Genomic DNA, 532,059 nt, shown 5'->3' on the forward strand with positions numbered 1-532,059 from the left:
GTGGTCAACAGCTTAAAGTCCAAGGGGAGAAAAATGACAAGTGGCATTCCCCAGGGATTGTTGCCTGGTGCTGTTTAACAGCTTTATCAGTGATGTGGCATAGAGTGCACCCTCAGCAAATTTGCCAGTGACATCAAGTAGTGTAGTGCAATTGATATGCTGGAGGGAAGGGATATTACCCGGAGAAACCTTGACAGGCTTGAGAGGTGGGCCCACATGAACCGCATGAAGTTCAAAAAGGCCAAGTGTACCTGCACTTGCCCTGCACCTGTGTCAGGGCAATCCCAAGCCTAAATACAGGCTGGATGCAGGATGGATTAAGAGCAGCACTGAGCAGGATGTAGGGGTGCTGGTTGACAAGAAGCACCCCTAGGTGTGTTTTGGCAGTGTGCTTTCATATCCCAGAAAGCCAACTGCATCCTGGGCTGCATCCAAAGCAGTGTGGGCAGCAGTGGGAGGGACAGGATTCTGCCCCTTTGTTCTGCTGTTGTGAGACCCCACCTGCAGTGCTGCATCCAGCACTAGGGTCCCCAGTGTAACAATGGAGTGGGTCCATTGGAGGACCATGAAGAAGATGATCAGAGTGCTGTAGCACCTCTCCTATGAAGACAGCTTGTGAAAGTTGGAATTGTTCAGCCTGGAGAAGAGAAGGCTCTGGAGAGACCTTAGAGCAGGCTTCCAGTACCTGAAGGGGGTCACATGAGAGCTGAAGACACTTTTTATGAAAGCATGTAGTGACAGGATAATGGGGAGTAGTTTTCAACTGACAGAGGGCAAGTTTAAATTAGATATAAGAAAGGAATTCTTCCCTGTGAGAGTGGTGAGGCACTGCCACAGGTTGCTCAGAGAAGCTGTGGATGCTCTATCCCTAGAAGTGTTAAAGGTTGGATGAGGCTTGGAGCAACATGGTCTAGTGGAAGGTGTTCCTGTCTCAATGGCAGGAACTAGATGATCTTCAAGGTCCCTTGCAACCCAAACCATTCTATGATTCTATGATTTGTAATCACGGGGAGAGAAAAGCATGGGCTGCTCAAGTTGTTCTGCATGCTGTCATGAGATGCTGCTTTAAAATAATTGGTTGTGACTTCTGTGACTCTATTCACTTTGATTTACAGTATAACAATATTCCTATTCATGTGTTTATCACATTCCAAGACTTAAATACAACTTTACTCATTTAAATTACAGATTCATTATAATCAAAACCTGTATTTTAATTATTTGCAAATCACATATTATCGAACCTACAGTTTACTGACTGGTGATGAATAAAAGCTACTCCCTAACATTCAGAGCCTTTTTTCTTTAATCCTGGAGTTTTTATGAGCTCTAGCAGAGTATGTAAATGTAACAAAGAGAAGAGACTGAAAGAAAGTAACTAGAAAGTTGAAAGCATGTTTAAGATTGCTGTGATGGTTTTTAGATGCGGAACTTTGTATTCCTGAAGTGAGCTAAAAGCAGCGACTGGTGTGGGAAGTTAATTCAAAATAGATGTGGGTTGAAAGACTGTGTGGAAGACTAGGAGACGTGGTGATAATGATAGTCATCAAACAGGAACACGTGGTGAAGCATTTTTGGAGGGGAAACTCTTTCCATTTCTGTGCTGTTTTCATGTTTATTATTCTGTGATGATACTCTAGTAAAGCATTATGGAGAGTTGAGGATTTTTCTGGAGTGTCCTGCTACGGTGGATTGATCCTGACTGGATACCTGGTGCCCACCAAAGCCACTGTTATTGCTGCCCTTCTCGGCTGGACAGGGGAAAGAAAATAAAACAAAAAGTTCACAGGCTGAGTTAGTGACAGGGAGACAAAGGACTCACCAATTACAGTCATGGGCAAAACAGACTCACCTTGGGGAAAATTGATTATCAGTCAAATCAGAGTAGTATAGTAAGAAATAAAAATTAATTCTTAAAATACCTTTCTCCCACCCCTCCCTTCCTGAATTCACTCCTGAATTCTCTACCTCCTGTGCCACAGTCATGCAGGAGGACAGGGAATGGGGGCTGCAGTCAGTTGATCACATGTGCTCCTGATGCTTCTTCCTCCTCAGGAGGAGGCTTGTCACACTGCTCCCCTGCTCCAGTGTGGGGTCCCTCCCACAGGAGACAATTCGCCATGAACTTCTTCAACATCAGTCCTTCCCACAGGCTGCAGTTCTTAGCATGGAGCTCTCCAACATGGGTCCCCACAGTGTCACAAGTCTTGTCAGCAAACCTACTCCAGCATGAGCTCCTCTCTCCACAGATTCACCAGTCCTGGCAGGAGCCTGCTCCAGCATGGGCTTCCCATGGGGTCACAGCCTCCTTCATGCATTCCCTCTGTTCTAGTCTGGGCTCTTCCATGGCTGCAGGTGGATCTCTGCTCCTCTCTGAATCTCCAGGGGCGCAGCTGCCTCCCCAAGGTCTGCACCAGAGGCTGCAGGGGAATGTCAGCTCCAGTGCCTGGAGCACCTCCTGCACCTCCTTCACTGAACTGCGTGCCTGCAGTGTTACTGCTCTCATGTTTTCTCACTCTTTCTGGCTGCTGCTGTGCAGCTTTTTTCCACCCTGTTTTAAGTCTGTTATCCCAGAGGCATTACTGATAACGCTGATGGGCTCAGCCTTAGCCAGCAGTGGGCGGGTCCATCTGACATTGGCTTTGTCAACATGGGGGCAGCTTCTAGAAGCTTCTCAGAGAAGCCACCCCTGTAGTCCCCTACTACCAAAGCCTTGCCGTGCAAACCCAATAGACCTACACAAAGGTCCACTCAGTATTTTCCCCAACAACTTTTTAGAGACTGTAATCCTGAACCAAATTTCAATAAAACTTTCCCTTTTATATGGATGACAAGTCCCAATGTACAATTTTATGTTTCCATTGCCAAGGCCATGTGATATTTAATCCCCATATTTCCACCGGGTCAGGCCAAGTTATTTTATTTGTGCAAGTCTCTCACCTCACAGACAATAGCAAATAATTCAGTTTTCTGGTATCCTTCTTTGCTAATAAAGCTGTGTAAACAAGTGCAAAGCACACAGGATTTTGACTCCCAGAGTACACAGAGGTGTGACTGTAGTTTTTCCTCTACTCAGTATCATTCTTTCTCCCCCAAGAAAATATGCGAGGTTTGTTGACTGGAGCTTCTTGTGTTGCTTTGAGACGCCTTGCCAAATTGTATGCTATCCCACTTCCTTCCTGCAGGCAATCCAAACAGTGGAGGCTTCCACAGGAACCCTGTCCCTCACAACTGCACCACACAACTGCTCAGCTCCCAGGCCCTCTCTTACAGCACAAGAAACGTGGTGGCTCAGTGCTGCGCTCAGCAGGAGCTCTGAGAGCCTGCCACTGCTGAGGGCAGACCCTGAAAGGCAGAGTTCTGCAACCCCGCTGTGCCCAGGCTGGGAGATGCCTTGAGCCAGCAGCAAGCCCTGGGCAGCTCCACGCTGTCATGCAGATGTGGCAGGTATGCCGATGTAAGGCCAGCTCCACTGGCACAGTCACTGTGAAAAGCCAGTTTATTTAGGAAAATGAGATGAAGCAACAGGCTCACAGCACCACTGGAAAATTACTGCGTCCAAGAGAGGCTAAGCAGTGAGGATCTGAATTTCTGCAGAGTGACTGGGGCAAGACCTAAGTCTTACAGGTTTGCCTTAGAGCTTTGTATCTGGGCAATACAAAGGAACTGAGAAATTGGACATCCCCTCTGACTCTTTGTATTTTGCATCCTTTTGTAATTTTGTTTCTTTTTAGTGACAGTATGATGTAGTTGTTGATCATTGTTTGGTAAATAAGGATTCTGGTCCTGGCTTGCTACTGAATTGCTATGTTCCTTGAGAACGTTCATGCAGCCTAGCCTTGCTTCTTTCTTCAACTCCTCTGTCCATCTTATCGGCAGAGATGTAATTTCTGCTCTGAAGAGGTGGTCCCTTATTATGGGTTTGGGGTTTTTGGTAGCAATTGTAGTCTTCTGGTGCACCATCATATATAGCAAGACTAACTGATATTTTCCCTATGCCTTTCTGGAATGTTCTTTTTATGTAGCTATTTCACACATGTGATTGCCTTGCATCAGCATAGTCTTCCTTATATTTATTTTTAAATTTATAGCTACTTCTCTCCGACTTTGATGCAAAAGCAGACTTTTTAAAAATAAAGGTAGAAATAAGTGTTTTCTACTTTTGTAGCTGACATCTACCTCTACCTCTGTTTCCACTGAAGTTTTATTCAGTGTTTCTGGAGTATTTGAATGCATATAATTCAATCTCTTACAATTTGACTTCCATGTTTTATATAAACTCACTCCTTTTTCCTTGTGCATTACGGATATGTCTGCAATCTCTCTAGTTCTCTTCTTCTGCAGTGTGTCTTTCTTATCCATGTACTTCCTTACCCATCTGTACTATTATTTTAATTGTCTTTGAATGCACATTAATAGTGCTTCTTAACATATGCCACTGCTGCTTTTTCTGTTCCATTCCTTCCTTTACCCTGTTCCATGTCCAGTTTCTCTCAGCACTTAATCAGTTGAAATTCATTGCTGCTATTTTTTTCCCTTTAGAGCTGGCTTAGTCATAATAACAAGGCTTACAGGGAAAGATCCAAGTCTTGTTCAAACATCTGATCCAAGGCTCATTACCATGGTCACTATTTTTTTTATAATCTTCCAGTTATACTTCCCTCCTTTTCCTCTGACTCTGTCAGATCCAGCAACATCTCAGAAGAGGAATGGTTTCCTCTGAGACCCACATGTAGTCCAAACCACACATTGTGCTGGGAACCCAAAACGTGTTTGATTGATATCTAATCTGGCATTTCCTTGTCCTTTTCTGAAGTATGACTTTTCCTTGTAAAGCTTGTGATAAGGCAGCCTATTAAATGTGCTAACCTGGGACTCCATTCAAGCCTTTAGCTGGGAGAACCATTTCTATGTTTCCAAGGTGAGATGGTTGTAATCCATCTAGTATTATTTTCCAAGGGCATGGACTGCCAGCCCTCACTGCAGAACCTCTTTGTTAATGTATTTATTCTCTCTAGACATTTATCCTTCCTTAGGACAAGAAGGATCTTGATAAGTTTCTAAGAATTGTACACCTTAAGGCTTCCTGAGATGGTTTTGTTTTTTTGCTCTGGGAAGGGTTAGGAACAATTGTAGTAAAATGCCTGTGACTCAGTCTGGTTTGCAAGCAAATGGACTTTGGGTTCCTAACTAACCCTGAGAATGTGAGCTGTGTGCATTCCCTGCTGTGACTACTACATTTTGTCTCCCACTTGACAATTATCCATCAGATTTCTCTGGTGAGGTGTTGAGAAGGTGCCTTCTTAGGATATGCTTTTGGGAAATGTGACATTTAGCTTTAGTGATCAGGCATTAGTTGCAAGCAAGTAATCAACTGAAAATACCCATTTCAGTAAAGTTTTATTAAATGCTATTTTTGGCTTCATATGAGTAAATTTCAGTCTGTCACATGAGTAATTTCTATCTAATTCCAGGATCTTATCTAATGGGATCAGATCTTTAAACAAGACTTGGATCTTTCCCTGTGTATGAGTTACTCATGGATAGAGCTGCACAGGACTTTAGTATCAGACATTCTAAACAGATACAGTAAATGATCAGAGACATGAACACAGCTTTCCTTTACATTAATGCTGAATTCTGATGCTGGGCTTTGAGACATGAATTTAACATGATAGGTCACAGAAAGAGCTATTTATCCAGAGATTTCTTAGCTTTTCTAAAACATGGGAATTACTGCTCTCTCCTTACAGGCAGGGAAGTTCAGGTGTGGAAGTGAAACAGCTTGCTCTCAGTCCCAAAAGGGACAAGAAGTGGAAAAAAGTTGATTGTGGGAATCTTTAAAATTAGAATCTTTAAAATAGATCCCCAGCCAGCAATACTGATCTATGTTATCTTTGGCTCTACAGACCTGGCTACCAGCCCCTCACCCAGATCACCATGAAACATTTTGGTGGTGTGTCAGCCTTCTGAAGCTTTGGATGGTCCCTTATGGTTGCAAAATGCCCTTTCATTGGGGTGTGTGTGAGTGTTGTGTGTGTGTGTGTGTGTGTGTGTGTGTGTGTGTGTGTGTGCATGCATGGGGCACTCCACAGGCTACACATGTGGCTCATTCCTCCCCATGTGCTCTGGTGCTCCCTTTGCATGCTGTGCTCCTTTAGGAGTATCCTACTCCAAAATCCTTACCTCCATACCAGTTGCCCTGGGAATTCAAAAGTTCCTAATTTGTTCCCTCATGATAGGGGTTCCTCACAACGCCTTCATTTTTTTTCCTCCACACAGACATTTTGGGAAACTACCCTTGTCCTCACCAGTCCCTTATTTTCTGCAGCAAGCCAAGGGCTTTGAATACGCATGTGTTCCTCCCACACCTTTTCCTTCTGTCTGGAGTGTGAATCATTCAGAGCATGTGGCAGGAAGGACAAAGCTGTGGTGGGGGTATTGTTATGCTGGGAGATGTTGCTGTGCCAGGCCTTCAATGAAAAGATAATTGCAGGCTAGATTGATGGTTGCTGGATGCCCAGACCTGTCACCAGGACTTCACATGTCCTGTATTACCCTTCTCTTTTTCTCTGGGATCAGAAGGGCACAGCCTAAAAACTTCTAAAATTTCCAGATTGGGTGGCAGTGATGCTCAAAAGCCATCTGCATTGCATCTGAACAAAGTGATGCCATCAAGCTGATTGCAGGGACTTGAACACTTCAGCAATTCATTTCCAAATGGAGGGTGCAACTGGCTCAGCAATTCACTTCCAAATGGAGAGCACAACTGGCTCACACTGGTGAAATTCCACACAAAGTCCCGACATTCCTACAGTCCTCTTGGGCTCTGCTGGGCTCCAGCTGCAGTCAATAATTGATACAAAGGCTGGGGCTGGGAGCAGAGTACATAGGAATGTGGGTCCTTGTGAAATTCAGTTTTGAACCTTTTGAAACTATGAATGCTGTAAAGGCAGTCTTAGTATCCAGAATACCTTACCCAGTTAACCAGTCTGTGTGCAAGCTGAGACAGTTTCTCAGTTAGATTTGTCCTATTTCACCACTTTGTGCAGAAATAAAATGAGTTTCTGAATGCCAGGTCTCACGTTCACTGCATCTTTGCCACTCCAAAAGAGTTCTGTGATAGATCCCATAGGCATACTCTTAAGGGGTGAAAAAAAACCATACCTAAACCATACTTAGAATTTTGTTATAGTTTATTTTTTTCACCTACTCAATTATTGAAGTACTGAGCCTAACTTTGACCATCAGAAATGCAATTTTGCATCAGGGTTAAGCATGCATATTATATTCACATATAGGTTGCATTGTCTGTACTGCGCTGGAGAACTCAGAACTGCTGTCTCAATCTGGTTTTGCATTGGTGATTAGGGAAGAATGATTCCCCAGTATCACTCTGCAAAGAGAATCAATGTGTTAAAACAAGAACATTTCAGTGACATTGTAAAGTCTTTTTTTTTGCACATCATTCATGTTACATCACACTGGTTTATTCTAAATATGTCACTGTTATTCTAAACAGGATGTCACTGTCAGCAAATTCCTTGTGTATGTATGCTTACATGTGTTCAGATGTTCACTATTATTTCACATGTGTGTGTTCCTCTTTTTGAAAAAAAAACTAGCAGAGGACTAAGCATTGCTGATAATATTCCTGCTTTACTTTTTCAAGTTTTCTGAAGGGATTCAAGCTTTTAGTGGCGATTAGTACTGTGTAAAGAAAAGGTTCATCCACCCACATCATAATTACTTGGTTGTTAGGAGTATTTTTAGCAGCACAATTTGGTAAATGGTTCCAAATACAATAGTTTAGAAAGAGACACTGTGGCCCAGCAAACAGTGAAACAAGAGTACAAGGAGGGGATGAGGCAACACACAGCATCAGATGTCAGGATGGAGCTGCGCAGAGCTCCCACCACCCTTGTTGTTGCAGGTGGGTGGAAGGAGAAAGAATGTGAAATAGTGGATCTGTGGTCCTTCCCACTTGCTCACACGGCAAGACAGTTGCTCAGGCAAGTCAGCAGATGAGTGCTGTTATCACCACAGACCCAGTAGCATCACTCCCTGAAGCAAAACCATGAATGAACACAATGACCCTTACTCATGGTGATTATTATCTCGTAGTCTACTCTGGGAACAGACTTGCTGCTGGCACAGCCCAAATTGCATTATTCTTTTTATGGAACATCTTTCCTTCTGGAGGTGCCTTTCCGGGGAGAAGATAGCTGGGAAGAAAGACTTGATGGTAATTTCCAAAGAGATTACTTTCACAGTAACCTCCAAAAACCTTAGAAAGATCAAATCATGTTTTAACCAAGTTGTTGTATCAACCTAGCTGACTTCAATTTCCCTTGTATTTCTGAGGAATGCAATTTCCACTAGTTTGCGTTTCTAAAAGGGTAAAAACAGAAACCATCTACAGAGTGTTTACATCTGTGGTGCACCTGCTGAATACGGGCACCTTCTAGAGGATGGATGCAACCCATCTCCCCTGTACTTTCTGCTCTGCTGGTGGGAATTCTATTCCCAATTCTGTGCAAATGCATTAAATTCAGAAAGTGCAGCTGGCTGGAACCAGGAAGCAAAATCGTGCAACTGAGTCTCATTCCCAGATGGATCAAAATGCAATAGGAAAACAAAAAATTCCAAAGGAGAAAAGTAAGTTAAAATATCTTTTACTTAGATTTAAGAAAGCAGTTAACAAGTAAATCTTACAAAAGGGTATTATAGCACAGAGTAAGCAATTTTTATCTTGATGCTGTTCCTTTAAACCAGCCTGAACTTTGTTGGGAAAAGGTCTCAAGCCATTGAGCAATGTCTGGTTTGGGCAATCATGTTGCTATGCTTCATCGGATAAGCACAGCAGTAATTCAGAAAATGAAGCCATGCTGCATCTGTCATATCATTTAAAACTTACTTCAGTTTTGCAGGTATTTGAAGATTGCAAAATGACCCACATTTTCCTGCAATATTCTGCCAACACTGGAATCTGGTCTGAACCTAATGGATTTCCTTATCTTTAGCTTTCCAGAGTGAGAGAAAAGTTTCCTCTTTCCCCGCCCTGACCCTGCCCTACAATATATTCCAGTCAATGACACTATTGAAATTCTGACAGCAATTTATATACAGTAACTGACTGCCTTCAGATGAGATGCTAAACAATTTCTATGCAGGCTGCATTTTTCTCCTGAAATGCAGCACTCTATTCTTCTCCCAAACCAGGACTTTTATAAGCACTATGTTTTTAATAAGCATTATTCATTCATATAGGCACTATTGACAATTTTGCATGGAAGACATTAAAAAAAAAACTACAATAAGCAAGCTCAGAGAAATATCCTGAGATAGGACTGTCCATAAATATATTACTTACAAAAATAGTCTCCCTGGCTTGGAAAAGGCTGTAAATATAGCTCCCATCCTGGAAAGACAGTTATGCACAGACTGTGCTTGCAGTCCTGTGGAAGACACTGGGGCTCATCACATGATTAAATGTGTCTTAACAGTTTGCAAGACTGACATTTTCCCTGCCAAACAGAGCAACCCCACAATGAGCACCTCTCAGCTGTGCAACAGGATTTTAAGAATTTTGAAGAATTTCAGGACTGCAGGCTTCTTCCATGTTAATGATCTAAAGATATATGCCTATATATAAGAAAGTTTATTTTCTTGTGTTTTTTTACTCTGTATGAATACCCCCTGGTTATGACTAGCATGCGTATCTGTCATGCTGGTGGGTCAAAGCCAGCGTCCCACATCCAAACATTAATGTATTTGGGAGTGTGGGGATTATTTCTCATTGTGAATTGTATTTATTTAAGACCAGAGAGATAGCTAAAATTATATTATTCCTGCTTTCTTATAAAACAGGTTCACAGGGGGACATCATCGCTCTCTAAAACTATCTGAAAGGAGGTTTAGTGAGGTGGGAGTCTGTCTCTTCTTCCTGGTAACAAGCAGCAGGACAAGAGAAAATGGCCTTAAGTAGTGCCAGGGGAGGTTTGGATTGCATCCTAGGAAAAAAAATTTTCTTTGAAAGTGTGGTTGGGGCATTGGAATGGGCTGTCCAGGGAAGTTGGGAGGTCAGGACTTCTGGAAGTGTTCAAAAGGTACATGGATGTGGCATTTGGGGATGTGATTTAGTGGTGAACACATTGGTGCTGGGTTAATGGTTGGACTCAATGATCTCAGAGATCTTTTCCAGTCTTAGTGAATCTATGAATCTGGTTCCAGGTACTTCCATCCATAGCAAGGTCAAATATGAACTTTGTATCCAAATATCCTTTGCAGCTTCATTCTGCATTTTTGTTCCAGATGTGAATTCCCTGTCTGTCCTCTGATCTCTGATCCCTCACAGCTCCCTTGTCTCCTCACCATTATGAAACAACATGAAAAACAAGTAACTGGTCCTCGAAAGAAAACAAACAAACAAAAAACAAACAAACCCCAAAGCAAACCAGAAACCAAAAGGAAACCCTAAGAAGGCACTGATCAGTGCTGCAACTTTATGTGTCTGGTTAGTCCAGCATGCGATGGATACTGGCAGAAATAATGGTTATCAGCACACACCTTTCAATCTAAATTAGTTTGGAGCATGCGGTGAGTGGAAGAGCATTTCCAAGCCACCTGTTTCCCAGAGAAGCCGTGGATGCCTCATCCCTGGAAGTGTCAGAGGCCAGATTGGATAGGGCTCTAAGCAACCTGTTTTAGTGGAAGGTGCCCTCCATGGGCAGGGGTTTGAAACTAGATGGCCTTTTAAGGTCCCTTCCAACCCAAGCTATTCCATGATTCTACTCCGGCCCATTCTGCCGCAACAAGTGGAGGCAGTGCCACCCCTCTCCCGCCAGAGCCCAGCGAGGAGCTGCTGTGACGCGGAGTGGGTTTTGTGAGGGGGAAAAGCGTCCCTTGCTCCTGCCCGTGCCCCTGCGGCCGGGCGCTCCGAGGGGCCGGCGGGCGGAGCGCGGGCGGCCCGCGCCGCTTCGGTCCCGAGGGCGCCGGCCCTTCCCGGCCCTTCCCGGCCCTTCCCGCCCTGGAAGCCCCTCCCCCCGCTGGAATGCGCCGGGAGGGGAGTGGAATGACGCGGGCGCCGCGGGTCACGTGGCGCGAATGGAATGCCAACAATGTAGCGAATGTCCCGACTGCGCCCCGCACTCGGCGCCCGGGACGGCCAAGGGGGAGGATGGAGAGCGGCCCGCGCCGCCGCCGCTGCTGAGCCGCGCCGAGCCGACCGCGGAGGGCGAGCGGCGGCGCCGGGCGCCCCGGGAGGTGAGCGGAGAGGCTGCGGGGGGCGCGGGCTCCCCCTCAGCTCCGGGCGGAGCGCTCCCCATCCCCCAAAACTGCTCCGCGCGGAAGGGAGATTCCTGTGGGGAAGCGGGGGGTGCGGGCGAGCGGAGCTGGGTCGGTCCTGGAAGCGGGAGCGAGCGTCCCGCGTGTGAGTCCCCTGGCGGGGGCAGCCCGGGCGCCCTGCCCGCGCCCTCCGACATTTTCCGGACACTTGTGTGACAGCGCGGCGCAGCTCCGGCGGAGCGGGCTGGGGGTCCGCCTGTCCGAGGCCTCTGCCCCAGCTGGCCGGAGCTCTAGTAAATGGCCGGAGTTTATTTTGGGAGCTTTCTGCCCACGAGAGGAGTGGGGGGAGAAGGGGCTGCCGGCGGCAGGAGGTGCGAGGCGACCTGGCGGGGCAGACCCTTGCGGGGCCGGTGTGGCAGGGAGCGAGGGCCGCGGGGAGCTGGCCGGGGCACGCAGAGCCCGCGGGGGGACCCGCTGTTCCCGGCCGGCTGAAGGTCACTGCCGAAAGCCAGCAGCTCGCCACCCTCTCCGCCGCTCCGTGAGCGGTGTGCGTGTTGAAATACCCCTTTCCCCGGGAGAGGCACTCGCGCAAATGACGCAAAAAGGGCTCGTTTGGAGTGTCCGGACTTTGCGGTCAGTCACTGCCGGGCTGCTGTGGAGGGGGAAGGTGAGCTGCTTCCCACAGCCCTGAGCTGGGCCGGTGCTTGTGGCTGGCAGTGGGACACGGGCAGAGTCAGTTTTGGACAGTTCTGTTGGCAGGAAAGGCAGAATCGTTTTAGGGAAAATCCCCTTCTCACTTTTCTCCGTTTCCACAATGTGCCCACTTATAAAGAGGACCACGGTTTGTATAATAATGAAATTCCTGAAACGCTTTCCCCCCCCATTGTAGACCTTCAACACAAAGTGAACAGTCCCTGCTTTCTTGAATTGGTGTTCTAAAAAAGCCCCCAAAGCAATCGCTGTAAATTGAGAGATAGAAGGAAGTTGTAGCAGTTTCTTAAAACTTTACTCCTTCCTATACTGCAGTGATTTCAAGTTCAGCCCACTCCATGCCTGCACAGTTACAGGGAAACAGCTCACCAGCTTGGGTAAGCTTTAGTTTCTTGCCTGTGTCCCAGCTCCAGTGAGCCGCTAGCACATGCAGCCTGTTGGTGAATGAAGAAACAGGAGAGTGAATAGATAGTGCTGCTGGGAAAACAGACATAAACGTATAATTTCAGTGTGTCATTGATCGGTTGTTTAGTTGCTGACAGAGCAGCTATTGGTGTTTCTCAAATGAAACAATTAGTTACTCCGTAATTGTTTAACTTGATGTAATTAAAGTAATGCTGCACCTGCTTGAAGTGTCCATTATCCTTCAGGATAATGGACAAGTTTCTAACTAGTACAGAACATGTAACATTTTGGAAAAGACCTTAGGATTGTTTAGTCAGAATGGCTAACAGCTCAAAAATAATTTCTTCTGCTGGCAGGAAGGCTGTTGTTATATCTATGCTGCAGGCAGGGTGCAGATTAGAAGGATTTGAAATTATCCAAATCCAGATGTACAGTTAAAAATGCTTAGACAGAATGAGACACACTACATATCTTTTAAAGCATACAACCATTTAATGATTTTTTCTGAAAAATGCAGATCACAGGAAGATATAAAAAAGCCAGCAGCTTGTCTTTCCTTGTAAATCATCTGTAATATTTAGTTCTTTTTTTTGTTTTACTTATCTTACATTTTTAGTTAAGAAAAAAAAAAAAAACTCTGCAAAATATGAAACAGGTTTGCAGTTAGCTCCAATGCTGCTGTTGCTGCTCTCATCCATACTGTCTAAGCGAGCAACATTTCTTTCTGGTTTAAGCAGTATTGTAAATGTAAAGCTAAGGAAGTTGCCAGCTGGCTTGACCCAGCATTATTAGACTCGAGCTGAGGCTAAAGGTCACAGAAGTTCTTTATGTGAAGCATGTGTGTAAGTGGGAAAGCAGTCTTTTGCTGCAAAAAGGTGGGGGCCTTGCAAGCTTTCCCAGTGCGTCCCAGGCCTGAGGATTGGCACAGGGACTGAAAAGGAAGAACAACCTAGATGCCTAAACCAAGCCATATGGTGCCTTCTGCTGTCAGGAAAAGAAAGAAAATTATCGACCAGTTAATTGCTTTGTATCTACTAAGCACTAGCTAGTTATGATGTAATCCACAGAAGGCTGCAATACTATTGTATTTTATTTTTTAGCAAGCCTGTGTATTATCTTTTGCTATATTCTGTCCAAGTAGAAATAAAAAACTTTTTTTGAGATCCTGCAGTTGCTTTTGTTTTGCTTGGGACAATGAAAGCTTGATCTGTTACTGACCAATAGCTGGTTTGTGGAAGCATTAAAATTTGGATGAACAGCTTTAGCACTTCCCTTAAAACAATTGGCAAATGTTGCTGTCACTTCTCTGTGAGTTGGCGTTGCAGTATATTAATGCAGAGCACTGAATGGAGGAGCTCAAGTCCTCAAACACATTATAGGTGGTTTTTAGTTAATGGAGCATTTAAATCCTAACAAAAAATGTTGACTTGGGTTAATATCAAGCGATTAATCTGTGCTCCTGCATTTCAGACTGGTGAACTGTCATAGAAGAGTCTGGGGTCTGACTGCACTGTTGCATTTCAGACCTTGGTAGAGGAAAGCCTGATGTAGACTCTGTCCTGATGGGGTGGTTGTGGGCTTCAGAAGTGAATGTGTCCCGATTCTGTTGGGCTTCACAGCAGTAAGCTGTTTGCTTGGTGGTGAGAAATGATGATAAATGCATGGAAATGGTTGTTTTTTTGGGAAGTGCTACAGCTATCACAACAAAAAGAGTTTGTAGTATGAGCATGGGAAAATAACGAGCAGTACTTCCCAGAGAAACCCTTTCCAGTGATAAACGTCCTGTGATCAAAAGTGAAGCACCTTTAAAAAAAAAATCGAATTGACTTCTGAGTGCTGGTGAGAAACATACAGTGTGTTACCATCCTCTGTATTTGCAATTTGGAAACAACTGAATGGAATTCTTCCCTTACCAGCAAGGTGGCTGGAGCACCATTCAGAAGTCACTTTGCAAGTGCAAATGGCAGCAGAAGAAGCCAACTCGCATAACCAGCATCAATAGCGAGGTTGCATTTCTGATCAGGCTGTCTTTTGATCCTGTTCCAAACACACCATTATTTCATAGTTGTGTTATGGCAATGCATAAAGTTTTAGTTAAGGTAGGATTCTTGTAACCTCTGCTGCATGGAGATCACAAGTTGTATAGTAGCTCAGCTGTGCTGCATAGGTGTTCAGAAGAGCTGACATGCAGCAGAGAACATAAAGCTGTCTCAAAGTCTTCTTTTTCTGTGTTGGGATGCTGTATGATCTGGTTCTTCATCTTCTGCTCTTACTGTGTAGCTCCGTTTACCTGTCTTTTCCCTTCCTTCCCTATAAGGCACAGCTAATGAAATATCATTTACCCTTTCCTCTCTTCTTTTTTTGCCTCCTCTCTTCCTTCCAGTTCTGGTGAGAACTGTTACCTTTGGACTTTGCTAAGTTAATCATGTGGAAAGGCAAAATATCTTGTCTTTCTGTTATTCACTTTGTTATTGAAATATTAGAAGTTGCTATGGTTAGAGTCATCAATATTTCCATTATAAATCTCTTTCATAAACTTCTGAAACTGTGCTCAGCTAGTGTAAAACAAACAAAATCTTAAGTAGGGGAAAAACATTTCATGAGTGTACTCTTCCCTATTTATGAAATAGGATAGGCTTGTCCAAAATTCAGTTATGCAATTAGTATTGTAAAAGTTTTAAACTAGTTTTTTTTAAACCTTGATTTTTAGGATTTTTTTTTTTTTTTTAAGATGAAACTCACAAGAAAAATGAGTTATTTATTGGTTATATTGAGAGAACATTCTAGAATCCTGCTGATAAAGTGAAAATCATTAAAGGATATCCAACTGTGACAGCTTAAGAGGTTAAACTGATTCATTTTCACTTGATTAATTGTCATGCTGTCCCTTCAGAGGCATTTACAATATCTACTTAATTGAACATACTTTCTATTTTCTTTTGTTTCAGTCACTGTCAGTCTGCAAAACGATGATTCCGCAGATTTTCATTTTCCGTAGGAAATGTGAAGATTGTGAGCTGAAGTGAAACGTTGGCAGAAATCTCTTGAGAATTTTGTCTTTTCTTCTTCGCTTTCAAGGATTATGTTTACAAGAAATTGATACCATCAAGTGACCATCAATATTTTTTTGAAATAATTTAAAAGAAACAAAGAGTAAAGTTGTATTTATGCTCAGAGAAAACTGGATTAACAATGAGGCCAAAGACTTTTCCTGCTACGACGTATTCTGGAAACAGCAGACAAAGGTTGCAAGAGATTCGAGAAGGTTTAAAGCAGCCATCCAAATCTTCAGGTCAGGGACTGCCGATTGGAGCAGGCAGTGAAACTTCTCTGGACCCTAAGATTTTAATAGGGAAGGATGCTGCAAGGCAGCAGCAGATGAGACAAACTCCCAAGTTTGGACCATATCAGAAAGCTCTGCGGGAAATCAGATATTCTCTGCTACCCTTTGCTAATGAGTCAAGCACCACAGCAGCTGTGGAAGTCAACAGGCAGATGCTCCAGGAACTGGTGAATGCGGGTTGTGATCAGGTACGTATGAGTTGGGAGTGGGAATTGGGACTGTTGTCAAAACAAGTTTATACTCTGGGCTGAAGAAAGGATTTTGATGGTGGCTGTCAAAATCATGGAAATGCACTGATTCTTCTGGCAGTCATATTGCTGTATGAGCAGCAGAATAGATGAACTTACTGGGGACAGATGTGACTAGTGTTGGGTTCATTTATGTTAAAGACAGTCATGGTCACCTCTAGGATTCTTCTATGATACTTCTATGTTTTCCCCAGTTGATATATGAGACTGAACAGGGTAGCTTGTCTCTTTTTTTTTTTAGCTTTCTTTTCTTCTTTTTTCTTTTTTGTTTCTTCATTTTCCCTGCAATACTTAGTAACAAGTCTTAGTTGTGAGTAGTAGGGTGGAATTTTGTCTAGCATATCTAAGCCCAGCTCACTGTCAGAAAAAACTGTAAGAAATGATAGACACAATATCTGGTATTTGAAGAATCTCACTTGCTGTTGGCCAGAAGGAGGGCTTGGATGGATGTTCAGCTGACTGCAGTGATTCTGTCCACACCTTTTCTTCTTCGCTTTCTCTGCTTCTGTTAAGAGGTGGTAGCACTGCTCAGATGAGAGACTTGATGTAGAGATGCTTTTTATTTATGTCATCCTAGGATTGGTGCTGGAATATATTCTTAATTCAAAGACTTTTCACGTGGTGCAGTCTTTTTGTGTTGAGCTGCATTCATCTTGCTTGTGCTTCCAGTGTTGGTGTCAACTTTGACCTCTGTCCAGTAGTAGTTCACAATTTTGCTTTTTAGAGAAAAAATGCTGATTTATGTTCAAAGTGTTGTAGGAGCACTTTTTTTCCCATGTGATTGAATAGCAGTTGTTGACAAGCTGAAACATTTCCATTTATAGTCCTTGATACAATTTGGAGAGATTTAAAACCAAAGTGCTTTCAGTGGTATCTCCTTGATTTGAAAACTTAGCCATTCATTCGTTGCAGAATGTGAGTCTTTTTACTCTCCTAGACTATATTCTGATTCTGTATAACAAAACTAACATCAAGCATTATTATAAACAGTATAACAGTATGCATTTCCCTGGAGCTATATAAATATTAATTAGTGCTGTTTCTATGCCAAAGAGTTTATGCTACACAAAGATAATCAGAGCTAGAGTAGATTGCATATCTAATAAGAAGTGCTGCAGAACAACTAAACACTTCCTAGTCCAGTGAACCAAGATGCTGTACTGAATTATTTAACTGGAGGAAATAAGGATTTTCTCTGATCTCTTGTACACCATGAAAACAGTATTTTTTAGAACTCTAGCCTCTAAATTTCCCTAGTTGTTTAGGATGGGAACACTCCCTGTGCATAAGAGCCAAGGTTAAATGAGCACAGCTGGATTCTGGATTGGAAATGCAAATTTTGTAGGTTACAGGGACAAATCATTCACACATAGAACTTGGCTTGTTGGACTGAAATCTTGGAAACTACTTTGAGCACACTACAGCACTGTAATGTTAAGCCAATGTATAAAACAGAAATACCTGAACACCTGTTAAAATGTCTTGGTATTCAAAGCAATGTAATGAAATATATGTGTAAATTTTTTTATATATTCAGCTATTTTGACTTCAATGTTCATACAGTGGTATTGCTGCTTTTAGAGCATTGAATCTAGTTCTGACTCTGATGTGGAGATTTTTGCTTCTTAAATTTTGCTCACATTTTTGGTTGGGCTTTCTCTGCCCCTCCTCATTGGCCATGATGCTTCCATCCTCCCATTTGTTGTTTCTCCCTAGCTGTGACTTGTTGCCTGGCAATTGCATTATTAGGCCTATTTTTTAAGCGTGTTTGGCACTGAGGTCTAGGCTTAACCAGGGTCACATTTGACTAGAGTCCAAATAGAGGTTTCAAGACTGGAATGCTGTGAATAAAAGTGCTGAGCTTCCTAGGGTGAGTCCAAACCACATAAAGATTCACTGTCCTGGGGGGTTGTGAATGAGTGGAGCTTCTTGAGACGATGTGGATGGTACCTGACCTTGGAGATGGCATAGTGTAGGGTGACAGACCTGATTGCTACCTCTGGGTTCTTCTTTTCCCTCTGGTGCCTGAGCTGATTTGAATCAGATGTTGAACTGTTTCATATCATGATGTGTTTTAAATCGGTGATCCCAAGCTATCCTTTCCCTGCTTGTGAATCAAAGCCTTTAAATTCCTACCATGTGGACATCTTCTGTAGTCCTGTGGGCAGTAAAAGATCTCCGATTTAACAGAGAAGTGAAGGCAGCTTCAGCTTCTTTGGGAATGTTTTTATTTACCTCTGAACCCACTGCTTGTGTGAGGTTGCTAAATGGGCATTGAAGCCTACACCCAACCTTCCCCTTTCAAAGCTATGAGAAGCTGTTTTGAGGTTAAGGACTTCAGTCCATGAACAGCTAATGTTCTGCTTCAGCCTTCCACTAGAGCAAGCCTGCAGAATACAAAATCTTACCTCTCCTGATCCTGCTTCATGGTACACAAATCAGCTCTTCAGGTGCTGCAAGTATCCTGAAGCTTCTGGCAGTTTGTCATATGAAGCTTTATTCATGAGCATTCTAGGAAACTGTGAAGCAGTAGTAGAGGGCTATAACACTGAAAGTTTTATTTTATGGGAACTCCATTTTCCAGCTGGATTTGAGCTGATGCTTTTTGGTGTCCTGGATGGAACACTGAAAAGCATCATCTTGTGGAAAATGTTGCAGTGGACACCATGCAAGTATTAGGATTCTTCTTCAGTCCGTCTATTAAGCCACAATAAGGGCTTTTTTGCAAGGGTGAAGGAAAGTAGTGACAACTGAAAAGGAAAATAATTTTAGAGGTTAGGAAAGGGATACTTTAATTACTCTAACTAGCTCCACATATCTGTAGCATAGATAGATTTTAGCAACCATTTTGATCCTAAAAGAGATGTTGCTTATTGGGGTTTATAGCTTCCTGTTCTACCTAAAGTGACTCTTAAGTTTCAAGATGAAGTTGAATTTGGCTTTATTAAATAAAAAGGAAACATAACATTTTATTACTTTACTCTTGCTCTATGAAATCCCACACAGCCAGGAGGTTTGTTATAAACCAATTGGTAGACTTAATAAGTATATTAGATGCATTGTAATTCATTAAGTAAATATCAAATTCTCATGTCTTTCAGTCATGATAGGTGTTACATATGAAAACAGATTTTTTTTTTTTTAATTGGTTAGGAAGTTGCCAGTATTCTTTTAAATTACCTATTTTCTTCCAGAAAGATTTATTTTTCAGCCATTGTGTAGTTTTTGGTTTTATAGTGAAATCTGATCCCCTAAACTTAATGGAGACTTCACTGTTCACCTGAAAGAATCCACGATTATATATTTTCTTGTTTTTAAGAGATAAAAACAAAACAACACACATAACTAGTCATTATTTTTCTGAAATGGATGGTGCAACTTGTCTGTTGTTTGCTTAAGTCATCTTTTCAACAGTAATTATTTAGTGAGTTTCAATCAAAAATAATTAGTGCAGCCTGAATAGTTTTGAAACTCATAGAGCATGACTGCAAAAGACCAAAGCTTTTTCTTTGTAAAAGCTTGAAGCCAAGAGCACACCTAATATGCCATTCTTTAGTAAATAAAAGTCCTTGGGCTTGGAAGTATAACTTGCAGTCACTGTAGGGGGACAAGAGTGTGGGGCATCTGTCCCTGTGGGCTGGTAAACCACTGGAATCACCTGGGGCAACTGGGTGGCGTTTGGGGTGTGGTGGTAAAAGGAGCTGCTGTTGTGGACTGAGTGTTTCTAATGAATAGATGCAATTGAGTGTATGATCAGTGGCATTCCAACAACCTGAATGGGCTGTACTGTACTTACTGTACTTCCTTAGAGCATAAACAGCCACTGACATTGTAATCTAGAGTGGGCTGCAGCAGTTCTAGATGAACTGTGGAATGTTACACACTTGTCACTTTTGTTGTTTTTTTTTTTTTTTTTCTTTCCCTCAAGCAAACTTTCCTTTGAGTAAAGGGTGCCTTTTCTGGGTAAGATTTCTAGACATGGTTTGTCTGGGCAGTTATTTTTAAGAAAAAATCACGTTTTAGGATTTTTTACAGGCTACATACTGCCAGTAACATACTATCGGCTGTACAACTATGAATATGTGAAGTGGGGAAGTTCTTATGCTTCATTTTCTCCAGAGGCTTTTATGAATATCTGGAGTAAAACATGTACCCCCTGTGCCAATATCAGGATATTTTGAAGGGGAAGATCTGTCCATTGGTTACTAATTGTAGTGCCTTTCAAGGAAATTGAATGGTGCCTGTGGAATGGTGTAATAATGTGTATAAGAGTATCAAGGTGACTACCTTGTCATCGATGCTATTGAATTAATGACATTCAATTTGTAGAAGTGGGGTGGGGGTTTTGGTTGGTTTTTTTGTTTTTTGTTTTTTTTTTAATTCCTCATTGCATTCCAGGATTCTTTCAGTCTCTTCATCATGGCTTACATTCTTTTTATTGAACCCATTTGGCAAAGTTTCTACCCTGGTTCAGCAATGCTGATTGGTTTCAGGTTTTGAGAATGGGGAATAAAGTATTTCTCTCAATTTGAACAAATATTTGCAGTTCTTTAAGTGAGGGAAATTCTGTTCTGCAAAATAGAGCTTGAGCAAAAAGTCCTTTTTTTGCATTTAGCATGTAGAACTAGTGTTCTGTTCTTCCTGTTCTGTATAGGTCATGCTTGTACACCTATGATCCATGTGCCATCAAGGAGTGTGTTACTGAGCAGTAGGACTTTTCATCATAATGTTGGAGTGGTGACAGGAAGCAGATACAGTGTAGAGTTTTGTTTTGATAACAGACTTGCTGAAGCTTTGCTGCAGTAAAATGTCTGTAGTGATGTATTTGTTAAGAGGACAAGTTTAAAGAGACCGCTTACCTTCCAAGGTGAAGGACACAAAAATTGCAATAGCAAATAAGAGAATTAATCTCATAACATTGGCCTGTCCTGTAACAAAATTTTGTGTTTGCTTGAGTAAACTTTACCTGTGTTAGGAGTTATGCCTGCCCAGCTATTTACCAAAACCTCCAGGATGAACATCTTAGTCATGTTCCGGATGTTTTAAGTCCAGATATTTTGGTTAATGAAAAATGACTGAAGAACGAGCTGTTATAAGATTGCCTGGGTTATTCCATGGGACATACTTTAAAGGTGAGGATCACAGAATATTTTGAATTGAAAGGAATCGGCAAGGGTTATCAAGTCCAGCCCCTAGGTGAATAGCCCATATAGGGATCTAACCTGTGCCTTTGGTGTTGTTAGCACCATGCTCTGACCAGTTGAGCTAATGTGGTGCAAGTCATAACAAGCTGTGCTGCTTGTAGAATTATTTTGGGTTACAGGGAGGAGAAAAGGGATGTTCAAATGAGGGCACTCACTGCTGAATGCAGGGGAAAGGTTTTATTTTAGCAACTGAAATAGATCTGATAATTCAGGCCAACAGTCTCTTGGGTGTTTCATTTGCATCCATCATTTGAAGGTAAATTGTTCACTCTGCCTTCTCTTTAATAGATGTATTGAGGACTTGTTTCATACCCTTTTCCAACACTTTTTTCTTTCTAACCTCCCTTTTTGGTTTCAGTCTTTCTGAGAGATTTCCAGTATAATACAGTGTTCTTCCATCAAAGCATGTAACGGAATGTGTTTTCCCACTAATATGCCTGAGGTTAGCAACTTAAGTAATTTCAGTTCTTCAGAAAAAAAATGAGTCATAGCTTTCCAGGGGCTGAAAGCAAGAGGTGGAGATTGCTTTTCAGCTGATAGCTTCTGACACCTTTCTCTCCTAAGCCCTTTGTCTTGTCTCCAGTCTTCCTCTGTTTCTGCCACTTCTTGATGGTACTGGCTTAATGAGCATACTTAGATCGTCTGTGTCATGACACAACTCCCACAATGTATTTGAGAAGGTGCTCTTGGTATTGTTCTGTGTAAGCATGGCTTGGAATACGCTTCTCTTGGAGAAGGAAGAAAAGTATTTTCCCTTGAGTTTTGTGGTGGTGGAAATATTTATTACCAGTTGTAAATGATCATGTATTCTCCTTCACATGACAAGATTTGGCAGCTGGGCAGTAATATTGCACTGAACAAGAATATTTTCAACTCTGCCCTTAATTCCTGTTAGTTTTTTTTTCTTCTGTATTGAACTATAGAATAAATTACATCTTGTCTTTGAAATGATAGCACAGGAATCAGATGCTAGACTTCAACTGTAGATAAGTGTGAATCTTGAGTTATCTTAAACGTTCCTATTCCTCATATCAGATAAACATTGTAGAAGCTTGGGAGTTAATATAAAAATATAAAATTGTATATTGCTATAACAGGGTACAGGATTAACTTGCACTGCATACTTAAATTGTACTTATTAAAATCTAATTGCCAGCAGAATTTTGACCTTTGGATTTTTTTTTTTTTTTTTGTGAGAAAGGAAATTACTTCTTCACAGTCACTGAAAAATCTGCATAAGCGTTTACTTCAGTCTCTGAATAAAAAGCCCTCGTGACCAAAAGTGAAGATTGCCATTATTATTCTAACAGGAAGCTGATATCACAATGGTAGTAGGGTGTAGCAGTTCCTTTTGCATTTTTTAGGTTGTTCTCAGCCTAAATCTCTGCTGTTCTTTTAGCTTCAGTATCTGGGAGGGATCAGTGTGGTTTTATATTTTATTCTGAGACTGAAAAATAGCATCTCTGCATTGGAAGGGGGATGTGGGGTGTTTTTTGCTTGTCTGTGGGGGTTCTCTTCTTTCTTAAAATAATTGAATGACACTTGTAAACTTAGAGAGATTTCAGTGGAAGGACTTGATACAAGACTTTTGTATGCTACAGTTTTTAGGGTAGGTCAAGGTGTGCATTTAGAACTCAATTCAACCTAGGAATGTTTTTTAGTAGTTACTAAATTAATTAAAAGCTTATGTTAAAGCTGCTAATTAAATATCAGTACAATGAAAATAAAAATTCCTTGCTACTCATGTGATACGCAGGTATGTGTCATACTTCTGTGGAGTGATTTTTTTTTAAAAATTGATTTTCTTTTTCTAAAGCATAGGCAAATATACATAAAATAACATACAATTACATTTGTTTTAACTCAGTTTTTTCTTGCTGTACCCCCATCTCGAGCAGACCACAGCTTGTTGGTGCTCCCATGGGCTCAGCATTCAAATTCTGCTCAGCAGCTGCTTGTGGTATCACCTCCTATAGAATGTCCATGTACCATGTGTGTTGTCCATATGTCCCCCTAATCTTCCATAAATCAGGCTCCAGTACTTGCAATCTTTTCTTGGGTGCTGCCTGTCTCTGACTTGCAAATGCTTGTATGCAGTGCTGTCTGAAGTAGGTGAGAGGAGATGTGAAAGAGACATTCAAATCTTGTGGTGGTATCAGCTGCTATTTTTCTCATGTAGTGAGTATGTCCATTAATTTCCCACCATTGCCTTGAATCACTCTTAAGAAACAGATGGTTAGACCAAGGTTTTCCTTGCATTCTGAGTGGATTATAAGCTGCCTGTGGCTATAGCTACTCTAGCTATAGAGTAGATGTTCCACAATCAAGTACTGCTGGAACAAATGCAATTTGCACCAGTAAAATCAAGCAGGGACAGACATATGATCATAGTTTGCTTAAAGCTACAAATATTTGTGTTAACTTGGGCTTTAAACTTCTGCAGGTTAGGTGTATAGCATGTGAAATACATCTAACTTCTTTCACTCCTGCTTATGTTCATAACCTAATTGTAAGTGTAGATCAGATCTGACGTTTTTATGTTGCTTGGAGCTAAGGCTTAGAGTGAGAAATGTTGGCCCTTACTTCTAAGTTTTTATAATTCCCTAGATTTTTGGAAAAAAAAATTAACAAGGCCTCTGATTACCAAATTAGAGGCTGAAGTTGCTGTGGCATTGTGGTCTTATCCTAGCAGTAGCAGTCTCATATTGTCCAGGCTTGAGAGGGATCCCAGTTTCCCATCTCCACAAGATGCTTTAATAAAAGCCTGGTGAAAGTCAGCTGGTCAAACTCTTGCTCATCATCATGCTGATTTGCTGCACATCACCCAAAATACTGTTGCTGATAGAAATAATATTGGCTTTATGTTATTGGGCAGCTTCTGTTGAAGTGGTTCTGTGAGCTCTGATCTTGATGGTGTCTCCCATTATAATTGCAGCACAGCAAAACTGATTTGTTTCTAATGGAGTTCTCCTGCCATCTGGGCAGTCACTGGCAGTTCACAAGAAACTTCTGGATTACAAATTGACACATAGAAATTTGGTTTCATACAAGCAATGCATGTGTGCATATATGTATTGGGATGACTGCAGTGTCTGCACTGTGCCAGCTGTTTGTGAAGAACTTAATCCACAGTAATGTACTGAGGATTTCTTTTTCAGTCTAAGGAAACAACATTCTAATGTTTGACGCTATATTCTGCTTCCCTGCAGTGTAAGAGATGGATTTTTCCTGATGAGAAATTTGTGCTCTTCATTTTGAGTGAATCCAGGTAATTAGAAATATTTCCTTAGGGAGGTGAAGGATGAAAAGAACAAGAGAGGATATGAAAATACTTTTAAAAAATTATTTCTAGGTCAGTTAATTTTCAGAAGGCTGAAGTCAGAGAACACTGGGTACCTGTAACTTTGTGAATCAGGTAATGGCTATGGCAAGGGCATTTTGTGAAAAGAACTCTGTCCTGTGCTGCTGCTTTGTCTTTAATTGTTATCAGTGTATGTGTCCATGTGTGAAACTTACTGTGACACACACAGTCATGTATGCACTTAGAGAAATACAAATACAATGGGAATTGGGAAAATGGTGGGATTTAAATGTATACTGCTTGAATGGCCAAGCATTTTGCAACTGTTCTCTATACCCTTCGTTATCCTTCTTCTCTATATCCTTGATTATTCTAACGCAAGTTTTGTAAATTACTCATTTAATCCAAAGCATGCAAAGATGCAGGGTCTTGCACCTCACACGCATAAAATGCTAGAAAGAAGGCTGCTGCTACTGGGTGATAATATGGTTAAGTTTCTGCCCTTTTAAGAGACTGACTTTAGAAGAAGATCTAGGAGTGTAAAATTACTCCTGTAAAAGTCTTTATATGGCTACGTTTGGATTTTATCCACTATTTGAATCTCTTGGATGGGGATTGTTCAAAACAAAAGGAAATGTCAGCTGTGGCTTAGCGATCACTGTTGCTGATCTGCAGCTTCATTCCCTCCCTGTTTGTTTTATTTTGTTTTCCCACTGTATCTTATCTTCCAGATTCTTCAGGTCTATACCTTCCTTTATTTCCCTGTTGTCCTATTGCATTGCTTTTTCTGCTCCATTGGTTTGAATGACTAATATTCAACACCTCCTACAGGCCTTTCTCAATGTGCCTCTGAATACCCTAAATTAGTTGATTTTTTTTTTATAGTTGCAAACTACTAAGGAATAACTCCCTTATAGACTTCAGCCTTTCATATAAAAAAATTTGGTGTGACATGTTAAAGAACTATAGATGCAACTGTAATGTAACTTTGCCAGCACACCCTGTATGCGTTCATTTCTGTATCTTTTCTTCTATTCAGAATCAGGGCTTCATAGACTGTGCTTAAACCAGCCACCTGTCCCATTCATGCTTTTCTTCCAGCATTGCCACAGTTGCTGTATTCATTCCACCATCCTGCCAGATGTCAGCCTGATAAAGGTGCATAAAATCCAATTCAATCAATGTAATTGAAATACTTATTTGTGTAGGGTATCCTTGTTTACAAAAAAAATCTGATTGTACCAATTAAAAATATAAAAAGTTGTGGTCAAAAGACAGAGACCTTTGAATCAAGATAAATTCACTCCATACTGGGCTGTGTTTGTCCTGTCTCCAAGTGAGTGCTCCAAATGATATGCATTACACCTTGGTGGAGCCTGTTTTTTCTGGTTGTCCAGCACAGTTTGATTCTATTTCAGATGATCCCTGTATTTCAGATGATCCCCTGATTGCCCATGTGGTCTGTGTTGCCCAGACATGGTAACAACCTACTGGCTGTGTGCTGGAGCAGGGTGGAATTTTTATTTTTCTTCCAGGTGCTTCAGCAGTTGCTATGCTGGCAAATCACTTCCATCTTCTTCCTGTGATAATTTCTTGCATGTTGGCCATCCTATTTTTTATTATGTTCTTTAATGCAAGCACTATGTCCATTGAGTGCTTTCTGAAAGGTGTTTAATGACGAGCCTGTGAAATGTGTGGTGTTGTGGTCATGGAAGTAGTGGAGAGAAGTTACTGGTGCAGTGTTCAGCAGTGCAAATTGAAGACCTAGAGGCTAGGAATCTACAAGTGGGCAAAAGTCATCAGTGTCAGCTAGGACATGTGATGAGCCAGCTCCCCATACTACAAGAGGACCTCACTGGGAAGTGCCAGCAAATTCGAAAGCAAACCACAAGAATTTTCATTTGCGTTGGTGTGCCTCCCCCTGCCCCTCATCTCTGTTTGCTGAGAAGAGAACCTTCAGGGCTCTTAACCACATGAAAGTAACTTGAAAAAGTATTTTTTCAGTATTACTTTCGTGCTGTAAAATCAGTAGCAACAGATTTTTCCAGGAACTTCTCTGTGATTTTTAAGTGTTAGAAACTGGTGGAGGTTGAGAACTTGCTGTTGCTCCTCACTCAGGCAGAAATGGGCATTCAGATTTCCTGCCAGGGAGAATCTGTTGCCCCCCAAAACCTGGAACACCACTGCTCAGGATGGGGAGAGTGTGGGACACAGCTCTGCTTTGGAGGCAGAGCTGCCTTCTCCCAGATTCCTGGGAAGGTCAGAATGTCCTGCTATGTGTTCACCACCTCCAGGAGCACTATTTTGAGCAAATACCAGTGCTACATGCTTAGCAGGATTTTTTTGGTTTTTGTGAAGAATCATTTCTTGCTTTGAGAAGGAGGGTTTGTGCTCCCAAGTTTGCCACTGTGTAGTGGAGTATAAACTCAGTCTTCACCCTGCCCTACACAGGCCAAACAGCAACAGCCACAGCATCAGCACAGCATCTACATCAAGCTGGGGCAGGCCAGTTGTCTTAGTTTCTGCCATGCATGTAACTTCCTTCTCTTCCTCTCTCCTATTGACTTAGGGAAGCAGGACCATTCCCTAGCTTTAGAAAAAGCTCTGAGTCAAACTAGTGGAGCCCTCCTTGAAAACAAACTATTGAGCCCATGAATTTGGGGAAATTTCAGCCACTAAACAGAGAGCTAGTTTGTTTTGCCTCATTCACATAGTAGCTTTGTAGCCCAAGTCTGAGAAGAGGCTTTTTTTTTCTTTTCTTTTTGATTCACAAATTAGGGCAGCTAATAGATAGAGGAAGTATCACTGTTGGGGTTTAAACTCTGACAGGAGAGTGATCTCTGACAATGATGATGGCCAATGGGAAGTGTAACAAGGATGAAGCTCCTGCTAAAAAGCAGGAACTGAGTGTGTGAGCAGAGAGGCTGATATTTGGCATTTACCTGAGTGGGAAGGGCAGTTGGGTCTCAAAGGTGGTAGTGCTGAACTCAACCATTAATAGGAAACTGGTTGTTTTACCTGGTGTATCTAGCTTGAAGAGATCATGCTCAGGGTGTTGGGAAAGCATTGTTCTTCCACTCTGCAGGGTGGAAGAAGCAGCAGCCTGAACTGCTCCCTGCATGCTAGGGAGAGCAGTGTGGGGTTCCCACCACAGTTCCCCCAGTGTGTGCCTGCTCCTGCCTCTAGCTGGTGTCACTGCAGAGGTGCTTCCCCACCTTCTCAGTTTACTGAATTTAAGAGCTCCAGGCTGCCTTGCATTCCTCCCTCCCACCCTCTTTTCAGTTTTTTGTTTGCTTGCTGTCTAAAGTCATGCTTAACCCCTCATTCTGCCCACATGCTCTGTTCACGAGATTTAATTGATTTTTGTACTCTCAGGTAACACCCTCCTCTATTTGAAACACCTGGCTTCTGTGCTTGTTGCAATGGTTGTTATTATTTTTAAGAAAATAAAGGATTTTCTTTTAATGTAAAAATAGCTTTATTATTTCCATATGCAAGGAGAAATCAGAGCCAGCATGTTTCCAGGTCAGCCTGGAGATGGGGTTGGATAGTGAAACCCGCTGTTCCAAAAATGGGCTGGAGCCAGCAACAGTTCTTGATCTGCTGAGCAAAGCTAACTGGCTTGGACAGAGACCGGATCCCTTTTTTGGGTGCACGTGCATCATGCTGGTATTCTTCTGCTACGGAGAGGAATCAAGCATTGCCATAATAAGCATTTTACTCTGTTAAGTGCTTGTGCTTGTTTTACAGTTTTCTCATAATCAGGTTCTTCTGGTAATTGTAGGCATGAGTTTTGCATAAAAGATTACAAAGGAAAATCTCTTAGGGCATAGTTCTATACTGCAAGAGTATCTGAATTTGTTGGAGCAGTCTTGTATTCTTCCAAGATTGTGCTCAGTTGGCAATTGTACTTTGGATTTTGTTGTCTATAGTAGCCTTCTTGTGAATCTTGTTGCCATGATTTAGATTTATATGAATGTGATGTGTATCTTTTTCATCTTTGTATTTTGCTAGGTCATATTTTTCTTCCTTCAGGCATGTTTTAGAAATCTCTTTAAGGCTTTTAAAATTAGTCAGCTTGATTTTTTCCTTTAGCTTCACAAGAGTCACTACAGAAGTAAAAAAAGCACAGAAGGGGAATTACAGGCAGCGTTAAAAATGTTCCTTCAGAACAGAAAAGCAGATTTAACATGAATTTAAAACTCAGCTCTGTTTCAGAGTTGCAAAAGCTCTTTTATTCACCAGAGAACTGTTAAAGCTAGTAATTTTTGGCATAGTATCGGTCAGGGAAGCGTGACAAAGTGCAGTGGAATGCACTGAGTTGTGATCCAGCTTGTAGTGTTATATGACTTTTAGTGTATGGAGCATTGCAGGAAATGCTGCAGGGGGATGGGAAAGCTATTTAATTTTATCTACTACTGGGTAACATTGTCCTCCTTCCTCAGACCCCACCTGCAGCAACAGGGGGTCCACCTTGGTTGCTTGAGTCAGAAGACAAAAAGTGAACTTTTTTCCTGCACAATCTGCTCAGAACCCATCTGTTGTCTGAGCATTGCTGTGCAGAATGCAGTGGGATGAGAGTGTTTTGTGAAAGTAGTGTGAAGGAAGAGCAGTGTGTTCAGGATTTCAGATCCACTATGCATGTAGACTGGGATTGTATCCCCAGCCCCCCCGTGTTAGAATACAAAAATTCTTGAGCTGAATTTCTGCCCTCACTGGGATCAGCTGTAAAATTCCTAGTGATTTCATCAGGCCAGAGTTTTGCTGCCTATTTGGAGCAATAAAAGAGTCCTCCTATTTCACCTAAGTCCTAGACTTAGGATTTTGCACAGATTTTGGCCTTAAATGATGCTCAAATCTCTTTAATATTGGTAGCTTTCACATTACAGATTAAGTAGGATTTCAGATTACATGGACTGAATAATCAGTTATAATAAACAGCCAAGATATTCCTGTAACTTGTATCACACCTGGTATTTTCCCTCTTTCTTCTCTAAATTATGCTGTCAGTGTTCACAGAATTTTCTAAGCATTTGTAATGACATTATAAAAAAAATTATTGTACCCTTCCTGGCCAACAGAATCTTTGGTTTATGAGCTGCATGTTAGAAACTGATAAAACCTCAGTATGATTTGGATGGTATTACCAGTGTAAATGGCTAACAAGAGTTTTACTACTCACTTTGGATTTCACATTTACATTGCAGTGATAATCAAATAAAAAGCCACCATTTCATCCTGACATTGGCGTAAAGCTGTTTCGTGCAATATTGTTGTAAAAAATGAGGTCTCTACCCAGAAGATGTGACAAGCTGGACTGATTTTTCTAGGGTAGAGATGTAAGAAGACTGCAATGCAGGAAAGATGAAAGGATAATGATGTTCAGAGGTTTTATTGTTTGCATAGAGATCGCTGTTGTTCTTACTGTCTGCTTATTTAACGTTCTACAAGAGGACACCTTGAAGTTGTACTGAAAAAATGGCTTAATGTTCAGACAGGAGTAAATGAGTAGTCAGCTGGTGGGATGGCCCAGTCCATGCACTTCAGGTTGCAAAGCCACTCGGTGTAGAGATTGCTTAGATGGGAGCATTGTAATACTCACTGAAAGCTCATTTGGCTTTTAGCACATAGATCCTATTTAAAATTTTGACTGTCAGATTATTACTGTTTAGGGTACATCTACTCTAGTTTCCTAGCTCTAAACTTTTGCAGAGAAAAGCTGCAAGTTGAAAACCAACTATTAAAATTTATATACAAGAATCATTATAGCCACTCAAGCAATGGGCTACATATGGAACTACTATGGCTGTATTACTGTTTTCTTTTGCAAGGCAGTACTTTGGATAGTTCCAACAACCTCAGCTATTGCATGTTCTGAAACATAAATCCTACACATTTCATTTGTGGAAAAATATTCCTGAATTCGGGTTTTCATACATAGTTTTGTATGTGTGTATATATATATACATATATTATATATATATATGCACATACTTCTAAGCCTGCCTGCCACTGGCCTCTGGTTAGTCTCTGAAGGTGGTGGCAGACACTGGAGAGCTTGATTAAAAGTAATTAACCATAATGCAAACAATTTAAAATGCTGATGAATGCCTTGGAGAAGAGGAATAGACAGCTACAATGCCTGTTAAAGGAATCAGATGTTGGCCTTGGAAGCACTGCTTGAACACTGCTGTTCAGGAATCACTGCATCTGTGATTCTGCATCTCACAGCACTGTGCAAGGCAGTGTGCACACAGTTGGAAGCCAAGTAAGTGGAAGTGAGGAAAGACCATTTCTCTGGAGCTGTGGAAACTACCCCAAGATGACCTCTTGGTGTAGAGTGACCCTGATCATCAAAATACAGGGGACCATCTCCATGTATCATTGCCATGGAGGCTTAGCTTTGTTTTGTGCTTGGCATGCTTGAAGAATACAAACACAGATCTTCCCATGAACCTGCAGTGTGATCTGATGCGAGGACATATTTAACAGTACTTGGCAACATGCTTGCAGATTAGCAATCACTAGGAGGACTGTCTCCACCCAGTTCTCTTAGGGCAAGTTTAGGAAGTTGAAACTTGATTGCCTAACCAGGCATATTGTCCTTACCTTTGGCAGCTTTGTCAAACAGGTGTGGAGAAACTGAATTCTTTTCACTTCATGCAGAAATCAAGACATTCACCTGTGCATTACTGCACATTGTTGGGTCTTAGTTTCTGGAACGTCTTATGAATCCTCCCTCCCATGCCATGTAGTGTTGTACTTGTTACTGCTGGTGTTACCCCATTAAAGCATGGTCCGGTTTTCATTCTGCTGCTGAAATACTCAAGAAGAATATTGCTCAGTGTGGTTTTGCTGTAGACCTCAATTTTAAGAATATGTTTCCTGAATGAAGGAAAGTGATCACTTGTCTCTTTTTGTTTCTTAATGTTTTGCACCCTTAAAGATTTTAGAAGAAATACTTTTGTCTTTAAATAGTATTCATGCAACTGAGCATGGGTTGCAATAATAATAATGATGATATGAATTACAGAACCACAGAATGGGTCAGGTTGGATGGGACCAAGTGGGTCATCTGGTTCAACTTCCCTGCTCAAACAGGGCCATCCTAGAGCACATGGCACAGAATTGTGTCCAGATGGTCCTTGAATATCTCCAGTGAGGGAGGCTCCATCCACAACTTCTCTGGGCAGTCTGTCCCAGTGCTTGGTCACTGCACAGTAAAGTAGTTCCTCCTTATGTTCAAGTGGAACTTCTGTGCATCAGTTTCTGCCTGTTGTCTCTTGTCCTATTGCTTGGCACCACTGAGGAGAGCCTGGGTCCATCCTCTTGATACCCTCCCTTTATACATTTGTATACACTGTTGAAGGCCCCTCTGTTTTCTCTTCTCAAGGCCGAACAGCCCAGCTCCCTCAGTCTCTACTCAGGAGGGATGCTCTGGCACTATAATCATCTCTGTAACCCCCTGCTGGACCCCCTCCAGGAGCTCTGTGTCTTTCTTGTACCAAGGAGCCCAGAACTGGACCCAGCACTCCAGAAGTGCCCCACCAGGGCAGAGTAGAGGAGCAGGATCTCCTCCCTTGACCTGCACTGCTCTTCCTAATGCATTCCAGGATCCCACTGGCCTTCTTGGCCACGAGGACACTGCTGGTTCATGGATACCTTGTTGTCCACCAGGACCCCAGGTCCTTCTCCACAGAGCCGCTTTCCAGCAGGTCACCCCAGCCTGTGCTGGTGCCTGGGGTTATTCCTCCCCAGGTGCAGAATTCTGCATTTGCCTTTGTTGAATTCCAGACAGTTCCTCTCTGCCCATCTCTCCACCCTGTCAAAGACCTTCTAAAGGGCTGCACAGACCTCTGGGGTATTGGCCACTCCTCCCAGCTTTGTGTCATCAGTGAACATTTATCAAAATTATACTGGGCCAAGTATTGAACTTAATAGTAATAATGAAGCATGAAAAACAATTGGCAGTTCTCCTATCAAATTATATAGGTTAAAAGCATTGGAAAATAAGAGTCTCCTAGAAGTTTGAGTAAAGGCTTGAAGGAGAGAGGTGAGGAATACTGAGCCCCTGCCAGCATTACTGGGAGCTACTAAGCAAATGTGTCAACACTAAGTAACTTATTCAAGAGAGTGTATCTGTTTGAACTTTCTCAGACTCCCTCCTCAGACTTCAGTTGTGAACGAAGGATGAGTAGAATCCTCTGCTCTGCTTTCCTCCCTCTCCTTTGTTTTAGTTTAATCAGGTTCAGACTTCTCTAGAGTTCAAATACTGTATTTTCATAAGAAATATAGTTGTTGTGGAATAGGTCCAATATATTCTAGAGTGTTAGAGGGTTTTTATTGGCTTGTTACAGTGAGATTTTTTTTCCTTCTTCTGTGGTCTAAAATTTCTCATCTAACATGTTGACTTATAGCCTGTCATGTAAGACTGTTTCCCCTTGGCTATATCTTTTTAAATGATCAAATGTATTTTTAAAAGATGTCCTAGTTTTGCCTTGAAATATTAGGTGATAACTACACAAGTCAGGGAGGGATTAGCTTGTTAAACTTAGTATGATACCAACATACAAAATATGGCACTTAAAGTATTTCTTAGTGCAGCACAAAGGCCAGGGGAAAAAAAAAAAAATAAAGACCTTATGATCTGAGATAGCACAAGCATATTCCTTTCACCTGGGAAATTTGTAGGCTGGTGTGAAGGAAGTAGAGGAGACTCGTGGGCTGGAGCTCCAGGAGAGTAGCTCTTGTTTCTGCCAGAGCTGCCTGTTTTCCCTCGTCTTTCTCCTCAGTTCATTCTTGTAAGCTGTGCCAGGACAGTGTTTGTGGAGCTGAGAAACGACTGATTGGAGAAGTGATCCAGGTTAAAAATAACTTTCTGGGGATGATGGGAGGGACATGAGCATTGAGGGGGTATGACATGGGGAAGGCACAGAAAGTAGGAGAGAAGTTGAGAGTGGTGGCAGCTACCTTGACTGTCAACCACCATCAGAGGAAATGCTGAGAGAAAGCTCAGCCTTGCACTCACATGCTCTCCTCCTTCCAGCTGTGCTCCAGGGAGGGCCATCTGCTGTGTTATCTTACTCCTCCTCTCCCCAAGGTCTTACTGCCCCAGCTGAGCTGCTGCTGAAGTTAACCCTGGCTGTCTTGGGGCAAAATGCTTCAACAGCTGAATCACAGGTCTGTGCTAACCCAGCTGGCTCTGGTGGCAAGTGTGGTCAGGCAAGAGGGAAGCAGACAATACCTCCGGCACAGGGAAAAATGACAGGCAGCCAGGGACAAGACAGAAATAGTTTTCTGCCAACACACTTGCAGCTGGAACAGGTATGTGAATAGCAAGCTATGAATGCTAAAAGTAGTGATGTGGTAGTTTTCTACATTGCTGTGCTGATTTCATTGATGGCTCATGGCAGGTTTCTGTGAAAGGGGGTGGCATGGAGGAGAATCTTTCCAGAGGATTTATTTTCTTACAACAACCTAAAATACATCTCACAGTTTTTGCATGTAAATGGAGTGGAGACAGAAAGATGCTTCTTCGGGACTGTGTGTCTTGACTATTAAAGTGTGCCACTTGGCTGGCAGCCATCAGAAGTAACATTGAGGTGAACTGAGTAAAGATACTGTTAAGGAAAAAGTAACAATTTTAGAAAGGACAATTTCAGAGATAATGTGAAAACCTAGAAAGAAATAGTTTTATACTTTATACTTTTGATAATAATTGCACAATAAAAGCAAAGCTGGATGACTTAGTTGTTTCAGTTCCTTTCAGTTCTGTTCAACACTATGTAATATTTATCCACTACTCTTTTGTGTTGAACTGGACTTGGATTCCTGCATACAGTGTTCCTCTAGGACACTAATTAAAGTGTGTGTTACTAACTGGCTTCAATTTCTTTTTCATTTATTTATTTGTTTTTTCTACACTTTTTTCTACACTTCTGTATTCTCATGGAGCACAGTAAAGGAATTTTTTCTTTTTAATTAATTTATTTATTTGTTTACTTTTTTCTACACTTCTGTATTCTCATGGAGCACAGTAAAGGAATTTTTTCTTTTTAATTTATTTATTTATTTGTTTACTTCTTTCTACACTTCTGTATTCTCATGGAGCACTGTAAAGGAACAGTGGAGTGAAGCATCACAGAGCAGAAGTAGTCTGTTCTTCATGCTTCTCATCAGTTTTGGGGACCTCAATGGTCATTTCTCCCTTTTCTGCACCCCTCAGTCCCTGTAGCTCCTAGTCTGAAGAAGATGCAGCTGCTCTCTTGGGGGAATTGTTTACCTCTCTGTGGAATCTTGTCCTGGTCAGCTATGTGCTAAGAATGTGAATAATTTTGCTGCGGCTGCTTTACATGTAAAAAGCCAGACCTTAAGATATTTTATCTGGCTGAGGGTTTTTTTTTTTTTCTTTCTCTTTTTCTTTTTTTGCCTCTAGCATTGGTAGATTTGAGAGTTTTGTCTCGCAACTGCAGAGAGTTGTGGTAATTTTGAGTTGTATAAAGTATTTGGTGCGAAGATATTTTTGTAGCCTTGAAAATAATTAAATGACAGTCAGTGCTGTTTAGCAGTTCTTACTTTTGGAGCTGTAGTTATATGTATTTATTTTATGTAGTTAATGCAACTAAGAGCTGCATGGAGACTTCAGGAAAATGTCTAATGAGATCCCTAGTGCTGCAGTGTATATTGCATTACAAGATTGAGCATATTGATTTTAAAATCTTAAAGGCTGAATGAATACCTTTTTACATTTTTGAATGAGAATTTGGGGGGAAAAAAGAAAGATAGCATTACAATTAACACATAAAATTCAAAATGCCAAGAAAATTATTTAAAATAGTATTTTATATAAAAGTTTTGCCTCTTTGTACTCTGAACAATAAATATGGCAAGTTGCCTTGCACAGCACTTGCATTCTGTGTTTAAGTGTCTCTACAGAAAAATATTAGGAATCCTATCTCAAGATAAAACCCAGATGTTTCTTCAGTCACGTGAGGCGTGCTGTGTTGCACTGGGAGGCTGAGAGAGAAAGTAACTGTCATTTGTCTCACAGCAGAGCTGTATTTCTCAGATATATTCTTTGTTTTAGACTCTGCATTACTGCTTGATGTCTGTTGGGGTCCCATTGTGGTACAAATCCTCAAAGGAGAGAACAGTTCACTGGTAATGCATTCCAATCAGATAGCCTGGAGATTTTATAAGTTCTTTTAAAGTACTCCCCAAAGCAAAATTAGGGGAGCCAAACTCTCATAAACTTCTAAAGGCCATATCAGGAATTCTCTGGAACCTTGTTTGAAAAATTGTTAGTACTTGACCTTGAATATCAATGGGCAACTTAATTTTGCTAATTTTGCTGTCTTCACTTGAATTTTCCTTGCCTTTGAGGCTTTAAAACAACACTTCAAAGTTCTAATGGTTTAAAACCGAAAAAACCACTATATAATATTACAAGAAAAAGCAGGTAGGGGAATATCATTCTTTAAATGTTAAAATCTTTTGAAGTAAAAGAAAATTTGTAATGCCTCAAGTAGGTAGCGCTCACTAAAAATGATAGAGGCACTGTTAACAAGAATAGGTGTAAAATTCAGTGTGTGGATTTGAATATGGAGAAATGCAATAATCAGTACTAATGCACTGCAAATTTGCAGTACCATGTAACTTTGTGGGTAATAGTTGTCTCTGGCAGCACAAAAAAACTCTTCCAGTCTTTGACACAATTAGTTTCTATGCTTTGGGGTTTTATTCCTGGACAGCACACTCCATAACTCATCTTGCTAAGTCTAAATATCCTGTTTAAAAGTTCCTAATATCCAATTTATGTAAGAAATAATTTGTAAAATCTGTGAATATCTGTGAAAGTCCTGTTTTCTACATAATATATATGTATCTTTTTAGTAGAAGGAAGAGCAATAGGAAGCCCTCATCTTGGTGTCTGTGGCCACTGAAAAGAAATGCTTTGATACATGAATAGCATTAATGTAAATGTAATGCCAGCCAAATGCATTTTTGCTAATGTGTGAGCAACAAAATTAGCAAACACATCACTTGCTGCTAATGAAGAGGAATAAGCTCATCATGAAACCTTCATTGAACTGCTATTCTATCCAGCTTGATTTACTTACCCTGATAGAGTAAGAAACAAAAAGAAAAGAGAAGAAAAAAGAAAAGAGGGGAGATATGTGTGGTAGCAGGAAGGGGTCATGCTATCATTCTCACAGCTCAGGATGTGAAAAGAAGGTTAGAGAAGGGCATGGACGGCCTGCTGGTCTTGCAGCAAATATACCCTTGTTGCTAGTAAGTATAAATTTCAGTACCACAAAATATCCCACCTGAAAGACCATGAGAGAGCCCAATTCCAAGAGTAGACTTGAATGACAGCTGGCTTTTGCACAGCAAGGTGCTGCTCTTGCAGGAATTTGTTATCTTAATGTATTTAATGACTTAAGATACATTGCATCAGGAATTAGTGGGTTTTTGGTTTTAAGATTGCACACCTTGAGTGTAGGGATCCTCATTTGGGCTCCCAGAGTGCAGAGCTGGAGGTTCATTTCTTATTCATGGCTAGATTTCATACACCATTCATGGCACACACCTGGCAGTGTCCTGGAGCACCTTTCTGGAAACAACAGTGTTGTTCTGTTGTGTGTTGCACCTTTCCTTGGAGGCTGGGCTCAAATCTACCTCAACACTGAAGATGCCTTCTGAGCAGGCTCTTTGCTATGTTGTATGTGTGTTGAGATTTTGTGTGATTTTAGTGGAATCAATAAACTCCTGAAGGCAGCTTGCTGTGATTTTTTCCCCAGGAACTTGTATAAGTTCTTTGCTGCAGTGTTATTAATATCCTTAAAATTAATACTTACATTGGTATTCATATCAGCACTGTTGGCTGAATTTGCGTGTTTCATTAGTCTGAATCAGACGGGCAAAAGTGGAGGAATTAGTCTGGCTGAAGTCTACCCATTCTCTTGGGTGGGAAAACTTTCTCATTGCATTGGTGACATGCACAGCACCTTTCCTGCTCTGCTAATTACATCAATGTGCTTTATGAAGAAGTGATAATAAAATACTTCTGTGTGTGTTAATGGTCTTGTCTTTTCAAGCTGAATTCTGTCTTCAAATTGAGTTTCTGGATTCATTGTTGCTTTCTAGATGTAAATCATGCCAATCCAGAGGAAAGTGTCAAACCAAATGGTGACTGGGTTTTTGAACCAAGAATTTGAAAATTCTTGCCTTGTGCATACCTTCCTCCCAGTTATAAAGGCTGTTACATCTGATATTGTCTGCTATTTTGGCAAATTCTGCTGCTCAGTGCTGCTGCTGAAAGGATTGTTTAGTTCTCTTTATGTCAACTGCTTTACTGTTGGATAAAGAAAGTAGAAAACAGGGAGATGGGAGGTGTGGCATTCAACACTTAGTAATGCAAATTAAAATCCAGAGGCTTAGTGAAGTACTCTCCACTGTCTTGGACTTCTGTGCTGTGTAGAAAGGATTTGCTTTGGAATACCAGGTAAATAACTCTTGTGTTTTGAGTTAGAGTTGCAAGCCTCAGAGTTTGCCAGTGTTTGGAAAAGGGGAATGAATGAAAAGGGGATGATGAGTGCAATCACACCTGTAGTTATTAAAAAATGTGAAGAGGATCCTGGAAGGGGTTTTCAGTGAACATTACAGGAGATGATGGTGGTGCTTGGTTTGAGACAACTCATGAGCTTATATTTGAAATTGTTTACTTATTGTCCTCTGTTTCCTTTCCCTCAGTGTTCAAAAGCTGTTGTAGGATGTTACCTTACCTTTTCAATACTAGAGGTGTGGAGGAATAGTGCTGTGCCTTGCCTTGTGGGATCAGAAGCTCTTAAGCCACACTAGTTAATGCTAGGCATGTGGCTGAAGCGCTGCGTGATAGGTTGCAGGTCTCTACAGTGGCTGCCAGACAGAAGTCAACTGGAGCCCAGGCTGAAACACAGACTGTATCCCGAGGGTGGGAAGTTCCCAGTTTCTATAACCAAAGTGAGAGGATTTCAGGGAAGTAAAATAGGATCTTTGGAAAGGGATTATGTATACAGTTGCACATGTGTGCATGTGCGTTCACTCATGCATGAAGTAAGCAAAGCTCCTCCATGCTGCTCTGTAATGTAAACCTGCCAGCGCAGTAATTTGTAAATGCTGCTTATAACATGATTTGACTCACTATAAGGTTTCTGAATTAGAACATTATAGTGCTCCTGCTGCAGTGCTAAGGAAGGTTAGGAGAGATTTGTCCAACTTTCTGTTTGTTGATGGACCTGACATGGGTCATTTGGTTAGACTTGAACTCTAGATAGTTTAAATAGCTCTCCAATGAGCATACTCAAAGAGTAATGAGGAACAGTTATGGCTGTTATACAACAGTATATACAATTGTTTGTTCTGTTTTAAATTAGAAATCCATTTCAAAATAGGATTCTTCTCTTGTGTCTGTAGAGCTCAGCACAGTGCAAAAGGCTTCAGGGTGCCATCACAATAGAAAAGATTTTGTGCATTTAGGGGATAATTCAAGCACTGCAGATGTACAAATACACATTTCTCCCCCCCTCCTTTATTCTATCGTTAATGTAAACCTGACCTCTGTGAATTTTGGAGTATAAATAGTTCCCAAGTACTGCATATGTTCAAAATGGTATTCTGTGTGCTCACTCCTTACAGCTCTCTACTAATGTGGGATCTGAAGCAGTTTGTTTTCCAGAAGGGGAATTTTCTGTACTCAGGGAACTACTACTATTGCCTATTCCTGTTGGCCAAGTATGATTGTTAAATCAGGAGTGTGTGCTCTTTGAAAGACTGCGGGAGCAAGCAGGTGCCTTGAGAAAGGGGCATTAGAGCCTTTGAGGTAGGCAGCAGATCACAGGTCTTGGATGTTTACAGTATCACTCCCTTCACCAAATATCTAGGGAAGCAAGGCTTGTGCCATCAGCTTTTCAGACACAAATGTGCTTTTTCCAAGGCTGGTGGGACAGGGAGAACAGGTTATTTGTCACTGTTCCTCAGGTCTGTCTATTAAGTTGCCTCTGTGATAAAGCTCTCTATATCCTGCTCCCCTTCCTCTCATGCCTGTGTCCTGCTTGGAAGAGACTCAGGTCAGTTTTTTCTTCCCAGACTACTTGAAAGAAAGAAAGAAGAGTGGTATTCATGGGGGCTCTTAGTTATTTTCACTCACTCTATTATTCTTAATGTTGTGGTCTGTCTTTCCTTGCTTGTTTGTTGTTTCATGGCACTTGAGCTTTGTGCAGAGTGCAACTTTGTTGCCTGGAGCAGGACCTCTTCCAGCTTCCTTCAGCCTCCCGCTTTCCAAATCTTTTCCAGAGTGCCTGATGTGCTTCCAGAAAAGGTACAATAAGTGTATATTTTTACATATTGCTTTTAGGGGTCTCACTTGAAATTAGATTATTTAAAAGGAAATAATCTACACAGATGTGCAGACATTATGTAATACCTGTATGTGTGTCAGTACATAGACACTTTCTGGGACGTCAACAGGGGGTGCTTGATGAAGTTTTCTGATTGGATTTGAAAACGGACATAGCAGTGCACGTGTGTTTTCTCTTTAAACAGATTGCATCTCTTGAATAGTTCATCAGAGCTTCTTGAAGTGTTTACATATGCACTTTTTGTCTGGAGATGTCTTGTTATAAATATTTCCTTCATTTTAGAGGCATTTGTTTGGAAATATGTTGAGCAGTCGTGCTTGGTTTATTTCCAAATGTCTTAACTTTGGGACCGTGGATTGGCTTATAGCCTGAAGTTCATATCTCTCCTTTTCAGGGGAAGAGCCATATTTGAACATCTTGTGGAAAGCAAGGACTATAGTGTAAAACAGGAGGTGTCTCCTGTGAAATGCCCATGGCCTAACACAGTGTGTCTTGCAATGAGCTGTGGTGGGGGAGTGGAGTATACAGGCTTAGTTAAAAGAACAAACAAATACCAGGAAAGAAAAATAAAAGTAGTTCTATGCTTCTAGGTAGTATAAGTTGCATAGTGTTAAAAAGTATTTTGATGTAACTGGTACCTTTTAAGACATCTGATGAGAAATTACATCATATTTCCACTTGCTGTTCTCAACTCTGGTTTTTTTCACTCTTATCCTTTATAAGATGATGAAGGTGTTATGGTAGCTGTTCTTTATAAGTACCTGCTGCTAAATCTATATAGCACTTTTTTCTTGTCTTGGAAGAACTTAAATAGCTTTGATTAGTCACCAACTTAAGGAGAAGTAAAAAAGTCTTTTCTGTGATATTTGTGAGAGAATTTTGTATTCACTCTAAGGCTAATACCACTTGTCTGATTCATTTGTTTGATTTTTAACCATCCAGAGCTGTTTTAAATCCTAAAAGATATTAGAAACACTTTGATCGCCAAAAGAATGGTTTTGTAAGTGAAAAAAAGTAACCAGATAATCTAGTTCCTTTTGTTTTATTTTGTCTGATTCTTTCCACAGCAATAACAAGTAGAGCTATGGAAGGAATATAGTTGGACATCACAAAGAATTTATTCACAGAAAGGGTGATTAAACATTGGAGTGGACTGCCCAGGGAGGTGGTGGAGCCATAATTCCTGTGTCTAGTTGACACGGTGATGTTTGGTCAAAAGTTGGACTCGATGATCTTGGAGGTTTTTTGCAGCTGTAGTGATTCTGTGGAATGTGTCATATTCTGTGGCTTTGAGGATTAAGGTAATTTATTTCAAAGTTGGTTTGTGATAGTCATGATACAAGGGTTTCTGTGACCCAGTAGAATTGACACTTCAACCCTCCAACATCTTTTTGCCTAGTACTGAAAGTTGCATGTTTTGTCCTGGATTTAATTACCTTACTTTAATAGTAAGTTATCCTGCTACCATAAACACAACAATAACAGGACCTCATTGTACTGGATACTGTACAAACAGAGTAGTAAATACACCAATCTTCTGTAGGTGACTGGCTAAATTAAGACTAAAAGTGTTGGAAGGCAAACAGAATGAGCAGTGGCATAGCAATGACTGTCACATTAGATTTATTTTTATTTGTTTTTCTTCTGATAGGGCATTTACCAGAGCACTGTATAATTTACAAAATCCTCCCTCTGTCTTTTGCACATACTCTCTTTGTTAGTTCTGCAAATATCCCTTGCAAATGTATATAAAAACTGTCCAGTAAGTTGTTCCTTACCTCCAATTCCCCATTCCTAATTGACAGTCATGCATTTTTTTCATATGTTAATGTGATTTAATTTACTGAGTGTTACATTTTGTCATGTGTCTGTATTCTTTTTCTGTCTGTCCAGTTTTGTGTCCTACAGTGTGTCTCTTCTGCATACTTTAACCCCTGGTAAGCCTGGTATGAGGGGAAAAAAAGAAGGAAGGAAGCACTCTGACAATGTGAGGTGGGAATGCATAGTCAGTGCAAAGCAGAGCTAAAGCATCCAGCCAAAAGAATGGGTGACCTTCAGAGCTGGAGTGCTAGCAGAATTAAAAATAATTGAGGAGCACAAAAGGTAGAAATGCTGTAAGCAAGGGCTAAAAGCCAGGATTAAAGCCCCAAGTGACTTTACCACAGGGATGACTTTTCCACCACTGTTGGCATGTCATCAAGAATGGTGTGTGCACCTCTTATCAAAATCATGTCCCTGTCTGATCTTTCTTGATACAGAGACAGGCTACTACACCAGTAAAGGGATTGAAATTCCCATTTAACAGAAGAAAACCTATTCAATCCTGGAGGCCAAGCTGTGAGAATCCATTAGGACGAAGGGGGCTCACTGTATATGTAACAGCAGAACTGCTGTCAAAAGACAATCAAAACTAAAATCAAGGCAGTATAATGACACTGCATAATTTAGGCTGGGAGTGAGGTTTATTGCTGCCTAAGCAGGATGGCTTTGGAGGAGTTTGTAACAGGAGTAGCGGCGGCTTAACTAATCGGGGGTAGATGTCCATTTGTTTCTGAATGGGTCACATGGTTTCGGAATGGACTAAGTGATGCTTCAGCACTCGGTAGGTTTCTGCTTCTGCTGATTTCCTCCTTCTTTTCTGCTGCACTAAAACTGAAAAGCACTAATGATACTCAGGATAATATCTTAATTATGCAGCTAGAATACTTTAATCAAGGTTATGGTAGGCATGGGAATTTATGTGCAAAATTTAGCCCCTAATGTTAGCAACCTGAAAACAGGCAAAACAAAAGTAGAGTACAAAATTGGATTAAATGTCCAGCTAGAGAATAATTACAGAGAAAATATTGCAAAATTGGTTTTTCTGTTCTGTGGAGCATTTCTGGTAGAATACGTTTTACACATTGTTTCCTGAACTGCTTGGGTTTTGCATGTTTAAAATCATGAATGAAAAATCCTACAATAGGGGGCTATTGCAGAAAGGTTTGTAATCAATGCTGGATCATCTCTTTTGGCATGAGCTTTATTTTTTTTCCTTTCTGCAGGGAACCTGTATCTGTTTCCTGCATCTGTCACCTATCCTTCTTGGTGAATGGAAAGCAAGTAATTAATTTTGTTGTTGTTAGCAATTAATTACCCTTGCCAAATTTTGGAGGACCTATTGTCTCCTTCAGACACAATGTTCTTGGGAAAAAAATCTTACTTATTGTAACCTCTTGTGCAATCTTCACTTGGATGATAAATACATCTTGGCAACGAGGAGCTTTCTGAATGAAAAATGTTGCTGGACAACCCTGTAGTACAGCAAGAACGCAAACCTCTGCCAATGCTGGCGGAGTGCAGCCAGGCAGGAGGGTAAAACAGGGAAAGCCTTTCACACTGCCTGCAGAGCACAGAGTGCGATGAAGTCTTTATGTGCACACATCCAAATATCTGTTTACCATCAAACAAGGATTTCTCCTGTTGAGCATCTGAGCTCATAGGTGGCCTTCCTTGTAGCAAAATCTTGAGATCTGTTGGAAGGCTGCCATCTACCAGTGCAAGACTAGGGAAATAACAGAGAGCATGTGGACCATGCAGCAGTCAGGTTTAGGTAGCCCACTGTAGGAATTAGCTGGGAAGCTCCACCCTCCTGGTTTTGTATTTGAGTCCACAAATTTGGGATACTGCAGTTTCCTCAGTCTGTTTTTTGGTTCATGGCCTGACTTTGGTTTTCCATTAGATCTGTCCAGAACCATAGCTGAGCATTGAAATCACATTTTAGTATTGCAGCTGTTAAATTAATTACCGCTTTGTTAGAGTTAATTGTAAATTAGCATTCCCCCTTGTAGCTTTTCACCTTTTACTTTTTCTGGTTGATTTTTTTCATTAATAGTTAGTGATGTCTGGAAGCAAAAAGGTGCATAAAAGCCCTGCACAGAGATGTTGGAATCCTCCAAAGGGAATACAGAGAATGAGTTGGGGCTGGGAGCGCTCTGTTCTCTTGTGGTTTCTGTGCACACTGCCAGTGGCTGGTGTTTCTCCGTGGGCCTGGCAGCTGCTGTGGGGCAGCAGAGCACAGCCAGCAGCCAAGGTTCTCAGCCCGTACTGCGGCTGACAGCACTTGGCCTCATGAGAAGGAAACAATCTAAAGCAGAGGGCCTGATGCAGTGTACCTTGCAGTTAATGGAAATCTTTGTTGACCTCAGTGGAAGCTGGATTTGATCCTGTGCCTACTTGAGTGTTTTGGCATTGGCTGCACTTCCAAGTGGCTTTTTTTTTCCTCTGGCTCATTTCTAGTTCCCTTTTTTCCCTTCTTTTTCTAAAGGATACTTAAAAAGGTTAAGTGTGTGTAAAATCTTACTTATGAAGGTAAGAGTGGTGTAAAATCAAGACGTCTCCATCCATATCACTGTAGCTGGGTACTTTTATCCTTGCCCAGTGTCTGTCCTCATTTCCTCAGCCCTTCTGTCTATGTATTGATTTGTAAGATTTTGGCATCAATTTTTTCCCTCTTTTTTGAGCCATTCTGCTGCTTCTCACAAACACCCTCCATCTCACTTAAGCCTCTGCTCTCCAACCAGTATAATTGTTTAATCCATCTTCTGCCCTTCTTCCTCGACTTCAAAAAAGTCCTTATATTGATTTCTGGCAAATGCCGCCCAGGCCCCAGCGCCAGCTGCCTGCAGGGAGCCAACTTCCCCTTCAGCAGGCTCCTGGAGGCCAGCCCCTTGGTGCCTCATGCCAGCCATGCTCCCTTGCTCAGCAGAGCTCATACCTGTGTTGCACATAGAAAGAACACTGTGCCTCAGGAGCCAGGAGCCACCTTGGGCAGAGCACACTCTCTGTGATCCTCAGCCACACATCAGCATGTCTTCTGTCCCTAAGGAAAAGGTGCTGGAGGTAATGGAGCTCTTTTCTGGTGACTGCCAGAGAGAAGAGAGTCGTGGGCATGGACAGTGGCAATAGGAAGAGCGGTGCAGAGGAGGACAAGTACCAGCTGCAACGCTGCTGGGGCTTCTTGTTGCCCTCCACTCTCCCTGAGTATCACATGCCCCCAGAGGGATTTGTCTCCTAGGTGGAGAATTGTGATTATCTGTGATCTGCCTCTGAGGAAAATCTTTTTCCATTTGTATGTGGATTTTTGGTGGGTTTGGTGGTTTGTTTTTTTTTTTTTTGGTCCCTCTCCATTTGCTTGGAGCTTTGGAGCTGATGTGAGGTTTTTATGCATTATTTACAGAAACTCAGGATATTGGCATCTCTTACAGGGTAAAGGGCCTGAGCTGTGGCATGCTGTACAGGAGGATCATGGGTGTTCTTTTGAACCACAAAAAAAACTTACTTCATTTTTTCCAACAGTAATGTAAATGCAGAGCAAGCAGAGTGAGCAAATGAGGAAACCCTTTGGAGGGTGGGAGCTGACCTAGTGAAAGATGAGAAGTGGGGAGCTGGAGCACAGGGCTGCTGTTGCACTGGAGGCTTGCAAGGGTGAGATTGCCACTGACACACTTGCTGGTCCCTAGCTCTTGCTGGCCTCTTAGGTTATCCAGCTGTGCTCAGTGGAATGTATTGTACCTGTAGCCTCACATTTTTCCCACTGAAATTTAAATATGAGTTCCCTAAACTGTTCTGAATGTAGAACATGCTGTTTCAGAAAGACCAGTATTGATTTTACTCTTACTTTCCAGACACAGGCAATGGCAAAAGAGGAGAAAGTTACAGTATGCTTTCAGAGATGGTATCAATATGCTGGTGATAACATTTCTCCTATTTTACCCCCTTTGAATTGTATACAGCCAGCACAGATCAGAGGGAGAGAAATGGACCATGTGGGCTGTTTTATTAATCATTAATACAATTGTTACCCAACATCCATACCAGCCCAAATGTGCTTATAGAGGACATTTAATTTAAGAAACTAAGACTTGTGACCTAAGGCTAGATCCAGCTGCTGTAAATGGGACAGAGTATGTTAACAGCCGTGTGGAACAGAGCTGTAAACCCCAGAGTCCCTGGATGATGAGAATGGTGAGCACTAGGATGTGAATTTGCTAATACTTTAGAAATGTATCCACAAGAAGAAAAAAAGAAAGAGGAAAAAACATTGTGGGAAATTCTTTCCTTCATACATAATATTTTTCTGTTTATTTAAAATTGTCCTTGGTAATGTGTTGATGCCAGTGAAGTATTTCAGCTATAGGAAATGTGAAACCAACTATTGCTTTTCTATGAATTATGAGTCATAAATTGTATGAAAAATATTCAGCTTGCTATAGCTATTCCACAAGCAGAATCTCTGAGTAATGAAGAAACTGCTGCCATTTTGGGGGGAGTAGGAGGGGTCTGAGTTAAGCAAAACAAGATGCCAAGTGCCAGCATGTGGCTCTGTGCTAAGTGTGAATTGGTGTCATCTGAGATGGGTCTCCCTTGCTAAGTAAACAGTTAGTGGGTATTGGACGTGTACAGTGCAGCAGAGCCACCCTTTGCTCCAACTGGAGCTCCCGACTGCCAGCCAGGGCTCAGAACTGACCCGCGGGAGAGCCATGCACCAGTGCCAACCCAGCTGCCACATCTGCAACCGGGCAGCCAAGCCAGGGAGGCACGACCTCCCTCTGATTCAGTGCTCGGTGGGCAGGTTGTGATGACAGAATTCCCCTAAAAATAGCAGTTAAGTGGCAAGGGAATAGGATACTGACATTTGCAGGCAAATCCTTGGTGATGGCATTCATTTCATTCAGCTTCAGCCATCTAAGAGCTGGGAGTTTAGTTCAAGCTAGTTGTCTAATCATGTGTCACTAAGGTTTATCTCCTCTTATATCTATTTTATGAATTGCCTTTTGGAGGTGATTGTGGAAAAGTAGTGCTCAGCAACTACTTTTGAGTAGGTATCCAACTTTTTGATGGGTGAAGTTCTGTGAGTGAAACTCAACATTAAAGCTCTGGATTTCAGTTTCTCCATCATTTCAGAAAAGACCATTCAGCCTCTTGAGGATTTATGAATTTTGCTTTGCATGCGGTGCTCAAGTCATTGAAGGGTGTTTAATATACCTGAGCTATAAGTAAAAGAATAAACAAACTGCTAGGAGCTGTAGAGTAGAGCAGGGGTTGCTAACTGTGGTTGTTAATAAATTATAGCTAAAAAGACTGACAGTGTAGCTTTCAGTTTGGGATGCCCAGTCATATTCCAAACAAATAGTGGATGATGTCCCAGCTGTATTGAAAAGAGCAGTTTTTCTTCCCTGTGGACTCTAGGGAGCAGAAATCAACCTCTGCCTAATTAGCTTCTTTGTGGTATTTGTGAAAGGATAAAGTTTTTACTGTGTTCAGGTGTGATTAAGGGACATGCTTTCAAATATTAACAGCTAAATTTTTATTTCGTCCAGTGTGAAACTATGCTGGCTTTTCCATTCCTTATTCAAAGATTGTTTTAAGGGCTCTTGAAGTACACATTTTAATTTGAGACTTCTTTAATTGCTAGAATCTGGGTAGGTTGTATGTTTTCTTATTTTCTTTTTATGATTTTTTTGTGTAAGGCATGCAAATGCTTTCAAAATATGAGTCTATTTGGCTTCAGGCAGCTGTGATCTGGTATTTAAAATGCTCCTATTAATGTAAGAACACTTACTGCTTTTCAGCTTGCAGTCCAGTGCTTGGGTTTTGTCACAACATGATTCAATTCTGGTTTGCTTTGTACAGGAGATGGCTGTCCGAGCACTGAAGCAGACAGGGAGCAGAAGTATTGAGGCAGCCCTGGAGTACATCAGTAAGATGAGCTACTTGGATCCTAGAAATGAACAGATAGTACGTGTAATTAAGCAAACCTCACCAGGTAAGCATGATTTGTTGTTTTGTTGGTGTTTTGTTTGTTTGTTTATTTGTTTGTTTTTTTAAATTGTGTTCTTCATTCTTGCAATAAGCTAGTTTTTAAAGTAGGGTCACTGCTGGGGAGAAGTGTTGGACAGCAGTGTTCCACAGCAGTCTCTCCAGTGAAGAGAACCTGGCTTTGCAAGGCCACCTGCTTCCAAAGAGTTGTCTGTGTACACATTCACAGTTCACCTTCTTAAACAGAAATCTCTTGTTCAAATCCAGATATTCCCCCATTGGATCAGAACAGATTTACTGGTGTATAAATCTAGGAGGTGGACATCATATCTCTCTTGACATCAAGATTATTTGCACACCTGAATTATGTGTCCCGAAGAAGCGCAGTTATTGCTGCTACTTTCTTTTGGCCTCTGATAAGGGAAAGCAAAGTCAGCTTGCACCCAAGGCTCAGCATGAATCCTGCTGACAGAGATGACAAATGGGTCTTATGGCTGCCTCCCACTTCCAGGCCAGAGTACCCACTTCTTAGAATGCTTTGGATTGCTACAGCATCATCAGTGCATCTCGCGGTGTCCCAGCAGATGAGCTGTCAGGGGTGTTGTAAGAACAGCCTCAGTAATTCTGGCCTTGTGTTATCACAGGAAAAAGAGCTGCCAATTACAGATTTCACTTTAAAGATCTCTGATTATTTGTCCAACCTGATTCCATTTCAAAACATTGCATTCTTTATGAGGGTGTCATTTAGTGTAGTGCACACCCTCAGTGTGCAGAGACCTGTCTTAATACCGTGCATGTCCCTGTGTGTCCGAAGGCAGCAGGGCTTGTGTGTCAAGGTGAGGAGTCAGCAGCTGTGCTCAGGTGTGCTGCATCCAGCCCAGCTGGGGCATGCTGTACTGCAGAAAGCTTGTAGTGCACTGTTCAAGCCTGTTAGTTCAGAATGGCTATTCTTACAGGCTTTATGAAGTTGGGCTTTTAAAAGGAAGTGGTTTAGGCATAAATGAGCCAAGTCCTGTGATTTGTGAGAGCTAAAGAACCAGAAGGGGAACAAAAATGTAACAACAGCACAGAGTCTCCCCTTGTCTTTTTAGCACAGCCAATGCTTTATACACCTGCAATTTGTCCTCAGATCAAAGAACCGATGAAAAGTGCCATTAACACTTCCACTGTAGGAATGCTGCTATCTTGTCTCTGCACATTCTTCAAAATAAGATGAATATGTTGACACCCTGAAAGATTTTCCTCCCCAACAGATGAAAAATGAGTAATATCAGGGGGTACTCTGGAAGGAATACAGGACAACCTGTATGATGCCTTTGTTTAAATGAAGGAGAAGAAAAGAAAGATGTAAACAGAAAACAAGTGTGAGCAGGTGGCTCACTGTGCAGAAGATGGACTCTGTGATGGCCCAGTAGCTTATAGCACTGTTGACTTTAAGTTGTGTGGAAAGCTCTTCCAGGAGCTTTTTTCCTTCCATTGTACTTAACACTGCTCTGTAGCTTCCTCCTGTCTGAGAGCAAAGTCCAGCTTTAGGAAACAGGCTGTAGAGTAGTCTGATGAGTTCATAGTTAGGGAATTTGTGCTTCTATTTTCATGATTTTGTAGGATTTCCTGATGATTCCTGGCATGACCATTATTGTGAGCCAGGAGCTCATTATCAGTAAGAATCCTTGGCACCTATAACTTCATATGTTTATTGTTTAATTTAGATGTTGAAAGGTGTTTTTAAAACACATACTCCCTCAGCAGTGTTCATGTGTGTGTGTGTATGTATGTATAGATGCATGAGTAATACAAAGTAATTGTTTCATCTGAATTGTTTCCTAACGTTCTTCTGTATTCTTTTTGTAAAGGAAAGGGTATTGTGCCAAATAATGTAACCCGCAGGCCAAGCTTTGAAGGATCAAATGAATCTTTTCCGTCCTACCATCAGATTGGTAATGCAGCCTATGAAGGGACAGGCTTTGGAGCAGAAGGTGCAAATATGCTTACTGAGGTTCCAAGGCCATACATGGACTATTTAATCTCTACTTCTCAGTCTTCAGCTATGACTGCTCCTGTACAGCGACCTGCTGGTGTAGGCACTCACAGCACACCAACAAGCCTTCAGCAGAAAGCATACCCTGCAAATATGGAGTCTTCTGTGATTAATTATCCCGTGGCTAATCACAGCAGTCAGGCCTTGCAGCTGCAGGTGTCCCATGGCTGCAACAGCCAGCATTACAGCAGGCAGCACATGATGGTGCAGGGGGAGCCTATGGGATATGGTGTTCAGCGGAGTCCATCCTTCCAAAACAAGATGCAGCAGGAGGGGGGATATGCCAATCTCCAAAATAAAGGGGCAGTTGTTCAGAACAATACTGGTCATGCATTTCAGCAGGCACCAGCAAGCCTGTATATCTCACATTCTCATCACAAACAGACAAGTCCTTCTTCTCATCAAATGCATGTGATATCCAGAGGTCCAGCCTTTGCTAATGATTTTTCAGACAGTCCACCACAAAATCTATTGACTCCATCTAGAAATAGCCTAAACATGGACCTCTATGACATGAACAATCCTCAAGTTCAGCAGTGGCAGGCAGCAGCACCATCACGCAGAGATTCTGTACAAAACCCAGGAATAGAAACATCTCCACGGCAACATGTATCCTTCAGACCTGATGCCACGGTGCCAAGCAGAACAAACTCCTTCAACAACCACCAGCAACAGCCACAAGTGACAGTGTCTATGAGACAGGTTCCTCCAGGAAAACCCGATCCTTCCATTACATCTCCAAACACAATCACGGCAGTCACGTCTGCTCACATCCTCCAGCCAGTGAAGAGCATGCGGGTGATGAGACCAGAGCCTCAGACTGCAGTGGGACCGTCCCACCCTGCGTGGCTGCCTGCACAGGCACCGGCTGTGGATGGCTTGGAGATCATGGAGCAGCATGTGCCACCGCCTGGAGCAGCTAATGCCTACCAGCTCGATGTGGATTATGGTAACCAGGAGCTGCGGTGTCCACCCCCACCCTATCCCAAGCATTTGTTACTTCCCGGCACCTCTGAGCAGTTTGATATCAACTCCTTGTGTAAGGGCATGGAGCAGACCCTGCGTGTGGTCCCCAGTTCAACAAGCAACAAGGCTGAAGAGAGTAGTGAGCGAAATGATAAAAGCAGCAAGAGCACTAAAGCTGAAAAACCAAGCAAAGATAAAAAGCAGATTCAGACGTCTCCGGTGCCTGTGCGAAAAAATGGCAAAGATGAGGAAAAGCGAGAATCCCGAATAAAGAGTTACTCACCTTTTGCCTTCAAGTTCTACATGGAGCAGCATGTAGAGAACGTCATAAAGACCTACCAGCAGAAAATGAACAGAAGGTTACAATTGGAGCAAGAAATGGCAAAAGTAATTCTTGTTTTGTTATAATAAAATCTAATAGGGTCAAACTGATAATTGCTATTTTTAATTTGTTTTAAAAAAATGGTAAAGGCAGAATCCACTGAAGTAGTAAGTATAAGACACCTCCCTGTAGCAGACTGTATCCCTTTAGAAGTGTGGATGCAAGTCTGGGAGGCTGTTTGAAAAACCTGAGATGTGAAATGATACTTCTTTGTACCAGAAAAGTAAAATTATGCAAGCCCCTTCCCCCCCCACCCCCCCATTATAGGTAAGAACTTAGAATGCAGGCTTGAGGCTGAGAGTTCTGGCAATACTTTGTCAGCTCTTGTAAAACTCTTTGCTCTAGTTCCTCCTCACTGTCCCATGATTGCTGCCCATTCACCAAAGCATGGCTCAGCTTGGCAGTCACTGTGCCATATTTTCAGATGACTGTGTAATACTTGACTGAAAGTTGTCTGTTGAGGACATGTAAGTAATGATGTCATGCAAGTAACCATATTGGACCAGCTTGAACTGATTTTGGGACCATTGCCAGAACTTGTTCTAGCTAGAAGCAGGTCTCAGGGAGATGCATTTTAGCATAGTGATAGAACTTCTTTCATGCCTAACTGTAGCTGCTTAAAACAAAGCTGCCAAGTTCTGATGGTTGGTCTGGCAGCTCTGTTTTTAATTTTTGCTTCTGGAAGAGGAGTTTTTTTCTTCCCAGGCATGACTGGAATATGACTTGTCTGCTTTTGCATTAAAGGATAAGCTCTAAGGAAAGCTGTTATTAATGCATAATGGGTAATAATTAACTACCCAATCTTCCCTAGCACAGTCAGTTTCCAGAGTCAATTGATTCGATGCTTACATTGTACCAGAAAACTCAGGAGTTTGTTTACTGAGGTTAGAATTAAGAGAATATTCTTGGAAAAGCTCTTGAAATGTTGGCATTTTACTGACAGTTAATAGTTTGTCCTCTCTACAAGTACTGGTTGTATTGTGTTGCTTGAGTTTTGTGAGTATTTTCCTGAGACTGAGATAGAGAATGATTTGTAGAGAGGTATAACAGTATCTAATTGTGCTAGTTCTTCTCTTCTGACTCTTCAGCTTTCCCTCATTCAGAGATAATTCAGGTATAAACAGAAACAACTCCTTCCCATAGAAACCTTATCACTGACATGCAGGAAATTTTGACTATCTTAATATTGCATTATTCTAGAATTAGCAAGAACAGAGTACACTCATTATTTTATCCTATAAAGTATTTCCTCTATTATGGGTGGATTTAATTATCTTCCATTTCAAAAACAGTATACCTTGTTTTGATTTGGCTGTTTCCTTCATTCTGAAACTTCATCCTACCTGTTCTGAAGTTTCTGTAGACTTACCCTATCCTTTATTCATACAGATTTAATTTTTATACCGTGGAGATCTCATTGCAGAGTCTGGCTGCCCACATTCATCTTTAGCTACCTAGACTACAGATGTGAAATTAAATCAGCCTAAGCAGCAGCTCTGTGGGTGTATGCTTGGGCTTCTAGCCTGCTAATCAGTCAGCTTCAGCCTCCTCCACCTTCCCAATGGCCCCTTCTCACCAGGTGCTGATTTTTCTCTCAAAAGTAGTTCAGTTGATGCCAACTAACTCAGGATTTTGGAACTGGGGGTGTGCAGAAAGAAAAGAGCATGCTGCAGAAAGTGAGTTATCGGAGGAGCTTGGGGGTCAGCCTAAGGGTTTCTGCTGATGGAGGCCACCAGTGGCCCTCAGCAGAGGGCCAGACACTGAAGTTAGTAGAGTTGGTACTCTGCAGGCTCTGTCTTGAAAGATGGGGAAAGTCTGGTTGCATCCTGCTGCTTCTTTCTTTTCCAGGAGGTTTCTCCCCCCCAGCCCTGTGAAATGTTACTTGCAGTTACTGGGAGACTCTCTGGAGGCAGGAGGTGGACAAGCCAGCTGTTCTACAGCTCGGGTGGAGAGGGAAAAGAATACATTTAGGAGGGAAATAGCACCAGGGTCTGGGCTGCAGTGGCTGAGGGGAGACCGGTCATGAGGATTTTATGTATGTATTTTGGGAGGAGAAAAAGAGAAGTTTTTATATAACAGATGCTCAGGAGATCTAAAAACCTTGAGAGTGAAGGATGCTTATGGCAGAAGAAGAAACACAATTTCTAAAGAAGGTTCCAAGGCACTTGGGAATGTGTAGGTCAAAACCAGCTTTTTAATTGCAACACAAAACCAAACAAATAGTGCCCAAGGTAGGAATAGTTAATGTGAGTTGCCCTGGGGAACTGTTATGAACAAAGTGAAGTGCTACACATAGCTTTAAGTTTCATTTTAAATTAAGATGGGCTTAAGTGCACATACAAGTAGTGGAGTGCAGTGGCTGAGTGCACATTTGAAAGGTGTAAACCAAATCCCATGGTCAGGTTTGTTACGTTGTATTCCCCTCTCTGACAATATTGTCCTATGTCTTCTTGTTCAGCCAAAAGAGACAGGCATAGCAATCTCAGATATTTCAAATTCAGACAAGAAGTTTGGGCACAGTGAACTTGCCCTTTTTTCAGAAATACCTCAACAGACAGACAAGAGAGTATATCCCTCATGAATATATCTTTTCTGGTTCTTGGTTAATTTTTCTGAGAAATGTGTTTTAGGAATGCTAATTTATTTTTCTCTTGCCATGAATATTATGGTACTAGCTCTTATGGTTTGCTTTCCTTTGTAAAGGCTGGCCTCTGTGAAGCAGAACAGGAACAAATGAGGAAAATTCTCTACCAGAAGGAGTCCAACTACAACAGACTTAAAAGGGCCAAAATGGACAAATCTATGTTTGTGAAAATCAAGACTCTGGGTATTGGTGCATTTGGAGAAGTATGCCTGGCCTGCAAAGTGGACACCCATGCCCTGTATGCCATGAAGACTCTGCGAAAGAAGGATGTGCTGAACCGGAATCAGGTGGCTCACGTCAAAGCAGAGAGGGACATACTTGCTGAGGCAGACAATGAGTGGGTGGTTAAACTCTATTACTCCTTCCAAGATAAAGACAATTTGTACTTTGTGATGGACTACATCCCTGGTGGGGATATGATGAGCCTGCTGATTCGGATGGAGGTCTTCCCAGAGCGTCTGGCTAGATTTTATATTGCAGAGCTCACTTTGGCCATAGAGAGTGTGCACAAAATGGGGTTTATCCATCGAGACATCAAGCCTGACAACATTCTGATAGACCTCGATGGGCATATCAAACTGACTGACTTTGGACTGTGTACTGGATTCAGGTGGACTCACAATTCAAAATACTATCAGAAAGGTAATATTTTCGCCCTTTTTCTAGGATGGTATTGTGGTATTTGTTTTGAAACAAGCACCTACCTTTTGGCAGAAACACGAGATCAGGAGACTGGACAAACAGTCAGTGGCAATGTAATGTGTCTGTCTCTCTCTGACTCAATTAGCTTGTTTCTAGTCCTTTTGTTTCCAATGCTGTTCAAAACCCTGTCAATAATGTGGCTGTTCACTGCAGCAGCAGTTATTTTTCAGTTTATACTTGTTTGGAGGGTCTCTTTTAGTGGTGAAATGATTTAATTGCAGATTTGGAGTAGTCATCATGTCTCCTGTATGTGCTGTTGAGTTCTGGTGTCTGTTGGCAAAGAGGTCATAAACACTTGGTGTAGCTAACTTAAGTATGCTCCATAGTTCTGTGTCCCCTATATGAAACTATACTTCCTAGTGCTGAGACAGAGACATTTTGTTGGACATTTTGTATGGAAAACCTATTGTGAATAGGAGAACATAAAAAAATACCTTGAGTTTAAAATTAAAATGCTGTTCTTCAGTGAGAGTAGGAGATGGCTCTGGGTCTGAGTAAATACTTTGCTCTTTGTGTGTTGAGTTTTATGACCATAAATGTGAACTTTCTCTCCTATTTGAAAGGGAGCCATATGAGACAAGACAGCATGGAGCCCAGTGATCTTTGGGATGATGTGTCCAACTGTCGATGTGGAGATAGGCTGAAGACATTGGAACAAAGAGCTAAGAAGCAGCACCAGAGATGTCTGGCCCACTCATTAGTTGGAACCCCTAATTACATTGCTCCTGAAGTCCTGCTTCGTAAAGGTAGGTAAACCTGTATTTTTCTCCTGTTTTGCTATTTCTTTTTCCTTGAATAAGCTTGCTGCTTTGGAAGACTGTCATTCTGAAGGCCACAAACACTTAGCTCAGATTAAGGAGAACTCCTCCTGCTCCAGTGTTTAGTATCACTTCACTGACACTGGTGGTGGCCATACTTTGTGTGTGAGTTGCACACTATGAGGCCTTTGAGGCTGCTAATACATGTGTTGAATGATTTTAAGAGTGATATTTTTCAAGTGTAAAGCAGATTATATGTACTCACAGAGTACAACTCTGACCTCTATCAAGTTTACACAGACCAGTGAGTAGCCAGCTGACAGTTCTGGATCACTAATTCAGATGGACCACTTCAGCATGGGTGATGTAAGCTTGCAGAAATAAGTCCTCCATATTCCCAGCCAGAACCTGGGGAGCCCAACAGAAAGCTTTTCACAGTTTCCTCTGGACACCCTACATTCAAAAGGTTAGCTTGAAGAATTTGGACAGTACTTGGTGACTGTCCATGCAGAACTGACATGGTCACTGTAGCAAGGAGATTAGATGTTGAGAGTTGTCTGCAAGATAGATCCTAAGCATGGTCTTCTGTAACAGAGATTTCACATTGGCTCCTACATAATTTGATTACACAAATTCAATTGAAATCAGTTTTTTTCTTTTTTTTTCAGATCTTAAATATACACTTTATTCGTCTTGTCACAGCAGTGAAGTGATTAAAGTTGTTCCTTTGCTTCTAACTTGCTCACAGTGTCGTCTGTGGCTTTCTTCTGCCTGTAGAGCTAGGCTCTGACTTTCAGCAGCTTTTCAAAGTTGTGGACACCTCCACTAAACCTAAGGTGCACATCGATTGCTAAACATTTTTGTATTTGAGGTTCAGTTTGTGCTGCATATCTGTGGGACTGGGCACAAAAAAAACCCTCCTTCATTCTTTTTAATGATAGTTTCATGACTCACTTTCGTTGAGTATTTATTCAGAAAGGTTCAAGGACAATAGGATTAGATCTTTACTAGAAGTAAACAGCAGTTGAAGTAGGTCAGCAAGCAGAAGTCACAGACCTTTTGTCTGAGAAAAGGCAGAAGTTTGTGCTGTATGTTTTAATACTTAATTGCAAGTAGCTCTGTACACATTCTCCTTGGCTAGTGGAGGTCAGCCTTTTGACTTGCCTTTCAGGATACACTCAGCTCTGTGACTGGTGGAGTGTTGGTGTGATCCTCTTTGAGATGTTAGTGGGACAGCCTCCTTTCCTGGCTCCTACACCCACAGAAACCCAGCTGAAGGTAAGTTGAAGCAAAGTTCCAGTCTGTGGTAGCAAAATTTTAACCCTTCCCTTCCCACATTTACTCCTGTTTTTTTTTGCTAGAGAAAGGAGTAATGGTTAAAAAAGCCTGATTTTAAATAGTTCTGTGCAAGCACACATCCTTTGCCAGTAAATGAAGACACTGAATATCAGTCTAGAGCTGACTTGTCCAACTGCAGAGATAGATATTAGTTTTACGAGTCTTCTCAGCAGAATTGTGATTTCTCAAGCACAAGTTCATCCATTTAATTGCTTATGGTGCCTATTAGTACCTAATATGCCAGTGACAATTGTGGTTGGCAATATAAGTGTTTCAAAGTTGAGCAGTTCATTTTAGAGGGAATCTGTCTTGTTTACAGAGAGACAGTTATTACTTGTTTCCTAGTTTACATTTTGGAGACAAAGAGAAGTAATTCCTTTGTGTAAACTGAGTATATTCTCAAATCTGATTATGGGAACATTCAGGAAGGAATTTGCCCTTTTAAAAAATGGAATTGTCCCTTTTGTCTGCTAGCCAACAATGTTTTTCTGGTTCATTAGAGTACTTACTAACAGGAAACGCAATCTAGTAATTGGGTTCTTGAAGCTGTGAACTATGCAGACTGTGAGATGACTTGTTATATGTGCGCTCCTGTACAGTCCATGTTGGCCATTGGAAGAGTTCTGTTTCCAGATCAGAAGTTCCTTAATACCTTTGTTACCTGCAGGTGATAAATTGGGAAAGCACACTGCACATTCCCTCACAGATCAAGCTGAGCCCTGAGGCAACTGATCTGATCACAAAGCTCTGCTGTGCTGCCGAGGACAGGCTTGGAAGGAATGGAGCAGATGATATTAAAGCCCATTCTTTCTTTCACTCTATGGACTTCTCTACCGATATCCGTAGGCAGCGAGCTCCCTATGTTCCAAAGATCAGCCATCCAATGGACACTTCAAATTTTGATCCAGTTGAAGAAGAAAGTTCTTGGAGTGATGCTAGTGGTGACAGCACCAGGACCTGGGATCCACTAGCCTCTTCCAACAGCAAACACACAGAACATGCTTTTTATGAGTTTACTTTCCGAAGATTCTTTGATGACAACGGGTATCCATTCAGGTATCCCAAGCCTTCAGGAATGGAAGTTTGCCAGTCTGAGAAGTCTGATGTAGAAGACAAAGGTGTGGTAGATCAGACTGGAGCTTGTCAGCCTGTATATGTGTAAATTATTGTATAGAGTACTCAGATAAGACTAATCTCAAATCCAATAGGACCTTTAACTGATCCTTTAGGAGCTGATCCTGCAGCACTTGTGTACCTTCAGCTGAGGCTGGAGACATCCTGGGGAGTAAAAGAAGCTTGCAGGGCCAGGTCCTAAAGATGGCACTCTTGAAAGTTCAGGTCAGTTCTACTGTAAATAACTTTGCTGATAATTACACTTGAAAACCTGGTCTTCACCAAAATCTGCAAGACCAGCAGTCTGTCATTTCTGGCCTATTTTTATTTGAGGTCAGCATCCCCCTTACTCAGATTAACACTTACAGACTTCTGCAACTGTCAGCGTTGTTTTTTAAATGAATAAAGAGCACTTATATTTTGTTTATAGCAGGGTTTTTTTCCTACTAAATTATAGGGATTAACTTTGACAAATCATGCTGCTGTTCTTCTTTTCTACATTTTATTTTATCCATAGCACTTACTTCACATTTAGGAAGATGCATAAAGCTGAAGAACATGTGATGAAAGGTCTCTGTGCAATAATGTAAGAAAGAAAAAAAAGAAGAAAAATGAAAAAAAGGAAACTGCTCTCTAATTTTCTAAATTTACTGATGCCATTGCATTCACACCGTGATTTTTGTTTATTATATGTATTTTCCACATTTCAAAATTGTGACATAACCTTAAAGCTGCTTTATTTCCTTCTGCTTATTGGAGTGTAATAGAAAGTGTGAGTAAGTGGCAACTTGGGTGTGATTTCATTGTCTAGTGTGTGAATAATGTTGCATGAGCAGTGGTTTTCTATTTGAAATGGCCTTTTCTTGCCATTCACAGGCAGGTCCTGTGGATTCATTTTTCTAAGGGTCTAAAATTAGACCATTTTAAACCGTGTGTTGATAATGTATTGTGTGGATGGTTTCCTCTTATGATTGTATCCAATATAAATTTTGTAAAACAGATTGCAAAGGTTAAACCTGAGTAGTCATGTTGTGGTCTGATGTAATAGATGGTTTTAGCAAGCACATGTCACGGGTACACACAATTCCCCACTGAGGATCAGCAGCCAGAGCATTACAATGGAGTAGATTTGTGGGGAGAGCCTGAATGGGGCTGGCTCAGGCCAGGAGCAGCACAGAGGCTGTGGCTCAGGCCAGGAGCAGCACAGAGGCTGTGGCTCCAGCTGGCAGAGGCAGCACAGCATCCAGACTGGAGCATCTCCCAGCGCGGGGCTCCCGTACCACGCCAAGGCCCCGGGTACAGCAAGGCTGAGGCTGGGTGCCTGTAGCTCCACACAGACACCTATGGGACCTGGAGGTACGTGGCTTTCCAGACATCAGACCCCACATGTGTATCCATTTAGGATCCTAGTGTTTTAGGCACTGACATTGAAAAATGTTGGCATTGTTGGTAGGTCATTCTGTCCCGTTGTCCAGAGGTTAAAATGTTGCTGTGATGGAGCACAATAGGCCTTCATTTCTGTCAAATTATAGGCATACTTTGAAATATCAGTTTTTAACTATGTTTAAATATGCATTTTTCTTGTATGTATAAGTGAGAATTATTCAAGATGATATCAGAATACTAAAGATAATTAAGCCATACATATTTGCATATATATTATATATAACTAAATAAGTAAACACACGCAAAAATCCGTAATTCAGATTAGTGTAACAGTCCTATTTAAAGTGATTGACCTAATAACATTTGATGAAAACACTCCTTTAATATGTTTTTACTTTATTTTATTTTTAAATTTGGAGCTTCATTATTTTTTCCGTATATTATTCCACATATTATTCCTTAATGTTTTAGCATATCCTATCCTATCCATTGTTTAGATATCTAAGCAACAACATATGAATTCATCAGCCTAAACTAAACAAAAATGATTGTGTATTTGTTTACATTTGTATGAAAGGAATGTTCTGAGGTATGACGTGCTTGTGCTGTGACAGTTCATGTAAGATTCAGTATTACTGCTTTTTTATATAGTAATGCCATTTTTTTTGTTATTTACATCTATCTGACATTCTTTCATGTGGTAGGTTCTTTCTCAGGAACTCAATTTAACTGTTATTTATTGATATATCATTGCCTTTGAAAGCTTCTACTGGCAGAATTTATTAAAAATCTGAATCAAAATCTACAATGTGTTATGTGTTATTGAATCCTCCGTTAAGGCAGAAGTTTTAGTGGGTTTCTTTTTGTATTGTTATTGATGGGGTTGAGCTACAAATATAAGATCCAAATTTCATCTCTCCTGCAGCATTTGATGCAGAATCTCGGAGTACCTTTAGACTGTTTCTTCTGTCCTCACGGCCCTTAAGAATAAGGAGCAGGATTCCGGGTAAAACTTGGAGTGAGCAGGTCAGTGGATGGAATAGATAAGGAATGGAATAGATAAAACTGAACACAGTCACTTTCTGTGCAGTGGTGGTGCTGCCAGGGCAGCCACAACGCTGGCTTGCCCTCTCTGGCATTTGCCTCTGATTCATTCCTAAAATGTAAATAATTCACCTGCACATACAGAATCTCTGCAACTAAGCAAAACAAGAGAAACCAGCCCAGAAGGAAACAGGTGTTTCCACCATTACTGATGTACAATCTGTGCTGCAGGGAGCAGAAGCCAACTCTCCTTTCACCTAAAGAATCAATTTAAAAAACCAATCTTTCAAGTTTATCAGGCACTGTCTTTAGAAGCCTCTTGTCCTTTGCAGACATTTCAGAGGTAAACAGAAACTTGGGAGTAAATTTTATAAAATTTGGACAAGTAAACCTTGTGCCACATCCTGAGGCTGGCTCTAATTCTTGTTTCTGCAGAACTTCCTGCAAAATCAAGGATATTCTTTTCAAAGGTTATAAAAATTCAGGGTTAGTATTAAAATTCCCCTTCCTCAAAAACAACAAAGCAAACAAAAAAAGATCCCAGATAACTTCATAAAAAGCCATAATACAGCAGGGCTACCAGGAACAGAAAGGAGTCTCTACAAACCTTTTATACCTGTCTGTACTCTTCAGCAGGGCCAGATTTGTTGAGCAGCAGCAGCAATTCTTGAGAAGCAAATTATTCCTAGTTGGATGCAAAAGAACTGGCAGTGGAAGTTATAACCAGGTGCCTAGTTTGAGCAACATGAAAGCTAAATGAGGGAGAGAAGCATTTGACTTTTAAATGGAAATGGAAGAATGAGGCTATGCAGGAAGCAGACTATAGCCTGAAACTGGATGGAAAATTGGTCTCACGAGCACAAGAAAATTCTTTTCCCTGTAATTTTTGAGGTATGAAATAACTGCCTTAAAAGCTTTCCTAGAGAAACTGCAACGAGAAGAGGAATTTAGAACATATAATTTGGTACTATCCCAAAATGCAGAAACATTGGCAGAAAACTGCAACTGTTACTAAATTTACAATTGGAATTAAAAATAATAAATCTTTCCTACAGGAAATAATCTTAAGAATAGATAATGTAGAAATAGCAGCCATTAAAACACACATGCACACCCCAAAAAAGAAGTGTAAAAATGTTTTTCCTGGCAGAGAAATCTGCTGCAGCTAAGAACATGGAAACTGTGCCTACTTCATGTTTCTGTTCTGAGCAGTGAATGAACAGTGGGCAGCTTTTTTGTAAAAACAGAGTCCTGGGTTCCATCTTACCAAAACAAACTGAGGCTCTTGTCCATAAAGCTGGGGTCACCTTCTGCAAATGCAACAGTAGCTCCAGGCCTTGCAGAAGAAGCTGGAGCCTGGTGACATGGACAACAGAATTTTGAACTGAGTGACGGATGCACTGACTTGCAGCCCTCATGTTTTTGAAAGTCCCTTTATTTCAGTGCTGTGAGATGAAAAATACCTGTGACAGCATCTATTATGTGTGAAGAAAATGGGGCTTCATGAAGCAGGCCTTGAGTGATCTCAAATGTTTCTCAAACTTCATTGGAGCTCAAAAGATAAAAGCACACCCCATCTCATCCCCATGACCCAGGAAAGCCCCAGGTACATAGCTGTTGTAAGAAATGGGGAATTGAATGCAAGAGGTACACATGGGCTGGGGGAGATAGCTGATCTGCTTAGGCTGTGAGTGGCAGCCAGGGAAAAGACTTTAAAGATGGTCCAGCCTTGCTGCAGCGTGCAGGGGTTATCCTGTGGGGATGCACGTGTTGGGGACCTCCTGTTGGTCTTGCCCTTGCTGGGAGCACACAGCAGCCTTCCCAGGGAGTCCTGCTGGAGAGAAGGGAGCCTGCACGTGTCCTCACAGCGAGCCAGGCCTGCAGCTTTGGGTGCTGCTGTACAGGGAAGGGAGGCTGCATTGCTGCCCTCCTCCCACACACATCGCCTGGGTCCCTGGGCTGCTTTAGAGCAAAGCACAGCAGCTCACCCCAAGGCTGCTGGTTTGCCCAGCCAAGGGCCACAAAGTGTAGCCACAGATGGAAAGCTTTTCCCCTAAACTCCTGGCTGTTCCTATGAAGGCCACATCAACTGTCCCATAAATATGCTTGTCATAAGTTACAGTGTTTTTCTTTTTCTTCCTGCTTTTATGCTGTTGGGCAGCAATAGGTGAGGTTTTTCCCTTTCTTTTTTCAGGGCAAAGCTGGCTGCATAATTCTGCTCCTTTCCAAAGGGAGCTCTGATAGCTTTCTGTGGCCAGAGGGGAAACTGAACTAGAAAGGAGAAGGATCTGCAGGACACTCAGTAACATGGCAAAATATCTTTAGTAATGCAAAGTCTGAAAATGAAGTCACTGCTCCTGAGGGCAGCCTCTCCTCAGCTTCTCATGGTGGCCTCATGCTCTGATAAGTTACTGTGTCTTCTTGACAACTGCTTTCCATAGCATTGGTCATTCTTGGCCTCAATAGCAGCAGTAAGCTCAGCTCAGCAACTGCCTGTGGCTTTTGCTGGTCTGATGCCAATTTCAAAGCAGTTAATTTCACTAAAAGAGACCTGATCATGCTCAATCATGCAGCCAGTAAAAAGGAAAGGAGGGAACACACATTTACCTTTATGTGTCTAACTTTGCTACTGAGACCTTGGCACAAGGAGAAAAGTGTGCATTGGCACATTCTTATGAAAGGCTCAGTTGTCCAATACTTCACAGGTATATTTTCCAGCTATTTATATGTTTGGGTTTGCCTCAACATTGAAGTATGGGTAAGAGGTTTTTTGGTTTGGTTTTCTAGGCATGAAATCGAACAGGTAAAGAAGTCAAAATTCAGCTTCAAAAGCACCTGTGTAGAGTGTGGTTTACCCTGTTGTTATGACAGAACTCAATAAAAGGAAGGGTATTTTAATAGGAGGCACTCACCTGAGTGGAAACCAGGAAGACTGCAGATACCCAAGCTGACCAGGGACTGGCAGGAAGAGCAGTGAGTATCAAGGCTGGCTTTACAGCTGGATCTGCTTTGGCTGGGACCAGGGATGAACAGACAAGAGAAGCGCAGAAATGCCACAGTTGGCAGAGACTTCTGGAGAGCTGCTGTCCAACCTCTGACTTGCTGTGGGCTGCAACCCACACTGGGACTGGCCAGCCAGGCTTTTGTCCAGGAAAAGCTTCCAAAGGTGGCACATCCTCCCCCAGAACGAGGGTCTGAGTGGAACAGAAGATGGCTGTCACCAACAGTATGTGCTGGTCTCCAAGCCCCTGACAGCCTGACTGTGGGGATTCTGTGGTTATTCTTGGCATCGTGGCCCTTGCACAGAAGCCTCATATCACCATTGAGTGCACCACAGTGCAGGAATGCATGGTCAGACAGTGCCCAGCCAAAAGATTCTGAAAGAAAGTACGACTAAAGGGCAGCATGAAGGATTCTGCAGCTGTTGAGGTGTTGGGGCACAGACCTGATATTCCCCAGCCTTTGCCCACCACTGAGCAGAGCTATGCACAGCCAGAACACAACTCTCACCTAAAAAGAGCCCATTTCAGAAAATGTGCACCCACACAGCCATAAGTGAATGAGGTGACTGCCACAGATCAGGCGCCTTTTCACAGGCAGAAATGCTAGATAAATGGCAGAGCACTGATAGGAATGATGATGATCTGCTGCAAATCTGGTGGGACACCCATGGCATGTCACTAAGAGGAGTATTAATGCCTTTTCTGTATCCATCTTCTCAATGTGTGCACAATGTGCAGCCTTGTCCCTGCTGCACAGAGGGACTGTAACATGTCAACTGCCAACATGTCAATGCTCTGCCCCCCAAATGATTAATTCTGGAACAATTATCTAAATAAAAGCATCTCCCAGAAGGAAATTGTCTTTCCATTCCCAGGGATTGGCTGGGGACAGGCTGTTTCCCTCGGGGAACTGTATTTGTAATGCTTGAGACCAAATTCCTGGGCAGAAGGAGGTGAATTCAAATCCATAGTGGGTTTTCTTCCCCCGAAGAAAATACTTCACATAGGAAAATATTGGTTTGACAAAATGGAAATATTTTGGGAGAGCTTACTAGTGCATTTACAATCATATATCTAGAACATGGTAAAAATACTTTTTTTCCAAAGAAATACCAAAAAAATGTAGTAAAAAGGCAAAGGGCTTATATTTTATATTTAACACACTATATTCAGAATTGCAAACATTAAAACGAACTGCTGTGACTATGTCATTTTTACGTTTCCAGAACAGATTTTGGAAATACAATTTCTTGGAAATTTCCAACTGTTCATTCCAATTTATGCCTGAAGGATTGTTTTAACATTCAATTTCTCACATAGCAGGACCTGCCAACTTAAACTAGCTCTAAAAATAACAAAGGAGGTCAAACAAATCCAACTTACATCTGAAATTAAAATGAACTTAATTGACAGTCTCATCTCACATGTAGCTCTGATGTTATCAATTTTCTTGTCCTCTTCTGAACAGTGCCATTGGTGGAGGGTGTCACATGCTGGGGACAGACCAGGAGCATAGAGAGCAGCACCCTCAGCCTGAGTGGGGGGCTGGCCCAGCTGCTGGGCCATTCCTGTGGCCGAGCTGACAACTGCATTGTGAAATGCCAGGGCAGGACAAGCAAAGGTTATTTACCCTGGCCTGTTGCTGAGGCACTGACACTGCTGCACACACCGTTTCCTTTAGTTTGTTGAAATGTCATGGTTTGCCAATTTGGAAGTATTCTTTTCTACTGTGGTTAAGTCAGGGTAATAGTGGTGGCTGGAATTGGTGTCCCAAGCAGCTGCATGTTTGCAGCAATGCAGGAATGTCCTGTTCATGCTGTTTTCAAAATGAACCATAGCCCAGATGTATTTGGCAGCTTTCCCAGTGGAAGGTAAAGAGTAGGGTAGATGACAAGGTGTATTGATGTGAAAGCATTTCAGGGCTGGCAGGTTTAAAGCCTTTAACCCATGGCCCAGAGCAAACGAACAGGAGTGAGTGTGGTGCAAGGGCAGGAATTTTTACACCTGCTGTGGCAGAAGCAGAGCAGTGAGTAGTCACCACTCCTAAAGCCAAGTGGTACCCTGGTGTTTGTGCCCATCCTAGTGGCACTAGTGGACTAATGTCTCATCCCCTAGGGATGTTCTGTCCCCACTAATTGGGACAGCCTGACACAGGGCCAGTGAGTAGCAAAGCAGCGTGGATTGTCATGGCCTAGGGAGATTTGTCATCTTGCTGCTGCAGGACACATCTGAGGGACATGGAGTCACCCAGGGTGATAGCCAAGCCTATGTCTTTACTGTCACAGCTAAGCATGGAACATCAGGTGTCTCACAGGTACCAGGCTAAGAGTGGCATGTGATGCCCCCAGGAGACAAATATTCTGGGGTGCCTCCATATTTCATGTCCCCATAACTGGTGCTGTTTGATGGAGGGGCCTCCTGGTGTTCTTTGACTGAACTCAAATTCCACATAGCAATCAAGACCAACCTCTGCCTTATGTAGCTTCCTAGCCAAAGCCAATTCCATATTCCTAGAAGCCTTGCACTTGGCCTTGGTAGTTAATACAGTCACAACCTTGAAGCCTGTAACTCAAAGTCACAGCAAAATGAAGAACCTTGAGCAGGTTGGAGGCAACTGGAGGCAGCCTGCTGAGCACCTCTCTCTGCAGTGATTTACACTTGTGTTTGGTTTCTGTTAAATCCAGCCCGCTTCAAGATCTCCTTCACAGGGTGGAGAGAAACCTGGTGGCAAGCTGCAAAAATTCTAATTGCTTGGTGTGGCAAGCAGTTAGCTTGGAGGGTTTTATAACAGCTGGCTCAAGAATCAGCTGATTTAATACATGGTTTTGCCAAAGCAGAGTAAATTGCTTCCAGCACATTCCTGCTTTGGTTCCTGTAAGGCACCTTGAGATGACCTTATGCTGCCTGCTCTGAGTTCATCATGGGAGGCTGAACCTGCAGAGCCACTCCCTCGGGACTTGGATGCCACTTCCTCTGGGCCAAGGATGGCAAGGGGCTTCTGGAGGTTCCCCAGCCAGAAGGTGGGAGCCTCAGCCGCAGGAAAAAAAAACCAAAAAAACTATAAATAAGGTAGAAAGCAGTTTATCTGGAAGAAAAACTCTTTTCTAAGGGCTGAGTAGCAGTAGGGAAAATCTTGAACCATGAAGCATTGCTGTAAGTAGCAAGAAGAAGAAAACTGTGATCAGTGGATTTAGGAGTCACTTTGTGGTAAGGACAAGTCGTGGTGTGACGCAGACAGCAACTGGACAACACCAGCGACAGCAACTGGAGCTCAAGGTGGAGAGAGGAAACTTTCTGAAACAGATTGCAGGGTGTTTCTGGTTCTGTCTGCTCTTTTCTAATACATTGAAATTCACTTTGCAGCTCAATTATTGTTTTATATTAAATTATTAACATCCTCACTCTTACAGAAAACATTCTCATCCCTTTATTATGAATTTAAATGTTACTTTGCATTTTCTGAGTGTCAACATGGATAATCAGGCTTGACTTCCTTTTGAGAAATATCAATAAAATAACCGTTTCTGCTGTCAGGCTCTGGCACAATTCCCAGTCATTAAGCTACTTGAAACAACATTTGTCATTGCTAAAAATCATTTCTGAAAATAATATGAACTGTGCCATAGAAGTTTAACTGCTGCCCTCTTTTGGGTAGCCTAATTATTGCTCATCTCTGTCGGGATGCTCTACCACTAACAGCCATGGAATTAACTCGGTGTTGGGAGCACAGTGGTGAAATGGCTCTCTACACAGCATAATATCCTTGATTACCCAAATTCCACATGCTGTTTGTACTTTACAATCAACAGTGGCTTGCCTGTGAAGGATTTATGCAATCAGTGGTGGTTTCTTTGTCTGTCTGTTCTTCTACAGTTCCTGCGGGCACTGAACAACTCTGTGCTGCAGGACACTGTGGATCACAAAATCAGATTGCAGGCTGAGTTTTAAATGAGTTGTAATTGCTTGCGGTATACCAGGGAGAATAGTGTAGATTTATCCAGTCTCCGTAGCCTGATTTTCAGATGGTTTCTCTTGTGCTGGGAAGCCCAGAGTTAATAGGTACTTATATTAACATGAACATATTGTGCTTCTATTAAGATTATTTCCCCTTGTGTCTGTATTTATTTTTAAAGTGACTAACAGAAGTTAAGTGGTCACAAGGGGGATAACCAGAATCTGTTAGAGAAGATACTGGTAAATGTCCCAAGACTAAAGCAGGAGAAATGTAGAGGCAGGAAAGGATGTTTGAAGCTCACAGAAAAGACATTAAAGAACACTTGTGCCTTTGCAAATCAGCTTCTAGTTTATTTTTATGTCCTGGGATATGAGTCAAAGGTGAAACATTTCCCTTTAAGTCCCTGCACAGGCAGCTACAGCTGATCACTGAGAAGAAGCAAAAGATGACCAGCATGGAATCAGTGGAGATTTTGGGGGGAAATACCTGTGCCTGGGTGGCACGCTTTCCTTCCTCTGACACTCTTCCTTTCAGTGGACAGAAAGTGAAACTAGGGAGACTCAGGTTCAGAAAATGTGTTGTTCTGTGATCCCTCCAGCCTGCTCTTGCCTTTGGCTTCACTTGTAGTGACAAAGCTAAGCAGAGGGGATGCACAGGCTTGTCACTAGGATTATCTTCCCTTCTCTCTTCCTAGCTGACTCTTGAGCAGTGGCTTGAAAGATGGATGTATCACATCCATCTATGGAAGAAGCTGAAAGAGAATTCCTAAAAGCATTTGATTACAAGCAATTTGATTTCTTAGTTGCTTCTCCTTCATGTAGTCATCTCTGGCAACTCTCTGGTTGCTGCACAGCTTTCACAAACTGCCCCCCCACCCCCATCCCAAGCATATCCCATGGAGTCTCTGAATTCAAGGTGCAAAGACATTCAAACACTGAACTTTTCTCCACTCCTTACAGGTTGCTGAGGATCCTTCTTCAAGCTGATTCCAGGTTGGTACAAGTTTCTCACTGTAGACAAGGGAGTGCTTACCTGACCAGGACAGACTATTTTGTTAAACATGTTCTGGTATCTCTAAGGAAAAGGGTGGCTAATTGTGGCTCACTGGGGTACTGGAATATGGTATAGGGTGAAGTTCCTGCTTCAGAATGGGATTTTTCAATTTCTTTATTCCATATCTGAAGGTAGATGCTACTGTATAACTTGTATAATTTTATATGAGTTTTCTGCAAGAGATTTTTTTGTAAGTGCATATATTCATCTTTTAAAGGACTACCTTGCTAACTGAAGACAGTTGGTCCCTCTCTAGCTTGATATTGCTATTTATACAAAATAAAACATCTTTAACATGTGAAATCAAGAGAGCCAGCTCTCTGATGAATTGGACTGTCACAGGAGAGGTAAAAGAAACTTTCGGCTCCAGGAGATCTGAGGTCCAAGATCCTGAGCCCCTCTCCTACCTCCAGCCACGAGGTCACTGACTACGCTCAAGCGAAAGCAGCCTCCTATGTGTGCGCAGGTGAGAAAGCTGGGATTTGGGTGTCTCTTGCCCACAAACAGATGCAGAGCTCTGGTCAGAGGTGCCAAATGAGGTGACATAGGTGTTGGGTTTTTTCTCTAGGCCAAAACTAATTGTTTCTGGTGGTTCTTTCAACAAAGGGTTGCATTTATTATAAGCTTCTAATAAGATATCCAGCTCACCCTAAGAATTATTTATGGGACCTGGCTGTGCACTTTGAGGTGACACCACAAGTTCAGTCACTGATGTCCCTATTGTTAATCTACTCTTGGTGATTTTTAAGGCTGAGGTCTGGATGTCCTCAGCATCTGCTGATGCTAATGAGAGCTGAGAGCACCCCATGAACTCACTAGATTAAGTGCTAACCTTAATAACTGCTGATCTAAATGTTCCCACTCTAGCAGCCAAGGACAGGAAAAATGTTCTGGAAATTTAATTTTATCTCTCAGCATGAGTGTCCTGCATGGAGCTTATCCCTGCTGCTGGACTGTCTTCTCACAGAATGTCTCAGACACCACCTTTGAGGGACCTGCTGATTCTGTGTTGAAATCTCATTCTAAATGTGATCTCTTTAGGAGTTATTTCACATATAGTTATTCACATAACTACAACCAAGTTAACTGCACAAATATTTATGTTCATGGTGTCTATGCCCTCATGAACTGAACAGAGAGGAGGACTCATTGTTTAGTAACTGTGGAACACAAGGGTAATCACAACCCACAGGCTTGCCACATTGGAAAACCATTTTGTGGAGTAAAATGCAGTGATAATAGTAATCCCCAGATGCTGTAGGAGATGGAAGCCAAGGCTGTGGTTTGTCAAAGGCCATCTTGTGGTAAGGCACTCATTTTGTCATTTTAAAACAGTCCATCAGGAGATGCCCTTAGATTAAAAGACATAAATTGAGCCACCCCCAATCTTTCTGCAATACTGATAGTATTTTGGAGACCCAAAAGTGAAGATGACATTTTCCTGTAGGCACATACTGGGCAAGGGCTTGACAACAAGGATGAGCACCAGTCTGACCCCAGCCACAGGATGAGCTGGGCTGCAAAGTAAAACAGATTTTTTTACTTTGAACTAGATTTTAGAAACTTCTCTCATTTTAAATTTAATTGCCTGGCAGTTTTAAAAATGGTGTCCAAGAATGATTTTTAAAATAAATGCCATAGTTATGCCAACTCCACAGATATGCTAAAACAAGACTAAGAAATCTGCTAAACACAGGCTGCCACAGTCAGGTCATCATCTTCACGACAGAGCAGAGCACAGCAGGCTGCTGTACAGCAAGTCAAGGAAGTGAACAGGATGCTGCCAGACCTCAATAACTTTGGAAAATGTAATGGAGATGCTCCGTTGCTGCATATTTTGGCCCAAGTGCAGGAATGTGTACACATTCAGTATTCTTTGAAGCAAAGCCAAAATAGCTGTCACCTCACAAGGAGCTTACAACGAAGTTACACCATGTTGTAGCCAGCAACAAACTTATGGTCTTCTGAAATTTTCCAAATATGAAACCCAATCAGAAGAGTTCTTATTTCACTTAAATATCTTGTTTTATACTAACAAAGCCTTAAAGTTGAACTACATTATGTATTATTTGTATATTCTCACTGCAGACTTAATTAATATCAGTATCTAACAAGGGGCACTTACCTATATAATTTTTAATACTCAGTTTTCAAAAAAGCATCTATTCATAGAGTTGGATATAAGGTCAATTCTGCTTCAAATAACAATTGACAGTAAAATATTTGAAGAGTACTTCCAGTATATTAAAAAAAAAAAAGCCCACAGAAAGGTCCTCTCTTGATGCCAGAGAAACTGGATTAATCACTGTGTTACTCTGGGGACTACTATTGCTTGATGGGTCAGACCTACCCTGCTCTTTTCCAAACTGGATCTCAGTTTAGAGGTCATTGTCCCCATCCAACAGCTTCTCCATCTGTGCTTATGTAAAAGAACATACTGATGTTGGGGAGAACCTCAACTGCATCAGGTGAGGAGGAGTGTGCAGAGGACCACTGCTCAAGTTGGACAGAGGAGACAATCTTTCTTTTGTCTTTAGCGGTGCTAGACCAGCTGTTCTGCCTCCATTGCAAATATACAGCACCCCTGCAATAAGTGCAATAATGTCATACTTGAAAAGAAGATATAAGGAAGGAGGGATGGGATCCAAACATAGGCAGCTGGTATTCTCTTAGGCAGCCTCAGGTAGTCCATGGAGAAGTTTACTAGCAGTATCTGGATATAGTCCTGACTTAAACAGATCATGGAGGCTCAATGGTGCTGTGGTTTCCAGAAGAGGTTCCTCCAGCTGAGGATGAGGTTGATCAGCTGGGTGCTCCCTGGCTGCTCCCAGCACAGAAGGAAGCATTTTGCCAAAATTGCTTCATGAAATAGAGAAAGTTGGTGCCTCTGGGATCCCACTTCCCCCCAAACAGTGTTGTGGCATTTCTTAAGAAGCTGCCTCCGGCAGTGACAGATGTTGAAGGAGTCTCTTGGGCGTTCCTCATGTCTCTCCTGCATGCTCTTGCCATTTCACAATATGACACAGTGCAGCTGCATCTCTCTAAACACCCTCTGTGACAGTGGTGGCCACTCCTGTTTCATGAGCACCATCTTCACTAAAATATTTACAACAGAGAAACCAAGTTCACCCCTTCTAAATAAAGGTGCATGCAGTTGCAAGAGTGGGTGAAAAGAAATTAAATTGCTTATTCTCAAACAAAAGTTAATACAGATGCCATGATTATTCCGTGATTTCAACACTAAGAAAATATGACTGATACATACATCTATGTTGGAGTTGGTACATCAGCCTCCAGCACATTTCCTGACAATTTAGTAATGACCATTTCCTGGCTAATAAACATGGTCCCATAGTGTATTTGCCTTAATCACCTTGGCCTTCCGCTTCAGAGTTCACGCAGTCCAAAACAATGTTCTTGCTTTTATTCTTTCATTCTTTTATTTTTCAGACATATCCTGGTGTCATACCTACAGCTAGGAAAGGAACAGGACAGGGGACATTACATTGTTTGAACTGTTATAATGTCCCTTTGCTGGATCCCACAGACCTGCTATTGCCTGTTGTATTGTGTTTTTTCCCATTTTCCAACATATGAACACTAATGCATATTTTAGATTATTCTGGAGGGGTTATTTCTAAATGCAGTTGCTGATAGTAAGTTATACTGATGGTAGCAAATAAAACAAATTCTGTACTAACAGCTTTAAAGAATGGAGAGATTCAAAACAGCAGCGCCACAGAAAGAGTAAACACAGTTTTAACCTGACTCCTGTCACATTTACTGTCCCAACATCCCAACAGAAGCTTACTTCAGCATTTTGTTCAATGCACAGGTCTTTTGAATGCCCAACATGAACTGACCCAATCTAACTCAGCATGAAATCTTCTTGCTACATGTGGCATTTCTCCCTCCTTTATCTGTATGAAAAGTTCATTTGGATTACGCTATTTTCTCCAAGACAACGTAAAGGGCAATTTTTAGTCAGTATTTCTGTGCAGATGATGTCACTTCCAAGCCTTAGAATTGTTTTGTTTCACTGTATTTTACTGTGACACTCTGAAAACACAGCCCCTCTGGCCTGTTGAAAAATTTGAGTCTGAGGAAAACCATCCTCTAAGTAAATCATCAATACTACTCTCCTTGAGGCTAACAGAACTGTTTATCTCAGTTGCTCTAGTCCTTTAGGTAAGACTGTTTACTCTGAGTCTCACTTTCAAGGGACACATTATGTAAAATTACAGAAAGATCTGCTGGCAGACACTTCAGCTAAGAATAATGTGAAGCAGGTGATTTGCACAGGGAGAACTTCTGCTTATAAAGGTGTATAAAGCAACAAATGATCTTGTCTTCTGCAGTTACACTCCTAATTGGGAATATTTTCCTTATGGCAAATTATCAATACATTATCAAATTGCTTTTGAAATTTTAAGTTTTAAGGTAAACTGTCACAGCATGTAGAAATCATGTGTAGATACTGATTATAAATTAGGATTGGTACCTTCCGTTCACCAAAGCAGGACCCTTGCCTACTGTTTTTGATTGTAGAGGAGAATTACTCTCAATATTTAAACTTGACACTGGTTGTTCTTTCACTAAGTTTTGTTGTTTTTTTTTAGTTTAAGCTGGCTTTAAACTTGATTTTTTTCATACAGTAAATTCATAATGAAGCATGCTACCAATTCCCCTCAAATCCCCAAACCAACCCAATTCAACTCATGAGAAGTAAGAGTGATTCTGTCAAACCTATGGTATTTAGGAAGCAAATTTTAAAAATACATAAGATACAAAATGTATTTCTATTATAAGATCGTTATTGGTCTTTCCTCAATGGGTATTATTTGGGGGGCAGACTAGACCACTAATAACACTGCTGGGCTCCCAAAGCTGTGATGTGACATTTAGGAACTGCACTATCTATGTGTTCACTCTTTCCATTGACTTTTAAGCCCCATGCCATTCTCTTCCTGGGACAGGGGTTTTTGTGACCATGGGACCTTCAAGATTAGGGAATTAATCTTGTCGAAAAAGAAACCTGGAGGGATTACTTTGGTTTCTTTGGGTTTATTTTTTTGTTAGGAGAGCTGCCTGGCAAGTGTGCAGCCTCACAAATACTTGTCCCATAGCAGTGCTGGAGGCAATTGAGATAAAGCAATGTCAGGATGCAAATATTGCCTGTTGGATTTCCTGCTGCCCACTGTCCCTGCCATGTCCCCTTGGTTGTGCTGGCATAAGTGAGCCACTGGTCAGGACACTGAGAGCAGAGAGCTTAGGCCAAAAAACAACCCAGTCAAACATCAGCTGCTAATTTTAGCTGGATTGATTTTCTGAACCACTTCAGCTCATGGTGACATGGACAGTCATGCCAGCACAGGGGAGGAGCACAAGGAAGTGCAGGGAATGGAGTAATAGTGGCAGGATGGACAGGGTGGGGACTGCCAGAAGTGTTACTCTTGCTGAAAAACGTCAGTGTAGTCACATTGAAAGTGGCTCAGTCACTGCAGGAAAATCCATTAGTACAGTCTGGCCTGTCACAAATCATCAGTTTTCACGTTACTGTTTTTCTTTTGGAATAGATCACACATTGATTTCAGGGCAGCAGCTTTCACCTCTAATCCTGCCCTGTGCACAGGCTTCATGGGAATTATACCTAGAATCGGTTTCAAGGTTTTGCAACTATGAGACCAGGAGTGCATAAAGATAAAAAGATTATTTAATCAATTCAACATTATGTTTTCCTATATTCAAAAATATTTGCAAGCAACAGCAATTTTAACAGTCCTAGTCTGGGAAGCTGTGTTCCCAGGAAATTTCATCTGTTTACTACATTTGACAAGTCAAGGCTGCCTATCTATGAGATGTAATACTTTATATCATAATCTAGTATTACAATTTCTTTGTGACTAACCAAATTATTATGTATTTGCTTTTCTGGTCGATGCAAATGTAATTACAAAATAAAACTGTTGTGTGGTTAAATAAATCAAAACCTTTATCTGAAGAAACAAATGCAAATTCACCTAAATTTATCCACATAGTCATGTGAATGTAACTTCACTGACAACATTACACATGGACAACTGATAATGCAATCAGTGTTGAAATCCTTTTTACTACACATTCTTTTAATACTCTGCTAAATGGGAAAAGACAGAGAAGTCATGACAGGAGAAAGCTGGGATGGTTTCAAGGAGTTGAAGCACATTCTGACAGTGCATTGGCTCATAAAATCTTTGTATCCATACTGCTTAAAGTACTAATTTTCAACCCCAGCCTTTATGTGAACCCGTCTCCTAACTCATGGGTTCATTATATGAACCCATCTCCTAAATCCATGCAGTGCTGAAGGGTTAAGGGGCTGGCCATGATTGTTCTTGTTTTGTAGAATAACTCTATGCTGAAATGCATAGGTCACTAAACCTTTCATGTGTATCTGACAAATTTGTCTAATTAATACTTAAAAAGAGGACACAAAAATGCACAGAAAATTGTGCAATGCTTTGCTAATGTTTAGCTAATATGCTAAGATTGTAATTTGATCTATGTAAAGGCTGATTCAGAATGGGAAAGCCTACATTTGTTGTACAGAAACAAAAAACTGCAGAGTCAAACCATTATTTTGTTCTAGATTAAATTTTCTGGAGTTCAAAAGCAGTTGCTCCATTGTCGCACAGAAATTAGTAGTTAAACTAAAGATGCTTAAGTTTATTAGAAAAAAATTATCAAAGAGATAACTAGAATGGATTGTATTCAAAGGAAAACATGAGAGGATTGTCTAGAAGAGTGTCTAGAGCCATGAAGATCAATCTATTGACAACTTTCCTCACATGTCTTGTGAGTGGCAGCTTACAGCTGCCATGCAGTAGATCCAGTGTCTCAGCAGTACAGTCAGGGAACCCCAGCTGGACAGATCAAAACTGGGTGCACAGCACATAATTGGCAAGCAAGCAGCAGCAGTCACCTGGGCTTCTCTGGCCACTTCCAGGCAAAAAATCTTAACTAAGATGAGATATATATGGGAAGAACTGTGATCTTGCTAAACTCTTCCTTGAAAACAAGGGACAAGCTGTCCATCAGCCTCCTAGAACAGAATGTCTGGAGACCAAAGGGAAATCTAAATCAGGAAAACTAGCTTCAGATAATTATCCCCTAGTTCCCCTATGCTCATACTAGAAATTGAGTGGCAGTAAAAGATTTGCTGACCACCTTCTTCAGCTAAGGTTATGGGGTTGGCCACCAAGGTACCCCTTTGCTACCATGTCAAACCTCAAAACGGAGAAGACAAAGTAGGGTCGGAATTCAGCTGCTGAAAGAGGGACTGGTTGGGTGTCTCTAGAACTCCTGCTAGGAAGGGCTGGATAAATAAGTAGGAGGTGGGCACATACATGGGATAAGGGCATAATATAAAATTTGTATACAGATGCCTGAGACCTTCAGGTCCACCTGCAAGATGGAGAATTCCTGTTCTTTATTTATTACAAGGATTAGGAATTTCTTTATGGTTGCTTAAATTAATTGCCCTATGCAGAGCTGATTCTAGTCCTAAAAAAATCCATGGTGAAGTCCCTGAGGGGTTGCTGCTGAAGAACAGAGATGGTATTTCTGCTATACAGACTGCATTTTGAGGACTGGAGACCCTATAAATAGATCCTGTTTTAATACTTTTATAAATAGCTTGAGAACAAAAAAGTAAAGCACACTAATGAAACCTGCAAATAGTATTCAGGCACATTCAGTAAAAGATTATTAACAGCACTGTAAAAGAGAAAACTTAATGGTGATACATGGAATAATAAAAATGCCATGAAGTTTTTAACTGTATGATTTCTGAAATCAGCCTTCTAAAATTCCTGCCATATATGTATTTCTATGTGTGTATGTGCCTCAGCCGATTGGGGTATGCCTAAGCCACTAAAATTATACAAATATCAAACTAGTGGAGACAATTTTGCCACCTTGTTCTATGCATTTCCAACAGCTACAGGAAAAGCAACCCCCTTGTAAAATATAATCTGGAGTATCACCATTCTGGTGGTCACTTTTTGAGAAAGATCAATAGTTATCAGAATAGAGGAAGCATTATTTATGGAAAGGAACTTATTTATGAGGAAAATCTCTTCTAATTCTATATGAACTCACAAAATGAAGAATAAGGGCAACATAATATTCTAAATAGACCTAGGATAAACATAAGGAAGCAAGAAAAAAAATAATTGGGATATAGAATAATATCTATCCATGTGCCAGCAAATATAGTGAAAGTAAATAAGCTGGAAGTCAGAAGGATTTACAACTCTCCAAGTCAAACTCTGGAACAGCTGTTCAACAAGAGATGTGAGGAGAAGAAAATTAATTCACCTCAGACACTGTCATCTTGTAATGGCTACACATGACTCTGCAAAGTAAGTGGCTTAAATTTAGAACCCCTAGCTCTTCTGATTTATCAGAATTACATTATTATTTTAGGCAGTAAGCTTCCCCTCATAGGTAATAGACAACATTTTTTTTTCCTGTTTGACTTCTTTAGGCTTTTATAGTTCTGGTCATACCAACTATCCATATGGATACTAATCTAATAGTAATCTCTGATAAAGCTACCAAATATTTGGACTATCTGGTATAATTTGACCTGCTAAAGGATCTTTCTAATGTCTCAACACACCATGAAAATTAATACATTTTTTTAAAATAAAACAGTCAAATCCATGTGGGGCTAACAAGTAGAATTCATTTCTAACAGTGCAGTGCTGTGATGTGCTGCAGGAAGCAGTGGGGACGTGCAAAATCCAGGCAAGACTTTCATTGATTCAAAACCAGGATGCCAGTAGTAATCCCCAGAACAAACTTGGCAGGTAAGAGTAATGGCCACAACTCATACAAACTTGTCACCCAGGAATCTCCTTCTAAGGTACACTGCCATGTTCCATCCATATAACTCAAGGGAAGAAAGAAATACTTTGAAAATCCAAGTTTATTCTGCAACTGCCAAAGCTGAAAAATCTCCTAATTTATAGGATAAGCTTTCCAGGGAGCTGGTGCAAACTACAGACCCAAACTGAAGCAGTAAAATGGTTCTATGCAATGATCATTCATAGACCTCAGCTACTGGAGAATCTGTCAGCAGGTGTTTCTACTACATGCCTCTTCTGTATATGGAACAAAAACCAAGAGAGTCCTGCTGCATTTTTCTGCTGCAACTTCAGAAGTTAGCCACCTTCAGATAGCCTGTGTACAGCTAACTACTGGACCTTGCTTTCTCTATTGCAATTGATTCATTACATGGCACATACTTATGGTAAATGTACAGAGGATTGGTCAGCTGAGCAGTTAGCTTGCCTTCCATGGACTGCCTTTGAAAGAGAAAATGGCTAGATGATGAACCAACTTGTGAGTACTTCATGGTATTTCTGCATCCAGGAGGAACATTTTTGAACAAAAGTTTGTGTCAGAGCTCCTTAAGGGAAACCTCCAAAGTCGTACAGCAGCATTTCCAAACACAAGTAAAACAAGGCTGTGAGTGTGCACCTGTGTGTGTTTATGTTAAACTATAAAGGCATCACTGGCACCTTTTGTGAACTACCACAGATATTTCACCTGTGAGCTTCTCCAGACCCCACTGTTTTGTACCTATACAACACACAAGGGAGAGTCACACATCCAAACTGGGCCCATGAATCCCCTAGTCTTGAGGTGGTAAGTATTACCTAAGGGTCTTGCTGAGGATTTCCACTTAGGTCCTTGCTTTTTATGCAGGATCAGTGACAATTTGGCTGTGACATTTAAATTACTGAAAGGAAGGAAAAGTCACCTCCTAAGCAGATGACCTTAGGAATAAACTAACAGGAGTAGGAAGCCCTTTGCAGGTATCTTTAGAGCAGGGTCAAAACAGAATAATTTCAGAAGAGAGACTAAAGCGTCAGTACTCTAGCCTATGCTAATCAAAAATGACTCAATCTTAAGTGAATGACACTTATGTGAAACAAGTGTCTAGAGACAGTAGCCTAAAATATACTGGTGCTACATTGATCCCTTTGGGGTTGGTAAGTTTGCCTTGACAACAGTCTTTAGATGAAAGAGGCAGTGAGCTGACATTTGTGTCATTTGTCTGAGCTGACATTTGTGTCCTTCAACATAGATACCTGCTGCATGAAGATTTTAAGTGTTTGTTACAGCCAAGTTGAAACAGACTAACTTAAGCTATTATCCTACCATCTAGTATACTAGGAAAGTGTTCCCAAATACTCCAGAAGTCCAAGCAGAGGCAGCACAGAGGCTGTGTGGAGGAAAGCATACATCTTTTCCAAATACTTAGTGTAAGCTATCACTGATAAACTTCCAAGTGTGAATCATAAGCAACATATTCTGATCAACCAGTCATAAATCCCAAAGATAACTCAGAAGGTCAAAATAGCTAAACTTAGTGACTGTTCTGTTGAGTTCCCCTCTTCTTGGCACACTGCAGTGCTAACCCCGACACAGTGGTTGCTAGACAAGTGGAATCAGGAAGAAACACAATGTAAGGAGATACAAACCCAAATATAGCAGGTTTCCTGTAAAACAATTAATGCACTCACTTGCTTTAAACAATGCTTAAGCTCTTACTGTTACAGCTTCAAATACAGGAATGTGTACCACAAGATGCCAGAAGTCTGTATGTAGTAGAACTGCCTACTTAGCTTACATTTTTTAACTCTACTGACCTTTTGCCATCCAGTGTCAATCTATTCCAATGTAAGGTCTTGTTTGTGAAAAGCCAGTTCAAGTGCAAGGTGTGTACCTCAATTCTTGGGCAGAATATTAGTTTAACATATTGAGTGTGACTCAGTCATTTGTGTGTCTGACATTCTCCTGAATTCTCCTTCTGCAGGTTGCTGCCATGGCAGATCAACTGATGCTTGGTGTGTGCAGTGGCTGCTCCTGGCCACTGTGACTGTTCACTGCTCTGACAGTGTCACACGCTCTGCACACACACAACTTCACTACACACCAATTCTCTAGAAACTCATTCTTAGCCCCTGTATCTTCTTCTGTGTAATACAATTAATAAATGGTTTGAATTTTGCTTCCAGTAAGACCCAGTCTTGCAATGTGGAGGTTGCTCACATAAAGACCTAATATTTTGCCTCTTCCCTGTTAAACTCATCTATGACATTCCTTGTCAAATGCCATTCTTAACAAAATTGAGAATTTGAAATTAATTACTTGAATGACTAATCCAGTTTTGCAGCACTGCTTTCTGTTGTTTTGTAAGAAATAAACTCAGAACAAGTGACCAACAGCACTGGGCAGTGCTATCAAACTTGCTTACAGTAATTTTGGTAGAAGCTTTTCCTCCAGAGAGGAATAGTGACTTTCCTCCAGAGAGGAATAGTGACTTACTGTGCCCAGGTAACTTGACTGAGGCCATTTGTATGGAAGTCTAGCCGGGCTGTCTGAAGGACTAAATCTGAATTGTTTTGGAGTGTCTGATGAGAGATCTTCTGTGTCACTAGTGATGAGCATCACAGACTGCCACAAGTGGAATAGTGAGTACTGGAACCATTACTCTGAACAGACTTCTGCTAGGTGCTGATGAGAAGACAGTGATAAATCAGGAAGTATTGCAGGAATTTATTGTAGAACCTATTTGCAATTTATTTACAGAATTTATTGCAGGAATTGTTGCAGAAACACATGCAGTCAAGGTAGGTGTTAGGAAAAATGTGCCTGGATGTTCCGGCCAGAGAAATTAGGTCTACTGAGAAAAAGAAGTACAGGCTATGTAGGCAAAGATCTTTTGAACACTGCTGGAAATCAACCTTAGGAACTTCTCAGGAAATCAGGCACAGAAAATAAACCGAGATGTATGTCCTGATAGGAGAGGATGGTTTCTAAAACTTCTGCCTAACCAGTGATGAAAGATAATTCCACACCAAGCTTGCCACTTGCATACTTGCAATTGTCATTGCACTTTTGTACTGGTCATCCACTTCCATGCTAACTGTGATTTCCTTACCTCATATAATTCACTTCTCAGTCACTTCTATTTCCTAGACTTTGTCAGATGCTCCTGACTACAGCAGATCTTTGCTAGTTTTATTGTATGGGTGTATAGGACTGATTAACACATTCAAAACAAATCCAAAATCCTTAACTGGTTTGAACAACCAATTGTTGTTTCATTTTCCTTAACATTTTAATCTTTAGGCCAAACTGGCAGTAGCTGACTGCTTTCAGCTGTGGAAGAAAAAAAGGTAGAAAAGGACTGCTAGAGCAGAAAGCTCAGGCTCCACTACCAACACTCTTTCTGGCAATGACTCCAAAACTTTGAACTATTTTAAGAGGACTAGCACCACAAAAGAGGAAAGTGTGAAGGAACAATGTGATGCATCTTTTTTAGCCAACAGCACAAACAGCTTCAGCATTCACTCTGACAAAATAAATGAACAATCAGCTTTTCCAAGACTAGCCAAGAGAATATTAATATTGTAATATAGCTGAGAGAAAATGTGACTACTTGAACATGTAATTTTTACTGAAGATTACTCTACTCAGTCCTCCTACTCAAAATGAGGACAAGATATACCTGATGATGATATAGTAAAAGGCATGATTTTGTCTGCAGAAATCATACAACCTGTGAAAGAGGAGTGGATTTAATGAATATGCACAAATGCACAAATAGACAACTTCAGGTCAGAAGGGATAGGTAAAGATTGATCAAATAATTTTGCCTGTTCAGGGAACTGGCAGATAGATCCTGTGGCGTCATACCTTACCTAAAATGGAATAACCACCACAGTAGTATAGACTGAAGTCTGATCAAAGTAGGAATCTGGAGGTCATGGTGGACTGTGGCAAGGACAGCATGAGCAGGGCCACTCCATGAGGATGAATAAGCTGAGGTTGACCACAGGACAGGCAGGGCAGTGCTCTCACCAAAAATGGTGCAGTTCTAAAGGATTTGGGTAGGGCTGGAGTGGTGGCAGGTCTTCTTGAGAGTCCAGGACAAGGCAAGATAATGAGTCACGTCCAGAATTCAGATAGAAAGTGAAGCCAGAAAGAGTAGAAGACAGAGTAAGAGTAAAGATCTATGCAGGAGAAAGGGTTGGAGACAAGGCTATATATTGCATATTGAGGAAGGACAACCGATGAACCACGATGAGAGGATACCAGGCTTGGCACAGGCAAACCTACAGCACTGCATGTGCTAAAGTCCCAGGTGAGGGTGTCAGGGCAGTTAAGGCACGTACTTCACTTGGCCTGACAGGAGCTGAGCTAAATGTAAGTGAGCAGAACACCACAGCAGTGAGCAAGGCTACCTTCACAGAGACATATTAGGTTGTTTTTACAGGCATGCAGCCAACAGATCAAAAGAACTACTAGTCCTTTTTACTCAGCACTTGTTACATCACGTCTGGAAAACCACATTGCACTCTGGGGCCTGCACTATGAGAAAGAAGTTGACAAATTGCAGTGAGTACAGCTGAGGGCAGTCAAGTTGGTGTGGGGGTGGGAGCACTTGTGAGGAAAGGCTGAGGGAATTGCATTCAGTCAGAAACCATGAAAGGGAACCCAAGAGTTTTCTTCTAGTACCTGAGATTCTCAAGAAAATGAATCAACAGTCTTACTGCGGTGCACAGCAGCAGGGTGAGAAGCAACAGACGCATGAGGACATTGTGATTTAAGGGGGAAAAGAGGTCACTGTGACACCAGTCAAGCATTGACACTGTTGCCTAGAGAGTTGTGCCCTCTCCATTCTTGGAGGTTTTCAAGACCCTGCTGAATAAAGCCCTAAGCAACTTGATCAGAAGGCTGAAGAAACAGAAGGTGTGTGTAGAGACCTCTTGAGTCTTCCCATCCTGAAGAATACTATTTTATTGCTATTGCTTTCATGGCTATTCAAATGTGTTGCTAAACACAAGGCCATAGGAGAATGAAGGACCTTTGAGCAGGCTGAAAAAATTGAAGAATCTCATTTTGATTACAAGTTACGAGTACAGAAGTACTCAAGTGAAGTAGTCCTTTACCAAACAGAGAATTCTTTAAAATAGGTTTTTCTTCATACTTTTCAGGGATTTTTTTTTTTTTTTTTACATTTTACCTCTTTGTAAACAAATTTCTATGTCTTTTGCTCTGGTTTCTGCTCTTTAGAGTGACACTCACTGGACATTGTGCTGTTTGCCCAATAAACACACTCCAGGACTTCAGTATGTTGTCACACTCTCACTACTTTTGAACTGCTCCATCTCTGACTGTTGTTCAGTTTTCTGTATATTGAGCCCTCCTTTCAGTGCAGCACTTCTGATTTCCCCACATTCTTCAGCTTTGAAGATGAATATTACCCTGAAATGCATGTTCTAGTTCTACTTCCCAGGTCAACCCCAAAATCAATAATTTACATGGTTCTATTGCTACTTTTAAACTGGTCTAGTAATAAGCACTGCCATGCCCTCTTCTGCAGTGAAAGCTGTCATTTCTTAGGAGAAACATACTTGCATTTTTCTTTGGAACAGGAAAGATGAATTTCTTGTCATTAGTTTCCTTGATTCCTTCTTCTACTTTGGCTATTACACTGTATCATCTGCATGGAAACATTGTCCATTGCCATATTATGTGAACAGTCTACAAGCACTCAACACTGCTATCAGCCGGCTCAGTTAGCTGATAAATTCCAAACCTTGCATAAATTCAGCTCTTGAGGTCAGCTAATGCCTCCCCGAAGGTGAGAGAATTGTGACTGCAAACACCTGACTCTGTTAAGAGCAGAGTGGTCCAGTGGGTTCAGGGGACCCAACAGCTGATGGTGCTCTGTGCTGTGAGGGACGTGCTCTGAAGAGGATCTGGCCTGGACCTGTGCACTGAAAATCCTTGGCAACGGCAGATCTTCCATTTTGGCTTCATATGAAGGTATCAAAGCTTCAAGTCTGCTTTAGTGTGCAAACTGAAGTGGAAAGCATCACCTTTGTTTAAAAGGCCAAATCTTTAACCAGAGTGAAATGTTAGTGAAGGCATAATCTAATGAGTCCTTTTGCTCCTGTGGATGCAACAAGCGCTCTCTTCAGAGCATATCTTTTAGAGTTGACACTGTCTTGTGACTCACAACCAATAACATGAAAGGAGCTTCAGGTGGATTTATGTGGGAAAAACTGCATTTTAGAACAGTTTTAAACATTGTTGGCGTGGTTTGGTTTTGTTTTGTTGTTTTCATTTGGGTTTTTTTGTTTTCTTTTGGTTTTTTGTCTGCTGTAAACCAGTTAATTTGTAAAGACGCTGACCACCCTCTCCCCTCCCCACCACTTCGTAAGCTATATTTTATAAACTCAGCTCCTCATCCCACCACAGATCTGCAAGCACTGCAATGCACTGCCAGCAATCCAGCGCCTGAGGCCGCGCTGGCCCCGGAGCTGCTTGGGACGCACAAGGAAGTGCACGTGAGTCTCCAGGGAGAGTGCCAAGAGGATGGTGCCAGGCTCTTTCCGTGGTGCCCAGCGACAGGACGAGGAGCAACGGCCGCGCTTGAACACGAGTTCCACCTCAAAAGGAGGATGAACTTCTTTCCATGGCGGGTGGCAGAGCACTGGAACCGGCTGCCCAGAGTGGTTGCGGAGCCTCCCTCTCTGGCAGACATTCCAAACCCACCTGGACGCGTTCCCGTGCAACCTGCTCTCGCTGACCCTGGCTAGGCAGGGGGGTTGAACCGCGTGATCTCCAGCGACCCCTTCCACCCCTAACAAGACGCGGGCCGGCCAAGCGCGGCGACCCGGGCCCGGCTCGGGAGGCGCCGGTGCGCGCTGCGGGCCGGGCGGGGCCTGAGGGGCGGGCCGGGCGGAGGGAGGCGCGCGGGGCGGGCGCTGTCCCGGCCCGGCGCTCGCGGTGCTGCGGCGGCGCCGCCGCTTCTCTTCCGCGGCGGGGCCGGGCCGGGCCGCGATTGGGCGCGCGGCCGCCTCGCCCCAGAATGCAGCGCATGGCGCGTCATTGAAGAGAGACCATGATGGCGGCGGCGGCCGCGGCGGCGGGGGGCGCCCCCGAGGTGATCGCCCAGCTGGAGAACGCGGCCAAAGTGCTCATGGTGAGGCGGGCGGCGGCACCGCCGCGCCCGGAGCGCCGCCTCGCCCCCGGAGGGGCGCCCGCGCCGGACCCCTCTCCCCTCCCCGCCTCCGTTCCCGCTGCCCTCGCCCCTCGGGCGCGGGGCTCGGGGCGCAGCCCGCCGGAGCGCGCCTCCTCCGCCGCTCCGTCCCGCTCCCCTTCGAGCGGGCTCCCTCCCTCCCTCCCTGCCCCTCCGCTGCCGCGCCGGCTCGCCCCTGTGGCCCCGCAGCCGGGGCCGGCCCCGCCGCGCACGCCGCGCCGCTCCTCCATGTGCCGCCCGCTCTCCGTCGCCCCAGGCAGGCTCTGCCGGCTGCCCGCCCCGCCTGCGGGGTGTCCGTCCCCGAGCCCCGCACCGCCACCGCCTGCCGCCCAGACCCTCGCTGAAGTTGCCAGTGAGCAACTCTGCTTCCCTCTCGCCGGGGGCCCGGGGCACCTCCCGCGGCGGGAGGTCGCGCCTGTCCCCAGCCCGGCGGGGACACAGAGGCACCCTGGGCAGCCTGGAAGCGGCCTCGGGAGCGGCGCGATTCGGTTCCAGAGTTTTCCTTTAAGCAGAGGGGCACCGAGGAGCCAGAGGCTCACGGTACTGCCGCGTTGAAGCAAAGCCGTTAGTGGGGCTTCGCACTTGATCTGTTTAATTATCAGTTAACTCTCCCTGATATCTGTGTGTTATCTCGTTTTCATAACTACGTGGAAAAGAAGGCCCATATGGTAAAATCAGAACTGTGATGGAGCTGGATACCAGTAGTGACCAGTACTGTTAAAGTATCTTAGGTTTGCATCCTTGTAGAAGACTTGTTTGAATGAAAAGCTCTGTGTTGTCTGGTATATTTTACAGGTCTTTATTGCAGATCTTCTGTACATGCTGAGTTGAAAGCCTTCCCCACAGAATTTATCTTACCAAAAAGTCATTCTGACAGAAATAAAGTTTGTAAGGTGTTGCTATTGATGGAATTTCAAAACAACCCAAAGAAATACTAGAAAAGCTTTTATGGTATCAGTAATTAATCAATGGTCAGAACCTGAACAGTTCTGTTTTAATGGCTCACTGAAGTAGCTTGACTGTAAAATGAGAGGTGATCAGCTTTACTCGTGGGTGTCCCATCAGGATATGCATGTTACTTCTTGTCAAGTAATAGCCTGAAAAACACTATGTTTCCAAGAAGGACAGTAAAGTTAAGTAGCTTGGCAGCAAGCTCTAGTCCTTTTAGAAAAATACTTCAAAAAGTATTCCACCAGTGATGGGCTTCAAGCTTTGAGCCGCTTTTGATTCGTGCATGCTTTACAAAACATGTCTGTGTAGATTGTTAGGTGTTCTGGTAAGGTCTGCGTATGTCTGTTTTAAAAATAACACAAATGCAGTAATTGCTAGGAGAGTTTGACTTAGTAAGGAAAAATCAGTAGTAAGTATTACTGTGTAACAGAACAGGAGTGTGGAATGAAGCTCGTGGTTAAATAGTTTTCAGTATCAAACCAATAGCACATGCAGTGGCATCCCCAAAGTCTTGCATCTGTGCTTGGAGACTAAATGTGACTTGTTGTGGGCATTGTTTCTCTAGCATAGCCTGCTAGCACAGAGAAGGAAAAGCAATTTACTGTGGAGTTGAATTAAGCAAAAGCCTTAATACAATTAAAAGGTGCAGGCCTCTTACGATAATGTTTGTGCTTCTGTTGAAGAATAGCTGCTGAACTTGCTGATAAGAATACATCTTGGGTCTGCAAGCACATGAATGGTAGGATCCTTTTTGAATTTCTACCTTCCTCTCTACAGCCTCTGACAGTGTGAAACCTGACTTGTGGTATTTAGCTTTTTCTTCTTTTATTTCTTTTCTACAGCTGATCTTGGAAGTTTTATAGAGAGCACTAACCTGAGAAGAGCTAGTTAGATGGCTCTCACCGAGGAAGCTGCATGAAGTAGAGATTTCATTAAGGCTATCTGTGAGGGTGAGGACTCAGAATCAGGCTTTAAGCACGGTTGGCTGTGGAAGAGCTGTGAGAACTGTTTAGGGTTATTGCCCTGTGTTCCTTCTCAGAAATCATCGAATCTTTGGAGGGATGCAGGAGAGGAGAGCAGGTGCTTCAGTTGGACATGAGACTCCAGAGACTGAAAGAGTTATGAGCTCTGCTCCTGTTCTGTCTTGCTAGCAACTGCGCAGAAAGAGGGGCCTAATTGTGTGTCAGGACTGCACCTGTACAGTGATGATCTGAATATCACTTAGCCAGAGGGCTGCGCTGTTTGGCTAAAGGTCCTCTTAGGGATGAAAGCGGGAAGTTATCTTTGTGTGGCAGATGGGAGGGTTGAACTGGTCAAGCAACCTGCTGGGATCACTTAGAAAGGTATTTATGTAAAAATCTGAGGACTTGTGGGGTGAAGAGTGATGAGCCTGTTGCTAGCATTGGAGGTCATGAGTCAACCACCTTACAGAGGAGCCATACCTGAGAATGGTCTGACAATAGATTGCAGAAGGTGTTAACTTGGCAGGGAGCTGTGGAGGGATTCAGCAAGTTTTTCTTGTGACAGTCTGTCGCAGCTGAGACAGTGGCAATCTTTGCAAAATACAGATGGCTAGGGATGCATCACATGTTTTTCAGCATTTCAAAATACAGAGCAGGGAGTGGTGGTGGTTTACTTGGTATTTGCTGTGATTTCAAATTGAAATACTAAGACTTGAGAAAATAATAGCATGCTAATAAAAAGACCTGAATGTGTTTAATTAACTTTCCTTGAGGATAAGCATGGATTACTGTGAGCTCTCGAAGTCTTTGAGAAGTATTTTCCTAATTTTTTTTCATTGCTCTGGGTTAGTTGACTTTTCCTTTGAAAACTTACTTTTTAGATGTCAGATAAAGAATGCCCAAATCCTGATCTCCTAAATTGCTGATCTTTATAGACTTTACAAACCATGACGTGCCATGTTTAAAAACTGGAAATGCTCAATCTTTTCTCTCACCAAGCTCTTTACAGCTGCATGGAAATGCTTTTCCCATGTTACCAGTAATGCCTTTCAACAGGTTCTAGGTAGATCACATTCAAAAGGCCTAATTTGGGAAAGGATTCTAATTTGGTATAAATTGACAAAGTGTTATAAAAGATGAAACTTATTTTGTCATTAGCTGCCAAATATGATTTTGAAGGCTGGTGCTGTGACTATTTTCTTTAATATGCATAAAATTATTTGAGATATGAAAATTGAGTATGTAATTCTTTTCTAGTTAAGGTGCACGGTGTTCACCTGAAGATACCCATTAATGCTTTGCTGTGAAGTTTCTCAGTGCCACAGGCTGGTATTCCTGTTTAGCCTGTGTGACTTTGGCTTGGTAAAGATCATACACTGACATCTGTATGAACTGATTTAATTTACTCCTCCTCTATTTCCTACTGGCATGGTGTCTCCGACCATGTATCTCCTATCTATGATGTTCTGTTTAGCTTAGGTAGTAATTAATGCCAAATATAATTAGTACCAGTTAAGCACTGTTTTAATAGCTGTCTTCATGGATTAGAGAAGACATTGGTTGTATTATCAAGGAAAGAAATGTAAATTTCATCCCAGAAGTGAGAGGAGGAAGTAAGAAACATGCCTAACACTGCCTAGTTATTGCTGAGAGTTTATTTAAGCAGGTTGAAATTTTCTAGCATATGATGTTCTCTGACTCTTAAATGTAAATTCACAGGTTATTGCTTGTTCACCCCACTTCCCTCCAAAAAGAGGTGCTCTGTTCTTACCTTCAGCTCTTTCTCCCTTGTGACCCTGTGCAGAAGATATTAATATTGCTGAGATGACATAGGAATTAAACAAGAGAATGGATTTCTGTCAGGTTAACAAGATGTATTGGCTATCTGTGCAGCCATTTAGGTTGCAGAGCTAGCACAGGGGCACTGAAATTAGATTGTTGGACACATACAGAGCTGGTCTGCCCCTGCTAGTCATGAGTTGTCAGGTTGGCTCAAGTGTATAATGTACCTTCACTGTACAATTTACTTGCTAACACCAACTCCTGATATTAGAAATGCCAGACTTCATTTAGAGCTGCACACTGAAAAGAGAAGAGGTTACAAGTTTCAGAAAGGAACAATCCAGCTGGAGAGAAGACCAAAAAATCACAGTGTGATTGGTGAAGGCAGTGGAGCAGGCTGTGTAGGGAGGCTGTAGGATCTCCATTCTTTGGAGATATTTAATACTTGACTGAACAAGTCCCTGAACAACCTGAACTAACTTTGACTTCTTTTTTGGCAGGGGGTTGAGTGAAGTAGGTCCAGAGGTCTGTGTTAGGCTATTCTATATGTGGTGTGGCTCTTGGAAAGCTCAAAGAACATTTGAGCAAAGGCAGCAGCTGACAGAATGAGAGGACACAGTCTCAAGCTGTACCAAGGGAAATATAGGTTGGATAGTAGGAAAAAGATTTTTACAGAAAGAGTGATAAAGTACTGGAATTGTCTGCCTGGGAAGGTGGTGGAGTCACAGTCCCTGGATGTGTTTTAAAAAAAGACTGAAGGTGGCGCTTGCTGCCATGGTTTAGGTGAGGTGTTAGAGCATGGATTGGACTTGTTGATCTTGAAGGTCTCTTCCAACCTTGTGATTCTCTGATTTTGCAAAAGAATTCCATTCTTTAAAAGTTTATTTTTTTCAGTTTTCACTGTGGTCTGTTTGAAAGGGTGAGTGTTGGGTGTGTGTTGGATTCTCACATCACCACCTTCTCAGGGTACCATTTAGTTTGTGATTTACCCTGCTATTCTGAGGGAGATTTCAGACTAAAGTTGGGTGGTCTGACAGTGGTCCCAGAAACTTCACTTTCAGATGTTCAAATAAGGTTACAGAATAAGAGCATAAGGGAGCATGTTAGTAGGATCAGATTGTTTATACCATCAACCATGATAGTGGTTATATTTATATATGGTTGGCTCTTTTTGACCTGCCTTTTTTGGAGATCCGGCCTGTTGTGGTAAATGTATGAAATTGTCAGGAAATAAATCCCCTTGACTTCTAGCTAGTCCTCAGAAATTGGGCGGGGGCTGGGTACAGATAGGCTTAATTTCTCATTTATAACCACTTGGGCACTAAAGTCTGGTCACGTTGAATAAGAACTTTCAGGGTGGTGGAGTCATGAATAGTCTGATTATAGGTTCTTGTTAGATTGCTAATAACTGCACTAGACCTACAAAATATAAGTGCATAGCTGTGTGTACAAGTGTTCCCAGGTAAGCTCCAATGCAGTCAGAGAAGCAAATCTTATCACAGAGTTGTGCCTGCTTTGGGGAGAGGAGAAGAGCAAGCCCATTGACTTATCTGTAGACTGGGGTTGTGTTCTTGTCCTTCCGTAGTGAAGGATTTTAAATATCAATTTGTACTTCTTGGACAAATGGATGAATGACTGCAGTTAAAAATCATTGGCTGCTTGTTGCTGCCATCATAGGTGAAGGGTGGAGGAACATCTGTTTTCTTATTTTCATATTGGTACGTGTGGCTTTTAACATTTAAACAAGGGGTGAATGAGGGTCTTTGGTTACCTTCAAACTGAGCTACCTATCTTGTGGCTGACAAAGCACAGAAGTGTGGTACTTCAGTGTGCTCCTCTACACAGCTGAGACAGCAGCAGTGGCCATCTGACCTTCACCAGGTCTTTACTCTCCCCAGAGGAACAGAGGAACAGATCTAAACCAAGGCTTGTTGTGCAGAGTGAAGGGACAGTGAGGCTGAGGGCTGGCACAGAGTCATGGGTGCTTCTGCACTTCACTGAGACAACATCAGGTTCTGGGGCCTCTGCTTCAGCCCAGGCAACATTCACTTGTTAAGCCTTGCTCAAGCCCAGGTGCAAGATGAGCAAGTGGCCTAGCTTGTGGTTTTGCTGAATCAGCCTCTCCACTGTCTCACATCTTGGCATAACAAGCCAGCCTTTTCTTCACAAAGGCCATGACAATCCTTATTCCACAAGGAAGTTCAGTTTCTTGTTGCAATATGTCTTCATTGTGAGGCAATTTTTCAGACTGTGAAGCATGGTTCATAGTAAGGGTGAAAGGGAGAGATGGAGTAGCTCTGCTTTTGTTATGGCAGGTTGCCTGTTAGAAGAAATCAGACAAATTAATCATTCCAATGCTGAGAAGATTGGTGAAAGCCCTCCAAGTTGTCACCCATGAAAAAAGCAGGATGTGTGCTATATTATGGCTAGAATAGAGAATACTTTAGAACAGATGGGTTTTTTCTGGTGGTTGCCTGTAGCTGCTGATTTAGAGAGGTCTGAAAAGTAAGGATGATTCTTCTACTAGTGGACACTTTACATTATTTGAATTAGCAATTTCAAAAGCTTGAGGTGTTGTCATTGTTTTTGGCCCACAAATGGGTCCACTTGCTTTGGGAATGCTTTTTATTTTCTTCTAGTTTTTATATATATTATTTAGTCTTTATACATAGACACGTGTGTGTGTGTATATATATATATATATATATATTCCATGCTTTCCTGAGTGTAATGGGGTTTACAAGTGTTTTTGGAAAAAAACAATATAGTTCTTTGAGGGAAACCTGCTGGTTCATAATTTAATTAATTCTTAAATTATGAGAAATAGCTATAAAATGATATGATTTTTCTTCTACAGTATCCATTGTGATTTTGTATAATTCTCTATGTGATTGCATTCTCCAGTCATCTCTTAGCTAAACTGAAGGGTCTTGTAATTTTTTTTCTTATGGGATGTTCCCCCATACATCAAATCATCCCAATGTAATTTTTTAGATTTATAATACTGTTTTTGAATGAACTAACCAGAATTGTGTGATGTGGGTACTTGAGGATTTTAGATGGTTGTAAATTCTTCTGTATTCCTTCCCTAATAGAACTTGACATTGTACTTTCTTTTTTTGCTTCATAGCAGCAAGGTGATGTTTTCAGAGAACCATACCCAAGATGTTCAGATAATTTTTTGGAATGGTGCTAAGTAACTTAAGAGTCCATTGTATATATGTATAGTTTTTTCTTCTTTTGCTTAAGAACTGGTATGGTTGGTGCATTTTACAGGTACACAGTTCAGATTACTGCCTAGGAGATAAATGTGCATGCAGTGTGCACCATGCTGGTGAAACTCATACCTGGGAGCCAAGAACAAATGTGCATGGAGTTTATCTGTACTAAAGTGAAGAGTTGAGATTAGAGGAGTGAGAATTGATAGAGATTCTGATATCTTTGAAAAGTAAACATTGTGTTTGATGAAATTAAAATCTAGTGAAATGGGATTATGCATGCTTAGAGTTTATTTCCCCTGACTGTTTCACAGAGGGAGTGTTTGTCTTTTTGAATCAATATCTTTCACACCCATTTGACATGTCACTGTTGCATTGGCATATCTCTATATTTTATTCTGAGTAATCGATGTAAATACTGTGTACTTGCTTCTACATTCATCTGCTGGGGAGCTTCATTAGTCCATAACTCCATCTGGATTATTATTCTTCAGGCACTACCTACTGCTGTTTTCCCTGCTTCCTAAGAGTCTTATCGTTGTTATGCTAATCTGTGTTCATTAGTTAATTAACAGCTTTCCCTATGGAGAGGTGAAAGAAATCCTCTTGATTATTAAGTTGAGCTGATCCTGTCACAAGCAGATAAGTAAAATACTCCTTTTCATCAGTTTCTGACAATGTTTTGATTCTAAAAAGTCTGTCTGAATTAGGTGTACATAATATCTCTGCACTTTTGGTGTGTAGTGGGGTGTATGAGTGGCATAAACCCACATATATGCTGGGAGATGTGGAATAAAAGGGAAGATGTCAGGTCTGAGCTGTAGGAGACGTTGGTCCTTTGAACTTTGAAGTCCAAAACATCTTGTTGAACAGGGACTAGTTGTTAAGATAGGGATTTTAGGGGATGAAGGAAAATTGACAAGAGGATATACTTTAAATAGTCCCTCTTCTTCTTATTTCCCATCTTCCAAAAAGGAAAACCTCAAACTTTTCTACTTCAGAGACATAACAATGAGTGGCTGCTGTACAGTGCTGTCTTTGGCTCTGCCAAAATGTAGGATAATAGTACACCCGCCTGAGTGATTGCATAGTGAGCTTGATTGGGTAGTGAATTCAGGGAGAAAAGTGTCTTTAATTAAAGTTATTTTGTGTTACATTAGAGACAATTCTTGTATCTTGACTGAGATGAGAGAGCTTGCCTATGCTCCTGGAAGAAATTTGGTCAAATTATGTTGTTAAACCACTTAGGAAGTAGCATATACAATTCTTTCTCCTCAAATCAAGACTGATTTTTTTAGTAGAAAATACATTAAAAAGTTATTTAAGTTAATGTAGGAGCAAGTGAATAATGGTTTTTACTTCTGTTACTTTGTAAGTCAGATCAGTTGGTTTAGTGGTGCCTACCAAATTCAAAATTTACAGAACTACAAAACTGAATATGAAGAAGGGCTAAAGGTATATAATGATTTGTGCAGAAATTATGAGTTTCACTCTTTGTTGTCATTCAGGCCAGCTGTGTTATGTGCAGCTGTGCAAAATGCTAGAGGCACAGCTGTAGTAGTGTTGGAAATATGCCTTATGCCAGGGTCTCTTGAAGGCTTTGTATAATTAATCTGTGACTGTGAAATCAGTGAAGTGCAGAAAGGTGTTTTGCCATGGAATTTTAGAGTTTATGATGGCAGTCTCTGGGATTTCAAAAGCCTTGGCTAAGGTGAAGAACATCTGCAGTCCCAGGCTTGTAAGTGTGACATAGGCTATATTTTCACAGGAGCCTAAACCAGCCTAACACTGAATGGCAGAGAAAAAAGGTCACTTGTCTTTTTGCTGGATTGATTATCTGCTAGTTTAGTGAGCTGGGCTGGCTGTCAGAAGGACTTGCCTGTTGCCAAAGCTAGCACAGGATAATAAAGAGTGTCTAGGAGCAGAGAGGAATTAACATGGCTGGAAGGAATGGAAGATCTCCAAGCATCACAGCCTTGGAGTTCTGGAGAGGCAGCCCCTCTGCATTACTGTCAACTTAGACTAGGATCCTGTTGTAGTGATGAAAAATAATAATACCAGCATCCTTCACAAATGTGTTTTCAAATCTGTTCATTTGAAAAGCTGCAGAAAAGCTACATGGTATTGCATTGGAGTGAGTGCTATGTTCCTCAACTTTGTATTTCAAGTTTTTTGGAAATGCGTAATCTGATAGTTTTTAAGACACAAGGAAGTGATTAAGCCATGTTCTATCTCTTCTTCAGGCTGCTTTGGAAGAACCTTTAATTTTACTTTCACATCACATGTAAATATCCTGGCTGCATAGGTTTTTGCTCCAACAGTGTGTGAAGGAGGGCAGGGAGTATTTGCTGAATTCAAAAAATGTGCTGCACAATGAGTGTGAAAATCCAAAAGCTGTGTGTACTCCAGAGGCTGGTGCATTGACTTGTACCACAGAACATCTGTGGCTCTGGGACTTAAGCATTGGTCTGCATGAAGGTCAGTGGTGCAGTTGGATGACAACCAAAACTCAGTTATACCTTCCTTTATTACTGTGAAACGTATTCCAGCTATCATTAACTGTGGCATTAGTGATGGCGTGCAAGCAATATCGGAGCTAATAAGCAGCAGAAACAATTGTACAAGCACAAACCATACTGGCTCATTGATGAGTTACAGCAGAACTGCCACCCGTGTCTTGTGGCAGCACAAGAGAAGTCATATCTCTGTGTACTGCCTGTCTGGGGACAGGTGGAAGGTATCCAAGCTGGTGATATGAGGTTAAATGTCATCCTCTTGCCCACCATCTACATGTGTCACTTCTCTGCCTTGGGCAAGCAGCAAAGGTTCTTCTCCTTTTGATTATTTCATTTGGTTCTGGAAATAGGTGGTCTTCCAGGTTTTGTTGTGAACTTCCCCAAAACTGATCTGCCACAGCTTGGTTGTGTATTGGTGGTCCTGGCATTCACATGATCCCTTAAGTCAGTTGCTCGCTCATCTTGCCATGACTTCACACAGTTGCTGCTGGTGCTGGCAGACCCTGCCTGCCTGCTCTGGGTTTCACCCTACAGCTCAGTTGGTTTCCTCTTGTGTTACACCCTTCATCTAAAAACCACATTTTACACATTTGTCACTGGTAGATTTCATGAGGATGTCTCCACAGCATCTCTATGTATATGTGTATACAGGAGCTGGAGATCCCCAAGTGGCAACCTGTATCTCTGGGCACAGAACTGTAGCCCTGTGGGGTGGAAGGAGTATGTTCCCCTTGTGCAGCTAGCTGCTGGTTTGATTCTAGGTGCCTTAAAGATGGATTGTGTGTTATTGAAGCTGTGGTTGAAAAGTATTACATTAACCTTCACTCATCTTAGGTGCAAAGAGAGCTTTGTGTTTTTTCTGCATCATCATTTTGGTTTGGTTTTTGTTTTTCAGCAAGGTCTTAACTGTTCACATTTAGTTAAGCTTTTTCATCTCTTGGGCCACTGGTATCTACTGTTTATTTTGCTAAAAATGTTTCTGCTATTTGACTTCTATTTCAACCATAGTCTTGGTAGTTTCCCAGATGATTACATCTTGCATTATTATTGAAGAAATGTACAAATAAGTTTACAAAACAGGCGCACTCCTCTCTGGTGATGAGGGTCTGAATAGTACTTTCCTCACCTGTCAGCAACAAGCACCAAAGCCCAAGCACAAAAACATATGTGCTTCTTCCTGAGAGAATTAGGGAAGGTAAGCTGCAAATCCTTTTTGTGATGTTGTTTTAAGTGGGATTAGGAACAGATGTTGAGTAGCTTTGCAATAATGAACTGTTTAGTGCGGAATATATAAATATTAAATTTTAATATCAAGACAAATGACAATATTGTTTCTGGAGTTAGTCTCCTGTTCATTTTACAGTAATATTCCTTCTAAGAGGGCTGAGAATAAAATATATTATTATGACCATATTTCTTCAAAATAATTTTTTCAGTGGAGTCTGAATATCTGGAGCCCTTTGACTGTTTAGAACTTGAGACTTGGCTAATTGGTGCAGGTTTCTTATTGTGAACTTGGGCACTCACTTTAAGGGAGTCCTAAAAATTACATCTTCTAAATGAAATCCCCAAACATTTCTGTAGGGATTAAAAAAAACCCCAACTTTGTCATAGAAAACCTGTGTTTAGAAGAGGTTTTCTCAAAATATGTGTCATGCGTCTGCTTTCCTGTGTATCAGAGGATGAATACATAGATGTGTAACTTCTTCGGTATCATGGTTCAGGCTGTATTTGCAAGAGTGGAACAAAGTGGTGAAACCAGATAAAAGTAGAAGACATCTTACTGTCTCGAGTATGTACAATTCTAGATGGATTTTCGCTGTTTCCCAGGATGGGCAAACTGGGTAAGAACCTTTTTTGAGGTGTGTTCAATGAAAGTTCACAATTTTTCCTGGGTTTGAGTGAAAGATGTTATTCTCTTCACAAAATTAATTTCAATTTCACAAATTCTCTTGGCTTTCTTCCACTTAATGCAGGTTATGAACTTCTTATGGCCTCTATTCTGCTGTTTTTTGCTAAACCTTGATTTCTTGCCTGTAGCTTGTCTGTATCTTATTCTCTTTTCTTACATTATTCAAATATTGTACTTTGTGTGTGTTTCACTTGTGTCTGTAGGTTTTCACTAGCACCTTAACAGTTAAAAGCCATTAATAAAGTCAGGCATTTTAGGCCATGCCATTTTGAAAGTACAATAAACAAAGGAATTTTTCACATCAAATTTAGATAAAAATTTAAAACTTCTTTATCTTGCTTTTAATCAACTCTTACTAAATAACTATGATTGGACAAAATGGTTTTGATATTTTAACAAGATTGATGGTGGAGGAAGTGCTGAACTCTGAATTTTGGCAGGGAAACTGGCTGCCCTGTGTACCTGCCTTTCTTCATTAGCTTGGTCGGAGGAAATGTCTTTTTGATAGGAGTCAAAGCCTAAACCACTCAGAAATCAAAATTTATCATTATCTCAATTTAAATATTTCATGTAGTGATGCCTTTTCTCTTGTGTTTTGGGGTCTGAGGTGCATGGGGGTCACCCTGTGATGTCTCACTCCACTGCACGTGCTCACTGTAGAAGGCTACATGGAAGTAAAAGTAATGCCATCCTTACAGCAATGGGTAGTTATAGCTGTTCTTTCAGAAAGTATAATTTGAAATTGGACAGTAGGAAAAAATAGATAGTATAAGACACTTCTTCACACACTATGTGAAATTTTCTTTTGCAGAAGGAGAGCAGATGCTGACTGTATTTGATGTATTGTGAGCCTGATAAATGGGTCATATGTTGTGTACATCTCAAATTATGAACTTTGGAAAACGAGTATTGCCATTACCAGCATTATGATCTCCTATCTAGTAGAATATTGATCACAATGGTTCTTTTTTTCTTCAAACTTTGTATTGAAAGTCACTGTTTTCTTAAAAAGATGTGTCTGTGCTGTCTTACAGGCACAGAAATGAGCAATACAGAGGTGAGCCACTTGAATTTTATGACTGAGTTGCAATCAGGGTTTCAGAGGCTGTGGCTAGGCTAGGATCCTATCTCTTGCTGGAGAACCAGGACCTGCCGTGGGGATAGTCCACCCTGCAGTGAGGTTTGTGGTGTGTGTTGGTGCTGAGATTCCTTTCTACCTATTACCCATGTATCTTCCATGCCTCTTTGTGGGGAAAGAAGCATCTGGAGTTGGTGGGAGCTGAGGGAGAAGTTCAGTTCATTTCCACTAACTCTTCTCTTTCTTGCTTCAGGATAAGGAGGCCAAGCTCACTCCAGCTCCAGGAGATGGTCAGATTGCCAAACTTGGGTGTCACTCAGAATTTAAGGCCAGCCACCACTAGCCCTGTGATACCTGAGGAGTAGCTAGAATGCATGGGGGGTTATTTTCTGCTGAATCTCCCATCTCTTAATAGGGAGATTTTGCTTTTACACAATGAAAGGAAACAGGAGAGGAGGACATGAGGCTTGAATGCAGTTGTTGTAAAGGCACTTTGACTTTTTGTATCCTTTAGTAACATATTTTTAGGGTTCCTGTGCTACTACAATTGTGATGTGCCATTTTTACTGAAGTCAGAGTGGGTTGATTTTATTTGTTAACATTAAAAGCTTTGAAAATATTTGGAACTGTGAATTTTTCTGTAACTGTTCTGTGTAGTTATGGTGTTATTCTTATTTTGGTCCTCTTACATAGTGAGTCACACTTTCTGTCTTGATTGAGCTTTCTCTGGCATACATGGATTGACATCTTGTTGCTTTGTTGGATCTTACTGACTTCAAGGGACTGTGTGAATTTTCCCATTGCCATCAGTCAGTCAGATGTTTTAGAAAAGTTTTATTTTGCCAAACAGAACTGTAGGTCAGACCTCATTTGTGCTTTGAAATGTTAGAACAGTGAATGTAGAGATTAGAAAATAAATAACAGTTAATTGAAGGGTCTTAATTGTAACGTCATGTCAGCATTCATCTTCTCACTGTCAACAGCCAGACTACTGTAGGCTAAATATCCATTATGGGATCTTTCTTAGATTTAGCTGTATTGTGCACATAAATGAAGGGTAATTTCAGTGGAGAGCCTTTAATAGTCTATATTTGTGGATCAAATTGTTAGCAGGGAAGTAAAATCTCAGTAGTGTCTGCTGCTTGCCTTGGAGAGAAGTCTTGTCTAAGAAAATATTTTGTTATTGATGGTAATGATTTACTTTGGCTCTTTAGTCAGTTAATGTGTATATATATAGTATCTTATACAATAACATTACTAAACTGAGAATAGTTCTTGTTACAAACCACAATTTGGCTCCTGATTTACTTGCAAAAGACTTATATTTTGAATCTGAAATATGTTATTAAAGCAAAAGCTCATGAGGAGAAATTTTTTTTCCCTATTGTTAAGTTTCTGCATGAAAGCAAGATGTGAGTGAGTAGGTGTGTAGGAGGCAATTCTTCCAGCAGTCACACATTTGTTCCAAATATATACTGAAAAATACTGGGCACTCTGGGGTTTAAATAATTCAAGTCATAATTACTTTTGGAGAAGACTTTTTTAAAATCAAAGCAAGTTTTTGTTCAGAAAGTTAAATCTCCACCATGTTGTCTCTAGTGCAGTTCTGGTTGGAAGTTATATATTGCATCTTTCTTGCCAATCTTCAAAATAATTTTGAGTATCCTTTGAATTGGAGGCTGAGTCACTGCTGTAATTTAAATGATTATTCAAAATAGTAAGTGGAAAGGAAGTTGTTGGAACGTAGTTGGAGATGTTTTTTGTGCCAGCTAAATTTTCTGTAGTAACTCTTACTCAAAGCTAGGCAGTCATGTCGTGACAGATCTGTCTGGGACAGCAGAAGCTGTTGTTGTTATCAGTTGTTTTCAGTTCCTTCTGGCCTTGTGCCCAAAGCTGGAACATCTGATCTATTTGTAAAGTAGTTGCAGAGCTGAGCATCTTCATCTCGTCTGAATTGTTATTTTGTGGCATCTACTTCATGAGAGGACAAGACATCTTTGCATCATTAGGTATTAGTGTCTGCTAAAGAAGTAGGGTGAATAGCTAAAAACAGAAGTGTGGCTAATTGTTCAGTTCTCTGTGTCTGATTACTACATTTAATCTCTTCAATTAGCTACTTTAATAAGCTAAATTTATAAATACATAAATTTATAAATATATAAATTTAATAAGTTTTTGAATGTGTTGTGATATATTGTAGGAAAAACTTATTTGAAAACACTTGAAAAGTGTTACTGTTAAAAGTGGAATGGGGACTTGTTATGGCTTGACTTCACAAAAGTCAGGGTAATTCAGTCTGGGGCATGTTGCTTGATATGACTTTGGCAGAGTTAAACTTGGAAATCTTATTCTGGGTCTGATTCTTTTGTATAAATTGCTTATACAGCAGAACTATTTTGGGGAGTAATTCTTTCAAGGTATTTTTGTTATTTAAGATACAGAAGTCTGTTTTTAGTGGGTTTTGGTCATCTTGGTAGAGGAGGAGCATATTAATTTAAAATTGAATGACTTTTGATTATTTAGTTATGTTGCAGCTGTAACAATTGCTTACATGGATGGAGTAATATATTTAGCTGTACTAAATGCAGTATGTGTACTAGTTAAAAATTATTGCTTGCTCCTGGGTTATTTTCTCCCGTTTTTTCTCTTTCTCATTCTATTTTTTGCCTTTACTCCTCAGCTATGTTATCACCATCACATGGTGTTCCCCTGCACATGGTTCTCAAGTTCACTCATGATCTTTCTCTTTTGCATATGCCTCACTATTACTTGGCTTCCCTGCCTGCTGGGACAGGTTGGCAAACCATCTGGGCTTCCTTTATTCCCTGCTTTTCTGAGCATGTTTTGCCTGATGGTGGCTGTCAGCAAAGTCCAGACCCAGCAGTGCCATTGCCATCTGTGGTGGCTTTTGCTTATCCTTGTATATTGACAGAGATCTGTTTCCTAAGATCTTCCCCCTTGGGTTTCCTAGGCTTTCTGCAGCACAGACTCTAGACACCATTCTGAAAAACAAAAATGTCTTGAACTGCGTTTTCACAAGCCAAGAGTGGCCCACAGACCAGAGTTTGGGAACAGTTTTGTTGTACCTTTTGACTGCAAGAAAGGCATAATTCCCATACATATTTGGGAAGTGTGGTTTGGAGAGTGTGTATGAATTTTATGAAATCACACTTCAATAGAAGTATCAGATTTTTGTTTCTGCTCTTGTCAAGTTTGTAATGTACTTCACTTGCAGACATAAACATTGCCTTTGGCAAGAAGGGCTCCTACTCGGCTTGGCAATTTGATCCTTTTTTTTCTTCCTTTTACCAAGAAAATTCTCTTAGTAGGCATGTTTGCCTTTCCATAATCCTCCTAGTGTTTAGGCTGTGCTGTTCATAGGTACCTTTTTGGTAGGTGGGAATACTATGGGCGTCAGCTTAAAACACTCCAGTGTACTCTCTATGTTTTCCCAAGCAGTGAAGTCTGGAGGAGTGTGTGACTGTTCTTTGTGACATGCTAATTTGCAGATTTCCCCCAGTGTAATTGTAGGAAGATGCTGACTTTGGTTGTATTCAGTGCTGTCTTGCCATAGCAAAAGTAAAAAATCAAATTTTGTCTTGACAAGTTTGGTTTTTTTTCCCTGAAAGGAATGAATGCTGCTCACCCCATCCTTAGTTATGTTTATATTTGATTGTGGCCGGGATTTTTCTTAGCAAAATTTTGATGCAGAAGTACTAATGCAAGCTGGTTAACTAATATTTAAATTAAAAACAAGTCTGTTATTGATTTTCATAATAACGTTGTCACTTGAATGGTAGAAGTTCTTACTTTTAAGAATACTATCAGAGTCTTAAGTAAGCCTTAAGTAAAATATTCTCTGGAACCCACATTGGTAGTAGAAGAAACTACTAAACAATCAACTTCAACAAGGTGTTGAACGTATTGAAGAGGCCTCAGTGCTTCACCACATGTGGCCCGAGAAGTTGTGGATGCCTCATCCCTGGAAATGTTGAAGGCCAAATTTGATGGGGTTTTAAGTACCCTGGTTCGGTGGCAGGTGAAAGTGTCTCTGCCCATGGTGGGGGGTTTGACTAGATGGCCTTTAAAGGTCCCTTCCAACTATTACGTGATTCTGCAATTCTATTCTGTGATCTAAAACCACTAAGAAAATAATATAACTTCTAATATATGATCAAAAAAAGCTGTATTTTGAATATGACATGAAACTGCCTGAAAAGAATCACTTGGGAGGGTAGAATTTGATGCATTTATTTTTTTAAAGCGAAAGGTATTTTCAGATAAGAGGAAGGAGCTAAAAAATCAAACTTCTAATGTGGATGTGATGCTACTTCTTCAGCCAGTTAGTGGCAAATACAGGGTGACTGCAGCTTTAGTGGTAATGAATGTCTTGTATTTGCAACCTGTTTGCTTTCTTTGTATCTATTCTTTGTATTTATTACCTTAACTTCTTGGCACTTTCCATCCTGGCACATAAGTCACAATTACACTATATTTTGAAAGGTATGTTACTGAGGTAGGAAATGCTTGTATAAAACAGGTGTTTCTGAATACATGTGTGATGTATCCTCTGTATACATCTATCTAACTACTCCTATTGAAAATAAAAGAAAATCCCAAAGCCCTTATTCTTCCCACATGTACATCAACAGATGTTTCCTCGTGCTGTGTGTACTTTCCATGACAGTTGGTTTCCCATCTTCTGCAGTTATATTACTTTCTTAGGAGTTGTCCAGGCTTTCAGGTAAGTTTAACAGTCTTGCAAGCGTTAGTGCTAGTCTCCTTCAGTGTTTCTAGTCTTGTCTTTTTTCCCGTTTCCCTTTCCTTTGAGTGGATAGCTGCCATTTGAAACAGTAGTCCTGCTGGATCCTGTTCATGGGCACTGCTGCTTCTGGTCCTTTTCTGTATCCAGACAGCTTTGGTAGTTGAAAGATTGTGATTTTATTTATAATGCTGTGTCGCATAGGAACTCTCTTCTTATGGGGCAGTAGCTTGTTATGCTAAAATCAGAAAGATGATAATTGTCCAGGATAATTTTTTATAGGTAACTTGCAGGACAAAAGAGAGAAGAGATGGTTAGAAGTAATGTCAGACAGTACAGAAAGTGCTTTAGCTGCAAATGGTTTCAGTATGCCAAAAGAACCTGCTCATTACCTTACGGTGCTTTAATTCCTTGTAAGTTGGGTAGTAGCAAAGAGTTTGAAGGAGACATTTACAAAGAATGCAGTGAATGGGCATGTGTGCTCTAGGGGACGTTCCAAACATGATGAATACTTTGGGTATGTTTCTAAGCCTATTGTGCCAAGGAGGTGCTGGGCACCAGAGTACAGGGCTCGTGGGCTCACTGAGCCAGTGTTCTTATAATGTGACATTTGCACAGGATATGTATATGCTGGCCTTTTCTTTAAAGCAAAAACTAGCTGGGCTTTACTTTCATTGTACAGATAAATACTGTCTGAATGCAGTGAAGGCAGTAAAGTGAGCTTTAAGCTCCCTCTGGTGGCTTTACAGTACAGTTCAAACCTTGACTGTTGCACTTGTCTGCTCTGGACAGTTTTGAGACTCGAAGTTTGTAATGTATTGTTAAGTTATTGTCATTTTAAAAATTAATACAGGAATATGATGTACAATATGCCTTTCCAAGGTGTCAAATGTCTTCTGTAATTGGACTTCAGAGAAGTAGAAGAGCTAAAATAATATAAAGCAAGAGGCCTTTCTAGTTATTATAGACATAAAGGAGGTATTTCCCAAAAAACTTCACTGGTTGTTTTTCTAGTGGTGCCATAGTTTGCAGCTGAAGGTGTCCTTAAGTATTACAGAACAGTGAAAATAGATAGGATCTCTGTATGGCAAACTTAAATATAATGTGTTAATACAAAATTAGTTTGGATCAGGTAGTCCTGATCTGGTCTTCTTGCTCTAAGGATGTGGATATAAATGACCCTGGGCTTGCAAAAACTTACACTTTGTCACGCCCAAAGGATTCTTTCTAACATGGCCATAATTAGTGAGGCTTCATGAGACTGCAGAGCTCTGAGCTGCAAGGTCAGTAGTGTTGAAAGGGAAATGTCACTACACGCCTTTTCTCCATACATTGCACTGGCTCTGGCACTTGTCTGGCTTTTTGATGCTTATTAGACTAACAAATATTCTTTCCCCTTGCCTTTGGATTTCCCCTCTATGCTCTTTTTCTTTTGTGGACTAATTGATAGAAAGTATCATGTAAAGAGGTAAGAAGACTTTGCAGGTGGGACCAAGAAAGGAGTAGGAGGACCTCTCCTTTTGGTAGCAGAAAGTTATTAAAATAAGTCACTTGTCTCAAGAAATTTGATTCTTAATTCTCGTGAACTATCATTGGGCAGAGCTGGGTGTTTCTTCAGACTTAAAACTATTCCCAGGCATTGCACAGCAACAGGCTGTAGATTAAATGCACCTAAAATGGTAACTGGTGCTGGAAAAAAGCAGGCTATCACCACCCAATAGATGCCATACTGTGCTGGTTTAGGCCTTTGTGTTGGGTTATGGTGAACCAGACTTGGGAACTGATCCAGATGAAAAAATCTGGGATGATTTTTGGTAATCACTTCCCCAGTCTGGTTCTCTGTGCATTTGCACAAATGCTTGCCCATAAAGTTGGGGGGAAAAGTGGGAACTGCCTTTTTTTCAGTTGGTTTGATTTATTTGCCACAGTTCTGACTGAAGTGTGTATCAAGCTGTTGCTGTGTAGGTCATTCCTGCATGCTTGATAACCTGCTACAAATATTCTTCTGGCATTCTGTACAGCTGGTTCTATTGCAGTGAATGTAGTTAGAGTCCATGCAGAGGAGGATGGTCCTTCACACTGCAGAAAACACCAACAGCTGTTCCCATTAGGAACAGCTCCTGTTGCATGCAGGAGAGTTGAGGTTACATCACAGAAATACCTATTAAATCAGATTTATTGTGGTTTATTTGCTGGAAAATATTTCACTTATGTTAAAAGCATTGGTCTTGATGTTTTTATTCTCAAAGCAGTGGATATAAACCATGACTGAAAGATAGGGGGCACACATGTTCTTTTCCAGCTGCTAGGGATGGGGCTGGAATGTGGAGTTCTGAAGTTCAGCTGAAGTTCAATAACCTATGCTGTCACCTTGATCCTGCTCTGCAGTTTGGATGTGATCTTCCTACATATGTGCATGTTCATTTCTCAAAGGTTAGCATTAGTTTTGTGGTGTCAATCCCCTGCAAGAGTATCTCATGCTGTATGCAGTACAGATAAATCCCAAAAAGCAGAAGTCAGAGACTATTAGTGGCAGAAGTGGAGAGCAGTGTGGTGCTGTGAGCTGCTGATACTTTCTGCATGGCTGTTTTGACCTTGTAGGTCAGTGTGGGGTCTTGGGCTTGTGCAGTGAGGTGAGGCTGCAGTGCAGGCAGCTCCTCTGTGCTCCGTAGGCACCTCACAGGGGTCCAGGTTATTGCACAGTTTCATGCTTTACCTCAAGCTGATTTTTGGGTAGAAACCTCCCTGGAGCTGGCTTTCAACAGGAGAGCAGCAGGTGTTACCTGAGCAGCCAAGGTGCCCAAGATGTAATGGGGTGGGTGTATATAGGGATGGGTGTAAGTTGATGAACCACCATAGCCATTCCAAATACTTGTCTCTTCAATCACATCAGTCCTCAGGATGTCAATTTTAATATTAAACACTAGAGGGTAGTATGTTCCTGGTATATACTTTATTTCAGAACATATCTGTAGTAATTTCTAAATCTCCTGAATTTATTATACAACTGAATATTTTAAAACAAATGTTGAACTAAAGAAAAAAATAGTACTTTGCTTCCAGGACTGTGAGCATGCTTAGCATTATTTAGTGATGTGCAGTGGTATTTTTGGTCTGAGTAGAAAAAGAATTGGTTTGAATTTAGATCTGATGTCTAACTTTCTTCAGAAATATTGTTCAAAAACTATACTTAAATTACTCACTCTCTGCCTGATACCTTGATATTCACACCTATGTGCATGCAATGTAAATGCAGAGTGGTAGATAAGAAAAGGTAATGCCTGAGAGCAAGCAGTTTTGCCAAGAGATATTGGGTTTTGGTGTTTAACAAGGCAAACATTTATGTGTTTGACATTCATGACATTGACATGACATTGTTTTTAGTATATTTTTGATCAATGCTTGAAAAACTTTTTTTTCAGGCACCACCTTCCATGGTCAACAATGAACAACGCCAACATGCTGAGCACATATTCTTATCATTTAGAAAATCAAAATCACCATTTGCTGTTTGCAAACATATTTTGGGTAAGTTTCAATAAATGAATTTAGGTGTGTACATTCTTTTACAACTGGAACTGTGCTGTTCTTTTGCAGCTGGTACTGTGAACATGAGTTTTGATTTTAATGAGGGTTACTTTTTGATGGAGCATGAAACCGATTACTGTCCTTTTTTGTTTTGTCAGTTTCAAAGCTGTAAGGTGTAACTTCATGTGGCTAAGTTCCTAAACTGATTTAATAGATTTCCTTTGCAACATGATTACTGTAATACTGTCTAATCTGTGCAGTTTGTGCAGCTGTCAGTAAAGTGGTTGCTTGGCTTTGTGCTTGCTTCCCATTAAATCAGCCAACGATGCAGTTTTATGCACTTCTACCAGATTTTGCATTGGTGCTGAAATGAGTGTTTATTTCTAGTTGAACAACTTAGTTGCTGTTGACAGCCCAGCTGGAGGAAAAAGAGGAAAAAGCTAGAAAATATCTGCCCACTTGGTAGAAGCAAGACAGTATTGATTTGAAATTTTGTGTGATTATACCTGTGGCAAAAGGCACCACCCTTCATCAGAAATTTCTTTGATTTTAATGGAAGTGCTCTAAATGTGGTTGGGTAGCAAGTTATAAAGGATAAATGTTTTTACAGGTGCTATAGAGACTTATTAGAGTTTGGCAGCTAAATCTGAAAATTACAGGGGCAGTAAATATTTAAGATTGCTGCTCAGCACTGTAGTATTGACCAGATGTGAGTGCTGGGGACAGGTGAGGGGAAATTTCTATGTAAACTGACTCTGCGACCTGATGGGGGAGATTCTTTTAAAGAATGAACAGAGAAATATTATAATTATGTTGAAAATATTATTTTCATACTTAATTCTCCAATATTTTTTAACAGTTATTTATAAATTTACTGGATTAGAGACTTAGAATTCATTAATATTATGATGTCAGTATTGCAGTCCTGCTGCTATGTTACACTGTGATATCTAGACCAAGATGTGCTTCCTTTCTTACACCCACTCCACACCAAATTTTATCTCTACAAATGGGTTTCTTCTGGGTTTAGTATATTATAGTAGTATTCCACCTGGTTTGGAAGACTGCAATCACACTTTTTGCTTGATGGGTCAGCAATATTGATGCTTCTTGTTTTCACTTTGATTTTTAGAGAAAATAGGGTGGGCAAAAACATACTTAAGTAAGTTTGTTTACAGACCATTTGGATCTAAGGATGCATTCATCATCAATCAGAAATAAATAATGAAATCTCATGAAATCTTAAATGTGGTTGGTTGAATGGAATATGATGCTGATTTTAATACTTTTTGGATGTCTAGATATATTACATCCTTAAACTGTTCATATGCTGCCACCATTGAAAATGCATCATGTTTCCACATGGGGCAGGTATTTCATGGAAATGTAAGCAGTTATAATGCTGAGACCTGGAACTTAGAGACTTTTTCAAAACTCTGTGCTTCCTCAGTAAGTATCTGTACAGTATGGACAGAGAACACATAGTTAAGATTTGGGAGTTGAGGAAGAAGAAGCAGGAATTGTGAAATCAGGAACCAGGAAGGGAAAGAAGCTGTTCATGATGAAAAATAAAAGACTTCAAGTCTACAGAAGGGATATGTACAGGAAGGATGGGCTGTAACCAGAAGACCAAGTAAATGGCTTTTAAAAGAAACAGGAAAAAAATGGTCAAGACAGGAGTTGGAATGGAGGTAGAGTGAGACGACAAGGATGATGTCATTTGTGGAAAGAAAAGTGTGGGAATGACACAGGGAGAATAATGGAGAAGGTGAGCATATGGAAAAGGGGAACAGCCACTACTATGTTCTTTAGAAACCTGAGGTTGAAGCCAGGAAGCACAAGGCTCTGCATTCTGCTGTAAGCTTATAGCTGTTCAGGGCACTGGCAAAGCCTGTCCTTCCTTTCTGTAGTAAGTTCCGTGGAGGATCGTGGTGCTCTGGCTGATCACAGGCTTGTGCTGGGGGCTGCAGCTCTGTGTGTCAGCGATCGCAGTTGTGCAGCTGCGGCACTTGGCGTAAAGGGGAAATGCTGTCCTTTTTAAATTACATTCTCTTTCTTTGTGTGTGTGTGAGCTTTGTGCAGTTAGAAAAGCTGAAGGCCCAAGGTAAAAGTGCCAGAATTAAAATTCCCATGCAGGAATAACTCTGTTTTTATATGTGTTAGACATACACATTAACCTTTACTTGAGTGGTTACTTAGTTTTCCAAATTAAGCTAAGTAGATTTAAACATGGTTTATTTTTATTTAAGCATGTTTACCTCTGTGGGTTTAGATTTGGAGCCTGATTAAATTACTTTAAAATATTTTAGCATGCTATCTGCTGTCTTTGATATAGAACTTCCATATAAAGGAAATTTATAATATAAACTTGTGTGTATGTAACTGGGGCAAGAAAGTTTGTTTTGTAATAATTTAAAGCCCTTCATCTCATGATTGAGGTTTTTTCAAACACCATTTTTCTAGTCCTGGCAGGTCAACCACTATAGCTGAAACTCTGCTTCTTATTTGGGAATTTTATTTCATATTTTAGGCTTTTGCCACCCTGTGGCTGCACCCTTTCTGAAAATTCTTTCTGCAGAACTCAGAATGTTTTGAAACTGGCTTCTGAGATATTGCCTGTTATTTCCAAGTTAAAATTTTTAAAAGTAAAGGAAGAACAACAAATGTCTCTGTAGCTTTCTAGCATCATAGAAATTATATTCATATTCTGGCATTTCTCTTTAAATTGTATTTTGTAATCGCCCAAACTGTTAACCTTTCTCCAGAATATACTTTTATACTTTCCTTAGTGCATCTGTAAATATAGTAATCCCATATTTAGATGATAATGGCAAATGATTCCTACACTGTGGTCATTTTGGTTAACTCAAAATAAATCTGGAAACTTGAACATCATGTAGAACACTTTAAATACACCATGGTGTAAAATTTTTGCTTGGATAGTTAAGCACAAATATTACTTTTAAGTGTAAGTGGATTTGCTTCTTTTTATTACCCATGAAATACATGTACTTTTATGCACTATTTGTTTCAAAGGCAAACACAGAAATTTTCAGCTTTGATATGCCTGCAAGATTAATCTTGTTTATTTTATTCCCCTATTGTGTTAGCATTCTTGTTCCTGTTTTTTCAACTGGCCTCCTAGTGCAGACAACTTTTCTCCTAGGTCATTGACTTGAATAATACTGGACAATTCAATAATTGGGTTATTGATTATTTTTCCCCCTTTTGAGTTGTAAATTCCTTCTCTGTTTTCATAGCAACAATATTCTATTTAATAACAAATGATAGTAAGTTCCATTAATTTTTTTGTTGGAAACACCTTCAAGCTGAATACATGTTTCCTAATACTCAAGTTACCTTTGTTATTTCCCACAGAAACTAGTAAAGTGGACTATGTCCTTTTTCAAGCTGCTACAGCGATAATGGAAGCAGTTGTAAGAGAATGGATTCTCTTGGAAAAAGCTAGCATTGAGTCACTGCGAACATTCCTTCTAACCTATGTCTTACAGAGGCCTAAGTAAGTACAGAAAACACACTTCTGAACATCTAGGTTTCTGCACAAAGTCTGGGCTATCATTTTTGTTTCCCTGGGTAGCAGTGCAAGATCATTTTAAAAATAATTTGTCTTCTAGTCTTAGCAGTTAACTTCTGTCAGCTTTCCCTTATGAATTCACACAAGATATTTGAAAAATAAATGTGTCTAAAATTTTATTGAGCATTGATGTCTAGAATTACTTGCAAATATATTTGTGCAATGTTGTTCACAGCCTTCAAAAGTATGTTCGGGAGCAGATTTTATTAGCAGTAGCGGTGATAGTGAAACGGGGATCATTAGACAAATCAATCGACTGCAAGAGCATTTTTCATGAAGTCAGCCAGCTGATCAGCAGTGGTAACCCCACTGTGGTGAGTACTTACTTTTTTTTTCTTGTTAAGCAGTCTGTATCAGCAACTTATGTTATATACTTAGTGGCTATAAAATATTTTATACTTTGCTTATACAATTAGTCATTAAGTTGCTAACTGTCCAATCATTTACCAAATTGGAGATTTTTAATGTTTTGGGACTAGGAGTAGTATGTGTATACATACTTCGGTACACAAGGAGACCATATTTTTAGGTAATGTTTTTCTGAATAGCTGCTTTAAATGCCATAGTTGTGGGTTGGTGGTTTGTTTTCCATGGTTTTTTTGGTGTGTTTTTAAAAAAATATTATTTGTTTGTTTTCTTTTTTCCTCTGGTTTTTATTAATCTAATAGCAAGATCTTCCTTTAGCTGGGAGGTTCTTTGCATACTCTGTTCCCCTTCCATCTGTGAAGGGCTGCACTCTGCTGCAGCTCAGCTGTTGAAATGGACTGCAAGCGGGAGGCATAGGCCTCTGCTGTTCTTTGGGAGACAGTAGGTGGAGAGAAAGGGGTGTGAGGAAGTAAAACATGGAATGGAAATACAAAACTTACTCTTGATTTAATGTCATACTACTAGGGGTAAGTGTTACCTTCGATACTGAGCTCAAAGTGGAAACAAGGTGTCCAATATCTATCTATGCATTTAGTGAAATTCCGTTTGCTATGCCAGAGGATAAGTTTAGACTAGGTCATAATAGAGGCATGTAACTAGAGCTTGAAGAGAGGTGATTTTTTCTCCTACCAGATGAAAATCAAAGCGTATATAGATTCCATGCTGAAACTTTAACTGAAACTTTTCTCAAAAAAAACCAAAAAAAAAACAAACCTTGAGAGAACTGGCTCATTACACTGCTGAGCATTTAGAGCAGCAGTTGTACCACATAGATAGGAATGGCAAATGTTTAACTCTGAAAATTCAGTCAAAGTGTACTAGAAGTAATCCAGCTCATGTCATAGTCCTAAAAATAGTGTGTCACCTCTGAGCAACAAGTAGTATTGCTTCAGGGTATGGAAATTTCATTTAGTCTTGTAAAACTTAATTTCACAGTCATTTACCTTAAGTAAATCATTTTAGCCTTTTGATTCTGCATAATTTGGATAAAAGTGGGTATTTGTTAAGAAGAACTGAGTTAATGCTTTTTTCCAGGAAACATAGCCTGGTTTTTACAACGGAGTTACAGCTGAGGTTTTCAAGTTTTATGCACGACTGTGTGTAATCATGTAGTTTGTAGGATCTTTGCATAAAGCTACAAAAGTGGCCTAAATAGAAACATGGACTTTGAACTAAGGAATGCACAGTCCAACTTGTGCAGTTGTATTCTGTGCATGCACTGTCCATAGACACACTTCCCTGACCACAGCATACAGCAAGCTAAGGCTGACTGCTCCAAACATATCATCCTGGGCATGCTGCAGAGCAGAGCATGTTGCAGAGGAGCTCTGGCAGGGGGAAAGGGTACTCTTCTCCAAGCTCAGCTCACTGCCAAATTGAGCTCAGTTTTTCATTTCCCTTTATTTCCCCCTCTTCACAAGTATGAATTTCTCCATAGTTTTTCCAAAATATTTGTGCTCAAGCTTTAAGAATGGTATTGAAAATGTCTAGGATATATAATGTTTTCTATTCTGGTGTGCTAATAAGACTTACTAGAAAAAAAAAAACAACCAAAAATACATGTGGTGCTGCTGAAACATCTTTTCTGTATGGCATGGTGTATGGTTTGTAGTCTTTGGCAAACTGGTTATAAACATGTGCTCCCATGTATATGTGATGGTTTATATTATAAACCAGTTCTCATTCACGAAAATGTTCTTGTAATCTTCTGAGACTTAACTGCAAGAGAGACTATGGTACTGGCATCCAGGACTGGCGTGTGCAATAATAAGCAGTAATAAAATGGTGTTTCAGCATGTTGCCTGCCAAAACTGCTTTCTGAAGGGAGTCAGGGCATGCCTCTTGTATAAATATGTAACAACTTTGAAAGGTTGTATGAAATAACTTATACAATGATTTTTTTATTATTTTAGTTATCTTTTCAAATATGGCTGGGTGGTTTTGTTTCTTTACTAGTGTCCCTGTAGCATTCAGCCACGCCTGTGGGGCCTTGTGGGACCCCAGTGGTGTAGTTGCCATTCTGTTGTGGGGAGTCTCAGCTAAGGGTGCCTCAGGGTATGGTGTGAAGCCTACATCCTGAAGGGAGATGTGCTTTCAAGATCTGAGATGTGCAGTTCTGTACAGTGCCATGCACTGTAACAGGTGTTTATGGAGATTCATTTATATTAGTTATTGTAAATTCAAGTCATGGAAGAGACTAGGATGTATTGAAAGAGATCAGCAGATGTTTTCTGGTCTTCTGTGCTTCTCTGTGGGAGGAATAATTCCATTTTTTGACATCTTTCCCATGGTGTGAACTCTTGCCTCCTTGTATGCTCAAGTTGCAGTTTATCATACCTTTGTGACTCCTAGTTCTTTTCCCAGTCTCTTTGTCCTTTCTGTATCCTTCTCAGCCTTCTGCTCTGACCTTCTGCTCATCCATTTGTGTCGTCCTGCCTGAGGTTCACTGTACATGCAGTCAGCAGCAGGTCACTTTGTATTTAGAAATGTTTAAAGCTCTCAAACAAGAGCTATCAACAGCACTTAGCTGCTGATAATTGGTTAGACCATGGTACTAATTACCCCCAAGGTTGTGGGTTGGATCCCCATATGGGCCATTCACTTAAGAGTTGGACTTGATCCTTGTGGGTCTCTTCCAATTCAGAGGTAATGGCTTTCTACAGCAGTTAGTAACTGAGAGAGCGTCCATTTTAAAAAAGCAAAGCATTCTGTTGTCTGCTTCTTGTTTACCTTTTCCTCCCTGTTGGCTGTGAAACTTCTTGATCCATCTTTACCTTACAAGAAAAATGTAGGTACTTAATCTTTTCTGTTCCCTGCAGGCCTCCCCTGGTTTCTGTCAGACGTCTGTGCTAACTTTCTGATCATCAGCCAATCCTGCTTCATGAGCTCTTTGGGACTTTGAGTAATATCTTGTCAGGATCAAGTCTTGATAGTTGGGTTAATAAGGAGGGCAGTGAATGTAGATGGTTGTGTCTGTTGTTTGTGTCCTTTTGCAGGATTTGATGTGCTTAGTACCTCAACTTCTCAAGTATAAGTTAAAAAGAGATGGATGTATTATGAGGCTAGGACACGAAGGTACATAGTGGCAAACTGGCGTATGAACAAGACTGATGGATGAACTGTTGAGAATGAAAAAATAAGAACGAGGTTGGAAGGAAGATAAGGAGAGGAATTGTCATGAGAGCAATAAAATTGCTTTAGTATTGAGTAATCTTTTAATAATGGGACACAATGTACATGTCAAGGAAATAACAGGACACTAAGGAGAGTTAATACATCAGAGATGGGAAGGATGCGTGGTTAGAGCCAGGTTTAGAACTGGAATGTTGGCTTCTGCTGCTGCGTCTCTGCCATTTGGTGCTTTATGAATCTCACAGAAGAAACCTTTGTCTGAGAAGGGAAAGCAAACTTTTAGTCTGGCTGCCTATTTATTTGTAATTGAGTTTAGGTAGTAATTCTCTAGGAGGACAAAGATTAGCTTTGGAGTTCTTGGTTTTGTTTTTTCTGGCTCTTCCTGTATTATCAATATAAGCCATCCCTGTGCTCATGAAGGAAGATCTGTAATCTCCCTGTGACAGCAATTTCAGGATCTGTTTTCAAAAACTTCATTTCTCTGGGGAGACAGAGTTTCTGGCAGCAGACACAGTATCATAAGCCAATCTTACAATTCTATATACATGTTTTCTATCACTGATTTCAAGATTTTGGAGAATTGAGTGCGACAAGTTCTTCTCAACTATAAATGCCTTCAATTTCTTGGCCTTTTCTTCTTGTGTTAAAATATTCTGCTTTTGCATAGCTGAAGGATTTAATTTGTCCTTCATCCCTGCCAGAAGGACAGGAATCCTGGCAGCTAAGTGACTGCCTCCCAGGAGGAGGATCTCATCTGCATGTGAACACAATCAGATTTTGTTTAAAACCAGACAGAGATATGGAATACACCTTGATTTCTTCCAGTATATGTGTTGGTGGATGCAGAGGTGTCCAGCTGCTATAGACTTGACATGGATCTGGGAAGCAACAGAAGCTGTGTTTTTTGAATGTATTTTAATATAAAGCTTAATATCTGAAGCCTACATAGTTTTTTTTATATGGAAGAAGACTTGTCAAGACTCACTGGAAAAGCTCTGGAATCCTAACAGTTCCTTTTCTTGCAACATTTGTAAATCTGTTGTTCTGTTTCTCAATGTTCTTAGTTGGGCTAGAGAGAAGATCCAGCTGCTTCAGATTACCTAAAGCTTCTGAGGGATGTTCTGTGAATGGATTTCATGTGAACAGTGGGAAATATTAATAAGCAAGACTCTAGGCATTCATCTTCATTGAGGTTAATCTATCCATTATAATGGCTGCCTAGATAGTTTTATTTATTTAACATTTACAGCTTTTGTTTCTATTCTTTAAAGGGAATTTTACTTCTGAAAACCTGTCTAGCTGTTACTGTTTCATGTGGTAGTGTAGGAGTTGGAGAGGCTCTCCTGACTTTCACATTTTGACAAAAACGTGTATTGTCTACCCCAAGTTGTGTCTTCTGGTCGAATAAAGTTGTTACCTTGTTCTATGTATCTTTTTGCCCTTGAGTCATATTGAGTCTAAAAAGCAGAGGGTGAACCAGGATATTTAAGCTGGTAAGTTCTCTATAAAAGCCTAAGTTAGTGTGTTAAAGATTGGTTTGGGAATTTTAGGAATCCAGAAACTGCTCCACATGTGAGGTTAAAACTCAGTGGTAGAAATATAAGAGAACTTTTAAAATGTGTTTTTTTAGTAGCTGAATTAATCAGGGTGCATTTGCAGCTTTCAGATTTTTCTTGTTGAAAGGGAGCTGGCTTTACCAGAGATGCAAGTCTCCAGGTTAGTTGCTTAATAACTACTAGAAATTGATAATGCTGCAGTTACATTCATACTAGAGCCACAGTTTCAATGACAGGGCTGTGAAGTGAGGTGATATGTTCCAGGTGGTGAGATGTGGGTCCCCTGTTCTATGTATGGCATCCCAAACCCTTTCTTTCCTGAGTTTTGCCATCTCATGAGATTTGTACCTCTAGAGTCCCTCACCTATGACCTTACAGACTCACTGGGAAAGAAGAAATTAAGCCTTTCCATGTGTTACACCATGTATTTTTTTTATTACATAAAAATCGGTGTCACACAAATTAACAGGACTGAGGGGAAAAGCCTCTTTAAGACATTTGTTGACCATAGCTGCTTGGTGTTTAGTCATTCTTCCTTTCAAAGGTACCACTCTTCAGAATAAATGTGCTCAGTAACATACTGGATCTCTGTGTTAGCCTGCTTAGAAACTGCCCCTTGTCCCTCACAGTCTCTCATTTTTTACTTTGGTCAGATCTGCTGTGGAACACAGCCGTGTAATGCAGCTCATTTGATACAGCTGGCAGTATGGCAGGCAGAGGCAGGCAAGAAAGACCAGGAGTGAGTACTGGGAAAAGTAGGGGGAGGGAGGACACCTACCCACCAAGGAGCACTTGTTGCGATGGTGTATATTTAGGGCTGGGTGCTGCTGATGGTGAGCTGCATGGCTAGTCTTAACTATTCATGTTTTTTGAGTTTAATTGAAAGTCCTGTATTTGTTCATGCAGCTGTGGTAGGAGTGAGGATCCAACTGGTGGCATTCAGACAAGAACCTGGAGAAGGATATGTTACCTTTATAAATGATTTTCTGGCCTTCAAAATCTTTTATGCGATTACCTTTTTTTTCTCCTCCTGATTTCTGCTTCAAAACTCTGCCTGTCTCCAGAGAAACAAAGAAAAGCATGTTTTGCACCCTGTGCTCCAGCAAACTCTGCCTGGACCTCTTCCATTATTAGTAGAGGCTGCTACTTCCCTTCTCTCTTTGTCCAAAGCCTGCATGCTTCACATGCCACAAGATCATCTTCCTCTGGCCCATGGTGATTCATAGGGGAATTGACTTTTTCTTTCTCAGCTCACCCCTGGGGGGTTTCCCTTAGTTTGGCTGGTTCCCCCCAGGAAGGGAAGCAAGGTCTTGCCTATTGTTCCATTATAACGCTGATGTGTTAACCTGGTGCTGCTCATCTGTCTTTGCGCAGTGGCAGAAAGGGAATGAGAGCAAAGGAGTGCACTGCTCAGCCAGTCCCTTCTGTGCTGACAGCACAGAACTGCAGCTGTGGGTCCTATTCCTATCATCATATCCCTGCTCTATAGCTTTTTTCCACCAGTTGGCTCATTTGGGAGGGAACAGATGAAAATCAGTGGGTTCTTCCTGGTGCTTGCTTACATTTCTTCAAAATATGTTCTGGTTTTCTTTGGTTGGGAACCAGCACTTCAGCCGCTGGGTCCCCCACCCATCTTGCAGTACTCCCAAGTTGAAAAGTTGGAGTGGGCCCAGTTATTCTGTGTACATAAAGATGTTTCTTTTGGCCCTCTGGCCATCCTTTTAACCTTCCAATTTGGAGCTGCAGCTTATGTTCTGGAGATTTAGATACTCTGAAAATGTTAGCAAAACCAGCTGTGCTTATTCAAGGAAACTAGTGAAGAAGACTATTATTGCTTTTATGAAAAAAGCCTTGCTTTAAACAACTTAGTAAAATTGCTTTTGATACATTCTCATTATAGATTTCTGTCACCTAGGAGCAACACAGCAAATTCTGCTTCCGATACATTTATTCTTCAATTCTTCCTGCTCTTGTGCAAGTTAATTTAGGTAGTTTTGGAATACTATTGACTCTTCACACGGCTTCCCTTTGGTTTCAGTATCAGAATTTACATTATACATGTGGAGACAAAGTCCTCTAAATGCATATTCAGGCTGGCAGTGATCTAATGTAACAGGTTAGATGTTACGATTTGCTCTGTTCAGGCAAAATCTTTCTTCTTTTAAATATGCTTACTGCTTTTTCTGTAGATATAAATGATACTTGCAGAAGGCACTGCATGATAGTTTAGGTTTTGTAGTAAAATTAATTCTTTAATCAAATCTTTGTCAGCCTAACTGTATCTCTGCTGTGAATTTGAAATGAGGAAACAATTTTGGTATTGGAGTTCATTCTGCTTTGTCTGTTTGCTTTATTGCTGCAGAGCTGGTATACCACATGTCCATTTTTTCCTAGGCTGTATTTGAACTCTCCTTCCTTTCAGATGCTTTGTAACCTAACTACCCTCAAATTAAGCACTTCATTTATTCCATGGGCAGCCCAGGCACAAGTGTGAAATCCCTTCAAACATTATGGCTCTAGCTTCTTTTATAGGGGACATTCCGTTTGGAGGAATAAGTTGTATTTACCTTTTGCATCTGCGTTTTATGAATTTTATATAAATGTTGTTTACAGTTAAAATGACACACAGTCTTTCTGTAGTGTCTTTGTTTTATTAAAGAAATTTAAAAAGAAAACCACTAAAACGATGTTACTACTGGGTATCTGATTGCCAAGTTAATCTCTTATCACAAGTCCCATTGATCTTCTGTTTGAGCAGCTGAGAGTCTATTTTATGTATAGCGATCTTTCATAAAGTTTATTCCTGGTAATAAAGCTAACTGGGGTGAGTGCCAAGCTATTCTCAGAGGCAGTGCTCTCTCTCAACAAGAGGAGGATTTTATTTTGTTAGATGGGCTTATTGTTTGGGTATGTACTTGTGGCAGAACTAGTGAAATTGCTAGGGAGTGAGTCAAACTAGGTTCAGAGGTGTACTCTTACTGGTATGAAGTTAATGGCATTGCTGCACAATAGACATTCAGATCTGGCTTTTAATATGATGCCCAGAGTCACGTGCATTTTCTACTTATTACAGTGTGGTATTACTAACTTGCATTGTTAATCTCTTCTGTGGTGTGGCAAAAACCTTAAAAAAAACCCTTTAAAAAAGACCCAAAAAATTCCCACCAGAAAACAAACAAACAAATCAACCAAAACCAACAATAACAAGAAAAACCAACTAAAAAAAAACCCATCCCAAAAACAAAACACAAAACCCCCAGAACCCTCCACCCTAGCATTTTGTATGTGTTAGTTGTATTCAATTTCTTATGTGTAAGAGGAAGAAATTTTAGTTCACATAGCACACCAGTACTGGTTTCTCTGAAATTGTTTGGTTTCAGATTTTTGAAATCTTTCTTGTGATAATATTTATGTTGATGTACTTAGTGTCTTCATACCAGATGTATCTGTATATTAAAAAATGTAATTCAAAATATTAGTAGTTAACCTTCAGAATAATTACTTTATGAAAATCAAATTTTATTTTTAGCAAAATTCACTTGAGCTTTATTCCAGTGTTTCTGAAATATTACTGTGTATTCAGGAAAGTTTAATAGATGGCAGCTAATAATTTGTTAATACTCGTGAAAATAGCCATCTCACTGCTACGGACAGTAGTCTGTATAAATTCCTATTGCCTTATGGCAGTTTTGGGAATTGGTGGTTTTGGAAATATCTGTGCAAATACTTGACATTGCAAGGACAGGTTATGATCTTGATCTGTTACTCTGCTCTTGTCTGGAAGCTAAACTCATGGAGCTGGCACCTGCCTTCTAGAAAACCAGTCTCAAGCCATCTCACCTCAACCGGTTGTTGCAGTAAATTTGAAATTACTGGCCAATCTTCTCTTTGGTCTTCTCCTGCCCTTGTGACCTGGATATACAGGAGCGCTAACAATTCCTTATGGATGCAAGGAGTAAGCACAGACACAGGTGGCAACAGAAGTGTATGGATGTGCAAATATTGCACGAGGCCCTTGGGATGGTGAGGGAATGGGGCAGGATTTGCACTCCAGATATTGAAATACCAAGTTAAGGAAGTTGATGGGATGCTGGGAATTCAGTAGGAGAGAGTAGAGCACTGGGGTGCACTGTTTATTTGCTGTGAGCTAGCCTGCTGGATGGAATAAGTGTGCAAATCTAGTAACATTTTTCTCCTGTCATGCTCAAAGCGGGTACTGATGTCCCAGAACTATCTGAACTAGCTCTCATTGAAGTCAGGAGGATAGGTCAGTGCTCAAGCTGCTTTGCAGATTCAGTCAGCCTACCTGTACCCATTGCTTTTTACCCTTTCAAAGAGATGTCTTTACCATCAGTCATAAAATTTAAACCTTCCTTTTAAATTTTTCCTTGATATCAAGAGAAAAGTACACCAAAAAAAAAAATCTATAACACACTTTTACCATGGAGTAACACATAACTCTGCGAAGAGAAAGGATAAATTATTATATATATATAAACACACTGGAGAGAAAGGGAGGCACTGTTTCAGCTAATATGAAGTATTTGTAATCACAGTGGGAACTAACTACTTTTCCTATTTTCCTGCCCATTTGAACTTGGTGATTGATTTTCCAGTAATTGGCAACCAACTGCAAATGATGGGTAGTCTGCATCGTTGCCGTGCGTGTCCTGTGGTGATCTGGATGGTGGCTCAGTGTCTAGATCTTAGCATGCTAAAGCAGCAGTTTAGTTTTTGCCTGGTTGTTGTACTATTGGAACCACTGATACCACTTGGTAATCAGGATATGTTGCTGAGCATTAAAGTGTACAAATTTGTAATTGCAGCTAGTGATGGCCTTGCGTTGTGGCTGCTTTGAGCTGAAAAATGTGAATCTGTAATTTAACCATCAAATAAAAACCTGTATTTTAATCTATTTAGAGAGTCATGTGAGAAAACTTTGCATTATTTCTTTAAAAACCTATTCTGATCGGAAGCATTGTTCTAAAGTCAGACTTGAGGGGTTTATCTTAGTAGTTTTTTTTTTTGTAACCAGGTTAATTATTTTAATATGGAACTTTTAATGTTGGATTTAATACTCAATACTAGTCTATATGGTTTTGGTTTTTTTAATATTAAATCTGTATTTCCTCTAACTAAAAAAAATATTTATTGTGTGAATACCTTGCACAGAAATTTGAAATTTGTTAAATGCTTGAGCTAAGTAGAAATACTTCTATTATATAAGTGACAAAGTTGCACTTTCACTGGAGTAGTTTAAATTGTGGTGCTGGTTTTCACTGGCTAAATGCTTTTTTGGTGTTATGTGCTGTTTGACAGAGCTGACTGTAAATGAGAAATAGTCCACTTGAAATAAATAATTTCTTTAAAATAGGAAAGCTTTTTCTTAGCAACTGATGAGCAATATGCTGATCTGCTGTGCTTATGCAGCTTTATAGCGTAGTGAAAGAGAACCTGTGTATTATCACAAAGCCACTATGTTTGATCTGTCTGGAACTTACTTAGCAAGTAAGAATGTTAATTTAGTGTTTACTGACTAAGATAACTAGTTGTCTGGGGGGTGGTCAAGGTACTGACTTCAGAGGCATTTCTGAACAAAGATGTTGCAGTTGGTGGGTGGATGGCACTGGTCTCAGCTGTTGTATGAGCTTGCATAAATAGTATCATCTCCACTTTAATCTTTCGGGTGTTCAGAGGTAGTGTGCATATTTCTGTTTAACCCCTGGACACTTGCTGGCATGCATGACCCTTTAACAATTCCTATCCCTCTGTCCATCCCTGGCACCTTGGCTCCGAACAGTCTGGGAGGATAGCCAGTAATTTTGGAAGTTTTGTAAAGATCATCTCTTTAACAAAAAGTCTTTTCATTTCAGCAGTATACACTTTCTATTGTGCTTGTTACAGCAGTGTATGGCACAAGTCTAAAGTACTACTTGCATCTCTACTGTGCAGTACTTGCTCCTCTTTGTGTGCAAAGATCAGTTAAAAGATATTAAAACTGGTGATGATGGTTTCTGGACTTTGGCATCAAGAAAAAGAGCTTTTTTTATATATTTCAGAAAACAGCAACAAAGGCTGGAGCGATGTATTTCATACAGAAAGTTGGCTTTTAAGTAGTGTTTTAGATAAGCATTTCATTTACCGTATCTTAAATTTTGATAATGAAAAAGATACTTGAAACCTTTAGTCTTCATGAATCTGTCTCTCTAAATTTAACATGCCTTTTTCTCACCAATTTTTATATCACTTCAGAGCCATAACTGTAACAGAGTAGTTTTAAGGGTTATTTCTGAGGCTTGTGAGTGTGGTGCTTTGGAGGGCGGTATCCAAGGCGTTTCAAGTGTTGGAGCTTTCTGTGAATTCCTCTCCTGTTTTTTTTATGGGGAGAGAGGGAGAAGATGTAGTAGACAGTGTTGTTGTTTTTGACAAACTTGTATCATTTTTGGTGCTATAAAGTTAATCATGATCAAATACCAACATGGTAAGTGTAGCAAATTCAAGGAAGGGCTAATACAAACTTCAGGGTGACCTGAACCATTACATCAATAAAAATTAGTGGACAGTGAATCTTTCCTGAAACTAATATCTGTAAAGGCCTGTGGACAGGGAGACAAAGTAAATGGCAAGGCTGGGAAATGGTTTGCAATAAGTTGGTTTCATTTGTAATGATGATCACACAGATGCCAGCTTTTATATTGCTCAAATTTCTTTTTTAAGGATGGAGCCCTGATGATTCCAGAAATGGCTCATCCAAGGATCTATTTTCCCGAAAGTTTGACTTATTCTAGTTTGTGTTAGAAGAAACTGAAGTAGTAGCTATATTAAAATGCTAATAGAAAAATGAAGGACACTGTAGGTTCTATTGCCATATTGGAAATCTTTTAGTTATATTATTCCCCCTTATGTTTTTTATAGCAAACTTTGGCCTGTTCCATTCTAACGGCGTTGTTGAGCGAGTTCTCAAGTTCAAGTAAAACCAGCAACATTGGACTAAGCATGGAGTTCCATGGTAACTGTAAACGTATATTTCAGGTAAACTAGTTCTGTATTGATATATGTTACCTCTCTACCTCTTTCTAAAACTGAAACGTGGAAGCAAAAGTACTTTGTTGTGCCAGGTGCAGTCAGGTACACTGTATGCCTAAAAGCATTTGATAGGGCAAATACTGCAAATGCAGATACTGGGTACTTCAGGAAAATTGATAATGCATTTTTTAAAAACTTGTATCAAAAAGGTGCAACCCTTTTGTGCCCATTTTATGAATGTAGAGCTACTGATCTTTATGCTGTTGGACTCTAATTCCTTGGCTACCAATTGCAAACAAAATGAATACTCTGTGGAACAATGATAGTCTTAAATATAGCTTTGGTTTAAAGCCAAGGAGAGCTATGTATGTATTTAAAAATATTATTGCAGATGGTGTAGTCTGGTTGTCTCAGATGTATTGTTTGGCCAGTCAGAAATGTTTAAGTGAAGGCATTGCTTTAAACTGTTGTGGAACAACTTACCAACTTTTTTTCATGCCAAAGACCAGCTCTCTTCTCCACCACTTAATAAAAACATATTGGTTTTTTATCTTTTAACAACTGTATTTATGTGAGGATTTTTTTATAGTTTTTGCAAACAGAATTAATTTTGACAAAAGGGGGGATGCTCACTGGTAATTTTGGAGTAGTTCCTGTATTTTAATGAAAATAGGGTGAAACTGGAAGTTTTTATTCTCTGGAAAAGTATTTCTTGTTGATCAGCATTTCACTAATGAGCGAGATACTGAATGTGTTGTGTTCATCCTGACTGCAGGAGGATGACCTGCGGCAGATCTTCATGCTCACAGTAGAGGTACTTCAGGAATTCAGCAGACGTGAAAACCTCAATGCTCAGATGTCTTCAGTGTTTCAGCGTTATCTTGCACTAGCCAATCAGGTCTTAAGCTGGAACTTCCTTCCTCCAAATTATATCCTTTTCATGACAGGCCCTTTGTTTCCCTTGACTTGGGTCACTTCTTAGGTGAGGAGTAAAGTTTTTGCAAGGAGAGTAAAACATAGAACCATTGTGTTTATTTCTTGATTTATGTTTTCTTCCATTAGTGCTTTTTGTCTCCACCATGCTTACTAAGAGATGTTTACATACAGAAGCTTCTGTTGGTTTTCATTAAAGCTTAAAAGTATTTTACATAAAAGAGAAAGTATACAGAGTACCCACCTTTTACAGGTTTATGGTCTGTCTGGTTTGTGCAGGGAACAGGAAATGTACAATATGCTACTTCAGTGTAGAACTATATGGTGAAGAGTCTAAGCCCTGTTCAATTTTTATGCAGAGATCTGATCTGTCCCACTTTTCTTCCTTAGAGAAGAGGTAGGGACAGGCAGATGCCCCATCATGCAGGAATATGCATGTTCATGCAGGTGAACCAACTCCCCATAAAAGAACATGGTATATCTTCAGCCTGAAAGAAAGTATTTGGTACTCGGGAAAAGAAATGTCAACCTTTTACACAGGTGCCACTTCTTCCATTTTGATATTTTTGTGATGTCTACTGTTCATTAGTCCAGAGAAAGGAGGAGTTGGAAAATAGAGGAGAAAATGGGAATAAGAAAGAGAAAGGCTCTTAGCAAAGGAGAGAAGAAAAAAAAAGATATAAAAATGCTCAATCCAAAAAATGAGCTAGACAAATATTGTAGAAATACTCAATCACACTCTGTATTTAATAGAGGTTTTAGATAGTACATGTAGTAAATCAATATCACACCTGTATTAATAGCCAGACTACCTTTGAGAAGCTCAGTAAACTTTTAAGCTGGGTTATAAACTTTTTTCTTAAAACTTCTGAAATTCCTACCAAGTTATACATACTGCAGGAATCTTGATGTTGCTCTTAAATCTACTGTGAAGGATTTTATTTGCTTTTCTGGTGTGGCAGTCAGAAGGTGATACCTGTGTGTTTTTGTTTTCTTTTAGTCTGTTCATTGTGCAGCAGGCAGCAAATTTATTGGAAACTGGATATTCCTTGGTTCACATCTGTAAAACAGAATGCCAGTTATATTGGCTTTGAGAAAGGTTCCATGGATTAAAAGTAAATAACCTGCTTCTATTCATCCCTGAAGTGATTTGGTAGGGGTTCAGAGAGGAATTTAGTGCATGTGCCTATAAAATGGAGACTGTAGTCAAATTATTCCACCTTATAAAAGTCTTTGGAAGTGGACTTGAGATTTCAAATAGAAATGAAATGCTCTTGTATTGTGCAGTGGTGGTTCCCTCTGAATTTTAGAATGGCTCTGCACAAACTATGTAGTCCTATGTACAGAATCATAGAATTATAGGAAGTTGGAAGGGACCTTAAAAATCACCCATTTCCAACCCCCCTGCTATGGGCAGGGACACCTTCCACTAGACCAGGCTGCTCAGAGCCCCATTGAACCTGGCCTTGAACACTTCCAGGGTTGGGGCATCCACAGCTTCTCTGAATTTCCTCTCAGTTTGTGCCCATTATTTATTCCTTGTCCATCACTGCAGATCCTGACAAAGAATCCCTCTACAGCTTCCCTGTAGGCCCCTTTCAGACACTGGAAGGTTGCTACGAGATCTTCACACAACCTTCTCTTCTGCAGGCTCCAGCAGAATAGCCCCAGCTTTCTCAGACTGTCTTCATAGGGCAGGTGCTCCAGTCTCCTATCAACTACATGGCCTCCTCTGGACTTTCCATCAATTCCATGTCCTTCTTATGTTGGGGACACCAGAACTGTAGTCAGTATTCCAGGTGGGGTGTCAGAGGAGCAGAGTAGAGCAAGAAGTTTCCTCCTTCAACCTTTTGATGCAGCCCAGGATGCAGTTGTCTTTCTGGACTGTAAGTGCACATTGTTGGCTCATGTTTAGTTTTTCATCAACTGTCACTCCTAGCTCCTTCTCTGCAGTGCTGCTTTAAATCACTTCTAACCTGTTGGTGTGTCTGGGATTTTGGTATAATTCAAAAGTGAAGGCTGTAGTTCTTCATGAGCTCTTTGTCCTTGGCTAAAGTTTGCACTGGTGGAGCCAGATAGAGAGGTAGATGTCCGCAACATGTGGAGCCTTGGAATTCCAGCTTTCCTTTATACATCTGTATAATATTAAGTGATTTAAGTGCTAGTAAATAAATGTTACTAGAAATACCAAAGCAAGCCATACTACTGCTAAGATTAATCATATTTTCTGCTATTTAACCTACTTTAGATACTACATCTCTTAAACAAGTTCTGGCCATTTCTGGAGATCGGATGGACCAAAGTGCTCTTAATGGATCAATTTCAAATATTTTTGTAATTTCTCATCCACCTGATACCATATTTTTATTTTCTACCATTGGATGCTTCACTTTGCTGAAAGAATTACAGCACCAGCTTGGGTTGTCTTTATTTATGTATCAACCTGTGTTCACAGAAGTTGGAATATCATCAGTCATCCTTGAGAAAAATTAGTCTTAGCTGCTAAATATTCAATAACTCTTGGGGTTTACAGTGCCATGCTGATTGTATTGTGGCATAAATCTGTTTTCCTTAAGATAACCTCTTTAACTGTTGGTTGTTAGCTCATGGGCAGTGAAACTTAGCTTGGCTGTAGTTTCTAAATGGATAGCACATTTTATAAGAATGTGAGAATTACTGTGTTGATTGATTGGTTAGAGTCCTTTTGGTGTCCTCTTTCCAAATCTCATTGATAGTACATATACTGCAGCAATGGGCATGAATTTAATACCTGAAGCATGGAGTAAAATGATCCATTGTATTCTTAGGTATATATTTTTTTCTTTAGTTGGTATTTCCCCTGGCAAGATAGTATTGATTCTCAGTATTCCCTGCAGCATCACAGTAATCTGCAGTAATTTTAATATTAATTACATCATAATTTATGTCATTTATGTAATATTTAGCAAGATTCTTGTCTCTTCAAAAAGGGGAAATAGCATAAATGTGCATCACCTGTATGGTGGTTCTTGCAAAGTAGCATATTATTCAAATCTCCAGGCTGTAAGAATTGAATCAAAACTTACCACTTCTCAAGAGTTCTGTGCTATTACAGGACAACTTTATAAATGTTGCATTGTTAAATGTAGTTTTGGACAGTGTTGCCACCAATTGTAAGAAAAGTTGTGGTAAGTCTGCATTGTCTGTTGCTACCATGAAAAATGCATTCTGGAATACCCACCTCATTGAGCAACAAAGGAAGAAATTCTAACTAATTTCAAGTTGGAACTCAGTATTTTTTAATTATCTTGGGATGTAGTGCCTGCAGTAGGAAGGACAAGGCACAGTGACCTAGGAGGCCTCCCTTCAGTCATGTCCAGTTTCTCCTATTTCATTTTCCAGCAATCATCTATTGTTATTTTTATCTGCCACCTTGAGATATTAGTTTACCCGGTGTTTGTGGAGGCTTCAGAGATAGTATCTTGTGGCATGTTGGCTTCTGCACAGTTTCTTTTTTCAGTACTGTTACAGTATTGTTAAATATTATTTACTTGGATGGAACTAGTTTTAACTGCATCTTTTCTAAAATGAATGCTTCAACTAATTAAGGAAGTACTTAAGGATGATCAGTACTAAAAAGTACCACTGTCTCCTTTGCAAAAATTCCTTCAAGAATCTGACTTTCAGTACATTGTGAGTACCCAAAGTCTCCAGTTAAGAAGCTGAGTGTTGTTGGGCTGTAATACACCTTGGCATGGACATAACACATCTTGTGAAGTCAGGATGTAATTATAATTTTTATAATTTTATTTCCAGAGATATTTCGCTTGTCAACTTTGGGATTTTTCTTTTCCTGGCAACCATATTCTAATGGACTTTGGCTGAATGTCCTCAAATGTAAAGGTTCTTGAACAGAACATAAGAACTGTGCGCAGCTGTCTCCCATCTACAGAAAGGTGTCTATTATCTGTCATTAGGAGCTGTCATGGAAGTACTTATCCCTTATTCAATGTATGGATTACAGTACATGAATAAAGAGATACTTGAGCTTTACTTCTTGTTTTAGATTTAGTGCCTGTACTTGCTTGGAGGCAAGCTGGCAAATTTTGAAGTGAATGTAAAATAGGGGATTTAAAATGCAGGTTATGTAGACCTAGTGGTTTGCACTCTACTGATACACATCATTGCTGTTCCATTGGAATTGTTGGTGCCATGGCAGTTGTATGAACTGAATGAAGCTTTTGTCTGATCTGAACATTTTTGTGTTCGTTGGCCACACACTTAATATCTCTGTTTTGAAAATGTCTTTTAAACCTCAAGCCAGAATGAGACACCTGTCTGGGAGGTTCTGTGAACCATATAGTTCTGCAGACTTCTAAGATTTGAACTCAGTCCAGCCCAGATTTGTAGCATCTGTTGTGCATAATGGAAGTGCATGAAAATGATACAGAAAACTCAAGGCTGATTTTGAGGAATGGTTCAAGTTGGCATTGCTGCTGAAAAAGCATCTTGCCATATCACATCCCATGAACATGATGCTCAGCAGGGAACCACCCGGCTAAAAATGTGGTGGGGCTTTTTTAGCAGATTTTGGCCCCTGGTTTGATTTGTTGCACAGCTACAGAAATTATTCTACCTGTACCAAGGAGTGACAACACTGATTTCTTCAGCAGCATGGCTGCTTTCCATAGGCCTTGTGTTTGTTAGCAGCCTGGAATTATCCTGAATTTACTGCAGCAGTCTGTTCTTATCTGAAAAATGAAGCATTGGGGCACTATCCTGTCTATTTTTTGTGATATAGAGCAAAATTCAACGTAACTAAAACAGCTGTATTTAAGAGAGCTGCATTTTACTTTTATCAGACCTTTATCACCTACCACTTCTAGGTGAAAACTAACCTGGCTTTGAAATCCCTGATGGTTAGAAATGATTTCTAGGACACTGTGTTTTCTTGTCAGTTCTTTCTAACAACTTTTTAAGACAACATTGGGAAAACCCAAGAAAATTGGAAGATCCCCTGAATTCTGTCATAATTGCACTAAACATATTTGTATTGATGTTGAACTTTTAAACAATCTTTCATCATTTCCGTTTTCCTAAATGAATTCTGTAATCAGTTCAATATAGGAACATCTTAACAGCATTAATATCAGAAGAGGAAAAGAGACCAGGAATGATCCTTTTTGGGGAGGGGACCAATATTTTTCTTTCTTGCCCCAGTGGTTTTTAGGTTTCCAGTCTTGCAGCAATGGTTACAGCACCCTGGATGGCAGCTGATATGTGGTGGAAAGGTATGACTCCTGAGCCACATCTGTGTGGCAGCCACGTGTGCGTGGGTGCTTTACGTGCTGTTAGGCTGGAAGTGATCAGCTTGTGTATCATAAGCTGCATAACTGTAGCAGCAGAATGTACCAAGAACTGCAGAATCCACATGGGTGGTCATGAGCCTTGGAACTGGCATGGCTCTGGAATTGGCCAGGTTTAAAATTAGCTTGGGTGTTCCTGCACTTCCTACTCCTGTTCCTGCAATCTGAGTCCAGTATCTCCAACACAAAGTATTGTTTCATTCTCGTGACTGTTAAGAATACTTGTGTTTAATAGTATTTAAGCATATGCTCATTGTCCTGGTTGCTGGATGTACTTGCCAAGAGTGTATGGTATGGAAAGGTCTGTGTAGGATTTCTCCATAGGGGGCAGCAAGCCTCTGCAGCAATTTTAGGCAGTTGCTCCTTAGACTTATTCCATGTGCTTGGCTCATTAGCTAGAAAGCTAGAGGAGGTCTTAAAAATCCAGATAAAAACAGTATTTGACATAACACTGGAGGGCAGGTACCTTTCTAATGCAGTTTATTTTTAAAATGTAAGTCTATGACAGGCAGAAAGTCGAGAAATATTTCAAACAACAAAAGTAAAGATTAAAATTACTTTTAAGAAAGATATTCAGACCTTAACACTCCAGGAGTTTTCCCTCCTTTTCTGAAATGTTTCACTTCTGTGCACAAACTTATGAATGGGGTTCTAGTAGAAGAAATCCCAGCTTTGTTTTTTGAATTCCAAACTTACTGTTTTGTGGAAGAACAAGCCTTCCCTCTCTTGGCAAAAAGATTGTGGCATTCATTCTCAGATACTGGAATTGGTTGAAGTACTGAAATAAAATATTATAATCCCTCATGACTACCTTAGGATATTAAATATTTTAATATTCATCTTCACCTATCAGTCCCTTCCTGGGACAGAGGCTAGTGAGTGAGAGGAAAACATTTGTTGGGTTTTTTTTTATTGTTTTCTTGTTCCTCCAAGAAGCACATAAAACCTCAAACTATTTTGCTTCTAAATTAGTTTTGAAATAAAAGAATTATAACCTTGAAAAAACTACTGTTATTTTTCCATCTCATGAAAAAGAACCAAGCATAGAGCTAATGTCTACATGCATAAATTTAGTCAAAGATAAAAGAAAATATCTTTTAACATTATGGTTTTCTAGTCTTCCTCTCTAGTAATAATCACCATAAGGACCTTATCTTACACTAAGCCATCTGATTATGTTTATATGATCTTTAATAGAGTTCAGTTCACATCACTGAATAATCTGATTCATGCAGAAGATTCCAGTCTCTGAAGGAATCAGTGTCCTAAGCCTTGAAAAATGTGTGAAACATTGACATGCTTCTGGTAGCTGTTTGTTAGCCTGGATTTCCATCTAATTCAAGGTGAATTTTATTAAAAGTTTATCATTCCTCAATAGACCCGGGAATGTTAGAAATATTTGTATTATTACCAGAAGTGATTTACAGTTGTTTTTCATTCTGGAAACAAAAAAATCTCTCCAGGATGTCATAGTGGACTAATCTATCATTTATCTATGTTGTAAGTTTAAATCATAAGCTTGAGTGCTTAGAAAAAGTGTTTTGCTCATTCTGTACTTTTTGGTTTTTTGTAAGTCTTGACAAGTAAGTTAATTTTGGGTGATGAAGAGTTCATTTGTCCTGTGTGCACCCATGTATGAGGTAATTTGGTGTCATTTTTTTCAGGTTTGGCATAACTAGACTGCTGCTACTAAGACCAAACTGTAGCACAATGTAAGCTGCAGTACTTGTGGCAGTAAGCATCTCCACAGCCAGTTTCTGCTAATGCTTGCATACATGTGTACATGCTGGAAAATGGCTGCAAGATCTCCATGATAGGTGGAGTCATAATTTGTAATGTTCAGTGAACAGATATTTTACCCACAAATCTCCTATTGTCAGATGTGTCACCAGTCCATTAGTGTGAGAAACAAGACTAAAAATAACAGGATAAGGCTTCTAAATATTGAGTCTTGTTAAAATAGTGACAGCAAACTAGTGCTTTTTTCATGCCATGTGAAAAGCATTTTGTAGCTGGTCCCCTCTGTAGACTCAACCTTAGCAAAGAGTAAATTTATCACAGATTGGTGTTTATAATTGTCTTCTGATAAAACATTCTTGCCAATAGCTTATTGGAGAGTCACAGCAAAGGACATAAGGACATTCTTGTCAGTAAGCAATTATTTTAAAATACCATTTTGACGAAGACATTCTAAATGGGAAGGAAAAAAGGCATTGCTTAATTTGTCAGATAAAATTAGTTTTTAATTTAGAATATTACTCCTGATAAAGGATCCTTGCATGTGATAATTTCATGCATGTATAATTTTTTTTTTTTCTGGGTAGAACCATCTTTGATTAATTAAACTACATCATTTTTTCAGATAGAATCAAAGTAGAAAATTCTGTGACTTTTAGTTTTTTGCCATCTGAAATAATGCAGATCTGGTTAGTTCAGCATACATTGAAAATGTTGAAACTGCTTTTTAATATAATCTTGAAAATTGTGAAACTGCTTTTATTTTGCACTAACGTGAAAACCCCTGATTGTTCTTACATGCTGACAGCAGTCCTGGGCACATACAACAAGTGTAGGTCCACTTGGTACTGGACTGTGAAAAAAGTCCCTTTTTTTAGAGTGTGGTTTTGCAGTGTCATTAGGAATTTTGTTTTGTGGCAGAACTCAGAAGACAAGTATAAATAAACTGAAATTGTGTATCCTGCTTTGTGACACAATTTTTCATATTAGACTACTTGCTTGCTTTAAATACTGCTCACTTAAACAAAACCCATCAAAAGTTAAGGAGTCTACTGTTTTGAAGATGCCATTGCCAAATTTATTTCATTCTAGACATAGAAATAGTTTCTTATAGGCATTTTATAGTACCAGATTACTTACACTACAAAAGGTAACGTTCATCAAGTAAATTATGTGCAGCTGAATATGCTGCTACCTACTCTGACGGTTGGGTTAGAAAGGGATCAAAGAGGATAATGTAGGGTTTAAGAAAGACAAATAAAACATTAGTAAAACTGCTTTAACTTAGCAAGTACTACTTGAAACGGATGGTGTCAAAGAGAATTACTTCAAAAATTTTTTTGATTAAAACTGTTGTCTGATCAGACTGACAGAGAATTGAACCTGTTTGTTTAATTGTGTTTGCTCATGTCTCTGTTTTTCTGTACTAGAATATTTGCAGAATTTTGTAAATTAAGTTACGCCAAAATATATGGTGAGAGCTGAAATAGGTGCAGCAAAGTTGTGTCTTTACAGCATGCACATTTTTCATGAGCGTCTCTTACAAACATGTTGAATGTGACAATGCCTTGTGCTGACTTGTGCTTTTGTTCTTCTCAGAGTGATTAGAAAATGTAGATTAATAGAGGGCTAACATATCTGCATTCTGTGACACATATCTGGCTAGTTAGAAAAATAGGATATAGATTTCAATGAGCTATCTTTAGCTATGGTAAGGCCTTTTTAAAAGCTGCCAGGAAAATTTTTTAGAAAATTATTTCCTATTTTGCATAAATTTTAACACCTGTTAATTGCGGTTGCTTTTTTCCCTTCTCGCTGTGTCACATTAGACACCCTGGTTATCAAAGTGATCGTATCGCTATGGTATGTCTCATAATTATGATCAAACTGTTATCTAACATTCCTGGAGCATTCTTTTTTTCAATACTTAATACCTTTTATTCCTTGGCCTCATGCATGAATTATGCTGTGTATGTGAAGAGGCTTAAAGTTTGTTTCCATTACATTCTTTCTGAATGGATCCTGTTGTATCTAGGATTTTTTTAAAGCCAAGTAGGAATGTTATTGTTGACCTTGACACCAGATAACTGGGCAGACATTATATAGCTATGTTTGAATCCTCACAAAATGTGATGCTAAAGCCAACAGAATCCTGGCGCGAGACCCTCCTGGACAGCAGAGTTATGGAGCTTTTCTTTACAGTAAGTTTCTTTCTTCAACTTTCATAGTCCAGACCACAGGGAAAGCAGCTCCTTCCTGTTCTAAAACTGTGTTGTCGGACTCTTCCTTTTGCATCAGGTAGGAATGATTCTGTTCACTTCAGCTTGCTTATCTAAACAAAGACAAGTATTGTCTTTTTCCAAAGGTACTGAATTTGTATTTTGCTTATTAATTGCTTTAAATTGGTGACGACTAGTGACAGAAAAAAGTTTATAGTTATCTCAATACGTTTTATACATTTAATACTTCTGGACATGTACTCATCAGACAAAAGCAAGCACGATGAACAGTGGTAGAGTAGTGAATCTTTCAGATAAGGTGTAACAGCTCTCAGAAAATATCAAATGTGTAGTGTGTGTTTGCTGATATTAAAGCATATGCTCAACAGAACAGCTGAAAATAAGTGATGTAGTTTTCTAGCTACTTGCAGCATACAGAATTATACATCTCTTTCCTCAGCACAAAGGAAATCAACAAAAGTTAAAGTAGAAGAAGTTAGAATAAGGAAGAGGTAGTGTTGGGAGAGGGGAATGTAGTACTCAGTTCTATAACTTAAAAGCCCCACAATGTTAAAAATTGATAGAATTGCATTGCTCTGTTTTTACAACTGTTGGGAGAAGTTTGTAATCATCGCTCAGCTAGGACTTACTGCAGCAGCAACATATATTGGCTTATAAATTCATTTGCTATGCAGTTTGACTTAGGTTACATCTCTTGGGATCTGAGAATTCAACATTCTCAGGCTTTTTTTCATTTTTGCAAAACAGAGAAATGTGCTCAAAGCTTGGACAAAGTTGTTATAAGACAATGTAAATGTAACTCTGCAGTGCTGCTTGACAGTATGTGTTTGGATGTATGTCCTTACTTGATAGGATTTTTGAAAAATTATTTTTTTTTTTACTGCAAGTTTATCCAGCAGTTTTGAAAAGGTGAAAAAAAACACTGGCAGAACTCTCACCAGCTACACACAATCTGAACAGCTGTCTAGACTATCCAGACAGTTGCTACTGTCAGCTGTGAACCTCTACATGCAAATAACTTTTTGGCTTACATGTTAACCCTTCTTCTATGTTTAATAGTATGAAGTTGTCAGAGTTTGAGTTGCATATCTGTTTCCTTGATTGCTTTACAATTACTTATTTGTGATTAAAAGAAAATTTAATAATATGCAGATTTGCTTTAATACATTTACATTTTACTTAATAGTAACCAAGGCTTGCCTGTATTTTAGTATTTTTGAATAAATGCTAGCCAGGGCAGTATGCTGTCAGTTCTGGTTTTAGATTCCTGATTTGCAGTGGTTGAGACTTGCAGTAGTAGTTTGCTCTTTGAGGTAATGTAAGTAAATTGTAGTAATTTTTATTCATTTTTCTGATCTGAGAAATTTTAATAACCTTGCAAAAGTTGGCAGGATTGCTGTATTAGAGTGAGAGCCTTCATTTCTAATCTCAGCCTTGTGTGGGACATATATTAGGAAGGGGTATTTCTGTTGCAGGGTTTATTTCTCCTACTAGTTTGATCTTTCAGGGATTAACTGTGCAGCTAAATCAACTAGTTATGAGTTGGGTTAACTTGTAACTATAACACCACAGAGAAGTGGTTAGTGTTTTAAGAGTACTTTTTGGTATAATATTAGTGAAATAATTTAGCTAAATTTCATTTCTGTGTGAAAAAGCTACTCTATATTTGCTATTTATTCAGTAAATATTCTGTGAATAAATAGGCATGAGCCTAAAAAAATTCTTTAAATCCATACTTGACTGATTAAAATAAGTATGTAAGAATATGTTTACTGAAGTAGTAAGATTCAAATCTAGAAAGTCTCAACAACAGAAATAATGACATAACAGTTTGCACAAATGCAGGAAGATTACTGTTGGCCTTGTATAATATAAGGGTGTTTCCAAGGAAGTGATGCGTTCATTTTTGTATATGTCTTCAGTGTTTACCTCTGCTAAAGAAGCATCTATATAATCTTGATTGAACTTGTTGACTAACTTTAGCAAGACTCTATAGCCTAGGCATAGTTAGCATAATAGAGATGACTGTCATTATTGCTGTTTTTAGAAGGAGCAGCATGTCTGACTGGCTGGCATCTGTTTCTCTCTTTAAGACATAACATTCAATAGACAGTTCAATTTTCAACATGTAGGTGAGCCTTAACTAAATGTTAGTTTGAATGAGTTAATTCAAGGCTTGAGATTGTGTGAGCTGAGTCACGATCTTGATGTTTGCCATGGTTTAGAGAGTTGCAGAAACCCTTGTATTTCAGACCGAGTGGAAGTTATAGTAAGCTTTTTTTGGTGTGTGCTCTTTTGGATTGAGAGCCATGTGACTGTTGTAAGAACACCCTGTTTTCATGTATTATTAACTACCTCACTTCCTGAAAGGTACATCGAAAAATCAGAGAAGATACAGATATGGCCCAAGATTCATTACAGTGCCTGGCACAGCTGGCATCTTTGCACGGGCCGGTCTTTCCTGATGAAGGTTCACAAGTTGATTACCTGGCACACTTCATTGAGGGATTACTAAATACTATCAATGGGTATGTATGTCTGCTGTCTAAATTTAGTTGGCATCTTTTAATCTCTAGTTTGGACTGTAGCATATCTGTGTGGAGAAGTGGTATGGCTTGCTTATTTCTGGATGTAATTTGTGCTTACTGTTGGATTGCTTAAATTGAGAAAGGGCAGATTAAAGTAGGTGGTGCTTGTTATGAAATAGATTTATTGAAAATGTATCACCAAAACCAATTCCCTTTTAGCAATTTTCTTAATGGCAAAAAACTGCTATTTCTATCTATAGAATCGAAATAGAAGACTCTGAAGCAGTGGGAATTTCCAGTATTATCAGCAATCTGATAACTGTATTTCCTCGCAATATTTTAACGGCCATTCCAAATGAACTTTTCTCTTCATTTGTTAACTGCCTCGCACACCTCACCTGTTCTTTTGGAAGAAGTGCTGCCTTGGAAGAAGTGGTAAGTAGCTGCTCTAAAAAAAGTGGGTAGCCTTTTTCACTTCTGGTTCTGGTAAACATAAGTGACATGAGAATTGGCTATTTTGTTAACCACTGAATTTACAACCGTTATTTTGTCCTGAATATTTCTATATTTCTGAAATCAGATACGAGAGGATTTTCTTTTTATTTCATGCAATGTAATGAACATAAGTACACAGTGTGCATCTTTCAGACTTCCTTTGATTTAAAGTCCATCTTAATTTTTTAAGTGAACTGATTAATTTAAAATATTAAAGTCTAAAAGTATTGCTGACTTGCTGTTGTAGATAATGAACAAGCTGCTGTCTTGAACGTATGGACAGACTGAAACTTAACTGCTGCCTAGAGTTCTGAGTCAGGAGTTTGAGTGTAGCCGTTGAGATGTTGTTAACATCATGTATCTAAGCTGTTCAGATCATTCCTTCATTGCTGACACAGTTCAAATGGTAATTGTGCATACAAATCTAGCACAGGAATTAAGAGGATTATTTTCTTTCAAACTTTGGTTGTAACATTAAAGGGCACTTGGCATCACCCAAGTGTTCTACACCAAAAAGTTGCATTAAAAATAAAAACTACCAAGGACACATAGTTTAAGGAAAATAATGTAAGAATTAAGGTGAGTAATCTTGCACTTCAGCTATTTATGTGCAGTGGCTATAGGTTTAAAATGAAACTATCAAGATACTGACTAAGACTTCCCCACTATCATGAGAAAGGATGATTTTCTTTGTTTTGACAGTTTGGTGCAGTGACAGAGTGAGTTTGAAAATAATTATAAAATAAAAGTTCATGAATGTGTTTCTTCACCAGAGAGCACAGCTGTATTAATTAGCCTTCATTGCAGAACATTAGATCATGTCTTTGCTGCAAAGTTAAAATGTATTATATTTGGCCCAGTGCTCACTTACTTTTTTCTTTTTTTTTCATGTCTTAATCAAAAAATTGATGGTTAAATTTAGAATCTAAAATAGAGCTCCTTTGCAAACTTCACTGGTCAAAATTTGTGTACTTTTAAGATTTTCTAGTAGAATATTGAATACTTATTCTGTTGTTCACCAGTACATTTAGAAATGCTCCTGAAGCCTTTATAAGATTCATCCATAGATAGCTATCATTTTAATTCAAAGGAACTGAAGGGATGTTGTTTCCTCAGTTAGCACCTTGTTACTTGAGAACTAGAATACGCAATCATGTTTAATGAAAATAGTGCTCAACATGATGCCATTTAAAACAATCTCAGCAGGAGCTTGCACTAGCTTGTACTACTGTCTGGTGCAATGATACCTTTTTTTTTGCATCCCTGAAAACAATCTTTTGGCTTAGGCATGTCCTGGCCATGGCTAATGTGTTCCCTAAGTTTCTTTTAGAATGCATGTGGTGATACTTTCTGTCAGCTCATGTGCTGTCTGTAGTTAAGAGCTTTCTGACAGATAAAGTACTTGTTGGGCTCAGTAGAATCTTCAGATAATATTCCTGGAACTTTTCAGAAATAAGAAATACGAGAGAATGTAAGCAAGTGTACTTCTTAGGCTTTGCTGATTGGTAAAACTGTTTTCCTCATATTTCTAATATGTCATATGCCAGCAGAACATACCATGTGAACATGGCAGAAACCCCATAAAGTACAAGCAATATACTTAGAGGAAGACCTGCTGTGAAAACTGTCAAAATATGGAGATCCTGAATCAAAATCTGCAAGCTACTTCAAAGCATCTAATACTGATTTTCAACCACAGAGAAAACGCCACAATCCAAGCATCATGTTTGAATGCTTGTTTCACATGTTTGTATAATTGTTTCACATTAACCTGCTAGTTTGAACTGGGGAGATTGGCTGAAGGAAGGTGAAACATTTACCTGAACCAGCTACACTGGTGGAGAGAAGGCAGTAAGCTGCAGCAGTACTGAGGGTTAGTTTATGGGGCAAGGAGGACCAGTAATCTCTTCCTTCAATGGCACTGGGTGTGAGAGAGGATGCTCATCCACAGCTATGCTCTGCCTTGCTCAACACTTAATGCTTATGCAGAAGTAGAGTCAAATAGTCCACCTGAATTAGTGAAGAGTATGAACAGGATGTTGGATGAAAACTCCAATAAAAATTACATTAAAGGCTTATTTTTCTCCAAACAAATATTAATGTATTGTTCCTGTTTAATTTTATTTTTTCAAATATCATGTGATAGCAGAGATCATTCTGAATTTGGTCCCCTCTGCTGTACTTTAACTCTTTGCAGCTTGTTGCTGCTTGACAAACTTCTGAAGTGTTCCCTTCTTCAAAGGGTCAGCAAACTAGGAAAGAGGAAGGACTGAATTTCTTTTTGTTTCACGGAGAGGAAATTAAGAAGAATTGAGCATCTTTGCTTTACATTTACTGGGTTTGTCTTGCTTCTCCTGAAGATCTGAATTTTGATCCATCAGAATGATTCTGCTCCCAGTCTGCAACATGGCATCTTTGGTAGCCATAGTAGTAGATAATCTGAAACAAGAATTGGGATATTTTAGTAAGGTTTCTTTGGGACCAGATTGGTTCAAGATGGATAAAATCTTTCTACTGTTTGGGCATTTATTTTATGGAGGTACTTATTAGTCCTAGATTTGTTATGAGAATATCTCTAAGTATTGAAATAATTTTTCTTCATGGCATTAACTTTTTTATTACCTTTTCAAATAAATGAATTGGCCATACTTGAAGGTATTTGGTTCTTCATAAAAACATGTCTGTTTATTTGTTTATACTCTATTAAAAATTTAAAATCATATATATAAGTTATAGATGTAAATATATTATATACATGTCAAAATACTTCAGGACTGAATGACTGCCAATAAATTCATGTGTCTTTAGCTAAGTTTTAAAAAGACACATTTTGGTGTCCTTCCTAAATTTATGACTTTTGTTAGTGTTGAATACAATTTTGCCTCTCTCCTTGTTACCTTCAGGTTTTGTTTTCACAATTGCGTCAGTATGTCACATATTTTAACTTCTGGAAATATGACAACTTTGCAGTTACAAAAGGATGCTGTGAAGCTATCTTGGAATGCTTCCAATGTGATATCAGTTTTTCCTCTTAATCAGTCATCCAGATAGTGTTTTCTTTCCCTTGCCTGTTTATCCAGCCATGTTTGTATCTTCACTGGAAGTCAGGAATTCTTGTGTCTGGAGCATGATTAAGACCTTAATATCTCTTTATTTCATAATTGAACCATTTTACTAGCCTTTGCTATCTCAGGGTAACTTCTGTGAGCCATCCTGTTGGCTAAAACTTGAGAAGACAACATCTTTAGTAGGATATTTATCTGTACAGTCACACTGAAGTTTTTGGAAGTAGGATGTATTTACAAAAATTCAATTTTTGCATCAAAACAAAAAGTCAAGAGTTACATTAAAAATACTTCTAAAAAGAAATGGCCACATTGCTTTTTGGATTTTTTAGTTTGCCTGCAACTCTAGACTTTGTTTTTCAGAGGAGTTATATCCTTTGGCAACTTATGTACTATGTAAAAGCACATGAAAAATTAAAAAGAAGAAGCATCAGTTGAAATGCACTAAGTAATTAAAACTGCAGGTTTATTCTGTTCTAATTCATTGGGTTTGGGTTTGTTAATACAATGAGAAGTTGGGCTTCATCATCAAAACTGGCTACTGTAATAAGGTTTCTTGAACACTTGTGATCTTGTAGTGATTTCATCTGGAATCATTGTTTTTTCTTTCTCTATATTTCAGAGATAGTGGAATACCTATAAATCTATATGCAACATGAGATGAAGAGAAATAGCTAAACACATTGACAAGTTTTTAAAGCCTAGCAGGCATGAAAGCTGCAGTGACCTTTTTGATGCATTGCTTCAGATCGTTCTGATATTTTCTTAGCTATCCTTAGGTCCTATTTTTTTTTGTTTCAACAGTAGAAGAACATTTGTAAAATAATAATAAATATAAGTATGTTCCTCTGGTTTAGCTTAGTAATAAGATTTTTTTATTTGTTTTTTTTTTTCATCTCTTACAGCTTGACAAAGATGACATGGTATATATGGAGGCATATGATAAATTACTGGAATCTTGGCTTACTTTGGTCCAAGATGACAAACATTTCCATAAAGGTTTCTTTACCCAACATGCTGTTCAAGTCTTTAATTCCTACATTCAGTGCCATCTAGCTGCTCCTGATGGCACAAGGAATTTGGTAAGCCTTCATTGTAGTAGTTTCGGATGGTAACATACAGTAACTGGTCCACAAATTTTGGTGTCTCTATATTACATAGCTCAAGGCAGCTAGTGTAGAATTGCCATTTATGACTTTGGAAATCCTCTCATTTCATTTTATTTGGAAATGCAAAAAAAAATTGCTGAACTTAGTACTCAGTTCTGATTTCCCAGTCCATTTCTCATTCTGGAGGGAAACTAAAGGAATGTAAAGTTGGAAATCACTTCAAAAAAAAGAAAAGTAAACCTGTAACTCACATCAATGCATATCTTGTTCTTTCCACGGATACAGTGACTAAACTTTTGACCTTCCTTCTGGATTAGAATTTGAGTTAAAATTCTCAGTGAAATTGGGGACCTTTTTTATGATTGTTGCCTCCCATGCAGTATCTTCAAAATATAACTGACATGCATAAATATCTGAAAAAATGTAGACTGACTGTACTCAAAGTGGACGAAACTTGGAATATCATGTGGTCTTTTTGGATAAAATAAATTCCCAGTTGAGTTTTTGAACAGTTGACTGTCTAGAGAAAATGTACAGGTACATCAAGTATCTCTTGAACTATTGAAAAAGAAAGATGATTTGTCTATTTGCCAGAAATCTGGATCTTACTAAAATAGATTCTTATACAGACAGTTGGATGTAGATGTTGGAATTGGATGTTGAGTTAGTTATTGCAGAGATTAAATTCAATAACTGTATAAAATCTCTCTTTAATTTGATGCTGTGCAAAGATCTCAGAGATACCTCATTCTGAAAAGCACTATGTAAAACATAATTCTACTATCTCAATATGTAACAGATGGTAATAACAGTGCCAAAACTGAAAGAAATATTTCACAAGAGAGCTTTGAATTCATATCAGGCGGTCTTGACATAACTTGTATACACAGGTTGATTCATGTCATTCTGTGAGATAAGTCATTTATCCCAAGGGTAACCTTTAAAAGCCACAGCTGGCATTTTAGAATGCTTCTTGTTCTATATCAAAGCAGTAACAGGAACTTTCAGTCTCTGCTTTGAGAACAGAGGCTTACCCTTCAATAAACAGCTGCAACTTTGAAGTTGCCAAAAGAGAAGGATTTGCTGGGTTACATAAAGAAAAGATGAGTTAAAAGCACTTTGCATAAGGAATTGTGTGTGGATTCAGTTTTCCAGGGCCTCTATAGAAACAAAGCAGACTGATGGCTTTCTCCACCTCCTGTATTTTACTTTGTTACTTGCATAAATTTTGTTATTAATAGATAAGAAAGAAACACTTAATATTTATACTTGGTTTCTGCATATCATGGTTCATCTCTCCAAGGAATAAGATCTGATTATAATTTAAATAGTTTTAGAATGCAAGCAAGAGAAGCTTTGAGAAATTGAACAGTGCAATTTCTGCATCAGCAAGAAATAAAACCGAGATCATCAAGATTATTAGTTTGCTGTTTTCTGAGTTTATAGCATTTACTTTTAATGTACTTTTTTAAATGTAGTAGTACTTTTTAGTACTACTATTTCCCCTCAAACAATAGGTTAAGGGAAACATTTAATGCAGGATCTAACATTCATATCATCATGAAAAATACTGCCTATTACATGATTTATGTAAGATCTCAGACAACTGAGAACTACTGAAATGTTAGCAAATGAACTGAATGTGGTGGCATTTTGGTAATGAGTTTGTGAAATGCTGATTTTAAAACAATATGAACCCATATTGTTGGCTCTGTTTAACTCCTCTTTGTCTAATTTAGTACAAGTCTGTTTTTCTTAAATGCAAATTATCATGCAAGAAAAAGCCAAAATAATTGGCTTTTATCACAAAATTGTGATAATGAATTTAACAAGTATGACTCTAACTGGTTGCTTCTAATTTTGTTGAAATAACCAAAGACTGCCAATGGTGTGGCCTCTCGGGAAGAAGAAGAAATAAGTGAGCTGCAGGAAGATGACAGAGACCAGTTCTGTGACCAGTTGGCCAGCGTAGGCATGCTGGGGAGGATTGCTGCAGAGCACTGCATACCTCTTCTCACAAGGTAAGTACAAAAAAAATAGTCATGAATGCAAATCAATAAAGCAGTTACATAGGAAAAGCCTAGTTTTGCCAAAACATTTTAAAACCAGAGAAGCTACTTTGTTATTTGTTCACAGTTTGTTAGAAGACCGAGTGACAAGGCTCCATGGGCAGTTGCAAAGACATCAGCAGCAGTTACTTGCCTCACCAGCATCAGGTTCAATTGACAATAAAGTGCTTGACGACCTGTATGAGGATATTCATTGGCTTATTTTAGTCACAGGTTAGTAAACAGCTTTAAATAGTACTTATTCTGGTAGTTTTGTTGCAGCTGGAGCACCTCAGGAAAAAAGAAAATCCCTGTGTATCAACTACTCTTGACTGACTATACATTTTATCCCTTACAATGATTTAGTCTTATATATATAGTCTTATAAGAACTTACAAAGTCCTTGTCTTACTGTCATCTGCCTTGAATAACAGGAATATTATCTCTAATGATTACCTCATGTAAAGATTCCATCAATATCCATTGGAAATTCCTGCAACTAGTTTTGTTATAGATTTTTTGAGTTGTGTTATCAGTCAACCTAGTCCAGAGAATTAGTCTGTTCATGTATCAGTGGCTGGGTGCATATGACTTTATAAAGGAACCAACATGAGATCAGAGTAATGCTGATAGAGAATCATGTTAAGTTCTAGACTTTCTCAGTGCTGATGATCCATGACCTGCTATTTTGTTACATTTTGGGGAATTTAGAGCCTTTTGGGTTTGATTTTTAGATGGTGAATATTTTACTTAAGTTTGCAAACATAGCAACAACTAAGTCTGTACTTTGCTTGGAGAAGTGTATAACGTATGAAATATCTGGGGGACCTTTTTGAAGATCTGTTTTTTTAGTTGCTCTCAGAAGTTGACATGGTTGTGTTTATTATATTTTTGTAACATTGAGATGGAGTTTGTAGCTCACAGATGGTTATGAGGTCAGATATCAAAAACTACAACTAAAGCTGGAATTAATATTATCTAGATACCAGAGTATTGTATGAAAACCCATGCTTCAACTGATCTGCTGTTGCTAGGCAAGGAAAACTGTGTTACAACACATGTACTTGAGGTCTGAAAGACTGACAGATTTGAGATTTTAGCAAAACAGAAGTCGCAAATGATATGGACTCAGCACAGAAGGCTTTTTTACCACATAGCAGAGGAAGAAAAAAATGACAACAAAATGTTGTTTTGTCCTTCCCCCAAGTAGATGAATTGAGTGTAGCACTTCTACATGAAGCAAAACTTGTCTTTTTTTTTTTTAATTGGTTTTTACATTGGTGGTTTCTTTTTCCAGTCTTGATTTCTTGTCACTGTAGGTTTTTTCCTACTGAATGGCTTTAAGGATTCTAATTAACTTTTATGCATTTAAGCAGTGTTAGGGTCTGTACAAACATTTGATTCTGGTGGGATATCTGCAGTTAAGCCTATGGATTCTTTAATCAGAAAGCCACAAGTTAACCTAGGGTAGAAAGTTGTGATCACTCTTTCTTTTTTAATGTAAGGCTACCTCTTGGCTAATGATACTCAGGGAGAGACTCCGCTAATACCTCCAGAAGTAATGGAATATTCCATTAAACATTCAGCTGAGGTTGACATCAATACAACACTTCAGATTCTGGGATCTCCGGGAGAAAAGGCCTCTTCCATCCCAGGGTACAACAGAACTGATTCTGTAATTAGGTAAGGGTGCATCTTGTACTGTTAAGTGTATTAAATGTTTTTTCAGAGAAGAAAAAAACTTTAGAATGTGAGTAGACTTCTGTGAATGTGAAAAGTAAGCAGTATGTAAATACTGGATATTGATAAATGAAAGATTGACCTGATAGTCTTTATAGACGTCATAAGCCAAAGTCTGGGGAATATACAGAAATGTTTTTTGTATTTCTACTGAAGACCCATCTTTGATCTATTTTTTACAGAAAATCCTTAAAACTACTGAAGTAAAAAAAGTTGGCAGATCAAAATCTTTAGATAATGTATACTCTAAAATTCATTCAGCACATATACATCTTAAGGAAATGCTTTCCAGAACATCAGTGAGCTTCTCTACTTGGAATATGGGTTACTGCCCAAGCTTGGCAGTAGCAGAAATATTGATCCTCACAGCTTGAGGAATTGTTGTCAATTATTTACAGACATCACTGTCAGCCTATAAAAGAAACAGGAGAGAGTTCCCTTCTCTTTTTGCAAGAAGGCTGATGCTCACAAAGGAGTCAAGTTTGAATCCTCACACTTCAGAAGATTGCATTCCACTCTTAGCTGACATGGAAGAGTCTTCACCTAAGATTAGTTGTTGCATTCTTTAAATATTTTCTTCTGGGAAGAAGGTAGAAAAAGTGTACCTTAATTAGCAATGATGTATGTTCCTAGTGTTTAGAATGTTAAATACTGCTCACTTATACTATTGGCCACTTCAAGAACTTGCCATCAAACAGGATTACTTTATGCATTGTCTCAGTGGTGGGAATAAAACCAGATGAAAATAAGGAGAGAGTTGAGGCCCTTGAAATGTCTTCAAGAAATAAGCCACTGTCAGCTCCTAAATTTCTTATGCACAATCACATTCTTATGAAATTCAATTGATGTACTTCAAGAGTAGCATTTAATGCAGTTTTATGGAGGGATTGTATTCATGTGATCACCTTGTGATTTACTGTTTCAGCCTATTGCCCAGCAGTAATTAACAAGACAAAAATAACTGGTCATTTCTGTATTTGTTTTTTGGTATGTTTCACAGTGCAAACACTGCACAATTAGAACACTTTATTAAACTTAGTGGTGCAAGAAACTTTTTGGAGGATATTTGCTCTATTTTCTCTCTCTCTTACTGTGCATTTCAAAAACAAAAAATTCAGGTGCTTTTTACTTGATTGGAGCTGAAATGTTTTGTATTATCCTGATCCTTCTGTAATTTTTTGTGAAAAATGAAAGTGGTTTTGGTAGTTGCATTGCCTCTCCCAAAACTGCTCTAGCATCCTCATTGTATTTTAAATCTGCAGGTTGTTATCTGCTATTTTAAGAGTGTCAGAAGTAGAATCTAGAGCAATAAGGGCAAATCTTACACACCTCCTGAGCCCCCAAATGGGCAAAGATATTGTATGGTTCCTCAAGCGCTGGGCAAAGACTTACCTCCTAGTAGACGAAAAGTTGTATGATCAGGTAAGGATATAACTTTTATGAAATTATTTGTGAATATTAGGCATAATATTATCCTGTGAATGTAGATGTCAGTGTAGCTATTTAAAAATGCAATGCTTAAGTATTTTTAACATTATATGGGTTGTGATTTATTTTGGAATTTGTTTGAAATTTTATATTTTCTCCTATTTGCTAATTAGAAATTTAAGTTTTTAGGGGACTCTTGTACATTTTGCTGTAAATGTATTTTGTTTTTGGGTAGCCATTTCCATATCAGAATAACATATCGCTCCTGGGCTGCAGGGTGAGTGAAACTCACTGACTGCAGTGATGTTATATATGATGTTATAAATTGTGACTGTCCATCAGATTTTACATTTCATCTCCCAATACAGTGATTGTTCTTGATCGTGATTGAGTTAGATACCTAACACCATTACAAGGTAGTATACATTAGCTAATGTCATGCTACTTTCTCTCCTCATTCTCATTGCATATATCATGATTTCAACACTGTGTTCTTTGTAAAGAGCAACTTCTTACCATGCTTGGACAGCACTAATCACAATTAGAACTTGATTGATCCTGATTTTGCTTATCAAACTAACTGTAGTCCAGCTAGCTCACAGAGGCCATCCATTCTGAGGAGGTCCTGTTGGCTCTAATTTTTGAGAAGTCTCCTCCTCCTCCCCTTTATTTGCACTACTGAAGCAACTAAGAATACTAACGCTTCAAGGGGCCTCTCCTTAACAATAATAGATATCACACAGACTTGTAAATATTTGGAGTCATATTATTCGTCTTATACATATAGCACAGCTAAGAATTCATAAAGGTACCAGTTCGGCAAGGATTTGAGATCATGTTAAAAGGAGATCCATGTGAAAAACAAAGTGTCTAGGAAATGCACGCATTTAGTTTGTGTTGACATGTGAAAGTGATTGAAACCTCTGTTTAAACCTTATGCTCAGTCACATATATTTCATGAGTTCTTAAAGGTAGAAGTGTTAGTGATGTGCTGACCTGAAGCCCCTGCACAATTACTACAAAGTCTTTGGATTTCACCCTTGAGAAACTTTCTTTAACAGTAGGAGAGCAGGCAATTTCAAGGAAGCATATTTTAATGTGCCAGGACCAGAGTGTGACATGTTTTCTAAAAGATGTGTAGATTGAAGGAACCATCTGCAGAAAGCAGATGCAGAAAAATTGATGTGGAAATTAATTTTTACAAGTTTCTATATAGATCAAGAACTAGTAATAATATTTACCACTGAATTTTGAGGAATTATGTCTTAAATTCATGGAAACACTTTTCGGAGGTGATTTTGGGATCTTTCTTTTAATTATTAAAGCTTTTGAACTTTCATTGGCCTTAAAAGCTAGACAAACTCAAATCTTTTTTGTAACAAGGTTGAAACTTTGTTTTAGATGTTGTGCTTAAAATTGCAAGATAAATTTGGCAAAGATTTTTCTATTACAGGTATTCTTTGCCTTTGTCTATGTAACATTTATGTAATTTAAGTAGGAAAGAAGTGACAGCCTGAAAAGTATTTGCTGACAATGATTGCCATACACTTTTGGATTCTGGCTTCTGTAAAACTCACTCATTTTAATGCTTTTCTTATAGATAAGTCTGCCATTTAGTACAGCATTTGGTGCTGATACAGAGGGTTCCCAGTGGATTGTGGGTTACCTTTTAGAAAAAGTGATCAGTAACCTGGCAGTGTGGAGTTCAGAGCAGGACCTTGCAAATGATACTGTACAACTGCTAGTAACATTAGTGGAAAGGAGAGAGCGGTAAGTTGCTATACCTCTGGAAGTCAAAAAGTTTCTTTTGCTTCCTTTATAGTTTTTTGGCCACAGTAATCCAGATATAGGGCACTTCATATTCATGTCTCTGTAAGTCAAATTACTTTAATAACATACTATAACTGCAAAAAACACCACAAACTTGTCTGAGAAGCAGAGGAGTGAGACCTGTATTTGACAAAACATCACCTAATTTTTATTGCTGTTTAGAAGTGCACTCTCCTTCCCTACTTTTGTGTCTCACTCTTAAACAGTGAGAAAGGAAAACTCTACTGGTCTCCACTCTTATTGCAAGGATTTTTGTGTTGCTGTTAATTCTTGTTAATTAGGAGTTCAAAGACTGGCTAAGCCAGTATAAAATATGTTTTGTTAATCTAAATTTTTTTTTTTAAATATAGAATTTTGTGGATATAGTCAAATTTCAGTAAGTTTTCTTTGATATTGTAAACTGTGAAGCAAGAAATTGTTGAATGCTTTATTTATGTCAATTGACATGCAATTATGCATGGAATCATACATTCACAGTCTACTGAAAGACTGTTCTGAAGTATGAGGATTTTAAATGTTTGAGGATTTTTCTTTTAAAAAAATTAAACCCCACAGGAACTAGTTTTGGAATAAATTGCTTATTTTATTATGACATAATGAGACTAAGCTTTTAATCCATGCAATATGTACATTAACTCTTATGTGTATATGTGTGTAAAACTAAAGCACTTCCCTGCTTTTCTCCTGTATGAATTGATTTATTTTCAGAGTATATACTTTAGAACTCTGAGAGCTGAGGCATTAGTAAGATGAAAATCAAAAGGCAATTTAGCCTCAGAATAAAGGAATTTAAAAAAATATAGCAACAACAAACTTCTGGCAACTGCTAGAAACCTGATGTGCTCTTTTCATACAATTTTGTGAAGTCTTTAATGAATTTTTTTTTTTCCCTCTTTTAGGGCAAACTTAGTTATCCAGTGTGAAAACTGGTGGAATTTAGCTAAACAGTTTGCAAGGCGAAGCCCTCCTCTTCACTATTTGTCTAGTTCTGTTCAGAGAACACTAATGAAAGCTTTAGTTCTAGGAGGTTTTGCTCATATGGATACAGAAACAAAGCAACAATACTGGACAGAGGTAAGCTATTTTGATACTTCTCTTACCTCCATATAAGCAAGCAGTGCAACAAGTTAGTTTAGGGAATTTTATAGTGATACAAAATCAATTTGTTTAACATATTTTGATATTCAATACTGATGATTTTTTTAAATTATTCTCTCTTTGATAGTCAGTACTTGTATCTGTTGTATCTAAATTGTGTCTAAAACATCTTAACCCAAAGAGAAACCGCTAATAATTAATTGAAGGATTTGTGAAGCAGATAGTAGAGCAATATGTTTGAAAGAGACTATTATGGAAGATGAAAAATTTCCTTTGCACTGGGACATTTCTTCCTTTCTTTTTAATTTTATGGTGTTGTGACTTATTCTGTTATCACTTAATGATAATGATAGTAAGTAAAAAGCTGATGTGGATTATAATGAAGAGTCTTGACCAGCTCTTTGTGCCCTGGCACCATTAAAGCTCAGATATTTGATACCAGAAAGGCTGATGCTAGAAAGCAGCTGAAATGGCATAAGGAAGCACCATGTGACTTTGTAAAGCATTGACCTTCTGATAAAAACATGTTTTTATTGGCAGAGCTACAAAATTAGTGATTTAAGGTAAAACTGTAATGCAGTAGAAGTAATTGGGGGAAAAATCAACTATTTTTGTGGAAGCTTTTAAATTCAAAATACAGACAGTGACAAAAGTGATTTTGCTATTGAGAATCATAATGTGGCAAAGATAACTCTGAGCATTAATCTTAATGGTTTCATTAAGAAGCTGTAATGATTTTTTGCCCTAATGCTGAATTTGAAGGGAATCAAATGCTTTGAGCCAGAGGAAGTAATTTTTATTTGTTTAAATACTACAAAATTACCTAAAATATCTATAGAGGTGCTCATTTTGACACCTGCCTGCAGGCCATGATGGACAATGGGAAGCACTACTCGCTACCACTTCTACTTGCATTAATGTGACAGATAATGACATAACTGAGCCATTAGAAATTGGAAGTGATTGATGTACTGCCATGCCAAAAGCAATGAGTTTACTAAGTGATTTAAACCTCACATCTTATATAATAGTATGCTTATCTTAATGTGACTTTTCTGAAAACATTCAAGGTTCTTCAGCCACTTCAGCAGCGATTTTTGAATGTGATAAACCAAGAAAACTTTCAGCAGATCTGCCAGGAGGAGGAAGTGAAGCAGGAAATCACCGCTACATTAGAAGCACTCTGTGGCATTGCTGAGGCTACCCAGATTGATAACGTATCAATTCTCTTCAATTTCCTAATGGACTTCCTTAATAATTGCATTGGATTAATGGAAGTATACAAAAACACACCAGAGACTGTTAATCTCATAATAGAAGTCTTTGTTGAAGTTGCACATAAACAAATTTGCTATCTTGGAGAGGTAAATACAACCAGAAGGGGAAGGAGGGGGCAGAGTGTGTGTGCACATGCTTGTAAATGTATATACATATTTGTAAATATATCTACAGTGCTATTCTTTAAACAAAATTTAAGGTAATGATTTTTATAGAGAGAAAGAAAGACTATATGGACACGTGTTAAGGACTTCCTTTGTTTTAAAACATACACTTAAGAAGACTAAAACAGGACATTTAGACTGTTCTTTTTTTACCCATAAATTTAACCACAGTTCATCACTAGTCTAACTCTATGGATGGGTAGCAAAAGAGGACAGACTATGTTGTGTACTTTTTTTATAACAATATCAAACTTCTCTGAAGTCTAGTCTAGGAGAATTGCAGCAGTGTTCTATGTGGCAAATACTACCATAGAAACCATGCCTTAGTCCTAGGCAAGGCATTAATAGATCCCAAGAAGTTCACAGTTAAGATTTTGAGCTTGTGTAGTGCACTTGCATCTTTGCACCGTTGGCTGATTTTGTTTTTGCATCTGGAAGAGTTCCTGCCTATTCCATACTGAATATGCACAGTGTATTGTGGATCCAAACTTCTGTAAGTGTGTCCCAGGAGATTTTTTGTTGGTAATCTAGTTTGTGAGATTAGTGAGATATGTCAGTCTGTCCCAAACTGCTCTTGTCTGGATTTTTGTTAAGACTGAGGAATCCAGAAAATTAATGTTTTGCTCTTTCAATCAGTATCACATCAATATATGGCTATAAGTGTTTTTATTGTCTAAGGTGGCTGTTTCCGTGATGATTTTGTATACAGTTTGGTACAAAAGCAATCATACACTGAAATGAAAATCCTGAAGTATTGTCTACCAAGTAATGCCATCTTAAAACCAAGGTTTTGCTTTTAGCATATGGAAGTCGTCTTATTATGTAACATTGTTTTATAGGCCAAAGCCATGAACCTGTATGAGGCCTGCCTAACCCTGCTTCAGGTATATTCCAAGAATAATCTAGGTCGACAACGGATAGATGTTACAGCAGAAGAAGACCAGTACCAGGATCTCCTTCTTATTATGGAGCTTCTTACTAATCTTCTATCAAAAGAATTTATAGATTTCAGTGATACAGGTATTAAGGAATTGGTAATTGATGAACCACATGTTGTTTTCTAAACTGTAAGAACTATTTTGGGGCTTGTGTTCAGTCCATGTAAAGTAAAAACTGAAGTTCAGGCTAGACTAGGTCAGGATATGGAAATTACTATTTTAAGCAGCAAATAAGAACTTTCCACAATATTCTAACATCTGAAATTATTATTGCTGTCATAAAATAAATTATGGATGTATGAAACAGCTTGGAATCTGAATGTTGCAAGTCTGAATATGTTTTACCAAAAATTTTATAACAAAAAGCACATAGAGAAGTTGGAGTAGTGCAAGAGAGCAGATGGGTGGTCTTAGTACAGGATTCAACTTTTGTGAAATGTTGAGTCATTAAAATTCCATCATGTGAGGGTCTTCTGTATTCCTCTTTCACAGAATATGCCTTATGGTTTGTAGGTGTAGTTAAGGGTTCCTTCTTGTATCCCAGCGTGTTACTTTCTCTACATGTATTTGCCATTTAAAATTGCAGTTGTTGCAAATTTGCATGGTTCATATCTCGCCATGTTCTATACACTTTGCACAGATAACAACCCAGGCAGATTCAGTTTGAAACGAGCATGTTTTGATATCCATTGCCTTTCTGAGGTACATATTGAAAGAGAGAATCTTGTACTCTGAAATGCAGGACAGCATTTGTTTTTTCATCACACATGCACAACACAAGTACAGAAGCAGATTTAGACTTTGTCCATTGAATGGACAACCCAGTGCTTTGTAAAGCTTTTGCTTTGAGATCTGGATGTTAGTTGTGTGGAAAACACTTACCATGAAACAAAGTAATGTGAATAAAACCTAGATACAATGCCCAGAGATCAAATCTATTGTGAATTTTCTACATACTGCTGTTGATTCAACGCAGGAATTATAAAAGTAAGGTCATTGCCAGTTGATGGGAAATGTAGGCCTTGACCTATAATGGAGAAAACTTGACAACATCCAATCTACAGAACTTTTTCTGTTAGCTCTCCCATTTTTTTCCTCCTTCTGTTCATAAAAGATATTGAAGCATATGTAAATATATAATATATATTAAAAGTATAAAAATGCAGTAGTATTTTACTCACTATGTGTTTATGTGTGCAGTCATGAAGCAGCTATTACTGGAAACATTCAGTATTCTGTAATGAAGGGAGCCCTCAGTATCTGAAGTGTTCTGGTTTAGCATGCCATCTGGTACAAGAGATTATGAAATGCTTAGTCCTAATGAATATAAATATAGAGTGATGTGACAGCCTCCACTCACTAAGTTTCTATTTTAGTACAGTGCCTCACAGTTTTGTTTGGAAAGAGGGGGATAGTCCTGTTTTTAAAAATGTCTATATTATAAAGAAATGGGACTGTTCTTTCAATATGTTTAATCTTCCTTTTATACAAAATATTTTTTTTATTTCCTGCAGATGAAGTATTTAGAGGACATGAGCCTGGGCAAGTTACAAATAGATCTGTATCAGCAGCAGATGTTGTCTTATATGGGGTTAATCTAGTTCTGCCTCTAATGTCACAAGATCTGCTGAAGGTAAGTATATTTTTTACACAGAGCTGCTAGAATATGAAAGCTTTATAGTAATGAATTCCCAGAATTCATTCCTCTATGCATTCCACCTCCATAAAGTGAATTTTCTAGACTTCATAAATGTAAATAATTGTTCCATAGTTCTAAATACTCTTTGAAAAGAAATACTGTAAACTGAGAAAATGTTTTATCTGAAGATCCTAAACAAAACTCTTCTTGTAAAAGCATGTCTGTGCCAATCAACAGCCAAACCTGAAATGTGGCTCATGGAGTCCTTTCTCTGATAGTGTCAGAAATGTGACAAGAAACATAGTGATATGAGTTAAAAGTAATTATTTATTTCCACAATACAGATGGTTGTTGATCATAGGCATCAGCAGCTTGTCAGTAGAACAGTAACATATGAAACAATGGGGTGGCAGCATTTCCTTGCTGCAGTGTTCATGTTTTACATCGAAGCAGGGGAGCGCTTCAGGAGGGTGTCTCGGCTGTCCCCTCTCCACATGCCTTCTCATCCAGTAGCGCCCACTGAGCGCGAGGGCCACGTCCACTTTAGATCAAACCAAGGCCAGGGATCTACCCTGGGAGCCCCTCGCTTGTGCTACAAATGCTCGCGAGGCTTTTACCCCACAGGACTAGATTTGTCTGTGTCTGAAATAAAACTCCTGTAATTTGTGTAGAGCAGATACCAGACTGCCACCATCTACTGTTTATCTTTAGGAATCTTCTTTTACTGTACTACAGTGTTTGTATTTATATAAAGTTGTAGCCATTCTAATGACTCAAGTTTCCTATTAAAATTCTTTTCTTCAGTGCAAATCATCAGTCTTCTCTCTTTGTGTAGTTGAAAATTATGCCAAAATAGTTACGTGATTGAATCTAAAAATACCATTTTTTTCTTTTGACAGTTTCCATCCCTGTGTAATCAATATTACAAATTAATAACTTTCATATGTGAGATATTCCCTGAGAAAATTCCACAACTTCCAGAGGACCTCTTTAAAAGCCTAATGTACTCACTGGAGTTAGGGATGTCATCGTATCCTTTAAAGCGTTTGGGAATGCTTTTTAAAAATTTAAGTTACTTTTATAAGGACCTGTTAAAAATATTTTGTTTCTTATTTTTCTATCAGTATCTGCATGTATAATTATATATTGGTAATTGACTCTTACTCTGCTCTCTGGGGATTGAGAGTTTCACTGTAGTGTCCATTGAGATTCCAGCATCAGCTGAATTGCCTCTGACTTGTGCGGCTTGGGTGCAGCCTTTAAGTAGCTTAGCATGTAAGTTTTTTCTGGCAGCCATTCCTGCCTCCTCCGTTACTTCATTTCAGAGTGTGTAACTTCATAAGCCTTCAGCTGGTATCCCAAAGCCATTCCTGAATTAGTCTCTCAGCTGGTAATACAAAACATTGCTGCTGTTCTACTGGGCTGGCTCCAGAGCATTTCCTGTCAGGGTGCCAATGGGCTCTCCCTCTCATAATGGGAGTACCATTTTCACTAATCTGTGGCACGTGTCAGAAACAGATGAGCTTGACCATAAGGGACTCTTTCTGAAAATGTTATGTCAGAGAGGGTTATGTTACCGCAGGGCATGTAGCTAATAAAAGAAGGTAATGAAGTTGGAATCATTTTTCCCTCCTTTTTTCTATATTTTTTTTTTATTATTATTATTTTTTTAGATTAGAAACTTTGTAGTGAAAAGAAACCTTGAAACATACAAGCATTTCAGATATTTTCTAGTGTCACAGCTGGGTAGTTTGACCACAATTTAATCGAAATTTGACTTCAATTCTTTAATACCCATTATCAGAATGAGTTCAGAGGTTTGCCAGCTCTGTCTGGAGGCTGTAACACCGTTAGCAGAGCAGTGTGCAAAAGCACAAGAAACAGATTCAACGCTTTTTCTAGCAACAAGGCACTTTCTTAAGGTAAGGCATCTATGTTTCTTGTTACTTTGGTTTTTTTTTGCATAAAGGTAGCATCCTGAGGCCAAACAGTGATCATATCCAGATTAATCAGGACAATGTATACAGTAAGAAACAGCCTGTTGCCTACAAAAAAAAAAAGTGGCAGCTTAAGAAGAAAGAGGGCGTGAACAACTGAAGATACCAGACTAGACTACAAAAGAGGATGGAGGTGTAGAGGGAACCCATCTATTATTGCCAGAAAACAAAAGACCTGAGCCTCTCAGAATGCAATTTTTATATCCATGCTTTGCACTCAAGATTGACAGCTTTAGTAGTTACTGGTGGAGCTGTGAACAGAAGGCTTCCAGAATTCTGTGAACTGGAAGCTGGGTAGAGTATTAAAATAAAAGGCATGAAAAAGAGCATAGCTGGGAACTAGAAAGGAAATGCTGTCATTTATTCAGTGTATCTAATGAATTACATGTTTTCTTAATTCAGTATCACATTCAGTACTTTACTTTTAGGACCATCCACTTTAATGAATTTTGGAGTAACCTGCTAGCAAGCAGGTTTTCCTGCTAACTGGCAACAAAGTAACTGTGAAATCTGTGTGCTTGTCTTCTGATTTTGTATAGGTTTCAGTTTTACTTCAGACATCTTATCAAACTGACTGGGATTTCTGAGGATTGCTCATTAAATGCTTTTATCAGACAAGCTGAGAGAATTAAAACTTGCATAATGTTGTCTTTATGTATCTTCCAAGTTAGCATAGTTTCATTCCTTATTTCTGAGTTTCCAGTTAAAATTATAATAATCCTCTTTATTAATCTGTTCCCTGTTTAACTTTCTGTGAGCTATAGGAGTCTCCAAAACTTGAGGAAAAGTTCTGTATTTTATTCTGGAAGAACAAAGGCTTTTTTCATTATTTCTCTGGTATATGTGCAGCTTTTGGAGAAAAATACAAGTGATGTCATGTTTCTCTGAAGAACAGTTGATATAAATCAACAACAGGTTCCAGCGCTTTGAAATGTGAATTTATGCTGTTAAGCCAAGACTTGGCTTCTAAAGTGCTGGTGCCTAAATCCAAAAATAAAAAATGGGGGCAATAAAGCAAACAGCAACCTGGATGTTTGTACTAAATGTTCATTGTTATTATCAGAAGTGAAGATGAGCTTCAGCAGCAAATGTTGATAAAGTGGAAAGCTAAGTTTACATTTACACAAATACTTCTGTTTTGCGATTTCAGATGGTTTTTGATATGCTGGTACTTCAGAAGCACAATACAGAAATGACAACTGCAGCAGGTGAAGCATTCTACACGTTAGTGTGTTTGCATCAGGTATGGCATTCAGACACACCCTGAAAAGAAGTCATTTGTTAAAGGAGAGTGGTTATTTCTTGTGCACCTGATAAATCGTGGAATCATTTGAGTTGAAAGGGGACATCCTCAGGAGGTCTGCCTGTTTCAGCTGCAGGTCTTTGTATTTGTTGTTGCTGAGTTTCATGACTCTCCTGTCAGTTCACTGCTCCAGCCTGAGTGCCTCTAAATGTCAGTCCTGCCTTCGAATGCACCTTCTGCACTCCCTAGTTTGGTTTCATCCCCAGACTTGAGAAGAGTGTATTTTCCCTCCTCCTCCAGGTCACTGATTAAAATGTTTAACAGGACATGGTCCAGATGAGAGCTCTCAGTGCCACTTGCAACCAGCTTCCAGGTGGAACATGAACCATTAGCCTCAATCCTTTATAGGCTGATGGTACAGATGTGTTTTTACACATGTAGTGGTTCACCCATTTAGACAATAAAATCCTAGCTTGGTTGCAAGGGTGCAATACACAGCTGCTAAAGACCTGTTTACCTTAGACATCCACTGCACTTGTCTTAGCCATAGATGTAAGTAATTTTATCTAAGATGGCAGGTTGGTAAAGCATGATTTACCCTGGGTAAATCCACACTGCCTGTTCTAAGAATCACAGAATATGCTGAGTTGGAAGGGGCCCATGAGGATCGAGTCCAACTCCTTCCCCTGCACAGGACCATCTCTAAGAATCACATCATATGCCTGTGTGCATTGTCCAAACACTTCTTGAACTCAGGCTTGATGCTGTGACCACTCCCTGGAGAGCCTGTTCCAGTGCAACCACCCTCTGGGTGAAAAACCTTTTCTAATACCCAATGTAAACTTCCTCTGACACAACTTCAGGCCATTCCCTTGGGTCCTTTGACTTTCACATCCCCAGAAATAACTTCCAGGAGTACTTGCTTCATGATTTTCTTAGTCATTTGAAGATGATAGAGAACAGCCAGTAATGAATGACATGAGCCAGCTTAGTGAACCCTTGGATAGATTCTCTTGGGTCTTATGAGCTTACATGCATCAAGATTTCTCAAGAGATCCCTTGGTTGATCCTCTTTACTATGCACAGGAGGACCTTGGACACTCCCTCTCTAGTCACAAAGGTCTGGAAAAACCGGTCAGTGAAGACCAAGACAAAAGAAAGCATTGATTATTTCAGCCTTACCTCTTTTCTACTATCATTAAATCATCTATTCCATTCAGCAATAGAACCCATATTTTCCCTGTTCCTTCTTTTACTCTTAAAGTACTGGTAGAAGCTGCCTTTGTTATCTTTGATATCTTTTGCTAAATTCAGCTTTAGCTGAACTTCATTTTTCTGTCATTGTTCTTGTCCACATGATTTTTGTGCATTCCTTCTTTCTAGGTCATCCTGCTTCTATTTCCTGCATGTGTTGCCCTTGTGCTGGAGTTCAGTCATTAAGTCCCTGCTTAGTTGAATTAGTGTCCTTACTGTTTTCCTTTGTAGGTGGACAGACCATTGTGCTTGGAAGAGATTGTCCTTAGGACCTGTCAGCTCTCTTGAGCTGTTTTTGTCTTCAGAGTTCACTCCCACAGAATCCCACCCACCAGTCTTGAAGACGGTGACATCTGCTCTCATCATGTCCAGGTTCTGTACTTGGCTGCCCTATTTCCTCGCTTTCCTGGGCATCCTTAACTCCACTATTTAATGATAACTGAAAGGCTGGCATTAATTACAACATCTATGACCAGCTCTTACTAGCTGTGAATAGCAGATGCAAGGTCACACCCCTGGGTAGCCCATCTGGTATGTGAGCAAATGTCAGGGAGATAATCTCTTATAAGTCTGATCTGGAAACTTCCTCAAGTTGCTTTAAGATGACTAAAAGCCCTGTTCTGGGGATTTGTAACAAGATCTCACCCCAAAAGATGTCATCTTTACTACTTCTCCTCTGATCATGATTCCTAACCACTCAACTAGATTGCTGCCCAGTCTGTAGAAAACCATATTTCATTTGAGCTGCCTTTTCACAGAAGTGTCAATCTTCTGTCATCTTCTGCCCTGAAGAGCTCTAACAAGCTTCCGCCTGTCACTTGGAACACTCCAGCCATGCCACCTGTCCCACCACATACCAGTGCCTGCAGTAAAGTTGCAGCTCTGAACCTGCACTTGAAGCTCTAGCTCCTGTTTCCAAAGCTGAACACACTTTTACGCAGGCATTTCAGGTTGGCCTCCTTTCAGCCTATTTCATCCTTTCTGAGGATCACTTTTAAACTCATGACATGTCTTTGTGTTCTTAATGCTCTCAGGCTCTGTCTCTTATCTACAAGTTGTTACCATCATCCCTCAACAAACCCTTTAAAGCCCTTCCTGCTGGGTTGGCCTTTGGCAAAGACATCACTAAGCCACTTTGTGCATGCATCCTCTCTCTTCCTAGCAGCACTTTTTCCCTCAAAGAGGGACTCGTGAACATGTAAGAGAAAAGCACCCTGTGATACCACCCACAGGTGGCAAATTCTTGTTGTGTCTGCCCTCACCCAACCCCTTATGGGTAGAATGGGGGGAATTGCCATTCTGACTCCTGTGTCCTTCACCTGTGCTCCCAGAGCTCAGTCCCTTTAGACTTGCTTCAGGTGTCTGCCCCTTGGCAGTGTCCTTCTAGTCATGTTTGATATGTTTCTTTGTCTTTTGTTTCTGTCTAAATAAGCATGAGAATATGTAGGATACTCTTAGAAAGGAATCTAAGCTCTCTGTCCCAGGGAAGGAACCCTAGAAAATGGAGAACCTGTGGGAAGAGATAGTTGGTATGGAACATGGGACAGGCATCAAGAAAAAACAGTCCAGTTTGCAGGAGTAAGCCTATGCTAAGGAAGAGCCAGAAGGCCCTTTGCCTTAAAATTGTAATCTTATTCTGCACTGCAAAGCATTGTATCTTGCTTTGAAGACTTCTTTACCTTAAAAAATACCCAGCCTGGATGAAGGATTTTATCTGATTCAGAGGTAGGTGAAAGGCTGTGAGGAAAGGTGAAGAGGTACTGATGGTTTTCTGTCACAGCCTTTATTCTGGATCTCATCCTGATGAGAGAAGTTGTATATATTGTATCTCTCTTTTTTTTTTTTTTTTTTTTTAATGTTTAACAGGCTGAATATTCAGAGTTAGTTGAAACATTGCTATCAACTCAACAAGATCCAGTAATTTACCAGCGGTTAGCAGATGCCTTCAACAAGCTTACTGCAAGCAGCACTCCTCCTACACTGGACCGTAAGCAGAAGATGGCCTTCTTAAAGAGTTTAGAAGAATTTATGGCAAATGTTGGTGGACTTCTCTGTGTAAAATAAACAACAAAACTCTATGCCTAATTTAGACCCTTTCTGCAAAAATGCACTGAGAAATGCTGAATGCTGACTAAATCTTGTACCTGTCTCTGGGTTCTTTGCAGCCGTCTCAGATTCTAGACAGCCTGGAAGTTTGAACATAACACCACGGAATAGGAGAGGTCACCTTTGAATCAGCTTCTGCTATTATGTGTTAGCTGCAATCTGGCATACTTGGGTGTGGAAGAGAATGAACAAAAAATCTGAATTGAATTTTTTTTCCATTCATGTGCAAAGAGATATGGGCACAATGAAATAAATGCAGTGCCTTTCCCCTGTACTGGTTTAAAATATGAGTGGTCATGTAAACAGATTTCTTTTCTACCCAAAATCATGTTAGAGTGTGATGCAGATACATATAAAGCTCTAAACAGTTTAGCTGATTTTAAGCTTTATTTTTCCTCTCTTAAAGTTTGAGTTTGTGTTCCAATGGGGAAGAAAAACCAAATGGTATTTTAACTTGTGTTTAGTTACGTTTTTCTACATCAACCTGATATTGCAGGTTTAATGCAATGCAGGTTTTTACGTTATGTTCTGCTGCCTAAAGTTCAGAGAAAATAAAAGGTGTATATTTTTGTTCCCCAAAAATGAACTTTAGGAACTGTAGCCATTTCATTGCCTTAATTTAAAAGAAAAAAAAAAGTTCATATACTTTAGGTAAGAAATTTAAGGCAAGATTTGACTCTTGAGAGTTGGTTTAGGATGTTGGCACTGAGCTGCTGTGTACATGTTGCAGCCCTTCATGTTGATGTGTTGTTTTGGAACAAGTGTCTAATGCAAGGTTCATGTGTAGTTTTACTTTCAGTATCTGTTTTGATTCTCACCTGGGTTGCACACAACTGCAATGTATTTCTACGCTGAACTGTTTGCTTAAGCAATAACAACCCAAAAGGTGTGAATTACTGGCAAACTTAGTAAAGTTGGGCATTAGCTAAAACAATTATGCTAGCACAGGGGCAACAAAACCTTTTACTCAAGCGTGTCTGTTTGACTCCAGTGGGGAAGGGTAGTTGAGAAGTCTCTGCTGTAGGAGATTTTTGTTTTGTGCTGAATCTAGTCCCACTTCTGCAGAGCTCTCCCAGCTGCTCTACTCTTGCTTGGTGTTTTATATCAGCACTTTAGCTTTTATTATAGCAGAATATAGTGCCCTGAGTATATAGAACCAACAAGGGAGAGCAGCACATGAATATGAAAGCAAGGCCTGCTTTGTCTCCTGTCATGAGCCAGAGGAAACTGAAGCAAACACAAATGCTGCATGTCTAGTAAAATCATTTTTGTGGAAATACACAAAGGCAGAAGTGGGCCCTTCTGTTTAAGATCTGTTAGATTATGCTGTTAAATATTTCCCATGTGTTTTTACAATTTATATAAAAAGTCTGGTATACACCTTTATATGGCTATGTATAGTTTAGTATTTGCAATTCTGTGCCATTCTTCAGCTATTCATCTCAAAATTAGTTACAATAGCCAGAATCTCACAACAGACACAAATCTCTAATACTCTGCTATAAGTGATCTAAGGTTTGTTCGGTTTTTTTGTTTGTTTGATTGGGGTTTTTTGTCTTGTTTGGGTTTTTTTTTCATTTTTTGTTGGTTTGGTTTTTTTTTGTTTGTTTGTTTGTTTGTTTGGTAAGTTAAATCCATAAGTGTCTCAAGCATGGATCCACAAGGCCAAAAATGCCATCCCTTTATTATAATTTTCTCCTTTAGTTTATGTGAAAACTGGGCAAGGGCAGATTTACACATTACAAAGTGACCATAAAACTCCTTAGATAATAGTGTACCTTCCCAGATAGTATTTTATTTCTAAGATAACTTGCATAGTATTTTAGAATAGGGGTATTGCTCTCAATTTTTTCTTTACACTCTAGTGGTTTTCTTTAAAAGGATTTCTTGACCGTGCACTTGCACAAAATATAATCATCCTGGCAGATCATTCTGTTTCAAACTGTTATGATGGCTGAGTTTTTCTTTTTAATTTGGGGTTTGTTTTTTGAAGTTTTTCTGAGTTTATACATTGGATGCGGCAGAAGTTCTGAAACCTCATTTTTTTTCAGATAAAGGGCATTGAAGCCTGGGAACATCAACACCAGTAGGAGCTGCTGGTTTGTTATGATGTGCCTGATGTCAGGTATCTAGACTGAAGTCTTCAAAGAGATCATAGCAAATATTCCGTGTTTTGGGTCTGACTGAGTAACTGATACACTCAGTCATCCTTTCTTTTATAACTAGCTCTGTCACTATTGTTTTATTAATACTAAAACTGGCTCACTATTTAAAAATATTTATTAACTTTAAAGGGTTAAAATCTCTTGCATATTGTGATAAACAGGAGCACAAATTGAGTTTGTATTCTGGGCAAAAAATGTGCATGCCCATTATTTTTCTTTTCAGGCGCATTGTGTTGTAACAAGCAGAAACACACAGCATTTTTGAGTACCAAGACTTTAACTAAAGTATGAACACCCACTTTCAAAGACTACTTTTAAAGGTGGTTTAAAAATTTCCTTTGCTGTTAGTTTAAAAATAATATTATATGTTAAAGGAAAACTGTCCTAGTAAGGGTTTGGTTTTTTTTGTTATTTCCTGCTTGATGTTACACTTTTCCTGTTTTTTAATTTTTCTTTCATTCTCATATTTTCAACGGGGATCTTTCCATGCCATTTTATATTTGTTTTAGAGCAATGCTAAGATGTCTTTGTTTAGTGGCATTCATGAAATAGTTGCAAAGGCTTCTGGAAATAAGTTCTGTTCATTCATACTCCTCCTGGTGACTGCTTCTACCTGAGCTATTTGACTTCTGCATCCCTACCAAAAAAATAGAAAAGAAGAATCTTCTGTGATCTTCTACACATCCAATTGCTGTAAATCAGGGTGTGAAAGCACACTGAGGTCCACAGGAAAGACTCAGACTGTAGGGAACACTGAGAGCTGAGTTAACATAAGTGTTCTGAAAGTTTTATAGTATCATTGCATTAATTTTCCATTCACTATGGAAAGTGAATAATGGTTCTAAAATTGCACCTGTTCTTTGAAGGAAGAAAAAAGGCAATTCAAACCAAGTTATAAATGCTGCATGATACAACTGTAACAAATATATTTGTCTAGACTTTTCTTGCTGAAACAAATTATTGGACCAGTGTTTTAATTCTGAGACTAGCTTCTTTTCCTTTTTGCCAGCTCCTTCCCCATTGTAATAGTTCTAATGCTGGCATAATAATTTTGTTCAACCTATAGTTTTCAACGCTGACAAGCATGACCATCGAGTACAATCATAAGATTCAAGACCTTGTTGAAAGCACAGATACACAGGGACAGGGAGGAGTGGACTGGATGCATGAAACTTCCACTTTCATGTGCATTTATGCCTTAAATTAGCTTCACTAATTACTGCCAGAATCTGCTACTTTTTGCCCAGAGGTTTGTGTTTCACTATTTAATGGTAAAGGGCTCACCTTTTTTCTCAGGAATGATAAACTTGTTTTCTCAGCATGTCCAAATCCTACTAGTTGAAAGAGAGGGGTTTGAATTGGAGTCATTGTGGAGTCATAGTGAGAAGAACTCACTAAAGCCCCAGTGTTTACCTGGGCAAATCCCTTTATATCTAAGCCATGTAGTTCTAGAAAATAAGCTTGTTCTGAGCAGTTGTCCATTTAAAATCTAGTTATTGAAAAGGGAAAGCAGATTCTAATTTGTGATCTGTAAAACTATTAAAAAAATACAAATTTGCAGCATTTTGCTTGTAAAACACTTCAAGTAACTTCAGGTTTGGTTAAGTAATTACATAAGAAGGGTGGGTTTTTTTATGGAAGTAGCTTGATGAATATAAGCGCAGGAGTAGGAGCCAGGCTCCTCTAATTTTGTAATGTTTTTCCACGGGATCCTCTGTGGCCATTGGCAAGTCACTAAAACTGTGTTGTTGTTAAAATAGCATTAACACCTACCTACCTCACAGGGATGTTGTGAGGATTAGCTTATGCCTATAAAATGCATTGAGGATCTGAGATGCTATGTAAATATTATATACTTTAATTTTAGTTTTGTGAGGTGTAAGATTTACTATAATGAAAACAGAAGATTTTCATAATGGTAAAGCCCAGTAGAGGCAGCAATGGTGCAGTATTCCCAGGACTGATCTACTGCAGTACATTAATGCTTGCTGTAAATTGTCATTATTTCAATTACAGCTGATTGAAATGGTGGCTTTGTCTTATATAAGGTGAGATTCCCCACCAGTGTGCCTCAGTTGTGATCTTCTAAGAGAGAGGACAGTTATTGGTTATTCAGGCTTTGGTACCTCTGCTTGTGACAAGTGCTGCTTGTGGTGGTAGGGTTTTTCGTTCAATTTACTTTTGGGTTTTTTTACATTTTTCAACAAGGAACAAATACCGCATGTTTCTCTTGTGTCTGTTCCAGTCACTAAGTATAACCAAAGCCTAATGATAGCAATTAAAATTTAAAGAGCCAGCCCTGCTCCCCTGTCCCCCCCCACCCATAAATTAGCATTTTAGTAGCTTGTGCTCTGTTTTCAGTAACTTAGATCAATGTTTTCTAGCACTGATCATGAAGCAAATAATGAAGTGTGTTTTGCTTTAGAGCCTCAAACTCCCAGCTATCTTATAAAGCCCTTTTTTCAGTATGAGATTTCTTGGGGCCCTAGAAACTGAGAAGCAAGATACCTCTGGCTTTCCCTTCTGTTCAGTGAATTAAAATTTATCCTGCTTTTTCATTTCTTCCCATTCTCCCACCCTGCTTTTCCTGTTGTTTTAAGATGCTCTTAAGCAGATTTGGAAGGCCCTTCCAACCTCAAGAGGAAGATACTACTACCCATGTAATTTTCCAATCTGTTACAGCTTGATACTTGAAATTGATAAAAACCTCTCTAATAGTATTTGCCACACATTTCAATCTCCCATTAAACCATTCTGGAGTTTTTTAATTAGGAAAGAAATACCTATATTATTTGTTCTCTATTGTGCAAAATAAGAAACCTCTCTATTGTGCAAAATAAGAAACCTTCATGCAGTGAACATGCAGTTTTAAGGCAATAAATGCTAGTACTGCTGTTGGTCAAGTGTGTAAATATATTAAATGTGTCGTTCAATACTGTGTTGAGTTTATATATTAAAAACACAGATTGAAGTGCTAGTTGATTTCAAGTATTGTTTTATCTGTACAGTTGAAGATATGAAGTTGCATAGAAGTATTTCACATTTTATTGCAATAAGACTTGGGAAATGGCTGTGTAATCAAGCCTTATCATGACTGAATTTTCAATTTTGAAATGATCACTTTGTGTATTTTTAAGATACATAAACAGGAAGAGGATAAAATTGTTTTCCACTAAAGACTTTTTTTATTTTGTTTTGGCCATGTGTGATTTGTGTGTATTCTTGTTTAATATTTTTCTAAAATCTCACCTGTGTTGAATATCTGAAAATGCATTTGTTATACTTCCTTACAGTGGAAACCTTAGGCTATACCTTTTGCTCTTTGGCTACAGTGAATGCACAATAATTAGGTTAAAAGTTGGTGGAGTAACTTTAGTTTACATAAGCACTTACGGCATGAGTTTGTCCATCAACAGAAAAAGTGTGATTAGGAGTGCAACAGCAGTATCTCACACTGGACTGCAATTACCAGAAATGACTGTGAATATATAATCAGATTAATCTCTTCCCTCATCTTCCAAAAGAAGTTTTAAAGTGACTTTTCAGGTCACTAATATTGGTGGCATTTGTCTGCTCAAAAGGAATACTGATTTCTGGGTCTTTGTACGTGTGTGTATATTCAATCTAAACCGTTTTTATGATGGTATGTGGCACAGAAAGGTTCTCCAAGCTCATAATCTGTTCCTATGTAAGGAACATCTAACAGCATGTTACTTCATGGATATCAGATAAGTTCAGTTACAGGCAGCAGTTCCTAATGTGCTATAATACAATTGCATTTAAATAAACTACACCTATTTTCTAGTGTCCCTCTCTTACTTCCATGCACTCACATCATTTATAAAAGGGAAAAAAATAGCTTCACAAATTCTGAAAGTAAAACTACGCAACTACTATGGTAGTGACAGCTTGCTATATATCTTGGCTGTATGTATCACTAGAATTTTATTGTTTCAAAAATAAGATTATGCAGTTATATATTTATATTAGCATGGTTTCGTTCAGTGAATATTTTGGGGTGGGACAGAAACATTTAAGGTAATTTTGAGGAAATTCCTGAAAGCAATTGGTAAGACTAACAGCAGCGTATCCAGGAGCCTTTCATGTAGAAAATGGAACTATTCTGCTTACCTTAAATATGAGTCCTGGAATAAACTTGAATGATTTGGGTACAAAGCCTTTATTCACACTTGTTTGTCTAAGTACACACAAACCCCATCAATTCTGCCTTTTTGAAACTTATATTGGCTTCAGTTGTGAGTGGTGGAGTTGGTGGTGGATTTTTTCGTTCAGTGATTTGCCATGTCTTAAAAGCAGAAAAGTATAAAAGTGCAACCCTCCAAGTGGAATTTGTCTGGACAGCCAACCAAGCAGCAGGTTGTACATAAACTGGAAGAGGGAAGGAGGAGGAGAAGAAAGTGATAAGTTTACAGTCTTATTCAGAAAAAGAAAAACAGATCAATGTACAAGTGGAATTCTGTAATGTTTAACATGACATTTTAAAAAGGATTAGCAAAAGCCTGCCATTTTATCAACAAGTTTGTCAGGGGAAAGAGTACTGTTTTGGAATTCTGAAATGAAATGCAATACTATCAGTGTAAGTTTTGTTAATTAAATAATAAATTCCTGTTTATTTTGGAAAACATTCCAGACAAATCTATATATCCAAAGAGAACAAAAAAGCTACCCACTGTGATGGATACATAATTCATTACTAGTTTTTCTGCTGTCTATATTTTAATCTTGTGAAACAGCTGTTTTCACTTTAACATCTATTAGATGGTATTGGATTTTATTTTCCTGACACACTGTTGCCTTTATAAGTTAAAGCAAAGCTGTGGGTGTGATGTACTTCCCTTTTTAGTCCTCTCTCTGTCTGGTCTACTGTTAATGGTTGTAAAGACAAATATGTTTGATTTGCTTTAACTTACTGTTTTGGATGCTGCAGTTTAGGTTTGTGGCATATTGAGACTGCTTCCCATCTCTCTGTTCGGTGTTCCCTGAATGAAAGTCATCAATAGACTCCAACACGAGTATTGATTTGAAAGCCTCACTGGTAACTTGGTTTAATAAGCTGTCAGGACATTTGCTTTAGTTTTGGAACTGCACCAATTCTCCTAATGGTCTTTTGTTCATTGAAATGATTGCTGTAACTCACAAAAAAAACCACCCCAAAGCCAAAAGCCCACTACCACACTGTGGAATCTCTAGGAAGATCACTGGTGTCCTCACTCAAGATCAACACTACCTTGGGGAAGGCTTATATTCTTCTGCCACTTTAAGGAAAGACTGTTCTTCTGAAGTACTTTTTGCCTGCTTTTAGGCTGTTATGCACTTTCATGATTTCTTAACAAACTACTGTTAAAATGTACTGTAACATGGATTTTGATAAGCGCACATGTAATTAAACAATTCACTCAGCCTCAGGAAAGCTGGAAAAATTGGATACCTGTTTTGTATCTTGGTTAAAATGTTTGTTACCTGCATCTCTTAAGATGGCCAGATAATGACTAGATCCTGCAAGTGTACCTATTTAAGATACCAGTATAATCTCTAAAAGAAGGACAATGTAATTTTGCTTTAGGGACAGAGAAAAGGGTGTCCTTCTCTTATTTTTCTTAGAGGTATATATATATAATCTGAATTGGAGTTTCCAAAGCAGAAAGCAGTAATAAACCCCATTTACTGTTCAGGAAAAGAAATGTTTTCTTTCATAACACTATCTGATTTCTATTTTCTTCCTTCTCCTTAAAGAGCGTGTGTGAAATAAGTGCAGAGGTATGTGTAGGAAAAACTGTAAAATCTGCTGCTGTACATGTTTGCTACTTGACTGCATTTTCTGTTCCACTTTAATTTTACTGGTTTTGCTAAATATATTTTATATATTTTTCCTTCCTGCTTCTTGTGATGGCAGAGTGATTACATCTTTTGGGGGTAAAAGCAAAAACAACCGTGACAAAGGCTTTGGGGCCAGATAATGCTATGAAGGTTGGATGTTACTGTATTTCTCAGGACATTTTTTGAGAGAACTGTGTAAATCAGAAGCCATGGTAAAATCTATGGGGATGTGAAAATGTGCAGAAGTATAGATACTGATAATTCTGTTGAAGGGTTGAGTGGGTTTTCTTTTTTCAGATACTCGTAAAGTCTGCTTAAAATGTCAATACCATTAGGTGGTATTAAGTGACTAGTGGTCACCTATGTAGAGCATTTTTCTGGCTGAAAGCTATAGCCCACTGTGGAACCTGAATCACTTCCAAGGAATGCACAAAGCCTGGCAAAATATAAAGAAGTCGCAGGGATCTTATATCACTGTCATGTTTCTAAGATTTCTATCTTAGAAACATAGAGAAAGAGTTGGGGCTCCATAAACTACTTAAAGATGAAAACTTACTTCTGTACTTGAATTCATGGAATGACTGCAAGCTTTGAAGAGGCTGACTGACAGTCTGTCCTTCCATTGTGCCATAAGGTGTTGGGAATATGTGGTGCACCTGGCCCACACAGGTACCCCACGGGGCTCCAACACACATTTGATCCATCTGTAGGGGGAACAGCTTGGGAGTGAAAGTAAACGTGCAGCGAGCTGTGCTTACAGAGAGGAGGGGTTGCAGGTTGTTTTCTAAGTAAAATATTTTCACTTTGCTGTTTTCCATCATCACAAGTAGGATTATGTTATTAATTATAAATAATCCATGTATGGTTGTAAAGCATTGCATGCTTCACTGTCTTCTTCCAAATCAATGTGCAGTTGGTTTGCCAGCTCTAAACATGTTGAGGGCGTTTTTTAGTGTGTTCTTTTTTTTTTAAGTTAATAGAAGTTTTTTAGACTTAATGGCAACAGGAAGGATTCTACAATTAGAATTTAATAATCTATTTCATATTAATTAAACCTAATTATACTTTTCCACATGGCTATGGCTTGTGCTACAGTGAGAACAAAACTAGAATTTCATTAGCAGAGAAAAAATACAGCAGAGTAAAAATAAAAACTCAAATCCTAAAACACAAATGCCTTCTGAGTAACCAGTTGCTATTGCATTCCAGGATAGAACTGTGGTTTTAAACACTGTTTTGGATCTAGCAAATGCATTAGGGAAGAGGCAGTGATGTATATCATCAGGTTTGTCTCAAGGACACTGGTATCACTGCTGTGCGACATGGGTCTGTCAGTGAAAGGACAGAGGAGATTAATTGGAAATATCTGTCTGCAAAAAATACTAGGGAACAATAAAACCCAATTACTAATAAGAATTTCTTTCAGGGTACACTTTACAGGTATTCCTGCATTTGTGATTCATTTGTCCTTGCATCCTAAGGAAATTGCAGCCAGAGATAACCTGTTTTTTCCCTTCCTACAGGGTCACTTGAGCTCCTTTGGAGCTTTGCTTCTAGAACTGTCTTGTAACAGGATTCAAGTAAGGGCTGTGTTTGCTGCCAAGTAGTATCTGATATCATAACCTAAATAATGTCACCCTGTCAGCCCACCCCCAAGCCCCCACACAGCCATGTGCCCTTATGTGATCTGTCTAACCTTTCTGGTGAGGAGGCATTGCTTGCCAAGGGGCAGTCTGCTGCTCTGGGAAGCCTGGACTGAAAGCATGTGTCATCCCAGTCTCATTTCTACTTTCATTATCAGCCCTATGCCGAATGTTTTTTATGTAAAATGCCTTACAGACATGCATGAAATAGGGAAATTACTGAAGTGTCACTTCACTGTAGCACCTAAACCACATTTCTTGCTGCACTCAGTTATGCTATATAGGTATCAATATCAAGACAATTGTCACTGGCCACAATGCAGGGAAAAGGGGTTTGTTTGTTTTAAATTACAACAGTGGTGGTAGCATGGATAGATGTGACTGTCTTCTGTGCTGGGATGAAGACTTTTTTTGGCAAGAACTTTCAAAGACAAAGTGGGTAATGCACTGAATGCCAGATCCAGACTGCAAAGAAGTCTTTTAAACCAAAGGAAAGTGTCCACAGTTCTCTACTGTCATGAAAAGCTTTGTTTCCACATGAGAGAGGTTAAGTAAAGGAAAAATCGGTTTATCCCCATATCCTGTGGTGACAAAAAAATTTGATTCTCTGCTGCTTATGTATGCTGTGATGCAAAAATATTTTATCATTAATTTAGTAATTCTGTCTTCCAAAGCAATAGTTCTGCTCTGTTCATTAATGCCCAGTGCTGAGCCCATGACTTTCTGTTCAGCCACAATGAAATGTGGCAGATGAAGACTGAGCAGGTTGTAGGTAAAACAGTAGTTTCTTACTCAGCTCAATGCTGATACAACTTCTTGCTCTGGTGAACATGAGGAGAGTCTGCTGTTGGGTTAAATAATCTGATGGGCAACCTCCTATGAGTTGGATTCTTGGAGAGTTATGGAGTGACAGACAATACTATGCACGCGACTTGTACAAACATCAGACTTTATAAAGAAAGAATGGAGAAAAATGGGTGAGCTTTTTGGGGCAGTAAGATCATGAGAGGTGCCAGAAGAGCGTGTTGTGTCTACACGAGAAACAGGGAAATTAGAAGTTTTTATGACCAAAGGGAAAGATATAGTGAATAAAATTTTTCCCCTCTGGTTTAGTGAGACCATACCTGGAATACTGCTTCCAGCTCTGGGGTCCCCAGCACAAGGACATTGCCCTGTTGGAGCAAGTCCCAGGGAAGGATACCAGGATTATAAGAGATGGGGAATACTTCTCACATGAGGGAAGGTTAAGAGAATTTGGATTGTTCGGCCTGGAAAAGAGACGATTTGTGGTGACCTGTGGTCTTCCAGTACCTGAAGGGAGCCTACAAAAACGATTGAAACTTTTTACATGGGTATATAGTGACAGGACAAGGGGGAATTACTTCAAACTGAAAGCAAGTATGTTTAGATGAGATATTAGAAAGAAATTCTTTCCCCTGACAGTGGTGAGGCACTGGAATAGGTTGCTCAGACAAGGTGTGTATCAACCCTGAAAGTGTTCAAAGCCAGGTCTGATGGGGCTTGAAGCAACCTGGGATAGTGGAAGGTGTTCCTGCCCATGGCAGTGGGGTTGAAACTAGATGGTCTTTAAGGTCCCTTGCAACCTAAACCATTATATGATTTTATTGAGTTAAAGAAGGAAGGTATTTTAAAACTTGCTATCTTTTGAAAGAATCTAAGAATCAGCTCGACTTTTATTTGTATGCAAGAGAGCGAACTTATGCAAGAGAGCGAACTTGTTCCAGCCTGCTGAATAGAAATGGAAAGCCTGGACAGGAGAGCCAGATGTAGAAACCAGTTTGGGGAGCTGGGCTGCGGTGCAAGGCAGAAGCTGGCGGCTCCTGAGCACTTGCCATCTGACCCGAGGGATGCCGGGTGCCTGGGGCTGCCTGGCCCCCAGCCCGGGCTGCCGTCCCGGTCACACATCCCGGCACGGCCGCCATTCCCGGCGCGCTCGGCGCGGGCCCAGCCGCCTCCAGCAGGGGGCGCGCGGCCCCGGCCGGGGCGGCGCGCGGGGGGCGGGGCCGGGGCGAGCTGCGCGCGCGCGGCGGCCGGCGGGCGGTGAGTGGCGCGAGCGGCGCGCGCGGGGCGCGGGCGCGGCCCGGGACCGCCGTGAGGGCGGCGGGGAGCCCCCTCACCGCCCCGGCATCGCCCCTCACCGCCACGGCATCGCCCCTCACCGCCCCTTCACCGCCCCGGCATCGCCCCTCACCGCCACGGCATCGCCCCTCACCGCCCCGGCCCCGGCCGGCCCCGCTGCGCCCCGCGGGCGCTGGCGGCCGAGGCGCGGCCGGGCTGTCCGGGATGACGCCGGGCCCGCCGGCGGTTCTCTGTGGCTGCGGGGTGCCCTGGAAGCGGTACACGGGGGAGGGGACAGCGGGAAAGGGCCTCTCCGGGGCCGGCAGTGTCCCTCTCCACGTGTAGGAGGGACCGGCGATCCCGAGCCCTGCCTGTGTCTCCGTGGGATACATCCTAGTTTCCTTTTGCTTGAAGTAGCCACCAGGCCTTCTGACTTTACTTTTTTAATCCAGTGCAGTTTCTGTGTGTTTGGTAATCCTCTGCAGCTTCTCTTCAATGAACTTTCTGTGTGACTTCGACGCATTGTGAAATTCCGGCTTTTGAGGTGTTAGGGCACAAGTCCAGACATTTAGTAGCTTTCCAGTCTATCAGATCAGGACTTCTCTACCTTCAGGCAGGTGGTTGCAGCCTCTTCCAGGTGATTTTCATTACAGTTGCACACAGCTGGCCAGCTTTTCTCGGTGTGTGCCGTAAACATTGTGGATGATGAGCTGCTTTCTCAAAGACTGACTTGGGCAGCTTGGAAAAAATGCAGACAACTAGATTTCATGCTCTCTGTCTTTTGATCAAGGTTACTCTTAGAATAAGATCTTTTCTGAAGTTGCACGTGTGCTTTTTATATTCTTGGTAAAAGATCTAAAGGGCTAACACTGTCCTTCCTCCTTCCCAGTGGTGAGCAGCATGGCTTTCCAGATGTACTTCTATTCCATAGCCTTTTAGCAGTCTTCCCTGATGTTTTCTTATCACCTGTCCTCCATGTGATCATAACTACAGGTGAAATAAAGGTACTGGGGACCAAAGGCTGTTGATTTTCCCATAGTGTTTCTTTTGAGTATGTTTTCCTCTGTCTTAGAATTTGACTATATAAAAAAAGATTTTTCATACATGACTGCCAGAACCTATTGTTAAATACATACTACATTCTTGTGTGAACAAGGCCTTGGAGACTCCTGTGGTGCTCTTATCTCTCTTAATTTATTTTTTGTTTTCTTTGGAGAGCTTTCACTCTGTAGTGATGACATTTGCCTGACCAATGCCTCAGGTGATAAGAGACAGATTGAGCTGTGGACAGGGGAATGGACTAAAGTCTGCAGGGCCATCCACCCCTTCATCCTACCTGCTGCACTGCAGCTCACATGGTGGAATTTGTCGCTTCATTTTTCCTGTTTTATGGGTAGACCTGGTGGTTTAGGGACCAGTATTGATCAAATTTACTGTTTTTCCTTATTAACACAGCCCTGCCTGTTCCTGTTCCTCTCTATCCTAGGGAGCTTACCTCCTTTTCTGGTGTTTTCCTTTAGGAGGACTTTGACTTCACAGTGAATGTTACATTTCTATGCCATACACAGTGTTCTTGAGCTGTTCTTGGATATCTGATTTCCCCCTGTGTGGTTTTCAGAGAGCGGCTGTGTGAGGAGAGAGCATGGTCTGCCCGTGGAGGGACCCCAGGCCTGGGGCAAGCAGGGATTGGTCAGCTGGAGCCTCAGGGACCTTGGGAATTAAGATTGTAAAGATTCCCTAAGTGTCAGAGGCACTGTAAGCTTCTGTGCTTCTTCCCATCATCCTGCAGAATTTTCAGGATTCCTTCTGGACTTGAGAGCAGTGAATTTTCTGAAGGGATAATGAAGGGATTTCAAACAGTAGGACTGTCTCCCTTGAAGGAATTTACAAGTCTTGTACACATAAACTCACTTTAAGGGTTTTCTGATATAGTTCTTAAGCATGAGAATGTCTTCATGTTAATAACCTGAGTCAGTATATTCATTCAGAAAAATATATTGAATTTTGGAGGCATTTGTAATAGCTGTACGTAATATTTTTACCATATGTTCTGAGTTACCTCTCCTTGCAAAACCTCACAGTTAATTACTTCTTCGTTCCTAAGGCTTTAATTAACAAACCAAAAGGAAGAGTATAAAAAAGTCAACTAAAAATTATTAATAAATAAAAGATCTCTATGGCTTTTTTATCTTCTGAAACAATGGCAAATTCTTCAGCAGCAACTTTATCTATGAGGGTTTTGATTCATAGGCATGGATTTAGACTTTGCAAATGCCAGTATGGCCTCACTGAACAGAAAATTTTAAAAATCTCAACTTTTGACTTAAAAACTGAAGCTTTCCACCTCTTTCAGTTTCTTAGAGTCAAAGCATGGTTGTGTTATTGCTTAGGGGGTAATAGCAGACCAGATTACTATATGTATCATTCAGTTAATTAAAAAAAATGCTATGACTTAAGGAGTGATTGTAAATTTCTACCTGTCCTAACAATAAATTGTTGTATAGGACCTAAAATAGGTCATAATATTGTGTATTGTTAGAGCACTGTGGCTAGAAATTGTGTTATCTGTCTGGACGTACAGTCATTTCTATAATAAATACTTTAAATAATACGTGATTTAATAATGTAAATATTGTCAAAGCATTTGTGTTTTGTTCAAGGAAAAAATAGGGGGAAAATTGATTTTGGTTTTACTAGGTAGCTTGACTCCGCAATTCTCTTGCGTGAGGCTGATCTTTGGGCTGTGAACAATTCTCTGTTTGGCCAACCTGGCCTGAGAAGCCAGCAAGCCAGTAAATTATACTCTGGAAAAGCCAGGTTTTGCAGATAAGAGCTTTCCTTAGGTGTGTACTATGTCAGAGGAATGGCAGAGTTATCTCCCCGTGCCAGGGTAAGGTACCATTTTTCCAGCAAGCAGGAGGAAGTTGTTTTAGGAAACTTCATCTTGAAAGGGTGGAAGGGGAGGAGACTGCCAGTTCTAGCGCTCTCCTTGTAATTCAGGGAATGAGGAGAAGAAAAACCATGAGCAGCTCCACTTGAAATGACTCAAAATGTTCACTCACCGTTCAGGTGGCCAGTGGCTCTTGGTGACTTCTGCATAATGCAGACATATCCCTGTCCCCAGGCTCTGTTAAAGGCACTGCTCGTGTGCTGGTTCTTAGGCTGGATGCAGGGAAAATGGGTTTCTTGAGAGAAGAATCTTTCTCAGTTTTCTCCAGTTCTTTTCACTGGCTAAGTCCTTTCCAGCACCTCCGTTCCATGAGGTGACACTGTTCTCTGGGAGAGGCTGCTGTGCTGCCTGGGTCAGAGGGCTCAGAGATGCTGCCTGGCAGAACCCACTTGAGGAGCTTTCTGAAAATGGCTGTACTTTTCCAATGGTACATACCGTGTCTTTTTGGAGCTTCTTGACTGCCTTTTTTTTTTTTTTTTTTCTTGTAGATTTGTGGCATTTAGAGGAATCTTTTTATATCATGGAAGTTAAAACCAGGTGATGCTGAGCTAGAATGCTAGTTTAGAGTCAAAATTGTGTGGCTTTTGAACATGGGAGGGAATGATCAATAGCTATCATTTTTTCCAGGAAGGAAGGGAATAATTTCTATAGGATTTTCCAGATCCACAGGAAACCAAGAGCTGTAATGTCAACTTCCCTGTGAGAACACAAGCCAAATCCATGTTGTATAGAAAGGGAACAGTGTTGCTGCTCTTCCTGAATTCTCTATGGAGACTTGTTATTTCCAATTGGCCTCTCACTGATTTAAGAGTGCTTAAGTAGAAGGTGTAAGTTTTCTTTTGTTAGGAGGTTTTCCTAGTTAGCTTCATTCTTGGTGGAAGTTGATTTACATCACAAGATTATGTTGTTTTAAAAAAAACATTCACCATTGAAAAGGGTTAATTGATTTCTTTTTTCTTGTTGTCATCTAAGAAAATGGATGATGATGATGACATTCCCCAGCTTTCATCCCATACGTTGGCTGCCCTCCAGGAGTTCTATTTGGAACAGCAGCAGAGAGAGGGCATGAAGACCTCCCAAGGGTTTAATCAATATTCCATTGGCTCAATAGAAGAAAACTGGGTAAGAAACTATAAATTTCAGTGAATGAAGCACAGATAGAGGACTAGTCCTGACCAAGTTTCTTTGGTGGCTGGATAATGAAATGAAATTAAAGAGGGGAGCACTCAAGATGTTCTTATTAATGGATGGCAACACTCTAGGGAGATTTGCTTTAGTATTAAAGCTATATATAGTTGTTTGCTCCACATGTGCATGGGGGTTGCAAACTGAAAGTACATGGAGAGGGAATAAAGTTCCTAACAGAAAGCTGCTTCTGGAAATTTTAACTCCAGCCTGGCATGTAATAGTAGTAAAGACTCTTCCCTGAGTCTGAGACAAACAGTGTAACAAGAGCAAGTGATCTTTCCTTTTACATCTATTTTGTGTGTGTGTGTGTGTGTGTGTGTGTGTGTTCTATTTCTTTATTTTTGTGGATGACTGTTTTGCTGCTTGTTTTTATTTGTGACAGATTGATTTTTGATTTGTCTCTGGGTTGGGTTTTTTTGGTCTTCCTTTTTCCGATCCATTCTGATTTAGCTTTCTTATCCTTTTCTTTCTTCCCATACTGTCACTTTTCAAGGTCCTTTTTCCTCGTCTACTGAAGGAACTCAATTTAAGAGCACATAAATAATATGCATCTGCATATTAGTTCTGAAATACTTTGTCAGTGGTTTGGAGTTCTTGGTTTTCCTGATACTGCAGTTCATGCTTTGGAAACAGAGTGTAAGTTACCTGCTGCATATCACTAGATTACAGAAGTAGGAAGACTGTCAGGAAAACATTCACCTTTCCAGCTTTACAGGTTGTGAACTGAGAAGTTGCTATGGATTGTAGTTTTCTTCAGTTACGACTCACCACACGTAACTCTGCATAGCATAGCCAGGAGATTTGATGTTCTTTGTAATTGTGCATTTTCTTTCTCAGCAACTGAGCCAGTTTTGGTACAGTGATGAAACTGCATCATGCCTGGCTAAAGAAGCAGTTCTGGCAGCTGGAAAAGGTGGCAGGTAGGTTTTAATAATTGTGTTGTAGATTTAACATGTCTCCTCTTCAAATATTTTGTTTTTGCTATGTAGACAAGAATATGCAGTTTAATTCATTACTCGTTGTACTTCAGTTTTGTTCAACTGAGATACTGCAGAAGTGCTTTGATGTTATTTAGTTAATATTTTATACTGATCTTCCTGTTTATCATTTCACTGAATGTTGTAGGCTGTGCCTTGTAAAAGTTTACTGGTAATCTTTTTAATTTTTTGATAAATACAAAGTGCTTCAGAGCACATTATTGACTTGTAATTATTTTCTTAGTTTTTATATTATGTTTCTGTAGAACAGATGGAAAAAACTTGGTTTTCTTCCTACTTCTATAAACAGTAATTTTTAATTTTTTGAGTGTACTTTCTTTTCTGAAACAAGACTTTCTGTGTAGTCAAGCTTAAGATCTTTATGTAGTATGGGGTTCAACAGGTAATGACTTTCATACTTAAGACTTTGTTACTAAAGTAATTAATTGTTAGAATGGAGGAAGAATACCTTACATTTTTGGGACTAATGTTTAAAATGTTTTCCCAAAGCCTCTCTGAGGACTGCTGTAGAGTTTTGTTGCTGTTGTTTGCCTTTTAAAATTACAATTTTAAGTTATTGTGTGTTTTTTCAGGATAGCATGCATTAGTGCACCAAGTGTGTACCAGAAACTGAAAGAACAGGATGGTGAGGATTTTTCCGTGTGTATACTGGAGTATGACAGAAGGTTTTCTGTGTACGGAGAAGAGTTTATCTTCTATGATTACAACCACCCTTTGGACTTACCTGGAAATCTCCTGCCACACAGTTTTGACATTGTAATAGCAGATCCACCCTATCTGTCTGAGGAATGCCTTCAAAAGACTGCAGAGACCATCAAATACCTAACAAAAGGAAAGATTCTGCTTTGCACAGGTATAACTAACAAAAATATTAGGTCTCCTTAAGTAGCTTTTTTGTCTCTTTCTAATGACAAACTTACATGAGACAAATACTAACTCAATAATGCTGAATCATCATCAATTTACGGAGGATCCTAAGCTTTTTACTTGAGTACTTGAGTTCAACCTTTCTTTTAAACAGAATTGGGTGTTAATAGTTCAAGTCAGTCTCTTTTTCCTGTGGCATTATGAATTTTACTAAATTTTGAGAAATTATAATATCATCCAGCAAAATTCCAGAAATATAATTTTTCTTGTAGAAGGGCCACTCTCTGTAATTGCAATGATTGAAATCTGGGAATGGCAAACATAGGTGCAAGTTATTGTTTATGTTTTAGGCACTGAAATACAGCAGGAGGAATTAAAAAGCAGTGATAAAAGTAGAAACTAGATAATTAGATATCTGTACTTGTGGGTCCTTCTTTAGGAAAGTGCACTTGTGGTTTTGAGAAGTGATGTGTGTCTACCCAAGTCATGGCTTTTCTTAACCTGTTTTATTATTGCTGTATTGTTATCTGAAGACATCCGGGAAACCTTTCCAAAAAGCAAAGGTCAAAACCCCTCTGTATGTACAATTAGGGAGAAGGCAACCAAGCAGGCAAAATTAAGAAAAATTAAAATAATGTGGCCACAGAAAGTCTGCTCCTTGGTGTAAGTGCACATGGCAGTCAGACACGAGGGTGGTTCTCAGCAGTTTTTCCCTAGAATCAATAGGTGGTCCTCCAGTTTACTGCTCAAAGCAGTGATTTCTCAGTGTGTAGCTGCAAATATCACCCCATGGTTTATGTAAGTGAAAGAGTAGATGTAATCTGTTTGCATTTCCCACGGCTCCCTACTATTTAACTTCCTTGGAATGTAGCAAGAAGATTGAGTTCAAATTTGGTTTCTGTAAAAAGGGCACTGATATCCTATACTTATTTTTATGAAATTGCTTGGACATTAATTTCCTTGGAATGTCTTTCATTCTTCTAGATTTACTTGAAGTTTCCCAATAGATTCTGTTGTTAAGGAAGGCTGAGAGTGTATTTACTTTAAGCCTGCCTTCCTTAAAAAAAAAACAGGCTATGTATGCATTTGGGAGGAGCTATTTAAAAAGTTCAAACATTCTGTTACTGTTTCTTTAATTTATACAAATTATTTTTGCTGCAGGTGCAGTCATGGAGGAAGAGGCAGCAAAACAACTTGGTGTGAAGATGTGCAAGTTTATTCCAAAACACTCACGAAATTTAGCCAATGAATTTCGATGCTATGTGAACTATGCTTCTGGACTGGACTGATTCTCTTAAGATCATCTACCAATCTACAGCTTTTTCAGTCAGGCTTTTTTCTGTTAACTGTCAGTTATGCCACATTTCTCAGGGCTGAAATAGTCGGCTCTGAGTACTGTTTTCTGGGATAGCTGGAATCAACATCGTGTGATAGCCTCTCTCTTAAATGAGTAAGCATTTACAATTACTGTGTTTCATGTTAGGTAAAGGCAGACCAAGCAATGCAGGCGCTGGATAATGGGAACTTCTTTGTTAGAGTTTCATTTTAACTGGTAGCTTTTACCATTTGAGGACACATCAGTGACCTCTTTGAAGTGATTTTAGCTTATAACAACACATAGGTGTTTGCCTTGCAGACATCAGAATCATCATTGCCAAAGTACTTGACACTTCTACTTCTATAGTAATGTGTCCCAAACGTGTCCCTTAAATCTTGAATCATAATGGCTCTGATTAAATATAATGCCTGCTTTTTAATAATTTCAATATCAAACTAAGGAGGATCTACAGCTATGTCAAGTTGCAAGAATGGTTATGGGCTTTTTTCCAGTTGCCTTGTTTTATCTTTTTGTCCTGTTCCACAGACAGCAGCAGAGCAGTAGAATAGAAGCATCTTAAAAATCATTGAATGTTATAAGGCCACTGAGGCATAACATATTGATAAACACCCACTGTTTCAAACAGAAACATGTTAGATTTTATATTCAAGATTTGGACTATATTTCAGTCAAAATTGATGATACAGTGGAAAAGCTTTGTTTTGCATAAGTAGAGATTTTTGATAACTGGGAATTTTAAAGCCAGTTTTGACAAACTTCTTGACTACACTGCTGAAGTATTTTTGGGTGGAAATTAGTTCATAAATTTCAAGGCACTCAACACTTTTATAATATCTAAAAACACTCTACAAAACACAAGCACTTGTCTTTGTATGTCATGCTGTGTAAAGGCTAACAGAAATGCTGCATCTACAAAACAAATTATGTAAAATCAAGTACTAAATTTATTTTGTGGTGGGAATAAGCCTAATTAAGCTTGTGATATGAGACTTTTTATAAGGCAGTGATAATACTCATGTTTCTGATGTTTAGATGCAGATTTTCCATCTGGTGGAGTAAACATCAGAGCAGGAATAATACAGATGGATTATTATTCTCTCTCAGTGCTCAGAGAATGGTGTTGTCCGAGCTGAACACAGCAGTGGTTCATAAATACCCACTCAAGCCACTGTAGCTCTCCTTCCCATTTTCCAAGAGATCTGATTGCTTCCTAAGGCTTTTCTCACCTCACATTTTATACCTGTTGCTTTCTCCCTGCCTCTAGTGTTCCTGGGTTCTTTGGGAACAGTTTTCTTCCTCTTTCACACGCCTTGGTTTCTGTCAGGCTGGTCACCGGTGTTGTTAAAACAAGGGACATGCAGCAGAGGAAGCACTCACAGGAAGAACAGGCACTGGCCTCTCCTTTCTGCTGTGTGAGCCCAGGCCCATACAGTCTTGCCTATCCAACCAGATGCCATCCTTGCTGCTGAGCCAAAATTCCCCTGAAAATGACTGTCCACAGGTGAAATACACCTGGGCTTAGTTGTTTTCTGGGAGGCTACACCATCACTTTCATGTGGCCCGTTTGAAAATAAAGCAAAACGGAATGGTAACTGCATAGCTCTTGGCACTAATCTGTACTTTAAACTGGTTTATTACTTCAGTGTCTTGCACACCAAGCAGATGGAGTCAATGAAGTAACTCATGAAACTTTGTTTTTAACTATATAGAGGCTTCAAGTGGGACAGGTAGGATTGCCAGAAGGGATGATACTATTCCCCTGCCACCCACCTAAATTAGAATGTGCTGTTCAAATCGAAGCCTCACCTGTTTTGCTGCTTTGTTTGCTTTATTTTGGTTAATGTGTATTATTGGGCTCTCCATAGCAGAGATACAAGTCAATTTTGCTAACTTCATCAGAGATACTAAAAAGATAAAAGTGCACCATTCAGTTGTACCAAGAAGTTCACTTCCAAGAAAATCACTGCTGCTTCTCACAGGTAGGTCAGACTTCTTTGAAAAGAGGCACTGTGAAGATGCATAGTTACTGAATTGAGGGTACATGAAAATCTGTGCAGTTGCACTTTGAACAGAGCAGCCCATTGTCCACCAGCTTCCCTCTTAAAAGCCTGGGGAGTGCAGGCAGCTGCCCAAGCAGCTAGACTAGTGGCATTTACAGCCTTCATCAGTTGATGGGAGGTAAACTATTTTTGTCATACTTGATTGCAAGGAAGTAGCTGTTTCTGAGAAGGGTACAAGTCACAAAAATCCATAGTGAATTTGTGTTTTGTGCCAGTGTGCGAACTTTAAGAAATAGTATGTGGTGGCAAAACCTTCTTTTCTTCTGTAACAGGACTGTGAGTAAAAATGTCAGTGTCAAGTAGTGACTGACTGTACCAGGGGTGTCTCATGGATGGACTTTGTGTTGGAACAGACTGTGGTGAAGTGTCAGCACCATGGTCCTTTTCCAGTGGCATTTGTGACTGCAGAGTCAGGTGTGCTACAGCCTCTTTAACTACCCCAGTCCAGGCAGTTATGGCTGTTCCTCGTCCCAGCGGGATTAATGGGTGTTTATACTTTCTGAGCACATCACAGCCTTTTTGCCTTTTCCTCCTGCTGCTTTCATGTTCCCCCATGCAGTTCCAGGTTCATGTGTAACTGTAGATCTTCACCTACTCAGACAGACACCTTCATGTGATGACTGGTAAGTAAACCCAAACTAGCATCTCAGGCTTCCCTCAGCCTTCCTGCATGACAGGAATTTTCCACACTACCTTAAGCGATACTACAGACAAGAAAATAATCTCATTACCAAGGATATTGTTCTGTGTTTTGTGGCTCCTAATGTATTCCAGGGACAACCTTGTTGAAGGAAAATATTTTCCTGGCTCAACAAAAAAATTTCTCAAATCAGCTGCAGCTGCCAGATAGTTCTAGCTTTGAATTGTTTGCATTTATTGGGCCTGGAGTTGGTTCAGTGAGGCATTTCATGTCTTCCTTCTGTCAACAGTTTGTGAAGCCTTGAAGCAACTCCAATGAACACTCCCTCCCCCATGCAAATTAAAGGCAAGGCTGTGGCAGCTGTAAGCAGAGGGCTGGAAGCTGGAAAATGTCACACCACATTTGAAGTGAAACTGATATAAATCCATGATGCATTGACCTCATTAAAAAAAAACAATTCCAAACAAATGCAAACTACATTTAACACTCAACCTTTCCCACATGAGTAATGTGGAGAAAGGATATATGGAAGGATACATTGAAGGCCAGCAAGTGTTTGTGTAGCTAATAGCTCTTGATGTTAAGTATTAACAAACAGTTGCTCACTAACAAAATATCAAACAGTTGCTCGTGCTAAAACATAAACAGCTTTTAAGAGACACCTAATTGAAAAACTGGATCAGGAAGCAAATTGGCTCAGCTAAAATGTCTGTCACAGGGGAAAAGGAGGATTAAGAAGAGAAAATGAGCTTCTGAATAAAATAACATAAAGATGCCTGAACCATGGGAAGCTTTCTGCACTTGTTGCAGTGTGACGAGAAGGAGGTCACCAACACAAGCGATCTATTGATCCATGGAGATTTTGCAGTTCTCAAGTACTTTCAGTCATCCAATTTCTGAAACTTTCTATAAACTAAAGCATCTCTTTTTCTGGAGTGGAGAAAATTATTATGTTCCATTTACCTGCTTTTAGGCTTGCACCTCACAGGAATTCCCTGAACATGCTCTAGTTACTTGCAAACCTAAAAATTACTCCATAATTTGTGTCTGGAGGACAAGAGAGTTGTAGTAAAAAAAAAAATTAGATTTTTTTTTCTCTCCACATGATGCAAATATATATCCATGTGCTCTAATAACAAATTTGTTGCAGACATGGTTGGACATTTTGCTGTTGTTGTTTGGGGTCATTTTATTGCCTGATAGGGTGAAGACTTTGCTTTCTATGCTGTGGAGTCTGAAGGTTCAGCTTCACACTGCCATAAGTGTACATGTGGAGGAAAACCTCGCAATCTAATGATGAAACTGGAAGGGATCAGGCTACTGAAACATCCCCTAGTGCAGTGTTTCTCCAGTTCTGTGAGTCAGCCTCTCTTTTGAGCCCCTCTGATTACCATTTCCCTCTGCTCAGAGGGTGAGAAGTTCCTCTGCATTAGGAGGAAGGAAAAGAGGTTGTAACTGCTGCAAGTATTTACATTCTCTGGGGAAAAGGTAACTACCTAAAATTGCTGGCAGCAGCCAGGCAATTAGCTGTGCTCTGAGTAGCATAAACATTTTATGACCATCTCTGGACACCTTTGAGAATCCCCTTGAGATAGAAGCATCACAATTGGAGGAAACACAGATTGAAAGACAAGGAGAATTGAGGAAAAGCATCTGCACAAAAAACAGAGCTACAAACTTCAATCTGACATTGTGATGGGAATATTGATTCATTTCTGGAGTTCTTAAAGTTATTTTAGGCTTTGTAAGAGGTTTCACAGATTGCACTGTAAAAATACTGTTATGCTAGACTGAGTCAGAGAGAGCACAATCAATAATTATGCACCAAGACATGGAGCTGTCATATGACTTACATTATGTCTTCAACTAGCTAATTGTGATTAGCTTAGTCTTTCCATTCTTCATGCAACAACACTCCAAAGAAGAGTTGTTTATGTAGAGAGGGGCTTTCTCTGCTATGAATTAAGGCAAATTTAGAGATTCATGATTTAGCAAATACATTGCTGCATATTATGTTTATTCTGTAAAGATCTTGCTGTCATGATCTTTCATCTGTAAAAGAGATTCTCTGCTGTGCATTCAGAGGTTTATCTGTTTTGGTAAGTGTGACCCTCTGAGGAATTACGTTTGTGCAAGGCATGCCTGGTCTTTCGTGATTCTCATTCACTAGGCTGAGTCAACTTCAGTCTCTTGTTCTGGAAATGCAAGTTTTTGTGTATGCAGGGTTTCTGGTGAGGGCCTGCCATCAAGTTCCATGAGCATTAGGCTGCACAAATGGAAGGCTGCCCAGTCAGCTTTTGCAGGTGATCATCTGTTACGTGTAGCATAAGGAGAAATGAGTAACAGTAATTGTAAAAAACAGTTGGATTTAACAAGTTTGGATTGGCTGGGACTCAACTCAAAGACCTCTTGTAGGATTTGGAAGTTAAGACCCAAGACCTGCTTACTCACCTGCAGCGCACCTGAGGTTAAGCTGACCCTTGGTAATTTCTTTTTAATGGGGAATCTCTTCTAAAATAAAAGGTTTTGGCCTTTCAACTGCATGGAACAGTTTTATCACAAGGAAGTTAAGCAGTCAGTGATAGATGAAATTGAATACAGAATTCTTGGGACCCAAACTGTATTTTTCCTAATTGATATTTTCTGTGTAATTAGACATAGTCCACATCAAGAAAGTCTGCTGCATTTTTACAATATTCTAGTATGTTTTTTCTCAACACCTTTGTAACCTTAGCAATTTGGCAAGCTTAAAAATAGCAAGCACACAGGCTATTGCTTCATGAATGACTCCAACTCAGCAAAGGTTTCCTTTCTGTAGTGTATAAATTAGCCAAAGAGGTAACAGCTCAGAGGCAAAGCTTGGAGTTTATGCAGTATAAAGGGACACTCTCCCAGCCTGAGAAATTGTCCTTTTAACTGCTGATTTGTCACATGTACAGCAGCTGAGTGATTTTTATATAAGGGTACTTAAAAGTAGAATATAAGATTCCTTAAAAATATCTACAACCAGTAGCCTGCTATAGTAATAGCTACCATGTCTTACAGTTGCATCATCTTCTAAAATGTACTGTGAATAAGCAAAGATAAAATGTTCTGCTCTAAGGAGAAAAAAGAGGCTACTTTGGAGTTTGCAATAATGAACTAAACAAGTTTACATGAGTGAAAGAAATAGAATTAATTGCCATCTCTAATGAACTGAGTGACTGGACTTTCCATCTTAGATCTGAAATAACTGCAAGCAGAAAAAGAGGATGACTGAGTGTGTTTGCTGCGGTGTTGCAGTTTCCTGAGGTGGTGAGATGATTATGTGAGGCCAGTACTGAAACATGACTTCCAATACATTCTTCATTCTGATGAGGGCTTGTTCTGGCCCACCAGCAGCTTCACTTCTTGCTTATCTATGCTGGAATTGACGCTCTCTGCCTCCTTTTCCTGCTCGGGGACGCAGGTGCAGCCCACGGGGATGGTGATGTAGTCCTCGGTGTAGACGTAGCGGCCCCCGGCGCAGGCGGGCGTGCGGCGCAGGATGACGGTGGGCATGAACACCGGGGTGCTGCGGAAGTGCAAGCTCTCCTCGCCAAAGATCCCCATCAGGCAGCCTTTGCACAGGCAGTAGGCTTCGGGAATGTACTTGGGGTACCTCGTGGGATCATAGGAAATTCTAGAGAGAAGCAAATAAAGATTCTTTAGTACCTCTCAAACCAGGTATATTCATCTGGAATTATATAAACGTATATATTATTATAATTATTATATCATTATAATAATTATATAATGGTTTTGTTGTCTTCACCAGGAAAAACAGCTGTAGCTGATGCTGTCTGGCTTCTAATTTGTAAAGTGTAAAGAGAAAAACGTAACAGGTTACAGAATTGATTAGGTCCTACAGTGCACATGGAAATACGAAGTGTCTGGCTTTCTGAATTGTGAGGTTCAAGGGTTTAAACAGAATGAGTCTTGCATTTTGGACTGAATAGGTAAACAGAGCATTAAAAAGGACACTTGGGCATTTCTAAACTTTTTATCTGCCTTGAGTTCTTCAAAAACAGGTACAAATCCTCGTTAACATTATTATTGTTAAAGCCATAACATGATGTTTTAAAATTTAGTAATTTTAATAGAATTGAATTGTACTATTATTTCTACAATAGGTTTTTCTCCCTAGTATATTGGGGTCATAAATGGGACTTGCCCTTGAAAGCAGAACTCTGTATTGCTTTTCTAATTAATGTCTACTGTATCTTCCTCTAAGAGCAACACTTTCGTGCTCACACTGAGATAAACTGCAACTTCCTGGGATGAGGAATCTACAGCTTCTCTGGGCAACCTGTGCCAGTGTCTTGCCACCCTCACTTCTTCATTCTTCCCAGTATCTGATCTAAACCTGCTGTCTTCCAGCTTGAAGCCATTATTCCTTGTCCTATCACTCCATACCCTTATGAAGAGTCTTCCAGCTCTCTTTTAGGCCCCATTGAAACACTGGAAGGTTCAGCCTGTCTTTATAGGAGAGGTTCTCCAACCCTTTGAGTGTTTTCATGGCCTTCTCTGGACTCACTCTAACAGGTCAATGTCCCTCTTGTGTTGTGATGCCAGAGCTGGATGCAGTCCTCCAGGTGGGATCTCTTAATAGATGTCAATGTCATCTTACATCTTAATAGATTTAAAGCAATTTCTAAATTGTGTTTCCCAGGTTGGCAGCACTTCCTTGGGTATCAAAGTGTTCACCTTTTATCTCTTCAGTATGTCTGTGAGACAAGAAGAGGTTTCAGGTTTGGAAGAGGCAGAACCCTATGTCTGCCTCAAGCTGTGACTGCAGTCACTGCTAGTCAACAAAATCTCTCCTTTTGAGAACAAGCAGCCTGGCTCTCGCTCTCACACCTATCCCTGGGTTGACACTGATGTTCTTCTGGTCACAGGATTGATGAAGGAACTCATTCAGCTAAGGGATAACTCCATCAGAAGCTGAGGTTTGGTCTGTCAGCTGTCTTGCCACACATGTACACAGAGCTCTGCACCAACCAGCCAGAGTGAACAAGTAGCTTAGGCATGGACAGAAGGGAGCTGCCCTTTTCAGAAGTATCACCAGTTTATCTAGTTAAAGGAAATCTGGAATCACAGCTTTTGCTAAACTCAAACTCAAATCAAGGAAAAGAGACTTTTAAATATACATATATATAATTTAATTATTATATATATATATATAATTTAAAGAATTTGTTTTCCTCACAAAAAATCTGACCAGACATCTGTGATGTTGCAGATATTTTTTTGCAGTGCTCTTCTATCCCATTTATACTTGCTTACTTTCCCCAGGAAATACCTTTATGTTACAGGATCTCACACCAGTGTGCAATAAAATGTCTGGTAGCCAGCAGAAAGGAAGAAAGGGGAACACAGGCCTTTCTACTGTTATACATTCCTATTTCAAACTCAAGTGTGCGTAATTTCAGTGATGGATTGTTAAACACACCATGTGTCAAGTTATTGGTATTTCCTCTTACTGTATTATCTCTAGCACCTGGTATATGATGTTACTGGAAAGCATGAACATGCTCTGCATGCAAACATGAGAGGTTTCACTGATAACAGGAGAACACTGTCACTGGAATAATGGTTTACAACTACCTTTCTCCTCCAAATTCCCATGTGGAAAAAGTCAAGTATTAATGGGGTGGGTTTTTTGAAAGATGGTGTGGTTGTAGCATGGTTTTCTACTTTCCAAGGGGAAAATCTCTTATATTACTGAGTTAGATGTTAATACATCATGTGAGAACTGGAAGGAATCAGAGAGAATCCAAACTTAATGATGGATTCAAATATAAAACTGGTTTTGTATCCAGACCAGAACTTCAAGGCTGAAGCCTCTAAGTAATGCCTCCTGAAATTAATACCTGAACTCAAATATCACTAAAACTTGGAGTCATATATAAGGTTCTGCATCTTAAGCTCAAACCTGTTCAGAAAAGCCATATAAATAAAACCTTATTTGTGTCTTTCTAGGCAACCCAGACCTGCTTGTGTCAGAGCCACTAAGAAACACCAACCACCACAAGTCATGTTTTAACATCTTCTCCTAGAGAAGATGTTAAATTTTTTTATCAGATTAACTAACCAGGAAAAAAATGCACGCTCCAAGTTCCTGCTACGTCTTTCCTTACACCCAAGAGATGGACAGAGCTGGGAAGAGTGGTGGAGAACCACAGAAGTGCAACTTTCCCCTGGTACTCAAGTGTCCCCTGCAGCCTTGTGTCACTTGCTGTGGCCACTGCTGCAAACCAGGCAGCCCAGACACTTTGGTGAGGATTTCCTGTGTCCTGTGAACTCAGGTCACCGCTGTGGACAGCCAAGTCTGCCTCGCCAGCCCTGCTGTTTCACAGTGACAGGAGCAGTGAGCTGTGCTGGGCTGCTCTGTTCCCATCTGCTGGAACAAGAAGCAGGTTTGTGCTGAACTGGAACTGCTAATGAAGTGTGACTCGGCTGCTTTCCTTATGACCCTATGAGTGCTTTGAGAGCTCCCAGTGAAAAACAAACTTCCTGCCATTTACATACTGAGCCTGGAAACTCAAGAGAAAACTTTCTGTCAGAAGTAAAACACTTGCAGAGTCTTAATCTGCCTTCTCCTGTACTAGTAATTTTATAAGTAGTATTTTTAATAATATTGTCACTTCGTAATTTCCAAGCTTCTGATTCCACAGGGTCAGATTCTGTGCTGGGGCAGGGAGCTGACTCTTCAGAAAATCAGTGTTAGCATTGGGCTTACAGCTGGATGTTATCAAAAGTCTAATAAGCAGATCATCACCCCCTTCCTTCTGACTCTGAAATACTTACAGGATTAAGAGCTAACAGCTTTTTCCCCCCTTGCCAAGACATTTGTTTCCCTATAGCAGGTGTTCTTTTGTTCATGTTATGCTTTATTTTATATACAGGCAGCAGCATAGGTATTACTACTATAGGTAGCACAGTGCTTGCACAGAAATAGCCCAGCACTAACTGATTTTCTGAAGAGTTGTACAAATGTGCTCAACTTAAAAGGATGGCAGCTCTGCATCCCCTTGTATTCTTTCCCTTGGCTGCATCTTTGGACATGCACACCATGCTACATGGTAATGTTAAAACCTGGAAAATGCCTTGGAAAAGCTTCTAGAAAATAACTGGAATATTATTTGAAGGAAAGCCCTCCTGTATGATGTTGTTCAAACACACTGCAGACAAGCTTGGCTTTTACCAGTGAAAAATGACTTGCCTGTATTACTTGTATTAAGAATTTATGTAAATGAGCCCTAAACCAAGGATGCTTATAAACTGAAACTTATTTTTGAAAAACAGAAAAAAACAAGCTGGGCAATGTTTGAGAGAGGGACTGGCTAACTTGGCTAACATCATCAGAACAACACTGACAATAAAAGTTAAATCTTCTAAATTAACCATTAGTAGATGCAGGATTAGGCCCCAGAGGCAGAAACAAAAGCCACAGGATTTGGAAATTCAGAAACCTGAATGACTTCTTGACTATACATAAAGAAATTTTGCTAAACTCAAGTAGAAGTGTGTTTGCAAACTAGTTATGATTATTATTGTAGCCTTAAGACATCAAAAAATAAAACATTGAACTGGTTAAAACATATAAAACATACACCGCTGGTTAATGAATGGTGCTCTGCAGCACACTGAATGGAATCACAAATCAGCACTACCTGTAAAAGTGTTGCTGACTTCAGCGGGATCAGATTTTTCAACGCTTGCTCTGAGCTTTATGATCAGACCCCCACAAATGTTTAGGCAGACATTTAAAATTAATCCTTTTTACAATGGTTCTTGTCCATGAGCAATTTTTCTGTGCATCTCTGGAGCTGTGCTTGCCCTGCTAATGATTCACTATGATTGGTGAATGGCTTCTGTAAATGTTAACAAGAGCACCCATCCTGTGCCATCAGTAGAATCTGCAGGTCCACCCATATCATTAATTCTTGGTAAGCAACTCTGAACCATAGCAGTAGCCAAGTGCTACTTGCACTTGCCAGAATGTCCTTGTACAAGCAGGGTTTCTGGATTTCACTGACTATCCATGTAATAGTGCTAAAAAAAACAAGCAACCCCGGATAGATGTTGCAAGCTGGCACACAGTCAGCCTGATGAATTCATGGAAGGATGATTTCATGGCAGAATTCCTTCTGCTGGCTCTATTTTTTAAAAAAAGCTGAGTAATTTGTAGCCCAACTTCCTGAACTGCTGAGCAAATCCAGCATGCTCAACTGACTTCAGGGAACTCTGCTGTCTCTTTATAGCTCTGCAGAGCAAAGAGTGATTCGCATGATTAAACTCTGTGCCCTGAGTTATATACTGATCTCCTGTGGCCACCAGGATGGAATTTCAGTATCAGACACATGAACAACTAATTTCCCCCTAACTTTTGCCTTAAATACCACTGGTTGGTTGCTGCTAGCAGCAGGGCTTGGAACCAGATGTATCTGAGGTGCAATCCATGTACAACTCCTGTATCTCTGGTTTGCAGGAAACCAAAAGTGATGTAAGTCTTGATTTTTGTATAACAAAATTAAAAGACTGAGTAATGGAAAATAAACAGTAAGCACAGAACAAAGACAAGCAAAGAAGCCACACAAGGATTATCTGAGATTTGAGCCAGTCAAACCTAATTCTTCCACACTTAAACAGAATGATAGGCTTGGCATACACATGATGTAGTAGAGTCAACATTATACACAGTTCTCTAAGTAATATATTTGATGCTTTCTTATAAATGCTGATATGAAAAAAATCCAGTTGACTTGGACTGAACAGTCATGTGAACAGAAGAATTACAAGCAGCAGCATTAAACAGCTGGGAGCAGGTGCCTGGGGAGATATTCAGGGGAAGGTAAGTAGATCCAGACTTAATATCTTTATTATTAATGACCTGGAATAGGGAGTATAAACAGTATGTTAATGAAATCTGCAGATGGTAACAATGGGAAATGTGCAACGCCAATGAAGACAGAGAAACAGCATGAGGTATCTCAGGCATTAAAATGCATGTCAAAAAGAAAAAAGAGCCTTTATGCACAGAGCACAAATGAATGGCACTGTAAGTATTTAGGTGCAGAAAGAAGCCAGAGAGCAGGATGTCTGTGAGACGCTGGAACGGGACAGGCACCTTGATGCAAATGTCAAGTAGTCAAATTCAGCCTTTGAGCAGTTTCCTATCAGGGCATACAAGAGGGGTTTGCCAACAGTGAATTTATTTATGAGCATTCACCAACTTCTGTGATTCAGAAGGCAGCTCAGGAGATAGCAATGAATCTGTGAAGGGGAGCAATTTACAAGGGAAAATAATTAAATGCAGGTAGGCTTGTCAGGAAAGTACTGTACAGAAGAGAGCCGTGTGCAGCTTTTCAGATTAACACTCCAGCCATGGAGAAGAAATTGTTGGGATAAGTGAAATCGGTTAACCATTGACAAAACATAATGGGACATTACTTGTGGTCTTTAATGGAGAGCTGTGTGTACCTCTCAAAAATATGGAGTAACTCTAATGGGATTAAGGAGCTTCCAGGGTACTCTGTTGAAGACCACAGAACAAAACAAATTTTCACATCTAGCTTCAAAATCTATGAGATAGCAGGTGGCAATAGCTAATTAGCAATCTTATATTTTACACTTTAATTACACATCTTGAGATGTCTATTGCTGTCTCATTGCACAGTAATGATATAGTAAAAATGCAGCCACAAAAAAAGCTGTAATTGAGGTCTGTTAACTAGACAGATTCTCAGGCCTCTTTATCATAAAGAAACAATTTTTCCTCTGAATATTTTAGATTTTGCTTTTAATGGTGTAATACTTCTTTCCCACTATCTTTTACAATTCCTAGCTTGGAGATGTCATCAAGTTACTTGTATGTGAATGGTTAGTGGTCTGTCTGAAAACACTTTGATGAAAAGTACAGTGGATTTACTTTTGTAAGCCAAGCCCCAAGAAGCAGCTGGTTCTCCGTTAAAAAGTCAGTCTATACAGAGCTCCAACTGAAAATAAATATCTGTCCAACGAGATGCAAGGATGAAGGTACTGTTTTCAAACCAAAGGAACATTTTTCTGATAGCACTAGTATTTTGCAAAACCACTGTAAGAAATACCTGAGCCAAATGGTAGGTGTTTCGCTCATGGTATTTGCTTTGTGCACTCTTAGGTAGCTTAAAAATCCTCAGTCTTCTTAGAGAAAATGTATTCCTAAAAATACTTTGCTTATGAAAGGCTTACTGAGCAAATAAACCATCTTTCTCTCAGTAGGATTACTTCTTACACTAAAAGCGAGCAAAACCCAGGCCATAAAATAAATATTTATTGGAGAGCCTAACAAGGAGATAACTGTTTGCTGAATACACAGGAACTGCATCAAAGTATATACCAGGGATAATGTATAAAAAGTAGCAAGAAAGTCAGTTCCTTTTAAGTTTGCACGTTTTAGCTTCCTGTTGCTTGCAGTCCTTTATAGAAAGCTGTAAACAGAACTTGGTCTTATTCAAACCATCAGAAGACTTCATAATCTTCTGAGAATGTGATCACACACTGGGTTTAGTGTGCTAGATCAGTGGTTTCCAAGCTTTTCCAGAGCTTCCTATGGAAGTGCAGGCCCTTTTTTCATGTATTAACCAGCCTCACAACAAATCTACTTTACTTCGTTGTTTTTATGCGCCCTAAAAATAGTCTGTCAGACCTAGTTTCCACCTCAGGGGAAGGAGGTTTGCAAAGCACAGGTTGAAAATACAGGTGTAGAATATTGCTGTATTCATTCTTTGCCTACTTCCCTACAGCAAAGGGGACGTCCAGCCCTTGGGAGTGTTTGGTAGGTGAAGATATGCCTCTGTTGGTGGGTGACCGGAACACAGACTGTACCCTGATGTATTTTAGAAACAGCGTCGTGTCTGGAGTCACATTTTGGGGAAAGCATCTGAGCCCCTCTGTGGCTGCTGCAGAGTCAAGAGTTCTTTGGTGGTGGTCCTTTTCTGAGGATCCTCTTACTGGCACATATGACAATTTGCCCCGGTGACTTTTTGAAGGTGGTCTGTGCTCCCGCGTGGGTGTGGATGTGGGTGTGAGCTCCATCTCACGGGTTGCTCCACCTCAATCATTTCACTTTTTGCCCACTAGACATATTCCTCACACAAGCTGTTTTTACATAATTACCTCATATCGCCTACTTAGACTGCGTTTTAGCACTTTTCCTGGCTGCTGCCCGGTGCCGCGGCCGCCCCTCGCCTCCCTCGCTGCCCCGGGCACGGCGCGGCGGAGCTCGGCGCTGCCGGTCCCGCACGGAGACGCCGCCTCGGCTCCCTTCAGCCCGCCGAGCCCCCAGCGGCGGCCGCACCTCCCTTCCCCCGGCGCCCGGAGTCACCTGTATGCCCAGGGCGATGCGCTGCGCAGGTTGACGGGGAGCCGGACCCTCTTGTCCGCGGGCGGCCGTGCCCCGGCGGGGCAGCTGGCGTTGTGCTGGCGGCCCGGCGGCTCGGGCTGCAGGGTGTGGTGGAAGGCGCTGAGCATGCCCGCCGCCAGCCGCCCGTACAGCTGCTCCAGCAGCTCCTCGGGCCGCTCGCCGCAGCTCCGGGTCCGCGCCGGCCGCTGCTTGGGCGCCCTGGCGGCCTCCGGGCGGAGCGGGAGCAGCGCCGCGCAGAGCAGCGCCGCCAGCGCCGCCCGCACCTGCAACGACGCCGCCGTCAGCGGGGATGGGGACACCGGGGACACCGCGCCCGCCACCGCCCGCGCCCCGCAGCCCCTTACCCTGCCTCGCTGCATGGCGCCCGGGCTGCTTCTCCTCCAGGGAGCCGGGGAGAGCGGCGGGCTGCGGCGCCGCGCCGTGCCACTGGCTCTCCCGGCGGAGGAGCTGTTGGAAAAGTGCCCCGCGCCTCGCTGCATCTCCCCTGGCCTCGCCTGCCAGGAACATGTTCGGCGGCGCTCACGGCGGCGGCGAGCGCTCGGCGCCGGGCGCGGGCCGGCCCCGCATCCCAGCGCTGCCCGCGGCCCCGGGGACGGCCCGTGGGCACAGGCGGGCACGGACGGATCCGGGCCCCGGCCCCGGCCCCGCCGCCGGCCCGGCGCTCCCCGCGAGCCCGGGGTGCCGTCGGGAGTCCCGCTCTCCCTTCCACCGCACCGGCGGCGCGGGCAGGAGCCGGGCTGTCCCCAGCCCCGCCGGGACACTCGGCATCCAGCGGCACCCTCTGGCCCAGAGCTCGGGACTGAGGCAGAGCCAGGGCGATGTGGCCCAGTCGGAGCCAAAGCGTCAAGGCTGCTGTGGAAAATGTGGGGATTGACACCTGGGGAAGGGACTGCTCTAGCCCGGACTCTCCCAGTCACTTTAGGGCAATCGGCACTGTCCCTCAGAGGATTCTGGGATTTCTGACTTGCCCGATTCCGGGAAGCGCCTCTGGCACGTTTCTCCATCCCAGCTGTGTCCTTTCTCCAGCAGGCACCGAGGTGGTTGATGTCCTGCATGAAGACTGGGGCTGCCACCGTGAGGCCTGATCCTCCCGTTCCTCCTGCCGAGCAGCCTGGAGCAGACACCAGGGCAGGGTCACTTTGCTGGCTGCAAGAGAAGCCGCCTCAGAAGAAGAGAAATCTACACTGTACGTACTTTAAGGAGGTTGAGGTGAGTCTCGCCTTCAATGGCTTCTCCATCTATTCCATAAATGGAGACACACATGACACAATATAATCATGGTCTCTGGGTCTCTGACACAATTCATCGCTTGAATCAAGTATTTCATGTGCTCTGATTAAGTTCTGCACATCTATTGAGGCATTTAGGGTAAGGATATTTAAATATAAAAATACTGGTTAGGAATAAGGGAAAATGGGATCCTAAGGCATACAAAGACTGAGAAACCCCAATTTGGTACCATGGAAATATAAGACATCAACTTCACCAAACAGGCTGGAGTAGAAAGAGAATGGTCTGGCATTCATAAATGCAATGAAGTGACTTGATTTTGTGGTTTCTGAAAAGTCATACAGTTAAATCTAACTATGATTTTTAGTTATTTTGGTGCCCTCTGCATCACATATCACTATCACTTATTAGCAGTATCTTGACCTTTAACTGTGTAGGATTTGGATCAGATTTCAGCTCTGAGGAAGGACAGTTTTAACTAGAATTCCAAACTCTCCTTTGCAGTTATATCCTCAGGCGAAAGACTGGGACAAGGTGTGTGTCCATTTAGCCCAGTCCAGTCCAACCCCTGACAATGCATCTGGCCTTATGTTACTTCACCACTTCAGGGTGGCATGTGTGGCAACATGGCAAATATTTATCACCATAGGTCTTTTTATATTACTCTTCCTAAGACCAATCAGCATCTTCAGAAATTTCAGATTTCTGAGTAGCATAAGGATGTCACACTTGGCTTTGCAAAATGTGAGTTTTATGTATTTCCTTTGTATGCATCAACATTTCTGGGAGAGGCCTGCCTCAAAAAATCAGAGCAGATGAAAACAAAAAAAATGGCACAGGCATTAAACTGCCATTGAATTTAAGGCTTTGTGTCTTATCTAGGCAACATTCTAATTCTGTATGATAGTTGCATTGTATTGGCTCATGAAAAATCACATTGATTCAAATAATAAAAAGCATAGTAGGTCAGCAAATGAGATTCCACTACAGAGGAACTAAGAGTGCTATACCACTTCTTGTGGCATGGTCTACCCTAGAGATATCTGAATCATAAAATATTCCCTAATACACTTTGGCAACTTGGGTTCTTCCATGACTTTAAGAAATTACTAACTAGTGTCTTTTTCATTGGTGTTAGTTTATAATTTTCTTAGAATTAGAGGGGGATTTAAAATATCTATGCCAATTAAATATTGAAAAAAATATTTAGTAATATTAAATCTGTCCTAAATGTGTGTGATGTAATACAGGATATTTCAATCAATGGATTCAGAACAACATCTTTCACTTTTCTGTAATATTCTAAATGTTCTTTCTGGAGATTGTCATTCAATATTATATTTAGGAGTGGTATCTACCTCCTGAGATTATCACCATAGTGATCAGTGTCAGATATTAAGTTCAGTTCCATAAATTCCTTCTACAAGAAAGTCAGAATGTTCCAAAGAAAACTAAGCTCAGCAAGAATAAGACAGACATTTTTAGTGAGTTCCTTTAAATAAGAAGAAACATTTTCTGCACCTGATTTCACCAGAGAGCCATGTTAAACACTGAAACATGTTTAATAAAGGACACACTAGGTTTGTGTCTTCAGCCTTACATTGTTACCAATAGCGGGAAAAAAATGTGTCATAGCAGGAGAAAAAAACCCTTTTCAAATAGGTTATCATCAGACCATTATCATAATTTGGACAATTGTTTCAGAATCATTGGAATGGTGGTGAAAGCCTGATAGTAAATGTCAGAATGTAGCCCTTGCCATAGACGTTAATCCCCAAGGAGCAGCATTTTCAGGACTTTTTCTGGTTGGGGTTATTGTCTTCCATAGCTGCTCTGCCACATGACAGCTGGTTTCAGATACTATGCTTCACACATGAAGAAATCACATTATTGTGACAAACATTATTAATGATACCACAGTAATATGCTTATTACAAAAATGGAAGAATTGCCCTATACTGGCATATTCCAACTGCTTATTCCCATCCTGTTACAGCATTAATGAGATCCTGTCTCTATCTGAAATGACGATGTGAAAAAAGTTTTAAAAATCATCATACAGACCTTCAAGTTGAACAACTCAAGTTGTTGGGTGGAACAAAACATTCAGCTGGCATCTGCAGCAGGTATAACTCTTCAGAGAGAGAATTAAATTACTCCCAGAAGATGTCCTTCTGCCTCACATCCTGTTTGCAGATAACCTGTCACTGAAACTCTTCTGTTCCCATTCATCTTCCCCACAGTTGTAATACCACTTTGCAGTGTCCATGGCATGGTATCTTCTGCAGCAGCATCTCAGCATATTTTACAGTTTCTAGGCAATTTAACTTTGCAAAAGTGAATTCTTGAGAAGTGCAGACTCTTCCAAAGACTTCATTTTGACAAGGGGGAAACTGAGGAGCAAACAGGTTAAAAATAGCCTTTTTACAATAAAGTTGATCATCTATGTCCTTGACATCAATAATAAACAAAACATAGCAAATTAGACTAATTTCTTATGATTTCACACTGCTCTTGTAAAGGAACCAAGAGAAATAGTCCGTTATAATAAAATTTTATCATAAAACTATTTACTGGCAATTTTGGATGCCCCATCCCTGGACGTGTTCAAGGCCAGTTTGGATGGGGCTTGAAGCAACCTGGTCTAGTGGAAGGTGTCCCTGCCCACAACAGGGGGGTTGGAACTGGATGATCATTTAGGTCTCTTCCAACCCAAACTATTCCATGATTCTATGAACTATATCTTTGTACAAATTTCAATTCCTATTTAACTCTGGAATAGCTTTGTTTTGAAGTAAGCAGTCATGTAATCTGACAAAGGATGTTCAGAGAAAAACATGAAATATGTGATTAAGACTGTTTTGATGTAGAGCTAGGCATGTTCAGAAATAATGCTACTCAAATAGTCATTTATATTTGGCTACTGTACAAAGAGATGTTTTTCATACATGTAAAGAGAAAGGTAACTTGGTATGTAAAGTTCCTATCCTGAGGAAGATCTCAAATCTAAGAGGTCAACTGAGGATTATTTAATATTGTATAATAGATCTTTTCATGACAATAGAAACTAAAATACCTCATGAGTCAGTTTCTCAAGGGGGTGAGCATTTACCTAGGTTTAATGTTGCTTCTCTTCTAACATAAAATAATAAATTAATATAATAGCAGGAATCTTAAATGATTAATCGACTCATTCCAGAATGATAATCACAAGATGGGGGTTTAAATGCTGCTGGAAGCATGTACCTGCAGAGATGTAGTCTGTTTTGTACAACCAAGCCTGAAAAAAAATTTCTGCTTGAATTTCGTGGATGAAAATAGTTATTTAGCTCATTCAGGGTTCCACTCCTGTGGTTACTAAGACCTACTGCAGGACCAAGGACATCCTACACGGCAGCAGGAAACACAACTCACTGCACCCGAACTAAATGCCAACCAAGGACAGGGTCAAGGACATTGTATCAACATAGCACAGTAATCCCATATAACCCAGGTAATTATTTGAAACAAGCACTCCACTGGCCACATTTCCTTGGAGAGCTAAGCTGCCTGAATCACACAGGTGTGCTCACCCGTGTGACAGCCTGAGGCATTCCAACATGGTGACTCAGCACTTTGGAGATGTGCATGTAGCTTCTTTCTCAACAGATTCCAGTTGTAATAATCTCCATCAGGGATCACTCTTTGGCCTTGAGTCCAGTCCTTGAGTCTTGTGTTCCCTCATACAGAACATCTTACACCAAAGAAGAAGGATGATGCGCTGAAGCTGCTTCCAAAGAATGGCTTCTGGCCCAGGCTTACCTTAGGATCATGGAAGGCAATTGTCTGGGAGATGAATTGTCATGGCCCAAAACTGTGCTCCTGTGCACTGCTGTGCTACTGGTCTTACAGAACAGCTGGGTACACATCCCCTCCTCTGCTCTGGGCTGGCCCTGGCAACGTTGCAGTCCTAGTAGATATGCAGCTGTAATGAACATGGCTTTGAAGTGGATAAACCTGGGCCTACATCATTTTGATTATCAGCAGGACTCATTATTCCAGTGTTGGAGCTGGATCATATGGCTTTCTGTCAGTTCATAACAAGCTCCACTGTGCTTGCAAAAGAACATGCAAATTCATCATAACCCAAAGCATTATATAATCAGATCCTCATGCTATAGGAAACAGCATGTTCCAGAAGTCCCTGGGAGTCTGTACATAGGGAACATGTTCCAGAATTGCCTGTGAGTTTGTGCAGGGCTGGAACAAAAGTGCAATTGTTTGTAATCTACAGAATTTTACCCAATGTACAGTTATGCATCTGGGCAAACTGAATCAAAAAACTGCTGCTGATCAAAATCTCTCTGATGTCAGCAGGAGTGTTTCTACAGACTAAGTTGTGAATTGATTCCCAAGTTATTGGTACTTCATGCCACTTTATCATGGACATGCCTATGTGATTGCAATGTTTGATTAGATGCTGTATTGTGTTTGCATGGCCAAACTTTGGTAGTGGGGTGGCTTTTGTGAGAAGCTGCCAAAAGCATCCCTGATGTCAAGTGGAGCCAATACCAGCTGGCTCCAAAATGAATGTGCTGCTGATTAAGGCTGAAATAGTGGTAATGCCTCTGAGATAACATATTTAAGAATTTTGTAAAAAGTTACTGCACAGATGTAATTGTGGCCAGAGAAGAGCTGGGTGAGAACACGTGAGAGGAACAGCCCTGCAGACACCAAAGTTAGGGCAGAAGGAGGGGCAGGAGGTGCTCCAGGCATTGAGCTGAGATTCCCCTGCAGCCCTTGGTGCAGACTGTGGTGAGCAATTGTGCCCCTGGAGCCCATGGCGATTCACAGGAATGCAGAGATCCACCTGGAGCCCATGGAGGAGCCCATGTTGGAGCAGGTGATGTTTGAGAGGAGGCAGTGATCCCATGGGAGGCCCCTGGGGAGAGGAGCCCATGCTGGAGCAGCCTGTCCTTGAAGGGCTGCACCCCAGGGAAGAGAGACCCACGCTGCAGCAGGTGGAGAGTTGCTCATGAGATGGATCATGCTGGACAAGTTCATTGAGAACTGTCTCCCATGGGAGGGACCCCATGGTGCAGCAGGGGAACAGCTCCTCTCCCTGAGCAGCAGGAGAAGCCAGGGAACATGACCCCCATTCCCTGCCTCCCTGAACCTCACTGTGGGAGGAAGGAGAGCTGGGAAGGAGGGAGGGGTGGGGGGAAGGTGTTTTGAAGGTTTATTTTACTACTCATTACGCTGCTCTGATTTTTGTTAACAATAATTTCAATTAGTTTCTCTAATTTAAATCTGTTTTGCCTGTGATGGTCTTTGGTGAGTGATCTTTCAGTCCTTATCTCAACCCATGAACCCTCTGTGATATTTTCTCTCCCCTGCCCAGCTGCAGAGGGGAGTGATAGGCTTCAGTGGGTGCCAGGCATCCAGCCAGGGTCAGCCCAGTGGAGTCTACTCAAATGTCTTTGTGTTAGAGACCACGGCAGTATCTTTCCTGCCTTCTCTTCTGCACTGTTTCACAGGTTTATCTACACTCCCTCCCATGGTCCCATTTATTTTCTCTATATGTGATTAACTCTGATACCTCATGCCAGTGCAGTCTGTAGCTGAAAATGATCCCTCCTGCATGGCACATTGGATCCTGGTGGTCTAGGTCTTCTAAGACTAAGCTTGACAGAAAGAACTACCATGACATCCAGGAATCTGTCATTCTACAACCAGAGCAGTAGACACAGCAGGACTGAGGAACAGGCAAGACAGACTTGAAGAAATAAGACAGCTGCCATCCTCTTTCTTCTCCTGCTCTTTTTCCCTCACTTAGAAGGATCAGGCCCCAGAGCCTACCTTGTTTTTCTTCTTTGGTGAGCCCCTTGGGGTGTTCCATAAACAGCACTGAACATGCTCTGCTCCTACCATCAGGCGGAAGCGGTGCAATCCCAGATGAAACGCTGCTCCAGTCCAATGGGAAACATGCTACATGCAGAGCAGCTCATACACCCCACCGGACACTTCTGACCACCTGCAGACATCCTATGAAACCGGGCAGCGTTTTTAAAACATGAAAAAACATTTCATGAAGATACGAAGAGATTTCTTCACTGTCACTGGGATACAGTCTGAGCACCAACACTGAGAAGGAACACTGAAAATTTTAGAGGATTGAATTGCATTTCCAAGTGCAATAACCAAAGTCTAACTATTAAACCAAACTCATGCCAGGGTTCCAAAAACAAATTAGGAAATTCTGAACACCTTACTAATATTTTTAATCTCCCTGAAGTGATTCCTACTACAGGAATTTAATGTCTCAGTAACTTCAGATCAAACTTGTTCAGTTCATAAGCAAAATGGTAATTTCTGTAACTAACTTCTTTGCCCATATTCAGCTTAGGCTGTAGGAAACTACCACTGTGTGGTCAGCGCCAGCCTCCAACATAAGACTCAAAAGCTACAATCTGATTATCAGTTCTGAACAAAATAGGCTGAAATCCTGACAACTCTGACCACTCAAAATAAAAAAACAAAAATAATGACATTTTACTGAGAGACTGCAACATGGTCCTAGTTCATCTAAGCGTAGGCTAAGATCAAGATGCTTTCTTTGGTATCAGTGCAAAGTGATTTGCTGAATTGGGACCTTAATGAAGACAAAAAGACAAAAGATCATACCCAGCATTTTCAGGTTAGTTCACAGGACTTAAATTCTGGCTTTGAATGAAGGATACAGGATTTTCAACCTTACAAGCACTGCTTTAAGGTATTTTGCATTGAAAGATGAAATTTTAGAGGCTTCTCTGTTTCATATTATCATCATATTTATCTCTGAAAGCAAAAGCTTTACACATTTGATACAGCTTGCAATGTGTGTGAGTACTTGTGTAAATTTTATGCATGAGTAAAATAACCTCACTATTTTTTTTTAATCAATCACAGAAGACACTGCAATTACAAATCCATGTTTTTAACATAAGGTACCATATGTTCAAGTGGCATACACTATTTCACCAATAGTTTATAAAAAATCCACTACAAAATCATTATGAATGAAGAGTTTTTCAGCTATAACTTTTACAAGCATTAAAAAAAAGATGAGTGGCCCATATGCTATTCTGGAAGCAGATCCTCTCCTAGTTCTTCATCAGCAAAATCATCTTCCTCTGTTCTTTTTCTTGCTGCTGTTTTTGGTCTTTCTGGTTGTGGGCCAAGTGGATCTGCGTAGGAGGCATCTAAGGTTTAAATAAATACATGTGAAACAGTTACAAACTATTTTAGCTTTAACTTTAGCTGGTTTTAAACATATAAAATCAAATACAAGATTAGGATTTAGCACTACACATCTGTGTCTTTGAAATGCAGACCAGAAAGAGCATATGAACGCTGAAGGACAACAAAACACTGCATTCAGGAACTGAGGCAGGGCATAAGAGCAAAGTTCCAGAATTCTACTGATGGAACCCTCTTGGTGTTTCTTCTAATAAATTTCTCTTATTATACTACAGTGAGAAAAAGACTTTGGAAATGTGCAAGGAACAGCAAGACTGATGTCTTGTTTGAGGAATAGCTTTTTAGGAAGTACCACATTCCACATGAATTTGGGTTTTTAAACCCCTTTGAAAAGTCAGCCTTATTGAAGAACCTATGACTGCAGAATGGCAAGAAATTATTTAAAGGACACAGCAGACAGATATTGAAAGTAATATTAACATGGGCCACATTTCTTAATATATACAATTACTTTATAGTGAGCTCTGAACAATGAGGTGAAAGCCTAATTTTCATGGAAAAATGATGCCCCAATTATCTAATTTTATACACTCTTCAAACAACTTATATTTTTTACTTTCTCCTTATTTCTCCTGTCCCTGAGTACCTTTAAATTAAACAAGGTGTAAGATTTACACTTGCCTATTTCTTTACTGCTGCTACTTTCATAGGGTTCACTTGTTCCAGGTAGAGCTTTTAGTTTGGCACTCAGTCTTTCCCCTTTGGTACCACCACTATCTGGGGAACAGAAAAAAAAAGAAATGACAACATACTGTTATGTTCTGTGAAACCATGATACAAGAATAACATCAATTCAGCTACTACTATCTGTCAAACTAGACTTGGATGAAACCATCTTTTCATGACAGACACAGTACTCATTTGTAATAGTGGCCTTTAAAACACAGTGGACACTGTGTCCACATATGTGTGTGTGTGTTAACATTTTTAAAAAAATATATACAGACTTATGACTTTGGAGTAAGCACATTAAAATATTTTTGCTTCGAATGCTGACATTTCAGTTGCTTATAAATTACAGTCACATTTTGGAGTTAAAATAAGCATGATAAATATAAACACTGTCACAATGTACACTGGACATTTCCTATGTTTGTATGCTTGCTAATACATCAGTGTGATCCACCTGCTCAGTACTGTCAAGGTTAAATGCAACACTTAAGTTTGCTTTTAATTAGAAGAGTATATTTGCTATGTGCTGTCTGCGTGGCAGACAGGCTCAGTTCATGTGTACAGACCATGCTGGCCCTGCAGCTCGCTGTAAACACTGTGCTGGCAGCTCAGTTTGCAGCAGGGCCCCAAGGAATGTGTCGGCTCCAAGGGCTGCCTCCTGCCCGGACTACATCAGATTAACATTCTCCTGCCACAGCAGTATTCCAGACACTTTAAATATTCTGTTCACCTCTGAATCGCTTTTTCACATTCATGACAAACTTTCAAACTCATCTGCTACAACAAATTTTTATGCAATATTTTTTGTCCTGGGAGAAAACATTTTGAGTTTGACTTGGTATATTTACAAGGCAGGATGTGCAGCCAAATAGAGACATGTTCATTTACAACACCAAACAACATGGGTATTAAAAGTATCCATCTGTAAGGAGGGAAAATGGGTTTCATTCAGCAAACATTAATTACAAAGTATGGACTAGGCAACAGATTCCCATTGTCTTATTTACTACAAATGTTATTTTAATATATACTGTTATAATTAAAAGAAAAAAAAAACCCAACCTGCCCCAACATCTACAAAGATGACAAACATTTATCTTTCTATAAATACTACCATAGACTTCTGTTTGCTCAGCCCTAAATTGGAAGATATCTCTGCTCCAAGAAAGATCTAATACATACAGTCACATGTATGTATTAAGTTCAAAAGACACAGGTTACAGTTGAAATTTCAAAGCAAGGAATACGTATTTTAATGCACATCCACTTCCCTTGGACCAATTCTCACTGACAGGTTTTAGTGAAAGAAGTAATAGCTAAAGAATTTGAAAAAATGGGGAGAAAACAATGGGTTTGCCTGGAGAGAAACTCAGCTAAAGGGCTGTGAAATTACAAAAGGGCCTGGACAGGTCTGTGCAACAAGGAGGCAAGAGCTGACCTTCAGAGATGGTGTGGATGAAAATGTTTTGAGGAAAATACAAATAATGAGAAAAAGAGTAGGACAGAAGTAGGCACAGTCTTGCATAATGGAAAACAAGTAATTTTTAAGATGATAAATAAATTGTAAGGAGCAGTAAAGAGATGCAAAGACAGGAACAATACAGCAGACTACACTAGGGGAAGACTGAACTAGTTGAAGAAACTCCATAGGTTTAATTGGTTGGTCCCAGAAAGGAAGAACTGCATGTAATGAATATAAAAGAGGAGGAAAATAGCAATAACAAATGTTTTCAGCTGTGAAGGAAGAAAACACATGGGTGCTAGTGATACTACCAGAGGAAGGTGAAAGATTTTATATTAAGTGAAAGGAGGAAGAAAAATATGATAGGCAAACCAAACTGGGTGTGATTAACCCGATATCCATTAGTTACCTGCACATCTTACTGCCCTAAAAAATTACAATTGAAAACAGATGCTTCTTTAGATGTTCTAGGATCCTTAAGTTTTACTGGGTACATTTAAAAGTAATCTAATGAAAATCTTTTCTTAGGTATATCAGCAAAGTAACACTGGTCACTTTTCTTCTGTACGAGCATTATATCCAGCAAGAGTGAAGGGAAGGTTAGCAATCCTTCTGGTTAGTTTTTCACACTTAGTTTAAATAAGACTGATATACAAAACCGTATCAAGTCTCTGTGGACTGCAGTATGCTCTGAGCATACCTGAAGATGAGGAAGAGGAGCACCTTTCATTTTCAAGTGCACCCAGAAGAAAGTAAGAGGTGCTTGACACCACCTGTATTACATGGAGATGTCAAACAGCAGCTCAGGAAGCGAGACGTCTGGCTCGATTCTTTCTTTCACCTTAGGGAGTTCAAACCCACAGCTCCAGCTTTCAGAAGGAATGTCCTAGCTATCGAGCCATTTGGGGTAAGCTTCCTTGACACTCTTCCCATGGGGTACAGGATTTGGCTGCCACTATGGCAGCTGTTAAAAATTCTGTTGACCATATAACATGATCTGCCAGAAGTCTAAATATCATGTCAAAATTACTTTTTTGTAGTTCTGTTTAGAGAATCATCTACATGTTTTTATTTTGTATACATTCACACATAATTTGGCAATATTAAGGAATATAAGCTTCCAATATAGACTTCAGGATTTTGGTATCCACAGTGAAGAAAACTTTGGGGAAAGAGTTGTTTTTAAAGCATTTTTTTTCAGACACACATACTTTTGGGAGGCAAGTTTTAAAATTTCTACTCATCATTCCCTGCTGCTCTCACCCCATCTAGGAAAAGGATTTTATATATATTTATATACATTTTGAATTATGGTAATGAAATTAACTTTCACTAAAGTAATACACAGAAAAAAACAAAGATAACAGTGTGACTCTGCATGAAAAGCTTTTTTGTAGGTTTTCTCTACTAAGAGCACAGCTTTGAGTGTTAACATCTGTCTGATTGGACTTACAATCAGAGAACTACTGGTAGATACTTCTGAAACTGCAAATTATTTTTCTCTCTATTACTGTATTAACTGTACAGACACCTGCTCCTAATTCAAAGTAGATTTTGAATGATGGAAGACCAGTGCTGAACTAAATCACTCTCTGTATCTAAGGAAAGCTTCACTACAATGAATACCCAGTCCTTATTTATTAACTTATTGGGCTTTTATTAAGTAAGTTATTACTGTAGTTTATGTGGAGGCCATCCCCTCTGTACTCATTTTGGGGTGACATTGTGGACTCCTACACATGAACTGACTGCAGGAACACAGTTCCAGATTTCAACTAAAAAGGCAACAGGAACCGATTAAGCAGAGCTGCTCAGTGTATTTTTAAAATTTGATTTATAAATACATTTACTCTTTGAAATCATAATACTTGAGATTTGGATTACCATGCTGACATTACCTTCCCCTCACAGTCTGTGTTAATCAGCCTTAGCTGACAACTATGTATACAAAGACATAAATAATACACTCTTCATGCTGATATCTTTTACAGTGCATTCCTTCCTCTCGTCTTTTTAGAAGTCATGCCATATTACTATATTTAGGATGTTTAAATTATTATAATAAAATTGTTTCATTCATTTAGATTTGTTCAGTGTTTCACAAAAACTGATTTGAACAAATTCCTTCACATAGAATTTGGATGGGAATAAAAAAGAATCACAATATAAAACCTAATTTTAAAAAATGACGAGTGTTATATGGCAGAATAACGAATAATGCAACATACTGCAAAAGTAATCCTATTTTGTAATAGTCCAATTTTAAGTCCTATTTTAAGTAGCGATACCTAGCAAAAAAGATTCTCAATCTTATGTTTCTGTACTTCCTGTGTCACATGATACCTGTGTGTACTTCAAACCAAAAAATCCATTGTATTTGTATTTATTTTTTAGAGGAATCTAACTAGTTGTAATTAGTGATGACACTATTGCATTGGAAATTCCTCCATACCACAAAGGACGTAAATTAGAATTTTTAGTACTATTTTACTCAAGAAAAGACATCAAAGGGTAAGATTGTTTAGTAATCTACCTCCTCTGTAAGATGTTTACGTAACAAAGAGCACAGTGGCCTAACCCTCCACTAAATTCAAAATGTGTTTTAAGTGCAGCTCTGTGTATCTTTCATATTTAGGATGAAAACACCACCTTTGAAGAAGAATGAACATTGGTTTGACCAATGAGAAGAGTTAAGTTCAGTGCAGAAGGCAGAATAATATATTAAAACTGTGAAACATCATGGGAAGGTAGATGCAATTTATAACTTCACTGCTGTTCATTTTGATTTGAAATTCTGTTGAATGAAAATTGTTTGTGGTGTGTCAGTTCAGTTAACTCCTTAGGTGAGTTCAGAGCAGAAAACAGATTAAGATATTCTCTTCATTCCAACAGATTTTCCCTTCTCCTTTAATTAAGAAAACTTTTTTTCTGTTTTGCACACACAGTCAAAATGGACTGTGGAACCCTCCCAAAATCACTTGTAATTAATGAGGCATCAACAGGCATACAAAGCCTAGCGAACATAAATGTTTTGTTTGTCATGTCCTGGCTGCAGGGTAACAAGAAAATATCTTGTCTTTATCACAGTTAGGATTATCTGGGATGCCTACAGCTCTAACACCTAAAACATACTTCCATAATATATAAGAAGATCCCTCTGGGATTGTAAAGGGTGTTTGAATATGGAAATCTTTGGGAATGGACAAACTGACATAGTCACTAGTGAAATGAAAAAGGGAAAAGACACCTAAATTATTCCCATGTGGTTTATTTTCCTATTTGCCTATCATCCTGCTAGGCCTAGGTAACAAGGAGAATGCAAACTACTCAGCCTGTCATCTTCTGAATTCAACACTGCTTCTTTGGGCTCCTGTCCGAGACTGCACGGCTCCTCTCATCCAGCACAAAACTCCCCATTCAGAGAGCTGGGCAAATGCAGAGACCAAGTAAACACTGCCACAGGAGTGGACTCCTTAATGTCACACTTAGCATTATCTACACATATAAGGGCATTATGCCATCAAACAGGAAAAATTCCTTATGACAGTAAAAACCACAGTGCACCAACTGCTAAATTCTGGGTGTTACAATCATGTACCTGCTAAATACAAAAAGGTGAGTATGAAAACAAAAAAAGATTAAAGGAAAAAAAATCTTTGAGAACTGCCTAAACTCAGCTGTACTGTTAGCTCCCTTCAAGGTTTCATAGTTTTGTGGTTTTGGGTTTTTTTCCCCCTTTTTAAAATTAAAAATAATTTTAATAATTTTAAATTTTAATAATTTTGACGTGTATCAATGTCAAATTTATGTCATTTGCTTCCAACATAAATCAAGTAAGATTGAAAACCACAGATCTGATAATTGTGGGGAGAAGAAAATTTCCCTTTTTATAGTGAGTGACAAATGTGTTCAATTTTGGTAGTGTGAGTTCTATTTTGGGTGAGTGACAAATTTTGTTCAACTTTTAGATTTAAAGTTTATCTATCTCTCAAGACAAGAGCAAAGTTTAACTGACATTGATATAGATGTCACTTTTCTGGTCTCTCTGTTTCCGTTCGTCTACCATTCATACACACACCAATTACATTGCTGAAACTGTGCTGTGGTGCATCTCTCACACCTTTCCGTTTTAATTTATATTGGCAAAGTACTGGATGCCCTATGAGGTACAAACTCTGCTGGCTTAGTTCTCTTTCTTCTTAGCTTCCTTTTTAAAAGCAATTTTAGATAATATTTCCTAAAACAAGGAACTGAATTATTAATACTCTTAATATAAACAACTATATGGGGACAAAATACTTGGGGGAAAAAATCTCATAGGAATGCTCACAAGCACGGGGACAGTGAGCTGGTAAGAGGAAAGAAAGACAACAGGCATCATACCTAAAATATTTGGAATGCATAAGACTTCAGTTAGCTAGTAAGTACTAAACTAAGGAGGATTCCATGCTTCACTGGGTTCAGTAATGATGGCAAATCCCTCATACAGTGTAGGAAAATGACCCCTCTTAGTCTTGGCAACACCACTGGAAAAGACTAACCTTAAAATGTATACAAATATTTCTTTTTCCTCTCTCCTTTTGAAGTCATTAATTTATCAAAAGCATACTAATATTATGAAATAAAATAACCCATGTTTATATTTCATACATGTCTTCACACAGGCCATACACAGAAATTTATGAAACTGCAAATCACAGCTCATAACCCAGGTGAACAGAGCCAAGCTTTGGACAAAATAAAATGTTTGGGTGCTCAGGCTTCTATTACTCATCCTCAGTACAATGTGGACAAAATACTTAATACAAAATACAAAGTGCTTAAATCTGATGCTGTGAATGTCCAGGTTCTTCACTGATAAGGCTTCCCAGAGCCAACATTACCAGTTAAAATGTGCCCAGTGCCTCTGACTCATTCTAAATATACATATAAGAAGTACAGCTTACCACAACTTTTAATTAAGAATCCCAGCAGGAAGTTAACTCTCGGCTCAGTATAGGACCTTCTTTGTACCTTTGCTTGTTTGCCAAGTCATTTCCAGAAAGGCTGAATCTCTGGCACTGAACTTGTATAATGAAGACTTCTCAAGCATGCTCTTACACAGACTTGTTCCCAAACTATGTTTTTTTCCACTCTTTCATATATTTGACATAATGTCTTAAATTTGACAATCTAAGAATTATTGATAGGCCAAATTCTAGGTCAACACTTATCCTTCTTAACCTCTCATCCTCTTTCTTATTGTTTTAAAATTAAAAAAAAAAAAAAAAAAAAAAAAGAAAGAAGACAACTGTCCATAGATACTTTTGTCTTTAAAAGAAATACTGACAAACTTGTTGTTTGTGTGATTTATGTTGTCTTAGCATCCTTTCAGCATGAGCCCTAGATGTATCTTCATTTGCTGAATTACTCTCTCTCTCCTGAAACATACCCCTTTTTCATTAATGAGGGTGGGGATAATTACAAAATAGAGCTGGAAGAAAAGAGACCCTTTGCTATTTCCCTACACACCTGATGCAAAGTTTCACACAGCTATAAATACCCTTGCCTGCTGCCAATGCTGCTCTTCATTTCTACTTGCTGTATGCTGAAGTGATTGCACTTTATGACAGAGAACAGGGACCAATCCTGTCTCACAGTGCTGTTTTGTTGGCAACCTCCAGCTGGCTGCATGATCATAGGGTTTATGTAACAAAGGAGAGACCAGAAACTCGCCATCCTCTTCCACTCCACTCTGTTACTTAAATAAAGAATTACTTTGGCCTGAGGCCCAGAACAGGTAAAATTCAATCCTAGGTGAATGGTTGTTTCTTTCACACATCAAGAAATTATGTAAAGCTTCTCTAGTGATACTACTGAGCTGAAAAAGGAGTGAGATCTCTCTCAAGCACCTAACACTCACTCTTAACCCTCAGAAAATCCAGGGAAGCAGTCTTCATAAATGTAACAGCATTCTAAGGTCATCTTCAGATTACATTAGTAATTGCCATGACTTTTCCTGACCCTATAGAATTTGATAAGTTGGTGGAGAAATGCTATGTAGGTGGAGAACTAAAATTACCAAATAAGAAAAAAACATCACAAATTATTTCTCTGTAAAAGGAAGGGAAGAGGGGCAAGAATTTATAGGGGATATCTTCTAAAGAAACCCATTGATATCAAGATAAACCAAATGCAGGATACAAAGAAGCCACTGCCTTTTTGGGTCAAAAATATGGATTTTTTTTTATTTTTTTTTTTTTAGATGGCTAAAGTAGCCTGAAGTCTACTGGTTTCCTTAAAGCAGAAGTGAGGGAGTGGGGGACTGTTATGTTTACATTACTAATTTCACGGATTTAATAACTGGAGGGAAAAATTATTAGCCCTGCAATATGCAGGGTTAATAGGCTACCTAGTGCAGAAAAAACAGGGTAGTTTCCTGACTTACATTGCAAGAGTTTTATATTAATGGAAATCAGGACTGCAAATTTATAGGAGGGAGGAGACTGAGTGGACAGAGAGGAAGCTTTCTTCTAGGGAAGACTCCAGAACTTCAGTCCTACTAAACAGAGATAAGGGGAAGGATGAGCTCAAAGACAGTAAAGTGTGTGTTATCCTTATTACAGAGTTGGCTGCACAGAACAATCTGCTGAACTTGTAACAAACACCTATCATAGCAGATTACATGGTGGCCACAAAATTCCCTTTCCTTCATGTTAAATAAAGAAACAATGAATTCCTATTTTCCGTGGTTTATGAATTATTCCTTTCAGTAAATATGCCAAAGCTAAAAATGTTCAAATACCAAGTTAATAGGATAAAAACATTCAAGTCTACAGAACTGAAAACAATCAGAAACTTACCTTTAGGAATACACTAATATCTGTATATAAACCACAAATTTTGGACCACAAATGCTACTGTACCAGTTGCAGTTTCATACAGCAATGAGAAAATCAAAAAGCATGAAGCAAAATTCCTGAAGTACTTACATATTACTCAGTGCATATTTGTGTGCATTTCAGGATGAAAGGAGGCTTTACAAACAGTTTTAGAAAATCTTTTTGCTTCAGGATCCTGTCAAAACTGATATTTAAGCAGAGGCCTTGACTACTTACCAGCACTTCCCTCTTTGCGGCTACGTGCACTGCCCTCTCTGCCAGATTTAATGCGCTGCACAACAGAGGAAAAGGTTTGAAAAGAACAGAACAAAAAAACCCATTTAGTAATATGTATTAGAGAAAATTACTGAAAATTAAACTCAGCTTGTTAATAAAACAGTAGAAGAATGTTAAACTAGACTTACTACACTGTAACTACTAAAACTTGTTTTTTAACACACAAAATTGTCCTTAAAATCAAGGTTAAATCCAGTGTTTATATAGGACAAGAGTTCTGTGATATTCAAACAGAATGTCTCAATAAATTACTTTTCTTCAGATAAAATTTATACAAGGAATGTACATAAAAATAGTTCAGATGTTCCTTTGTAAAGTACAGCTGAAAAAACAGGCAACACAGCCCTCCTTGCACAAGTTCAAAGTAGCCTCTGCCTATTAACATCTTGTAAATCCCACAAGCATTTTATTATTGTAAAGACTCAAAAGGGAGAAGTGGGGGAACCTATAAAAAGAACTATTCACCCTACGGATCTTGGATTTTGAATTTTTGGCACATAACTGTATTTCACAGCAATTTTCGTTTGCTGTTGAGTGTTAAATGCAAGATAAAGGTGAAGGTAAATACTTTAAAAGCTGTGTTTAAAAAGTCAGCTCTCTTGCATAGGGAAGGTACCATAAACATCTCCCAGCTGTGTTTTTTTGAGTGTTATTTGAAAATTTTAACAGTTTATCAAAGCAATACCTTTCTATGACATGGCAGACTTAGATCTTCTTGCAAAACACCAAATTTCTTATGCATACATCTTGTCAATTATAAGATGGGCCACCTTAGTGAGGGACTTTTTCATAGGTAGGTACAAAAACTTGATGCTTGATGTTTAAAGCACTCAGCTATTAATAAAGTATCTCTGCATCTTACTTCAAAATATGAATTCAGGATCTTATTAAAACACACATCATGTCTTCAGGTCAATTATTATAAATTCTTCACTCATTTTTCACCAGAAAAATATCATGAAGTCTGGCAAGGTTGGAATGATACCAAAGAAGTGAAAGAACTTTCAAGATTTATGCCAACAGAAAAAGGAAGAACTCTTAAATCAAAACCCACAGGAGTCAGACAGGAAAGCATTGAGTTTAGTGTGAAACCAGGACTGGTCTTGGAGCAATTCAGTCTGGGACCAGAATTTCTCACACTTTTTTGTTTGCTTTGGGAAATCCTCAAGCCTAAAATATGTTCTCTGAATTTTGGATTAAATATCCTTTTCACAGCCCAGTGAAGTAGCATATATCAATCCTTCAGGAAGCCTGTCCAGACTCTCCCGACTGTTGAATGATTGACAGCAAGTCTGACAGCAGCTCAGCTTCTGTCTACCCAAGGGAAGCAGTCCCTATGTGATAGTGCCCTCTTGGCATTTGCATCCTAGGACCTTCCTCCCAAAATATAATGTAAGAACTACATCTTAAACATATTAACTTCTGTAAAATTCCAAGTGAGTAGTTTGTAAGTAATCCCACACTAAAAGCAGACATTCAAAATAGGTTTCCACCCTAAAAATGCCTATTTCTCCCATGACTGCAAAAGACATTTAGGATGGTTAGCCCAGATGTGGATGCCTGAAGGCAAAGGCAGTAAGGCCCCTCCAGCATTTGCACCTCTCATCACTGCTTCTCACCACACCCCATCAGCCCGTTCTCAGTCATTAAGCCCACTTAATGGAAATAAATAGTAATGTGTGTACACAGCAGTGCCAAGCAGGCTCTGTGAACTTTTACACTATTACCTATCTCTTGAGAGTGAAACATGAAAAAGGAAGACTAATGCAGTAAAAAAATCCAAACAAACAAACAACAAAAAAAAACCAGCTCCCCTGCCACCCCCACCAACCCCCAAATGTTCCAACATATGAAGGTTGCAGTAAAATCAAATGCTGTGAGAAGCAGGGAGAAAAATTTATACAGGGAATGAACTCCACAGATGTTCCCAGATTCTTGTCTGGAAGTATTTAACAACTTGTCCATATTTGAGAACTGAGGGAAATAAGTACTCCAGAATATTAATTTTGGTATAAACTCCATGTGGATATACTTATTCTGGAAAAACAATGCCAAAATAGAAATTTTGATAAATTTCTACAGGAAGACAAAGTCTGTGTGCAGACTGTGAAACGCAGGCATACTATAGCCTTTTACCTATTTTCTCTTTACTGGTGCAATTGAGAAGTCAAGGGTTAGTCTAAAATTTGGAGCAGGAACTGAACTGTATCTGGTACTGCTGACTGAAACCAGTATTCCTATTGGAAACTTAGGTGGTGAAATATTAAAATTTGGTAATTTTAGAACTAGAAAGTATATTTTAAGACTGTATGGTCATGGATGACAGAACGAACTTAGGAGAAAACCCCTAGTAATTTCCAAAGCCAGATGGCAGAGAGAAGACTAAAAATCACACCCACACCCACCCCCAACCAAGAAACAAACAAACAAAACCTTCCCAAACCCAAAATCAGAGAATGGGAACCCAGATGTAACATCAATAACAAAAGAAGGAACTGCAGGGCTATTGTTTGCAAGACAGCACTGATGTAGAGATTGTCACATAAAGATACTCCACTACTAATGCAGGACAGCTGCATTAATTCTGAAACATCTTTCCTTAGAGTTTTTGTTCCTTTACCAATTACAATGATGTTTCATTTCTAAGAAAATTGTGTCAGTGTCAGGGTTCCCTGGGAGCAGAAGTAGTTGTTCCTTTCCTTTTGGAAGAACTTGAAAAGTTTTCAGAGTGTGGCAGGGGAGAAAGCCAGAAGGAGATGAGAGTGTGTCCCACCAAGACAAGGAGCAGAAAGAAAGAGCAGAAAGCAACTCATCAGACTTCAGAGGTTCTGAAGAGAGTGTACTCGGAACCACAGGAACAGTATTTCGCTCCCATTCAGAGCTTACTCAGGCTGGAAACACTGGCCTGTCTGCAGGACTGAAACTGACAGAACTGACAAGAAACCTGTTTTATTTTTATTATTGGCTGTAGTTTTTAGGGGGCACAAAGGCAAGAGCTGTGTTTCTCTGGGGTTTGTCTGGGTTTTTAAAACTTACTGCATGACATTTTATCTGCTTAAATGAAACTTGGTTTAATTTAAATTACAATACAATCAGGCTTATTCAAAAGGCTGAATTAATTTTTTTTTTTCTTTTCTGGGTAACACACTAGAAGAAATATTTAAGTAGATCTACCTGAAATCTTTGACTAATTAAAAATGCCATCATAGACACCTTATCTGTTCTAGACAGATCTGCTCTACTCTGTCCCCCTGAGACCCCAGAGTTGTGTGTCCAGTTCTGGGGCATCCAGTGTAAGGACATGGACCTGTTGGAGAAGGCCCAGAGGAGGGCCATGAAGATGAAAAGAGCTGAAGCACTTCTTCAGTGAAGACTGGAGAGGGCTGAAGTTGTTCAGCCTGGAGAAGAGAAGATTCTGGGGAAACGTTGTTGTGGCTTTTCAATACTTAAAGGGGTCTTAAAATAAAGATGTGGACAGACTTTTTTACCAAGGCCTGTGGTGACAGGAGAAGGAGTAATGGCTTTAAACTGAGAAAGGGTAGAGAAGGAGAAAAAAATATGTTGAGGATGGTGGGACACTGGAACAAGTTGCCCAGAGAAGCCATGGATGACCACCCCTGGAAATGTTCAAAGTCAGATTTGATGGGGTTCTGAGCAACGCAGTAGTGGAAGGTGTCCCTGCCCACAGCAGGGGGTTAAAACGAGATAATCTTTAAATGTTCTGTTCAACCTAAACCATTCTGTGATCCTGCTTTGCAAGGTTAATGTTGTGACAGGATAGAGTCGACACACTCTTAAACGGAATACCGAGACACACAGGGATCTTCCCACATCACGCCTTAATTATTATCACTGTTAAAGCCTGAACAGTCTAAACCAAGTTGCAATAACTTGTGCAACCACGAGTCTGTGTTGGATCCCACTGATACTTATGTCATTCAAGTATGACTTATTTAATTCCCTTAACACAATGAAGTAAGAATTAAAAAAACCCCATAATTTAAACATAATATTTCTGTTACTAAGATCTTAAGTTATTAGATGATTAAAACTTTTAAATATTCTACGAGTTGCTTTTTCCTCACCAGAAAGTAAAGAAGTGTGTTTGGGAAAGCTCTTGCTTCCCATATGAAATAAACAGAAAGAGATATGACAATTTTTTTTTTTTTAATTGTACTCAAATATCAACTTTCTTAAAGAAAAAAAAAGTGTTTTCTTTAAAGTCCTTGACATTTGTCCATCTATAGTTAATGCTTTCAGTTAAAAAAAAGGCCAGAACTACGTGCAAGGAAATAGCCTTTCTTTCTCCAGTGACCTCTCTAATCAACTATAAAACAATCCAGTTTTAACTGGTTTTGTTGGTGAAGCACTGAGGTATTGAAAGTTACTGCAATGAACTAACTATGTATACCACTGACACTGAAGTGATTAGAAACCAAGCAAAGGCTGTTGTTGCAGAGGATAGATAGATATGATTGTTATCTTAATTGTGAGTTCTGCAGAATAGGAACATTATATCTGGTCATCTATTTTGCTTACTGATACAATTATGGGGAGGAATATCAATCCCACTACAGCTATGGACTGCTTTTTTTTGTCCATTTTCCCAAGTGCATTGAATTTTACAGTTACTTAAAAACCTAGACAGTACACTTCAGCTAGCCCCTCAAAGCATGGTTGTAGCATGAAGCTGCAATCCTTCAGTAAGTGTTTCCACTTGTGAGTTATATTTTTAAAGTGTTCTCCTGTTCATTTGCAGAGTCAGGCTCCCTGGAACTTAAGCAGAAAAAGCTAAGAATACATGTGCACCTGATCTGGCATCAAAAGGGACCAATATACACTACTAAGAGCAAATTAGTTAAGACTTAATGTATTCTAATGTGACTGTGTAGCTTTGAGACAATTCTCTGGATAGGCAAAGCAAGCTTAAATACTTTGCAGCTCAACAGCATGGATAATGCTTTTCAAACAAGCAGCTGTTTTTAATTTTAAAAACTCATTTTATCACCAGAATAACAAGAAAACAATGCACGAGTGCACACACACAAACGTGAGCTCACTCTTCTGAACAGAACACAAGTTATGATCTCATACCTTTCACAGATTGTTACTTTTCCATGGAATTCTATTTTTTTTTTTTTTTGTTTAAAAATTGGCACTCACGTGAATAGTTTACTTCTACCTATATAATATGTCAATGCTACAGTTTTGTATATAACAAAAAAAGAGCTCTTCTATATGAACAATTCTTAGGCTTCCCATCTCTCCCTATAGCTGCATTATTACTTGGCTCATAAATACACTGAAGTATGAAATAAAATCTGGCAAGTAAGTAGGAAAGACGACATTCCACAGACATTGAATTATGTGAGTGGCTCTGGCATTCCCTCATGTCCACATAGTCCATATTTCACTACTATTTAAAAATCACAGAAAATCTGGTGCTGAGAAACTATGCAGACAGATGTAAGACTGATCAGTAACTTAAAACTAAGCCTCCCAAACCCCCAAAATATAAGCTTCTGTAAACCAGGAAGTTAACAATGCATTTTGTCTTGAAGTATCATAAACAGTACTTTAGCTTCATCTCCATCTGCAGCAATAATGTATGATATACAGAGAAACAAACTTACCTGCTCTCTGATTTCTTTTAATTTTTCTGCTTTCTTGAGCTTTGTTATATATTCCTGGACTTCTTTCAGTCCCATGTCTGTGCAGAGACGAACTAAAAATCGGAGGCCTAATTGGAAAGCAAAGCATTGTTAAAAAAACACTTACAAGCAGGTCAAACTACAAGTGCACCCTGACAGAACTGGACATGCAGAACGGCAAACAGTGCAAATAACTGCAAACAAGGCAACTCCTGTCCAGTATCACTATACAAGTTGTGATATTTTGCAAGTAAATCTGTATTTTCCCTGTGTCTATATCCATGAACAGTACAAATACCATGGGTATATGTGGAAGGCAAAAGGCATACTAACTATTTTGGCTCAGAACTCATGACATTTGCAAAATATTTTGGAAGCTGGAAAGTATAGAAATGATACTACAATATTACTAAGGAGCTGCTATCGAGAGAATTTTGTTGAAAACAATTTTGCAAATGTCAAGTGAATCAAAATGGTTTTTTCCTCTGTCTGTGGTTGATTTTTAAAGAGTAATATATATAGAATTAAGAAACCTCAAAAAAGCTGACATGAAAATCAAATGTAACTGTATGACTGAACTAAAATAGTCCCTAAAAAACATTCTCCTGAGATATTCTACCCAACTCTGAAAACACTGTTGGTATTCCTATGTGTTTGTCAACATTCCTTTCAAAGAACTGAAGCAGAACATGATCCGTTCTCTTCAGACTTTCACAAACAAGTTATTTCATTTTGTGCTAAATTAGTTTTCCGCAGGTTTAGGAAGCCCATAATCATGGAGAGATGGGGGAGAACCATTGTTTCAGCAATCAGTTAAATTGTCTTGCCTAACTCCTCCCTCCTTTTGTGAAATTTGTAGAAACTATGTTCAGAAACATATTTGCATTCTAAAAGGTTTACTAAATGCCCCTCTGAAATAGCTGTGACCAACACGAACATGGTATTTTGCTTATGATATTTTGTTATGATGAACATGGTATTTTGAGGAGTTACAGTACTGAATTTCAACTGTACAAGAGAGCTGTGATTCCTCTTTAAAAAAGCAATAATTTTTTTAAAGCAGAACAATATGATTTTAAAATAAAATACAATGCATGTTCTTCCCACATTGCATCTGAAAGCACAGACATGTCGGCGACAGCCTTGTATTTTGGAATTTGTGAGGCACAGTGTGGGATGGAAGAGAATGTTTACACAACCACTGACAACCCTTATTTTCTACAGGGCTTTTTTTTTTTAGAGTACAGGTGTGACTGATTTTGCAAAGTGTCTTACTCTTCAAAGTTGTGTTTCCTGAAGTTTAGTTTGAAATCCTCTATGGATTTTCCAGAGACTGGGTGACCAGCTATAGTTAAAAACCCAGCAACAAAATCTCACCCAAAATGTTTTTTTTTTGAAACCCTCACTATGATAAAACTTAGCAATAATATTTTCTTGTATCTAGAAAGTTACAGCAGGAATTTCAACTAGCAGGACCTAGAAGTACAAATATATCTATTTTTCATAAGAAAGATTAAATAAGTAACATAGTTATAAAATCTAGGACATATGGATGAGAATGCAACTTAGTTAAAGTTTATTTTCATTGCTCTTCTTGAGCATTACCCTAATTTCTTAAATCACCCGTCAGTGTTGTCACAAAAACCACACAGCATTAGCATAAATATTAGTTAATTGAAGTATTTTAATATGAAAACCACATCCCATGATTACTAACACATCTATTCAATGTAACAACGTTTCCTTTGATAGTTACACCACAGAACGAAACAACTTACATTCAACATTCTCTGGGAATTTTCTGTGAATGACTTTGTATTTCTCCAGAGCTTTCTGGTAGTTGCCTGCAAACAAAACAAACATCTCCTATCCACACATTCAAACATAAAAAAGAATATTTGATGAGAAATTGGAACACCTTAACATCAATTCATCTTTATAGTTAGATTTAATATTGATTTAATATTGTAGGTCCAAATTTGGTAAGACCAAACTTAACATTCTTTATTAATGGATAGTAAAAATTTAGAACATCTAAAAACAGTCCAAATTACTCTGTAAATAACACAATGAATGAGGAAGAGGATTCTGATTTTTGGGGTTTTTTTTGGACCTTCCTCTATTACACCATTGTTCCAGTGTCTCACCATGTTCACAATAAATAATTTCTCCCTTATACCCAGTGTAAGTCTACTCTTACTCAGTTTAAAACTGCTGCTCCACAACCTGGAGCTGCAGACCCCAGTCTGTCTCCATCCTTCCTATGAAATCCTCTCATTATTCTCCCAGCTGAACAACCTCAATGAATTACAAAAAAACGTTATAAACCTGAAAGCACTAACAAAAAAGTTACAGAACTTACCGCTTCTCCTGTAGCAACTGGCAACCATCAGCTGCCACTTCACTTGTGTTGGCCTGCAAATAAATAAAACAAAATCATGTACACTGCCAAACAATGAATGAGCAAAATAATCTGCATAGCACTGGTAAAGACCTACTATTTACCTACTAATCAATTTTTCACCTAGCTTGTTGCCTTCCTAGAAAGAATGTATCCTGCTCAGCTCACACACTGCTGCATCACACACACGTTTCCAGGACTCCATGTCACTCATTTTCAGGCCCATGTTAGAGTTCTTCTCAGGCTCACAATTCTGTGCCCAGACACAATTAGTAGACCTGACATGTGAACCACTAATCTTTGTGAGAGATACAGAACCATGCAATGGGGAAGGAACAAAATGCTAAATTGTATTCTGAAGAGGTCCCAGCACTAGGGTCTCACACCTGCCCAAGAGATTTCTGCCAGGAAACACAGCCCCTGCTTAGAGCTTTGAACTCTGCGATGTCACTTTGATGTCCTAGCTGCTGCCTGTCCTTCTCTTTTTAGCACATAATCGTGATAGAATGGTTAGAGAAAATATTTGAGATGCCTGAGCATGTACAATAAAACTGTTTGACTCTTTAATCACTTTTACCAAGACAATGTGAAAATTAGGAAATGTTCATGTTAACAGTGTAAGCATCCTCTATAAGCCAAAGCACTTTGCACATGTGGCTTACAATCGACTAGTAGCATATCCAAAGGTACTGTAAGTTAACATTTTCAGAATAATTTTGTAATTATCCTCTTCAGTTTTTCTCTCTAATCATAGCACAGGCCATTTTTAATTCTAAGCAATGTGTTCCCTTGGTAGCTGCCAAGCAAGTTCATGAAATACAGATGTTGCACCTTTTTATTTTCAGCTGAATGTGTGTCCTGCAAACAAAGACAGCCAAACACACACCATAACAGAATTTATTAATCAGTTCAGTATGAAAATTCCAGAGAGAATAAACTGTCAGCAGCAAGCGCTAACTGCACTAAGTCCTTTTATTAAGGATAGATTTCAGCATGCTAGAAAAAATAAAATAGTGGAAACCGTTTCCCAATTCACTGCCTAACATGTTATCTTAGAATGCAATTTTAAAAGTAGTTATTGTGATTAAAACACTGAATGAACTAAACAATTAAATTTAAAAATGCTGTTGACAGTTAAGATAAAGATGTAATTTAAAAATGCAACTTTATTTAAAGTAAGTAGCAATTTATATTTATATTCATATTTACCAATTAACATATCTACTCTCTATTTTTAATACCAAATAAACAGCAAAAAATTTATGCTCTGTTATCTACTATTAAAAATTACAGATAGATTACAAGTAATACTGAAGAATTTAATATACCAGTTCTTCATAAGTACTTTACAATCCACATACTTCATACATGGAGTGACTGCGACAGAAAGCAAAAAGTATTTAAATCTTTGCCAAAACAAGATTATTAAATAATTCCTCTTATTCTCAGCTGTTTCTTTCCAAATTTTCTAAGACAGCCATGAATGCCAGCATATGAAATCTCATAGCTTGACTAAAATGATTTTTTAAGGTGGCCAGTATTTGTAGGGAAAAGAATGCTGGCAAATGTGTGAACTGTGACTTCTGTCAGCTCTCCTGTGTATTTTTGTCTAATCTACTTCTCTATTTCTTTATAAATATACCACAATTTGAGTGAAGTCTATTTTTCTCTATTTTTTTTAAATTTTTTTAATCCTTAGTTAAACTTTAGGTTTTCTCATCTGTAATTAAGGTCTACTCTAACCCAAGCATGTCAAAGCCAGAACTAGGATTTTTTTACTGAACTTCTTACAACCTATGCAGAATTATTTTTCCTTGAATTATACTGTATGAATGTTTTGTTCACATGCTGTTTCATACATACATGTCATTCAGATTCAAGAACAAATAGAATGTCAAATTTTAGATTATCACAAGAGAAGCAATAACAGAGTTTTGCATAATTTTTCATAGTTTTCCTAAAACACAAAATAAAGAAATTCACACTTATTGGGAGTGAATTTTAGTTCATCTATTAATAGAAAATTCTTCATGACCCTATAGACATGTATTTGTTTCCACATAAAAAGAATGTGTGCATGTATTTTTAGAAATCTCTTTGAAATTTGGGTTACAAATTTAAATTTGACCAATTTTTTTTATAAACCACTCCCTAGTAAGGTCCCTTTCTGAACTAAAATAAAGTATATGGCCTATATAGTTACTTAAGTGCATCATATTCTGCTAAAGACCAATTTCAGCAATTAAGTTGTTGAACTAAACTCAGTATAATTCAAATATCTTTATCAGGATCAGTTTAGCCTGTCAATTTATTTTCACTGATTATTGGTAGTACAGCACTGCGCATTTTTGCTTACTTATATGCCTTATTTCATGGAAGTAGAAGTCATGTGAAAAGAGGAAATGCAGTAAGATCAGCTAAAACATGCACATATCTAAACCAGCAAATCCTCACTGTGTAATTAAACAACAGAAAGGAAATATTTCACATGAAGCCACAAAGAAACAGGTTTTGATGGCTTTGGAGAACTGTTCTCCACTTCATGGTTGTGTTTAATAGCAGATAATAGAGAAAAATAGGTTCTAATACCTAACACAGTCATAGGCTCAATGGAGATCTTATTTAACACTGAAAATGCACAGTAAGAGCAAAAACATGCTGTAAATGAACAGAAAGTTAAGAAAATTAAAAATATCACAAATATTCTTAACTCTGTTGTTTATTTATAGTATTAAAGTTATCCAGCTGATTTATCTCTAGGTATTCTGATGGATGTCTAACCAGAAATCTGAGTAGGCATAAAATAATAACTACTTACAGGATAAGTGCTGCCCTTTCAAAGTACTCAATGGCTTTTTCACAGAACTGGGTGTCAATGTAATATGCTCCAAGCCATTCAATGACTTCAATGTTGGAAGGGAAATACCTGTATGACTGACAAAATAGGAAAGGTAAAAAAACACACAACTTTAGTGATAAACAACATCTTTATGCTGCTTCTGGAATATCTTACTCAAGTGTTTAATTCTCCAGATGCCCAAAACATGTAATATAAATGAATGGAAGTAGTGTGCTACACTAAGTGATCCTGGTGGGGGAAAAAAAAAAAACATGCTAGGTTTTCTATTGCAGAATACTTTTTAGAAGTTACCCAAGATGAGCCTGTCATATTTTCCATCTAGCCTTATTTGAAATACTATTTTAAATAGCTTGCAAGAGCAAAAACATTTACTTAAATCACATCTATGTATGAATAACTTACCTACAATGTTTAACAATGCCAACTAATAAGTGTACAATTCCATGTTCACATCAGTCTGCTGGAAAACTCACCCTAAAGCATTCCTTTCTGTATATAACTACATGAACAGCATTTTCAGTTTTTTAGAAATTCCCTCTGAAACAGGCAGCAAAATTATCATCAAACACTCTCAACTGTTAATTCAGACTGCAACACAGCCTTTGGTGATCTTTACACAGATAAAGAAAGAGAACTCTCAGATTGCACCAGATGCTTCCTGTTTTATTCTCATTTCTAATACAGAAGAACCTCTACAAACTATGGACAGTAGTACAGCTGGTTTGAAATGAAAGAAGCTGCCTATCTTTAGCCAACTATGTATACATAATGTATAGCTATACTGTTAAAATATATATAAAAACTTCCAAACATAAATAAAACGGAATTTATAAGTATCTCCATATTATACAGACTCAGTCACATTACACACCTCTAAAATTACTTATACTATCTCCCGATTTTATTTTATCCCAGGATGTATTTTAAATTAACATTATTACAGGTCAGTGTAAACAATGACTACATAAAAGAAAATGGAAAGTCTGAGGCCAATATCTAGGTGGAAACATAGCCTATGTATTTCCTTAGGATCTGACCACAAAAATCAGATTTTGTTAACTCTTTCCCACTATCTCTTTTTCATCCTCTTTTTAGATGATATTTTATAAGGTTTAAATTAATCAATTATTAATTTGATATAGGAACCTATGGCAAAATTTTCTTTACTTAGGACAAAGTACTTTGAAAAAGCAAAATTACCTCACAGTAATAATGAAAAGCCTGGGATTTATCGCCTTCAGTATCATATAAATTCCCTAGCTTTGAAAGTACATGTGGATCAGTTGGTACTACACTGATCAATTGCAGCAGCCACTCTATGGCTTGATTGGGATCTTCCATGATCTGGTATCTGAGTTTTCCTCAGTCAAGGACTGATGCCAATGGTAGTTTGATTTATTCAGAATCCCTACTACTTCACTTAATGCAAGCCATATGCTGAACATGACACCAGTCACTGTAGTGTGGCGATACAATGACTTTTTTTCCATACTGTTTTCATAATTTCATTTGTATTGGAAAGTATTTTTGTTATGCTAGAAGAAGAAAAGTATTCAGAGACTTTGATTGCTCTTTCACCTTAGAACCACACTGGACTGAACAGAACTTTGGGCTCAGTTGTCCTCTCTCTCTCTTTGACACTAATCTTATTTTGACTCCTTCATTTATAAGAATGAAGTGTGAGAGCCAGACCATTTAATTGCAGCCTTTACAACCTGGCTAGTTTCTGTACTAGCAGCATTTTGTTCTAAAGTGATTAGGTAAAACTGCTATTTCCAAGAACAGCCTTTTGCCAGCAGGGAGGTTTTCTGCTGTATGTCTAAGGAGCACAGCCCAGACTATTCTGGTCTACAGAACAGCAGTTTTAGCTGTAACTCAGCCTGCAATGTGCTCTTCCCTCAGGAATGGCACGATGCCTCAGAGCTCTACAGCAGTGTCAGCTGGAGCTACTGCCCAACCTGTTTTTTCTGCTCCATCCTACCTGACATTGAAGAAGCTTCTGAGAATTGGTGGAATGCAGTTTTACATAGCAGTGGAGCAGAGAAGCTCTTCCCTAGATGGACACTTGGAGCTGTTGGGCCATTTGTGCTGCTGTAAAGGGGCTATACATGGAACAAAGATCAGAGCCCTTTTGTACGTTTGGAGGTTACTTACTTTACTGACTAGAATATATTTTTATTATCTATATTATTCTTAAAAGTGTAGTACATCAGCTGGAATCTGTTCTGCCTTTGGGAGGATTTATTAGAGTTTGGACATCCTCAGAAGCATTGTTAAAGAAGTTCACAGTTTAGGGTATCACTGGTGATGTGCAAAGCCAGTCCCTTCCCTCAGCTTTTCAATCTGTTGAGCTTTTGCAGTGCTGGGAGACAATTATTTTCTTACACATACTAACTAATCTGAAAATGGCTTTCCGAACAGAGCTTCACATTTATTAGCTATATATTTTTATTCTTATTTTACTTAATTGTGCTTACATCTGCCACATTATTTTCATAGAAAACCAGCAACATTTAAAATATTCCATGACACAATTTAATACTATGTGTAAATCTAATCCCTGCAATTTGAGCAATCTTAATGTTCTTCATTTGCTTCACTGGAAATATATTCAATGAGGGTTAAATTCATTTTTCTCACAAACATCAGATAAGAAATCATTCTTACTATAATGGACACCAGAGTAAATTTCTAAATCACCTTGACATGATTTAAACACGTATTTTGGATTAAATGAGTTTACTACAACCATTGTTCCTTATAATAACCCAGAAAAAGATACATGCTTGCTAGCTGGTAAAGGACTTGGGCACTATTTGGAAGGATTGCATGGAGTTTCAGAAAACAATCCAAAGCTTCATCTATCCTGTTTAACTTCTTGTAAGCTAAACCTAAAAAGAAAGGTTACAGTATTAATATCATGAGAAACAGATTACTTCAGTATATTATCTGAAAGGATAACCAGGAAAAGCAAAATAGGAACAAAGTTCTTGGACGCAGCATACCTGCCTTGACTTTAAAGGACTCTCTGTTTGTGAGAGCGTCCTCACAGAACTGTTATCAGCCAGCATGACCTACCAAACTGATAAACACAAGGAACATGAACCCAAAGACCAAGAATTTATGTAATCTCATCTTCTGAACAAGATGAATGAGGGAAAGGTAAGGCTTTTAAAGGAGAATTACTGATAGTTTAATAATGCTGAAACTGGTATCCTTTCAGTAGGTAGTATGAATTTCTTAGTCTTCAAAGTAACTTATTAATCTGCAATTACTAATTGATGTTTTTAACACTGGGAAATTTTTTTGCAGAACAGACAGGTAGTATAAGTTAATACGTTGCCATAACATAAATTACTCAGTAAAGCAATAATAATTCACACACATTTCTATAAGAAAACTTTCAAAGACAGATTCTCAGAAACACTAGTGTTACCTTCAGTCAAAACTAAATCACAATAGCACCTGTGACTTACCAAGATTATAAAGTGCTTCAGTGCATAAGGAATCATTCCTGAGAGCTTCCTTATAAAATTCAGCTGCTTTTTCACAGTCTCCATTTGCAAAAATAGTATTTCCTTTGTTAGTTAGAGCTGCTGGATTGTACCTATCAGAATTTACTGCTAAATCTGCATAGTTAGTTGCTTGTTCCAATTCATTCCCCTACATGAACAAAACAAACATTGTATTAGTCAGCTAATTATCTTGCAGCTGTGGCTTCTTCCAGGAATTTCAGGGGATTGAGGATGAAAAACAACTCCATTACTCAGTCCTAAAATACTTCTTATGTCTTTGCATAAGGTAGATCATCTCTTTCAAGTTGCCACTCTGTCCCATTCAGTCTGCAAGCTTTCTGTGTTGCAATAAAGTAGCATTTATTAAAAAAAAAAAAAAAAATTAAATCCATACCCTACAAACTTCATACACAAACACATGTGCCTAAGCTACCTGTTTCAGGCGTACCTGAAGTTCAGCCAGGCTTCCCAGGGCCAGTGTTTTAACTCCAGCCACTGAGCTCCTGCACCAATCCAACTGCAAGCATATTTCTGGGGCCTGGGGCTCAATCTCACTCTTCTTCCATCAATAGTATATAAAAGGACCAGATCCAAATTCCAAACTGGTGTTCCAGAATAACTACTCTAAGGTGCAGTTTCTTCTTGTTTACAGAGATTATTTAGGCAGACACAAAAATTGGTACAAAAATACAGAGGTTGCTACATAAACTGCAGTTCTTACCTGCTTTTGTTGAAGCAAACACTTACCAAATAATAAAGGAATGAGAGGTTTGTTGCAGCTGCACTCTTTACTCTGCTATCCTTTTTTTCAAACATTTTCAAAGTCTCCAGTGCCTAGAAATAATTTGAAAACAACTTACTTCACACTGAAGCGATCTTATTCCAAAATCCTTTCAGAAAGCATTGATAAGCATCACATTAACAAACAGCTGAAATTATCAACTCATATACTCACATACATGATAATTACTAGAGCTTGTAATACACACTTCTGAGCATGTACAAAACTGTACCTGTATTTATACAATATTAATTTTCATCACAAAATTTCAATAATACTGGCCATTTATTATCTAGCCATAATTTAGATTAGATAAGGCTACTGTGAACTACAGATATCTGACAACTCTGTACGTACAAAATGCAGTGTTAGATGATTTGCTTTTAATCTAGTCAACTAATGAAAATTCTCATGCCTATTTTTCTAGTTCTTTAAGTGAACACAAATGAATTAACATAAAACCTTTATTAAAAAGCTGAAAAAGAACACACTATATAAAAAAATACACACCATAGTGTAGGACTGGATTTCAATGTGCCTTTGTTTTGTGTCGTAAGACAATGACAATTGTCTAAGTTTAGAAAGTACTTCTGGCTTGAGGCCAGAAGATTTTTTAAAAAACTTTAACATGAAAACTAAACTTCATAAACTTCAAAATAAAGATGTCTGAAGACAAAAAGAAAGAGCATATTTATAACAAATAAACAACAAAAATCCCTCTGATATAAAAGGCAGCTTTTTCTTTTCATTGACTATGGAATACATTTGTAACTGCAGACTAAATTATTAAATAAACCTGTCTCCCTTATGCTAAATATTTATATTAACAACACAAACTGTTAGAATATCATGGTGAACCCAGTTCCATCATCAATTACAACACAGATGTGGCAACCACAATTTAACCATCAACATTAGCAATTCAAAAGTTTCCTTCCTCCTTTGCATGAAATCTTTAAGTGTTTACATATCAAAGCAAAGGCATGATAGTATATGTCAAATGCCAAAACAAACATAAAGAGAAGTTTTAATTGTCTGTCACACATAGTTTTCACACTTACTCTACACAAAAGCACAACTGTATTAATGATGTGCAAAATGACAAAAAATATACAACTAAATGTAGTTCATAGATTTAGTCAACTCCATTCTACCCAAGAACTATGAACTATTAATGATCCTAATATTCTTCTAATAGAAAATTCTTTTAAAATACACTAATTTCAATCAACAAAAGCATTTTAAAATGCACTCTTGCCAGTGTTTTTATAAAGTTATTTTACTGATCAGTATCAAAATAATTATTATTTGCATAAATCACACTTTCCCTAGCCAAAAAATATGCTATGGCTAACAAAGGTATATTTGCAAATACAGCATTGAAAAGTACTAATGTGAAAAGTTACTATACCTGATTAAAATTCTGTTGCCTCAAGTAAGTAGTGGCTTTATTTATTTCTAGATCATTGGCTAATTCCACATAGTGGGAAGCTTTGACCGCATCAACACACCTGCAACAGAAAGGAAGCCATGAAGATAAACAAAATGCATCTATGCAAATGCCTCCAAATTACATATTTTTTTTTTCTGCTAATTTGCTTTCCAAACTCAATTTTCTTAGCTCATCTTTCTTCACAGTGGCAAAGAGCACTCTGATTAAAAATATTTGTAAATATTAAAAATATTTCAGTCCTATAACCTACCCTAATTACAGTATCTCTGCTGACTCTTGTTTAAGTCAGCCGCCTAAATATCACTTTATTTTCTATCACTGAGCAATATTTGATGTCAAAAACTGACTAAAATAATTTTTAAAGCCATTTTCTTTGGCTACATTCCATAATGAGGTTTTTCAAATTTCACCTCCAGATGCATATATTACTTAACCTATAAAAAATATTAGTGAACAAAGCCAGAGACTACAGACTGTGTCCCTGAGCTACATCATATTACTAAACAAGTCAAAATAATAAGTCTTTCTGGTCACTCCCCAGTAATTTGTGGCTTAGGGTCTTCCACAAAAAGAATGCAGAACAGAAGGGCAGCAGATAGTTCGGATATTCACTCACAGCCACCATCTTCCACAGTTTGGTGTGATCTACTTTCAGCTGCCTGATCATTTAAGTAAGACCTTTATTTATTGTATGCATATCCTGTTATCTCAAACATTTGGAAAACAGGCACAGTAAATTAACAACTTGTGGGATGCTTCCTTAACACCTTCCACTATTTTTTTAACTGGTGGAAAGCCACCCTCTTTCCTTTTAATAATTGGCTATTTTGCCAACAGAAGTTTACTTCAACAAACTGCCTGCTGTTATAATTGGTTTGGCACATGGACAGTCTTTAGACAAATGCTTTTTATGTTAGAGAAAAAGTTGTAATAAAAATTAGTAATTTCTTCTTTTATTACAGGTATCTTTGCAATATCAAAAAAGCATTTTCAACTGTCAGTTTAAACATCTTTTAACCATAAAATGCAATGAGATCTAACTATCCAATTGTTCTTTATTAAATATGACAAAATGGTCCCAATATTGTGTCACATTTTAAGCAAGGACTTATGAACTCTGAAGAATATTTCTACCCGCTCTATTTCTCTAAATAAAATGAATTTGATTGAAAGTACATTTAATACTCAGAGGACCCATAAAAAAGTTAATCATCAGAAAAGCTAAGCTCAAGCTGCTGGTTACACTTCTTCACTGGGCTTGAATACCTCAGCTTAAAATAATGAAGAGTAAATCTGTCCTGATACACAAACAACAATCCCACAGATCTCAGCAAAAGCTGTTCAATTAGCCAGAACACATTTGAGAGTGTGTTGCTGTGTGACAAGTATTCTGTGGATAGCACTAAGAAAACAGAGTATCTGACAACCTTTTCCAGTTTTTCTGAACAAAAGACAGAACACAGAGCAAAAAAATCTGACTATGCTGAGAAATTAGAAAACAACAACCTTTTTTTTCACAAGATGTATTATTTAAATCCTGGTAATTCAGAAGGCAGATGTAGGGAAATCTTAAGATTATAATTATTATTAAAACATCAAACACCACCTTGTGGAGTCTAGCAGACAATACATATCTGTGTGAGAGATTGTTTCCTGCTAGTATAAACAGCTTTCCTATGATTATAGGATCTGCAAAATTTGAGAATCCAAACAGGCCATAAACTCCAGGTCAAGAGCAGTCCTCTTTTCCCAACATTATTCATTGCCCAAACACTAACATATATATTAATAATATTGTGCCTGCAGTACACAACATCCATTTGTATGAATGCTATTCTCCGATGCTATTAAAATAGAAAACATATCAAAGTAAGCCCTTATAATAAAAAACTAAAAATAAATTTTAAGAAACACTACTAACTTTTATACTGTCATGATAGAAGTGTGTCTAATTGATTTGTTTTAAAAAGAAGAGTATTCTGCTGTGAAAGATACCACAGAAAGCAAAAGCTAAGCTATACACTGAAAAATAAAGTCCAAATGATGAACTGTGTCAGCAATCTATCACTGTGTACACCTGCGTAAGTTAGGAAATTGCAGATTAAGTTTATAAATATAAACTTTAAGTTCATAAATTAAATTCAAAGAAACCTTTCTTAAAATTTAGATTCCAGTATTTTATGTAATCATTCTATGGAGTGATTAAAACTTCTTAAGCACCCCAAGTCTTCATTATGCCATCTTCAACCTTAAAGACTAGCAATCGCTGCCTTCCATATAGCATTTGTCTGCTGAGACTTATAAAAGCTTTTCAATTTTGAAATGGGATTTTCAAATTCACTTGAACTTTTAGTGTGAATTCAGAGCACTGCAAAATGTATAATTAAGAGATGACTTTCGATGATAAATTACTTTTTAAGACAGAACACACTCCAATGCTTTGTTATGTTAGGAGGCAAACTGAAAATAGCCTGGCTGCACAGAGAACTGTTTCCCAGGCTGCTTCCATCTCTGGACTGGTTTCATTACCAACACAAGAGTTGACATGGTTTAGATAAAAAGAAGCCCCACTTGACTCTTACCAGTCATAGCCTACTGCAAAAGATGTCTCGATTGCTGGTGCAATGAGTTTAGCAGCTGTCATGATGTATTCCTCTGCCAAGGACTTCCTAAAGGAAAAAAAACCCACAAAAATACAACACAAAAATATGAACTAAATTCTTCACTGTAAGGGCAGTGAGGCACTGGAACAGGCTGCCCAGAGAAGCTGTGGATGCCCCATTCCTGGAAGTGTTCAAGGCCAGGTTGGATGGGGCTCTGAGCAATCTGGTCTAGTGGGAGGTGTCCCTACCCATGGCAGGGGGGCAGAACCAGATCATCTCAGAAGTCCCTTCCAAACCAAACCATTCTATACTTCTATACAATTCTATGTCACCACTTCAAAAACATGTATAGAGAAAAGAAACTAACCAGAACATGTTCTGGCTTCTTCCTGCACTCATTACAAATCTCAGAAGTCAATGTAACCAGTTCCCTGTTACCACTACCCCCCTTATCTTGATTAAGCTCTTATTTTTTTCTGTTTTCCTTTCACTGCACACTAGTTGTATTTTTTAAAAATCTCAAGCACTGCAAGTTTTAAGCAGTGTACCCTGTAACATTTGGGGTAGATACTCTAGGGCGTACACGGAACTAAGTGATCCAAGTGATTCTTCTGAGCAAGCTCTTTCCTAAGAATTGGGAGAACACTTCACTAACAAGAGCTGTGGACAGGTGCCAAGACTGATAATCCTTCCTGGAGCTAAAATTCAAGGCACCACAGTCAAGAAAGAACAGAGTCCACCATTACCTGTCACGTTCTATTTGACTTAAACTGTCATTTTTAATGGCTTCAATCAGTAGATTCGTATGCAGATCATCCTGGAGGGAGACAAAACAACTGCAAATTATACCAGCATACAAACATTTTGTTTATTTTATAGACAATGTGACTGCAAACACAAATTGATGTAAAATAAATAGTCTATAATGTCACTTTCTTTCCACATTTGAAAAAGTTAGCTCCAGTTCAAAGTAGTTTTCTAACCATGTACTCTGATATTTGGCATTACAACTACTTCAATACTGTTTTTCTGCTCATGTGTGTTGTCACAGCTCACATTAAGGTTGTTAAGAGATGTAGTTCCTGTCATGTGTATCAGACCAGGATGGCTGCAGATCACAGTGAGAATAATCTCATGCTTAAAAATAAGCATTTGCTCAACTGCTGTGGTATTCAGCAGATGAGGACTTGTGCTACCTCCTCATTACATTAACTTGCATAATCATCTTATGGTTTCCATCACATTTCTGTTAGCTCTAAAAGAATTTATGCACAGTATGTTAGGTAGCCAGCCCTTCCTTGTTTATTTGGGACAGGTCATAGATTTATGAAAAATAAAGACCAGAAGGAAACTGTGATCTTTTCTCTGACCTCCTAATAAAAAAGTAGAGAACTTGGAATGTCTATTTAAAGCATAGCTTGCTTACCCTTAGAAATAACTTCTGCAGTCTCAAGGCTTTTTTTCCAATGAATGATCTTACATAGTCCTCAGTTAATCAAAGGCTTAATGATCCTTACTCTTATATAATTTCTAATATAAGAAATTATATAAAATGTATTAAAATATATATATATATCAATAAATATATCTGTATTCTTCATATGTTAAATTTTATTTCCTTATGCTATGACAATAGGAAACAATGGCTACTTTTAAGCTGCAAACAGTTTGAAGATCAGTTATATATTTGATATTTAGGACTGAAAGATTCGCATCACTAAAAAAAAGACTGCTAGAAGATACAAGCCTTGATTTTTCTATAGAGGATTTTTCTAAGAGTGACCCTAAACCTATTAACTATTTTTTCCTCTCTTTAGCATCATGGAAAGTCAAAGGAAGTCCAGTTTCCAACACAGTCTAATAAACTAAACTAAGCATCTGTAAATGTCACTATAGTTTTCTTCTGCAAAATAAAACTACAATATTACAAGTTTTATTAGCACTCAAGGAAACTTGTATTAACCCACTCATTGTTTAGTTGCCTTTACTCTACCTTATATTTCATTAAAATTTTATAAAAATGAAGATGGTAAAACAGTGAGCTGTGTAAGCAAGTCCAAATGAATTTCAACAAATTCATTACAAAGACAATCTTGTGGTGTGGGTTTTATGTACATCATCTCTTTTGAGGATAAAGGGATTTAAATGTTCTCTCATTATTTTACATACCTGAGCAGTACTGCCACACTAAATGCATGCTGGTAAGAAAGTTATTTCAGATACTCAAATACACATAAATTTCCATATTCAGTACAGTCCAAGCAGTCAGTATCTCTCCCTCTTTCTCCTGATTTACTATATAAAGACACAGTTCATTTTTTTCAAACTTACATTTAATGAAATGTATTTGTCCTCATAATCCACTTCCAAGGGAACTTCAATGAGGTTTTTGAAGGCTTTCTTCATTTGTTCACCATTTCCAATAGCAAAGTAACATAGGATCAGGTTGAAGCCTGCCTTCAGGTTTGGGGATATGCTCATTATTTCTTCAAATGAAGAAATGGCATCTATGTATTGGCCGGTTTTAATAAATGCAACTCCAATATTTTCCATTATTTTTATCCTAAGCAAGGAAGCAGGTTTAGGTTATATTTTTAGCTATGAAATCATACTGTATCCAGAACTTGTATTTCATAACCATGCCTCCTAGAAGAAACTCACCTCATCTGTTTGTGGGAACTAGTAATCTGGTCTAGAGCCATACGGTAGAATTTGATAGCTTTGGAATAGTTCCGTTGTTTCAGATATATATTTCCCATATTTACCTTCAGTATACCTATCAAAAGGAGTCAATGAGTTACAAGTGTTTCAAAGTGACAGAGTAGAACAACTTCCTAAAAAATTTCTCTTCATTACAGAATAGCAATGCCCCTTTAAAGCAGCACTGCACAGAACTGCCTTCTGTGAGTTTAACTTGAGATGAGAGAGAAGATGAAGTAGTGATGAAACCTAGAATAGAACTGATTTTCTGATTTTGATTTTGAATTGAGGGATGACATTATTTATAGTGCTCTCCAGGAAGACAGATGCAAATAGGCATCTCTGAATAAAAAAACAGTGTAGGAGTCTCAGAGACATGCAAAACACTAAAAGAAACTTTCAGGAGAGAAAGGCCAAGTCAAAAGAGAAAAAATTAGTACTAGAGAAGACCATATAGCATGTGTGGCATAAGAAAATTATGTATTTGTCTTTATGTTCAGTTATTCTGTGGAAAGATTTCATGAGTCAGTATAATTTAATGTGGTTTGTCTCTCCAAGTCAGAGATTACGAATATGTGTCACCCACTCTGAGAGCCAGACATGAGGGCTGTGTTCTCTAAGTATCAGCACCATGCAGATGCACTTCTCACTTTGAATTCTTGACTAACAGTTTTAATCCACTTTGGGATACAACCTACCTCCATTGCTGAACATCTTATTCTTCACTATAACTTGGTAAGTAGTCAGTGCTTCAGCATACATTTCATTAGCAACATACTGACTGGCCAGATTGAGGAGAACCTATAAAGAATTGAAATTACAGGTACAAGAAATATATTGGCCTCTCAATAGTAATAATTAAATTAATAGTAGATAATTTCAAGTTAATTTTACCTTGGAACTATTGTCTTTACCACTTGTAAGCTTCCCATCTTTAATGTTCTTTGTTCTTGCAAAGTGATATAGAGGAAACAAGTTTAAAAGCTATTTATTCTAGGTAGTTCTTTTATTTTTGTACATAAATTACTAGCATTCAAAGTTATGCTACATGGGCCTTAGACCTAAGCAACCATAGTGCTATAATGCAAAGTTACTAAAAAAATATTCATACAAGATAATTCTCAGAGATTGTGTGTAATTTGTGATTCCAAACATGTGGAAAATCATCCTAATGCCTGTGGTCACTCAGTTTAGAAGGGGAGAATTTTTCCAAACTGCTGTTTCACAGAAGAAGTTCTGTTGGTGTCAGGTAAAATTGTTCTGCATTTTTCCACAGCTTTATTCTGACCTTCATGGTAAAATAAATTTCCAGGTCTTCCTAATTCAATGTATTAATTGTTAATAATTGTCTCTACAGCACTACTTGGAGTATGAATTTAAGTATCTTGAAGCATTTTTCTGCATGCTGTATGCTTTAACAAAAAAAAAAAAGTTTACTATTTGAAAACTAGAGTGTAAATCTAGATACCTGCTTTAAGATCCAGAAATATTATCATACCCTATTTAATGTAACACATTCTCAGTCACTTTATGGTTCAATTTAAAGGCAGCATTCTTATCTTTCCTGTTCTGTTTTCTCCTTTTGGCATATTACACTCTCTAGGCTATTTCTTTCTGAAATACAGGGTCTGCATCTGCTGTATGTTGATATGCAGGTTTTACATGTGAATAAATATCTGGAATATATATTCATGGAAATTCTTCTCCACTTAACATATACTACATGGTTTCTTTGGCATTTGAGATTGCATAGAAATGGACTCGATGACATGAATGGATCCCCTCTTACACTGCCAGGAGCATTACAACACAGACACATATGCTCTTCAGGAACCACTGACATTTCTGCTCAGGAGGTTTTTTAGCAACATTTAAGTCACTGAAGATTTCTAAGGACTTACTGTGTAAGTGAGGTCTAAGTTGATACTTTCTGGAGGAGCAATTTGTTCACGTTGCCTCAACAATTCTCTTTCCTGTCTTCCAGCTTCTTTTGCTTTCTCCAGAGCCTTAAACAAAATACTAGACTTTAATTAAAGTGCCTTGAATCTACTGACACAAGATGATGAAAATACATTCAAAACAAGTATGAAGAGAATACACTCATGACAATTTTCTTTGGTTTACAGACTGTACCAAATGCCTGAAAAAAGCACTATAACTCACCAAGAGGTTTCAATTAGAACTAAGCAAACAGTTATTTAAGTCTGCTTAGCTGTGTAATAATGTACCTTATTATAATTCTCTGCAGATTGGCGTCAGTATCCTTTGCACAAGTAACACTTTGGGTGTAGCAAGTGCCAATAGCAGTCCTGTGTGCCTCCACAAGGATACAATGATTAAGAAAGTAATGGTTACTACTCAAGGTGGCTATTTGGAAGCCAGTGGTGGAAGAAGTACTTCAAGACAGTTTGATTCCTAGTCCTTATGATAGGAGGCAAATCCAACTTGGCTATTTCACAGATAATGAGTTAACAACTTTGACTTTTGCAGGAAAATAGATATTCTGCTGGACTTGTCAAAAACAAATATCCTATAGGACCCTTGGAGTTGTCTGATTTCACAAAGAAACAACCCTTTGACATGACGAGCAGTCTTGACCTTACATGCAAGTGGCTCAGGAAAAACTAAAAAAATAGATTGGTTAATTAACCACTACTCAGCAGCACAACAATGCTCTAGTATTCTCTATAACAGAACAAATACATTCAAACTGTCCATTGGAAACAGCTCCTTATCCATGGTAACATTTGATCATACATAGGAACCATCAAATGCTAGCTAGCCTAGGCCAGAACTGTGCCAGTACAACGAATCCATCAGGCCCATCTGATGAGATCCATGGACACACACAGAAGGGAATTTTTGTAACACTGAAATCTTAACAAATATATATATGCCAGAAATACAGCTCCTACCCTTTTTTTCCAGCAAAGCAAGGTATCACTAGACTAGAGGAGTCATAATAAATTTAGAACTAGAATTATTTTAATAATTTTAAACATTTGACTGCAAGTCATTTTGAAACATCTAGCTATACAAATTACAGCAGAAATTAAATGAAATTCAGAAAAACTACCAATTTCAAGTCTCCACAGCTATTGGCAACGCAGCTTTCTTCAACCAGTTCATTAACTTTTTTTTCCAACTGCCTCATCTTCTCTTCTAAACTAAAATAAACAAAAGGATTAACACTAAAGTTAACGTAATGCAACTGCAAACACTAAGCTTTTACACATTATATTCCAAATAAAACAACACAATGACATATCACATGTCACAGGTAGCTGGTTTTCTCATCAAAGAAAGTATTGTGTGAAACTATGCCTAGAGAAGATAGTCCAAAGATATCACATTCACACCTTAATTTGAGAACAGAGACCTAAGAAAACAAATTCTCTCACAAGAACAGTATAGACAGGCAGATTTCACAAATCAAATTTGTTCAGGAGAAGTAGCTAGAAAACAACAGATGAGCTTTCACATCAAACACTAATGAAATGAAATATCATATTAAAAGCAATTGACTGAAACTTTATTTGCATACGTAATTCTAAAGCTCTACTTGCAAATGCAGATTATAACAAAAAGGTTAGTTCTTCTAGACTTTTTCCACTGCTAAATAACCAAACATTTCAGAGGATTCCCTATTCCTGTATAGCTATATTTGGGGTACAGAACTTTGACAAGGTCAATGATTTTCTGAGCAAATTCCCGAACATTGGCACCAGCCTGCAAATTTCAGCTCAAGTGCCAATCTCAGAGTGAACAGGAAGAAAGAGCAGGCAACTGCCCCCAAGTTCTTCCCAAAGAGCTGCAAGAATCATGGTGTTCCTTGCATGTCACACACACTTTCGTGGTCCTACGCAATTATGTGTAGGTATCACAGCATTTGTGCAGCAACACCTACACCCAGGCTGCTGAGTGACTCATAACCAGAAATCACTGAAATCAGATGTTCCTGAAAGTCAACCAACCAAATGAAAAAATGTTTGTGGCATTATTGGCATTATTCCACCAAGTTCAGAGTTTGGCCCCTCAAGATTTTTTTTAACTGTCTGGATGTTTTTCAGCTCTACACACAGATGGTTTTCTGTTGCTGTTAATGCTTTGAAAGAATGTAATGCAGAACTGAACAAACCTGTCTGAAGTTTTCTTTTCCAGAGGTGAAGCAGGACCTCTTGCTTGGCCAAGAGGATCAAATGAAGAACCTGAAAAATTAACAGATTACTGAAAACTGTAAAATAACATCTCCCTGTGGCAGCTGGTGGTTTCTACAAACCATACCTCTCACAGCTGCTTTAGTGTAACCTGCAGCTTGCACTGCTGTCATTGGTCGAGAAACCCCATCCTCAAATAAAGAAGAAGATATATTAGAATAATCTCACTAAAAATTATGTTGTAGACAATACAGACATAATTATATATTTTATATATAATTTTTATATATTCTATATATATTATATTAATGACAAATTGTTCATTTGATGTTAGTGTTAGAAAGTACTACATTGTTATTGCTTCCACATCTGTGTTCAAATAAAACACACATCAATACACTCATCCTTTCTGACAGTACTATGTTCAAAAAAGGAAAAATTAAAAGTGCAGTAATTTGTATTAATTCAATGAACTTCTAAATACTTGTATCTAAACACTTATCAGAAAAATTCATTGTTCCAAATGAATATAAAATGTAAATATTGGAACTTTTACCTGTATAGTTCCAGTCATAGGTCTTCCCATAGATGAAGTTAAAGGTGCCTTTGACTACAAAAATAAATAATTGTTTGAAATTGTCATTCACAAAGCATAAGAAGCCTACACACAGTCTTCTCAACAATAAATTTTAAAAGTTGAGCTAACTCTCACATAACTTCATAGCACAGTTCCCATTTATATTACTCATATGCAATATACTGCCAATTCCTGGCAGACTTAAAGATGTTGAATACTTCCGTTAACACAAATTCACAACAAAATTTTTAATGTATTTGGATAATTCCACCAGCTCTTTTAAAAAGAAGTACATAGAAAATTACCTGAGGCAGCATACTTTCCATTGTTAAATTATTGAAATTGCTACCTTGAAATTGAACAAGTAATTTACACAAAATACTTAAGTAAAATTCTGCATAGAGCTGATAAAATCTGTCACTGTATTAATATCTTAAGTTACATTTTCATGCAGATTTATTTTATCAATACATCTAAGTATACCAAAGAACACAACTAGCTTTTTCTGATTCAGCTGGAGATGTTTCAGAACCTGCATTATTCAAGACTTGATTTCATCTTAACTTCCAGAAAACTTTTCCAAGCCCAAATAACAACCTATTCAGCTCCCCCTTCAAGTGAACCTAATTAGTACCTTGGACTCTAATGCCTTATGCAGTACAGAAGATTTGCAGCATGGTTCAGAGAAAAGAAAAACAACCAGTAACCATGCCTTGACCAAGTGCAAAGTTGTGAATTAAAACCAATGAAAAGATGCAGTTCACTGGAATGAAATTCTTAATTTAGAATGGCTCATTTTGTGCATGGAATTAAATGGTACATTTATATTTTGTAAATGACATTTTCATTAAGGATACAACAGAACAAAAACCTGCCCCAAATCCAGTAGCTAGAGGTCTTGGACTTGATGTACCAGGAATTTTGGCAGTCACCTAGGTGAAAAAAACAAAACAAAACAAAACAAAAAAGAGCCAAACAAAAAAACCCCGCCAATTAAAACCTGTATGTGACAATTATTAGTATTTCTACATAGTAAGATCTACATTAATGTTAAGTGTTTTAAAAGGTACTTACAGAGGATTTTCTTCCATGACTTGTTCTCGCTGCCTGTTGAAAAGCTACATCATTTTCTAAATCCTAGAAAAGATAAAAACATTAATACTTTTAAAACCACAACACCCAAACTCACAATTCCACAACCTCCAGACTACTGAAAGCAGATTGGTAAAAAATCAAAAATTCTTCACAAAATACTTGAAGATAACATAATTGTAATTTATTGTCAGTAAACCCTTTTGTTCAGTTATTTGTCTATCTTTTTTTCTATTTTAGATTAGGAAATGTAAAAACTCATTATTTTCCAAAAACACAGCGATAAAAGAGCTGAAGTCATAAAATATAACATTAATTTCTTTTTCCATCCAAATGCTCTTATCAAATACTTACACTCTTTTTGAATTTTGACATTAACAATGCCAGGCTTTGAAACATGTCATGTCTCTCAGGTCTTGCAGTAACTCCCATGAATTGGGTACTGGGTTCTCACACAAGATGCCAAGCCTTGCTAGTGGGTTTGGACCAAATGTCATCACTGTTGTCCCAACTCCACCATACCAGAAGTTATCCACAAATGGTCTGCAGGGCTACTTTAAGACATCCCAGATGTTTTACCCAATTGCACAAAGGCCTGCAGGATTCCATTCTACTGTGAGATCCTCCAGCAGCAGCACAGTAGGAAATCAATGAACTACTGACCACTCAGGAGTCTCTTTTGTCAGAAAACTTGCACACAGCCTGGGACACGCCACATTGAATGTGCCTACAAATAATTATGATTTTATACTTAAAAAATGCTAACCATTACAGCATTTTAGATCTGTTAAAATGTGCACAAGTGTTTAGTTGAAACAAAAAGTTACCAAAGAATTAACTATTCAAGAAGATCCCTGAGAAACTTCAGATGTTTCTTGCTAAATAAAGTAAATTTCACTTCAAAGCAGTTGTAAACTTATTCATTATTTTACCCATAAATTTTTATCTTATACTTTTAAGTTAAAATTCTATGTATGGGAAAGCTGGGAAACAGCAAATACTTTACCTCAGTGTCAAACATGGGATTATAATCATTGTATCCAGAATAGAGATCATCTTCATTATTCTCAGGAGCCAGATGCACATTTTGCATCATTTTTCTGTGAAATATTTAACATGCCAAATGTTAGCTTGGTGGTTTTATACAAATATTTAAAAATGCATAATATGGACAGTAGTAGTTTGATTAGTCATAAAAACAAGGATTCACCTATAAACAATATTAAATGACACCATGTCACGGATTTATACTTTTTTATACTTATACTTGTTATGGAAATTGTTTTAAGGCATTTATCATTAAAACTAAATTATAGTAACAAGTAATTGCATTACTACTTCTAGAACGGTATCTTTCCACTGTCAGATAGTTCATGTTTGCAATAACTCATATTCAAAAGTTAGTCTTTACAGGCCAAACCATACTAGTAAGTCTAATGAAAGGTATTTCATCTTGCTTCAAACCTTCCCTTTCCTTCCCTTCCCTCCTTCCTGCATTCTAAGATCAACATAGATACAGTTATGAAGCCATTTCAATTAAAACGGGTTTTAAAAGCTAGCATTAAAGAAGCCCGGGTTCCAAAGTCTTTCTCCACCAGTATTTCCCTGTCTAATACGGTGTGTTCACCTGTTGGTCTTTCCCTCACAGAGGGCAGACACTAAGGTGTCTCACTTTGCCTGGCTACCTGTTTTCATAAAAACCTCAAGAAGGCAACGTTTGCTTTCATCGATAACATCAAGTACATGCCCTGCAGCAAGCGAGCCTCAGCCAGGACGAAGCGCACGGTTCCTCGGCAGCGGCAGGATGAGGAGGAGGTGAGGAGGAGGAGGTGAGGAGGAGGAGGTGAGGAGGAGGTGAGGAGGAGGTGAGGAGGAGGTGAGGAGGAGGAGGTGAGGAGGCGGTGAGGAGGCGGTGAGGAGGCGGTGAGGAGGAGGAGGTGAGGAGGAGGAGGTGAGGAGGAGGAGGTGAGGAGGAGGTGAGGAGGTGAGGAGGATGCTCCCCGTCGCTTCCCCGCCGTGCGCGGTGCCCCGCGGCGGAGCCGCTCCCGCCGAGGGTTCCTCCAGCGGGGACGCGGCGATGAGCCCCTCAGCGGGGGCGGCTCAGGGCACGGCGGGACTCGCCCCCCGCTCGCCCGCGGCCCGCTCGGCGCCCAGGGCCGGCCGGCGTTGCCCGGGACACGGCGGCGCTCCCCGCATGCACCGCGGCCGGGCGGGGCGGGGCGAGCCGCGGCGGGGCCGGGCGCTGCCCGAGCCGCTGCCCCGGGCGGGCGGCGGCGCCGCGGGGGCAGAGCGGGAGCCGCTCCCCGGTGCCCGGGCGGACCGCGAGCCGCCCCTCGGTGCTCGGGCGGAGCGGGAGCCGCCCCTCGGTGCCCGGGCGGACCGCGAGCCGCCCCTCGGTGCTCGGGCGGACCGGGAGCCGCCCCTCGGTGCTCGGGCGGACCGGGAGCCGCCCCTCGGTGCTCGGGCGGAGCGGGAGCCGCCCCTCGGTGCTCGGGCGGAGCGGGAGCCGCCCCTCGGTGCCCGGGCGGACCGCGAGCCGCCCCTCGGTGCCCGGGCGGACCGCGAGCCGCCCCTCGGTGCTCGGGCAGACCGGGAGCCGCCCCTCGTCTCGCTCCGCCTTAGTGAGCAGCAGGAAGACTCCCACAAACGTCTGAACACGCTCTTCATTTCCAATCCAGTCTCCATCTAAAGCGTCACAGTTTCTTCCAATGAGCTGAGAAGTGTGCTCTTAAAACTGAAATTTGCTGCTGAAAATTGCTGCTGCTCAATTAAAGAACTAAAAAATAATATATAAAAAAGGAATATAATATAAAAAAAGGAAGTTGCTAAAGTTGTTAAAGCTTCCTGTAAAGCATAGACTCTGAAACGAAATTTTAAAAATCCCTAGTGTCTTTTAAAAAGATTATTCTCCCTGACGCCTTTACTACATTCTCTTGGTATTTTGGAAACCTTGACAAGTGTCATTTGATTTGCCCACGGCAAATCATTATACTCTGGAAAAAGTTTCCTATGCCTAAATTAAAAACAGAATAGAGAAGGGATCTCTGAACGTGCCTGCGGTATTTTTGAGAGAGAAAACATTTTATGAGGCCAATTGTAGCCCCTGCTGCCTTATGCCAATAGCATAAAGAAAGCTGCAAAGACAATTTACAATACAGTCAGAACACCCTGTTAATCGTCAGGGATTGTGCGCATTATGCAATGTCAGGGTCTTCTGCTGCTCACCTTTCATCCTCAAAGTTCTTTCTGAAGAGATAAGTGCACAGGACATGAGTGAAAGGTCTTTCTACTCTGGCTCCCAACAAGAGAAACAAAGATAACATAAAGAATTATTAAGACATTATCACTTCCTGCATTAGGCTGTTCACATTCCATGCATGAACCACTTTCACAGAGAAACTTGAGACTTGAGACCTTTGGACATGAGAATATTTATACCTGAATTTTCTGGAGTACAAGTAGCTTGCAGAATAACAGACGTAAGGTGGGAAAAGTTTTCAGCTGCATTACTTGCCACGAACCATAAACTTCAGCATAAGAAAAAGATATACATTTATATTCTCTCCTTTTCTGCCTGTGACTCCTCATATATAATTGAACCTATGGTTTTTAGATTTTTCTCATTGTCCCCAGATGCATTAATATGTACCTGAGCAATAGGTAGATTGTGTGGTAATAGACCTAGCTCTGCTATCCAGCTTGTCCGTACTGGGGACCTGGGCATACTGGTGCTCCACACTATTCTGATGTTTCAGCCCAAATTTTTAGGGCAGTGAAGAGAAGGCACCATGCCAAGGAGCCGCTGCATCTCATTTGTTAATTAAGTGGTGCCAAGGCAGTCCAGGAATCTGACCATGTTCCTTGCTTCAAGCTTGTCAAGCTTCCTTGCCCTCCAAAATTGGGTGTATACACTCAGACTTAAGTGGCCTCTGGCCTGTATGGACTCTGACCATACTGGGAACATGCCCTGGCCCAGGTTCTGAGACTTTGCATTCCAGCTGCTACTTTTGACATACTCACAAAGAAAATGAGAGTCTCAATTACTTTGTTCATGTTTTGAAAAGTTGTGTCAATCTACAGGGTTGTTTGTTTGTTTGTTTGTTTTTCTGGTGCTATGAAGTATAAATACATCTTAATACATGAAGATTTCACACAAACCCACAAAATCTCAGGATCCTTTGTGGCAACGAGGGGCTTTACTCATGGGTTGTGATCATAAGATCATCTAGCAAGACGATGCCACAGTAAGAAAGCCTGTAATGATGTAAAATGACATAAATGACTGGCTAAATCCAGAGGGCAACCTAGAAAGTGAAACTGCCAAAAAACCCCCAAACAAACAAACAAACAAGAAACCCCAAAAGAGTCAATTTAGTATCTACTCTAGTGCAAGTAGCATTGTATGCTTTGAAGTCCTGATCATTTTAAGTTGGATTAAACCACAACTGTGACTAAATGCCCTACATCAGTCCTCTGACTGGCATCGAGTTACATACTTGTGCAGCTGAAGCAAACTGCTAATCTGATCAGGTTTTCCTTCAGTCACTATTCAAGACATCAAGTACCTGATCCAGTGAATTCAGTGAAAATTTAGGACAGATTAAAGAAACCATGAAGCTATATTCTTAAATAGGAATTTCTTTGCCTTTCAATACATGGTGTATCTGTCTTTTTCCAGTGGTAACTTTGCAAATAAGGACTCAGACAAACTATTCCAGGACCTACTAATTTGGGTTCAGGGGTTACTGGCCACAGTCTGCCTGTGATAATTGCTGTTAGTGTGTACCTTTTATAATCGCTGTTACTATGTACCTTACCCTTGCTCTGCCAGTTGAACTGTTCATCTGATCAAGCACTAATTGGTGTTTTTCTGAATTGAAAATGTAATTCTCCCACTGTAATCTTTAAAAAAATAATTTTCTAGTACTGAATTCTGGACTGACCAGGTCTTTGGAATTTTCTGCTGTCATGCAGAAACCATTCAAGTAGCTTGACTGCCACAAACAGTGAAGCTGCATTTAACTGCTCCTCAGGGAACTAATGCATCTAGTCAGCATACAATTTGAAAACAAAATGAACGGAAAAACCTCATTATGAATGATACATATGTTACAAATAATGTATATAAAACTATAAAATATGTGAATTGGAAGGGACTCACAAGGATCATTGAAGTCCAACTCCTGGCCCTGCACAGGACACCCCAAGAATCACTCCATGTGTCTTTCTTTGTTGTACCATATGTTGTAGTTTGGGTTTAAAATGCATTTGCAACAGGAAGATAATCTTCTTAACAGGTATTTTTACTATTGAACTATATAATTCTATCTAGTTTTGATGAATTGTGCTTTAGTACCATCTACTTTACTACTATTTACTTTTTTATGCCTTTAGATTGCTTCTTTAAGAATCAGCATTTTAACGATATTAGTAGTATTTGCTTCAGGCCATCTGCACTTTGAAAGACCCAAATTAACAGCATGAACTACGAATAGTAATTAAAATTATAGTTTTAATTTTAACATCATTTCAATACAACCACTAGTTATAACACAGTATGCAAACCATTAGTTAAAACTCTACAGAACAGCAATAAAATTATTAACTAAAGCTATCTTTTTAAGTCATTATACTTCACGAACCATTAGGAATGTAGTAGCAACAGATCATAGTCCATTACCAAATAAATGTACTTGCTGGTTGTTCTGGTGAACAAGTGATGTATTAAACAGATCTAATACTTAACAAATGTGAACTATGCCTCTGTTTTTATTCCACACTAAAAGCTCTGGCTAGCACTCTCTGTATTTTAAAAGCATACCATTCCTTTATTTTCTCCAAGGGGGAATTTGCATCTCCTTCATATTCCATGTCCCTATGGCTCAGAGTTAGTGAGAGTTATTTCTCCTTACTTCTTACATGACCTTTTTATGCCATCCTGCTTCTCCCCTGCAATAAATCCACCCCTCTGTGGCCAGTAGCAGATTTCAACTCTGCCCGTGGGGCAGCAGAGGAGCACGCTCCATAGAAAGAAACTAAAAACATAGAGGGATCAACTGTGCAGCTCCCAACACAAGTCAAATCTGCCTCTACCCCTATTTGGCTTTGAAGAAAGAATACATAAGCTGCTGAGTGCATATTTGCTCCACTTGGGCCTCTTCTGCTGCCAGTACAAACCCTACTTTTCATTTCCTTATGAAGCACAAGTCGTCTCACCATGTTATTCGTTGGTTATGGTTTTTGATGTTTCTGGGCTTACAGCACATTCTGTCCTTTCCATGTGAACTGCAGAGGACAGAGGAGAATCACCGTCCCTAACTTGTGGAGGCTGCAAGACCTGGGCCTAAAACTCTTATGCTATTACATAAAAATTAAACTTGTACTTTGTTTTTAAGTCACATTTTCTTCCCTTGACTTACACTTCTGAGAATTTAATTATCTATATTTTCTTTTCTTCTTGCAAACTTTTCTTTCCTCTTTTGATCTAGTTTGGACTTCTCAGTGTGTCTGATCACTGCAGAAGCTGGGGAATATGGCCACAGTCATACCCTACTTTTGATTAAGTAATGCAGAGCTATGGGGGTTTGTCACTAATTTATGGATAACAACAACAACAATAATAATATAGTTCAGATGTCATTGCCATAGACTTGTTTTGTTCACCCCCAGAACTAAAAGGCCCTGTAATTTTATCACAGCTGTGATTAGCTCTCAACACACCAAACTGAGCTTTTAATTCTCTGAATCCGCTTGTAGATCTCCATTGGCTTTTGTCTCTTAGTCTATTGCTGATGACAAGTAAGGTAAAAATACACATCTCAGGAGGTCAAAGAGTATTAAAATAACTGGTAAGTACTTCTAAATTGAATGTTCTGAAGACCATTTTTCTCAAGCCCAGGTGACATTACTTTTATGTTCTAGCAACTTACAATTTTTTTATTTGAAGTAAAAACCCGAGTTCACAAAGTAAGTATACATTGTTTGCTTCAGTTATGCTCCATCTATACAAAGGTCTTTGTGTTCAGAACATGTGCCTAGTCATGCCATTTTGCATTAGTCTTCAAAGGAGCAAAATTGGTATTTGCTAAAACCTTAAAATGCTGCTTTCTATGCCAGCCTACATAAGCCCTGAGCAGCATAACTGGCACAGTGTGCTACACTCTTCTGTCCCACGGCTTTAAATCTTCCCATGCCCAAGTTTACTGCCACTTTGCTCCACTAACACTTCCCAGCTACTGGCATATCTCAGGTTACATGGGTGGTGTTAAGGTCAGGAAGCCAAGGAGATAATACTTTGGTTTTCCACCTGCTATCTGTTGAGCAGTCTTCATGAAGCTGTTAGGAAATATAATTTTGACATCTCCATCTCGTTGTTAAATGTGATTGGAATTAGCAAAGTGCCAGTGAGCGGGCAGATGCACCAAATGTTAGCATTATTTATTTTTCTTGGAAAGTAGAAGAAATGATAAACTGAACAAACTTTTAAATTATAGCCAAATAAAAGTTCACTGAACTTCATCAGTAACTATCAAACCTTTATTCTGGGTTCGAATGTCTTATTTTTCGACTGCTAGATTTTTTCAGAAAGACAAGAAAACTTAAAAAGATTCATTGAATATATAAAGAGTACATTAATATTATTTTTTATATTAATTAAGCATTTAAAATGTTTTCTCTCCGCGCCTGGGGAGCAGGAGGGGCGGGACTCGGGGGCTGCGGCCGTGGGAGTCGCCCCCGGTCCCGGCCCCGCCCCGGCCCCGCCCCGGCCCGGGCAGGCTCGGTCCCGGTCCCGCCCCGGTCCCGCCCCGGCCCCGGGCAGGCTCGGCCCCGGTCCCGCCCCGGTCCCGCCCCGGCCCCGGGCAGGCTCGGCCCCGGTCCCGCCCCGGTCCCGCCCCGGCCCGGGCAGGCTCGGTCCCGTTCCCGCCCCGGCCCGGGCAGGCTCGGCCCCGGCCCCGCCCCGGTCCCGCCCCGGTCCCGCCCCGGCCCGGGCAGGCTCGGCCCCCGGGGTGGGGGCGGCCGCGGAGCCAATGGGCGGCTGTGACATGGAGGGAGCCGCGGGCGGGGCGGACCCGCACAGGGCCGAGGTGGCTCATCCCGCTGCCCATCCCGCATCTGTCGGTCGCGGCGGCCGCAGGCATGGAGCCCTTGCAGGTTGCCATCATCGGCAGGTAAAGCCTCTGGCCGCCCGCGGGCGGCGGCGGCGCCCCAGGGAGGAGGTTCCGGCGCGGCGCCTGTAGGACGGATGCCCGCGGAGTGCGAAGGGGTTTGGGCGCCGTGTCCCCGCTCGGCCCGGCCTGCGAGGAGGGGTTTGGGTGCTCAGTGTCGGTACGGCCCTGCCCCAGCTGTCCCCGCTGCTGCAGCCGTCGGATGTGTCAGCGAGCTGCTGGCTCGGGGCCGGCGGTGGTTTTGCCCAGCCGCGGGGGCGCGCTGCTGCTGGATCTAGGGAAGTGGGGGGATGCACCTGCCTTCTTCTGCTTAGGGTGCCTTTGTTTAAGCCTCTGACAGCTCTGTGCTACTGTAAAACAAACAGCAAACAAACATCTTTACCGAAGTGAGTCACCCTTTAGGTCTGAAAGACTAGTGTCCCTTTTCATAGCAATTCCTTGTGTGTGTGTAAATGCAAGAGGAGTGGAGAAATCCAAGCACAGCTTAACGTCCTATTTGTCAACTATATCGGGAAACTCCTAAGTTTGCCTTAGACACTCCTGAAATAATACTGACTTGACACAAGAGTCAGCAGTATTTCTGGCTTGTGTGGCTACACATTGTTTCATTCTCTCATTGAGCTGAACCTAAAATTCTTTACTTGAACAAGAATCTGGAGGGGAGAGAAAATAGGTGTGGGATAGTGACAGTCCCCTGTGCACCACTGTACCTTGGTGCTACAAGTGTGGGCTGGAGCCAACTTTATTAGCAAGACCACTTGAAGCCTTAGGATGGGAGTCTGAGTGGTGCTGTGTGACACTGACCCAACTGGCTCCTACTGCTGGTACTCAGGGAAATTGTATTCACTGTAGGTGTGTCTGAAGGGTCAGCAGAGTTGGGCTCTTGCCTGTTGCGGCTCCTGTGGCACTACAGCAGGTTTTGGTAGCACCTGCAGAAGCTGTGTGAGCAGATCTGGTTGTTAATACTTTATCTATCACTGGGCCCAAAATGACAGTGCTTAAAGTGTCAAAGAGCACTGTCTTGGGGTGAAATATGCTAACATTGAGTTGTGGCGATGCTGTCATGTACAGTGCAGTAATGGTGCATGCCTGATGCCTACCATTGACTTACTTTGTGTTTTCTGTGGTTCAAAAGAAAAACCCCACAATCCTAAAAGCCTGTATTAAAGATTTTTTTTGTGTGTTTTAAGGAAATTTAATTTAAACATGCAACTTAGAGAGGTTATGCTACTTTATAAAGATACTGGTAGATTAGATATGCTTATATCAAGTTGAAATGATTCAAATGCTTTTATTTTATTATACTTATTAACTATGAGGCTGCAACAGACATTGACCATGCCTGTTCTGTAAGTTTGTTCTGTTGCTTGCCTTAGAATTGATGAACTCTGGGCCTACTACAGAGAAGTAGTTTATTTTTAAATGGTAGGTTTTGAGTGAGATCTTACTCTCTGCTTAATAGCACTAAATGCAAAACTTTACTTTTTTTTCACAGTTATTTCCACTGATTTCTGCTATTTCCTGAAACTTCCTGTTTTGATCCTTTTAAAAAGGATATAGTTAAACCAAAGGCTGAGCATGTTCCTGTTTTTCCTTCCTTCTTTTCTCATCTGCCCTGTTATTTTATCTCTGACTTTTGCTCCCCTTTTAATCTTTTATTGATGCCCTAATGGCACTGAATTTTTCAATTGCCAGATATCACTAAAGTTTAATGCTGCAAATACAATGATCTTGGAAGTGAGAGGAAATGCATGTAATTATCAAACCCCCCAATGTAAGAGTCATGGATATTAAGTTCTGATCTTGTCTCTGTTATGGATTTTTTTTCCTAATTTTTTATGATTTTAGTTTACTTAAGCTTGTGACACTGTGCCTTTGTGCTTCCATTTGAAAAGACTGCTGCTTGCTACACATCTAATGAAGTTGGAACTTGCATCGCTTTAAGAGAGATGATACAATTGTCAGTTACTACAGTTTTCCTCCATGTATTGCTCAGTAATATGATTCACCAAAAGATGTAGACAGACTGTTCCTCTGTGTATCCAGCATGATAAAGTACTTAATCTAAAAATAAAGGTAGTGCTAGAGGTGGCTAGATGGAAAAATAGTACCAAACCCATGCTCAGTTGAGATTTTTTTTTTCCCTTTTCATGTGCTTGTGGTGCTTTCTGAATTGCTGAGAATCTGTGACTTCAGTAGCTGGGCCCTGAGTTTTCTGATCACCCCTGAAGCAGGATCCTGCACTCTGGGATCAGTGGACTGCTGCCTGTCTTCAGTCTATGAGCCAAACAAATTTATTTATTTATTAATTTATTTATTTTTAAGCTCTTTAATGTAAATGCATTAACCAAGTCCAGGTTAAGATTGTGGCTGACAAAACTGTTGGTGATTGAGTCCAGTATCACAAAGTCGTGGTTCCTTCTGTTTGACTTCTGCTCTCCTTTTTCTGTTTTGTTGTGGGTTTTTTCTTCCCCATTATTTTCATTCCAGCTTTTGGAGAAGCTGCTATACACAGCCAGCAAAGGGTATTTCTCTGTTAGAGAGATTTGTTTCTCATCAGTATGCAACTCATTTTATTATCAAATATCAAAGAGTCCAAGCTCTGGTTTGGTTTTTGCAATTATTTCAAAGATCTTCTTACCCCTATTAAATGCTGGTTTATTAATTGGCTGATTTTTTTTTCAGTGGACTCATTGGTCGTAGCTGGGCCATGGTGTTTGCTGCTGGAGGCTTCAAAGTGAAACTTTATGATATTGCACAAGAGCAACTAACAACTGCACTGGAAAATATTCGGTAGGTAACTTGACTTGAAATAACTGGGGTTAGGATGAAACTGTGGGATTTTTGTAGTTATGAATGAATAGCCATATCTTGTTATTTCAGGGAGCATAGATTTTAGGCTTTGAAGAAGGCTTTAACTTAGAAGTACAGGTTAAGACCAGAAGATCTGTGCTTCCAAGTGTCTCTGACACTTCTGAAGAGAAATTTAATTTTTACGTTATTAAAGATATTACGTTTAAATTCAAATTTTTAAAATAATTCTTTCCACCATTAGGTTATTTATAGGCTAGGTTTAAAATATATATGAACATAAGAGTTTTTCCACAGAAAGGCAACAAAGACCCTTTCAAAGTGGAGGTAGGTTAAGATGGATTGCTGAGAAGCCCAGCTACAATGATTAGCATTTTATAACTAGTTTTTAAATTCTTAAACTGGTGTTTTTGAGTCCTAGAGGAAAAAATTGCTAGTGTCATTGCTCAGTTGAAGTAGGAAGCATCTTTAGAAGGAGTGCCAGTTTGAGGGTGTGAATGTGACATCGCTTGCACCAGTTGAGTCCAGGCCTCCAGCCCTCTTCTGTTGCGCATGGCACTGTGGCTAAAGCCTTGTGCTTTTGGTACTACAAGAGCTACAAGTTCAAGTCTTGCCTGTCTGCTCCCCTCCCCCAGCTGTCAATGCCAACAAGTTAATTTTCTATTCAGTCACTCTTAACTGGAATTCTTCCAAGTATTTCTCTAACCTTCCGTTGAACTGATATAAATCCTTCTGTGGCCTCCTTACCAAAGGACTTTGTGTTCTGTTGATTTACTGCGTGCTGCATGAAGAGCTGTTCATTGTGTTTGTTTTGAACCTGACTCCTAAGTTACTTTGATTGGCCTCTAGTTCTTTGTTAGAAGGAATATATCTGCTTGGTCCTATGCAACCCTCTTCTTGCCAGGCCTTAAAATACAGTTTTTATCTGCCTGTGTGAGAGGGTGAAAGTACATTTATAAGGTGCCTCTGTGTACAACCTTATGTTGCTGTATCGGCATTTAATGCTGGACTTCAGATGACTTCACAATTAGCATCAACCTAAATGCATCAGCTCTGTCTTCATGATGCCTTGGAGGGACATGATGTCAGCTTGTGTGTCAGCTGTATGGGGTGTAAGGTGCACCTGAAAAAAGGTTGTGGTGTGTTGCATCCTAACTGGTTTCTGTAACAAGCCTTAAAGCAAACAAGAGTGACTTGAGGAACCCCTTGTAGATCAGTTCAGTTGTTAGAGTTCAGAAGTTAAACAGTGTGTGATGTCTAGTGAAATCTGCTAAAAAAGACTTGATAACAGAAGAGTGGGAAAATCTATCTCCTCATTTTTTTCTTTCCAGGTAGATGTTAGATCAAACATCTCTGTTGCATCACCTAGATGACACAAACTTTTGGGTTTTTTCAGAGTTGCTGTCATAGTGGTAGCCACAATGAGATTCTGGTCTATTAGGTGGCAGCTTTGTGGTGTTCATCACTAAAGCCAGTACTTGCCCCGTATTTTTTATTTTTCTAATAGCAGCATGAGGATGTTAGCCTTCCAAGGTTTCAAGCTTGGAAACATGAAGCATAGAATGTCATGTGTAATAGGATAGAGTGCTATTTAAGTGGGTCTGTACTGTCATGTGCCTGTTGTGTGTTCTCCTGTAGGAGTTTGCAGAACCACCAAACGGGTGTTGGAAGGGAGTACTGAAGGTCATCTAGTCCAACCTCCCTTTTCAAGCAGGGTTTTCTAAAGCTCCTTGTATCCAGACAGCTTTTGAAAAGCTCCAGAGACCTCTCCAAAGAGACCCTACGATATCTTTGGGCAAGCTGTTCCAGTTTAGTTACCCTCACAGTAAAGAAACTCTTCCTCTTGTTCAGGTGGAACTTCCTGCTTTTCAGTTTCTGCCTGTTGTCTCTTGTCCTATTGCTTGGCACCACTGAGGAGAGCCTGGGTCCATCCTCTTGACACCCTCCCTTTATACATTTGTATACACTGTTGAGGTCCCCTCTGTTTTCTCTTCTCAAGGCCGAACAGCCCAGCTCCCTCAGTCTCTACTCAGGAGGGATGCTCTGGCACTATAATCATCTCTGTAACCCCCTGCTGGACCCCCTCCAGGAGCTCTGTGTCTTTCTTGTACCAAGGAGCCCAGAACTGGACCCAGCACTCCAGAAGTGCCCCACCAGGGCAGAGTAGAGGAGCAGGATCTCCTCCCTTGACCTGCACTGCTCTTCCTAATGCATTCCAGGATCCCACTGGCCTTCTTGGCCCTGAGGACACTGCTGGCTCATGGATACCTTTTTGTCCACCAGGACCCCAGGTCCTTCTCCACAGAGATGCTTTCCAGCAGGTCACCCCAGCCTGTGCTGGTGCCTGGGGTTATTCCTCCCCAGGTGCAGAATTCTGCATTTGCCTTTGTTGAATTCCAGACAGTTCCTCTCAGCCCATCTCTCCACCCTGTCAAAGACCTTCTAAAGGGCTGCACAGACCTCTGGGGTATTGGCCACTCCTCCCAGCTTTGTGTCATCAGTGAACTTGCTAAAGAGGCACCTGCCCCTTCATCCAAGTTATTGGTAAGTTCAAGGCAAGTTCAGTTGAGTTCAGGGCAAGTTTTGCCTTTCACATAAGATTATCTTAACTTATAATTAACTTGTGTATTTTGGCTATTGTGACACTCCAGTTAAAAGGAAAACCTAGTCTTCGTGACAAGAATACACAAACTACACAGTTTCTTCAACCACTATTTTAATGATTGTATCTATCAAGATATGGTCAAACTTCTTTGCACTCATTTCATAGCACACAACCTGCAGTAAATCACAATGATTTACTGATGTGATACTTCTATAAGAGTTGGAGCTTGGGCAGGTAATATGTGCTAACAGGCAGGAGAGCAGCAAGGGAGTGTCTTTCTGATAGAGCCAGTTGGTCACTGGTTCTCTGAACTTGATGTAATTTGATTTCCTTTTTCTCTCCAAACAGCAAATACTTTTAGGGAAGTTTTTAGGCTTAGGGGCTTTGTGGTTTATTTTGTTTTAGTTTTGGAACATACTCATTCCTCTCTAGTCTGCAGTCCACAAACTTCTAGTGTATGGAGGTATGACTTATTGGAGAGAAACTGAAGTGTACAGATGATTATTTGTAGTTTCCCTTTTCCAAATAAAACAGGGTTTGAGTAGTAAGCAACACTCACTTTACTTCTAAAAGGACATGATACTTCTTTGATGGCAGAAGTGATATTTAATTATTCTATGTTGTTGTCTTTTAGTCTGTTGACCCAGAAGTCATTGCCTTTTATATAAATTCAGAACATCTCAAGGTCTGCTCTAATGAAACAACCTTTTATTATGTTGAAGAAACAAACTAATGAACACCCTTATACCACACTGGACCTACTGAATGCATGGTGTAGTAGCCTGGCTTGGGAAATGTAATTTTTCATATCTAGCAAGCTTTTTTCCCTGTATCGGTGTGATTCTAGTTTGAATGAAACGTTGCTAAAGTTTGAAATAATGAGAATTAGAAAAACAAGTGGAATCCTATTCCTGAAAGTACTCCTAAAACACAGGATGCAAAAATGCTTTAGTGCATGCCCCTCTGCCAAAAACAAATCTATGATATGTAAATATTATAATATGTAATATGTAAACTTTTCCAAGTAGTTACTTGCTATTGTTCTAAACATAATTATTCTATTGATAAATATTGATTGATTACCAGGCTTACTGGCTTCATCTTCCAGTCTGTCTTATGTATTGTTTTGTTGTATCAGTACTGTAAATATCAAGAGCAAAATGCCTTGGCTTGGCTTAAGTCTTCTTTGATAGTTTTATTTATCTCTTTTGAGGGGAGAACTTCTAACTAGATGATTCTTTTCAGAGCACAGTTTGATATTGAGCGCCTGATGCTGGCACATCAAGCTTGTGCTAAATCGTAGGCTTTATTCTACCTTTTGATTTTTATCTCTGCCCACCCACCACACCCAAAAGTGCAATTAACTAGCTAGGCAAAACTGCATCATTGCAGAACTAACTAGAGAACATATTGATAGGCTTTGGAAGGGGATAGATTCTACCTTTACAAAAGTTCTGTCTGAGTGGAAAATACCTCATTAAGGGTGATTTGTGTAATTACTAAAGTTGTGTTTTGAGAACAGTTATGATGCTCGCATTTGCCGGGTATGCAGAGTAACAGGTTGTCCAAGGAGTTGCGAAATCTCCTTTCCTGAAAGCTTTCAAGCTTGGCTACACAAAACCTACTTGGTCTGTTCTGTCTCAGGCTAAATATGAGTGATGTTTTGGTTTGTTCTCACCATGCCAACTACTATTTATCAGACAGCACTAGATGGTTGTGTTTTGACTGTTGAATAGTTCTAGTCTTTGGGCAACAGCAGCTGGCTGAACTTGTGAAGAACAGGGCTGGTGTTTTCTCTTCATTCCCTTATTAGTGTGGGCAGAATGGTTGTGATTAAGCAGTCATAATTCTAGTAAGTATTTGCTGGTTGCAGCTGTGTGTGCTGAATATACCTGCCCAGTAGTGGCTGTGGATAAAGGTGAGGCAAGTGGGGTGTGAACAGGATGAGTAAAGTGTTAGCATTTCTTTCAGGGTCCTTCCGTAAAGACTTTCAGAGTAGGATTTGTAACCAGAAGCATCCCAGGCATTTTATGTGATTGGGAGTGTTCCCATAGATTGGATGCCTTGTCCTGAAGCAAATACTAGCCCAGTTCCCAGAATAGTGCTGACATGGGCAGACAGGTACAACAGTAAAACTCTGGAGATAGGTGAAGCGTAAGCTCAGAAAGGAAGTAGTATTTTCTTATCGATGTGAATTCTTCATTCTTGAAAGACCTTACAGGTATTGAGTGAAGCTCTCTGAGCTGCACATACAATACAGCTGCAGAGTGGAGCTTTGTATATGGCTGCAATGATTGCAGTCGAAGGTCAACGTAGGGATGATCCCCTAAAAATTTAGGCTGTCGTCATTAAAAGGTCATCCAGTAGAGGTCAGTGGTGCACTGCTCTAGGTACAAACCTTTGTGTCTTAATGTATGGCAAGTATCACGGAACACTGGTTTCCCACAGTTCTGCAGCAATCTAATACCCCATGGGAATATAAAGATGGTTTGGTGTTTAAAAGACTAAAATTTGTTTGTAGAACAAAAGAGTCAGAATGGCTATAAGTAGATTGGCAAAGGGTGCAAGAAAATTAAAATTTCCCAGGAGGGAAAGCCAAAATTGAAGTAATGCACATATTTCCCTCCTATGCGTTTTAACTGACTTAATTGTATGACTATCATGAAGATTGGTTATGTTAAAAAGAATGCTTTTTGGTTTGGAATAAAAAAAAAAAATCAGTCCAGCCTCAAATTCCAAAGATGACGATGGCAGGTTTGAAGGTTAACTAAGAAATGGTATTCTGAGTGCACAGGTATTGTTAGTGGATTATGACGGAAAAGCAGAAATGCAGAATGGTAATCACTGGCACAGAAGGAAAGATATGAAACAGGAGATGGGTGCTGCAAGCTTGGTGAAGAGAAATAAAAGCTGAATCACTTAGTCTATGACTAGCTTTTTCAAATCCCTCAATCACCAGTCATGTACTGTAATTTTGGAGAACCTGGGAAGATGAGCCAAATGTAGTATTGCAATGAGAGTGAACAAGAACTTCACCCTCTTCTTCAAAGAAGGAAGTAATTCTGATATGATCTCTTCAAATGTAATTTTTGTGTGTGTGTTTTTGTTTGATTTGAAGTTTTTTTAAGCATGTGAGCAAGAGTATGCTGGATTTAGGCAAAACACCTGGGAAATGAACTAATTAATGGATAATAAAGACCTTTTGAATTATTCATCTTGCCTCACAAGGTGTGAGGGAGCCAGAAGTTTGGATTCTGTAGCTTAGGGCACCTGTTTCTTTCCAGATGAAGCACTGGCACCTTTAGTGTGCCAGCACTAGAAGCCTTAAGTGTTGGATGAAACTTCTGTCCAGCATGCTGTATATTCCCTGTGACCTTGGGAAAGGGAGCTGAAGATCCCTGTTTCCTATTCTTTGCCATAAATTACTCAAGAAGTAGAAGTCTGTGCTTTTAAGCCATCCATTTGCTGTGTCCTTAATTAAGTGGGTAGGAAGAAAAAAGGATTTTTTTTTTCCTGCTGCTATTCATTAGGTCAACTTTCTCATGTCTTCATGAGGATGAGCAGTTTTTGCTGAATAATAACCAAAGGCTCAGAGGACTTCTGTCTCGATGTAACTGATGAAAACTGAACCCATTTAACCATGATAAAGACTACATCAAAGAGCTTTAGGTTGATTGTGATCAGACAGTTTAATCCCACCTAATTTCTGTGGCCATTGTTCCTCTAAGCAGCTTATAATGTTTTTGAAAAATGGCTTGCTTGTTCTGGATGTTTGAGGGCTTCAAACTGTAGAGACCTTTTCTGAAGAAGTGGCATGTCCAGTCCCAGCCAGGGTGTGTACTTGAGCATTTATTTCAAGTTTAGTAACTATTTACATTTTTTGACACTTGTTCTGTAGTCATTTTAAAAACCTCAAAATGTAGTGGCATGGTTTTTATGAGGGGCTCTTACCTGTATTGAATGTATTTATTTATTTCTCTACTAGTAAAGAGGTGTTCCTACAGTGAGGCTTTGTAGCAAAAGAGCTGTTTGTGAAACTTGATGAAGTTTAATTAAAGGGACCTTGCCTCCCATTAAATATGAGCAAAAAAAAAAACCCTCTTGCTGATTGTGCACCAGTTAAAACAAATTTGAAATGGTGACCATCTTACATCTAGATGTAGACCTTGGAGCTGTCTACTTGAAGAAAAACCTTTGATAAGATGGGGGACGTAGGAGAAATGACTGAAATGAATATTTTATGTTTTTGAGTAGAGATGTGCGCAGTGGCACGACAAATAGTTATGGTTTGTTAAGAAGGTTTTTTTAAGAACTGATGGTGGCTGAACAATGATAAAGTGTTTAAATGTGTCTATGTTGTTTCTGTCAGCAAACAAATGAAAGAGATGGAGAAGTTGGGAGTCCTGAAAGGAGCTTTGAGTGCGGAGCAGCAGTTGGCTCTCATTAGCGTTTGTACAGACCTGAAGGCAGCAGTAGAGGGTGCAACTTTCATTCAGGTAAGCAAAGATTTGCCAACTCCTAGCAAACGGTGATTAAAAGCTGTGCTATGCAGTAGGTGGGCACTGGAGAGTTCAACATCATGACCCCATAAGGATATAGTCATGCTTGTTAAAGTTCTTTGTAGCCTGGTATCCTGCCGTGGGAGATCATGCCTCTTTGCAGAATTTCTTACACTAGAATCCTTGCAAGTTTATTCTGAGTTAGTGGGGGAGAGGCTGGCAGCTAAGCTGAGAGGGAATTGCTGACCTCCATGTATAATAATGACTGTACCTCTTAAAAAGATGAATGTAAGGTGAAGGTTGGCAGGAGATTTTTGAGGGACAGATTATCACTCAGGGAATTCCACATGTTCTAGAGCCTGTCAAAAAATGTGTTTTTCCCTCTCCAGATACTTAGTGAAGGCAGGTAGCATGACATATGGGGTGACTATTCTGACTGTGAGGGAGTGCTGTAGCCAAGCACAGCTATCCCAGAGTGCTAAAGTATTAAAAACAGGGTTTATACATAGGTTTGAAATCTGTGCTGCTAAGTAAAATTTGAATGGGGAACAAGCTGAACTGCTAGGACTGATAGTTTGTGGCTGCTTAATTATTAATATGCTCACTGGATTGGACATAGTGCAGAGAATAGGCTAATCTGGGATTACTTCTGGGATAAAGTATGAATGTGTTTTCATTAGGATTGGCATCTTCTACCCTGTATGGCTCCCGAGTATTATTCCAGTGTCGTACCATTAGCTGTCTCAACATGTATTTGTGCTGTACTCTAGTTTACAACTTACACTGTTTAAGGCTGTAAATTCCCAGTCTGATCAGCTGCAACACAACCCTAGTAACAAATTGAACTGAAAAGAGCACAGACTTCCAGACATTTTACTCCTCCCAATTTGGTGAAGTGAGGAGGAGAGAATGGGAGGCAGGGTGAAGGCTCACACAGAAGTCAGTGTGTGAATATACTCTAGCTTTTTACAGTAGTACATGAAATTAAATATTCAACTCCAGTATCTTGCTCTTTCATCACTGATGAGCTTGGAACATGTTAGTTCATAGTATTGTGTTCATGCATGTTTTGCCTACTTGTACTGAGTTTAATTTCCAAATTTATTGTCTAAACACTTAGTCTTGTGAAGTCCTTCTGCAAATGTTTGTGGTTGTAATAACAATGGCCAACTTAAATTTCATAAGCTAACTTTTAGGTCATTTATGAATGGATGTAACAAAGGGCACAGCTATCTGTGAAACAGCACTGGCCAGCCTATTCCAGTGAGTAAGAACTGACTGTTCTTCCTACCTACTGCTTGTGAAGGCTGTCTTCTTGTTTCCAGTATTCTCATAGATCTTCTTGTTTTCTTTTGCTGTTTCAAGCATTTCTTACTACATGGTATATCCATATGGTGTCCTTACTTTCTCTGTATGCTACCTGTAAGGATCTGATTTTTCTTAGTGCCAACTTTGTATCTCTTTAACATTCTGACTTCTATTTTACCATCTTCTTTTGAAGCTGAACATAGCTGTCATGGAGTTCTTGGGTTTTGTTGCTCTGGCAGGGGTGTTGGGTTTTGATATGCTATTGATCCCATTAAAGAGGGCCTTTGGCAAAATCTTAAGATTTTTAAACAAGGTCTTGCATGCAACATCAGATTAAATCAAGGTCCCACCACTGTCAATTCATTTACAAAATGGGCATTGAGCAAATGTTGCAAAATCAAAGTAATTTTCTGTTAGAAGGAACCTGTGGAACTCATCTGGCCCAACCCATTGCAGGACCAACTTGCTTCAACTTGTGCAGAATTTGTGCAGTTGAATTTTGGGTAAACACTTCTGGTCTCTCTGGGTGATGTGTTAAAATGTTTGACTACTGTCATTGCATTTTTCCCCTAATATCTAATTGGAAGTCTCTTTGTGCAACTTCAGTCTCTTGCCTGCTGTCCTACCAGCCTGCACCTCAGAGAACCTGTGTGTTCCTTTCAGGTAGCTGAAGATAGCAGTGTTGTGTTGGTAGTGTCCAAACAGCAACAGTGTACCTGGGGTATCTGCAGCTTTCTGGCACTATTTTATGTTCCCTTAGCCCTCTTGATGTCTCTAAACATGCAGTTGCTTAGTATATTAGTAAAAATAAACTGAATAGCTGCAGTATGCCCACGGATAACAGGTCATTTGTGTGAAACATGGTTGTACTATTTGTATCAGCTCTCCAAACTATAGGATTAAAGTTTGATTCAAAGTGTTAACAAATGCACAATGGAAGTGGGCAGGCAATTTATTAGAAATAGACTTTCATTTTCTCTTGAAGGAGGGTGGTGGAATAGAATGAAACAATCGAGGCTCATACCCTTATTTCAGCAGTGAGCAGACTATGACTGAACCATATGAAATTTAAGAAATGCTGCTTAGTGCAGCTTTGAATGTGGAAGGATAAAATGTACTAATTGTAACTTATGAGTGCAAGTGTTCTGACTTTGTTACTTAAAAAATAAAATATTGGTTGCATTGATCTTAGTCAATTATAGAGGACTCAATTTTCATGCTTAATGATACAACCTACGGATTAGCTTATTTCAAAATTTTCATGAGAACTCCATTTCTTTACCCTGGATTTTAGTTGGTTAAATCTTAACTTCTTTTCAAATCTGGCCTTTGTCGAGTAAGTCCACTTAAAGCTTTAAAAAACTTCTTGATGTTTGCCTTCTATGAGTAAATTCTTCATACAATTGCCTTCTATGTAGTTTTCATAGGACATAACTTAGAAGGAATAAAATAGTAAAAAATGGAAGTTCCTAAGTTATATCAGTGAAGATACAATTGGGAAAAAGATGCAAGAGATAATTAGAAGGATTGAGAAGAAAATTTATAACAGTGATGTCTTGAACATTTTAAAAGGTTATATATTCTCTCTTCTCAGCATTTTCATGAAGTAACTTGTCTTGCTTAGTGTGCTTTACATCATCTTCAGAAGGAAATCAGTCCATGTTTTGCTCTCAGTCTGAGTACTCACACAAGTTTACTTCTCAGAACTTTCCTATGCTACTTGGAATAAGTGCATAACTTATAGCATGTAGGTGAATGTACACAGCAAGTTTTTGTATCACTTAAAAGCTTTAATGCTGAAATAACTTTTCCATTAGCTGAAAACTCCATGGAGACAAATTAATGAATATGTTTGTACTAGAAATGTTCCTGGCGTGGGACTATCATGGATGAGTTAAATGTTTCTTAATTTTGTGCTCTTAGCTTTCTTGCATAAATATATGATTACTTTTGTTATCTGTCTTCATGTGACTATTGGGTACTGAACATCTTTGTTCTCCTTTGAGTATTAAAACCAGATTTTAGTGGATATATGCTAGTTCATAAATAAGATAAATTGAAAGAAGTGTAGCACTTGTATGATCTCTTACCACAACACTAGTAAAACAAAACCAAAGGTTTTTAATTGAACAATTTACTAACTGAACAATAGAGTTTGCTAGTTTTCAGAGGAAGATTAGATGGATGACTATTGCTAAGATCTTACTCTTGACACCGGGGCTGCTGTGTCTTTGGTGACTTGTGAGGGGTGGCTGGGCTGGTTGAAGATGGACACAAAAGGTCACTGAGAGGTGATCTCTGAATCCATCTGTTGTGCTGTGGCATTGAACAGAACAGACTGGGCAAGGGGATGAAGTTAAACTTTTAACTTACACCTTGTGTTCTTGAAGTATCATTTATCCTTTTTACTTTTAAAAGAACTCTGCCTAAAAGCCTTAGAACAGTGTCTTCATTTCCTGCCCATCCCTTTAAAAAGAGAGGGTGTTCTGCCCCCTTTCCTCCCTCTTGCCATTACATCTGCACAGACTGTTAAGCTGTTGATAACGACACTAATTGATTTTCAACCTGGTATCTTTCAGATCTTGCTGGCTCTTTTATCTTTTCCAGTTGGACATATTTTTAAAAAACAGTGTTAACAGCTTTCAGAAAGTCTGGTGGTGTCTTCAGGGTGCAAAATCAGCATTGACTTTGGATCTTTGACAACAGGTGTTTTGTGTCTCTGGTGATAAAAAATTAGTTTTTGACTGTCTGTTACCAGTTTCTACTTGTAGCTTTTGTTTGGCTTTCCTGACTTCTTTCAAGAACTGTTTTACTTCTGGGGATGAGGGAATGTCTGCAGACAGTAGATGAAGATATCTTCAGCTGCCCTGAGCTCATAGGCTGGAAGACCATACTGTTTTGGAGGCTCTGTTAGTCACAGACTTCTGTAGAAACAAAACTGCTGGCAGGCAGAGTGTGCAAGCATTGCAGTAATGTGGCTTCTTCTGAACTGAGCCCTGGATGGATAAACATGGGTCTGTTTGCTCTCAGCTGGGCAAATATAACCTTAGCCCTGGTTTTATTCCACAGAGCTTAAACACTGGTGTGAGGCACCAGAAGTTGTGTTTTGGCTTTTGAGGGAACAGGTTTTAGGCTTGGGACTTGACTTGCTGTCTTTGTAGAAGTTTTGAGAAAATTATTTCTAATTTTAAAGGTTTAGATGATCAGATCTTTAAGACTTGCTGTAAAACATTTTATGAAATCAGCATCTGAATTGAACTGAAAGATGATGTTTAGGTAAACAGATGCTCCTGCTGAATGGACTTATGTCCTTCCAAGTTTTCTAACATTTATTTCCCACCTATTCTGTGCATATAACAGCTGATGTCGTCCACCATTATGGTCTTGAATATGGTTTTGGTCCTTGTTTCAGGAGGTTGGCATTGCCAAAATTGTCATCCTGCCTGACAACTAATCTTGCTCTTCAGGTTCTCTTCCGTTACTCCCTGGTCCCTTTTCTAGGGTGGTGGTGTGTTTCCATTGCCTTTCCTAGATCACTTCCCCTAGTTTTCAGGGTAGATGAAATCAGGGTAGGGAAAACCAGAGAAAATCTAGTACTTTGAGAGAAGATGTAGGGAGGAGGATGTCAGTCAACTAGTCTGAGATCTTATTGCCCTTTCCTGAGGGAAAAAAAAAGATCTTCATCTGTTGCAGCCTGATCGGCTTGTCTGTCTTTTGAAAGTTTCGTTGGCCATGTGAACATCATGGAAAATGATGGATCTTTTCATGCCCTGATACTAAGAGGAGAAGAAGCAAACTTGTCTTAATTTGCTGTATTTGCTTTAAACAAAAGAAACAGCCAAAAAGCCTCTCACAGAAGCCCTTCAAACCGTCCCAAATTTGTCTGATTTTAGAAGAGGTAGTTCTGAAGACTAGTACCTTCACAAATTCCGTTTTTTTCTGCTAAAGGTTGAGAGGACACTTGTAATTCAGTCATTTAGTCTGAACAGTATAAAATGGCAGTAACTTCAGATTCTTTGACAGGGTATGTTTATGAAAAGTAGGAGAGTACGGAATGTTTCCATCCAAGTGCTGGATTTCACCTTAGTGTTGTTTACTTGCACAGTATCTTGCAGTCAACAATCTTTCATGTCACTCAAGAGGTAGTGATTCATGAAGCATCAGATTTCACACTTGTATGAGCTCATATGTTCAAAACCAATAAGATATTACCACTCTATATCTAATGTGATTTATAGCCCTAAATTATTATTTTAAATTAGGTTAGCCTGAAAGTGCTGGTGCCTTTACCTGATCTTTTATGACTGCTTTTACAATAAGTTTCTTTATCTAGTGATGAGACCAAAGGCAGGCAGGATCAGTCATACCTAGACAACTGTCTGTCAAAAATATGTTAACCTGTTCTTAAAATTATCTTGTGGTGTGATTCCTTCTTCTCCCATGTTGAGCATTTTGCTCCAGTGCATACATAACCCATAGAAAGTCCGTAACTGAAGCTCTGGGATGTGAAACTCACATGCCTGTACTTTATTCATATTTTTGATAATTGTTTCACATGGTGATTATGTGGCCCTCCCATGCCTAACAAACAGCCAGTCTGCTTTTCAGTTAAAGGAGCTGCTGCCCTTATGATGCCTTCTTACCTGTGGCTTACAGGATAGCAGTAGTTAGTTCAGGTTCAAAGTAAAAGTGTTGATTGTCAAGGTTGTGTGGCTTGGTTTGGACTAACTAGAGTTGGTTTACACCTAGGGAGGCTTTTGTTGCAAATGACATTTTTGTTAATGATTTGGTTTTTGTTCATGAGCTTGAAACCATCTTGGAGGAAGTTGCATACCCACTTAGTGGAATGAGTATCTGCTGTGGGAAAGGGGCAGACAGGCTGATGAGCTCTTGTTCCTCTGTATGTATCCCACTGGGCTGGGTTTCTGCCTCACATCCAAGTGTTTCAGGGTTTTTGTGGTGGTTTGTTTTTTGTTGTTTTTTTTTTTTTTTCCTTCTACTTCCTTTTAACTGATCAAAGTCCTGACACTGCACCGAAAGGTGTGCAATAACCTGGGGCCTCCTTTGACAACAGCTGTGTGTGTGTCTCATCCCAAAGCCATGCAAAAGTGTGTGTGCCTCCTACCCAGCTGCTGGCCCTGCCTTTATCCTTAAGGAGGATAGCAGCACTTTACAAAAAGAGACTGAAGTAAATATGCTTACCATCTTTGAATTAATGAATTTTTGTTAGTCACATTGTCTTAATAATGCCTTGGTATACTGCTAGATGCACATACTATCCATCTCTAAAGTGCCTCAAAATATGCATCTAAAACTATTTTTGAGGGGAGTGTGATGGAAAAGTCCAAAATACTTGGAAGTCAAGTACTTGCATTTGAAATATGTAATGATTTTGAATTTTGTGAAATTACCAAACCTATTCAATATATTAAAAATAGATATATTTGAGCTAAGTTCTATTAGCTAATAGTCATATCAGAAGCAAAATTGATACTTCTATTTAATAATTTGCTCTGATATTAAAAATACAGTTTTATGTCTCTGCTTGTTTCAGTACCTGAACTCCCAGCCTCTGCAGTCAAAATGTGAAGTTTTTAAATTGCATGGAATACATGGAATACTGACATGGAATACAATAAAAAAAGCACTCAAGTTTCCTTTATAAAAGGTGCATCTTCACTTTCCAGAATAGACATACACACCTAAACCCTGCAGGAACACAACAAACCAGAATATCAACACAAAAGCCAAATAGAAATTACAATAATTAGGACTGAAATACTAATGATAGTAGTGAATGTTTTAAACACTCTTTTGCTTAAAATATAATTTGATGTGAATTCAATAAAATGGTGACTGAAACACAGCAGTCTATATGCAAGATGGAATAAATAGATGGAATTTTGCTTTGGTAACTTCAGTAACCTCAACTTTGCCAGTGATGTTGGAGGAAACAGCTGGTTGTCGTGGCAGGGTTTAATTTGCAGAGAGCTTATTTTAGCATATGTACTTTTCTCAAAGAGGCTTTTACAAGAATCTTTTATTATATTATTTAGATTTGGTAAAATTACATGAAATAATTGTATTTGACTATACAGTTGCTATAGATAGTAATTTGAGATCTATTTAATTTCATTAAATTTGCAGGCCTCCTGTTCAGGTATTTTTAATGTTTGTCTTAAACAGTATTCAGATTATGTGTAGGAAAAAAAAAAAACCACAGGCCAAAGCTTTGTAGGTTTATATTAATCAAGCTTTCTTTGAGGAATAAAACATTCTCAAGTGACTTTTTAGATTGAAAGTAAAACAATTATGCCTGTCTTTTCTGTGAAGTTCTTTTCCTAGTGGATTATAACTATAGAAGATAATGGAAGTATTTGTAGAAATGTATTAGGCACCAAGCTTTCAGAAAAGCTCCTTTTCTGACATGCAGCACTCTTTGTCTATTAATCCTGTGATGTTCTTTATATTCCCACAAAAAGCTGGATATAATGTGGTTCCTGTTGCAGGAGTGCTGACAGTCTGGGTCCAGTTTGTGGGATAGTACTGTGCTTTGAAAGCTGCTACTATGGCCTCATTCTGTGAGAGGAGAGGATTGCTGTCACTTGACTCTGGGAACTGTTCTACAGGAGTGCCTTAAAAATGTCAGCTAAATCAAAGCACTGACAAACTGAGGCTTCTTAAAATGCTGTAAGTTTTATATGTATATAAACAGAGCAGGGGCTTGTGGCATGTTTGGAGATCCTCACTTAACTGCAGGAGATGAGGAGGATTCTTGGTGCAGTCAAAGTGGTTGTGGCTTCTAAACAAATTACCTGCTGCTTAAAACCTTACTGAATTTCCTGGGAAAGGGGAAATTGCAGAACTCTAGAAGATAATTTTCTACCTCAGTTGGCAAGGGCACAGGCTGCTCTTGCTGTAGCAGCTGTGGCATGGCACTGAAATGCAACTCCTGGGGGTTAGGTGGTACAAGACAAAGGTGAATAGCTGTAGGAGGGAGATAACTATGGGAGGGGAATAGGGTGTTTCTTGCTCTCCCTTGGTTTAATTGAGGAGCCAGTTCAGAACTTTTGGGTCAATATTAGCGGGACCACCAGTATGGGAGACTTTGTGGTAGACATCTGTTATGGACCACTTGATCAGGAAGAAAAGGCCTTCTTCAGAAGCCTCACATTCACAGGCCCATGTGTTCATGGAGGGGCTTCAACCACATCAATATCTGCTGGAGGGACAGCACAGGAGAGCACAAAGAATTCAGAAGGATTGTGGAATTAATTCATGGTAACTTTAACACAGGTGGTTGGGGACTAGAATAGAGGACAGGTTGTGCTGGACCTCACAAACAATGAAGAACTGGTTGGAGATGTGAAGGTCATGGGGAAGTCTTGACTGTAGTGACCATGAGATGGTGAAGTTGAGGATCCTTGAGAGGAGAAGGAAGACAAAAACTGGGATTACAGCCCTAAACTTCAGGAGGGACAACTTTGGCCTGTTGGGCCAAAATCTACTTTGAAGAGTCTCATTGTATGGGATACACTCCTGCAATGAAGGTGGGTCTAGGAGAGCTCAAGATAGATCTATCTTCATTTGCAGGGATGTATATATTATCATAAACCTTCATATTAAGATTGCCAGGGAAGAAAGACTTTCTTGTTTATGTTTTCAATTTGCACCAGACAGGATCTAGTCAGGAGGTAGGAATTCAGTGTGCAGTGTAGTTTTCAGACTTCTTTATTCAGCAATTCCTAATGCTGGTGGACTACCATCAGACTCCATACTTGTTACTGGGAAGGCTTGATGCTGCTCCCTGTGACAGCATCTCCAGATATCTTACAGAAAGTGCCTTGCTGGTTGCTGAGTGGCTGCTAATCTTTGACCTTCTGCATGCTAGTTTAAATATCTGGCTTTCATGTTAGACTGCTTGTATAGGATGTCTGTGTATTTTAGGACCATTCCACTGTGTTGCAGGGCTTTGCTTCAGGCCATGTTTTGTTTTTTTTGCCTCCCAGTACTAATAAATTGCTCAGCAGGAATTCTCCTTGATCGTATAAGGAAAAGGTATTTTGCAAGATCGTGTTTTGGGGAGTGTTTTTCTAGACGTTACAGAGGAGTTGCTACCTTGGCTTATTTAAGAATGGATGGGAAGAACCTGGACAGAGGCCAGCATTTAAATATAGGAAAATGAAGTTGTGCATTTAGATGAGCATGGATGAATGTGGGAGTACAGATGGTGGGTGGCATGGTGAGAAAGGCCTATAGAAAAACACAGAGACAGTGGATTTAAACAGATGAAACTCACTGGCTTTCCATGTGCTGGCATTTCAGGGGTTGTGCCACGTGAGTGCAGCTTCTTAATTAGAGGCAACTAGACCTCAATCACCATGTGGTGTATCAGTTAGCTAGGGAGGGAGTCTAGCATGTGTTTATCTTTGTGTAGTTCTTTACTGGTTTAACTAGCTGCTGTGTGTTCTCTGACTGTATATTTGGATAGTGTAATTCCTATTACATATAAGCCTTTAATTCAATACAACACTTCCAGGAGATGGGCTTTAAAAATTAACAGCTGTCATGTTCTGATCAGACTCTTAAGAGATGTCTAATAAAGTTTAAATTAGAAGCCAGATTTGTAGCAACCTTGTCTAGGTGACCAGGCCTTGGAATAAAGGTTTACTGTTCTCTGCAAGTGAGAAGTATGATCTTCCCTAAGAAAAGGGCACAGAAATATACAGTGTCACTTAAAATGCATAGTGGTGCATGCTGACCTTTCTGCACTGATTCTTTGAGAGAAACTGATAGCATTAAACCCATATCTTACCTGCTCTCTGTTTGATCTTTCGTTTCTCATGGTAAACAGAATAGCTTCAGACCTTTCCAGGCTCCATAACTGACAGCAAGTGAAGTTCCTGTTTAATGGATTGTTTAGAGCTTAATTTTCCCCCTGGTCTTCAGGGAATTGGTGTATTTGAGAAAATAATTGCGTGCTTGAGAACAGAAGCTTTATTACAGTGGTCCAACAACCTGAATACAATTGTGACACTATACAAGAAACTCCAAGCAAATGGCCCATTCAGAAACCTTACGTAACCATGGCAGGTTTGAGTTTCCAGCAGATTTGAGTTTGCCTTTTTGATTATCATCTGATGTGAGAGCAGGCTTAGAGTTTCAAGTTCACAAACCTATTCAAAGCAGCTCTTTTATTAGCTTGAACAGTATCTGCAGAGTTCTCATCATCTTTGGCTTCACTAAAAGAAACTATTTAAACTTAACCAGCAAGCAGGGATTCTGGAAGTATGAGGAGAGTATCATTTTGTTTTGATAAGGCTGTCTAATACTCTGGGCTCTATCTGGAGTTCTTAAATGACCCTATTTATCTCCTCTGCATCATGGAACCTTTAGTACTGTTCCATGCAACTTATTTTTTATGACTTCAAATTACTTTTAACCCATTTTTTGGTTTAAAAACTCTGGTCCTGGGTATTCTTGCCACAGAGTCTGTCTGAAGCAGCAGATGTTAAATGTATATTTTGGATTACATCAAATGTATAGTCTTTTCCCCTAACCTTGCCTTAGTTCAACATAACAGAAAGGACATAATGAAGTACTGGCAGGTGGGAGAAGGTTAGAGTTGGAACAGAGCAGGTATTTTCTGTGTGTTTTAAGGGGAAGGCTGAGGTTATGCAACTTTGGGATCTTGTTTGGATTTTTTTTAACTCTTCCAAAATCCCTCGAAACAGGCTGGCTTTCTTCCTCCATTTGCTTCTCATAGGCTGAAGACTTTTGTTGCTTGTGGGATCCACTGTAGTTATTATCCCTTGTTCTCCTCCCAGACTAGTGGATCTTTGCATGCTCTCCTTCATGCATCTTCTGGAGATAACTTTGGAAATCTGGTGATTATAAGTTGTGGCTCTTGTCTCACATGTGTGAAATTTCACACAGTGATGAAGAGCTGAATGTGCTCAGTAGCTTTGGTAGAAGTTTGGATAGCATTCATTCTATTTCAAATGTCTTCAGAAGTCCTTCTCAGTGACCCTCATATTTAAAATGCTAATAAGTATCTTCATTAATTTCAACTCTGGGAATTGTTCAAGCACAGGCTGCAGAGATGTACCTTGGAATCTCCTGCCATAGTTCTGGAGATTTTAAGTTTGTCTTCTTTTGAGATACATCTGTTCATTTCTATCTTGTCTTAGAGAGAATACTGACTTCTATCATGTGAGATACTCTTAAAAAAAAAAAAAAGTGGAGACTGGGTCTTATTCCTCTGTATTGTGTGAGTTAAAGTCTGTATTTTAGACAAAGAAGAATATTTTCTTTTGCATTAAATCTCCTGTAGGGTGTGGTGGTCCATCTTCTGCTGTACATAAACTCTTGGGCTTTCCATTTCTTTAACTGTGGGAAGATATTTTTGTGTTACTGGCTCACTGGTATATCTAGGCTTATTAAAACTGATGATTTGTGCTGAATTCCCAGGTGTCAATCTAGGATGGGATCAGTGAAGTCTGAGATGCATACATAGATACTATTGAACTACATGCCTTCTAATACTGTTTTTTGGTTTTATTCCAGGAGTGTACTCCAGAGAATCTGGAACTGAAAAAGAAGATTTTTGGTCAGCTGGATCTTACTGTGGGTGACAGTGTTATTTTGAGCAGCTCAACCTCTTGTCTCTTACCCAGCAAATTGTTCACTGGCCTTAAACATGTTAAGCAGTGCATTGTGTCACATCCTGTAAGTACGATGGTGTGTTTCCTTTCTGTATAAACCGTATCTCAAACTTCTTACTGCAGTCTGAAAGATTCAGAAGGGTATTTGGGGCTCTTGTGTGCAGGGCCAAATATTCAAAAAAGCTTTAGTTTGGTTATTCTGTGAGCAGCAGCACTAATCTACAAAATTGAGAGGATATAGCATGTTGCATACTGTTGGACCAAGATATGGTCTGTGTGAGCTGCTGTGCTCATAGTGGTTGTGTGTTTCTCAAACTACTGGCTTTCAAAATTTAGGATTTCTATGTTTTGGGTACAAACTCGTAACATTGCTACTTTCTTCCCATGTCATTGTTAGTCTTTTCTAGTATCCTTTCTTGGCTTCTGTTGGTTAACAGTAAGAATCCAAACACTGAGCTGCATTGTGCTTGTCATGCTATATTGATAAAAGATGGGAAATTTAGACTCCAATTTCTTTAGACTTGTGGTGCAGAAGCAGTATTACTTAATTCCTGAAAGAGGAATTAAGGAATGATCAAATAGAACAAATTGGACTTGAAGCTGAATTTGCATGCTTCATGACCAACTGGGACATGGCAGTGAAAAATGGAATGACTAGAGGTTGTGGCAGAACCTCAAAATGGTCAAAGGCACTTGAGAGCTTCTTTAGAGGTCTGTTTGGAACTGCCAGACAGCAGTTTATTACATCTCTCCTCAGCATGGAAGAGCATTTTATCTTGATCATCACTGGGATTCTTACTGCTTGTTTTCCACTATTCAAGAAGCTAATGAATTTGTTAAACCAATGTTAGTTGGGTGGTCAGCTGATCAGTTAAGAGGACTGTTGTCACGACAAAAGGTGCTGCCCTGGTCTCTGCAGTTTGGTAACTACATGATGTTTCTGCTGGGTATCCCTCAAAGTGTAAAGTAAATGTCAATTCCCTGGGCATGGTCAAGAGGAGAGATAATGTCTCTTTAACATTTCTATATTTCTATATTAACTAACTATACAAGTTTTTTAAACCAGTTCCTGGCTGTTTGTCAGTCTTTGATTTTACTGTACTCTTTCTTACTGTTTTCCCAAGTTGGCCTGTACTAGATGACTTCGTTTAGTCTGAACTGCAGTCTTCATAGGAGCCACTCCTTAAACCAGGTTTTATCAGATCTGGAAAGATGGTCTCTGCATAAGCATTTTCTACGTTTCTGTGGCAAGGATATGTATTTTGTCAAAGTGAACTCTCTGGATATCTTAAAATGTCTAATTGTTCCCAAATGGCTTTGCAGTCCAAATGAGACTGTTTTTTTCGTAGTCACAGCTTCACTCAGCTGTAATGAGCATACCAAAGAAGCTGTAAACCAGTGTACTCTTCCAGGGGGCTTTCTGCATCAGGAAACATGCCTGCTTTATAGTAGTCGTTAGCTTTGGGTGGGTTTTTTTGTTTTGTTTTATTTTTTACTAAGATCTTGAATGCAATAGTAGGATTTGGTGGCTGCAGGAAGCAAGTGCTCTGCAAGACACTGAAAACAAGTGTGGAATTTGATATACCAGAAAAATTAAAGGCTGGAGTTGTAGAGCCTCTGGCATGGGTGAGGGTGTTGAGATTAAATGAAATGAAGTGCCCAAAAAGCAGAAGAAGCTCATCCCTTTGCTTACCATGGTTCAGTAATTAGAGAAGAAAAAATCTCCCAGCACAGCTGTATGGTAGAAATGCACACAATACTTATGTTACAGTACAAAACAGGTACAGCTGTTCTCTGAAAGCAGTTTCAGGCAGTGGATCAATAGAGGTCTGCTGCAGGGTGGTTCTCTTCTCATATACTGTATATGCCTGCTAGATCACAAAAATAGAAATGTGGGGCGAGAGGAGACTGTGCACTGACTGAACTCCCCTGTTGTACAGGAAACCCTGCAATCAAATAACTTTAAAACTGCATTAAACTCTCTTAGATTATTTTTTTAACTCCATTACTCCTGTTTGAAATTGGTTTTGTCTTCTAATTTTTGCTCCAATCTTATTACTGGTCTATTAAAATTAATAATTGTTTGTTGACAGCTTTTGTGTAACGTAATTCTTCTCAGTGTTTTCTTCATCATCTCGTTTCTTAGTTGTGACTTTGTTATGCGAAGGTGACCTTGTGTTTCTTGAAATACTTCTCATTTTTAGAAACTTTCCACCATTCCCTATTTCATCTATGGTCTACCACTTTCAGTTTTTACCAATATCTATTATCTCACTCCTAAAAAATTGTCTTCCTGTGTCTCCTCAGTGAACACACCCATATGCTCCCTGTGCCAAGTTCATGAAATGGAATACTTCAGTAAGATCACTGTCAACAGTAATCTTCGAATAAATTTTTAATAGCCTTAGTCTCTCTCAACAATCAACTTGTCCTTTTTTTGACTGGAACCTGTGATATACTTAAAGGTTAGAAAAGCCTCAGAGAATGTCTTGGTGCTTGCTTGGGTCTTGCTCAGTTGCCTGGCACCACTGGATGGTGTCCATCCACCACACCGTTCTCAGCATTGCTGGTGGCACTGCAAAGATACTGATGTGAGAGAGGCTGTGTTGGGACACAAGGCCCTCTAAAAGGAATGAAGTGTGTTACATCAGTAGTTAGAGCACATGTCAGGCCCTGCAGGAACGGGAACCTTGTAAATACTGAAAAGAAAGAACATGCAGGGAGGAAAGGCTACTTGCACATTCCTGTGGCTAAATCCTCTACTTGCATTTCCAGGAGCACAGTTAAGAGTAGTTGACTGTGCGGGCGCATGATGAAGGAATCAGTAGTTAATTACCATCCTTCAAATATCAGTGTTACTCCTGGTAGTAATTTATTGTATGTTAGCCCCTTCTATTGCCTGGAACTAGATGGAGAGTTGAGTTTAACACCTTTAAAAGTACAGCTGAAGAACTGCTACTTTGGAAAGAGAATGCGTGCAGCCTAACTGTCGATTACACTATGACCTGAAGAACTTCTAGCTGTTTCAGGATGTTCTTTAGGATTTTTTTTTTTTACTTCAAAAATACATAATACAAAGGTCTTGACTTGATAAGAAAGTACATTTGGGAAGAGTCAGGAGAGGTAATTAATTTTTTTCTAAGTACAACGTTTGGAGGTAACCTGTTCTGCAACATTTTCAAAGTAGGTTTTGTGTGATATCTGTTACTATATTAAGCATATATTTACAGGCTTGGGCCAGTAGCTGCTTATCTGTTAAGTGTTGCATCTTACAGGTGGTGTTTAGCAATACTTTTATTATAAAGTTCCTGACTGTCTTAAAGGAAATGCCTTGCTTAATTTGGAAAGACAGGTGGTGACCATATGTCTTACAACAATAAACAGCCTGAATATTGAGCAAACTGTTCCTCAAGTCAGAATAAAGTCTTCTAGTATTGTTTGAGTGCTGTCATCTCTAGTGTAGCTCCATGAATTTTGCTGGGGTTAAACAGTTTGATTTAGTGCAAGTTTAATTATTTCTTTTAATTTGAATTAATGCACCAGCTTTTATTGGGTTGGTGAAGTCTTTGAAGGTCTGAATGTCAGGCTTGCTGTGTTCACTGGAAATTATCCAAGTTAGTGCCAGCTATAAAGATGCTTTATATTAACTTGTTCTGTTGGTGGCTGATGTTCTTCTTTTGTCTTTCTTCTTGAGGTAAATCCACCTTACTTTGTGCCTTTGGTTGAAATTGTTCCTCATCCAGAAACAGACCCTTCTACGACAGAGAGAACATATGCCCTGATGAAGAAGATTGGTCAGTCTCCTGTAAAACTAAACAGAGAAATCGAGGGGTTTGTTCTGAATCGACTACAGTATGCAGTGATAAGTGAAGCTTGGAGACTTGTGGGTGTATGTATATCTTTTTTTTTTCAGTTCTTGTAGATATGATTTTTCAGTTCTTCTGTAGATGTGATAAGTGAGATTGTTTATTTAAACATCCTTTAAATTAGTGTCATCTTTGTTCAGTTGTTCCATATGAATATAAAATGTATATTTAAATGTAAATTAAGCCTAGTAAGAAGTTATGTCAGTTATAAAAAGCAAAGACTGACAAAAATGAGGTGATATGTGATACTAAAAATTATTGTTTATCCTGCTTTCTTTTTTCAGAATACTCTTCAGGGCAATCAAAAGAATCATGTTAAAAGCAGGACTCAAAATACAAAGTTTTCTTTTTGTAGGTGTCCCATCATTTCGTGTTTGTTTTTTTCTAGTGTTGTTGGCCTACTGTACAGTGGTCATGAAAATATTTTAAATGGTTTTCTCTTTGGCCTTTCAGGAGCTGCACTCATAGGTTTAACTGTTACTTGATACTTTTAGGTAAAGACAGATTTCTCCTCTTGCCCATTCAGACTTCTAGCTGAGAATGATTTGTTTGTGTGCCTTCAGCTTTTCCCACAGTTAGTTGTTCTGTGCTGAAAAGTCTGATCTTTCATCATCAGGAGCTGGGTTATGAGTCTGTTGCTATTCTCTTGAGAAAAGTTTCAACTGGGCTTTAATAAGACTTACTTTTTTATTGTGGAATGTTTTGATTTTTCAAGCTGTTTAAAACAACCATGCACACAAATACAGGTAAAGATTTTAAAATTAAGGTAATATTACTGTAAACAAAGCAACTCTTTTTCCAAAGAAGTGTTTAAAAATAATCTTAAACATAAACACTTCCAAATACGTGTTTAAACAAAATCAGTTGCTGAACTGATTTTGCTTACTTGTAGCTGACTTTCACTAGCAACATAATACAACAATATAAATGAGGTGGTGAATAACAGTAAGTAAAACAGTAAGTGTTGTGAGGAAGGAACTGATCTACTACTGGAAATGTTTGTTTAAATTTTTTTAATGTATTCTGTTGTTAAACTTTGAATACAAAGTCTCAAATTTATGATAAGAAAAACACTTTCAGAAGGCTGTAGTCATGTTGGAAAACATAGAATAGAAAAGACAGTAATGTACAATCACAGAATAGTTTGGGTTGGAAGGGACCTCTGGAGATCTATTCCCACCCCCCTACTACAGCAGGTTGCACAGGATCATGCCTAGGTGGATTTTGCATAACTTCAGAGGAGAATATTCATTCTCATTGGGCATCCTGCTCCAGTGCTCTGTCACCTTCAAAGTAAACAATTTTTTTCTTCCCATTCAGATGTAACATTTTGAGTTTATAGTTTGTGCCTGTTGTGCCTTGTGGACCAGTCACCCATGGTCAGCACAGGCATTCAGGCAATGCCTCAAAAATCTAACAGGCTTCTTTCACATGTCTGAGAGCATAAACTCAATGGTGGAAGCCACTGTGTTAGTAACCTAGGATGCTAAAAATTTCAGTGGATCCAGGGATCATTTAGACACATTCATGTTGGACTGTGCAGAAGCAACCTCCACCTTCAAAGTCTCAAAGACTGGACTGCCAGGAGCTGAGGCAGTACAGTACATATCCCTGAAAGTATCATTCTCTGTTTGGTCTTGCTGTGAAAGGAATTTAAGAACGCTTTATGGGCTGCAGTTGGAAAGGAAGTACTGAGTTGAGGCAAACCTTTAGTATGAACCTGTTGTATGGATACTTTTGTGGCAGTGGTGGTTATGTGAATAGTAATAAAATAGTGCTTGAAGGACTGATAGATATAGAAGGTTTGTTTTTGTTGTAAATCAAAGTTTCCAAGTTGTTCTGTTCTTGTATAATTTATAGTTTCAGCCAAATACACATTTAAACGGTAACAACTTTGGTGGCCATATTTCCATTCCAGAAGCCTGAACAATAGCAGCTGTCAAAGGTGTATAGTTTCAGCTGTGTGACATCAGGCTGCACAGTGCCTTTGATGGGAGGAGAATCACTGCAGATAGGTGAGAAGCAGGCCTGGGCCAGTTTGTGTTTCTACTGTTGTGCTGCCAGCTTCGTAATTTTTATTGAAAGCCACGTTCATTTGGTGTATTCCACTTTCCAAATGGGGAAACATAATTCTTCTGACTGTGGAGTCACTTTCCAGTTCTTACTGTTGAAAACATCAATCTCCCCAACTCTGTCTTTGAGAGACTCCTAAAAATCAAGTTTTACTCACATTGGTTACATCTTGAACAAATGTTTTCATTACTCTGAGAAGCACTGGGGGATCGTTGTGTTATTTTGTTGGGGTTTTTGTTGGTTGGTTGGTGTCGCTGCAGGCCCCCAACCAGGTAATAATCAGCATTGGCTCCATGTTTGCAGAAGGCTGAATAATTGCTTCATTGTATCTTCCTACACTATATTATGTTATACTTATTAAGAAACTTGCAGTCCATCTGACACAGCTTTGACCTAATTGGTCAATCCATCCAAACACCATCCAGTGTCCAATTAAGAAATCACCCTTTGGTAAACAAATCTCCATAACACATTCCACATGCGCACAACAGCAGGTGCAACAAGTGGAGATAAGAATTGTTTCTCATTCATTTCTCTGATCTTCTTGCAGCCTTCCCTGGGAAAATGCCTGGGAAAGTCTGTGCCTGCTCTCTGTGGCTAGAGAGCTGCTGCCACAGGTTGGGGTATTTTTTGGGTTTTTTTCAGTCAGTTGAACTTAATTCATTAAAGAAACTAGTGGAAGTTTCTCTAGCAGAACCTCTAATGTCCTGTTAAACTCATTGGTGGTAGGACAGACATGCAGTACAGCTGTACCTAAAACATTTATTTTGGAAATGTTATAATAAATAGGCTGATTAGCTTGCAGAATATGTTTTAGTTCCCAAATCTGTCTGGAAAACTGACAACCTGTCAGTCTTTCTCTTTTCTTTAGCAGTGCTGTGTTGGGATGGATTAGAAATGGGCAAAGAATCATGTTGTGGCAGAAAGGCTCTGATACAGAGCATGGAAGTAAAGATGTGGCTATGCCAAAAGAAATGTGGTAAAGATATCTGCTTGCTGTATGTTATGTGGGGCTCACTGACTTCTGCCATGTGGGTCCAAGAGCAGGACACACTTTTAACACAGCCAGAAATCTGATGTAAGGCTCTGCCAGCATAGAAATCTGGGTGCAGGCTCAAGACTCCACATGGTGCTCAAATTGCATGTGGCAATTACTTGGACGCTGGAGCACAGAAAGGAGCATAATTCAGGGCAAAGAGATTAAAGTAGCAATGAGAAACCTGAGTATTGGGATACAGTTTGTCTTTTCTGAAGGTGCTGGGGTTCCCAGCTGCACACATAGGGAGTCTGAGATCTTACAGCTGGGCACAAAATGAGTGCTTTGACTATAGGACTGGACTGAATGTGGGAGTGGGAATTGTGGTGGTAAGGTGGTAAAAAATTAATAGGCTTGGAAGTTGAGATCTGATTTGTTGGAAAGTAGGAGAAAGAAAACTCATTTGGAGATGTACTGTTGAATGCTGAGAACTGTGTTTATGTGGATAATAAGGAATGTAGATTACAGAATGCACAAGTTTGACTTTACAAGAACTTAGACGCAAAGACCATGAATTCATCTATGGGTCTAAAAGATATAATTCAAACAAGTGCTTCTCTTTGAAGCAAGAGTGCTACAAGGAGATGTTTCATTTTGGGTCTGAGTTAGTCTTTTAGTGACAAGATATCTTTTCAAAGATTGCTTTGACTTGCAAGTCACAAGCATTTGGGCAGTGTAGGTGTTTGTGGCAGGAATTTCTTGTATTAGTTATCTCTGTCTCCTCATGCTCCACATTTATTCCATGATAAAGTAGATAGTGAGAGCACTGCCTTCTGTCTCTTTAAGGTCATGTATCTGAGAACTTTTTGTAGGACCTCATAGCCTGAGACTGGCATTCATATAGGTTTCTTATTCATGTATTCTCTGGTAGAAATGTTGCAAAGCTGATAAAGATGAGAGTAAAATAAGTTCTGTAAGATGTTGAGGTTGAAGATCCTTATTCCTCTCTTGTCAAGCCTAAATTTTTATATTACCAGTTTGGAACCATTAGAATAACCCTTAGCCAGTAACAGGAAAAATACCTCAAACTGCTTTCTTGGTTATTCTCTGTTACCATTTATTTGCTTTCGCACATCTGCATTGACAGTGGTCACTGGTGTGTCTGATTTTTTCATAATTCTTGGAGCAGAAACTTAATGCCTTTTTTTGCCTGGGAAGCACACTGTGCACTACAGACATCATTACTTTTGTACTTTTACCAGTACATTTTAGAGTAGTTTAAGATTATGTTGCAAGGGCTATTAATTAAATAGCTTGACTTTATCTTGTTCGGAAGGTAAAATTTTGGTTAACATAATCCAGAAAGTAACAACCAAACAGTTTCACCAACACTTCAGTTCAGGAGTCTCAAGCTTTACTGTGAGTAGCTATGATTGTCATTTAACTGTCATTTAACATTTAAATGTGATCCACATTTAACTATGGATCACTGAGTGAAATATTTTTGAAATATTTTCCTAAGTATCATCTGCAATTTGCAAAGAGGTCATAAAATACAGCAGCAGAGATAGCAGGTGGAGTGTGACAGTTTTTTAACCTTGACATAATTTAGGAGTTCACTGCTTTTAAGAGCTGTTAAAACTGTTACAGGATGGATTGTGTAAGTACTCTACTTATCTCTGCATAAGATTTTAATACTGTCTCAATGTGGTTTTTTTTCCTTTAAAGTGGATTTTCTTTTATGTTAGAGTCATTGTAAAACATGAGAAGAATGGGCAGCTGTTCAGTTTTTGTTAATCTTCTGGAAAATAAAGTCATGGTTTGGCTATATGTCCATTTTAGTTTGTTTTTGTGGCAATCGGGTGCGTTGGCTTCAATCATTATTTTATGTACCTCTCTTTTCTCAAGTGAGAAAAGCTTAGCAGACTTTTAATGCTGGCAAGACTTTCAAAGTTCAAATTCCTTACTATTGATTATACTACAGTGTTATTCAGACACTTTTTCCAAAAGATTGAAGATAAGGTATAAGATTAAACATTTAGCTACAGTGCCTCATAAAAGGGGAAACATCATAAAAATGAAGTTTAAAGGGACAGGATGAGAAATAGTGTTGATGCTGTTTCTTACAGGGTGAGGTGAGCGAAGGTGCCGTGGGAGAAGGATGATAGAGGCCAGCAAAGCAAGGAGGTGTGAAGTGTGTAGGACAACAAGTTTCTTAAACATTATGAAATGAAAATATGTAGAGGGATATAGGAGAAAAGTCATCTGCTGAAAATGACAGGACTGGAAAAAGATCTCATCAGGGTGTAGATGGAAGGGACTTGATTGAAGTGATAGTGAAGAGGAGGGTGTAACAAGTACTGCTCAGACAGAATGCATGTATTAGTGGGAATTAGAGAGAAAAAAAATGAATACTGAATTTGGGAAATAGAGAGGATGAAGTGGCAGATTTGGAAACAGAAAATATGTGGTCCAGGAGGCAGTGAAGTCCTGGAGTGAGTAGGAGAACATGATGGTAGAATCAGAAAAAGTAAGACTGTGATGGTTTTTGGCCATTACATTTGGTGTGATTACAAACCAAGTCCATGACAGAAGTTGCCATGTGGGTGTGACTCAGAGATGAAAAGAAAGACTGCTGATTAAAACCAAGCAGGTTGGGTCAGAGCCTAATGCAGAACCACCACAGGCTTCTGGAAAGGTGAAAAGTGTCCCTGCATGGGAAGAAGCACTAATAAAGTACCAAAGGTTCATTAGGATAATCCTGTGGTATCACTGGAGGTTAGAATCTCTAGTAAAATGAGACTGTGGTATATAAATGTTGTTGTAAGAAGTATGGAGAATTCAGAGTTAGTCTAGATTTTGAAATTTGACTGGCCATTGGGATCACTGAGGATTTTGGTGGAATTTATTTTAATTTCAATTCTGTAGCTGTAAGAGCTTCTAGTGAACTCCTACCATACTTCCTCTTCCTTCTGACAAGTGCTGGAGGCAGAAGCTTACCAGAAGGGTAATCCAGGATGAAAAATCCCCTTGGAAAGATTAATTCACACCTACACTTAGTGAAACTGGATAGGAACTCTTTCTTGTTTAGTTCTTAGCATAAACATCAATCCTTGTGGAAGACACCTTGCTGACCTTGCAGCCTGGTGAATCATTCCACTAACTGATCATCTTGCCATAAATGGGAGCAGGGTTATTGCCTAGGGTAGGAAGGTCTAACTTGTTTATCATTTATGTGTTCTTAATTTATGAAGAGAAGTAAAAAACTTTTCTTAAGAAGAGTCTTTTGGACAGCAAGAGGCTGAGCTTATTTGTGTGGAACACTGTATCCCTCAGCTGAAGGGATCTGTCATGGTTTCCTTTTGGTAGCAACAACTTTTGCCTTTTAGCAGCTGCAAACATCAAATTGCAGCTATAGTCAAAAGGCTAAGAGCAAAGCATTCATGATTCTGAGGGTACCTGGTCTTCAAATATATAAGGACTATGGTATCCAAAGAAAGTATGTTATTAATTTGGAAATTAATTTGCAATGATTCTGAAGTACTTCAAGAGCCTGTTAACACTTTTAACATTATGTTTACAGTTTTTAACTGCCGCTGTCGTTCAAATGCTTGTCTGGAATTTGTGGTTAGTCTTTTGTCCACAAATCCATGTCAGCTGGTGGGGGCAGGGGGGAACCACTCATCAAGCACAGCTTTACCAGCACAACTCATTGTTTGGATGAAGCACTTCTAACAGAAGAACACTTTTGTTGACTTTGCTGATGTTGTTTAGAGAAGTTGCATTGCCATGTCAGGGGAAAAAGCTTTCACAGAACGTATGGTGTCTGTGTTAGTTACCCTGATGCTGGTCTGTAATCTGAATTCTCTCTGAGGTTTTTGTTTAGTCTTTATGTGGACCTTTCTATCTGCCTCTAGATGAGTTACCTTACCATGCCTATGAAACATGGTCTTACCTTACCTTTAATTTGAAGAAAATAATGCTTTCTTATCCCTGCCATTTTTTGGCTAATTGTTAGGAGAACTGTGTGTTCCATATGTGGTACATAGATCTTAATAATTACATCATACTTCCTTTTCAAAATAGAGTTCTGCAACAGGGATTCAGACCAGCTTGGTTGATAGGAACAATACCTACTAACAGGTTGAGTCTTGAGATTCTCTTACAGAAGTCTCAATTTAAGCTGAGATGATTAAACTTAATGTCTGTGGCCAGCTGTAGAAGTTATGTTGATTTGTGGCTTTTAAGTTTCTTTTAAAGTAGCAGTAGATTATGTAAATCATGGACACAGGAAGACACTGTGGGTGAGATTCAGCTCATTTAAGATGGGATCTTGAAAATGTAGACAGTGATATCTAAGCTTCTTACTCATCTTTCAGCTGGTGAAGAGAATTAGGGCCTTTTAGGACACAACTCATCTTACCTACTCTAGATGCCTGCTTTAGGATGCTGATTTCCTTTTTCCCCCTGGTGATTATAAAGAGAGTCTAGATGTCTAGCTCAGATGTCAATGTCTACTGCAGATCAGAAGAGCTGTCCTGCGTGCCCATAACTCTAGCCCATGACTGTGTGATACAAAGGGGCATTCAGACAGGGCCTTGCAAGAGAGAAATTTAACCAAAAATTACACGGTTTTGTCCAAGCAGATGAGTAAATGAGTATGAGTATTCTGAAGCTTAAAGGGGCTGACGTTCTCTCCCTCGCACAGCCCCCTGAATATCTGGCTAGCTCAGAGATCTAAGGCTGTGAGGGGAGGAATATCAGGAGATGGCAAAGATTTTTAAAAGAGGCTCTTACCCCAATATATGTTGGTTCAGCTCTCTTTATTCTGTGATGTCCATGTGGAGAGCAGGGTAAAAGAGGACAAACAGGAAATGTCAGGGGTCTATATAGACTTTGGACAGGGTGGGCTTCCCTGGGTCTCTGCCAACCCCATTGGGGCAGGAAGGAGGGGTTCAGGGTTATCTTGATCAGAGTCACAGGGTCTTGGGGACAGGGGAAAGAGAGTGCCCATGAGCACAATGTAACAAGGGGCTTGTTAAGGAAGAGGCACTGAATAGGCTGAGCACCTCAGAGCAGGGTAAAAAGATAAACTAGAAGCAGTTCAGCATCTCTTCCACCTTCCTACCCAAGGAAGGTGGAATTTTATGTTTTTATGAAAACATAAAAATGTTTTCACGTCTCTGGGAATAAAGGGGACAAGTTCTCGAAACCTGATGGAAGTGTTAGAACAAGTCTTCATTAAGTCATATCTTTCTAGTAGGTGGAAAACAACCTCATATAATAAATAGTATTCTTCTCAAGTAAATCTGTCCAGGTAAAGAACTATAAATCACTCTTTACAAGCCTTTCTGGGCTTGCCCCAACCTGATGGAAGCATTGGCTTTCTTGTAAGTGCTGCACGTGGGTGGAATGGCAATTCTCAATTTTTAACAAGAGAAGTGCTTCATTTTGCTTGCTCCATATCCTCCCAGCTCTTGAGATGTGAGGCTGTCAATGAACTTGAGAACCCTGGGCAGGTTAAGGCTGAGTAGATTGAATATTGGGTGAATTTTGTGGAAGGGAGTGGCAACTGCATTGCCTGCATGTTTGGACCCAGCCTTTTTTGCAGGTGGCCTCAGGAGCAGTACCTACTGGTGCACCACCATTCTGCTAATTGAGACTCTGCCCAAAAATCCAGAACTAAGAGAATATGAAGGGAGGTGTAACATTTAGCCAAAATTCCTGTATTTGAAATGGCTGGTATAGTACTTGCATTTTATATAAACTCTTTTGGTCATGTGCTATTAAGAGTGTCGTGCTTGCTTTCTTCTCCAATTCTTGATTTCTGGGACTATGAAGTACAGTCCTAGAGATATGAATGAATGCTTATGCTGAACTGTAGCAAACCTTTCATAGTAGATGGACATTTCTAGCAAACAGTTGTGTTTTTCTCTTTGAAATCTTAACTGCTATTTCTAGCAGTTTTTATTACTTCCCTAATTTTGTAATTATATACAAAAAATGGGGAATTTTGTGTTAAAAGCAAACATTCATCAATCTTCCTTCCTGTTGTACTTTTGCTGCTTAGGAAGGAGTAATATCTCCTACTGATCTAGACCTTGTGATGTCTGATGGATTGGGAATGCGATATGCATTTATTGGACCTCTGGAAACCATGCATCTTAACGCAGAAGGTAGGTAGTGTAAAATGTTATGAATATGAAGGGAAAGCTTGCTTTGCACAAGACTGGAAATGTTATGTAACAAACCTGGTTAGGATTTCTGCAACTATGACTTGTCTCTTTTTTTAATGTAATGGTAAGGAAAACTTATTTAAAGTGTGAGGTCAGTGGAAAGAAATGGATATTGATTATCCTGTTACAAATGATCAGATGAAAGATGACAACCTAGCTGTGTAATAAATTTTTTCCAAGATTCATCCCATCATACTTTGATAACACTGATGTAGCCATAGTTCAGAAGTGTCTGTCAGGTTAAAAAAAAAAAAAAAAAACACAATTGAAAAAGTTTAGCTGATAATCCAGTGTCAACAGAAAATTACTTTCCATAGATGAATACCCTGAATTTATAGCAAAGCTGAATTTGTAAATATCCCTGGAGCTGCTGTTCTTTAAGCTTATATCCTGAGTGAAATAAATTTACTTTTGTTAGCAAAATCCTGTGTATACAAAGCTGACTTGACAAAATAGTCAAGTAACAGTTTATGTCTTGCATAATTAATATTTTTAGATGTTTTTTAAATAGTATATGTGAATCCCAGGTAAATAAAAAGTGAATTGTGTAAAATTGAATAAAAATTACGGATCAGCGTCACAAAGGTTTGAGCAAAGACTTTAACAAAACACAAAAACTTCAAAAAGTTAAGATCAACTAAATACTAGCTCTTTATATTATGGGCTGTGTCTTTATTTTGCTTTTATATATCCCTGACATGGTAGGCTCCTGCTCTGCTTCTGGATCTTCTAGGCAATGCTGCACTACACTTGTGCATGGAACTATTTCCATAACAGCACCTTGTTGGCTGGCTCAGTAACTTGGGTTATGGGAAGTATTGCTTCACTCCTGCACTTGCACATACACTGTCTCTGAGTCTAGAGCTGCTCCTGTTTGCGTGCTCACAGAGTGACTCAGGCTCTTGCTCTCATCAGTTTAAATCAAAATTGCTGATGTCAGGATGTGTGATGGTTTATGTTCATAATTCTGTGCCAGTGTGAACTTCTCTTTGGTTGCCCAGTATTGCTTCACATAATGTGGAATAATATGAACCTTCTCTTCATTGCCAAGGGTTTGCTTTATTAACCTGATCTCCTTCTAAAGCAAGATTACCTGCTTAGTGAATGAGGAAAAATATATTGTCTACCTGGATTTTAGTAAAGCCTTTGACACCATTTTCCACAGCATTCTCCTGGAGAAACTGGCTGCTCACTGGGCAAAAGACTGTCTGGATGGCTGTGCCTAGAGAGTGATGGGGAATGAAATTACATTGAACTGGGGGCTGGTCACAAAGTGGTGTTCCCAGGGTTCAGTGCTGGGCCCAGTCCTGTTTCATATCTTCACTGATGATCTAGATGAAGAGATCAAGTGTGCCCTTAGTATGTTGTTAGTAAATTTGCAGATGACACCAAGTTGGGTGAGAGTGTTGATTTGCTGGATGGGAGGAAGGCCCTGCAGAGGGATCTGGACATGCTGGATGTCAAGACCAATTGCAGATGTTCAGCAAGGCCAAGTGCCAGGTCCTGCCCTGGGGTCACAACAACCACAGGCAGCACTGCAGGCTGGGGGCAGTGGCTGGGAAGCTGCCTGGTGGAAAAGGACCTGGGGGTGCTGGACAACAGCAGCTGAACATGAGCCAGGGTGTGCCCAGGTGGCCAAGAAGGCCGATGGCATCCTGGCCTGGGTCAGCTCTGGTGTGGCCAGCAGGAGCAGAGCAGTGACCGTCCCCCTGTGCTCAGCACTGCTGAGGCCACACCTCCAACCCTGTGTTCAGTTCTGGGCCCCTCACTGCAAGAAAGACATTGAGGGGCTGGAGCGTGTCCAGAGAGGGGCAGCGGAGCTGGGGAAGGGTCTGGAGCACAATTCCTGTGAGGAGCAGCTGAGGGAGCTGCGGGTGTTTAGTCTGGAGAAAAGGAGGCTCAGGGGAGACCTCATCACTCTCTGCAACAGCCTGAAAGGAGGGTGCAGCCATGTGGGGATTAGTGTGTCTTCCAGGTAGCAAGGACAAGAGGAAATGGCCTTAAGTTGCACCAGGGAAGGTTTACATTGGATATTAGGGAAAAATTCTTCATGGTAGGGGTTGTTAAGCATTGGAACAGGCTGCCCAGGGAAGTGGTTGTGTCACCATCCCTGGAGGTATTGAAGAGACATGTAGATGTGACAGTCAGGGACATGGTTTGCTGGTGAACTTGGCAGTGCTGGGTTAACAGTTGGACTTGATCTTAGAAGCCTTTTCCAACCTAAATGACTTTAGGATTTTATGACAGCCTTCCCTGATGCATTGTACTAACATTGTCTTTTTTTTATTAGTGGAAGGAAGTGGAGGTAGATGCAAGAAACTGCCTCTTATCCTTTTCATTAGCCTACCAGCTTCGCAGAAGCTGCCTTTTTTTACAGGTATAAGATATTAGTTGTCCACAGTCTTAAACTCTTTCTTAATCAATGAGAAAGGATGAAGGAAGCATGTGAGAGAAAATAGTGTTATTTGTAGAGGGAGAGTCCATCTTGTTTTGTTTTGTTTTGGTGATGTGAAATGGTTGTTTGGATTTGAATAAATTTATTCCAATTATATTTTTTCTGAGATCAGTGTTTCTTCTTTCCCTGTGGGATGCATACATTAAGATCCTCCCCTGAACTTCCTATGGGCTAATGTCACTTTTTTGCCTCTGATAGTTCTTTCATCCTTTCCTCCATATTCATAAATGATCCTATCAAACTTATTATCTAGGCCACTTTAGGTTATCATTTAATCAATTCATGAATATTAGGAATGCTTGACTGTATGGCAGTGAGCCAACAGCCTTGAACATGGAATAAAATGACAGCATCAAGTCATTAAAAGGAGCAGAGACAGCAACAACAGTTTGAGGACTAAATTGCAACAGACAGGAAGGAAACTGCTGCTTTGGGGAGGAAAAAAGCATACCAAAACTGCACAATAATATAAAGTTGATTGTGGATTTCATCAAATAAAATTAATGTTGATATCTGTTTCAGATTTTGAGTTTGTCCTCTTATGATTTCACATGCCAGCATCACAACAAATGCTGTTAAGTCTTTTACAAGGAAGATCAGTAGATCTCATTACACTCAGTTTGCCTGTTTACTGGTGTGGGTTTATGTTAGCAGACACAACATCCCACCTGTACATGTACTGGGTAATCTGTGAATATAGTGAAGATGGTCCAGCCTCAGTGAGATTGTACCTCCTAATCTCTTGTTTCTTGAGAAATCTGGTTTCCTCTTTTTTTTTTTTTTTTTTACCCTTTCAAGCAATCACCTGTAGAAGCAGAGGCTAGACTATAATATCCTGTGTTTTAGAGGTTTGCAGCAAAAGTTCTTCATATCTATTTCAAAATTGGCTTAGATCACTTACTTTATTAGTAGGTTATTCAGTGAGCTATAATTGGAACTTGATCTAAACTGCCAATATTAGCAGAAGAGCTGGATTGGGGAAGGTTGAAGGATCTTTGTTGCTGTTTTCTCTCCTGCATTTATATAAATGCCATTCCAGGATTATATTCTATCTGTCACTCACTGAGGTATTCATACAGGTGTCTATAGGAGTTATGTGGAAATTTGGTCTGATGTATGGTCCCCATAAAGAAAGTACAAATATTGAGTAAGCTAGACATGAGTTTTCATGATCAAAATTGAGTTTCTCTTACAGAATGTGGGAATACTTGCTCATCTTAGAAGCACCTTCCAGGTGAATTGGTGTTGGGTCATATGAGTGGAAAGATTGTGCTGTGTGAAAAGCACAAAATATGAAAAGGAAAGGGTTGAGAATCATAAATCATAGTGCAAAGGGAGGAAATTTTACTTGTTTTGTTGGGCAAGACATAGCCAAGTGTGGTTTCTAAGAATTGTTCTAAACAGATACGCTGTCTGGTTCAGGAGCAGAGATTATTTCCATTGCTATGGCCACTACTTCAAATGCTGCTATACAGGGAGCAAACCAAGCTTTAAGCCAGCTCGGGAGCTTTTGTACTGCAAGCTGGTCAGCAGGTGTGAGAATGTCTAAGGTAGAAACATATAAGAAAAAGAAGACTGCCTTCATTTCTATTTAGTATATATGTTATGTGTTAGTATAATAAAATATCTCAACCCAATTCAGGATTTGTAAGAGGGTATTACTGAGATGGAGTATCACAGTGGTATATAATCATACAAACCCTTTTAATTTTCATAAACCCATTATATATTTAATACATATTTACATGCATTCAATTCCCTTCCCAGTAGGCTCAAGAAAGAAGTTTATAGCCCTTCTAGAACTGCTTTTTGCCTCTGTGGAGCTGCAGGGCTTTTCTGTATGAACGAGTTTATATGCAGTAAGTCAAGATGTGAATTTTTTCAGGATACTGGCTGCTGTGCACCAGTTTCCTTCTATGGGGTCTTAGGTGTAAAGTAGTTCCCTCTGCTTTCTGAAAGGAACACATGGCCTTGCATAGGAATTCTTTGGGCTTTATTCCTCAAGTCATTATAGGTGCTCCCAAAGAAAGCACCTTGATGCATTAATTAAAGAGTGTGTGTGATTACCAAGTGGCTCAGACTGAGGAATTTATCCCAAGTTTGAAATTGATGTAAGAAAATAAGCAGTTCATAATGACTCAGTTTAATTCCTTGATCCAGCTCACAGCAGGCCTGCAGAAATACTTGTGCATTGTTGTTAAGATGGTAACATTGGCACAACGAGAATAAAACTTTTTTGGTCCTACCAATTTTCAGTGTAGTTCCAAGTATTTTGAGACTAGAGCTGCAAGTGAACTCATATGGCAATTAGTGTAGTGTACAAAATGTCCTGTGAATTCACACCCTAGCTCAGAGCATACATCTGTGTTCAGACACACCCTTGATGAAGAGAGGATTACATTTAGAAAGTTGCCCTTGGAGCTGTAATGTCTATAATTAAAAAAGTTTGGGTTTTTTGTTTCTCTGAACATAATTTACCCATGTCAGATTCCTCCACGATGTTTCCTTTTTTCTGTTAAAATATGCCTTTTTTTCTGTTACCATTCATACTAATCTTTCACTGCAGCCTCTTCTTAGATTTTATGTGCTAAAGTCAACCCCACCTCAGTCTTTTCAAATTGTTGATGCTATTGCATCAGTGGCTTGACCATCATGCCTCCTTCCTTTGAGTCATTACAGTATCTTAATATGCTGTTCATCAGGATGACAATCATCAAGTTAATACTCAGTATGGTGGAGCACCCTCTCTTTGGCATGTTCCCTGTCCATGCCACTGAGATTTGCTCCTGACTCTCATTCTCTCTCACAAGTGTCTCAGTGCTTGCTAGGCTGGTTTACCAAGTTTGCTTGCTTGTATCCTTCAGCTCTCATGCCTGTTGCCTTTCTTGTGAAGAGAAAGGGATGAGAAAACATACAAGAAGCTGATACTTACTTTAAGGTTCTTACAAACTATAATGCATGAATATACTACATTTTATACTGTTATGTTTTCACTTCTCTTTTCCTACTGCTACAGTCATTGTCCTCTTTATGAACTTCACTTGTGTTTTCTCTCAGGGCAGTGAAGCACTTAATGCATGTTTCTGAGCCAAATATCTGTCCTGAGTTCCTTTTCCTCATCAATACTGTGTTCATTTTGGTGGTGCAACTAGAGGTACTGCCTGAGTAACCATATTTGCACCACACCATGCAAGTTCTCAGGTAAGGATCTGCAAACCTTAAGTGTGGTTATTAGAACAAATTCTTGTGGGACAGTTCATTAGCATTTTGGAAACTGTCTGCACTCTCATCGAAACTGAATAAGCAGCAGCTTATTCCATTATTGGAGCCTTGTATGTCCTAGATACATACGGGCAGCTGAAGAGCCTTGAATCAATGCCTTTGTCTACCTTGTGGTAACACAGTCTTGTAACTAGATTGTAGGAGTCAGAAATGCCAAGAGAGTTTGGGATTTTCAAGGAAGATAGAGTATTCCCCTTTCCGTCTCTATTATCATGCATATACTGCCCCCTTAGAACTTTTTTTAACTCATTTGTCTTTTTTCACCCCCTGCCATAGCTGTGACTAAGTGGTGGAAGGAAGATTCAGGAAACTCCTACCTTCCCTGGGGGTGTTTCTGTTTTGTGTTCATAGTTCTCAGTTGCCTGCTGCAACATCTGCCTCCTCCCATGGCCTCTTTCCTCCAACATTGATGAGGTGAGCGTATGCAAGAAAGGGGAAGGTTTAGACACACAGACAAGACACACAGATAAGAGGAAGCTATCATCCTTTTCCTCTGTCCCAGATGCATCTTGTGTCATTCTTGTTCTCCAGCTGGAGATAGCAAGGCACAGCATGTGCACAGCAGCGGCCCACGAAGAGAGATGGTTGTTTTTATCAACCCCATTTACCATATTGCTGTTTTTCCATCTTTCAAGTGCTCCTGTCTGTTTCTCACTGTTTGCCAATGCTAATTCTTCCAGTTTAAGCTGCTCCCTGGGTAGTATCAACAAGGATTAAAGAGATTCTGTCATATTTGTTTTCCTTCTTGTCCCTATGCTCCAGCCAAAGGCTCTTCTTATCCACCTTTGCAATAGCCCTGACCCTTGAACCAAAGGACTTCTAAGTGTAAAGGCCTGGAGTCAAATATTTGCTATGAATTTGCAGTTGAAAAGCAAAGTGATTTTTTCATAAATATTCCTCAGGTGCCAGCTTCAAGGCATTCAATCAGTTAATACCAATTACTGGAATCAAAGTTGCATTTCAGGCTGGGAAAACTATCTTGAGTTATTAATTTGAACTACTGATTCTTTTTAATCCTTGAGTGAGACTGTGTGTGTATTCTAACTTTTGGCTTACTGACTTCACTTGAGACTTGAAAGATTTTGCAGTGCCCACCTCCTGCTTGGCATGCAGCATATGTGCCTGCATGTTACCATGCCAGCCACAATGCTGATAGCAGCTGTACTGATGCTGCTGCTCTTCTCTAGACCCCTAACTTTTTTCTCACTTTTTCCTCTTTTGCTGACGCTGTGTAAGGCTTCTTTTCATTTGTACATTACACGCAGTGGGTGAATTGAAAACACTACCCAGGCTGCGTTTGGCATGTCTCTGCTGCACTGATGACCTACACCCACCCAGAAATTTTTCTGATTCATTCAAGCAGGAGCTTGATTTCCAGGTCTAGCTGGCTGAGTGAGCTTTAAAAGCCATGTCCAACTCAGGAGTTCATAGTCAGCAAATGGTAAATGGTTCAGCCATATCCAAGAATTCAGCTTTCCCAAGATACTAATGTGCTTGAGGCTTGTGGAAAAGATTTCTGGTGCACATTTTTCTAGTCTACCTTCTCATTACTACAACAATCAAAACTATGGTATTATTGCACAAGCTTACCAGATGTGTGAAAGGTTCCCGTTGCCTTTTGGAAAAGTACCAAATCTAAACTATTTGGTCCAAGTGTCATAGACCTGTGTCACTTGGGTAAACACCAGAATGACTGCTGACTGACGCTATAAGAGCTAATAACAATAATAACTGATACTACTGAGTTTACTATTCATTCTGTTGCCAGTTGCTCAAGGAGATTTGCTTGAATTGCTATATTCGACTGAGTTGCCTTTATTTTGTCATTGTCCAGCTAGCAACAGCTGCTGGCAGAATAAATCTGCACTCTTCTGCCTCAGTCATTTCTACTTCTGCATCTGGGAACATTCTGTGATGTTGCATGATGTGGCAACACTTTTGCTCAGATTCCTCACTGTTAGAAGACAAAGCTCACATGAGCAAGTTGCATGTAACTATCTTTGTCCTGTGGCTGGTGCATGAGTCTTGTACAGCATTGTCTTGGGATCCCAGGATTGCTCATGTGGATAGCATACCCCTGGTAGGTCAGTTGGGTTGGCTTCAGGTGCTGAAGACTGTGAGCCCAGCTGTTAAAATGTAATAAGCAAACACTAAGCTAATGGCAGGGTATGGTCAGAAAACCCTGATAACCAGTGGTCCTTTCCAGAGAGCTTGTGGAAGTAGATTATGGTCTCTGCTTCTTCCCCCAGTGAAGAGATAGGATGATATCATAGCCTGTTCCACATCCCACAGTAACGCATCTCTTCCTGAACCTCACTTCCTTCCAGGGATGTTTTAAAGCCCAGTAGGCAATCTGGAGGTTTCTGGCTGTGTGTCAATCAAGAAAATTGAGCAAAATACAAATTTTCTGTATAAGCAGAAAACCAATATACCTTTATGACTAGCTGGCATTCCTTCTTGTGTTGGGGAAAGCTGGAACGTGCCAGATTGTATTTTAGGAATGCATATGCTCTATGAGTAGATAACACAAGGAATCAGACTAACTGAATGCTGATTGTCAACACTCTTGGCACCAAATATAGGTTCAAGCTATTTAACAAGGCTGCAGTTTTTCTCAGAGCCTCCTCCTTCCTTCAGATACTGGAGAATGTTTCTAGTCCATTTTTAAAAGAGTGGAATACTCTCAAATCTCTCTACGTTGCTCTTATGCAATGGACATATTCTTCTGTTTTGTGCTTTCCATTGTTTAACTGATGCTCATAATGACTTCAGAGTGCTGAAGGAAATTTAGTATTTCCTTGAGGCTTTGTCCTTCAAAAGTTCTTTGGCCCAGCAAAAAGAGTGTTCTCCATCCTCCTACTGACCGCAGAGGTCTTTCAGAAACCCTGTACTTCAGTGATTTTGGGCGTGTTGAGCAGTCTAAGTGGTGTAGTTTATGATACATAGTTGGCGGGAGTCAGAGGTTTCCAATCATTCATTCCAACCTCAGCCATTTTAGGATTAGACAAGCGTGACTTCTAAAGTATTGATTTCATACAGTAGTGTATTCCAGGGAACTGTTGAGGAAAGAGATCACTTAATGACTCATGGCCTGATTTGCATTCTTTAGTGTGATAGTCAGGCCTGGCCACTTATATTTCCTGTATTTTGTGGTTTGGTAAGACCATGAGCAGTTTTTGTTCATGGTTCTCAGTCTGCACAATGTCCTGAGTCTTCATGGAAGAGTTGGTAGCTATAACTGCTTGCCTTTGTCTTTTGCATGTTTATAACTAGCTAATAAAAATAGAACTAAGTATGCAAATTCTTCAGTCTCTATGGTTCTCAGAAGCCTTTAGTAGATCTGGGGTACATACATAGGTGTAATAGGTGGGACTCAGTGATCTCAAACCTAGTTGATTCTGTGATTTCATCAGTATCAGCTAGCTTACTGCCAGACAAGCAATGCTCATTTCCTGTTGTGATGCAGTTCCTGACATCCTGATTGGGAAAGGCTTATCCTTTCTTGATCATGTGGTAGTTAATAACACTAAAAAGTCTACTAAATATATATGTCTGGCTAAGTGACTGATTTCTCTTTTTGGTGCATGTATGATTTCATACTCTCTAGTGCCTCAACAATAATTTTTTAGAGATTCCTGCTGGAGCTGATGGAAGCTGGGTCTTTCTGTAAATCAGCCAAGGTCTGCTTGGCTGCCATTTTACCCATTATTACCACTTAGCTGGTTCTCAGATTCTAAGAGCTGTTTTAAGAGCTTCATAGATCTATGTGAAGGTCCTGAGGTCAGACCAAGCACTCAGGGTTTCATACAGTCTTGAAAAATCTCAGAGGTGGAGACTGCACAACCTCTCTGTGCAGCCTGTCAATGCTTGAGTGTTCAGTCTGAACTCCTCATATCAAATTGTGCCTGTCGTCCCTTGTCTTTCTGCTATTGAGCCTGGCTCTGTGTGCTCTCTGACCTCCCCACAGGCCCTGCTGCAGCACTGCAGGATGCTGGTAGGTTCCCCTAAAGCCATCTCTCCTGCAGGCTGAACAAACCCAGATCCCTCAGCCTCTCCTCACATGACAAGTGCTCCAGGCCCCACTTTTTGGTGGCTTCTGCTGAAGTTGCTCTGTTTTGTCAGTGTTTTTTTCTACTGGGGAGTCCTGAACTGAATGCGGTATTCTGGATGCAGTCTAACGAGTGCTGAGTAAAGAGTGTTAATCGCTTCCTCTACTGTTAATTAATGTCAATCTGTTAACACAGCCCAGGCTGCTGGCCTCTTTTCTGCCAGGGCACACTGTTGGTTCCTGTGCAGCTTGCTGCCTGCTACTACCAGGAGTTCTTGGAGTTCACAAGCCTGTGTTGTTGCAAAGAGCTCTTCCTTCGGAGGTTCAGGATCTTGCATATGTCCTGTTAAAGTTTTATATTGGTTCATTCCTCCAACCTTTCTAAGGGCAGTCCTGCTCTTCAATATATCAGCTGGACCGTACCCCTCTAGCTTCACTCCTACTCAGTTTGATGCTATTTACAAGCCTAATGTTTTATTAAGCAGTATGGGTCTCAGGACAGGTTTCTGCAATACTCCATTTTTGCTGGCCTGAAGGTGGAGTGCAATCCATTGACCACTACCTCTGAGCCTCCCATTTTTTGTCCATCTAGTTGTCCAAACAGACAGACCCTAATGTTCTAACTTTGATATAAGAATATCATGAAAGACCATGTCAAACACCTTTCTAAAGTTGAGGTAAATTATATCCACTACATTCCTATTTTTCGCAAACAATTATTTAATCACAGAAGGCAACAAGGTCAGTTAGATATTACTTAAAACCATTGGAGACTACATGTCACAATCACACTCTCATTCTTGTGTCCAGGAATTTCTTTCAAGAGGCCTTGCTCCTTGATTTTCTTAGGGACAGAAGAGAGATTGATTGGCCTGTGATTATTTTGGACCTTTTTTGAAGATGAGTGCAGTATTTGCCTTCAGTCTTCTGAAGATCTCGTGATGACATTGGTGCATTGACTGACTTAATGTTTAACGTACAGTAGAAAGCAGACTTGCAAGGGCATGCTAGTAACAATAAGGGCTATTGCTAACAGTAGAAATATATCTTGTTGCCCTTGATATCCTTGCAAGTTTAAACTGGAGATGATTTTTGGCTTTCCTGACACCATTCCTATATGCCTAGATGGTGTTTTTTAATTTCTTCTTTACAGCCTGTCCCTGCTTCCACCTGCTGTATGGCACCTTTTTGCACTGGAGCTCATCCAAGCAAGTGTCTTGATACATGTAGTTGTCATACTGAATATCAGGATGGACTGTTCCTGCCCTTGGAGGATGCTGTGTTTTACTGGCCTGTCCACAGGCTTTCACTCAGCCAGTCACCCTTCCCATGGAATAGCTCCACAGATCTGAGCTGCCCCATTACAGAGATAGTACACCCCCTCCTTGTCTTTCCTGCAGCGTGTATCTCTCCAGTTGTGTGAGCCATCCCCACACACCTTAGTTGCCCCTGATATAAGGTTTTTCTCACCAGATGGGCCAGGGTTTTGGCAAAGATGCCTTTTCTCCACTTTGTCAGGTGAATCCTATCTCCCCCTAGAAGTCCTCAACCATCAGAGAGGGTTAAAAAAGCCAAATCCCTGTCTCTAACCCCAGTTAGGGGTTGCAAGATACTGATCTGCAGGGTCCATCTGTTCCTCCTGTAGCATTTTTCCTTCACTGGAGGCCACCTGTGTCTCCATGCCTTTGACGCTTTCCCCCTGAGCCATGTTGTCCTTGATAACACTCCAGGTTAAAAAATAGAAGTAATGACAGGAATGCTTCAAGATATGACATGCACTGACTGGGAGGAGAGGTGAGAGCATTCTCCTTATGGTCCCTGGTCAGGGAAGTTTTCTGTAAAGTAATAAGTAACAAAGCACAGGTATATTCATGGTCGTGCACTACACCCTCACACAGCAGTTTCTGCTGGTATGTGACATTCATTGGTTTTGCAATGCAGCCGTGTCTTAAATAATTTTTCCATGAACCATAATGGAAATGGGGTGGATAAAATCTATTTTTCCTGATGACAGTTAGGTGTCTTAACCAAAAGAGCAGTCCATTTTTTGGGTCTCTGATTTAAGACAATGCTTAAGCACAGGCAGCCTTACTGACTTTAACTAGGAATTTCTGTTGAAATGTAATTTTTCACTCTTATTTTCAGGTGTTTCAAGTTATTGTGAAAGATATGCTGAAGGAATGAAATGTGTTCTGAACACCTTCGGGCCAGTTCCAGAATTTTCAGGTGAAACTGTGCAGAAAGTCAATCAGGTAAATATGGAGTTGATAAAAACACCAACGTTCAGAACAAAAAACATTAGTTTTTATTTTAACATTTGTGCTATTTCAGTTTACTGCTAGAGGTATCTGTAGTGTGTATTTATTGTGTGAATATGAACTTTAGGGGAAAAGATCAGTACAGCATGTGAGTCCCTTTTGAAAGCACTTGGACAATAGATTATGGGAAAGCAACTAGCAATCACATTATTACCAGCGGCATTATTACTAGACAGGGGAGTCAGCTGCTAACAGCTATGGGTTATTAGCATTTAATCCTCCATGTTATTCCTTACCACTTCCCTCCTCTTATCACATCAGTCTCAGCCTCCTTTCCTACATGTATATTTATCCCGTGTCTTCCTCCTACTCCATCTTCCTGCGTAAACCTGTAGCTTTTTTCCTTCTGGGTGTTCTTTTTATACTTCACAAACCAGAGTTCCCGTTTGTCATGTGTGCAAATACATGTTTAGGAGAAGCATGTGAGCAGTCTGGTAAGGTTACTTGCATGTTTAAAGATAAAATGTGTTTAAGTGCTGTTCTGGATTGGAATCTAGTTTATGTATTAACATTTCTAAGCCCACAATGTGTTTATAGTCACTACCTAGTCATTTTGAACAACCATAGGAATCAGCTCAAGTATTGTCATTTCCCAACTCTGCCTTTTCAAAAGGTGCTTTTTTTAATGGTTCACTAAAGAATATGTGTAGGGGTTGAATAATTTATGATCAGCTGTCATAGATTAATTCCAAATATGGAGGCAGACTGTCTGGAAGATACTATTTTGTGTTCCTATTTATGTTAATGCATTTTGAGGAAAGATATTCTTTTATGCTTAAATAACATCAACTGCTTATAGTAACAATCAATAATAATTTTGGAGTCATTCACAATCAGAAGCTTTTAACTGGTGTGAAACAGTTTGGCTTTCTTTATAGAAGGCTGGATTCCACTTCAACATCTGCTTCTGTGTCTTAAGACAAGCTTGCAGGGATCGTCTGTTAGAGTAAATCATTAAGCATTTCTTACCTTACTCCTCTGTCCGTCCCTCTGATTATTTTCTAGAGTGACTGCAGCTTGCCAGTCATTGGTAGCAGGTCCATGTTTTACCCAGTTTCTCAACACTCACCTTTTAAGCACAAGACCTCAGGTCCTATTTTGGCAAAGATGACCTTGTGATCTCTATCTGCACTCTCAAAATAACTTTTTTTTCCTTGTCACTTCTAAGACAACTTTGAGTGTGCACTCAGAAATACCTTCTTTTCCCTGTCTTCCCCTGTCATTTTTATAATAACTGCTATTCTTAAGACAAAATGTTTTTATAAAAATGATATCTCTCACTGCATTTATGGGGAACCACTCACAGGAATCTGGTTCAGAACATTTATGATTTCAGCAACATGTGGCCAGGTTGTCTCCTTTCTACTTAATAAAAGATTATCATCAAAGAGACTTGACAGTGACTAGTCTCTTTGTGTGGAGCAAATTGTTGTTTCTCTAGTCATCTACATTGCCACATTCAGGATAACCTTATCCAAGTGAGAGCATTTTTATTCCCGTACAGGTTGGTTCCTTTCCAGTCACTCATGGAAAGAATTAGTGACCTATCTCTTGTGATAACCTAAATGATAATTTGTGTAGATGATGACTTGGTCTGACACAGGAAAGCAGGAAAGAAATTCTGAGAAACTTTTCACTCAGAATGTGGAATTTAGTTATCTTAAATTTTCTCTTCCAGGCACTGTCTGAAAAAATTCCAGCTGTTCCAAAAGTCCTGGATGCCAGGAGAAAATGGAGAGATGAATGTCTCACCGGTCTTGCCAAACTGAAAACACAAATGAAATCTGACTGAGATGCACCTTGTCTAACAGGAGAGACCAAATAAAGAGCAGATCTTCATAAAATGCAGAAATTTTTAGTCATGCAGAAGAGGAGGCTGAATGGGCAACCAATGATATATGCACATGGAGACCAATGAAACATTTGGTCCAAATTTGCCAAATTCATGAATGACTAGAAACAGTTATTAAAAAGTTCAGTTAAAATTTATCAAATTGCTATGTAAATGCATTAGATGTGTAAGCATTAAATAGCTTTAGCAACATTAATATTGTGCAATGCAGGAACACAATCACATTTTAAATAACACATTTTTCAACTTGCTTAGGAACTCAGCACTTGAATAATATATGCTAACGCAGGGATCTGAAACAGGCAAACATCAGCTGTTTGTCACTGGAGAAAATAAGCCCTCCCCTGCCAGTCACTGTGACAGTGAGGTTGATTTGTAAAGCAGTGACTGCAGATAGGAGAAGGTTGTATTGAGCAAACTGGATTCACTGGACGGTGAGCTGAGACCTCAGCAGCAGTTAGGGGTCACTTCAGTTCGTATCTGTTACTGTTTTACAATGTAGGGAAAAGAACTGCTCCTCCTTTCCCTCCCCTTGGCACTTCTGTACCTGTATGGTGATCTAAATGTGAGTAAATACAGCAGAATTCCCCCTTCCTCCCCTTCCCCTGGTTCTGTAAGACTTACCAGAGACCTACTTTGTCTTCAAGACTGTGCACTTGGGAACCCATGGCTTTGCTCGCTGATGTTTGATGCTGGCTGTTGGCATTGCTGCATAAGTATGCGCCTGATTTTGTGAGTTGTCTGTAAGAAATAAGAGATCTGGATTTAGTAGCTGGTTTGAGAGACAGTGTGGTGTGTAGTGCATGTGTATGAGCTTTCTCCATGACCTTTCAGATGATTTTGGGAAACCAGTTCACCTCTCTGCTGCCACATCTGTTTTATACATTGGTTGAAGCAAGATCTGCTTATTTAGGACTCAGCTGTAGTGAATGTAACAGCTGTAGCTGAAGGAATCCAGATATCTGAGTTGGAACTAGATGATCTTTAAGGTCCCTTCCAACCCAAGCCATTTGATGATTCTATGATCTGCTCTTCTGGTCCCTTACAGAGGGAAAGATCAGTGGTTTGTATGTAGCATTTATGCTTTACCGCTGCCCTTCCCTCAGGAGATACAACATCTCCACATAGAAAAACACAGGATACACCTGGAAGTAGGATCAACCTCAGGTGTTGCAGTGGCATGTTTTGGTCCACTGCAAGGTATTATTATGAACATCTATACTCTGTAATATAGTTGGACTTTGATCTTAGCTGGAACCTTGGGGCATTACTGTTAATGCAGATGGTAGGAATGACTTGAAACAGTGCATTGCACCCGCTTGAGTTATGCAGTTCTGAATTTGTGCTAGCTCGTCATGTAACTTTACAGTACACATGCAGAAGTTTTAAGCTGTCATTCTTCTAATTCTCCTGTGTTTTTTATAGAGGATGCAGTACACAAGCTGTTTTTATTAAAGCTGTAACTTTACTAGGCACCATTTTGAGCTTAGCAGAAATGACTGCATGAACATACCAAACCCACTTATTTGTGTTTAGGACACAGTAAAAGAGACGTAAGATAATTTATATTGCTGGACACAAGTGGTGGGCCAAGAACACATCTCTGGATGTAAAACATAGGATGGGAGGCATACTACAGAGGTTGCTTCTTTATAATCAGAGAAGTGAACAGGAAATTTGTAAGCTCAAATTATTACTTTATCCTAATACAGACTTAAAATGTTCACGTTTCTTCTCTTGTTTTTTATTGCCATAGTGACTGGCTTAACCAGAATTTAGATATTTGAGAAGTCAGTCCTCACTCCTGAGACCTTACTAAGCAATAGTAAATGAATTATGAGGTTGATTTCCTCATTTTGTGTATGGTTTTCCATTTCAGACAAGGCTGAAGATAGTTCTGATTACTTTCAAGATTTGACCTGCTTTTCTTGTGGGCATATGACATTGTCATAACTAATTAGCTTGCAGTGCTTCTGTTTACTCTGAAATTTTTTAAAACTTGATCATGTAATGAAATATTTGCTGCTGTCTTTATTATTTTCTTATTAATAAAATATTTTAATGAGTAAGGTATTAACTTGTGTGCTCCAGTGTGATTGATGCTTGAAAGACAGAATACTTCCATAGAGTAAGTAGCTGCTCCACAGGGTTACAGCAGATCTCACCTTGGAGCATCAGCTCCCACACAGTTTACAGCTATAAGTTGAGGAGGGGGATAGTGCTTGACAAAATGTGTATTTTAACTGACATTTGCACAGGAGTTCCAGCTCCAGGATATACTTTTTTCTCCATGAGGATTAGTCAGGCAGAGGCACAGGGTGTCCAGAGAGATGGTATAGTCTTCCAACATGCAGGTTTTCAAGTCCTGAGTGGATGAAGCCCTGAGCAGCCTGGTCTGAGTGCAAAGCTGACTTGCTGTGAGCAGGAAGTTACAGCAGAAACTTCCTAAGCTTGCTCCTGGCTTGCATTTCCTGATTTCAAGTTTTATTTTATTCTAGATAATTTTACATCAGAAATGTTGCTCCAGTCAAATATTTATGTTGTTTGATTGTCAACAGAATGAGCAGTAGTTAAATGGTCATGTAACTATTTTACAGTAAACGATGAGATATTTTGGAATAATTTATCTTGTGTTTTCTTTTTTACACAATTGCATATTTTAAAATTCTGTACTTTTTTAATTCAGGTCACACCTCTAGAATTTTCTAAGGCCATCTTTGTTGCAATGTGTTTTTCACTAATTTGATATTTATTGTTTTCCTTATTGCATGTATTTTACCGTAAATTACTGCTGCATACTGGAAACAGTGTCCAATATGTTCATACCAAAGCCTTTGATTTAATGCCAATAAAAAGAAACCATCTATGATGTGTGAGATAGGAAGAAAGGACAGATGCAGGGAAATACTCAATTGTTTCACTGAGGGAAGTCTCAGAATAGTTTTCCTATTCTGTAGTTGTATCCCTGTTTTTCTGTTAAGTCATGGTAAGTTTGAAAGTTAAAATGTGACCATTTTTCTGATTGCACTATTATCTAATTGGAATAGTATTAAACTGTGTTATCCTATCTATACCATATTTTAGGCAAAGAGTGAACTGTGCTTCATTAGGGAAGCAGGAGAAGTGTTTGTGGTACTTGTATAAAAACAGAAAAAAAAAATTTGAGACAAAGTGATATCATTGTCAGTCTCAATTTCTTGAAAGATGAGATCTGCTGCCAGTGCCTGTATAGTTCCATGTCAGGGTTGCATTGCCATAGTATGGAGTTAAAAAAGGGGTTTGAGAATCTGTAACTGTGGTACTGTTGCAGGGATGGAGATATGGAGGACAGGAGCTCTCAGTGAGAAGAAGAGCCCAGCAGATGTTAACCGTACAATTACTTGAAGTATCAGGAGGAAAACCAAATGGTCTTCTGCTTTCAGCAGCCTACCAGGCCCAAAGGGAGTGTTTCACAAATTAATTTGGATCTAGTTAGAGCAAACAAGTGTAAATGAATATGTTTGCTCTAGCTGCCTGCTCATCTGCTCTGTTCCCTCAAGCTTCAGTGTGAGCCTGTGTGTGTGTTCATGGATGTGTGAGTGCTATTGCAGAATGGAAAGACAAAAACTGACCCCAGGGGAAAACTCACATTCAATTTGGTAAGAACTTGTACCAAGCTAACAGCCAAGGATTTCTTTCTGGTTTTTTTCTGTGATTTCAAAAAGAGAAAGGAGTTCCTTCCTTCAGCATCCAATCAGAGCTAAAGAGGGGTGCAGCTTAGAGCACATCACTTAGAGGAAGTTATCTATGGACTGATATCTGTTATAGTTCATTTCTTGGGTAGGACCTTCTTCTCTAGAAAGGCTACACAAACCTCTTGGTTCTATTATAAATGAGAGATCATAAGAAAGTGGTAGTGTTCTAGTTTTCTATGGAGCAGTACAACTTATTTTCTTAACATATTCAGAGAAATGCTCCATAGGGTTGCAAGGATGGATTGCTCTTCACCAGACATTTAAATGGAGAGATGCTTGGAATAAAAGACCACTCAGTGTGCATGAGATTTCTTCTTGAATGTGGCTGTGAAATTGAGATTTTAACATGTAGCTTGGTACACTCCTTCCAGCTACTTGCATTTCACACCTGGTTTCACAAGAAGCAGAGATGTGTAAGATGCAGAATCATTCAGAAACTTGTTTCCTTTTATCTATGGGTAGAATGTAGTCTAACGTGGAAAAGTTAACTTAAGAGTCCATAGTTTCATGTGGATACAGGAAAGCTTTATGCTGAACTTACTTCTTTTATAAGAGTCTATAGAATAAGAGCTGTAAATTTGCCCTAAATTGAATGTTTGATTTGTTTAGCTTAAGCCTAGATGATGACACTGTTGTAGTTTTAACAGACTGCTCAAGGCCTCCACAAGGGTCCAACACCTCGGAGTCATCACAATGGATAGGTTTTCCAATAGAAAACATTAAAAAGGCTCTGTAATTTAAAGCACTATGAAAACCCTTCTTTCCATTCGCAATGTGTTTAACATCAGGTCTTGCAGTAATTTTTCCAATACCATAGTGGTACCTACTTTCCACATCAAGCCACAGTTGCTTGTTCTTAGTCTGCTTAAACAGGTAATGCTCCTAAGGAATACAATTGAAGCATTTTTTGGCAGCCTAACGAGAAAGTGATGAGGCTGAAAAATCCTCTGTGACTCTGATATTACTGGAAAAATGAGGTTGTTGTTTATGAGTCAGCTTTACTGCAAGCACTGTTGATATGGAGCATGTTGTTTGGTGTTTTTTTACAAATCCTACCTAATGGGCTGAAATCTGCATACTAAGTCCTTAGTAGTAATATAGGAAGTATTTCTGTGCAGTTAAAAACATATTTCTGGAATTGCCAGGTACAAAGGCAGCAGTCACAGAAGTGTGTAGTTTTCCACATTCCAGAGCACCTTGCAACCACAAAACCAGATTTTCTGATATTACTCAGCAATGCCATTTCAAAGCCATCCAGTAATGGAAAGATGTAATTGTGCCATTTCAAACACACAGACTACTGGAGACAGCAAATTGTATAGCCAGGTGATTTCATGAAATGAGCATGCCTGTTGTCCATGTTGTACTGAATTTTATGGAGTAGCATGAAGTCACGTTTGGTACTTCTACAAACCAGAAATGTTTCCATTTGCTTTTGATTTTTCTTCTTTAGAAAGAAAAGTTAACTATAAACATCATCTCCCCTCTATCAGTATCTGTATCAGTGCATAGTAAAAGGTGATTACAAAGTCTGAATATAGCTTCAGTTGCTGAGACATCTCATACTACTCCAGTGTGTTGTTTACAAAACAAAAATTATTAAAAATAAATATATGACTGCAGAGAAAATAGAGAATACAATTTTTCTTAGGAAGATGCAGGTATTATTTTTATAGTGACAAATAAAATCAGATTTAATCTGATCTTAGTCTCCTAATAGTTTATTATAATGGAAAAACAGTAGGTAGGGATTAATGCAAACATATTTAATTATCAGTAAAAAGGAGGTAGATGCATGTTTGTTGCACAGTGTAAACAGTGCTTACTGCATCTGAATATAGCTTTTGGTTTCAAGTCTCTTCTTAAAAAACTACAGTCCAGACTCCTCTGGAGTGTGCTGCCATAAAACGTGCTGTAACAACTGTCCAGACAGTGGCCACTGACTGTAGCCTTGGGTAGTTACTGCCATGTCCACCTTATTGGCAGTCCTGTCCCCATGCCTATGAAGAGCAAAACAAAGCGTAACTTCCAGCTGCCACCTCTTCTGGGAGCTGCAGGTAATTTTCTTGGCTGTTGCTAAAAGGACTTTGCTCCGGCACGCTGCTGCTGGCCGTGCTGGTGCAGGTCAGTAAACAGGCGATGTGGGCAGCCTTGCCCACAGTCCTGGGTTTGTTCTGTTTCTTAGGCCAGGTCACTCTGTGCTGGCCTCCAGCATGGCTTGCTGCCCTGTTCTTGTAGCAAAGGGCTTTTGGCTGTACTGCCTGTATAGGCCAGTCTGCCCAGCTCCTGGGAAGCCAGCCACAGTCTGTTGCAGAGCTGGCAATGCTCATTTATCCATTTTCCAGGACAAACTTGGACTATTCACCTATAAAATCAATTTTTTCCTTCCAAGATAGTTTACCTGTGATAGCTGATACCCATCTGCCCTGGTGCTGTGCTGGACCAAGCTCTTTTCTGTGATCCCTGCTGCAGCTTTGCTGGTTTTCACTGATGTGGGTTACTACACATGTTAAAGGAGGGCTTTAACATGACCATGCTCATGATTTATGAGTAATTTAAAAAACAGATAATTTGTAAGTTGCCTAATTAAAGCAATGTTGAGACACTTCTAGAACTACACACAACCACCATGTTTATAGCAGGAAAGCACAGACACCAGAACTGAATAAAACCCAGCTACCATGGGAAGACTGGTTTGTTTAGCATTAACACCACAGCTGTCCCTTACTTTTGGCAACACTCAGTGAGCTTGTTTTTAATAGTGGCACTGAAATAGTGTTATTCTGGTTGCTTCTCATCCTTTTAGTGTGCATTGCCGCAAGAAGTTTCTCTGAGGGAAGCAAAACCTTGTATTTAGCAGCCATTTTTAAAAAAAATATGGTCCTTTGTATGATTTCTAAGCTCATGTAGCCATATGGGTATATTCTATAGTTTGTTGTATTCTTTTTCCTTTCTTTTAAGCTTTCCTTTGAATTGTCCATTCACCATCTACCTCTCTTTCCACATTAGTTTCTTGTGGTGACCCTTCATTACTGATGTTTCTCAGCTGCTGAGAGGATAATTTTTAATTTAAAAGCATCACATGGGGATTAACTGCTACCCAGATATTGTACCAACTTCTCACTCCAGCCTCTACAAGCAAACCCTTTGTGGTGAATACTGGTTATTTTCACTCATTAGATTGGATCCAAACTCTAGATCTGGCCATATGGACCCAGTTTCATCATGGCTAGTGTTTCAAGAGTGTGTTTTGCTCCTTCCCATTGTAGTTCCCCAGGCACAGCCCAGTGGCCCATTGGCAGAAACTCCTCTGACTCACATTCCTCCCAGGACACTGCTGCAGGTACAGGTGTGCCAAATGCAGCCTTTTCCTAATCCCCTCTGTTGACAGCAATGTTTGACTTCTCCAATTTAATCTCATTATAGCTTCCAAGATGAAGCTGCTCCCTATTTTATGTCTGCCTCAGTGTTTATCTGTCAGCTTGGTGATTGCTGAGATCATTGGTGATCAACTACTCTGTAAGCCTTAAAACAAAGTTTTGGCAGAAGGCCTTTTTAGACCACAGGGATTTTATGTTTGGATTTGGAAGGCACAGGGCAGTAGAAGAAGGACCCTTGTGATCAGCACAGTCCCTGTAATGTGGGACATTATATTCCTTTTTTAGCCTCACAGGGCAGCTCTCCCAATCCCTGGTTCCTGCCTGATGCTTTTTCAACTCCTTGCATCCTCCCTGAGAAGCAGAGACCCCACACAGATGATGTGTGTTGGATGTACCACTGCTCATTGATGTAGCTTTTCTGAGCCCTCGTTCCCTCTAGCTCTCATATTTTTTCTTTCTATTGCCCAGCAATGGGATACATTTTTGTTTGTTTCCATTTTTTGCTGTTTGGCAAATACTGTTGTTCTAGTCATGGTTTTCTCAGGGAAACCTTTCTATTTTTGTTACTTGAACTATTATTTTCACATGTTTTTTAGTGGTATATCCAACAATTTTACCTGGAGAAAGCTTTCATAGCTTTTATGGCAAATCTGTGACACCTCTTCCTCTTTTTTTATTCCTTTTGTGAGGAAGTTATGAAATGTCTAATGCCTCCAACTTTCGTGAAGGTTTGGAATGGAGCCAGCTACAGTTCACACAATTCCACCCTTGGCTAAAATCCCCAGTTTATATACCTGGAAAAACCGCAGTAACTGGGTGGAGAAAGCATAGTCTCCACAATTAAAACACAAGCTGACTTTATGAAGGGAAATTTATTAGGGGAGAATTTTATGACAGTATATTTTCACCTCTGGCAATAATCTCATACACAGCACAACAGATAGCACAGGGCTGAACAACACCCTGAGCCACAGCCCAGACTGAGGGAAACTGCACTGCAGGATCCTCAGATCTGTGTCAGCATCTCCCTTCACTGCCCAGGAACACAGGCAATGGTCCTGGCCCATTCAGTTTCTTTTTTTTTTTTTTTTTTTTTTTTGCATTTGTACCTTTATATAGTTCCTGCCCTACTACCCAATATTTCTAATTTTGTTAATCCATGCCTGTTTGGATGTCCCTTGCAGTCTCCTTCATTTTCCAGTTGCCTACTTTGCCAACTGCATCATTATATTCCCATTTTTCCCTTGGTGGAGGCTGGCAGTGCTCTGGGTCATGCACCCTCCCAGGGGAAGAGGATTGGAGATGACAGAGGCTGCAAGAGCTACACAGGAGCCTGATCTGAGGGTGGCACCTTAGTAGACGTCACTTATTCAAGCCATGGTCTCAGCCCTGAGCATGGCAAGTTAAAAAAACTTGACTGGGATTTGATCCCCTGTCAGCCCAAGACCAAGCAGATTTATCACCTGCTGCTCAGTCTCCCGCATCTCCTCTTTCTGATACCCACGATTTTGACTGACCGTTATTTTAACCATTTGCGTGGTCTTAAGCTTTGTTCCTTTTTGTGGGCATGGAGACCATCTTCATATACTTACCTACACTCTTGGGCTCATTGCTTATGAAATAGATTTAATAATATTTTTCAAGCTTTTACAAGGTTGTATGAAGCTTACCCTAGCTGCAAATACAAGTATCAAGAGAGTCTGATCCACAGCTTAGATTTTTTTTAAAAGTCTTCCTCAGTGTAAATTAAGCAACTGAACCAGTTATTTAGAGCAGTTGCAGAGGTCTTTGAGTTCTTTTAGGAAAGGATTGATACACACCTCTTGGAGATTATGCAGATATCGTTAGTACAAATCAGAGATCCTTGATCCCTATAAACATGCAAATTAGAAACAATTAAAATATACAACATGGCCTAATGCTTAATGTAAGCATACACCCAATGCTCATGCAGACACAAATTAGTTTATCTAAAGAGACCAAGAGGAAGTTGAAGAAAAAGGTGGGATGACACTTGATCACAATAAGTAAAGTCGAGCTCTGAGAAGGTGATTTCCAAAGGGGTATTTTGGGAACATTTTAGGTCATTGTACAAAACAAGCAAACAAAAAAAAAAAAAAAAAAACCAAAACCACAAAAAAATCCAAACCCAAACTTTCTGTAAACAAGAAGACAAGGAAGCAATCCAAGATAGAGTGGTGGGTGGGCATTTTGGAAACATGGTAAAGCTACACAAACAATACATAAAATGATAATTTCCAGAAGGGTATGAGCAAGCCAGGGCTGCTGGGATATCCCCATTGCACAAACTAATGAAGAAATCACAAGAGCAGATGCTCATAACTTTTAGAAAGGGGAAGCTGTGAAGGAAATAGGAAATAAAGTCAAGACACAGGCATGTTGAAATAACCAGGGAAGGACGAATCACTGTCATCACTGAGGCTGTGACAGGTGAGAGAACTGAAGAGGGAAACAGGAAATGGATGTGAAACTAGTGGGGAAAGGCTGCTGGAACATCAGAAAAAATCTGCAAAACCAGGAGAGTGTAAATAGGAACAGACTAGTAGGTTTTACTGCCCTTCCCTGATTTTATGAAAGATCACCTCAATGCTTCCTTAGAGATACTATGGGAGTCAGTATTGAAAGCAGCCTTGGTGAAAGTTGCTGTCAGTGGATTCACATCACTTTAAAGGCAGCAGTGAGCAAGGAGAAGCCAGTCAACCCCAATAGTGGGGCAGGGAGCTGGGGATGCCATGGGCTGGTCATGCTCATTCCTTGCAGGAGGCATTGGCTTCAGGAGGCAGCATTTTACAGGGTAAACAATGTCATGCAGACACTAAAATGGCAAGACTGTCATAAAACAAAATGAAGGTTTCAACAAGATTGCAGTTTTTCAAGAATTAGCAAACCTTCAGGCAATTGCCATTGTAAGTACTAATGGGGCTAAGGAGTTGTGGAGCTCCTGTGCTTCTCATTTCCATGAGCAGCAATTTGGCATTTGGGGCTGGGAGAGATAGTCCCATGGAAGATCTGAATGCTATTCCTTGATCAGTGCCTGTAAGACAGTGTAAATGGCAGACATATTTAAATTAGTGACAACAACTCTCCATTGTCCTGCAAGAGTCAGTCCTTTCACTTTAGATTTACAGCCTCTCATCTCCAGTGTCTTCACTCCATCTAAGGCAAAGGGCAGAGTGTTGTTGTGCAGGAATTAATAAATAACAGATAGGTACTATGTTGGCAGATGGACTCTGCACCACTGACTCCTCCATGGATGATGACAAATGGAGATTTGCTCAGCCACCCATGTTGGACAGTACACTGGTACTGGAACCATTGTTTGAACCTCTCTTTGGTGTCCAAGTGCAAATGTCTCCAATCCTGTGTGTGATGGGTCCATGGGTGTCATTCCATGGATTGATGATGGCTACAGCAGGCAAAAGGCTGGGTAATTAAAAGATGTAAAGTTGAAAAAAACAGGCAGATTAAAAGGACTGGTTGTAAAACAAAGTGAGTATTCTGTGAGATAAAGGTACATAATGGGCTGCAGCTGAAAAGATGATAGTAATGATAGATAAAGAATGTCCTGAATTAATCAATTCCTTTGTGTAAGTATTTATGTTTTGCAAATCATTATCACTTAGCAACCTACATTGTAATTTTTACTTTTACATACTTAAATTGTTTCCTGGGGATATTATCTTTCTCTGGCTCAGCAAAATTAAAACAGTAGCTCACTTAACACTGCCTATAAGTAGATGGAAATAGTTGGTTCCAGATGTGTTATGAATTGTGCTCAGAGAATTAACATGGTTTAGATCATAGAAAGTGGAGCATATTTGCTGTTCAACACTTTCTTATGGAGCAGTAATCTGTGTTTAGCTTTATGGATCTTATCAAATGCTTGTTCAAGCCAAGTCACAGCTCTTGCCAAGAATACTTAATACCATGTTTGAGGCGATGAAATGTAAGCCAGGAGGAGACCTGGCAGGATTGCTGGGTTCCCTCTCTGCACTGAGACACCCTGCCGGACCCCTGCCACAGGCACTCAGTTCAGCAAAACATCACACCCAGGTTTGTCTAAGGACTCCTGAAAAATCTTTCTGGAAAGGGATTCTCCAGCCTTTCCCAACACTCCACGCCTTGCACATCTTGGAAATGTTCCCTAGTGGGTTGTCAAAGGACTCTTTGTTGCAGAAGGAAAATTGATTTCTTCATGTCTTTGTCTACAGATAATATAAACCAATAATTTTCTCAAGAAGGCTGTATGTGTTAGAGGATTGTTTCCATCTCTGTTCCTAATATTCTTTCCTTGGACTAAAGGAGCTGTGTTTTTAATTTTTAATTCCTTGCTGTATAATTCTCTTGGTTCTTGTGCTCCTTGAATGCTTCTCAATTTGTCCAGATCTGCAAGTACTGTGTCCAGACCAGGACCCCACACTCCAGTTAGTTCATGCAAACATCTTTAGCCTCTATTAAATCACACCATATCAAGAAGTGCTCACTTCTGTTTTAAGAAGTGAAGATAATGAATGTCTTTTCCCACCCTCAGACTGATTGGCTGCCATGCCAGAGTGGCCCACAACATGCTCAGTGGTGATTCCAGCCAAACTCTGGCATGCTCAGACCTCCCACCTGGACTGCATGCACCTCTTGACCTTCCTCTTGCATGCTGTTATTTTCAGCCCTAGATGAGCAAAGAGTGAATCAGTGGAGAAACAGGAGTGGATGATGAGTGGCTTTGTACTTTTCTTCCTCTCTGAAATCTGCTGTCCAGCACTTGTGGGTGGCAGGGAGGGAGGACTGGGCTGGGCTGTGAGTCATCCTCCATTCCCTGCTCTCCTCCTAAGCCAGGAGCTGCTTGTTCCCTGCCAGCTGAAAACTATGGCCAAGGCCCTGGCCCCATGCTTGTAAGGAAAAAATCTTCCCTCCCTGTGCATATCTGCTGCTGTGGCACAAACATGGCCTCATTTAGAGCAGCGCTTCCTTCCCTTTGCTCTGATGGATGAGGCCTGCACTCTTCTGTGTCACTGCTGACAGCAGATACCTGCTGCTGTCCTGCTGTACAGCCCAATCAATGGCTTCACCATAAATAATTTCAGCACAAAAATGGGCCCAAAAGTCTGCGAAAATCCAGCAGTTGTCCTATGACGTCTTAACACCTGATAGAGAGCAGGTGGATCCACAATGTGAGTGTTTTCAGTTCCTGAGCTGATTGACAACAAGGAAAGTTTAGACACTTGAACAATAGCTGCATTAATGCTAGAGGTACAGACCTGAAGGGAGAGGTGAACTGACGGGTTAAACATTAAACAGCCTTCAAAAATAGCCTTCAACTGTTAAAAATAGCATGTCTATGGCCATAACTTTCCACTGAGAGTTCCCTTTGACACCTAAGACTCTCAAACACACAAGATATCCATGCACAGATGCTCTCCATCAGGGCCTGTCCACACTCCAGCTGTGGTGGGGCAGGACATACCCTGCCTGGGCTAGGCTGGGGGAGCCGTGCGACAGAAAAGCGGGTACACACACCTGGCACTGCTCCAGTACTGCCAGCATCTGAGACTCAGAGGTCTGGGGCAAAACCATGCAAGCTTTCATTGTCAAGAATGCTTTCTATTTGTTGTTAATAGTTTGGGAGGGTTTTTTAATTAGTTCTTTATATTAGAGTATTTGGCTACTTTAAGATAACTCTTTATTTCCACTATACACAAACTGCAGGATTAATAACACACGGTGGGAGATGGTTTTGATTTGACCTCTTGCCTGTGCTGTTTGCAGAGATCTTCACACTCGCCAGGTGACACAAACAGCCCTGACTTTCCAAAGAGGGTATCTAGTATCAGTCAGCACTCATAAAATCCTGCAAACTGATGATCAGCATTGCATGGCTGTGCCTTCAATTTTGCTTGGTATTTGTAAATAATTTCTAAGAAGGTTCTGTATGAAGATGTTGAGGAAGAAGTGCAAGATTGCATGCTGCAACAGTATTTTCTGATTATCTTTTTCTTGTGAAATCTAAGCCCTCCTCACGTATGAACAGGCGAACCCTGCTCAGCATCTTTGAGTAAGGGGTGGCCTTTTTACCTGCTCTCCACTCCAGGAAAAGGTCATCCTTCTCCCCTGCCCTTCGGTCCTGTGGGGACCCACCAGAGCAGCAGGTAGCAAAGCCACCCTGGCTCTAAGTAGGCCAGTGTGGGGGTATTAGGCATCCACTCACCGCATGCCTCACTGCCTGTGCCCGGAGCAGACGTGTTCCACTGCCTTTATGTAACCCCCTACAGGGCTGGCTGCTGCCGGGGACAGCCACCACCCCCACTGCCACCAGCGCCCAACAGCGACCTCAAGCTGCAGGTGACACTGAAGCCTGCTGTGAAGAGTCAGAGCTGCCTGTGAGCCCGGTGCAGGACCTGCTACAGCAGTGCCAACCCTGAGCTGAAAAGCCCACCTGGGCAAAACCCTTGGTCCTGGCTGGTAGGGCTAACACTCTGTTCCCGCTTTCCTGAGGGTCACCATCAAATTTTGTGTCAAAAGGCACAAGGCTCCCCTTTGCTCCCCAACCTGTAGGCTCAGGTCCATCTCTAGCCAACAGACCTGGTGGATTTTTAACAAGCATGAAGGATTGGTTTTGTCTAATCCTGTGTGTGCAACCATCAGGCAAGTTCTTATCTTGACTTAACCTACAGGTAGAACAACTCTGGTCATACTGCCAGCATATTTCAGGAGTTTATGTCCACACCCCTGCTGTGTGTGCACCCCGATATCCCTCAGGTCATCTTTCATCATCAGTTACACTTCAAGTCCCTGCAATCAGATATGGTTATCTGAGCAACAGGGAGAAATATTTACCAAAATGAAATTAAGATGGAAAAATGGGGAAGAAAGAATAAAGGAGAAGAAAAGAACTAAAGGTGAAAACTCAGTGTTATTTGAAGTTTGCACTGATGTTTGTTAGAAAATGAGTTGGTTTCACTTTTGCACATTGTTCTATACAAGGAGATTTATTTCATGACATATATTCTTTGCTTTCTAGTTGGCATGGCAATTTGATTCTTGAGATACTTTGGTTTTTTTCTTTCCCACATATTAGCTCCTGCTAATGCTGAGAGAGGTTGTTGACGAGGATCTCAAGTAAACCTGGATTGTGATGAGCCAGAGATGTTGAAAGTCTAGATAATGTTTCTACATTTCTACTGTTCTTCTGTACACCATTAATTTTTGCACAGAGTTTCTTCTTATGCGATGCTGTTTTGGTTATGATCAATAGGGGATGGCTGAGATCTGGGTACAGATTGCTGAGCTGAGGTGTTGCAGCATCTGCAACCCAAGTACCATTCACCTGCCAAAGCAACCCATTGGGCCAAGGAACACCCCTGCCTTGGGACCGCTCAGTCCCTGTATGAGAGAACAACCTTGACTACTCCTGCCCATAACTGGGCAGAACAGCTCAGTGACCTTGTGTTCTTCTACCAAACTCTTTGGAGATGGCTGGCAATGTCATCTGTCCCCCTGGTGTCCTGATGGGAGGCTATGGAGAAGATGCTAAAAACAACAGCTTTGTCGACCATCGCCATCTATTGCCATCTCTGTGTGTGAGCATTGGCAAGGAATTCAGGCGGGATAAACCCCACCTGATTTCCTGTGGTCTCCTGCAGCACACAGCTCTGGCAGGACAAACAGTGTCAGAATTTATAGTAACATTTTGCTTGTAACTGGGAAACAAAGAAAAAGGAATTGTGATAAAACCAGAGTGGTCTTGTGGCAAAGGTGCCCTTAAGTCTATCTCCTTGTCCTGTGCTGACAACTGCTTGATGTTAGGGCACTCAGGTTGACTCCTCCATGCTCCAAAACAGAAATTCCTGCCTCCTGATGGCAGATTTAGCTGGTTAATCACCATCAGCTTCTTTAAGTTCCAGAAATGGAAAGCTGCATCTAAACTCAGTGCTGTTACCACAGGTACTGTCCACAGCCCTGTGGGGTTCAAATGGGGTTCCTGTTCTTTGCAGTTGTTCACCTGGCTGTTCTGGACACACCCTGACTTGTGACTGCCATCTCAGCACTTAATTAAGGGGTTAAGGGACATCTCCACCTGCTTCTTGCTCAGTGTGGTTCTAATGGCAGCCTGGACCCCTCTGGGAGGGAGAGCAGGAATGGATCTCCTCTGGAATCTTCTTTACAACACTAAAATGTTTTCCCATATCATACTGTTGCCTTGTGAATGTCTGATGTAGTATGGGTTACAGAGACATCTTTGTTGACATGAAGTGTTAAAATGTGTTAAAATTTACACTGTTGCAAATGCCATGCATTGCAAACTTAGGAAAGTATCTTGGGCAGCACAAATTTTGCCTTTAAGCACTAAGTAATGTGTGAATTACTACTTGAAATTAGTATCCCATACTTTTTAGGATTTGTTTACTTCAGTAAGTTCCTTTGCTCCCTCCTCACTATGTGTATGTCTGATGTGTGCCATTATTCTTTCAATTAGTGCAAAGTTTCCATCAGGCCCACAGGGATCAGGGCGCTCTGTGTCAAAATTTTACCTTGGTAGATTGTGACCTGCAGGATAAGAGCTGTGGATGAGAACCTGGAGTTCTTCAGAGCAGTTTGGAAGCCTGTAGGTACAAGCTGAGTGGCACCACCAGCCCCCAGTCAGCCAATGCCAAGGTTAAAGTACCACCCTAACTTTGGAAAGGGAAAAGAGGACAGATCAAGGTCACACGTAAGTAGCTCATGTAAAGTTTTCTTTCTTAGAACTCCTTCCTTCCTCATGCCACAGGGTCCTCCAAGGAAAAGCCCCAGGAAACACTTGTTCTCTGGGATTAGGCTGGGAAACTGAGCAGGGAAGCCCAAGTGGATGTGTGATTTCCCAGAAGGGTTTGGAAGACCACTGCATTCCCAATGGGGTCAATACATGGAAGGTGATCTGTGTCACAACAAAGCCACAGAAACACGTGAAACAAAAGCTGGTCTGATTCCCTCTCTGAGCTTTACTACATGCTGATGGACTCAGAGCCCCAGTGCTTAGCATAGGGAGGGCCCAAATGCCCTCAAAGATGAGGGGAAAACCTGATGTTTCAGAGCTTGGGCTTTCGTTGGGTTGTATCCACTTCAGTAACGCTGTTTTCAGGGCTTTTTTTTTTTTTTTTTTTTTTTATGGAAGAAAGGAAAAGTAAAATAGGCTGCTTGAGGGAATAGCAGAAGTGGAAAGCTAGGTCTTGGCACTCTTTCACAAGTAAACCATCAAGATGAGAAAGTATTTTCTACCCCTGTGTAGCTTGTGGCAAGGTCCATGGCACAGGTTTTGGAGGCACAAATTTCAGTCCTTTTGCTGACCCAGCAACTGCCTGTGTCAGCCATGGCTCTGCGCCCCAGAAGAAGGCAGTCTCTTCTGGAGGTGAGACTCTCAAGCACTTGCAGCAGCTAGATCTTGGGCTGGTGGATAAGGATTGTCCTGGTAGGGTATGGGCCACACTGGGAAACATCACAAAAGCACCTGACAACCTCTGGATGTTTGTGCATTGCAGCTCTCCTTCCTGCTTAGTTGGGATGTGGATTTTATGTACAAGACTCATCTCTCATAAAATCAGGGAAAGAGCAGCTATTTAGCTCTGCCTTGTACTCTGGTTTTGCAAATTTACTATTAGTTTTATAGGTAGGCAATAACTTTTATTTTCTCATTGGCTTGGTTACTTCATGGCTGAAGAAAAAACAGAGTTGTATATGAAGTACTGGGTAAAGAAGAAGTCACTCATGTTCAAGGCCCTGATGATATAAAATGTACCCAGAAAACTCCTCTGCTCACATAAAATACAGAAGGTTTAAAAAAAATTCCCATGTTTCCCTTTTAAAAATTCAGAATCTCTTAAACCAAGAAAAATACATCCACGGGAAGGGAGTGCCAGTAATAACAGGCCTGCTCTCACAACTCCTGGAAAAAGAGAAACAAGCAGTAGTCTCCCCTGAGGGAAGAGGGGTTCTGAAAGGTAAACAGAAATGTTTGTGCTTGTGAAGAGCTAAAAGACTTCATATGCACCCTGCTTCCCTCTCATACCCTGAGCACTTCAGAGCAATGCATCAGCCCTGTGGCACAGGGAAACAGCCCAGAAAAGAGCGTGTTCTTCTTCAGGGAGACTGAGGAAACACCAGAACAGGGATGTGGCTAAATGTCAGCAGATCTTGCCCTCCAAAATTTCCAGTAGGAACTATTTGCATATTCTTTCTGTGCAGGAGACCACTGGTTTTTCAATAGCTGAAGCCTCCGCCTGCTCAGGTCGAAAACTACTGTTAGATGATTTTCTTTGTTAAATTTAAGGCGACACATAAAAAAGGAATTAGATGTGAATCATCACATTGATCAACCTTCCTGTTCTCATTTCTGCATTTGAATAATTTTGTTAAGCTTGCATTAAAAACCTTTCTATAATGTGTCTTTTGGCTTGGCACAAAATATAAATGATTATCCTGCTCTATGAATATCTATTTTCTATGAGAACTCCTCTGGCAAATGTGCCGCATAATCTGCACAGGCATTGATCCTAAGTTAAAAGACAGCCTCAAAATCTGAGTCAGCTCTTCTACACATTATTAAGTGTCCATTTTGGTTATGCTGTTGATGGTTGCCAATCCAATTTCATACCTGCCTGTCCCTTTTTTCTAGTCTTCCTATCCTGCTGGCAGAAGACCACATAGATAATCAGAGCATAACATAACATATCTTTGTGCTTTGTGTCTGCCTTTCACTTGGCTTTCATATGGATTTTGTCTCACATTTTACGTGAGGAGCACTTTGGTGATTCCATTCAGTTGATGGTCTCTCTCCCATCTCTCCAATCCCAGCCAAAATGGGCTGAAAATCTTGTACAGAGAAGCTGAACTCTATAGTCCAAAACAAATTTCCTGACTGTTTTCACTAGGTGGATAATAATTTACAACCAAAGCAAATCTGGTCTCATGGCTAAGAGGCAAATCTTTCCTCCCCTGCAGCCATAGTACATCTTGACCACGGTGGAAGGACAATTTTGCTGCATGTGGTGAGGGAAGGAAGAACAGAAGGCAGTTTCCAAAGGGTGACCTCCCTTCTTTGCTCTACACAGCAAGGCAGAAAGATCCCACAGTGGGAGGACATCCATGAGGCTGGAGGTTTGCAGCCATAGGAGATCATAATCAGGCTGTGTTATCTCATCCAAAACAACTAATCCAAAGCATCCAAACTGCTGAGTGCCAGAATTTCAGAGATGTCAGCCAGTGCACATGACAAAGGGGATGAGTGTCAGGAGAAGGTAAGCAGGAGTCCACTCATTGCTTGGCAGAAAGTTGGGATATATTGGAAGAGTCCTTCCTTAGAAGAAAAACTGGTTTGCTGGACAGTGAAGAATGAGGTTCTCCTGTAACCTAAATGTGTCTAGCACAGACTCATTGGGGACCTTTAAGAGTCAAGGCTTGCCATGACCTGAGTCAGTTTGGTAATCTCCATACTGCAGATTACCACACAGACATGCACCCAAAGCAGCAGAAAAAATTGCAGATTGCGTCCCTCATGAACCACAGATGCTCTCCAGATCTTCCTGCTGCCCCAGAAAATAATGTCATCATGCCAAACCAGGCAAAGCAGAGTGTTTGACTGTCCTGCATTGCCCAACCTCTGCCCACTCAACTGATGTCTCTCTGGCCACACTGGTTAAGAGAGGAGAGGGCTGGATGGGTATCTATACAGGGGGAGCAGGTTGGCATGTTAGCCCATGGTTACCTAGGAACAGCTGTGGCCTGGGGTGGTTTTTGATGGGATAGGCTGTCCCTAGGTGTAATCCTAACAGCAGTGTCTGATGGGAAATGCTGGCTAAGCAGATACCATGCCACTCCCCACCCCCCCAGCAGGAGTTAGATGAGAGGCACTCACTGGTCACTGAAAGTCAATAGTGTTGGCTGAATGAAAACTCTTAGATAATACTAATGTGCTCAGCAGGGTGCTGAGATTCACTGGCTGATCTCAGCACCACTCACAGCAGCCCACATGCTTCAGGGGATAGAGAACACCACATGGGATTACTGTAATTATGTTCTCTGGGGCAAAGAAGATATTTCTTACTTCTTCAGGTAGGATCTCATCCAAGCCAGGAGGTATGAGTTGTATCTGACCAAATTGAAGAAAGGTTATGATTTGAACTGGGAATATTCTGACAAAACTGGCTTGACTACCTTGAGCTATCCATCTGAGGATTCTGGCACTAGAGGAAATATTATCTCAGTAGCTTCAATTCATGGGAACTGAGAGTTAACACAGGAGGAATGAAAGATGAAAAAATCCCTTCCTCCTTTCTCTTTCTGCAGGGACTGGCAGTCTAACTTAGAGATTCTCTCCTGAAAGGAAAAGAGGAGGTTTGTCAAGACCTACTTTAGTCACTCCATCTCCATAACTTAATTCTTTCAAAAGTTAGGCAAGTGCTGGGGCTGGGGACAATGGTGCTTGAGCAGGAAAATGCTGCTAGCTTTCTGCTCATGTTGCAGAGTCCCATTTACTCAGCGTGTGAGGAGTGATTAAAGCATTTTGCATTTGAGATGCTCCTGTGGGCATGTGCTGGGAATGACTCCTGCTCTAATCCAGTAGCTGACACAGCAAAATCTTACACTCCATTGTTGCAAATCATTAAATCAAAGTCACAATCCATTTGGAGTAACTCATGGAAACTCATCATTATTTTGCCACTGCTTGCTGAACTGCTTAGATAATCAAAATGCTTGTGAGAACAGGGAAAAAAAAAATCTCGCTCTTGGCCTAGAAGGTGCAAAGAGCAGTGACACACCCCAGGTTAGAAGCAGCAGGATGTGTGGGAGCAGAGAAAGAGGATTTGGGACAATATGAGCCATGAGACTCCTTGGAGTTCCATGGACCTCATCACAGTTAAGCATAATGTTTTCAAGGCAAGCTCTTTCTTGCTCTCTCATTTCATTGCTATGGTGCAAGGGAGGTAAGGAGGAAGGTAAGGTGAATTAGTTATTTTAAATATCCAGTAAAAGAAAAGCCCTTGCCATGTTTTGGAAGCCCAACATCCCTTAAGATAGAGACAACATAGGATCCTTGGCCCAGATGTCTGGGGATACATGGGAAGTTCTGTGAGACCCTGCTCATTTTTCAACTTGGAAGTCTGGGAGTGGGCAGCAAATTAATGGAGAATACTTCATTTAATTCATGAGGAAAAATGTGAATTACTGCTGAGGTTTCCATTCTGTACCAGCAGGAAGCCATTTTTCCAATCTGGCCAAAGATATTAAGGAATATTTGACACATAAGGACAGCATTGATAGTGTGCATTTCTATTACATGGGCTTGAGATTTATGCCATTTACTTATTAAGACTTGTTTCTGCAAACATGTAGGTAGGTTATCCACTTATTCAGTAGTTCCTGTGAACAATTTTGTGGATTTATGGAAACATCCATGTCAGACCCTCACAGCCCCAGAGGCATCAAGGAAAATGTACAACTGGAGCTTTGAAGATTGACATTAGTTGTGACACTTCCAATGGCAAGGTAAATGACAGCATTTCTCAGTCATGATAATTTATAAAGTGAAAATGTCAATGTAGTCAATAATACTTGAAGCTATTTTCTCATTACTAATTACACCTCTGAAAGTGAATATGTAACTGCAGTTACGAAGTGATGGGGCAAAGTCAAAGTCCCATACATAACACTTTAACCACAATCATCCTTTTTGCCAATAGACACCATGGCCTTCCACAGCTGAAGTGTATAAAAAAGCATAAAGAATATATGAAAGCAGTGACACTATGGAATTATTCACGTTCTAAACAATCATAGAGAGCAAAACATTTGAAGAAGACAAGTCATTTGAGAACTTAGCAGCTAACTAATTTTGACTCTCACACTGCATTTCTTAAGTTCCCACAGGCATTGTGTTTCTAAGGCTAAATCCTCTTGGCCCTTATCAGCTCACATTTAAGAGTTAATTTACAGAGCCTCTGTCCAGCAGAATATGGTTCACTGTTCTTTGCACAGCTGCATAAAACATTGTAAATGCTTTTCAGAAAAAAAAAGTTGGAGTAGAAAATAAAAGGCAAATCTTAGAAGAAGACCTAGACCACCTTTTAAGTGGTGAGGCTGGATCCTGTGACAATGAAATAGCTGAACTAGAGGGTTATATATATTTACTCTGCCTGACTGAGCCAGTAAGGCAAATGGATAAACTTGTGTGTTCATATAGCTTTGTATTTATATATTCTTTACCAAATTCATGTCTCTTACTGGCTGTGAAATAGAAGCAGGTACAAATGGTTAAACTCCTTTGTCCAAATTCTGCTGTCATCTACATTCATTCATTTTCTATCAACTGTACAGAACCCCCTGACCTAGCCTCTGAAATGTGGCCTCTACAAGATGCCCCTCATGAGGCCCCTCTTGCTTCTTGGAAGTTGACCTTCTTTCAGAAGAGTTTAACAAATACTTTCCAAATTAGGGCTATTCAACCACCCCTGCCCAGAGTCACAGAACATAACTACCAACATGATTTATCTGGAAAATTTTCAACTCCTGAACATACTGTGGCAACATTTGCTGATGGTATTCTTAGCACGCATGGGAGGGATGGGGCTTTTTGTTAATAAGTATTTCTAAGGTTATGTATGTAGGATATGAACTTTTCAGTTCCCTGTACTAATGTTAACTATGGGTTGGCATGTTAGAAGTTGTCCTGAGTTTATAAAAATCATATGGCAAAGACATGAGGAAGGAAAGCCAAAAGGATGCTGTAGCAGAAAAGGAAGTTATTGGCTAAAACTGTTGTTGCTGACACTGTGTAGCATGAAGGGAGCCCCCACAGCCCTGGAGACATGGGGTGAAGCCACATGCTGACCCAGCGACCCTAACTCCCATCAGGGCAATCCAAAGAAACATCTTGTCCTTCACCACAGCTCTGGAATGAGAAATGCAGAGGAAGAAGACCTACAGGATTAACACAGAGGAAGACAGAAAAATCTTCAGATTTCCAAATGTGGAGAAAAGAGACCTCAGCTATATCCCAGTGCATAACAAGTTCTGCCTTTCATGACTGCATCATGATGAGCATCTCATAGTGCATTGCAATTCTTCCCTGCATGCAAGTGCATCAAAATGGCTACACATCTGATTTTGTGTGTGTTTCTCAGTTTAAGATAAAACTACTTGCATAAATAATCTTGTAAAACTTCTGGGGTTTTTATCTCTTGTATTTATTAAAGCATACTGACACCATGATAATTATATCACTGCAATGATACCAACTGAAAATTCTGATTAAATTACTTGCATAGATCCAACTTCATTTCTGAAGGAAGTGTGCTTGATATCAGTGTTCTCCCAAAGGGCAGAATTATCTGAAGTGCAGGGTGGGGCTGAAAAAGGGAACAACTTCAGTCAGCCATTACCATTTTAGAAAAAGACAATATGCTTCACACCAAATAAAGGTAAAAGGACACAAATAGTGTTTAGCCATCTATGCAGCACTGGTTTTGCCATGGGAGTGCTTTGCAATTACAAATGGAAAGGCAGACTGTACATTGAAGGGCAGTCCTCAATTTTTCTTAACATGTGTTCCACACTATGAAAAGCCTGGAGCATTCATATTTTGTATATATCAACTCAGTGAATGCAATCACAATCAGAAAAATGTCTTACCAAACACAGAAGATGGAAGATAACAAGTAGAATCTGGCACTGCTAATTCTGTTTCTAATTTTAATGTTATTTCAATTGCCATCACAGAGAATGGAATTAAGATTCTGAGGCCCAGTCCTGTTCTCATAACATTTTATGGGAGGTTTGGCACCAGCTTTCATGAGAACAGGACTGGGTGTCATACTTTCATATTCCAGTAACGTGAGAGGGATTGCCAGTATCTGTATCATCTGCAAAGTCTGATGGCTTCTGTAACTTAGCAAATATGCAGAAGCCAACAGCAGGTGAGGAACTGCAAAGATGAATTCAAAGGGAATTGCCTATAGAAGGGAGAGAATAGATGTTAGAGCTGCAGAAATATGGCTGAGTTGCATTAACTGGGGTACAAAAAAGCTGATTATTCTGCTTAACATGCTGGGAGAAACTTAAGGGAACTGCATTCAGTTTTAGGAGACTGTAAAAAAAAGAAATAAACTGAAATGCAACTGAATTTAAAAAAAAAAAAAAATTCCCACCAAAGAACCCATAACACACCAACAAAAAAACAGGCCTCAAAACCCAAAGACTGAGCTCTCCTAAAGCATCTTCCAAGGTTTTTAGGTATTTGAAATCAATGGAATCTACCATATGAAACCCAGAAGGGTTTGAACAAAAATGCCCTAGAAATACAGTGGCTCTTACGTGCATAAAAAAGGCAGAGACAGATTAACTCACTGCAAGTGACATGGAAGACCCCCAGTCATGCAGTGTAGGTTTCTGCACTGAAAAGGTGGTCAGGCACTGGAACAGGCTGCCCAAGAAGCTGGTGGAGTCCACATCACTGCAAGTGCTCAAGAAACAACTGGACATGACACATAGTGCTATGATTTAGTTGACAAAATGGTGTTCAGTAAAAGATTGGACTCAATGACCTTGGAGGTCTTTTCCAACCTAAATGATTCTGTGATCCTATGAGTGAAGGTTCCTTAAAGACTTGAGGGGGAGAGAGAGGCATCTTTGTAGACAATGAGATTCTCTCTTCAAGAAAACATCGAGACACCAGTGAAAAAGAGAGAGACAGAGGAATGAGGGGAAACACCCCATATCTGTTCCCAGAATACAGAAGCCAGATGTGCTTGCATTGGAGAGACAAGCACTCATTCCTGGACCTTCTTCCAATACATGAGAATGAAAAATAGATAAACAGAGACAGTGCAGAAGAACAGGAAGTATGTAATGACAAACAAGGCCTAGACAATGCAAAGCCAGGAGGGATATCTGCTCACACAATATGTTGTGCATACTGGACTGACAGCATGGGCAAAGCGAACCTCACCTCTATGCACTGAACTGAAGTAGTCACAGAGAATTCTGGACTCATGCTGGTCATTAATATAAATTCAGACTTATGCCTTGACGCAATTACTTTGGAGAACAGTAATTCTCTGCTTGAACAAGTATGTGCCTGCTCTCAGATTGACATCAGATGGAATGTGGAGCAGAACAGCAGAGAAAAGAGGACAAGATTTAGCTATATCTCATGTTTCTGTTGAATGGAGACAGTGAAACACAGAAAGATAAATGAAAGAGATCTGGGAAGATTGGGGAATGAAGTAAGGGCCAGAAGTGGAGAGTCAGCAAGAAACCTGAACCACCATCAGAACATCTTAGGTGAAAACAACAGGCTAAAGAGAAGGAGCAATCAGAGAAGATACCCTTACAGTGGAGACAGAAATCTCAAAGCAAGTGAATGGATCTGGGGCAGGGAACATATTAAAAAGAGCCAAGAACCTAAAGGATGCTAGATAACATGCAACAAGGGGGGGGGGGGGGGGGGGGGGCTTCTGGATGATACCTTAAAGGAAGAAAAAAATGGGTACAGGAAGTAGTGGAAATGAAGGAAAGAAAGAGAGCACTGGACAAGTGCTGATGCCCGCGTAGGACTCCTGGGCAGAATAGGAAAGAAAAAAATCCTGCTATAGGAAGGGCAATCTGTCATGCATGAAACAAGGAAAATGCAAAGTCTTCAGGGGAACTCAAGAGCAGCTTTAGAGGAATCAAAGCAGGAGCAGTTGCTGTGAGACACAGTGGTGAGAACTCCCGGAGGAAAAGTGGAGGTAGTCCCAGAGCTAAAGACAGGAAAAAGAAGAGGATAATGGAAAGAAGAATTAGAGGGTGAGTTAGAGGAGCTCTTTGGGTAGGGGACGAGCTACAGGAACAGAAAAGGGAAAGTAACAGAGGATGTGGCTAGAGTAGAAGAGAGAGCAGGTCCCAGGAGAAGCACAGGTTGGTACAGGACAAGGGGCTGAGGTAGACAGCACGGATTAGGATCATGAGCCATGCTGGCAGCTGGCAGCAGGAGCTTGCTTATTCAGCAAGTCAGGCGGTAATTAATTAAATCAAGTCAGGCAACAATCAGTCAGTTAAATCGGGTAACAATGACTCAATTAAGTTGAACAGGGGAACGATGAATTTATTACATCAAACCAGGTCACAATGAACCAATTAAATCAGCTGGAAGGCTCCACAGGTCCATCAAGAGCCTGGGCTAGGTGCCACTGGGGTGGGGGACTTGCTGTAGCCGCCTGCTCCAGGAGAAACATCACCACAGCAACTAAGCATCGCTGCTGACAGCCTTGCTTTTCCCCCTCTGCCCAGAGCGGAGAAGGACACAGCAGTCTACAGCCAGTCTGATGAAATGCTTGTAATAAACCAAAGGGGTGGGGAGATGAAAACTGTCAGCTTTCAAATTAGCAATAGTGTTGCAGAAATTACTGGGCTGCCTCAGGATGAAGAAAGCTCTGCCTTTCAAATCAGGCTGATGCTGGATGTCCGGAGCTGTCAGCTTAAGAAATGGAGAGGCTTTGATGAGTGCCTGACCATGGGTTAGTCTATCTTAACTAGCACACAGGAGAGGTACATTTTCCAAGGGCATCCTGGAAGAGCATGGCAATGTACTAAAACAGCTGCCCATGCCCATTTTGACATTAAATAGTATAAATTATATGGATTGGTGTGAGTCAGGCTGGTAATGTACTGGCAATGCTAAGAACCATTTTCATCCCCTTTTGTTGGTTCCCTGTGTCATTTGGGATTGAGGTGGGTTTTTTTGGGGTTGGGTTGTTTGTTTGTTTGGTTAGTTTTGGCTTTTTTTTTTTTTTTTTTTTTTTCCTCTCCTTTTCTTTCTTCTATCTCCACAAGTAGGGGACATCATTAAGATCGCCAAGTTACCTTAGCAGGAAAGTAGTTGCTATGTTTCTCTTGGGACTTCTCATCTTCTCATGCATAACAGTAAACTGAAAATAAAAAAGGGAAGGTTTCATTGATGAGGACAACCTGAGGTCAAAAAGATGAGGGAGACAGCTATCTGCCCATTATTTAAGAGAAGTGCAATCATAATCATTCTCTCAGGCACCTCTAAGGCCCTTGCAGGTGAAAAAGACCTACTACTTTTCAAGGCAGTACAAATGCTTGATGTGCTGCAATAATTAATGAACAGGGACATTGCATGGGCAACCTTGATCATAACTACACATTGTCATTAAAGTAATTATATTGAAAAGGAAATGACTCTTCAGGTGTTTTTTCTGGCTAGATGAGTGTTGTATCAAAAAGCCTTGACTTAGTGCAATACAACAGATGAAGTCCTGGGATTTGCCCAGAGTGTGTAAATCAGGGCCAACACAATCCCTGTAGAACGCTGACCAGTACATTAAACTGCAAATAAAAGCTGAAGAAGAACAGCTTCCTGAGCAGCATACAACAAAGATCGGCTTGGTCCAAGACTTATTATATATTATCAGTACTATATGTATCCCTGTTGTCTCCCAATAGAAGTGCCACAGGACAGCGTGAACTTTGAAACACAGTGGCACAATAGTTTCACACTGAAGGACTGGACATAATTTTCTTTTCCCTATTCTGAACTCCTAAATAGTCAGAAAGCAAAAAGAGTCTAATTAGAGATGTGAAGGTTTGGAAAGGAAACAAATTTTCAAGAAGAAAAACCTCTTGCTTCCAGTCCGCACCAGTGTTTGAGCAGCCGTCTGCCATGGAAAAATGGAAAAGAAACTTCCTGGGGTTTGGTTTTTTCCTCCTCTTTTATCCTTTCTGAATACTAAGACGGAGCAGTTGGACTTGTTCTTATACAAATCTTCAGTCTAATGAAGTACATAAGAATCAAGTTAAAATTTCAGTCAACAGTTCTAGTAGTTTCAGACTCTGGCTTATTATTGCTCAAAAGAAAAACTTAACCTATGCCAATATTTCAAAAAAGCATAATTTAAATGCTCTACAGGACTGTCAGTGATTGTGATTATGACCTTGACTCTGATTATGACCTTCTAGATGATAAGATGCACTATCAAAGAGGCTGACCTTATCCTAAATTTGGGGTTTATATCTAAAGCTGCTTTTGGTCAATAGGATGTTGTGACAACTCTATTTTTTAAAAAAATTATTTTCAAACTGCATTATCTTGTGAGGCATCTAGTGACACAAAATTTCTGAACCCTGTAACTTTATTTTCCTCTTAGTTTATTTGTCAGTAATGGATGGGGTTTATGTTTATCTACCCTTTTCTTCTCACTTTTTACCTTAAAATCACATCAATAAAGAAAACATATGTATTATAGTGCACTATAATACATACATTATATGCAGGAGAAGGGACTGTCACAATTCAAAGTAATCAATTCATATGTATTTATTTTACAGTTTTATTAAACAGTAATTTTTATATGCTAGCTAAATAAAAGATTCCTCATCTGTAAGGGAATAAGTACAATTTAACTCTGTTTACTAAGTGGTCAATTACTAAATAGATGTCATTTTACCCTCATAAATAAATATAAAACACTGTGATTAAGACCAGGACTTCCAGACCTTAAATTTCCAGCACTGACATGTCCCATTGTTTTTTTGTTTTTGTTTTGTTTTTTTTTTAGTGTTACTTAAGTGATCATTTATAATGAAAGAGGTTGTTGATGCTACTGGGTAACAGAAATATCATTCAACAGATGAGAGATGAAAGAATTACTCAGTAGAGGAGAACCTGGTCTATTTCTCCCTGCCACTCATTCATTCAGTGTTCCCCACTGTCTAGGGAATAGATAGTTTGATACTATCTAATTTTGGAAACACAGAATATAATTTAAGACTTTTCTTTGCTGTCAAAACTGGGTGCTTCTGCCTCAGGACCAACATCAGGTGTTGGCCTCCAACTGTGACACTCCCAAAGGCAGTGCAGTGAAGACCTGATACAAGACAGCTTCGAGAGCTCCACACTCTGCCCATGGCTTACCTGCCTTTAGGCAACAGTGAGACCCATATGGCCTTGTTTCCACTAACTTTTCATGGAAAAGACCTTCAAGATCATTGAGTTAAACCTTTGACCAAAACCATGTCAACTGAACCATATCAAGTGCCATGTCTAGTTGTTTCTTGAACACTTCAAGGGGTGGTGACTCCACCATCACCCTGGGCATCCTCTTCCAATGTCTGGCCACCCTTTCAGTGAATAAATTCTTCCAGATGCCCAGCCTCAAATCCCCTGGTGCTGCTTGAGGCTATATCCTCTTCTCCTGCTGGCTGTCTGGGAGAAGAGGCCCCACTTCACAACAACCTCCTTTCAGGTCACTGTACAGAGCAATAAGGTCCCTGCCTGAGCCTCCTCATCTCCAGGCTCAACACACCCATCTCCCTCAAGCTGCTCCTCATAGGACTTATATTTTTGATTTATATTTTCACAATATTTCTCTTGCTGAAAAAAAAAAAAAGAGAAAACAAAACCACCAAACCTCTTTTTGGTGGCAAACAGCCTTGAAGGAACAGCACAAAACTTAAAATTCTCTGCTGCAGGTAAACATAATCAATGTTTAAAGTATTTTGCACCTTAAAATGATACATTTCACTTTTTCAAGGTCACTGAATCAAGCTGGAAGGTGGCTGAAGAGAAAACAGCACATGAGTTCTGTATGTCTCTTCTAAAGCTTTTCTTCCATTAGGAGATGGGCTTTCCCTTTTGCAAAGTGCCAGATGCATGACTGGGCCCAGAGCCACCTCCCTTCCTCACGACATAGACCTTGAACGTCATCTGAACACACAACTCCCACAGAAGTCAGCAAGCACAGGTAAACTCAGCCCTCAGGTATTTATTGCATGTCTAGCTCAGCATCACATAATACCTTGGGCCTGGTCCTACAGCTGCTGCAGTGAACCAATTTCCCTGGGTTCCCCCTGGATGGGGTAACTAATGAACGGTTCCAGAGCTGATCCAGCTTTGATCAATAGGTTGGATTACAAGCCTCCACAGATCTCTTCCAACATGAATTTTCCTGTGGTCCTAATGTACAGGTTCCATGGATCTAACTGCAAGTGTAAGAAAGGGTGGGAGGAGAGATGAGCAGCACAGAGACAGAGGCTAAAGTTTAAAGCACGGCTGATGACAATTTCTTATCTCTCAAGTATTAGATTGTTTGTGCTAGAAATTCCTACCTCTTCTTCCTGAATGTGAAATCAAACCTGAAATCAAAATTAAGTAACTGATTTTTGCTAAAGATTTCCCCAGGAAAGATTCCTACTGCCAGACAAGGCAGTAGAACTTCATTGGAAATAATTATATCATTTGAGTCCTTATACTCCAAACATGCAAAAACACATGAGTTTTTCACCTAAAGTCTGAACAAATGTCCTGTTTCTCCAGTTGTGGTATATGTTTTCTTTGGAAATTTAGTTAAGAGGTTTACAAACCATTTATTTAATTTGATGTGCCTGTGGGCAAGGTAGGGTACACAGTTTTGGGCAGGGATTTTTGAACCTAAAGTGAATTGTTTCCTCAGCAACTGTATTCCCTGGAAACAGAAAACTTTCCAAAACAGGTCTTTGCACTGACAAATATGCACAGCTCCGTGAAAGCCTGAGAGGCTGCAGGGCACTGCTCTAGCATTTCAATCGCACTTGGAAAACAAACCTCAAAAGCCAGAAACTACTGGCTCTTCCCTCTGTTTGGCCACCAGCTCTTTTAATGACTTCCAGGAGAAACGACCTGGCTTTTTTCTGTCCCAAGGCCCTTCTGAATACCTGGATTCCTCAAGATGGAAACGCGACCCTGTTACCTTACATAAATATGCATTTCCCCTGAAAAATCCCCGATGTATCTGCTGTTATCTTCACCTCCCTTCCCCTCAGGGTCTCCCCCGCAGCCCTAGACCAGCCTCTTCGCTGCGGGCAGCGGCCCCGGCGCGGGCACAAACCCTTCCCACCCTTATTTCATCCCTCCGCCCCTCACCTGGGAAGCGCCGCCGGCTGCGGGCCCCGCCCCGCGCTCCCACCGCCGCCTCCGCGGGCGGCCGGAGCAGCGGGCGCGGGCGGGGGCGGGCGGGGGCGGGCGGAGGGCGGGTTAAAAGCGGCGCCAGGTGAACGGGGTGGGACCTTAAAGCTCCGGGGCGGCGAGGCCGGGGCCGCCCGCTCCGCAGCCAGCGGCGGAGCCACGCTGATCGGCGCAGCCTGGCCGCGGTGCTCCCGGCGGGGTGACCGCCCCTCGGCAGCGGGCGCCGCTGAGGCAGGTGAGGGGCGCGGCGGGGCAGGGCGCGGCGGGCAGCTCCCCCGGGGCAGCTCCCCCGGGGCAGCTCCCCCGGGGCAGCTCCCCCGGGGCAGCTCCCCCGGGGCAGCTCCCCCGGGGCAGCTCCCCCGGGGCAGCTCCCCCGGGGCAGCTCCCCCGGGCAGCTCCCCCGGGCAGCTGAGGCCGCACTTGTTGCGGGGCCGGGGCAGCGCCGCCGGGAGCTCTGCTGGCGCTGCCCGCCGGGGAGGGAGTGAGGGGGGCGCGAAGCCGCCGTGTGCGCTGCCCCCACCCTGTCCCCGCAGGATTCGCCCTGTCCCGACAGGATTTGCCCTGCTCGGCATGGGCGCTCTCCGCTTCCCGCTTGAGCGCCTCGGGGGGTGCTCGAACTCCGCGAGCAGTTTTGGTTGGGAAAGCTCGTGTCTCTGTAGGTTCAGCGTTTAACTCACGGCCAAATCTTCATTCACCTCCCAGCAGCTCTCTGTAAACGCGTTATGTGAAGTACGTACGGCTAGCTACGACACCAAATCAAGGCTCCTGCAATTACAGGTAATTTGTGGCACGCCTACAGATGTTAAGAGAGCTGAGGGAAGGTAAACAACTTGCATCAGTAAAACTGACAGGTCCTGTGAGTGTCTGATCACACGCTGGAAACATTCCTTAAAATTACATGGGGAGTAGGAAATGAGGTGTGAGTCAGAAAAAAATGTATTTCTGCTTATCAGGGCTGGATAAGAACGAGTCCTTACAGCCTTAAATAAAGCAGGAAGGACGTGCTGGTGTAAGGGCAGGAGTTCTTGCTTAGTGTCTGGCACTAGCTAGGGGCTGGGCATGACTGGCTTTTCCGGCATCGGGCTTTCCTAGATTGGGTGTTACTTTCAGTCTCTCATATTGAGAGATCCCCTGTTCTCAATAGGAAATTATTTCCTTGTCCTGTACCCCATTAGTTTTCATCATGTGGCCTGAATATACCCTTGAGGTAACAAAGGGTTGCAAGGAGGAAGTGGCCTTTTGTCTTAAGAAAGCTCTTTTAAACTCAGGTTTTATAGCTTTGATTAATGGCTGTGTCCTGTATGAAATACTGAGAGTTTGGGTCCAGGTTTGGTTTGGGGTCACCGCAGCATATGCACGTGCACTGAGTCAAAAGCAGAATAAAATATATTTTCATCCTTAATTTTGTTAAAGGAGTTATGTAATTTTAAACGTTTCTTGGCCTCTGCTGCTTAGCCTGGAAACCCTGCTTGCCAGACACATCCTCTGAGGAGCCCCGAAGAAAAGACAGTAGGCAAAAGGATGCACAAGGATGCATGTGTGATTGAGTTGGATCTGCCTTATAGAGCAAGGCAATAGTGGGACAAGCCTCAGCCTGGAAGAAGGCAGTATCTCCATGTGTCAACTAGGCATTGCAATGTAAATTTCCAGGCAGACTTTTCAGCACATTTCCAGAGCCAGGAGGTTACACCTGTACTGTGTGTGTCAGTGTTTCTAGGAGACTTCAGACGGTCCCCAGAACTGTCAGTCTCATAATTGGTAGGATTACATATCTCAGAGCTTAAAAATGGAACTGTAAAACCCCATAAGTTAGCATACTTTTCTGGAGAAACTGATTCTGTCCTGACAGGGCCAGTTCTCTCAACTTGCTGAAGCTAGGCCTCTGACAGAGTTGCTGTTTTGCATCCCTTGATATGCAATCCAGGTGGATTTGGGCAGCCTCATTTATTTTGTGCAAAAAAAAGTAATTATGCATTGAAAAATGTATAGCAGACTATCTTAGTACCTGGAAAAAAATAACAGCACTTTGAATTATATGTGCAAGTTCATCATGGTCACTCCATGTGTACTTGTGAGTAAAGAAGATGCTTTTACAAGTTGGTTATTGTAAACACTTCCAGTTAAATCAGTGGTCCCAGACACTGTGTCAAAGAGTACTATGGCTTGAAGCTGTTTTTTCTTTTGATGTTTTTCCTTGTTCTGTTCCTTGCTGATTTTAATTGTTACTTAATGGTGACTGATGAGGTATCTGGAAGGAAAACTGTGACTCTTGCCTGGCTAAATACCAGTTTGTGTAAGGAAAAGCTTGAAGTGATGATATGAGGTGTGAGATAATGTGCTGTCAAAGCTGCAGGAGTGTAGAAGAAGAGAAGCACATCTCCTGTTAGTTGATAAAAGAATGTTAAACTAATTCTATTCCTTATCGTACACCTGCATTTCTTCCTGTAATACAATTTTTAAAAAGAAAAAGTTGCTTTGAACTTTACTCTTGATTAATGGAATAAAAAAATACATGCTCAAGTAAAAGCTGCAGTGCAGTATAAAATGTTAGTGTTTTCAAAAGGGTTTGAGTTCCGTGTGTGAAAGAAGACAGAGACTTGTTAATTTTAGAGGAAAGGAGAGACTTGCAGAAAGGCAGATGTCTACATTCTAAGTGTATGGGGATGGAAATGGGAATTAGGTAACAAAAAAATTAAAAAGTCATAACAATCATAACTAAAAAGTCATTTTGATGACCAGAAGTGGGGCACAGCATGTCTAAAACTTTCTTTAAGATATGGGAACTAGGACACTTTTATCAGTGGAGACATAGTCCTTGGGAATTAGGCTTTCTTCCAAAGTAAGAATCTTTAAGCACACTTGGAAGGAAAGGTTTGCAGAGGAAAATGGCTGAGACAGGCTAAACTCCAATAGGACTTGTGCTGTCTTGTTATGCCTTCAAGTGTGATCTCTGATTTCCTTTTTGTATGAGTGGAATGAATTTTGTGCAGAGATGTTCTGGAGGATAGTAATCTCCAGTTACACTTGCAGGCTGGTGAAATAGGTATGGATGTTTCCAAGAATCCTTGGAAAATTACTTAAAACTTATATGAGGGCATGAATATGGGACAGTCATAAGGGTGTCATTGTGGGCAGAAGCTGAACCCTTTAATGCTCTTGATATTTAAGTAGCATAATTTTTTAATAACATTTAACTACATACAAATTGGGTCCTAATCTGTTGAGTTTCTCTGGATTTCATGCTGGGTTTAGTTCGAGCAAAGAATGCCTCCTATTTTCCTAAACTTTAGTAGAAGGAAAGAACAATGCTTGCAGTGTCTTTGCCTGTTCTTGTGTCAAATCAGATATACTGTAATCCCTCTGTCGTGGCTCTTCTCATCTCCAGTTTCCACTCTGATCTGGAGATAGGTGTTCAGAACAAAGTTTAAGAGCTACTAGAGAGAATTGCACGGGCTTTTGTGATTGTTAGGCTGCTCCTTTGATCTTTTTCAGCTTTTTAGGAAATAAGTAGAGTTGTTCATATTCTAGAGGCTTCCAGCTGCATACTCCTTGAAGTTTTCCATATACTGCTGTAAAATTAAAATAGCTGGAAGCTACCTATTAAAGGATTTTAGTTGCCAAGGTCTAAGTTCAAAGCTTTACCTTGCATTTTGAACTCTGCATTAAAGTTATAGCAATGTAGGGAGCTGCATTCTTTTTCAGGTGTCAGAAATATCCTGGATGATTGAATTCAAGCTCTGTACTTCCAGCTTTGAACTGTTATTTATCTGTGTTGGCCCATTGAGCCTGTGAAGCTTGTAATTGCAGTGGAGCATTTCAGGAGAACAGCCCTGTGAGTTGGTGAGGTTTTTGTTATCTCTAGTTTAATGTCTGGGAAACTGAGGCATGGGGCAGACTGACAAATTAGGTAGGAAGTCTGAGCAAGTTAGCAAGTGATTGCTGTAGCCTGCGTATTCGCCCTTGTGGAATAAAAGGATGCTGTCTTTTGGAATATGTTAATCTGTATTTATTAGAAGCTTCCTTGCTTCAGCCTTGACAGTGCTGCTGTTCTTATAGTACAGCACCTAAACTAACTTAGCAATAGGAGTAACAGAATCTACACACTGGCAATTAAGTGCTTGCTATAAACTAGATGCCAAGTTAAGTGGGTAGAGGCATGGTGATGCAAAACTGCTAAAACCCAGACTAGTGTGTTCTTCAAATCTGAGAATGACACAGTATTATGCGGCTCTAGGACATGTCGGTGCTGGTTATCACCTCCCACTATGAGCCACTGCTCCAGTGCAGCTGTTGAGATCAACACCTGAAGGGAAAGTTGTCCCAGCAGCACATTTGAATGCAAGTTGGACCTCAACATGCAGCAGTACTACTTGTGTGAAGTTGGGTCATAAAATAGTTTTGGTAATGATTTTGTGTCTGTTAGTTTAGATGTTCTGAAGCTTTTCTTTGGCAACAGTTCTGCATTAAACTGCTACTCTTGGGTATGCGAGTTGCCTTTGTCCCCAGCTGGGGGGTAAGCAGGGGCACTTGAGACTAGAGCTTTTTTGCTTAAAGAGTTGCTTAAACACATTCCCACATGGGATAAAGTGACTATTTTTCTTGGCAGTCTGCTGATCTTTTATCAGTAGCCAGAGGTACTGCTGCAAGTAGTGGAATGTCACCCCAAACTGGTAGCTCCTGGTACACTGTACACTAAAATTCTAATGGAAGTGGAATCCTTGCAAACACTCTCTAAATTTCTGTGTAAAAGTACAGTAAATAAATTGGTATCCAAGCTGAAGGTGAGAAGGGTATAAGCATAGTCTGAATTTGTGCATAAATTAGGGATCTGTCTTCTTAAATGGGAGTCCTGGATGTTCCTGTAGCATAAGCAGGTACTGTAATACTTGTTTACGGCTACTTTTTTTTTTTTTTGCTTGATAATATAGTACAAGTGCCATATATATGGCTGATAGAGTTATATCTTCTGTTGCTTTTACACCTTCACTGTATTCCAGCTGTGGATTTAGCCACTGAGTAATGATTTTCCAGTATAACAGCCTTAAACAAAGGAAAATGGTGTCTGTTAACAAGCCAGCTCCCATAAACAGGGGAGCTCAGTGATGATTGTCCTCAGTGCTGTGAATTGCAGGGATTTTCACTGGGTGTATGCACTGTGCTGTGATTGTGGTTTAATGTAGGCTTACAGGAGCTAGCTTCAAAGTAGAAAGCAGTCTAGTCATGGCAGCACAGAGCTCAAAATACTGCCCATAAGCTGTAGAACTCCAGAAAGGGTTAAGCTGTAGTTCTTCTCTTGCTGCTGTCTAGCTTACTAGTAGGGAAAAAAAGCCCTAACCAACAAGAAAAAAAACCCCAAATGAAGCACCTGCTTGTGTCTATGTTGCGTGATCATGCAGAACTGTTTCCCTTGTAACCTACCTTTTCAGTCAAGCATGGTGATATTTTTTATAATTGTTTTTAACTGTAACAACCATATTCTGCTTGTGGCCCTCTAATTGTTGAAATGAAACAGAAAGTGCTGCTGATAGTAGAACAGGTATCTATGTGGAGTCTTGGAAAAGCTTGTTTTCATGACCAGTTGCAATTTTTGTGGAGAATTTAGCATTTAATGCACTCATCTATTAGAATTATTCTAAATGCTTAGCTACTCAACCTTGCTACCTTAAGCTGTCTTCTGTTCTTCCCAGTTTCTTCCTTTATACCCAATCCCTATCTTCATTCCTACTTTATATTTTTCCCCAAAATTCACCTAAGCTTTCATGTCTTTAATGTGTTCTTGTAGAGTTCTATACCAGCAAACTAGGTAAGTCCTTAGCTGTCTACAAACTATTATTTCTGTAAGCATTTGTCAGGATTTGCTCACATAGAAATACTATCTGGACTGGCCCTATAAAAATAGGACTTACCAACCCATTAAAGGGATGCAATCTTCCTACTTTCTTCTCCTTTGGTCAGCAAGACAGTTAATATTTTACTTGCTAGTGAAAAGGAAACCAAGTATTTGAAAGAAAGATAAGCTAGAGCCTTGATCATTTTGAGTGAATAAAGAATAAATGAGCCATCAGATCAGTACAGGTAGCCCTGATGGGGTGTTTAGTTGGAGTGATCTGCACTGGTGCCTTTAGTAGTGTGAAGCGCCATACTTGGCTAACTTAAATTCTACTTGGATCACTGTGTCTGTTTGTTGGAGACGGGAAGACATTTTGGCAGTGTCTGAATTGCTTTTACTGGATCCTCTAAGCTGCATTGAGGGGAACTGTTCAAAGCCAGCTAGTAGGAAACACTGTGGCCAAAATATTTGGATGGCATTCAGGCTGCCTGAATATGGCACTACAGTCTTTCAGGGAGAAGATAGTGAGACTTCACTGGTGTCGGATCAGTGCCTGGAGCACTCTGGAGTAGTCCAGAAGTGATACAACTCTCTACCAATGTCAAAACAAGCCTGGGAGGCTGTGAGCAAGAAGGGGCAAAGGTTGGTGACTTGCTCAGCAAGCAGTGGGAAGAACAGTCAATGGTGGCAGGAGGAGCTGAGGAGATAGCTGGAAGATTTGGTGAAGTGTGTGGGAAGGGTTTGGGCAGATAGGAAAGACAAAGGCTTTTTTTGGAAAGGCGAGGAGGTGTAACCAAGAAGACTCTGGCCAAAATACTACCTCTTCGAGTTGTGGTAGCTTTTTTCTTCCTTCTTGATCCAGATACAGACTTGTCTTTGCTAGTATGGAAGTATAGTTTTTTGGCTTAACAAGCATAAGATACTCTAAGAGAATATGGAGCAAGTCAGATGAAGAGGAGTGTTGCCAAGCCTTCTTTCCCAACATTCTCATTGACTGAGAAGAAAGTAAGGACTCTGGTGGAATTACAGGGTAGGTGTAATAATGTGTGTAATGCCACCGTTTGCCTTGTGCCAATCTTCTACAGGTTTTATTTTCAAATGTTCTTAAGTGTTTCCAGTCATAGCACCTAGCTGTAGTGTAATTTTGTAAGTACTGTAATTGCCATATGTGTGCAATAGTGACAGAGAACACAAAAAAGTTCTAACTGTCCCTCTATTTAACAATGAAATAACTGCAAAGGAAAATTCTGAAAGAACTGTCATTAGTCAGATGACAGAAAAGGGGTGGAAAAAGTTTAAAAATCCAGCTGATATGTTTAGTAAGGTCTCTGGTATTAAGGGTCTTTCCTGTGTCCTCATAGGGTTGTTGATCCTGTAGGGTCTCTGTAACTGTATGCTCATGGAAAAATAATCTTTCTTGGAAAAAATAACCTAGTAGGATGGCAAGGTAAATCTGTTTCTGTGTGGTTTCAGTCACATTCAGAGGAAATAGCCCATATAGATTGTGCATCCTGAAGGACGCTCAGGAAAAGTTCCCTCAATCTGGAGGATATCTTGGATCTCCCCCTTGGTTTTCACCTCCTGGAGTATAACCCCACACAGTCAACCAGCAGGATCTGAAGGAAATGTAGTTTATGGAACTAGTGAAGGGAGATTACATTTAAATCCCAGTAACTCAAGGAAAAGATACCATTGTGTTGCGTAACGATTAAGTGTCCTTATTTTCTCTGAGCTGTTGTGTACTTTGATACTCAGTCAAAGCATGTGGCCTACTGATTATATGTATCTCATGTAAATCAGGAAGGTTTTTGACATTACTCAGAATGGGAGTGTGACGTGAAAGACAACTACAAAATAGTGTCATCATTTTCTTCCTCATGCAGCGTGATCCAGCTCAGAGTCAGGAAAATCTTGTGATTGATATGATGACCTTTTTGCCAGTAGCTGCTCTTTAAAGCAACTTCGAAAAGATGATTTTGCTTACTGGTGCATTGTGCTGTAAATGCCAAAGAAATATGTGCTCTGAGATAGAAAAAAATTAATAAAGTTGTGAAATAAAAACCTTCATGAGCAATTTCAGAATCAAAAAGATCTTTGAGCTCTCTTAGAGTGTCCTGGCTGATAGACACAAAAAATGCCAGTTTCTTGAATACACAGTGGCTTGCAAACTAACTTTCTGTAAATCCATCTGAAGTGGAGGGGTGTGGGAAGAAGGGCTGAAATGCCTCTGAGTGCTCTCTGTGAAAAGCTATTTGTGGAAGCTGCAAAAATGCAGACAATTGTGGTGTTCCTGAGGAGACCAAAATGTGAAATCCTTAATTCATTACAGTCATAGTACTTTGAAATTCACCTGCTGGAAACAATATTCTTCTGTTGAAAAAGTCTCTGAGCTAGTGCTGGCCTGTCTGAACTCTTCAAATGTTGACTACAGCACTCTCCCAGCCTCTGAAATATCTCCCCTAATCTAGGACTAATGAAGTCTGTGTTATGAGAGGAAGAAAACTCCAACCTGACATGCATTCACAATGGAGGAGTCATTATACACTTACTGTAGGCCCTTTTTGCCTAGTGGAAAGAAAAGCAATTTTGGTATGCTTCTTAAGCATTGATCTTAAACATCCAACCTGAGATGGATAATGGCCAGGATTTTACCTTCATTTTCTCAAGCTAATGTGGAGTTTGCTTTGACTCAGAATGCAGTCACACTTTTGAAACTAGTGAACACAGGTTATACAGACCTTATCATGGAAGGTGCAGAGCATCAGTAGTAGTTACACAAGGTCTGTCTGTATTGCAAGAATGTACTCAAATCGTTATTTACACTCTAAAGATAAGGATAAACCAATTTGCTTTGATTTATATAGGAAGTCTATCTGTCTAACATGTTAATTTTTAACATAACATCTACCTTACTTTTGGCTGTTATCTCCAATTTTGTTAATGATATCAAGCTACTAGAAGTTGTATCTTTTAATTTAAGGTTGTGTTCGTCATTTTCCCATCTTTCTTACTTAATGTGGCATTGGCCAATACACCTAGGAGTCAAATGAATGTGGTGCCATGCGTGTAATCCATTAAGAAATAGTTCCTGCTGATATGTGATTAGGTTATCATCTATGACTAGTTGTAGGTAAGCCCACTGCGTCAACAAAATGTTACCACAGCCAATTATGATATTGCCTTTATTTTAAACCACATGCTTGCTGGTATTTGTTTCCGGTGTTGATTAATCTTAGTTTTGTTTATGCCTTGTCTTAGGTAAGAGGATTGAAACAAGACAATGGATTGGGGAGCTCTGCATACCGTTTTAGGAGGTGTAAATAAGCACTCCACCAGTATTGGGAAGATATGGCTCACAGTCCTCTTCATCTTCCGTATCATGATCCTGGTTGTGGCTGCAGAGAAAGTCTGGGGAGATGAACAAGATGACTTTGTCTGCAACACACTTCAGCCTGGTTGCAGGAATGTTTGCTATGATCACTTTTTCCCCATCTCTCACATCAGACTCTGGGCCCTGCAGCTGATCTTTGTCTCCACACCTGCGCTGCTGGTGGCCATGCATGTGGCTTACAGGAGGCATGAGAAGAAAAGGCAGTTCAGAAAAGGAGACCAGAAATGTGAATTCAAGGACATCGAAGAAATCAGGAAGCAGAGATTTCATATTGAAGGCTCCTTGTGGTGGACGTACACCAGCAGCATCTTTTTCAGACTGATCTTTGAAGCTGTCTTCATGTACGCGTTTTATTTCATGTACGATGGGTTCCGAATGCCTCGCTTAATGAAGTGTAATGCCTGGCCCTGCCCCAACACTGTAGACTGCTTTGTTTCTCGACCTACTGAAAAGACAGTGTTCACCATTTTCATGATTGCTGTGTCCAGCATTTGCATTCTTTTAAATGTGGCTGAATTGTGTTACTTACTGACAAAGTTTTTCCTCAGAAGGTCTAAAAAAGCTGGAAATTCAAAACAGCAACCCAACCATGAGAATAAGGAAGAAACCAAACAAAATGAAATGAATGAGTTAATATCTGATAGCTGCCAGAACACAGTTATAGGGTTTTCAAGTAGCTAAGGTGGTATCAATGCTGATGTTCACTCTTTTTGGAGTGAATGTTTTATTTAAAGGCTGCAAGTGAAATTCGTTGTATGAAACAAAGTTGGGTGAAGTTTTGATGCATAGTGTCAGATGTTGAGTAGGTACACGTCTGGGAAAAGTCAGGGCAGCCTAAACATGTGAAAATTGCATGAGGATTAAATAGGAAGATACACTTTCCTGTGAATACCCTTACAAGTTGACTATGACTAGTGGGACGTCCACTGCTACCTTCATGCTGACACAGTTCCTGAAAACTAAATGCAACAGCAATAAGAACAAAACTCTTTCCAAGCTAGGTATTCTAATATTAAAAGATGTTTTGTAATAATGATAGTTTTTACTTGTGAACTGATGATTAAAATATTTTTCTAAAATCTAAGATTCCATGTTACTTAAGGTGTTATAGTACACAATTGACTGTGTTTTATTTCTTAACCAGGCACATGCAGATGAACCCTGTAATACCATATTCATAGGGAAAAGACAGCAATAGGCTGCATACATCTTCACAGCTTTGCATGTGCTGCTTGAGTCTGGGCAGGTATCTTGAGATGCTTGCATACATGCTGCTCTAGGGGAGTTGTATGAAAGCCCACAAGTGTGGGCTAGATTGAGGTACCTAGATTGAGTGCAAACTCCTACCTAAAAGCAGCACAAGAATATAGTTACAGCCTATGTAGACTTGTTTAAACAGTTAGCAGACCTGGTAGTCTTGCTGATCTCTTAATTGCATACTGTCAGTTTTATAGCAACTTACATAAGTTTATGTAGATGTTTATTTCTCTAATGTATTAGCTGTATTTGTTTCTTTATACTGTATCACATAATGGATTTTTTTTTTTGTTTTGACTTGTTTGCTTGTTTTGTAGTAGACTGATGGTGCTGTTATGAGACTAGAGTCTGTCTGGTTTCAAGGACATGGAAAAGTATTCCTGGAAATGGAGCAAGTCTTCTGAATAAAAGGCTAACACTTTAACCTTTTTTTATTGAAGTGAGAGTCTATATGTGAATGCTAGGCAAGATTTTAAATAGGAACTTACAAAAAACTTTTTCAAGTGGAGACTCTACCTCCAAAGTGCACATAACCCCTAGGCACCCCTCATTCCCATCCAGGGCACTAGTGCACTAATGCTGTTGTCCATACTCTAATGGAGATACACAGGGAACTCTTGAGTGCATGGCAGTATGTGGCTGTGGGAGAGGTGTGCTTGTGAAAGCAGGGGAACCTGAAAGTCAGAGGTGGGTGCAATGCAAAACAGCTATGTTGTCTTATGTGCTTCCTCTTTTGGGCCACTTCTCACCACCATGGATACACTGACCTTGGTAGAACTAAGTTTTAGGGGTTTATTTGTTATCATTTTACAAATGGATTGGCCTCGCTATTTTTGTATAATGGAACTACTCTTCCAAGGTGCAGAACAAAGAACAGGTATCCTTAGGAGCAGATACTGCAGAGTGCTCTTTTCCTCATGCTCTTATATCACACTTCTAACAGGTGCTAGCACAGCTCTGTGTGTGTGTCCATACTGTAAGAGGGCTTCAGTGGGTTGGTTGGTTGTTTTATTTGTGACTAGTAAAACCCTAACAGGGAGCAGGCACAAGCAACAGGAGAGAGAAAATACCTAGAGTCAGCTCTGTCCCTGCCATTTATCTATTCTCGTCCACTGGCAAACTCCTGATCTTTCCTGCCTTCACAGCACATTTTCTTTTTTAATCAGTGTTGTAAAAAGAAATTGCTGCTGGTCTTCTGAATGTGTCTACCAGCAAGCTTGAGGAAAAAGTATACACAACTATAGTATACTAGTGTATATTATTCTCTCTGCAGATTTAAGGAAGCTGATCCCTTAGGGTCAGGAAAGTGGGTGCTCAGGCTGTACCTTGCTGGATCACTTCACAGGCTGTGCAGGTGTGTAAGCAGAGTGGTGGCTCTAGGGTGTGAAGATAGAGCTACTTCTCCTCCAGGACTGTTTTATGGAACAACTTGAGATTTGGCTTTCATCTGGGACATCTGTGGATCACATACCATATAGTGAATGTGAATGGAGATCAGTTAATAATTATGCTTGATTGTGTCTTAACCTTCTTAGTGATCAATTTGAGGTAGATATATTTTCCCAAAATGGAGGAGGGGTAGTTTTTCTTCCTCTATGATAAAATGCAGGCCTGCAAAATCCCAAATGGGGGTATGATGATAGCTCTCTGTGGCTTTTCTTTTCCTGCTCACAAGTTTTCAAACAGTGAGTTCTATTCCAGCAGTTAGTTTTTTCTGGAATGTCAATTCAATGACTGTTCTTCTTTTCATTCTGGGTAAGTGGGCAAAGTTTCAATGAAGAAATCAGTTGTCTGTGGTCCTTTGTTGGCCAGCACAACTCTGTGTGTGGCCGTGATGTAAATGGATTTGGGTTGGCTGGACATTTCCTGCATGGCAGCAGGACCTGGTAAGGTGCAGTCTGCCAACACTGCCCTGTTGCTGTGGTGTCCTGGCAGCCAGATGGGTTGGGAACACATGTGCAAGTCCCATTGAATCTGCACCAAGGGCAGCTGTAAATCAAAGAGCCAGAGCTGATCCAAGGCTTCACTAGCACTAACCTATTGATCATCTCAGCAGGCAAGACCAGTTGTGACTGATGTGTTGGGCTGAAATGTTTCTTCTCATTCTATGTACAACCCTCATTATGAACACTCTCCTCTGAAATATCCCTAATTTCTCTTACTGCCAAGGTAAAGTCCCTGACAGTTTCAGTGCCCTCTTTAAATTATTCCAAGTAGGTGGCACTATGATGAAATAACAGCTTTAGTGACTTGTTTCTCTAAGCCAACTTCCCCCTGCCTGCTGCATTTTGTGGCCTCCGTAGAGGAGGCAGCTGTGTTTAGTAGGGTCACGGTTAACCCTTTCTGCAGGGAAAAGCCGAGCTGCTTTTCTTGGTTTCCAGCTTCCTGTGCCTTTCCATACTGGCTGGGGCTGATCTGACCTGCAAAGCACACCTGCCCCCAGACATTCTCTGTGCTTGCCCTTGCTCCTGCCCTGCAGCCATCCCTCCGGGAGCGGGTTTCCCCAGTCCTCCAAATCTCTCTGCTGGTGACCGCCATCCTCCCATGGTAGTTCAGCCAGTTTTCTCTGATGGCAGCTGGCTCAACTGTCTCTGCCCATCCCTGCTGCTGTTCCCCACCCTGTGATTTCTCCTTTGTTATGCCTGGGGCAGAGATTGCTTAAATTGGTTTTGATGCCAAATAATTAATCAGAGCCTCTGGAAAAGCTCTCTTGCAAATTCCCTTATCCCCTCCCACCTCATCTTGCTGTCGTTTCAATAGGCAGGAGCTCTGACTCCTTACAAGTGCAGCAGCACTGGCTGCTGGACTCTATTCCTGTTATGCACCATGGCCTTTGACTCCAGCACCACTGCACACCCTGCTCCATCCTTCTCTCTCCCTCTCTGCCCAGCCCCATTGCAACTTTGACTCTGTTTTTCCATTGACCTAGGCCCATCCCAGGAACCCTGCATGCCAAAGATCTAAAAGCAAATGAGACCAGCTGTCGGACGGTCTGAACCCGCTCTCCTCCTTTTGCACAGTCAGGCTGCCTCCCCAACTCCAGATGCTGCAGCCATGGTCTTTGCAGCCAGGTTAGCATTACCTTGGCTCCCCAGCCCTTTTTGTGGTGCGTGTCATGTCAGCCCAGTGCCTCATCCACCCTTGCCCTGCAAGAATGTGCTGGGAAGCACTGCCACAGGCAACATGAGGCAGACCTCTGCTCCTAACTGCCTGGTATGTTTTTCTATTGCCACTGTTACCTGTATTCCCCTTACCAAGCCAAAACTGTATTACAGCACTGTTGAAATAAATCTATCTCATAGAATAATAGAATAATTTGGGTTGGAAGAGACCTTGAGAGGTCATCTAGTACAATCCCATTGCAATGAGCAGGGGTGTCTTCATCTAGATGAGGTTGCTCAGAGTCCCATCCAACATAGCCCTGAATCTTTCTAGTGATGGGGCATCTACCATCTCTCTGAGTAACCTGTTCCAGTGTTTCACCACCCGCATTGTAAAAAATGTCATCCTTATATCTATCTAGTCTGAATCTGCCCTCCTTTAGTTTAAAACCATTACCCTTATCCTATTGTAATGAGCCCTGCTAAAAAGTTCATTACCATCTTTCTTATAAGCCCCTTTTAAGTACTAAAAGGCTGCAAAAAGGTTTCCTTGGAGCCTCCCCTTCTCCAGGCTGAACAACCTTAATTCTCTCAGCCTGTCTTCGCAGGAAAGACCTTCCATTCCTCTGATCATTTTTGTGGCCCTCCTCTGGACCCACTCCAACAGGTCCCCACCTTTGCTGTTCTGAAGACTTCAGAGCTGATGCAGCCCTGCAGGTGGGGTCTGAGCAGAGCAGAGGGGCAGAATCCCCTCCCTGGCCCAGCTGCCCATGCTGCTTTGGATGCAGCCCTGGACACCACTGGCTTCTGGGCTGTGAGAGCACACTGACAGCTTGTGTCCAGTCTCTCACCCACCAGCACCACCAAGTCCTCTGCAGGGCTTCTCTCAATCCCTTCATTTTATGGATACTTAGGGTTGCCCTGACCCAAGTGCAGCACCTTGCATTTGGCTTTGTTGAACCTTGTGATGTTCCCAAGGGCCCACTTCTTGAGCTTGTCCTGCTCCCTCAGGTGTGTCATCTTAAAACTTGTTGAGGGTGCACTTGATCCTGGAGATATTACATAATATTCTAAGTTGGAGGAGACCCACAAGGACCATGAAGCCCAACTCTTAAGTGAATGGCCCATATGGGGATCAAACACACCACCTTGGTGTTATTAGCACTATGCTCTAATCTCAGTGGCTCAAATTAGAAGTCATATGGTTTGAAACCACCTGCCATGGCAGAGGAAAGGGGGGATTAAACAATCTGGTCCCAATATAGAGGTGGTCCCTGAGGGACATAATTTTTTACCAATCTCTATTGGGACATTCAGCCATTGACCACTCCTTTTTGGATATGACCATCCCAACCTAGTTAGTCTTCATCTGCTTAACAGCATACCTCTCCATTCCAGAGGGAAGGATGTTGTGAGTGCACTGTGCCAAAGGCCTTACAGAACTGCAGGTAAGTGACACCCGTAGCCCTTCCCTAGTCCTCTGCTGTAGTCACCCCATCACAGAAGGCCTCTGTGTTGGTTAGGCAGGACTTGCTCTTGGTGAAACTGTGCTGGCTGTTTCAAATCACCTCCCTGTCCTCCATGTGCCGTAGCACAGCTGTGCACTCAGAGAGCGTGGCCTCTGAAGCCAGAGGGATTGTCAGGATGAGATCTTACGCCACACTGGCCACTGCTGTCCCCTCAGGCGGGCCCATGGGCAGCGACCATTGCCACCACAGCAAACTTCCTCGTACGGACATTGCGTGGGGCTGCAGTGAGAGTGTGACTGGTGTGGCAGCCTCTCCCCTGGCAGAGGCAGCGTGTACACCCTGAACAGCCCTGTATTGTCAGGCTTGTATTTCTCAGCTTAGGCATGTAAAGGTGAATGGCCTCCTTTTCAACTTCCACAGAAGCTGAAAATCAGCTTCTCAAAAAAATATGGGGGTGAGGTGCAAATAACATTTCTGCAGTTTCCCACCCACTTGTCCCTGCACCCCTGACACCGTTCTGGAGTTCTGGAGTACGACTGCTTCTTCCAGCACGCACGCAGAGCCGAGTGTCTCGGGTGGACTTTCCACAAAGAAGCACCCAACGCTGTGATTGACACACAAAGCAATGGACAGGTGGGTCCGTGGGAGGAAAAGACAGGGAGAGGTTCTTGCAGAGCCCTGACTCAGCCATCAAGTTCCAGCAAGGGCCCCAGTCAGCACCCTGTTTCATCCCTGGCAAGAGGCGTATGGACAGGAGTGCCACTCCCTGCACCTTGTCACCATGGCTGCCACCTGCCCGAGCTGCTAAGACACCCATCAATGCCAGAATTTGCACTTCAGCCTCCCTACGCCCGCCAATGCTCTGAACATAAGGTTGGCCCTTTCTGCAAGCTTGCAGATATTTCAGATCCAAAGCTCCTCACTGTCACTCAGCAAATCCCTGTTGATTCCAAGCAGGTTTGGGCCGGGCCCTTAGGAAGGGTGTAACTCCTTAAAAACACTGCAATACCACCCAGATGCTTTCTGCACTCGCCTTTTGCAACATCAGGTCCCATTTCACACAGTAGCTATTGCCTCCTGCCAGCAGATCTCCACATGGGACGCACAATTCCCAGCTGAGACTGTGCCCACCCACTGCTGGCAGTGATGGTGCCCCTGTGCTGGGCAGGTTGAAGAGCCTACACTGATGTGTGGTCATGCTCTCACAGACATTTCAGCCACTTCTAGTTTCTGTTGGTGGCTGAAGAAAAGACTTCATTACTTAGAGGAGGAGGGAGAGAACTCCCTAGAATGTTATGGCTTAACAAATCCAAGAGTCTTTTTTCTCCTGCTGTTTTGGATGTTGGGTAGCCATTTATTTGTGTGTGAGTCCACGAATCAGAGAAGCTTGGGACAGCAAGATCAGTAAAGCAGGAAGGTTTTACATCTTGCTGGCTCCCAACCCAGCAAAACTCTTAGTCCATGGCAATGAGGCTATTTGACTTCCTTCAGACCCAGAGGCAGAGCTGGTTTTGCTCCTAACAACCCAGAGCAGCATGGTGCAGCCTTTTTATATCAGCAAAACCACAGTGGAGTCTTGGCTAATCTAATTTCTCCCAGTATTTTACACCACCATCTTCTTGTTATAATTTACATAATGCACCTCTCAGGTCAGTGACCCATCTTAGTTATGTCTTTGGGACATCTGGGAAATTTATTAAACAACATCTGGCAAGTATTAAACAGTGATAACATCATATAAAGCATGACAATGGTCTCCAGAAAGAATCCTTTGATGACACCTAGGATGTGTGAAAAGCCTGGAAAGAAAAGCAACTGGTGAACCCTGTGGTCCAGGTAAAATTTCCAGTATGGCCCTGGGGCTAAAGTTCACAACAGTGAACCTGGAATGGCTCTTCCACCTTTTAGCCAGATGTGGGTGACACAGGAGGGAGAATTTAATCCTGTTATTAGGAATGATGGCTTGGGCTTAATTAAAATATTGCCCAGCTAGGCACAGAGTATGTGTTCAATTGAGGGTAATAAAAAATGTTTGAAAGCATCCAACAGAGGCTGTTGGAAAAATTGCCACACTCAGCTATTTACTCAGTTTTTGGTTTCTTATCTGGTAAGAATTTAACTAGCTCACCAGTCCCAGCAAAGTTTCCCAGAGCAGATAAGGCTTGTGCAGTGAGCGAGAACACGCGTGTCTCCCACACCACAGCTGTACAAATGGAGCTGAACCCAGCTCTGATCCCACAGTTCCAAAGGGAGCAATAATGAAAATAATAGTTTTTATTGACACAGAATAAGTATAGCAAAAAGTAGGATTCCCAGCAAACGTTTTAAAACCTGGGTTAAGGACTCAAGTTTTATTTTGGCCCTTATAATTATTTATGTTTAAAGGGATATTTTCAGCAGAAGAGGCTAATAGAAGATAAAATAATTAGATTATAAAAGAGAATTAGTTTGGATCAGAAAATAATTAAGGCACATTGAGGAAAGATCTTTTTGCCAGTAACACTATGATAGGTGAAAAATAAAATTAATTACAAGGAAATATTTTAACTCCTCATCCACCTCCCTGGTTTCCAGTGGCTTGAACACCTTCAGGAGCAAGAACTATCTAGGCAGGCATTTCAGTCAGCTTTGCTCTGTGCCCTGAGGTGAAAGAGGGAAAAAAAAAGTAAAACCAAAAATATTTAGATGTCTAAAGAAAAAAATTGCTAATGAAATAGATAATTGTATCACCCAGCTGTGCTGGCAGGTGGGAGGCGGGTTCAGCTGTCCTTGGGGGTCAGAGACCTAAAGGGGACTCTCAAAGACACAGGTGATTTCTGGCACAGAGCCGGAAAGTGTGTCCACACCCAGCAGAGGTGAAAAGTGATGACCAGAAACACCTTCCTTTTTCTTGGTCAAGGAAAAAGAGCAGCATCAATGAAGTAACTTCTTCACTTGTTCACAGACACGTGAGACCGATAACCTGGAACTGCATTTACTATGCATTATTTCACAGGAATTAGAGCTGAAAGGGGAATGCTGCATAACTCAGTTTTACCTCCTCACAGCCAAGAGGGATAACCTTGATTCCAAGCTTATTTTTGTGTTTATTCATTGCTTATTGTAAAGATTAAAGTCGTGCTGGAGCTTCCTCTGCAGGAAGAGCCTGGCTTGCCAAACTGCCACCCACGCTTTCTCCCTGTGGCATTTCCCCTGTTCTTCCGAGCACCGAGGTGGGGTTGATATGGAAGTTATATGGGCTTACATGGAGAAACGCCTTGTCCACCCCTTGTCCAAGCCCCCATCCCTCTGGTCCCTCCAGCGACAGCAGAGACAGTTGTGGATGATTTTAGAGGTGGTAGTGGAAGCCACTCAGATGAATTTAAGTGCCTGGAGGGCTGGGTGTCAGCTGGATGGGGGTTTCCTTTATTACAGCTCTGAATTGAGTAGGTGTCTGACATCTGTTGAAACTCTATCAAGTACCTAAATAGTCTCTTGGATCTCATCCCAAAACCTATCTAACCCCTTTATCACTGTGTAGGAAAACCTGATTAGCAGTCAAAGGTTTTGGCAGTCAAAGACATCCTACCAACTAATCACCAACCAAAGGGAACACTTCACAGCCTCTGGAGGACCGACCTGTACACCTTTATGTCCTTGCAAATGGTCTTGTGACATCACCTGGTGCAATTCACCATCTTAACTTATTCCTCAGCAAGCTAACTCTCACTTTTTTTCTTTTTTTTTCTTTTTTTTTTTTTTCCTTTTTTAACAGTTCTGGTATTTTGCAGAAAGATACCCAAAGAGCTGGGAGGTATTATCCAATCGACCACTGAAGAATAGCCAGCTATTAAACATGATTAAAAGCTAGCAGAAAATACATTGTTTCTTGATGGATCTGTTAGAAAGATAGGAAGAAATGTTACTTTTTTTACACACTTACTAACCAATTAAAAAAGGTGAATATTAGAAATAAGATGTCACAATCTGCAAATCTGAAGCAGAATCAATTTCACTGGATCATACTTCAGTTGTATTTGACTTGAAGAATGCTTGAAGAATAAGGGCTACCTGATCTTGCTTGAGCATTTCCTATATTGGAAAGGCTGCTTTGATTAACTAAATTAATTTTATATTTATCTTGATAAAATCCTGGAAAATTCCTGTGGTAGATATACTTCACTTAACCTAAAGCATGGGTACATTATTTTAGCTTATTTTGGTAAGCTGTCTGTGCTGTGGAACCAATTTGAACATTGGGCAAATTATGAGCACTAGCCAAGCCCAGCAACACTGACAGCAAAAGCCCAAATATTTGTTATTTTGGGGTTTAGCTATAATTTTCAGAGGGTGGAGGACACCACTGAGGACTGAAACATGTTGCTGAAGTGATTCCTTTAGTCTGCAGGGTTCAAAGCCACATCTCCATCTAATCTCAGGAGAAAGAGGCAAAAGTACCTCCCTCACTGGCACAGCTCACAAGCCCTCACTAGCTGTCCTGGGCTGTGGTATAGAAATGTAAGCCTTTCCAGAAAGTGGTGGATTTCAGAAATCTGGCCAGTAACTTCTGGGCCTAATTGGAGAGTATTTTGAAAACTTTCCTCATCTCTTCCTTTGCTCTCTGGAATTTCAAAGGGAGCACAAGCTGTTTTATTCCTGAAGCTAGACTGTGGCTACAACTCTGTCATAGCACAAATCAAATAAGAAAAAAAAAAAAAAAACCAAAAAAAAACCACTAAAAAGCTACTTTTAGAGATTGTGCTGTGATTTTCACATCAGCAGGAAGTGCTATTATATTGTAGTGCTGAAAGTGTACTGAGTGCCACAGAAAATGAAAAAGAGATGCAAATACAATTAACCAGGCAAACTGGAGCTTTGCATAGCTAAAAGGGCATGAACAATCTTGTTTTTTGTGCCCTTATGTTTTTTATTTCATGTCTCTGAAGCTATAGACATGTATGGAATTTTGCTGACTTACAGACAAAATACCTGTTCCTGGGATCTACAATGGGCTGCACAGCAATGCAACATGTCTTGACACAAGGAAGAATGACCTCACCTGGGGCTGTGAGCTGCAGTTTGGAAATAAAATGTTTCAACATCAATAGCAATCCCTGGCAGGAACTCTGCATGTTCTGATCTTTAATGGAATTTCCTTGTGGCTTCACATAAATGCTGTCAATCCAAATAATTTCCAGTAGATTCCATCTCTTTTGAAATAATAGAAACTACTGCAAGTGATTTATGAGCGCCCTTGTCGGAGGCTCTACCCATAATGATAAAATATCTAGCAGTAAAACACCTGGTGTGGTTCAGACATTATTTATTTTACACTTTTTGCACAAACTAGACATGTACAGAGTTGCTGTAAGGTTGTTATAATCCCATTTTTCTGGTGTCCAGACAACATCCCCTGCACAACTCAGGACAGCAGCCATCCCATACCAGGCAAATGCCAGCAGGAGCACCGTGTTCCTTCCCCACACTGGCCCACTGTGAATGCCTCCTGGTGTCATTTTGGTTTGGAACCTCACACCCTGTGGGTCACCAAGACCTGAAATTTGCCTCTCTTCCCATCCTCTCAATTTTCTCTGAAACCCCAAAATATTTGGGGAGCAACTTTTTCCTGCTGTTTTTTTGCATTTGTACACTTAGCTATGTGCCAGGACAGCCCAACACCCAGTTCCTCTGTACTGCCTTGACCATGAAAGACATCCCAGTCCTTCACCAGCCGGACTAAGAAGGGACTGCACACACAGGCTGGAGAGAAGAGAGAAACTGAGGTGTGTGCAGCAGAAGGATGGCAAGCCCGTGGCTGCTGCTGCTGAGATCAGACACAGCAACATGGGGCAAAAGTGGTCTGCCAAAAGTGTTGGGAATTATACTGGGGCTCTCTTGGAGGGGTATCCTAGCACAGAGAAGGGGCTCTGGTAGGGAAGCCCCAGCTAACACTCTCAGCATGCACTGAATGTGTGGGGTTTGAGCACTTCCCCTTGAGCATGCCTCAAGCAATTCCAATCTCTTTTTCAAAATGTTATCCTTTTATGTAGTCAAATAACAAAGGAACAGATTTTTTTTCCCCCCATGGTCAATTTATTCTGCCACCCACCATTTACTCATAAAAATGTCAGTTCAAACAAGAACCACTCAGCAGCAGGCATGTGATGGTGCTGAGAAAGAATCACAAATAAGGAGCAGCAACTTGGAAAAAAATTATTTATTAGCAAAAGAAATTATCAGTACCCATTAAATTATGCCAGCAAGTCACCAAGCACCTGTTCAGCTGGAGCCCTTGACTTTGTGCCAGATTTTAAGTACTGAGAGTATCTGGAAAATGAAAACATTGCAAAAGACAATGGCTTTATTGGATGTGTCCCTTTCCCTGCCTGAAGCAAATCCCTTTATGGTGTACTTGAATAAAATTAAGAGCAGAGGTAGAAACATTCCTGACCCAAAGGGATTTGATTTTCTTTCTTTTGGGGTGCTGGTTGAAGGGGATATTTCTTGTATTTACCTGGAGTTTTTGTAATTCTGGATGCCTACATTTCTTAGGAATAAGCTCAGTGACCTTTCTGAGGAGCTGCTATGTGGCTCTTTGCAATTTTTTGGCATAGTATCTCTGTTTCTTCCATGTCTACAAGATCCCTTCCCATGGATCTCTGCAGTGGGCTCTGCTGGGAATCCTGTGGGCAGCAGCATGATGACAAGCAAGGAGGAGAGACACTAGTACCTGGAACATTATCTTCCCTGGAGCTCCACCACCCTTTGGAGACGGAAATCAAGGACTCCTTCCTCATATTCATTTAGCAATAACTGCTGATCCAGTCCTAAATGACCCAGTCCCTTTGGTTTGTTCCAAGTCCAGCTGATTCAGTCTATGTGTAGACTTAATAACCATCTGAGCTTCTTTCCCTTGTTCTGTGTAGTTAAAATGCAGCTGCAGAAAAATCCTTGAGATATTTCAGGGAACATCCTGGCAGTTTGCAGCTTACCTTATTTTCAGATCTGCCAGTACATGTCTCCTCAAAGAACTTGGAAGTCACCTTCCACCACCTAGTCAGACCCAGGGAAAAGCCTTTCTTCTCTCTTGGACTATTCTGCACACCAGAGATTTCTTGGTACCCAACAAAAACACAGAAGTGAGACAAGTTCTCAGTTCTTCCAGCCTATGGCAGCTGCTGGCAAGAAGTCTGGGGAGAGTGTCAGGGCTGAAAAGGCACTGTCCCCTGGGCAACAAAAAGTGGGTATTAGAAAAGTCAGGACTGGGAAGAACACATATAAAGTTTGTAAGGATGTCAGGGAGAGCCTAAAATAGCAGACAGATAATTCAGACTACTGGGGCAAGAGTTCCAGGGATTTCTTCACCAGCAGCCTTCGTACCCTAAGGATACTGCCATGTTCAAAGTGTTCTCCACCTCTTATTGCACAAAGCAGGGGAAGAGCCAACATCCTTACTCCTTTCCAATCTATTACAGACAAGAGTTATGAAACAGATAAATACAAAGTCACCACTTCACCCTTCTCAAAGCTATGCATAATAATTTATGCTGTCATCAATTATTGACTCATTCAATGAAATACTGGTTCAGTCCCTAGTTGTTATCTTCAACTGTCACCCCAATTTATCAGCAAGGGTCATAAATTATAAGCAATTGCCCATAAAAATCAAAAGTTCTTCTATTTATACCTAATGTTTCTTTATCTCCTGTAGAATATGCAGGAAAGAAACATAACAAACCAGAACACTTGGGCAAGAAAAGGGTCACACTGGCCCATGAACATTTTTTTCAGCTGCAGAGTAATTATTTTAATAAAAAAGTTGTTGGGATTTTTTGCTGTTGTTTTTTTTTAACATTAGCAAAGCATCTAACATTTTCCCTGGCTTAACTCATGTGTTTATTTTTGAGGTTTTACATAGCAAACACATTATCTGAGACTTGTGCTGTTAGTCTGGAGTTTGTCTATACCACAGAACTGAGAAGAGTCCTTCTAAGCATCAATGCCATGCTGTAGTCCAGCCCCACCTCCCCCAAACCCCAGAGAAGCATGATCTGCCTTCATCTGACAAAGGAAACTGCCCTCAGCTCAACAGCATTTTTGTGTATTTTGCTCTTTGGTTTTGTGTCTGGTTGTTTCAGGTCAGCAGAATCATTCCAGCAAGCTGACCTCTCCCCACTCTGCTGGTAACATTTCCCTCTTAGGTACAAGGTGGTGTATAACCTGGATGTATATCCTTTTTTACTACATACTTAGTGGCCCTTGGCCAAACAAGTCTTCCTGAAGCCTTAAGCTTCATTTATTATTTCCTGTACAGAGCAAATCCTCACAGTCTTGCATAATTTCTGTTAACTTTACAGCTCCAAATTGCTGCCCATTGACCAACAGCAGTTAGCTCGAGCATGCAGCTGCCTGCTTGGTTCCTGTCAGGACAGGAGCTCTCCTAATGAGGAGAGCTGCCCACTCTCCCTGCCCACGGGCACCAGTGCCAGCTTTGCACACAGCTTTGTGCACTTCAGTGCCCAAGAGCTCTTCAGGTGCTGCAGATTTTGCCCCATCAGCATAACAATCTTACTCTGTCACCCTGTGCTCTTTTTTTAATCTCCTGCACTGCTCTTTTTTAATCTCCTGCTGCTGAAACTCAGCAGATTTTGAGCATTCTCCGAGTTTTGTGCATAACCCCCTTGCCACGTCCTACATTTTTTTCAGTAGTCAATGGAGCCCTTGCTCTTTGATACCCACAAAGGAAGAGAGAGCCACTTGGCCACGCCACATGAAGGAGCCATCTGATGGGATGTGTGGCAGGTATTTCACAAGTCGTTGAACTGCCAGGAAAAAAGTTTTAAAGTGGGAAATGAAGAAAATCTAGGGAATGAAAAAACAGGGAGTGGGCATTTGAGAATTTGACTTGTCCATACGTCCTGGGGCACAGCCTGGATACATCCCAGACAGCTTCACAAGCATGTTCTCATCTCCAGGAAAAGCACTGGGCATGGGGATAGCACCCAAAGGGCCCTGGGATCGTCGCTGACTGAGAGCACCACACAGACACATAACCTCCAGGGCACAGCTATAACCTGGCACGGATGCATTGGAGGAACATGTTGGTGTAGGCTTGACAGAGCTTCTGCCTGGAAAGCTCTTTTTAATAGTCACTGCTTTTCTTAATTTTGTTAACAGCATGAGATTTCAACTCTATCCCTTTAGTTCCTCATGGCTCTTCCTTCCCAACTCCTTTCAAGTCCCAGTTCAAGTCCTTTATCTCCAAATAATTTAGCAAGAGGAAATGTTTCCCATTATATATTTGCATGCAAGAAATTACTTGGTTAATATGATGCATACATAGGTGCAACCAGGTGGTTACTGACTCATCCTATTCTTGTTTTTAATCTGATTCAGACATGAATTTCAGACCTTGGCAAACTGCTGGATCAGTCACGTAGTCAATTATTTGAATATTGAGCAAAAAAACAAGAGAATGTACTTTATTCCGATTAAATTAAAACAATGCAAAATATGTGAATCCAGCTCAATTTCCATGGAGGAATCATACATCGTTCTCTCTTACTGCCTGCTTCCCCATCATCCCCTTTGACTTCCTGTCACTGAGCCCAACGATTCTCACCAGAAATGTTAATCACAAAGCTTCCCACCCACATCTTCCCCTTCTATTTGTGGGATGTACAGAATCAGATCTTTTCCCGTTGTTGGCATCCAGCCTCTCCTCAGTCTTCCCTGGCACTACCCTTTGTATTTAGCAGCTTTTAAGGCTGTCCATAAAAGCTTTATAGTCCCAGCTCTTAGCAATTTCTCTCTCCAGCCTCGAGTATTTGCCACTGATATCTCTCATTGTCTTCTTCCCACCCTTATCTGTGAAGAAGTAAATTAATGCGGGTTTCTTCTATTCTTTATTTTCTCCAAGAGATAGAGAAGGACAGAACCTTCTCAGATAAGCATCAAAGATTAAAAGTGTTCCTGGCAAACCTGAGAAGTTTGCCTGAACTCTAATAGTGCATTTACAAACATGGAATATGCATGGCAAAGGGTGGGAATTGTTCACACGTAAGGTCTGCCCCTAGCTCTGTCTGTGCCCTACACCCATTTCTTTGGGGAGAGGTTCATTCTGGGAGACAGTGGAAAGCATCTTCCCAGATGCAAAAATCACAACGCTCCTTTATAGACCCTGCTCTGCCAGTTCCTGGCCTTATGGTGCATCTTTGTGACCCTCTCTGTGGAAAGGTATCATTCTCTCACAAGAAAATGTCACAAACTTTTTTTTTTTTTTTTTTTTTTTGGCAACGGGTAGGAAATAGGGGTCCTACCCCCTACCCACCGACTCTGTCTTCCCCGTGAGGGGGTTTGAGCCTTTGTGCACAAGCAGGGCCAGAAGCTGTGGAGCTGAGAGCACTGGAGACCCTGAGAGCTGCAAGGCGAGCTGGGCCAGCCAGGTGTCCCCCTGAGGGGACAGGCGGTGGCCCTGTGAAAGTGCCTCTGGAGCTGCAGGGTTTGGACTAAAGACCTGAGAAGCTGAGGGAAGCATATTTATCTATTCTAATTAGGGAGGAAAGGCAAACAGCTACTACAAAGAAAATTCTTGTTGCCACAGGGGGTTGAAACAAAGGATCGGGTAGCTATTGTCACTTTGAAATGTGTCACTTAAGTGTAGTGTTAATGTGTCTTTTTTTACAGCTGGACTAAATGATGAAACATGTTTAACTTCCTTGTTATCCTGCAAAGCCAAGAGAAAAGGCAGAACTCATGCTGCTTTATGAAATAAATTTTGAAGATTATTTTGAAGAACTTCTGGAAGACAGCTCTTACTTGGAGAAGTAAACCAGGTGCTGTGTCCCTCTCCAGAAGTCTCATGAATTGTTTAAACTAGGCAGCAAACATAAAAGAATGTTGATGTCTTCCCTGCTGCCTTCTTTTGTCAGGGGTCTCCAGCTTTGTGTAGTGCAGATTTCGGAGACTGCAGTGATCATGGGACTGATGCCATGGCCAGAGAGCCGAGAGTCACCTGCAGCAACACTGACATAAACCAGCATCTTGGCAGCCCTTACATCAAATTGAGTTTACAAAGCACGCTGGGTGCTGTTTCTACATACAGTGCAGCCTCTCAATCCCTGATCCTCTTCCTACAACATAAACCACAGCAGTATTTTTATCACATTAACATTTTACTGTAAAAAAAGCTGAAAGATGACAAAGTAACAAAGTATTTACGTCAAACAATAAAAGTTTGTTCTTTGTAAATAAAATGTTCCCTGAAAATGACACATGAGCCCATTACTTCTGTGTGGGGAGGGAGGAGGCAGAACTGTGCCTTACATGGTGGCTCTGTAAGCTTTAAGAATTCAATGTTGTCTAATAGACACAGAAGCTACGGCTTTAAGGATTTGAGCTCCTACAACTATGCAGATGTATTAGCCAGACCTTGCCAACAGCACTTCAGGCACTTTTCTATAAAATAAAAGGCTTACTTTTTAAAAGGCTGGGAGGTCAATTAAAGTGAAAGTAATAAAAATTACTGTATACCTATTTCAGACACTAATATACGTGTAAAGATATCGAAGGATACAAAATTATTTGCTCAAGGGCTAAGCAAGTATGGTATTTTTGGTTGTATAATGACTAAAATGTGTGTTTGAACAGCAGAGGCAAACTGGTTACACATGCTGAGTTGAACTGGGAAGGTGCTTTTATTGCTGATGTTAGTGCAAAAATGCCAGGTGTAACATGTTTAATCCAGCCTCAAAGAAATTAAAACTATTTCCAAAGTGTGGTCTGAATCTATAGCTGCATTTCCAGTTGATAAATGACAGTTGTGCATGACAAGCAGTGAGTAAGTTGCTAGGTGTTGAAAGAGCCCCATTTGAAGCAAAAGTGGTGAATAAGGAGGTTGCTACACATATGAATCAGCAAAAATCAAAATCTTTTTGAATTATAGAAGTGGTGCTTTGTGGTATTAAAAACTAAACCTGACCATATGGAACAGCAGATCTTATCCAGTGCAACAGGATAATAAAGTTGCAAGTGAACCTGGGCATCTGCTGATGCAAACTAATACACAGTGTGAAAATTAATTCAAAATACACCTATTCAAGTGTATGGGCATATGTGTACCAGAGGAGGTCCTGTTCTAATTTCTAACAATGCTTGGGAAAGAATCTTGGATGACTATGAAAAAATTAACTTATTGCTATAATGTGTCTGAAAAATGAAAACAAGTTAACAGGAATTGCCAGAAAATGATGGTGAATGCCGCAGGAAGCATTGATCTGTGAATTTATAAACTGTGCAGGTACTTGGACTGCTGTTGTAAAAATGACACACATCACAAGTTGTGATGAGACTCATAAAGATATATAACAGCTCCTGCATGGAGCTTCAACAAATTAAGCCTTTCAGCACAGAATAAAAAGGATGGAGAGAGGATATGATAGAAGTTTATGCACTCTTAAAGGAGATGAACAAGGAAAGATAATTAGCTATTACTCCCAATGGTGAGGACTTGGAAATGTCCTATGAAATTATATAAGAGCAAGTTTTCAGGAAATGAAACTTTTCTCTCTTTCACCACACATAATTACGCTATTGAGTTAATTACTCCAGGATCATGTGGACATATATATATATATATGGACTATATATTAAATATTTATATAAGCTGTATAGAGGTGACATCAAAACATAGTTAGGCAAAGAAGAGAGTAAAACAAGTGCTATTAAAAATATTAAAATTATAGATCCAGACAGAGCCTCTGGAGGTGCCTGGGGGCTATTGAATACAGAGATGAAGACACAGTCTTTGGAAAGCCATAGGACATTACTGGGAGATGATGCCAAGATTTCTGCTATCCTGAGATAAGCTAAAACCTGTTTCTGAGTTGAGGAAGTTACAACAGTATTTGTTTTCCTATTTTTATAAAGCTTTTATTTCCGCATTACTTTATGATCCACAAGAAATAATGTTTTTTATATACATGAACACTTCATAGCATTCACCAACTTCAATGCTACCCCCTTGCATACAGATGAACCTTTACGGATTCCAGAGTTGTTAAAACTTGTCTCTTGCACCTCCTGCCAATGAAACAGGTGTTAAGAAAAGTGTATGCAACAATCCTGAAACCCTGTATTTATGTTCTGTCAGAATTCCTTGCTACGATTTCCCTCTCCTTCCCAAATAAAGCATTAGATACATGACCAAACAAAAATCAAAGAAACTAAAAATAGCACTCAGCTTTAACACATAATTTGTTTGGTTGTAAATGAAAAACGCTGTGGCAGTACTGAGCAACACGAGCTGTAAATTTCTTTGAACCATTTACAATTACTATGTATCGAACCTGGGTTTCATTTAATAAAACATAGTTAACAATTCAAGATCTTTTTTTTTTTTAGATTCTTTAAAGATCTTAGGTTTCAGTGAAGCTTCTAATACTCTCACAACACCCTTTTGAACAAAATGTCCAGCATACACCTGGATAAACATGTCATGCAAACATGGTGAGCAACTGGTTCATGGCTTGGCCACAAAGGGTTACAGGGAATGGGGTGACATCAGACTGGCGACCTGTCACTACTGGGGTTCCACAGGGCTCCCTCTCAGGCCCTGTGTTCTTCAACATCTTCATAAATTACTTGGATGCAGGACTCAAAGATATACTAAGTTCACCAATGATACTAAATTGGGAGGAGCTATCAAGTCACCTGAGGGCAGAGAGGCTGTGCAGAGAGACCCGGACAAATGAGAGGGCTGGGCAATCACCAACCTGATGAAGTTCAACATGGGAAAGTTCTGGATTCTGCACCTGGGGCAACACTGGATGTACAGATAGACTGGGAAATGAGACGCTGGAGAGCAGTGCCACACAAAGGGACCTGGGGGTCCTGGTCTGTGGCAAGTTGAACATGAGGGAACAGTGCCCTGGCAGCCAGGAGGTCCAACCCTGTCCTGGGGAGCACCAGGCACAGCATGGCCAGCTGGGCAAGGGAGGGGATTGTCCTGCTCTGCTCTGCACTGGGACGGCCTCACCTCCAGTGCTGGGGGCAGTTCTGGGCCACACCATATAAAAAAGACATCAGACTAGAAGAGTGTCCAAAGGAGGGCAACAAGGTGGAGAAGGGCCTTGAGGGGAAACCATATGAGGAGCAGCTGGTGTCACTTGGTGTGTTCAGCCTGGAGGAGACTGAGGAAAGACCTCACTGCAGTCTTCAGCTTCCTCTGAGGGGAAGAGGAGGGGTAGACATTGGCCTCTCGCCTTTGATGACCAGTGACAGGACCCAAGGGAATGGTCTAGAGTTGTATCAGGGGAGGTGTAGTCTGGATTTTAGTAAAAGGTTTTTCACCCAGAGGGTGGTTGGATACTGGAACAGTTTCCCCAGAGAAGTGGTTACAATATGGATCCTGACAGAGTTCAAGAAGTATTTGGACAATGTTCTTCAGCACCTGGTGTGACTCTTGGGGTGTCCTGTGCAGGGCTAGGAGTTGGACTCAATGATCCTTGTGGTCCCTTCCAACTCAGAATATTCTATGAAGTCAAACTTAACTTTTTAAACCTCTGAGAGCAAAGCCAAATTAATTTGTAATTTTGCAGATACACACACAAATTTTAGTTTCTAGTAATTGTTATCTATACAAATTACTAGATTACTATATTATTTAAGTCCCTACTGATGAAAGCATTTCTACTCCCAGACACATGTCACAAAACCAGGCTCAGTACTAGGTGTAATATACAGAGCTTTACTTCTATATACAGGATCAAACGCAGCATTTTCAGCAGTACTTTATAAACACAGACAAATGTTTATTATTTTTCTTACACATCATTTTAAAACAGCATTCATTTCTGGTAGGAATTTTTGCAGTGTTTTGAAAAGCCAAGACTCTTTACTAAGTTGTAATCAAACATCATTTAAAAGAAGTCATGCTTGGTTGGATCCTTTGGGTGTAAGTTCAGACTGTGTGAGGCTAGCCTGAGTCTGAGAGCAACACTGGGTATACTTTATATGTTACAAGCAAAACCCAAGGTAATGGCTTCTAGTGCTGATACAAATAATTCATACTTGGATGGATTGGACTTTGTCCACAAAACCTTTCCTTAAAGAGTACTATAATAAGAAGAAACTTTTTTTTATTGTGAACAATAGAGCTCAATCGCCAGATAAATAACACCTCGTGACAGATCTTCACTTGGCAAGTAACTCTGATTTGAGTCACTCTTCATACTTCCTGCTAGATTACTTTTTCTCACAAAACCAACTTTAATCCTCACTCCCTTTGCGCAGTAGCAGTGAAATCAAGGCTGTGCACCCTAGTAAGGAATTCCATTTCAAAGGAAAACCAAGCATCTTACGTCTATCCTGCTTTTAGCTACCCGATGCCCTTGTTATGCCTACATCTGGCTACCCAGAATTTTTAATTATCAGGTCATTAGCTAATTTACCTACTCCTTGTCTTCCAAACTAAGAAGAGAGAAGTTTCTCTCTAGCCCTGTCTCACCCCAGAGAAGATCTATGGGAGCTGTGTTTTATCTGAACATTGTCCCAACTTTTCTCAAGGCGACGATTTCCTCCGGCTGCTACGGCTCAGGGGCAGTTTCGGAGTGTCCCGCGGGACTGACTTCCCTCCGGGACGTGTTTTCTGCCAACACTTGGGAATCGATCCCGGCGCCGGGCCGTATTTGCAGGGTACCCGGTCCGTTCTACCCGATGCGCGCCCTGTGCTCATGGACGTCCCGGGCGAACCCGAGGGCGCTCCCGCGGGACCGTCCCCATTCCCGCTCCGTCCGCAGCAGCTCCCGCCCCGCGGGCACGGCAGAGCCCCGCGCCGCCGGCTGCGGCTCGGCTCGGCTCGGCTCGGCTCGGCTCGGCTCGGCTCGGCCCGGCCCGGCCCGGGCTCCCACCGCCGCCTCCGCGGGCGGCCGGAGGAGCGGGGCGCGGGCGGGGGCGGGCGCGGGCGGGCGGGGGCGGGTTAAAAGCGGCTGCAGGTGAACGGGGAGGGACCTTAAAACTCGGGGCCGGACGGGCTCGGGCTGCCCGCTCCGCAGGCGCCAGCGGACCTTGGAGTAGCGCGGCGTCTGTCGCATCCCGCGTGTCCTGCTCAGCCGTGACAGCGGAGCGGCTTCCTTGTGTCCTGCCCAGCCGTGCCAGGTGAGGGTCCAGAGCGGCTTCCTTGTGTCCTGCCCAGCCGTGCCAGGTGAGGGTCTAGAGCGGCTTCCTTGTGTCCTGCCCAGCCGTGCCAGGTGAGGGTCCAGAGCGGCTTCCTTGTGTCCTGCCCAGCCGTGCCAGGTGAGGGTCCGGAGCGGCTCCCGCCTGCCGCACCGGTGGGATCGGGGCCGAGGTTGGGATCAGGCTGTGCGCGCCTCCGAGCGGGTGGCGACCCGAGTGCTACAGTGGGGCTCGGGTCGGGGCCGTCCCGGCAGGTCTGGGGTAGCCACGCCGCAGTCCCGACCCCGGGCAAGCCCCCAGCCCCGGGGCCGGTGAGTGTGGCTGGCCGGCAGGTTCGGACCGCGCAACCCGTCCCGGGAGGAGCCGTCGGACCTCCGAGCCAAAGCCGGTGTTTGCCGGGATCTTGCCTCATCCCTCCGCTGGAGGCTCGCAGCCGCGCGGGAAATCGGCGGGAGAGAGGTCGGCGCGGAGGGAGGGGCCAGGATCCAGCTTCCAGATCCTGGGGATTTGAAGTGGTTTCAGTAACGGTGTCTTGGTCGGCAAGTTGAGGGTCCGGGTGAACTGGCTCCCTAACAGCCAATTGCAGTGTTTCGGTAGTGGCAGATGAGAGGGAGAAAAGTTTTTTTCTCCCCCACCACAGACTTGCACCCTTGATTCAGAACTGCAGTGTGAGATGGCACCTGGAAGCCAGGCTGTTCAGCTCAGCGATATGCACTTCCCAGACTTTCATTCAGTTCTGGTTAGCTTCTTGTGAAGATTTCATTGACTTAATTTTAATGACTGTACAACAGATATGAGAGAGTTCTTACCAGAATGATGCAGTGATCTCATCATAGCCTGCAGGTTAAGTCAGTATAAAATGGTGCCAGTTGCAGCAGAGACAAAGCGTGACAAATCTCAGGAATTCCAGCCATCTTCTCAAAGTTGTTTTCTTTTTTGCCTTACCCAATTTCACCTTTCCACATCACAGTAAATCTGACCTCTCCCTCTTGCCTCCAGGCTTGTCCGTACAAGCTAGGCCCTCGTACCAAGGGTATGTGTTAGGGCACGTTTTTCCTTTGGTTGGGCTGTAACTACACCAGGGTAAAAAGTTCTTTTTCCCCCCTCTCTGATGTGTGAGAATGAGAGTTTTTTGTAAACTTTGACCTGTATTGCCTTGCAAGGTACCATGCTATTCCCACAGCACACAGCCAGCCCCAAGAGGAGATGGAGCTCTTATCCATGGCCTGTGTGGCTCTCCCAGTCTAGCCTTGAGACATAATGGACCAGCTATGCAAGTTCCCAGGTCGGGTTTCAAAGTGTTTTGACCATTTCAGCGATAGTTTCTAAATGGCTGCAATCAGTGAAAGCTGAGCCCTGAGACTAAAGTTTGAACTTCAGCAAAATTTACTTTCAAAAGGGCGAAGAGTGGATTTTAGTTTTTTAAAGAGTAGGAGGAAAGCTGAAATGGATCTTCTCTGTTTGACTTTCTGTATTCTGCTGGAGTGTGATAGCATCTGGAAAACCAACATAAACTCTTCAGCTGAGGGCTTTTTCTTCTCAACCCTGTAACTCTGCCTCCTTTTTTGGATGACATAGCAATGAATGTGGAAGGGCAGGCTCTGCTCTCTCTGCCTTTGCTTGTTGGTTTGTGCTATATAAGCATGCAGCCCTCACAGAGCTGTCTTGAGGCTTCTCACCACTGTTAGCAAATTCAAACGTGGTACTTTTGAGATTAAGGGCCTTGTCTGAGCTGCAACAGAAAGCCGGGAGGCCTGCTGGAGGTGTCTCTGTGCAGCAAGGACTTCTGCTGAAAAAGGACAGGTAGTATTTACATCTAGGACAAAGAAATCACCTCGGCCTTCTAGGGCTATGGTGTTGGTAAAGAAATTCTATAAAAATGCTAGAGAAGACTCTAGTTTGTCTAGAAGTGGCTTAACTTGTGCAGTGATAATAATTTCTATTGCTTGGGAAAGTACACTGTATGGCAAAATGCTGACTAGAGTCCACCAAAAGGGAAGGAGCACATAGAGGATGTACAGAGGAACTGTATTAATATGTACTTATTTCCTGCCCAAAGCCTTCTTGAGTAATACACTGAGGTATGCTTGTCCCATCATAAACTGATGGAAAGGGAGAGTTTAATAAGTTGTTTTAATCCATAAACATATAGGTAACATAAATAAAAAGTGACTTACACTTGCCGATGGCTCTGGAGAGACTGTTAGGAAGTTCCCTTTTTCACAGGTTTAGAGACGATTTTTCAGTTTGAAAAGTAACTGTTCTGTGTATTTTGTCATCCTGCAGGTAAAAGGACACAGAAAAGAAGATGGACTGGGGAACTCTGCAGGGTGTTTTGGGAGGTGTAAATAAGCACTCCACCAGTATTGGGAAGATATGGCTCACAGTCCTCTTCATTTTCCGTATCATGATCCTGGTTGTGGCTGCAGAGAGAGTCTGGGGAGATGAACAACAAGATTTTGTCTGCAACACGCTTCAGCCTGGTTGCAGAAATGTTTGCTATGATCACTTTTTCCCCATCTCTCACATCAGACTCTGGGCCCTGCAGCTGATCTTTGTCTCCACACCTGCACTGCTGGTGGCCATGCATGTGGCTTACACCAGACATGAGAAGAAAAGGCGGTTCAGAAATGGTGAGAAAATTGATATTGAAGAGCTAAAAAATAAAAAGATTCACATTCGGGGCCCCCTGTGGTGGACATACACCAGCAGCATCTTCTTCAGGATCATCTTTGAAGCCATCTTCATGTACGTGTTCTATTACATGTACGATGGCTACCAGATGCCCCGCCTGGTGAAGTGCGACGCTTGGCCCTGCCCCAACACTGTGGATTGTTTTGTGTCTCGGCCCACTGAGAAAACCACATTTACTATTTTCATGCTTGCTGTATCTGGGATCTGCATGATGTTGAATCTGGCTGAGTTGTGTTACCTAGTGATAAAAATTTGCATGAAAGAATCTGGGAAAACAACGGTTCTGAAATAAGTCCCCAGTTTCAGGATTTACTGGCTCCCCAATTCCCTTCAACTTTCTTAGGTATAAGAAAACAATAAACAATATTTTCATACTCAAGGAAAAGGATAAAAAATGAATGTTCTTTTGTGTTTTAAAACTCATAGCCTTCCTGGGAAGCTGATGCTGAGGTAGGTTTTAAAGATCATAAGATAATTCAGTATTCCTGCATCCACAGTTAGAGAGCAGCCTTCTGGCACCAGCTTCTCCAAGTATGCCTACTGCTGGGATCCTATTGTTGGGACAGTTAACTCTTCAGACACTGGGAGTGGAAAGGACCAGAGAAGGCTCTAGTGCCCAGATGAGATCCAGGAATCACAAACACACTGTGTTGGCTCAGAGGCAGAACAGTATCAAAGTTTTTTGGTGAAAAGTGGGTAAAGGATTTTTTGGGGTACATCACAGCTTTTGAAAAGGAAGAAGACTTGGGAGGTGATTGTGTTTATACTAGGTGTCCTCTCTAAGTAATCTGGAGAGCAAGAAAATTGTGTAGGAGCACAGATACTCTGGCAGTGCATGCTGTCAGCCTTGCTGAGCACCAGCATGTTTTTTTCTTCTCATCTCCTTGCCTGCACTGAGAAGCATTTCCATTAGGTCAGTGCTGCCTCCCCATAGCCACAGACACTACAGCAGTGGGAGGAATGAAGTTCATTTTTCATTCTCTTGATCGGATGAAAAAGGATTGTCACCTCTGGGCGGATGGAGGCAGTTCAACTGTCCTCCTCCTTCTCTTCCAATGCATTGTGAAGAATTTTGGTACAGTAGACTTTATCTGATGAAGAGATGTTTTACCACTTGACTGCCTCATTCAGCTGTATACTCTTAAAATATTTTTTTACATTTTCCAATAAAAAACAAGAAAAATCTGCTTTTTTTTGTTCTGCTGGTTATCCAAAATAAGTACTTCAACTTACATCATGATAGCCAGTGCTGCTTTGCTTGCTCCTTTTTTTCTATCTAGCCTGCACGGCTTTTCGTCATAAAACCTTCTCCCTATCTGAGGTGCCCTTCACATGAGTTGAGCAAACCACTCCCAGTCTGACATTCCACATAGTGAGATTAAATCACCATTCCTTTTCTTAAAGTTGGCCTAGCAAGAATTACAGACAGCTTGGAGAGCTAAAACAGCAAAGGGACCCAATCAGAAATGAGGAGGAACTTGATATTTCTTTTAAAGTTCACAGTGCTGTGCTGTAAATTTTTTATTATTAATTTGAAGTGCTATATGGATCAGTCTGGTCTTGTCTCAAAGTAGTCTCTGAAGGTGTTTTATGCCTGTAATAGGCAGGATATGGCATTCAGGGTAGCACAGTTTATATTCCCAAGTACCTGTCCATTGAACCCAATTCAGAAAGCTGGCTGTTTCCCCTCCTTAGCTTTCTTCAATAATTGGCTTTTCCCCAAAATGAATGAGCACTAGCTCAACTTCTCTATTTGTGTTTATCTTTTACTGTACATTTAAATTTGTCACCTCTGGAGTGAACAAAGTTGCATTAGTTAAGACCCATGAACCTTCATTGTGCGCTGAAAGTGGAGCATAAATAGGTTTACCTTGCTTGTGCACTAGAGTGTTACAGCTTGACTGCAGATGGAAATCTGTCATCTCTGAGGAAAGCAAGAAAAACTTAAAAACACCATCCTTAGACCATGAGAAAAAGATAAAGGTCATTTGTAATGAACTGGACTGGAAATTTGGACTCTGAAAACATCCTTAATTCAACTCCGAAGAACACAGTTTGGCACATACCAGGTTTGTGCTTGATAGAGTTCCTGCATTATTCCATGTACAAGGGCAAAGAGAGCAAACTAGTCCCAGTGCTCTAGTATTACATTTCTTTTGTAATAAGATTTTTTTTCCCCTGAAATTATAATTAAAGCACTTTTGTTGTGTCTGTTTTCTGTATTACTTTTACATGCTGTGTGTTAACTAATATATCTAATGAAAATCTGTTTACCATAATGGCAAACATATGTGACAGTACTATATTCAATAGCCAAGAGCTAGTGTAAGGATTTTAGCCTTCTGCTGCAGGTTGGTTTCCATTGTTTACACTGCCTGTTACCCTGAGGTTTCCTGAACTCATAGTGGAAGGTCACATATGTGCTCCACTTGAAATCATATATGCTGTTTAAGACAGCCTTGCAGCTGGAAAAGGCTGATAAACTTAACCAGCTCCATGGGGAAAGAGTTTGTTTTTGTCACCTACATTTGAATTTAGCTGGAACTTGGACCTAGATACACCAAAAGTGTTAACACTTAACACTATGAAGTTATGTTCAACTAGCAGTTTGGCAAACAGATTATCAGACAGCAAAAAAAGATAGAACTGGGGAAGGTGTTTGGATGTAGCCAAGAGAGGGCTTTGATCCAGACCTGCAGCATCAGGCAATGACAGCTCTTAATTCTTTAACTGAATAGCTGCTTTGTGAAAAAAATCAGATACTTTATAGGAACATGGGAATTGCACCTATTTCTACATGTGCTACATTGCATAGCTGACCTTATACAATGGATTCTATGTAGATTAAAATATATTGTTGTGTTGAAATTGTGCGTGTTCTTTCCTGAAAAGCACTAGTAGTGTCTCCATTTGGTACTTGGTTCCTAGACTCTCCTCAGAATTAAGATTGCAAAGCATGTTGAAAACTTAAGCAGCAAATCTGAGGTCATGACTAAAAGCAGCTGATTCCTCACTGTTCAGTCTCCAGCATAGCCAGGCCATAAAGTGTCTAATAAAGTGGTATCAGAACTGGAGAGTGTAGGGATGGGACTGGCTAGAATTATTCTTTGACTGAAATTGCCAGGAAAAATAACCATTGACTCAATCAGGTTAAACTTCTATCCAAAACCTTGAAACCAAAGCTACAAACATGTTTGTCAGAAGAGTAAGGAGATGAAGGGAAGCAAACTTCATTGGTAACTCAAGGACACAGACAGAAAAAATATCATAACTACCTTTGGAAAAAGAGTGATTTAAAAGGAAACCAGAAGTATAGATCTTCTGTATTTATGACTTCTGGATATAGAAGTACCTCTGTTAAAGGTTTTCTTAGACAAAAATAAAAATATTCTTTGGTTGTTTGCAGTTATTATAAGCCAACATGCTAAGCTATTTTATATCTGAGGACAATTATAAAAGACAAATTATATGGTCCATACAGGGAAGTGCACTCCTGTACTATGGAGGTTCAATTCAAAATAGCACCTCTGTTACAAGATGCTTTATTTTGTAAAAAATGTACTGTAGCAGTAAGGAACAGCTAAGAGCACTTTGCTAGAAACTAAACCTGATGAAAATCAATATATTTTTTTCTCTAATTATAATTTCCTCACCTTAAATTTAGGCTAATGGGGTTTACCCCGAAACAATATCACACTCAAAGAATTGCACTGTATTTTTGTTCACCTGTTCTGATATTCAGGACAGCCACTACCTGACAATTAATTACAGGCTCATTTGATTTTTCACCATCTTATTATCTACACAGTCATTTGAACTAGTTTGCAGACAGTGGCAAGAGTAACAGTAACTATTTGAAATTTAATGAGCTAAGACTAATGGTAATGACTTTCAAGACAGTTCAGAAGGTACCTACACTTTTGTCCCCATTTGACCAACCTAGCTTGTCATTATAATTTTCTCTTATGGATTATAGTTCTCTTCTATAAAGCTGGCTCAGCTTTGACTTGGCTATTTTCTATACAAAGTTTCCTAGTCACCAAATGAAAGTTTTTATAACCGAGGCTTGGAAATGCATTGATCTTTAATTTGGAAGGCCTAGATAAGGAAACAAGTCACATTTCAAGCTCTCCATCTCTGAGAACATTCCTTGCTCTTGCTATGGCTGGTATCCCATACTACTGTAGATTTAAATGCCAGAATTGGTCACATCATCACACTTACCTTCTCCCTTTTTCTGACAGTTTCATCATTGCCACTAACTCAGATTATTTCACATCTATCGGCCCTATGTGAATAGCCAAATCTATTATATTTGAATTAGCCATCTAACTAACAGATGCTTGCATAAGTCATTGTGGCAAAGAAATGTATCAGTACCAGAATTATGCAGTTTAGGGAAGTATGTTTTCAGTGAACTTAGAGAACCTGTAGAGTTGAGCCATGCATGGCTGCAGATCATAGATGGATGCAGGTTGTAGATGGATGTTTTGAACAGCAGCATATATTCTGTGTGCTGCTATGAACCAGCATTCCAGTCATAGCCTGGCATAGTTCCCAGGAAAAGGAATACTGTAGTGTGTGGTGCAGACACACTGGTCTGAAGCACAAGGCATTTTTCAATGGACAGGCTGTGCTGGGCAGGTTTACTTACTTAAGCAAGATGTATATTTTCTGTTGTCTTGACAATTATGGTAATTTAGATGCACCATCTGGGAAAGACAGTAGCAGGCTTAAAACTGTGTAAGTTGAGAACGAAACAGGGTTTAAAATTGTTCTGCAGATAATTTTCTGTGGAGGTTCAATCTTTATGACAACATATAAAAACTCCCACACCTCTCACCAATCCACACATTAGCAGGAGGAATGCTGTACTTCTGTTGTGATGATTGGAAAACTTGCTACCTGTTTGGTATCCAACTATCAACATTTCCTTCATCAGAAGACTTCCTTCACTTGATTTGAAAGTATAATGGCAGTCCTGGTACACAGAGTCAACCCAGACTCTCATTGTCACTGAGTTTTCCCAAGTGAAAGATAAAGGTGACAGCTGCGTCATGTTCACAGGGATCAGAACAGCTTAATCAAACACTGTTTGTTAAGATCATTGCAACAGGTGCCAGAAGAAATATAATTACAGTGTGGTAAAGATGTCAAACCTGTATTATTTTGTATCATTCGTGTAATGTCTGCTTGCAGTTTGTCATGTCCCTGCTCTAGGTATTGCATCATTTCCAAGGACTGAGTGCTTAATACACAGGTTAAACAGCTTCCACAATCTGTCCAGCACAGATAAAAAAACCCCAGTCTATTCCTCTACACACACACACACACACACACACACGCGCGCGCGCACAAAGACACAGAACAGCAAACTAAATTACTAAATCATTCCCTCACTGTAATCTGATAGAAGACCAAATGAGACATTGCAACATGGATTTGTCAGGCATAATTTCTGTCTATGCCATTAAAGCTGCTTTTGTGTATTGCAGTAAAATAGTTATTAATTACTCAGTGTCAGAGCATCAGGATCCACCAAATGGGATAAACTGTATGCATCTGGGAGGATCTGCAGGTACATGGGAAGATAAGCTTAGGATTCAATAAGATCTTTATCACCGGGAGAAATTATTTAACAATAGCAGTTTTAGAAGGTAGGAAGGTCTAAGTGCTTCTGTTGTGAAACATGAAGCACTTGTCGGATGGGAGACCTGTTCTGAAGCAAAGAACAGTTTTGTAAAGAAGAGCTGGAGTTCCTGGAAGATCATCTGGGGAACAATACACAATAATGTGACTGACTTGAAAAAAATATCATACTGGTATGCATTCAAGGTTTGTCAAAACCAGGATGTTTGAAATTAAGTTTTCTGTCTTGTTAGCACCCAAAAGTCTGTTTGCCAGTGCAGCATTTGTCCAGGACCATCTCTGTCAATGTGATTTCTTTGTGCTTTTAGCAACTGGAATAAGACATTGGTGTGCTATAGTATGTTCCACTTAACTAGGTATATGAGGTGGCATTGTGAGTAAATAAAATTCCAATTAATGTAAGTGAAATTTGTGATGGCTTTTTTTTTCTCCTCAGCACAATTAGTAAAAAACTCCTTATGACTTGGTTGTGTGTCTCACAAAACAGGCATTTGTCTCAACAGGAGAAAGAGAAACCCAGATCACTGTTCATATTTGATCACTGTTCATTTTGCTGCCCATTTTACTATATGTGCAAACACTGGTGGGGTTCACTGAAGCCTGGTCTGCAGCCAAGAGATTATTTCCCACCAATGGACATGCCATTTTGTGTTACTGATTTCTTTAATTCCAAAGGCAGACCATCACATTGTGCAGCAGTTTGAATTTTGTAGAGGAATTTTCCCTTACATAATACTGTTTTTTCTATTTTAAAGCAAGATACCTATTGCTGTTCCTTTCTGTGGAAGGTCGTAATTATTTGAGGCCTTTACAAATTTATCATGCGTGACACCCAGGTATATTTCTGCTAAAACATACTGTATTTGCTCTTATCCTGAGCACAATGAGAAAAAACATCCTTGTTTAGAAGCCATGGTTGTGGTTTGGCACAGTGAACTGCCCACTGGCAATACTAGTTTAGAGCATTAATACTGATGTCATTCCTTCCTACACATTCTTATCCTGTCCCCATGCAACACGGCGCCTCCAACTCCAGGACCTTCACTGAGCCAGCACAGTTGTTTGCACAGCTGTGCTCAGCAGTGGACTGGCCCACTGTTTTAGCTGATGAAGAAACAAATGTTTTGCTTTGCTGGTTTGTTTTTCAAATGGATTAATTCCTTGAGCTTCATTACAGGGAGGCTATATGAACTTCCACACTGACAAGACTGTGGGGCAGTAAACCACGGTGTTGGGCAAGAAGAGCTTCAGGGAGTGAGTGGAAGGGGTGGAGAGAACAGCAACATGAAGTTTATTCACTGCTACACATGCTGCAATTTCAAACCACAGCCTCTGGCTGTGTTTTCCTGAGTGACTGCTACTAGAAAGGCAAAAACCTTACCTGCCTGTTCTCCCTTTGCTGTTGTACCCTTCCGTGCTCCCTATTCCTCTCTGCTGGCCCTGCTCCTCAGCTACTGGCCATCTTCTTCCTTACTCCAACACAATCTTTCCTCAACTTTTGTGTAACTCACTAACACAGCAGTGAACTATTAGAACTCGACATTCTAAATTTGTTTTCTTCAGCTCAGATTTCTGCCAGATTTCCTGTTGTGGCAGGAATTGAAGTGTTTCAAACACCAATATTTTTATTTCATATTTCTGTCTGTAGTGTCGGGAAAAAAAAAAATAGCATCACACCATGACAGAATGATAGCAGGCCTAATTCCTCTTAGGGGTCTGCATGTCCTATGTCTCTCTTTTTGATTCTTCCTCCTAACAGATGCCTGGCTTGTACAGTTCTCCCTCTGCTACATCTTACATGGAGCTTTAGATTCCATGAAGGTGAATGAGAAGTATCTTGCTGTTCCATATCCCAGAACATTCAGAATTATATTGTTGTTGTTCTTGTTGTAGTACTAGGAGACTTCCCACGTTCCCAAAGGAAAAAAACAGAAAGGACCAGAGGAAGCTGGTTCTGGTGGGTTAAACACCAGGCTAGAGTTTCAGTGCTATTCTCAGAACCATATAACCTAAGACAAGATATGTAGTCTTCCTGTGCCTCCATTCCTACCTATTAGAACTCACAGTGTTGTCCTACAAAACTAGAAATAAAAATACTTCCTGACACCAGTTCTTGAGCTGCCTCCTCTGATGTGCTTAGCAGTAGTGTCGAACAGAGCAGAACACTAATCACTAATTGGTACAATAATAAAAATTAGTTTATAATAGGAGATCAAACTACAACTTCCATCTTTCACATCTTCCTTTTATATTATGTATTATCTACTTAATTTGAAAGTACTTTGATTCATCTATGTAGAAAAAACCTAGAGATTTTAATCCTCCTTGCTTCAAGCTGTGTTTCCGTAAGTAGAAGTACACTTTTCTAGAATTTAAATATCTTTAGTGCCATCTTCTGTAGGGCAGTGGCATGTCAAGCACAATTCTCTTTACTGACATACCGTACTTTGCCACAATGAGCTGAACTGAAGGCATTTGTAACTCTTTTTTCCAGCTGACTGTGTGGATAAAATTGCTGTCAGCACTGCTGAGCCACATGTCACTTTGGCATGGCTTATGACTGAAGACATGCACTACAGTTTAGGGGTCTTTCCACCAGACTGTGCTTGGATGCACAGTTACATAAGAGTGATCCTCTTCTGTAAAATAGATGCTTACATTAGAAACAGCAAGGGGTGAAAAACTGTTTTAGATCAATACTGATCTGAAAATGTCTATTTGTCATGTTAAGCAGCAGCTCAGGTTCAGATTAAGACCAATCAAGAAATATCTCCTTTACTTGTGAGATCTTTTTATCATTTCATGAAGCTCGGTGTCTATTTTTTTGTTTTCTTTCTGTGTATTTTGTAATGAAAACCTGACTCATCTCATTTTAAAAATACCCACCTGCCTGACTTTCCCACTTCCTGAATTCACTTTGTTTCTGTGCCAGCCATATAATGTATTGCTAAATGACTGTCTACATGTGGAACAGGGGTGTCACCTGTGTGGAGGCTTGGATGGAAGACAAAAGACAGTACTAAAGAAGATAATTAATCCCTCTATGGAGACATTCAAAGCCCTCCTGGACATGTTCCTGTATAACTTGCTGTAGGTGACTCTGCCTTGGCAAAGATGCTTGACTGGATGATCTCAAGAGGTCCCTTCCAACCTTAACCATTCTGTGACTCTGTGTTAATTGAAGGAAGCCTGCAAAATTTGTAAGTGTGCATTTTAATGCAAAAATTTAAACGTCACGTTAAGTTGCGTGTTGCTGTCTAGAGTTAATGCCAATGGAGGGAACCCTTTAAACATAGTGAGACTTAACAATGCTGTGGTTCTTTAAAAATAAATGAGGAAACTAGTAGGATGGCTCTTCCAAGGAAATCCTTCTGTCAGAAAGTCTAGATGAAGAGTAACTTTTGGACACCATTAACTAAATATGAGCGTATTTTCTTTCTGAATAAACTTCTCAGAGAAATAAGTTCTACTTTTTTCTATTTATCCCTTGTTTGGCTACAGATACTCCTGTTCTAGTATATGACTAACAAGTCATATGTCCTCAACATGCTTTCATGCTTGGGCTTTCACCAGTACTTAATTGGTTCTTCACTTTTAAAACTGCTACCTTCAAGTTTTCCCCATGGATTTTGCATCCTTGCCTGACCCGTTTTCTACAAATGATCCAGGGGGTTTTGCTGACAGACCAAATCTCTCATTGTATGAACTCAGAAGGGAATTCTTGGAAAGGAAATTGTTAGCTGATGGGTTAGTCCCATGGCAGGCAGGCACTGCATCAGCTTCTCCTAGTTTGAAATGTAAAGGATTCTATCATAAAAACCTTCTGTGGCACTATTAAAAGGATGCTCTAGAATCTTACTGCCCTTCTGAGTAAGAATGTTTTTCTTAAAAAAACAGTTGTCAAGGCCAGTTTCTACAGGGAGTGGGAAATACCACTTGAAACTTCCAAAGAGTGAAAAAGCCATCAGAGAAACACCCTGTGCTTCATGCTATTAAAACTTAGGAGCTGAGACACTACTGCATGAGGAAAGTTTTAATGTTAGGAGTTACTGCAGCTGCTGGGATTCCATCTGGTACCCTAACACAGCCTCTCATGGCCCAGTGCTTCAGGGTCAACCCTGCGCTACCCTGTGATACACTTACAATCATGGCAGCACTGTGTTTCAGATGTATCACCCATCTCTGAACAGTCATAGGACCATAGGATGGTTTGGTTTGGAAGGAACCTTAAAGATCATCTAGTTCCAACTCCCCTGGCCAAGGGCAGGGACACCTTCTACTATATCATGTTGCTCATGGCCCTATCCAACCTGGCCTTGAACACTTCTGGGAATGGGACATCTACAACTTATTCGGGCAACCTGTTCCTGTGACTCACCACCCTCACACTGAAGACTTTTTTCCTAAAATCTAATATAAATCTACTCCTTTTCAGTTTCCCCCTCGTCCAGTCACTACATGCCCTTGTATGAAGCTCCTCTTTGGCTTTCTTGTAGGCCCATTTAGGAACAGGGAGGGTGCTGTATGGTCTCCTTATACCCCTTTCTCCAGGCTTAACAGCCCCAAATCTCTCAGCCTGTCTTCATAGCAGAGGTGCTCCAGCCCCCTCATCATCTTCATGGCCCTTCTCTGGACTCACTCCAACAGATCCACATCCGTCTTATGGTGGGGGCCCCTTGAGCTGGATGCAGCACTCCAGGTGTAGAGCAGAACAACAGGGGAGAAATCACCTCCCTCGACCTGCTTTGAGCAGAACCACTTCCCACTCTGCTTTAGATGCTGCCCAGGCTGTGTGGCTGTTTTCTTTCCCTGGGGCAACACTACAGAACACATGAAAGCCAAACCAAAATATAGGTGATAGTAATATTTTTGAGTTCCTATGTTGAAAATGTCAAGAGCTACTTTTAAATAATAACTTTCAGAGCAATGATAACTGATCTCTGTTTTGGGGGACTTTTGTTTTTTTCTTTTTCCAAAAGTTCTGCGCACAACAGCTGGATAGCTGATCCTGACTGAGGAGGGATCTGAGGGAAAGAAAAAAGGGGCTGGCAGCCCTTTGGGGCTCTTCATGCAGAACACACAGGCACCACCTGCAAGGTGTATCTGCTCTCAGAGAGAAAACCCTCGTTTTGGTGAAGTCGTTTGGTTGTTTTGGTGGTTTTTTTCCCCCTTTGCTCAGGTATCTGTGACACCTGTCGGAGGGCGGTGCATTCGGCGGGCGGGGCGAGGCGCCCTCTGAGCGGCGCTGGGCGCGGCGCCGAGCGGGCAGCGGCTCCCGGAGCGCTGCCTGCGCCGGAGCCCGGCGGGGCGGGGCGGGGTGTCTCACGCTCCTGTCCTTAGCGGGAAATGCTCTTTTATTCCCCAGGAAATCCCGCGGAGGTGGGGTGGGTCATCTGCACTGTGACAAACATTTTAAAACCCAGGGAGACAATCCGCTTGTAGCCTCCCGGGTGAGGAGAGGGGCTGCCGGCCCGTCCCGTGCGAAGCCGCGGCGGGAGGCGGGGAGGGGAGGGCAGAGGGAGGGCCGGGTGCCCGGTGGCTGCGGGGCGGCCGCCAGAGCCGCCGGTGCCGGGCGGGGAGCGCGGGCAGCAGCGGGCACGGCGCTGGGCACGGGCTGGGCACCGCGCTGGGCACCGCGCTGGGCACCGCGCTGGGCACCGCGCTGGGCACGGGCTGGGCACGGCGCTGGGCACGGCGCTGAGCACCGCGCTGGGCACGGCGCTGGGCACGGGCTGGGCACGGGCTGGGCACGGCTGGGCACGGGCTGGGCACGGCGCTGGGCACGGGCTGGGCACCGCGCTGGGCACGGGCTGGGCACGGCGCTGGGCACGGGCTGGGCACGGCGCTGGGCACCGCGCTGGGCACCGCGCTGGGCACGGGCTGGGCACGGCGCTGGGCACGGGCTGGGCACCGCGCTGGGCACGGGCTGGGCACGGGCTGGGCACGGCGCTGGGCACGGGCTGGGCACCGCGCTGGGCACGGGCTGGGCACGGCGCTGGGCACGGGCTGGGCACGGGCTGGGCACGGCGCTGGGCACCGCGCTGGGCACGGGCTGGGCACGGCGCTGGGCACGGCGCTGGGCACGGCGCTGGGCACCGCGCTGGGCACGGGCTGGGCACGGCGCTGGGCACGGCGCTGGGCACGGCGCTGGGCACGGGCTGGGCACCACGCTGGGCACGGGCTGGGCACGGCGCTGGGCACGGCGCTGGGCACGGGCTGGGCACGGCGCTGGGCACGGGCTGGGCACGGGCTGGGCACCGCGCTGGGCACGGGCTGGGCACGGGCTGGGCACCGCGCTGGGCACGGCGCTGGGCACGGGCTGGGCACGGCGCTGGGCACGGGCTGGGCACGGGCTGGGCACGGCGCTGGGCACGGCGCTGGGCACGGGCTGGGCACGGGCTGGGCACGGCGCTGGGCACGGCGCTGGGCACGGGCTGGGCACGGCGCTGGGCACGGGCTGGGCACCGCGCTGGGCACCGCGCTGGGCACGGGCTGGGCACCGCGCTGGGCACGGGCTGGGCACCACGCTGGGCACCGCGCTGGGCACCGCGCTGGGCACGGGCTCCCGGCGCCGCCCGCCCCGCCCCGCCGCTTCTGCCACAGCCCAGCCGAGTTTGGGGGCGCCTCTTCCCCCCGCTCAAACGACCTATGCGCCGTCTCTGCTCGGACTCTTCCGAACGAGTCGCGCCCTTGCTGCTTTACAAAGCCTTCCTCCCGCCAAGCGTAAGTAGAGCGCCCTGGGCTGCGCCGCCCGCCCCCGGGCAGGGGCACGCTGGGGGCGGGAGCCTGCCCAGGCCTCTGCCCGCTTGCCGGGTCCCCCGGCCGTGGGATGGGCGCCAGGGAAGGGCAGGGCGGGGCCGAGCCTGCTCGTCCTACTGAGGAGGAGTCGTGGCAGGGGCCCTAGTGCTCTGAATACCTTCCTAAGGGACCCTCCGTGAGTGCCCGTCCCTTCCTGCCGCACCGAGGGCACCGTCTGCGGGCATCGGCGCTCGCAGATGGGACGGTAACTGAGCCTGGTGTGGCAGGGAGAGGTGTCCAAACCTCACCAAGTACCTCAGAAGATGCAGTGGAGGACAAAGCAACAAGTGTTAATATCCAGGATTCTGTAGGGACGTGTAATATCTTCCTTAAAAGTTGCCACTAACACGTGACACTGATGTGCATTTCAGGCCAGTTTTGCACTAGGAGTAAAGTTGAGTCTTAAATATAAAGCATAGCCAAAATTTCTTCCAACGTTTTAAGTGGTGCTGCACAGAATGATGGAGTTCATAAGCATAACCCAAGATGGTTCTGAGGTTCCTTGAGGTGAGCTCTGAGTTGTCTGGCCCATACAGACACTTTCTACTGATAGTGGGGAAAACAGCTAGGTGGCCTCCCTGTGTTGACCAGACTGTTACCTCACTCTGTTCGCATCTTTGGTCCGAGAGTTACCAAAACATGCCAGTTACTCACTTGTTCATGTAGGACTCACAAGCAATGCAAAGTCTTGAGATGAATAAATATTCTTAGGAAGGTATGAAGCTTGATGAAGTAAAAATTTGCCACTGTTATAAGCAAAAAAGTTGTTTCATTTGTGTCTTTTTTTTTTCCTGTAGGCAAAAAAAAAAAAAATTGGGTTAATTGCTGACTCACTGAAGAAATCATATAAGCCTAGAATGTTATTAGAAATCCTTAGTGTGATAGGTCTTTAAAACGCTGACATAGATACAAAGAATTAATTGAACTGAGTAGTCAGAGGTACTAGAGGTATTTGCCTCTTTTCTTTAAAGGGAAATGGGAGAATCCTACTGGAACATTTTAGAATTAAACTAGAAAAAATTTAAATTGTTTCCACAGTACAAAAGTGTACTTTTAGGAGCTTGAACAGGGTGTCCCTTGCAGTTACTTTAACTTGCCTGAAGTCCTCTCAGACAGATACTCAAATGTTGGAGTCCCTGCTTCTCTGCAGTGAAAAAGGGTCTTGAGTCTTTGAATGCTGGAAAGGCTCGTCTTTCCTTTGTGTATCTGGGGTGGGGGGGTGGGACACTCCTCACGGTGCAGTTTTTAGATCTGTGTGGCTGATGGTACATGGGCACCTGACAGCTCTGTCTCATTCATGCTTCACTCACTCGGGATGTAGGACTGTTGCCCTCATGCTCCACGGCTGTTCTGCAGTCCCCTGGTAGCTCCACACCCTTCACACCTTTCAGCTTTACCGGTAAGTCACTGTCTTTTCCTTCCCGTATAGAGCTCTAAAATGGCATTTGAGTATTCTGGATGAGAAAAGGGGTTGCTTTTTGTTCCTGTTTTTCTCCTGCAGCTAACGAACCAGGGCAGGGGCTCCAGCAGGGAAGAGGGGAGTTTGGAGTTTAACAGGTGGGGTGTAGCTTGCCTCCTGGGCTCAGCCCTGCACTCCTCACACTTTTCCTTTACTCAGGCCAAACTTTCACTCAAAGGTTAAGTGGAGTCAAGAAGAAGTCAAAAGAAGTTTTGCCTGGGATTTAAGGAGGAGGCTCCACAGAACTAAAGTAAGTTCAAGGTAATAACAAGATCAGTTAAGGAATTAATTTTTAACAAGTGTTTAAAATACAGTGAGGGTGATGATAGATGTGTTTGCAAGTATGATACTGGGAGCATGAAGAAAGGTATTTTTCAAATCCTTGCTTAAACAAGTTTATAAAACAAACTGTGAAGCCTCTGTTGTGATTTATGGAACACTCACCATTGTGTTTCATATATATATGTATATGGCCAAATACCATTAAGTTTCACTGGAAATTATAGTAGCTCATTCTGTGCCTGCACATATGCCAGTTTGTCTGGAATTACATGGTCACGCTGCAGACTTTCTGCAAAATGACTGCTTTTGTCTGATTTAAGTTAGCAGAGTTATGAACGTGGCAGTGGTGGAGATTCCTGATTGTTTGGTAAAAAAACAAAGTAATATTGCAAGTTGTTTTAGCAGCTTTTTGGTTTTTTTGCATACTGCTTTATAAAATAGACATAATTTTGAAGAAAAAAAATCTAAATCCCAAGTTTTTAGACTGTCACAAGAAAGTAAAGGAAATGTGGGCTGAATTTAAGAAATTATATTCAGGCAAGGATATATATTAAGTTTCTAAATATTTGTTATGGGACATTTTTTGGATGTACCAGTGTAGTGAAATAATAAATTCATCAAGTGTCATAATCTGTTAATGTATGTAGTACAGCTGTGTACTTACTTGTATTCATATGTGTATACAAATATATAAGCATGTACATGTTTGAGTAAATTTATAAATAATTAAATGTCAGGTTTTGCACACCTAGTGCATATAGTGCACATAGTGATGAACCTCTTCAGAGACATCATCAGAAATAAAAATAACTGGAAAGTTTGTCGATGTCACATAATTATTCTCTTCCAGAGGGATAGATACGAAATTGCATCTTCTAAAATTTATTCTCGCTTGCTTGTTCTCTTTGTTACATGCAAAGTGTTTTTGTGCATGTACTAAACTAGTAATTAATAGCACAACATTTGATTCTTAAATGCCATGACAATTTTTATGAATGTCCATTTTTCAGTGTGGTCTCAAAGAAAGGATTTTCTAATACAAGAATACAATACAACACAACAGAAGACACCAAATAATAGAAAACTCTCAGTTCTTATTAAATGATACGAAGGTTCATGAAGTCCTTGCTTTTCATACTGTTGAATTAAACTGTTTTCTGAGACAGATTCTCTGTCATTCCCTGGTGGGTATTCATGGACATAATGAAATGCAGATAAAGATGTTTCATTTCTTAATCTCATTTTTTTCCAAGCACAAAAAGAAAAAAATGTCTCCGTTCACAATCCATATTGAAGATTAAGTCTCAAGGGTTGCCAGTCTCTGTAGTACTGAAAGTAATACTATACAGTGGAATTTTATGTAATACTACAAAAGTAAGCTTGGGATATTCTCAGCTAAAATACTGAGCTGTGGCCGTTTAAATTTAGACATAGGAATTCTTGAACTCAGTAGGGAAAATTCAAATATTCTCTGAGCTTTGTGAACTTTCTGTTTTTATTGAATGCAATTTAATGATGATTTGTATCAAGGCACCCCTTTGCAGTTATTGGTGTGATTTTTGGATCAGTTACATTGGCCTTAAGAATTGCTTACTGAAGAATGTATTGACAGTGAAGAAAGACACAGGACTTGGATTTCTGGGAACTCTCCAGCCAGTGGAGATATGTAACTTTGCATTGACCTTGGAAAAAATGTCCTTCCAGTATTTATGTACAATGGACAAGACACATTTTTGGTGAAGGCAACAGTTGCTGCATTTCATACTAGGATGTACACTGAGATTTTTCACGTCTGTGCAGTGGAGATGCTGTGAAGTATCCGCTCCCGGCTTAAACACTTTATCTTGGTGTACAGGATAAATTTGCACACTCTAATACACAGAAAGAAAAATTTTAGCTAATGTAAGCAGTAAAATACCTTTTTTATGTGTATCCTCTCAGAAGTGCATTGTGTCATGTCTTTGGTGTCTTAAATTAACTCAGCCTGGATCTTGCTGACCTGTAGTAAAAATAAAAAAAAAATCTTGAGTAGTAGTATTAGTGACTGGAGAATGATTAAATTAGATGGATTTATTATTTATCATCTTTCAGTTCTAAAAATTGTTAATGTTCTTCTGTTAATCACTAGATAAATCCTCAGAAAAGCACAAAATGTCCTGTTTTCATTGTAGACATCATTGCATGCTCATTACCTGAACTGCCTATTTTGTTTTATCTGGATGGAACCTAAAGAGTAAGGCAGAGAGTATTGAACGGAGAGGCACAGATTAATGTATAGTATAGCAGAGAAAGGAAATATTGAACTTATGCTAAACTTCTTTAATCCATTAAATATCATCTTATTTATTTTGCTTTTCCTACATTTTCCCACTCATAATGTCAACATTGCTGAACAACAATTTTGTTCTGTTCAAATCTGGAACTAAACTGCGTATACCTTCAAATGATTTTAAGTTTTAAAAAAGCATAAAATTAATTCATTATTGCCTTAAACATTTTTATTTGTCAGTATTAAAATTACTTAATCAGCCAAAATATTTTAAACTTTATAAAATTAAGATGGATGGGTAAATTTTAAAGTAATATAAACATATTAAATTAAGACTATAAAAATGCTATAACAGAATTTATTCAGCTTTGGGCTACTGTTTTAAGAGGAGAAAAAATACATTATTCAAAAAGAATCCAAATCTATTTTTAAAAAAAGTTTCAGGATAGGGAACATACTTACACAAAATCAGTATTTAGTTGTTAGTATCATCGTTTGTAGTTTATCATGTTGTGTTGGAAAAAGAATTCACTTATATTAAAGGGAATGCATTTTTGAAGAATATCAAAGATGTATTTTTAGGGGAAGTTTTGGTTAAATGAAGTTTATGTGATAAAAAATGAATGAGTATACCAGGGTTTATAGACCTGCCAAATACTAATGGGTGTGTTGTTGCTTTTTGTTGAAAGCATACTGCTCTGCAGTTATAGGTATTTCATTGTCTTACCGGATAATCAAGTTATAAAAAAGTACCTTCAATAAATTTAATTTATTTCATTGCCTTAACTAAAAGCCTGAAAGAAGTTCAGGATAGACTTTGGAAATACTTCTTTCAGAAAAACAGTGACATAATTGCTGGTAATTACACTCATATAATGATGAGAATAGTACACCTCTTCAGTGGTAAATTCCTAGCTGTAGTGATGAACACCTTTTTATTATCTCGGGAATTGTAAGACACTCAGGTTTTTGCATAAGAAGTATAAGCATAGCAAGATGTAATTCAGTTATCTACATAATATTCTAATATTTTTAAACAAGAAGATAATTACTTTTCTGATTGTGGGGGTTTTTTTGTATGCAAATTGTTAAATCTGAATTACAATTATGATACAAGCATATCTGAAGGTACTGAAGTTAGCTGAAAGCAAAATTTTTTATTTTGTCTTTTGTTGCAGGTTGACATATAAAATATAGAAGTGAGTTTATTAGGGGAATTAATTGTACTTACATATATTCCAGTATTCTTACATATAATCGAGTTAGGAACAGGCCAAGGATAAGAGAAATTATACTAGGAGATTTCTCTTGTTTCTCAATTGCAGGAAGCTTGTGAGGAATCTGATATTAAAAAAAAAAATCTCACACTTTAAGCCTTTCCAAATCAGCAATTGTGTCTCTGCCTAGAATTGGACTTGGGAAGCCCATCATGCATGAATTGGTGGAAACTGCTGAGAATATATGCAAGTTGTTTGTCACAAAAATAAGGTCATAGGATGTAATTCTGTTATTTTCCAAGAAAATCTCTGTATTATAGTTGCTGAAGTGACCTTGAGTTTGTTGTTTTATTTTGTTTTGTTTTAATGATGTTGCAGTAGGTATGATTCAGTAACATCAAATGCCAGGACAGTAGAGGAAATAGCACAGAAAGATTTTCACCATTCCTTGCAGAATTTCTCATTCTTCCTAATATTTCAAGTTATTAAAATGAGTGGGTTTTTTTTTAGAAATAAACAAGTTCAAACATCTTTAGGCTTTGAGAACATGCTTGTTGAGTTGTACAAACTCCAAAATTCAACTGTAAATTCCATAGGTTTTGAATAATTATTTTTCTGTGTTTGTACAGTTTGAAAATAGCAGAGACCTATTACTAGCTTCCTGATTGCTGGAGTAAATAAGTTCTGATAACAATAAAATTATTAGAGTTAGGCAGACTTTGCATCACATTCTGGATACCAGTGCTGTTGCATTAATAGTAGCATTATTCTGTTTAATCAATCTGATTTCTACCTGTTCTTTTCTAAATGAAAGCCGGAGCAGATAGAGCCATCTCAGATGGAGGAAACAGAAATAATGTTATTTTAAATATTTAAATCTTGTAGAAATTCTAACTTATGAATCCTTCTTGCCAGTTCTGTATAGGTACTTAAGCCTGTATGGGCTCTGTGAGAGCATTTTAAACATCTCCCTTCTGTGCTGACCAAAGCCCATGGTTGTGTGGCTCTAGGGTTATCTAGTTCTTAATGTATGTGTGCAGTATTCTGCAAAAGCAAGATAAGAAATATAATTTGTTGAGGATCAAGCTGTTCTACCCCAGCATTGCACAATTACAAGATGTTTTAGCATTGCTCTAATTGCTCTGATGTTCTTGTTGTAGGTTAGAAATCTGAAACAATGGGTGACTGGAGCTTTCTGGGGAGGCTGTTAGAGAATGCGCAGGAGCACTCCACGGTTATTGGCAAGGTTTGGCTGACGGTACTGTTTATCTTCAGGATCTTGGTGCTGGGGGCTGCTGCTGAGGAGGTCTGGGGAGACGAGCAGTCGGACTTTACATGCAACACTCAGCAACCTGGTTGCGAAAATGTTTGCTATGACAAAGCCTTCCCCATTTCTCACATCCGCTTCTGGGTGCTGCAGATAATTTTTGTCTCCACTCCAACCCTCATCTACCTGGGCCATGTCCTGCACATTGTACGCATGGAGGAGAAGAGGAAAGAGAAAGAAGAGATGAAAAAGAAGGGAAACAGCAAAGATGGCAACTACCCAGTAGCAGCAGCATCTGTGAGCAGTGGTGGAGGAGGCAGCAATAACGTCAAAGATCAATCTATTGTCAAAAGGGGGAAGGAGAAGCTCCCAATCCGTGATGAACGTGGTAGAATTCGTATGGGGGGTGCCTTGCTCCGTACCTATGTCTTCAATATAATATTCAAGACACTGTTTGAGGTGGGCTTCATTGTGGGCCAGTACTTCCTATATGGCTTTGAGCTGAAGCCAGTGTACCAGTGCAGCCGCTCACCTTGTCCACACACTGTGGACTGCTTCATCTCGAGGCCCACTGAAAAGACAATCTTCATCATCTTCATGTTGGTGGTGGCCTCAGTCTCCCTGCTGCTGAACATGCTTGAGATATATCACTTGGGGTGGAAGAAGCTTAAGCAGGGCATGACGAGTCAGTACATCCTAGAGATGCCTGTTGCAACGATGACGCCAGTTATGGTAACAGGGGAGTCCAAACCTGTTTCCCTGCCGCCGCCAGCACCACCTGTGGTGGTCACGACTGCCACACCACCCCCTGTTCTGCCCGACACCCGTGCTGTCACACCACTGCTGGCCCCAGTGACCATGGCATCGTACTATGCTACAGCTGCTCCAAGACCACGGCCTCCCTCCAACACGACGTCCATGGCAAGCTACCCTGCTGCTCCACAGGTTCCTGAGGAGAGGCACCGTGCTGTGACTCCCACGCCCATCTCCACTCCTGTCACCATCCCGACCCCCATCCCCACGCCCACGCCAGCCGTCATCAACTACTTCAACGGCAGCAGCCACGCCCTGACATCCGAGCAGGACTGGGTCAGCATGGCAGCCGAGCACCAGGGGAAGGTTTCCTCCAGCTCAGCAGGCTCCTCTACCCCCAGCAGCGTCCGGCATCCCCTTCCTGAGCAGGAAGAGCCGCTGGAGCAGCTGCTTCCACCGCCAGCCGCGCTGCCCATTGCCGCGGCCAACAGCGGCAGCAGCGCCAGCCTGAGCGGGGCGAGCGGCGGCAGGTGGGATGCGGAGGGCGAGGCGGAGCTGGCGGGGGCGCGGCCCGGCTCGGCTGCGTGCACCACGGTGGAGATGCACGAGCCGCCGCTGCTCCTCGACGCGCGGCGCCTGAGCAGGGCCAGCAAGTCGAGCAGCTGCAGGGCCCGGTCAGACGACCTGGCCGTGTGAGCGGGCCCTGCTCGGGGGAGCGGGTGTGCAAGGCGGAATGGGCAGGGGAGCTGCCTGCGGAGGCCAGGCCTGGCGTGGGTGAGAAGGCCTGGGCTTCAGACTTAGACGCTTGCTGTTTTTGCACTCTGTGAGTTGTAGTGGGAAAATTATCAACATTTTCTAATAGGTCAGGGGTGACCGAAGCGCAGCCTGTGGGCCAGGGGACCAGTCTGGCTTTCCTTCGTCTTCACAGCAGATCCCTCAAGGGCAGCCGTAGGGGAGGCCTGCACAGGTAACAGGTGGCGATGGTGGCTGGTCGTGTGCCCTGAGGCTGACTTTCATCTGAGAAAAATATTAATATCCCTGGTGCCCGTGCACCTGGCTGTCATCTCCCTCTTGCCTGTGCCTTCAATTCAGCTCTTTCCCAGAAGCTCTAGATGAGCAGATGCAATGACTTACTTTCTTCCTCTTAAATCTTACATAGCCCTGTGGCAAACATCAGGGTGGTATATTGCCTCTTGGCACCTCTTGTGTCTACGGACCAACTTGCCATATTAAAGGTAACTCAGTTTCTTCCATATAACGTGGCTTAATCAAATGTTCATGGCAAGTCACCAATGCGGTCCTCGGCCAGGCAAAGTTTAGGGAACCCCTGGAATAGATTTTTGAGGTTCTTCTTTCCATAATTTTTTTTTTCACTCTTGACCTCTTAGGAAGTGTTCAGTTTGACCTTCTATCCAGTGTTTGCCAACCATGATCACATCATGTTTATAAGCCTGCAAATATGTTTGAGCATGTTTGACTGTAATTTTAGCTGACTTCTGAAATTGCTTACAGGAGGACAGGAATTCAAACCACACCTTGGAAATTATTATACAGAACAATTTCTCTTCAGAAAGCAAGGATTATTATTATTTCAATACACTGTGGCTCCATACATTGCCCATGGACAAACAATTAGGATAAAGTACAGCTCTGCATTTTAGCCTATTAGATATCAGCATAAGTTTGTTGGAAAAATGCTTTTTAGAAGTAAACTTGAGTGCTTATTTTTAAGTATTTGAATATTTTGAGAATAATCTGTAGGTTTAAAGTTACTTGACTGTGTACTTAATAATTTTAGTTTGATCTTTGATCTGACAAGAAAATGTAAGAGGAGAGAAACTTAGTAATGGTGAAGTTCCTAAAGCAATATTATTTCCTGTTTTGTACCCTTTAACATCAATTTGTAGTGTCTTTACGTCAGTAAAAAGAGACTTAGATAATATTGTGTTGCAGAAAAGGTGGCTAAAATATGTGGGCAATGTGGTGGCTGAAGGGTCTATCCTGATCCAACTGAAGTCACTTTCAGAATTTCCATTCAATTTAACAAGGAGCAAGATTTGGGAATGGATCTTGCAGGCCTTATTCAAGCAAGGCTAACATTCACATGAAGTTTTGAGAGTCAGAAGAAATTTAGATTTTGGGCCTTAGAAAAGACATTGAAATCCTGCTTTTGAAAAATGTGTGTGTCCCTTAAAAATGGGTGAAGGAAAGTACTAGGGTTTTTTTTTTTTCCTAAGGTGCATCTTTCCTTTCAACAGGCTCTGTCCTTTTTTCCCTCCTAAACAAGATGTTAGAATTCTGCATGCCTGAATAGACTCAGGAAAGTTTCAGTACAAAAGAAATACAGAATTAAGCCCAGCTTCTGTTCTAAGCAAAATCCAAAAGAACTAAAGCTTGGAGTCAGTTGCGTTGCTGCTATAAATCGAACATACTGTAACTGTAAAAGAGCAATCAAACCACCGGGATAACCCTTTGCATCTTCAAAGTGTTTGGCCTGGCAGTGCAGTCCTTACTCAGGCAAAGCAGAGTCAACCTGTAGCAAGTAGTTAACTTTACCAGTTATTTCTGCTGCTAAATGTTTTCCTGAGTGTGCTTATTCTATTCAACAGTCAAAATATATTCCCACCACTCCAGATTAAATATTTTTGCTTCTTTCTGAGTACTCACGATGAGTTTTTTATGATCAGAAGCACTATCCTGCAACCTTTGGGCATGTTGTCTCATGACTTCCTTGTCCTGCTTGTGTTGAACCAGGTGAGGAGTTCTACTGCTGCCGTGGATCTTAAGGGCAGCCACTGCATTAGAAATCGATGTGTAATAGTACAATAATGATATTTATTATTAAGTATTCAGCTTCAGGCATGCTGTCATGGATTTTCTGTTATAAGCCATAAAAACCATTTCTTCAAAAAAACTAAAAGCCAAGTTCTGCTTTCTATTGAATCTATGCTTTCTATTTAGTCTATGCTAAACATAGACTAAGGTTGATGAAGTTGCCTAGATGTAAACAAAAGCAGAGATTAAGATTCAAAATTTTTAGATTTACTAGCATCTATAGTAGCAGTTTTGTAAGTTTGATAAATGCCAGTTAACTACATTGCTAAAATAATGCAATATATGCATCTCTGTGTTTTAGTACATGGGTGTTTATGGGCTATATTTTCCTTTGTTCTATGCGTCTGAAGAATGAAGTCAAAGCCTTTCTGGAGTGTATTTATATAAGGCAGGCCACCTGGAATGTGTGCTTTTTTCATATAACTTCCAGAGAACAAACCTGATGCTTGATGGGGCTCTGCATCTTGCAGCCCTTACTTTAGTACTACCCTCACAGAGTGTGTCCCGCAGGATTGCATCCATATTGTATATAAAAAATAGTAAGAGAGATAGACTTAACTTAGGATCAACTGAGACCTAGGCTGACCTTTTCAAGTTAATGTGTGTGATTAGACCTGCAGAAAGTTCAGATGCTTTTGTGGAATATATGGTATTTTCAGCCAGAGTAACTACTGGAGTGCTCTAAAAGATGATTTTTCCTGTTAGGTGAAGCTCAGGGGGAGAAATGTAGTTCTATTGCAACCCCTAAGAGAAGTCTGAGAGAGCAGCCTCTGCATGCAGGCAGTCCTGGTCTGAGAAAGCAAAGCTACAACTCACAGGTTGCGCTTTTAAGATCAGCTTAAGTGCCATCACGTAACTATGCAGCGTCAAGCCTCTTCATTGCCTACAGTTTCACTTGGAGTCCAGTAACTGTTTCTTCATTTAAGCCCAGGTAACTGTTTTGGCAGAACTCCTTGGTGTTTACAACTGCTTGTAGTTGATGCATCACATCTGGATTCAGAATTGTTGAAAGAAAAATCTTACCGGTGTGGCCGATTTTGAAGACTTTAATCTTCACTCAGGAACGATCACTGCATTCAACATCCTGTGAGTCATGGGTCGAATTCTGTGCAGAACTCCGCAGTTCTAGAAAATACGTACAAACACCCACTGACTTGCAGAATAGTCTATTGGCAAAAATTATCTGCTAATTTCTAAGTTGTTGACTCTTTCATGTCAATTAATTACAAAGTTTCATGGGAAGTGGCAGCAAGTGATACCCTCCTTTAGCCTGGTCATATGGCTATTTGAATCACAAATCTGAAAGACCTCAAGTGCACAGCTAAGATGAAACCTGTAGGCAAGTTATCACAAAAGCAGAAGTCAGAACAGAATCATGTCTGATACCGAACCTGCCCCCCGCCCCCCCCACTAATTTTTGCTCTTTGAGTAGAATAATTTTGGGAAAACTTGTTCTCTCTCTTACTTGAAGTAAAAAAAATATGCTGTGGCAAACTACAGAAAAGAAAACGGAAAAAAGATATTCTTTGAACAAGTTACCAGGTGTATGATGTACTATTCTTTTTGAAGTATATTTGTTGTTCAACAAGGCACTTAGAGCTAATTAAATTCTTACATTATGCAGCTCTTAAGCTTATTTTATGGTATGAATACCTAAATGTAGGATCAGTAAAATAATAAAAGCAAGCTTTAAATATCAGATCACTATTTAGGTCCTTTTTTGGTTAATCATGAGACCACCTCCTCAGCTGCTCCAAACTGTTGTATTCCACTGAGTTCATGTGGCTGGCAGCAATCTGCAGGAGCAGAGTTTTGAGCCCCGAGGCCTTTTTGTTTTATACAGATACTAATACCATGGATTTGAACAGGCTGTTTTTTTTTTTTTTTTAATTCCAAATGTTTTAATTTGATTCTTCTTCTGAAAAGTGTGCTCTTGTAACTTTGATTTTCTGAAGTTTACATTCAGTTTTTGATTTCAGATTGCATATTTGGATGAAATAGACTGCTTTCTAAGTTTACATTTATATAAGAATTTAAAGAATGACTCTGCCAATGTGTTAAACATGAGAGAAATGTCTTACTATAACACAGGAACTCTTCAGACATAAGGCAATACCATTAAATTTAACCTGATCACTGATGTATAGTATCAACTTTCTCTGTGAAATTAAAATATGGGCATTGGATAGATAGGGAGCACACCATGGAAAATACATTTTTCATCATGAATTAAATTATTGCCAAATAAACTAAGATTCACTGTTGTTCATACGCCTGCCTTTGTGTTTAGAGCTTCAATGACAAAAATTAGCTGCGACATGTGTCCTTTACAACCTAAATTTACAGCCTGGTTTAAAATTCCAGACACTGCACTGTTACACTGTAGAAGATTTTACAAAAAATAAATGTTTTTTTCCTAGGCAAAAATATAGTTCTGAGCCTGCAAATACAATTTCATGCAAGTTATTTTAACTTTTGCAAATAAGACCATTAAAGGCAATGGGACTATTTGCATAAACTAAAAACACTGATGTATTAAAGAAATTGTAGATTTACATTTTAAGTTTGCTGTAAGATGCCATTCTAATTCTAGAGTTTTCAATTCTTGAAGAGTTATGCAATACGTGTGAGCACATTTTAAGGTGGAGAGTACATTGCTACCTGCATTGCCACTCTTTCTCACAGTTAAAGGGTTCTAAAGCATAAGAATGCTTATGCTGAACATTCTTGTTGCTTTCCAGATGCTTGTCTTTTACATGACAGAATCTGAGAAAAAATAGCAAGTTTTTTGAACAGTCAGGAACTTGTAGTAACAATAAAATCAGCCAACAGTACTGTCTTCAGAAAGTGCCTTGTATATTAAATTCTGTAAGAAGCAAGTTGATGTAAACGTTAATTTACCTCATATGTTTACAAAATTGTGACTAAATAAACTTTTTGTACCACAGCATTGTCTCTTCTCGATTAAATTTTCATGGTTGTGTAGATGGTCTTTTAAAATACTAATGTGACAGAAGACTTAGCTCCCCCCCTTTATTCACTTTCTTCCCTTCATCGTGTGAAGTGCTCAATGAACTGCATCTCTTAGAAGACTAGATGCTGAAACCTGTCTCCTTGCAGAACTCCCAGTGGCTTCAAAGGAAGTTTACAGTCCAGAAGACACATGGGAACAAGACCCACTTGAGCATGTGCAAAGGTGAAATGCTGACTATCTTGACATCAGTGGGAGGTCTGCTTCTACTTTCCACCAAATCCAGGTTTCACTCTTGGCTCCTGCCTTGACACAGGAGTCACTGCTCATCTCGTGCAGTGTGGAATTGGCAGTGTCTCCCACCATTCCCCCAGTGCTGACACTAACATTGATTTAACCATCTACCTCCTGTGCCATGAGACTGTTACCTATAAATGCATGAAGGGGTTTAGTGCAGAGAAAGTGAGTCCTTGCTGGGGATAATGTGGGGTGTCCATTGCATTTGAAATATGCTGATTTGCTCCTTATAGGAATGTTCACAGTTTAACATGCAGAAGTGTAACTCGATTCTGCACTGAAAATGTACAATGTACTACAGGCAAGTCAATCAAAACAGTGTCTAGTCCCATGAAGAGGCCAGGGCCAGATTTCTGGGAAGTTTTAATTGTGGAAAGCAGTAATGTAGGCAAGACTAAGTGTGTCTTTCAGAACTGTTAAGTATGAAGTCTTTGTAAAACGTTTTTTATCTGCAGCACATTTCATTATTATTACAAGGACCTGGCAGGTCAAGATAGTTTCTGCCTTGCAGTACTGTGTGCTTCTCTCTCATGGGAGTACAGTCAAGCATATTTTTGCTGTGCCTCCTTGGTCTCAGGCAGTGCTGTTTCTGCCTTAGCTGATTGCATCTATATGGTAAACCAGACTGTTCACTATCTCTGATGACTGGCAGGGGTAAAGCAGGTTGTCAGGTGTGTAATATGGGTAGTACTAAGATTGTGCTTAGCAGTAATAAGGTAAGGAAGTTCATGAAGTGGTATGGTAATACTAGCTGATAACTCTCTTGCCTCTGACCAAGAACACTTTTTGCTACAAATATATCTGGCAAGCTTTCTATTTAGATGCATATTCCACAGTTTTGTCACTTGAAGAACGGACAGAGTACTCCCAAGGGGGCTGAGCACGTCAGCGGTCCATGACTGCATGGACCCTCCCTCCTTTGGGACAAAGCCACACTGCTGTCACCTTGCATGCACTGTCTCTAAAGAATTTCTGTCTGGAGTAGGAGATACAAATGTTGCTAGTCTTGGTCTCTGAAAGCCTTTGTGATGGTGTGGGTACCTTTTGCTGCCACATTGATTGAGGTAGCTTCATGTGAGCTTCTGGAGAAAGCATGAAAGGTATGCCCTCCTCATCTGCAGCTTGTGTCAGGGCATCCTGAAGATTCTGATAGCAATGAAAAAAGGTATGCTGGGGGGAACTCTTTAACCTGCTCCAGTTAATGTCTGAACAGTTGTGCTGAAAGCCAAATGAAGAGCATTCCACATACCCCTGTACTGCTGCTACTGTTCCCAGGGATTTGGCACAGGAACAATCAGCTGGGCTTTAGCAAGCATTTTCACTGTGACTGCACTAAGAATGAGCTTTAACTAACATCATCAGTGTTTCTCCACACTGTAGGGGAAAGAAGGAAACAGATGTCAGATAGCAAGATCTTAATAGCTCTGGCATTTTGATCACTTTTGGCAACTGGATGTGCATGAAGTCTAAGTGTCTTTGTGTCTATTTTCAGAGTAAGCAGATAGAGTAAGCAGATGCTTATCCAAACCCACAAAACTGAAGAGGGCTTTCTCATAGAGATGATCAAGAAAGACTGTTTTTCTTAGAGTGTTGTGTAGTCCAGGAAAACAGGTTGTTTGAGGAAGTACACATTTTAACAGGTAGAGGTATGTGATATTATGCTGGAATTACAGTATCATTAATTACTCTTGATGCATTAGTAAGACAGTTGGATTGCACCACCTGTTCTTCCTCGAGCAAAATTTTGTTTTTAATTTTTAAAGACAGATTAGTGGTACCTAGCAACAAATTGCTGTCCTTCATTGGTAGTCACCTCCTTTTCTTTTCTGTGCAGTATGTGGTCTGTGTATCTTTGAGTCACCTAGCAGTAGTACAGTGCCTGTCAGAACTATGTTTAGTCCCTAGAGAATGGTATTCAATGTATGAGCTTTTGCCATGCTTTGTTTTTAAGGGTGGTCCTTAGCACAGTGGCTACAGATGTAATTGAGGTTCCTGGTGCCATGGACAGTGACAGTGACAGTGAGCAGGTCACGAAGAACTGCCCAGGCTCACTGATGTAGCCATCTCTAACCTTTTATTCAGCCAGAACTCTGTAATTTTAGAGGTTGCCTCCTGAGGGGAAAAAACCCAAAAATCAAATACTTGCAGTTCTTCACCGTTCTTACTTGTACCATGAAAGTATGATAAAATATATTAAAATGTCCACACCTTTGCATTTCTAAGTAGCATGAGACATGGCTTTTTAAAGAATTCCTATGGTTTCTAGGGATTTTTTTTAAGAGAAAAGCCTTCTAAAGTTCAGACTCTCAAAAAGACAACACATTTTTCATTGGGATACATTTTTCTTGTGTTTGCACAGGATCCACCAAAGTCAGTGAATTGATGGAGTAAAGTGAAATAAAACCTTTACTTTCCATGTGAGAATATAGATTCTATTCTCAATTTAATGAAAACTGAAAAGGAAGAGCAAACAGTTATCAGCTATCATATATCTCACTCCCCTCTCTGAGAAGATTAAACTTTCTAATGATTTTGGCTTTAAGGCATGTTGTGGTCTTCTGAGCAGAGACTAAGAGATAATTATGGTTGAACTATTGTGCCCCACAGAGGAACCTATTTTTTGCTTTGCATGTCTTATGTAGTGGGGTTTGCTATATAAATTCTGCATAAAATGCAGAAGTAAGCAGCTAAGGAGGTTTTGCCTAAGCAAACTCACTGTGTTTGGGTTATGGATACTCTGACGGGAAAGAATAGTTTTCATTATGGGAGAAAAACCTGTAGCAAAGCCAGCCTGGCTGGGATACTAGAAACACACATGGCTGATTCTCTCGAATTTCTACATCCTGTAGTCTTTTAAACTCTGTATTTGATTAAAGTGGTGCAGCCCAATGCTTTGAGAGCCAAATTCTTGACCAGGAGTCTACAAAATAGTGCCTGCATTTACATTTGTCTGTGAATGGGGCTATACTAGTGACTGCAGTGTTTTGGGATTCTGTAGCATGGATAAGGATGCCGTCTGCACCAGCCTCTGGCTGTGGCCTACATGAGAATTCTGTATCTAACTTTCAGGATGCATTTTTAAAATGTCTGCTCTTTATTGTTTACCAACGTGGAGCCTCTTTTCAGCATATCTGTGGCTGTATGTGGAGCTGCAAGTGCCTGCCTTTGGGCTGCCTTCATGCCATTCTCATTGCAGCAAGCAGCATCAGTCCTTCCAAGGAGCCTGCCAGCACAGGTTGCTCTTGATTCATTTAAGCTGTGGGGCTTCGTTCAGGTTCAGAACTTCCTTATGACTAGGAAGAAATTCTTGTCTTCCTGTGTAAGATGAGACCATATAAAATGCCTCAGTAATTTGATTTATAGTTTTGTTTTAGGCAGCTAGTTATTTTGAATCTTATTCCTCCATCCTTGAGTTCAAACCCAGTTTTCATACCCAGAATGCTGAAGTACCATCTCTGTAGATGATCCAGGTGTCCAAACAATTCCATTGCTGCCCCATAAGTTGGAGAAAGCATGGACCACTTGCTGTCCATGCATAATGGAAAAGTTTAAACACATTTGCTTAGATGTTGAAATCTCTTACAGCTAAAGCTATGACCTAGCTTTCTAACAAAGTGTATCAGGAATTCCCTTTGCCTACAGCTGCTGTAGCAAGTCATGCATGACGCTGAAACATGCATTACAAGTTTTTGGGTGTATAGGAGAAGTGCAGTGATCTGCATGTAATATGGGCAGCTCTCTTTATTTTCAGCTGAAAGAATTCTCTCAGTTGCAACAATGTAAATCCAGTATAACTCCACCATACCGGGGTAACACAGATAAGACTTTCTTTGTGCTTAAATGACTGCAGTGAATAAGATCAATTGCAAAAGAATAGTTCTTTTTTTTTAAAGAAAGAAAGATCTGCAAGTTTAGTACATAATGGGCCAAATTAATCTGTGTTGTAAGTACATTCATTTCAGTGGTGTTGCAGCAGAAATGAATTTAGCCTGAAGCAACTTTACAATAACTCATATATAAGCATGCACAACTAAATGTATTACACTTTAAACAAACTCAGCATTGTCTGGAGCACAGTTGGTCTGCTGAACCTCTGAAGTTAGGAACTAACCATTGTGTGCTGAGTTTGTTTAGACAGTACCATTTTTGTTCAATTGGCTACATCGGCGGTATTTTAGTGACAGCAGGAATGTTCCCTCTAGCTACAAAGTGACATTATAGCTGTCAGGCACAATTTTTATGCCTTAACTCATTTGTTCACTTAGAAATAGTCTTATAACAAAATAGAGAGAAAGAAATAGTTTCACCAGTTCTGAAATGTTTGAGTTTAATTCTTTGAGTTATTCCTTTCATTCAAAAGGGGTTGAAATGCTCTTATGGAAGAGACCTCTTAAGTAATAGAAGTAGTCAAGGAGTATGAAGAATAAACCAAATCAGATCCAGAAAGCATTAATTCAGCTTTCAATAAGTTAATGTAACATTAATTTTTCTCTCGTTTCAGGCTTGAATTTTGTATAGTTTTCAGTTACAAATATTATGATACCAGACATTGCTACAGCTGCTGAGTCCCTCAGCCAACAGTGCACACGGTGTTTTTGGAGTTTTCTGTTCACACTCTACTAGAGGAACACACGGGCTGAATGTTTTAGCCAGTCACTGTGTCACAGTTGCATAAATGCCTTTTGCTTCTTCATGGTTTTTTGCTTCTTCTCTTCTGGACTTCAGGGTCCTGATCATCTTTATTGACCCTTTATTGACCCTTGCTGCAACTTCTCCAGTTTCTCCACATTCCCATTGAGCTGAGGGCTGTGAAACTGGACACGGTACTCCAGGTGTGGCCTTGCTGGTGCTCACATAAAATCAAGCAATTTGCCCTAATTTTATTCTTTGAGATGATATTTTCCAGGGCAGCTGCAACCTGGCAATGAGCACTCAGAGAGATATGCTGTGAGCTCTGTACTGGAACAGGGTTAGATTTCCTCTTCATTCACAGGTAGATTTGAAATAGACCTTTAAAAAAACTTCAGCAGCAAGAAGAGATCAACAACAAGTGAGCCCACAAAAGTGTAAATTTTTTCTTTTTTTGTGATGTGAAAGCATTGCAAAGTATACACTAGAAGAACTAGGCAACAAATACTCCTGTGGAAAACTGAGTTTTTATAGAGGTTTTGTGTCATGGGGCCAGATTTGGACCTATTTGTGCTGTTCCTACCATAGTCTTTGCACTTTGAAGAATATACTCTTCTATGCTGTGCATGATCTATTTTCGTGCATTGTCTATCAAATGTCGTGCATCTCCTCTTGGGCACACTGCCTGTGTGGTGGTCAGATACTCAGCTGTCACTGTATCAGATGCAGAGACTGAGGTGTGACCAAAGAACTGTCTATGATGGTGAAGTTAAGTCCCGAGCTGGCAATGCTGCTTTTAGCTTGATGGGGTGGGGACAGAGGATGTGGCTGCAGAAGTTCCAGTAGGCCAAGGGTGATTTCCATTTTTACTTAGTTGTCCACCCTAAGAATAATGAGGGCATGCTTATCGCTCTAGATATTTATAGGGTTTCCCACAGCAGCATGGTTTATAAATAACTGGGGATCTCAGGACAACTGTCAATAGCAAAGAGAAAGGAAGTTAGCCTTTCTCAGAGTTTAAAAAGTTGCAGTTTGTGGTGCCTTTAATATTATTAGAGCTGCAAACATAGTGTCTGTGGGCCAGCAGATCTGTCCAAGCAACTTGCTCACACCCTTTTTTTTAAATACCACTAACTTTTCAGCACCCTGAGACAATCTTGCTCAAGGGTTAGTCTCATCTTTGCAATGCCAGACAATATTTTCTTGCAATTTGCAACCCTGCTTGCAGGTTAATGGACTCACTGTGCTGAAATGTTTGGACTGAGCTGCATTCCAGCCTCTGCCACAATAGTGGCTTGGCAGATTTTCTCCTGCATGGCTGCTGTGGCATCCTGGAGTTTAGGCAGGCATTAAAGAACTCATGATCCTTAGGAGTTCTCAACAATATTGTCCCACATATTTAGAGCTTGGCTGGGCAATGACCAGGATGTACTAAAGAGGGTTGATGTTTTGGGAATATTCTCTTCAATGGAAAAGACCTGTCTGTCAAGGACAGAGACAACATGCCATAAAGGTTGAGGGACTACTTTCAGTGACTGCAGTTGCTAGTTATGTAGAAATCCATTAAGGAATAAAACCAGGAGCGATCTCTTGCTGTCCAGAGATCCTGGGAAGTTCTGATACCTGTGGTATTCACATTCTCTGAAGAGAGAGAGACATAATTCTCTCTCCCAGGATTTTCCCTGGGAAGTTGTGAGATGCAGTGAGAAAGCTCAAAGAAGGAAGTAAACAATTCTTACCTCTATTCGCTGTGCCTATTGTTTGGCACATGTGGCATGTGTTATGGAGATTGTTTACCAAAGAGTGATTTGTTAATTGGACACTGGTGATCGTTGTTCGGGCTGATTGGCCAGTTGGGTCAAAGCTGTGTCCTGACTGTTTGGAGACAGTTACAGATTTTTCTGTAGTATCTTTTTAGTGTGATATAGTTCTAGTGTAGTATAGTATCAATGTAAAATAATTTAGCTTAATAAAAGCAATTTATTCAGCCTTCTGCAACATGGAGTCAGAGCGCATTATTCCCTGTGCAAGGGGGTCACACTGCTTCAATAGATATCCCTCGCTGTGGGGTCAGAGTTAGTTTGTTGTTCACCTAATGAAATGTCAGAATCTTCTGAAGGCTGGGTTTGTGTACTCTTTAGCCTTGGTGCTGGTTCTGGGTGCTGGCATGGCACTAAGGCCATTGGGCAAACACAGCGTTCTCGATTTGTAAAGAGGAAAAAAGATCCCAGGCTGATAAGCACTGTGGCCTTTGCACTGTTAAAACATTTTTCCTTGGTGCCTTTACTGCTTAGCATCCTGGAATGAGATGTAAAATCCTGCTCCCATTTCAACCAGCTCCTGAGGGCAGTGTGGCTAAGGGACTGCTTATGGCTCATGCTGGGGGCAGGCAGGCACTCAGGTAAATGCCAGCAGAAGGAGGGAGGCTGTAATGCAGGGAGTGAGCAATGGACACGTGTTCTGCACAGCATGGGCAGAGACTGATGTGCTGTGTTTGGTGCTGCGTTGGCTCTATTGATACCATGAGAATGGAGGTGCCCTGAGAGCCAGTGCTGGAGGCTGGTCTGCAGTGACTTTCTGCTCAATATCAGGCCTTGTAAAAAGCCTGAGGTAAACTGTGAAAAGGTGATGTCTGAACCACGATGCTAAGTATCAGGAAGTAAAACCCTACTAAGGAATAGAGGGAGGATGTAGAAGATTGATTGGAACCAACTTCCAGAAGGATTGGAGTCCAGCTTTGTTGCTACAAAGTACCTCATCCCCATTTAGGGAATTTGTAGCACTGCAGCACTGATATAGCTATGGGATCTACATAATTGCTGAAGAATTAATTATTAAATGTAATGTTCAGAAAAAGGGAACTTATTTCTCAGTCTTGGCCCTTAACTCATCAATTTAAAATTTAACCAAACCACTTGTTGTAAAACTGATCTTCATTTTCATATTTGCAAAGGAACATTTTAATTGTAGGATTGCTTTATACAGTGCAGAAGGGCTTTTACAGGTTTGGTTTCCCTAAAATTTGATATTGTGTCATGTGTCAAGAGATTAAAGAAGGGCTCATTTAAGAGAAGCAGCTAGTATTGGGGCTGGACTGAGATTCTGGGTGAGGCTGCTGCGGAGCCCTTAGAGGATCATGTCATTACATCCAAGGATGTTCCCAGCCTGCTCAGTCCCTCCAGAGGCAGAGGTCACTGCCTTCTGGCTTCACAAGAACAGCTGAAAATGTCACACTGACAGACTTCTTTAGAAACCTTATCTAGGCTATTCTTTTTGACTCTTGCTATACCTCTGTGCCTCTTTCTCCTCCCTTTCCTGTCTGCACATACTCTGCAGTTTCATCCCTTTACAATTTTTTCCCTTGGCTGCTGCTCTGCTACCTTCACCTTACCAGCTCAGAGCTAGTCCCACATCCCCATCTTTCTCTATGCTGGCAATAACCATGGCCATTCCTATTTCTGTCCTGTCTGCCTGACACTCATCCTCACTATTTTGTGACGTGTCCACCTCTTCTTCACCTACTCCTGCTGTTTCTGCAACACCCAATTCATCTCTAAAAATGTCACTGGCAGCTGTAACACTCCCCTGGGCTGCCCTTTGTAACTCCTCATTCTTCCAGATAAACATCTCTCCTTTCTGTGAGTCTTTTGGCTCACTTCTCAAACTACCCTTCCACCAGATTTTTTTTTCTTGTGGAGAATCTTACCAGTCCCCCCAGAATTATTCCCCAAGTTTATGCCCTCCTCAACTTCCCCCATTATCCAGCTTATATTTCTTCTTCCTCTACTGAACAGCTAGCAAAAATGTAGTTTGTCTTCTGCTCTCCCTTTCTAGTAACTCACTTTGCACATATGGTCTCTTGTCCTCTCCTGCCCAATTTCTTATTCTTTCTCACTCCATCTCAACCCATTATGCTCCAGCTTTTTCCTCCATACACAACAAGAATTACCACATTCCAGCCTCTAAAAAACAAGAAAACCTTTGGGTCTCTTCTTTGATGTCTGTCACCCACCTTCCTGTACCTTGAAGTTCAATCACTGCAGTTCAGAATTTGTTCCAAACAATTTGTAATTGTTTTGTTTTTTTTATTGGTTTTTTTTTTTTTTTCCTGCTCCACTCTTGCCTTCCTCTAGTCTGTGTTCTTTCCCTACTGCTAACTCACCACACATCAAGCTGCCTTTAATGCCCTCTTCCTGGCCAAAGTTGAGACTTCTTCCTTCCCACTTACACTCTCCAGCCCCTCAGGAGCCATTCTGTTTTTGAAATGTTGTGTCTTCTTACTTTTTGAAGTTCTTTTGCTTTCTCCTTAACCTCTGCTTACATTGCTAGTAAGTCTTCCACATTTCTGGTGAAAGTCAGTGTTGATTTCTGCTTCTAAATTATCTCCAGCTTCTTGAAATCCCTGCTTTAAATCTGCTCATCAACTGAGAGATTAATTTCATGTAGAAGCAGGTGCTACTCAGCCTTTTTCTAGAACTAGCCCTCACATGAATGTGCTTAAATATTGATTTAGTTTAATGCTACTGTGAACCTTCCCTTAGTATAATTTTAAGCAGAATTTCATGGGCAATTTTTTGAGAAACACTTAAAATATAGTTCAAAAGATAACTGTCTTAAAAGGTGTAAACTTGAAAGGTGCTTGGGTTGCACTCTGTAAGGTCAGTCATGAAAAATGAAGCAGGGCCATGCATATTAAGTATCTCACAGATAAACACACATGATGGAGAGATCCAGACATAGAAAGCTGTTGGGTTCTGGGACAGATTCCAAGGACAAACAGAGCATTTTGCCTGTAAAAATAAATATTTTCTCCTGATAGACTGCCTAGGATCACCTAGACTTGGCAGACTGAAAGCATATTTTGCCTTCTTCATGGCTCAGAAATATTTTTTTTTCCTTGAATGAAAACTTTTATTAAACACTGAATCCTTGAATTGACTGTTGTTCTGGTCTTTAGGTTATTTTATTTAATTCTCTGAGCCATCCCTGCATTCTGCTGCAGCCAACAGTGTTGACACATCTCCATATACTGGAATCTGCTCACTTCAGGCTGCTTATCTGCCTGCAGTAGGAGCCCTTTGCACTGAGCCCCTGTTCCACAGTGTCTCTGGCCAGGTTTTCTTCTAACTGTAGGCTGGGTCTTCCTGCATTTTCCCCCTCATTCATCTTGGAACAGATCAGTGGGTATCTTACTCCCTCCATGGACCAAAAGTGGCACTTGCAGAATTCATCCATGCTTGGCTTACGAACGTTTTGTACTAGAAAAGATAACAAATTACCGTCTGTGATATGCACAGGGAACTTGCTTATATTTAACAGTTTTCAGCTACTGGCAAAGAATGAAATCTTTTTCCTACAGGGAGTTTCAGCTGCTCTCCTCACCAGGACTTTATTCCTTTTTGATGATGTAGACAGAGCCCTCTATCCAGCATTAGGCTAGTGGGATGGTCTTTTGGCTACTAGTGGTCAAGTGAATTTTTTTAAGCTCTACTTTCCAGGCTAAGATGCCTAATTTTTACATGTAAGAAATTAAATTCTGTCTATTAGTGTCAAAGTGCAATTTATCAGCTGTCCTAATGTATGGATCAAACACGGATAACCCCAAAGAAGAGAACTAAAGGGTTAAATATAACATGTAGAATGGTCACCGAGCAGCTATTTTCCCTTCTGTGTGGAGTGCCATGTTATCACTGTGCTGCTCAGAGGCAGGCGTGAATGACACATGAAGTGGGCCCAGGAAGCATAATCAGCTTCATGTCCCTTTTTCCTGCAAGCTAAGCTGCTCTGATTAAAGAAAGATTGCAAAGTACAGGACATCAAGCCAGAAAAGCACATTCTGAGTATCAAAAATCCAACTGATTGTTGACTTCACTGGACATCTTTCTGTATGTTGGGGTTCATGTCCTGTGGTGAGGAATTACAAACTGTTGGCGTATGTCAGCCCAAGGTTTCTGAAGGTTCCTACTCTGGCTGGATTAATGTTTTCTAAAAATAATCTCCTACCAAGACTAGATTCACACCGCAGGAAAGCTTTGGTGCTCACTGCCCTTCTTATGAAGGAAGTGTAGTACCTCACCTTTATACTGACTTTCCTCCCAGATGATTCTCCAGTATTTTAGTGCTTTGTGCTCAGTGTTAATCCAGCAGCTATGAAACCTCACTTCTCTTAGCAATGCCTTCATGTTAACCTTGAGGAAATCCTGTCACTGCCCAGTACCTCCCTTATGCCATCTTCAAAAGGGACCCATGGCATTCATCTGCATTAAGAAGTGCTTTCTCATCTGTAGATGAGAAGTACAAAGATACTTTCAGTCATGGGAAAGAACACTAAACTTCTAAGAATGGACTGTGGTAATTAGTATAAGTTTTCTTTCACATGCAAATGTACAATCTTTCAAATTAAGCAAAAGCAATTTAGCAAATTTAATGCGATGGACAAAATACAAGTCTTGCAGAAAACACCCTATGCAAACTATTTATTTCTAATCGTAGCACTGCTGATTCTGTATATCACTTCATTCCTTACTACAGCTCTAAAAATGTCTGCCATGTGTCTATAGCTTCACTAACTAGCTAAAGACATCTTGAAGTGTGCCATATCATTCCATGACATAGTCATCTTTCATATGAATTTTGTGTCAACAAGTCCCTAAGACACAAGCCAGGGCAATTTTAGAGGGAAGATCCAAACTGAGGAAGAATTTAAGACCTGCCTTGAGCGATGGATGTTCAACATAACAAAGAAAGCACCAAAAGGTGGCTGAGGGGAAGGTGCCACATGGCAAAAGGGGCTGAGAGGCAAACTTGTGGTTCTCCAGGCTCCTTTGGTCCATCCTGAGAAGGAAACTCAGTGTGTTACTGGTTATCTGTTAACTGTCGTTTCATGCACCAGACAACAGCAAGAAACTTCCCACATTTTAAAAGACAGCATTTTGTGGGATCTGTCAAGAAGGGAGGTCTTATTTTTGAGGAATCCCTATGTCTGGCATAGAATCCAAGCACAATGGCTTCATGAAAATGCAACAACTAACACAGGCAAAAGGAGCTTATGGTCATGTCTGAGGGGATTACTGCTGAAAATGTATTTCAAGATCAAGGTAATGTTAATAATGTTTAATTGATCCTGCCTTCTTAGCCTGTCTTTTAGATTCTTCTAACACTGCCCCAGAATCTTTCAGTGGGAAGCATCTTCCTTTGGTTGGTTTCAGAAAGCAACTGCAGATGGCCATCTGCTTTTGGAGGCTCTCAGAAAGTGGAGAGCAAGTGCTTTGGAGTACTCTTAGACATGAACTAGACCTTGGACAGGATGGCACTGGGGGACTGGCACCTCTGGGCTGTGGAGGTAACTCTGTCCAGCCTGCAGCAACAGAAATGGTGCCCAGCTGTTTGTGTCCCCAGTCCTGTGCAGATGTTGATAACTTGTTGACTGTGCTAGTGATGAGGTCAAGCACTGAAAGTGCAACAACACTCAATCCCTCACTCATTCTCCTCTGTTATGCTGGCACTTGAGAGGAAGTACTCTGAACTGGTGTGAATGGAAGAGGATGTTTCTGGTCTGTTGAAGAATACTTAAGCATCATCAAATTGCTGTTCCTAGTAGACAGAAACTTTCATCTTTGACAGAACACTAGAGAGAAAATAGTTAACATAAAGAGAGAGCTGAAATGTTTTAGCATCTTGTTGGGAAGTTATTTTGGCATTGGATTCAGAAGGTAAAATATGTTTCCTTTGATGCTGTATCACATAGAGGGGATTGAGATGATTTGTCCCAGAACAAACTAGCAGTAGATCCTGCACAAATCTGAATGGTGTGCTGCAGCGACAGGCTGATGTTAAAGCAGAGCACCAAGAGAGGCTGAGGGATGCAAGGATGAATAATGCAAAGACCAAGAGATGCAAAGACACTGAAAAGATGCAATGATGAGAGATATGAAGACAGAACAGATGACAAGCTGGATGCCAGCACATGAGGTTTGGGAGTTATGTTGTGGCTACTGCCCAGAAAAGAAGCTGTTTCTTTCAGTTTTACTTTTGGAGAAAAAAAAATATTCGAATGAGATAAAAAGTAGGATGTTGTACTACTTTATAATTTTCATACCTAAATCTCATTTAACACTATTGTTAACACTACATTGGCCTCAGACAGGTTGCAAAATAAATGTCTAAAACTGCTAGAGACAAAGCAAACAACATCATTAGGGCAATTAGCACAGCTGTCCTGGCATTTGGCACTAATTTGCTTAAACATCAACATCACAATCTTTTTGTTCATAGTGTGTACACAGGATATCTGCTGCCAGGAAGGTACTTTAAGATGGAACAAGTTATTGGTGTCTTAGACAAAATAAGTGACAAACAAAAGAAAATTACAATCCACAAGTGTTTTGTGAGAAAATAAATCTGATCTCCTTTTTCTAAACTGTTGGTATATTTCAACTTCTCTGTTGGCTTTTTTTGTTGTTTTTTTTTTTTTTTAATACACTCTATGACAACCCCCAAACAAATCCCTAAATTAATTTTTGCTTGACAAAACACATGAGGCCACACAGAGCTGTTGTAAGGTTTCTGTGCCTCCATCCTGCCTCAGCCTGAGTGAAGGCATGTTAGAGTCACCTCAATAACCCCCCACTCAGAAAAAGGTGACCCTGTGGTCAGAAAAGAGAGTCAGAATGTTGCAAGCAAGCAACTGAATCTCCAGCCTTGCCATGATCAACATATTTTTCAATGTAATAATCTATGAAGCTTTTGTGTGGGATCCCACCACTGCATCCATCCTCTCAGAGATTTTATTATCAATACCACTGGGTTTACTTTGCCAAGAAGAAAAAAACAAGATAAAAACTTAATTTGCTAGTAGTATTTGAGCTTCAATTAAATTAGCTAGAATTTTTATTTGTATAAGCCCCACAAAGCCAGATACTTTTAGGAAGAATTAATTTAGTGTGAAATAACTCAACACAGCAAAAATGTGTGAGATGCAAAGTCCCTGCTTCTGATTCTCTTTTCACAAGTTATCTGCATGTCCTGTGTGTTTGAAAATCCAGGTATCTGCAAGGTCTTTCTAAAATTATAACACCTCCCTCCCGCCAAGATGCTCCCTTATAGGAAATTTCAAAATGAGATATAACCATGAAGAAGGCATATCTGGTGAACACTGTTCCAGTAGCACGTTTTGAGCAGGGTTAGCAGACATTGGTGAATTATCTTTAAGATGGGAAATAGCTTTCTAGTTTAATCCAGAAGTCTTAAAGGCTTTCTCACATTTCTGCAAGACTGGGATCAAAATGAAAAGTTATATGCCAAAGGAGTAAAACTGCTTTTAAAATATAGCCAAAAGATATATTTCCACACTCTTGATTTCTCCTGCTGTTTCTCATGCTTTATATGTATTCACATTGCCAAGAAAAGAAAGAATTATTCTGAATTTCATAAGAACCTTCCTGCTGGAGTCCTAAGCAAACTTTCCTCTGCTGGGAACAGTAATTATTCTAATTCTGGTCCTACCTGGCTCTTCCATGTACAGAAAGCATAAGTCTGTGTTGTTCTTCTTTTTACACCTCAGAAATACCATCATATCTATCTGATATTTAAGGTTTTGTGTGTCTATGATCCCATATGGGCTGCTAGGCTGCTACTTTTCTCAGAAAATGGCAAGGAGCAACAATAACTCCTTTCTTGGAAATTTCGTGCTTTATTCCTGCCTCCCCAGAGAGCTGATCACATCTGCCCTGACTTCTGAAGGGCTCACTCAGAAGTCCAAGAATAGTTGTCAGTAAAGCCCAGAGCAGTTCATCAAATGCAGAGGATGACTGGACTGGGGAATGGCAAGTAGCTTTCTAAAGGCCCAGCTACAACAGACAAACCTGTTCAGGGCACAGACGCATGAAAGTCGAGTCCTCAGGTCACACGTCTTACTCTGCAGCCCAAATTCCTGTGGAAAGGGCAGAGCCTTCCAGCGCTGGTTGCCAAAGTGCTGCACAGCTGGTCCATCCCATCCAAGCAGGCTCATCCAGTAGCCAATGGAGAGAAAGTGGTATTTCCAGACAGTGATTTACTCCTCAATCCTCTGATTCCCCAGTGCATGACAAACTCTTTATTTCTCCATCTTTTCCTCTGGCAAGTGCTTTCCTAACCTAGGGCAGAGGTATCAGGGTTGTGAGCCATAGGCAGGAATCCCACCCAGCTCCCATACAAGGGTATCCTTTAGGAGAAATAGGAGCAATCCTTGTCTAAGGTCCTATTCATTGAATGAATAATTCACTTTTCTGGCTCGTTTGTTTGCTCGTTATCACAGAGTGATTGCAAGTTTAGCGCTTTGCCTTGGCCATGAGGCTCTACAGGCATCGTTCCTGCCGTTCAAACTGCTCCTACTGCTTTTGTTAATCTCTGGTTTGCGAAGGTCAGAGGTTTAAAAGACACTGATATCACGCAGTGCCCCCACCCAACATCAGCAGAATAGAGCTGCCAAGAGCAAACCAGCTGGATGTGAAGGCCATGGTCACTGTAAGGACATCATGAGATGTCCTACAGAGCAGTCAGTGCTTTTCTCTGAGAAGCCTGTGCTGAGGCAGAAGGGTGCCAACTGCTGAATGATCAAGACAGCCCTCTTTTAGTTCCTCGTGGAGTATCGGGGTTTGTAAACTTTTACTTATTTGTAAAACAAAATTCTTGCTCTTGAGTATGAGGATAAATCACCAGGTGTCCTCTGACATTTCCCTTCCTCCAGCTTCAGAGGGTAATACCTTGCCTTGGACATTAATTCTCCTGGGAGCTTTGCAGGAATAAAATGTTGCATACTGATTACCCAATGAAGAACAAACTGTTGTTCTGCTCTAAAAGAAAAGGGAAATGTCCTTTGTCTCTGACTGATCTTCCCTTTAGCTCCTTTAGGCCTTTCCAATTCTGTGTTTTCAAACACAAAAAAATTTCCATGTTGACCATTTGGATGAGGCACTGTATGGCAATGTTCATGTTCTAGCAGTATTGTCTTTAGTTCAGCAGTAAATCATCTAACTCCAGGATATGGGAAAACTGTGGACATGATTTCTGGTAACACACAGTACTATTCCTTTCTTGCTGACCTTAATTTCCCTTTCCCTCTAGTGGAGTTGTGTGAAAATGTTTCTGATCTGAAGCCACCTTTTGAACTCTCGTTGCTGTCATCACTATAAAGGAGGCAGAGATCAATGAAGCAGAGAAAGTACTGTGGGCACAGCAATCAGCAGCCACATTCTTCATTCCACCCATGCTTTTTGCAGGCTTGTCCCTCAAGCACAGAATGTTGCACCATGCTCTTGCGAGGTATTCATGAAATAATGGTAGAAAGGGGTCCCCATCAAGAAAAAGCTCATATGAAAAAGGCAAATAAGACATAGCTGACATGTGATCATATTTCCTGGCTGCAGAGCTACAGATTTTCTGATGTGCAGCCAGGTCCATGTCCATCTCCTCTGTAACTCCTATTTCACCATAGACATGCTATCCACACTTTCCTGTCTCCAGGGAAGACAGTAGTTCTCTTGGATTTCATATTCTAACTTGATATAATGCTTTCCTCTGTGAATTCTGGCATGAATGAATGCTAATTATTTGCAAACTTTGTAAATATACTCTTTAAAGTATTTTATTGTAATCAGCATAAAAGACATCAAGAACTTGGAGAAAAATTTCCACATTTAACCAACAAAATAATGATTTTATGGTTGTGGAACTAGAGAAAGGCTCAGACACAGGCTTAGGTTCCAGCTTTGCTGCTGGCTGGCTCCCTGTCCAACCTGAGCTGAGTAATTCAGTGTCTTTCACTGCAGAATTACTGCTTTTTTCTTTCTTTTTCACTCTCATGTTTTATTCTGATTTCTCATATTAGAAAAGCCTCAATTTTATAATTCTCTTAATGTGCATTTGTAAAGCTTGAATGTGAGACAACATTGAGGTGCAGCTGTGCTACTCATAATTACTTTGTCAGTCTTATGTTTCACTTGACTAGAAAGATAGTGCTGCAGAACACCCAGGTATACTCTGGTTTGATTTGGTTTATTTATAGCTCTTCAACTGGTTTGGAATAGCAAGAGTCAGCAGAAGGATGTAAGCAAGAAGAAAAGAAAATTTCTTCTGAGAATATTGTCTGCTGCAACCAAAAGATCATAGCTTCAAGGGGAAGTTGTGTTTGACCACTTGACAAACTTCTATGATGAGATGAGTGGCTTGTTAGGAGGGACACAGAGCATTGGATGTTGCCTGCCTAGGCTTCAGTAGGATTTCCAACACTGTCTGGATCTGCAGACAGTGAGGTGGATTGAAAATTGCCTGAACTGCTCTGGCTGGACCCAGAGGGTGGTGACCAGTGGGAGAAAATCTAGCTGGAGGCAAATAACGAGTGGTGTGACCCAGAGAACAACAGCGGGGTGTACCTTCTTAACATTTCCATTAATGATCTGGATGGTGGAGCAGAGCGTACTCTCAGGTTTGCAGGTTACACCAAACTGGGAGAAATGGCTCATAAACCTCTGGTCTTTCTGCCATCCACAGGAACCTTGACAGGCTGGAGAAATGGGCCAGCAAGAACCTCATGAAGTTCAACAAGAAGAAGTGCCAAGTATGCACCTGGGGAGGGACAACCCCAGGTACCAACATAGGCTGGGGCACAGACAGCTGGGAAGCAGTTTGGGGGAAAAAGACTTGGGGATGCTGGTGGACAGCAGGTTGAACATGAGCTAGCAGTGAGCCCTCTCAGCAAGGAAACCTGATGTTATCCTGGGCTGCATTGGGCAGAGCACTGTCAGGTCACAGGAGGGGATCCTGTCCCTCCACTCAGCTCTGCTGAGGCCACACCTGGAGTGCTGAGTCCAGTGCTGGGCACCCCAGCACAAGAGAGACATGGAGTTACTGGAGACAGCCCAACAAGGGGCCACAAAGATGATGAAGGGATGGAAGATTCTCAGCCTTTTCTCTCTCTCCTGAGAGGAAAGGCTGAGAGAGCTGGGACTGCTCTGCCTGAAGAAGGCTCTAAGGGATTTTATCAGTATATATGAATACCAAAAAAGAAAGTACAAAGCAGATGGAGCCAGAGTCTTCCACGGGACAAAAGAGGCAACAGGCACAAGTTGATACAGGAAATTTTCTCTGAACATTGGGAAGCACTTTTTTTTACTGTGAGGGTGATGGAGCACTGACACAGGCTGCTGAGAGGGGTTATGATGTTTCCATCATGTGGAGATTCTCAACAGTCATCTGGGCATGGTTTTGGGCAAGCAGCTCTAGGTGGCCCTGCTGGAAGAGGGGGTTGAACCAGATGGTCTCTGGGGGTCACTTCAAACCTTTCTGTGACTCTGTGAAAGGCTGTGCAACAGAACAATCTCTGACAATGCTTATATCATCTATCAGCAAAGATTCTGTAACAGCAAAGCCAGACAATAGCAGACAGAGCTTACTTTCAAAAAGTAAAAATGTAGTCACATGCAAGAAAGGTTAGTGCAGGAATGGTGACATGTTCTTATTTATGAACCTGAAGCTCTGGAAATGGAAGAAACTCTTGCATTTTGTCACTGCAGTGTTGTTCCCCATGGGAACACCATGGTACACCTCTTCCAAATTTAAATCTCCTGGTTCATATACTCCTAAACCATTTCTTAGAAAACTATTTTACAGCACAAGCCACAAGGATTTTTGTCTTAATCAATGCACTTTAGACCTGTGAAACCAGCAATGTCCTGGTGCTGGGGTTCCAGTGATCAGCAGGGTCACGGGAGGCCAGTCTTGGGGACAATCAATAGCTTTATAAGCAATACTCAGTTAAATTCTGACTATTAGGGAGCAGGGTGAGGAGATGAGCAGTGCAGGTTCCTGCTCCAGAAAGCTGAGGAATCAGGGCTTTGCAGTGCAGAGGGGAGGCATGACAGCATGGCTTAGGGTGGCAGAAGGCAAAGGAAATCATAGCAGTGCTTTTGTACTTCCAGTCAGGACTTCCAAACAGTTTAAAGGGCCACCCAGAGAGATTCTGCCCCCAGTTTTATTATCAAAGAAGTTTACCTGGTTGCTGGGTATTTGAGTTAAATGAGTACTTCCCACTGATACTCCCATTACCCCCTGCCAGGAGCTACTGACCTTTCCTAGTCCTATGAATTAAACTAGGTAAGAAATGAACTAAATTAGTTATGCAAAGCAGGATACATTCAGCAAATCAGCTCTGTGATCTGGAGCAAAAGATCTGAGGTGGGTGGGCAAATTGGCATCCACTTTGGTAACCATGATTTCTGAGTGATGATAAGGCCCTGGAATGCCTCACCGCATTCTCTTCAGCTACAATTATTTTTGACTGTCTTGAACACCAGAAATACTTTGTAATATATGTACTTAGAACACTGGATGGACAGTTGAAAATGTATCAAAATTGACAGTATTTTCAACTTTTCCTCTGACATTTTGGCATGAAACAGTCTATCACTGAAGAACATTATATTTAAATAACCATTAGAAATCATCTTAGAACAGAACTGCATTTAACTTTTATATTTACATTTTTAAAAATGCATTAACTTTTAATTTTTTATAGCATAATATTCAAGTATAATTTTCACTTGAGCTCAGAGATGCAGGTGGGTACTGAGTGCATATCCCCTTTTCAGGGGATAAATCTTCATGTCCTGAAAAGACACTTGTTCTAACCAAAACCATCTGGAAATACTTGCACTTATTTTAACTTCAGTTTTTCCTAGTTATCTAAAAAGATCACACTGTACTTGCTTAAACAAAACACTGAAAAAATGCAGTTGTCATCCATTCTATTCCTCCTGTAGCTGAACACTTTGTTGTTTTATAATAAACGGTGACATTAGTTCATATCATGTGATTAAAAAGGATTCATCGCACATTAGAGCCCATAATCGCAGCCTATAGTCTCATTTTAACATTTCTCACTGGCATATCCTACTTGACCCTGCTTACTGCAGCACTTCTATTATGCTGGCTAAAAGGACAAGAGGACTGAACAGAAACAAAAATGCAGGGGTGAACATTGCTTTCACACTCACAGCTATGTGTTCAGTACTGTTACAGCTCTCGATGAATAGAAGAAATCTGGAGTCTGGCCAATGCCGCTCGATAGAAATCTCCATCTTCAAAAAAAAAAAGTCCTGATGTGTTTAAAATAAAGTGACCAGCTAAACCAGTGAGCAAGAACTTTCTTTCACAGAACTACAGGACACCACTGAAGACAAACTGATTTAATACAGTATCAGCTTCATGCTTTATGCACTATCACTGTTTAGTAGTGTTTATTTTTTTTCTTGGCACACTGGTAAAGTATGATGAGGATAAATATCAAAAGGTTGAAGGTTACTGAATAGATCTTCCTGTCTAGGTTTGTAATAGGTAATGCAGCATTGATGTACTGCTTAGGAAACAAATCAAGATATAATAAAGCAAAAATGCACGTTTGTGGGTCAATTTTATTACAGATGTATGCTGCTAACAACATGAAAATAGTTTTCATGTATTTATTGAGTGATATGAACAACTAAATCAGATCTTTCTTGGTTTAGCCCTTTCTTTTTGCTATCTTTCAGGAGATCTGCATATCAAACCAACATGAAAATAAAAGGCAGCGAGGTGCTGTCTGAAGCTGAGAAAACAGTTTAGCTAGAGCTCAACCATGGGCAGGTGTGTGCTGAGGGCTCCTGGGGAGGGTGGAGGGCCAGGGAGGCTGCAGCTGATGCTGGAGGGCAGGCAGCTCTCCCTGCTGTGGGACAGGGAGGGCAGGTTTCACCTCCAGCCCACAGGACTGGTACCACAGCCTGTTTGCCTTGTGTTGCACTAAGAGCTTCCAGATGGAAATATGGTAAGGAAGCCCAAGCTCAAAAGAGATCCCAGCCTGAGGTTTAGCTTGGACATTTCTGCTTCTCTGCTACTTTCACTTAGTTATCATAATTTGTCACATGCAAAATGTCCACACTGCTTTGCTATGGGCTCTGCCACCCCCCTCTCCAAGGCAAACCTTCTTGAGACGTGGGGCACTGTGGGCACTGTTTTCCTGGTGCTTGAGGGCTGGGGATTTTGTCTTGTTTTTTGTTTTTATTTAGCATATTTAGAATAGCCTTAGAGCAGCAGGTCTGAATGAAAGCTGTAGGCTGAATACATGGTGTGGCACAGTGGTGAGGCAGCAAACATCCCCCTGTCCTCATACCCTGCTTCTGGGTGTCCATCTGCACCTTTTTGAGCCACACCTCTGGCTCAGGCAATTGAACTCTTCTGCTGAACCAAATCTTGTCCATCTTTCCTGAAATTCAGGTGCTCAGTGATGGCCAGTGTCCACCAAATGGCAGCTCCCCTTCCTAAGGGGAAAAAAACCCAAATCAATCTGAATCACAGAACTTCAGTTTCTTCATGTTAAAACCCTACTCTACAGCCTATTGCTCCTCTCTCAATTGTTCATGCTTTCTTCTGAGATGAAGAGATAGTCTGTCCTAGTGGCCTCTTTTTCACTTGGCAAAGGCAAGGTAGGCTCAGGCTTTTCCTGAACCTCTTACAGCCCAAAAATGTTGTGTACAAGCTCCCTTTGTACACAGAAAAGCCACGAGACATCCCACAGTCCAAAGTATTTTACATCTCCCATGGGGGGCATTGCTCAGAAGACTTAAAGAAAGTCTTCTCTGCTCATTTTTGCAGAGACTGGTTATCCTGCAAGGGACTTCTTTTTCCCATAGTTTATCATATTTGTCATTACATGTTCTAGAGTTCATTTTTCAGGACTCCTTACAGTGGATCTCTTTTAATCTCCCAGCATGGCTGATGCCTTTGCATAGTTTTCGCAGTTCTCTTTCATCTCAGCTGTCCTCCTGCCTGGATCCAGTCCCTTTGGCAGTCAGCTGCTGTCCCATTTTGCTCACACCTGGGCCATGGAGCAGGCGAAGGGTAACATGTGAACAGGGTCTGGTGTGGCAGTCAGCACGACCATTCCTGCCACTATCAGAGGTTCCCTTCCCATGGGAAAGGAACCTGCCCACCAAACCCATATCCTTTTGCTGGCTACCACAGAGATCTGCTGTTTCTTCCAGAAACCATCCCCCACTGGTGCTATTTTACTACTGAATCAACATTTATTCAGCAGAAGCTGTAGTTAAGTAGTTAAATTATCATTTCCAGCACTTACAGAGAGGTACTTACTGTCCTATCCAACCTCCTCATACTCTGTAGTAGCTGGGTGACCAAGGGGAATTTTGTTACCTTGGTTTTCTGGTTTTGATTTTGTTTGCTCATAGCCATACAGGAAAGCCACATTGTGGCCAGCTCAGGAAACTCAAGCTCATATGGGCTATGACAACAATCAGATGAGATATGGCCATCTACACAGGAATAATCCTCTAAAAACCCTCCATGACAGTGTTACTGAAAAAGTTACATTTCTTTAAAAAGGAGTCTCTGCAGCAGTGGGGGAAGATGTTGGAAAACTCTTTTAACTTTAGCACAATGGTGTTTGATCCCTGTATCTGTACTTAATGCTTGTTTTTGTACTGTATAGTGCTTAGTATAAATGCCAGAGATGAATGTGGCTTTGTATTAACTCCCTACATCTGTGACTAATAAGTCCTCTGCCAGTTAGAGCTTCCTTATTTACCTATATCAGCAATTAATATGTACTGGCAGATGACTTAGTTTTGAAAACAAAGACACTGTGCCAAAGCAAGAAAAGTACATCATGACCTGACCACATGTTTGAGATACTCTTAAGGAGAAAAGATTCATTAGATCTGAAACAATGAAATTTAGGGAATGGGATGTTCCCAAACAACCACCAAAGACCCTCAAGAGACCTCTACTCGTATCCAAATAACTCCACAGATATAATTAGCATCTACGGATGTATTCGGGAAATGTAATTAATATGTAATAGAAATGTAGAGAATATGTATTGGTTTCATGAATATGACCTGGTCCATTAAGCTGCTGGGTGTGCACGTTAGGTGGAGTGATCCCCATGCACACAGTAGTCTCCAAGTGGACTTGGTCTCCCAACACCTCTCCTTCCACGCTGAGGGATTCAATGATGAAATCACTGCTGCTTGGTTCAGCCCTCCTCCACACCAGGTACCCACACACCCTGTGGCAGTGCTCTGCTGCCTCACTTCATTTCTCTCTTGTCTGTCAAATTAGAAAGAAAAATGTGCAGTGTAGAATTCCCACCATCCTCCATCTGCTTTCTAATAATGTATTTTTGTTTTAATTTATCTGGTTAACACTGGCTTTGTCTTCCCCTGCTTTATTATAGCACATTGATGTGCCTGGAAATCAGCAGCACTGAAAATAATGTTCAGGAAAGTAAGAGAGTTGAAATTAAGTAATCATTGTCCCCATAATTCTTAAATGAAATTGATTTTTTTCCCTTGAAATCTTTTGCTTGTTAACAGCAATATGCAATTATTTCATCTAATTTCCAGTTAATATGAAACTCTCTGGGACCTGCATTGTCCATGTTCCTGAGTTTTCACAGAGTTAACAAAACGTGGTTGCACCAGGCTTCCATTGTGAGTGGTGTCAGAGATGGCTGCGGGCTTTGTTGGGCACTGGCTCTGCGCGCGCACACGTGACTGTCTCAGACACCTCACACAATGGCATAAAAAGGCTCTCATCCTGTCAGCAACACCAAATCTTTGGGGGATTCTACCCTTGAAGCTGGAGAAGAAACCACATTGTATCTTGAGACACCAAGGATATAGACGAGAATGTTCTTTCTCCCTTGAGGGTGAGAACACTTTTTTAAAATATGCCAAAATACATGTTGGACACCACCTCTGGGAGTGAGTTGGAATTTTATTGTAAGAAATACTCTCTGCCTGAAGGTCCTCAGAGATGTCTGCTTCAGTAGAAGCTGTCCAAGATACAAGACAGGTATATGAACAAGTCTGTCCATTGCTAAAGGTGCCTGGGGTCCTATCTCCAACCAACCTGAACTGAATGGACACACTGGTAGAGAATTCAAAGGCCTTCTCAGTACTGTGCTGACATTAGGACCAAAGACTACTCTTCCTCCTGTTCTCTTTCAAACTTGTCTTTTCTTACTGTGTTTTACAACTTTCACCTTTAATCCCTGTTGGTCACTGATACACAGCCAGAATTCATCAGAGGAAAAAAAAAAAAAAAAAGAACTAAAAAAGCTTTCTTTCTTAATAGAAATGAGATTATTAATCTCCTTGTACTTATTCTTTTGATTACCACACTAGAGTAGTTATATACTAATGTGGATGTCACATATGGGGCTGGAGAAAAGACAAACAGAAAATATTTTAAGATATAATGAGGAGGGAAGATTTCTGGCATTAGTTTTTTTCCAGAGGTACTGAGGCTGATGATTTTGCAATGATGGTGAGTCCCTTCATTTATCTTAATGACAGAGCTTTATCCTGAGCTGAAAAGCTCACTCTTTAATTCCGAGTATTTAAAAAAATGTTAATTAAAGACTAGAAATGCAAATACTACACATATTGCCTTGTATAATGCATGCTGAAAGCAGAAATAGCCTTCATGACTGGAAGTAATCTTCATTACTTATTCAGCTAATATACTAAGAAATAAAATAATTTTTCACATTTTAAACTGGTAAAGCATTTCCACGTGTTTTGGCACAAATGAAATGTCAGCAGTTTAAATTACACGGGTGACAAGGATGTTCCTATTCCTTTGCCTAAAAGGACAGAGGTTTCATGTTTTATGAACCAGAATTTTAGTATAAAAACAAAATAGAGGAAGTACTTACAAGTACCTAGGCATATTGGTATATGACACAATCCACTAATGCTTTGAACACTTTCCTCTTCTGTGACTGTGAACCGGGAACAATTATTTCAATAAATAAATCAACAAATACATAAGGAAAGGAAGCAGATGCTAATAACTCCAACTCTTCTTGTACTAAGCAGAAGACCCATCCTTGAGGAGTTCTGAGAGAAACCAAAGCAGCCTGCTCCTGCTTGGGGAAAGACCTAGCCACCAAAACAAATTTTTTTCTTTTTTTTTTAATATACGAACTGAAACCCCAGGAGCAGGTATAACTCAAAGAAGAAGCTGGTTTAATGCTAGGTTTTGCTCTTTCCAGATATCTCAAGTCCAACCTACTGCCTCTCCTGCTTGGCACCCATGAGCTTTGCCTTCCAAAGCTTTCATATCCCGCACAACTGCAGGCACCCAGTGACAGAGGGACACATTTTCAGTATCTGCACTTCTGTCAAACTCCCAGTAATTTGGGCCAAGTAAAGATTTAAACCTGGGGAACAATTCTAGGAAGCTTTTATCTGTCATGTCAGGAAGGTAAACAGCAGCTTTGCTGCTGCCTTGACATTGTCCTCTGCTCCAAGGTAAGGTGGCAGCCAGAAGTGCCACATGCCACCTCTCCAGGAAATGCCACATTTCAGAGAAAGCAGAACTCAAATCATGTTTACACCTCATTCACACTCATTGCTGGGATTTGAAAAAGTAGTTGAGTTAAGAAATCAAAGTTGAGCTTGATCCTCTCATTTTCTCCCTCTATTTGCTTTTTGTGAACATCTGCAGAAATTGCTCTGCTCAGAGGTGTTTCCAGGACTGGCACTGACACTGGTTTGCCCAGGAAAAATCATGCTTCATGACAGGATCAGCAGAAACTGGGCACTCATGCTGTAACTTTTCCTAGCTATGACTAACAAGAGGGCTACTCTATAGCTCCTTGCCAGTAGCCACCTCTCACATCCTCCTGCCAGCAACAGAGGAAATGGTTGCTGGTGTCCTTGAGGGATTTTTCCAAGAACTCTGTTACCTTCAGAGATTTTCTTCTTCCATTTCACACATCAAGCAAAACAAAACCAACCACAAATAAAGGAAGGGGGGGTGGTGGAGGGGGGAGAAGTACAGTGGAGATAGAAAAACATGTCATGAAACAATCAGTAGAAGTGCTGCAATACCTCACCATACCTGAGACATAATACAGAGTTAACTGCATCCTTCCCTACTCAAATTATGCACTTGCAAATGTGTCATGCGTGACTGATGTGTCAGTAGCTTTATTCCATAAACATAAACAGTTCTTGGGTGAGGAAACAATTTTCCAGATATATGTATTTTGAAACACCAACACACCAATTTCCTGAAAATAAAAACTCACCAGACTAAACCCTTTTAAATACAAAAACCTATTTTACACATCCACCATGCATGCAGCAATTGCTGGCCTAAAAGCTTTGAGCCAGGCTATGCAGGAAATTGTAACAGGTGTCAGAAGCTCAGAAGGTCTCATCAAAAAGTAGATCTTAAACCTGCAACTTTTTAAACTCTGGTAGTTGTTCAAAGTGGACATGGTCACCCTTTTCTGTCCTGCTTCCCTGTGTCACAGACACAAACACCAGCCTGAGTTTCAAAGCACAAGCTCCATCACATGCTGGTCCCAAGCGCTGTGGCTCATGTGCTGAAGCTTTTGGGTTTCAACAGTTCAAATTCAATGCTTCCAAAACATCATTAACCTTTGGCATTATAATCCAGAGACTCGTTTCACCTGTGATGGCCAAACACCCTCTTACATCTCAGTAATTTAAACTCCCACTCTGCCACATACTCAGTTCTGCACATAACGTGTATTATATAATGCAAAATATGAGTGCAATGAACTGAAGAGTGGATGTTTAAAAAATGGTAATTAAAATATTTAACTGCCGTTCCTATATGTAACAGACAAAATGGGAAAGTGGAACAGAAAAAACCCTCCTATATAATAAAAAAAGTCAGCAAAAATGAGTATGGGATAGGTTTTCCTGCCACTACTCATGCCCTTTTTTCTTCCATCTCACACACCACCTTCCTTGTGGGACTGCAAGGTTTATGGACCACCTCTCCTGTTTTCCCCACCTATTTACACAGCCTCTCATGGGACAGTCACAGATACTAAGAAAACAAATTTTGCTGCACTGTAGAGTCCCATTGTGACTACTTTAAAGGTAATTAATATTGCACACACTGAAATTATTTCACAACCATAACCTTTTGTTCAATAAAAACAAACTTGTAATTTATGCTTAGTTCCCTAATTACAAAAAGCTGTGTGATTCTCATTGACTGAACACAGTCACAGATAAAAAAGATGACTAACAAAGTAAATATATTTTGTGAAAATTCCATTAATTTTTCATTGTTTTTCACACTGAACTATATTTTCTATGTGATTTTCTTTTTGCTGCTAACTTTCTCAGTGCCTTAAGGCCACTATTCACCTGGGAATTGTTCAGTATTTGATCTGACAGCAAGGAGATGCAGAGCTGTTACATGTTGGCCCGACTGAAGAAGTTAAGAAAACCCCACCAGGACTGGAGTGCAGGGCTGTGTGTGGACAGAGGGGTGTAGTCCCCACACTGCATTTCTCAGGTAATCCCTGCCAGAGCTCACAGGGATGCCCTCAATAGCCAGGGTGCCACTTCACAACCTCTTAGGGAGGAAAGTGAGGGCAGATTTCTTAGACACATCGCCACCTGAAAGCTGTCTGCCTGTGTAGAACAGAACATCATATTTTGTCCTGCACAGCATATAATTCCTTGACATCAACCTTATTCTACACCAGCTGCTGACAGTTCTGCCAAAGGAACAAAAATAAAAAAAAAATTTGCCCTGAACTCCTAATTACTATAAAATTGCATATCTTTATTTTTTCTGTATTTCTCATGACCATTCAAATTTAGGAATAAAATGCATACATCGAACCACGATGCCGACTTGACTGCAATATCTCTGCAGTTTACAACGTTCAATCTGAACACGTGAGCCACTCAAAAAACACTATTGCTGATGATGGAATAGCTCCATCTTCTGGAATAAAAGTTAACAACCATCTTTACATTTCCAACATGGATCTATATGTAAAGATGTCTATTTCAAAACCCAACTTGGACATTTTTACTGATGGCAGATGAATGGAAGGAATTTACAACAATAATGTGGCTCCTGATAAAATTTAAGAAGCATTAATTATTTCTTCCTGGTGCAGAAAATGCCTAGAGATTGTTCAACATGCCAATACTAAAGACTGACCCTACTATTTAAGCTGTAATCTGATTCTGAGAACAAAAATTTAAAACTCTTGTTGGAGACAAAACACTCAACACATATACTTAACTTTCAGCTTCACATTAAAGGTTTGCAGTTTTACAAAAGTGTGTTTGTCATTAAACACAGTTATAATCCAGGAGCAACTGAAACCTCTGCTGAAGTCCCTGAAGTCTGAACTACAGAGAAGGGGCTGCAAGTGATCCTTACTGCTATTTGTCAAAACACTTAAAAGTTATGCTCAAATGAAATATTTCAAATTTCATTTAACACAGGTAATTAGTTATGATTTCCATATGTAAATTTAACTTACGTTCAAGTCAGGTGTTAAAAAAAGCTGGAGAGACCAGAACAAAACCATGACTACAGTTCCTGATTTCGTCCCTTTTATGTATCATAGGCATTGTATGGCTGCTGTTTGAAAAAAACAAGGGTTAATGAATGAAGTTTTTAAATATTCACTCACAGAGGCAAAAATTCATTGAAGCTGTTGATCTACTCACTGGTGCTGTGTTGTATTTCTTGATTTCACAGGAAGGGTAATGCCACCAGAAAGAAATGAAAAATTAAATATGTACATTTCCATCTCCATTAGAAATAGTGGTATATCTAAAAATAATACATACTCACAGACACACCAGAATAGCAGAAATTTAAATAAACTTGTTTAACAAAACAAAGCAACTGAAGCTTTATTTATCTATATAGAAAGATGCATCCTTATGTGCATTCTTTTAAGCTAAGGAAAATGAAAAAGCCATGCATCCCTTGCAAGAAATAAATCCGCAGGTGGTAATATATATACATAGAAAGTTTCTCCTTTAGTAGATGATTCATCTCAACAGATAATTAATGCCATTTAGGAGAGACTTAAGCTTATGAGTTCTTTATAGTAGAATTACTCTACTACATTTTTTTAGTACAACAGCAAAACCATTGCTTGAACCACCATACTGTTTGTATTAGTTAAATAAGAGCAAGTAACAAAATTTAAGCAGTTAAACATGTATCTGGAAATCAGACTACTTGAGTGAAGTACGAACAAGAATAGAGAGCAAATGAAAGGATTTTCTTCAAGAAAAATTATCTTTTAACTTGTTGCAACTTCACATCTCATATGGCTTTTGAATGGAGGCATTAGTTGAAAGAATCTTTCTATCCATAGTCAAGTATTGACTGCATTCAAATACAGCAATGAAAGGACATACAAATTAAAATTTAGCATACCATATTACTCCATGTAATGTGGCATATAACCCTTTCTATAAGGCTACAAAGGACAAATTTACATTAATATGAGGTACTGGCATTTATGATTGAAAAGTAAAGATGAGAAAAGAATAGCATTGTCATCAGACATCTTTTTTTTCCTTTTCCTTTTTTTTTTGAGGGGCTTTTGGTTTAAATTTTCCTTTTTACAAAATACATGTCTTGATGACCACATGCTCTAAGCTTATATTCACTTATTTTTACATATATATTTTATTTGTAGGGGCAATTGAGAGAGAGTCAGAAATAACGAAAGGACACTAAGGTTTTAATAAGGGCAACAAAAAAGTGTTTTCACCAGAATAGATTCACATTACAGTACACCAATATTGACAGCATTCTCTTTTGTCTATTTTTGGTACATAAGATGGAATCTCTCTACATAACCTTATAAGGCTTCAGTAACTAAAAAGTAAAAAACCTATTAGTTTACAATTCATTTAAAAATTCTGAAAGACACAGCAAGTTCTAAACTTTAGTAGTGCTACCCATACACAACCATCTGGTTTAAGAAGCCAATAAAAGAGCCTCCTCCAAGGGAGCTTCCAACAGCAGAGTTGTGCAACATGGATGTACCTTACTACAAGGGGAAAAAAAAATTACACATGGCATATTCTCATTCATATTTTGCAATGTAAAAAGTTACAAACATACCTAATCAAATAAATAATAAAAAAAGAATCTGAAATGTGTTTGTTATGTATCCTAAAACCACTACGCAGAATAATGGAGACTTTCACTCACAAACTATTTACATGGTAATACCCAGGGGTAAGGGTACACACTGCTACAAAACTCATAAAACAAAGGGTAAACTTGAAATGTTTTCCATAGTAAAGGTCTAGCAGCATGACTATATCTAATGCTGTTTGTTGTCTTGACAGTTTTTGGAAGTTTTGTTTTAATCTATGTCTTCATCCAGTTCATAATTGTCTTTATCATAAATATCTTTTACTAAAAGAACCCGTACGAGCATATTTTCCAAAGTGTTGCGGTCCAGTGAAGTGGCAGTGTACCAGATGGGGCTCTCCGCCGACACGGAGCACTCCGGCTGCAGATAGAACATGTCTGTCCTCTGGTTCAGATTCTGTGGGCTACCAGGAGGAAAACACAGGGGGTTAGAAATACAGCCTCACAGGACAAAACAGTACGTTAGCAGTTCCAAAATCTTGCACAATCAAAATTCTAACTGCACCCAGACAAGTTACCAAAAAAACCCCACACCAACCAAAACAAAAAGAATAATGTGGAGAAATGTGGTCTTATTGATAGAAGGAGCCATGCCTGGTCTGGCCCAAACCCAGCCAGTCCCACATCTGCAGAGTCCCAGATGCCTGGGACTCAGCAAACATGCAAGAGATCACAGACTCTTCAAAAACCTACAGATCCAGGTCTTGCTAAACCAGAAAGTACTTTCCATGATTTGCAAAGCAGGCCCAACACTAATTACATCAATTACACCAATAATTGTTCACAGAATTGTTGGCTGATGTGGCTACCTCTGAATGTAAAGCCTGGGGTTCCCTTAAAAAGCCAAGGATGGTAGTTCTGAGATGCACAGAAATGTAAGCAGCTAAAATCTCTCCTCCTCCCGTTTTATTTAAAAGGTTGCGTGTTCTAAATCTTAATCCCTTAATTCCTTAGCTGCTATATTATGACATGCAGCTCAGAAACATCCTTTAAGACACTAGAGAAGATTCCTTTAAGGAAATCCTAGCAGTTCATCCATTTAGGCAAGTTTCAGAAAATAATTTTCAATTTTGGATGAGCAAGTCATCACTCAAGCTCCCTCCTTCACAAATACTGCAGACTTCAGGAGTCAACTCTATTTCCCATTTCTTCCGTAAAATTCAGGATTTTTACCAGCTCGCCTTCCCACATTGGTTGGTAAGATTTCAGGTGTTGCTCTTCACCTGCTGGGGTGATTGTCAGATTGTTTTGCTCTCACGTAAATCAGATCAAGAGTCAGATAAGAAGTAAAATATGGTTGCTTAAAATAGTCTAATAATTTAAATATTTTAATGTCCTCCCTACTTGCTTGAAACAACAGTATTTTTATAGGAACAAGCAATCACAGAACCACATAATCAATTAGGTTGAATAAGACTTCTGGGATCATCGAGTCTGATCTGTGGCCCAGCACCTTCATGTCAACCAGACCATGGCACTGAGTGCCACATCTAGTCTTTCCTTAAACACCTCAAGGGATGGTTACTCCACCACCTCCGTGAGGAGCTCATTCCAATGTCTAATTACCCTTTCTGTGGAGAAATTTCTCCCTAATGTCCAACCTAAACTTTCCACATGCAGTTTGAGACTATAATGAGACGATAATACAATGTTTCATAGCTGTGAATGAAAGCATCCCAAAATTTCAGCTACAGCTGTCCACTGGTTGCCAAATGTATTTCAAACAGCTGGCATTACCTAAAATTTTACCATAGTTTTTACGGTGTAAAATATTCAATTAAAATTATTTCAACAAAATTAAGAAACAGAATTGGGAGAAACAGTCTTGCTGTTTTAGTTAACAATGGTGCCCAACATCTGCAAGACAGCATGGCTTGAAACCACACCATAACTGGTGCTCCAAATGGATTTAAGGGCATTCTTTTCCCCAAAGTTGAGATGTTCGTACTAAAGAAAAAAAATTATGTGGTCTCTCCCCCAGTGACTGTGTAACTCAGTCCAAAAGTTCAACTTTGACTTTTTAATGACAATTCCTCTCCAAATCATGAAAGCAGAGAAAGTGAAGGCAAAATCCTCCTGCAATAACCAGGAACGACTGAGTTTTTGAAAAACAGGTGGTTGCATTAACAGACCACAAGCTCCTCTTTACTTGTTTCTCTCTATAACATCACATGCTTGTACTTCTGATACAGTGTGTGAGCTCCTTCTTCACCTTACAGACCACGATGCCGTTTCCTAACACACACCGAGTCTCATACTCGATTTGTCTTGTATATACCAGGTGATTTTATTTCTTTGGTATCACTTGCCCTCATTTCCCTTAGAGTTACACAGAACATTAAAATCAGTCACTTGGGTGGCTGTTACAGTTAAGGAAAAGTTCTTTCCAAGAAATTTTGTTTTCAAGCTTCCAAACCACCAAGCTAGTAAACTAATTTTTTTAAGAGTGGCCTCAGCTTTTTTTATAAAGTGTAATAAATTCTGCTTGCTTCCTTCCTTCCTGCACAATTAATTGTGGAGATTGGATGGAAACAAGCTAATTCTAAATATTGGGCTAATGCCAGTAGTTGTTCTCCTACTACAACATATTTTAAACATGCTTTCACACTGGGTACCTCAAAAGCATCTACATTTCAGATGCCTGATTGCTTATAATGAAGCAAATCCATTGTCTTAACCCAATTCCTAGTGAAGAGATGGAGACCTCACAAAAAAACCCATCAGTAGCAAAATCCACCAGATCCCTTGCTGGTTTAATTCTCTGCAGGGATACTTGGTATTCCCAGCTAAGAAAATTGAATTGCATTGTTATTCCCAGATGGAGCCGTTGACAATTAACAGTGAAGTACTCCACTGCTCCCACACTTTATGCACATCTTGTTCAGATACGTAAGTGGAGATTTCAATACTTTCATTTAGGTATTTTTCAGAAGATTTCAATCCATTCCCTTTGCTTGAGCACATTTCATGTTGCATCAAGACAGTTCCTTTCTGGACCTGTTTTACTCTAGATCCTGTCTGTATTACCCTGTATCACACTTACCTTTTAGATAGATAGCACTCAAACATTTTCACAGGGCATCTAGCTGGATCGGATGTGTTTTCAATTTGTTCAAATACTGGAACATCATCTTCATGTTTCCTCTTTCCAGTAGCAATTTTATCTTTAAGAAGAAAACCAAAAACATCTAAGCTATAACTTGAAGCTATTTTACATTTTTCAGTAGAATTCCCCATAAGCAGTGCACCAAATAGCACAAGGTGGTCACCACAACTGCGCAAATCTGCAAACTGGAAATGCCACCCACAGCCACAGCATTTCACATGGAGACCAGAGGGCTCAAGTTAACTCAGAGACCCCGCAGTCTCCATGGACCACACACTCCAATTAGAGTTCTGGGAGCTGAGAGCTGCTAGACTTTGTATGCAAAGGCAGAGCTCTGGCTCCTGGCCAGGTGCCCAGATGTCCCTCTGCAGTGCCATGTGGATGCTCCTGCAATACAAACTTTGAACTGCCATAGTACCTTCATTATCAGCTCTGCACAGGGAAGACACTTGATATCGAAGACAAGCTTTACTTTCCATTGTTAGAGGATTTTTCTTCCACTGTCTAAAAACAGTGCCAAAAGAAAGTCTTAAATGCTGCTCCACTGTTTTCAGACCAAAATATTTAGTATTAAAGTAGAAGAGTGTATTCAAAAGAGCAACAGGTGAATGTGATCCTAGCTGTTTAATCCTCCAAAGGTAATCTTCTTCAACTCGAGAGAATATTGATCCTTGGAAAAAAAGCATAGAAGAGAAAATACAATGGATTAGCCCATGAACTGTCAAGATGAAAAAAAAAAAAATCAAGTGTTTTTTTACTGTGAAATGCAACAAAATTATCATGAGAGAAGCTGCTGATAAACTTATTTATTTTCATGTCCACACTCCCCAAACCCACCTATTAAAGACACTTACTTAGACGGTCAATGGGAAATCTCAGTACAGGCAATTTCACAGAGAACACATTTCTGTTTAGTTACAACAGCATTTCTCACATGCAGCTCTCTCACGCTATTTCACAGAAATTAATGTTCAATGGAATAACCTTAATTCCATCACAAAAGGCATATTTTTGAGTTCATTTTATTCCGCTCAGGTTAAGGCCTCCAAACATTGCACCACCTTCTTTCCTATTACTAATAGATATCTCACTTGGAAAGCATTCCTGGACCATAACAGGATGCAGGAACGGTCCAACACAGGCTCTCTGGGCTGTACTGAGAGAAGCCAATATTGAGAAAAGAAAGGAAAGAGTCTGGCAAGGACAAGCCTTCACTCAAGTGAGGATTGTGAAAAAGATGGAAGAACAGCCGATTCTGCAGTTCAGCAACATGGTTCTGCTGGGAAAAATTTGCTTTCTCCATAAACTGATGATCCTTCTAAGCAGAAGACTCCCAGCAAAGAGTCCTCCTAATCCAGGTGAGAAATTCTAGAATACATCACTTGTTAGCCCTACCTACATATAGTGCAGTACCTGCCTGCCTGCCACCATCTAGGGGAAAAAATGGGTAAAAAAGTAAGTTCAGCTCAGGTACAGGTCAAAGCATTTTTTAACTTTCTCTCCTAAAGATGGATAGTCAATTTGAACAGGCAGTGGCAAAACCAACTTTTGTAGCATGGAGTAGCCAGAAACAAGACAAATAAAACCAAGTACAGTTTTAAATTAAATCTTAGAAGACATGTCTGTAATTCTTCATCAACTGCTATTGCAATTAATAACATATATATACAGATATATATGCATGCTTCAGAATACACAACTTTTAAGAGATGAAAAACATACATGACCAAAAAGAAAATTACCATCTGGAAGTATGCTTGGTTGCCAACTTCGAAGGATTTTATTTAATTCCTGTTCAAACGTCTGGTAGACTGGATCGATAAATATGTTGTCTTTCCGATTACTCCTATATAAATACTACAGAAAAGAGAGAGACACAGTATTTACAATTCCAGATTAGAACAACTCCTGTGCTACAGGGTTCTATTTTTTCGTAACTGCACAAGCATTGTACTGAAAACCAGTATCTAAAAATAAAGCTATGCCACTTTTCCAATATCTAACAGGTAACAGTTGCTTCCAATATAATGGTATGTTTTAAATTTCTAACTGGATATGAATAATAGTTTAATTATAACTAACATTTTTCTCTACAATTTTCTGTGTGCAACATTGTATCAGTGAAGTCAGGGGAGTCACTGAAAAAAAACCCAAACCACAAACAACTAATTTATCTTTTCCTCCATCTAGGCCTTCAAAAAAAAAAATCAAAACCAATCCACATTTAGCAGGAGTCTGCCCTTTTAAATGTGAACCCCAGACAGTGACAAAACCATCTTCAATCGAAAGTGGGAAAAAAAAATCCATCTATATATTTGTGGTCGTAATTTACAGCAATACAAGAAAGATGATAGGATGGTGCAAGGCACTGGCCTATTCTGCAATCTAATTATCTTACCACTCTTGACCTTACAGACAGAAATTTTTTTGAACCTTTACCAAGAATTAATGGCTGAGGACTACTATTTGACATTATCCTCTCTGGAGACATTTCTAAGAAAGGGCATATTGCCTTCTTAAATTTTTCACTTCAAAATTATCTTTGCAAGAACATGTCTGTTAGTGAATACAATAAAAGTGACAGCAAAAAGGCATTTGCTTCTGGAAATGGCATCTATTTCTGTACCCATGCTTGAAATCACATTAATCACAACATTTACAGGTGATCAGGGTTCAGTACATCCTGGCCTCCTTATCTTAGCATTTAATTTTATAATAAGGGCAAATGAATGAATACACTTCCTACAGGTTTTCAACAACATTTTCATTTAGATAACTATTTTATATGGTAAGTTTTAACTAATTCCTCAAAGCACAATATTCCCCCACATGTGCTTATTTCTACATACATCAGTTTTGATTTCATAAAGCAATTCTAAGCTAGATAATACAGCTTACTGTAAGCTTCATGGCGTTCACCCTTCCATCCCCTGGCACATTTTTCTACCACGTATTTTTCTCTGGTTTGCATTAAACACTCACACTGAATGCTGGCAGTGAAAATGAAGACTGAAAACTGGTTCAAAATCTATCCACACACAAGCCTGTGAGAACTCAGCTAAAAATACTTCTTCCTTTTTCAGAGACAGTGTTGACTAAACCCTGGCATCACCAGTAGAAGTCTGAAGCTCCCCAGAGCACCGCAGAATGTACAGAAGGATGACATTGTGCAGCCGGGCAAACCTACCTACCACCCAAACCTGCAAAACCTTCATTCCCAAACCACCTTGCTCTGCTGCTCTACAAACCCTACAGGGGCAGGATGAGCACAAGCCATTCCCACCTGAGATGAGTTCTACTGTAACTGCAGTGCATGGGAAGGAACTGGATGTGCCTCTGAACCCCACAGTGGAGGACAACAGGCTGAATCACTGTCCACAGTGATTTTGTTTGCCTGACCTTCAGACAAACATCTGCCAAACTCTATCAGCCTGCCCAAACAATCCCATTACCAGACATACAAAAAGCAAGGAAAAAAAAACCCAAACCAAATCCCAATAATCCCAATTAGGGACAAAGAATGAAGGCCATGATGGAACAAAGGAGCACTGCAGGCTAACAACTTCCTCTAGATGAACCCTCTCCACTTGATGCCTGCCTGACCATGCCTTTATTTCTAAGTCTGATATCCTTCAGGATCAGACTGATAACTTTAGAGTTTACTGAACCACTTCTGTCTGAAAGCAGAACAATTTCAACTGCAAGTGAACCTGAACAGAGAAACTGCACTATCTCACTCAGGGACCGGTTTCCTTGAACAGATTTTACAGTGCTTCCTTTAGGAAAAAGCCGTTTTACAAACTGAAAAAAGAAAACAACCAACTTGGGACTTGAAGACTCCTGGGCTCAAACCACACTCTATCCATGATGAAAAGCTCCAAACTGAGTGTGTATTCTAGTGCAGTAATGCTGCTGGAAGGAGAATGTACTTTTTTACTAGCCTACGGTTCCTACATTCTCTTCCTTTGAAGAGAAATTTACTCTAAGATAGTAAAATATTAATGATCTTTGGCCCAACAGTATCCTTAAATGGCATAATTTAATCTCGTCCAAGCCCCTTTCAAGTTCAACAAAGCCAATACCTTTTATGAAGTAGCAGACAATTTACTCTCTTTCAGGGTCAGGGCTGTCAGGTGGAAAGGACTAAGCAAATTGTAGAAGGCAATGGAGTTCTACCGTGCATTGTGACAACTGTATTGCATTTAGTGTACCACTACCTTGCTAAAACATGTTCCTTCAGAAGGGTGGTACACCCCCAAATATTTGCCATTCGCACACAGATGATGGCTGCAGCCCTTCACAGCTCATGTTTCTGTCCCTCACTTGCTGTCTTTCTGAAATGCAACCTCATCAGAACACAACACATCTTCCTACCAGTCTGGCCAACAAATCAGGGCTGTTCACTCTGCCTGAATTAAATACTGGGCATGAAGTACAAGCAGTAAAATTACAGTAAAATGTTCCAGCATTGTGTATATGTGTTAGGCCTCATGATAATTGTGGCTGCCACACAAACTGTGGTTCTGAAGAGCTGAAAAAAATACGTTTTATACACAACTAGCTTTCATGAATGACAAAATGGACAATGTCAAAGGTACAAAGAGAAAGATTAAAAAAATATTGTAGTTCCATTTATAAACACATACTTCCCTCTGTGTACTGTTTATCTGCTTAAGATGAGTATTTTCAATTTAACAGAAAGGTACAGAGAGACAGTGTATCATGCAAGTGCAGAAGCAGAAAGCTAGCTGAATTTGAAACACACCTTGTAGCAATATTGACTAAAAAGCCACTGACTAAAATCAGTGTTTGCTTCTCAAGTTTCAACAATGAGGCAAAGATAGCAACTCACTATTTTTGCATACTTGCAACAAAGGAAAATAACTATTTTATTACTTATTTTAAAAATATTTCAATTAAATCCTCTGCCTCAAGTATGGAACAGTTTAGGTAGAACTGCAAACCCTGTGAACAGCTTGTTTTCCACATCACACACATGTTCTATTGCCTTTTAACTTGAATGATATTTTATGGGCTCTCAGCTCTGAACACTGCTTATTTTGCCTGTGTTTTGCCTTATGTAGCAAAAATTAAGACAGCCCTCCCTGCTTAAAAGATCAGCTGTGGAACAGCTTCTCTAATTACCTAGTGATTGGTTATTGCCTTCACATCCATTACATCCAACCTGACTCCTTCCTATCGTACTGTGTGTAAGACAGCAATATAGCAGAGTTTCCTGCACTCTATCCTACCTGTCCACAGTCTGCAATACTCAGCAAATTAGACCCTCCCCAAAAGACACTTAATTTAGGTTGTTTCCTCTATATGCTAAGTAACTGAATTAATAAAAGGCTTAGAGATCATGCTTTGTTTCATTCTGTTTTTACATTGGACATATTTAGAAAACAAAATGAACACAGCATTTGAGAAGACTACGTAGCTTTTGACTGGGTTAATGACTTGCTTTAACCCAGCAATAAGCTTAAAATTATTACAATATACCAATTCGTGTTTGAGTTTTCAGTATGGGTCTGCAAACTCATTTCCTACATGGGCAGCTTTCTACAATGAAATTACACAGCAGCCTGACCACAGCCATGTATAAAGGGTAGCGCCTAGCCAATAAATCCATGTCATCTCCACTCTTCTACTGAAATGGGTTACAGTCAAGTCAGCAGCTCCATTTCCCATTTCTACAGCCTCTACTAACCTCCTGAATTCCAAGACACAGATAATAGATGCTGTCAGGTGCATAGTTCTCTCCATTAGGCCTTCGAATTTCATTGACAAAATGTGTCAACCCATAGTTTAACTCAGCTGAAGTATGTGATAATAGATCTTCCTTTAATTTCACAGACTTTACTGTAAAATAGAGAAGAAATGCTACATTATACAATAGAATTGTCACACAGTGAAGGTGGGATGGGGTACTTTTTGACTGGAAACTGGGAAACTGGCTTGATGTCCTCTCCATTGACCAATGAATGAGACTAAAATTTACTAAGCAGTTGAAATGTTAGGTCTGTATTAAAACAATCAAGGCTCCCACAGTAAAATCTAGTTAACCAAATGCAGTAACACCTGCTAACAAATGTACTGTCATGCACAGCTCAGGATGACACAGAGGCAGCCCAAGATGCTGAAGTGAAGCCACTGGTGTAGAGGGGCACCTTCAGGGGAAACAGCAGTTTCCAAAGACCCAAGAGCACAACACAAGGGTGCTGAGATGCATGTGAGAGCCAAAGAACAGCAGGAGTAGCAGAAATTCCCCTTTTTCCCCACAGTACAAATGTGTACAGAGAGGAGAGCTGCAGAAAGAGCAGCATGGCTCCAGGGGATCAAAGGCCACCTTGTGCCAGAGCTCCACAGCCATGTAATGCCAACCTCAGAGGAAGATCTCCTTACAGGACAAAGAGTAGGAGGGTGTCCCTCCGTTGCCATTTAGAAGCCCAGAAACAGTGTGAACTCTGAAGTGAGTTAGAGTATGAGGAAAAATAGGATGCAAACAAAAAATTAAAATGGTCACAGAAAATCAGAATAGCCAAGAAGGTGCTGTCCTAGCTTTCATGAGAAGTGTGAGACCCAGCATTTGAAACCAAACAAGAAAAACTTGGAAAAAAAAAATAGTTTGGCAACTCTGTGGTGAAATAACCTTAGTCATGCTGGAAACATTAAGGACGTGAGAAAAATTCTATCAAAAAATCCAGCTGAAAAATCACACAAGTATAGCAATTTTCCCAAGCAGGTCAGAAGCTGGACGCTAGATTTTTGGAAACACTTACTTGATTTCAGTTCCTCTAACTCTGGAAGCTCTTCCTCTAAATGCCGGGACTTTACCCAGTGCTTCCATGCGTTTACCCCATAGGCGTATTTGAATGGAAAGCTGCACTCGGAGTTCTCGGAGCTGTCGTCGTGTGCCTGGTACTCCGACACGGCTTTCCTCTTCACGCCCTGCCACGGGAACACAGTGGGTAAGGCCACCAGCACTCCCACCAGCAGGGACACAGAAGCTGGCACAGCCAGCTGCAGGCAAAGTGCACTCTGAGCCTCACTGCACCCACAGAACTTCATCGTGTTAATGCAAGGGGAGCTGAAGATGTGGCCACACTGTGTCACAGCTCCACTCGTAGGCTCAAATGAACCCTTTGCCAATGCAAAAGGCAGCACTGGTTCCAGATTAAGGCATGCCCAGCAGTGGATATGTAATAATGTCCAGTGCATAACAGCAAGAACTTAAGACTCCAGATTTGATACTAGAAAGACCCATTTATTATTCGAAAGCTTTAGTAGAAGTTGGCTGTTTTTTTTAAAGCTGCAATATCTACTGCAGTTACTGGAACAACACCATTTCAGCTTTGTGCCAGACATAGGAAACTATTTCTTGGTAGTGTCCTTCTAAATAAAATACTATGGCTAATTTGTATCTAATGTTTAAACTAAGATATACTGAATTAAAATCTGGGAAAATTACAAGCAAACTAAAAAAAAATTTAAACTCTTTTATAATGGAAATGCTACGGCTCCCATTATAAACCTTAGTAATGCCAATGTTTTTCCATCTTACTATCAAATTAAACCAAGACACCTTTGTGCAAAGTAAAAGGTAAAATAGCATTGCTAAGAATACAGCAGGTATATACATTGGCACATTGGCACTTTCCATCAAATGTTCTGCCACTGTGAAGCAAAAACAGGATCAGAATTTACAAATCACGCTCCTATCAAATTTAACAGGAATCTGCAACAGACATACCACTGTAATAATTTTACTACTTGAAATATATCAATTTATGTCATAAAGATATTAGGTATGAGTAGACAGTAATATGCTGTAAATAATTATGAGAACTTAAAAAAAAAAAGTTATTTTTTCCTACATACGCTTTTGTGCTTTTTTTGATATTTTTAATTGCATGAAAAAGTTACCTTCTTTTTGGGCCGAGGCCTTGGCTGCTCCTCATATTCTTCACCAAAAACAGGAGGTAACAAAAACTCATTTTCTGTATCAAGCTCTTCAGTTGCTGAAAACACATTAACATAAACTTATTTCTAAGTGTCTTTTAAATAACACTGCTTTGGAAAAAAAAAAACAATTAACTATATCAGTGTGCCTTAACATAAGGTGTCCATAAAGGCACACAAATAAATACAACCAAACATTAGATTTTGGCAAGAGGAAACAAACCTATTTTTGTATTCAAACTAAGACAAAGCTGTCAAACTATATTATCTGAAGTTGCTAAGGCAGAATTTCTTACTGTAGATTCTTACATAATGTTTTCTGCCTGGGCTGTTTTTGATATCATAAATTTTTAGGTATGGTGAGAATGAGCAGCTATGACTGGAAAAAATATAAATTAACTTAGTACATGCAGTTTTGTTGTATTTAGATTATCTATGCTTATGTTTTGTTACTTCTTGTAGTACATTACACTTGGTTAAAAACATTAAGAATCAGAAGGCAAGCTCCTTCAGTGAAACTGGTTTTAGTCTATATTTATACAAGTGGTGGAGGTCTAGCTCATGATGGATATTACAGTTAAGTTTGGTAAGCAGATGTATGGCAACAGCTCAAAAAAAATACAGTTTATTTAACATTTCAGGAGTAAGATTGAGGACTCTATTTCAAGCAATGTTGAGGAATGAGACAACATATGAATGGATTTAGTGTTACAAGTCCCACCTTTAGTTACTTAATTGAAGATGGTTCATCCCTCATTTAGTCATCACAGAATGTTTTCACTCAAAATTGAATGCTCTTTGATACTCTGATTTCACCACCTTATTTCTTATGACAGTTTTCCAGCTGGTGCAGATGAAATAGCACTTACATGCAGGTTTCAGAACTCTGCCCCAGACTCAAAAGCAGTCCTTCTCCTGATACCACAAAGAATCTTATCTCAGAAACACTTCAGTGTAATCAATGCCTCCTACAGACTGCTGCTACTTACTCCAACTTGCTTAATTATTTTCTTCCATGGTTTTTCTTTCCCAAGTACCCAGTCTTAGTTAAAAAAAGAGGGTTAAAAACCTAGTATGCATCTGACTAGTAAACTTCTCAAGATTATGTCAGACTAACCCCCAGGCTTTCTCTTTAAATTAGGCATAGAACAAACTGGGCATCTACTGCAGGTATCCACAACACAGCCCAAAAGGAGCCTGTCAGCTCCTACAGAACCTGCCCAGCTGAGGCATGAGAGTCATGTGTCCAATAGAAGCTATTAACAGGAACAGTAACGACAGCCAGAAGCTTTCTTGGATTGACTGGGATATGGAGTAAGAAAAATACACTGTTCCCTGCATTCTGCAGAGTGGTAGAAATTGTACTAGATAGCATCAAGAGTTTCTTTCAAGAAAGGTCTTAAGCAGTGATTTTTTTTCCTCCTAAGTCAAGTAACTGCTTCAAATACAGATATGGACATTACCAAGATATAAAAAGTGGTGTGCAGCACGCCAACTTGCATGCCAATTTTTTAACAAACTTGAGTGGGAAGTTGACTCTTTAGTAATTTCTCTAAACCATGGAAATACCTGGTGATTGAAGAATGTATTCATTATGTTTTCCATGACACATGCCATCTGAGTCCTTGAGCCTTCAAAATAATTTTCCTAAATCCATGTTCAAAACAAATGATGCAGCCAAGTTCTTTGCGAATGGTTAACTTCCCCTTTTCTTGGCATTGTTTCAAATACTGTATTTAGAAAGATGGAAGAACTAATTCAGAAGTCCCCCATTTTACAAAGGCATGGCAAAATTTTACCTAACAGTCAAGTCAGGTGGATCCTGCAATCAATAAAGCTTCTCTGAAAGGATGATTAAACAAGGTGCAATGGCTGCCCACAGTGTCACAGTATTTATTAAAATCACAGAAGAATTACCTCTTGGAAAGTCTATTTCAATATCAAGGTCTGGCTCATATGGAACATCAGGCAAGCTTGTCCGTGACTCTGAGTTTAGGAGATTTGAGTCAACTATCACACCTGTTTAAAAGAAAAGGAAAAAAAGTCATTATTTTAACCAACACATGGATTAGCCAAATGGTGCAGATCTACAACTTTAGAAGCTGAGTTGTTCTAAAACTGATTGCTCTGCTCACTACCATCCTACTTTTTTTTTGTCCTTGGGATCTCAGATGTACTTCTCCAACCTGATTTTCTTTCAAACATAAAAGATACTTACCAGCCCATTGTTCTCCATGAAGATGTATTGTAAATGCAGGCAAACCCAATGGGAAGAAATGACGATGTCTGACTCAATTCAGAAGGCTGAATTATTTCTTTATTATAACTATGCTAAAATACATTAATATACTATATAAAAGGAGGATACTAAAACTACATACTGCTTTCTCTGACTCTTAACTCTAACACAACCCATGACCCTCTCTCAGGAGTCCAGACACAGGTGGATTGGATTGGATTGGTCATCAGGCCCAAACAATCCTCACCAGAATCCAATCAAACATTCACTCCAGGTAAACAATTCACCAAACATATTCCACACAGGAAAAACAAGGAGCAGAAACAAAACTTGTTTTCTCTTTCATTTCTCTCTGCGCACCTCTATGAAAAATCCTGAGAGGGAGAGAAATGTGCCTGCCACAAAGGTGATTCAGCAAAGCACATGTATAGAAAATCAACTACCGGTGAACCTGGATCATATCAACCAATCCCAGAACTCAAACAATCTTGACAAAACCTACTGTCTATTTTCCTACCTGATCCTGTCACAATAGAACAGACTTTCAAGTCTGCCTTTGTAGGGTCTGTTTCTCAAATAAGGCATGCAGGCAGGGAGAAACGAAGCTGGAACTCTCTCCAACTTCTGGGAAACACTGATTGCTCCAAATTCAGTCCTCTGTAAGTGAGCAAGCTCTGATCCCATACATCTGCTCCTTTAGCTAGCTGTACTTCACAGAAGAGAGCAATAAACTGTCAACCTTGCAAGTGCTACCAGAAAAGTGCAGTTTTAGTAGAAGAATGGCAATAGATCAGTAAGCCTCCCAGGACTGCAGCTCCACTGGCCTCCTACATAACGAGGCACAAAGTCTAAGTTTATGTAATTTGTCAACAACCTTTCAGAAATCTGTTGAAAGAGCTTGGAAAGAAACCTTCAGAATTTCATCTGAGTAAAGGCAAATTTTCCTGGAAAGATACAGAAAAGACTTGAACAGAGCCAGGAAAGAAAAGCAAAGGGACATGGGCGCTGAGAAACTAAAACTACAAAGTATGTGAGACTTTTATAAATTTTTATTATGAGAATAGTATGTTGGTTGTTGCCAACTAGTGCTTACTCTAAATCATGGGCTTTTCAGTTTCCCATGTTTTGCCAGGGGGCACAAGAAGCTGAGAGGAAGCACGTCCAGAACAGGTGAGCTGAAGTGTCCAAAGGGGTATCCCACACCACACAATGCTCAGTATATAACTGGGGGAAGTTGGCTGGAAACCACCAATTGCTGCTCAGGAACAGGCTGGGCATGGGTCAGTGGGTGGAGAGCACCTGTATGCTCTATTAGTTTTCTTGTGTTTTATTCCTCTCTCCCCCCTCTTTTAATTGTATTTACTAGTATAGTTAGAATAATATTTTATTTTGTTTCAATTATAAACCAGTTCTTGACTCACAAGCTTTAGTTTTTTCCTCAAGTCTCTTACCCACCAGGTATGAGGTTGAGAAATAAAGCGGCTGTGTGGTATTTAGTTGCCATCTGACATTAAAGTACGATGCAACTTAATATAAGACTGTTGTACTCAAACTTTGCTTAATAAAGAAAACCAAACCAAACCCTTCTTGCCACACACATCTCCCAGCACTCCAAACAGTCAATAACTCATCAGGAAACTCACTGGCCACATCAGAAGTTTCAGCTTTTCCAACATGTTCAGGTACCACCCCTGACAGGTTCAGTAGCTCAGCTTCCAGAGGATCTGAGGGTACTTTTCCCTTCAGCTCTTCTATTGCTGCAAGGATTTTCTCAGTGCTATCCAGAGTAGTGGGCAAAAAAACTGGAACTGGCACCTGTGCAGACAGGGAGGAAGAGATAATTAGAAAAGAAAAAATGCCACAACAAAGCAATTAACAACTAAAAAAAAAATCTATACTCTTCTTCTGAAAGACAGAGTTGATACAGATTAGGAACAAGCCACTCTAGTGTGAGCTAACAAAAAATGCTGACCGGTTAAAAACCCAACATAGAACTATGAACAGAAGGGATAGCAGGAAAGGACACAGAGGAAAAAAAAAAAAGAGACAAAATATAGCTGGTAAAAGAAAGAAGGATCTTTAGAACTCCAAACCTGTCTGATCACAACCTCAGATTAACAGTTTGGACAAATGAGCATCTTGTTTCAGTGGCTTGTTTTGTCCTGCTGTTTATCCTACTCTGCCATCCTTTCCCAACATGTTTTCAGCTTCCTTATTACAAGAACAAACCTTGTTGTTAAAGGCTTATTCAGCATATTCAGCAAAAGCAGAAGTTTCACTCAGAACTGCTCCTAAAACGCTCAGTGGCACAAGATTTTCCCATTGGAAGCAGGCAGAGAGGTCCAAAAGAACAATCAAGGAATCAAGTGCCACTGTCAGATTCTAATGCTTTTTCAATAAACAGCCCTGCAGCACCCTGCAATCCTTTAGATGGCCAAGAAGGAGGACAACCAGCCACACAAGGTGGTCCCACACATGCATGTGAAGGGATGCAATTTTAAAATGAAGCTGAAGTCTCACTTACAGGAACAGGAACCGTGGTAGGAATGGGAACATTTTGACTATACAAGTTTATAGGCACCGGAACGTAGACAGGTACAGGAATAGGCACTGGGATATACTCTTTTTTCCACTCATCTTCTATTAAGAGAAAAAGGAAAAAGGCAAATAATGCCAGATATTTAAATATATTTTGCACCTGCCATTTAGTGGAAAAAAATCAGAATATTTGCAATATATTAAAAGACAGTAATAGTTAAGTAAAAGCTACAATGAGGAAATCAGTTCTAGCACAGTTCAGGAGTTACCTGTCTGACAAGATTTTGTCTGCATATGAGGTTTACAGTACGTGGCTTTTGTCATTGTCAAAGGCTTGCAAAGAACTGCCTTGTTCTTCATTTCTCTGTTAGGTGTTGGAGAAGGTGGTGGAGCTGAGCCCTGCAGACAAGCAAATAAGAGAAGGTGCTGTTGCACCACACTGATTCCAACACAAAGTTCTTGACTAAATGTATCAGCTGATATTTTTCATAAAGGAGATACTGAAGAGGAAGCTCACAGAAGCACAACAAAACAGCACCAACTACTTTTCTAAAATTGCAAGCTATTCTGTGTTCTTAGTATTGAGCTGCCACTGCCAGAAGCATAACAGGAGGTCTAGCATTTATAACATTTATGGCTCATTTTCCTTTTTTTTTTTTTTATGTGTTTGTTTAAATGAAAGCACCATTTAAGCAATTTTATAACATAGAAAATAATTTTAGCTGTAAAAAAGGTTCATTATAAGCAGTATGAACAAACTTCAGGCTCAAGATCTAACCTTCTTGAATTATGCCATATTCCAAAGATGACTTTTATTTTAAAAAAAAAAAAAGTATTTCTGAATAAAAATTCTCTAAACACTTTTTTATTACCTAAAGTATGAACTTCGAGCTCCCCCTGCTGGCTCTGCAACACTGAAAACAACCTGGGACATCCCAGAATGCTCAAACTGCATCCTTATGGTCAAGAGGTAAAAAACCCTCTTTTTCCATACATGGCTTTTGTATCCTAGTACCTCTTTTAGAACCTGATTTGAGAAACAAACTCTCAGTTTCATTTGGTCATATATAGGAAGACTAGCCCCATATGTCCTTTTAGATAGGGAAAGAAAGCCCAGTCCCAAGATCAGCAATATGCTCTACCATAAAATATACTAAAAAAAAAATGTATCACACATAGCTTTGGCACGATCTTTAAATGACTGAATTAACATCATTAAACATAAAATACTAAAAGTTTTCCATATGACAGCTTAGCTTGTCTGAAGTCTCTATTTACCTAAGCAATTTTCTGTTTTTCATAAATATATTTATATTGTCATTAAAAACTTTTTCACTTAAATCTAAGGTTTATCTTTGATACCTATTTGCATTTAAAATGCAATTCTCTCAGACTTCCATGCGACAAACAAATCAAAACAAAACTAAGTTTCAAACAAAATACACAAACCTAACTGAAACAGTAGTATATTTGATGAGCTGAGAAAAACTAACTCAGAATGATGAAGGCTGCTTCTCCACTGATGATCCCCAGCCTTCCAGACAGCCATCCTGCAAAAAGCTCTGCTTCCCTACTCTGCAGCAAAGTCAATCAGACCTTGAACACCTAGAGAATTCTTCTCTTGGGAAAAATAAAATTTAAGAACTAAATATTTATTTTCAGCTTTTTAAAGCTGAGCTTCCACTTTAATATTCCAACTGGACAGTGAAATTCTCTTCCTTTTCTATAGTCAATAAATAAAACTAATCAGTCTAAACAAGTGAATAAGACACAGTGTGATCAACTTTTAAGCAACATTTACATGCACTACAGATGTAAAACACATAGTTGATGATTTAGTTTCCCAGAAGACATTGAAAAGAAAGTATGAATATTTGAAATTTTTATTTCACCTACAGATGTTAAAGAGACTAAAAAGCTTCATAAATTTAGCTTAGGATCATTCAAAGATACTAATTTTTGGTTTTTAATAGCATCCCTCTAATTCACCAGGATTAAGTACATTTTAAGTACATCTAATATTTATATATATATAGTGAGAGAGAGAGACAGAGAGAGAAAGAGACAGGGAGAGAGAGTTGGATATAAGACTGTGTTAAACAATATGTACTTACTGTCATTTTTGTCCGGGGGGTTTGACAGCCCTGATCTAAAAGTACAAGAAACAAATTTAGAATTTTTTTTTCCTTTCTCAAAATCAAAGTAAATTTCAGTAAGCAACTCAACACCTGTCACCAATATAACAGTAAATCAAGAGAACTCATTAGTACCATATTGCAGGTGAGAACTGCACACAAGACGTTTCCTTCATAGACATCTCCCTACTGATCTCTCTCAATATTCCAGTATTGAGCTTTACAAAAACACAAATGATAAATCAATGCTATAGCCAGATGTGAATACAGCCTCTTTCAGAAAAGTGAACACCAAAATGTTCAAGTATGAGAACAGCTTTAAAAAGAAGCTGAGTTGCTATAATTGCATTAATTTGGAACTTTGCCTGACTTGACATTTAAACCACACAAATGTATTCAGTGACCAACAGCAAATTTAAAAAGTATCTATTGCCAACAGAAAGCAAAAAAAGTGCAATGTATTAATGTATTCCTCTTATCTAGGTACTTTCATTGTATTCGCATTCCCATTTCGCTTATTTTCCTTTAATGCCATTTCATGAATTTTTTTTTCATTCCTAGTGCACATGTTCTCTGTGACCAAAAGGCACTTTAAATGTTTCTACAGAGCGAGTAATGACAAACTGAAGCACAACAAAAGAGGAAAACATTCTCTGTTCCCACGATGATACAGCACTAATATTACACTTAACCCAGAACAGCTCAATGCAGCCTCTGATGATAACACAGAAAAGGAGAACACCTAATGCAGTTTATTATGACAAATAAATAATTCATGCAGCTTTCAATTTTTCATTTAAAGGAAGCATCTGGCCCTGAAGCAGCACCTACCATAGTGCAGGTTCTCAGGTCCTTTCTGGGTGGCCAGATTGGGTTCGTTCTGCTGACAGTAGAAGCGGAGCAAACAGTGCTGATCGCAGAAATGCTTCATCTCACCACGCCACTGCACCTTCTCTTTGAGGGCTCCTTGAGACTTACAACAGTCACACCGTACAGCCTTAATGCAAAGAAGATTTTCACATTTTTAAACAGGCCTTGGGAAAAATTCATTGCTACATTTTAAAAGACTACATTTTTAAGAGTACTGAGGATTCAGTATCACTATACAGTTAAGTCTCGCTCACGAACAACAGTTAAGCTTCTGCAATTGTTTACTGAGAGTTAGCATCCAGAATAAATCTGCTTTGCTTTATTAATTTGTCACTATGTAAAAAAAAAAAAATTGCTCACTTCTAAAGAGTCATCAAAAAATAATTTTGTGCATAAATTTTAATTAATTTCATTGAAGCATTCTGCAAAACAAGAGCAGAAAGTGTTTGGCTCCTTACTCAATGACTCTATTGAACTGAGGACAAACACAAGCCATTTTTTCCATTTCCGAGGTCTGCCAGGCTGTTTCTTGTTTTAAAAAAGAGAATCAAAAGTTTTAAAAAGTCATCAAAAGAATCACTTCTCTAGGTATCAAATGAGCATAAATGTTTTTTATATTCCCATTATTTTAGTAGTTTTGCAGCAATTTTAGATTCCAATTCTTTAGTTCATCCAAGTTTCTCCATGGTTTATAAACAATTTCTCTCAAAAAAAGAAGACTCCCCCAAAATTTAGTTAGCAGGTAACTTGGAAACTCAAACATTTAAGTAATAAATTAAATTAAATTAATCTGCATGTTAATTTAATGAGGCATCACTAAGGCAGACAAGGTTTTTCTCCAGAACAGATTCTACTGCATTTTATCTGCCACGCTATAAATTACTATCTGAACAGTGGTAGCCTCAATTTCACATCTTCAAGTAAGCAAGTAATTGTCTGCACTACAGCTCGCCTCAATATTGTTTGCAATCTCCATCCTAAAGCAGACTTGACCAGATGCTCAGGGATCTAAAGTAAGTCAACTTAGTAATATAGCCAGGAGAGGAAAAGGAAGTTATAATATATGCAACATAAAACATTAATACATAAAATCATACACAACAGTGCAGTTATGCACAAGGCTCTGATGGCTTAAATAAACAAAACAAAACAAAGTCCAACTGTAGTTTCTGTGACTCCAAAAAAGTATTAACAGGCCAATTAGTTCAAATTTTAAAAATAACAAAACGTTTAATTTCTTCTCTGTATTTGAACAGTGTAGTACCATCCTCTGGCAGCATAAAAAATTAACCTCTCAACTGTAATTTTCATGTATTTAAAGATTATACATAGACAGGCTCGTTTCTAACAGTATAACCAGCTTTAAATTGGGAGAAATTAAAGCTGCAGCTTCAAGATCACCTCACACTAAGCATCAGGTGGCCCTGGAAGAGCAGGTATTTCTCTTCCCTCTTCTCGGTGCAGGTAGCAGCAGCAGTGCTTATGCACCAGGCACACAAGGTCAGAAGCCTTAAAGCACTGCATTATCCCCATCCTCCCTCCATATTTGTTGTATTTGTCACTTGGACCTTCCACTGATGCTGATCCACAGTTCCTTTTGCAGATCACCTCAGTGGGGCAGAAGAGCATGTAGGTTTTATTCTTAGAAGGGAGTGGGAAGAAGATAAAATGTAGAGTGTTGCCAAAATGGTGTAGATTTAATCAGTTCAGAAAAGCTGTGAATTCACACCTTTAAGGCAGATGCAACTTCCAAAGCCACCAAAAGACTGAAATACCAGCAGGGGAAAAAAAAAAAGTATAATTCACTCTAAATTTAAATCTCAAACCCACCTAACACTGATTAAGAACAACAGCTGGCTCACGTACAGAAAAGCCCATCTATTCTGACCTGCTGCACGCTGCTTGACTATCAAAGCACCATTTTCTGCTCATTTTTCTCTCCTTCAAAAAAGAAAAAGGGGTCAAATCTTGTCAAATCCAGCAACTACCGCCTTCCTACAGCAGGGTCTGTTGTGATAGGACAGGGAGAAATGGTGTTTAATTGGAGGGTCAATTTAAGATTAGATATCAAAAAGGTCAACTTAGATTAGTTCAAAGACAGAAGTTTTTTAGAATAAGGGTGAAACACTGGAACATGTTGCCCAGAGAGGTTACAGATAGGTAAATTTTAAAGGTCAGGCTGGATGGGACTCCAAGCAATCTGATCTCATTGAAGAAGTCCCTGCTCACTGCAGAGGTGTTAGACTATGTAGCCGTTTAAAGGTTTCTTCCAACTCAACTATTCTGTAATTCTCTCATTCCTGCAATTGTTTTCTCCCTCTCCTGGTTTCCTTTTTCATTTAGACTTTTGAATAAGTATACTATTGTCTCTCCCAGGCTTCTACTAAATTATTTAGATTTAAAAAATTGGTTTACTTCCATATGGAAATACTACTCCTCAGGAAACCTGGGATTCTTTTATAGTGACGATTCTCTTCTCATCTCTACATTTACTAAACTTTAATTCTACTATTTCCATAATTCTGTTTACAGTCAATGTTATACACCGTTCCATGGATTGAAGTTTCCTGCTAACTGCTTGCTCACCCACTTCCCTGACCATCAAATTCATTGAAAGTGAAAATGAATTAAAGATTTGACGTTTTATGATTTTTCCTTTCTTCCTTCCTTCCCCTTGTCATTTGTTTTCACCTGAGATACTGGTGCTAAATGTTAACTGAACCTCCAAAATACCTGTCTCAAGTCTCTTTATCTCTGTGTTCCAAAAAGCCCATCTCTGCTTGTTGTGCTTGCTCTGCACAAGTCCTTTCCCACTCCTAACTGCTTTTTGGTACATTTCTTTTCCCATTACTTCAACATGTTCAAATGGGCATGGTAATTAGTATAAATCACTAATGTTTGCCCCATATTTGGGTTAAAGAAAAAAATTTCACATTTGGGGCTTTTGTTTACATTTTTAATCCCTCTTTCACCTGTTCCTAATGTTCTTCAATGGTTTGGACTGCTAATAACTTCCCCTAATCTTAGCTGTCTATTCCAGCTTCAATTGCAGCAAATAGAAAGCAAAAGCTGTTGCAGAGAGCAAGTGCTTATTAAAGATTGGCTGTTCTGAAAGAGTACTTACTGGAGGTTGAGATGTCTAACTAGAGAACGGCTGAATTCCAACAAGAGAAATTCCACAAGGCTGTCTTGCTGTCTTTACCATTTTGATTAATGCTGGCTCCACTTTCAAATTTTACCACTGCTGACAATCACTGCTGAGCTCACCAGCCACAATGACTTTTCTTTCAGTCAGACTGTAGTTCCCCACCTCCTACTTCCTCTTTGCTGCAGACACCTGACCCCCACTGAATACAGTCATCACTGCACATGCTGGGTCTAATCAATCCTTCACTGTAGCCTCGCATGACCTGTGTGCACTTCAGCTGCAGTACTGTCACCAGTGTTTCTCAGTGTATATTTAAAGAAACAGTTTTCTGTGCTGTTCTCAGAACTGTATACTCCTCTTTTTCAAAGTAATTTCAATGCTCTAATGTAACAACAAATGACTGAAATTGTCATCAAACATCACGCTACTTAAAGATGTTTTCCAGGCATTTTCTGGATTAACATTCAAACCATTGCATGTAAATTTACAGGAGAAGCTCAAAAACTTAGGGTGCTAACCCCAAGACATCCGAAATTTTGCCTATTGCCTCAGAGGTGCATGGAACCCAGAAAGTAGAAACTTCCTCAGAACTTGGCACCAACTGCAGCTGTTGTCCAACAGATGATCAGGACTAAAACTATTCTTTTACACCTCACTGCCTCATATTAGGTTTAAAGGACTCTTATCTAGGTAAGTCTAATGAACTTTTAATACTTCTAGAAAAATTGTTGTGCTTCTACTATTGCTAACTTCTTTCGGCTTTCCAAGGAGAGAATTTTAGCATTCAGGGAAGTGCTCCCACAATACTTGATTCTTCTAAAAGGTTACAACGTTTTCCAGATAATAGTACATGAGAAAGATGTGTCCATAAAAAAAAGTAGACAAAGAAGATGGAGACAAACACTTGTTTAATGAACACAATGATGGTGTTTAAAACATTACTGAGTTATTACTACTTATTTCTCTTCATGTATACATTCATTGAAACTCCAAAATAACACTGGACATTGCATAAATGAGACAAAGCTCATACATATATAACTATTCTTTTAAGAAGCTAACAGACAAAACAGCTAATGAAGTACAAATTTAGAGAACAGTCCTTATCTATTTTGTCCTCCCATGTTTTGATCATTGTCTATTTTGGCTACGTAAGAATATGAGCTAACAATGCACTTCCAAATCTAAGGTATCTGGAGCGACTTCCATAAAGTGGGAGAAGTTATCAGCAAGGATGTAAAGAAATAAAAGAGAATTTCAGCAAACAACACAATTTCCCAAAACCTATTATACGTCTTTCCCATGTAATAAATCTCAAGCTTTTTTAACCAAAACTCAATTGCATTAAGGCTTTAAGAAGCACTTGAAAAAAATTAAAAATAACAATTCTTCATTGGAATCCTAGTTACACTAGCAAGTGTAACATTCAAAAAGTAGAAGTATCTAACACTTCAACATCATCAAGTATCAAAAGTTACCAGCAAATCTGTTTAAACTGTCTTTTTATGACATTAGATCTAACTTTGTTGTCACACAGTACCAACAGCATTTATGCAGACTTCATGGGCCAGTTATTACCTTATCCCATGAATCAGGATAATCTGAAACCTGAGTTTTCAAGTGGTTCTCAAAGCTGAATCACAAGCTTCCACAGAAGCTTAGGTACATTAAAGTAATTTGGTATGCACACCTCCAGATATATTCTTTGCTGAATCACCAAAAGATTCCTAAAGCACACCAAAGATTTAAGTTCTCTACCAGAAGGCACTTTTTTCACAGTGATAAATTTAATCTCACACTCCAAGTTTTAAGGCATATAGATAGATTAAATATTACTGCATGAAGTTAAAATTTTAGTTAAGAACTTTGCAGTCAGGCTCTATCACCCTATTTTCATGTGAGACAAAAGAAACACATTGTTGCCTTCAGAAGTTTTCTTTCAGGAAGGTCTAACAAGGCCCTACATACATTACTCAAAAAAACGAATTCACAGTGTTTGGCTGTAACATTTCTGGACATTCCAAAATATCAGATATGTCTTCATATTCAGTTCTTTTATGGTAAGTAGATCATCTTGAATTACAGGACTTGTATCTAGCCCTCTAACATTTCAAGTTTTTTAATGCCTTCCAGGCTGTGTGCAGAGTTTTGGTACGGTGATGAATTTTGTACTGTCTTTTTTGCAATTGCATCCACAGTGTAGTTCTTGTTTAGAAAATATCAGTGTAGCTTTCCAGGACGTTCACACCAGAGATCAAATATTTTATCCACGGCACTAATCGCAGGTTAAACCCAGTCCAATTTCATCTTTTCCTTTCAAAAAATGTAAACAAAAAACCTCTTATTGTGAAGTCTTTGCTGGTGCTTCACAAGGCAGTTAAGCTTCCAGAGACTTAGAAATAGATGCCATCTGTTTGATTTAAACTGTTATTAGAAATCCATTTGGTCTTGCTTTTTCCTTTGGCATCCTTTCCACTGGGAAATACTGAACAATCAAAGCCTCTGCAGTTCAAACTGTGGGAGAAGGGAAAAGGCAAAAAAGGAGGCAAAAACAGGAACAAGAAAACCTCTGCTAATGTCAGTGAACTCAAGGTATCCAGCTGCTACTAACAGCGTTTTCAATGTTCTGAATACACATTAAAGAAGTTTTGACAAGAAAAATGTGGTATTAACTGAGAAAAAATTGGAATTGTAAAGTAACAAATATACATACTAATTTTTTTGTTTTCTGTAACTCAAGACTTCCTTGCCAAACGAATTAATAAAATCAGATTATAGAAATGCTGCTCTAAGATCTAAAAAAACTGAAATTATGAAATTAATACATTTGCTTATTCTATAGCAAATGCTTTGCTGAAGTAAGCCTATTTGCTGCACAGTCCTTGAGATATCCTCACATGTGCATTTTTGGTTTTTTTAATTGTGGAGCTCTCGTCAAAAATTCTGAGTTACTTGCCTTGTAGTACCAGTCCTGAAATTTTTTACAGCACTCTTCACTGCAGAAATCTCTCACTACACCATCAAGTTCCTTAGTTGCTCCCTTTTTGCACAGCTGTGAGCAGTAATTACAAGTAACACATCTCAGTCCTAACCGTCTTGCAAAGTCTTGTTTATATAGCAGCTTGCAGCCTGGAAACAGATTTTAAACATTAGGAACAAATTAACTTTTACAGAGATATATCACAGTTAAGAGTTAAATATTGAAAATTAAATGGATACAACAACAGCTAACAACTGGAGCTTCAGACAAATTCAGTTTGCACAGTAAGACTGTATTTCAACACATTTTTACCCAAAAATCTTCCCTACACAATTTTATGGTTTCCTGTGACACCTGCATCTTTTTCAAAACCCTATGCTGAATCTTTTTTTTCATCAAATCCCTGAATAAACATTCAGGAAAAAAATACATAGTTTTCTTTTAATATAGACCCACACAAAACTTGGAATTACATTGCTCAGTTACACATCCTCAAAATGCTAGATATCCAGACAACACTATCTACTAAAGAAATACCTAGCTTCATGGATCAACTTAATTTTATTACTATGCTTTTTATATAAATACAACAAACCACTTAAGATAACTCATTAACATTTAAGAACACTAATATGTACAAGATGACCTCAGGACTGAGGGACTTCTTTAAAAATGTAATGACAAAGCAAGCAATGGTCAGTAGTGAGAGTTATGCAATGATAAGAAATTAAACATTAAATTTATGAAGAGTTTATATGCAATTAATACTTTAATTTTTTTCCCCACATTGGGGTGGGGTGGAGATGCTGGTTATTTTGGTTTTGGTCGGTTGTTGTTTTGTGTTGGTTTGGTTTTTGGTGTTTTATTTTTTTGTTTGGTTTTTTTTTTCTGGGGGTGTGGGGGTGTTTTTTGTGTTTTTTTTTTCATTTACTACACAGTCACAATTTTAAGGTTGCAATAATGACAGCTATATTCTTCCATAATCTGATCCTCCCTCAAGGAAATTAGAAAGACATTCTACCATATTAAATGCATTAGAAGATGAATACTGTAGCTATTATATAGGCTATTTTCAGAATATATTGCACTTAAATGTCCTCAAATCCAACACCTATTCAGCTGATGCCTAAATCATGTACTGCATACCTCTGTAATTGTCCTAATTTTACAGGGGAGAACAGAATGAGAACATAAAGTAACTATATCAAACACTGGAGGGACAAGATAACATTTACACAGACCTTTAATCTAAGGTACTGCACCCGTTTTTGTGATCTACCAAATATCACAGCACCACCAAAGATGAGAACTCAAGTCATCCAAGTGCCCACTCTGCTAGGACATGCACATAATCTAACAGATACAGACTTCCATACTTCTGATAAGTTATGAACCTCGGTATGTAAGATACATGCTGTACCTTCTCTGCCATACAGAATATAAGATACTATAATGTATTCAGTCATTTCAATTATGTGACTTATGCTGCTGTCTATTAAGGCAGAATTAATGCATGTGAAACTGAGATCCTATTATTAAATCACTAAAAGCACAAGAATGCAAATGGAAGAAGCAGCAGACTGAATCTTCCAAAAGCAAAAGGTTATTGAGGGACTTTAACCTGTAATGCAACAAGCTTTGCTAACAAATTAAATTTGCTAGTAATGTCAAAATAAGACATTTATAGAATATTGTACAAATAAGACACTGTAGGTAATTTTATTTAAAGTGGTTTTGTTGGGGTGTTTTTTTGTTTGTTCTTTGGGTTTTCTCTTTTAAGTTCTCCAACACAGAATAAAGAAAATTCCTAGCACAGATGGAAAGTGCCATATCCAGCAACCATCCTTAGAGTGCAACTGATTTGGACTTTAAATACATTGCTTTGAAGGAAATAACAATCCTAAAGATAACAGTGTGTGCAAGCTCTTCATTAAAAGTACCAATTAAAAGCAAAATTTCTTGCCAATATTTTTTCCTGCTGGCTGTACCTCTCATTACTGCATGGAGCATCATATACTTTCCACTTCTTTAAAAATCCAGAGATATCTTAGCACCACAATGTATCCTCCTCTTCAGTAGTCTCTTAGAAAAGCCACCCTTTCAAAACTACTACTACTAGACTAGTAGTACAACTCTACTACCAACCAGGCAACCTATATCCACCTGGCTAAATAGTTTACAAAAAGGAATGGGAAAAAATTGGCCTTTTTCTTGGCTGCTGTACTACAGGAAGTGAAGTTGATGATGCTGCTATTTTATTTTAAAAAGTTATCAGGCAAGAAATTTTCCATTCCACAGTCAAACATCTCCCACATCTCCATGACTCATGGAAAATGATCAATTAACATTAAGGGGAAATAAAAAGTCCAAAATTCCAGCCCTTAAAACCTAAAGGCCTGGAAAACTTGGGGTTCTTTACAGACCACTAACAGCAGAGCTTCTTGCTGAAGGAGGCCTCTACAGAAGATAAAAAACCTGTTTTTATAAAACTTTGGATGTTGACAGTAGATTCTTACAATGCCAAAACTTGCTAAAGTAAAATCTTTACGAAGTCTTTCTTTTGCAACATCATGAGCAAAATACTACAGATTTGTCTGAACGTCGTTCATGTGATTGTAATAGGTAACTTAATCTATGAGGCCAAGTTTAGCTTCAAGATCTTGTGACTTCAAAGAAAGAGAAAGCAATATGCCTTTCTTAGGTCCTTGGCAGTCTGCAATCTAGTATATACATTTTTATTACAATGCTATGGTTTTGACTGAAAGAGTAAGACTGTATGGAAAAAAGTATTTTACTTTGGCAAAACAGATTCTAAACTCAAACAATTTGGTCTTCTCTTGCACAAGAGTAATCCTGAATCAACATAACAGTAACACCCATGCTGACCTTGTACATGTGGCCATGAAGTTGGCTTTGATTTATGGCACACTGTGAATGAGTAATACAAAAAGCACTGAATGTCTGACCTTTCTAAGATCAACAGTAAAATCCTTAGGGTTGTTCAGCCTAACTCCTCTGGGGACTTGGGGTTCATGAGTATAAACACTGCCTAAAACAGACAGCTGACAGTCCGATCATTTTGAACAAAGAGATCTGAGTAAAATCCTAACTTCCTCAAGATTTCTGCTACAACACCAGACCCACAAGTTAGTGTGATCAGATAAAAACTTCTACTGCTTTTAAGTGCCTCTGAGAGAAAACACCTCTTACTTTGAAAGAAATTATAAGCACAGGTTATCTGGCTTATTACTGTCTTTAAAAGTTCTAACACCATCCCATAACCTGGCTGTCCCAGAAAGACCAGTAAGGACCATTTTCAGAAGTATCTCCAAGTCAAAATCACAAGCAAACAAAAACCAAGTAGGTGAGTATCTGCTAACTTAACATATCCTTAATTACAGTATTAGAATTCTGGCTTCCAAGCAAAACCCAACACAAAACCTATCTCTTAAGAGCCCTGAATTTTGGTTCCCACATAAATGGTAGAGAAAGAAATTATCTAAACACATAAAAGAGAAGATTGCTGACAAGACAACACCCAGACAAGTTCCTCAAAACCTTTACCTCAGGGAAGTTCCAGGTTAAGAGAGCTTCCTTATTCTTGGCAGATCCAGGAACTGCCAGGTTCAGCCCTGCAGAGTTGCCCACAGAAGAAAACCTGCTTCACCTGATTGCAGACTCAGTACAAGTAAGCTACTACGAACATGATCTACCAGCAGCACCTACCTGAATGACAGAAGCTCAGTACATTTCTACATCAAGTAGCTGTGTAAAAAGGAATACTGAACCACAAATAATTCTGAGTCCTCAACACCAGTACCTTTTTACCACAGGGACTAATATTTTATAAGACGTAGTTGTTCTATCCTAAAAGAATTGGTTCTTTACCTCTGAAATGCTGTCCTTAGTAAATGACCTTTGTCCTTCAAGTGACATGTAAAACTTGCTTTTCTCTCATCTTGTATTAACTTCAATTGTTACCTGTTCTAGAGAAGAGTAACAACAAGCCTTTAGCATAACAAGCTATGTCTTGGAAGCTTTCTCCGAGCTATGTTTCATACAGATTTTTCTGCTCCATCTCCCTCTGTACTAATTTGAATGCAAAATCTCTTCCATACCCACACTGCTATCACCTGCTGTCTCTGGATTCATAACAAACATTATTATTTCTATGAAAACAGATGCAATGTATTCAAATTCTGGGTCCTGCTTGGATTAATGTTGAAGTAGATCCTACCCTCTTCTGTGTGAAGAGAAGTTGTGTATACCCCTTCATTCCTCGTCTTCACTTTAAGAACCTTTTATCAGTATTCAATCCAACTTTCATACAACCTCAGTTTATCCTACTATTTCCTGCTATTAGGTACTATCTCCTTCCATTCTTCTCCCTCCTACTCCAATCCAGTTACTCATGTTTTGCTTATTCTTAAATCTTTTCAGGTTGATAATGTTAATAAGAAGCATCTTTATAAGCTTTCTTCTTGTGCTCATAATCTCAGCACATTAAACTGCATCACCCCATATCTACACCAGTCAATGCTGTCTTTGCTCAAAGAACTATCTCAAACCTCTTTAAAAAAAGATACAACAGTGGAATTAACAAGGAAGAATGAAAATCTAACAAGGACCACTGGTGTCAAACAATGCACAGGATTTCACCTGATATTCTTTATCATGTTATGAATTATCTCTCCACAAAGAAAAATAAAAATGTCAAGACTCAATACATGTGCAGAAATTTTAAATTATATTACTTGAATACTATCAGTATTCTCCCTCTACAAAGGGAACGATGAACAATCTCTTCCACTGCATAGTTATACCTTTCCATTTCTCAACTATAAGAACACTGTCAGAAACATCAAAATCCAGGTTAACAGGTTAAAACTGTCCAGTAATTCCAGAAGGGATGCATCCAAGAAGCACTAATTGGAAACTACATCTACACTGCGACTCTTCCACAAGTGGAATACCACAAGAACCAACTGTCCAGCTCTCCCATGTGCATTTGTCTAGGAGGTGAAGAACTTTGCTTTCTTTCAGCATAGCCTTCACTTGGGGCTTCTGTAGCAAGAGAGCCTGTTAAATACCTCCTAAGTGACTTGTCAGAATTGAATATGCTGTTCCTTTTACCTTAACTCATTTCTATAACCAGACTACTTAATCAGATGACATGGCTTGAACAGTCCTGGCCACAACCAGGGCCTCTGTGCCATCAGACTTCCCTAAAGAAAACTGCCATGGCTCAAAGAGATACCAGGAATGTCCCATTCTAACTTCTCTCCATAGAAGCCTAAGGATGTCAGAGTGTCTCAGAATAGGCCAGACACCTCTAAATACCTCCAACATTCACTTCCCTTTTTTACTAACCCAGGTTGTAGGAAAGGAATATCCTCCTGCAGTAACAACATGACTCTTGCAATTGTGAACGAGTATTCTTACAGATCATACATTTTGCAGTATTTAAGACATGTTCTGCTTTTTAATTGTCCCCTTTTGCCAGGATATCCCAACTCAGCACCAAATACAGCTTTAAATGAAAGCCACAAGGAAACTGACATTTCAGGTAAGAATTTATCTCAGAAGGGACACTGCCAGAACTAGTCATGAACAAAACCAAACTAGGCACCATAGCACGATCAAATTATTTCAACATGGCAGGCCTCCATCAAGAGCTGTAGAAAGTGACATAACAGCTCTGTGAAGCACAAATCCTAGAGTATGTAAAAGAGTGATTTCATACTGTCTTTAAAAAATTCTGTACACTAGCCCAAATTCTGTACATGTTATTTTCAAAAGCAGTATCGGTGACTCTAAAAAAGATAGTTGCCAATGTAAACTATTTAAAAAGCTGTATTTGAACAGTCTCTGTAGCTCTCACTTTAAAAATAATGAGACCAAACATCAGGAACAAAGCGATTCATGCAGGGTTGATGGCACCTCCCTGTGTCTAGGGGGACACAGCAGCTCAGCACAGCAGGGATAGTGCACCAACTCTTCCTTGGCCCATCCACCACAGAAGCCCAGCAACTATAACTAAGTCTTAGCAATGCTTCATATCATACATCACATTTTACTTCTTTTTTTTTTTTGCTGTTTCTAATCACAGCAGGAATTGCTATACATATCAGGTAGTATCCTAACTGATTGTGAAACACTGGAATGTAAGCACCTCTACAAAACTTAACATACCTGTGTTTAGGCTATCTCTGTATCTGTAATATTTTCATATAAATCTAAAAATTAATCAGCTAATCATTTAATAGTATACTTTTACAAACAGTCCACTGTGCAGTACTGGTTGGGAAAATCCCACTCTAAAATCTACAATGCTTTAACTGAACCTTTCCTAGAAGAAGGTAAAATTACTTAATTTCCTAAATTTATTTTTCCACTTGTCGACCCTGCAGTATTTTAAGATATTATCTCTACTTAGATGAAACATCAGAGATGTTTTCAGAGAAAACTCAATGTCTGCATTGAGTTTCATTTGTAGAAACCTTAATTCCCAGAAATCTACTAGAATGCTACCAGGGTGATGGTACAGTTGCTAGTTTGACAGCTGTCCTCTACCTGCATTATCCGTTTAAAAAGAATTCCCAAGCATCAGATAACTGAACTAATCCAACATCTTAATGACCTTCTCCCTCCTAGAAGAAGACAACTAGATATGAATCAGTGCTATTAAAATTTGCATTATAAAATGATTAAGCCTGTGTTGTTTAAGTCATAGCACTTAGTTCTACTGGAAAGATGAATTAAGTAAGTCTACAAATAAAATAAAATTATGGTGATACTCATCATAAAATACTTTAATTGCTGGATTGCCAAAGACTGATTTGCTCTCCCAGACTCTCAGAAGGAATATGTATTTCAAAAACAACAACAACAAGAAAAAAACTCACTCCCAAAATATCCCAAACCCAGTAATTTGAAGATTTCCTCAGGATTAAAAACTTGTACAGCCTATCCTCAGCTGTCACTCATGCAACTATACATACATAAAAATACACAAGCTACTTCTTACTTTAGCATATATATTATTATGCTAAAGTAAGAAGTAGCTTGTTTATGCTTATTTAATTTAGACACAGACATTTTGGAATGCAGCATTCTAGTGGCAAAACACCAGGACAGCCTCAGCACCAGAGGAACAGATTAAACTCTTTCATCTACTCCATTCAGGTTGTTCATAGCATCCAATTTTTGGACAAAACCAGAAAAAGCATCCTATACTCCATGAAAGAATTAATAACCATCTTCAGCACAAAATCTAGGTCAGTTCTAATCACACCTTATAATAATGGAGGCTTCCTGCACATGTTTTGAAGTGTCTCAAGAGAAACATATAAAGAAACAGCTGGAGTGAAACCACACAGAAATACTGATCCAAGAGACTTTAATGTGGGTGTCAGGGTTTGTGTGTAAATATATATGTATATGCATGTGTGAAAAAACCCCTCAGGTATGAAGAATGGGAGCAATGACGACATCTTCAGTACTCCAGCTGGGCAGCTGTAAGCAGTCAAGAGAAATTTGCGGTTGATCTTATATATGTTTTCCCATCAGTTTGCACAAAAATGAACAAGTACACTTCCAGAAATTTCAACATGTGTTTAATTTCTGATTTTATCTAGGAGCCTTTTATAAACACTCCCCTGAAAATTCCTCACATTTCCCCTTGAGGGTTCAATTTCTTCCAAAAATGCCAGCAACTTTTGTGACTGAGTACCTCTGGCTACTCTTTCCCAAACTGTAATACATTGTCTGCTGATGAAGAATAACTGCATGCTCAAAAAAATAATCTGTGTTGGTGAGGTTACTTGAACAATCTGCAATATCAAAACCAGGATGACCTCCACAATCAGAAAATACTTGGTACTTGTACTGGTTTTGTTATTTCACAAAAAGTTTGACATATATCTGATAAAATGCTTTGAAATTAAAGACAAACCAGTGAAGTCTAGGTGCCTGGGAAAAGGGCAAGAAAAATCTATCACATCTGATGATGGAACTCCTATTTGTTGACCTCCAAGAGTCCAACACAAGTCCTGGCCCTGTCCTTCCTACATCAGATCTAAGCACCATTCATTCTTGGATTGCACTATTTCTGCAGCCATTAATGGCAATTGATGGTTTTCCTTCAAAATAAATGGTCTAGGGTTCCTTCAGAATTTCTGTCCAGGTCACTGGTTTATTTGTGAGAGGAACACATACAGACCTTTGTCACATGCATCACAAAGTAGACCTCAGCTACAGCTGGCAGATATACACTGATATTTATTCAAGTTATGATCTACTTAATGGTGCTTTTGACTAGCCTCTCTCTACTACTCAGTGGTTCAGATCATCACAGTAAGTTGATAAACTTTGTCTTTATGGTAACATTGTGCATGCTCACCCTCATAAATGTAGTATTTATTCTTGTGCTGGCAGCCCAGCACCTGCAAACTCAAGGCCCACACCAAGACATCTAGCAACAGATTCCCCCCACTTAGTAGCTAAACAGGAGAGACTGTTTTTATTTATTTTCTTCCTCAAAATTTCCAATTGGAAACATAAGTCATCGCTTATTTCAAGCCTCCTCATAGAGAAGTAGTAATAGCATAGGTGCCATTATGAACCCTATTCATTTCATTGTGACAGCCATCCAACTTTAAAATGAGGGAGTCATAAATATTCACAGTAATAGAAGCATATATTTTAATCTCCAGAAAAGTATCTTGCTCTTGTTTGAATGTGTTCTGTGGAATTGTTTCCTTCACAGAAACAATTCCTAGCTAGGGGCTGCTGAGCAATGCACTGAACACTGTAAGGCTGGGCCTTCATGTCTCTGTTTTTACTCTCCAGCTATCACTTTCCACTCCAGAATACCACACTCCATTCTTCAGAAACAAATGACTGCAGAGTCCCGAAGCTGTATGGGAATGGCATGGAGGGAAGACTGCCTTCAGCACTGCATTCCAACCCTCTCCAACTTAATAGGATCCTCCTATAACTCCCATATCTACTATTTAAGCTGCCTGAAAACAGGTATCTTCCACAGGTCTTATCAAATGACATTGGAAGTGTTGCTGTTATAAGAAAAAAATATTCACCGCATTTCGAATAATAGCCATTCAAACTTGTAGTTAAATATCTAAGATCATGATTAAATACCAGTATCAAAGGAGAGCTCACCAGAAGTGGAAAGGACAGGTCCTTGTTAAAAAACCTATTTTACTATTTCTATTAAAACCATGCTTTAATGCAACTTAAAAGAATTCTAGGGCCATGGAGTTCCCTTTTAGTTTGTTTTCTGATTGAAAATTCAAGTAATTAGTCAAGTAAATTATAATGACAGTACTCAACACACAGCAACAGGCATCATTCAAGTTATTGCTTAAGTAACCTTTCTAAGCCAACATAAAACTTCTACTGTTGAACTTATTTAGAAATTGCTAATCAAAGAAAAAGCTTGGTGTTCATCAGCGCAGTTAATGTTGCACATGCACTACTGCATACATTTTTTTAAAAAGAATGTATAGTTCTTTTGTACGTATGTATGTATGCAATGTGCATAAATATGTAGGTATTTATACACACACACACTTAAGAGTGTTACCCTTAACCTGGACTAAGTGGTGAAAAGCTCTAAAGGCAGCTCAGATAAATGAAAAAGTACCTGCATTAACAATAACAGGTACAATAATTTCAATAACAGTAATGAAGAGACTTCTGGTTTAGCCTCAAGTACAACAGAATGAGTTGTTACCTTGAATTTTAACATATAAACAAAGTATGTAAATCACAGTAGAATAACAACCAACACCTCAGGAAAACAACAAATACGTACATACCTTCACTGCAAAAGGGTCTCTTGATACCAGAGAAATTCACTGTTTCATGGAGCGTTTTCTCTTCCTGACAGTATTCACAGTATGTAACTATGCAGTGCAGTTTCTTATAATCATCAGAACATGCTCTGCTGCAGAACTGATATACTTTGTTCTAAATGCAAAGTTGCGAAACATCATGAATAAGGTTAATGGATTAAATCTTAAGGTCTAAATAGTGCAACTTGAAATAATAGCTGCCATTAAGACAACTTGCAAAGTAAAGTGTGAACACATTAATTAGAGTATGACTTCTAATGCTAAAAATTTACAAATCCCAATTAAGCTGACAGGGTTATAAATACTCATCATTTCACATGAAAACACTGGACAGAAAATATGTCACTCAATCTCAGCATATCCTCTTTAGATACTTCTCTTAGTTCATAAACAAGTACAATAATGGTCTATCATATCTACAATAACTGACGATGAAAGCAGATTGCAGACTTACAGCTGATCTGAGAAAATATATTTTTTTTTAATTCCACAAATACTATTTATGAACAAAGACTTCTGCTTTGATCCATACTGAAATTAAATTATATTCTACAGAACCAGGTAAATTTTAACCAAGCTTTTAAAAAGAAACTTCAATACTTTATAAAATAGCTAGCAAAACCGTATTAAGATTCTAAGTTGAAACTCTTAAGTACATCATTCTAAGAACACCCTTACCTCCCATTCCAGTACTTCTGGTTTTGAACAGAAAGAACTTTTGCAATAATTACATTTCAACTGAATATCACTGGGAGAGACGAACTGACCATTTGTTGAAGACTGAACACTGAGAGTCTGAAAAACATAAATATATATACATACATCACTAAAAAAAAACACAGTTACTTTTAAAATGTGGGGTTTTTTTCAATTAAGCTTACAGTATTTGAGAATTCAGGAGTTTATTTATAAACTTAACAACATTTCTGGTAAAAGCACAGCAGGTTGGTTCATTTTTCCCTTGTCATCTCAGGTTTTTCCATTTTGAATCTTTACACTTACTTCTACTATAATTACTTTAAGACTTTTTTTTTTTTACCTTACCTTTCTTACGCCTTTTATTTAAGGGTTAACACATTTTTTGTAAAAATAAAAAAAAATATCCCCAAATAGAATGCTTTTGTTAATCACAAAACATATTTTCAGATAAATACATTTCACAGCTTGTATTATTTTGGTGACAGAGAGATAAAGACCAACAAACAAATGTTTTCAAATCCAAACCTCACCAAGGCCGATTGTCAACATCTTATGTAAGCATACCACTTGAAAATACAACTACTGAAGTAAAAGGCTTTCAGTTAGAAATGTCACATCTACTCAGATTAAGACAAAACTACCTGACAATCCTAAATAGCCTCAATCCCATGGCAGGAAGATGCAGTTATTGACACAATCAGACCCTAAACATTCCAGGGGTTTCAAACTGAGAAAAATACTATAGATTACATGTATAGGTATGAGAATTTAATTCTGTAACTGAGAAATTTCTTTAGCGCATTTCTGCGGCAATCAGTAGATAAAAACTCAATTATACAGTACCTATATCTTTCAGTGTCTTATATGTGCCAACAGAATTGAGCATCTTTGCAAATTCCCTGATTAAGCAAGAACTATTGGTGTATTATAGATGTGATGTTCAAGACAAAAATCTGAACCAGCAGTAATCAGACACTTGAAGAATCCAGGACAAATTTCTCACATCTGTCTTTTCAATACTTTCCCACACTATTTGCAACAAAACAAATATATTTAAAGACAAATTCTCTTCAGGCAGATTTGTTACTACCTCTCCACTGTATAACAGTGAATATTCAAAACATTTCTGTTATAGGATACTTTTCTTCAGACTCTCATGTTAGTAAGGGTTCACCCAAAACAAAAAATAAATTTAAAACTATGTTGAGACTTATTGCTGATATAAACCCTGATCTATGTGGTCTGGTACTGCTGAGTTCTAGCTGGCAGTGCAAACAGTATCATTTCATGCATATACATTAATTCTGTATCAAGCGTTTGCCGACATTAAGTAGTCATGCATATTTCCCAATCACAGGTAGGACTTGAGAACCAAATGCCAGGCAGCAGAAAGATGACACCTTTACCTCAATGGCCCATCAGCCTGTAGCAACTTTATATATATAACTTCTACAACTTTTTTTCTGATGCCTACAGACAATATTATCATATTTCTCCCATTATATCCAGCAAATGTCCCTGTGACTGAGCAGGGTTTGCTTCACTTCGGCTGCTCAAAATAGCTAAAGACTTGCACAAACTTGAGAGCAACAAAGGCATTTCTAACTGCAAGGTCCAACCTGTGCACTTGTGCATTTGCAGGTGTCCTCACAGAGCAAACACCATGCTCGACACATGCTGGTGTGTGCTTTATGGAAGCCCTAGAAGTTCTCACTGAAAATGAAAGTAACTCAAGAATACCCAGCACCTCCAGTTCAGGAATGAAGGAGATGTAAAGAACTAGCAGATGTGGCAATTTGTACAGAAACATTGAATACAGAGGAAGGAATGAAGACAAAATAGTGTATTACTTGAAATAGTAGTCATCAAATGAAAAGCAATCCTTATCTTTCATATCTGTAGTTACATTTAAATATGGAACCCTAAATATGGGACCCTATTGTGATGGCTGTAAGTCAAATGTAAAACATAGTTTTTTGTTGTTTTCTGAGGTATGCCATGGTTACCTTCTTTTATTTCTTTCCATTACTGTTTACTGGGGTATAAATTCAGACTCACAAGGTCTAGGAGGCTGGTAATTGCAAAATAACAAAAAGCTAGAGAAGTGAGAACAACAAAGATTAAGGCTATTTAAAATTAGAATTTGTTTTAAAGGAAATTTACATATACCTATAGATTAAATAAATCTAAGCTATTAAGCATTATTACTTCTAAAAAACCCAAAAGCAAAGTTTTTTTATCATATGCTCCTCTAGTTAATTAAATATTTTTCCAGAAAAATCTGTAAAGAACTGAATTCATATTACTCAAAGGTCTAAACCAAGCCTACGATGGATTTTAAATCAAGTTAACCATAACATTATTTTGAATGCCTCTTTAAAGTTCCAGTTATTCTGCTTACAATTAAGGGCTGCTTATGCATAATATTTTGAGCCAAGATGATATGCATTTAGTATTTTCACCATCTTGCTTTGCTTCTAACTTACAAGGTACTTAAGTATCTTTAGGAATTATTTGGGAGCATAATTACACACAAAGAATAATAAAAGAAAGAAAGATCATAAATTCGTTAAAATCTTTCACCAGTCACCCTGAACACAAAGTTTTATCTATGCTGTGTTGTATCAAAGGTATCATTGAAGTCATGTACCTATGCTTGCTCTTTAGAGAGCCTGCCCTGAATAACAAGAGCATGGGAAGTGGAAGCAAAGCAAAAAAACCCACTGTAAAGCCCTTTTCGGCCTTCAATGCAACCAGCTCAAACTGCTTCAACTTGCCAGTTTAGTAATTAATACTAGGCAGGCACAGCCCAGGATCTTCTGAGAAGACCACCCCAGCAGCACAGCGTCTGGCCAGCCCTGCCAAAGCAGCATACGTGACAGAGAGTTATCCTTGCTCACAGCAATATGAAATCAAATTGTGGAAACATTTCTCTACATAACTGTACATGTGGAAGAGCCAGTAGGCAGCTAGACTGAGGTTAGGTGTTTTTTCCAGCTGAGAAAAAAACCCCAAACCTTGGAGAGAATCAAGCTGTTTTTAATGTGCATAAGAGAAGTGCTTATAAGCAATCTTCTATATGTTGTCATTCACTAGGACTGGTCCACAAGCAAAATCAAGGGAAACTAAATGAAATAGGGAACTAAACAAACTTTTCCCTTGCAATCATGCACACACAGACCTTCCACCCTGGGCATAGAAGGCATCTTTTTATTATTATCAAATTTAGAGGAGTATTTGTCTGTGTGCAGACAAATGTGTACAAGAGCGATGCAGCATATACAGCCAAGAACACTTCCAGGCACCGTCACAGTGGTGAAAGAAAACAGCATTAGTGAATAACCAGAGAGAGTATCCTGCTAAAAACCATTGTACTTGTAATTCTTGCCCATACTGGTCCTACAATTCTCCAGATACATCCATAAATTGGAAGCAAATCCCAAACCAATTAAAGCTTGAGTACAAATTTTGCACAGACTTGTGTTCTGCCAGATAGCTTCTACTGTCAGACACACAGCTGCTAACTCTGGGAAGACACTTGTGTTACTGCCTCCATGTTCACAATAAATAATCAGTAGTTTATTTTTCCCTTAACAGCAAGATCTTCAACTGACCCAGTAGAAGTACCAGTATCAATACTGATTTAAAACAAAACACCTTGGGAAGAGTTCTGTCTTTAACTCTGCCTTAACATCCTCCAAGACAGAGTGTGGAAGACAAGATTCAGTTTTGCTGTTCTACCACCAACTACCAAACAAAAACACATAAATCAGGCTGTTATCTCTCTTTTACTCTCTTTCTTACATTATCAAACGCTCTTACAGTCTGCTCAAAGAAGAATGTAGATATGGACATAAACCGTACAACATGCAGCTCAGCTGAGTCTTTCCAAAATTTCAATCCATTAAAAGAACAACTAGCTAGAAACAAAACGTTATTTGTAAGATACAATTATAATCAATCCTGAAGTTCTGTAAAATAAACTTACCCATTTGTAAACAGAAAGGACTAATACACTTGCAGAAGGGAAGAAACACAGGCCTGAGATAGCAGTTATTATGTTTTGTGAAGGATAAGCCTTAAAGAAAAAAGTCTAGGAAGATCAAGCAAAGTGGGAGAAGGGGATGAATATGAATCCAGAAAACTAAAAGAGTTATGGCCATTAACACTGAAAAATATGGAGCACCATAGTAAATCAGCCATTTTTTCAATTTAGGTTCAACACCTTAGATGTCACTTAGTTTTGCCTCAAGAAGCCTCAAGAGAACACCAACAGTTCAGTGCTCACATTGTGGTATACCATCCTTTCCACCTAAATACTAAATAGAACAGAACAAAGAAGCTGTTCTCATACATTCAACTCTAGCCTTATGGTGAATATGTTTTATTCTTCTACACAGTGACTATACAAAAGCTATCAAAAGTTAAAATCCAACACTGCTGGTTGAGCAAACTAACTGTAAGCAAGTGACAACTGGTAGGTTGTCACATTCTTGGTCTTTACTGAGAACTCACAGAATGCAAGGCTGCTTCAGTTAAACTCCACTACAGCTCTGACAGGAGATCTATGTGCAGCACTGAGACTGCAATAGAAGCATGAGCACAAGACCACAAACCCACAGCCAGAATTAAATGATCTGGCAGTTCTATTCAATAATGCTTCTTAATGTTGACTTATGTGCAAATCCAAGACGGCCCAGGTTGAATTCATCGTTCTCTGGCTGTATTTATTCCGAGAGCTCTTGGGGATGCAAATGATTGTAAAATCACGTACAATAAAATAGATGTTAAATGAGTCTGCAATAAGTATTACAGTCTGTCTTTATATACTAACAATAAGCAGGTATTATGTTAATCAGTTCCACTGACAGAGACCTACCAAATTGGTTATGATGGAAACACAGAACATGGCTACATGATAGAGGTCCTTCCCCAGGGTATATTAAAGAAGCAATCAAAAGACCATCTTGCTGTCCAGTTGACAGAAAACAGCTAAGTTCAATGACAAATGGGAAAACCCTGTGTAGGTATAACTCTTCAACTACACATGAGGAAGAAATTATCAATTATCCTGCATAAATCTGGGGAAAATGCTTTTACATACAAAAATGGAAACATATTCTTTTAAAACATCCTTTGATCACCAAGAGATTAATAGCACGTATTGCACGTATGCTTTAACCTTGATTCATACTGAAATTATGACACTTTCAACAAGCAGAGCAGCCTCATCCAGAGTGCATGTCATTAACTTTGCAATTGCCCAGTTTCTGGCCACAATTTAAACAGCTAGTTTTGTCCATAAATGAAATGGCTGAGGCTCTAACCTTCCATTTCAGAAGGAATAACTTTTCTCCATGGCAGACCTTTGTTAGCTCTACATTCAATGAGAATTCTGCTATTTTGTTTAGTACAAAAGAGGCTATATTTGTTGATCTTCAATGCAAAACAGCAAGGCTCACATCCATGAAGCTAAGGTAACAAAAATAAGATGAGTAGTTAATACCTTTGTGTTTTCTAACAATATAAAGCAGAAATTGGTTATTATCATCCAATTTTATAAGTTTAAGATATCAGCTAGTGTTATCATTATGCAACAGCACTTTTTGATAAAAGAAATTATTATGAGCCAGGAACACCTGTTAATTGTAACTCTCAAGCATGTATACACAAGCAAGTTAGTTTAATATTCAAATACTTAACAAAAACACAGGCACACAAATATTAAGGGAGGAAAAGATTTAATGCAACAGCTAACCTGAAATTTAGCTACACAACTGGAACTGCAAAAGTTGTACAGTTTTCCATCAGGCATTGTGGCTTGATATTGAGGTAAAGAGTTTCGCTTACAAAAGTGGCAAATAATTTCCATACCTAAAAGAAAAACGTGGTTTACAAACAAAATAAACAGAAAATAATAGGGAAAAAAGAGTATTACAGGTGAGCCCTTTTTAGTTTTCAATGCAGAAAACTAAGATTAGTCTGTTTTCCAGTCAGCTTCTACAAGTCGCACAAAAAAAAAATATTACAGAAGTTTAGATAAATACTTTCACTAAAGATCAGTACTAAATATGAAAACACCTTCTTCCATAAAATTCACTGGAGCATTTTCAACTTCAGGTTGAGATCTGCTTTGCATACTGAAGAACACATAAAAAACTTTACCTAGAGAATATCTATATGCATTATTACTATCCATCACTTGCTTGACTGAAGAAAAAAAAAAATCCAGGGTGGGATACATATGAGAATTCAGAGAATATGAATTCACATACAAAAAACCTGCACTGTCATCCTGTGACACATTGGAGCACATTATGCTTCAGCATTTTTTTCACAGGAAGGCTTAAGACAGTTGAAAATGCTTTCCAAGATCACAAAAAAAGGCCAGTGAGGAAAATGAATCCTCAAGGGTCCATTTACTGGCGTTCAGCAGAAGATGCTTTGGTTTTTTTTAAATGAAGTTAAAAACTATAGTCACATCTGCATAGACTAAATGTAAAATAAATGCACCCACCCCCACTGCTCAAATTTTTAAAAAGTCTACTCTTAGCAGTGATGAAAACCATCATCCTTTTCACTTACTTTGTGATTTTGCATATTTTGATTTGTGTGTGTTCATGCATACAGTTGAGCAGTATGGCTCCATATATCCATTAGGTCCTATGCACTGAGTCATGTCAAAAAACCTGCACTGAGCTCTGCAGCCAGTACAAGATGTTAATTGGCCACATTTCTAAAACATAAAACAAAGCAAAACAATGAGTTAGTTAAAACTATGCTTGGCTTTTAACTTTAAATTGTGGTCTAAAAAAAAACAAACGAAAATATTTTTCTGTCATGTGCTCTCTCATCAAATCCTTCCTATATAAACTCTCCTTATCATCCTCTCAAGAGCATTCAGCACTAGGGTTGTATCTTTTACTCCTGGGAAAAAAAGCCAGCTAAAACTAACCTTCTGTGTAAAGACATATACATACACACACACACCCTCAAAAAAACTCAAAACCAACCAAAACATCCCAATTCCATCCCAAACCCCACCATCTGCAAACTGAACTGTGGTTAAGAGTGTGCAACAAGTTGTACTGAGAGCTTGAAAATCTCTATTGCCCTCTCCTTGTTGATGGGACAATGGTTGTAAGGAAAGGAATACGAATCTGGCATGGCTAATGTGATTCACAGAATGGTAAGCTTAGAAAAGACTCCTTTTGGTCCAACCTCCCAGTTCAAACAGGGTCTTCCCAAGAGCACATGGCACAGGATTGCATCACAGATGGTTCATGAATATCTCCAGTGAGGGAGACTCCATAATTTCTCTGGGCAATCTGTTCCATTGTGCAGTCACCTGCACAGCAAAGAAGTTATGAATATGAAGAATAAATAAACTCTGGGGAGAAAAAAATTGTATCTCCAATCCTCCAAGCAGGAAAAACACACTGCAGAGCTTCTATGCTCAACTCTGACTCCACAAACCTGGTAACAGACTGGATTTTGACATCTCTCAACACAGCAGTCAGTCCATCAGCAGTTTTCCATAGAACACAACAAATGTTCTATAAAAAGTACAGAAAAGGCTGCACAGAGCAGAAATACCAATGACATAGTCAAGATACAAAATCAATAATTCTGATGTGCGACATGTATTACATATGCCAGTGTTAGGCAAAGACCTCAAGCATGATAAAGCAAGTTTCAGAAAAAATATCTAGACACTTTCTCTGCCCATAGAAATAGTAACATGGTTTTGACAGCGATGGAGAAAATTCTTCACCAAAAATTATGGGCTTCCTGCAAGACTCTCACCTAATTAAGTATTAGAAAATTGCTACTTAGGCACTTAATATCTCTTCTCTTCTAAATAAATTATTTTGGCACTCTCTCTCCCTCTTTCCCTATTCTCAAGGATAGAAAGGGGAAGCAAGGCAAAGCATGTTTCACAGGTGCTTTCCTTTGTTCAGAGTGCAAGATATTTCAAAGGATGTCTTTGCTCTTCTTATTTTTCAGTACCCAAATTTGAAAACTAGTTAAATCCACTCTTACAGACAGCTAGAAATAAAATTTATGGTTTATAATGTCATCTTTCCTATACTAAGAGTATCCACATAAAAACATACAAATCCACACGCCTGTGGCACAAATTGGATATAGCGCCTTGCAGATCCCAGTGAAATTTCAACTTCACCATTTCCACAGGCTGTTTTGATGAAACCTTTGCTAAGAATTTCCTCCAAAAAGGAGTACCTGTCAAGGTATAAAATTCCCATCTAGAAGAAGGTATAAAATATGACTGTAGAATACTTCCTTCCTATTTTAATTTTTTTCATTTGCCTTTAAACATGTTACTCAGGACATCATTATCTTCCTAATCAGCCACAATATTGACAAAATTCACACTTAGTACCAAGAGCACAATGTAGCAGTTATATTGTTCTGTGAGTTGGAGCTATTCTGCTGCTTTACATTCATCTCCTCTGACAGGCTATGAAACAACAGCAGAAAACTCTTGAGTTATATTACTAATAATACAGGAGGAGTCTACAATTTACAAAGGACTTGATTCCTTGGAACTGCTTAATGGACAACCACCATAAAAAAAAATCTTCTTGCACAAATAGCCTTGGTAGCTCCAGAATAAACCAAACTGCAAATCTAGAAGCATTGATGCAAATAAGCCTGCAAGTAACTAAGAGCATTCAGCAATATAATCAGAAAACAACACACAGGCAAATGAAACTTTTACAACTTCCATATCCAAAAGAGAAATCCAACAGAACCTACACTGATTTCAAGAGACAGCAAGACAAAAGTATAAGTTTTAATAAATGAATTTATAGTAAACTGATCAGGGCATAATTGGAAAAAAAAATCATTGTGTCAGCAAACTATGTATTTCAACAAAAATTCCTCGAAAACAGAAATTGCTTTTGCTAACCAGCATCTCAAATATCTCATCATTTACATTATATCAAAAATGGATCATGCACACAAAGAGCATTGCAACAGCATGTAAATCACTTCTGAATTTCATACATCTTCAAAATTCTGGAGCTGTTTACTGATTTCACTCCCATCTCTCTCAAATTTAAATGCAAGAAAAAAATTTATTTCTGTCTAGCAAATCTAGATCGTTTATCAAAACTATAAAGACTAAGAATTTCCAAAAAACATGTGAACTATGCACAAGATTCTGTGGGTAGAAGCAAAACTGTAGCAACAAAGCTCTCATTTTATTCTTGTAATAACAACTAAAAAGAATGTTTGAGCATTTCTGCATTATTAGAAATTTAAAGATATTATTACTCAAGTGAGGAAGATAGGGCATGGTGGAAAAAAAGAAAATTAGAAGGCCCAAACCTTCTCTAAATGTATTGCTCCTAAAATGTTGTAATCATCTCCCTCAAACTAAACATTTTTCTTGCATTTTTATTACTCTTTCCAGCACTCCCTAAACTTCCAAGTTCAAACATTAAAACCATTTTAAAAACCCCAGGGACTACCACACTACTATTAAAAAAAGAATAATGCATACCTGAAAGTATTCAATCAGTATTGCACATGTGTCTCAAACATTTATATTTTTAACAACATCAACAGTGAGCCTATTTCTCTGAACACACATGATGCAAACGAATATTTTTTTTCCTGTTCAGAAGTGTGAAATTTCCAGATGATACTGTCATGTTTCTCAGCTAACTTACATTTCTACTCACAAATTCTTCCCAACATAATCTCTTTCATCTCTAAGAATCTGCAGTATTAACTTCATTCTGCAGAAAAAGTAATATTAGAGAATTCTTTCTTTTAAAATATCCTTCTAGCTGCCATAAACAAACAGAAGATACACTAAAATTAAAGAGAGCAAATACAGAGGGTCAAAGAGCATTCTTATGAGGTAAGGATTTTTGGCCTGGAAACAAGATATCTTAGGAGAATAATGACAGAACCAAATATGGTGTTATTTAGGGCACTATGGATCAACTGCTCAGTGTATTTTCTAATATTAACAACTACACAACATGAGATGAATATCAACAGAAATTTGAAAATAAACAGAAGACATTTCTTCATGCAACAAATAGCAGTCAGCAGAACCTCTTACCAAAGAGTCATGGATGGAAAACCTGTGTGTATGCGGTCACAAGGAGACTGGACAAGCACTAATTAAAGAGATTTGCCAAAAATAGCATACAGGAACATCATATAAAGTTCAAGGGATGCCCTGACCTCTGGAGAGTCAGAAGCTAAAAGAATGCTCAGAGGAAAACATCCTAAGTTTTTGCCCTGATCTTACTCTTCCATGTATGGCCACTTACATCACTGCAGGAGCTTCAATCCCTGATGAGAACCGTAAGAGCTTTCTTAAGTTCTTACACTATAGTACATACTTCATTTAATATTTTAACCATCCTCAAGGACAAGTGGGTCTTTAGAAAAGAAATTAAGAAAAACTTAAAAGCTGCATCAATATTGTAGATATTTCATGGCAAGACACAAAAATATCTTAATTTGCAGAAAACCACTCAGGACATTGTCCAGTCAAATCTGAGCATCTCCAAGGACAAGTACTCCAAAACCCCTCAGGAGGATTTCACCATCATTACAGGAGAGGAAAAAACAAAACAAAACACACAATCCAAAAAAAAAAAAACAAACCCCACCAACCAACCAAAAAAACCCCCCACACTGTGCAACTCTTCTTGAGAGTTCAACTTTGTCTTCCTCCGTCTCCACCCATTAGATAACTCATCACCCTTTATGCTTCTCAGCCTTGAGCAAAATAACCTCTCCTGAGCCCATCCTACTAGGTCAGGTAATCCAGCCATCTAAGCTTCTTGGTAATCCTCCACTGAGCTTCCATCAGCATGACAATGCCTGTCACTCTGTCAAATCCAAAACTGGCCATTGTACTCCAGATGCAGCCTCAAGAGCAGAAGGATGGAAGGAGTGGGGCACAAATACCACTTCCCCTGTCCTGCTGGTTGTACTCCTGCTAATTCAGCAATGGGCTGCCCACACAAGATGGGGAGTCGCCATCCTTGGAGATACTGAAGAACTTTAATGGATGTGGTCCTGGAGGACCGGCTCCAGGTGACCCTGTTTGAACTGGGGCTGGACAAGATCACTTCCAGAGGTCAGGCATTTTATGAGATAATCAGGACCCAGCTGGCCATCTTTGCTACAAGGACACATTCCTAACCCCAGTTCAGCTTCTCCACTGGGACACCCAAGTCTTTTTCTCCAAAGCTGCTTTCTGAGCAATTATCTTCCATTTCAGATCAAGTATTAGCTCTTGCCTATTGACAAAATCTTCAAAGTCAAATTAGCTTCAGCTGCAAGTTTCCTTCAAAGGTGAAATTAACATAAAACCTGCCAGAAAAGGTATCAAGCACTTTCTTCCCATGTGCAAATTCACATCTACAGCATCCTATGAAAACATGCACATTTGAGGACTGTAATTTCAATAAAAGCTAAAGTTAAAACACAATCAAATCAATAAAGAAAACTGTATCAATTACTAAGTGCAAATAAACTAACCTAATCCAGAAGCAAAATTTCAAGAGAATAAAGGCCCAGTGCCCTCTAAGGGAAAGCTTGATGCACAGTAGTCTGAGTACATCTCTCCTTCATTACTCCACCTGGATTCTGCATTGAGATGACCTAATTTTACCTAGATCCTATTGCATGTTTGACCGCTTCCAAAGTTTAAAGTCTATGGTAGATGAAGAAGCCTGAACATTCTTATTATATTTGATTCTAAACTCACTCATTCTTTCATTAATTGTTTGTATATCCTTAGAAACTTAATTCCAGAAATTCTATTTCATGTTAGGTATCCAATGACAGATAACAGGCATTAAACAATGTGATATGAAAAACTCCTGCAAGTCACTAGTTCTAGATATATTTCAAATATTCCTTCCATTCACTAGGACAGTGTTCAATTCAAAACAGAAACTACAAAAGCCGCTATCGAAATGGAAGACAAAGGAGATGAATGTGGCATATTCCAGAACTGAAGGAACTGTTTCAAAAGAAATACTAATTCCTGGAAATAAAATTAACTTGGAGAGTTTTTGAGGAATTTTCATTCTTGCTACTATAAGCAACTAGGATTTTAGAAGGAATCCTGACTTTCCTTTACGTCTTACTGAAAGGGTCATGTAAGTGGAAGTCTAGAACTCTTGTTACATGTACCCTACAAAAAATAAAGATCAAACTACAAAACAAATGTCAGAGCAATACCATAAGTTCATGTCACAGCAGAAGTCTCATTTCTGTTTGCAACTGAACCTAATGAAAGCCTCTGTTCTTCAACCTTCTGGCTGCAACAGTACTTGAATAAAGCTACTACTGCCTCGAATCTAGGCATCTCTGCTAGACACTTTTATTCTTGACTGAAAAAAAAGCAGTATTATCTGCTTCATCTGCCTTGACAAGGCTAATAGAGAGCATGGTGAAGGACATGCCAGCAGTGTAAGAAATCATTCTTGCTACAGCTTCTCCCATGCAAGGGCCAGTCAACAGAAAATACCAGAACAGCCCTAAGATTTGCCAAAATGATTGCCACAGTGCTATGTAGCAGCCCTAAGATTTTCTTCCAGTTAAAGGAAATTATTGTAGTTAAAACTCTATGGAAAAACAGATTGTTAAATACTTCTCAATTGAGGCAAACCTCCCTGGTAGCTTTACGGAATAAGAGGTTTGGATTAGAATTAAGCAAAACACCAGGAAATTCCAGGACAGAAACTTAGTATGTCTGTGTTCAAACAGAAAAGGAGAAAGAAAACAACATTTTCTATAAGTAGAAAACCAGATATATTTCCTACATGGAATTCTATGATAACTGAGATCACTCAGAAAGGTCATCAAGAATATAGCAGGTAAACTAGTTCAGATTAATTTGAAAGGATGGTCTGATGGATCCAGAGGCAACATGCGTGTCTAAGAAAAGAACCAGGTATCAGCAGAATCTGTACCAGCAAAGAAAGACATGGTATAATTTATTTTGTCTTAAAATACTGCATCCAAATCTTCTCTCCTTCAAGAGTAGCAACTGAAAACTCTTCCTTCAAAGCATATGCTCCAAGTCCTAAGAGCCAAAGATGAAGGAATTGCTTTTGTGGGCCTTGAACACCAAGTGATTTATGTTTACATTCCACCAGCTGAACTCTGCAAACTTCTAGATCGATAACTTGTCCAGTACTTTTCCTTGGCATCTCTAGCTGCCAGTGTTCTTTTTGCTGGTTTTGTTTCCATGCTCAAGACACTTGTCTTCCTGTCTCTAAGAAAGGCAGAGCTGAAAACACCTGCCTCAAAAAGCAAATTACTTCTACATTTACTGAATGTTTCAGCTGCTCCTGTTCTGCCTTTTCTCTCTTCCCCCCAACCCCACCCAATTAATTAGTCCAGTACACCAGTGTATGGATGTGGTTATATCCACCATAACTATGAGACCTAGTTAAGCCACCTCCTTACTTCCTCTTTCCAGGAAGCTCCTGTACTTCCACACAAATCACAGCTCACATTTGACTGTCCTATGTAGCTTCCTTCAGAGCTACAAAGCTATTTTAATATTTCTGATGGACCCATTTAATTTTATCTTCTAAAATATCTACATAATAGTACTCTGAACAGTTATGATGAACCATATTCAGGTGTCTAAGGAATCTGGTATCATACTTTTTATTTAAGAGCAGCAAATTGGAAGTTGGAAGACAGACATTTGAAAAAAAAATGGTAAAATAAATGGTTCCAGAAAGCAGGAGTGAATAAACAGTAGAAGGCAGAAGAGCATAGTTTCCAGGACTCAGTTTGCATCAGACTGCAAGAAACTTGGGGTCATATATAACAAGAGGTCTCAAAAAACCTCCCCATATCACTAAGCAGAAAGAAAGAGGAAATTATTACTTCTTTGTTATAATTATTAATTAAATCCTTGGTTATATTATTCCTTGGTTAAATTTCTTTTAACCATGTTAGATGAGACAAAAAGCATCTATCTCCATTTGTAGAAGTATACACAGTATGAGACAACAGCATTATCAAAGATTACTTAATACCAAACTGAGTATTACCTGAACTAAACAGAAGTGGTTTACTATATGATGAAGAAACTCCACTATTAAACCACAGTTTGATCTGGCTGAAACAATAGAATTTATCTTTAAATGTGACCAAAATTTTAAAAAACAAAAAAAACCAAAAAACCAAGTCCTTATTTCTAACATTTCCATGTAAGTAGGCTGTTCAACTCTTAACAATTACTGACTTTGTCAAGAGCATTTACTTTTGAAAAAGACACTTGGAAATGAGAGTTTATAAAACAGTAAAAACAGCAGGAAGTGTTAGAATTTGTAGTTCATTGTATTACCAAGATAAAAACGAAGACAGGAAGGACATTCTGTCTTAACAGCAAAGAAGCACAGAAAAAAAACCCAACCACTGTATGGGACAAGATACAAGACAAAGTCGAAAATCCTAAATGCTTCCACCGAAGTGCTAAGTGGCAGGACATTCTACCACAGCATTTAAACCAGTAGATAACAATACACTCTATGAGGTTAAGTAAAAACTCTATGTAAGCAATTAATTGTTAGCTGCAGAACTGACATGCTTATTTTTCTATACAGTGAAGGCTCTTAAACCCCTGCACAGAGATAAAATGGACAAATGAGTTTTCAGAGTTTCACAAAAGCAGTTCCATGGCAAAGAGCAGAAACTGAACAAGGAAGCAGAGCTGCCTAGGGTTTTTTTTTTCTATTGCTTGTAAGTGAATAGCTTAGGGGCATGGCATAGCCTTGTTACTCTTGAAGCATGTTCAGTAGTATGTCTTCACCTAATCAAGAAGAATGCACTTTTATGCAGTACTGAAGGATTTTTCACTAAATGAAAAGGCATTGCAAGCATCCTCTCCAACTAGAAAAACTCTAATTTGGCTTGCATTCTTTAAGTATCACTTCAGTCCAGAGCTATCAAAAAGCCTATGAAGAAAATAGCTAAACCTATTTTAGCTATTTAGCTACTGGCTAGAGCTAAGCCTATGAAGAAATAGCTACAGCTCCTTTCCCAGCCCCCTTCCCCTCCCCCCTTTATTTTGGCAGTAAATAAAGACTATCTCTTTAAGAAGCTCCTAAAGCAAGCAAATCCCAGGTTGCATTCTAAGAAAAATTTTAATTACAGAAGCAAAGTAAAAAAAGGGACATTTTAAACTAGGAAGGCATTAAATACTTTCTTGGTAGAATCAACAGCACCGTGGACTGATCAGAGAAGAAAGCAAAATATTTTTAAAAGCAGACAGACACTGCTTTAGCTTAGTTGGAAAGCTCAAAATAAAAAGGTATGGTTGGTTGCACAAGCTAAGTCACAAAGTCATAGAAACAGTCCACTTGTTTCTTAAAACAAGGCTGTTAAGTCTGTACCAAAATCCAGCAAACCAGGACACAAACATGGGAATTACTTTGAAAAGGAAGTTAACTAATTTTGTGGAGACAGAAAACATGCAATGGTAATAGAAACAAAAATACTGAAGCAACCTAGATATGTGCTGTGTGTGGTTAACATCTTTATGGCAGACATATTTGAGGTCACTACCAATTTTTGCAAAGATAATTTTCAAATAAATCCTTACAGTAATTTTCTAAATGCTTACATTTTCACTTTAACTATAGAAAATATCTGCTAAAAGGAATATGGTATTTCAGTATCTGTACAGTAACAGACTATTTTAGTCAGGTCCCCTTCAGATATAATTTTATTCTCTTCTAGAGTGCTTTGACTGGGTTTTTCCCATTTTGTTTAGGGTGGTCATTCTTTAAGTTCCTCTTGACATGTGAAGAGTCTGAACCTCAGTGAAACAGAGTGTAAAATCTAGCAGTAATTTTCATCTTCAGGTTTTAAAAAATTTAAATACTTCCATTGAGAGTTTTGTTTTCACATTTTATCTAGATTGTCACACTTGATTTTTTGAGAAATGCTTTTATCATTGTTTAATATTTTGTTTAAAAAGCTTGACTTGCACTTAGCTGTCTTCACACATGGCTTTTGTGTCACAGAGAAATGCACTTGCTCTTGCATACAACTACAATGAGCATTAGTTATTTTATGCTTATTTATTATTTTGTAATTATTTTAAAATTATTTGCATTTTGTGAATTTTAATACTAAAAGACACCTAAAATGTGCAATCACTTTAAGTTTTAGGAAAAAATGGAACAACAAAGATACCATAGATGGATAAATGCACCCATCACCTTGAGAGGTGACTTAGGGGACATCTAAGAAAAAACCTACTCTCCATCCCAGGAATAACACTGTTTCTTACTGCCAGAAACAATCTAAAGCAGAGGAAAGACACACTGCACAGCTAATTGCAGCAGATGGATTACCTGCTGTAACCAATTACTTGTTCTTCTGTGAAACACTAATTTTTATTACCCACAAGTTTAATTTTTTCATTCCAAGAAAAGAAGAAAAAAAGTCCAGGATGAGTTATTGAAAAATTATGTGTTCAAATCAGTGTAATATTTATTTGTTTAATTGTGATTAAGTATATAGTTAGGTACAAGTAATAAGAAGTTTTCATTTATTACTACTACAAATGTATAGCACTATTCATAGGTGTATGACATTCACAATATAAACTGCTTAATACAAAGTTCATACCAGTAAGACCTATTTATTTTATACAGCTGTTTGTAAGAAAACATTTGCTACAACTCTCATGTGATACACAATAATTAGTTGTACAACACAATGCTGGAATCAAATGACATTAACTCTTTCTGTATTATTTCTTTCATGAAGTTTATTTCAGTATGCAGTAATGACTCTCCCCAAATCTCTCCTTCAGCAGTTTTCCTTTAAAGCAAAGTATACTAATTTCTAAGGAAACACTGTTACAACTGAACAAAACAACCCATAATTTACCAATTGCGGCCCACTGGGTTGTCAGTGACATTTTCCTGTCTTTTTTTAAACTTCTTTTCTAAAAAAACAAACTCCTTGAACATACTCAGCTCAAAAAAAGTCTAAATAAACTTCAAATCTAAATATTATATCAACTAAATATATCTAAATAGTCTCAAGTATTTGCGTCCTGAGCAACTTTGGACATCCATAGCATATACTAGAAGAACTTCCACTTTTACAGTTTGACTTTTGTATACTCATAGAACCACAGAATGTTCTATGGGTTGGAAGATCATCCAGTTCCAATCCCCTCTGCCACAGTCAGGGACACCTTCCACTGGATCAGGCTGCTCAGGGCCCCATTCAACCTGGCCTTGAATACTCCCAAGGATAGAGCATCCACAGCTTCCCTGGGCAGCCTGTTCCAGTGCCTCACTACCCTTTACAGTAAATTTTTTTCCCCTAATATCTAATCTAAACCTACTCTCTTTAAATCTAAACCCAGTTACCCTTGTCCCATCACTATGTGCTCTTGTAAATAGCCTTGTTCCATCATTCCTCTAAATTCCCTTCAGTTATGGAAGCTCACCATTAGGTCATCCTGAAGCCTTTTCTTTTCCAGATTGAAAAACCCCAACTCCCTCAGCTCTTCCTCATAGGAGAGGTTCTCCCTCCCTCCGATCATCTCAGTGTCCCTCCTCTGTACTCAGTCCAACAGGTCCCTGTCCTTCCTGTGCTGGGACCCCGGAGCTGATGCAGCCCTGGAGGTGGGGTCTGAGCAGAGCAGAGGGGCAGAATCCCCTCCCTGGCCCTGCTGCCCACCTGTGGATGCAGCCCGGGACACATTTGAACTTCCTGGGCTGTGGGAGCACACTGACAGCTCATGCCCAGCCTCTCATCCTCCAGCACCCCGAAGTCCTTCTCAGCAGGGCTGCTCTCCATCTGTTCATCCCGAGCCTGTGTTGGCACTGGGGGATGCCCAACCCAGGCGCAGCACCTTGCACTTGATCTGGACTTCTATGAAGCCTTTGACATGGCTGAGATTCCCATGCACTCACTTCAAGCTTGTCCAGTCCCTCTGGATGGCATCTTGTCATTCAGGTGTGTCACTGCACCCTCAGCTTGGTGTCATTTGCAAACTCTGGATGCACTTGGTGCCTTTGTCTACTCCTTAATGACGATATGAAATAATACCCATCCAAATATGGACCCCTGAGGGACAACACTTGTCACCAATGTTTACAAGGACCCTGAATCATTGACTGCTACCCTCTGGATGCTACTGTCCAACCAATTCCTAATCCACCTAACAGTTCACCTGTTGAATCCACCACTTTCCAATCTGGAGAGAAGAACATTGTGAGGACCATGTCAAAGGCTTTACAAAACTCCAGATAAACAACATCTGTAGTACATCCCTCATCCACTAGTGTAGTTACACCGTAACAGAAAGCCACTTGGTTGGTCATAGAGGATTTTACCATAAGAGCTTCTCTTAAAAATACTCCAAACTCTTCACACTCTGTGAATATTTGAAACCTACCAGTTAGGAATTACACTAATCACCATTCCAAAACAGATGCACACAAGCACTCAAATTAAGCTTCTCACAACCTATTATAGTTGCACAGTACCAAATATTTTGATAAAGGAATTAAGAACTTCCTTGTATAAAATCTGCTGTCAGAAGTAAATGAACCAAAACAACGTGTCTCAGCTTTAAAGGTTCTCACAATAATGCACCAAGTTGACACTACATGTGAAGATCCTTTGTACTGCAAACTGCTCCTCCTCCCCAAACTAAATTAGAACATACAACTTGCTACTCATATTCTTCTCAGTCTCAAATATCTATCTAAACACAAAATACAACAATTTGTGAACAAATACAGTATATTCTGTCATTAGAGCACAAATTCATCATTTAACCTCAAATTCCATGTTCATTTCATAACTCCATGTGCAGTGTAAGTTATACTGGTTGTGGGGGAATGTTTCATGTTCAAAGTTAATCTGCATTTTTGTTTCTTCAAGAGACAGTATTCAATGTTTCTTCAAGTCTTTCCATGGCTTCTGGGCACGCCTATGTTTTTAGTAGCTTGAAAACCTATCCTGCCCCTTTTGGTACAGCTGTGGCAAAAAAATAACGCTTATGAATGAGGCTGTTTACACATTTCCAGCTTTGCTCTTCACACACAGCACATACACAGGAACAGCCATCCCCAAAAGCATCAGACCTCAGCTCAGTGTGTGCTTATATTTCTCAGTGAGAAAATATAAGCACACAAGATGCAACATTAAAGAACTTTACAACACAGCACTGCCTCTTCTCTTGGACCACTGGTTTCTCAAAAATTGGAAGAGATGAAGAATGAGCCCTGAGCAATGTGCAGCACTGAGGCCACTCACATATTCAAGTGTGCATTTCAAAACCAGAAACATAAATTTCTTTCTAGCAAAACAGCCTGTCAGAATGCTACCCCTATAAAATCAAAGCAGAACATACCAGGCCAAAGAACCCAAATAATAAACCCAAATAATAACACCCACAAACTCCTCATATTCTGTACCCTCCCCTGAAATATTTAATACTTCAGAGCTACCCTATTATACTATAAATACTGTGAATTAACATTTAAACCCTCTAGCTAGCATTAGCAACAGTTCAGAGCTAAGCTGGCTCTGCAAAATGTAAAAGACATCAGCATCAGATTTCTTGATTTGGAATAATTTTAAAGCACAATTACTGCTATCTTAACAGTCTTAAAAATAAATGAAAAGCCAAGTAAATAAAATGAAAGCATAAAATTTGACACATGGAAGGATGAAAGTAACAATTTTTTGAATCCTGTGCTGTACAATGGAGATGAGACATAGTGCAAGCACGAAGCTGAACTGTAACCAGTTTAGAGCCTTCTCACAGCAATGCCCAATCTGTTATGTTCCACATATTTTTTAATGTTTCAACTGCATCCAAGTGAGCTTTTATATAAAAAAACCCATAACTTAAGGACCAGTAAAGCCTGTGTGGTGTGCTTCCTATTAATATACTTCAGATACCACCAACAGAAAAAACTAGACATTATGAACAAAATTTAATTTCAATTATACTTTCATTAAGAACTAATATGTATCGCTGTTACAGCAACATCAAAAAGAGATAGTAAAAGGTCCATTGCAGATAGACTTAAAAAAATAAAATTATTGCCAGTGAGAAGAAACTTTGTTACTTATGTCTTCTTAGGAGAAGTAACTATATGCTATGTATGCCAGGATAAACTTAAGAACTATTAATACTTATTCAACTTTAATTTAGAGGTAAAGAAGTCATTACCTGCTTGTATTCACCAACGCAGTTCTGACAGCAGAATCTTTTCTGCTGACCATCAATAGTAAGGACATTGTTTCCAGCTCCTTTACTGGGCAAATACTCCCCACAATGCTCACAGCAATTCATTATCAAACCATTTGCCATCCTGTATCTATTGAAGCAATGGTCACTGCACAGCTTATGAGTCATATTTTTAAAGCTAACTTCATGACGAATCTAAAAAATAAAAATAAAAAAGTATTCTATCACTACACAAGCACAAAGTTGCCTGAAACTAGCAGATAAGCCAGAACTCTTACATTCAAATAACCATCTCACTATTTAAAAACTTGAAGTGACCATGACCATGAAATATACAAAGAGAAAGGGATGTTTCTGTTCTCTCCAACGTACTAGTAAAACCCTCTCAGACTCATCTACCCTTTAGCCTAGAAGGAAAGACCAGATGGATGGGTGTGGAAATTGCATATGAGAGCAGAATGCCAATTTATGCAATTTTATAGAACAGTCAACTTACAGCTGAAGAACCTGGCATATGATGACTGGTCAGACAATATGCTGTGCAGAACAGTAGCCTGAACTATGCTGGGCTCATTAATCAACATGGCATCAAGAACAAATACATACATTCATGAGAATTTAAAATCACACATATTCTACAGATCTCTAAAACTATCTGCATTACCTTTTAAAACATACAGTAAAAAATATACTGTAATACAGTGGATCTTGACATTTTTTCATTCATTCTCTTTTATGTGAGAGATCTGGGATATAATTACAAGATTCAATGCCTAATAGAACACATTATCAGCAACAGGCACTTCAGGTTTCTGAAACAAGTATCAACCTCTTGGAATAATTCCTTCCTTCAGCTGTTCTTCGTGAATATTAAACCTGCATATTTTAATATCTCAAAATACTGAAGATTTTACATTTTCTTCTTTTCAGTTTTCTTATTTCAGTATATGAGGTAATAATATGTCATTACTAAGAAAGACAAAAAAACAGTCAACCAGACCTCAGTTAGTTTACCACAGATTGTGCATCTTGATTTATTCAAGGCTCCTTTTGAGGGATTCTGTTTATCTTCATAAAAGGATAAACATGATGTACTGCAAAACTCCTGGAAAGACTCACTTGAATCTACTTGAGCAACAATGGTACCTTTCATTGTTGTTATATCTCTGAAATAGAAAAAAAAAAAAGTTTAAAAAATCATGTGCTAATGTATGTATATATATAAGAATCATTCTTCCTTTCAAGGCTTACATTTCAGAACAGTTTTCTTAGTGTACAGTTGTTAGTCACAGGATGAATACTAAATTTGATAATATTTTTACAGCTACTGTAAGTCTTTACTGTGTAAACCCCTATATTTTTCTTTAGCTTTGACAGAACTAAAAAGTATTAATGCACCATTAATACTTTATAATGGCAAACTCAAATTTTTTCAAAAAACTAACACATCAAATTTTAACTAGCCATTTTATAATTGCTTTTCTTTTGACACAAAAGCTATATATAAGTTTCATACAAAAAATTCAGATTTATAATAAAAAGCAAGAAATTGTCTTTGTAGATACCTCCACCATTTTCAGTATTAATCTCAGGACAGGATGAGAGGAAGAGGAAAAGTTGTTTTCTCATATTTCTCAAACTTATAAATGACCAAAAAGCTTAGAACTCTACCACAAACATGGCTAGAAGTTCTATCATTCAAAATTTACAAAAGTTCATTCCATCATTCCTTTTAAAAGTTCCAAAGCATCTGAACAGTTCACGCAGCTGTCCATGGAATTGTACCAATTTATCACCTTAAACCAGAAAACCAGCCATCAATAAAAGTAATTTGAAATCGAACAAACCTTGCTCTAACCAAACAGACTTTCACTGTCCCAAACTAATACACACATACTTTCACATACACACCATATATTAGAAGTAAGGAGAAGAAACAAAAGCCTCCTCCATTGCCTTCTAAGCAAAAAGACCACAAAAATCTAAAAGCTATTACTGACATACAGGAAATGCTATTGGGCAGAATATATAAAATACGTTATTGGGCACATCTGGATCACCAGTTGGAAAACACATACCCCACACATTCATACCTACAAGCTTTAGAACCAAGATGGGTAAAAACCACTGGGAAAACAGGGAAAAGATATATTTCCGTAGACACACTTCCTTGAAAATTAACTTGGTACAGCCCCGATATCAACAATTGCAAGCTTGCCTTCTTCCATCAAAGGGAAGTCAGCAGAGTTTGGCTTACCCTTTGGAGAACTACTAGGATTTGTGTCAGGGAGTGCTATCATTCCTGTTCTGCAGAACAAAGGCAGAGCTTCTGCCCCGCGGAGCTTGCTATTTATGTAGTTACAGAAGAGTTCAGAGGAATGCAAGAAAAGGGATTTATAGTAAAATATCTAAGAATTTCAACTTTTCATGTTGGGTCATACAGAGGAAGAGCGCCACAGAGGAACAATTTAGTGCACACATGATCTTTTGTTTTACAGTGATTGATTAAAAATTTCACAGCAGTGGAAAGCAAAGACTAATATCACCTCCAAAACTGTCAAAGGTGACTTCAGAAAGATTCTCTTTAACCTCGAAATCTAGAAATAAGGTGGAGGAGGAAATAAATTTCCTCATCACTCAAAAATAAAGCCTTTTCATTTAAGACAGTTTTGTATGTAGCCTCTTGCAATACACAGCTTAAGTATCTCCAAAGTGGCAAAGGAGCACAAATTTAGCCATGATTTCAGTCAGAAAAGATTCATCAATCTTTATCTTTACATACCATGCAGCTAGCTGAATATGGTAGTCACCAGATTATGTCTTTAAAAAATTAATAGTGTATAAACACCTAACAAGCCAATAGAAATAACAAGCATTACTTTTAACTATCCCTGTAGAAGTAAGGGTTCAGAGAATTTGAGCTTTTACACAGATTTTTTTTAAAAAGCTAAACTATGTTACATTTTCTAGATTTTCAGGGTACCAAGGAATGAATACACAGGATATCAATTTCTTCTATAGCTTATTTCTACTGAGTGCCAAGGAGAAAAACGACCAATAGCTTGCATCTGAATACCAGCCATTAATCCAGCACACTGGACAGTAATGTAAAAGGTTTTTTTACTAGTCTAAATCTTTGATTGGGCAAAGACTACATGCTCTGGAGCATACACCAACAAAGGCAGTCTTTACTGCAAGTCTTCTTTAGTTCAGCAAAAATTTATCCTTTAACCAGTGTCACTGCATCATGTACTAGACTGAGAAAATGAAAAAGTGCAAAAAAGTACACTGAAAGTAAAAGATAGTACAGCCTGTCTGTACACTTAACACTGTAAGAACACAATTAAGGAAGACTTCTCTTTGGCAATTTCAAGTCTGGCAAATAATGAAAAACTGCAAGTCAAATCAAACCACCAATTAAAAATAAGCCACTTCTAGCTATGCTTGTTACTCCCTCTGTACCGCCCACTTAAGGTATCTTCAGCTACAAAACTGCCAGCTGCTCCACTTAAGGGGAAAATCTAAGGCTCTTCCTATCCCCCTCTGACCAAGAGTGGAAGAACTACCAAGTTTCTTCCAGCTTCTTGCAAGTATGACTTTGTCGTCCTTTTAAAGCCTCTTGATTTTACAGCTTCATCTACAAAACAAATGGCCCACTTTTTTCATAAAGGACTTCATATCAAGTCCTTTGTGACAAGGACTACTTGTCACAAAGTATGGCACAACTTGGACACCTTATCTTTAAAAAAAAAACAAATCACCTATTTTTAGTGCATTGGCTTTCAATAAAACAATATCCCAAACTCTGAATTCAAAAGCTGGTTTTATTTTGTTAGACACAGAGAATTCAACATTTCCAAAGACTAAAGCAATGCTACATAAAGAACTTAAATAATCAAATTTTATATCCTTAATAGAACAATTCTCATGCACGTGTAAGAATCTTAATAGTACTGAATTTAGGTGCTAGAATGAAACAAAGCAAAAAACTCACTTTCTGCACATGACACAAAGTTTCTTTGGAGTGGGCTTGTGTGAAAATGATGAGAGGCAGGTAGTGGAGCAGAAAAGGTGAGCTGATCCTTTCCGCTGATATGCAGTCTGTCCCTTTTGTAAAGGCTTTTTGCAGTTCGCACATGTGACTTTAACCTGCTTAGAAGGCTGTTGCTGGGGAGAAGGCTGGAAAATTTGCTTAGGAAGGGACGCTACAGGTGACAAGGAATCCACACCTGGTTGCTTCTGATTCCTAGGAAAGGAAGCTGATTGGGATATCCAAGAATCTTCAAGACAAAAAATGCAAACATCAAAGTAAATAAAGAGACTTAAGTATGTACAGAATAGTATTCACAGATGTATGATCATAAAATCATTTTTCTGTGGCAGCGACCACAGAAGAAAGGTATTTTAATTTCAGGTTTAATGTAAAAAATCCGTTTGATGGTACCACCCTCTATTGCTACAAAGCTTCAGAACATGAACAAATTTCAGGATGCTCCCATCCAACATCTAGTGACATGTCTGCAAAGGTAGATCTGAAATTTTCATTAATTATTTTGTTTCAAAGCTTTAACAAGCATAATGCCTCCAGCTTAGATGATAAACCCTAGAACTGGCTCCTAGTTCAGCCTGCAGCCAGAGAATTATATATATAGCAGTGAACTTGCAAAGTCATGAGAGATATGACTTCCTCAGTAGAAATCAATGAACCTAGAAAATAATATTTTGTTAAGTTCTAGCAGTACACAGATCCATGTCCCCATGTTTCAGACTCCACTAGTTTTCTATCTGTATTTTTGGAAAATAAACTACCATGGAACAAAGTCATCTTTGCCCAGTATTTTGTAGCATAACCTGCTATATGAGTAACTCACATAAGAAGAATGTAAACAAAACAACTTTTTCCTGAAAGAAATACATCTACAAAGTCCGTATGTCAAACTACATTCTCTGTATCTTGGTATGGAGCAGAAGATATAGGTTTTTTGGGGAAAAGAAATCCCCCAATAAAATGTAATTTCTAGGCTTTTCTCTGGAATGTGAGCTCTTATTTAAAGTGATTATCATCAGAATTTAGAAATGTTTACCTTCTGAGGACTGCCACTAATAATACATTTCTTTAACATGAATTAAAACTGAAAAAACTGATTTTACAATAAAAAAAAACATTTGCACAAATTTTCAATTGTGCACCAGTTATACCAAATACTGTGACAGCACTTGGGACTTACCTAGCCTGGAATGTCTTACTGGAGTGATTCAGAGTATTTCTCGAGTGTTAATACAACTAATACCCAAATGTAAGACAGATGATTTTAAGTTCTATTATTTCAGATAACAAAAACATTAACCTACAGCCACGAGCAACTACCCCTACCATTTTCTTAAGAGACATTATTTTGGCTCATAATCATTCAATAAATAAAAGGAACCCTTTCCTCTTATTTTCTGCATTCCTGTCTTTCCCCAAAGGATTCTATTAACAACATATTTTGATGCATAGCTTTAAAATCCATTTAGGCACAAAGATCCAATAACACTTGTTAGTGCAAGAAACAACATACATTCCTTAGCAAGTAAAAGACCGTTTTCCGGTGTGACTTTTTAGCTGTCAAGGACATCCTACTACTCAGGCATTTAAGACATACTAGAAATTTACCTGTTGTAGTGCTTGAGAATAAACAGAAGAGCTGGAATGAAAAGGTGAAAGGAAAAGGACACAAAACATTTGTCTTAAAAGCATTAAAGACGTTAACCTTTGAAGGCATGAATACCCTTACTGATAAACTAAGACAAGCTACCAGAGTGCTTAGAATTAAAATTAAGTGTCCTCTTCAAACTTTTCTGTACTTCTACTACTTCAAATATACTAATATCCTGGTAGCACCTTAACACCTCAAAATATTCTGAAATTCTCCTCTTTCCTCTTGGATATCAAGTGAAAGCACATTGCCTCTCTTACCAAGAATGTACAGCATGTACAACAGAGCTACATTTGCTTGTAATTCCAGTAGTGCTTAACTGCCAGTCATGAAAACTTGAGTTTGCTACTCATTTCGCTTTGAAACATTCAGCATGACTAATACCTAATTAAGTTAGGTAATAGTATCTCTAAGGTTATTCCAATTGTTCCTTATTTTCTTAAGGCCTCAGATAGCCTCCCTCGATATTTTGTTGCATATCTACTTCCATAAACATGCAAGAACATCTGAGGATCTTGACTTTTTTTTTCTTTTACTTTTTCCTTATCCCATCTTCATAGATACCCATTTTTATATTAAGCTTTTTCTTCACATCTCACTTCTCAGCAATATTACCTCTTTTGTTTAAAGTCCTCTACAATGTAGCTGTAAAATCTAGTTTTCATGTCCTTGATCTGAGGTGTATCACACTTCCTTAGTTAATTCCTGGTGAGTTTTCATACCTCACTGCCTTATGTCTTCACCCTTCCGGTTCCTACTTGAAATTCTGTAATGGGCATATTTATGAGACTGTACAGTGTCATGTTCGACTACTTCTTGCTGCTGTGGCTTTTCAGGTTGCTCCTCTTCTTTCTCACTCATTCCTGCTCTAAAGTGCTATAAAATCATCCTTTCCTGTGATTTATATCATTTATTTGCAAAGTCATCTTACAAAAATTAAATATTTTTTTAAAATATGAAAAAAATGTGTCAGTCCAACTTGGGGCAAAGGTGGGGAAGAAGACAGTATTGAAGTTTTACACAGGTATGCAGATTTGAAACACAATGAGCTACATACAGTTGCATTAAAACCTGGTTCAGATCAGGGCAGTTGTAAACTGCATCCTCAATTTACTATGTGTTGACTCTTTCTCTGGAGCATTTCAGAAGCATCAAAACTAGATTCCACTGAGAGAAATAAAACCTAAGTTCCACTCCAAAGCATGTCTACATGGACCTCACCTACACCTGGACCACTCCCAAGACCTTTGATAGGGTCCCCCCTCAATGTTCCAGTTGCTGAATTGGAGACATTGGATAAGGAATTGGCTGGATGACTGCACCCCAAGAATTACAGTTCATAGCTCAATGTCCAAGTGGAAACCAGTAACAAGCGGTGTCCCTCGAGGGTCTGTACTGGGACTGATATTATTTAGTATTTTTTCAACAACACAGAGAGTGAGATGAAGCAGACTCTCATCAGGTTTACTGGGAACACCAAGCTGGGTGGTGCAATTGATAAACCAGATGCGACAGTATGCCATCCACAGGGATCTTGACAGCCTGGATGAATGAGCCCATGGAAAACTCAGAGCTCAACAAGGCCAAGTACAAGGTCAGTCAGGGCAATCCTCAGCATCAATGCAAACTGGGGCCTGAATGGATTGAAGGCAGCCCTGTGGAGAAGGACTGTGGGGGACTGGTAGCTGAAAAATTGGACATGAGCCAGCAACCTGTGCCTACACACCAAAAAAAAAATCACTCGTATCCTGGTCTGTAGTGATTCTGTCCCTCTGCTCTGCTGAGACCCCACCTGTAATACCGCATTTAGCTCTGAGGTCCCCTGTACAAGATAGAAATAGGCCTGTTAAAGCAAGCAAAGAAGAGGGTTACAAAAAGTAACAGAAGGCTTGAACACCTCTCCTGTGAAGAAAAGCAAAGAGTTGGAAGTTGCTCTGTCTGAAGAAGAGAAGGCTGGGGAGACCATATTGCAGTCTTTCAACATATATAAAGGGGGGTTACAGAAAGAAATGCAGTGCGATTTGTTAACAAGACCTGTAGTAAGAAGACAAGAGGCAGTACCTTTACATTGAAAAAGGGTAGGTTTATATTGGACATGAGGTATAATTCTTTCACAATGAAGGTGGCAAGACACAATGGAAGGTACTCAGAGAAGCTACGGATGCCCCATGCGTGAGTGTTCCAGGTCAGTTTGGATGGGGCTTTGAGCAACCTCATCCAGTGAAAGATGTCCCTGCCACTGCAGGGTGGTTGCATGAAGTGATCTTTAAATGTCCTTTCCAATCCAAACCATTCTATCACAGGCACTCCAGTGCTTACTGGGACATCAGACTCTAAATCAGTGGTAGCACAGAAGTGTCTCTATTATGCATCTACTACTTCATATAGAGAAGGGGTACCTACTCAAGGTAAACAGACTATCACTGACCCAGAAGAAATCTTCAAAAACATATATATATATAATCACAGGATCATTTAGGTTGAAGAAAACGTTTAAGATCATCAAATCCAACCATTAACCCAGCACTTCCACTAAACCATGTCCCTGAGTGCTACATCTACATCCTTTTTAAGTATCTCCAGGGTTGGAGATCACTTTCTTGGGTTGCCTGTTCCAATACTTAATAATCCTTTTGGTGAAGACGTGTTTTCTAATGTATTATGCCTATATTTTATTCTAGTCACAAATAAGGTAGTGATGGGCATGAAGGGAATCAAGATCTTTCATACTTATTATGCTAAAAGACTAAGCACTGTCACTGCCAAAAATACTTCAATCAAAAATTCCATAATAAATTTATTTCACTATTTATTTCTAGCTTTTAAGGAAAAATTCAAAATTGCAACTTACCAGGATTATGATGAGTCACAGATTCTCCATTTTGAAATACATCTCCAGCCACGTTCATTCTACCAGGATTGAAAGGTCCTACACCAGTCTTGGTCTGTGAAGTCAAAGATGGGGTGTATGTTTGCAAATTAACACCAAAATTATCTGACTGCAGTCCGTTAGATACATCTCCCAAGCTGGCATTCTGCAGTGACGTTACATGTGTAATCATTAGGTTCATGTCACACCCATCACCATCATTTTCTAAATGACCAACACCGACAGAGCTCATAGCATCTGTTTCTAATGTAGTAACATTAGCAATCTGAATTTCTGAGTCTGGTTCTGTGGTTATACCACTATTACCTATTCCTGAATTTACCTTACTTCTTGAAAAACTGGAAGGTGAGAATTCCATTTCGTTGGTTCTATTTTTACACTCTGGAAGTCTTCGTTCATTAAAACTGGAAGCATTCTTCTCTTGTCCTTGATTTGTTTCAATGTCTTCTTCATCATCAATAATAATAGTTTCACTTATACTCCCCTTTCGAGAATGTAAGTCTTTTGGAGAAGGAAGCATTTTGCAATCATTTCCTTTAAGTTCTTCATTTTTAGATGATGTAAATGCAGCGTTCCTTTGGTCTGCTACCAGTGATGTAGAATTTTGCGGAGGTTGTATAGGTTCTATAAAAACTACATCATCATCATCTTCTATAGGTGAGTTTTGGAATTTATTAGGTCTAGAAACCAAAGAACTTGGTGGCCCTCCAAATGTATTTCCTACATTTGCAAGACCCGCTGCCATGGTGGTATTCCCTAGTAACCTAGGAGTATTTTCAGACAAGTCTAATCCTCCCAGAGGACTCGAGTCCATTCCAGATCTGCTGTTTGAGAAAAACAAAGCAAGAAAGGAACACATCTAACTTCAGAGTAAGACACTACTTTCCAGTAACAGTTCTTAAAAATAACTACTGAATTAATAGTTCCAGATTTTATTTTTTTCCTGAGATAACAGGAAGGAAAATTAAGTTTTTCTATGCTTTTCTTTGAATGTCTTAATATCCATTTACTTTCTAATTCTATACTAGCAAAAAATATGCAATCTCTACACATCACAATGTTTTATCAATACATTTACACAGAGGAAACAGAATTTTCAGCGCTATTTATTACACAATCCTCATCTCTCAGTCCTGTTCCCACCCCACATATGCAAGCAATTATCTTCTAGCACTGCTTTTGCTAGACTACAAAGCAAGACCAACAGTTAGGCACACAGAATGAAAAACTGAATTCCTATTAAATCTTGGCCCTATTAGGAATGTTAACAGTTTTGAAATTCAACCAATCTTCCCCCAACTCCACACTGCCAAAGCTCCTTAGATAGCCACAAGATGACTGGAACAAAGAAGTAAGGAAGAGATACATAAGAAACACTTGCACATGACAGAGATAGATACACTACTGAGCAGCAGAAAGTGGACTGCAACCTCTCGTTTGTAGCCACTACAGACTGGCAGCTCATTTGAAGTCCTGACTTGCTACCTCATGCTCCTGCAACTTTCACTGACTTCATCTTATTTCTTTTAAGAGCAAGCAGTGTTTATGCAGGCTACTTCCCAACAGCTACTTTGCCTGGGGAGATCTGCTTACTTTTAGTAATTATTCAGTTTGAGGAATCTGTTCTTCATAACTGTCAATTTAACCATGAATTAAAAATTACAGAAGTCAACCTGGATATAATCAAAGCTAAAAGACCTAAGATGGCTCTAAAAACATCTGTACTAAAGATCAGTAAGTTAAACTGATCTTGATACAATGCTACATGAAAAATATACACATAATTATAATTTGGGTATGTCTTGGAGTATATGCTGATCTGTGACACCACTGAGTTTGTGTGGAAGGTTAGAAATGGCTATCTGTGCTTTTTTGTAAAGCCTTTGTACAGGAAAGTAAATACAAGAAGTAGAAATATCCTGCTTATCTATACTTACCCATCCAGAAATCCACTGCAATCTGTTTACCTTAGTAAGTTGCTCCAAGCACTTTTATTTTCTTTCCTGTGGGAAAACTGCTCTTGTATCAACTTGCTGACTTTCACAAAAGTACTGTGGTCTGAAACAGGGTTAAAACAAACATTAGCTACCCAAAAATATTTCCTCACCTGAAGCATCATCTGCCAGCTATGTTCCTCAAAAAGACTTTCTTCTAAATTTACAGTTTAAGTTCAAACCTGACTTGCAGCACTATGATCCTATAGTGAGTCCATTCAATCCCTGCTGGGAATTAAGCAGCAACAGAACTGTTTGAGATCTTCTACTCTGTCACATCACATTTCCAGAAGGCTTTATAGTGGGGAAAAATATGCCACGTTTCGTAAGAGACAGACATACATAACTGCAATTGAGTAAGCAAACATTAAAACCAAGAAGTATATCTGTAATAGAATACTAACAAAAGAAATTATTCAAGTAAACTAAGCAATTGAGAAAAAAATCTTAGCAGCTACATTTCCTTTGTTTTTATCAGGTCAACCTCCTTGCTGCCTGTAGAAGAATACACTATGCTAAAATTAAAATATAAAACAAAAACTACAGGACATAAAATCAGGCCTACAATGCAATATAAACCTTACACTGCTAATATTTTTCAACTTGTATATATACACTGCAGTGATAGCACAGATTCAGGCATCCATAGCCTATATTAACACATGTGATCACTCACAAGAGACTGAAAATGTTCAAAGTTCAAGCATCTATTTATTCTTCAGGCTTTATAACAGTCATCAGGTTTTCCAGACCTGGCAGCACTTTTAAAAGAGAGTATCAACTTGTGTAGTTATCTACTGTTTGAGAACGGCCTTTAAAACCCCCAGACAGTAAAGTTGCCCAGAGGAATAAAGCTCAAATATTCTTCTACACATTTACACTATTCAAGCCCTGCTGCCATTAACTGAGAAGGAGTAGGGAGGGCAGGACAAGGACCAAACAGTAAAGCTGTGAACAAGATTAATCCTAGAAGAGAGGCAGGTGATCACCTTTTAGTTCCTTCCTATCTTAGCCTTTCAGACAAATGCCATTATGTAATAACATTTGAACCACAATAAAGGGAACACCGAATTGTAATGAAAGACTGTTTCTTACAAAAAAAAAATTGTATTATCAATGTAGTTGGCAAGTACCGCCCTGGAAATCAGTCAGTTACACTGAAGGTTAATTTAATCCAATATTCTCTTTCACTTTTTCCTCTACAGCTGATTAACTTAAGAGTGTTCTGCATCTCAGATTTTGCTGAAAATAATTTAAATTTTAAACTATTCTATATGTTTTGTTTCTCTATAAGAACAAAAGCATCACAAGCACACAAACCTTTTAATAAAGTTTTAAATATATTTGAACAGATCCGAGCAGAGAAAAAATGAGACTATGCCAAGCCTACATTCTAGGCCTGACTCAAAACCTTTATGATTCCTATTTTCACAACTTCTTAGCAGAAAGACAGACTTGGGCTGCATTGCAGTACATGCATATAACATGTAGTAAAGTTAAGACTCAAAACACGTATCTTCTTGCCTGTATTTATTTACATTTTCCACAAAGCTCTTAGGTTTTAATGAGCTGTACTGTTAAGTATTAAAAAAGTAAAAATTTGTGTTTAATTACTAGTGCAAAGTCATAAGCACAATCTGCATATAGCTCCATGCAAATAGCTCCTACCTCTCGACAACAAAATTACCCATAAAATGTGCAAAATGAGATAGCTTGTTTTCTAAAAGTCAGAACAGCAAGGAGAAACACAAAAACCACGTAGGCAATGTCACAGTACTTCTAAATTAAAAACTACCCAAAAAAGTGACTTAGCAGGAAAAAAAAAAATCAAAAATGTTTAGAATGGAAAACTAGAAAAAACTCACACCTCAAAACTGGCAACAGCAAAAGATGCTTTACAATATAAATACAATTGTTAGAAATACGTGATATTGATTAGACCGATGACTGGATGAATTGCTGAGATCTGGGGGGGGAAACTAAACTGAAACAGAAAAAACCCCAACCAACTAACAAAACAAATGCCCAACTCAACAACAAAACCAAATAATAATAAAAAAACCCAACAAACTCCTCAAACAAAACATCCCAACCAACCAACAACAAGAAAACAACACAGTGAGACCTAGTTTGCAGAAAATGCAAGTTCAATACTGCTGAAGAACAAGCTCAAGGCTTTGTGGTGGTACACAGACACCAAAATCACATCTGGACAGAAACTACCAATATTCAACAGCCCTTCCTGAACCAGGCCTTGTGTGTCCCTCTTAATTTAAGCTACATCACTCACCTATTAAAAGTCCTCACGATGAAATAAATTATGATCCCATCGCTTTGTTCAAAGCTTAATTGCTGGAAGAAATAAGAGACAAAATGCAGGTACTTCTTTAGAATGATGACAACTACTAGAGCTCTTAAGATAGCTAAGTAATACTTGTAGGGTCAACTCCACTGATGAATGATAAAAGAGTTAAAGTTATAATGAATTGCAGAAACCCAGATGAAGTGTATGAGTACCTCAAAAAAAAAAAATCAACTTTGCTTTAACAAAAGCAGAAGTTGGAATTTAAATGCCTTTACCAAGTGCCATTAATAACATGTGAAATGAAGGCAACAGAACATTCAAGTCACAGTTATATACACTTGGAGCAAAAACACAAAAATCAAAAGGAGTCACTAAAATCTGGCTAAAACTGCAGTTCCACCAAAACAGGACATTGGAAACAGACATCCAAAGTAGGACCAGCATGTACAGATGTTTCCCTACCAGTGCTACAAGCCCAAACACAAAAAGGAAAAACTTGAAAGACTACTTTGGAAATAATGCATAACTGAAACATCTTCAAACGTGGACAGAAAAAATTTAGGAGACAGTATCCTAAGACGCAAATATAGGAACAAAAAGAAAGGGACTTATTTGCCTCAGCGGAAGAATATTACTTTCTGCTAGGAAAGCACAGTACCATAACTAAATTATTTACCTCAAGAGGTACTGAGCTACTTTTAACTTCCACATCCCAAGCAGAAGAAACAGCCCATTAATGCTTTTCTACTGTCACTTCCACTCAAGCAGTGACACCATAGGTGAGATAATGAGCATGAGACTGCAAAGTAGTCTCATTCCCATTATCTCACTATGGTGAGATAACTATTCACCATAACTACTTAACTACTGCTGTGCAAACTAGGGGGAGGGGGAAGTAAAATCAGCCCACCACTGAATGATGGGAAAAAATTTTATAACACAGCCAACTTCAACCACCTAGAGAACTCTGAGCCATGCAACATATTTCAAGGTATAATTATCCAGACAGCACTCCAGAAAAGCATATTTAAATTCCATGGGGAACAAAAAAAATAAAAATACAAAAAAACCTCATTACTTCAACATCTGTCTTCAGAAAGAGCAACCTCAGTGAGAGGAAAAGAAATGGACCAGCTAGAACAAAAAGCTTGAAAGCATGAAAGCCATTTATAAAAATCACTATATTATGCATACAACCAGCCCAAAAGGACTCCAAAAACCTAACAGAGACTACCACCAGAAAGCCTCTGACCAACGAAAGTGCTGGAATCATACTGGGGGAATGTTTTATATACATTTCATACACCTTTTGGATAGAAACAGGCTACTGCCCCATGTCAGAGCAACTGTCTAAAATCTCAATTCCTGTCAATTTTACAATCAGTAAAATTTTCCTGAAGTAAAAGAGCATCCATGAAGCCTGAACCAGAAAACACAGAAGAAATTCTTTGCACTCATGTTCAGTAAGGAAAACATCAGGGAAGATCATATCTAAGCCCTCTTTCTACAGGTCGGGCCAGAGGAAAAATGTTGCATCAAAGTGCTAACACAAGAGGATTTTATAACAAATCACTAGGGCCTTGTGGAAGTCACTTAAGATTTCTAAAGGCAGTTAGCAATTTTTTATTTCAGTATCTGCAACCAATTACTTAAGCAGCAGGCAAGAACAATTACTCAGACTACAGTCCTATCATGTCACTAAATAAACTGATAGAAACTACAGTTGAATAAATAGATCAAAAAAAAAAAAACCACAGGGGAGGGGAGCAACACAAATTTTACAATGAAAAGGTAATGTCTCACAGGACTACTGCCAAAATCATTTGAAGGGTTCACATACTTTTAGACCAACTGTGATTAAACAGGTATATCCCACTAAAGTCTTGCAAAAGGCATTCAAACACTGTACTCAGTGAAGACTGCTGTGGAAATTATCTGTAACAAAGATTTTGAGAAGATGTTCTCTGGGGGATTTGTAATTATTTAAAGAGAAAAATATCATGTGTTGTTTGTTGTTACCATAATAAAGACAAGTTACCCCAGGGGTTCCAAAATAAAATTACACAGATCAACATATGTAAGTCAGCCAAAGAGACAGTGACTCCCAAAATGAATGCTTCCTAATCATATAAACTTATTCACAGCAGCTAATAACACAAACTGATTGTAAAGCAGTGTGGCAGGAAAAAACACTAGTGATAAATGCACGGTAGTGAACTTGGGGCAGAGGGAAAAATACACATAAATTATGATCCCAGTTGCCACTCTCTCACTCTTACAAATCAAAGCTACTCAATCAACAAAGGAAAAAAAAATCAAATACAACAAAGCCCATTAGCTACTACAAAAAAAACATACTTCACCAGCATCTTGCTTATCATGAGATGTTCAGATCACTCACTTTCCAGAGAAAGGGAAAAAGAGATGAGTTACATGAACAATTTATACTCATGGAAAACACTTCTCTTTGAAATGGAAACAACTCAAGGAAGATCCTAAATCTGAAAGAATAAAAAAAATACAGATGGTAAGAGTTGCCCTGTGTTTTGCAAGAACAAAAAGGTGCCAAATTAAATAACTAAGAAGCCTTAATAATCTATTGTGCATGAAAACATTTTGTTAATTGGGAGAATCACTGCTGTAGAAGGCTACAGAGGTTACAAATGCAACCAGTTCCAACAGGTATTGGGCAAACAATTTATTGGAATAAATTCATTTATGACTTAAACAGAGTGGTTCAAATGAAAGTACAAAATTCTTGGCCAGCCAGCTGAAAACCAGAATACACCTGCAGCAAAATCAGGCTTTAACTGAAAAGCTTCTATTCCTAGACATCCCTGTTGCAAACAAGTCACCCAATTGTCGATCTGCCTAGTACAGCAATTACCCAACTTAAAAGAGTAATAATAATTTTCTTACATACAAAAGAACTATCACTAGCCTCACAGAAACTCTACCCATTTACCCAAAAAATCTAAATTTTAGCCTATGGCGCTCAAGCTGATTTCAGCTGAGGGATGCGTGTCAACATTTTGGTGTAAGGGCTAGGGACTTACTGAACATGTCCTGATGTTCTGTGAAGCTTTTCAGTTCGAAGGGTCACTTCCTGACCCTGACATTCATTTGACCATAATATCAATTAATTCCTTTATTCAGCTACTTTCTAAAGTTCCTCTCCTTATTACAGAAAATCACTTATCACTTGACTTTCCTTGTCTGATGATCACAAGCTCAGTACAGACTATGTGCAAAGCAGCTATCAAGAAGCTCTGTAGCTTAATGTCTTGCTACAGCACATGAACACTCATTCCCTACACAGCTATACGCAACCCACCTACCACAGCTTTCTCAGGGTATGAACCATCAACCCAGTGCCTGAATGTATGCCACAGTTCACCCCAAAAACAAACTAAATCACTCCAATTAAAATCACCTAAAAGTATCACTTTTTCACTGCTATTGAAGTAACCTAGTAACTCAACTATAGCCAACTCAACTATATATAAGAAATGAAAACTGCTAGAAATACACAAGTAGTCCAGAATTCTTAAAAGGTTGTAATTTAAGCCAGCTTTAAACTGAATCTGCATGCTACTACTACGGTCTCAATTTGGACATAGTAAATTATATATACTGTGTATGGAGAGACTGCTACCTGTGTGAATACAACTCCAAGTTAGATACAAAGCAGTTGCAGGGCCATTCTGAATCACCAGATCTCTTACAACATGGGCAACCACGTAAACTGTTTTGGTTTGTGTTTTTTTTCCTCCTTATATCCTTCCTGAGGGATATTCAGCCATCAGCCTTAGCTTTTTATGTTCAGATATGCCTTGGATACCTGGTAGCTCTGATTTACTGTTGATCTCTAACAAAAATGTTAACACTTCTGAAGGTCCGCCTAGTTACCAGGTCCACAGACTCGTTGCTATGCTATCATGTGACACAGCTGTTTCTGCAACCACACACATAACCAGACAAAAGAGACTTCCCTGCTGGAATCCTTTCCAGTCAAATCAGTTCCCCAAACGAACAATTTCTGTGCAAGAACACTACAGCTGTGCCTGAACATATCAGTGTTGGTGCCACAGCTCTGAACTTCAGCACAAAGATCATTTCAGCAGACAGGATAGTAATGACAAGATGATGGCCACAGATAAAAATGCTCTAGCCTGACAGCAACTACTACATAAAACAGTCCAACATGCATGTGCCCACTGACAAAAACATAGCAAGCAGCACCAGGCTGAATATTAAAACAGGTCAGACTGAATTTTACAACATGTATATCCACTGGCCACACTGAGTTGTGTATCTGAAGCAAGCAAGGCTTTAAGCAAGCCTCAGATATTACATTATTGCCACAATGACTCAACTATTTCATCTGCCAGATTCACACACAAATCACGGTAATGAGTTCAACAGGAATACTTGTATATTTTGGGCTAACCTCAAGTGCCAACACTTCATTCACAACACCAAAGTAAAACAAGGGTCTTAAATTACCATTCAAGCTAATTAAAGAGTTTGAATAATATTTAACACAAACCCATCAATGTATTTATATTGCTGGTGTTTCAGAACATGGGTAAAAGCTTTCATGAACAGGATACTAAGTTTAGGTTCACAAATCTAATTTACCTGTTCATCTAAGTACCATCATTACAAAAGCCCGGTATATCTCATAATTTCAGTTTTGAGACATTACTTCAGAATTTATTTTCCAGTAGGTTTGGAGCTGGTTCAAATTGAATTATTTTTCTTTAATTTTGAAAGGAATTGTATGGATTGAAGAAAGAGTGTGTTTGTCACGCAGATTTCAGAGAATTCAACATAAAAGCATATGAAAAGACCTGTAATCCAGCAGAGAAAATAACTAAGAACAATAAAAGGGCAAGATCTACTTAGTGAAATATTGTGAAGCAAGTCAATAAATTTTAGTTTTATTCACAAGAATAACTATGTACATACAGCTAAAGCTTACCAAAAGTATGCAAACTTTGATATCTTCTGAGCATCTTAACTGAACTGCAGCCACCACTGTTCCCTGTGAATGCTGAGATCTGTTTTCCAACTGATGCTTCCTGGAATACTTGAACAATTTTGCTCAACACAGCCTCTTTCTTGAGTCTTCCTACTCAATGAATGCAAAGAAATGCTTCCTTGTGTGCACAAACAGATTCAAAATACTAAGTCAACCTCAAACTTAATTCTATGAAGGGGCATCCAAAACAAGCACCAGTAATTCACAAGACTACTCTTCAAAGAATGAGCAGCACTTGGCATAAGAATTATTGGCAAATCAAAATCATACAGTTGACTAACACAGTTTTAGGGCAGCCACACTGACATGTCTCTCCTCCTTACCTGCACACTTTCTATGTATTTCATGGCTGTTTAATCTTGGAAGCACACTGATCAGTAAGAACACAGTACCATTTCTAGCCTTAAAAGCCATTATTTGTAATGCAGTAGAAGTAAATTTTATCTACAACCCAAGCAGCAAGATGCTCCTTAAGGATGTCCTTTGTTATAAATGGAATAGAAAGGTGAAACAAGACAGAAAAACAAAGGACCCACAATAAATGCTTATCTATTACTTATATCCAAACACATGTATATTTCCAGAAAATAGGCAACACTAGGCCATAGAAACAGACCTGAAAGATGGCTATGTGGAAAAAGAGTACAGCTACAGGAGAAAAACACTATGCCAGAGATATGAAAACAGGAAAAGGACACGTAAAATATTGAAAAATAACTAGAAAATGGCATTAATACAGCATGAAAAGACGTCAAGTTGTCATTTAATGGATCTTAACTTTAAAAAATGCAACACTTAGTATGAAAAACAAATTCTGAATGGCTCGATCAGAAACAGACCCAGGAAGAGCAAATTTATTTAGATGTCAAGCCTGGGCAATAGAACACAGGCCATTGGTGTCAGTGGGTCACAGCACACATTTCAAAAATATGCCTTACTCCTGCTCCATACAGAACAATGAAGATTAACTGAGAATTCAAATCTATGAAGTCCCTAGTTTTTGCTTTAGTTAAAATTAAAAAAACTACTGATATACACAAATAGCACACAATCTTCCAAATTTGTCAAGTTACGAAAAATTGGATGTACAGCCAATCATATATAAACCAAGCAAATGTGAACAAGCACTAGAGACTGGAAAGAACAGAAATCTCAAGAGCAAGAATTTTCCAATATTTATTTATCTTAGCTATTCACAACTGTTAACCCTGTTGCTACTTATGCCTATTACCTGCCATTCTACCAAAAGGTATCTCAGAGAAGAGCTTGGCTTTGTCTTCCTCTTTATTTTCCCACTAATTAGTTGAACACAGCAGTAACCTGTCCCTTCAGCCTTCTCTTTCAGCTGAACACACCTCTCTTTCTCAGCTTTTCCTTCTTTGTTATGTGTTCAATCACCCTGGTCTTACACTGCCAAAATATCATATCTTCATTAGGATGGAGTCTAACCAAAACCAGACTAAACACTATAAATGTATTCTCCCAGTATAAGACAGCACAGAACAATCTCTTTCTTTAAACTGCTGGCTACTACCTTGCTTCTTTCAGTCCAGTATACTGCTTACATTCATCCTGCTAGGGTGCACTAATCATATTTAACTTGCTGTTCACCAGGACTAGGCAAAGCTGTCTTCTATCCTATTAGTGCCCAGACTGTACTATTCCCAAACATTCTGGAAACAAAGACACTTTTTAACTAACAATATGGACTTTTAGCATTATTCTTCATTAGTGCTTCTTCTTAACTGGTTGATATTTTTAAATTTTTATTTTAAACTAGCATTTAGTCTACACTCATATATGTATAACCCATGAACAAGTAGTTCTGTATGGGTAACTAGTGTGCACCATGCCTAATGGCACACCACATCTCAGTGCCTGACTGAACAAATCTTTTTGACTAATGCTTCTAAAATACTTTATTTTTGCATATGCTTAGAAAGAGGAAAAACTGTCATGCCAAAGTCTGTAAATGAACAAGTTTGCAGACAGACCATTTTATTTGCCTTTAGCATAACTAACATCAGCTAATAGCCTCAACCAGATTTTTCATCCTTGAGAAATAATCAAGTATTGCCTAACAACCTAGTATTTTGGGCCTGGTATGGACAAGTTTATTCAACACAATTTACTTGCAGTGATTAGTATGCAATGCATCAAGTAATTCAGAACAAAGAAAACTGAATTTAAAAGAGCAAGTTAATATTATGCTATAGAGAGGAGGGAAACCCATGCAGATTAAGACCAAATAAACAGAAAATGAAGCTACAGTGTAACAAAGGAAAGAAAAAACTTATCACCACAAACAAAATGTGATAGAAAAAGAAGTGTGAGAAAATCAGAGGAAAAAAACAGCCACAAAACCGTTCAAGTTCTATATGAGGTAAGGCTGATGGGAAACAGAATCCAAGGCAAGAATAGATCTGGTCAACAAGGCAAGTATGATAGGTTTTCACAGCTGCACTGGCTGGCTGGCTGCAAGTTACATTATGCAATCAAGAATCCAGGTTATCCAACTGCTTTAAAATGTAAAAGGTAGTCTTAAAATAAGATGCATATTGTATTTGTTAGGGCCACAGTTCCACAACAACAAACTACATCCAGTCCTGGACAAGACTACTGTGGTTTTGAATTCCTACTCCTTTCCCCCTTCTCCCTAGCTGTTTAAGGATTCTAACAACCAGTCCATCATGGGAGCTAAGATGGTAGAAAGCAGAAACACACAAAAAAAAGAGCAAATACTCTATATCTACATAGCTGCTCACCTCCAAATTTCATTGTGATGATTCATGGACCTAAAATGACTCTCAAAATTAAAAACAAAATAATCATAAAAGCCAGAAAAGGCTGATGTTGGTACAAACAGGAAAGGACAATGACAAACCTAAGTTAGCTTGGTTCAAATGGTCATACAACCAAGGATGTATACATTAAATTTAAACCCATGAAAAATATACAAAGTAGTATTTGTTTTAAGCAAATATTTAATCTTTTGAATCGACATATGGAACTGGAAGCATAGTCTGAGCTTTAAAAAAAAAAAAAAAAGAAGCTATTAACTTTCCTAGCAGGGAGCTTTTCAAATCTTCTATAAATTTTTGCCTAAAAAGAAGAAAGTGATGCCTCAATAAGTTATCCCATCTTCTAGTTCTTGCACCTGCTGAAAGGCTACACACTGTTCCCTGTTTGATTTTGTATTGCTTAGGCAGTAACTGACACTCAGAAATTCAGTCTTTAACACTGGAGCTGGAAAGGGAGATGGAGGAAGCACACCCAATTACCCAGCATGTTATTGGGTGCTCAGTCTCTCCTAGATTAGGATTAAATCATGCCCTAGTCTATTCTCTTTTATTTGAGGAATAGAATGAGTTCCTGAAGTCTGTTAATAGAAAGCATGTTTTCCACTCCTTCTTTCGTAATTCTTGTGTATATTCTCCAAACTTTATGGTTCTTTTAAATTACTAAAAAAAAGCTGAATTTAGTTCAGATCATTACTATACTATACACAATATCAGTCAGACCATCTCAGTATTTCTCTTTGTTAGTTCTTTGGATAGAAGTATACATAATGATGGTCAAACACAGTAACAATGGCAAATATTCAACTTTTGCTTCTGGTAAAAAAATAAATCACCTTTGTTGTCCTCTCCATTTTCCTTCATTTCTAAATCGTGATTTCTTTTTTTATTACATGGATTACGAACAACTTCTTACCTGGCCTCTCTAGATACTACTTAGCTTCCTTAATGAGGTATCACCTACCAGAACAAAACTTCATTTCCTGAATTAATATTTCAAAAAACATAGCCAACCTTACAAGAAAAACTACTGCTACTACTACTAATTATTATAATAAACAAAATCCCAAACATGCATATGTGCAAACACTAGTTGTAAACTCTAAAGATGTCTGGTAAATTCTGCCAGCTTAATAAGAATTCTTAAACATTTATAGATTGGCATATTAACAATCAATTGTTGCTCAAACAAAACAACTACATTACCTCAGGTATAACAGAACACTAGGTCTTCTTCCCTTTTCCACACACACACAAAGAAAAAAAGACACCAATACCACACCCATAGATCACAACTGTTATCACAGACTCTCAGGAGCCAGAGCTGTAGACCACATCATGCTAGCCACTGTGCAAACACAGAGTAAAACTGCTCAAAGAGCAAACAATCTAAACATAAGGGGCAACAGATGGAGAGAGACAAAAATGAGAATACAAGGAAACAGCACCACCATAAACAATGGTTACAATTAGTTCTTGCTCTAAGGATGGTGTGTTTGAGTCCCAGGGTGACAGGAAAGGTGGAGGTTGGGGTTTGTTTTCAGTAAGTTTTATTTCCTATAGTCAGGTTCTTTTGCATTAACGGGTTACAACTGGCTTGCTTGTAAGGGTGTACTTCTCCAAGTATGAGGAGCATCACAGGAGAATGAATGAAATTGTTTAACTGCCCATGATGTCACTTCCTAAACAGCACTTAAAATATCATTAACAACAAAAACAGATAGTACCCTTCACAGTTAAATCCCAACATTAAAGGTAAGTAAAACCTGTTGGTTTTATCGCCATAAAATGCAAAAGGCAAAAAGACTGGACAGTCAAAAGAGAAGTCCAGGAAAGCACTCTGGTATAGGATTCTGGGTCCACATCAACAGAGCAGGATCACTTTCATCACATCTGTTAAGAAAAATTGTTACCACACAATACAAAGATCAAAGGCATAATCTTGTACTCTTGTGATTTTTTAACACAACTAAATAACAAACACCTAATTGGTGATTAACAGTTAAGACACCATTTAATATGTGGGAGAAATCTACAGTCTTTGTTAGAAGACTGTGTGCTATGTCTAAAATCAGGGCTAGATTATGGACTTGACTCAAAGATGTCATGACACTGCTGTCTACAAGCAACAGCACAGATTGTTTTCCTTTGCAATAGAAGCCTCAGCAAAAGGTCAGACATCCACAAAGAGAAGTCAAAAGCACACACAGAGATTTAGCTAGTCTAGAGGACAGCAAGCCTGGAAGAGAGAGACTTGAAGGTCATCCATACAGGCATGACAGCTGAGTTTATGAATGAGATGAACAAAATGACTTTTAAAGAAATCTGATGTAGTACAAGGAGTAAATATCAAGCTGGAAAGATCTTACACAGATCTAAGGAAAAGGAACTCCAAAAATAAGTAAGGTTTACACCAAGGTTACTTTCAAGGAGAGAAGAAAACAAAAAGTGAAAGGAAAAAAAATGCACAGTAGCATTATGAGTTAAATGAATTAACTTTTTTTAACATTCAGTATGACTGCACTGCACAGAAGAGCCTAAAGAAAGGTAAGATGCCAATACACTTCCAACAAAAGCCTGCAGGAGGAAAACAAAAGATGTCCTTGTTTCTTGGACTGACTGCGAATTGCCAACAGCCCTCAATCAATAAAATTTGCCATAACCTGTATAATTCTATGTGCATGATTTTCTATCTTCTTCAATACCATATTTCACAGCAGAAGATTAGAGGAAACTAAATGCAGAAACCAACACATACACAACACAAACTCTTCCATAATGCCACTGATTTCTCCTAATGATCTAGACCAGCAGAAATTACATCAGTAGCTCTGGTTCAAGTATCTAAGCAGCTGTTGTCCCCATCAGTGCCCAAGTAGCAGCATGTGCCCAAGCATACATGGGTACTGTACAAACTATTCCATGGGAGAAAGGTAGAACTGAGATGACATCCGGCTTAGCATGTGCTGGGGGTAAAACTGATGAGCAGGGACTAGGCCTGAACAGGCTTCTGTACAGCACTAGGTACACAAATGCCAGTATTACAGCCTTTGAAAGCTACAATGATGCTAACTGAAGGATTCTGATAGTCTTGAAAGGGTTAAAGAACCTGTAAAGTTTATAAACCTTTTAAATAACAAAGTAACATATTACACATTGTATTTTTTAGTGACCCAAACACATAGTTTTGCACAACAGCAAACACCATTAAGTAGTCCCATCTCAGACAAACTTAAAAAACCCAAACAAACCCAACCAAAGTCCTCTTGTGCTACTGACACTGAGTATGGCTGGCTAGAGCACTGACATCACCTGAGTGTTCCAAACCAGTACTGCAGCTACTCTGCTAAAATCACTGAACACTTGCTTCTGCATCCCACCCATGTGATGAGTCCCTGCTATCCCTACAAGATTATTCTCTTAATAGCTGATGGTGAGAAAGGGGCAGAGAAAGAAGTTATGGTAAAGCTAATCCCAAAAGATTTAGGAAACATGGACAAAAATTAAGTATTTAAGCATGACGACAAACTTACGAAGTACAAATGCCCTCTGAATCAAGAGCAATTTGAAAAACACGTTGGTAGCAATCTTGTCACTAAAAACTGTCACTTAAACACAAAACTCAACAATCTCTGTAGATTTTACTTATGTTGGACTAATAAATCTGTATTATAACCATTGATTGAAATAATTTTCTTCTGATAGCAATCCAGAGCAAGAAAACAACTTTCATCATTGACATGGCCAGTCCGAGAGATACTTCAGGTGAAGGGATGAGAAACCCTCAGTGGACCCGGTCCATAAGGGACAGTCACTGATCTCCTCTACTGCAACTGTTGATGTTCTCATAAATACACACATATAATAAAACTCTTTGTGCGCGTGTGTGTCTTGTCCAACTCTAGTGGCATTGAGTTTAACACAACACATATAGAATTCATAACTTCTAGAAGTTCATGGAAAAGTTTTCAGTTGTCAAAATCATTTAAGTATAAATAAGTGGCATTGAAATCATAGAACCATTTAGGCTAGAAAATACACTTAAGATCAAGTCCAACCATTAAACTGACATCACCATGTTCACTACTAAATGATGTCCCTACGTTTCAAAGCTACACATCTTCTAATTACTTTCAGGCATGACACTTTCCTGGGAATCATGTTTCTATGCTTAACAACCCCTTCCAGTGAAAAAATTTTCCAAACAAATCCAATCTAAACTTCCCTTGGTGCAACTTGAGGCCATCTTGTCCTGTCACTTGTAACCTGGGAGAAGAGGCCAACTCCTATCCAGCTACACCCTCCTTTCAGGCAGTTGCAGAGTGATGAGGTCTCCCCTGAGCCTCCTTTTCTCCAGGCTGAACCCCCAGCTCCCTCAGCTGCTCCTCACAGGAACTGTGCTCCAGACCCTTCCCCAGCTCCGCTGCCCCTCTCTGGACACGCTCCAGCCCCTCAATGTCTTTCTTGCAGTGAGGGGCCCAGAACTGAACACAGGGTTGGAGGTGTGGCCTCAGCAGTGCTGAGCACAGGGGGACGGTCACTGCCCTGCTCCTGCTGGCCACACCAGAGCTGACCCAGGCCAGGATGCCATCGGCCTTCTTGGCCACCTGGGCACACACTGGATTGCATTCAATCCAGCCAACCACAGCAACAATGAATGCTGCCTGGAATCCAGCTGTAAAAGTATGCCATCAAAATCAATATAGTGAAAGTCCTAACTGAATAAGCCATAACATACAACTGCATTCCAGCGGTCTCAAACTTCTTCCTTCTACCAAAAATTTCTCTTAGAAGTACAAAATGCTATCTGACAAACTTGCAAATCTTGGTATAAAATAAAAAATGTAAATAGTAGCACCTATATTGAGTATATTGTTCATACATCAAGTTGGCATATACTGCCAGCCACATCTACCAGCAGCACAGAGGGCAAGCTATAAATATGGAATACAAGCTAAGCTTCATCTGAACTTTAATGTGTAAGCAAGCAACCCAGTTAGCCACAAAGAGCCTTCAATCACTAAGATTAAATCACTGAAACAAAGTTAAGAAGAAGTTGAAAACACTTCCAGCTGTGGAGCTGAACATAATTTCAGTGGACACAAAACTCCACTGCAACACAGGGGGCTTTTAAGGCCCTCATGAGGCAAGTATTACCTCAAACTTCTCACACTGGACACCTGAGTAGTCTTTTGAACTCCTGTGAGCTTCAAATTCCAATCCCTTTCCATAAAATGGTTGAGTTCATTGTTAATTGTGATGGAAAAAGAAATAGTTCTCCATGAACAGTGAATTTTCCATTAGCAACAGTTCTTGATACAAGTTCTTAACAGACTCCCCATACTGCTTTTATTGCAGGGTACATCAATTAAATGCAAACTCAAACAATGTGACAGAACTTCAGAAACTCTGTACTTAGTCCTCAAAACCAAAATGAAAACTTCTCAAACACAAGACAATTCATGATTCTGCAGGACCAAAAAAACCAAAAGCCAAACCAAAAAACCCTAGTAAAAATCTGAAAGACATTGTACCAGCTTTGTACTATTCCCCTCTGTACATACTTGAACAAGCTCTATAAAAGACAGAGAAACTTGCTTTCATTTTTTCATTGCCACTTTGACATCCTTGCTGAAGCAAATCCCTATTAGCATGTTATTACAGGATGAGCAACAGGAAAATGCAATAATATATTTGAGGTTGGAGAGGATTAATAACAACAATATAAAGCCAATTTAGTAGATAATAAAATTAATTTATTGCTCTAATTAAGACAGACTTCTATTAAAATAAGTTACTTAGCTTAACCACCAAATAACATGGCTGACGAGTTTGGTTCCTAGAGATGACCTTGCAGCACTAAGCACCAAATACCCCGAACAGCATGGTCCTATCACATGCCATAAGAAGGCTATACCACCATCATTGCAGCTGGAGGAGGACAATGTGCCACCTACCACCTCCAGTACACAACAGTCTCCCTTCTTCCAAAGCATCATTTGCCTTGATATTTCCTTAAAGTAACTTTATTTGACATGAAGGATAATCGGAAAAAAAAGAACAGCTATTAGACTGGAATGCATAAAAAATGAATCAGAAGTAAAATCAGATGGTAGCCTTGCATCCAAGATATGGTAAGAATTTAAAAATTACTGTTCAAAATTTTAAGCTGCTGTAGCAAGTCAAGGGTTGGAACAGACAACTTTATTAAAGATAACATGCCATGTAAACTCTTACAAGTCTTTGATGCAGTTCATAATTTTATACGTGCAGAACAAATAGAGATCTGATGTCCTCATCCTAAGCAGTGAGGCTTTGCAGCGAACGACTTATTCTTTGTATATGTAAGCCACCAAAAAGTGACAAAGAAAGTTGCAAGCTCTGCGAATCTGGAAAATGTAAAACAGAAAGGGACAGAAACGGGGCGGGGGGGAAATCCAAGATACGAGTGTTGGGGAAGACCGCAACACCTGAATCCGTGCTGTAACCAAGCGAGGGACCCATAGGGCGAGAGAGGCGCTGCCTTTTTGTTTTGTTCTCGGGCTGCGCGCTCCTGGCGGAGCCGCCGCGCTGCCGCCGGCGCCTCTGGCGGCGCAGCCCGCGCACCGCGCCCGGGCCCGCCGCGGCAGCTCCCGAGCCTCTCCCGAGCGCTCGCACCCTCACTCGCTCCTTCGCCGCGCTACTTGGCCATTTCGGAATCCCCCATGCAGATAAAAATACAGCCCCAATATTAACAAGGGTAGAAGCTAGATTCAAGTTATATCCCAGTCCTACCCACAGGTATTGGCAGGCAACAAGCCTCTCCTTAGCCAACCTAACACCCAACAGAGATCAAAATCTGCTCTCAAAATTCCACATAGACAAAACACCAAAAATGCTCGCTACCTGTGGGTTTCACCAGTGTCCTCCAGCTTCCCGGGGAAGGGACAAAGTGGATGGCTCAGAAGCCCAGCCAAGAAACCCAACAAGACCACCCATACAAATCTGCGGGTGTAGAGAACCAGTCTGTGAACCAGTCACAAAGAGACCATGGAGCGTGCTTCTCCATTACAAACTGCTGGGTGATTTTAAACCTCCCATGCCTCTTCTTAGCTTCGAGATGATACGCGGGACACGTGATTCGAGCAATGGAGGAGGGGAGAAAAATTCAAGATGGCTGAAGGTGTCTTGTCACGGGTGTTCACGCACGCTACACAACTCTAGAGGGCACCCGAAATATGCCCTCCTCCTCCTCCCTCCCGAGCCGGGTAACGTGAGCAGCGGCAGCAGCCCGTCGTCTGCCTGCCGGAGTTGGTATTGCAGGAGCGATGTCTGCAGCAGCAGCAGCGCCCACTCCGAGGAGGAGCCGCCTCACAGCCATTACTGGGGCTTCGCCCCAGGGCAGCGGCTACTGAACGCAGGAATTTCCCCACCCAGCCCTAGAGGGACCTCATTCCACCCCTTGCCCCAGGAGAATACGGGGCGGGGGGAATGGTTCAAGCCCGCTGTTAGGAGGTCTGGCAAAGGCAGAAACAGATACACAAATAGCACTCACAATGGAGCTCCCTCTCCTTGTTGGTCGCTGCCAAGGCTGCACCAAACTGGGCTGGAGCCTAAGGGAAAGACATGGGGTTAACACGGGGCAGCGAGGATCAGGCAGCGCCCCCAAGGAGCGTTTCCATCGCCTGGCCAGGGCAGGTACTGCCTGCATCACTCACCACTTCCCTTTAATCCCAATCTTTCAAATAAATAAACAAACAAACAAATCTACTGCCCTCGCCGGGGGCGGTGGGGTACACCTCACGGCACACCCACGCAGCTTGTCCCCGCTGAAGGAAGGAGGGACAAGGAGCTGTCCCCGGGCGCCGCCACACCGGGGGGCTTCTACCGCGAGTGTGGGGGACAGAGGCAGCGGCGGCACCCACGGCGGGGAGCAGCGAGTGTTACCTGCGAACTTGCCCTGTAAGCCCCGAACCGGCGCCCGGAGCGGCCGCGGGGCCCTCAGCGGCACGGCCCCGGCGCCGGGCGAGCGCCCGCGCCCCCCGCGGCAGTTGCCCCCGGTCTCGGGTTTGCCCCCCTGCAGTCGGCCAGCGGCACTACCGCCTCCTGTCCGCCATTAGAGGGACCCAGCCGAACAATACGGGAGGGGAGCCGCGGAGCGCCGGGCAGGGGAGGGGAGAGGATGGGAGGGAGGTACCCGCGGGGGGGCTGCGAGGGCGGTGGGTGGGGGAGGCACAGGGGCAGAACAACAGCCGAGGGCCCGGCGGGGAAGGGACGGAGAGAGTTAAAATAGGAGGCGCTAGAGCAGACCCGGCCCTTCCCCCAGATACCCCTGCCCCCCCCCTTCGGGGCTGCCCCCGGGCGCCCCCCATTTTTCCCCACCGCCCCCCGCCGCGGCGCGATGGTTATGCGCGGGATTGCCCCCGGTGCCGCCCGCATCCCCGCCGCCAGAGGTGGCGGCGCGGCAGCGACACCGCGGGGTACTTGGCCGGGTAGCTGTGAGGCACGGCGGTTGCCCTCCCATCCCCGCCCTGGGGGCAGCTAAGCGCTGCCAGCCCCCCGCCAGCCCGCCCCGGTGAGGCGCAGCGCCCCGTGTCCGCGCCTTACCCGGCTCCCCACCGCCTGCGGGCACGAACCCCCCCGCGGGGGACGCACGCACTCTGCGCTACTCCTCCGGCGCCTCAACTCTAACTCGGTCCAGTCCCGGGCGAAGCGCAGCCGCTGGCGAAGAGGAGGAGGAACCGGGCCAAGGGAGCTCGGGGAGATCCGCCTCCCTGCCCCGGCATTGGCTTTCCCAGAGGGCGGGCTCTGGCGCTGGGCTAGCCGAGTGGGTGCGCCGCCCATCCATCAGAGCCGCCCGCAGCCGGTTGACCCTATAAACTGCCAATCTTCCTCTTGGCCATGCTTGGGGTTCTTCCCACTTTGATCCATCAGGTTTGAGGAACCCGGATCGCTGCCCACTGACCGGCTTGTTACCCGTGCCCAAGGGTTGCGCTGGCGCTCCCCGCGCCGCTGTTTGACAGCGGCAACTCGCAGAAGTTCTCGGTGCCGCCGAGCCGGCTGCGCGCCGCCGGCCGCGGGCAGGGTGCGCTAGCCGTCCCGGCCGTGCGCTCGCTCCCTGCGGGCGCCACCGCTACGGCCGTGGGGCGCGGGCTCTCCTCTCCCACTCCGGACCCCGCGCTGAGCCATAGGGGCTGGCAGTGCTTTTCCAAAGGGCCCCACTCCGCTCCTTCCTTCCCCTCACCAGGGTTTTGAACCTGGGGTCATTCCCATGGTGGATAGAGCATGGGTAATGGAAGCGTTCCCAGAGGGAAAAGGGAGAGTTCGCGTCTCCTAGGGAGGGCGCCTGACCCGCGTCCCCGCAGCCTGCCCCGCCGAGCAGCGCCTCCTCAGCCGAGGACGCCTTGCTGCCCCCGCCTGCCGCGGGGGAGGGCGCCATATCAGCCGCCGACATGGCTCCTGGAGGAGATGGTGGTGGTGGTGGTGTTGGTGGTGGCAGTGGTGGTGGCGTCCTCCATTTTGTCGGAAGCCGCTGCGGGGAGCTTGGTACCAATTCGAACCAACGTGAGGCGCAGCGGGGCGTCCATTTGAACAGCCTCCTTACGGCTTCCCCGCGGGAAAAGGAGCCGGGTGCCCCCGGCAATGCCGCGGGGTGGGAGCGACTGCTCCGGCCAGGCGCCGGGAGCCAACTCTCCGCCCGCCCTTCGCCAAAATGGAGGATGCGCGCTTCCCTTGCGCGGCTCCTTCCCCGTCGCTGGCCATGGCACCAGCGCCCGCTCCTTCGAGGACCGTCTGGCGCGCTGGTCCCGCTCTGCTCCATCTACCCATCCTCCTCTGCCCAGAAGAGGGAGAGAGAGACAGCGCAATGCCCGCCCTGCCTTCTCTAGCCGGGATCAATCCGTGTCAACTATGCGCAGCAGCGTCCCCCGGGGAGAGAGCGGCTCTTGCGTGCGCAAGGCGCTGGGTTTCAGCGGCTGGCGCCATTTCCAGTCGGGAGCTGGAGCCTCCCGCGGGATCAGCCTGAGGGACAGCCTCCCTCACGAGCGGCGCAGGAGTCGTTGAAGGGATGTCTCCTCTCTCCACCACCTTTGATGTGTTTGGCTAATAATTTTCATGTGTGGGAGAGACGAGAAAATTTTCTATCGTCCATTGTCACAACAATACATCTAATTTCTTCCCAATGATGCCACCCAGAGACACTAGCTCCAATCAACAACTCAAGCCAAAAGCTTCTCCAGCACTGTTACTCTATGTTGTTGAGTGGAATTAATGTGGATTTGGTTTTGCTGGTTTTGGCGCTTTTTTTGCAAGACATACTGCTCATTAGATGAAGCTTGGAAGGGCTATTTGGTGTGGAGGGACAGAGTTCCCTCAGGGCTGGCAGCAGCTTGCCTGCAAAAAATTACGTGAGCTGATGGCAAAGCACTCTAATACAACCATTGCCAACGAGGAAAGTGTCATGTCTGCATGCATCATCACCCATTTTGAAGGTATCAAAGTTGCCCTATAAATTGATAAAACATTTGATCTGCAGTATCACACTACCAGACTAATTATGTAACCAGAAAGCTGTTGAAATTTCAACATTGAATCCCATTCACTCCATCAAGTCAGCTAGTTCCTGACCATCCTCATCATTAGCCTGGAATATCATCTAGGTTGGTAAAATTCAAAGCTGTTTTAAGTTGTCCTCCATATTACAAATTTGCCGACATTCCTAGTCATACATCTCAGGAAGATGCCTTTTGTTCTACAACAGTGCTTATCCATAAGCATTTATGTTCTCATGGAGTTCAGAAAGAAATTCAAGAGGACTGAAGCACTAGCAATGCATGGTAGAAAACAAGTGTTTTTCTAATTAGGAACACATTAAGAGAAACCTATTGCTCTTAGTAATCTGGGGTATGAAAAGTAACTGGAGAATACTTTGCATCTTACCGCTGCTATAGCAAGAGACATTACCTAACAGTGTTATCTAGGTCTGTTACGTAGCAATAGAACATTTTCATTAATGTTTTAGGTAACACAGCTCAAACAAAATTGAATGGTTTCACTTGCACTCTTGGAACTATATGAAATGTTTTTATATAATAAAGTTTATAACTCCACAGAACTGTTGTCCCCCTATAGACATGTAACCTTAGTTTTAAATTCATATGTTGAAATATAGCCAAAAGTAATTAAATACACCATAATTTTTCCTTTATTTTTTCAACTGACATCAGGAAAAGGGACAAAAAGTTCAGGCAACCATGTAAATTCCTCTTCCTCTGTAGAACCATGTATCATTCAGATTACTTTTAAGAATAATTCATATAGAGTAATTATTTTTATGGTTTGAAAGAGTTAGCATTAGCTCATATGCTAAGCAGTAAAATCTCTTCATGAGCACCAGAGAACTGAAGCATATGTATTTATATGGACACTTCTTTCATGGACAGGCCTGATGTCAGTAACCTTACTAGAAAATGTCAAATGTATTGACTGGGAGTAGATAAATTCAACAAAGCTGAGCCAAGAGTTTCTTTATCACCTTATAACAAGAGTGACATCCTTCTGGCTGTAATGGAGGACTATTTTCTCAAAAAACAGTCAACTGTATTTGAACTGAGAAGGAATAATCGGACATATTTTGGAAAGTTTATGTTTGAGCAGACATCTTAAAAGCACTTACCAAGGCAACCTTCAAGTGATGCATATTGTATTGTAATAACAGGATGAACATAGTTTAAAGCCACCTCCTGCTGTCAACGTTATTTATCTATGATATAGTGGCATTTGTTCCAGGCTTAGAACAACTTTTCTTTTTTCCCCTACCATTTCTCCCAATATTTCTCTTACTTTTCTGTCCTTAATCTTACTTCTTTATCTACTTATCCTCAGTCCCTCTTGGCCATCACAAAAAAGAAAGATGCGAATAAAGTGTACAGGTTGATGGAACATACGTTCTCATAGTCATGGCATAATGGAATTGTGGTCTACTAGTGTTTGGTCAATACTAAGAAGAGAAACTTCAAGAAATAGTAGTGGATGGAAAAGAAATTAAAAACACAAAATCAAAACAAAAGAAAGCAGAATCTTAAAACATCTATGATCAGTAACAGCTTCATCATTTTGGTTTTACTTCCTCTACCAGTGTTCTGATTTTGAGTTTCATCAGGCATAGCAGCTATTCTTTGTAGACTAAAGCTCTTAATAAAAAGATACTTAGGGAAAAACTCTTCACTATGAGGATTTTGAGGCTCTGGAGCAAGTTGCCCAGAGAGGCTGTGGATGCCCCATCTCCAGCCATGTTCAAGGCCAGGTACAATGGAGCTTTGAGCAACCTGGTCTAGTGGAAGGTGCCCCTGCCCATGCTACAGGGGTTGGAACCAGATGGTCTTCATGTCCCCTCCCAACCCAAATCAATCTATGATTCCATTATACCACATATGTGTGATTTTACTTTACGTAACAGAACCCATAGAATTTTTTTAGATTACAAAAAAATGCTTTGTACAGAACATTACCTGTGGTTTTCATTATGGTTGTTGGACTACATATACATTTTGTAATATTTATAAATAAATCACTACCTGTCTATAAGCAGATTGTGTAATTTTCAGTTTAATTAACCAAAAGTGATCTTTCCAATGGTTAAATAAGTAGACAATATATCCTATCCTATAAGATTATTATTAATTGCATAATATAATATGTCTTCAAATTACCTTTATGCTGCATCCCATATTTAAGCTTTGGAACAGTAAATAACAATTTATGATCTGATCTGGGCAATTTCCCCATAGCAGACATTCCCATACTGAAAGAATAAGATTGTAACTGTTCTTCTGTAATAATTTTAAGGGGGTTTACAATAATCAACATAATCTTTACTTGCAAAGTAATTTTTATTAATTTTTAAACATTTGAGGGTTTTAGTTGGATTGATCTCTCGTCTTAATGGAGAAATGGTATTACAAAACAGAAGGCAGGCTCTTAAAACTGAAAGAGACTGCTTAGGTCACTGAGTCCACTATCTTGCTATTAGAGGAAACTGTGTCATATAATCCCTTGCAGAAACTTTTCAAGCCCCATCTTAATAGTAGCCTGATATGTTTACCCCCTACTTCTGTCACAAATCTGTTCCAGAATTTCATTGTTTTGGTGGTTAGAAACTTCCTTCTAATTTTCAGACTAAATTTATTCAAAAATCCATTCATTTTTGTGCCAATATTCATCCTTTGGCTTAAATAGATCTTCTCCTTCCCTGGTGTTTAGTCCTGATGTATTTATAGACAGACATCATATTCCCTCTCAGTCTTCCTTTTGCTAGACTAAATACAGATTTTTTAGTCTCTTCTTGCTCAACAGATCTTCAGTCCACTCTTCATTCTACTACGCTTTATTACTACCCATCCCAGTCTGAACTCATTTGTCTGAATGTGATTTCAAATTCTCATAATAATCCATTTTAGACTAAATTACTACATTGTACAGTAGATCAATATTTCCATATCTCCATGAAATATTACAGTCTTGGGTGTGTAGTTGCCTTTTTTGCGTAAGTACATTAGGTAACCACCTACTGATACCTATGTTCTTTTCTACCACTCAGTTACTGGGAAAGTTTTCCATTGACAGCAAAATTTTTGCTACCCTCCAAGTGCATGACCTTGCATTTTGTGTTACAGCAGTTTGTTTTATTTCCATTAGTTCAGTCATCAAGGTCATTTATTGTTTTTCCATATGGCATCTCACTGCAGCTCTGTTGATGATGCTGCCTAGTTTTGTGAAACCAGCCACTGCAATAAACATATTTTCTCTTCTTTGCCAAACAATGAGATCAATCACAAGAATAATTCCCAAAAGAATCTACTAGAAGACACTATTTATTTTGGTACCCTCTGCTACCTGCTGCCTGCTGCCATTTCCTTCATTCTGTTCTGGAAAATATGACCTTATCTCTGGGATTCTCAGTGTGTAGCAAACCTCTTCTGCTACTCAGTTCCTCTTTCCCCAAAAGCACTCTACTTAATGATCCTTTTTATGAACTGTCTTAGCACCTGCCTCTTTAAGAAAGGGCAAATAATTTTCATTTCAAACTTCTGAGCTGCTCCATTCACTTGACTTGATTATCTAGGTCATAGTTTACCAAAAATTGCCTTTTGAAATCAAGGGCTTTAGATACAGACCTGCTTTTGTGTTCTTTCCATGCAATTTACACAACATCAACTTTTAGGATAATTTTCTACAACCAGATTTCCTATACTGTCCTGTCCAAGTCTAAAATAGCATGATTTCATGTTGGTTTAATGACGTTTTGCTGAGAAAAGCTGTCAGCTATGATATTCAGCTATTTTTGGGGCCCTGCCACCATTAATAACATTTGTTCTCCAACGTACTAAATCAATTCAGTAAAAAAAAAAAAAAGGTGAATAGCTTTTTACCTCCTTAGTGAGTTGGAGTGACTTATGTGTCAACCAGGTACCAAAGCCCCCACAAAGAGAGCACAGAAGAGTATGTAGCCTGAAGGAGGAGAGAATGACTCCATTTCAGCAGGAGAGAGTTGTTGCATGAACCTAGCTTCTCATCTTACCATAACCTATCTTTGGAGCAGCATCTGTGTATGTATTCCTATATATAAAGAATATTTCCTATCCTTTCTAAATCCTATTTCTTTCTAGATTTTCACTTGCGGATCTCAAAAACTATTTGATCACAAGTATTAATCAAGTACTGGATTTGGTAAGTTAAACCTTTTCTAGTTTCCTAAACAAGATCTTTCTACTTAAGAGGTTGAAGACCTCCTCCTGTGGGGTGTGTAAGAACAACACTGAATGAAAGAGCTTCTGTGTACCTTCAGCTTTGTTTCTTTCCATTAAATCTGGCTGATTATATTGCGCTTTTTTTTTTTTCCCCTGGTATTTCTCTTATTGAAGAACTTGAATAAGATCAGGCTCCATGGTTTCACCACAGGCAAGTGGTATGATAAAGCATGATAAAGCTGCTGCCAAAGGTAGCAGTCCTATTCTCTTCTCAGTTACTTGCTATAAATTTATGTCACCTTTCTATGGTGACATGAGCATTCTTGCAGATGAAAATTGGCCAATTTTCAGTTGGACCAACACATTGATCTTTCTGCACGTGCAATCAGATGAGTGATAGTACCTGATAAGGGGGTGCAGTGGAAAGCACCAGAGAATAGTGTATATCCCATTTTTGAAACAGCACTACTAGCTTGCAGACATGCAAGTGATGCTACATATATATAATGGAATGAGTAGTTTTTGCCTGATGACCTGGCTTCTGCTTTGTCTCAGTAAGATGCACAATGTAGTTTTTAATTGGTTATTAGCTTTTTTTAGAGCTGTGTGAAAGAAAAAAACAAACTTGAAAAATATTAAATTCTCAAGTGAATTTTATTTCATAATATCTAAATTTGGTCTTTTTTAAAAGCATCCTTTAATATATTTCTTGCAATAAATTTAATTTTAAAATCAAATTATTAAAAATCATAAGAAGACTCTCTTACTGCAAATCACTGTGACAATAGTTTGGCAATATTTTGACATGTGCTTCATAGACAAAACCTGGAAAAACCAGTAATTTTTTGTGAACTTTTTCATTTTCAAAGCAAAGCTATTTTTCTTCTGTTTCATTTCACTGTCTGAGCAGTAAAAAAAGTTGCTTTTTTAGGCAACTTGTCCTTTCCTGTTGGATGAGGACTGTACCATAGTCAACAGGACTGTCAGGTTGGATTAATGCACTGCTCTTTTATATTCTAAAAGGCCATTTGGAAAAATTAGTTAGGGAAGGACACAGTCAGGGCATTTACTAGAGCACCTTTCCACAATGGCTTTGTAAAACTGGAAGGTGGATAGGTGAATATTCTAAATAGCAGAGTCCCTTCCTTGCCACGAGACTCAGACTATGTCCTGCACAGTCTTGCAATTGGGAAGGCTCCAGCCCTACTTCCCACAAAGAGAAGATTTTGTGATGACACTGTCATAAGACTCCTGACTGACCCAACCATTTCTTCCTTTAAAAAGTCTGCAGACTTGGACTTTGACTTGTGACCCAAAACCCAAAATTCTTGCTCTTTAAACATCTGTCATTATAGTGCAGCCTCTTTTTCACATAAACATTAACAGTGCTTTATCCTCAATTTCAGGTCTCTCACAAGTGCATCATCGCCCCCAGGGCTGAATCTGTTGTGGTCTTTTTATTTTTGTGATCTTTCAGAAGTCCATAATTTCCTTTTAGCTTTCTAGTGTCTCTTAAGATACCTTTCGTTCAATCTCTTGCTCTTACTCTAAAACTATAATTTCTTTCACTAACTTTTCTACATTTAGTTCTAAACCGTTCTTGCTCATCATAAATGTGTTATATATGAAAAAGTAATTGAAGCAATAGAAACTTTGCAAAGTCTAATGCCTGCAGATTAGAAAGTGCAATATTCCCTACATCCCCATTTAACTATAGTTCTAAAAAGCCAGCTGTGAAAATCACAATGAATTTGTGACATGGCCTTCCATACTTTCTGCTCTCTGGAGCTGCTGTCTCCAATCTTTGTGTCCCATTGCCTATGTTCAGCTCAACAGGCTGGCTTGCTGACTTGTCTGACTTTTTCAGCTTATGGTGATTCCGACTCAAAAATCCTCACACCCAGTGATCCGACCTTCAAACTGCAGATTGGATACTAAAAATTTCTTCAGTGAGAGGGTAGTCAAGCTCTCCAAGGAAATGCTCCAAGCCTGTAGACATTCAAGAAGGGTTTGAACAAAACTCTGATTTAACTTTTTAGTTATCCTGTGTGCAGTCAGGAGTTGAACTTTATGATCTTCATGGATCCCTTCCAACTCAGGATATTTTATGATTCCATGGTTCTTTTGACATTTAGCACATGACAGCTTCACAAACATTAATTCATTTATCCCCATGTTATACACAGAGAGTGTACAGTTAGTGTCAAAAATATGTGTTATTTGGCTGCCTGTTTTGGATGGTTACATTTGTCAATAATATAGCATTTATTTCTACACTTTATTTGTCAATCCATCTGACATCAACTTTGTTTGCAGTTAAGAAGTCTTCACATCATGAGGCTGGGTGCCCAGAAAGTGAAAAATACCTATTTCTCATCACCTGTCCCAAAACTGAATTAAATGAGATTAAGCCTCACACAGGATCCATTGAAACAAGACAAGGAGATAATCCAGTTGTTCAGGAGATATTCTTCTGTCCAAAAAAAACAGGTGCCCCAGTCACTGTACTGTGTAGCTTTTGTACTAGAAAAGGTAAATACAAAGAGTTATACAGTCAGCAGGCTACTTGACATCTTCTCCCTACTCTGAACACTAGATATCTTGTGTTCTGAAATAATTAAGGAATGGCCTGTGGTTCAAACATGTCATCTCTCACAGATAAAAGACTGTATCTTCCAGGAGTTTGAATTACGTTTTCACAAGTAACCCGACTTCAGGTGTTCTCTATTTTTTACATGTTTTAATGTCTGTATTCTTAAAACTTCCCAAATTACTTTTATGAGTTAACTAATCCCGAAAAATAGCCATCAGAAATTCTGTCTTGTTAAAGCAAATTTATATCCCTGGGGCTCATACAAAAAGTTCAAAACTCACAAGTTTATAGAACAAATTCTGGTGACATAAGCCAATAACAAATGAAAGCTGGAGAAAAATATAATCCCTGAATTCTGTGTAGCTCGATCATTTGGCTAAAATGTTAGGTAGTCTCCTTACCAGCTAACTGAGGAATCCTGGACCCTGAGCTGTGTTCAGAAGGACCATACACTCCTTTTTCTTCTGCACCACTACCTGCCCTGCAGCCTATGTCTCAGTCTTCTATTTTCTCATGTCCTATCTTCCAGTTTGAAGATGCACATCCTGGCACATTTGAGGCTTATATCCTAGTCCCCTATTGCTTTGAAGTGTTGTTCCAGCTGCCATACTTTCCTTATGTCAGTAATCATTCAGTCCCTTTGAGCATATCTTCTAACATTTATGTATTCCAGCACCACTTCCTTACTCTCAGTTCTTGGCATTGTAGCAAGCAATTCAGGAATAATGTCAGAGTTTGGACCTCAGACTGCTGGAGCATGTCAGTGTGTATGTAATCAAGAATTTATCAATAACAAGCTAGCCTTTAATAGCAAAAATAGCTAGAATTTTAAAATTTACAGTAACATAAAAACATAAAAGCAGTCAAACCAAAGGTTTGTTTACCCCAAGATCCCATCTTTCACATTGGCCAGTGGTGGACATCTAGAGAACAGCAGAAGACAGCAGTACAGTGATACCTCCCAAATATTCTCTCAGCCTCCATCTTATCACTTTTGCAAATATAGGTCAATGAACAGAAATCAGGAGGGAGAGAGGTAGGAAACAGGTTGCATATATTATCGTGGATCATAGTTGTTAAATACATTGGTTTCAAGGTTTCTTTTGGAACAAACAGGACATTTTTGTGGGTTTCTCTGAGCTCTGCCCCATGGCTTTCAGTTAACATTATGTCACATTTTAGAGTTTTGAGATGCCTAACCTTGATTATATTATCAAAACAATCTACCCAGCCCAAAGTCACTGTTCTGCTGGAGAACAGTTTACCCACTGAGGTAAGTGGCTTGTTTTTCTACTCAATTAGATACCATTTAATTTCTAGACAAGGAATCATAGAATAGAATAATATAATATCTTGAGTTGGAAGGGATCCAGAAGAATCATTGAGTCCAACTTATGGTCATTGTGGAAAATGGATTGACTGGCTGGTTATATCAAAATAGAGAGATGCTGTGAGACGGTGGAGAATTGATGAGGCTGATTCAGCAAAACCACAAGCTAGGCCACTTCCTCATTTTGTGCCTGAGCTTGAGCAAGGCTTAACAAGTGAATGTTGCCTGGGCTGAAACAGAGGCCCCAGAACCTGATGTTGTCTCAGTGAAGTGCAGAAGCACCCATGACTCTGTGCCAGCCCTCAGCCTCACTGTCCCTTCACTCTGCACAACAAGCCTTGGTTTATATCTGTTCCTCTGAGGAGACAGTGATGGGAGTAAAGACCTGGTGAAGGTCAGATGGCCACCGCTGCTGCCTCCACCATGTGAAGGAGCACACTGAAGTACCAAACTTCCATGCTGTCTATGTTTCAACTAAATAAATTTTGTTTGTACCTTCAGTCAAACTGCAAACTCAGTTTGACTAAAGGTAACCAGAGTCCTTCTTTATCCCCTTATTTGCATATCATAACCACACTCTAATTGGTCATAAATCAGAAATTAAGCTCAGCCACACCAAACTTTTCTGATGTCTAAGGACTAGTCAGAATGCAAGGGGGTTTATTTTCTGCCAAATTTCATATACTTACTGCAGTAACTGCGTGCAGGACAACCCCAAGGATCACACCATGTGCTTGGGAGCATTGTTCAAACAATTCTTGAACCTTGTTGGGCTTGGTGCTGTGACCACTTCCCTGGGGAGCCTGTTCCACTGCCTAACCATCCTCTGGGTCAAGAACCTTTTCCTAATGTCCAACTCAAACCTCCCTTGACACAGCTTCATGCTGTTCCCTTCATTTCTATCTGGTCACCAGAGAGAAGAGATTGGCACTGTGATACAGTCTCTCCTCAGTCTCATGAGGAGGTAGAACTTTGATGTGGCACATAAAAGAGGAAGCTTAAAACCATGTAATAACCCATAGGAGAGAGTTTCATCTAAACTTAAAATATAATTTCTGAGAAATCGCTTTATAACAATGTCAAATGCCACAGATTTTAACTCTCTGCAGTGCAGAGATCTTTAATGTAATGGAAAAGTGGCAACAGATACATTTTACTGATTGAAAAAATTGAGTATGAGGCTCACTCTATAATTACATTGGTAAAAGTGTGGAACAAGTAAAACTGTGAACACACCTATGAGGAAAGATCCTAGATTGGAAACTGTTCTACAAAGACACTCTTCAGCACACACAGTGTAAAATGGCTGGAGATAATTAGTGGAAAATCCCCATTATGAAGAGTTATTCATCAGGAGATGACCAGGGAATCAGAAATTAATGTAATAGTGTGTTTCATACAATCTGGGAATGGGAAAGAAATGAGTTTCGGAATTTTCTTGCTCTATACCTAATGGGCTACTGATAATAGCAGCAAAATTTATGATGGCATAATTTACAGAAACTCTTGCTTTAACTTTTGTGGGGACCCAAATATAAGAGATGAGAAGTCACTTTCCACTGTATACAGAAGCAGCACATGTGATCCAGAAGCCATTTATAAAATGCAATTGGAGGTCTTCCTTGGTTTTGACTGTAAGCCACTTTGTTAATGCTGCTATTCTGTAAGCACATGTCACTCTCAAAATGATACAATCATTTAGTAAGAGAGTGCAAAGAACAAACAGACATTTGAATATTTCTACATGCAAGCTCATCAGCTGGGAAGAAGTTTTACCATCTTTAGAGTCCAGGTGCTCTGTTCTGGCCAGTGCTAACTGGGTCACAGTGAAATACGATTCTTCAGCACAGTCTTGTAGGCAAGAGAGACATTATAATCCTTAAATGTATAAAAAATAACATATTAAGAGGTTGTAGGGAAATTATATTACAGCTCTATTTGCCAAAGTTGTGGACTAGTACTGAAGTGACCACTGACTGTTTAGGGTAGTTGGTTTACTAATTGTAAACACCAACTTTTGGATGACATGAAGCCAATCTCTAGTGACAGACACCATTGTACTGAGAAGCTCAGTACAGTAATTTTAGCTTTGCATGAATCCTAACTTTGCTTAACATTTCTCCCATGTGAAACTTACGTTTGGTAGAACCATAGCACCTTGCTCCTTGCTTAAATGTGGAGGTCAGGTAGAACAACAACAACAGAAAAGACACAGGCTGTACTGGAACTACTTACCAAGCCTTGATATGGATTCTTCATCACTACAAATGTTTTAATAATTTTATCCCCTAAAAGTTGTACTATAACTCATATGGGAAATAATTTTGAGCAAGTCTTTCATTCCATGTTGTTCAAGCACCCAAAGGTCTATTCTGGAATCAATCACCAGAGAGCCCTTCCTGTCCTTCTGTCAGTAAAGCCAATCAGGATATCCTTTTTTTTTTTTTTTTTTTTTTCCTATAATATGGCCCAGGCAGTTTAGCTGGAATTAAGAATTAAGAAGACAAATGGAAAAATGTCCTGTGACACTTAAAATACATGAGGTCTAATCAGTTCTTCAGAGGAAGACTGATGAGTATCATGTTACTGTTTCCTTAGATGTGATTATCATAAATAGAATGCACATCAAGGAACAGTTGAAAAATTCAGAATGTAGAACTGCTAAAGAAGAGCTACAATCACTTTATTGTTCTTCTGCTATCAAAGAAAATTTTTTTTTTGTATATTCTTCAGAATATGTATCTTTTTATTTCTTTGGAAATAAGTCAGATTGTGTCAAGAAATAACTGACAGTGTTACCTGTTTTTCATGAGGAGAAAACAAATCAACACCCAAAGTTATTGGGAAACTCACTGTCTAAACAGAGGTATTGTATTTTTCTCTAAGCAGATTTGTGTTGTTGGTTTTGTTGTTTGTAGCAATTGCTAATTTTGGAGAGCTTTTCAAGTATGATTAAATTCTAAGAGAAAGATAGCATGAAAAACTTGTGATTTACTTATAAAGATCAATTAATAAATGTTGACCAGTTATTTCTTTTGAATTGGGTTGCATATCTTAATTCTAGTTTTCCTCCAACAACAAACAGCAAAGGGCTTAACTTACTTTACAGTTACCTAGATGCAAGTTCAGATAGATACTTTAAATTAATAATTACATTGTTATCAACATCTGTATTTGCTAGACAAAATAATCAGATTCAGATATTTTTGTGTGGATTAATGGATGCATTATGATTTCACTGCAGTCTGTCACTGCTGTGAATATCATAATCACAGTAAATGTATAAATCCAATGTGATGCTTTCAGAATTAAAATGAAACTATTTTACTAGAGCTAGGAGAGAGGTAAACAGGAATTTGTATAACAGAAATGAAATTAATGTCAAAACCTTTATTTGTTTATTGTAAGATGTGCACTTTTATAATAAACATTTCTTGCTCTATGGAATGGAATTTCAAAGTGGTTTAATTTTCTTCCTTTAACTGATTCAGAGGTGGGTTCAGAAGCTTCACAGAATTCTTACCCCTCCCTTCAGTTCTAAAAACTCTAAAGCAAGTTGTTTCTGAAGCATTGATGACTTTTAAATTTCAGACTAAATGTGATTCATGTAAAGAAAGAAAGAAACTACAGTATTTTCCTGTTTTAGTGTTTTCATCTTCCAATTGTCACTTAGAAGCTGATGTACTGCATATTCCCAGTTATATACCAGCTGAGGTAGTGGTTTTCTTGTATGTTTAGCAGTGGCCCAGGGAACCCTGATTACTCTTTCTAAAAAAATGAAGGAATTACTATTTGATAATAATGTTTGTGAAATATTCAACCATGTTAATAATTTACAAAAATACTCCAGAGAAAAAAGGGAATTAGCTAACCTTTTAGAAAAGATCACAATGAAATTTTAAGCATAGCACAGGATTTTTAAATGCAGGAATGGAATATTGTTAATCCAGTGTATATGCATTATAGAGAAAGAAACATAAAAGTTAAGTGCTTGGACAGTACTCATTTTATATGCAAGGTTAATAATACTGTTTTGAGATTAACCTTCTTTACCTAAAATACTCGATGTCTTTTCCTTACTAGCTGTTGACAAGTTTTTTTCCAAGATGAGTCTAGCCAAAGTCAATGGATACTGAAAGCAGAATTTTGAAATTAAAACACTTAAAATCATATATATATATATTAATATTTGAAAATATTTCCACCCACTATTTCTTAACAAGCAGTAGTAAAACATGCAAAGAGGCCACAGCAAAACCCACAGGTTTTCATTCTAAGAAGACACTGAACTCAGGAAGACAGAACTGTCAAAGCATTTCACACATTAAGTAGTCAGTCAACTGTAGGTCCACTAACAAAGCCAAAAAGAACCAAAGGAAGTTCTAGTGCATGCAGGGGACTGGTGTGAATTGGTCAAAAACAACTGCCACTAACGGAGTGGCAGGGAAACAATACCGGAGCAGAAAGCAGATCTCAAGAATACCAATAAGTGCTCAAGAACAAAAGGCAGGAGCATGATTACAACTTAAATGCAAAAAGCAGCAAAGAATTACAGTGCTCATTAAATGTATGGGGTGGATCTCCTGCAAAAACAGAGACAAAGCTTTGGAATCAGCTTCTCACTTGTCCACTTGTCAGGACTTGATGTGATTAGCTACAGAGCTGTTAGCCCAGGAAGTAACTCCCAGAGCAATCTGCCTGGAGGAACACAAAAGGCTGTGAGAGGTAAACTTGGATTTCTCAGTGGCACAAGCCAGCCAACAGCACTTTTCAGCTCTGCAATGTACTTTGCAGCTGAGCATGGTTTTTAGAGGGAACAAAGTAAAGAGTTTAAAACCAAACATAGTAGAAATTCTACTGTGGAGTTGCGGCAATATTTCCACTTGAATATGAGGAAGAACATTTTCACCGTTCACCTACACTTTGTGCAGGTGGCCAAGCTCTGGAACAGATTGCCCGGAGTGGTTGTGGAGTCTCCCTCACTGCAGATACTCAAGAACAATCCTGTGCTGTGTGCTCTGGGATGACCCTGCCTGAGCACAGAGTTTGCATCAGATGACCCACTGCGGTTCCTTTCAACCTTACCTATTTTGTGATTCTGTGAATACCACTTGAAAGGTTAATCCATAATGAGAATTGCTTTTAGACATTTTGACTATGTAGTATGATTTGCTAAAGTTTGTTTCTGGGAATTTTAGTCATTGGAGCAGCTCCATTGCCTAACACTGGGTCAGAGCAGCTGCATTCAAATGAAACGTTAAACAATAGAGAAGTGAGTTGATCTCAACAGACCAAAATTTTCGGTTGTCATTACATTTTTATAATCTGAAATGATCCTTTAATATTATAGTACATATTTGCATATACTTGTCATACTCCTCTAGAGACAAGAAAAGTAATATTTTTAAATATCTTAGGAAGATAGTGAACACTTTCATATTTTAGTCCTTTATCTGTGTAGAACAAGTCCATATTTACATGGGTAAGATGTTCTGAGAACTGGAAATGGAAATGGAAATGTCACCAGTATGGGTATGGAAAGCAACTTACTTCACCAGAGGTAACATCTACAAATTTTTATTTCCAGTGTTGGAGACGGCTCCTTTGTCGATCGACAGCTGCATCCAGCTGTCCAAAAGATGGGCTCTTTTATCCACCAGGTGACAGAAAGAGTGCACCTCAGCAGGGGTATAAATGTGAGACTGGGTGAGCAGCCTGGGAGGGGTTCAACACTGTTCCACCCTTCTTTATAATTGAAAAAAGGGATACCTGGAATGGCAAGTGTCCCATTAGAGAAACAAATGTCTTCAAAGATTTGAGGATAAAGAGGTAAAAAGTCGGTAAGATAACAAGTACTGTGACCAGCAGAATAGTGGACTTCTCACATTTTTATCAGTGATGGCAGCTGAGATTATCAAGATGCACAACTAGAAGTGGCTCATCTGTTGTATATGGCACAAACTGAATCCTGTGAATGCTGTGGAAACAAAGAGATGCACACGAAATCAAAAACGTAATAGTGTCAGCTTGAGAAAAATTACTTGCTTAAGTGGAAGTGAACAAATTACTCCATCTTTATTTGCTTAAAATTACAACTTAGAGTATACAAAAGATAGTGTAAAGTACCAAAACAGTAATTCCTGGCAAACTTTCCACTGTAAGTAGTAAAAATGACAGTCATTACAGAAGTAATGTATTATCTTCTGCAAATAGAAATTATAAAGTCAAAGAGAATGACACCAGCAAGTACTGTCTGGCACCTTTGGGAATGGGTAATTACTCTGCAGCAGTCTGTGCACACTGAGTGATCAGAAGGGGTCAGCATGTGACAATGTGCCATACCAGCTCTGTTTCGAACATCAGACAAATATTCTGGCACTTTCCAGATACTGATCAGAGAATGAATAATTAATTCAATTTCAACTACTGTGCTATGTCTTTAGGAGCAAAAGGTCTAAAATAAACTTTAAGTGTTCTATGCAATGAACTGTAAATTGTGAAAGTAATAAGGCCTACAAAAAAGAATTCCCTGAACAGACAGTAAGTTCCAGTGGTTCACTTCACATATTAATAGTTCCAGCTGCTTTTTGAGGAAATGGTATCAAAGTGACACATCATCATGGGTTAGTGAAATTATTCATTCAGCTGTTTGAGAAAGCAATCCCTGCTCCATTCCTGCATGGTATTAAGCTAGCTAACTCAAGCTAGTTACCAGCACAATAATCTTCTGTCTGTAGAAAGCACTCTGGCACTGCCCTTTCTAGGACTTAATTGAAGACCTCACCGGGATGTTCTAATCCTTAACGTGCAGGATACTGAAAAGAAATATTATTATTGAATAGTTACAGCTAAAAACATCAGCGCTTTCATGTTACAAAAAACCAAAACAAAAACCAAACCAAACCAAAACAACAACAAAAAACCACAAAAACAAGCCACCAAAACAAAACAGAACAAAAAAACCAAAGGATATTATGGAAGCATTTGGAAAGGTGGAGTAATTAGGACAGAGAGTGATCCCATCCTCTGCTTCACTAAGCTGAAATCTCATAGAACTAATTAGGTTGTGAAGAAGGCATGGAATCTTAAGGCTAAGAGACATCTCTCAATGTCATGTAGTCCATTGCTTTGGCCCAATGCAAAATGAATTCTATCTTTGTCATCCCCAAATTGCTCTTTAAAATGTTAGTTAGTTTGGTTTTAAACAACCTCTACAGACTCATGAGTTTTATTCCAACACTTTAACACCTACAACATTCATAAGTTTTTTCTAACATCCAGTTTGAATATTTATTGCTTTTTCAGAAGAAATATAAACAGACTATATACCTAATTTCTTTCAGTCCTTACTTTCTACAACTCCTGTCATTCTTTTGATTTTCTCTGGACTCATGCTAGTTGATATATGACCTTGTTCAGAGCCTTAAATTGAACATGACATTGCATTAGATGAGTCTTCAGAGCCATATATATGTGTCTATTTCCTGTGTCAAGTAGACTGTATTACTGTGCATCCACTACACTATTGCTGGGGTGTTTGTAACACCACTGTATTTTGGCAATACACCAGGAGTCTCACACCTTTCTTTGCAGAACAGTCACCTAAGCACTTTATTGTTCTCCATCCTATATTTGATTATTTTTGCCTGAAGGTAGCATCTTTTCGGTGTTTTTTTTTTTTTTCCCTTCAGATGATTTCTCTGATTTAAGTTTTGAATGCTAATTCTGACTAAACACAGCTAAAATCGCTCCCATTTTTGTGCAAAATTGAATTTCTATTTAACTCCTCAAATACCTTTTGAAATAGGGAAGTATACTGAACCCTGACCTTGCAGGACTCCAGTTAATACGCTGTCCAAATAGTCAATAAAATCTCTGTTAGTACAGTTTTGCATTACAGTAATTTCATCCAGGGCATCTTTCTCCAGGTTATTAGGCTCCCACATATGGGAATATCCAACCCATTACTTAAGTCAGTATACAAAACATCAACCAGTTCTTCATCTGTAAAACCAATTAATCACATACAGAGAACAATTAAACTAGCTTGCTATGATTTGTTTTATGCTGACTATAACATTTGTTCTTTCTGATTCTTACAAGTCATTTGTTCCATCATTTTTACAGGAAAAGACTGATTGGTTTATCATTTTGTGATTTATCTTTCCCCATTTTAAATGTTCTCCCTTTTCTAATCTCTTGATACTATTTAGAATTTGTCAAAGCTAGCTACTAACTACTTCACTTATATCCTAGACAGAGGTTTCTTAGGTTCAGACAGTTTAAGAGTTCACATTTCAAAGTATTTTCTAGTCTGCTCGTGCTTATTCTTGGCTGAATACTTAATCCTTTAGCTATGGGTCTTGTGCTACCATCTGATTGCAACTGATCTTGATGGTAACAGCTGATGCAAAAGAAAAGGCATTAAACTATCAGGTCAGTTAATAACTTCCTTGTGTATTGATCAGTGGGCTAATTATTTTCTTAGCATCATATTGCTAATGTATTTAAATATTTTTGTGGGTCTTGGCCTTTCTGATTTTTGTACCTTTATATTTATGCTATACATTTTTATTTCTTCTTTGGTAATTTGACCTATTTTGCACTTTCTCTGTGTTTCCCTGTTGTTTAAGGAACACAGTTGTTTAAGAATTCATGGTTTAACCAGGTTGATCTCTTTGTACATTTACTGTCTCTCCTACACAACAAAACAGTTCACATTTCTGTACATACATTATTGAGGACCTGGTATCTTGCCCCCAGTTTCTGACTGCTTTAACTTGCCAAAAATCTGGAATTCCTATTTTCTATTCCCTCCTTCCTAGGCGTCCCCCTAACTTCACATTTTCAACCAGTTCCTCAACTGGTTAAAAGTATCATGTAGAAGATTCCTTCAAGATGCTTTCTCCTGCTGTATCAAAAATGTTTCACAGACTGGACAATCTGTGTCCCATTGTGTTATTTTCCCAACAAATAACAAGTCTAATTAATGATCTACATTATTATCAAATAGTGGCTCTTAACCACTTGTCTACATGACCACAATTAGTTACAGCTTTTGGTTTGCTGGTCTGTGATAGGTTCCCACAGTGGTGACACCCGTATTTCCTCTATTCTTTGTTCAGAGATCTTCAGCATAAGATGTCCCTCTATCATCTGCAGCTCATAGTGAAGATAAGTCTTTGCTTACTTCATTATCTATGTGATATAACAACAGATTTTCAGGGAACCATTCTAGTTCCTTGAAAAATAATATAATCTGTTACTCCAATTTTATGATCATTTGAATCATGTGATAGGATTTAAAGATCTTTAGACATAGTTGTATTTGAGTGGAGAAGTGAGAAAAGTGAAGAATGAGCAGTTCATCTTCTAGACATCAGGTGAAGTCTTAAGATTCATGACTGCTTATACTAAGCATGAACTATCAAGAGTTCTGTTTAACTAATTCCAGTGCACCATCCATAAATGTGTGCAGTATCATCTCCTAGCCCTTGAAGTAGTCTATGGATATAGACTATAGATATATATAGCAGTCAGGTGTATCATGACAGGGGATTCCAGCTTTGCTGTGGGCTCTCTGCTGGAGTAGTGGTGGTAGGAGAGGCCTTATCACAGAATCATCTGAATATCCTGAACTGGAAGGGACACACAAGGATCATTGAAGTCTAACTGCTGGCCTCAACAGGTCACACCCAAGGATCAGACTTGTTCCTGAGCACCCTCTGTTACCTACTCCCAGACACCTCAGGGAATGACTCCACTCAGGAACAAAGAATTGACTACAGGAATCCCCATTTCCCTTCGGGGCAGAAGAAGTAGCAGGAAGAGATATGCATAGATGGTACTCCTCTGTAGCCAAGCTGTTCATGTGCCTCAGTCTGGAAGAAGTAATCTGTGAATTCTTTTGTTCACATAGTTCTTTCACTAAGTGGTTGTTTCCCACAGCTCACATTTGTTGTTTAGGCTTAGAGATTACACACCCTCAGTCACACCTAATTTATGATTGCAGTATTTCCTTCAGAGCCACATGGCTGGACATTTGCTTTTTAAGTTTTAAATACAAGTCCGAGGTTTTTTTAAGAACATTTTTGCAGGAGGTATACACCGGTATCTAGGATATAACATCTATGCTTTAATCCTACCCTAATAAAGTTAGCTCTCAATATCCCAGAAAAACTCTGAAATGCTTTATTCAGATCAGGTAGATTTTCTCTCATGTTATTAGGCTAAGAATGAGATTCTAAGATAGACATTGAATAATAAACTGATTTTCAAACATGACACCTGATAGTTCCTAAAGAACTTGCAGGCAGCTCCTAATTACTGTTGCCAAAAATCAAACTTTGCATTTAGAAAAATTAATACAGATAGAAGATACTAATTTATATTTCCATTAGAAAACCAACAGTTTTTAAGGAGCTATAGTGCAAGTAACAATCAGTTACCACACGCCAAAAATTTCTCTTGCACCCTAAGATTACATAATGAACTTTCCATGTACCATGTTCTATTACGAGGAGGAAAATTTACTTGAAACTCTCCCTATTTAAGTAATTTTCCCAGTACACTAGCTCAGAAACATTCTGGTTTCTTTAATCTTTCTCAGTCTTTATAAAGTGCAGGTGGAATTGTTACTCAGGTGCTCTAATTAAAACCAAACCAAACCATGCAAATTAAATGCATTAGGTGATTTCTGAAGATATGCTTCCTCTGCTTGATTGTCAATGGATGCAGAGAGCCCAGGCCCAACTTCTGACCTTTAAAGACATTCTGCAAGGGAAGAGGTGCTGGCTTCCTGAAGTTAGCACCTCTCTTTGGACTGTTTGCAGGCTTTTATACAAGTGATAGCAAAGAAAAAGTTGCACAAAACTTGTTCATTGGTTACCTGGACCAATGCATTTCTGCACATGCTCCAGCTGTTCACTACATAGAGGCAATCTGTCTTGGTTCCTCTCAGGGGTGTAATTTTTATCAAGGTAATTAATCTTTAGTTATCTTCCAACAACCTTGCTCTCTTCTCCCCATTCTTCCTAGACAGGAGGTGATCCGTCTTTGGCATTAACACACCCTTGTCATTCTCATGGTATCTTGCTGTGATTCTCCACTTTGACAACCACAGTATTGGATCATAAACATTGAGGCCAGGTAATGCAAAGTCCTGAGCTCACACAAACCTACTCCAAAACTTCAAGTGTGCATAAAAAATGTGAAGGTAGACTCTGTCCTGGAGGATTTGAGACTGGGTCAGGTATTATCAAGCTACTTTTGACCTCTTGCTGAATCAAGCATACTTTAGCCTCCTATAGATGGTATGAAAAAATAGCATTATAAAAGAGGCTGTTTGAAGTGCTATGGTAGTGTGATGGAAATGCAGTGCTTTGTTCATGCTTGATCTATATTAAATTTGAAGTGAAAGGTGATCCACTATGCATGAATTTGGAACCAGGTATCCCTTTCATTATTTTTCCTAGGACTTTTAAGGGTAGAAGATAAGATAGAAATAGATCCTTCTGAACTAGTGGATCTAGATACTACAAGGTATTTGGCAGTCACATTATTGTGGCTATATAACTTAAATATTTTGTGTTGAAGCAATTTAAAACCATATGTCAGTTCCGCACAATGTTAGGGCATTTTCTCCATCACCTGGAATTAGAACTAGTCTGCCCAACTTTACGAGTCAAACAAATTAACTAAATACATAATTAAAAAATACAGGGAATTTCGATAAAAGCTTAATTGTTCTGAAAGCAGTTATACAACAGTAGGAGATTGAACCAATTAGATTGCATATTTAACTACATTAAAAACCAGTGTATTCTAGTGAAATAATCACAATATTAGAAGACATGCCCCAGCTTCAGCTGAATAAATTTAGATGCAATATCTTGCCACTTACAATTACGTAAGTGACCACAGTTACTTTTTACTTTAAAGTTACTCCCAGTCAGCATCTGGAAGGTGAGTAGAAATAGATTTGTAATTGTGTAAGTACAAAGAAATGTGTAACTTTAAAAAATACATTGTCTAGAACACCTGGTATTTGGGATACTAGGCACATGTACCAAGGTGTCTTTGTAAGTAGATAGATAGTTTTGTGACCAGTTCCATACAGATCTTTAAACCTGCTGAACTGGGACAAATGCAAAGGCAGGACACATACTCCTATAAAAGCAGCAGCAGCAGCTCCAGTCTCCAAAAAAAAAACCTGTTGATGAATGTTCTTTCTTCATCATTATTTCACTGTGCAGCACAAGTAGCTGACTGCCTAATGATGATCTCCAAACCACTTTTTACTGTGATTCCTGTCATTCTGCATCAAATAACTTTGCATATCCAGAAGGCTTCTGTAATTTTTGAAGGCATTTTTTCACTGAGACTTCATTCAAGCTTGATCTCTCTATGCCATTCACCATTCATTTAAGTTACCTCAGAGAGCAAGTTTCTATTGCTTTCCACAAGTTTAGAGAAAGAATAAGAGTTGTCTTTGATGGCCTTCCTGCATTTCTTTGTATAATATAAGCTTTTCCCATACTTCTACAATGTGCTGTTTTCCTCTCTGTTCTATTTATTCCCCTGATTCTCAAACATATGTTGGAAGAAGTAGCAGATTCATACAAGAATATGGAATACATATTTTTAATTCTTGATTAACGAAAACTTTTATCATGCTTTCAAAGTGATTTGCATCTGAAGAAGCTGGGATAGGTTTCCCTGGAGTGATTCTGAAATACACAAAGAATGTTTTATAACAGTAAATACAGTTCTTCTCACAGGCAACTCTTCTCTAGGTTAAACATTCACACTCTCTGGATGGACTGCAGTCTATGTTCATAGATTTATGTGCATTTTTCACTCATTTAGCACAGTATGGTCTTCTGAAAGTTCACTTGGCAAGAAACAGGTTTTGCTAAGTATAAACTGTGAAATCTGGCAAAAAAGTTTTAAATTATACCCAGCATTTTTCAGCCTACATTCTGACAACTGCTGTCTTACTAAACAGTATCAGTTTCTAGCCAGAATCTAGAATGCCAGAATGCCATGTCCACCACCAATTTTTCAGATCAACATATGGGTACTGAGATACCAGTTATCACAAGGCAACAAGGATGGGCAAGGATGACTACAATACCTCTATTGAAGACATGGTGAATGTGACCTGGAAGAAAGAATAAATTGAAGAAGAATGAGTAAAATGACATTATTGTCTTTCAAATGCATTGCCCATTGGATGTGTGTTTTGGGGGAATCCTGGCCAAGCTGCCATTCAGGTAAGTGATACTCAGTCCTGTTGGCAGAAGGGATTCTGTCTTGGGAGTCTGTTCTCAGCCCTGACATTTCCAGGTGTGAACAGATGGATCAGTGCAGACTGAACCTCTTTACTATATATATCAGAAAGATAATATATTTCTGAGTTGTTATCTTATTGAGTACAATCAGTTACAGGATGGTGTAAATCAATTACTTAGCCAACAAGTTAAAACTGATTGTGTTGAAAGTTATTTATACAATATATAGCCTTAGACTCCTAACTTTTTTTTGTAATATGGAAAGGAAATGGATCATTCTGACTCATGCACTGTTGAAAACCACAGGGACCTCCAGCACTGCGTTCTTCCAGCATTACATATGGGGCTGTGCTCCATCAATGACCATTTCCCAGTACTCCTAGAGGCCAAGATGTGCCCTCTGCAGAGGGCAAAGCCACAGTGCACCAGCACTCTCCTTAAAAATAATGCCAATTCCCATAGCTCTCAAAGGGAATGAAGTCCTTATTGCCCCCAGGCCTCTATTTTGACAATTTTGTGGCCCTTGGGTGGGCTGGGCCTGCCCCTGTGGCAGGGTGGTGAGCTCAGTTCATTAGGAAAAACAGCACGGACTTGGGAAATGGCAGATCAAAACAAATCAGCCTGGACTCTAAGGAAGAACAGAACATGCTGACATCGTGGAAGGAATTGGTTATTCAATAGGTTCCTCACAGGTGACTTTATGTACTTATGCCTCTGCTAAGCCTCCAGTTATAGTGGAAAATAAAGTAATTAAGCAAGGAGTTTGACTATTGGTGCTAAACAAGCATTTTAAAAGGCAACCTATGGAAGCATATTTGCTAAAAGATTTGAGATCAGGGTAAGAGAGATGCAATTATATATGAGGCTATAGGGATGTAGAATAAATGAGAGACTTGCCATATGCATAACAAAAAGTGTGTGTTTTTCACACAGGAAAGGAATTTCCACTTCAACCTGGCCACTTACTGCAAGTGAAGCTAGATCTCTTCCTGTTTGTCTAACCCAGCTGAATCTGCTGCTCACTCAAATACAGCCATTTTTTTGTGCTGATGGAAGCATTTTTTTCCTTTTAACACTGTTCATCCTTTTGTCTTTCATGAGAGGAGGATACATAGAGTGTACAACACATGCCAGAGGTTAATAGCTTCAGCCCTCTGTGTATTTTGGTATTTTGACCAGCTATCTCCCCATCATCCAAGCACTCTGTCTCAGGCATGTCCCACAAACAGCAGAATCATGAAGCAGTGATGGTGATATTGCCCTGCTACTTGAATTAAGGCTTTCATCTTGCCAGTGCACTTGCTCTGCAGGTTGGCACATCCTAATTCCTCACAGATTATGTTGCATTTGATTTTCTATCATCTGTGTTCTAGACTTGGCCTTATTTGTCTTGATGGGTGAGCTGGATGTCACCATTCTCCAGTTATTTTCCTTTTTGTTCCTATTGATCCGTGTCTGTAGCTTCCTTACATTACCTGGATGACAATGCTATTCTTCAGTGTAATAAGGTGATGGTTGCACTCATCAAATACTTAATTATGTGTCCCTAATATCAGGTCTTTTCTCTTACTATAGCAGAAAATCTTCTTTGCATTATCTTATCTTAATTTAAACATAATCTTCCTTGTTATTTTTCTGTTCTTAATTGAAAACAGAGAATCTATTCTTTAGTCAGTCAATTGCTTACCAAACCAAAGCTAATCACAGCTAATCAGTTTAGTCCCTGAAACAATATACCTTGATGGCTCAAAATTGATTAACAGCACTCCAGGTCTCAACTTCTGATACTCAGTTTTGCAGCTGTCTATATGGCAAATTTTACCTGTGCTCAAATTATTTTCAGTGCAAAACTATTTACATTCCACTGAAATGCATGGTAGTACCTTGTGTAAGTGTGGCCACCAGACAGGTTTAGGTGACCTAGTTCAGGACCAAATCATATAAAGATACCACTTGGTTAAATAAGAAAATAAAAGTAAAAATAAACATGAGGAGGTGATTTTTTTTTTTTTTTGAGATGTGAGAAATACTAGAAATACTGAGAAATAATACATTTTTTGACACAGAGAGCTCAGGCAAAAGTAATCAGGTTATTGAGATATTATAAGCAAACTTCTCTCACCAGGCCTATTTACTATAAACAGGCTCAGAGATGCCTTCACACTTGGACCCTGGCCAGTCTATTCTCTCTTCCCCAGACTGGCCTCTCTATTTTAGGGCTTCACTGAAACCTGATGTGTCTTAGAAAGTGTGTGCACATTTCTGAGGATGCTCTCCCTACTGTGTTCTGCATTCATCACACTCAGCATAGTGTGTCATGATTGGGCTAGTTTGAGAAAAAGTATCTCAAGTGTTCTGGTTGCAGTTCTCCACGGACTATCCACCAAGTAAGTTCATCTGCAAAAAGTTGAATTAGTGAGCTTCTGTGACCTTGTAGTTCTAGGTTTTATTATGTCCAGGGCAACTGGACACAGGACTTAGGATGTTCCAGGACCCTGGATTCCAGGTGCTTCTGCATCATCATAGTTTTTCAAATGTCATGCCATTTCCCATATATACTAACAGAGGCATTCATCCCTAGCATTGCTGGGCTCAAGCACGTGGGTCCCACTGTGCAAACTCTGTGGGCTGCTGGGTTTGCTCATGGTCTGCTTTGTACATTGTACATGGCAAAGTAGGTTGTATGCCTCTGCGAGCGCCAGGTCATTATGTGAGCAGATTTGCAGAACTGTTTTATGGGTATCTGGCTTTAAGGTTAGGTTGGGTTGGACTTTCTAGTCCTGTTCCTACAAGCAGTACATTTGGTCCTTTGCCTTATAAAAAAATTACCAGTGTCCCAGTTTTTATCAGAATTGGAACATCTAATGAACATCACTTGCTTTGGGGATTTGTCCTGCTCACATTTCTGCCATAGGAAATGTGTAGTAAGTACTTAAGGCTTCTACTGATTTTAGCCTCTAGCTTTTGTCACCTGCTTTGGAAAATATTGACTTAAATAAATTGCAGTGCATCACAGAATGATGTGTTAAATGTGTTCACATCAAGTATCTGCCTTTGGTCTGACATTCAAAGAGAAACCCTTTTAAAATTCCCTTTACAGTCATTAATATTAGGAAAAAATATACCAGGGAAAAAAAAAACCAAAAAAACCCAAACAAGAAAACAAACCACCACAACCCAAACCAAAAAGGATCTCATATATGTGTCTCATCTAGAAGCTGATAAGATGTACAGTTGTCTTAAATTTCTCCATGGGAGAGTACAATTTATAACAGATTTCTTTATTGCTGGGCAACAAAGCAATCTTGCTATGCTACAGATTCAACCAATGGCTTGCAGGAACAGTCACACAGTGTGGAAAGCACCACCAGGACCTGTGGAAGCACCTTATTCCAATCTGTAACTACTCAGTCACTGGTGCCAGGATGCACTCAAGGGAGTAGTTCCCTGCTACTAGGCTTCAATGGAATTCCAACAGGAATAGAAGCTGGCTGGCTGCAGAAGGGTTGTTTTTAAGTGCAAGAGGTTTTCTCTGAGATCACTCTATTACTGCAAGGCTGCCTGACCTTCAGGCATGTACAGCGGTTTTCTGTATTTGTTTGCTGAATGAGCTAAACTGACCTTGCATTTAGTCTCTTGCTTGAGAGATTAACTGGGGAGCTACGGCTTTTTTTATTCTGGTCTGAAAAGATATAAAATCTACTATACCACACAGCTTTGAGCTACAACTTTGGGCAAAAAAATGAGTCTATATTGAAAGTTTTTTGCTCAAATTTTAATGTTAGTTTTACTATCATGATTCAGTGTGTTGCATTTATCAAGTACCTGCTTGGTAGCTGAGCTATTCCCTTGACAAGGTAACTTTACCTTAATCCAAAAATGAGCTGGGAGCAAGAAATGCATGGTCAGCAGGTCTCATTTACTTCAGCCTACAATTTCAGCTCAAGTCCACTTTAATGAACAGTGTACTGGATAGCTGGCAACACTTGATTGAAAATGGCTGGCATAGCGATAGAAAACCTTTAAGCTGTAGCAGCATCTTCTCAAATGCCTTAGGTGAGGTTTTTACAGGGACAGACACTTTGTCAAGCTCATGAAGGTGGATACCTCCAAATTCCAGGGGTGCTTCTTTCCTAACAGGTAACAGAAAGCCCCTGTCAGGTGCTCCTTGAGATGAGGCTGGAATGGTAATACCACACTTATTAACCACTGCTTAAACAACTTTTCACTTGCTCATCTTCTCCCTCTCCCTTGATTTTTTTTCAGCTGGATTAGTTCCTCCATGCCATTTACATGTGGCTGTATAAACAGCAGAGTAATATGTCAAAAAATGCTGCAGTAATAAACAAAACAGGGACAGTAAGAAATGTCAGGTGAAAGAATGGAGCAGAGACTCTACAGAGCAGCATAAGTGGAACTGCTGGGCATGGCCACACTCACAAAAATTAGATTCACAGAGTTTTGGGAAGGAAAAAAAAAGTAAAAAATGTTTAAAATCTTATCTGTGTGTGGTATAATTTTATGCATGCACCTGGATTTACAAATACTGAATATCAACTATTAGCAAGTTAAAACCAGCTAAATGTCTTGGTACATAATGTGAAGTTAGACTTAATTTTCTGGTATCAATTTTAATTTATCAATTTAGAGATTATATATCTTGCATTATTTTTGTTGATTTTTTTTAAACAGCAAAACTGTACATCTGCTTCCTACATTTACTTCCTAGACAGGTCAACACTTTTTCCTTAAACATTTGGCATTAACTGTCAAAAATAATATGATTAATAAGACAGACCTTGAGGTTTCTCTAATATGGCAGTTCCTGAATTTCTGTGTGCTACACTACAGACAAACCACATTCCATCTAAAAAAAAAATCAAATTAACTATTAAAAAAAGTGTCAAAACAATATTCCAATTTATTTTTTCATTATTTCCTAATTTTTTGTTAGGCAAAATTTTCAAGTTTTTTAATTTTCAGGATGGTAAAATATTTTGACCTGTAAAAAATGCTCAAAGATTATAAATAGTATTTCTTCTCTAGCTGTAAGAGTGATTGACAGATATGAGTGAAATCAAAGACGTTTAAGTAAATGTATTAGACAAACTCCTGAAAATTGAATTCACAAATTTCTAATTCAGTTAAAATTTTTTCCCTTCACAAATACAAAATTCAATCCTGGAACTGGAACACAAAAGTAAAGACCACAAAGAAATGTTTTATACCATTCCAGATCACAGTCACTGTTCAGATTACAGAACATTTTCAGTCCCAGTGGCACTGTGGAAGGGTAAGTCAATTCACAGAGAAATAGCCTTATGTCCCAATTTGAAAGGAAAACCAAAAGAAAAAAATAGTGAACAAATAAGAATAATGTAAGAAAATTTACAGAATACATTAGCTTAATTGCAGAGGATATAAATAATCAAATGCAAGAAATACATTTTGCTACAGATTGTAAAAGAGATTATTTGTAATAAAATAGAACAAAGCCCCCAACCATTGGCCATCTACCATATACTGCTGGATCCCCAAGTGAAGCCCTACTGCTGGATGTGCTGACAGGATACCAAGTGATTGTTCAGATATAAATTAAGGGCTGAATATATTTGGGAAATGCTTCCTTAAATCTCTAACTTCCTGCTTGCCTTAGTACTTCTACTCTCACTCATCTACAGAAAAGGTAAAGACAATATGCTGGAAAATATTAAAAAAAAGAGTGCATTGTATGTATTGATTATATTAGTGGAGAAAGTAGCTTTGGAAAACTCGGATAACATTTGTTGACCCTGTATGTCCATCTGACAAGGACCTTCACAAACATGCATTTTCTGTCCTTGTTTCCTTGAGACCAATGTTGCTTCAAAGAATAATAGCGACTATTCAAACATGGATAGTTCCAAAATACAGAACTTCATTCACATTAAAATAGCTATTGATATGGCATGAATTTAGGTGATTACTAACCACATTAGGTTAGATTGTACAGATTTTATAAATGTGATTCATGTACATTTCAATCCATGTAAAAACAATGAAAGAATGTTGCTGAATTCTCTTAGTGTTAAGAAAACATAAAAAGGCAGCCTTCCCATCAAGTTTAAAAATAGAAAATCCAACTTGTGCTGTCCATCTGGGACCAGAGAGATGGTATTATTGCAGGCTTGTCATGTTCATTTCCACTTGGATTATCCCATTAAAGTGATAATTCCAGTATTTGTCACCAGATGGCACTGCAACGACATGATCCCGTAACCTTTCCTCTTACTCCCTTAGCGGCGTCCTGAGGTCATCCCTAGGCAATCAAGAAGAATGCAGCGCTATTCCAGATTGCATTACGCCCCTCCTCCTCCACTCCCTATGTTTACCCCATCTGGCTTGCTGGCACAGCTATGACAGTTTTTAATATTCCTAGCCAACCGGACTTGGTAAGAAAAGCTCGGTAGTGGAGACCAATACCTGCCTAAAGTTAATTTGCCCAGATATCACCATGAGTAATATTGAAGAAAAACGTTGTCTCTAATGGCAAGAGATGAAGGTCCCACCTGTGTCAGGTCATGCACAGAGGTTTGCTTCAGTTCACTGGCCTTGCAATTCTGAGTAGGATCCCAGCCTCCGACTGTCAACCTCTGTGCCTATTATCTCATTCCCTACTTTTTCCATGCAGAATTTTGTGTTTTCCCTTGTTTCCCTTTTCCTCTTGAATGGAGCTCTAATTTGCCACTCTGTTCTAGTGCTCTCTAATACATTCTGTCATCGTCTACCACTGCAGCTTGAATTACAAGTACTGAGCCTGTGACTCAATGCAGATTTTAGGAAGTAAAAGGAAATAAACTTGAGAGTCCAGATATGTTTTGAGCACTAAGCTACAGTTGCCTTTTGAGAAGTCAGTTTCAGCAGTATCACCACTGTTGTCACTGGTGTGTGGCATCTGGTGTGGCACTGGTGTGTGGCATCACATATGCTGGCATCTGAGCAGGTGTCAGATTTTTATTTGCAGATCAAGATGTGTAGCATTTTCAAGTTTGCAGCATAAAAAGCTCTAATGGCTTCCTTTTAGAAGTCTGATGCACTCCTGGTATTCAGCAGGATGCTGATATTTGGTAGGAAAGTGATGCTATGATACAGAAAATGAAAGGCTAGGACAGTTCCTTCTGACTGTCTAATATGGCACATGGCTGGATGATGTGTGTTTTGGAAATGCCGCCAAATCTCTTGACAGCATGAGGACTTCAGCATACACCAAACATGACCTGTCTCTGTAGCAGACAAAATGAAAAATACTGCTGATTTTCACAATTCTGCTCCCCCCACCCTTTTTTTTTTTTTTTTTTTTTTTTTTTGCTAATAGATGTTCTTCTCAATAGTGCAATAGTGATTGTGCTATAGATACTTATGCATATGCAGAACATTTTATTTATGGTAGTAAATTTAAATACAAAACCATCTGTGAGATCATACTCCAAACCAATACCTGAGTGAGAAAAGAGAGTCTAACAGTACATGTAATGACAGAAATGAAATTAAATCAAATTAAATGAAAAGACAGGAAAGGAAATATAATGACATTAAATGAAATTGCAAAACCCCAAAATTCCTAAATGAAGTGAAAACAATTAAATGGAATTGGAATGACAGGAATGAGCTGAAACTTTACAAAATAATTTGTCATTGAAATCTTGAGATTTCTTTTCATTAAATGAAGGATTTTCTTCACATCAGGGTGCCAAGATTGCTCTCTTCTCACTGTTTGAATCTGGGCCAGCCACGGTCTATGGATTTCAGCAGCAGCGACAAGCTAGGTTCAGGTTAGGGTTCAGAGAGCTGCAGAGCCTACAGCTCCTGGGACAGAGACACTCAAAAAGGCAGTGCAAGGGCATCAGGACAGGGTGGCAACATTGCTGACTCAACATTTTTTATTCTGCGCCACCTATGGAGATGAGGAGCCCTGCCACAGTGCCAAGCTGCCATTAGGGTGAGGGCTGCTGTTAGGGTTAGGGTTGAGACAGTAAAAGAGCCTACAGCTTCAGGAACACTGGGGCTGGAGAAGTCCTGCCAAGCCTGTTCCAGCATGGCCCCACAACTGCTGCTCTTTTATCCTTCTAATCTGGACTACCCATGGTGATGGGCATCTCAGCTCCAGCCTGGACCATCAGGCTTAGAGTTAGGGTTGAGAGAGGAAAAGAACCTCCAGGTCCAGGAACACTGGGGATGGAAAACACATGCCAAGAGGATCATGGCGGAGCCACAACATTTCCGCCTCAACACCTTTCAGCTTAGGGCCATGCACGGGGGTGGGCAGCTCAGCTACAGCCCCAAGCTTGTTAAAAAATTTGTGAGAAAACAGAAGAAAATTCTGAAATGAAGTGAAAACAATTAAATAGAATACAATGAAATGAAGTGAAGTGAAATGAGCCAAAACTTCATTAAATGGTATTGCTTGAAATCTTGAGATTTCATTTCCTTCCATGAAATGAAGGATTTTCATTTCATGAAAAGAAATGAAGGAATGAAGGGAAATGAAAAGACAGGAAAGAAAATATAATGTCATGAAATGAAATCGAAAAAACCCAAAAATTCTGAAATTAGGTAAAAACAATTAAATGGAATGGAAAGAAAGGAAGTGCAATGAAATGGGCTGAGTCTTCACAAAATTATTTACATTAAAATCTTGAGATTTCATTTCCTTTCATGAAGTCATGACTGTTTTAAGCTCTTAAAATAAATTCCAAGTCAAACTAAATTTTGTTAGTCAAAATCAGGGCTGTCTGTTGTAGCCTTTTGAATGCCAAGTTGAGTAACTTCAGGCTTCCATAAAACCCCTCAAGAATGACAAGAGTGAATGTAAATTACCATGTGATTATAGCTGTTTCTTCCCCACTCTTCTGAATTCACTTCCATGTAGTACAACTACATTCTAAATATTAAATATAACAATACCAGACTAAGGGAGAGTGGCTGGAAAAGCCTAGGATACCTTTTTCAGTGATATGAATTTGATTTAGTAAGCCACAAAGATTTCAGTGGATGTTTATAGCTAAAGGAAAACTTTAGGACAAGAACATTAAGAGACACTTTTTTCTCCTTTCAAAATATTTTTTGTTTAACTGGTGTCAGCGGCAAAGTGTAGAAGTCACCAAGCCACAAAGACTCTAGGCACTTGGGGACATAAACTGTCTGTGGCTCTTCTGGTGAATGAGTAAATTATTGGGAAGTGATGTGTAAATGAAGGTGAGGAAGTGACTGAACACAGCAGATATAAGGCTCTTTTTATATGTTACCTTTAAATGCTTGGCAACAGGACATGCAAGTAGCTCCTTCTCAAAAAAGCTAAAACAATGCAAGCATTATGGTTATACTGTGAATCTGACTAATCAAGATAACGTATGTATCCATGACCACATTAAGTATATATATATTTTCGGATATATTTCCTTGTTTCTGGAAGGTGGAATTTTGTTGCTCTATTTTACTGAGGTATATTTTTTAAAAATTGAGATATTGCTATATTTAAGGAAAAGTAAGAATAGTATGGAATTTGTAAACTGTCCTTTCTCTTCCTATTGACAATAGTACACAGGAAATTGTGGTTGCAATTTAAATGATTGCGGCTTTTATTACTAACCTGATTTGGAAATCTCTGTTTGAAAACCATGACAATTTTATTACACCACTTTGGTAAAAACTTAACAGCCAGACTACCTTGCATCTCCTTTTTCCCATCTAATGATGAGTACACATCTACAGTGTATAGTCACATAATTTCTAACATATATTTCACTCACTTTTCATGCTTTATTTATAAAGTTATTGGTTTGGTGTAATTCGGTTACTTTTGCAAACACTTATGTCTTAGCACTGGTTATGGAATCCTAAATATAAGTCAAAGAATTTTTCTTTGGACAGTGAAGATAATTAGGCTTTAGGGATCCCATACTGCTACTCCAATGCCTCCGCCATGTACCTACACTGCCTGACTTCCTGCCTTTTCTGTGAATAAATATCCTTCTTCTATCATCTGTACTTTCTGAATTTCAGAGGTTAAAATCTGTATTTAGCTTGATGCCCTACACCCACAAGTCTGCTTCAGAAAGAGATGGACTGATAAAGTTGGGAATTTGTGTCTTCTCAAGGTCCTTGAACAATCACAGAGATAGGAAGAAAGGGACAGATATTTGTTGTACATCAAGTGGTACAAGAAGACAGAGGAACTTAAAATATTCTGCAATAGACAAAGTAACCCCCAAACAACACATTCACACCTGTTGTAGAATTAATTTGTTCTTGAATATCATGCTTGGTATTGCTTTTTCCAAACAACAGAGTATGCCACACACTAGCTGAAGTAACTACTGACCTCATAAGATGGTCTGGACTAAAATGAATGCAATAAATAATTCTGAGAAACCATGCTCAAGTTGTGCTACTGGTTGAAGCACATGAACCCAGCCAAGCAGCTACAAATCTGGCAGGAGAACAAACCACAAGTCTGGTGCTGCAGATGAGGGACATCCATCTTGTAGTCTTTGCTACAAGGTGTGCCCAAGGAAGGAAATATTTGACTTCACACTTCTCAGAAGAAAGTCACCCTCTTTATAATGAAAGCTGTTGCTCTATAAGAAGTTGTCCTGGAAGCAGAGTTCACTCAGATTTGTGTCCCACAGCTGCCTCGGTGAATGCCTTTTGTGCCCTGTCTGTACGCAGGTACTCCCACCTGCACAGCAGTGCCCGGACAGCCCTTCCTGGCCTGGGTCAGCCATGGTGTGGCCAGCGGGAGCAGGGCAGTGACCGTGTCCCTGTCCTGGGCACTCGTCAGAGCCCACCGCGAGCGCTGCGTCAACTTTTGGGCCTCTCAGTCCAGGAATGACGCTGAGAACCTGGAACTAGTCCAGAGAGGGGCAGCGGAGCTGGGGAAGGGTCTGGAGCACAATTCCTGTGAGGAGCAGCTGAGGGAGCTGGGGGTTCAGCCTGGAGAAAAGGAGGCTGAGGGGAGACCTCATCACTCTGCAACTGCCTGAAAGGAGGGTGTAGCTGGATAGGAGTTGGCCTCTTCTCCCAGGAAACAGGTCATAGGACAAGAGGACATAGCCTCGAGCTGCATCAGGGCAGGTTTAGGTTGGACATCAGGAAAAATCTCTTCACAGAAAGGGTAATTAGACATTGGAACGGGCTGCCCAGCGTGGTGGTGGAATTACTTTCCCTGGAGATGTTTAAGGAAAGACAGGACGTGGCACTCAGTGCTATGGTCTAGTTGACACGGCAGCGTTCAGACACAGGTTGGATTCGATGACCTCAAGAGGTGTTTTCCAACCTGATGGATTCTGCGGTTTTGTGACTCGCTTGGCTGTCCCCGCC

At 39.9% G+C, this 532,059-nt stretch overlaps 10 protein-coding genes and 1 long non-coding RNA gene across 86 annotated transcripts; 7 read left to right on the forward strand and 4 right to left on the reverse strand.

The window, feature by feature from the left end:
- Positions 1-11,111: 11,111 nt before the first annotated feature.
- LATS2 (large tumor suppressor kinase 2) lies at positions 11,112-60,133 on the forward strand. Of its 2 annotated transcripts, none has more exons than XM_021539969.3 (8): positions 11,112-11,265; positions 15,351-15,933; positions 47,571-47,703; positions 49,550-51,087; positions 53,786-54,368; positions 54,992-55,174; positions 56,358-56,464; positions 57,192-57,957. In XM_021539969.3, the coding sequence occupies exons 2-8, from the start codon at positions 15,595-15,597 to the stop codon at positions 57,684-57,686; spliced, it is 3,378 nt and encodes a 1,125-aa protein (XP_021395644.1). In that variant the 5' UTR covers positions 11,112-11,265; positions 15,351-15,594; the 3' UTR covers positions 57,687-57,957. The 2 variants fall into 2 exon arrangements, with proteins under 2 accessions (XP_021395644.1, XP_085436704.1); XM_085580578.1 differs by lacking the exon at positions 57,192-57,957 and adding an exon at positions 59,949-60,133 and having other exon boundaries at positions 11,120-11,265.
- Positions 60,134-83,967: 23,834 nt separating this feature from the next.
- On the forward strand, positions 83,968-156,823 carry XPO4 (exportin 4). 5 transcript variants are annotated; one of them, XM_077781467.2, is made up of 23 exons: positions 83,968-84,128; positions 104,789-104,894; positions 108,273-108,414; positions 108,665-108,803; positions 120,519-120,635; positions 121,405-121,558; positions 130,733-130,845; positions 133,255-133,412; positions 133,673-133,847; positions 137,878-138,054; positions 139,960-140,102; positions 140,218-140,363; positions 141,635-141,812; positions 143,132-143,291; positions 144,898-145,067; positions 146,027-146,201; positions 147,296-147,589; positions 148,507-148,687; positions 150,120-150,238; positions 151,144-151,274; positions 152,049-152,166; positions 153,392-153,484; positions 156,605-156,823. In XM_077781467.2, exons 1-23 carry the CDS (start codon positions 84,048-84,050, stop codon positions 156,800-156,802), a joined length of 3,468 nt encoding a protein of 1,155 aa, XP_077637593.1. In that variant the 5' UTR covers positions 83,968-84,047; the 3' UTR covers positions 156,803-156,823. The 5 variants fall into 5 exon arrangements, with proteins under 5 accessions (XP_077637593.1, XP_085436729.1, XP_077637594.1 ...); XM_077781468.2 differs by lacking the exon at positions 83,968-84,128 and adding an exon at positions 101,072-101,107; XM_085580583.1 differs by lacking the exon at positions 83,968-84,128 and adding an exon at positions 103,582-103,799.
- An 11,675-nt stretch (positions 156,824-168,498) lies between these two features.
- Positions 168,499-178,273, forward strand: EEF1AKMT1 (EEF1A lysine methyltransferase 1). 9 transcript variants are annotated; one of them, XM_085580671.1, is made up of 7 exons: positions 168,860-169,040; positions 169,459-169,573; positions 170,025-170,107; positions 172,492-172,641; positions 173,545-173,627; positions 174,278-174,558; positions 175,734-178,273. In XM_085580671.1, exons 4-7 carry the CDS (start codon positions 172,495-172,497, stop codon positions 175,859-175,861), a joined length of 639 nt encoding a protein of 212 aa, XP_085436797.1. In that variant the 5' UTR covers positions 168,860-169,040; positions 169,459-169,573; positions 170,025-170,107; positions 172,492-172,494; the 3' UTR covers positions 175,862-178,273. The 9 variants fall into 9 exon arrangements, with proteins under 9 accessions (XP_021395639.1, XP_021395641.1, XP_085436797.1 ...); XM_085580660.1 differs by lacking the exon at positions 170,025-170,107 and having other exon boundaries at positions 168,860-169,206; XM_021539964.4 differs by lacking the exons at positions 168,860-169,040; positions 169,459-169,573; positions 170,025-170,107 and adding an exon at positions 168,499-168,551.
- Positions 175,767-197,902, reverse strand: IL17D (interleukin 17D). 2 transcript variants are annotated; one of them, XM_085580639.1, is made up of 4 exons: positions 193,334-197,902; positions 190,384-191,150; positions 190,001-190,302; positions 175,767-182,272 (listed from the first exon to the last, which is right to left on the reverse strand). In XM_085580639.1, the coding sequence occupies exons 2-4, from the start codon at positions 191,092-191,094 to the stop codon at positions 181,957-181,959; spliced, it is 1,329 nt and encodes a 442-aa protein (XP_085436765.1). In that variant the 5' UTR covers positions 191,095-191,150; positions 193,334-197,902; the 3' UTR covers positions 175,767-181,956. The 2 variants fall into 2 exon arrangements, with proteins under 2 accessions (XP_085436765.1, XP_021395611.3); XM_021539936.4 differs by having other exon boundaries at positions 190,384-191,185.
- A 301-nt stretch (positions 197,903-198,203) lies between these two features.
- Positions 198,204-237,819, reverse strand: IFT88 (intraflagellar transport 88). Of its 5 annotated transcripts, none has more exons than XM_021539961.4 (26): positions 237,376-237,819; positions 236,635-236,728; positions 235,611-235,673; positions 235,412-235,468; positions 234,516-234,569; positions 234,087-234,150; positions 233,941-234,010; positions 232,879-232,969; positions 231,704-231,808; positions 230,501-230,603; positions 229,764-229,878; positions 229,434-229,665; positions 227,849-227,919; positions 227,082-227,168; positions 224,458-224,557; positions 223,013-223,099; positions 222,227-222,413; positions 221,533-221,641; positions 219,951-220,101; positions 218,709-218,824; positions 215,852-215,904; positions 215,268-215,333; positions 213,472-213,578; positions 207,779-207,833; positions 199,169-199,264; positions 198,204-198,489 (listed from the first exon to the last, which is right to left on the reverse strand). In XM_021539961.4, exons 2-26 carry the CDS (start codon positions 236,722-236,724, stop codon positions 198,368-198,370), a joined length of 2,451 nt encoding a protein of 816 aa, XP_021395636.1. In that variant the 5' UTR covers positions 236,725-236,728; positions 237,376-237,819; the 3' UTR covers positions 198,204-198,367. The 5 variants fall into 5 exon arrangements, with proteins under 5 accessions (XP_021395636.1, XP_085436738.1, XP_021395637.1 ...); XM_085580612.1 differs by lacking the exon at positions 237,376-237,819 and adding an exon at positions 235,983-236,355; XM_021539962.4 differs by lacking the exon at positions 235,412-235,468 and having other exon boundaries at positions 237,376-237,795.
- A 5,841-nt stretch (positions 237,820-243,660) lies between these two features.
- CRYL1 (crystallin lambda 1) lies at positions 243,661-294,859 on the forward strand. Its single transcript, XM_021539960.2, has 8 exons — positions 243,661-243,796; positions 246,479-246,586; positions 253,579-253,705; positions 265,583-265,744; positions 269,375-269,569; positions 278,666-278,771; positions 290,762-290,868; positions 292,613-294,859. The coding sequence occupies exons 1-8, from the start codon at positions 243,765-243,767 to the stop codon at positions 292,724-292,726; spliced, it is 951 nt and encodes a 316-aa protein (XP_021395635.1). The 5' UTR covers positions 243,661-243,764; the 3' UTR covers positions 292,727-294,859.
- Positions 243,790-322,988, reverse strand: LOC116183414 (uncharacterized). The gene is made up of 4 exons (XR_004148043.3): positions 322,843-322,988; positions 318,786-318,850; positions 293,411-293,527; positions 243,790-244,143 (listed from the first exon to the last, which is right to left on the reverse strand). It is a non-coding gene; the product is annotated as an uncharacterized LOC116183414 (long non-coding RNA).
- Positions 322,982-333,791, forward strand: LOC110475656 (gap junction beta-6 protein). Of its 7 annotated transcripts, none has more exons than XR_014955863.1 (3): positions 322,982-323,119; positions 323,587-323,661; positions 324,340-326,678. XR_014955863.1 is itself a non-coding variant. In XM_021539942.4 (3 exons), the coding sequence occupies exon 3, from the start codon at positions 331,995-331,997 to the stop codon at positions 332,784-332,786; it is 792 nt and encodes a 263-aa protein (XP_021395617.1). In that variant the 5' UTR covers positions 322,982-323,119; positions 323,587-323,661; positions 331,973-331,994; the 3' UTR covers positions 332,787-333,791. The 7 variants fall into 7 exon arrangements, 6 of the variants coding, with proteins under 6 accessions (XP_021395617.1, XP_021395618.1, XP_077637596.1 ...); XM_021539942.4 differs by lacking the exon at positions 324,340-326,678 and adding an exon at positions 331,973-333,791; XM_021539943.4 differs by lacking the exon at positions 324,340-326,678 and adding an exon at positions 331,973-333,791 and having other exon boundaries at positions 323,590-323,661.
- Positions 333,792-353,915: 20,124 nt separating this feature from the next.
- Positions 353,916-357,966, forward strand: LOC110475655 (gap junction beta-2 protein). 4 transcript variants are annotated; one of them, XM_085581048.1, is made up of 2 exons: positions 353,916-354,204; positions 356,371-357,966. In XM_085581048.1, exon 2 carries the CDS (start codon positions 356,393-356,395, stop codon positions 357,068-357,070), a length of 678 nt encoding a protein of 225 aa, XP_085437174.1. In that variant the 5' UTR covers positions 353,916-354,204; positions 356,371-356,392; the 3' UTR covers positions 357,071-357,966. The 4 variants fall into 4 exon arrangements, with proteins under 4 accessions (XP_085437174.1, XP_085437180.1, XP_085437184.1 ...); XM_085581054.1 differs by having other exon boundaries at positions 353,916-354,158; XM_085581058.1 differs by having other exon boundaries at positions 353,916-354,112.
- GJA3 (gap junction protein alpha 3) lies at positions 353,916-386,095 on the forward strand. 11 transcript variants are annotated; one of them, XM_085580979.1, is made up of 5 exons: positions 353,916-354,204; positions 356,371-367,877; positions 370,547-370,624; positions 370,844-370,945; positions 375,613-386,095. In XM_085580979.1, exon 5 carries the CDS (start codon positions 375,630-375,632, stop codon positions 377,166-377,168), a length of 1,539 nt encoding a protein of 512 aa, XP_085437105.1. In that variant the 5' UTR covers positions 353,916-354,204; positions 356,371-367,877; positions 370,547-370,624; positions 370,844-370,945; positions 375,613-375,629; the 3' UTR covers positions 377,169-386,095. The 11 variants fall into 11 exon arrangements, with proteins under 11 accessions (XP_085437105.1, XP_085437095.1, XP_085437089.1 ...); XM_085580969.1 differs by having other exon boundaries at positions 370,844-370,934; XM_085580963.1 differs by having other exon boundaries at positions 370,547-370,945.
- A 22,111-nt stretch (positions 386,096-408,206) lies between these two features.
- ZMYM2 (zinc finger MYM-type containing 2) lies at positions 408,207-497,448 on the reverse strand. 39 transcript variants are annotated; one of them, XM_085580831.1, is made up of 27 exons: positions 497,347-497,448; positions 496,295-496,352; positions 480,904-480,965; positions 478,587-478,677; positions 476,942-477,440; positions 476,581-476,674; positions 472,025-472,310; positions 469,031-469,196; positions 468,013-468,225; positions 454,353-454,503; positions 453,526-453,641; positions 447,747-447,863; positions 447,033-447,183; positions 437,170-437,342; positions 431,027-431,192; positions 430,175-430,209; positions 428,330-428,459; positions 428,047-428,162; positions 427,166-427,337; positions 425,201-425,302; positions 423,248-423,342; positions 422,104-422,272; positions 421,032-421,183; positions 417,064-417,178; positions 415,740-415,991; positions 415,259-415,379; positions 408,207-412,619 (listed from the first exon to the last, which is right to left on the reverse strand). In XM_085580831.1, the coding sequence occupies exons 5-27, from the start codon at positions 477,431-477,433 to the stop codon at positions 412,427-412,429; spliced, it is 3,777 nt and encodes a 1,258-aa protein (XP_085436957.1). In that variant the 5' UTR covers positions 477,434-477,440; positions 478,587-478,677; positions 480,904-480,965; positions 496,295-496,352; positions 497,347-497,448; the 3' UTR covers positions 408,207-412,426. The 39 variants fall into 39 exon arrangements, with proteins under 39 accessions (XP_085436957.1, XP_085436921.1, XP_085436948.1 ...); XM_085580795.1 differs by having other exon boundaries at positions 476,942-477,443; positions 478,557-478,677; XM_085580822.1 differs by lacking the exon at positions 496,295-496,352.
- Between the last annotated feature and the right edge of the window lie 34,611 nt (positions 497,449-532,059).

This window comes from Lonchura striata, chromosome 1 (genome assembly GCF_050655825.1).
Source record: "Lonchura striata isolate lonStrDom1 chromosome 1, ASM5065582v1, whole genome shotgun sequence".
In the NCBI taxonomy this organism is placed as follows: domain Eukaryota; kingdom Metazoa; phylum Chordata; class Aves; order Passeriformes; family Estrildidae; genus Lonchura; species Lonchura striata.

What these genes read in the sequence shown, in the direction of transcription:
- LATS2 (XM_021539969.3), top strand. Translation starts at nt 15,595, where the DNA reads ATGAGGCCAAAGACTTTTCCTGCTACGACGTATTCTGGAAACAGCAGA. An exon ending in TTCAAAATACTATCAGAAAG is followed by an intron (nt 54,369 to 54,991) that starts GTAATATTTTCG and finishes CCTATTTGAAAG; the next exon opens with GGAGCCATATGAGACAAGAC. An exon ending in CCACAGAAACCCAGCTGAAG is followed by an intron (nt 56,465 to 57,191) that starts GTAAGTTGAAGC and finishes TGTTACCTGCAG; the next exon opens with GTGATAAATTGGGAAAGCAC.
- XPO4 (XM_085580583.1), top strand. Translation starts at nt 103,689, where the DNA reads ATGTGGAGTTCTGAAGTTCAGCTGAAGTTCAATAACCTATGCTGTCAC. An exon ending in TTAGTGGAAAGGAGAGAGCG is followed by an intron (nt 145,068 to 146,026) that starts GTAAGTTGCTAT and finishes TCCCTCTTTTAG; the next exon opens with GGCAAACTTAGTTATCCAGT. An exon ending in TGTCACAAGATCTGCTGAAG is followed by an intron (nt 150,239 to 151,143) that starts GTAAGTATATTT and finishes TTCTTTTGACAG; the next exon opens with TTTCCATCCCTGTGTAATCA.
- IL17D (XM_085580639.1), bottom strand. Translation starts at nt 191,094, where the DNA reads ATGCAGGACATCAACCACCTCGGTGCCTGCTGGAGAAAGGACACAGCT. An exon ending in GCGCCATGCAGCGAGGCAGG is followed by an intron (nt 190,303 to 190,383) that starts GTAAGGGGCTGC and finishes GCGTCGTTGCAG; the next exon opens with GTGCGGGCGGCGCTGGCGGC. An exon ending in GCATCGCCCTGGGCATACAG is followed by an intron (nt 182,273 to 190,000) that starts GTGACTCCGGGC and finishes GCTTCTCTCTAG; the next exon opens with AATTTCCTATGATCCCACGA.
- GJA3 (XM_085580963.1), top strand. Translation starts at nt 375,630, where the DNA reads ATGGGTGACTGGAGCTTTCTGGGGAGGCTGTTAGAGAATGCGCAGGAG.
- CRYL1 (XM_021539960.2), top strand. Translation starts at nt 243,765, where the DNA reads ATGGAGCCCTTGCAGGTTGCCATCATCGGCAG. An exon ending in ACTGCACTGGAAAATATTCG is followed by an intron (nt 246,587 to 253,578) that starts GTAGGTAACTTG and finishes TGTTTCTGTCAG; the next exon opens with CAAACAAATGAAAGAGATGG. An exon ending in AAGCTTGGAGACTTGTGGGT is followed by an intron (nt 269,570 to 278,665) that starts GTATGTATATCT and finishes TTTGCTGCTTAG; the next exon opens with GAAGGAGTAATATCTCCTAC.
- EEF1AKMT1 (XM_085580644.1), top strand. An exon ending in GCTCAATAGAAGAAAACTGG is followed by an intron (nt 172,642 to 173,544) that starts GTAAGAAACTAT and finishes TTTCTTTCTCAG; the next exon opens with CAACTGAGCCAGTTTTGGTA. An exon ending in AAAGATTCTGCTTTGCACAG is followed by an intron (nt 174,559 to 175,733) that starts GTATAACTAACA and finishes TTTTTGCTGCAG; the next exon opens with GTGCAGTCATGGAGGAAGAG.
- IFT88 (XM_021539961.4), bottom strand. Translation starts at nt 236,724, where the DNA reads ATGATGCAAAATGTGCATCTGGCTCCTGAGAATAATGAAGATGATCTC. An exon ending in CACTAAAGCAGCTGTGAGAG is followed by an intron (nt 234,011 to 234,086) that starts GTATGGTTTGTA and finishes TTAATTTTTCAG; the next exon opens with GTTCTTCATTTGATCCTCTT. An exon ending in CCGCAAAGAGGGAAGTGCTG is followed by an intron (nt 199,265 to 207,778) that starts GTAAGTAGTCAA and finishes TCTGTTCCCCAG; the next exon opens with ATAGTGGTGGTACCAAAGGG.
- LOC110475655 (XM_085581048.1), top strand. Translation starts at nt 356,393, where the DNA reads ATGGACTGGGGAACTCTGCAGGGTGTTTTGGGAGGTGTAAATAAGCAC.
- LOC110475656 (XM_021539942.4), top strand. Translation starts at nt 331,995, where the DNA reads ATGGATTGGGGAGCTCTGCATACCGTTTTAGGAGGTGTAAATAAGCAC.
- ZMYM2 (XM_085580780.1), bottom strand. Translation starts at nt 477,433, where the DNA reads ATGGACTCGAGTCCTCTGGGAGGATTAGACTTGTCTGAAAATACTCCT. An exon ending in GACAAAATCTTGTCAGACAG is followed by an intron (nt 428,163 to 428,329) that starts GTAACTCCTGAA and finishes TTCTCTTAATAG; the next exon opens with AAGATGAGTGGAAAAAAGAG. An exon ending in TGAAACTTCTGATGTGGCCA is followed by an intron (nt 425,303 to 427,165) that starts GTGAGTTTCCTG and finishes TCTTTTAAACAG; the next exon opens with GTGTGATAGTTGACTCAAAT.